Source organism: Macaca fascicularis, chromosome 15 (genome assembly GCF_037993035.2).
Source record: "Macaca fascicularis isolate 582-1 chromosome 15, T2T-MFA8v1.1".
In the NCBI taxonomy this organism is placed as follows: domain Eukaryota; kingdom Metazoa; phylum Chordata; class Mammalia; order Primates; family Cercopithecidae; genus Macaca; species Macaca fascicularis.
In genome coordinates, this window is record NC_088389.1 from 81,306,139 (window position 1) to 81,882,854 (window position 576,716).

Here is a 576,716-nt window from a genome sequence, read left to right on the forward strand (position 1 = left end):
TTCTTTTGCCTTTCCCAGAATCCAGTTTGTGTTTCTGTGCACATTGCCTGATTCTGCATCACAGAGGCCTCATAACTGAGCTAGTGAAAATAGAGCTCCCCTTTTAGAGGATGGAAGAAAGAAGGTAAAGAAAATTCTGGCTGGCTGGCAAGGTACAGAAAGGTTATCAACACTCACATAATAGTATTTTCTGGCCCCAAGATCAGAGTCCAGTTTTCAAAAGATAATCCAGAGGTTCATTTCATTCTCTTTGCCTGGATATCCTCCCTGCCCTCTTCGTTCCTCCTTCTTCATCCCTCTGGCTGCTGTCCATGGAAATCAGCCTTCATTCAGGTGACACACAAATGCCTTTCCCGAGCAGTCAGCTGGGTATGTGCCCAACTCCTCTGTTGCAGTTATGCTTAGTTTGAACCCAGTTGATTCACTCTTGGGGTTCTTAGCCATAGCAGTGAGGAGAAAAGACAAGGTCTGAGTTAATGTGCAAACACATTGTTTTAGTCCATTCCTGCTGCTATAACAAAATACTACAGACTGGGTAATTTATATGTAGTAAAAGTTTATTTCTCACATTTCTGGAGGCTGCCTGGTCCAAGATCAAGATGCTGGCAGATTTGGAGTCTGATGAGGGTTTGCTCTCTGTTTCCAAGATGGTATCTGTTGCTGCATTCTCTAGAGGGGACAAATGCTATGTTCTCACATGGTGGAAGAGCAGAAGGGGAAAAGGGGTGAGTACTATGCAAAACCTCTTTTATAAGGGAACTAATCCTATACATGAGTGAAGCCCCTCATGAGCTAATCACCTCTCAAAGGCCTCAGTTCTCAACACTATTGCATTGGGGAATAAGTTTCAACATGAATTCTGGAGACACATAAGCATTCAAATCATTGTATGCTGAAATGGAAGCTAGTCAGAATCAACATAAGCTACTAATAGCTACCATTGGAGCACCTTTCTTTGCATGAAATTTTATAGACATTACTTGATCTTCATATAACTCTATGCTATATATATATGTTATTATACCCATGTTATGGATAAGGACATTGAAATTTGGACAGATAAGTAATTTTTCCCATGGTTACAATTTGGTAAGAGATGCAGCTGGAGTTTAAACTTTGCTGTTTGTGTTTCTAAGGTCTCTTCGCCTACCTCAGAGCTGGATGCCAGGTCAGAGGCTTGTCCTTCTGGAGAGAGAAAAGCAATAAATGCAGTTAGAAAAAAAAAATTCTGCCAGGGGCTAAATCAATGAAATACAAGAATGAAGCTTTCTGGTGGTCCTGCATGATCAAGAATAGGAGCTGAGGTGGTCCTGTTGGGGTGGATCACATGTGCTTTAGAGATTTTCACTAGATGGCTCTTGTGAAGAGCAGTTGCTGCTGTGGATCATCTCCGTATTGATGTGATTTCTATCCACCCAACCTCATCTACAGCATCGAATGAACGACTTTGAGATTATTATTATTATTTTTTTTTTTTTGAGACGGAGTCTCGCTCTGTCGCCCAGGCTGGAGTGCAGTGGTGTGATCTCGGCTCACTGCCAGCTCCGCCTCCCGGGTTCACGCCCTTCTCCTGCCTCAGCCTCCTGAGTAGCTGGGACTACAGGCGCCTGCCACCATGCCTGGCTAATTTGGTTTTGTATTTTTAGTACAGACGGGGTTTCACCGTGTTAGCCAGGATGGTCTCGATCTCCTGACCTCGTGATCAGCCCGCCGCGGCCTGCCGAAGTGCTGGGATTACAGGTGTGAGCCACCGTGCCTGGCCAACTTTGAGATTTATTATTTTACCAACTCAAATTCCATGGCCCCTGCTATACAGAGGATTCCTCTGTAGGAATTTATTTTTCTGCTCTATCGTTGATGAACACTTGTGCTGCTTTTGGTTTGGGACTATTATGATAATTCTGCTGAAACTTTCTTGCATGCAACACTTTAGGCACACATGTGCAGGCATACCTGTTGAGTATTTACCCAGGAGTAGAATTTCTCATTCACAGGATAGTGTACGTTCAACTTTAAAATACAACGCCAAATGCCAGAATATAATGCCAGTTTTACAAAATGGCTGCCCTTATTTACACTTTCATCAAACACCCGTGTTTGACAGTCTCTTTTTTTCCATATCCTCACTGGAACTTGGTATTGTCAGTCTTTTGGATTGGCCATGCTGGCAGGTATGTAGTCATATCTCATTATGATTTAATTTTTTATTCCTCTGCTTGTTGATGAAGTTGTAGGTATCTTTTCATACTTTTACTGACCATTTGAAAATCCTCTATTGCAAAGTGGCATTCAAATCTATTGCCCATATTCCTATTGGGTTGTCTTTTCCTGTTGATTTGTAGACAATCTAGATATAGTCCAGAATCCACTCCTTTATCAGTGACATATATCACAGGGAATTTTTCTCTGCTCTGTTAGTCTATTTGTCTTTGTTGAAGGATGAGCCTGGCCTAGGATGCAAGGATGAGCCTTGCATGACTCACATCTGCAATCCCAGCAATTTGGGAGGCTGAGGCAGGAGCAGTGCTTGAAGCTAGGAGTTTGAGACCATCCTGGGCCACAGAGCGAGTCCCTGTCTCCTCTACAAAAAATTGTAGAGGCGTGGTGGCATGTGCCTGTATCCCAGGTACTGAGAAGGTTGAGGCAGGAGGATTGCTTGAGCCCAGGAGTTTGAGGTTGCAGTGAGCTGTGAATAGACCATTCCACTCCAGCCTGAGTGACAGAATAAGACCATGTCTCTAAAACAAATTAAAATGTAAAGATTGAGACTGACCTATAACTTTCCTTTTTCATTGTGTCTTTATAGGCTTTGGTATCTAAGTTATACTGGGTTCATAAATTATGTTGGATGCGTTTTTTCTTGTCTTATTCCCTTTAAGAGTTCACATCATATCAGTGTTATTTCTCCCTAAAATGAATGGTAGAACTCAGTACTAATGGCATCAAGGCCCAAAATTTTCTTTGAGGTACACTTTGTTTTTGTTTTTCTGAGATGGAGTCTTACTCTGTCACCTAAGCTGGAGAGTGGTGGTACAATCTCAGCTTGCTGCAATGATGTAGATTTTTAATTTGTAGATTTACTATCTTCACTCATTGCAGAACTATTTTATTTCCCCTTATATCATATCTGTTCTATTTTCAAGGAGTTTATAAATTTTGTCTAAATTTTCAAATATATTGGCATAAAGTTGTTCATTATATTTTCATATTTTTAACATCTATAATGATGTTGCTCACTTCATTCCTGACATTGATTATTTTTTACTTCTCTTTCCTTTTCTTGCTCAGTTTCAGCAGGTGTTTCTCAGATTTAGTAGTTTTTTCAAATAGGCAATATTTGGCTTATTGATTTTCTCTATTTTTTATTTGTTTTCTATGTCATTAATTTCTCTTATCTTCATTATTTCCTTTCTTTTACTTTAAATTTGACTTGATAATATTTACTAACTTCTTGAAATAAATGGTTAGCAAATTGATATTTCAGACATCCATCACATCTAAAGTTATAAATTTCTTTCTAAGCATAGTTTGAGCAGTATCCCACAGGTTTTAAGATGAAATAATTTTTCTGTTCAAATTATTTGCTAATTTATTTTATGATTTCTACTTTGACCCATGAGCTACATAAAAGAATACTGCTTAATTTCCAAGTATATGAAAATTTTGTAGATATCTCTTTGTAATTGATTTCTAGCTTAATTGCATTATGGATCTAGAAAATACTCTGTTTAATTTGAATCTTTTGATACTAGAGATTCGCTTCAGGGACCAGCATATGGTGAACTTTTGTAAATGTTCTGTGTGTTTAGCTTTATTTTGTTTGATTTTTGCATTTCCACCTTTCTATAAAGGGGGAATATTTTCAGGGTCTTTTACAAACCTCATAAAATCTCTTCAATCCATTCTGAAATGCTTTTTCTTTAATTGAAGCAGTTAGTCTATGTATATTTATTGTAATTACTAACGTACTTCTGTCTGAAACTACTATCTTACTGTGTATTTTTTATTTGCTCTACCTGATTTATGTTTCTTTTTCTTGATTCTTAGCTTATTTTAGATGGACTCAATGTTTATTATTTCATTTTTTCTAATATTAGGTTCAAAGTTACAAATGCATCCTTTTCTATTCTTTTAATAATTACCCTTGATATTGCAAAACTTATTTTTAACTGATTAGAATGTCACGTTTACTGATGCTGTTCTCTTGGACAATGCAAGGACTCTAGCATAATTTAACTCCACTTACCCAACTCCTGACTTATGTCTATAAGACATTTTTATTATTGTTTCATATAGCCAATATTCCTGTAGATTTATTCATAAATTTCCCCTTCTATTGTTCTTCATTTTTCCTAGGTCTCCCACCTTCCATCTGTGAACATTTTTATTCTGCCCAAACAACATCCTTTGGTGTTTCCGTAAGAATAGGTTTGCTGGTGATAAATCCACTGTTTTTGCTCATCTGAAAATGTCTTCATTTCAATTGCTTTTTTTGAGGATGAAAATAGAATTTAGGTTGGCATTTTTTTTAAGTACTTTAAAGATATTTTCTCATTATCTTCAGGCTGCCATTATTTTTCATACAAAGTCAGCTAACTCTAACTTTGGTAATTTGTCTTCACTCCTCATTCACTCCACCCCCTGGCTGCTTTTAAGATTTTTCTCTTTGTTATTTGTTTACAGCCATTTAATTGTGATGCATAGGTATGGATTTCTTTTTGTTTATCTTATTCATAGTTTGTAGGACTTTTTAGTCTGTGTCTTGATTTCTTTCACCAGTGTCGAAAATTTCTTAGCCATGATCTGTTCAATTAGTACTGTTTCTGTCACGTTCTCTCTAGGAATAAAATTACTCATAGCTTAGATCGTTTTCACTCTATTCTATAGGTATTTTATCTTTTCCTTTGTATTTTTCGCCCTTTTATCTCTCCATGCTGCATTCTGGTTTCGACTTGTTAGCTCTATTTTTAGGCATGTTCAAATTTTCGTTATTTGTTTGAGCTAGTATATAAAAATATAATTTACATACTGAGATTTTATGCAATGGCTTTGATAAATCCGTTTGCTAATTGTAATAGTTGATCTAAGGATTCTTTTGGATTTCTGCGAATGCAAACATTAGTATGCAAACGGGGTGCATGAAGGGCAATTACTGTTCCCTTTCCAATGTTTTATTTCTTTTCCTTGACTTACAGCACTGTAACAGTGGAAATAGCAAGCATCCTTTCTTTTTTTTAATCTCAGAAAGATGTTTTCAATATTTTCTCATTAAGTACTCTGTTTATTATGCTGTTTTCTTGGTAGGTTTTAGTCTATTTAAGAAATTCCTATCTACTACTAGTTTGCTAAGGGTTTATTATTAACATGGTGGAATTTCATCAAATATTTTTGCTGCATCTATTGATATGGTCAAATTTTTTTCTCCTTTATTCCGTGGTTGGTTGATTTTTCAGATATCTGAATAACATTGCATTCCTGGGAAAACTACAACTTGATCGTATTGTATATTTACGTTTTATGTATTGATGGATTAGATTTGCTAATATTTTGCTTAGGATTTTTGCATATAAGTCCCTAAGAGTAATTGGCCTATCATTTTCCTTTCTTGTAATATGATTTTCAGGATTTCTGTTTGATTCTTTTAGATATCTGAAGGCACAAGTCTTCTGGAATCATCTTAATACAATCTTAGGACTAGAAATGATTCAAAACTGGGCTACAGTCACAGAGAGGGCCAGAATAAATAGAAAAAAAAATTCGATCGACATTTAAGTAGACAAACTATAACTAGATGGAAAGTTACTGAAAAATTAGGCTTATGTTATTAATGATATCATTAAAATAATCCACCTCTTCCTAATTCTACAGTCACGACCCACAAACCACACTGGCCTGGTGGACACTGGCTTTCACCCAATTATTTTGTAGAAAAAATAGCTAATGGGTCTGACTCAGAGTAATAAATCACATCCCCCAGCCCACTTCCACGCAGGAAAAATTAGAAAGTAGATACGGCAGACACAACATTCACCAAAAACTCCTTTTGTTTAGATTTAGTCTTATTTTTACATATTTAAACAGGTGTTTCCTTTTAATAAGACGTTATCTAGAAAGAAGAGAAGACTAACAGTCTGTGCAAATGGAGAATGTTAAAATAAGCTGTAAATAAATCATTCGGGGAGACTCCCAGCCAGATGATCTATAATGTATGCCACTTTTCCTCCTTTCCCGGGGAGAAGCAGAGACATGGCGCCTGAGTAATAAATATATTCACAGAAAACATCACCAAGTCCTTAATGATCTCAAGAGTGAAAAATGAGGCTTTAAAACAGCATTGTGAACAACACGAGAAATATCAAAGTAAAGAAAAAAGTATCTTGGGAGGGAAAAGGTAATGACTGAATTCCCAATATCACATTATGTTGTTACAACAAAAATATTTGTATTTCAACAGAGCTCTAATATGGTGGAATAGAAGGATCTGTTCAAGCAGTGACCAATACAAAAAAACACCCTAGAAAGTAACTGAAGAACATATGCTTTAATCTGTTTTATACATGTCTTATCATCAGTGAGTATCTATTGAGTTCTCAGAGAGCATTTAGCCATGCCTGCAAACAGGTGCATTAAAAATTACAGAAACGATCCAGTCCTTTCCCACAGTACATCCCATTCCAAAAGAGCAAGATGTACAACTCATTCTCTTCCTATGGGCAGATTCTCTTTTTTCTTTTTCTTCACCGTGGTGATTCCTAGCCTCACTTTACAAATGAGAATTAAATTGATGGAATTTAAATATGTATTTTAAGAAATGGAGAAGAAAGCAAGCAGGACTATGCACAAAAAGGTTGTTTCAACTCCATAGAATTTAAGGAATCATGAATTGTAGATGGAGACCTCGATGCAGCCATGGATCATGAAATCAAAGGCCAGGGATGCAGGCCAGATCACATCCACAAACAGATAGGATCTCTCCCCTTCTTCATGAAATCTGAGGCCTTCTTTTGTTTGTGTCTGTAGACCCACAAGTTCAGAGAAATGTTTCCCTACTTAAAGAAAATCCACTGGCAACTCTTAGGATAAATGGCAGCTGCCCTTGACCTCAGTGTGGGGAGTCCATAGAGCAGAGCTGCAGGCGCAGATCCAGGTTTCCTGGAGTCAGAAATGTGGAGGCCCCTTTAAGAAAACAACACAGAATTGCAAATACAAAATTGGGTCAAGGGCCTTGAAAGAGCAGGCCTTAACGTGTTAGCTTCCTTATCTTCAGAAAATATGTACCTCTGCTTGGTGAGGCTGGTACAGAGTCTCAAGAGGGCAGCCTCTCCTCAACCCAGCTGACTGTTGCCCTTAGGGAAACTGGCCAAACTAGCCAGATCTGATATTCTAAGAACAGCTAGAAATCTGGATATCTATGAGAAATTCCCCCCATTTAAAAATATTGGCAAAAAGTTCACGCTTTAAAGAAACAAAAGAAGAAGACCTATGTAAGACTCAACCTTTGGTCTTCACGGTGGCACCTATGGCAAATGGAATTTTGCGATAACTGAGGCCCGAGCTAGGTTGTTGCCCTAATCCCTCAGGTGCACCTCTCTGCTGGATACCCTCGTGGAGACTGGTTTACTTAAGCAGTGGTAACCACAGAAGCTCTCATGTGAAATGCTTAGACAGCTTAGACAGTGCTTTTTGGTGAGGAGCTTGAGGAGAGGGCCCAAACGTAAGGGAAGTGTTAGAACAGAGTGGCAGAAGGAGATGACAGATTGAACGTGGGAGGAGAAAAACGACTTCCAGACCCCTTTCTTTGAAAATAGATTAAATCATGGACCCTCATACAGTGATTAGACAGCTGGGACACACGGAAGGCTTTAAGGCAGCATTTCTGGAAATGTGCTCCACAGACCATCTCATTCTGGAATACCTGGTGTGCCTGTAAAAATGCTGGTCTCTGGGCCCAGCCCCCGAAAGTAGCATGTAAGGGTCTGTGAGTAGGGCCCAGGAATATGCACTTTGACAAGCACCACATGATTTTTAAGGAACGTTACAGTTAAGAAACACAAATGGGAAGTCTTTTTTTTTTTTTTAAATCTTGCCAAGAGCTGCTTACAGGACTGGATGCATATGAGAGGGCTTCCGGACTTCCAGTTATCTGAACCGGTGTGCCTGGGAGACACTGGCACGTTGTCCCCAGTCATTCACGGCCTTCTTCCTGGCCCACACATTTTTGGTTCTGAAACTGAATGGCTCTTTAAGCTGCCAAGCAGAAAGAACCACTGAGTCTTTAAGAATACCACCTAGGGTAAATGGGCCAAAGCCCAGCTGATTTGACCCTCTGACTTCCTCCTTGACATTCTTACTGACACATTGCAACCTCAGCTGTATTTTGTTGACAATTAGCAGATGAAGTGTCCTGAAAACCCAACGTCTGCTTTATAAAAGTTACAAAGTGCTTACCAATGACAGTGTTAGTACCAGGCCTTCTTAACAACATATTCTTGATTACGGTAACTTTGCCTCTAAGTCTTCTGTGAAAGAAAAATCTGCAGGTGTTTCTGTGACACAGTGAGCACGTGTGTCCATGCAGCAATATCTTAAGGAAACTCCCTTCTCCGGAATATCTCAACTGCCTGAACCTAGTGACCTTGCTCTGTATTTCCTTTAATTAACATACATAGTTGTGACATTATTTCTGTGTATACAGTCTTTCCCCCATCAGAATTTTAACTCAAGAGTAAAGACCACATTTTATTTAATAAGAATCAATATCAACCAATTGGGAGGTAAAAAGGTAAGACATGATTAAGGCCTAGGAGGAAGAGGAGATAATGTGAGATATTAGGGAACTGAAAAGCCAAGTTACAACCTGACAAAACCAGACACTAAGGAGGGGACCATCTGGCTCACTAGGCTGCTTAAACAACTGAATCCAGCACACAACAGAGTCCACATACAAAGATTATCCCACACTGGTGGAGTTCAATCTTCAATATCTTTCCCTCACCCCTACCATGGCTCACCATGCTCTCCTTGCCTCCTGAGTTATCTTTTCTCTGGACTCATCTATTAGCCCTTTCTGCTTAATGGTTATCTCTCTGCTCTAAGCTTTACTTCCTGTCTCCTATTTTCCTCTTTTTCTTTCTTCCCTGGATAATATGAGGAGGAACTGCCAGGCACCACCTCCTAATTCAACTTGCTCATGAGCAGGGGCCAAATGAGGATGTGTGGAAAAGTGTCCAGAGGAAACCTACAGAACGGAAAGGAGAGACGGGAAGGATATAGCATGGGTGTAAGATCCACCCTCATCACATCTGTATGTCAATCAACAAATAATAATAATAATAGCATATTACCTTGGGGTATTTGTTTCCATGAGGTGAAGAGTGACTAGTTTTGATGTCACGTTTTTGGATTAGCATTTTGAGTAAATGGTACTCCAAGGTCATAGTTTTCAGGCAGGCCAAGAACCTACTGAAATGGTACCAGCTCTCTGATTCTGCTTATAAAAGTAAAGAAAATACACAGTAAACTCAGACTTTTAAAATAAACCATCCTTGTCTTACTACTGTCTTTTCTAAGTCATTTCTTTAAAAAATATATAAGTATTTACTTTCACCTGTTCCCACTTCTTCAACTCTCTGCCACTGCCTAGTACTGATGTCAACAAGTAACTATTGTCAGTTTCCTGACTGGACTCTGTCCACAATTGTCTGCCTTCAATCTACTCTGCAATGAGGCCAGAGTGAACTTCTAAACTCTAACCTGATGAAGTCATTACATCCCACATTTCACCATTGACTAATGATATGAAGAGTACTATATCTTTTAAAGAAATTAAATCCTTGGTTAAAACCTTCTCCCTGAGAAAACTTCAAGTTTCTATAGTATCACTGGTGAGCTATTCCAAACCATCTTACACAAATTCTTCTGACTGTTGTTGTTGTTTGCTTTTTATTTGTTTGTTTTTGTTTTTATCAAGGGGCCTGGCCGCACGAACTCATGACTGTAATGCCAGCACTTTGGGAGGCCAAGGCAGGAAGATCACTTGAGCTCAGGAGTTCCAGATCAGCTTGGGTAACATGGTGAGATCCTGTCTCTAAAGAAAGAAAGAGAGAAAGAGAGAGAGACAGAGAGAGAGAAGGGGAGGGGAGGGGGAGGTGGGGAGCGGAGGGGGAGGTGGGGAGGGGAGGGGAGGGAAGGGAAATTAGCCAGGCATGGCGGCATGTGCCTGTGGTCCCAGCTACTCAGGAGGCTAAGTGGGGAGGATCACTTGGGCCAGGGAGATTGAGGCTGTAGTGAGCCATGATCACGCCACTACACTCCAGTCTGCATGGCAGAGTGAGACTCTAAGTGAATAAATAAGCACATATATAAATAAAATTAGGGAGTTGGGGAGACATTTCCCAACAAGTATTATGAGGCTGGGATGACCTGAATGTCAAAACCTGGTAAGAAGGGGAAATTACAGTTTCATTTCTCTCATTAACATAGATGAAAAAAGTCCTGAACAATATATTAACAAATACAATCTAGCACTAAATAAAAAGAATAATATATGACCACCAAATTGGGTTTGTTCTAGGAAATGAGGTTGGTTTAACATTAAAAAAAATCAATCAACCATATTAAGAGACAAAAAGGTGGAAAAATAATTGTTTTAATGAATACAGAAAAATAGGGTTTAATATTTATGATGGAAAATTATTAGCAACAAGAAATTATTAGCTAACTATGAATATGAGACAACTTTTAAATCTGATAAACTATATATACAAAAATTATGAAGCAAATATCAGTTATTAAAAATGTTTTTCTTGAGAATAAGACAAGAATTTCTGCTATTACTACATTTATTTAAAATTGTATTGGAGGTACTACTGGCCAATACAAAAGGCAAGATAAAAATATAAAAGGTAATAAAGATTGGGAAGTATGGAATAAAACATTATTTACATATAGAATTATTGTATATCTAGGAAACAAAAAATAACCTTCAGATAAATTAATGTTCGTTGGAATTAATAAGTGAATTTAGGAATATGGGTGATGAAAGGTTAATAGATAAAAATAATTTTAGTTTTATACACCAGCAATAAACAGTGAAATTCTAAAAGAAAAAAAGATGTTATGTTTACTATCATCGACAGCCATCAAACGCACTGTAATAAATCTAATAAAACATGTGCAAAAAACTCCAAAATAAAGTTATCAATGCTGCTGAGAAAAATTGAAGATTTAAATAGAGAGACATAACATATACACAAAAAGAAATTATTAAAAGACAGCCAAAAAGTTGAAGATTTTGAAATTCATATACTAAGGAAGGCCATATTCAGAAAATGTAAAATATCTTAAAAATAAATGAGAAAAGCATGTAAATCCCAATTTCAAAAAATAGACCTCAATAGATACAAAGTTTAACATAATAAGTTTGCTAGAACTTATTGTCTGCTGTACAATATAGTACCTATAGTTAACAGTACAGTATTGCACACTTTAAAATACGTTAAAAGAATAGATCTCATGTTACGTGTTCTTAATACACACACACACAAACACACAGAAATTTTTAGAGGTGATGGATACGTCTAGTACCTTGATTGTGGTGATATCACAGATATATGGTCTAGTACCTTGATTGTGGTGATATGAATATATGCATTTGTCCAAACTAATTAAAATATATACATTAAATATGTACAAATTTTGTGTATCAATTGTATCTCAATAAAACTTTTAAAAATGAGCAAAAGACTTGAATGGGCACATCAATTATGAACACATACAAATGGTTCATAAGTTTTTGAAAGGTTGCTCAACCTTAGTATTTATCAGAGGAATAAAAATACAATTAGATACCACTAAAAATTAAAAAGTATAAAAAGAACATGTTCATGAGACTCTGTAGCAATTGGAACTGTTTTTTTTTTGAGACTGAGTCTCGCACTGTCTCCCAGGCTGGAGTGCAGTGGTGCGATCTCAGCTCACTGGAAGCTCCACCTCCTGGGTTCACGCCATTCTCCTGCCTCAGCCTCCAGAGTAGCTGGGACTACAGGCGTCTGCCACCACGCCCAGCTAATTTTCTTGTATTTTTAGTAGAGACAGGGTTTCACCGTGTTAATCAGAATGGTCTTGATCTCCTGACCTTGTGATCCGCCCACCTTGGCCTTCCAAAGTGCTGGAATTACAGGCGTGAGCCACTGCGCCCGCCAGCAATTGGAACTCTTATATACTGCTGCTAAGAGTGTAAACTGGTACAACCACTTTGAAAAGTAGCAGCCTCCATCTACATTCCTTAAGACCCAGCAATTCTACTCACTGTTATATAACTAACAGAAATGCATATATATGTACATAAAAAGCATGCATAAGGATATTCATTGCAACAATGTTCATAATAGCCAAAAACAGAAAATAATCAAATTTGTCAAGAGTAAGTTTGTATTAATAAATCACTGTATATTTGTGTATTCATTGTTTATAAGACTAAATCCTGAATATCGCAAATATAATATTGAGTGTAAAAAGCCAAACACACAAAAAAGCACATACTATAAATTCTCATTTCTATAAAGTTCAAAAACAGGAAATAAGAATCCATCAATAAGTCAGAATAGCACTGACCTTAGGGAGGGGCATATGGAGGTTTATAAGGTGCTGAAAATGTCCCACTTCTTGCCCTTAGTGATGGTCCAATGGATGTGATCACTTTCAAAAACATCATCAAGCTGTATGCTTACGCTTTTTGTACTTTTCTATGTGATCATTCTACTTCATTAAAAAGAAAAATACCAAATGACCTTATTTGATTACCTGAAGGTAATTTATGGCTTCAGCAAATGTCATGGGTGGAGCTGAGGGAGTAGAAGCCAGGTTGGAGGAGGTTGAAGGGTGAATGAGTCATGCAAAACTGAAGACAGGGTATTCAGACAACTCTCTAGAATTCTGATTATGGATGAAAATAGAGAAATAAGGCAGAAATGCAGAGGGTCAAGGAGGGTTTCTTGCCATGATTATGTGGTTTTGTTTTTTAAAGTGAAAGAGTAAATTAGAATATGCTGGTTTGCTGACACTTCATCCTAGCTGCATCAACATATTTGATGAATAAAAGGCAGTCCAGTAATAGGATTCTCCAAAGAAACACACACACACACACACACACACACACACACACACACACACACGTTTATTATTTATACAAATTTTCCCATGTGATTATGGAAGCTAAGTACCATGCTCTGCTTTCTACAAGATGGAGAACTAGAAAAGCCAGTGGCCAGTGGTGTCATTCAGTTCAAGTCCAAACGTCTGAGAACCAGGGGTTCTGATATCTGACGGTAGGAGAAGATGGATGTCCCAGCTCCAACAGAGAAAGTGAATTCGCCCCTCCTTTGCCTTTTTCTTCTATTAATATTTAGGCTCTCGATGGATTGCAGGATGCCCACTCACCCTGGTAGGGGTGATCTGCTTTACTCAGTCTACTGAGTCAAATGCTAATTTCTTCCAGAAACCCCCTCAAAGACACATCCAGAATTAATGTTTTATCAGCTATCTGTGCATCCCTTACTACAGTCAAATTGACACCTAAAATTAACCGTCACAGGTAGTCAGGGACAGTAGGGAAGTTAGCAATGAGCCAGGGAAGAAATTGCAAAGTATGTGGGGAACGAAGGATGTTATGATCTGAATGTTTATGTTCCTCCAAAATTCATAAGTTGAAACCTGATCCCCAATGTGACAGTATTACAAGATAAGGGCTTTTGGGAGGGGTTTAAGTCGTGAGGCTCCACCCTTGTGAATGAGATTAGTGCCTTTATAAGAGAACCCAGAATGCTAGCCCCTTCCACCCAGTGAGGACATAGTTAGAAGGTGCTATCTATGAAGCAGAAAGCATGCCCTCACCAGACACGGCAACTTCAGGTGCCTTAATTTTGGACTTCCCAGCCTCCAGAACTGTGAGCAATAAATTTCTATTGTTTATAAGCCACGCAGTGTACGCCATTCCTGTTATAGCAGCCCAAGTGGACTAAGACAAAGGGCTAGCAGAGAACAGAGGATTGATGGGATTCAGTTTAGGCAGCCCCAACGCTTTATCAGAAAGGGAACTCTGGTTGAAACAACCTCTTTTGAGGGTTTTTGCTTCAACAGCCTACTAAGTTTCCTTATCTTTTATTCCATGATGGATTTTGCTCCAAGTTTATTTAAAAACAAACTAAAGATAAAGCGAGAGAGTTGGGTCATATTTTTATAAAAAGATCATTTCCCTGGAGGTAAAAGGTTATTTTAAAGGGAGAAGGATAGGAAACTCTGACTGCTCTTGCTTAACTTGAAGTTTTCCAAGGATGGACCCCTAGACTGTGAGCTCCATGAAGACTGGGCCCAGGGGTTTGAGCTAACTATCATATCCCCACTGGAAAATAGTAAGTGCTCATTAAATACTTGTTGAAAGAATGATTTAAAGCCCTACATTTGCTCAGTTTACAGGCAGGGAATCTGGCTGTAGTCATGATGGATAAACTGCTGTGACTCTCGGGTCCAGGTGTTAAACCCTCTACCCTGGTGGGGACCCATCCTCTCTTTGTGAGTGTAGGGTCTCCCCACCTATCTTGTAAGTACCTAGGCCTCCAGCCTTTATATGTGGTTCTTAGAGATCACTACAAATCGTTGGGGAGGATGATTCACCATCTCAACTCCCAGCTAACTCATGTTCAAATGTTTTAGCTGATGCTCTCCTGTGAGAGTATTTAGGTAGATTACAGAGGTGAACCTCTGCTCTCTTTTATAGGTCCCAAGTTAAATCACATCAGCCCCTTCTTTTTTTCTTTTCTTTTCTTTTTTTTTTTTTTTGATACGGAGTCTCGCCCTGTTGCCCAGGCTGGAGTGCAGTGGTGCAATCTCGGCTCACTGCAAGCTCCGTCTCCCAGGTTCACGCCATTCTCCTGCCTCAGCCTCCCGAGTGGCTGGGACTACAGACGCCTGCCACCACGCCCGGCTAATTTTTTTTTTTTTTTTGTATTTTTTAGTAGAGACGGGGTTTCACCATCTTAGCCAGGATGGTCTCGATCTCCTGACCTCGTGATCCACCCACCTCGGCCTCCCAAAGTACTGGGATTACAGGCGTGAGCCACTGTGCCCGGCCACATCAGCCCATTCTTATAAATAATTTTCACAGCACTCCTGAACTAGAATGAAGTTATTATAAAGCATTTTGCACATTAATTACAAAAATAATAATATTTATCAAGTATTTCTAACATGCCAAGCACTGTGCTAAGCATTTTACTCACATTAATCTGTATTTTATTTTAAGTTCTGGGATACATGTATAGGATGTGCAGGTTTGTTGCATAGGGAAATGTGTGCAATGGTGGTTTGCTGCATTTATCAGCCCATCACCTAAGTATTAAGCACAGCATACATTAGCTATTCGTCCTGATGCTCGCCCTTCCCCCTGACCCCTCCCCTAACAGACCCCACTGTGTGTTGTTCCCCTTCCTGGGTCCATGTGTTCTCATTGTTCAGCTCCCACTTACAAGTGAGAACATTCAGTGTTTGGTTTTCTGTTCCTGTGTTAGTTTGTTGAGGATAATGGCTCCATCCATGTCCCTGCAAAGGACATGATCTCATTTCTTTTTATGGCTGCATAGTATTCCATGATGTAGATATACAACATTTACTTTATCCAGTCTATCTGATGGGCATTTGGGTTGATTCCATGTCTTTGCTATTGTGAATAGTGCTGCAATGAACATAAGCATGCATGAATCTTCATAATAGAGTGGTTTCTATTCCTTTGGGCATATATCCAGCGATGAGATTGCTGGGTCAAATGATATTTCAGGTTCTAGGCCTTAGAGGAATCACCACACTGTCTTCCACAGTGGTTGAACTAATTTACATTCCCACCAACAGTGTAAAAGCATTTCTATTTCTCCACAGCCTCGCCAGCATCTGTTGTTTCTTGATTTTTTAATAATCACCATTCCGACTGGTCTAATGGCATCTCATTGAGGTTTTTGATTTGTATTTCTCTAATGATCAGTGATGCTGAGTTTTTCTTCATATGTTTGTTGGCCGCATAAATGTATTCTTTTGAGAAGTGTCTGTTTACGTCCTTTGCCTACTTTTTGATATGGTTGTTTGCTTTTTTTTCTTGTAAATTTGTTTAAGTTCCATGTAGATTCTGGATATTAGACCTTTGTCAGATGGATAGATTGCAAAAATTTTCTCCCATTCTGTAGGTTGTCTGTTGACTCTGATGATAGTTTCTTTGCTGTGCAGAAGCTCTTTAGTTTAGTTAGGTCCCATTTGTCAATTTTGCTTTTGTTCCAATTGCTTTTGATGTTTTCGTCATGAAATCTTTGCCCATGACTATGTCTTGAATGGTATTGCCTAGATTTTCTTCTAGGTTTCTGCTAAGGTTTTCATAGTTTTTGGTTTTACATTGAAGGTTTTAATCCATCGCGGGTTAATTTTTGTACAATGTATAGGGCAGGGGTCCAGTTTCTGCATATGACCAGACAGTTCTCCCAGCACCATTTATTAAGTAGGGAATCTTTTCCCCATTGCTTGCTTTCATCAGGTTTGTTGAAGATCAGATGGTTGTAGATGTGTGGTGTTATTTCTGAGGCCTCTGTTCTGTTTCATTGGTCTATATATCTGCTTTGGTATCAGTACCATGTTTCTTTGATTACTATAGCCTTGTAGTATAGTTTGAAGTCAGATAGTGTGGTGCCTCCAGCTTTGTTCTTTTTACTTAGGGTTGTCTTGGCTATACAGGCTCTTTTTTATTCCACATGAATTTTAAAATACTTTTTTTCCCTAAATATGTGAAGAATGTCAATGGTAGTTTAATGGGAATATCATTGAATCTATCAATTACTTTGGGAAGGATGGCCATTTTCATGATATTGATTCTTCCTATCCATGAGCATGGAATATTTTTCATTTGTTTTTGTCCTTTCTTATTTCCTTGAACAATGGTTTGTAGTTCTCCTTGAAGAGGTCTTTCACTTCCCTTGTTAGCTGTATTCCTAGGAATTTTTTCTCTGTAGCAATTGTGAACAGGAGTTTATTCATGATTTGGCTCTTTGCTTGTCTATTGTTGGTGTATAGCAATGCTTGTGATTTTTGCATATTGATTTTGTATCCTGAGACTTTGCTGAAGTTGCTTACCAGCTTAACAAGCTTTTGGGCTGAGATGATAGGGTTTTCTAGATATAGAGTCATGTAATTTGCAAACAGAGACAGTTTAACTTCCTCTCTTCCTTATTTCTTTCTCTCACTTGATTGCCCTGGTCAGAATTTCCAATATTATGTTGAATAGGAATGGTGAGAGAGGGTATCCTTGTCTTGTGCTAGTTTTCAAGAGGAATGCTCACAGCTTTTGCCAATTCAGTGTGATATTGGCTGTGGGTTTGTCATGAATGGCTCTTATTATTTTGAAGTATGTTCTATCAATACCTAGTTTATTGAGAGTTTTTAACAAAAAGGGATGTTGAATTTTTTCAAAGGTCTTTTCTGCCTCTATTGAGATAATCATGTTGGTGTTGTCTTTAGTTCTGTTTACGTGATGAATTACATTTATTGATTTGTATATGTTAAACCAGCCTTGCATCCTGGGGATGAAGCCAACTTGATCATGGTGGATACACTTTTTGATGTGCTGCTGGATTCAGTTTGCCCATATTTTACTGAGGATTTTTGTATTGATGTTCATCAAAAATACTGGCCTGAAGTTTTCTTTTATTGTATCTCTACCAGGTTTTGGTATCAGGATGATGCTGGCCTCATAAAATGAGTTAGGGAGGAGTCCCACCTTTTAAATTGTTTCGAATAGTTTCAGAAGAAATGGTAATAGCTCCTCTTTGCACCTCTGGTAGAATTCAGCTATAAATCCATCTGATCCTGGGCTTTTTTTGTTGGCAGGTTATTTATTACTGCCTTAGTTTCATAACTTGTTATTGGTCTATTCAGGGATTCAACTTCGTGGTTCAGTCTTGGGAGGGTGTATGTGTCCAGGAGTTTATCCACTTCTTCTAGATTTTCTAGTTTTTTTGCACAGAGGTGTTTTTAGTATTCTCTGATGATTATTTGTATTTCTCTTTACTCACATTATCTTATAAAACACTATGATTATCCTCACAACAATTATATGACGCAGTACTATTTTCTACATTTTACATATGAGGAAACTGAGGCATACAGGGAGTAATACAAGTTTCCTGACGTCATAGACAGAGTAAGAGGCAGGGCCAGGTTTTGTTCCCTGATAGTTTGATTCTGGGCACTGAAGGGCTGGGGCATCCTCAAGTTGAGTCCTGACACCTAAACCCCTCTCTACCACAACTGATCTTATATTTCCAATGTCATATCAGTTGCTTGAAGCTTAAGCTCCCTACTGGTCCTGGCAACAGTTTCTTTCTATAGACCCAAGAACTCACAATGGATCTTGTCTCAAGGTGACCAGGTGAGTCCTAATAGTAGTATACTCTCTTGTTATTAGTTCCTAGAGTTCCTCTAAGAATGGGAGTTCAGTGGCATGATGCCTCTAATTCTAAACTTTGCCATGGTCAAAAGCACATACTGCAAACATTAGGTTCTGGTCTTAGTGTTTGAATGAACTTATTTGCTCTCATACCAAAAACAAGAGTTGATTTTTCCTCTTAATAATTTGCCAAAACAAAAGTTAAAAACACCAACCACCAAAACATTTTAAAACGGGCGTGTAATACTTTTAAAATGAAAGAATACTTACTTATCCCAAAAGAAATACTAGGTTCCTCAAAGAATACAAGGGCTTGTTAGACGTTAATGGTTTCCCTGAGCACATCACCTTTTTTGATCCCAGTCCTGGGTACAACTAGAGGCCGGCACTCTGCAGGGGGCCAACATGGGGCTCCCTTGTCCCAGATACACTATCAGTTTCTGTATTGGGGCCACTGTTTCGTGATAAGTGTTTCCCCCTCAAATTCATATATGGAAGTCCTAACACCCAGTATCTTAGCATGTGACTATAAGTTAATTAATTAACTTAATTACCTCTTCAAGTGTAATTAAGTTAAAATTAGGCTGTTAGGTGGTCTTCTTATAGGAAGGGAAAATTTGGGCTAGGCGTGGTGGCTCATGCCTGTAATCCCAGCACTTTCGGAAGCCAAGGTGGGTGGATCATTTGAGGCCAGGAGTTTGAGACCGGCCTGGGCAACATGGTGAAACCCTGTCTCTACTAAAAATACAAACATTAGCTGGTGCACCTGTAGTCCCAACTACTCGGGAGGCTGAGGCAGGAGAATCACTTGAGCCTGGGAGGCAGAAGTTGCAGTGAGCTGAGATCACATAACTGCACTCCAGCTTGGGTGACAGAGCAAGACCTCATCTCAAAAACAGAAAGAAAGCAAGAAAATTTGGACAGAGAAGAAGAGATGCCTAGGGTGTGCGAGCCCAGAGGGCTGACCATGTGAAGAAGCAGCAAGAGGGTAGCCATCTGCAAGGCAAGGAGAAGGGCCTCAGAAGAAACCTGATCTTGGGCGTTCAGCCTCCAGAACTGTGGGAAAATAAGTTTCTGTGGTTTAAGCCGCTCGATCTGTGGGATTTTGTTATGGCAACCCCAGCAAATGAATACAGTCACTTCAGTGATCTCCTCAGATATGGATGGTTAGGATCCAAAGTGGCCCCTGGCTCCTTATTTGATTGTGGGTCTAAGTTTGTCAGAGCAGGCCACTGTGCTTCCAGCAACATCAGAGGACACCTGAGCTTGGCCGTCGATTGCAACATTGCCTGGTCTCACAAGGCCTGGGAAGGAACTGGGAAGGAAGCTGGTTAAGGGATGGTGGGTATAGAATCACTTTTCTCCATCCTGGATGTGCATTACTGTCACCTGGGAGCTTTGAAACTAAATGGTTGACTCTCCCCACTCCCTAAACCTATCAAATAAATGAATCAGAATTTCTCAGGTAAGATCTGGGCACTCTTAAAATTCTCCAAGTTATTCTAATATGCAGCCAGGTTTGAGAAACACCAGCTCAGGGGATACCCTTCATTTTGTTCTATAAGTTGTGCTGAGATATCTACTGAGATTCTTTCTGGTACCAAGAACCAAGGGCATTTTCACTGGTTACAAAGGCCCATTTAGTAGGTTAAAGAACTTGAAGAACTTTTCTAAGTATTTAAAAGTGACAAAAGCCATGTGTGTGTGTGTATACACAGGTGCATGTGCATGTGCCTCCACAAACATTTATGATGATTATCTTTTGGTGATCTTTTCTGATTTACCGACATGGTCTCATTCAATCATCACAAATCCTTATTTGAGGAGTCTTATTATTCATGTGGTTGATGTGATTGATTATTTTGTGGATGAGGAAAGTGATCTGCTTTGAAGAGTAATGGGATCATTCTACACAACTGTGTGGGTTAGGCCCTGCAGGAGAACTCCCAGGCAAAGGTATAAGTGGGGCCAAGATGGTGCCTATGGGCCACTCTCAAGCCCTGGTGCGGGGCTTAACCACGAACCACGCTCAGGAATGTTGGGTTGTTCTAATTCACACAGTGGCATTTTTGTGACAGTAGTAGCCAACATTGAGGATCAGATATGAGAGCTAGAACTTCTTACCCCAACACCCTGTACTATTAATGGCTGCCACTGAGTCCCAGCTCGTGTGGGCAAAGGAGCTCAGGTGTGCCTGGCTAGCAGGCTCCTTCCTTGCTGCCCTCCATGTGCAGGAGGGCCAGGGCAGACTGAGGCAGTGTGTACCGGTAAGGAGCCCCAGCCTGAGGGTCAATGCTCTGGCTGTGGTCCCAGAGCTGCAGCTGACCAGGAGACTTTGAGCACCATGTTTGATTTATCTGGGCTTCAATTTCCTTAGCTGTCTCTCCTCTACTTCTAACATTCTGTATGTTTTAAAACTTACTAGTTTCCTAAAACTGTCCATTGAATCCTAACTCTTTTAAAGAAAAAATAGATAGGGAGTGACTACCAGTACTATTTTAAAGAGACATTTAAATCTGTTAGAAAAACACTTTCTCTCCTCTTTGCTAAAATAAGAAATTCATGTAATTTCAATATATCAGAGGTGAGATAGATAGTCTAAAAAAGGTTACACTCAACTGCAAAGATATATTTTTTCTGTCCTATCTTTCCATATTATTTTCTTAAATTATGAATGCAAGCCAACAGAATTAAACCCAGAGTTATAGCATTTACATTTTACGTATTCAGAATTCTAGAACATACCATCTAAAATCTTAAAGTCATGAAAACAGATTTTTCTTCTCCTCCACCTTCCTTAACCACTGTGGGGATAACGCCCTATTCCTAGCAACACTCTTTCTCTTCCTCTCTGTTTCTCTGTCACATTCTACTAGCAGATCACAATGTTGCCTCTGTAATATAACTCTCTACCATAGTCACCCACTAGAGAAAAAGATCCATGGGCAAAAGATTGAGCTGAGCATGAACTCCAGGAACGGAATGATACACAAGGACCTCACCAGCCGCTAGGCTGAGGCTGAACATACCTGACAAGGGGCACAAGGAGTGGCAGAGAAAGTCTCTGGTTGAAGACCACATTCCAGTGAAGGTGACTTTAAAGACAAGAATATTTAACCAGGTATGTTAACTCTGCCATGGACAAGCTAGATGGCATAATGCAATCCTGTCTCTTGGAAGGTTTGCTAATAGTGACTTGGACGCAAGTTATAAATGCACAGTACTTTAAAATAAAATAACATTGTGTTTCTTTTGACATGTTAAAATCTTAGCTGGTTATCACTCTCACTTTAAATGCCCATGTCTATTCTGATGCTAAAACTGTCCCTGAGTTAAAAAGGGCTACACTATGGGACATCTGCATTGGAAAACAGTCTGACCATTCATCAAAAGGTGAAACATAGAATTACCATATGATCCAGCAATTCTGCTCATAGATATCTACCCAAGAGAAATAAAAACACGCCCACATGAAATTTATACACCAATGGTTAAAGCAGCATTATTATTCATCATGGCTCCAAAATAGAAACAACACAAATATCCATCAACGATGAATGGATAAATAAAATGTGATATGTCCATACAATGGAATATTATTCAGCATCAAAAGGAATGAATTAGTAATACATGCCACAACAAGGATGAACCTTGAAAACATCATGCCAAGTGAAAGAAGCCAGTCACAAAAAACCACATAGGATGAAACTCCATTTATATTACGTGTCCAGAGAAGATGAATACATAGAGACCGAAAATAGATTAGTCGTTTCCTAGGGCTAGGGGCAGGGGTGGTGGGGAACAGGAAGAGAGAGGGGGAATGACTGCTAATGGGTAAGATTTTTTTTTTTTTTTTTGGTGACAGGAAGTAAAGTGATTCAAGTGTTGTAAAATTTATTGTAGTGATGGTTGTACAACATTGTGAACACGCTAAAAGTCTGAATTATCCATTTTAAATGAGTGCATTAAATGGTATGTGAATTATATCTTAATAAAGATGATGTTTTACAAATGGTGAAAGTGAAAAGGAATCCCCAATCCAAACTGAGCATATAATTCTTCAGTGCCTTATCTGACCACATGGCATCATGGTCTAACCCATGGCTCTTTAGTTGAGAAAACGTAGACTCAAGCCTGCTGCTGGCAATGCCTGATTGTGAAGCATCACAGCCACACAGGCAGTGTCCCTAATACAGGCTAGGACTGTCCGAGAGCGTCCAGCCCAGTCTCTGCCTCAGAGCAAGGGCCCGACTAAGCCATCCCTCTAACCAAAATCAGGCTTTGCTGCAGCTGCATCAATAGCTTATGAAAGAAGAGAGGGTTTCACGATCAGGAGCAGCTCTTTGCAATACTGCGTGGTGACTGAAGTCTGTCTCACACATGAATATTGCAGAAGTACAATACTGTTCAGAGGCTTGCCAAATGATAGGATGTTGAGAATGAGAGGAAACAAAGAGACAAATATAAATCTGGAACTGTATGCCCAGGGGCTGGAGAAGAGAGATGTTGGTGGCAGGAATAGGAAGTCCTACAGATTTGAGCAGAAGATGAGAGCTGCCGTACCTTGGAGGTAAAATCACTTTTGGATGCTGTGTGAAGGCCATTTAGGCAGTACCTCCAGCAGACAGATAGACATGTAAGAGCACACACAGAGCCAAAGGGCCAAAATTCAGTTGTCATAGGACTGGGCTTCATTCATTTTTTAAAATCCATACAGTCATTCACCTACTCACTCCCTCATTGAATAAGCATTTAATAAGTTGCTACTAAGTGCAGGCATTGTGCTAGTTTTGGGGAAACAGAAATAAGGATGACAGAGGCTCCAGCCTTTGAGATCTTACAGCCTCATGATCCAAGATGGTCGCTGCAATCCCTGGATCCAGAGGGCCCCTTTGGACCTAGTAACAGTAATGACACATTCATTTATATAAGACCTTGGTGATTTCAGAGTGCTTACTGGTACATTTTGCAATGCTGACAAACAGCCAAGAATATTATCACCACCCCGTGCAGAGGAAAAAGATATAAGTCCATGGGGCTTAAGAGATTTATTCCAGGTCACTCCATGGGTAACAAAGCTGGACTCGAATCCAAGCTTTCAGACTCCTTGTCTGACACTCTTACTATTTGAAACCCAAAAATCAGAAAGTAGAAAAACCCAGTGCCCCAGTTTTACAGCACAGAGCTACAGACATGGGACTTGTAGGAAGTATATGAAAAGTGGCAGCACTTAACAGCATATCCTCTCTGTGACACTGGACAAGACTACGTTGGCAGAAGGAAAAGTGACCAGATACCTCAGATGCACTTAAAAACTCAGCTCTTCTGTCCCCGAATGTACCTGCTGGAGATGAGCTCAGAGGAACTGCTTGATGGTTTAACCATTACCCTTCAGAGACAGCATCAAAGGAGTCTACTATCAAACATCACAACCTGATTGTGTAGACACTGCTTATTGTCTTGTCCAACTCTTTATCATCCTCCTCCCTAATGAGACAATGGGACATAAATGGGATGTAAATGGGATACGTTATGGACAATGGGATATAAATGAAATCTGCTATGAGGTTCCTAAGAAAGTTTTTGGATTTGAGTGCAGGTATTGCCTACCTCCCCTTCTTATCTTCCTCCCTTGAATCTTACAACCATGCGGAAAGGCCGGGAACATCACAGTATCATTGCCCTGACATCACCGGGCCACTGGGCCATTGCCAGCACCCAGGTGTCTCCACACTACCTTTAATGTGAGAAAATAAATCCCACGGTTTTAAACCACCATCAACAAATTCTATTACTAAAGAATGAAGTTTTGATTGATATAATGTATAATAGAAAGGGTATAGATTTTGAAACCAGACATAATCAAATCCTGACTAGTTGGAAAGGAAGTTATTTCCCTAACAGCTTCCTCATCTGGAAAATGGGAACAATATCATAACCTTACAGTATTTCCGAGAAGCTAAAAAATGTAATTATAAAAATGCCTAGCCTATTACCTATCATATAATCTTAGCTGTCTTCTCTTTAGAATCCTGAATTTGTTATTTCATAATTTCGTAACTTCTCCCTTTCCTCTTGCGTGCATTAACAATTTAAGAAACCATCAATGATTCCTAAAAATATATTAGTGATTAAGATATACTTTAGCTCGCAAATTTTTCCATCGTTCAGAAACTCATAAATTTATTTTCCTATTATGATATATAGTAAAACAAGAGCTTCTGGTAGATGTACTTTTCACCTATAATGAATATTTATTGAAGCAAGAATAGTTATTAAAGCTGCTCAAGCAGCTAATAAATATTTTTTGAACACCTTCTCTGAGTTAGACTCCATGATAAATATGCCAAATGCTAAAAAAGTTCATGAAAAAGACGTGATTTCTCTCTAGGGATGCTTGATTTCTAGTAGAAGTGTATGAAAGCTTTTTTTTTTTTTTAAGTATCTGTAATCAGGAAGTGGAATTAGAATAATTAAAGGCAAAAATCCCATTATAAGTTTTAAATGAGTTAGGTATCCATGTAAAACAGCATTTTTCATTCAGACAATTTATCATATATGTATCCTAGTAACTTAACTCCAAATCCAGTTACAGAAATTCAAAGTAAGGGTTTGCTTTGCTTTCATTTACAGGAGGAAACTTTGCATTTCTCACTTTGCCAGCATCAGAGTGTAATGGTTCAGAGTGTAGCCTCCGGTACCAGATTGCCTGAGTTCAAATCCCAGCTCCAATTCTTAAAAGCTCAAGTGTCCTTGGCTGAGTCATTTAGCCTTTGTGCACCCCAGATTGCCCAACTGGGATAATTATGGTACATGCCCCATGGGGTCATTATAAGAATTAAATGAGTTTAGAACCGTGGCCAACCCCCTTAAGCACTATATACAGTCAGCTGTTATTATCTAGCTATTTTTAAGGATGACCTGCAGTTTATACTTATTTCTAAACAGCATCAGATACTTGAGGATTTGTTTTTCTTCTGTGTTCCTTAAAAGTATGGCCAGTAGCTTTCCAAAAGTTTGAAGCCTTAGTATTCTCCTTTTCTGGTTGGTCTTCAGCGATCACCTTGCCACAGGTCCCTAGAGTCCGACAAGTTAAGCAGGAGCAGCTGGCAGACTAATGAGGCTGGCGGTGGCACTTGAGAAAAGCTGAAACTCCCAGGGCGTGCATGCCTTTGTGTATCCCATGGGAGCTGGCTCTGCACAGGGGCACACGTGGCCTTCCTCTTGTCCCAGTCTGGAGGAAGGTGAGCCCCACGGTCACCTGCTCTCCATCTGTTCTCAAACCCCTGGCGCCTTCAGGTCTCTTCACCTCTCCTCTCTAGGGTGCCTTTGCCACACCTGCCTCAAGATGACCGCGGCCCTAAAACCATTGTTAAGCAGAAGCTCCATCCCCCGGCCCCTGCACTCCAGCCCATCACTATGGCCAGGGAAAGACTGCACACAACCCCAGGGCCCAGTCTGTCCTCCTCTCAAACTAGGAAGGGCTGACTTACAAACGTGAGTATAGGAAATTATATGTGACACCCACCTGGACCACATGGTCTCTACTAAAATACAAAAATTAGCTGGGTGTGGTGGTGTGCGCCTGTAATCCCAGCTACTTGGTAGGCTGAGCAGGAGAATCACTTGAGGCAGGCGGAGGTTGCAGTGAGCTGAGATCACGCCATTGCACTGCAGCCTGGGCGATGTGAATGAGACTCCGTCTCAAATAAACAAATAAACAAAACAACAACAACAAGAAAATACATTATATACAGCTTTTGGTCATTCTGCCATGAGATGAGACAAAACAGTAAAAGCCAATTTAAAAAGATAGTTTGTCCTAATTTCGAGTCAAAGATGTAAAATGGCAATATTACTGGATTCACAAACAGAATCAGATCTTCTGATTGAGATGCAAAAGACAACATTTTGAGTCATGTATCTCTACATAGTATCTCCTGATCAGCAGACACTGTTGGGGAAATTCCTTTTTCAAAGTGGAAACTATGAAAACCATTATTTAATTTATGCAATTTAATTCTAAAATTGAAAGAAAAAAATGGCTGCCTATGTTGTGTGTTACTGCCCCCCGGTGTCCACTACTGTTATTGACACATGTATTTTATTTGAAAAGAAGGCACCCTGGTGGTGCCTTCTTGACCTTTTCGGTTTTAGTAAAAATGGCTTGCGTTGCTCCCTGTTCAGTGAATTCTCACTGTCTTCCTGGGTTGAAAATGTGGTATTCAAAATAGTGAGCCTAAAAATTAAGGGAACACACCTGGAACACAACAAACTTGAGAGTAAGGATTGGGTAACCCGAGGGGTTGCTTTGAGTATTCAGCCCTGTTTTGAGTATTTCAAAATGGATAGTATTTGGAAAAGAGAAAGTCCCCTAATTCCCAGTGAAAACTACTCAGGCAAATTTCTAAAACAAAGGCCTAATTGTCTTCCTCCTCTGGCTACACTACTCTTGGCTATTTCTTAGCATTTTCTGCTCTGGGGGTTGACAGAGGCAACTAACCACCAGTCCATCAATTGATCACTAGTGAACATCTCTGGTGAGAGATCTGATGGGGTAGAGAATGTATTCTATTCACCAAAGGCACGTACTTCAAGTAAAAAATAGCAGGTAGATCTCAATGGTATTTAGGTATTTCCTTACATTCCGGTGAATCCTATGTCAATTTTTGTCACCAGTTGCTGCCGGAAGGTCCAGGTTAGGTTTAGAAGTATCTTCCTCATTTTTCAGCACATGTCCCATCAGCTAAGCTGAGTTACCAAGTACACTCAACAAACCAGTATCTTTATTTACTCCTGTAAGGCCACACGGCTCTATAATGAATATAAAAGAAATCTGTGGCCGGGTGCAGTGGCTCACGCCTGTCATCCCAGCACTTTGGGAGGCCGAGGCAGGTGGATCACGATGTCAGGAGTTCGAGACCAACCTGGCCAACATAGTGAAACCCCCTCTCTACTAAAAATACAAAAAATTAGCCAGGCATGGTGGTGGGTGCCTGTAATCTCAGCGACTCGAGAGGCTGAGGCAGAATTGCTTGAACCTGGGAGGCGGAGCTTGCAGTGAGCCGAGATCGCGCTACTGCACTCCAGCCCAGGCGACAGTGTGAGACTTCTTCTCAAAAAAAAAAAAAAAAAAAAAAAAAAAAATCTGTGTCTGTGTTTATGAATGAGTGTGAATTTGTTATCATTAGATGTGTAAATACTATATTTGTTCTAAATTAAATTGAAGCTTTTCCGAGTCCCAGTCCTGTGGGGCTGGTGAGGCTTTCAATCAGGCTTACTATTGGGGGTTTCCTATGACCCAACCCTCACACTAACCTCAGAACTGACTGAGGGTCTGAGGGGTCTTATACAGAACAGAACATCCAGGAAATTCCTTCTGGCCTTTGACCCACATCTGTGGTCATGGATATGCTGTGAAAATACATGAGGAAACTGAGTCCTAAAGTCATTAGATAATTTGCTTTGAACTTCACAGCAAATCCTTAGTGGGATCATTATGGAAAGGTGGGTTTTCCGAGCTTTCATGGGTTATCACATAGTTTAAAAATCCGTATAATTTTAGTAATCTCCTTGGAGCTGTAATTCACAATTCATAGTATTGTTTGATGATACTCCTCACTTCACCCTTCCTTCCTTTCCCCCAGATAATAATAATGCCTGTCATTTATTCAACTGTGCTAAGTGCTTTCCATTCATAAACCCTATGAGAAATATTACACCCACTTTTCAGATGAGATTCAGAGAGGTTAAGTAGCATCCTGGCCAAGAAGGAAGAAGCAGCCAATACGAGGCTGAATTAGACCTGAGCTTGAGTTTGTCCGGCTCTAAATCCTATGTACTTTTCTAGTTTTCTAATTTTCTAATAAAATTAGGAGAAAGAAGGAACGAATATGTGATATACTTTTTAAAGGCCAAATCGAATCAAAATATTGTTTTACTTACTATAGGAGAATTTTAGACTTGACGATGTTATTAGAACCCCTGATTAGAGTTCCCACATTAGCCTGTTTTTTTCAACAACTTGCTGGTATAGTAGATAAAATTCATCCCCCAAAACTCCAGTATAAAATTATCATAGATGCATGATGGTAACTTAAATTATTGCAAGGCTTTTTGCAATTAAAATGTAATAGTAATTTAGCATTCTCTGAGTTCATGTCCCTTGCTGGGACATGGACGAAGCTGGAAACCATCACTTTCAGCCAACTAACACAGGAACAGAAAACCAAACACCACATGTTCTCACTCATAAGTGGGAGCTAAACAGTGAGAACACATGGACACAGGGAGGGCAACATCACACACGGGGGCCTGTTGAGGGGTGGGGGGAAAGGGGAGAGAGACCATTAGGATACATACCTGATGCATGTGGGGCTTAAAACCTAGATGATGATGGGTTGACGGGTGCAGCAAACCACCATGGCACATGTGTATCTGTGTAACAGCCCTGCACATTCTGCACATGTATCTCAGAACTTAAAGTAAAACTTTTTTAAAAAAAGAAAAAATAACCATAATTTAGCATTCTCATGAGGCAGTGTAGGGGTGTTTATCACTGATCTCATCCTAGGACAACATTTGCCTAAATGTACCTCTTCCATTTATTGTCATTTTTTTAAAGAATGAAGTTAATCTCCAGATTCTCATGACTGTCTTTGATATCCTAAGAAAAAAACTGAATAAAATGTCGTGACCCTTTAGGAGACAATTAAGAAAACAAATATAAAAGAAACAGATACTTTAAAAAAAATAGCCTATAAAGAATGAGGAAAACAACATTCATTTGTAATTCCAAATTCAAAGAGAATTTTTGAGAAGCCCAGAACTGTAAAATGGAAATATCTTTTATTCAAGCCTGCCATCTTGAGGTCAATTAGAGAAATACTTAGTCTTTTTGCGAATCTATACTATATAAAAAGAGCATGATTTTTTTTGCATAAAAGTTTAAAAAATAAAAATCAGAACGACAACACTAAGCCAAAAACAGGATTTCTTCTCAGAAAACATAAATCTAAAACTCACCACTGTCAGCCTGTTAAGGGTCATCATGCTTTGATTGAATCATGGCTTTGCCAATGCCAAAGAGCACTACAAATACACCTGGAGTTGTGTTATTATATGTGGCAGTGAGAGAGAACACACTTCATGGGACAGCTCATTAAGAATGTGCCCGAAAGGACTTGCTACAGCATTCAAGGCTTAGGGGAAGTAGGGCTTTACTCTGGATTTTTTAACGTATAGAGCATTTGTTACCATGAATGAACCAATACTGCTGTATTTTTATTTATTTATTTATTTATACTTTAAGTTCTAGGGTACAGGTGTACAAAGTGCGGGTTTGTTACATATGTATACATGTGCCAGGTTGGTGTGCTGCACCATTAACTTGTCATTTACGTTAGGTATACCTCCTAATGCTATCCCTCCCCACTCCCCTCTCCCCACTCCCCCCTCCCCACAATAGGCCCCAGTGTGTGATGTTCCCCTTCCCGTGTCCAAGTGATCTCATTGTTCAATTTCCACCTATGAGTGAGAACATGCGGTGTTTGGTTTTCTGTTCTTGCAATAGTTTGCTGAGAATGACGGTTTCCAGCTGCATCCATGTCCCTACAAAGGACACGAACTCATCCTTTTTTATGACTGCATAGTGTTCCATGGTGTATATGTGCCACATTTTCTTAATCTAGTCTGTCACTGAGGGACATCTGGGTTGATTCCAAGTCTTTGTTATTGCGAACAGTGCCACAATAAACATATGTGTGCGTGTGTCTTTATAGCAGCATGATTTATAATCCTTTGGGTATATACCCAGTAATGGGATGGCTGGGTCAAATCGTATTTCTAGTTCTAGATCGTTGAGGAATCACCACACTGTTTTCCACAAAGTTTGAACTAGTTTACAGTCCCACCAACAGTGTAAAAGTGTTCCTATTTCTCCATATCCTCTCCAGCACCTGTTGTTTCCTGACTTTTTAATGATTGGCATTCTAACTGGTGTGAGATGGTATCTCATTGTGGTTTTGATTTGCATTTCTCTGATGGCGAGTAATGATGAGCATTTTTTCATGTGTCTGTTGGCTGTATGCATGTCTTCTTTTGAGAAGTGTCTGTTCATATCCTTTGCCCACTTTTTGACGGGGTTGTGTGCTTTTTTCTTGTAAATTTGTTTGAGTTTTTTGTAGGTTCTGGATATTAGCCCTTTGTCAGATGAGTAGATTGCAAAAATTTTCTCCCATTCTGTAGGTTGCCTGTTCACTCTGATGGTAGTTTCTTTTGCTGGGCAGAAGCTCTTTAGTTTAATTAGATCCCATTTGTCAATTTTGGCTTTTGTTGCTGTTGCTTTTGGTATTTTAGACATGAAGTCCTTGCCCATGCCTATGTCCTGAATGGTATTACCTAGGTTTTCTTCTAGGGTTTTTATGGGTTTAGGTCTAATATTTAAGTCTCTAATCCATCTTGAATTAATTTTCATATAAGGAGTAAGGAAAGGATTCAGTTTCAACTTTCTACTTATGGTTAGCCAATTTTCCCAGCACCATTTATTAAATAGGGAATCCTTTCCCCATTTCTTGTTTTTTTCAGGTTTGTCAAAGATCAGATGGCTGTAGATGTGTGGCATTATTTCTGCGGGCTCTGTTCTGTTCCATTGGTGTATATCTCTGTTTTGGTACCAGTACCATGCAGTTTTGGTCACTGTAGCCTTGTAGTATAGTTTGAAGTCAGGTAGCGTGATGCCTCCAGCTTTGTTCTTTTGGCTTAGGATTGTCTTGGCAATGCAGGGTCTTTTTTGGTTCCATAAGAACTTTAGAGCAGTTTTTTCCAATTCTGTAAAGAAAGTCACTGGTAGCTTAATGGGGATGGCATTGAATCTATAAATTACCTTGGGCAGTATGGTCATTTTCACGATATAGATTCTTCCTATCCATGAGCATGGTATGTTCTTCCATTTGTTTGTGTCCTCTTTTATTTCACTGAGCAGTGGTTTGTAGTTCTCCTTGAAGAAGTCCTTTAAATCTCTTATTAGTTGGATTCCTAGGTATTTTATTCTCTTTGAAGCTATTGTGAATGGGAGTTCATTCATGATTTGGCTCTCTGTCTGTTACTGGTGTATAAGAATGCTTGTGATTTTTGCACATTGATTTTGTATCCTGATACTTTGCTGAAGTTGCTTATCAGCTTAAGGAGATTTTGGGCTGAGATTATGGGGCTTTCTAAATATATAATCATGTCATCTGCAAACAGGGACAATTTGACTTCTTCTTTTCCTAATTGAATACCCTTGATTTCTTTCTCTTGCCTGATTGCCCTAGCCAGAACTTCCAACACTATGTTGAATAGGAGTGGTGAGAGAGGGCATCCCTGTCTTGTGCCAGTTTCCAAAGAGAATGCTTCCAGTTTTTGCCCATTCAGTATGATATTGGCTGTGGGTCTGTCAATAAATACCTCTTATTATTTTGAGATACATTCCATCAATACCGAATTTATTGAGAGTTTTTAGCATGAAGGGCTGTTGAATTTTGTCAAAAGTCTTTTCTGCATCTATGGAGATATTCATGTGGTTTTTGTCTTTAGTTCTGTTTATATGCTGGATTACATTTATCGATTTGCATATGTTGAACCAGCCTGCATCCCAGGGATGAAGCCCACTTGATCATGGTGGATAAGCTTTTTGATGTGCTGCTGGATTTGGTTTGCCAGTATTTTATTGAGGAGTTTTGCGTCGATGTTCATCAGGGATATTGGTCCAAAATTCTCTTTTTTTGTTGTGTCTCTGCCAGACTTTGGTATCAGGATGATGTTGGCCTTATAAAATGAGTTAGGGAGGATTCCCTCTTTTTCTATTGATTGGAATAGTTTCAGAAGGAATGGTACCAGCTCCTCCTTGTACCTCTGGTAGAATTCAGCTGTGAATCCATCTGGTCCTGGACTTTTTTGGTTGGTAGGCTATTAATTATTGCCTCAATTTCAGAGCCTGCTATTGGTCTATTCAGGGATTCAACTTCTTCCTGGTTTAGTCTTGGGATAGTGTAAGTGTTCAGGAAATTATCCATTTCTTCTAAGTTTTCTAGTTTATTTGCATACAGGTGTGTATAGTATTCTCTGATGGTAGTTTGTATTTCTGTGGGGTCGGTGGTGATATCCCCTTTATCATTTTTTATTGCATCTATTTGATTCTTCTCTCTTTTCTTCTTTATTAGTCTTGCTAGTGGTCTGTCAATTTTGTTGATCTTTTCAAAAAACCAGCTCCTGGATTCATTGATTTTTTGGAGGGATTTTTGTGTTTCTATCTCCTTCAGTTCTGCTGTGATCTTGGTTATTTCTTGCCTTCTGCTAGCTTTTGAATGTGTTTGCTCTTGCTTCTCTAGTTCTTTTAATTGTGATGTTAGGGTTTCAATCTTAGATCTTTCCTGCTTTCTCTTGTGGGCATTTAGTGCTATAAATTTCCCTCTATGCACTGCTTTAAACGTGTCCCAGAGATTCTGGTATGTTGTATCTTTGTTCTCATCGGTTTCAAAGAACATCTTTATTTCTGCCTTCATTTTGTTATGTACCCAGTAGTCATTCAGGAGCAGGTTGTTCAGTTTCCATGTAGTTGAGCGGTTTTGATTGAGTTTCTTAGTCCTGAGTTCCAGTTTGATTGCACTGTGGTCTGAGAGACAGTTTGTTATAATTTCTTTTTTTTTTTTTTTTTTCTTTTTTTTTTTTGAGACAGAGTCTCGCTCTGTCGCCCAGGCTGGAGCGCAGTAACTGGATCTCGGTTCACTGCAAGGTCCGCCTCCCGGGTTCACGCCATTCTCCTGCCAGCCTCCAGAGTAGCTGGGACTACAGGCGCCCGCCACCTCGCCCAGCTAGTTTTTTTGTATTTTTTTTTTTAGTAGAGACGGGGTTTCACCATGTTAGCCAGGATGGTCTCGATCTCCTGACCTCGTGATCTGCCCGTCTTGGCCTCCCAAAGTGCTGGGATTACAGGCTTGAGCCACCGCACCCGGCCTGTTATAATTTCTGTTCTTTTACATTTGCTGAGGAGTGCTTTACTTCCAACTATGTGATCAATTTTGGAATAAGTGCAATGTGGTGCTGAGAAGAATGTATATTCTGTCGATTTAGGGTGGAGAGTTCTGTAGATGTCTATTAGGTTTGCTTGGTGCAGAGGTCAGTTCAATTCCTGGATATCCTTGTTAACTTTCTGTCTCGTTGATCTGTCTAATGTTGACAGTGGGGTGTTAAAGTCTCCCATTAATATTGTATGGGAGTCTAAGTCTCTTTGTAAGTCTCGAAGGACTTGCTTTATGAATCTGGGTGCTCCTCTATTGGGTGATATATATTTAGGATAGTTAGCTCTTCTTGTTGAATTGATCCCTACCAATATGTAATGGCCTTCTTTGTCTCTTTTGATCTTTGATGGTTTAAAGTCTATTGTATCAGAGACTACAATTGCAAGCCCTGCTTTTTGTGTTTTCCATTTGCTTAGTAGATCTTCCTCCATCCCTTTATTTTGAGCCTATGTTTGTCTCTGCATGTGAGATGGGTCTCCTGAATACAGCAAACTGATGGGTCTTGACTCTTTATCCAATTTGCCAGTCTGTGTCTTTTGATTGGACCATTTAGTCCATTTACATTTAAGGTTAAGATTGTTATGTGTGAACTTGATCCTGTCATTATGATATTAGCTGGTTATTTTGCTCATTAGTTGATGCTGTTTTTTCCTAGCACTGACAGTCTTTACATTTTGGCATGTTTTTGCAATGGCTGGTACCTGTTGTTCCTTTCCACGTTTAGTGCTTCCTTCAGGATCTCTTGTAGGGCAGGCCTGGTGGTGACAAAATCTCTAAGCATTTGCTTGTGTGTAAAGAATTTGATTTCTCCTTCACTTGTGAAACTTAGTTTGGCTGGATATGAAATTCTGGGTTGAAAATTCTTTTCTTTAAGAATGTTGAATATTGGCCCCCACTCTCTTCTGGCTTGGAGAGTTTCTGCTGAGAGATCTGCTGTTAGTCTGATGGGCTTCCCTTTGTGCGTAACCCAACGTTTTCTCTGGCTGCCCTTAACATTTTTTCCTTCATTTCAACTTTGATGAATCTGACAATCATGTGTCTTGGAGTTGCTCTTCTCGAGGAGTATCTTTGTGGCATTCTCTGTATTTCCTGAATTTGAATGTTGGTCTAACTTGCTAGGTTGGGGACATTCTCCTGGATGATATCCTGCAGAGTATTTTCCAACTTGGTTCCATTCTCTCTGTCACTTTCAGGCACACCAATCAGACGTAGATTTGGTCTTTTCACATAATCCCACATTTCTTGGAGGTTTTGTTCATTTCTTTTTACTCTTTTTTCTCTAAACTTCTCTTCTCACTTCATTTCATTCATTTGATCTTCAATCACTGATACTCTTTCTTCCAGTTGATCGAGTCGGTTACTGAAGCTTGTGCATTTGTCACATAGTTCTTGTGTCATGGTTTTCATCTCTGTAAGTTCATTTATGGACTTCTCTGCATTGGTTATTCTAGTTATCCATTTTTCCATTCTTTTTTCAAGGTTTTTAGTTTCTTTGCCCTGGGTATGTAGTTCCTCCTTTAGCTCTGAAAATTTTGATTGGCTGAAGCCTTCTTCTCTCAAGTCATCAAAGTCATTCTCCATCCAGCTTTGGTCTGTTGCTGGCATTGAGCTGAGTTCCTTTGGAGGGGGAGATGCGCTCTTATTTTTTGAATTTCCAGCTTTTCTGCCCTGCTTTTTCCCCATATTTGTGGTTTTATCTGCCTTTGGTCTTTGATGATGGTGATGTACTGATGGGGTTTTGGTGTGGGTGTCCTTTCTGTTTGTTAGTTTTCCTTCTAACAGTCAGGACCCTCAGCTGCAGGTCTGTTGGAGTTTGCTTGAGGTCCACTCCAGACCCTGTTTGCCTGGGTATCAGCAGCGGAGGCTGCAGAAGATAGAATATTGCTGCACAGCAAGTGTTGCTGTCTGATTCTTGCTCTGGAAGCTTGTCTCGGGGTATACCCAGCCCTGTGAGGTGTGATGTGTCAGTCTGCACCTAGTAGGGGATGTCTCCCAGTTAGGTTACTCAGGGATCAGGGACCCACTTGAGCAGGCAATCTGTCCATTCTCAGATCTCAACTTCTGTGCTGGGAGAACCACTGCTCTCTTCAAAGCTGTCAGACAGGGACATTTACATCTGCAGAGGTTTCTGCTGCTTTTTGTTTAGTTATGCCCTGTCCCCAGAGGTGGAGTCCACAGAGGCAGGCAGGCCTCTGTGAGCTGCGGTGGGCTCCACCCAGTTTACCCTTCCTGGCGGTGGCTTTGTTTGCCTACTTAAGCCTCAGCAATGGCGGGCGCCCCTCCCCCAGCCTTGCTGCCACCTTGTAGTTAGATCTCAGACTGCTGTGCTAGCAATGAGGGAGGTTCCGTGGGCATGGGACCCTCCAGGCCAGGCGTGGGATATAATCTCCTGGTGTGCTGTTTGCTAAGACCCTTGGTAAAGTGCAGTATTAGGGTGGGAGTTACATGATTTTCCAGGTGTTGTGTGTCTCAGTTTCCCTTGGCTAGGAAAAGGAATTCCCTTCCCCCTTGTGCTTCCCAGGTGAGGCGATGCCTTGCCCTGCCTCAGCTCTCACTGGTTGGACTGCACCCACTGACCAGCACCGACCGTCTAACACACCCCAGTGAGATAAACCCGGTACCTCAGTTGAAAATGCAGAAATCACCCATCTTCTGTGTCGCTCACACTGGGAGCTGGAGGCTGGAGCTGTTCCTATTTGATCATCTTCGGCGCCCCACCACTGATGTATTTTTATTAACCAATATCCATAGTTTATTCAGATTTCCTTATTTTTACCAAATATCCTTCTTCTGTTCCAGAATCTCATCCAGATACCATATTACATGTAGTTGCCATATCTCCTCAGTGTCCTTTCAGGTGGGACAGTTTCTCAGACCTTTCTGATGAGCATAACAGTTTTGAGGAGCTCTGGTCAAGTATTTTGTAGGATGTTTCTTCACTGGCATTTGTCTAATGTCTTCTTCATAATTAAGCTGGGATCATGGACCCGGGGGAAGAAAGACCACAGAGGTAAAGCTCCATTTTCATCACAGCATGTGAAGGTACACACAGTATTATCAATGAGACTTATCACTGTTGTTGACCTTGATCAGCTGGCTGAGGTAGTGTTTGTCAGGTTTCTCCACTGTACAGCTGCTATTTCCCCCCTACTTTCTATAATGTGTTCTTCAGGAAAAAGTCACTACACGCAGTCCACACATAAGGAGTAGGGGGTTTCCCCTAACCTTTCAAGGGCAGAGTATCTACATAAATTACTTGAAAACGTATCTATGTTTCTTGTATCTTTATTTTCTTCTGCTTGGGAGACTTGTCTATTCTTCTCCATATGTTCGAGTATTTATTCAATCAGTTATTTGAACTTCAATCAGTTATCAGTTATCAGTATGAACTCATGAATCTTTATTTTGTAATTTGGGCTACAAAATATTTATTTTGTTGATCAAATTGTTCCAGTTTTAGCCTCTGGGGACTCTTTTCCCTTGGCTCCTGTGTCCCTTTGACACACCCCCATCAATGCAGGATTTTCTGTTGTGTTTTGTTTTTCCTTGAGCACCGCCTTACCTTCTGGCACTACACAATGCTCCAGGCTCATCTTGTGTATTTCCTGCCCCAATTCCAGAATCAGCCATTTCTCCCAAGAGCCCTGCCTGGTTCCTTTTATTGGAAACCAAGATCTGAGTGCTAGGTGTGCTCATTGCTATACCAGTGCCTTTACCTCCAGGCTCTCTCAGCTGAGTTCATGCTGATATTGCCAACTCTAATTCATTACCACACACATCACTCTACTCTCTTCCCGTTACCTATCTGTAAGTACTCACTCCACCAGTGAGAATCCTAGCTCCCACCATCTGCCATAAATTTACTGAATTCTTCCATTCCAGTACACATGTACTGCAGTATCAGAATTGTCAGTGTGTAACCATGGGAAACAACTTTATCAACTAGAGTGCAGTGAGAGCTTCTATCTATTTAAGGATAAATTTAAGCTCTGATAGTATAGCCTAGTTGAAAAGTTTTAGTTGTTCTTTTTAAGTATGGAGAATTAACAAATATAATCAAATCAGAAGAAAGGCTGTGCAGGGTATGAACAATGGGATTTTTTTTTTTTTTTTGTGAGACGGAGTCTCACTCTGCCACCCAGGCTGGAGTGCAGTGGCACGATCTTGACTCACTGCAAGCTCCGCCTCCTGGGTTCACACCATTCTCCTGCCTCAGCCTCCCGAGTAGCTGGGACTACAGGTGCCCACCACCACGTCTGGCTAATTTTTTTTTGTATTTTTTTAGTAGAGACAGGGTTTCACCATGTTAGCCAGGATGGTCTTGATCTCCTGACCCCGTGATCTGCCTGCCTTGGCCTCCCAAAGTGCTGGGATTACAGACATAAGCCACCCTGCCCAGCCTGGGATTTCTTTCTTTTTCAGGCAAAGGATGGAGGGTAGCTGAATTTGGAGTGTCACAATAATGGACAGTGATGTGTCAAGGGAAAAGCAACAGCTTTTTATAAGAAGTTAGGTGGCTGGACACATGGCTCATGCCTGTAATCCCAGCACTTTGGGAGGCTGAGGCAGGCAGATCACTTGAGGACAGGAGTTCACAACCAGCCCAGCCAACAAGGTGAAACCTCATCTCTACTGAAAATACAAAAATTAGTTTAGCTGGGCATGGTGATACACGTCTGTAATCTCAGCTACTTGGGAAGCTGAGCCAGGAGAATCACTTGAACCCAGGAGGCGGAGGTTGCAGTGAGCTGAGATCGCACCACTTAACTCCAGCCTGGGCGACAGAGCAAGATTCTGCCTCAAAATCCAGCTTGGGTGACAAAGCGAGACTCCACCTCAAAAAAAAAAAACCAAAAAAAAAAAAAAAAAAAAACCAGAGAGATTAGGTGACTTAACTGAAAAATTGTAAGCATTTTTGTTAAAGAGTTTGTAAAGCATGATAATCATTGTTTAGTGAAAACTCTAGAGCTAAATTAATTGATTGTTTTACATATTTTGCTATTGCTATTAAAGCTCTTAGAGAATATACATATGACTTAGCTATTGGCGCTAATGAAAGAGTAAAAGAAGTGATAGGTTTCAAATGATTCCCATTATACTATGTCCAGATCCTTTATGAGTAAAAGAGAAAAATATTTATGAATTTAGAAGTCTGGAAAATATTTTGGTGCACACTTATTGTATCAGTCTTCTCAGTCTTCGTGCCCTGAGATGTTTAGCATGAGATGTTCCTTTTAACTTGGAAGTATTCAGCAATTGAAAGATATTTATGTTAGCATATTCAACTTATGTTACTTATCAAAAGAAGTTAAACTTTATAATTTGTCAGTTTTTTGTACTAAGTTTTGAAGACAAAGTCTCTTATAGTAATTTACTTAATTAAAGTTTGGAAAATTTTAGACAAACCTAATTAATTTTATTTATTGCTCTATGAGCACTTATTTCAAATCATTTTGGCTATTTCGAGTAGGGAAATGATGTATATAAAAATGTCCAAAGACATTTTTATGCTTTGTTAATGTACTGTCATTTTAAGAAATGAATCAAATTATGTTTCATAATCAGTGTTTTGTATGTCTTTAAAAATTTATTTAGAAATTGTTTAGGCCTTCAAAGATCTTTTCTTAATGAATTCAGTCATTTCTCTATGACCTTAAATTTAGTGAAAGATCTGGTAACTTAAATTTAGCTACATATTTTTTATTTATAGTATTATACATTTTCATAAAATTAGGTCTTTTAAAAGGATATTTATTATCATTCTACTTAGTTGAATACAATTACATATGTAATTTTTAATTTTAAACAAGCTACAGAAACATAGGTAGATCATTTAACTCAGAAACCAATGTAGGAAAGTTTGAATTATGAGAAATAACACTGGTCTTGAACAAATCAAAATGTTACGCTAACAACATTTTTATATGGTAAACTAATTTTTAAAAACTCTGAGTCATGCCAATATTCCCTTTTATTTTGAAGTTAAAATGCTTTCTATCTCATAGCTATAAAAACACGTTATTGTATAAAAACACTTTCCTGTACCCATAAAAAGAAACATAATTTAGTAACTTTACCTTTCTTTTAGAAAATGTTTACTGTTTACATGTACTTAATATTCCTGCAGTACCTCAAAAATGACTGAAAGGTTTTTTTATCAGTTAAGTTTTAAAGTTTACAATAGTCACTCATATTAATCAGGATAGAGGGATATTTTGGTCATTTTTGTGGTTTGGGTAATGTTTTGGCTGAGGGATGTTGGGCAAGTTAGCAGCTGAGCCTCATTTTCCATATAGGGCTCTTTAAGAAATGAAACAAATTAGTAAAATGTCCAACAATGTCTATGTTATTGTGTATGTTCAAACATGATTTGAGAATGGCCTTGTTTTTGTCTTTATCTCTGATGGTCACAGAGCAGTCTTAACTGATTTTGATATTCTGTGAAATTATTTAAGAGGAAAATACTAAGGCTAACTCCCAGCCACAACAGGACAGTGGACAGTAAGAAGCCATCTCCCACGTGTCAGGGGCTGCTTTTCTTTTTCTTTTTCTTCGTAACTCTCCAGAGCCTAAACTTGGAAATATATGTATTATACAAGCCAAGGTTTTATTCTTAGAAACATGCCTAAAGCACATATAAATGTGTTTTGATAGACCTCTTGAATCATAATTAACAAAGAGCCGGATTTAAAGTTTACAACAAATAGTAAAGTACTTAACAGCCTTAATATAAGCTGAGAATGAAAGTTTAAGCTGCATTCAATGTTGTGAGTAATGGAATATTGTAATTGTTAAGTTTATGTGTCAACTTGAATGGGACATCCAGTACCTAGACACTTGGTCAAACATTATTCTGGGTGTGTCTATGATAATGTTTCTGAACGAGATTAACATTTGAACATTTGAATCAGTAGACTGAATAAAGCAGATTGCCCTCTCTACTTATGGGAAGACCTTATTCAATCGATGGAAAACCTGAATACAACAAAAAGGCTAAGAGGAAACTCCCCCTGACTGACAGCCTTGAGCTGGGACATCAGTCTTCTCCTGCCTTTAGACTCAAACTGAAATACAGGCTTTTAGACTGGCAGTACATCATCGGTTATCCTGGGTCTCTATTACCAATGGCAGATCTTGGGAATTCTCAACCTCCATAATCCCATGAGCCAATCCCTTATAATAACTAAACAACAAAGAAATAAAATACATATGTATGCACATATATATAAACACATACAGAATATTAGTTCTGATTCTCTGGAAAACTCTGATTAAATATCAAATTACCATTAACTGGTATATACAGAAAGCTCATATGCAGGTAGTCAATTTACAAACAGTCACTTTTGAACCTTTCCCATTTTAGAAAACATTTCACACATTTGACATAAGAGTAAAGGGATGTTTCTAAGAGGAAAAACAAGGAATTTATTAGTGAAAAACTGCTCTTGATGTTTTTTGACCAAAGAAATTTCTACAGATCCACAGGGGTCCACTCTGTAATGGAGGAATATGTTCAATTGATGAGAGCTCCTTAATGCAAGCTTTAATTGATTCCTCTGTTATAGGACCAACCTTCTTTATGGGGTCCCTCTTAAGAGTTTCAAAAGATAGCAGTTATTCTACTTCCTGAGATATTAGTGTAAAAGTTCTAGAAGTCTCAGAGATATTAAGCAAATGACAAAAAAAGGATTGTACATGGCAAAGGTTAATACAGTTCTACCATTAAATAAAAACAAACCAAATATTCCATAAGAAAATCTTCAAATTCATTTTTCCACTGTGAAAAATCAAGGTAAAATTATATCTATATTTATTTTTATTAGGTAAGGCACCTTGAAGAAATATATGTGGGCTGGGCATGGTTGCTCACACCTGTAATCCGAGCACTTGGGGAGGCTGAGGCAGGAGGATCACTTGAAGTCAGGAGCTCGAGATGAGCCTGGCCAACATGATGAAACCCCGTCTCTACTAAAAATACCAAAATTAGACAGGTGTGGAGGCGCACACCTGAAATCCCAGCTACTCAGGTGTCTAAGGCAGCAGAATTGCTTGAACCAGGACGTGGAGGTTGCAGTGAGCCGAGATCGCACCACTGCACTCCAGCCTTGGCCACAGAGTAAGGCTCCATCTCAACAATAAAAAATATATATATATGTATAAGTCCATCAGAAGTTACCTAAAACCCCTGTTCAAGTTCTAGGACCAATATTATGGCTATAAGGCTTTTTTAGATGAGGCAGTATCCAGATATTGGAGTGTCAACATTGGTCATAAAGGTGTTCTCTGGTGGTGATGAATTTGGGGACCTCTTAATATATTCTAGGCATCTGCATTCTAAAGATTTCCAACCTATCCACATACCCAGAGGAACATTCGTACCTTTTACTCAGTGATTTTGGAAATGGAGTTTTTGGAGCTCAAAAACTAGGCACCAAATTAGAAGACAGTGAGCCTCTAGAAATCACAGGACCCAGAAAGAGAGAACCAGAATTTAATGGTACTTGAAGAAGTAGACAGGAATCGAGAGAATTTTGTCAGTGGGCCCCATGTAGATTAATGGAAAATCAAGGTGGACGGGGCAACGTTGGATACACGTTTGTGCATCAAGCCTTGCAATAAAAGCATTTTTTAAATTTTAAAAAAGTATTTTTTTTAGTTTATTCTCATGTGTGTCATACAGCAGGCTAGATAGCCTGAATATCCTTGTACCTTGCGGGGAAGGCAGGCCGACTTTCGGTTGTGTGCAGCCAAATCTCCTTCTCTGTGTCAATCTCAAGCTTTAGAGCTTGGCAATGCTGTACTGTAGTTTCAATAACTAAATGTTGTAAAACCACAAGAATCTTTTTCCGATAGGAGTCCAGCTCCCCAGGTGATGAAAAGGTTGCATGAGGTATGATGGGATTTCATATTCGGTGTGAAGAATCAAGCTCAGGATGGCATAGCAGTAAAGGGTTTGAAAGTCCCAAGGTTGAATTTCCAGGTCAGCCAGGTATTTGCTGTGGAATCTTGGGCAAGTTAGTGGCTGAGCCTCATTCTCCTTACAGAGCTGTTTGAGGAATGAAACAGGTTAGCACAATGCCTGATACACAGCTCAACAATTGGTAGTCATCCTATTATTCACCTCAATTGTATTGATGGAGGAAAAACAACTGACATTTATTTGTCGTCTACTATGTGGCAGGCACTGTACTAGCCATGTCCATGTATTATTACCTCCTTAATCCTTACAAAATCCCTGGGAGCTAGATAGTCCTATGTCACAGGAGACAGGAGACTGGAAACTGAGACTATCACAGCAAAGTATAGCAGAAAATGCACAGAGATGGGGTGGGGGTGTCTCATTTAAACAGTAGTTGCTAATTCCTATTTGAGTTAACAGGTCATGATTCTACAAACCAATTATGATAAAAAATAATATAGGCAGAATTATACTCAGGTTTTCCCAATATTGACAGCAATTTTAAGGGAAAAAAGTAAAATCTTTGAAATGCTATTGCTATAAATAAATCAGCATTTGCAATTTTTTAGAGCAACTCTGAAGGAAACTGTTAGTAATTAATTTTTCAGGACTTGTTGCAGCAGCCCAAACTCTGAAATGCATTTTGTCGTGGCAGTTATGGCTTGTAATGTCAAAAATGATCATAATTGCAATGCTGTTTAGTGCTTGAAAGGAACAGAGCTTCCTTTCACCTCTGTCTCTCGCCTGCAAAGTTGTGAACTGCCACCTGGTGATGGTAGAGTTCCACACCATCTAGGAGAAAAGGGCGATCCTAAATATGAAATAAGCTGCAAAAATGCAGACTGGCTTTTGTTCAAGGAATAGGTTTTCTCTATGTAAAAATGGCTAAAAGCTAGGCTATTAAACAAGTATTATCCACACCAGACATACTCAAGAGTGAATTCGGGGGAAAAAAAGAATTATTCAATTGAGCAAGTCTCCTGCTAGTTGTCGTTTTCTAGAACCAGCTAAATCACATTTCTGTTCAGCTTGTTACAGAACCTGATCACAGGAGTGTTCTCTTTTCTTACTTACACCTAAGATTGCTCTATTAGTGCCTTTGTAGCTGCCTTTACCATTCTTTATGTTCCATTTCCTCTCTCTCTCTCTCTCTCTCTCTCTCTCTCTCTCTTCCATTCTCTCTCTCTAGCTTTTCTAAACCACACGGGGCCTCCTTTCTGTCTTCTGGGAACCCCGAAGGTTTGGAAATCAAATCCTAAATACTGCAGAATCTTTAACCAAGGCCTGTGGATTTTCTTCTTCATTTTAAAACTTCACTTTGATAATTATCTCATGCCTTCTCTAGTTAGATTACTTACAGATAAACAGTTTAAATGCTCATTTATTCATTTATAAACTCCTATTACAAGCCAGTTTTCAATTCTAGTGCAAGTAACAGTCTACAGAATTTTTCATGCTTCAGACCTGAATTATGTTTTAGAACCAGAAGAAGAGGCAGCTTCAATTATTTTCTTGATGAAGACAAAATAGGCTACTCAAAACATTGCCATTGTCTAGCCTCCATTGCCAAGGCATCAAGGCAGGGTTGGGGATGCTGCCATGACCACTAGCATTAGAGCTTTTTGTTGTAAATACACATCTCAAATGTGATGAAAATCATTTCATGAAAAATTAAAAATACATCAGCTGACATTTTGTTCTTAACAGAGCAATGTACTGAACTGAATTCATAATTTTAGCTTGCAACCCAATTATCAGTTAAAATAAACAGACTCAACCTCAATAAATAGAGTTCCCTTTTCATTGTGCAATTAACTATGCTGGATCGCATTTGGTCATCTGAGTGGTACCACCTCTCACCTCCAACGGGGGAGCCATGTTTCACAGAATGCCCTTTCCATACAATTCAGGGTTGGATTTTGCCACTGAGAGGAACTTGCGTGGGATTTGAAAAGCTAAGCCATTATTCTCAGGAGGATGTGGTGGCCAGAACAGCTTCCCCTCCTGCTCCAGCTCTTTAGGCAGAAGTTATTAAGGGACTGTTTCTCTGATCCTCTATGTGTTGTTCAGCCCCACCCTCCCATTAGCTCTCCCACATATTTATGTATAACCCTAATTCCTATATTAAATCCTTTTGCTCCTGTAACACTTGCAGTGGCTGTGTTTTCTGTACTGAATCCACTTCCAGTATCAAAAACTGTATAGGTGGCTATTACAGAAGATCAGACAAAGAAAACACTTCATAAAATTCTGCAAAATTTGTTTGGTGAAAGGAGCCAAACAGTAATTAATGGAGCAAATGGAAAAGAGAGTTTTCTACCTTTACAAATGACTGAATTCACACAAGCAAAATAAATATTTGAATGAGGGTAAGGCTCCAGTGTGAGGCATCTTTCCTGATAAAAATCCTAGCTTTCGGTTTTAAAAACATTGCCTTTTACTTCTTCCTTTCCTGTACTCTCTGAGAAGGCTGGCTGCACTGCCCAATTCCTGAGGGTTATTTAGCACATTTCCCGGCATGCCTCTTGCTTCACCCCAGCTCTACTGTAGCTTTATGTCCTGTTTGTTAATATTTGAAATGGAAACTCTACTGACACCTAATGCATTCCGCTGACATTGGCTAGCAGACTTCTTGTAATTGTTTGACCTTCTCATCCTCTCTGCATGTTAAAATTACTTAAGGAGTGGATGTGCTAAAAGTTTGGTGCCCTGAGATTGTTGGAAGAAAAGGTCACACAAATCCAATAAACACGTAATTTTATTTTTCATCGGTGATGAAGTCCATGATCCAGCACCATATAACTTGCAAAGAAAGTGTAAAAAAAAGCTTGGAGCCCTCAGTCCTGGCAAATCTCCCTGCATCACATGTATTTACAACAGGTCAATCTATATTTGAATTGAAGTTCTAACTTGGAGTTCTAGAGCAGTGAACCTTTGTTTTATTTATGTTTCAAAATTTAATATATAATAAGAGAGCGAGAAGTTAAGTTTTAAACAAGAAGCTCAGAAATGTTCAATTTAGTTACATTTTAAAACATTATTGGAGTTTTTATTTTCCCTTGTGAGTATCATGTTAAATTAAAATTAAGGTGAAAAAAAAACAGTTCATTTTATGCATCTAACTTTTTCCCTCATGCAATACCATGTTTGTTAGGATGGGATATGTTTTTCTTTGATTTAAAAAAAAACAAAAAACAACACTCAAATGTCAGTGGTGGCTGGGGCAGTGGTTCACCCCTGTAATCCCAGCACTTTGAGAGGCTGAGGTGGGCAGAATGCCTCAGCCCAAGAGTTTGAGATCAGACTGGGAAACATAATGAAGCCCTCCCTTTAAAAAATAAATAACTGGCCTGGCGGCACACACCTGTAGTCCCAGCTACTCAGGGGGCTGAGGTAGGAGGATTGCTTGAGCCCAGGAGGGACAGGTTCAGTGAGCTGTGATGGTATCACTGTACTCAAGCCTGGGTGACAGAGACCCTGTCTCAAAAACTAAACAAACAAGTCTCAGTGGCTTTTCACAGCAGAAGCTTATTTCTCATTCATAGATGTGGTGCACAGGGAGCCATCAGGGAAGCTCTGTTCATCACTCTCACTTGGGGTCCCAGCTCCCGGAGGCTCCATCATACACTGTGTTTCCATAATTAGAGGAGCAGGAGGGAGAAGGTAGGGAATTATGCAATGTTTCAAAGCTTCTACTTGAAGGTGATCCACGGTACTTACACTCACATTTCATTGCCTAAAACAAGCCACACAGCCTCACTCCACTTCTGAGGAGGTACAGAAGTATAATCCCATCAAAGGACAGAGGGAGAGCTGAAATATATATTCATAAGCTGTACCTACATTTCTTGTTCTGATAACAGAAAAATAAATATTTCATTTATGGCCATTATCAGATAATATTTCAGTTGAAAGCATGTATTATGAATGCCATACTTCCCTCTGCCAGGAGGTAAAAATTTGGAATTCTTGGGAGGAGGGGCAAAAATCTTAAAACTTAGATATTCTAATAGTCTATGGACCTTCAAAGGGCCACGGCACATAAACAGTATACTGTATATCTGTGGTATTAAAATTTTATGGAGGCCGGGCACGGTGCTCACACCTGTAATCCCAGCACTTTGGGAGGGCGAGGCAGGCAGATCACAAGGTCAGGAGTTCAAGAGCAGCCTGGCCAACGTCGTGAAACCCCATCTCTACTAAAAATACAAAAAATAGCTGGGCGTTGTGGCACACATCTGTAATCCTAGCGACTCAGGATGCTGAGGCAGGAGAATCACTTGAGCCCAGGAGGCGGAGGTTGCAGTGAGCCAAGATCAGATCACACCACTACACTCCAGCCTGGGTGACAAAGCAAGACTCCGTCTCAAAACAAAAAAACAAAAAAACAAAAAAACAAAAAAAAACCAACTTTATGGAGGTTGGGGTAGGAGGTGATTAGGGAAAAAAAAGCCTAAAGAGGCTCCTTGGGGGCAGGGGTTAAAGGAAATAAAGTTGAGAAGCACTGGTCTAGTGGAAAGCACACTGAACTGGAGAGTCAGAAGGCCTGAGTTCTAATTCTGGCATTTAATGAGATGAGGTAACTAATCATGCTGAAAACCTAGTTCTCCCCACCCTTTGTATTACTTTCCCAGGGCTGCCATAACAAATGACCACAAGCTGAATGACTTAAAGCAACAGAAATGTATTCCTTCACAGTTCTAGAGGCTGGAGATCCAAGACCAAGGTATCCACAGGGCCATATTCCTCTGATGGCCTTGCTGGAAAGAATGTCCCATGGGTCTGTTCCAGCTCCTGGTGGTGGCTGGCAGTCCTTGGCCTTCTTTCAGCCAAGGCAGCTTAACTCCAAACTATACCTCCGTCTGCACATGGTCTTCTTCCCTCTGTGTGTATCTTTGTGCCTCCCAATCTCTCTCTCCTCCTAAGGACACTAGGTATTGAATGTGGGCTCATGCTAATCCAGTCTTTTCTTAACCTGAATACATCTGCAAAGACTTTATTTCTTTTTTAAAATTTATTTTTATTTTTATTTATTTTTATGTTTATTTTATTTTATTTTTGAAATGGAGTCTCATTCTGTCGCCCAGGCTGAAGTGCAGTGGTGCGATCTCAGCTCACTGGAAGCTCCGCCTCCCGGGTTCACGCCATTCTCCTGCCTCAGCCTTCTGAGTAGCTGGGACTACAGGTGCCCGCCACCACACCCGGCTAATTTTTTGTGGTTTTAGTAGAGACGGGGTTTCACTGTGTTAGCCAGGATGGTCTCCATCTCCTGACCTCGTGATCCACCCACCTTGGCCTCCCAAAGTGCTGGGATTACAGGCGTGAACCACCGTGCCCAGCCAAGACCTTATTTCCAAATAAGATACAGGAGGGCTAGGACTTCAACATATCTTTTGGGGGACACGATTCAACTCAAGACACCTTTTGATCCCATTACTTTATGAATGTAACATTTATTGCAGTGCCTACTGCATTCCAGGAGATGGAAAGATTGTGCTCGAGATAGAAAGATTCCTTTCCTCAGTGCATATTTATTTGATCCCTACTATGAGTCAGACACTGTAATAGGCACTAGGATTACATCTATAACAACGAAACAAACAGACAAAGTCTAGAGCAAGTTCTTGCTGTTGTTGGGGCTCAGAAAATGCTACCCCAAAATACGGCACCTTGGAAACTGAGAAGACAGCAGACATGGAAAGGCCACTCTCTGGCCTTCCACCTGTCTATGTGAGAGCTGGCCATAAAGGGTTCTCCGACTTGCCTTACATGAAAGTAGGCCATAGGACCCTGATGTGACAGGTGTCCCACCCAAAGTAAAGGCATATTTTCCAGGGGGGCCAAGAAAAATCTAAACAAATAGGGACTGTTGAGTTTTCTGTAGTGTGTTGCCATCAGGTCAGACTCCCCCTTTGTCCAGTCACATTTCTGCATGACTGTTCCTTCTTCATTGAACCTAAGGGTATAAAGTTATACCCTTTTTCCTGGGTCTTTGGATCTTATGTCTGAAGGCTCCCATATCACATAAAACATTGGCTGAATAAATTTGTCATGCTTTTCTCTTGTTAATCTTTTGTTACAGGAGCGTCAGCAACAACCCTTGCAATGGGTGAGGAAAGTTATTCCTTTTTCTCCCCCACACTGTTATGTGACTTACGGTCTATAGAAAAGATGGATGATACACAGATATGTGCAACGTGATACTACTAAGAAGAAAGATAAGGCAAGGTAGATGATAGAGAGTGCAATGTGAAATATGTTGCTATGGAGAATGGAGTCAGGGGAAGCCTCTTTAAAGAGGTGAGTTTGAGTAAAGGTTTGAATGAAAGGAGGGAGAAAATCATGTGGCTACCAGGGAGACAGAGTTGCAGACAGAGAACTGCAGTGCAAAGGTCCTGAGTTGGGCACAGGTTGAATGTGTTTGATGAGGCCACCGTAGTGATGTGGAGTGAGTATAAGGAGAGGAAGACGATGAAGTGTGATAGAGAACTGTGGCCAGGTCATGCAGGCCTTGAAGGCTGCAGGAAAGACTCTTCTGTTACTTTAAGTAAGATGAGAAATGACTTGAGGATTGTGAGCAGAGGAATGACATGGTCTCATGTGTTTTAAATGAAAGCTGGGTGGTGAGTATGCTGTATTAGAGCAACAGCTGAGGCAGGGAGATGAAGTCAAGTGATACAGTAGTTCAGGTGATGGTCTGAACAGGAGTGGAAAAGGGGAAGGCAGTGATAAGCTGTTGGATGCTGGATACATTCTGAGGGTAGAGTCAATAGAATTTCCTGATAGATTGAAGGTGGTGTGAGTAAAAAGAGGAGACAGGATGATGCTGAGATATTTTGGCCTAACAAAATGGAAGTTTACGGTTGCCACTTACTGACCGAGGGGAATGGTGGGAATGCAGCACAAATTCAGTTTTGGACATGTGACATTTGGGATGCCTATTAGACCATCAAGTAGAGATGTTGAATAAGCAGTAAGATGAGATCAGGGGACATGTCAGGAGTGGAAAATAAGGTTGGGAGTTGACAGCTTATAGATTGTACTTAAGGTCATGGGATTAGTTCAGATCAACTACTGACTGAGTATTGATTAAAAAGAAATATTCTTAAAAGTGACCCTGGTAGTACCCCCAACATTTAGAATTAAGGAAGGTGAGGGCTGTCTAGGAATTGAGTCTCAGAAGGAGTAGCCAATGAGTTAAAAGAAGATTCATGAAAGAGTAGGGTACAAGAAGCAAAGTGAAGATACGCTTTCAAGAAAGCATGACCAGCAGGGCCAAATGTTGCTGATGGATGAAGTAGGAGAAAGGCTGAAAACTGGCCATAGGATTTGACAATGTGCGGACCATTTGTATATAAGTCAGGATTTGGTTTGACTTCAGGGCACCAAAAAATGACAATGGCATAAACATAAAGACATCTGAATGTAGGTAGTCCAGGGCTACATGGTAGTCCTGTGGGAATTTAGGACCCAGGTTCCTTCTAGCTTTCTTTTCCTTTATCCTAGCACATGGCTTCTATCCTCAAAATGATGGCTTTAGTTCCTACAAAAGAACATAAAGGAACAAGTGGAAAATGTCATAAAGGCACATGGTCCAGAGGAGCTAACTGTAACAGTTAACTAGAGTTACGGTCGCAATAATTCTGTATGCCAAACAACTACAAAATCTCAGTGGCATGCCACAATAGGCATTAATATTGCTCAGGAGTCTATGGCTTGGCTGACAATCCGCTGATCTAGGCTGGGCTTCCCTTCAAAAACCAGTATGCTTGGAATAAAATCTACTTGGCCAAGTATGCTGTTATTTGAATAAACTAAACTTTCTATTTTTACTTAGAATACTTATTTTTTTATTAGTAAATATTGATTTATAGTTCTCTTTTTAGGTATTTTTATCTGATTTTGTTATTTAGCCTATCTTTGCTTCATACTGTCACTTATGGGATCCTTTCATCTTCTGTGTGTACTTATAAGAAAAGTTATTGTCTGTTTTTTGAGGCTACATAGATGCTAATGATAAAGTCATCTGGTCCTGAAGCCTTTCTAAATGGCAGATCTTTATCCATGTTCTAGTTTCTGTTATGTGTAATAGCTTATTTGACTTTCTACCACTTCTTTTGTTTTGTCTGAGACAGCATCTTGCTCTGTCTCTCAGGCTGGAGGATGGTGATGCAGTCTCAGCTCACTGCACCCTCAACCGCCCAGGCTCAAGCAATCCTTCTATTTTAGCCTCCCCAGTAGCTGGGACTACAGACATGTGTTATTATGCCCAGTTATTATTATTATTTTTTTACTTATTTGCAGAGATGGGGTCTCACTATGTTGCCCAGGCTGGTCTGAAACTCCTGGGCTCAAGTGATCCTCCCACCTCAGCCTCCCAAAGTGCTGGGATTACAGGTGTGAGCCACTGTGCCTGGCTGACTTTCTACCACTTCTTAAGTGAATCTGGGTTATTTATATTTGGCTAGAAAATCATATGTTACCTTAAAATTGACCTGTATATATTCTTCTACAATTTTTAAAATGCGTTTTGCATCTTTTATAATTACTAATGCTGAATGTTTTCACTTTTCTCTTTTATCCTTAACTAGACTTACCACAGTAGTTTAATTGTAAAGATCAGCTTCGTTATATCTCTTTTTCAGTTGTTTTTCTTTTAAAATAATTTCATTTTTATGAATTATTTCCTCCTACTCTATTTAGATTTGATTTTATTTATTTATTTTTTATTTATTTGTTTTTTAAAGACAGGGTCACATTCTGTTGCCCAGGCTGGAGTGCAGCGGCACAATCACAGCTCACTGCAGCCTCGACCTCCTGGGCTCAATCTATCCTCCCGCTTTAACCTCCTGCGTAGCTAGGACTACAGATGCATGCCACCACACCAGGCTAGTTTTTTGTATTTTTTGTACAGAAGGGGTTTCACCATTTTGCTCATGCTGGTCTTGAACTCCTGGGTTCAAATGAGCTGCCCGCCTCAGCCTCCCAAAGTGCTGGCTCACATGCGTGAGCCACTGCACCCAGCATGATTTTTTCTATTTCTTAAGTTGTATATTTAGTTTTTTTCAGCTCATTTTTAACATGAACACTTTTGGAGCTATTAATTCTCTTTTAAATACAGCTTTAGCTATGGCCCATAGGTTTTTTGATTTAAAAATATTCTCATTTTCAATATTTTCTAGATAATTTGCCATTTCCATCCTATTTATCTTTGCCTCACAGATGGTTTAGAAGAGTCAAATTTGTTATTAAGTTAAAAGTATTTTCCTTTTATTTTTCTTTTAATTTATGTCCATGGGAACATATTCAACCAGTATAAAATGATAGACTATAAAAGTCCTGTGTATCTCCTAGCACAGAGCTCCCAGTCCTCTCTCCAGAGGTAACTAATCTTATCAGATTCTGGTATTTCTTTTTAGGAGTATGAATATGCTGTGAAAATACATGTTTTGAAAAGTATTCTTTTTTTGAACTCTCTTCTTTTCTTAATTATAGATCCGGGGGTACCTGTGCAAATTTGTTACATGGGTGGGTGGGTGTATTATGTAACGCTGGGGTTTGCTCTTCTAGTGAACATAGTATGCAACAGGTAGTTTCTCCAACACTTGCCCCTTTACTCCCTCCCCTATTTTGTAGTCCTCAGCGTCTACTGTGTCCATCTTTATGTCCATGTGGACCATTGTTTAGCTTCCACTATTAAGTGAGAACATGTGGTATTTGATTTTCTGTTCCTGCAGTAATTCACTCAGGATAATGGCCTCCAACTGCATCCATGTTGCTGCAAAGGAAATGATGTCATTCTTTTTTATGAAAAGTATTTTTTAGCTTCAGTTTAAATTGTTAAAAGGCCTCCTAAGGCCACTGATATGGTATGGTAGATTTCAGGGATCCAGGGCTTATTCTACTTTGGTTTCGAATCTCTAATGCTTTACGCTGCCTGCTTCCTGCTTTCAACATTGTTTCTACAGTTCAAATCTGAGAAAGGTCCATAGAATGGACTTAGTTGGCCTTTTAAATTTGTAGATTTCTGAAGTTGGTTTTATTTCATTTCCTGTGGAAGAATAATTGTGCTGTCCTGACCTCTTGATCTCAAGTCTAGAAATGGTATTAAATACCTCCATAATTTCACCTGTTGAGCATCTTTATGTGACAGACCTTACTTTAGGTAGGGTTCTTTTATGTATATCCTATGGTGGCACCAAGAGGTAGTTGCAATTTTGCAACCCACAAGCTCCATCTGTCTTCCTCCCCTAAACCTTCACAAATAAATATTTATTCTAAGTCCACTCTATGCTCACCTTGCAGACAGCTTCAAGGCAATTTCTCCAGTAGCCTCCCCTTTATCTAGAGCACCAAACCTAAACACCTGCTGTGGTGGACAGCTCAGGAAATGGCTCCCACCACCTGTTATTCACACTCGTGTGTGTGTGTGTGTGTGTGTGTGTGTGTGAGAGAGGGAGAGAGAGAGAGAGAGAGAGAGAGAGAGAGAGAGAGAGAGAGAGAGAGAGAAAGTTGCCATATTGAAGGGACTCATGTGGCAAAGGACTGAGGACAGACTCCAGCCAATAGCTAGCAAGAACGCCCTAAGTCCAACTGAGAACAACTGAACTGTGTGGAATTGAATCCTGCCAACAGCCATACGGAAGATCTAGGAAGTGAATCCTTCTGAGTCAAGACTTGCAATGACTGCAGCCTTGTGAGAGCTACGGTGTCAGAGGACCCAGATTCTTGACTCACAGAAACTAGCCCAAATAAATGTTGTTTTAAGCCACTATGTTTTAGAGAAATTTATTATGAAGCAATAGATCATGACACCTGCTTTTTTAAAGTTCCTTGTGAAACCCAAGATGATTGCTGGGAGGTGTTTTTCCAGGTAATAGTTCTGGAGAAGAGTTATATATGTCCCATCCACTTCCAGTCAACCTGTCCTCATCATCCCATGCTTTCTAAAAAGACCACAGAAGCAGGTTCCGGAGATAGAAAAACAAAAAATGATGACAAAACATTGGGTTGAGAATGGTGGAGCCAGAATAGAACTTAAAAAGAAAAATATCTCTACCACACACCCATTAGAATTGTTAAAACTAAAAATATGAACAGTACCAAGTCCTGGAGAGGATGCAGACCAACTTCATCCCTCAGACACGGTTGGTGGGGCTGAAAAGTGTTTAGCCATCCTAGAAAACATTTTTGTAGTTTCTTATAAATTTAAACACACACTCACTATATGACCCAGCAATCATATTTGTGGGTATTTCCTCTAGAGAAGTGAAAACTTAGTTCATACGAAAACCTGTACTTGAATATTCATGACAACTTTATATGCAATAGCCAACACTTGGTGTATTAGAGTTCTCTAGGAAAACAGAACCAATATTGGGAGAGAGATTTATTTTGAGGAATTTGCTCTTGGAATTATGGAACCTAGCAAGTCCAAAATCTGCAGAGTGGGCAGGCAGGCTGGAGACCCAGAAAGAGCCAGTGTTGTAATTCAAGTCCAAAGGCAAACTGCTAGCAGATTTCTCTCTTGCTTGGGGGAGGGTAGTCTTTTTGTTGTACTCAGCTAACTGAATGAGGCCCACCCCACATTATGGAGGGCAATCTGCTTCACTGAAAGTCCACTGATTTAAATGTTAATCTCATCTAAAAACATGCTCACAGAAACAACCAGGATGTCTGACCACATATCTGAGCACCATGACCCAATCTGGTTGACACATAAAAGTCATGATTAAGTCCACCCTTGTCAACTGAATACACATGCACAAACATATTCATTTCAAAATATGGAGGAAATACTCAGATAATTGCATTTCTCATTTATGTAATTGGTCATGTGGTCACCATGGCCATATGGTCACTGTGGTTATGTGGTATTTCTAACTACTTTCTTCAACTACTTATTCCCTATTCCCCTTGCCCTCATCAAACCCTCAGTTGGTTGTAGTTCTTTTCTTGGTGGGCAACCCAAACCTTCAATCCTGAAGGGTCTGGGCCATTAGTAGTCCTGAATGAATTGAGTTGTGATAATTTTTCATTGACTTTAACCACACGGCATAGTAATACTAAGAGATACCATAAAGGATCACCTGTATTCCAGATATATTCTTTCTTACCTCCATTGTAGAGTAGTAGTCCAATTTCCCCTGGGTAGTCAGGATCAATCATCCCAGCCGGTAATGTAACCCTCTTCTTTGTCTGTTGCTTTGGAAGCATGAGGAGGCCAAAGCAGTCAGGCAGCAGTCTTAATTTCCAGTTCAATGAAATAATTGTTGTGTCTCCCAGTGGAAGCATCTCTCCCTTTGGAACTAAGAACTCTAGGATAGGAAAGCATAAGGTCACAAGAACAGGAAGCAAACATTTTGCTAATAGGTCACTAGGGATAAAGATGAGAGGTGCCACTCCCAATTCCACCCCCTGATTTCTGGATCTATGAACCTGGCTATGGGAGAAATGGCACCATATATTAGACACTGATTCCAAGTGTACACAGCCTTCTAGGGGAACTTTGCCCTACCTTGCGAAGTTTTACTTCCTAGCTGGCACTGTAATAGTCTTCAAAAGGCAATTCCACTATTCTATCAAACCAGCTGATTTAGGATGGTGAAGATCATGAATTTCATGAGCACAGGCCCATTGCCACACTTTATTTGTGTGAAGTTACTTCCTTGATCACAAACAATGCTGTGTGCAATGCCATGGTGGTGGATAAGGCATTCTGTAAGTCCACAGATGGTAGTTTTGGCAGAAGCGTTTTGCGCACATAAGGCAAATCCACATTCAGAATAAGTGTCTATTCTAGTAAGAATAAAACGTGGCCTCTTCCATGATGGCAGTGGTCCAATGTAATCAACATACCACCAGGTAGTTGGCTGATCACCCCCAGGAAATGGTGCCATATCAAGGGCTGAGGGTTGGTCTGTGCTGTTGAAAGATTGGGCACTCAGCAGTGGCCATAGCCAGGTCAAACTTGGTGAGTTGAAAATTCATTTCTGAGCACATGCCACAACTTCTATCCCTGCCACCACGGCCACTTTGCTCAGGAGTCCATTGGGCAAAGACAGGTGTGGTTGGAGAAAGAAGCTGACGGGCATCTACAGAACAGGTTATCCTATCCTATCAGTTTGATTATTAAAATCCTCCTCACTGAGGTCACCCTTTGGTGAGCATGACATGGAATGTAAATATCTTCCCATTATTTGCCCATTCAGAGAGGTCCATCTATAGACCTCTTCTCCAGATTTCCTTGTAACCAATTTTTCAGTCATATTCTTTCCCAGTCCAGATTTCCTTGTAACCAATTTTTCAGTCATATTCTTTCCCAGTCCCTGACCATCAAGAGTGGCATGTAATTGCACATGTCCTTTGACAGGTAAATGAATAAACCAATTGTGGTATGTCCATATAATGAGATGCTATTCAACAATTAAAAATGAATGGGCTATTGATATATACAATTATTTAGATGGATTTCAAGGACATTATGCTCTGTGAAAGAAGCCAATGTCAAAAGGCTATACATTTCCTAATTCCACTTATATAACATTCTCAGTGACAAAATTATAGTCATGATGAACAGATCAGTGGCTGCCAGGGATTAGAGTTAAAGGGAGGATGTGAGTACTAAGGGGTAACATGAGGAATATTCTTCGTGCTGATGGAACAGTTCTGAATCTCAATTGTGGTAATGCTTGTATAATCTGCACATGTGACAAAATGTCCTAAAAATACTCCAACAAAGTGAATGTAAAAACTTAAATCCATCTATGGTCTATATTTGAGTTAAAAATATAGTACCAATGGCAGCTTCATGGTTTGTACTGTGGTTATGCAAGATGTTACCATTCAGGAAATGTGGGTGAAGCGTATTCAAAAACTCTGCTTACTACTTTTGCAACTTCTTGTGAATATTAAATTATTTTGAAATAAAACGTTATATAAAAATAAAGAAAAATCTGGAAAATAAAAATCTCTTGACTGTGCTTTTCTTTTTCTGGCTTGGGTCCTTCACTGAATTCATGAAGAAAGTGTTATGATTAGTGCACTAAGGAAGAACAGAGAGGGTTGTATGCTAAAACAATTCTGACCTACAGGGTGGAGCATGAACCCAGGGAAGTCTCTAATACTTCCTTCTGGGTGACTATAAGGCCTTTGTGCTAGGGTCAGCATTAACAAAGAGCGACATTTTCTCTATTACAAAATGTAAGAGTACAGAAGGCAGGGACACCACCTTCTTTTAAATTATCCCTAATGATCATTTCCTACGTGAAAGGAAAGTTGAATGTGGCAAAAAGTGTTGGAAGGAGCTGACGTCAAAACTGTGGTTTTGTAGACTGTGTGTTGAAGAAAGAAGGAAATGAGGATTGGACTATGTGCAAAAGTGTTTGTAGTGTCTACCATTCCTTGGTGAGCAGAAAAAAAATTTAATCAAATATGTCTGTGTATTTAAAAATTAAAAGGTAACTCAAGAGGCTTTTTAAAACAAATCACCTTTTCGATGAAAGCTTTCATGTCACAGGCAACAAAAAAGTCATTTTTATCCCATTATATTAAGCCACTTATATAAATTTGTGTTAATACCAAAGGCAGTTACATGCATGGGAATGTAGGAATTAAAAATAGCAATTCTTCAAACTAAAAACAGAATTACTATTTGACCCAGCAACCCAATTAGTAGTTATATAAGCAAAGGAAAGTAAATCATTCTATTAAAACAATACCTGCATTTGTATGTTCATTGCAGCATTCTTCACAATAGCAGACATGGAATCAACCCAACTGCCTATCAGTGGACTGGATAAAGAAAATGTGGAAGATATATACACCATGGAATACTATGCAGCCTTAAAAAAGAACAAAAGCATATCCTGTGCAACAGTGGGAATGGAGCTGGAAGTCATTGTGCTAAGCAAATTAATACAGAAACAGAAAACAAAATACCTCAAGTTCTCATTTAAAAGTGGGAGATAAACATTGGGTATACACAAACACAAAGATGGAAACAATAAGCACGGGGGATTCCAAAAGTGGGGAAAAGGAGGGAGAAAGGGTTGAAAAACTATGTATAAGGTACTGTTTGCTACTTGGGTGATGAGATTATTAGAAACTCAAAGTTCAGAATCATGCAATGCATTCATTTAGCAAACCTACACACGTGCCCCCTGAATCTAAAATAAAATAAAGACAGGATTTTGAATGTTCTTACCACAAATAAGTAATAAATGTTTGAGGTGACAAATATGATAATTATCCTGATTTAATTATTACCCAAGGTACACATGCATTGAAACATTCTATTTTACCCCCTACACATGTAAAATTATGTATCAATTACAATTTTTTTAAAGAGAAAAAAATAACAACTCTTCTGCCCATGTATCTCATGAACTCTTCTGAACATAGGCCAATAAATGGCTCTCTCAAATGTTTTCTGGTACGTTTTGTTTGGTTTTACAGTTATTTGAGATTATTAAGTAAGCCTTTCTCATTGTGGCTACAAACTTATTAGAGTAATTTTCACTTTCCACCCTCTAAATCCAAGGGTCATTTGTGCTACTGGGAAGAATCCTGCATAATTTGGAGAAGAAATTAAAATAGGCAAAGCTTTCAATAGATGAGTAAGGGCTATTGTTGAAGAGTGAAATTCACTTTTTCCGCTGTCCCATATTCTGAAACACATGACAACTTTCACTCATAGCAGCCATAGCCCCAAACTCATTTCATAATCTCCCAGGATATAAATGTTACCCACAGAGGATTGTTTTGTTGTTGTTGAGTTTACCGTTGAGTTTTGAGAATTGTTTATTTTAGATATGAATCCTTCGTCAGTTATGTGATTTGCAAATGATTTTCCCCATTCTGTAGCTTGTCTATTCCCAGGGCAAAAGTTTTTAATTTTGATGAACTAAAACTTACCAATTTTTCTTTTTTGCATCACACTTCTGGTGTCACGGCTAGAAATTCTTCACCAAATCTGAGGTCCTGAAGATTTTCTCTCATGTTATATTCTACATTTTACATTTAAATGTTGACCCATTTTGATGTAATTTTGTCTGAATATGTGATGTGTGAGGTTTAGGTCAAGATTTTTTTTCTTTAACCCAAGATGCCCAACTACTTCAGGACCATTTGTCAAAAAGGCGATTATGCCTCTATTGAATTGCTTTTGAAACTTTGTCTCAAATCAGTTGGACATATTTGCTTTAGTGTATTTCTTGGTTCCCTATTCTGTTCCATTGATTTATTTGTCCAGCCCTCTGCCTCCTAGCACCACACACTCCTGATTAGTGTAGCTATTTAAAACGTCTTGAAACTGGGTAAAGTGATGTCTCCACTATTATGCTTCTTAGTTTTTTTTTTTTCTCTTTTCTAGTTTCTCTGAGTTCCCATATACATTTTAGAAAATTTTTCTCTGTTTCCTAAATCTCTTGCTGTGATGTTGATAGGAATTGTGTTAAATCTTTATAAAAATTTGCAGACATCTGGCATCTTTAACATAAGTATCCTAACTCATGCTCTCACTATGTCTCCTAATTTATTAGATCTTTTTGATTTCTTTCACTAGTGTTTTATAATTTTCATCTACAAGTACTACGCACGTTTTGTCAGGTTTTTTACTTAAGTATTTCTCTGTTTCAGGAAATCGTAAATTGTACTGTATTTTTAATTTCTGTTTCCACATTTTTTTTTACTAGTTTACTGGGGTATAGAAACACAATTTTTCTATGTTGATTTTGTATCTTGAGATCTTGCTGAACTCATTAATTCTGTAAAGTTTTTGTTTTCGTTGTGTTTTGAGTAGTTTTCTTTTTCCTTTCCAATCTGGATGCCTTTTATTTCCTTTTCTTGCCTTACTAGGCTGGCTAGAATTTCCCACCTTATGTTGAGTGAAAGTGGTGAGAGCTGAAATCTTTGCCTTGTTCCTGATTATAGGCGCAAGTGTTCGGTCTTCATCATTACGTACAATGTTAGCTGTAGGCTTTTAAAAGATTGCTTTATCAAATTGAGAAGTCCCTATTTCTAGTTTTCTGAGTTTGTTTTTTATTTTATTTTATTTTTGAGAGGGAGTCTCACTCTGTCGCCCAGGCTGGAGTGCAGTGGCTTGATCTCGGTTCACTGCAAGCTCCGCCTCCCGGATTTAGGCTATTCTCCTGCCTCAGCCTCCCGATAGCTGGAACTACAGGCGCCCGCCACCACGTCCGGCTAATTTTTTGTATTTTTAGTAGAGATTGGGTTTCACCGTGTTAGCCAAGACGGTCTCAATCTCCTTACCTCATGATCCGCCCACCTAGGCCTCCCAAAGTGCTGGGATTACAGGCATGAGTCACTGTGCCCGGCTCTGAGTTTTTTTTAAATAAATGAGTGCCAATTTTTGTCACATGCTTTTTCTATATCAAATTTTATGATCTCATGTTATTTTTAGCCTGTTAATATGGTGGTTTACACTGACTGATTTCTGAATATTGAACCAGCCCTGATTGTGTATCTTTTGACCAATATCCCTCATGAACACAGACGTAAAACTTCTAAACAGATTTTTGGCAACTTCTATTTGTTTTCTATTTTTGCAGTCAGAAAGTACCACAAACTTAGTGGCTTAAATTAGATAAAATGTATTATCTTACATTTCTAGATGTCCAAAATCAGTTTCACTGGAGTAAAGTCAAGGTGCTGACAGGACTGAGCTTTTCCCAAGGTTATAGGAAGAATCTGTTTCCCTGCCTTTTCTGGTCTCCAAGGGCCATCCACATTCTTTGGCTCATAGCCCTTTCCTCCATATTTTAAGTCAGTAGTGTAGCATCTTCAAATTTCTCTTTCTACCTCTCTGGTAGAATTACTCTCTCTGACTCTTCCTGCCTCCCTCTCATAAGAACACTTGCAGTTTCATCAGGCTCACATCAGTAATCCAAGATAATCTTCCCACTCAAGATCCTTGACTTAATCATATTTGCAAATTTCCTTTTGACATATAAGGTAACACATTTACAGGTTTCAGGGATTAAGGAGTGAACATCTTCAGGGGCCATTTCTCAGTCTACCACATTTTCCTTTTTTTGTACACTGTCTTTGTTTAGTCTTGGTATCAAAGTCATACTATGCAGTATCATTTTTATCTTTGTAACAAAATTTTGCTGTAATAAAGTATTACATTTTAAGTTTTGTAATTTTTTATTACTCGTGCTTTCCTGTGAGTTGGGAATATTGTGATGAATGCTTAGTATGGTAATGTTTTAATTGCATCCTTTGGGCATATATTGTCATCACATAATAAACACAATGCTTCGCCATCTAATTCAATAACAAAATCCGCACTTCATTGTGCCTTAAGTGTGTGACATTTGATGGTCATTTCTTTTTTCTTTTCTTGTTTTGACATGAAAAGTATGTGCTGGTTTTTTTGTTCGTTTGTTTTAAATTACAGTAAGGCAGTATTTGTGTCACCTAAAATTCTGTCAAGTTGTAACTGTGTCATTGTGATTTGTAGTATTCCAAGCAGTAGTGCAAAGTTATGAGAGAAGCACAGTCTCTTCCGTAACTACTCAGCTACACTCATGTAGTGTGAAAGCAGCCATAAGTAATACAGAAATGAATGAGCACCACCGTGTTCCAATAAAACTTTATTGAAGGACACCAAAATTTGAATTTTATATAATTTTCACATGCTACAAAATATTATTCTCCTTTTGATTTTTTAAAAACCATTTAATAAGGCAAAAATCATTCTTAGCTTGTGGGCCATACAAAACAGGTAGCAGGCCAGATTCGCCCTGCAGGCTATAATCTGCCAACCCTTGTTTTAATCTCATGGGACCTACATACTAAAGAGGGGAAAAAAGAAAATAAACAAGAAAACAAATACATGAACAGAGAGATAATTTTGTGCTATGAGGAAATAAAATAGTAAGCTGGTCAGAGAATGTGTCTCTGAGGGACCAGGGAAGCTGGACCTGAATGATGAGAAGGAGCCAGCCATGAGGAAAGTTGAGTGCAGAGTATTCTAGAAAGAGAGAAGACCAAGGGCAAATGTGGGAGGCAGGCACCAGTTTGGTGAATTAGAGGAACCGAAAAGGGTATGGCAGGAACACGGTGAAGAGGTGAAATGAGGTGGGAATGTTCAGGAATCTAAGCAAGAATGACATCATAGTTAAGAATGTAACTTTAATTAGTTGACCACAGTAGTAGTTCTGTTAATTAGAGCCTAATTTTATACACTGGGTTTGTGGTCCCCTGTGAATTTATATGATTACACAACATATACTATTGTGAATTTGAGAGAAGAAAATGTTTTTATTTTTGCCAAATAGTTGTACAAATACACAGTATCTCCTACATAAACCGGCACATCAATGAGAACAGATTCAATTGGACCACACAATTTATTTCAATAAATGCTCAAGTTATGATGCTTCATTTTATATTTGCTCGTAATACAAATCTGTTGCTCCCTGGACCACTTATGGCCATCTGTAGCAGTTTTATGTAAAAAATCCAGTTTCTTTATGAAACTTAAAACATTAAATCCTTAGTTGATACTTTTTCTTCCTATGCTCAGACCAATTTGTGTGCCAAGCCTGTTCAGTTTCTTTTAATGCACTAGAAGGAAAATCATTTTTAAGTTTGCATTGATTTGTGGCAATATTTGTATTCAACAATCAAATGCTACACTATTTCCTTTTAAATGGCTATGTACTTAATTAGTTTCACTTGTTCAGCAATTAATTATTTTCAGAGACTACTTATTTTTGTATTGAACCTAAGTATTGATAGTTGGAGCAGATACTGTATCGGGATTGCAATGCATATATTCCAATCACACCACATAAAAAGTTTTCACATTTGTAATAAAACTCTCCATTTTAATATCATCTAATATCTTTCATAATTGTGAAATATCCTTCAACTAGTTTCTTTTTTTCATTTATTTTTTCCAGTACTGCTTCTAGTAAATATGAGGCAAAAGGAAGCTGTAAAAGAAACACAAAAAAGATTATTAAAACTCTATATTTTCTTCAGTTCAAAAACATACTAAATATCATTAAACCATTAGAAGTTAGAGGTCTGCAACTTTGCAGCCATAATGGTACCCTACTGGATCTCTTTTCTACTGATCTTGCTGGTTAGTGTGGGTAATTTTGTCTTTTCTAATAAAAATGATAAAAGAGCAGAAGTAAAATGAAAAAAGATAAACGCCTTATTGAACAATTCATGGTTTACTGACCATGTTAATGATGTAATCTGCAATACAAGCAGCTAAGCCATTTATCTTCAATCAGCTGATCAATAGCAGGTTACAGTCATCTCTAGGGCACACAGGCCCATAGAAGTAGTACTGTATGTTCATCACTCATAAAAGAATGAGAGAGAACCATCAATTCACATGTCTGTGTTAGAGCCGAACATCTCAAGAATTGTAGAGTAAAAACTTCAGAGGAAAAAATGGCAAAAGTATAACCATTGATTAAGTTGTTATAGAAAAGTTGTTTGGCATATCAAAGTGTAATACACATGTTGCAAACTGCTGAGTTTATGAAATGTAGACTACATTTTCAAATTTCATAATTTATATTACTTTTCTGGTCAAGTTTTATTGTTCCCTCTGCTTCACTGAGTTGCCTGTAGAACTCCAACTCATCCAATACAGTTATACAGTTATTGGTGGTAAGTAAAAGACAATCTGAAATGCAGCCCCAGTTACTTCTGAAACCTAGAAATTTCTCTTGTCCTTATTCTCAGCTACCTAGCCTCACATAAGAGGTCTGTCATAATTAAGAAGCTTGTTAAGTCATTTCTTGGACTTGTCCTTTAGATCAACCAGGGATAGACTACTTCTGTTTGCCTGAATATATTAATGGGAATGCTTAGTATGCCCAGCCTCCTTCCCTGCAGGGCAGTAGCATCAGGCCCATTTTTGTGCTAGGATGGACCACTGACAGCATCACTGTCGGCATCTGACCCAGGATGGCCTGACAGCCTTTGTCTGGGTCCTCAGCTATGCTCCCCTAAGGTGTCTATAATTAAACCAATCAGAATGGCTCTTTGCTAAATTTGGACTGGTAAAAAGAGAAAAGATTGGCTGTGATAGTAGAACTAAAGAACAGACAGGCACAAACAAATAGACCACATCAGCCATGAAGGAGAAATAGAGACCACAGCTGATCCAGAAAACTGCCTCAGGCCCAAAGAACATTCTAGTCTAGTCCCTTCTTATGTTTATAGTAATCTGCCTGCTCCTTAAGGTAGCCTGAGTCTGTGTCTGTTCCCCAGAAACACAGGAGCTTCACATATTTGTCTTACTTGAAACTTACCACTGAAGAAAGTATAAGATACCAAAAGACCAGATTTCTTCAGTTTTAAGATACAGATGAATAGAAGACATACACATTGACTTTACAACAGCTTTTCTAGGGGGAAAAAATCTACAACATCAAACACACACATATTGCATACGCATCCCAATTTCAGGAAAGTGAAGAAGTGGGAAAAGAATATCTTAGAAATAAGAAAAAAGAATCCTCCAGCTCTCTTCTGGAGGATAATGATAAAAGCAGTACGTTTTAATTTTGATACACTGCTCTTCTTGGTTGTAAAAAAGAGTTACATTGGACAAAGATGCCAGTTTTACAAATAAAAATTTAAACCTTGAGAGCATTAATATTAGGTGTGAAAGAAATGCACAAAAAAATGACAAGACTACTGGGCAACTTTCATTTAAATGATGTCACTCAGTACTACGTGCATTCCTATCTAAAAGGAAGATACAAGATGGTGGTAATTTCCCATCCCTTACTGGAAGAAACAAGGCAGAAGTGAGTGTTTCATTTTCTAAAATTGTTCTCTAATCAAATAAATTTGGGAAACAAACCAAACTTCTAAACAGTTCCTTTAGTTCAGGACCTGTTAAGAGTGTTTAAGAGGCTAAGAGGCACTGTGTTTCTCCAAGAGGGCAATATAATATCCTATTTCTAAATTCATTTGTCCATCCTTTTCTTATGGTCTCTTTATCAGGCTGAAATACTGGTCCATGAAACACAGTTTGGGGAACATGCTGGTTATATCATTTCCTATGTAATAATGTCACAGATCTTTCACCAGTCCACAATGTGTTGGCATTAATCATATAGTTTGCAAACTTTGTTTTCAAGTTTAAATCTTAATCTACTCTTATTATCTTGAGAGCTGAACAATTTTAAACATGGACATTACCTTTAAAAAGTCAAGCTCAAATAACTCTTCCAGAAAGCCTCCAATGTGGAATGGGAAGTCCATTTACGAATTTATTACCAACTCCCTTTATTCTCTTGCTCTGGCTTCCAATAAAACTAAAAGCCTCAAAGTTAAACACAACTGTATGCCAATCCTGTTTTATTGATTATAAGCTTCCTTTAAGCTTTTTATAGAGGCTAACACATTTTGGATTTCAAAAAGAAGTCAACCCTTAAATCAAAATGCATAGTATGTGTACAACTACCACTTTTGCGGGAACCTATCTGTCTATAATAGTTCAGAAGAATCATATTATTTGTCATTACATAATTTTGGACAAAATTTCATATATCTTACCAGTGTGAGATTTAAAATTTTTAATTCAATTTTTCTATTTTTCCTTTCTATGACCCAATTGAAAATATTTTCCTCTAAACCCAGTGTTCACTCTATTTGCTGTTTATACTTTATGGTTTATTGTTAACTGTAAATTTGGCTTTCACAGAGGTCTTTCAAAACTTATTTTTTAAATACATAAGGCTCAGTCATAATTAAGTTAATTTTATAACAGAAAATATGATAAAATAGTTAATAATCGAAACAAATTTAGAGGAAGACTAAGAAAAAGTCAGAACTACAAAACATTTCATAAAATATACTTACTGTTTTCAAATAAATACAACAATTTAAAGTAACTATCAATTTAAAAAATTTAAGTAGCTGTCCCTGCCTGCTTTACAAATAGTTCTTGCTTTATGGAATAGATTCAATATGTAATCAAATAATGAATGCACTAACAACTTTGGTTTTAAAAATAACCTCTCTCACCAAGTTTATACTATTCATTTATTTAGCAAACATTTTTCACAGCTTGTACACAAAACAATTCTGCTTAGTCTACAATGAATTACCAAAAGATTTTGTTTATAAAAATGGCTAATAGTGGAATTTTCAAGTTAACTAGCTATTTTGGTTAATTGAGAGTTATTACTTATATCATTCTACTTCTCAAACATCATAAATTATAGTGAACTGGAAAGTGAGATGGAACATAATTTAATCTTCAGTGATTCAAGAAAGCTCTTCAAAATCTTACAGTACCACATGAACATCAATTCTCAGCATGTAGCTCTATGCTTTAGAGTTAGGACTGAAACTGTACTTAAAATACAACATGCCTTGGAAAGCACTTTAAAAATTCACATGGTCTGCTTGTTTGTTTGCCATATTTTTTTAAGTGCAAAATGTTTTAAAAATACTAAGAACAAGAGAACCAAACCTTCTTCTACTTTGAAGTCCAGATTAAATGCATATTTGTTTCATACAAGGAGTTTATAGTTAATTATATTATCTTTATATGCATTCTAGAAGGGGCTATGTCTCCCTTAGAAATCTCTGAGGGACAGACAGGCACGGCTGCCTTTTTACTAACAGGATTTTAGAGTTGGATAGAAGTGGCAATCTGACTGACCACAGCAAAGATCTTCTTGCACCCTATCAAATACATCTGAAACAACAAACCAACATTATGCTGCTGTGGGTTTCATCTCAGATGGTATTTGCCAGGGATTACAAAGTCCAGAAAACCTGCATGATTTCTTTTTCTCTCTTGGATAAAAAAGGAGAAACGATACTCCTGGGCATATCAGTGCAGAGTTACACATGCTTGAACTCTTCAGCATAAAGAGAAAAATGGACAGGTGAAGATTTCATACTGAGTGAAATTTCTTGGCATAGAAATTTAACTGGGATATCTGAGAAAGTTTGCCTTAGTCTATAGGTAGTCTTAAGGCAGATCTTCCTAGTCATTCTGGCTGTTTCTGCTGCAAAGAGTGATTTCCATTATAGGAGGGATCTCCCCTGATTTCACCCAGATTTTTAGCTTCTCTGACATATAAACACCTACAGAAGTTTACCTTTAGGAACTGGTATGCAACTACCACAATCTTAAATTTATTACTCACACTTACAAATTGTGGCTTCCTTTAGAGGTGACATATAAATGATATAAATGATGACTGCAGATGCTTGAGAACTAAGAAAAATAGCAAAGCTTAAAGTCCATGATTGCTAAACATAAAAGTAACTTATTATATCAGCATTAATGGGAATATGCTCTTAATATGAAATTGAAATTCCTTTGTATTGAAAGAAAAATGGAAATAAAGATAACTTTTAAGTATAAAGGGTACAATTAACAATTTGGCCATTTTTATTCTTGTTTTCTGTTTGAAAACTATGACCAGAAAGATATTTCTTGTAAGATAAAACTTTACTTTTATCTAGAGTCATATTGAAAGTGAAGAATATAAAATTTCATGAATTACATCTGCTCTTAAAATCTGATTTAATGAGATCTTAGTAAGAAAGGATACTGTAGGTTTATTATAAAATTAAAGGTGCAACATTTGGTATATGCATTTATTTACATATATACAAGCACACACACATATCTGAGTGGTTAGCATCCACTCTATTACCCTGTAGTTAAAGACTGAACTTGGTAAAATAATCAAGAAGGCCATCAGAAAGAACAATGTATTTATAATTTAAATTTGGCACTGAATTTTGAGTCATGTCTCCTAAATGGTTGTTTCTATTTCTGCTGCATATCCTAATAGATATAAAGACCTCTTGGAGTTCTGCTAAAAATGGACACAGAGAAGGCTATGCCTGCTTCTTTCAAACTCTGTTGAAGGCTATAGTTTTTCTCTCTTTAATTTTGAACCTTACTCTAGAAGTTGTAAGACAGAATGAAGAAAAAAGCCTCAAGGAGTGCTTCCATAACACTTAATAAAGCAAATGGGTGATCTACTCTATTTATAAAGTCCTTGGGGTTAGGGAGATGCTTGGTAAGATACTTCAGGATTTAGTAAAATGAACTGCCAGCAAGTTCTTTAGGGCTATGGTAAGTTATGTAAGATAGAAGAGAAATTTAAGTTAGCTATAGACTTTCCTTCAAACCCAGAAGCACCTCTAGGCTGTGATTAGGCCTCTTGTCTGGTGCCTGTGTGACACTATAATTCTCGTCCCCAAAACTTGCCTAGATAGAGATAACCCCTTGTCACTGGTTCCTCAGCAGCTGGGAGGTTTCTTCCCCTCCCTCATTTTCCACTCCTATCAAGTCACTTTTCCCAACTGATAACCAATATTCGCACAGATCAGAGACTACTGCTGTGCCCTTACCTTTAAGATAATGCTTTGGGCAATGATTCCAGCACAAAAAGCTCCCTTGGACATCAGTTTGGACCCCTATGAATTGTTTGGACATTGGTCTTACACAAAGCCTGACACATTACTACTTTACCCTACCTTCTCCAATCCCCTGCAAGACCTTTTTGAAGTCCTAGTTGTCTTCTCACAAAACCAGCACACATAATGACAAATACATCTTAATACTGGTATTCGGACTATCCTAATATGACTGACTTTCTTCTCAAACGCCAGAAACTGTGTAGTATATATACTTTAAGGGGATATGTCCATTCCTTGTATGCTCCTTCATGACTAGGTGAGATATTCACGCTAGAGATAATGCTTTAAGAGTCTACAGTCCACTATAACAAGGAGTCCTTTTTATGTAGACATTAAAGAAATAATTTGGGGTCTCAATAGGACTAGGTGTGAATACCAATGTTTATCACATGGATATGAACTCCGAGTTCAGGAAAAGAAAGCTTAACTGATATAAAAAGTATTTAGCAGGTAGATCCTTGTTATTAACTAAATGCTTGTGTTCCCCCAAAATTTTTATGTTGAAATCCTAAACCCCAACGTGATGGTATTAAGAGGTAAAGGCTTTGGGAGGTAATTAGGTCATAAGGATGGAAGCATCCTGAATGGGATTAGTGCCCTTATAAAAAGAGATAGGAGAGCTTACTCTCTCTCTTGCTGTCTTTGCTATGTGAGAATACAATGAGAAGACCACGATCTACAAAACAGAAAGAATGCTCCTACGGCTAATGCCTGATGTTGGACTTCCCAGACCCCAGAAATGTGAAAAATAAATGTTTCCCAGTCTATAGTATTCTGGAATAACAGCCTGAAATGACTAAGAGAACACTTAATAGTACAGATAGGAAAAATGTTGATTTAAATATGTCGCTCCAGATTAAAATGATTAAAAACGTTAAATTAAAATGATTAAAATGATTTAAATGATTAAAAATGATTTAAATGATTAAAAATGATTAAAATGATTAAAAATGTTAAAATATGATTAAAAATGTTGATTTAAATATGTCGCTCCAGAATCGGGATGAATGTGAATAGTGAATTATACATCCTCAATGAAAGCACTCAACAAATACAGTTATGCATCACTGAGCAATAGGGACTCATTTTGAGAAATACATTGTTAGGCAATTTTGTCATTGTCCAAACCTAGATGGTATAGCCTGTTGCACACCTAGACAATATGCTGTGGCCTACTGCTCTTAGGCTAGAAACCTGTGACTGCATGTTACTGTACTAAATACTGTAGGCAAATGTAATACAATCATAAGTATTAGTATATCTAAACATAGGAAAGGCATAGTAAAAATACGGTATAGAAGATTTTATAAAATGGTACCCCTGAATAGGATGCTTACCGTGAATGGAGCCTGTGGGACTAGAAGTTGCTCTGGGCAAGTCAGTGAGTGAGTTGTGAGTAAATGTGAAGGCCTAGGACATTACTGTACACTACTGTAGATTTTATAAACCCTGTATACATGGGCTTCACTAAATGTATTAAAAAACCTTTCTCTTTCTTCAATAATAAATTAACCTTAGCTTACTGTAACTTTACTTTGTAAGCTTCAATTTTTGACTCTTGTAAGAACACTTAGCTTAAAACACAAACATACCATACAGTTGTACAAAAACATTTTTATATCCTTATTCTGTAAGGATATAAATAATTATCTATTTTTATTTTTTTATTTTTAAAGTTTGATTTAAAGAATAAGACACAAACACACACATTACCCTGGGCCTACATAGGGTCAGCGTCATCACTATCCCTGTCTTCCACCTCCACATCTTGTCCCACTGGAAGGTCTTCAGGGACAGTAACACACACAGAGCTGTCACCTCCTATGTTAACAATGCCTTCTCCTGGAATACCTCCTGAAGGACCTGCCTTAGGCTGTTTTACAGTTAAGCTTTTTTTTTTTTTTTTAAATAAGTAAAAGAGTACACTCTAAAATAATGATAAAATGCATGGCATAGTAGGCTGGGCACAGTGGCTCACATCTGTAATCCCAGCACTTTGGGAGGCTGAGGCAAGCAGATCACCTGAGCTCAGGAGTTGGAGACCCGCCTGGGCAACATGGCAAAACCCAATCTCTACAAAATATTAAAAAAATTAGCCAGGCATAGTGGCATGCACCTGTAGTCCCAGCTACTCAGGAGGCTGAGGCAGAACTGCTTGAGCCCGGCAGGCGGAGGTTTTGGTGAGTCAAGATTGTGCCATTGCACTCCAACCTGGGAGACAGAGCGAGACTCTGACCCTCCCTCCAAAAAAAAAATATATGGCATAGTAAATACACAAACTAGTTATAGACTTTTATCATCATTATTGAGTATTATGTGCAGTACATAATTGTATACGCTATATTTTTCTATGGGTGGCAGCATAGCAGGTTTGTTTACACCAGCATCACTACAAACAAGAGTAATGTGCTACCACCTTAGGATGGTTACAGTGTCACTTGGTAATAAGAATTTTTCAGTTCCATTATATCCTTAGCAAACTCATGCAGGAACAGAAAACCAAATACTGCCTGTTCTCACTTATAAGTGGGAGCTAAATGATGAGAATATATGGACACAAAGAAGGGGAACAACAGACCCTGGGGCCTATTTGAGGGTAGAAGGTGGGAGGAGGGAAAGGATCAGAAAAATAACTATTGGGTACTAGGCTTAGTACCTGCTTGATGAAATAATCTATACAACAAACCCCCATGACATGAGTTTACGTATATAACAACCTGCACATGTAGTCCTGAACCTAAAATAAAAGTTAATAAAAAAAGAATTTTTCAGCTTCATTATCATCTTATGGGGACACCATTGTATAGTGTGGTCTATCATTGGCCAAAATGTCCTCATGCATTGCATGACTGTATTTACTCTACAGTAGGCAATGGGCTAGGCATCTTCTGGGGAGACTAGTAGCAAATCTAGCAAAAAAATATGCTTTTAAAATAAATTAAAAATAATTAAACATAAGAAATCACTAGCATTCTAAGTTTGAGTTATTTTCCATATATTTTCCCTAGGCCTCGAACTGTTACTATCCTTTTCAAGGGTGACAAAACACTTTTACAAGGGATAATGCATTTTGGCATTCATTATTTTATCACTCCAAGTCTGTCAGGTGGTATTTTTTCTATCTTATAGTTGAAGATATTGAGTTAAAGAGGCTTTAGTTACTTGCCTTGAGCTAACTTCTTCATATACTAGCGTGAGACAGAACGCAACCCCAGGTCTTCCGACTATAAGCCATTGTAAGTTTACTGTGCAGAGAGAGTTCTGGTCAATATAAGGAGAAACTGAATGAATCTCAGGCACGTGATGCTGAAAATGGATTTCTTCAGCAGTTACTGAGTTTCCTATTATTCCACAAGGCAGAGCTCATGCTCTGGAAGAGTGGTTGGCTTAGACATTTTACAATGCAAACATTTTAAGTATGGGGTTTTGATTTTATTACACATTGTGCTTCATGTATCTTGTTCTATTTTCTGCAGTCAAGGAAAAATCTAGTTCTAAATGTAGATGAAAAACGTTCTTGCTAATATCTCTCGAAAGTTACAAAAAACAGAATAGGTGACATTGGATGGGCTTTTCAAGGTGCAAGAATATGAGTGATTTTAATGCTTCTCTGGGTAATCCATATTTTTAGGGCACAATTTACTGACTTTTTGTTTTCCCTTAGCATGGTATAGGAGGTAAAAGATAACTCACTGTGCTCTCAAGGAACTTGTCTATCTAGAAGACAAAACTGTCCCATACTATATTTGACTATACCAATTTGGCTCTTATATTAATAAGCGTTTCCTAATGTTTTAGAAATCATAATGAAAATGAATATTACCTGTGTCCCCACATATACTGACTATAAATCCTAGTTTAGATTTTTTAAATTGTTTTATGTTATAGAAATGACAAACCTTTTATCATTTGAATCATTTTTAAGTCACTTACTCAGTGGCATTAATTACATTCATGTTGTTGTGTAACCATCACCACCTCTGTCTCTAGGACTTTTTCATCTTTCCAAACTGAAATTCCACATATATTAAACAATAATTCCCCTTGTTCCACCAGCCCTTGACAGCCACCACTCTACTTTCTGTCTCTATGAACTTGACTAATCTCAAACAAGTGGAATCAGAGTATTTGTCCTTTTGTGTCTGACTTATTTCACTTAGCATAATGTCTTCAAGGTTCATCCCTATTGTAGCATGTTTCAGTACTTATGCCTTTTTAAGGCTGAATAATAAATTGTACACATAAACCACATTTTATTTATCCATTCATTTATCAGTGGGCATTTGGATCATTTCCATCATTTGGCTATTTTGAACAATGCTGTTATGAGCATTGGTGTACAAGTATCTGTTTGAGTTCCTGCTTTCAATTCTTTTGGAGATATACCCCAAGGCAGAATTACTGGATAATACAGTAACTCTATACTTAATGTGTGGAGGAACTGCCATAGCGTTTTCCACAATAACAGCACCCTTTTACATTATCATTAGCAACATACAAGTGTACAATTTTCTCTGCATCCTAACACTTATTAATTTCCTACTTTAGAGTTTAAGTCTTTTAAAGACATGAATTGTCCCATTTGTTTCCCATGCTGACTAGCACTTTTACATACTATCAGCACTTGATAAAAGTTTGTTAAATAAATAGTATTACTAACTTCAAATATATACAGCAATTGAATTAGCTGTTAATAAAGAACTTCCAGGCAGAAATCTTTTTATATTTGGTTGAGACTTAATTTTAGAATACTGATTATAAACTTCTTTGTTTTCCTATAGCACAAGAATATATATTAGAGGAGATAAAACTACACGAAAATGATAAAATGAGAAAAAAAGAAAAAGGAGTTACATGAAAAAACTGATAGTGTAGATTCAAATAAATTTAATTATTTTATTAAAAGGGTCCTTTTAACTTTAATCACATTCTAGGGATACGAAAGTAAGCTTACCTTGTTAAATAAAAAAAAAACAAAAAAAACAGCAAGGCTGTGAGTAGAGGATTTTAAACCCTCGCTACTTCATCTAAATGTGAGGAATTAATTCTGTGTGGGTTACTGAGTGTGTAGGCTTATATGGATGAGACAGACTGAGTGTGTGAGTATGTCAGTTTGTGAATGCGTTTGTTGTAAGTGCAACACAGGAAACGACCACAGAGTAAATGGCTTCAGAGCTGCAAGGAGAAACTTTCAGTTAACCTTCAGGCTAGTAGTATATTCTATTTACAAAAGCCAGGGAGATTTATAAAACCCTTCCCACTGCCACACTGCAAGGCATTCTGTAGAAGGTAAGCATATTTTGCAGAGAGGACACTGGGGAAAGTTAGCCGTTTTAAATTTCAGCATTTGCAAGATCTGAAGTAACTAATAGGAATAGGGATATTTAAAGGTAAAGAAAAGCCACTGATCAATGTCTGTGCTTTAAATTCTCCAAAACTGAAAGCAAAAAGACAGAATTTTTGATATAGTTCCAATAGAATAAAATGATCTATACAAAGTGGACTAAAATGGACAAAATGAAACCTAAAAAAGGATTAGCAAATAACAAAGAATAAAGCTACACACCATAACATCAAGGACACATTTTCTAGCCATTCATATCTAAGGGTATTTATAGAAATCTTAGTAAAGACCCACAATCTGGTTATAACTACGTATTATTTGTTTTATACATATATACATATTTAAATATATCTACCCATAATTCTACTCAAGTTAACTACCTATTAAATTTCATAGTTTATACATTTTAACTATTTATTGTCCTCCATCCCCAGAAGTGTAAATTCTATAAGAGTAGTGAATTTTTATCTCTTTTATTCACTGCCATATTCTCCAAACCTGAAATAATACCTGGCATGTAGAAGGTACTCATTCACATATTTTTTAATGATTCCAGAGCACAGGCTCAGCTTAATTTCCACTAATTATCTTCATTGCCTTTATAAAGTCACAAGAACAAGGGACTGTTTTAGGTATTATAAAGGCCTAAAAATAACCTTTATTATAATTTTAATTTGGGGGATCAGAATGGGCAGAACAGATAAACACTGTCTTGTAGTGGGCAAAGTTTAAAAAACTGACTCCTTGTTTGGATATGTGAACAGGTAAGACCAATTAGAGTATAAAGGTGGGACATCTCCTTATGTGCCAACTGAAAAGAAACTACTGAGTTTGAAATAAAATCGTTTATATCATTTACTCATATTTACAGCCACTAGACAGAATTCAAGTTCAAATGCATTTAAAGAAATCTCTGCTAATGGTGGGGGGCACAACACTTGTGAAATAAGCAATTTATTAAATTTACTTTTAAATGTATTATTTTTTTCTTTTTGTAATATTTTCCATTATCAAGGAGTTAACTGTTTTAAGTGGAGATAAATTCACATAGCAAAACTCACTATTTTAAAGTGTATAAATCATTGATTTTTAGTACATTCGCAAAATTGTGTAGCCATCACTAGTAATTCCAGAGCATTTTCATCATCCTCAGAGAAATTCTATCCATAAGCAGCCATTCTCTATATCCCCCCAGCCTCGGCAACCACAGACATACTGTCTATAAATTTGCCTATTTTTACATTTTGTATGAATGGAATCATACAATATGTAACATTTTATGCCTGGCTTTACTTCTTTTGTTTAACTAAAACTGCTTTACCTCTTTTGTTCCCTAAACCTCTAAAGATATTATCATCTTTCTCTCCTCCTATAGTATATTAAACTCACCCATCTTTTGGTTCCTATCCAGACCCCTTCATCTAATCTCATTACTGCTATCTAGCCACTCATTATAATGTAGATCACGTCTGTCTCCTGCCTTTCTATTACTATGGCCAGGCCGTATCCAGACTCTCACTGCCCCTTACCTAGAACACCTTTTTGCTCCCAGTCTCCTCTCTCCAACCATCCTACAATGTTGCTCTTAAGCATCTTTCTAAAGCACAACTCTGATGACATCCCTACCCTGCTCAAAAGCTTTTATAATTTGGTCTCAGCCTACGTTGCCTATTTCTATCTTTTCTCCCACTCCCTAAACTACAGACAAACTAATTTTGGTGGTTTCTCCCATCCTACTTTAATTATCAATTTGCTTGTTTGTCTCTGCCATAAATTATGTTTTAAAAAATATATCAATGTGAAAAGAGAGATTTATACAAATAAAAATGTTCAAAGAAATTAAAGGCAGCTATGCCATAGAAAGATAAAAGTAGACTTAGTAAGATTTTTTTAGTGTGGTTCTGATTACTAGAAATCTCTGGGGACAAATGTAAGGTGCAGAGAAATGTCAAATATAAAAAGTTACCAATAGCATCACAACTACTTGAAAGAATGACATATATTTGGGTTCTGTATCAAATATATATAAGTTAAAATTTTAGACCTTTTAGTTCTCATGCACTTGTAGCTAACAACAGCAGTAGGTATCATATCATTATTAGTTCCACACTACCACATGGAAGAACAGCTTTTTATTTTGTGGTGAATATTTTATCAATATGACATTCCATCAAACAAAAGCAGAAAAAAATTATTTTTTTAACAGAAAGCAATTCTCTGGCCCAACCAAACAAAAGACAAAAATCACAGGGCCAGATTCGCCCTCATAATCTCAGGATTCGATCACATACAGCGCCCAACACACAGACAGGACATAAAAGAGAGGTTTTCCAATAATTTTGTCAAAATAGTTGAATAACAAAACATCAATATTGGACTAATTAGTATTTTTTAGAAAATGTCTTCAGTTATCCACAATGTGAAGATGATGTAAGCTCATAGGAGCTATAAGCCATCAACTAAACAAAACGTATGAATGAACATAATTACACTTTTGCCCACACAATCCTGTGAGTGTAACTCAGACTCTAAAAAAAACTGGTGGGCAAAGAAAACCTTTTCTAAAATTCAGGACAAATATAATTGCTCAGATTGAGAGAGAAGAAAAGTAGGCTAAAAAAAAGATGTATTCTATTTTATAGATTTTTCTCTTGGGTGTAATTATAAAGCGACACTCAAGTGCAACCAATGAAGTACCTGTTTTTTCTCTCACAAAATTCAAAGACATCAGCAAAACCACCTATGTTGGTAATAAAAATAAAAAGTCTTTGACTTTTTAAATGTTTTCATACTGTCATAGTGGAATAAAATTAGCTTGAAAAATGATCTAAAGGCACATGATGCAGTTCATTATGTATAACAGCAAGAGCAGCGGTTTCCCAGTGTTCATAAAGACTGCTCCATTAAATTTACCTCCAGTCAATAATTAGGAGTCCACAAATAAACCTGGGCAATTAAATCAATACTGCCTGGCAATTATATTCCAGAGTCCAGGCTCAGTGGCACAAAAAGGCACTATATCAAGCTGCAATATTAAGCAGTCTGATGCCATTTTCAACAGGATTTTTTTATACTTACTGGACAGAATAAGCATACATTCAGCTAATGTAGAATGTATGTATATACCTCTCCATGTGTTAACCAAAAACACTCAGGTCCAGTGTCAGTACAGTTTTAGCAAAATTTAACAAAGCTTTACACGTATAGATTAATTATTTTTATAGTCATACTTGATGATAAAATTTCTAATTCAAATAAATACAGGCCACATTTACGAAGTGAACATTTTAAAAATTCATTTAAAAGTTTATTTTTATCATTTTCCAGTTGAAAAGAAAAACCTCATTACAATCATTATTGAATTCTTTGGTGTGCCAGCCACTGAGCTAGGTTCTGGGAGTACCACACGATTAAGAAACGGCCTCTGTTCTCAAAAGCAAGTAGTCAGTGTATAAGGCCTTGCCTAGCACCTGCACATCTATACTTACACAACTTTAAGCAAATGATTTTTAATCACCTACTGTTATTAAAGTGATTCCAGACAACGTCTCAATAATATATCAAACTGATACTAACATGAATAGTTTATATACTATTTACTTATTCTTGACTTTACCAAAAGCACAGAAACTGATACTTGTTAATATAAATGTAAAATAATTGCATTTAATATCAGTTTCTATTTTTAATCTTTACACAGAAACATTTAAAATGACTTTTCTAAAATCACAGGACAATTTTGGGGGTACTTTGACAAATATGTTTTGGCTTTTATTTATTTCAGTCCATTTAAAAAATAAACAATTAGGTTGAGCCAAAAGAACTATAATGAAAAAGTTTTAGAATACATTACATGCTGTCAGTGATGTCAAAACAAAAGCTGGCTATGACTAGAAAAGCAGGGCTCTCACCTGCCAATAAACTGCCCTTGATCACTTACAAGAGGGGCGCATCCCAGTAGACTATATGTGTATTAAAAAAATACTTGAAAGGGAAGAAAAAGTATCACACAGGTCACAGCAGCAGTCTCAATAGACCCCTCAGGGATTTCAACTCGTCTTGGCCTTGTCATCCTCTATGCAGCTTTCCACTCGGCCCAGAAAATGTCGATAGGAAAATGTTTGAGGGGCCTCTGGTGGAAATTTTTTCATTCTTTCTGCATTGACAGGATGCCAAATCAATATTTACTTCCCACTAACAAGCTGCTCGAGGTCTCAGTAGAAAATATTGTAGAGAATGCGGGAAGACACAGTAATAAACAGCTGTCTGGCTGTGAGGAAAACATGAATTGACTGGAAACAGGTCCATAGTAAAAGGTCACTGAAACCCATGAACTCCTCAGGTGTCCATATCAACTACTAACTTTAAAGACACATAATAAAGTATCTCTTTTCCTAAGAGGTCTGAGAGAATGGATCCTTTTCAGTCTAGCAAGCACAGAGGCTGACTCAATAATTTAATTAATGCATTTGCTAAGACCCATGTTGGCTCTATCCCAAGGCATTTGTTTCATTTGTTAAGTCCAAAAGCACAAATAGAGGGTTAACTTTCCTTTCTACCTACTGGAATACTTCTTCACCTAACAGAAGTAAATAATGGGGTAGTGTTTACAGAAAGTTAGACATCTGGTGAAAATGTAAGGCTTGGAATTCTTACTTAGAAGTTTAATATATGAAACAGAAAAATGAAACACCTGTCCTTCAAGAAGTTTCTGAATGTACAACATCCATTCCTTGTCATTTTCAGCATCAATTTTTGTTTTTTCAATTTCCTAAAGAAAAGAAATAGAAACACTGGTGTTAATTAAATTTATATGAACTTGTTTATACTATTAGATACTTAATAAATCTAGAGTAATATCAGTAGAATTACATTCAACAAAGAACAGTCTGTCATCTCAAAGTAGTAATATTTAAATCCGTGCTCTTTAAAATTTAATTTATAGATACATACTATGGAAGATATAGCTATATTTATATATTTCACGGTAATTCAGAAATATTTAATTTCTACCTTCACAGTGGAGCTCAAACTAGGGGCTAATATGGGGGTGAAAGCAATTAAAGTGAAAAATAAGATGGAGTTATATAAAAGAATCATTTACAGGTGACCCTCGTGAGATAACACAAAACTTAATATTCCAAAATCTGACTTGTCAGCAGATAACTAAGGAGTAATTGTTATCATTACAAACAGAACAGAACATGGCATGACTCTGGTATATTTAAATGCTTGTTGATTCAAACTATCCAATAATCTACTGATAGGCAAAGAACACTCCAACTTAAAGTTCTGTAGGTCACAAAGTATTTTCAGCCCATCAATTATCATGATAGAATATTTCTGGAATTGAAATGTATTCACATGTACAGTTGATGATTCACTTGAAATTGTAATTCAGTTTACAAAAAAAAAAAAAGACTTTCCAAGAAGGGAACGGTGTGAGAAACTATTATTTGTTGAAATTTACTGTTTGGCAGGCATCATGCTAGGCACTTCAGATAGGCCATCACAGTTTCTGATGTGAATTTACTACAGTTCGATATAATGTAAAGAACATAAATCAGGTGATCTGGGCTCTGCTTGGGCAAATCCTTGGACCTCTGGAAGATGTCAGGGTCAGTCTATAATGCAATCTAGTAAATATATCAAAATGTACCTATCCCTCTTAGAACAGTGTGTTTATATCTCTTTCAGGAGGGACTTGATTTAAGAGTGTGTGACATGCATGTTACAATGCTGTGTACTCTGTCTTCAGACTCCACCTGCCCAGAGGCAGAGGTGCCATTTATTCACAGACGTGTACCATCTAGTCTTTGGGGCTATCAAGAGAGATCCTTTTCTAATTCACATACTCAAAGAGGACAACTTTTCTAATCTGTTCATTCAAAGAGGGTTTTTTTTGCTAATTTCTTAGCCCAGAGAATGCATCATTTTAGAGATTACTTGGTCTTGAAAACCTGGTGGCTCTGTGTTCCAGAATATGTACATGTGTTAGCATCACTGCATGTATGTGTAAACACATACATGCAAACAGCCATACTCACATGAGACACTGTGCTAAATCTGTGTGTTTTAAAATTTCTAGGCAACAACAGAGGCCTTACCCTTAAATTTTTGTTAGGTTTCTCATCAATCAACATATTTTAATTAAACGCCTATAATAAGGCTTAGTTAACACTTTTGCCAGAAATAATATTACTCCCATGTGTCTTATATTTGGTACTATATGTGATATTGTTCTTGTACTTCAAAGTTTAGAATTTGATAGAAAGTCGCAGACATTTTTGCATAGCTGCTGAATGCAGAAACTGGTAATTCACCCATTGGATGAAAATAATACCTGTAGTATTCCTTTTAACTATTATCTAAGGATTCTTGGTAGTTCAAAAATCTTTACATTGTAGATTTGCTCTATTCCAGAAGATCTTTCAGAAGCTGATGAGGGGCCCAGAGGATGATCTCATACAGATACCCAAGTCTATCATTGAACAAATATTTGTTGAGAAGCTGCTAGTGCCATCATCTTTTAGCATTCCAAAGGATCAAAATCTAATATTCATGAATTAAAGCTCAGAGCCATAGTACGATAGGAATGAGCACCCTACACATGTTTCACAAAAGACTGTGCGGTATGAGATTCTGCTGTTTATGAGGCAGTGACTATGTCAAAAATGCAGTGTCTTTCCCAGGAGGTGTGAAATGCTATTAAAGAGTATACCTGTATGCATATAAATTCACTCAGACAGAAGTATTTTACCCAATTATAAGCAATAAATATTTTTCAACAATATATTTTCAAAGCATATATTGGTGAACAACAATTTTGAATTTAGCTATGAAAGCCAATAGATTTGGCACTTTTTTAAAAATCTCGCAAGGAGAAAAAAACTTCAAATCAGTGGAGACTCAGCTTAACTAAATCCATTTAAGCTAGCTTAATTAAGTATACTGGTTTACATGATATGTAATATGATTAAATTAAAGAAAATGGAGGATAAGAAAGAATAAATGAATTGAATAACAAGTAATTTGAAAGGTTATAAGTACTAGCTTATTTCTATATTATACAGTTAAATTTCTTTAAAGGCTTTTTGAGTTGGTTAATACTTGATGTGTATCTTTCATTGGCACTTTAACAATCTTACCATCATTAATACTATCTTAAAGATGAAATTCTAAGAGTTATAAAATGAATAAGAATATGTACTTAAGTCCAATGTGTAATAAACCCTTTACTAATAAATATTTAAATTATCTCACCACTTCATCTTCTGTGTCTAATATTTCCTCTAAATCTGACCGTGAAATGTTCAGGATAGAAGCTGCCAAAGTCTGGGCTTTATGGGTTGAGGTTTTACAGGCGTCCCTGTTTTTCTTCATTTTTTTAAGCTCTCTTATTTGTCGCCTTACCACGTGGACATCATTTTGTAACTCTTTGGCCAAAGCCTGTAACATATTGGAAAGAAATTGAGCTTATATGAAAGTCATAATGAAGACAAAGCAGTAATAACATAAAAATGTGCAGATACTAACAAATCATTTTTTTTTTTTTACTAGGATTACTCTGGTTTTAATTATTCTGGAATACAGTGGATTGCTCTTTACCTATCGTCAGCATGCAATAAAAGTTCTCTTCAATGAATACTTAACCAATTTGCTGGATTAAGCAAAGGTCCCCCATCCCTCTTTCAGATGCACCAACTGATATCTTGCTTGGTGAATGCTTACAGCAGGCAGGCTATTTTTAATCAGCACCAACCACTTCCACTAGTCGACCTAACACTAAGAATCAGGTTCTATTTATTCCTCAACATGCATATATTATTTTTAACAGGTCAGTTGCATAATTCATTTAATGGTTACATAAACCAATGAAAGATTAGTGCAGAAAGAACTGTTTCTATTTTATCTATACTAGATTACAAATGCTTTGGAAAAAGTTGAGAAAGACAAATTGGGTCAAAGTTCAGTTACATGTGGTAAATTATGTGTGGGCAAGACAACAATAAAGGACTGAAGAAAAATCATTAAAAAATCAAGGATTGCTTCACAAGCTTTTCAGTTGCCTCTTTGAGAAATCAGTAAAAGCTAGCCCATACCACACCTATGTGTGGGTAACAAAAAGTTACTCCTTAATCTGGTTGGACAGAGGGCCTCAGTACATGGCTTTGTGAGCTGAGAGCAGATTAGTTAGATGTTTGGGCTGTTTCCAATCTTTTGTTAGCACAAGCAATATTACAATAAATAATGGTGCTCAGATATTAATTTTGCATCTCCAGGATATATGGCTAGAATTGAAACTGCTGGATCAAAGGGTGTGTAGAACTATAATTTTGACAGCTGTTACTTAATTCTATCCCTGTGCTCCATCCAAGATAGTACTAATATATATCTCCACAAAGAATGTATAAAAGTATCTGTTTCTCTATACGAATAGCAAAATACCAATATGTTATTTCAGAGTAGCTTGTGTTTTCACTGCATTTTAAAGTTTCATTTCTCTCATTATAAACAAAGTTGAGCATCAGTCTTAAGAAATCATTATATTTTATTTGTCATTTTTTGGTTTTTCTTAGGGATTTACAGGAGTTCTTCATGTATTAGGGAAATTATACTTGCCTATTGTATGTATTTCAATTATTTCATTATTTGTTCTTTTGACAGTACTGTTTGATGTCAAAGAAAAATAATTTTAATTTTGTATGTACTCAAATTAATGAATCTTTTCCTTTCTCACTTTTGAATTTAGTGGGATACTTTAAAAAGCATTCTCCACAATGAGGTACATAAAAAATACTTTCAAACCACAATTTTTTTTGCTACTTTTTTATTTTTCAGTTAAATTTTTTTATCCATTTGTAATCATTTACAAGATCATTACATAAAATCATACTCACTTGTCCCATCACCACTTAGCAAATAGTCCATCTTTCTCCAAGTGATTTCATAAATGTTTATGTCAGTGTCTGAACTTTCTATTCTGTTCCATCTTGTTTTATTCATTAAGTTTTATATTTGAGTATATTTTAACTAATGAGGCTTTATAACAAATTTTAACATTGACTAAAGCTATCTCTCTCTTATTACCCTACTTTATCAGATTTTTATTGGTGTTTCTGCTTGTTTAGTTTTTCATATGAATTTCACATTCAGCTTGTGTAGATTCTCTGCCCCTTAAAAATATCTTACTGTGGTAATTTTATTTCAATCATGTTAAATTTTATTTGGATCATGTTGACACTTTGGAATGCTGAGTCTTCCTAATCAAAGAACATGGTATTCCTTTCCATTTGTTTAGGTCTTTATCTGTGTTTCAAAGGACTGTTTTGAAGTTTTCTCTTTATAGATCTAGTTTATTTCTGGACATTTTATTTTACATATATTTTCTTATTTTTATAGGAGTTTTTCAGTTGATTACTGTTTCTAGGAATTCAAATAACTAACCGTAAAGACTGATAACTTTATCTCCTTTTTTAAATCTTTATACCTCTAATCTACTTTTCCTTTCTTATATATAATACCTCTCAGTTTGATCATGTGTTGTCTTCCTAATTTCTTTTACTTGTCCATCATGTTTTCTTATAGTTGACTGAACTTTAAGAGGACTAATCTGAATTTGTTGTCAGTTTCTATATATTTATTTACTTAGGGTTAATTATTTGAGCTTTATTATTTTCCTTTGATTATGTCATTTACCCATGATTCTTCATAATCCCTGTATCCCTGCATTGGTGTCTGTACATTTAAGGAAGCAGCCATTTCTTCCAGCCTTTACAGGGTTTCTTCAGCAGGAAGAGTCCTTCACCAGTCAGTCCAGCCTTTGGATCTGAACAGGCCAGCAGATAACATCCATGGGTAGGCAGGCAGTACTTGCTGTCAGGTTCTCTAGCTGGGCGGGGCTGCTGCCCATACTGCTAAGGTCAGGTGGGGCCACTGGTTGGGCTCTGCAGTCAGACAGGGCTGCTGGCTGGGCTCTAGAATTGCTTCTTATTGGGCAGGATCACAGGCTATGCTCATTGGCCGTGTGCTGCCATGTGTTAGGCTTTGCAATTGGGCTACAGGTAGGCTTCATAACCATCCACAGTTGGGGGGCATCCAAGATAGGCTCTCTGGTCAAATAATGCTGCTGGTTGGACTCCTTGCTCAGGCAGGGCTGCACATTGGGCTCCAGGATGACGCAGGGCTGCAAGATGTACTCTGCAGTTGGGTGGGGGTCATTGGCTTAGTTCCCTGTCTGGACAGGACCACTGGCTTTGCTGTGTGGTTAGTCAGTGTTGTTACAGGACTCCCAGGTCAGGCTGGCTGCAAGCTGGGTTCCATGATTAAGCGGGGCTACAGGCTGGGTTCCTTGACCAGGTGAGGCTGTTGATGTGCTCTGCACTTGAGCTCCCTGGTTGGATGGGGCTGCCAGCTGTGCCCCATAGTGTTTGGGGCTAAAAGCTGCACTCCACAGCTAGCCAAGATCCTTGGTTGGATGGGGCTGTCAGCTGTACCTCACAGTTGGGGCTAAAGGCTGCACTCCATGATCAGGTGAGGTAACTGTACTCTGGGGTCTGGCAGGGTCAACGGCTTGGCTCCCTGCCCAGGCATGGGCATAGGCTGTGCTTAGCATACGGGCAGGGCTGTGGGCTGAGCTCTATAGCCAGGTGGGGTTGCTAACTGGGCTCCTTGGTCAGCGGAGTCCAGACTGTGCCCCATAGTTGGGTAGGGACTATGGTGTGGCTCCCTGCCTGGGTGGGTATGTAAGCTGGGATCTGGGGCTGGGAAGGTGCTGTTCAAGGTCTCAAGGTGGGCAGGGCCAGAGGCTGGGCTCTGGCAAGGTTGCCGGCTTGGCTCCCTGTCTAGGCAAGGGCTTAACCAATTTGTTTTTGTGTATTATACACATAGCTTAAGATTCCTATGTACTTCTCCTTGATTACATTTCCTTTGTATTATTATCATTATTTATTTATTTATTTATTTATTTATTTTTTCAGACGGAGTCTCACTCTGTCGCCCAGGATGGAGTGCAGTGGCGCAATCTCGGCTCACTGCAAGGTCCGCCTCCTGGCTTCACACCATTCTCCTGCCTTAGCCTCCCGAGTAGCTGGGACTACAGGCGCCTGCCACCACGCCTGGCTAAGTTTTATTTATTTATTTATTTATTTGTATTTTTAGTAGAGATGGGGTTTCACCATGTTAACCAGGATGGTCTTGATCTCCTGACCTCGTGGTCCGCCCGCCTCGGCCTCCCAAAGTGTTGGGATTACAGGCGTGAGCCACTGCGCCCAGCCTGTATTATTTTTCTAATATCTAAAGTTCAAAGTTACATTTTGGCTGAATTACAAAGGTTTTAATATTCTCACTGCTGTTTAATTTGAAACAGTTCACAAACTCACTTTTTATTTCTTCCTTAACCCTAAATCAGATAGAAGGGTTTACAATTTTTAAGTGGACAGATACATTTTGGCCACTTATTTTGTTAAATCACAGTTGTATTACACCATGTTCAAGGCAGATAGCTAAAACAATTTTTCTGTTTTTGAATTTGTTAAATTTTGTGGCTTAAGATGTAAGCAGTTTCTGTGAATGTTCCACATGGCTTTAAAAAGAAAGTAGCCTTATGTTTTCTCTACTTATCAATTTCTGAGTATAGGACATATTAAATATACTGCAGGACAGTAAATACACCTAAGGATTCATCAATTTCTTTTTTGAATTTCCATCAAATTTTGCTTAACATGTTGTAAGATACATAAACATTCATAATTTCTACATTTTCTTTACAAACTATCCATTCTTGTCATTCCTAATACTTTTTGCCATTAATTTCGTCTTGGAATAATATTGCTATATATTCTTTTATAAGCATTTATCTGATGTATATTTAGTTGTGTGCTGGTAAATGAGTTCTCTGGATGTTGGGGGAAGAGCATGACTTGTAATGTTCGTTGATTTTTGTGGTACAGATTTTTTTTTTATTTTTCAGAGATGGGATCTTGCTCTGTCACCTGGGCTGAAATGCAGTGGTGTAATCATAGCTCAGTAGAGTCTTGAATTCCTAGGCTCAAGTGATCATCCTGTCTTGGCCTTGCAAAGTGTTGGGATTACAAGCATGAACCCACCATGCCTGGCCAATTTCTGTGAAATAAATATACGTACCATGATTGATTTCAAGCAACCAACATGAATAAGAAGTTGGGAAGAGACATACAAAACTGACTGTTGTGGTACAAGCTAGTCCCAGGATAACATATTTTTAAATTCTTTCATTTTTAAAGCTTTTGGATAACTATATTTTAAATGCATCTGTTTTCTATCATAGTCTGTCTTCTTTCCTCTTTGTTCAAAAGATACATTTCAGCTCTATTATTTATATTGTAGTTATTGGTATATTTGGATTTATACCAGTCATGTAATTCTATCTTTTTTGCTCTCTCTAGAGTAAATTATTTCCTTCATGAATTTTTCTTTTCTTCTTATTTTATTGTGATAAGAATACTTAGCATGAGATCTACTCTCTTAACAAAATTTCAAGTGTATATGATTGTTGACTATATGCACAATGTTGTACATCAAATCTCTAGAGCTTATTCATCTTGCTTGAAACTTTATGCCTATTAATTAAAAATTCCCCATTTCTCAGTCACCCCAATCTCTTCTAAACACCATTCCACTCTTCGATTCTATAAATTTGGCTATCGTAAAAACTCACAGAAGTGGAACCATGCAGCACTTGTCTTTCTGTAACTGGCTTTTTTTCACTGAGCATAACGCTGTCAAAGTTTATCCATGTTGTCGCATATTGCAGAATTTCCTTCTTTGTTTAAGGGTAGTAATCAATTGTTGTTTATACAACATTTTCTTTTTCCATTCATCTCTTGATGGACATTTGGATTGTTTTGGCTAAACAAAAAGCAGCAGAAACTTCTGTAGATGTAAAAGTCCCTGTCTGACAGCTTTGAAGAGAGCAGTGGTTCTCCCAGCACAGAGGTTGAGATCTGAGAATGGACACACTGCCTGCTTAAGTGGATCCCTGACTCCTGAGTAGTCTAACTGGGAGACATCCCCCACTAGGTGCAGACCGACACATCACACCTCACACGGCTGGGTACACCCTGAGACGAAGTTTCCAGAGCAAGAATCAGACAGCAACACTCGCTGTTCAGCAATATTCTCTCTTCTGCAGCCTCTCTGCTGATACCCAGGGAAACAGGGTCTGGAGTGGACCTGAAGCAAACTCTAACAGACCTACAGCTGAGGGTCCTGACTGTTAGAAGGAAAACTAACAAACAGAAAGGACACCCACACCAAAACCCCATCAGTACGTCACCATCATCAAAGACCAAAGGCAGATAAAACCACAAAGATGGGGAAAAAACAGTGCAGAAAAGCTGGAAATTCAAAAAAACAGAGCACATCTCCCCCTCCAAAGGAACGCAGCTCATTGCCAGCAATGGAACAAAGCTGGATGGAGAATGACTTTGACGAGTTGAGAGAAGAAGGCTTCAGTCGATCAAACTTCTCAGAGCTAAAGAAGGAACTATGTAACCAGCGCAAAGAAACTAAAAACCTTGAAAAAAGTATGGATGAACGGATAACTAGAATAATCAATGCACAGAAGACCTTAAAAGAACTGATAGAGATGAAAACCATGACACGAGAACTACATGACAAATACACAAGCTTCAGTAACTGACTCGATCAACTGGAAGAAAGATTATCAGCGATTGAAGATTAAATGAATGAAATGAAGCAAGAAGAGAAATGTAGAGAAAAAAGAGTAAAAAGAAATGAACAAAGCCACTAAGAAATATAGGATTATGTGAAAAGACCAAATCTACGTCTGATTGGTGTGCCTGAAAGTGACAGGGAGAATGGGACCAAGTTGGAAAACACTCTGCAGCATATCATCGAGAACTTCCCCAACCTAGTAAGGCAGGCAAACTTTCAAATTCAGGAAATAGAGAGAACGCCACAAAGATACTTCTCGGGAAGAGCAACTCCAAGACACATAATTGTCAGATTCACCAAAGTTGAAATGAAGGAAAAAATGTTAAGGGCAGGCAGAGGAAAAGGTTGGTTTACCCACAAAGGGAAGCCCATCAGACTAACAGCAGATCTCCCAGCAGAAACTCTACAAGCCAGAAGAGAGTGGGGGCCAACATTCAACATTCTTAAAGAAAAGAATTTTCAACCCAGAATTTCATATCCAGCCAAACTAACTTTCATAAGTGAAGGAGAAATCAAATACTTTACAGACAAGCAAATGCTTAGAGATTTTGTCACCACCAGGCCGCCCTACAAGAGATCCTGAAGGAAGCACTAAACATGGAAAGGAACAACAGTTACCAGCCATTGCAAAAACATGCCAAAATGTAAAGTACATCGATGCTAGGAAAAAACAGCATCAACTAACGAGCAAAATAACCAGCTAATATCATAATGACAGGATCAAGTTCACACATAACAATCTTAACCTTAAATGTAAATGGACTAAATGGTCCAATCAAAAGACACAGACTGGCAAATTGGATAAAGAGTCAAGACCCATCAGTTTGCTGTATTCAGGAGACCCATCTCACATGCAGACATACATAGGCTTAAAATAAAGGCATGGAGGAAGATCTACCAAACAAATGGAAAACAAAAAAAGGCACAGGTTACAATCCTAGTCTCTGATAAAACAGACTTTAAACCATCAAAGATCAAAAGAGACAAAGAAGGCCATTACATAATGGTAAAGGGATCAATTCATCAGGAAGAGCTAACTATCCTAAATATATATGCACCCAATACAGGAGCACCCAGATTCATAAAGCAAGTCCTTAGAGACTCACAAAGAGACTTAGACTCCCATACAATAATAATGGGAGACTTTAACACCCCACTGTCAACATTAGACAGATCAACGAGTCAGAAAGTTAACAAGGATATCCAGGAATTGAACTCAACTCTGCACCAAGCGGACCTAATAGACATCTACAGAACTCTCCACCCCAAATCAACAGAATATACATTCTTCTCAGCACCACATCGTACTTACTCCAAAATTGACCACATAGTTGGAAGTAAAGCACTCTTCAGCAAATGTAAAAGAACAGAAATTATAACAAACTGTCTCTGAGACCACAGTGCAATCAAACTAGAACTCAGGACTAAGAAACTCAATCAAAACCGCTCAACTACATGGAAACTGAACAACCTGCTCCTGAATGACTACTGGGTACATAACGAAATGAAGGCAGAAATAAAGATGTTCTTTGAAACCAATGAGAACAAAGATACGACATACCAGAATCTCTGGGACACGTTTAAAGCAGTGTGTAGAGGGAAATTTATAGCACTAAACGCCCACAAGAGAAAGGAGTAAAGATCTAAAATTGAAACCCTAACATCGCAATTAAAAGAACTAGAGAAGCAAGAGCAAACACATTCAGAAGCTAGCAGAAGGCAAGAAATAACCAAGATCAGAGCAGAACTGAAGGAGATAGAGACACAAAAAACCCTCCAAAAAATCAATGAATCCAGGAGCTGGTTTTTTGAAAAGATCAACAAAATTGATAGACTGCTAACAAGACTAATAAAGAAAAAAAGAGAGAAGAATCAAATAGACGCAATAAAAAATGATAAAGGGGATATCACCTCCGACCCCACAGAAATACAAACTACCATCACAGAATACTATAAACACCTCTACGCAAATAAACTAGAAAACCTAGAAGAAATGAGTAATTTCCTGGACACTTACACTCTCCCAAGACTAAACCAGGAAGAAGTTGAATCCCTGAATAGACCAATGGCAGGCTCTGAAATTGAGGCAATAGTTAATAGCCTACCAACCAAAAAATGTCCAGGGCCAGATGGATTCACAGCCGAATTCTACCAGAGGTACAAGGAGGAGCTGGTACCATTCCTCCTGAAACTATTCCAATCAATAGAAAAAGAGGGAATCCTCCGTAACTCATTTTATGAGGCCAACATCATCCTGCTACCAAAGTCTGGCAGAGACACAACAAAAAAAGAGAATTTTAGACCAATATCCCTGAGGAACATCGATGCAAAAATCCTCAATAAAATACTGGCAAACCGAATCCAGCAGCACATCAAAAAGCTTATCCACCATGATCAAGTGGGCTTCATCCCTGGAATGCAAGGCTGGTTCAGCATACACAAATCAATAAATGTAATCCAGCATATAAACAGAACCAAAGACAAAAAACACATGATTACCTCAATAGATGCAGAAAAGGCCTTTGACAAAATTCAACAGCCCTTCACGCTAAAAACTCTCAATAAATTCGGTATTGATGGAATGTATCTCAAAATAATAAGAGCTATTATGACAGACCCACAGCCAATATCATACTGAATGGGCACAAACTGGAAGCATTCCCTTTGAAAACTGTCACAAGACAGGGATACCCTCTCTCACCACTCCTATTCAACATGGTGTTGGAAGTTCTGGCTATGGCAATCAGGCAACAGAAAGAAATCAAGGGTATTCAGTTAGGAAAAGAAGAAGTCAAATTGTCCCTGTTTGCAGATGACATGACTATATATTTAGAAAACCCCATTGTCTCAGCCCAAAATCTCCTTAAGCTGATAAGCAACTTCAGCAAAGTCTCAGGATACAAAATCAATGTGCAAAAATCACAAGCATTCTTATACACCAGTAACAGACAAACAGAGAGCCAAATCATGAATGAACTCCCATTCACAATAGCTTCAAAGAGAATAAAATACCTAGGAATCCAACTTACAAGGGATGTAAAGGACCTCTTCAAGGAGAACTACAAACCACTGCTCAGTGAAATAAAAGAGGACACAAACAAATGGAAGAACATACCATGCTCATGGATAGGAAGAATCAATATCGAGAAAATGGCCATACTGCCCAAGATAATTTATAGATTTAATGCCATCCCCATTAAGCTACCAATGATTTTCTTCACAGAATTGGAAAAAACTGCTCTAAAGTTCACGTGGAACCAAAAAAGAGCCCGCATCTCCAAGACAATCCTAAGCCAAAAGAACAAAGCTGGAGGCATCACACTACCTGACTTCAAACTATACTATAAGGCTACAGTAACCAAAACTGCATGGTACTGCTACCAAAACAGAGACATACACCAATGGAACAGAACAGAGTCCTCAGAAATAATACCACACATCTACAGCCATCTGATCTTTGACAAATCTGACAAAAACAAGAAATGGGGAAAGGATTCCTTATTTAATAAATGGTGCTGGGAAAATTGGCTAGCCATAAGTCGAAAGTTGAAACTGGATCCTTTCCTTACTCCTTACACGAAAATCCATTCAAGATGGATTAGAGACTTAAATATTACACCTAAAACTATAAACACCCTAGAAGAAAACCTAGGTAATACCATTCAGGACATAGGCACGGGCAAGGACTTCATGTCTAAAACACCAAGAGCAACGGCAACAAAAGCCAAAATTGACACATGGGATCTAATTAAACTAAAGAGCTTCTGCACAGCAAAAGAAACTACCATCAGAGTGAACAGGCAACCTACAGAATGGGAGAAAATTTTTGCAATCTACTCATCTGACAAAGGGCTAATATCCAGAACCTACAAAGAACTCCAACAAATTTACAAGAAAAAAGCAAAGAACCACATCAAAAAGTGGGCAAAGGATATGAACAGACACTTCTCAAAAGAAGACATACATACAGCCAACAGACACACGAAAAAATGCTTATCATCACTTGCCATCAGAGAAATGCAAATCAAAACCACAATGAGATACCATCTCACACCAGTTAGAATGGCGATCATTAAAAAAATTAGGAAACAACAGGTGCTGGAGAGGATATGGAGAAATAGGAACACTTTTACACTGTTGGTGGGACTGTAAACTAGTTCAACCATTGTGGAAAACAGTGTGGATTCCTCAAGGATCTAGAACTAGAAATACCATTTGACCCAGCCATCCCATTACTGGGTATATACCCAAAATATTATAAACTATGCCGCTATAAAGATACATGCACACGTATGTTTATTGCAGCACTATTCACAATAGCAAAGACTTGGAATCAACCCAAATGTCCATCAGTGATAGACTGGATTAAGAAAATGTGGCATATACACACCATGGAATACTATGCAGCCATAAAAAAGGATGAGTTTGTGTCATTTGTAGGGACATGGATGCAGCTGGAAACCATCATTCTCAGCATACTATCGCAAGAACAGAAAACCAAACACCGCATGTTCTCACTCATAGGTGAGAATTGAACAATGAGATCACTTGGACTCGGGAAGGGGAACATCACACACTGGGGCCTATTGTCGGGAGGGGACAGGGGGAGGGATAGCATTAGGAGATATACCTAATGTAAATGACGAGTTAATGGGTACAGCACACCAACATGGCACATGTATACATATGTAACAAACCTGCACTTTGTGCACATGTACCCTAGAACTTAAAGTATAATAATAAAAAAATAAAAAAATAAAAAAAAATAAAAAATAAAAAGAACAACAAATAAACAGTAGACACTCAGAACTAACATCTGAAAAGAAAAAGAAAAGAAATAGATTGTTTCTACATCTTGGCTGTTGTGACTAGTCCTGCAATGAACACAGGTGTCCTAAGATCCATTCAACATCACGATTTCACTTCTTTTGGATAAATACAAAGAAGTGGGATTGCTAAGTCCAATGGTGGTTCTCTTTTTAACCTTTGGACAAATCTCCACACTGTTTTCCATAGCAGCTGCACCACTTTGCATTCCCACCAACAGTGTACAAAGGGTCCAATTACACCACATCCTCACTCACACTTCTTATCTTTTTTTAAATAGCTGCCATCCTGACAAGTGTGATGTGTTATCTCACTGTGGCATGATACTGGCATAAAGACAGACATATAGACCAATAGAACAGAATAGAGAACCCAGTAATAAATCCACACATATAGTCGACAAGGGTGATACATAATGGTGAAAGGATAGTCTCTCCAATAAACGGTGCTGGATAACTGGATATCCAAATGCAAAAAAAAATTGAAATTAGACTCCTCTTACACCACACACAAAAATCAGCTCAAGAGGGATCAAAGACTTAAGTATCAGACCTGAAAGCATAAAATTACTAGAAGATGCTTGAGTCCAGGAGTTGAGAGTCCAGCCTGGGCAACAGAGTGAGACCCCATCTCTTAAAAAAAAAAAAAAAAAAGAACTCCTACAAGAAAACATTTTTTCAAATCTCTATGACACTGGTCTGGGGCAATGATTTTTTAGAAATGACATCAAAAGCAAAGACAACATAATCAAAAATAAATAAGTAGGACTCTATCAAACTAAAAAGCTTCTGCACAGCAAACAACAGTGAAAAGGCAACCTACAAAATGGAAGACAAATATTTGCAAATCACATATCTGATAGAGGTTAATAACTAAAATACAGGCATACTTCAGACATATCGTGGGTTCCACTTCAGACCACCACAATAAAGCAAATATCACAATAAAGTGAGTTACACAATGTTTCTGGTTTCCCAGTGAATATAAAATTATGTTTATACTATAAGTGTTCAACAGCATTATGTCTAAGAAATTTACATATATTAACTAAAAATAATTTATTACTAAAAATGCTAATGATCATCTGAGACTTCAGCACGTTGTAATAACTTTGCTAGTGGAGAGTCTTGCCTCAAGGTTGAAAATTGCTGACAAATTAGGGTGATGGTTGCTGAAGGTTGGGCTGGCTGTGGCAATTTCTTTAAGACAACAATGAAACTTGCCATATTCATTGATTCTTCCTTTCATGAAAGATTTCTCTATAGCATGTGTTGCTGTTTGGCAGCATTTTACCACAGTACAACTTCTTTCAAAACTGGAGTCAATCCTCTCAAACCCTGCCACTGCTTTATCAACTAAGTTTATGGAATATTCTAAATCTTTTGTTGTCATTTCAACAATGTTCACAGCATTTTCACCAGGAGTAGATTTCATCTTAGGAAACCACTTTCTTTGCTCATCCCTAAAAGGCAACTCCTCATCCATTCAGGTTTTATCATGAGATTGCAGCAATTCAGTCACATATTGGGCTCCATTTCTAATTTAGTTCACTTGCTATTTCTACCACATCTGCAGTTTCTTTCTCCACTAACGTCTTGAACCCCTCAAAGTTATCCATGAAAGTTGGATTCAACTTCATCCAAACTCCTGCTAATGCTATTTTGACCTCCTCCCATGAATCATTAATATTCTTAAATGGCATCTAGAATAGTGAATCCTTTCCAGAAGCTTTCCCATTTACTTTGGCCAGCTCCATCAGAGGAATCACTATGTACAGAAGCTATGCCTTGTGAAATGTATTTCTTAAATAATAAGACTTTAAGTCTTCAACTTTAAAGTTGAAATTACTCCTTGAACCATGAGCTGAAGAATGGATACTATATTAGCAGGCATGAAAACAGCATTAATCTCAATGGACATCTCCATCAAAGCTCTTGGATGACTAGGTGCATTGTCAACGAGCAGCAATATTTTGAAAGCAATCTTTTTTTCTAAGCTGTAGGTCTCAACAGTGGGCCTAAAATATTCAGTAAACCATGCTGCAAATATAGGTGTTGTCATTTAGGCTTTGCTGTTTCATTTATAGAGCACAGGCACAGTAGATTTAGCATAATTCTTAAGGGTCCTAGGATTTTTGGAATGTGAAGTGAGCATTGACTTCCACTTAAAGTCCCTAGCTGCATTAGCCCCTAACAAGAGACTCAGCCTGTTCTTTGAAGCCAGGCATTGATTTCTCCTTTCCAGCTTTCTCCTAGATGCCATCTTCTTCCAAAAGAAGGCTGTTTTGTCTACATAGAAAATATGTTGTTTAATGTAGTCATTTTCATCAGTGATCTTACCTATATCTCTTGGATAACTTGCTGCAGCTTCTACAGCAGCACTTGCTGATTTACCTTGTATTTTCAGGTTATGTAGATGGCTTCCTTAAACCTCAGGTAGCTTCAAAGTTTTCTGCTGCTTCCTCACCTCTCTCAACCTTTGAAGAACTGAAGACAGGGCCTTTCTCTGGATTAAGCTTTGGTTTAAGAAACTGTTGTGACTGGTTTAATCTTTTATCCAAACCACTAAAACTTTCTGGGTATCAGCAATAACGCTGTTTCACTGTCTTATCATTTGTGTATTCATGAAGTAGCATTTTTTATTTCCTTCAGTAGCTTTTCCTTTGCACTCATGACTTGGTTGTTTGGTGCAAAAGGCCTAGTTTCAGCCTATCTCAGCTTTTGACATGCCTTCCTCACTAAGTTTTTCTAGCTTCTGATTTCTAGCTTTTGATTCAAAGTGAAAGATATGTGACTCTTCCTTTCATTTGAACACTTAGAGGTCACTATAGAATTATTAGTTGGCCTGACTGCAATATTGTTGAGTCTCAGGAAATAGGAGGCTCAGGGAGAGGGAGTAAGATGGGGGAAAAGACAGTTGGGCGGAACAGTCAGAACACACAAAATATTTATCTATCAAGTTCACTGCCTAATTAATATGGGTTCAGCTCATGGCACCTCAAAACAATTAAAATAATAACATCAAAGATTAATGATCAAAGACCACCATAACATAGAATAACAACGAGCAAGTTTGAAATATTGCAATAGTTACCAAAATGTGACACAGAGACACAAAGTGAGCACACACTATGGGGAAAAAAAAATAGAGCTGATAGATTTCCTTGAGGCAGGGGTGCCACAAATCTTCAATTTGTAAAAAACACAGTATCCAAGAAGTGCAATAGAGCAGACACAATAAAATGAGGTGTATCTGTATTTAAGGAACAGCTACGGCTCACTGCAAGCTCTGCCTCCCGGGTTCACGCCATTCTCCTGCCTCAGCCTCCGGAGTACCTGCAACTACAGGCGCCCGCCACCATGCTGGGCTAATGTTTTTGTGTTTTCAGTAGAGACGGGGTTTCACCATATTAGCCAGGATGGTCTCGAGCTCCTGACCTCGTGATCCACCCGCCTTGGCCTCCCAAAGTGCTGGGATTACAGACGTGAGCCACCGCACCCGGCCTCTATCTTCTTTATTTACTATTTTTGTTTGTTTGTTTGTTTGTTTTTTGAGGTGGAGTCTTGCTCTGTCGCCCAGGCTGGAGTGCAGTGGCACGATCTTGACTCACTGCAAGCTCTGCCTCCTGGGTTCACGCCATTCTCCTGCCTCAGCCTCCTGAGTAGCTGGGACTACAGGCGCCTGCCAACACACCTGGCATTTTTTTGTATTTTTAGTAGAGATGGGGTTTCACCATGTTAGCCAGGATGGTCTCAATCTCCTGACCTCGTGATCCGCCTGCCTTGGCCTCCCAAAGTGCTGGGATTACAGGCGTGAGCCACCGCGCCCGGCCTATTTACTATTTTTCTTATTGTTCCCTCCCTCCCTTCCTTCTTTCCCTGCTCATTCCTTCTCTCCCTTCTTTTTTATTTCCTGGCTTGTGTTACATTGACGGAGCTTTATTTATTTCCTTTTTCCATCATATTCTTTACAAATTAAATATTTTTATTCTTATGGCCATCTTTAAATATTTCAAATATATATTTAATATTAATTTTGAATCAATATCTAGAGTTTCTCATACTCCATATTGTTCCACCAAAGAAAAAAGCAAACTTAACTCTTCCAACCAACCCATTACCCCCATTTCTAATACTGTAATCGTTAAGGTCAACAATGATTTAGATTTAACCAGCTTACAGGTTTTACTAGCTTGTTTTCCATTGTTTCATATGTTTGAAATTTGACAGGGCAAAGAGACCTCAAGAAGTGACAAGACAAACTGCTTGAATATATGGAAGAAGAGGACAAAGACCTTGAGAGAGAAGGCCTGCAGTGTTCAAAAAAGAGCAAGAAAGTCAGTCAGAAAGAAAGACTAAAGTGGAAGAGTGAGGTAAAAAGTAGTAGAAAGCAAAGTTGCAGAAGTAACAATAAAATTAATCATGGAGTCCTTTATAGGCAGTCAAGGTTTTCCATTTTCTTGAGTAATAAGGAGTCATGCCATGAGACTAGAGCAAGGGAGTGATTGGATATTTTCCCTTTTATTTTTTTGAGGTAGAGTCTCACTCTGTCACCCAGGCTAGAGTGCAGTGGTGCGATCTTGGCTCACTGCAACCTCCGCCTCCCAGGTTCAAGCAATTCTCCTGCCTCAGCCTTCCTAGCAGGGATTACAGGTGCCTGCCACCACACCTGGCTAATTTTTGTAATTTTAGTAGAGATGGGGTTTCACCATGTTGACCAGGCTGGTTTCGAACTCCTGACTTCAAGTGATCCACCCACCTCGGCCTCCCAAAGTACTAGGATTATAGGCATGAGCCACTGTGCCTGGCCATGTTTTCCACTTTAAAAGGATAATTCTGCCAACAGATGGAGAAAAGACTGTTCTGGATCAAGAGCTGAAGGAGGAGACCAATGCACAAGTACAAGCAAGAAATGATGGTAACCATAGCAGTGGTGACAGGTAGCAGAATCCTGGGTCTATTTTCAAACAGGAGCAGACAAGATTTGAAGTATTAGAAATGCAATGTGAAAGAAAGGGAAGACCCAAAGATGATTACAGATTTGGAGCCTAACCATCTGGATGACTAGTGAAAATACTTTTCTGAGATAGAGAAAAAAATCTAGGAGAAGCGAAATAATTTTTTTTTCAACTTTTTTGTACATGTTAAGTTTGAGATGCCTATTAGACATCCAAATGAAAATCACAACTAGGCAGGAAGATTTAAAAATCAATAGTCTCAAGGACAGGATGAGAACAGATACATATTAGGGAGTCATAGGTCAGAATATGGCATTTTAAATTACACTGTTGGTAGAGACTGTCTAGAGACTGAGTATCGATAATGAAGATGAAAGGTATGAAGACTGAACCCTAGGAAACTCCAACACTTATGTCTGTCAGGAAGAGAATGAGAACTAGCAAAGAAGGCAGAGAAGACTAGCTAATGTGATAAGGAAAAGCAATACAGTGTAGTAAAGGAAGGCTTTAAAAAAGTGCTTCAAGGAGGAAGGAGTGATCAACAATATCAAATGTTCCCAAGGGTTCAAATAAGATAAGAACTGAGAACTGAACACAGATTGGGCAATATGGAGGTACTGGTGACTTTGAATAAACTACTTTGGAGAGGTAATAAGATTGAAAGCCTAATTGGAGAAGGTTCAAAACAGAATGGAAGATAAGAAAGTGGGTAGAGAATAGGTATCACTTTTGAGGTGTTTTGCTACATAAAGGAGGAGAAAAATGAGTCAGCAGAGGAGACACAGAGTCAAATGAAGAGTTTGTTTTTTGTTTGTTTGTTTTTTGGTAAATGGTGTGTGTTTGCTAATGAAAGTGATCCAATATAGAAGGAATATTGGTGATACAAAGTGTAGGGTTGAAACTACAGAGCCAAAGTCCTTGGGAATATGAGGAGATAAAATCCAGTGTGCAAAGTGAGCTATTAGCTTTGGACAGGCATGCAAATGGTTCATTCCCAGTAACATGAGGGAAGGGACAGTATGTGGGTACAGATTTGGGAGGAATGTGAAAAATAAAGGTAATGAAAAAAGGAGGAAATTATCTCTGGGTTGCTTCTGTTTTCTCAGTGAAAGAAGCAGCTGAGATTGAGTGGCTAAACAGAGGATGCTGGAGGTTTGAGAAGACAGCAGAATGACTGGGAAACGTGGAGCCTGAGTGCACTTGGAACTATGTAATAGGATTATCACATAGTGCTGAGAGCCCACCTGAAGTTCTTGGTGATCTGTTTAAATGAAGATGAATCAGCATGGTTATGTTTTTATTTAATCACATTCACTTCCTTGGGTTCAGGTGGGAAGTAGGCAGAGATTCAAAATAAAGTAGGTTTGAGTTTTTTCCACATGAATATGACAAAGGGACATATGAGGAAGCTGAGGATGTATGCAAGAAACTGACTATGATACAACATAGAATCCATGCTGCATGAGGAGAGAAGTAAGGGCACAAGGGGAAGGAGGGTGGTAGTAATTAGTGAAAAAGTGGTAAGGCCAGTGAATTTGAGTTATAATCAGGTCAAAAATTGTTGCACTATGAGCACAAAAAGAAATAGTGGTCAAAGAATAAAATGCTGGAAATGGAGATTTTGGAATTCAGTTATTCGTAATGACAAGCCCAAGGGTAGTGTTTCTTAGTAGGAACATTTTTGGCATTTGGGAAAAATGATAATTTTTCACTGTATGAGATTTTTCTTCCCAATGCAGAACTTTTAACCACCCTGGTTCCTGGGTATTGAATGCTAGCAGCATCTACCAGTCAGTGTAACATAAAGCACACACATACATTTCCAAATGCTCCCTAAGGTAGGTGGTGATCCGTAGTTGAGAACCATAGATCAGGGGTATGATGATGGGAATAATCACTGGAAATGAGGATGCTGAAGAATAGAAAGGGAATATCCAATAGGGGATTAGATGGCTTACATGGATATGAAGTCACCATAAGTCATAACAGAATTGTGTTGGAGAGAAAGATAATAATCCGGGTGCTAAGCTGTATGACTAGCATTCTAAAATGAGATACAAATCATTTGGGTGGGTGACTCTAATATGTTCCTATTGGCTTCTGAGATCTATTTGAATATTCATTCCTACATCTCACTCATCCCAACAGAATTTCTAAATAGGTATGAATAATACAGAATTCCAAGATCAACCATCATGTACCATGTAAGTGTCATTAAAAAGGTACCTAAATGAAGTATAAGCAATGCTAGGTGGCCTACATAATGAGTAGTGTTGTTACTATATGATATATTCCATATACCTTCAATTCTGATGCACTGATTATTAGAAAATAGTATGTTGTTTGGTTGAAATATACTTCATAATGCATGAATGATCATTTTCCCTTCCAAAGTGTATCTCTCATAGATAGTAGAGCCTTCACTGTGCTAGGTTCACTGAAATGTTTTACCTTCCACCCATATACCAAAGCTAACTTTTTATTTTTTTAAGATCACACTTTCCTTGGATTTACATGTTGGGTCTCAGCTTTACTTTCCTCTTTTTTAAAATAAATAAATCAGCCTGTTTTCAACACTGGGTGCTACTTCCATCTGGCTTTTATCTTTACTTTCCTCTTATCTGTTACAAAATTGCCTTCTATTACCAATTCAAAATCTGCTCAGTTGCTCTCTGAGCAACTCTAAAGCCCCCAAAGGGCTTTGAAAAATGCTTTAAATTATAATTTGCTAAAAACACTGTAAGTTTTAAAAAGTGTCACTCTACTCATATCAGTTGAATAATGATCCATAGCTAACACTTATTATCAAGGTAAGTAAAAACACTGTATGGCACAAAGTAAGCATTCAATAAATGTTAACTGAATTTCCAAAAACTGATGTCAGCTTTCTTGCAATTCTTGGGATATCATGAGCTAGGAATTATCCCAATATCTGAGGATATTGTCAAAATATGAATGCTTTTTGGATATACATATCAACTTAATTTACTTTACTTTTCAATTACTATAATTTATTGTAACCAGTCACCAATGATGTTTGTGGAAAATACAGTAAGCGATCCCATTTCTGTCTTATTAGATTTAGTTTTCCACTCTTTATCATGAGTCTTTGTCTGTGATACATATAACTTTTAGTTTCACCGAATCATTATGGATTGCTTGGACTTTTTTTAGTAAGATTACATTGTGAGGAAGGTGAAAATTGGTGGCTGAAATACTCTGGGGTCACTATTGCCATCATGGTTTTTGGGATTTAAAAAAATGAATTTTTAAAAAACAGGTTTTTAAACAGCTTTATTGAGATATAATTTACATACTTTAAAGTTTTCCAAATAAGGAAACATTTGTATTATGAAACCTTTCTCTAAACACAGCTGTCATTTCTTTTTTCAGTAAAATGACAGGGTGAAAAGAGTTAATTCAAGTTGAATTGTATCACAGACCTATTTATAAATCTTAATTAAGAGAAAAGTGCCAAGTTATTAACAATTGTATGTGTAAAAATAAAATTCTAATGCTACACAAATGTATTCGCTAAAGAAGCAAGAAATTTATATACCAAAAGCATCTTACTGAATCTTACCAAAGCAAGTACATATTGATAATGAAACCATTTATGCTTCCAGCTAAATATTGTTTTTTGGCTGGTATTTATTTCATAGCTAACAAAATCCACTGAAAAGATGGAGCCTGGCATATGACTCTCACATACAGGCACATTAACAAGCCTCTATCACGGCTGAGTCAAACTGAGCAAATACTTCTAGAAATTTCCCTTGTGTGTTTTATTCAGTTATTAGAAGAATTCAAAGCCTCAGCTCTGCCACATATATCCACCCCAGATGCTCAAAGTACTTGATTTCACCCCAGGGCCAAATTCCATATTCAAGACTAGATCTAGAACAGATGGCCACTCCACCTCTTCCATAATCTGGTGGCGCCCTATGAATAAATGAAAAGACTAAAGGGAACATAGATTCCACAACAGGGCCAGAACAAACATTATTACTATTAATACTACTAATAATATTTATTAAGTACTTTTGTGTACATGACACCCTAATAAGCTCTGCACAGAATGAGTCTCGGTGATCATAATGTTCCATGTAGGTACTATGTGCATTCCTTAACTCTGCTCATTAAGGAATGCACATAGTTCTCACTGTTCACAGAGTTTTCCATTTGAGTGGTGACTATATGTTCAGTACCATTCCTGAAGCAGATATAAACCAATTCCTCAAAAATTTAATGAGCCCGGTTATGTAACAGTACCCTGAAGACAACAAATGACAATGTTCCTTTCCTCAAGTTGGCTTTAATTTATTTGAAACAGAAAGAAAAATACCAGTTTATGATTGTGTTAATGTACATATAATAAATGTTCAGGAGATGAGTCAGAGCCGTACTACTACTGCTATTACTACTACTGATAATAATAGTTGATACTGAGATAGCAATTAGGCACTGTTCTGATCTTTAGCTATGATAACTTATTTAAATCCTCACTTCGCTTAAGTTCCATTATTAAACTCATTCTACAGATGGGGAAACTGAGGCACAGAGGATTCAGTCACTATCCTGAAGTCAGAGAGTTAGTAAATGGCAGAGTTGGGCTCTATCAACTACAGAGTTAAAGGGCAGATTCATGACAGAGGAAGGCCCAGAGTTAAATCTGAAGGAGAGAACAAAGAGGGGAAGGCATTTTGGGTGAGAAAGAAAACTTGAGCAAAGGCAGGAATAACCACAATATGGGTGAAAGAGTAGTGGAAAAGATTAGACTTCAGCAGGATAACACCCAGTTATGGAAGGTCTTAAGTATTTAAAAAGGAGGAAGCATTGATCTAATGCACCTAATGTGGTAGTATATAGGGAGTCATTGATGATATGCTGCTTCAGATGGTGGGTCCTAAGCATTTCTGCCTAGACCTAGAGCCATATGTACAAGGAAAAGAAAGATGATAATCATGCCTTTCTTAAGATCCAAATATCCAGTCTTTGCCATCAATATATGGTTTTGGCATTAATTTGCTGGTGGCCCTTTATTTGGCCAGGCGCGGTGGCTCAAGCCTGTAATCCCTGCACTTTGGGAGGCCGAGATGGGCAGATCACGAGGTCAGGAGATCGAGACCATCCTGGCTAACATGGCGAAACCCCGTCTCTACTAAAAAATACAAAAAACTAGCCAGGCGCGGTGGCGTGTGCCTGTAGTCCCGGCTACTCGGGAGGCTGAGGCAGGAGAATCGCTTGAACCCGGGAGGCGGAGCTTGCAGTGAGCTGAGATCTGGCCACTGCACTCCAGCCTGGGCGACAGAGCGAGACTCCATCTCAAAAAAAAAAAAGAAAAAGAAAAAGAAACAAGGCCGGGCGCGGTGGCTCAAGCCTGTAATCCCAGCACTTTGGGAGGCCGAGATGGGCAGATCACGAGGTCAGGAGATCGAGACCATCCTGGCTGACACGGTGAAACCCCGTCTCTACTTTAAAAATACAAAAAAATTAGCCGGGCGAGGTGGCGGGCGCCTGTAGTCCCAGCTACTCGGGAGGCTGAGGCGGGAGAATGGCGTAAACCCGGGAGGCGGAGCTTGCAGTGAGCGGAGATCCGGCCACTGCACTCCAGCCTGGGCGACAGAGCGAGACTCCCTCTCAAAAAAAAAAAAAAAAGTCATGACACCACAGCAATCCTGAATTTATCTATTAAGACATCTACTCAATATCATTGTTGATGAACAATATGAAGGACTAATGTTACCCTTGAATAATTACAGTTTAGATACTCACTTCATCATTAAATACTATTTATATCATTGGATATAAAGAAAAGTTTCTTGCCCGGCGTGGTGGCTCAAGCCTGTAATCCCAGCACTTTGGGAGGCCGAGACGAGCGGATCACGAGGTCAGGAGATCGAGACCATCCCGGCTAACACGGTGAAACCCCGTCTCTACTAAAAAATACAAAAAACTAGCCGGGCGAGGTGGCGGGCGCCTGTAGTCCCAGCTACTTGGGAGGCTGAGGCAGGAGAATGGCGTGAACCCGGGAGGCGGAGCTTGCAGTGAGCTGAGATCCGGCCACCGCACTCCAGCCTGGGCGACAGAGCGAGACTCCGTCTCAAAAAAAAAAGAGAAAAAAAAGAAAAGTTTCTTAAAGATATTTTTTGCTAAACCACTTTGTATGGAGAAATATACCCATTTACCTTATCATGGAAGTCATGAAACTTCATCTAGAATATGATAATCAGATATACAGTCATGAAATTAATTTTTCTATTGTGAAAACTTCTGATTCTCATTCATCCTTCTTTTTTAAAGTGCCACATTCAAAGAGTACTTCAAGGAAAAACAATGATTAGCATTTTGAATAAATCTCATAATTATATATTTCATATTTTATATCTTAGCCAAAAGCTCCACAAACAAAATGCTAAGTTGAATATAAAACAAAAACCAAGGTTTATGAAGGTAATACTCATAATAAAAATGGTTCTACCTCATGAGTAAAATAATGACTATATATATATAGCTTTTATTTTAGTTTCAGGGATACATGTGCAGGTTGGTTCTGTAGATAAATTTTGTGTTGCAGGGGTTTGATGTACATATTATTTCATCACCCAGGCAATAAACATAGTACCCAATAGGTAGTTTTTCAATTCTCACGCTCCTCCCACCCTCACCCTCAAGTAGGCCCCGATGTCTATTGTTCTCTTCTTTGTGTCCATGTACACTCAATGTTTAGCTTCCACTTATAAGTGAGAACATGTGGTGTTGGTTTTTTCTTCATGTGTTAGTTCACTTAGGATAATGGCCTCCAGCTCCATTCAAGTTGCTGCAAGGGACTTGATCTCATTCTTCTCTATGGCTGTGTAGTATCCTATGGTGTATATGTACCACAATTTCTTAATCTAGTCTATTGTTGATGGGCATTTAGGTTGATTCCATATCTTTGCTATTGTTAACAGTGCCGCAATGAACATACGCATGCATGTGTCTTTATGATAGAAGGATTTCTATTATTTTGGTTATGTACCCAATAATGGGATTGCTGGGTCAAATGGTAGTTTTGTTTTTCACTTTTTGAGAATTTCCAAACTGCTTTCCATAGTGGCTGAACTAATTTACATTCCCACCAGCAGTGTATAAGTCACAATATTTAATGAAAGTGTTCACTATAAGTTAAACAGTGAATTCAACAAGCATTTAGAAAAAATGTTTTGAATCTGGAAAAGGTAAATTACATTTACTAAAATTAATACTTTGCAATCATTTAGGATCCTCAGAGGCAGGCATTATTGGCTTGACTTCACACCAGTTGAAATATTCATTAAAAGAGATAAAGGAGATAAAATGTTTTATCAATTCATTTTGTAGATATTTTTAAAATGAGAAAACTCCCAAGGTATCTATGATTTCCAAAGAAGCAAAGTAAGGAATTTCCTCTAAGTGGAGTACTCTTAATAGTGGCATAAAATGTTATTAACTTCTAAGTCTAGGGGAATGAAGGCTTTCTAGGGCTCTTTAGCTTTTAAATAATTTCTAGATGGTACACCTCTGCAGATACTTGAGTTTTTCTTCTCTTTGTTCTGCTTGTCATGTGCCATTCCTCTGCCTATCCCATGTCTTCACAGTTTGTGGCCTGGGCTTCAGATGTCTCTTAGCATCACTGAACACTGAGCAAGTTCCTGGTTGTTTCTGCTTGAACAATTTTCAAAAGGAGAGTAGAGCGGGAATGGCTTAATTCTTTCAACTTAAAACCTGTCCAGATGACTTGACTACTACCATTTCATAACTAAATTGATATTAAGAAAGAAATATTAAGATGGTAGAAAATTTTAAATTCAAACTATAAAAATAAATTCTTTATGCAGGAATTATTAGCAATGTGATAAATAGGGTAGGAAAAGATGTTTTGTGTGTTACGAAAGCAGAAAGAAACTTTATTCCCTAAATCATCTCAAGTAAGCTACTGCCTACTCTGCCTAAAGTAAAGTACAAGTTAGTAAACGACAAGTAATTCTAACCTTCACGAATTTGGTGAACTCTTCCACTTTTTCATTGGCTAACAGCAATGTCTTCTGTGCACCTTCTAGAACCTGTTCACTTTGCAATGCTAATCCTTGAAGCTGCTTAGATGCTGCTGTTTCAATGTCTGCCATTGCAGATTCAGTCTCACTTATTCTTGATACTAGGAGAGTAAGCTTGAGATCCTGCAAAAGATCAGCAGTCATAAAATAAAAGATATTTTATAAACAGATTTGGAAAAGTTAGTTATACATGTCAAATAAGGAAAATATTTTATTATTCTCTCTATATATGTATTTATTATTTGGGTAAAATTAATGATTATTTTCATTAATTTTCAATAAAACATCCTAAGTACACATTCTCATATACTTATCATCAAAATTAGTTTATGATTTTTAAAGATTATAATTAAAAGCATGGAAGCTATTTTAGACCCCCAAAGATGCTCTACATAACATGGAAACATTTAGTTTGAAAGTTTGAGTGGGCCTACAAAATTTATATCTACTTGTATAAATACCAGTGTTCAATAATAGTTTTCATTTCTTAAAAACTATCAAACAAAACCTGTTTCCTCTAATACAGAAATATCTTTAATGTTAAACAAATGCTTAGTGTTTCATGTAGAGATACAAATCCTCTTTGCAATTATTTGAAGTGTTTAACTAGCTTGTGGTTTGGGGAAGGAAAAAAATCAACAATGTTAACAATGAAACAAACACCATTATATTCCATCTCTAAGCTAAAATGATCTTTTTAAAAGCATACCTTTTTTTCTAACTCCTCTTTAGATTTCTGATACATCTGTTCATACTGTGACTTTTCTTTTACAGCAACATTAAGTCTTTGCTTTAGTGAATCAATTGATATCTTCTTGTTGGAACATTCTTCAGTTAATGTCTTTACCTACATTAAAAGCATAAAGGTAATTATTATTGTTAAAGGCATTCTAGTCATATACTGTATTTGTTCCAGCAGAAACTAAATGAGTGAATGAGTCTACTTCCATTTATTTTCTCATAACGCTATCAAATTCAAGTATTATACTTACAGAACTGATATTATGAATGAAAGTAACAATCCTTAAATCAGTAACAAAACCCAAAATTGCACACAAACTAAATGAATACTGGTATGTATATCCTTGCACCCAATAACACAATATTAATGTTAACTACATATCCATTAATTACTAACTTAAACTTCCTAAGGCAGGAGATGATTGTTCTGATTCTGAAACAAGCCAAGTTATAGTTAACTTTCCATTGTATTCTCTAAAATAAGTATTACATAGCCTTTTTGATGAAATAAAATAATAGTATATATATACATTGCTTATTTATAAGATATATAATATGTATCTCAAGCATAACAGAAAAGGTAGTTTTTCAGTTTAATGCCACTAAATATAAATGTTACTTATATAAAGATTCCACGGCTATGTAGGAAATTATTATTGAAGTTAAAAAAATAGCAAAATTGAAAGGATAACATTGAAAAAGCCTATAGGAAGTGATTTTAACTTGCACAGCAGCATGGAAGAGAAGAGAAAGAAAATCCATATGGATTCATCATGCTCATGTAAAAGTTTCTTTCTTAAATCCATTTGACCTAACAGATACTTAAATTTTCATTTTCAACAAGGAAAGTAAAGGAGATGTTCTCTCAGGTGTGCATAACATTTAGTGAATGCCAAAGCACAGGGTGCTTTATGAGTTGTGAAAATAGCATCTTTAAAAAAAAAAAAAAACCTTCTAGTTTGGGGTCATATATTACATAACTACTTTAACTACAACTCCCTTTGCAGGTACAACTCCCTTCCCATGTAAAATGCATTAAGGGTATCTAAGAAGAAAGTACATTTTTAAAGAACTTCTGATAGTTATTGGTAATCAAGTTTTCACTAAGAAATACAAGCTTGATTCTATCACAACTTATAGTTTTAAATAAAATGAAATACTGAATAAAAAGTAAAAAAGTATCCTAGAAATACTGAGGATTTTTAATCTTCTCATGGGATATTTATAAATAGAAACAGAATGTGTGGCCATATTATGTATGAGGTTTTAGAGACTTGAATTTTAAAATAAATAATGTACTTTCAGAGCAAAGAGTGTTACTGTGTAACAGTAAATACATATCCTATGAATATTTTCTATACATTTATTAGGACTAAATATTTGTGGTAAGAGAGTAAATACAACAGGAAGTGATATTTTTAGTGTCAGTTAAGATAAAAATTGATACCTTTTTATCAAGATTTTGTAACATTTCACTAAAACTCTCATTACTTTCCAAATTTACTTTCTGTCGAAATTTCAAGTCCTCTATCAAATGTCTTTTCATAGTTATATCCCTCTCCATTCGAGACATCCTTGAAAAAAAAAAAGGTAACATCAAGAGTGACAGAAAATACCTTAACAGTGGTGATATCTTACATTTTATCCAATATTATACCTACTGTTAATTTTTAAATGTTATGTGATATTGACACTGTAAATTAGTAAAATGAATTGCATTGGATAAGATATTGTTCTTTTAATATTTTGAACACTTGTAAAATCTATAGTTGTGACTTGGTAATTATACAATTACATATACGTATTAAAACAAAAATATAAGAAATGAAAAAAATTAATAACACTTATGAAAACAGAGCTATTTCATTTAAATCACATTTTTATATTGCTGTGAAAAATCAAAGTGATATATAAAGATAATGAAAAGCATAACAATAAGAAAAAATCTAATACTTCAATAAACAAATGTAAACTCTTGTAATGAAACTAAATTAGCCATAATATCTTCTAATTTAATATAATTTGAGATTCAATCCACACATCTGTTTAGCACAGTTGATGAAATATTAAGTATAAAATGGTAGATGCTGTGAGAACCACTACTCTCTTGCTGCTGCTGCTGCTGCTGCTGCTGCTACTGCTACTAAAATAAGAATGACAATAGCTAACATGTATCGAAGACTTACAACGTTCCAGTCACTGTTGTAAGTGCTTTACATGTATTAGCTCATTTATTCCTCAAAAGAACCTAATTTAATATTATTGAATTTAGGCATAGGCCTAGTAGGTAGGGAAGCCATAATTCAAAGAGTGTTAATCGAGAGCCCTGTTAAACAATAAGCAAGACTTACTCTTAATAAATAAACTTCAAAATATTATCAGTTAAAAAATTAACCAACCTTTTTGTCTAAGACTTTTATCTACTCATATCACTTCTAAGTGCTCTTCACTTATAATGAGGTCTACAGGTGTGTTTGTGAGATACATATATCTTAAATGTATCAGAGACAACTGGAATTCTATCTAAACATCTTACTATTTCTAAGCAATAGTGTAGCTCTGAAAGATACAGAATGAAAATAATTTTGATTCAGTGGGATACAGCATTTAAAATCTTTTTACTGATAAACACAAAAAGTACAAACTTTCATAACCTCCAGTTATTTTAAACACAAACAAAACTTTCCTTTTTATACCTTAGCTTCATAAGTTTAGGCATTAAATCCAATACAAATACTAATCTATATATTTGGGGGGGGTCAAATAACTGCCACATTGTAAAGTTTTTCATTCATAGTCTCGAAGCCATTAATTTGTATTTATTCAAAATTAAATATGTTTAATAAGGGAAATTTAACTTAATCCTTATTCTAATAAAAAAACTAAATAGCTTGCCATTAATCATGCTATACATAGTATTCCTTAAACTTTCATCTTATGTAGGTTTAAATATGAACTAGGGAAGGAAAACATTAACATTAGCAGTTTCTTAGGGTACGTTTAATAGACTTGGATGCCACTAGGTGGCACCAAATACAATGGCTAGAAATACAAAGACCATACTTTTCATGCATTTCCTTTATGTGTTCTTCTTTTGCTAGGAGTTCAAATTTCAAAGACTTCACATTTGATGACTGTTTAGTGAGTTCATTAGTTGCATTCTAGATTAAAAATAGAAATAAATTTAAATATACCTTTCAACCTTGGTCTAAAGCAGCATAAAAATAAGTGCCATTCTAAAAAAGAAGAATACATTTACAATAATTATGGTAAACAATAATTAAAATGAATATTTTAATATTTTAAATGCTTTATTTTATATGCTCTAATAGAAATACTATAGTAATACTAAAACTTTTATATAACATGCCAAACTATAGAGGAACACAATCATGTAAGAATAGCAAAGAGTATGTATCCAAAATACATTTACAGGAAATGTGAATTGTCCTAGTATAATGTAAATATGTGAATAATTAAGAATTTTAATGATTTAAAAAGATCACTTAAAACAAATACTGGATTTACTAACATCTTAGACTAACTATGGTCACAAATGCTTTGCTGCTCATCAAGCAGGGGAATCCATTTCCCAACCCTCTGAATGTAGTCTGGCTTGTGACTTGCTTTGCCCAAAAGAATGCAGCAGAAATGAATTGTGTAAATTTCAGTTCCCAGGCCTTAAAGCTTTATGGCTTCTCTCTTTGCCTTCTTGGAATGCTGCTCCAGGATCACCTTGCAGTTGATGTATCATGTGGAAGTGTACCAAGACACTACAGCTGACAGGCAGTAGATCAATTGTCCGATCTATGAGTGAGGCTATTTTGTATCTTCCAACTAGGGAAACCTTCGGTTTGAAAAAATCCAGGGATATGAGGTTGCCCAGAAGAGACCAACAAAAGAACTTCCCAGTCAACCAACAAAATCGTAGGAAATAATAAACTGTTGTTTTAAGCCACGATACTTTGGGATAGTTTGTTAGAGAATAATGATAACTGATAGAAAACCTCATGAATACTCAGTCCTTCTTTAAGTTATTAATAACACTACTTATTAAATTATTTATAAACAATTATTAGTTTTTCAAAGCAAAACAGTTCTGTGGTATTTGTTGTCAGTACAGCCTAGGAACCAGAGGTGGTAACTACAGTGTTAGAACACCTTTCAATTTTGACTCTAGTTCCAACTAAATGTATAATCTAAGACATCACTTAGTCTTTTCAGTACTTTAGTTTTTCCACATTCAAGATAATGTTGACATACTCGCATTAATCCATTTGTTAACTTTTAAAAGTATTAAATGAATATAAATAAAATATAATAGCTGTTAAAATATTTGGAGTAGTTATTTAGCTAATATTTCTAAACTACAATAAATTGTTTCTATTAGAACTATTCCTAGATTTGGATGTTTGACTCATGCTAAAAATAATTTGAGTTTGAAAAGATTAAACTTTAGTTACCCAAGGTAAATGTAATTCATCAGACTGACTTTAAGTATCTCATGGATATAACATACAAATAGAACATTTGAAATAATTTTAATTTTTACATGAAATGTTAATTTTTCTTAAAAACTCAAAGCTACTTCAGCATGGCAACTCTTTTGAATGTTATGTTTTGATCAAATGTGTGTGTAATGCAATCAAAATTTATACCATAGTTTGCATGTTTACAGTGATGTACAGTATCTTATTTCCACCACTGCTTGAATATGTTCCACACTAGTCAATTTATCAAATAATTGAAGCGTTTGCTTTAATCATTAATTTTCAATTCTTTCTCTGATGATTGTTCATTCAGTTAGAAATATGAACATCCATGATTATGCTAAGCTAATAGTGATATGTTAATATAGTGATATTATATTATAAATATTATCACTATAAATTATATATGATATACTAATACGTATTATATTATCACTATACTATAATATAGTGATGGTTTTAGGGACTACTGTGATATAAATGTCTACTTATCCCTCCTCTAAATGGTCCCAGACTATGCTTTTCTAATTTTGTATTTACCTTAACATTTTCATATTGCCTTTTTTTTTCCTGTCAATCTGTTGGTTGTAATTTTTTGCTTGTGTCATTATTCCTGCCTAAAAACAATCATCCTTCCCCTTAATATGCATACTTCTAGCGTGCTGCACTGAAGGTGTTTTCTGCTGAGAAGTAAAATAAACTTAGAATTGTATTTAAAATAAAAGATACAGGCAGTAAATAAAGTCCGAGAGTATCTTCAATGGAATGAATTAAGTGGATATTAAGATAACTGGTTGATTCTTTTCTGTTTTTAGACTTAAGGCTGTATTTTATGTGGCTGAAAATACTGTTAACTCTGACTTGGAGAATTGAGAGAAAAGCAATTTATAATAAATAAAACGCCAGGTTGAGATACACTTTGGCCAAGATCTCTAAATCTAACATCTATTTCATTTGATCCTCAAAAATTTTTATCAGATGGGTAGAAAGGTATCTCTGCTTTAGACCTCTAGAAAAGTTTAGTAATTTCCTTGACCAGGTTGATGAGAAGTTAATGGCCAAAAATTGATTGAAACCCAGGTCTTTTGTCCCTTTTCCATTCCCTACTACACAATATTTATCTGTAACATGACTTAAAATCTGGTGTAAAACATATACATCAAAAATGTCACAATGGTAAAAAGTCATCCCTGTTACAGCTTTCCTATACAAAGTTTATTGAATATTTTTTTTTAATTTGCATAGTATAATGATTAGGAGCATGGACTATGGAGCCAGATGGTTGGAGTTCTAATCTCAGCTCTATATGCAGTACCTGTGTGATCTTGGACAATTAACTTATTCTTTCTGTGTCTCAGTTTTCTCAACTGTAAATGAACCACAGACATCAGAAAAACATATATAAAATTACACAGAAAAGTGTAATATTAACTGCATAGTACAGAAAAGGTGTGTATAAACCTTTAGTATATTCGAATCTAGCCAATTTTCTCAATTAAGTCTAAAAACATTAAGTAGAAAATAAGCTACTTATTTAAAAATCACTATATTATCAGTTTGATATCTGGAATGAGCCAAATTCTATTTCTTCTAAACAAATTAGTATGTTGAAGTTCTCACTGAACCCCCAGTACATTAGAATGTGACTGTATTTGGAGATAAGGCCTTTAAACAGATAATTCAGGTAAAATGAGGTTATTAGGGTGGAATCTAATTCAGTCTGAGCAGTGTCTTTACAAGCAGGGAAATTAGGACACAAAGACACATAGAGGGAAGACCATGTAAAGACACAGGGAGAAGACAGCCATCTACAAACCGAGGAGAGAGGCCTCAACAGAAATGAAACCTGTTGACACCTTGATCTTAGATTTCCAGCCTTTAGAACTGTGAGAATAATATATACGTTCACTGTTTAAGACAACCGGTCTGTGGTATTTTGTTATGGAATCTCTACAAACCAGAATCAAAACAAAAATTTTTAGTAGTAGAGAGTATTATATACTTAAAGATACTTGGTCTTCTAGGAAATTTCTATATGAAAATATGAAACAAAACAAAAGTAAAAATTTATCCTTTTTGTCCCTATGCAGTTTGGTCAGTGTTCCAAGACTCTAGGTTAGATTATGGACAATCAATTCAAACTAATTGCTTTAGTTCTCTTTCTGATTCATACATTCCTCCAAACCAAGAGAGAGACCTGTACGTGGGTAAAAGCTTACACCATGAAAAATCATAATACAAAGAACTTAAAGACACTCATATGGATCTATTATTACCAAAAATTATTAGACCATTTGTAGTAAGTAAAATAAGTAAAATATAAATCAATGAAAAACTGTTTATGTAAAAATGATAAATTATGATTTATGTATAAATCAACTTAAAACTATGTCTTCTAGAAGTCAGATTAGACAATACTGGATCTAGCACTCTATTTTATCTTGGTGAAAAACAAAGTTAGAATCATGAGGACTTAAATACACGAAGAATCACAGAAGTAAGAATTAAAGTCTATGTGACAGATAAGATCAAGGAATATCTCAATGATTTTATCTTCTCTATATGAAACCTTAACACTGAAATGTTCAGTTTACACATTTTATCCCTCATTTTCAGAGACACATTTTAAGGTTCATGCCCCAAAATTGCATAACACTTTTTCCCTCACATTTCTAATATTTTATAAGTTATTTAAGATTATAAAATGTTGTGACTGACCCAAGTTTTACACATAAAAACTGTCTAAAGAAGATAGTATTCAAGAAGAATCCCAATGCTAGTTTGTATATTTGGTTACTATTAATAAAGCAAATTATTTTCAAGCAATAATAAACTCATTTATTTTAAGTTTTATCCTATTTATCCTATGAGTAAATCTGCACTAAAAGATATATTATTGAAGGGTGCACATACCCTATTTGGGATTGAAAACAATGAGAGTCTATTTGACATTTCAACATAGTATTCCAGTACCCTCCTAACAGGGATGATTATTCCATTTCTAATGTACTCTGTGCATTTACAATCAGGATTTTCTTTCTAGTGACTCACATTATAGCAATGGTCCCATATACACTGCCCTTTTTAGCTTCTAGCTAGCAACCCCCACTGAAGAAAATATTTAAATATGTGAGGAATAAATGGGCTTAAGAAGCATGAAAATGAACTTTCCAATTAAAACTCACTCACAAATCCTATTTCTTACAAGGGAATTCTACTTAAACTAAGGACAGCCTTACTTTTAAGTTGCTGACAGTTTTGCTTGGTCTTAGATTCTTTTTTTTTTTTTTTCCTCTCAGTGCTTTTTTTCTACATACTTCCTACTATTTTAATATGGTTGTTGGTTGGAGACAGAGAAGGAGGAGATAAGTGGGAGGGAGAAGAAGAAGAGAGCAAAAGTGGGTTGGTTTCACTCTCAAGTTTAACTTGCTGGAAGTATGCAGAGAAAAGCAATTCTATTTATGTTGACATATTACATGTCTGAAAGGATTCTGTTTAGCTGGAGGGAGGCATGGGGGCAGAAAGAAGTATTAGAGTAGCAGATATCGGCCAGTTTACATCAGCTCCTAAATTAGGATTTCATGGTGTCTTGTCTTTTTCAGAGAATGGTAGTATTCACTATCAGATAAGAATCTACTGGGCTAAAAATTAATGATGATGGCAATATTAATAATTTTGGATTATCTATACTATAATTTACCTTTATTAGAAAAAATTAGTGTTCATATAAATATGTCTTGCAGGATTCAAGCATAATACATGTTTTCATGCTTACTAAACTTTATAATCACCTTTAATTTACACTGTAATTGCTTCATTTCCAAATCCATGCTCCTTGAAGGACCAAGTGATGTAACTTGTATCCGTGGAAATGTTACTTGGGAAACTTCTTCTGCCAAACTTGTGATTTCAGATGAGGACTCCAATTTCTTTAGTAAATCTTCTTTTTCTTTCCGAAGCCCAGCCAAATCCAAATTTAGCTTCTTTTTTTAAAAAAAGAAAATAAATATAAATATATTATAAAAGTAACTACATTTAATCTAATAATTATCAGCATAAAAGTCTACAGCTAGGAAAATATTAAAGAGAACTGAAATTAATTATAGTTATTATACGAACTTTACAAAAATCTTAACCTCTATTAGATTTTGCTTATAGTAGTAGGCCTTGCAAAGTTAAAACAAAGTGAACCAGCTGTACTCAATATCTTTTGGTTGGCTGGTCCTGACTGATGATGCACTATTTCTTTACCTTCACACATAAATGGGTGAGCCAGAGATTCACATATTTGATAACCTCGACTTCAGGGCTGATGTAGTACTTAACTGGGAAAAGCCAAGCTGGAGCAGGACAGGATAACAGATGTTAGCTGTTTATTCCACTGGGTAGGTCTTACCATCCTATATAGCAGCCAAAATGCTTCTCATTTAGCAACATAAATGTTAAGTCCAATTAGCAGACGAGGCTTGTTAGAGATTTAGTTCAAATAAATAGCGTACAAACAAACTCGCTCAGTTTTATGCACTTGATTGATTGTTGAAAAGTCCTGTTTCTAATGTTGAGGTAGAAATGCACTAAACTCCTTACATTTTGAATTTTTAATAGCATAAACATTTTGCTAAATGACATAATAGTAATGTTTTTATGAAGGAGTGTAAAAGAAACCATCTTAATGTTAGCCCTTCTCATTCACCAATCTATAGTCAGCAGAATGTCACCAAACTATAATGGCATAACAACTCAGAGCTGCTTAAGAGGGTATTTGCATTACTATTTTATTATTCCAAAGAAGCTTATAATGTGGTACCTTAACATAAGGTACAATTAGACAAAATGATACTGAAATCTCTCAGAGGGGGAAAAATTTTTCTTTGTTAAAAATTCCAATTAGAAATAGCAAAAGATGTAGCTAAAGTGTACAGTAAGATGAACATGAAACTTAAGTATTAACACTATATTTAAAACACAATTTCTAGAAACTATACCATCATTATATATGTATTTGTATATGTAAGTGCATATTATTAAATATGAATATTTAAGATCATGGATTCAAAACTAGAACTTGATATACTTCAGATTAAACTATGTTCTGGCAACATAAAACGTATGCTGTGGTGAAAAAAACTATTTGGCTATATTTTACCTTATAATCTAAAAGCATGGTTCTATAGAATTTTAGGAAATTGTTTATGAAATTTGTTCCATGAAATTTGTTCATGAGTTGTCCCAAAAGAACCTAATAATTAATATCTAATAGTAAACTCCTAGTTTCCTTAAACCTGGAAATCTTCCTGTCTAATATTCAAGCTTGAATCCATCTCCCTCCCTGTTTATTCATTCCCTATGTCCAATCAATTGTCAGGTTCTGCAAATTACATAGTGTTTCTCATTTTCATTCCTCTCAGCCACTCTCTTAATGCAAACCCTCATTATCTCATTAAGACTATTACAATAACCCTTTCTCTGCCGTCAACCTTTCCCTACCTTCATTCCACCTTTTATACAACTTCCTAAAACAACACTGACCAGTTATTCCCTTAATCAAAGCCCTTCATGGGTTCTTCATTCCAATAGAATAAATCTCAAATGTTTGTGGATAATAAGGCTCTCTAAGCTTAGGCTTCAATTTGTGTTGCTGTCAGGCATCATATGAAGCCAAACCTGCCTGCCATTCCCCAAACCTGCCTGCCATTTTTACATGGATGACTCTACACATGGTGTTTCTTTCTGCTGAAATCTGTCTCATCTTTAAAGGGCAGCTTAGTATTCCTCCTTCATGAAGACTTCTTTGTTCCTTTCTTCTTACTGGAATACTTAGGCGGCTTCTCTCATTTGTTATACTTGTATGCCACCAGATTTCTGTCTAATCTTTCTACCTGGCAGATCCTGACACTATAAATGTGCCTCCACTGAGGAAAGATCAAGTCAATAAATACATTCTTCTAAAAGACATGCATACGTAACTTTCAACTTCAATTTAACAATATAAAAATGTATTAAATGAAGAAAAACTGAAATTACAGAGGCAGTAAACTAAATGACTTGTACTTTATTAAAATATAATATTTTGATTAAACAATATTTAAAATCTACAATCTTGAAAACATATTTCCGGTGTTAGTTATATATGCATAGAAATGCTACGCAGCATCTGTTGAAAAACAGGAAATATGTAAATCACACATTCCATCAGTTTGGAAACCTTTGGTTCTCCTTAGCATTGTGGACAAATAACTGGAGCTCTCTTATTAACTTCTCTCAGTTTAAAAATTCTACTTCTTACTTGAGAAAGCTATAGATGAGAAAAAATGTATAAATAACTTTCTTTTGCTTACATTTGCTGTAGGCTGTGAGACAACTTTTGTGGGTGACCTTGTTAGAAAGAGACTGTGCCATAAAAATCTACCAATAAATTAAGATTACTCTTAAAATTGTGAGTTTTCTTGTTTATTAGCAGCATGATTCCTATTTCTCTACTATTGCCTTTCCATCTTCAAGCAAATATTTATAAGCATTTAAGTCACATTATGTTAAGAACAAGTGATAACAAAACACACATGGAAGAATCATAATTTCTGGATTCATATTCTCTGGGTCTACTGCTTACCAGCTGAGTGAGCTTGCACAAACACATGGCTTTGTTTCCTCGTTTTAAAAAGAGACGGTGCTTGTCTACCTAACAAAGGTGATCTTGAGGACAGAATCTTAAAATGTCTGTGATTGCACATAGTAGATGTTCATTGTCAGCATTGTTATCTTGTGGTAAAGGCTACTAATAGTGTCTGAGAAGTGTTAAAGGCTGAGGAGCTAGATTAATAAAACTTTAACATGTATATACATAATAACCTGGTAATTTCTCTCATGACAGAAACTTTAGTTTGTCTTAAGTCATAGTTACTTGTTTGACTAGAATAAATCTAGGATCCCTCCTATACTACTACACAGGTATTGAAGGCAGATATGCTCCTCTGACTCTATATCCGCAGCAGTGCAATCCGTCTATAGTCTCCCAAACATCTATTTCAATTTAAAAGTTGACTTCAATAAGAATAAGTACTGAGATTCGTATTGATTTATGTGTAGTCAATTATTTCTAACCAAAGGTTATAAAATAGAACTTAACACTATAAAAATTTTAAACTAGACACTATCTATTAATAATTTATTTAAATTTAACATTGAGGAAGCATAAATCCCTGAAAAGGAGAGAACTCTCTAAGCGACTGTAAGAAGAAATAAGAATGTACTGAAAAACTTATTCTTCAGTATAATATCGTGTGGTAGACACAATTCTCAGATGACATGCTCTGGTACAATACCCTCCCCTTGTATGGGACCCAGAAATATGATAGGTTGTCATTCCCATGATTACATTATGTTATATGCAAAGAGAATTCTGTAGGTGTAATTAGGGTCAGGGTCCCTAATCAAGTTTCTGAGAGCTAATCAAAAGCAAGCTTTTCTTGGCTGGTCCTGACCTAATCAGATGAGCCCTTTCAAAGAAGGCCAGAGGCATTCTCTGAGGTCAGGGAGATTCCCCTGCTGGCTTTAAAGAAGTAAGTTGCCATGTTATGAAAGGAGCTACAAGACAAGACCTAAGGGAGGCCTCAATGAGCTGAGAATGATCCTTGGGGCTGTCAACCAGCAAGCGACAGACCTCAGTCCTATACCCACAAGGAACTGAATTTTTCAAAAAAGGCAGCCTGGCTGACACACTGATTGCAACCTTGCCACATTCTGAGCAGAGCACCCCACTAAGGCTGTATCAGACTCCTGACCCAATGACACTGTGAGGTAATGAATGCATATGTTGTTTCTCAGCTGCTAAATTTGTGTTTTGTAGCACAGAAAATTAATATGGGTCCTGATATTTTTTACATCAGTGCCTTTCTAGAATCTACTTCTTGTTATCTTACTGCCACTCTGTCCCATCTCAAGAAAGTCTCCCAAACCCCACAGTGTGTAGAGTTTATATAATATTCTCACTCTGGATTAATTTTTTTTTCTTTATCCATAATTTTGTATTCATTTTATTTATTCAATTGCTTTACAAATTGTCCCATTTTCTTTTCAGACAAGGTCTTGCTCTATTGCCCAGGCTGGAGTACAGTGGTTTAATCTTAGCCCACTACAGCCTCAAACTCTTGGGTTCAAGGGATCCTCCTGCCTCAGCCTCCCGAGTAGCAGGGACTACAGTGAGTAAAAATACCCAGCGAATTTTTTAATTTTTTTGTAGATATGGGATCTTGCTGTGTTGCCCAGCCTGGTCTTGAACTCATGGCCTCAAGCAATCCTCCCGCCTCGGCCTCTCAAAATGCTTGGATTATAGTCATGAGCCACTGTGCCTGACCCCCATTTTCCTTTTAATTTTTTTTTGTTCTTTTTCATTTTATTTTTATGTTCCATTTTCTATGCTAGAAATATAAATTGCCTCTACCAGATCTGCATTTTGTAGTTTAACTGACAAGCAAAAAGCCTCTGGCCAGAAGCTTTTGTTTGCTGCTCTCAACTGTAACTGTAGAATCCCATGAATAGGGTAAATTAGTCTCCCCTGGCCTATTTTCCCTTATTTTCTTATATGGGATTTCATTCACAAACTGCTTTCATTCATGGCACCAACTTGACATTTGCTGGCAGATTTAGATATGGAGTACCTAGATTCAGAACCTGATTCAATACCTATCATTTATTCTTTTTACACATACTATGTAGTTAGCACTATGCTAGTTCTCTGTTTTCAGTAAGAAAAAGGTTATAGATAATCCTTGCCTTTAGGTAGCTACTGGTCTGTAATCCAGAAATACGTAACAATAAACTATAGTAAGTGCTATGAAGAAACAAAACGGGAAGCTGAGGGAACTGCTGCTACCTTCAATTCCTGTCTGGTAAATGCTGACTAGAGCCTGTTTCCCTCCCCATATTCCCCTGATTTGTTCTGTAAAATGTGATCTAGAAGCTAAGTACAGCATTGAATGTACTAGCTTAGATCTATGACCACTCTGCTTTCCAACTTTTACTCAAGAGAAGATAGTTGCCAAATCACTGGTCAGTAAACTGGGGGCAGTCTGAGGACATCAGGCATCCCTTCTCCATCAGGGAGACCTGGTGAACATTTTAATGTTCAGGAACGAACTATCAGAAAAAATAAAACAAGGCCCTTGGAAAATATTCTTCAGGCCCCATAATGAGAAATAAAGGGCTTAGAAAAAAAGCTGAGAAAATCATTTCCCTAATTACTCCCAAAACAATATATTTTTAGATACTCTCTGATCTTCATGTCTCGGAAGAATAAAATACTCAATATCTGCCTATTCAACGAACATGTTGCTAGTTGTAGCACATGTAAAGAAAATGCTATTGGGTATCCAATCAGTTCAGAAGCAGTGCTCCAAGGGAAACGAATGGGATCGGGTATAGCTCTTCACTTCTAAAATGAAAATGATTCTGACCTACGGTTTTTTTCTGGACAATATCCATCCTACAGCATTCAAAGACACAGTTCAGTCTTTCCCATTTGTTTTTTACCATTGGATTAAAAATTTAAAGTAACGAACCATTTAAAAAATTTGGAAATAGTTGGGATAGTAGAGTCTGAAACATAAAGACACAAAATTCTAGAAAATACAGCCAAACATGAGGTGGAATGCCAGAGACACTGGATCAGAGTTTCTGGGAGGTCTATGCAGGAAATAGCTGGTGGCCAAAGAACACTTTGCAGTCCATGCTGGAGTAACGGTGAGATGCTCAATATTGAAAAAGGTGAATCAGTAACCAGAGTGAAAAGTGAGGCTTACTTGCCATCTATAACAATAATGTACTCTCCATGTTTTCTTTCTCCTTTTGAAAGCCAAAAGGCTTGACAATCCAAGTAGGGAAAAGCAATCATTAAACGAGAATGATCTGTTTCCAATAACTTCTCCAAAATATCTCATCTTAAATTATGCTTAGGACTGACTTAAGACTATTTAATGTTGAATACAGAAATAAGTTCATTTACATTCTCACAATCTGATTATTCTGATTCATAATTAAGTAGAGGCAGCAATTTTAAAATCTTACTGTGTTTTTAAAAAATGACAACATAAATTACGTTACCAGAATGTAAATAAATGAGACTGGAGAGAAAATTCTAATTGAATGGGATATATGTAAATTCTATAGGCAAGAACGCCCTAGAAAGTCACCATAATTTTAATGATATTCTCCCTCCTGTGAATAGAATCAATGTTCTTTTATTGAGAATATTATACTTTTAAAGGGGATAAAATGGAAAGAAATAAAATTCTGTATGTTGTCCAGGTATAGGACTAAATTCACAGTCAATTAAAATGTATGAGTTATCAAGACAATGCCATCATTTTCTATGTCACTAACAAATATTTTCCATATAAGACTTATTTAAAAAGGTAAATAGTTCAGATTAATAACTTCCAAGTTTAGTAACAAGACTTTTAAGTTTAAAACATTAATTTTCTTTTGTTAAGATACTTGAGATCACCAAGAGAAAGACTTAAAAAATAAAAACCAATAACCAAAAAAAGATCTTAGGCTGAGACGTAATTATTTATGTAACAAAATTTCTTATGACAAATCCACTAAGTTACTACATCACTCATTTATAAACTATTTTCTGACAACTGCAGTTATGAAAGGGCTACACTGTGTTTCACAAAATGTCAAGCAAATGAAGGTAATATAGAGGACTTTTCACCAATGCTTTTGCTAGTAGTTAGACTTCAGTAGCCTTTAGAGACCATTAAGTACCTTTTGGCTAATTGGCCAATGGTAGATTAATCCTCTTTTTATTCTAGCAACACTATTTTAACACCCTTACACTCTGTCAATGCAGAGTCTGAATGACAAAATAATATTGTGCATGAATAATAAGCAGAAAAGTTAAATTAACATTTCATGTTTCACATGCCATACACAGGTGTCAGAAGAACTTCCTTTTTTAAGTCACTGACATTCAACTTTTTTAAACAATCTCATGTTGACATCTTATTGAGGTGAATCTTCCTAATTACTGCTAATTGCCTATCAAGAAAAAAAACTCTTTTCATGAAGTGTAGTTGTCTGGTACAGATGAACCCAGCTCCAGTGTGCACATTAAAGACAAAGCATGACACTTAAAGTGCTACTTTGTTATAAGGTCATACTAAATATGGTTTGCAATTAACAAAGCAGTTTTTTTATGGGTCTGAAAATGCCAATCTGTCTTGATGTGTTCAAATTAGGTTCTGTCAGAGAAATATGGATATCCGCATATGGATAAGAGATATGCTACTCTCAATAATATTTACAAGGAGTTAAAGTAATTCAGTGCCCTTATACTTTGTAACATAAGTTCTAGCTAATGTCCAATTAAATAATTATTTTGTAACTATGTTTAAATATTATTTCTCAAAATGAAAATCAACACTATTATTTCAAGTGTCAAATTATTCAAAACAGTTTACTAATACTTTTAATTCTGAAAGACCAAAAATACTCAAAATGTTTAACAAGTACTTTTAATTTATATGAATACTTTTAACATTATATGCCTTTATAGCAAATTTTAACCTATGTGATATTAGCAAGGTAGTTTCTTTCAAAATAATCTGAATAACTAAACGAATGCATTTTAATTGAATTTGTTGACCACATCACTTAAACTTCTGTTCCCACAAGTATGGGGAAAATAATGGATAGTAAAAACATGTTATATGTGAAATTTAGAAAGTTAACTAATATAATTGACTTTCAAGTATTCATGGGAAAAATAAATATTTGTCTAGTCACAGAAAAAAAGAGTTTGACTGTTGGTTTGTTGTTATTTCAAATCTTCTGTTTAAGTTACGAGAAGAAAAGCTCTCTTGAAAACTAAATACCAGGTACTAAATAGTGGAACAGATAATGGGAACCAAAAGTATATCCAAAATAATTCATCATCATCACTACCAATATAATTTCTCAATGTTTATATGGTAATATTATGAGTTCAATCGTAGCCCTCCTAAACACTAGACTTACATATGACATCCTTACTAATGACTACGAGGTTGCAATGCATACCCATTCTGACTTCTTTCCTCAATAGGAAAGAAAGACGATGGTAGTGCTATTTGATATCCTAAAGGAGAAACTGTGCAATGTCTTTCTGAACTCCTCTTTTTTACTCTCCTTTTCCTGCTTAAACTCAGTTAATTCAACATAGAAATAGCTATTCCTCACATGTCCTATATACTATTTACCTCTTTAATTATATTCTTCCTCCACCCTCTTTGTCAATACTTTTTGGTACTGGAGTTGAGTGGCAGCAAGAAAAAAAGAATACACCCCAATTTAAGAGATGATTTAAGTGAATGTCTACTCAGAGAAGCAATTAAAAAAAAAAAAAAGCCAGATCAACAAAAATAATACTTGATGTTTCAGGGCGATGTTAACAGCATTATCTGTATCTAAGTAAAGAACGGCAGCCTCTGCCCTCATAACTGAGGACTGGTCAGGCCTGGGGAGCTCTCTCAGGTGGCAGCAGGAGAAGGAAGCATGAGGACACTGTACACACAGAGTTTGGAGCCTCTTCCACCACAAGGATCTGGCTTTGCAGCATGAGAAAATGAAACTGAATTTGCTGAAGGTGAAAGTGAAGCCAAACAGGAAATTCTTAAAAACAAAGATTTGGCTGTTCAACATCCCCATTTCGATGGGCTTGGATGGACTAAATAAAGATACTATCACCATTTGTAAAACTGGAAATGTTTTTAAGCCTAAAAACCTCATTGAGGTAATGTGGAACTCTCATGAAGCCCGTGAAAAATTTCTTCATCCAGGAATTTTTTAGACAAGTGGATTTTTTGAGTGATATATGTCAAGGTGACAATGCATTACCAAATGGGTTAGATGTTAGCTTTGAAGTAACTGAATTAAGGAGATTAATGGGCAGTTAAAACACTATGGTTGGAAACAATGAAGGGAGTATGGTACTTGGCCTCAAACTCCCTAATCTTCTAAGTTATGCAGAAAAGGTGACTTTCCATTTTTCCCATGGAACAAAAGAAACTTCCCATGGCGTTTCTTCAAACCATGGCCCAGAAACTTCAAAAGAAATTTATCTGTAAACTTACATAAAGTTACTGAACAGTTCCTTTGGCGCTCACTTTGGGAGATGAACAGAAGATGATCAGCCAAGTAGTCTTCCCATATGAAAGACCAGCCACATCATCAATTGAAAAAGCACGTGGTGAGACCTGGACTGCCACTTAAGAACAGCATCATTTGCTGTTTGAAAGTAAGGCAGACATTCACTTAAATCATCTCTTTCACATGCCATGGTCATCGATTTTCAGAATTCTTTCATCTTACCAAGAAAATGTGTTTTGCTGAAAGTTAACCAGGAACTGACAGGCTACACTGCAAGGGATGTAAGCTTCATCAAAGAAGATTTTGAACTTCAGTTGAATAAACCACTCATATTTGATTCAGTTTTTTCAGCATTTCTCTGAGGTGGGATGTTGGCAACCATGGTGATAAACTGTGAGTCCTGCTGCTAGTTTTACCTTGGGGAACCAAAAAGTGTCCAGGGATTCAGCATGCACAGCACCGCAGCAGAGTGCAGGCGACCACCTAGGTGAAGCAGCACGCTAGGCCACTGGCCTGCATCTGTATACCCCAACACGTTTAAAGCCAAGCCAATGCAGTTTGGGAGAACTTTTCCAAACACTTTTTCTCAACACAGGAAACCTCTGCAACCTCAACTATGGGGAGGGCCCCAAAGTGTATTCGTGAGCTGGCTGAATGCATCTGCCAGTTTTATGGCACCAGGATTGTCTTAAGGCTTGGCAAGATGGCTCTGTTGGAACTTAATTACTAAATTCCTGTGGGAGTGCAGACAGGCAACAGGATATGTGATAGCATCTAGTTTTGAACTGGTAAGGTTCCTGCAGCTGACACCCCAGCGGGAGAAGCTCTGGGACCCTGACGGCAGTGAGTCACCCACCTTGCAGTTTCTCTCAGAGTAAATGCAGATGAGAGATTCTTTGACTGCAGTCTATGTTAAATACCCCATTCACAAATTTTAACGACATACGCACGAAAAAAGGCCATAACTTTTCAAGTACAGTTATAATGATTGAGTTATCAGAAACAGAGACTATCAAATATCTGCGGAAGTCTCATGAAGATTGCTCATTCATCTCTGATTAAACTTGGTTTTCCTAAAAATCAGATTTCAATACTTTGATTGTTTTCCTGTCCTCGTGGTGTGCTATTACAATAGTATTACTTCTTATTTTATGGGTATTTTATTGCTCAAAAAGGCCTTTGTGGACTAGCCAGAGGAAATGAATATCCATGTATAGTATTAAATTGCTCATAATACTTAATTCCTACATAGGCTTCAAAAAGAGAAGCATCAATATTCCTTAGAATAATTTTTGACTTCTAAAAATTTATAATAGACCATGATATATTTCTGAAATTTATCTTTTATAAGATAAAGAATTTCTCAGTAAGCCTCTGAAAAGCATGAATATAGATGTTATTTAAATTACATTTGAATCAGTTCTTAGGAATACTACATTATCACATTAATCTAAATTAAATATTACCAACTTTGGGGGTTATAGAGTCAAAGGCTAAAAAGATCATCATTTGCAGCTCCAAATTCATATATTCAAGCTAGTGAAAGATATATGTTTCTTAAATATATCCTAAATATAAATAACATCTTAATACTTAAAAACTGAAATATTTTCATGATAGGGTCAATAGTTAACTGTATGTCTCTCATTGGTTGTACTGTATCTAAGCCTTGAAAATAAAGTACTTGGATGAAAGCCAGTCAAGGAATTTCAAAACCCTGCAACTCATTACAAATTTAACAGCAGCAGTACTAAGTATTCATATGATGTTGATCATTTATAAATATACCCTGCAAAAATTCTCAAGAGAAGTAATAATGTTTTTTTCTATTCCCTGTATAAATTTCATAAGATTCAAGAGAGTGAAAAATGGACATTTTCAGAAAGGACTTTTAAAAATCTTTGGATTTGATGAAATAAAAAGTTACTGATACCATTTAAAATGGGATTTTAAAAACTAAGGACTAACATATGTAAAAATTACCAAAAAAAGTCTTTCATAGTATACAGTAGAAATTTCTTTTATATAGAAAAAAGACATTTGCAAAGCTTTGACCTATACTATATTAATTAAGGTATTTCTCACAGATTTCACTGAAAAGCTATTTTTTCCAACACACAAAATTCCACATAGGAACTTCTACTATCATCCTTCCCTTCATTTTCTATTCAGGATTGTTTTCTGTTGATCATATTCTTTCAAGTAAAAAGGCTTGACCTAACAAAGTAGGTCACTCAATAAATAAAGTCAAATAAATACCTGACTCTCAGGCAGTTATGCTACATCAAGGACAATGATTCATGTAGATCTTTAGTAAGAGGTTAAGTCTGGGTGTTCTTTCATTTTTACTAATCAACCCAGTTGATCTGCTTTTCTTCTAAATCAGTAGTTCTCAAATAGTACATACTATCCCGATGTGTATTTTGGAAATTTGTTGGGGCACTTTTGAGTGCCACAATGATTGGCAACTGAAGTGGGTGACAGCAAAGAATACCTAAGTACTGCAATGTATAAATCAGTCCTGACCAATAGAAACTACTCTGTATCCTGCATGACTCTGAAATTCTGGTCAATTATTCATGTAGGTGAAAATTAACAAATAATGAAATAAATCTAAATCCTAACTCAAAATGACATATAGACAAAGTATTTATATTCCTGTGGTTCTGCAAATTTAACTATCTTGTAAATTAGAGGAAGAGTAGAAGATGAGAATGAGTAGTTCTTTTCTTCTCTGAGGCAAAGCTATAAGAATGTAGGTTTACCACATGGCCAATACACACAGCCAAAGCTGCATGGAGAAAGCTGGTCTGGTCTGGAATGAAGAGATGTGAGATAGAAGCATTAAAAACATTAGGGTGTCTGTTTCCAATTTTCTGTACCTTTACCAAGTCTATAATCTACAGTTCATCCTTTGATTTTGTGGATTTTGTGTTTTTTTCTTATGTTAGTTTGAAATCTGTTTCTATCATTTGCTATCAAGATAGTCTTGTTAATACAGTCTTCTTAGTAAAGTCCAACAGTCTCTTCTCAGTTTTCTACTATCAGTTCCTCTATGGGATCTGACACTGTTGACCAAAGCCTCTCTTTTTCTTGTTAAAAACTTTCTCTCCCTTGTTTCTTTATTAAAGTACTCAATTTTTCCTCCACGTTCTCTGTACAGTTCTTTTGGTTTTCCTTCTCTGACTCCTCTTTGCCCATATAGCAGTTAACTCCCCCGAACTTAAGATCTTGCTGCAAAGATTTGTTCCACCTCCAGCATTCTTTCTCTGACCAATGACTTCACTAGATTTCCTTCTTCATTTTTAATGAAATATTTCAATATAAAGAAAAATACAATGAATGCCTTTGTATTAACCAGTCAACAAAGAATATATTACCAATACAGTTGAAGCTATGAACATCTCTCCTGACCCACCAGAAATAATCACCATCCTGAATAACTTTGTTGTTTATTTTTCCCTTACCTTTCTTTGTACTTTTAGAATATAGATACATATGGACTCCCCAAACATATAGCAATTTAAAAACACTATTTCACATTTTAACAATCTCTGAAATTGTAATACGACTTCCCTTCCTAGATACCTGCTATTATTTAAACACATTTTTCTGTTAAATTGCATATTCTGTTGATTGCTGGTGAATATGAGTCCTAATATCTCAGTATATTATTGATCCAGCAATCTTGCTGAAATCTCTTATTAATCATAGTAATTTGTCTTGAGATTCTGTGGAGACAAGCATAACATATGGGAACTAATGATGGTTTTGTTTCTTCATTTCTAATAGATTTAACTTTCACTGCTGTCACTTATATTAATGTGCTAGTTAGGTACTCAAGTACAACAGCAAAGACAAACAATGATAGCAGGCATAGAAGTATTCTTCCTGATTTCAAAAAGAATGCATCTAACTTCTATCATTAAGTATGATGGCTAGTTCAGATTTTTGGTACACACCTTTTAACAACTGTTTCAGGTTTCTGGTAAACATCTTTTAACAGAATAAAAAAGTTCCCTGCTAGTCCTAGTTTGCTAAGATAATTTTTATCATGAACAGATATTTAATTTTATCAAAAAATTTTTTTACCTTTTTTATTGTGGTATAAAACATATGAGATCTACTTTCTTAACCAATTTTCAAGTGTACAGTACATAAACTTCCCTCTTACAGCTGCTTATGCTTGCAGCCCATAAATTCAGGTATGTTTTCATTTTCATTTGTCTCAAGGTATTTTTTAATTTTCTTTGTGACATCTTTAACCCATTGGTTGTTTAAGACTGTTTGGTGTAGCTGGGCGTGGTGGCTTATGCCTGTAATCCTAGCACTTTAAAAGGCCAAGACGAGTGAATCACTTGAGGTCAAGAGTTTGAGACCAGCCTGGCAAACACGGCGAAACCTCGTCTCTACAAAAATACAAAAAATTAGCCAGGCATGGTGGCTCGTGCCTGTAATCCCAGCTACTCAGGAGGCTGAGGCAGGAGAATCACTTGAACCCAGGAGGTGGAGGTTGCAGTGAGCTGAGATCATGCCACTGCACTCCAGCCTAGGTGACAGAGCGAGACTCCATCTCAAAAAAAAAAAAAAGAATGTTTTGGTTAATTTCTACACATTTGTGGATTTTACAGTTGTCCTTCTGCTACTGATCTTTAGTTTTATACCATTATGATCAGAAAAGATACTTTGTATTATTTCAACCTTCTTAAATTTAAGGTTTGTTTTTGGCCTAACATGTAGTCTATCCTGGAAAATGTTTCATGTGCACTTGTGAATAATATATATTCTGCTGTTGTTGGGTAGAGTATTCTCCACACATCCGTTAGGTTCAATTGGTCCACAGTTTTGTTCAAGTTCTCTGATTACCTATTAATCTTGTTCTATCAATTGTTGAAAGTGGAGTGCTTATGTCTCCTATTATTGTGTTGCTGCCTATTTCTCCCTTCAGCTCTGTCAAAATTTGCTTACGATACATACAGGAGTTCTGAGGTTTGGTGCATAAATATTTGTAACTGTTTTATCTTCTAGGTGAATAGGCCCTTCTTTCAGGTGAATGTCTATCTCTTCTAATAGTTTCTGATTTAATATCTGATATTGGTATAGTCACCCCTTCTCTCCTTTGCTTTCCCTTTGTATGGAATCTAGTTTTCCATCCCTTCACTATAAGCCTGTGTCATTAAAACTACAGTGAATCTCATGGAGATAGGATATAGTTGGATTCTGTTTTTGTAATCCATTTGGCAACTCTCCATCTCTTGACTGGGGAATGTAATCCATTTATATTTAATTACGGATGGTGAAAAAATTTCCTATTGCCACTTTGCTGTTTTCTGTCTTATAGCTCTTTTGTCTCTCTTTTCCTCTGTTGCTATCTTCCATTGTATTTCATTGCTGTTTTTTTTTTGTTTTTTGTTTTTTTTGTAGTGACATGCTTTGACTCCTTACTCACTTTCTTTGTGTATCTTCTATAGGTATTTTCTTTGTGATCACCATGGAGCTTACATAACATATATTGTTTATAACAATCTTTTAAGCTGATAACAATGTAACTTCAATCACATACAAAATATTCATACTTTTACTTCTCCCTTCACATATAATTTGGTGAAACAAATTACATCTTTTTATATTATGTATTCATTATCATATTTTTAGTTATGTTAATACCTTTTATTGTAATTTCTACACCAGAATAAAAAGTGATTACACACCACTATTTACCCTTACCAGTGACCTTTATACTTTCACATGCTTTTAAGTATTGCTATTTAGCATCTTTTTGTTTCAACTTGAATAACTCATTTAGTATTTCTTCTAAGAAAGGTCTAGTGGTGATGAAGTGCCTCTACTTTTGTTTGGGAAAGTCTCTTTCACTTTCATTTTTGAAGACAGTTTTGCCAGACATAATATTTTTGGTTGGCATGTTTTATCTTTTTAAGGTATACACTTCTTTATTTCTTAAGCACGTTTAAGTTGTGCAATTACCACAACAGACTAACTGTAGAGTACTTCTAAAGAAACTCATGCCCATTTACAGAAACTCCTTTCCCATCCCCGGCTCTAGTCAACCAATGAATCCACTTTCTGTCTATGGATTTTGCCTTTTCTGGACATTTTACATAAATAGAATCATATTATATATGGTCTTTTATTATTAGCTTCTCCCACTTGGCAATATGCTTTCAAGGTTCATCCATACTGTAACATATGTTAGCATTTTATTCCCTTTTATTAATGAATGATAATCCACTGTATGGATACACCCCAGTTTTTTCTCCATTTATAAGTTGATGGACCCATAGGCTGTTTCCCCTTCTGGGCTACTATGAATAGTGCTTCTATAAATGAATGTACAAGGTTATTTGGTAACTCTATGTTTCACTTTGCAAGGATCTGTCAAACCATTTCCCAAAATGCCTGTGCCATTTTACATTCCCATAGCATTGTATGAAGGTTACAATTTCTCTATATCCTTATTAACACTTGTTAATGTTTGTCAACTTACTAGTCTCAGTGATCCAGCTTTTGGATTTGTTGATCATGTCCGCTGCATTTTTACTTTCTACAGTATCAACTCTGCGCTTATTTTAATATTTCTTTCTATTTTCTTTGGGTGTCTTAGTTTGGGCTGCTATAATAAATTATCACAGACTGGGTGGCTTAAATAACAAACATTTCTTTATCATGATCTGGATGCTGGGAAGTCCAAGATCAAGTTGTGGGTAGAGCTGGTGTCTGGTGAGGCCATTTTCTTCCAAGTTGTCAGATGGCCATGTTCTCATCTATCTGCACATGGCAGAGAGCAGAGAGATCTACTGTTTCTTCCTCTTTTTTTTTTTTGAGACGGAGTCTGGCTCTGTCACCCAGGCTGGAGTGCAGTGGCACGATCTCAGCTCACTGCAAGCTCCGCCTCCCAGGGTCAGGCCATTCTCCTGCCTCAGCCTCCCGAGTAGCTGGGGCTACAGGCGCCCGCCACCACGCCCGGCTAATTTTTTGTATTTTTTAGTAGAGATGGGGTTTCACCGCATTAGCCAGGATGGTCTCAATCTCCTGACCTCATGATCTGCCCGTCTCAGCCTCGCAAAGTGCTGGGATTACAGGCGTGAGCCACCGCGCCCGGCCTCCTCTTCTTTTTATAAAGGCATTAATCCCATCATGGGGGCCCCACCCTCAAGAACCAATGTAACCCTAATTAATTCTCAAAGGCTCCACTTTTGAAATGATCACATTGGGGGTTATGAATTATGGGGGAACATTTAGTCCACAACACTGGGTTTATTCAATTTCTCATTCTTAAATAAAATGTTTAGCTCTGTGATTTTTAGACTTCTAGTCTTACTACAAGTATTTAAGGACATAAATTTCCATCTGAGTACCACCTTAGCCACATTCTAAATGTTTCAATATGTGTTATTTTATTGTCATTCAATCTGAAGTATTTTTCATTTTCATTTTGTTTTCTTCTTTGACCCATTAGTTTTTAGAAATGCCTCTATAAATTCACATCAGATATTTTTAAGTTAACTTTTTAAAGTATGTTCTACTTCACTTCTGTTAGACAATATTATTCATATGATACAAATCCTTTGAAATTTGTGGAATGTTGTTTTGTGGCCTAATTATGTAAACATTTTTGATAAATACTTAGAGAAAGACTTTTTACTGCCCTGTTAATATATATCTTTAATGACTTTTTATCAGCATTACTTAACAGTACTGATATTATGAATAAATGAATTATTTATTTTGAGCCTAAGTTATTATGTGTTTATATTTTAGAGGCGCTCTGCTCACTTTTCCAGCAAAGCTCCTCAAAATAACTCTAAAATGTATGCATATTTAATTATATCCTCCAATTCCTCTCTTTCTGTTCCCATTCCTCAATTCCTCCCATGAACTCATTCTAATAAGCAGCAGTTGGCATAGAGAATGATAAAGTATATCATTCCCTTCTTGATATACTTTAATCATTTGGCTTCTAAGATACTCCTTTCTCTTGCTTTTCCCTTTCACTGGCTCTCCTTTCTGGTTGTTTCTCATCTGTCCAACTTCTAAATACTGGAGGGCCTAGAGCTCAGATCTTGGACCTTATCTCTTTTCTACCTATCTCCACACCCTTGGTGATTTCATTCACCTTCATTGTTAAATGCCATCTACATACTCATGGCTGCAAAATTTGTATGTCTAGGCCAGGCCTATCCCATAAATTTTAAACTCATATCCTGCTACATACGTGATATCTCCAGTTCACTAACAAATTACCACTTGGCTACAAACGATAAGCTGTTGTTGATTTTAGATCCTAAGGATTTAGTTTCTTTCTTTTTTTTTTTTTGCAAGTTCTAGTATGCATTTGTGAGGCTCTTTTTAATATTTTATTCAACTTTCTTGGTATTTTCTCACCACAATATTTAGTATATTACATTGTCACAAATATAATTCTTCTATCATCAACTTTCTACTCCCTTTGTTAAAAACCTGAAAAATATCTTAAATACCTCTTTTTTCTTTACCTTCCCATATGCAGTTAGTCATCAAACTTTTTGTGTTATAACACTGCAAAGTCTCTTGTTTTTTAAAAAACTTCCTATTTCTATTAATATTGTGTAGATCTCTTCCTAATCATTCCTTGATATTTAAACAATAATTTATCTAGCTGCTTGCATTCAATCTCTAGTCTCTCCAGCCTTGGTCTCAGTCCTTATTCTACGTCAGAATCACCTGAGAACTTTAAAAAACTACCAAGGTACAGGGCCTAACTCTTAGATATTCAAATTTAATTGGTGTAGGGTGAGGTCTTGGTACAACTAGTTTTCAAAGTTCCCCAGGTGAGGATAATAAGTGGTCAGGGCTGAGAACCACAGGCAAACCAGATTATTCACTATTCTCAACAAACTGCTATGTCAGTTAGACGTCTTTTCAAGCTTTCTTTTCTTCTAATGACTTTGCTCAATGCACACAACTTCCAAAATTATACCAAACCTTAAGGTTAAGTCCAAATACCACTCCTTCAAAAGCCTTAATCAAGAATGACAACAATGAATGACTCTCTCTCTCCATATGCATTTAAACATCCATGGTATACATACACATGCACACATATACATATGTATCTCTATACCTCACAATTTCCTTTTGTTATTATACACATGTTCAACTCTGTTATTACAGGGGACAAGGATCATATTTAATTCATTGTTGAATATCCCATTATTATAGCACTTTACATGTGTTAGGTACATTAAACTAAATTGAATTGTAACAAACATACCTATCCATGTGCATACCAATATTCTAGTCATTTAAAACCAAACTCTAAAATATATGCATAATTAAATATTATATCAATTAAATAGTGATAAATATGCTATAATTTTTCACTTCCTGAAATATTGATACTGATGAGACATACCTACCTGAAAGTATGTTGATGTAAAAAATGAGGACACTACTAGAAATATAAAATTATGCTATATATTATAACACTGCTTTATTTTAAACAGAAAAGAAATTTCTAACTGATGCTATTCAGGTCACATATTCTCATATTAATATTTTCTTCAGTAAAATAAGAAATGAATCTGAAAAGAGTATAAGAAGTACAATTTTATAGTACACAGTGTTCTAAGTGGTAATAATAGTTTCCTACAAAGTCTAATATAGGACACAGACATTCTGTTAACAAATACCACTTGCTTCATCTAGAATAGAAGACAGGACATAGGAATAAGACAGTCACGTCCAATTCCACATGGATTCTCAGCTCTGATCCTGGGTTTTGCACAGTTTACCTTGCGAACATGATCCAAGTGACATTTTGCAAATTCCTGGATAAATGTTGCTACACTCTGCTAGGAGAGAGACAGGCTATGTCATGCACAGATCAATAACAGCACTGTGTTTCATCAGCCTCAAAATCAAAAGTGCTTCATCTGGCAAAAGCCATGGCCCTAGAGAATCTGACGTATATAAACTGAATACCCTACAAGGAATGTGTACTACACAAACCTATTGGGGTAAGGTAAAAGAAAACTCTGGAGATTAGCAATAAGGTACAAAAAAAGTAGTTTTCTACTTCATTATTACTAGAAGTGTGAACACAGATCACAAAAATGGAAATGAGGCTATTTAAAATTCTGCAATTCTTGACAGGAAAAAAATGGCCCCAGTACAGTGTAATATCTTTAATCTTTCAAATAAGAATTCTGTAAAGAAATATAAACCAAGGACAAATACAAGTTTGGATACAATAACAATCACATAACTCCAAATACATAAATTTTTAAAATGAAGATCCATGAAATAAGGCCCTTTTCATATTAAAGAGTTTGCTAAACGTCTCTTCAGATTTAGTAGTTTTCATACTCAATGTTTATATGCTACATCAACTAGAAAACTCAAGGCATTTGTTGAATGGGCTGTGCTCTGTTGTTTTTATTCCAAATTCTGACACTTGGCAAAAGTCTTTTACTTGAGGCTTGATTAAACTAATTTAAGATTATTTGGTTAATGTAATTGGACAACATATGAAGAAAACTTGAAAACTCAAATTCTAAAAAGGAAACTGCTTTAAGATTGCTATTGCCAAAAAAGTTTCTGAGGCAAAATGTGCTATTGCAGAATTTAGCTGGATCTGACTCAGATGGTAGGGGAATCAATAATTCATCAAGAAATCAGAAAAGACAATTATGTTTAATCATAAACTAAACAGCAGTATATGTTTATAACATTTTTTATGAATATTGAGAAAATATGTAATATTTATCAAATTATGGCGTGGGCACTATAGAAAACATACAAAATTAGGTAAAGCATATTCTTGCTTTTAAGTTGTTTATAATGTAAAAGGTAAATAAATATCACAAAAGGAGGCTAGACCACTACTTGGATAAGAATAAGGAAATATATTTATTTGTTTTTCTTGTATCCCCTAGCCTAGAGGCACAGCCACATTCTAATATAAAGATATGGAAATACCAGCTGGGTGGACGAGGGCTAGGGAATTTGTTACCTTGACAGGTCAGATGGGAAGTGTGCCCACAAAAAAGGAGCTACCCTGGCCAGGCGCAGTGGCTCACACCTGTAATCCTAGCACTTTGGGAGGCCAAGACAGGTGGATCACCTGAGGTCAGGAGTTTGAGACCAGCCTGGCCAATGTGGTGAAATCCTGTCTCTACTAAAAAGACAAAAATGAGCCGGACGTGTTGGCATGCACCTGTAATCACAGTTACTCAGGAGGCTGAGGCAGGGGAATCCCTTGAATCCGGGCTGGGCAGAGGTTGCAGTGAGCTGAGATCGTGCCATTGCACTCCAACCTGGGCAACGAGAGTGTAACTCTGTCTCAAAGAAAGCAAGAAAAAAAAGAGCCACCCTTTAAGTACTCTCACTACCCTTCATAGTCTAAGGTCGAATTCCACTTCATATTTCAAAATGCTCCTCCTACCATCTTTTAATCATAGTCTTAACAGCCATTGTGACAGTGCATTATCTTAAAAGTTTAAAAGGTACCACTTTTGGAGGCGTAGTTATACCACTGGAATGCAAATGCAGTATAAAAATAAATTCATAAAAATAACACAAGTCCAGAAAGCATTATTGGAACAGTAAGGGCTTTGTAGAAACTATAAAGCAGATAAGACCAGAATGAGTGCCTCTCTTTCCAAAAATATCTCTTAGAAACAAACAACAACCAAAAAAAAAAAAAAAAAAAAAAAAACCCCACTGATTATTCCTGGTAGAACTCTAGGCACTAAGCTCCAGAACTGAGGCAAAGTGGGGCAGAAATAAGCCCAGAGTAATTAATTATTCAGACAGTTTCTCCAGTCTCATCAGTCAGGAAGAAAAAATATTATCTCTGCAATATAGAATACATTCTTAATAACTTGTTTTTGGAGAAATCAAAATTTAAGTAATGGACTACTTTTAAAAGTCAACTTTTAATAACTAAAGACAAAAAAATATTGAAAGTAGCCAGACAGAAATAATGCATTACTTATAGGGATATGCTAATTTGAATGACAGTAGATTTCTTAACTGAAACTATGGAGGCCAAAAGAAAAGTGGCACAATTGTTTTTCAAAACAACACAACAACTTTTTTTTTTTTTTTTGTTAAAGAACTGTTGTCTGCAAATTCTATATCCTTCAGGAATGAAGACAGACTTCATAGACAATCTATTAAGTGTGCTATATCACTACACTTAAAAAAATACATACCTTAATTAAAAATACTTAATTGTTAGCAAATACTATAGAACACTCTATTCAACAGCAGCTGAAATCGTAATTTTGTTCAAGTTCCCATGAAATATTCAACAAGATAGACCATATCTAGACCATAAAACCAACCTCAACAAATTTGGAAATATACATAGACTAGCCTCTGGTCATAATGGAATAAAACAAAAATTTGATAACAAAAAAGGAATAGGAAAATCTGTAAACACTCATAAATTAAACAATATATTTTTAAATAATACACACATCAAAGAGGCAGATTCAGAGAAAATTTAAAAAGCAATAATGTAATGAAATATAAAATATAGTATATCAAAAGAATACGGGATGCAGCTAAAGCAGTGATAGAAGGGAAATTTATAGCACTAAACAGTTATATCAGAAAAGAGAATTCTAAGATCTTATAGCAAGCAGTTAGAAAAAGAGCAAAATAAACCCAAAGCAAGCAAAAAAAAAAAGGAACTAATAAAGATAAAACAAGAAATAAATAAAACTGACAACAGAAAAACAAAGCAAATCAATGAAACAAAAAGCTGGCTCTTGAAAAATCAATAAAATTGTTGTCTCTAGCAAGAGTAAGAAAAATAAAAAGAGAGAAGACACAAATCCTCTTACCAGAAATGAAACAGGGAATATCACTACAGATCGTGCAGTTAGATAATCTAATAAGAGAACAGTATCATTAAGTAGAGTTTACCTCCAGAATATAAGAATAGATCAGCATAAGGAAACCTATTAATGTAATTCACTATATCAACAGAGTAAATTGGGGGAAAACTCTTATTATCATCTCCATAAATTTCAAAAAGTTATTTAACTAAACAATTTTTCTTAATTAAAAACTCTTACTGGCTGGGAATGGTAGTTCATGCCTATAACCCCAGAACTTTGGGAGGCCAAAGTGAGAGGACTGCTTGAGGTCATGTGTTCAAGACAAGCCTGAGCAACAAAGCGAGATCCCATCTCTACAAAACATTTTTTTAAATAGTTGGGCATGGTGACACACACTCAGCAGTTTGAGGTTACAGTGAGCCATGATCACGTCACTGCACTCTAGCCTGGGCAACAGAGCAAGACCCTGTCTCAACAACAACAACAACAAAAACAAAAAAAAGAAACAAACAAAACCACCGCAAACTTTTAGAAAGCTAAAAATAGGGCTGAGCATGATGGCTCACGCCTGTAATCCCAGCACTTTGGGAGGCTGAGGTGGGTGGATCACATGAGGTCAGGAGTTCGAGACCAGCCTGGCCAACATGGTGAACCCCTGTCTCTACTAAAAAATACAAAAATTAGCCAGACATGGTGGCAGGTGCCTGTAATCCCAGCTACTCAGGGGGCTGAGGCAGGAGAATCGCTTGAACCTGGGAGGCAGAGGTTGCAGTGAGCCAAGATTGTGCCATTGCACTCCAGCTTGGAAAACAGAGCAGCGAGACTCCATCTCAAAAAAAAAAAGAAAGCTAAAAATAAAAGAAAACTTTCTTAACTTGATATGTTATCTATCAAAATGTACAGTAAGCATCATACTTAAAGCTTAACCTTAAAGACAGTTATAAGTCAAGCTATTTATCACTTTTTTTACTCTTTAATTTTATTATATCTCAGATCACTTTTACTCTAATCAAAGAGTTTCCTTTAAAGAGGAATTTAGTGGAGAATAATGTTAGATTTGGAGGTTAGACATTTTTTTTCTGATCCTAATCTTTTTTTTTCTTTTTTTGGAGACAGAGTCTTGCTCTGTCACCCAAGCTGCAGCGCAGTGGCCTGATCTCAGCTCACTCACTGCAACCTCTGCCTCCCGGGCTCAAGCGATTCTCCTGCCTCAGCCTCCTGAGTAACTAGGATTACAGGCACACGCCATCATGCCCAGCTAATTGTTTGTATTTTTAGTAGACACAGGGTTTCACTATGTTGGCCAGGCTGGTCTCAAACTCATGACCTCAGGTGATCTGCCCACCTCGGCCTCCCAAAGTGCTGAGATTACAGGCATGAGCCACCACACTTGGGCAGATCCTCATCTTAAGAAATATTTGAACAGAGAATAGAATTTATACTGATGCATTTTATTTCAGCACACACTGAAGATCTATTCCACTGTCTTACAGTTTCTACTATTGCTTTTGAGAAGTCAGTTGCCATTCTAACATCTCTTGAAAAAACAATTTTCACCATTTAATCTCCTATCCTTCAGGAGTCCTAATTAATGATAGACCCTCTTTTTACCTTCATAACTCATATATCTTCTGTGTTTTTCATTTGTCTCTATGCCATATTCTGAATAAATTATTCTATCTATCATCTAGTCAAGTAATTCCCTCATCCAGTTAACTAATTCTGAAGCTCTCTCCCTGTATGTAATTATAGTCAGTGAACTTTTAATTTTACTTATTGTATGATTTCACTTCTAAACACTCTCTATGGTTTTCAAATATCAGGCCACTTGTAATTTCTTGTGCATTACAAATATTTTTTAGCATGTTGGCTGATAATTTAAGCTGTCATTCATTCATTCCATTGAAGGTTTTTTGTTTTTTGTTTTTTTGGTGCCTTGATAAATTTTACTTTTTGTCTTTAGTGGTCTGCTATTTCCCCCAATTTCTCCAGGTTTGGATTTACTTCATTTCATTCATGTTTCAAAGTACTGGGTCTCTCACATTGATAAAAGATCATCATAAGGATGAAAATAAATTTACCTTAAAACTAATGATTTAATATGGAAAACAAAAAGGCAGCAATTCTACTATTTACACAGAATGTAGAGGAATACTTTTGCAGAAGAGTTATCAGTATCCCTAAGCATGCAGAGAAGTGCTTCAATAAGATGCTTCCTAGTTTTCCTATGAAATACATTTGTTTGATCTCTTATCTTTTTACAGATAAGGAATTAATCACTTAGAAAACATGTTGCTTCCTTCAGGTGTTACACCTAGTAAGTGATATAGCTGGGTACAGATCTTAATCTTCTACACATTAAACAATGTTCCTAGGACTGTTAATTAATAGCTCACTGAAGTCTCAGGAATGGGTAAATAAATCAAAATGGATTAAAGACTTTAATACGAAGCCCACAACTGTGAAACTACTAGGAAGAAACATTGAGAAAAAACACTTCAAAGCATTGGTTTGGGCCAATATTTTGTGAGTAAGATCTCAAAAGCACAGGTAACAAAAGCAAAAATAGACAAATGGGATTATATCAAGCTAAAATGCTTCTGCACAGCAATGGAAACAATCAACAGAGACAACCTAAATAATGAGAAAAAAAACTTGCAAAGTTGTCTGTAAAGGGATTAATAACAATAATATACAAAGAACTCAAAACAACAGCAAAAAAAAAAATCCAATTAAAAATGGACAAAAGATTTGAACAGACATTTCTCTTAAAAAAAGACATAAATGGCCAAAAGGTATAAGAAAAAATGCTCAATGTCATTAATCATCAGTGATATGCAAATCAAAACCACAATGAGGTACCATCTCACTCCAGTCAAAATGGCTATTATCAAAAAGACAAAAATTAACAGATGCTGGTGAGGAAGTAGAGAAAAGGGAATTTTCACACACTATTGATAGGAATGCAAATTAGTACAGCCACTATGGAAAACAGTATGGAGTTTCTGCAAAAAAACTAGAAACAGAACTACCATATGATCCAAGAATCCCATTACTGGGTATACAGCTAAAGAAAATGATATTAGTATGTCAAAGAAATATCTCTATTCCCATGTTTACTGCAACATTATTCATAACAGTCAAGATACGGAATCAATCTAGTTATCCAACAACAGATGAATGGATAAAGAAAATGTGATATATATACACAATGGAATACTATTTAGCCATGAAAAGGCAATAAAATCCTGTCATTTCCAGCAAGATGGGAGTAACTGAAGGACATTATGATAAATAAAATAAGCCAGGCACAGAAATACAAATATCACACATTCTCACTCACATGCAGGTGCTAAATAAAATTGATCACATGAAGGTAGTAAGTACAATGGTGGTTACCAGAGGCTACAAAGGGTGGCAGGAGTCGGGGTGAAGAGAAGTTGGTTAATGTGTACAAAAATACAGTTAGGTAGAAGGAATAAGTTCTAGTGTTCAATAGTATAGTAGGGCAACTACAGTTAGCAATAATTTATTGTATGCTTCAAAATAGCTATAAGAGAAGATCTGGAATATTCTCAACACAAAGAAATAAATTTTTGAGATAATGGATATTACAATTACCCACACAATGCATACAATTCACATTGTATGCATGTAAGAAAATATCACATGTACCCTATAAATATGAACAACTATTATGTATCAATAATTATAAAATGGGTAAATAAAGGGTGTGACAGAATACTAGAGAGTTTTCAAATAGTATGATTTAAAAGATAGGTAATTTTGGTAATATTAGTGATATTAATTACTAATGGGTGACAATTGAAAAGAGTAGTTTATTATAGGAAATCTTAAGTCAGCTATAATAACACAGACTGGAATAGGAATATGATTCTCAGAAACAGTCTAGGGAGAATTTTAGGAGATGTATAAAATCACACACCTGATGAGAAGAGATCATTTATTTTATATTAGGTATATTTAAAAGTTATAGAATCCGACTAGAAAATAAAGATTAAATATACAAGTACGGATGTCAATAACTTCATACTTTCAGATAGATGAACAATCAATTCAAACACGATATGGTCAGTTTTCAGAATACGTGTTCACAGTGTTTAGCTATGGAAATCACAGAAGCCATATTCTGAAGTTGAAGTTTTTTGCCAAATATTAAATGTCCATTCAAATGAAACTAGTAAGAGCATTAAAATTCTTTTGCTTGGCTAACCATAACTATATATGAATCTAAAATTTTGGGGTCAAATTATTTTATATATATATATATGTTTTTTTTTTTTTGAGACGGAGTCTCGCTCTGTCCCCGGGCTGGAGTGCAGTGGCCGGATCTCAGCTCATTGCAAGCTCCGCCTCCCGGGTTTACGCCATTCTCCTGCCTCAGCCTCCCGAGTAGCTGGGACTACAGGCGCCCGCCACGTCGCCTGGCTAGCTTTTTGTATTTTTTAGTAGAGACGGGGTTTCACCGTGTTAGCCAGGATGGTCTCGATCTCCTGACCTAGTGATCCGCCCGTCTCGGCCTCCCAAAGTGCTGGGATTACAGGCTTGAGCCACCGCGCCCGGCCTCAAATTATTATATTTTTAATATAATTTTGAAAAAATTCTATAAGTGGTAAAATGTAAAATATGTCGGTATTTTTATTTTCTTAAAAATCTGTGCAGGATGATTAGAGATAGATGACTCTATAGTCAGAACACAAGGTTCAAGTTTTAGACTTACCACTTACTAGCCACGACCCATGGATAAGTCATTTACTTATGCAGTCTCTTTTCTTTCTATATAAAAATAGGATAATAATTCTTATCCAATTAACTCATGGATATTCTGTATTTCTCAAATTGTGAAAGTATGTGAAATGCTTTGCAAATTTAAAGTGTCACAAAAATGTCATGATATTTCTAAGTGCCCTAAATTTAATTTGATATGAAATATAAATACATACTCAAATACTTTATTTATACATTCCAGCATATGATATCCCTTGTTCTGAAGATGATTAATTGAAGAATGTTCCCATGTGTACTTTAAGCAACAATCACAGCTGTAGCGAACATAGACATATAACTGTTGCCACAGTCTACAATAGCTTCCGTTAACAATTCTTGAAACTATCATAGGGAACTTCCGTTATAGCTAAGAAGTCTCCAGGAACTTCTGTTATAGCTGAGAAGTCTTATGTATTAGCATTGTTGAGAAAAGACAAGCTCAGATAAATAAGGTATTGCTACTATGAATCTGCTTATGTATATTTTTATTGACTACTTCCACAGTTGGCTCAGATAATAACTTTTAAGCAGATTTGTTTTTAATTATTACTATAAAGTGGTATTTTTACTTAAAACATGTATATAAATATACAAAGCCAAATATGTGATATCTGATGATATTTCTAGAGCATTTCTGTATTTTCAAAGGTTCTATAAAAATAACTCATGATAATAGACACTAACTGCCTCAAATCTTTCAAGGAATGAGCTGGAATAAATTAACAAATGAATATGTTTTTTTTAAAAAGTAAATAACAAAGATCATTCAATGATTAAAGTTTTTAATCATTTAATATATATGCTATTCTGATTTTAGAACACTAAAATAACTTTCCTTCCTATGTGTGTATTATTGTGACCTTGAGAATGCATTTATTTGAAACATTGCATAGCAAAGAAGGCATAATACAGTCAGAACACCGGAATTTGAGCAAAAGATCTAAAACATACTACTGAAATAAACATGGACAAGTTAACTAAACTCTCTAGATTTCAACTGAAATATTTTTGAATGAGAATAATTACATCACAGGTTATGAAGATCAAATAAGAAAAATACCCAGTTTGCAAAAGCTTCCACTGTGCAAATATAACCTAATCTTATTACTGAAAAATAAAATCAGCTTTTTCAAAAAATAAATACAACAAATCAAAATAAACTTTTGAGAAGGCATCAGTAGCTGAGTCATTCAGTAGGCATACGAACTTGTATAGTTAATTTCTGTAACATGGAGATAAAAACAGTATCTCATCTCACAGGGATGTTGTGAAAATTAAATGAATGAATGCACATAAAGTGCTTACAAGGTGCCCTGTATGTAGTAAGCACTAAGCACATAAAGGTTAGCTATTCTCACTATTATTATTATCATAATCTGTCTAGAGTAACTTTTCCCCATTAATATTTATTATCCTTCTTCTGTACTGCAGGGCAGTGTACTCATGAGGTTGAAAAGTGCAAGAGGACTCCTAATAAACCTGAAAGTGATTCTGCTAATTTTGTTATACTACCTCTCATGCTTTGGGCCTTGGTGCCAATGTTACCTTCTCAGAAATGCCATTCCTTGACCAAGGTTGATCTAAAGCCAACCTTTCTCTCCTTTATCCTTAATTACAATGCACTCTCTGTAATCTTTAATTATTTTACTTATTCTGTTGCATGGTTATTATATTCTGTCTCTTACGACAAATAAGCTCCATGAGAGTAAAACCATACCTGTGTCTAGTTCACTGTTGTGTTCCCATTACCCTTCATGGACCCTAGCACACAGAAGATACCCAATCAATGTTTGATGAATGAAATAATGATCTTAAGGGGTTACTATGCAGCCAAATTTGGAAATCTGAGACAAGAGGAAAGATGACTACTATGGTACAGATGTGATATTTCCACCATTGAGAGCCCCAACACTGGCTTACTCCAACTAAGGGCAATAATATTCTCGATGATCAATCCTTAAATGTTGGTAGTTTTAATTGCATTAGCCTCCAAATACACAGAATCATGAAGTAAAGAAAATACTAAGTGGGAAAAGGAATTGGAATAGTATTGAACTGTTATGCCTATATGTATTAGTATGATTTGTCTTTGTTCTTCTAGTAATTAACTTAGAAAAAAAAAGAAGACAGCCACTGAAAGTTCATGTGAGATTTATAGGCTATAATACACCCACTGTACTCTTTACTCATGAAATTTTAAATATTTTGTTCAATCTGTGATATCATATTTGATAGGAAATACAGTTAAAATTTTTAAAACTATCTAAAGATTGGCAGTCTGGAAGACAATATAACCTGAAAACCCTCTGTATCACATAGAAAATATACGATATCAAGTATTCTTTTTGAAGTATTGCTGAATAATCTAAAAAAAAAAAAAGTGACTCGAGGGCTGGGATTATAGTCACCTATGGAGAGCAGCCAGCAGCAGAGCAGGGAGCATGTGACTGGATGTTTGGTAGCACCTGCTGCATGGAAATCACCAGGGCCAGCAACTTCAGGAATTGTGGGAGCAGGAGCTGAAACTTTGACCTTGGGCTTGGAGAGGCCAAATTTGAGAATCCTCTGGAGTGCTGCAACTCTAGTTCAAGGGTAGACTAAAAAATATTGCTAGGTTAGAAAGGTAATAAAGAAATACGTCTCTGATTGGGACCAGGACAGAGTACAAAAATTTTCAGTTATCTCTACTGGTAATGTTTATGTCTGTGACTTTACCTCTTGTGGATTGAAATCTGAATTTTTCAGCATAGGTCAGGAATCTTACTACCCTGAGAATAAATATTAAGTAGTGGTGGGTAGCAAAAGCAAACAGAAAACAGTCTGGATGAATGCTCCCCAAAGACAAGGTTCAAGGAATTATCACAGAGAAAAACACATCCACTAAAGCTGAGCTGCAAATCAAAATTGTAAACACATGTAGAAACATCCCATCCCGGCTGAGAGTAAGCAGAAAAAATAAATAGGAAGATTAGAACCTCAAGAACATGTGACTTGAAAGAATATATAAGCTTGTTTAAAATGATTAAAGATATAAAAGAAGAAATTAATGTCCAAGAAAAGAACAAGAGTTCATGAAAAAAAAAATTCTAATCACTCAAATAAAATTATTACACATATAAAATGTATATATATTATATACATGTATACATGGATATAAATATAACATGACAAAAATTTTGAACTTTAGCTCCTTCAGATAACAATATGTAAGATGTAGGAAGAATATCAAAATAAGACAGAAACAGTAAATAGTTTTAGATTAATGGAGATTAGTCTACTTTTTACACTTTTAAAAATTCTATTTCTCACTACAATTTGGAAGTTATATAGTTTCTTTCTCTTTAAAACCAATGTGGAGGTAGCCCTAATCCCTGAGTCTTTGCACTCTGGGCCCATGATGGGAGTGGCAATATGGCAATATGTGAATTGCTTTTGGGGTCCTTCTCTTTTCTTGAAGGATTGTGCAGGTTTATAGTTAAATAGATCTATTGGCCCATCCTGAAAATCCAGGAAGTTTGACAGCTTTCCTTCATTGTCTATTTCTCCATTTCCTTTAGACCCAGCTGGTTGCTCCTGGCATAATCCAATCTCTGTTCCTGATTTCTGTTGAGAAGGATTAGGTCCCTGGTTCACATTCACACAAATCTCCTCATCAAATGATTGTACAGCCACACTCTTAATGTTCTCTTCAAAACAACCTTTCTCATTATTTGCACTATCAGTAGGCTGAAAAATGTCCATATCTTCCAAGTTGTGGTATACTTATGCTTAACAATTTCTATTCAATTTATCTCTCTCCTTTACATTTAACCAAGCAATCGGGAGAAATCAAGGCATTCATGTAATGCTTGCTTAGAAATTTCAACCAATTTCATCACTCACAAGTTGTATCTTCTACAAAACACTAGAACACAATTCAGCCAATCCAAGGTTTTTTTAAAAACAAATATTTTATCATAAGGATTGCTTTTCCTCTAGTTTCCAGTAGCGTGTTCCTCATTTCCATATGAGACCTCACTAGAATCACCCTTAACATACGTATTTCCAGTAAGCACCTCAAAAATCTTCTAGCTATTACCCAATTCCAAATCCACTTCCACATTTGATGTGTTACTGCAGCACCTCATTCTTGGCACCAAAATCTATATTAGTTTGCTCAGGCTGTCAAAACAAACCACCAGACTGGGTGGCTAAAAGAACAGAAATTTACTTTCTCACAGTTCTAGAGGGCTAGCCATCTAAGACCAGGGTGTCACCATAGTCAGGTTCTAGCGGCAGATCACTTCCTGGCTTGCAGATGCCAGGTGTCTTGTTGTGTCCTATTATGGAAGAGAGAGTGGAATCTGGTGTCTCTTATTATTATTATTAGGACACTAATCACATGATGAGGGCCCACATGACCTCCTTTAAATCTAACTACTTCCCAAAGGCCCCGTCTCCCAACACCATCATACCAGGAGTTAGGGTTTCAACATATGAATTTTGGAGGAACACAATTCAGTCAGTAGCAATAATACAACTCTTGAAATCATTTTTGTTATTTAAACAAATACTGAGAGATAATCAATAAAATAACTCATCCATTCATATATAAATGAATGATAAAGATTATTCTGTTTTCTCTAGAGACATTATTTCAGGAGAGAGCTTTTTAGAACATATGCTATACAGAATGTATAACTCCACAAAAATTTCATGTGACATCTGTCTTAGTTTGTTGTCTATTTCTATAACAGAATACCACAAACTAGCCAATTTGTAAGAATAGAGTTTTATTTAGCTCATGGTTTGGGAGGTTAGGAAGTCTAAGAGCATGGTTACAGCATCTGGTGAAGGCCTTATTGCCAGGTCATGAGATGGCAGAGTGCATTACTTGGTGAAAGAGCAAGAGTGTGCCAGTCAGCTCAGGTTTCTCTTCCTCCATTATAAAGCTACCAGTTCCATCATGGGGACCCTGCTGATGACCTTTTGTAATCCTAATTACCCTACCTCTAATCAACATAAGAATTTAGGGATTAAGTTTCCAACACATAAAACTTGGAGGACATATTCAAACCATAGCAAAATCTGTCAGCTGAAGTTTTATACATAGTTAGTGCCTAATATAAAACATTCAACAGACTTTCTAAAAAGTGTGCTATGGATAATGGCCACATTTTCTTTGATAATATGGATTCTGGTAGTTTGTCTCTGTGAGCTAATACTGTTTTAATCTTTAGGATGACACACATGTTACTAGAAAGAGGTATCCACAGCCAAAATACACTTAAGTAATATTATTGGAACAAAAAAGAGAGCATTTACATCTTATTAGCCTTAAAATTTGGGACTCATTTTCATATGTTTCAATTCAATTATGAGTAACACCTTTAAGTCAAAAATCTGATTATTCAAACTGGAAGAGTAAGTCAATATAGTCTGCCTTACCCTATTTCTATCCCTTGATGTGTACTTTTGCAATACAGATTTTAATATGTAAGGAGAAAAAATACATTGTTTTAATCAGAAGAACCCAGTTCTGGCACGATTCACTACCTGCTGACTAAAGAGTCCTTGGACCTCAAATAAACATCGGTGGTAGCCAGGCACTAGTTGCCACAGGTCTTGGGCAATAACCAATATGTTGCTAGCTTCAGGGGTGACCTAGCACAGCCTCAGCAGTGGTGGACATCGAAGCGACTGAGTCACTTCTCCCTTAACTCCAGGCAGCCCAGCATGGAAGGAGAGACTCCTTTTGTTTGGGGCAAAGTGAGGGAAGAGAATGAGAGTCTCTGTCTGGCAATCCAGGGAATTCTCCTGGATCTTACCTAAGCCCACCAAGGCAGTACAAGTCTGCAAGAATCACAGTGTTACTGGGATTAGGGTATCCCCTAGTGGAGATGCGGCTGCAGTGACCCAAGACTTAGGTCACAACACTCAATTCCTTTGAATATCTAGAAAGCCTTCTCAAGAAGGAAGAGTACAAAAAAGCCCAGAATCCAAAGATTAGGATAAATGCCTAACACTTTCATGCCCAGACACCAGCAAATATCCACAAGCATTGAAAACACTCGGGAAAACATGACCTCAATAAATGAACTAAATAAAGCACTCGTAGCTAATACCAGGGTGACAGAGAGAGATGTGACCTTTCAGACAGAGAATTCAAAATTGCTGTTTTGGGGAAGCTCAATGAACCAAGAAAACACAGAAAAAAATCAGAATCCTATCAGAGATATTTAACAAAAAGATTGAAATAATTTTTAAAAACCAATCAGATATTTTGGAGCTGAACAATTCAACTGACAAACTGAAAAATGCATCAGAGTCTCTCAACAGCAGACTTGATCAAGGAGAAGAAAGAGTAGTGAGCTTAAGGATGGGCTATTTAAAACTACACAGGGGAGAATAAAAGAAAAAAAAGAATAAAACTTGCCTATAGGATCTAGAAAATAGCCCCCAAAAGAGCAAATGTAAGAGTTACTGCCTTAAAAAGAGGGACAGGGAGAAATCAGGATAGAAAGTTTACTCAAAGAAATAATAACAGAGAACTTTTCTAATCTAGAGAAAGATACTAATATTAGGTATCAGAAGGTCATAGATAACCTAGGTATCAGAGGGTCATAGAATTAAACCAAATAAGAGATTTAACCCAAAGAAGACTACCTCGAGGCATTTAATAATCAAAATCCCAAAGGTCAGGGATAAAGAAAGGATCCTAAGAGCAGAAAAAGAAAATAAATAACATATAAAAGAGCTCTAATACAGCAGACTTCTCAGTGGAAACCTTACAGGCCAGGAGAGAGTGACATGACATATTCAAAATGCTAAAGAAAAAAACATTTATCCTACAGCAAAAATATCCTTAAAACACTAAGATGAAATAAAGACTTTTCCAGACAAACAAAAGCTGAGAATTTTGCCAACACTAGACCTGTCCTACAAGAAATGCTAAAGGGAGTTCTATAACTTGAAAGAAAACGATGTAGATAAGCAGTAAGAAATCATCTGAGGGTAAAAAAAAAAAAAAACTCACTGGTAATAGCATGTACATACACAAATACAGAATAACAGTGTAATTGTGATGTGTAAACAAAAAAAGATATAAATAGAAACAACAAAAACTTTAAAAGTGGGGGATTGGATCAAGTTAAAATGGAGAGTGTATATTAGGTTTCTCTTTGCTTGTCTATTGTTTTTATAATCAGAGTTTAGTTGTCATCAGTTTAAAATAATTGGTTATAAAGCATTATTTGCAAACTTCATGGTAACCTGAAATCCTAAAACCTACAACAGATATACACACACACACCACGCATGAAATTAAAAACTACTACCAGAAAAATCACTTTTACACAAAGAAAAATAGGAAGGATGAAAGAGAGGACCACAAAACAACCAGAAAATAAATAACAAAATGGCAGTAGCAAGTACTTGTCTATGAATAATAATACTGAATGCAAATGGACTAAATTCTCCAACCAAAAGATGCATAGTAGCTGAATGGATTAAAAAACAAGACCCAATGATACACTACCTACAAGAAACTCATTTCACCTATAAAGATGCACACACAACTGAAAATAAAGGGATGGAAAAAGATATTCCATGAAGTGGAAACCAAAAAAGAACATGAGTAGCTATACTTCTATCACATTTTTAAAATTTGAGACAAAAAATATAAAAAGAGAAAGAGAAGGTCATTATATATTGATAAAGGGGCCAATTTAGCAAGAGGATATAACAATTATAAATACCTATATATCCAGCGTCAGAGTACTCAGATATATAAAGCAAATACTGTTAGCACTAAAGAGAAAGTCAGACTTCAGTATGACAATACAATAATAGCTGGAGATCTCAATACCCTACCTTCAGCAATGGACAGATCATCCAGATAGAAAATCAACAAAGAAACATCAGACTTAATCTATATTATAAACCAAATGGACCTAATAGATATTTACAGAACACTTCATCAAACAGCTGCAGAATACACATTCTCTCCCTAGCATATAGATGAGTCTCAAGAATACACCATATGTTAGGCCATAAAACAAATCTTAAAAATTTCAAAAAAGTTGAAATTGTATCAAGTGTTTTCTCTGATCACAAAGGAATTAAAGTAGAAATCAATAACAAGAGGAACTTTGGAAACTATAGAAACACATGGAAATTACACAGTATGTTCCTGAACGACAAGTGAAGAAATTAAGAAACAAGAAATTAAGAGGAAAATTTAATAATTTCTTGAAACAAATAATTGAAGCACAACATACCAAGACCTATGGAACACAACAAAAGCAATACTAAGAGGGAAGTTTATACCTAAAAGTGCTTACATCAAAAAAGAAGAAAAATTTCAGATAAACAACCTAATGATGCATCTTGAAGAACTAGAAAAGCTAGAGCAAACCAAACCCAAAATTAGTAGATGAAAAGAAATAGTAAAGATCAGAGCAGAAATAAATGAAATTAAAATGAATAAAATACGAAAAAAATCAATAAAACAAAAAGTTGGTTTCTCAAAAAGTAAAACAAAATATACAAACCTTTAACCATACCAAGAAAAAGAGAAGACAAATAAAACCAGAGGTGAAAAAGCAGATATTACAACAGATACTGCATAAATTTAAAGCATTGTTAGTGGCTACTATCACCAACTATATGCCAATAAACTGGAAAATCTAGAACAAATAGACAAATTCCTAGACATATACAATCTACCAAGATTGAACCATGAAGAAATCCAAAACCTGAACAGACCAATAGCAAGTAACAAGAACGAAGCCCTAATAAAAAGTCTCCCAGTAAAGAAAAGTCCAGGACCCAATGGCTACACTTTGGGAGGCTGATGTGGATCACGTGAGGTCAGGAGATCGAGACCACCCTAGCCAACATGGTGAAACCTCGACTCTACTGAAAACACAAAAGTTAGCCAGGCATGGTGTTGCTTGCCTATAGTCCCTGCTACTTGGGAGGCTGAGCCAAAAATAATTGCTTGAAACCGGGAGGTGGAGGTTGCAGTGAGCCGAGATTGTGCCACTGCACTCCAGCCTAGGTGACAGACTGAGACTCTGTCTCAAAAACAAACAAACAAACGAACAAAAACTATACTGCAATAAAAATAATGCTGTATATTATTTATCAATGTACATATGTGTGTAGCAATTTTTTTAAATTATTGGAAAATTAGCATGAACACCTGAAAGTGTCTCCAGAGATGAGTAGAAGAGGATGGGGCTGTAGATAATGATTAAATAAAAATTTAGCTTTATTTATCACATTTTCTATCTTTAAAATATACAGTGGAAGAATATATGTTAATTTCTAAAGGGTATAAGGGTATTTCTTATATGTGCTTTCTATTTTTCTGTATCTCCTAACTTTGCAAAAATCCTTTATAGAAAACAAAGTTAATTTCTCATGTTTGAATGCCTAGTCTGAGAAAATATCATTCTTTCCCTACTTTTTGTCTAAATTAGTATATGACCTGCGAAACATAAATAAATCTATAAAATTAAACATTGTATGTGTATAACATTTTCCTCATATTAAAAGGGAGCTCTGAAGAATGGGGCTAGCATGTTTTTTACTCATATCTTTACTTGTGGCAACAGATATATATTTTGAACAAATGCAAAAGACTTATACTTAATTTTTCTTGAAAATAGCTGATGCCTATTTATATATTCCATCTATAGAATAATGCTTAGTATAGGGCTATAGTGCATTTCAAAATAGGTTTAAAATATTTTACTTTGATATTTACAGTACCTGCTTTTGGGAATCACAAATCTTTGTCATTTACCTAGTATACTATTTAGCTCATAGTTGTAAAATACTATCTATATGTCATACATATCTTTAGAGTAGGCAAAATGTAAAAAAAAAAAAAAAAGAATACAGTTAAAGTGATGACAGCTCAATCTAAACATGTAAAAAATCTATAATCTTGGTTAAAATTTTCTTCCAAAACTTCAGCGGTTTGGCCTATACAGTTCATATTTCTTTTTCTAAGCTTTGTTGAGGAAATTCTATAATGGTTTAAAACACAATGCAATGAAACTGATAGGGAAAAAAATGCCAAAGAATACTTTGTGTTCCTCTTTTCAACCTCCTAACAAACAATGGTACTTTTAATTACATATGAAAAAGCTGAAAGTCTTTGAAAAGTTTTCCTGAATATAAAGTAATATTTTTAGTATGAAGCCTGCCCAAATATTGAAATCTATCTTAAATATTACTTATTAATGCACAATAAATTCAAGGCCTATAAGTTCAAAACCTGTTGATGCCTGATTCAATACTTTGGAATAAAAAAAAATGTTGAGGGTTTTAAAATCACGAGAAACAGATACAAAATAATTAAATTAGAATATTTACCGAGCATACAGGAATTCCACCATAAATAGGCGGGAAAAGAAAGACTGAACTTAATCTGTTTTCCTAAGTTCCATTATTAAAAATATCACAGAAATCAACAGATGCTACCCAAATCCTCAAGTTGGTAACCTGAAGAATTTCTCAGTAGATGAGAATCTGGGATCTTGACATCTTCCATCCCAAGCTTTAGTTATTATGTGAGAGCCCACAAAGTCTATACCAATGTATTAACTAAAGATAATTTATCTGTATCTATGTAATACTTGGGGAGTTACTTTATCAGTAGAGAATTCTTAGTTACCACATCAGTTATTTCTCCCTATGTACAGAATATTCAAATTAAATCTAATTCTAGTTAATCACTCGTTACATTTATTTGAGTTCATAGCGATTTTTGAGATGGAAAATTTCTAAATTCTGATTCTTATTCTTTCCTGAAGTACTTTTTGAATATTAGATGTTCTTGGACCTTTCTAGCATCTAAAGAAAATCTGTATTAAAAATAAAATTACATATAACAATGAAATATAAGTTATACCTATAACATAGTAGCAAAAGTAAGATATTTACCTTAGAATAGATAAGATTTGAAATAGCTAGAATTGAGAGTAGCTTCAGGGAAAAATTCATATTAAAGTAACTCATTTGATCATCTATAACATACTCTCTCTAAAATGCACATGAACCATATAGTAACTGAAGTGCTTTTTATTCCTCCTAATTTTCTCTTTACAAGTAGTTGAAATCTGTGCTAAAATGTGGATTTCTTACTTGATACTACCCAAGTATGGCATCTCAAAAATTATAAGAAAGGAAATTAAAATTGGTTGTGAAAAGGAAAAAAAAAAGTATGTCTAACACAGATTTTTAGTTGAATCCCTAGTGTACTATTTTTATTTTTCTCATAGTGTATGTAATTTAAGAAACTCCCAAGAAGTAACTATACCACTACTTTTCAAACTCTCAACGAAGAAAATTCCTCTTCCAAGGAGAATAAGTAAAATAGTTTTTATAACAACGCTAACGTTTTATAATTTTCCTCTGACAATGTCAGAATTTACTCTTATGAAAAGCCTGTGGTCTAGTATATTATTTAAGAGAACACTGAAAAGTTCAATTGTTTTTTGTGTAATAAGATTGAACAATTAAAGCTGAGAATTTTTTCTTTCTTTTAAAAAATGTTCTTTCATGTCACTTTGCTATTTGCACAAAAAAAAAAACTTAGGAATACATATAGTTTATAATATCATGGTGAGATATAAAACAATGTCATTTAACTAGAGAAGAAAGAAAGGAAGAGTAGGAGAAAGGAAAAGGAAAGAGAAGAAAGAGAGGATATTAAAGAGAAGAAAAGAAAATACTAGCCAGTAAAATATATATGGGATGAAATCATTCTGGGAAATGTGGTTCCTATACAGTGGTTGTGGTATCAGTGACTGTGTCTAAATTGTAACATAGAGCTCAGTCTCATCTGGTATCCCATTGCCACATTTCCAACGGCCAAGCCTGTAAAATCCAGAAACTTCTGGTGTAAGCTGGAATGCAGTTAAGGTTTGGGTACAAGGCTACTCTGGGAATAAAGTCAGAACACAATTCTTAACTGTCATAACACTAATCCTTCACCATTAAAATGTTTATATGTATTGTTTGAATCAAAGCACTAGATATTAGAGAATTTAAGTGTAACTTAAAATTATGTGTGACAGTGATTTAAATACTGTTTTCTAATATAATGAAATATTTTTTTCTCTGCAAAATAATTTTCTAACAAATCATTCATTCCACAAGCAAATAACATAAAGAATGGAGACCTAAAGAACAAAAAATCTTTTCTTTTTCATTTGCTTTAAGTTCATCTCAAAGTGTAAGTTAAACTTATGCTTTAAGATTACCTTACCAGGAGTAAGGTATAATGTGACTATTTGCCTGAGTAAAAAGAACCATGCATAGGTTACTGGAATACATTAAAATAGATACTTATATTAAAATCTTCACATTTTATACTAGTATTTGCAAAGAGTAACTGATTAATATATTAGTTTAATAATGTAACTTATCATAAACACAAAGTTTCAAACATAGGGAAATGGGTAAGCTCTATATATATATGAAGCCTGCTTTTAAAAACTAAGATGTAACACAATACAAAACATGTAAAAATATTTCAAAGATGAGAAAAACTAAGTGGAACAGGAACGCTAGTAAAGTGTCTTTTTGATTCAGAGTTCCCTCCCTCATCTATGTTATCCTTTAATATGAGCCTTATTAAAGAAGTCCAGTAATTAAACTAATTATATTAGTAAACAGTGCCTGGGATTTTTTAAAACTCATAGACCTGCCTAACACAAATATAAACTAAACAATACATATAAAACAAAATATCCACTTTTACAATATAGTATACAATTATTCAATCTTAAAGTTCTCTTTACCTTTATTGTCTGCCTGCTTGTCTGAAATCGTTGATCAGATACTTGCTGTTGATGGAGGAGCTTTTCATTAACTTCTTTATATTCTTTAACAGACAATTCTGCTGTTTTCTTGGCATTCTGAAGTACGCTGTTTTGTTGTTGCAAGGATATAATCCGTTCTCGTAATAAAATAACATTGCTACTTGATTTCTGGGCAGTTATATTTTTGTATTTTTCTCTGTTGACTATATAAAAATAATATTGCTCATAGTATTTGAAAAATTACATTTAATTTTTAAAAGACATATTGTTAATTGCATACACATTCTTACCTCTAGTAGGAACTGCTGTATGTGAACTCTTTTGCATCTTATAATTCTTCTTTTGAAAAGTTGGTTTTTTGGCATTCTTATCATGAAAATAGTCCTAAATTTGAAGGTTTCATAATAATTGTATTATTCTTCAATAAGAAGATCAAGTGAACTAATAAAAATAACATTTCTTCACTTAAAAATACAATTGTTTATGCAGAATTTTTTTAAAAAGTCTGTGGGAGGCCAAGGCAGGAGGACTGCTTGAGGCCAGGAGTTTGAGACCAGCCTGGGCAACATAGCAAGACTGTCTCTCACAAAAAAATCTGAAAAAAATTTTTTTTTAACTCTAGATGATAAAATTCTATAACTGATACCAAGAACTTACAAATGTACTTACATACACTGAACTTAAACTAGCAGGCAGAAGATACAGATACAAAATCAACTCCAAAGAAGTAGAAATTTAATTTAGGGACAGCTTAAAAACTTACGAGTAAATATGATAACAGTAACAAAAGTAAAATGTGAATAATTGATAACTTATTCTCTGAAAATATAGGCCCTTTTCTCAAATACTCTATTATATGCTGACAAATGAAGCTAATAGCCTTCTGACAAATAAAGCCAAAAATAAGGCTGACAATAATAAAATAACTTCCTGAAGCTGTATGTTTTCTTCATGGCACTCTAATACATGGAGGCTGAACAAAATGAAGCCTTTGTTGACTTTTGTTTTAAAATGCTTCACCAATTTAAAAATGTATATATTAGTAGTAAAACATGTGGTCTCAAGATTTTTTTTTTTTTTTTTTTTTTTTTTGAGACAGAGTCTGGGTTTGTCACTCAGGCTGAAGTGCAGTGGCACAATTTCAGTTCACCGCAACCTCCGCCTCCTGGGTTCAAGCGATTCTCATGCCTCAGCCTCTCAAGTACCCGGGACTACAGGTGCACACCACCACCCCCAGCTAGTTTTTGTATTTTTAGTAGATATGTGGTTTCACAATGCCATCCAGGCTGGTTTCAAACTCCCGGCATCCAGTGACCCACTTGCCTCGTCCTCCCAAAGTGTTGGGATTATGGGCGTAAGCCACAGTGCCCAGCCTTGTTTAAGAACTTATTGGCTGGGAAACATAGATATATTCAATCTAGAAAATTATTTCTTATTTGAAAAAGAACTTTTTAAAAGATCCCAATCCAGCAACAAATCACCTGAAAGTCATGAAACCGATCAACACATACACCAGAAGTCTATATCTAAAATAAGGTTTTCTTTTAAACTGATTAGTCTCAGAAATTATAAAATCCTAACAATGTTTCATTTCTCAAAATATTTTTGAAATGCTTCATTTAAACTTATCTTCAGAACCGGCATATAAATTTTTAATTGCTTATTAAGATTCAATTAGTATTTAAGTATCAGCCATGCACTGAGCACTGTTTAAAAAAAAAATCCAAAATACAACTACCAATTGAATTACTAATATCAGTCACCAGATTTGGTATCAAATTAATAGTAGCTAAAATTAAATTACAAAGAAGTGGGCTTCTGTTTCCAGTACTATTACTGAACACAAACTCAAGAAAACTCTCATACTATGAAACAAACACACCTACAGTGTATTTCTAACATGGCAAAAAATATAAGCGAAATTGTCAGAGGCCAAAAATGAAGTGAAAGCAGAAATTCAGAGACCATACAAAAGTGACCAACAATGTAGCCAGCAACATGTAGAACAACCAACAATCCCTTGTGATCTTGAAATTCCACTTAAATAGCAACACAGAATGCAGAAGGCAAGAAAGAAAGCCTAGTTCCCAATCCAAGATGAGAAATTTGAGGTCAGAAAGCTATGGTATTGTATACGTCAATAGTTAGCTCCTTTCTATTGCTGAGAAGTTTCCTGTGTTACAGATGTACCACAGTTTGTTTAGCTGTTCAGCTACTAAAGAGAATTTTGGTGGTTCCCAGTTTTCAGCTACTACAAATAAAGGGGCTTTGATCATTCGTGTACAAGTTTTTTTGGTAAACATATATTTTCATGTCTGTGGGATGTGTCTAAGGGTGCGATAGCTGGGTTGTATGGTAAATTTAGTTTTTTAAGAAACTGACAAACTTTTTCAGAGTGCTGTATTGTAGAATTTTATATTCACATGAACAATATATGAGAGATCCAGTTTCCCTGCCCCCTTGGTCAGCACTTGCTATTTTCACTAATTTTTACTTTAACTGTTCCCTAATAGGGATATTGAAAATCTTTACATGCGCTTATTTGCCATCCATATATCCTTTTTTGGTAAAATGTTTGCTCCTGTCTTTTGCCTATTTTGTAACTGGATTGTTTAATTTCTTCCTGTTGAGTTTTCAGCGTGCTTTATATATTCAAGCTATAAGACTTTTGTCAGACACATGGTTTTTAAATATTCATCTCGCTCTATGGCTTGTCTTTTCATCTTCTATGTAGTGTCTTTTGAAGAGCAAAAGTTCTTAATTTTAATGAAGTTGAATTTACTGACGTTTTCTTTTATGGATCGTGCTTTTGGTATCATGTCTAAAAACTCTTCACTCAGCTCTAAGACTTGAAGATTTTCTCTTACATTTCTTTCTGAAAGTTTTATGATTTAATATTCTACATTTATATGTGATCCACCTCAAATTAACTTTTGCATAAAGTGTAAAGTGTAGGTATAGGTTCCTTTATTTTTTGCACAGAAATATCCATTTGTTCCAGCGCCATTTTTGAAAACATTATCCTTCCTTTGCACCTTTGTCAAAAATCAGTTGTTCATACTTGTGTGGATCCATTTCAAGATTCTCTGTTCCATTATGTGAATAATAATGGTGCGTGTATGGTGCCATCAGTCTTGACATCTGAATCAATTTTGGGTGATAAAGATTAATGCCACTACCTGTGGGGCAAACATAGTTATTTAATTTTTCAGTCCTAAAATTTAGATTTGGGTATTTTTATATCTTCTACCTATTTGCTGAGACTTTCTAATTCTTTATTGGGATATTCTATTGCTTTTTGTTTTAGGCCTATTTTGTTTTGTTTAGGCCTGTCCTTAATTGCTTGTTGAAGCATTTTGATGGCAGCAACTTTAATATACTTGTCACATGCAGATGCCTCCTAACATACAATGGGTATCCATTATTACATCCTGATAAACTCATTAAGTTGAAAACATCATAAATAAAAAATGCATTTAATACATCTAACCTACCAAACATCATAGCTTAGCCTAGCCTACTCAGAACACTTACATTAGCCTATACCTGGGCAAAATCATCTAACACAAAGCTTATTTTATAATAAAGTATTGAATATGTCATGTAATTTATTTATTGAATATTGTCCTGAAAGTGATAAAAAGAACCGTTGTACGGGTACTCAATGTACAGTTTCTACTGAACATGTATCAATTTCACACCAACATAAAGTAGAAAAGTTTTAACTCAAACCATTGTAGTGAGTTGGGGACTGTGTGTAACTCCGACATCTGTCATCCTGCTGTTGGCTTCTGTTGATTGTCTTTTCTTGTTATAGTTAAGGTTTTCCTGGATCTTGGTATAAGGTGTGATTTTCAACTGTATCCTGGACATTTTGGCTATTATATTTCAAGGTTCTGCATCTTACCTGAATCTTATTTGAAAAGGCCTCATCTGACACCACACTGATGGGGCAAGGAGCACACCATCTAATTACTGCCAGTTGGAAGTGGCAGTCTTAGTTGACAAACTGGTTGGGGAGGGCCACCTCATTACTGCTTGGTGGAGGCAGAACTTCAGGCTACCCAATAGGCATCTGCTGATACCATCATGGCTGGATAATGGAGGGGGACCTCGTTAATGTTCCCCAGTAGGCTTCCACTGACATCATGGGGAGGGGGTTGGGGCTTGTTAGGTGTGAGTGGTAATTAAATTCCCCATCTCTGCACTTGGCCTCTGAAATTATCTTGCTCAGAAGCGAAAGGCATTTCATGCTGAATGGAGATGGATATCCAGGTTCCCTATGTGATATCCAGTGACATGGAAAGGAGGGAGCCAGCAGTTCTTAACCTTTTTGGCACCAAAAACCAGTTTTGTGGAAAAACATTTTTGCATGGATGGGGGGTGGAGGGGGTTGGGGAGGTGGAGATGGTTTCGGGATGAAATTGTTCTACCTCAGATCATCAGGCATTACATTATCACAAGGAGCGGCAACCTAGATCCCTTGCATGCACAGATCACAATAGGGTTCATGCTCATGTGAGAGTCTAATGCCTCCGCTGATCTAACGGGAGGCAGAGCTCAGGCCATAACAATGGCTCACCCACCTCTCACCTTCTGCTGTGTGAGTCATTTCCTAGCAGGCCACAACAGGTACCAGTCTGCAGCCCAGGGGTTGGGGATCCCAGGAGGAGGTCATTATCACTAGCTCCACACTTGGTCTTCTCTGGCATCACTCTGATAGGAGGAGGAGAGGTGAAGAGTATCTACTTATTGCCAGGTAAGAGTGGGAATCTAAGTTCCCATTAGGTCTTTACAGATGGGGCTGGAAACAGGGTTGCAATTTTTTCTGTGGTGTTTGCCTGGAGTAGGACACTTAACTGTGTAAGCTTCTCTGTCTTGCTAGGCTGGCCTTTTCCAGGTGACTTGGCTAAAAGAAGGGTTTTATCCGGGGCATGTATTGTCTGACCTACTGGGGTTTCTAGGTTGGGGATTTCAAGTATCCAGGCCAGGACACATGAAGCAAAATGAAAACCCAGAGAACTCACCACCATGTTGTTCCTTGAGTGATGAGGTACCTAGCTGGTCTGCTGCCTTCTCTCCACCTTTCAGCATCTTCTTCTTGTTTTATATTAATTTTGGTTAATAGAGTCACTATCAAAATCTCAAAAAAGTTTTTGTAGAACTTAAGCTGATTTTAAATTCATTTTGAAGAGTAAAGGACCAAGAAGAGACTCTTGATGAACAAGAAGGTAGGAAACTTGTTCAACAAGCAATCAAGACTACTAAAATGAAACTAAGACAGCATGATACTGACACATTTACTGAAGGAATAGAAGAAAAAGCCTAGATAAATATCCCTATGTTTATGTACATTTGATTTACAATAAAGGTGGCACCTTTGAAGAAAGCAAGGAAAAAGTTCATGACAAACATTGGGGAAAAATTGGTAAAATTAATCCCTATCTTACATCACATGAAAAACATCAACACTAGACATTGATGTGAAAATCAAAACAGAAAAATATAGGAAAAGATAACATGAAAGGTCATACAGGATATATCTATGTTACAGTAAGCAATGCATTATACAGAACACAAAATGTGCTATTCATCAACAAAAAATTGGTAAGTTTGGCCACTTTAGAATTGAGATGCTATATTCTTCAGAAGACTCCAGAAAGAAGAGTAAAAAGGCACACCATGGAGTAGGAAAAGATATCTACAATACATAACTAACAAAAGGCTCATATATAGCATATATAAAAATTTCTAAGCCAGTAAGAAAAATACAGATAACTCATTTGGAAAATGGGCAGAGACTTGAAGACGCAATTTACTAAAGAATTCCAAATGGCCAATAACCATGAGAAAGTACTGAACATCGTATTAGTAATCACAGAAACTTAAACGCACAATGATATACCTCAACATACACAAAAAAGTAGCTGAAATGAGAAAGATTAACCTATCAAGTGTCAATGAAGAGCAGCAAAAATTTCTATAAAATCTATTTATCAATCAATCAGCAGGCATTCAGCATATATTCTTGGTCTGTACTTCATTCTGGTAGTAACTAAAGAAGACCTTTCCTCCAAAGTGCTGGCAAGAGCTCAAAAAATAAATGTTTTTGAATTATGTTTTAAAAGAATCTTATAGGTTAATTCAAAGACAACCTAATTTTTACAACAAAATAAAAATGAACTTTCCTTAATTTTTCACTGATTTATGCTAAATAGGTAAACATTTGGTGTCATGTTGTATCAGTAGTAGGAATTACTGGAAAAGTTGTATTAGAACTTCAATTTTTCAAAATTTAAAATACATTGAGAAGTTAGCTAAAATAAGTAATTTAAAGATTTAATCAGACTAAATGACTTTATCATTGCAAAGACTAATATACAAAAAGAAGTTTCCTCACTTGGAATATTTCATATACCTGAAAACAATAATGAGCTTATTAACCACTTTTTTGCTGAGATATAAATATCTTAAGAATTATAATAATAGTATTTATTTTCATTTTTGTCTATGAAAAAGCTAACAAACAAGTACCTGAAAATTGTTTAAAAGTGAATATTTTCACTGTATACTTCAAAGAAGACTTAACTTTTAAGAATTCAAATTAAATCAATAGTAACTTTTATTTACTTAAGTTATAAAGCATAAGATAAAATTTAAAACATAGCATACAATTAAGCAAAATTGTGTCATTTACCGTTGGGGTCTTGCCATCTATATTTAAATATGTCTGTACTATTTCTTTTCCTTTTGTTTGGCTGTCTTCTTTTGGATCACTTTCTTTCTGGTCTTTTCCATCTTCTGTAGGACTTATTTTCTGGGATGTTTCTACAATAATTGTTCCCAAAGTTTGAGAGGTCTGTGCTTCAGAATCACTGCTTTTCAGAAAAAAGTAGGGACATAAAACCCAAGAATAAAAGTTGTTACATGTGCTTGTCTTAAGTTCAAGACCAAATAATATTTTAGGATAGACTGTATATAAAGCTGCAAGTTTAATGTGGGCATTTACTGGTTCTCAATGTAAAAGGGAAAATCAGTCTAAATATATTGTACAAAATTAAAGAATTCCATCAAGAAAACAGATTATCTAATTTCAAATCCCTACCAACATCATTTCTGTAGTACTTCTACCAAGTGTTAACTCAGGAAGCATTTGCTATAACACTTCCAAGGTTGGAGCATGCATTACTTTCCCAACATGGCCAGAAAAGTTTAATATTTCTAACAAAGTTTTTCCTTCACCTGAAACAAAATTTGACTCTCTGAAGCTTTCACCCACTGATTCTAGTTCCACCCCTTATGGCTATTTATCATTCAATAAAATACTTCTTAAGCACCAACTATGGGCCCAGGCACTTTTTTTTTTTTTTTTTTAAAAGACAGAATCTCGCTGTGTCACCCAGGCTGGAGTGCAGTGGCGTGATTTCAGCTCACTGCAACCTCGGCCTCCTGGGTTCACGCCATTCTCCAGCCACAGCCTCCCCAGTAGCTGGGATTACAGGCGCCCGCCACCACGCCCGGCTAATTTTTTAGTAGAGACGGGGTTTCACTGTGCTAGCCAGGATGCTCTCAATCTCCTGACCTCGTGATCCGCCCACTTCAGCTTCCCAAAGTGCTGGGATTACAGGCGTGAGCCACTGCACCCAGCCAGGCCCAGGCACTTTTGTTGGCATAAAGGCTAAGGTAGTAGTGAACAAAGTAGAAAAAAAATCCCTTCCCTCATGTAACCTTTATCCTGGTAAGGGTAGAGGGACAGGAAACAAGAATAAGGAGTAAAATACATAGTATGTTAATAGTGATGTGTTAAAGAGAAAAAAATAAACAAAAATCAACAAGGGTAGGAGACAGGAAGTGTTGAGATTGTGTGGAACATATAAGTAAGTCCCTTTCCCGCATGGATGAGCTTTTAACTATTTAGACATTGTTATACGCTGCTTGAGATACCATGAAGAATAACATCCCTAGCTTGTTCAAATGTTCCTAACATATATATTTTTGAGATGCCTTATCTCCCTGGTCAATCTTTTTTTTTTTTTTTTTTTTTTTTTGAGATAGAGTCTCACTCTGTTGTACCCAGGCTGGAGTGCAGTTGCACGATCTTCGCTCACTGCAACCTCCGCCTCCAGGGTTCAAGCGATTCTCCTGCCTCAGCCTCCCGAGTAGCTGGGATTATAGGTACCCGCCACCATGTCTGGCTAATTTTTTGTATTTTTAGTAGAGATGGGGTTTCACCGTGTTGGTCAGGCTGGTCTCGAACTCCTGATCTCAGGTAATCCACCTGCCTCAGCCTCCCAAAGTGCTGGAATTATAGGCATGAGCCACCACGCCTGGCCTCCCTGGTCACTCTTGAATGTGTTTCAGCTCATCATGATGGAGCATCATGTCCAGAATTCAGTTTCATATTCCTGGGACACTATGAGAGATACTGAGTAACACTCTTGGTAGATGCAGACTAAAAGTGTGTAAGCTTCTTTAGCATGTACATCATGCTACAGACTCAACTAAGATTTAACAAAACCACCTAAAGTATTTCAAATAAGATTTAACAAAATCACCCAGACAACTATCAAAGCCACGTATTTCTCCCATTGTACAGCGCAACTGGTATTTTACAGCCAAGTAAACTATCCTGTAGGTATTTGTGTAAATATATTCCCAGTCTATTGAGATCTTTGGGGATCTTGATTCTATTGTGTAACATATTTTACATCCCTTTCAACATCATGTTAATCACAATTTGATAAACATGCTTCAATGGAATTTAGATGTTCTGTATTTAGTGTAATTCTACTTTAAAAGGTTATTGGTTAGTCTGATAAGAATTTCCCTTGAAGAACCCATACTGGCTTTGAGAAATCACTATTTCTTTTAAGAAATATTCATAAAGTATTCTTTGATAATGTCCTAGAACCTTATTTAGGATTTATTTCAAAAACATCAACTGTAGAATTATCCTTGTGTTTTTAATATCACAACTACACTTTTCTGTTTTCCATATTCTCATACCACTTGGGTTCTCCTTCAAAATACCAATAGCAATTGATCAAATCTACAAGTTATTTCAATATCCTAGAATTCATTATTTCTGAATCAGAATACTATAATTTGCTTACATGTTCTACTATAATTGTTTACCTCTTTTTGTGTTCTATTCCTCTTTTTTGTTTGGCCAAAACTTAGCAGAAATTCAATATGTAATGCCCAAAATGGTATGAAAGGTGTCATAAAAAGCAGTATATTTCATAATAAGACACTCTCAAAACAAACTATTTAGATTTGATTGGAGAGCCCTTGTTGGGGGGTAGGCAGGGGCAGCAGCAGGGAGGCATGTCTCTTAGTGATGGGGCAGAGTGCTTCCTTCTCTTTATAATTCTTTATTCATTCATTATTCAAAAAAACATTTATTGAATGGCTACTATGCCCTATGCATGTGAAAGAATTGATGAACAAATTCTACAAATAAGTTTCCAGTCTATCCACGAAGAAAACAATAAGCACAATAAATCTGAAATATGATATAGTATGTTATAAATTATTAAGTGCGACTGGGGAAAAAATGAGCAAGAGGAAGGAATCCAAATTATGGGAGGTAAAATGGCAGCAGGCTAAAATCTGAAATAGATTGATCATTAGTAATACTGAAGCAAAAACTTAGAGGAGAGGGAGTTGGTTGTTTTACATATGTGGCTAAATACATTCCAGGCGGAAGACACCATCAAACTCAAATCCCTAAGGCAGAAGTTCCTGCCTTCAGGGAGCAACAATCAGTCCACTGTGGGTAGAACACAGTAAATATGGACTAAAGACAAGGTTGAAAGCAGAGAGGGTGGTTAGGAAAGTTCTTTTCATATTCCAGGCAACTGATGATAGATAAAAGAGTGATGACAACCAAACTGATAAGAAATGGTCAACTTCTGGATATTTTTCTAAAGAAATCCACCAAGATTTCCTGATAGAGTAGATGTAATGACTGACAGAAAGACCGGAATCAAAGATGGTATCAAGCTTTTGGTCAGTGCAACTGTAAAGATAGAATTATCATTAGTGAGAAAGAGGAAGACAGCAGATGAAATAGGCTTGGTGGGATAAAGCCCAGGAGTTTGTATTAGGCTATTTGATATCCAAGTATGATGGTAAGTTGACAGTTAACTTCACATGTCTAAAATTCAGAGCCTGACCAACATGGAGAAATCCCATCTCTACTAAAAATACAAAATTAGCCGGGCATGGTGGCGCATGCCTGTAATCCCAGCTACTCTGGAGAATCGCTTGAACCCAGGGGGCAGAGGCTGCAGTGAGCTGAGATTGCAACATTGCACTCCAGCCAGGGCAACAAGAGCAAAACTCCATTTCAAAAAATAAAAATAGTAATAATAAGATAAAATTCAGAAGTGAGGTCTAGAATGGATACATACATTTTGGGGTGCCTGGAATATAGGTGGTAACAATGATGTTAATAAATACTATGAGATCACAAAACAATGAGTGTAGGTTTTAACGTGTCCTCCAAAGTTCACATCTTGGAAACATAATCCTCAACGCAACAGTGTTGGGAGGTGGAATCTAATAAGAGGTGATTAGATCATAAGGCCTCATGAATGATTTAATGTTATCATGGGAGTGAGTTTGTTATAAGAATAGGCTTGTTATAAAAGCAAATGTGGTCCCCTCTTGCTCTATCAGGCTCCTTGCCCTTCCACCTTCAGCCATGATAACACAGCTAGAAGACCCTCACCAAACGTGGTGCTCTCAGCCTTGGACTTCTCAGCTTCCGGAACTGTAAGAAATAAATTTCCTTTCATTATAAGTTGCCCAGTCTGTGGTATTTTTTTTGTGTTGTTACAGCAACACAAAATGTCCACTGACTGAAGACAATATGAGGGAATGAGGGGGAATGCCACAAAACTAACAAATGACACTGAGGTTAAATATCAGTAAGAAGAAAATAAAGAGTATGGTATGGCAAACTATAATAACAAGAGGTATAAATCAACTGTGTCAAATGCTGCTGAGAAGTCAAGTAAGGTGGGGACTGAGAATCCACCTTTGAATTTGGCAAAGTGGTAGTGACCCTCAAAATAATTGTTTTAGGCTGGGCGCAGTGGCTTGCGCCTGTAATCCCAGCACTGTGGGAGGCTGAGGTGGGCAGACTGCGTGAGGTCAGGAGTTCAAGACCAGCCTGGCTAACATGGTTAAACCCTATTTCTACTAAAAATACAAAAATTAGCTGGGGGTGGTGGCGCAAACCTGTAGTCCCAGCTACTCGGGAGGCTGAGGTAGGAGAATCATTTGAGCCCAGGAGGCAGAGGCTGCAGTGAGCCAAGGTCACACCACTGTACTCCAGCCTGGGAGACAGAGCAAGACTGTCTCCAAAAAAAAAAAAAAAAAAAAAAAATTTGTTTCAGAGGGATGATGAAGGGATGAATGGAATTTGAAACAAGGATTGTATACAACTTTTTAAAATTTCACTGTCAAGGACAGCAAATACGGAGGACTACTAGGTAAAGGGGAACTAACAGGTATATAATGAATTCTGTGGTTTCCAAACATGGTCCTCCTAATTTTACCTCAATAATTGGGATAATTGCTCTGGCTAATACTGTAGCTCCTTTTGACAGTTTTTATTTCAGTATGGGGAATCCAAAATGGCCAGGGTACAATCTCAGCTTATACCTCTATAGACCATAATTGTGTTCCCTCAGAGAACTTTCCTATCTTGGGCATCAGGACTCTCAAATCCCCTAGCCCAAGGTCATACTAATGAGAAGCAAAAATTCCTCCAGTGGGTTATTTGGTTAAATAATTACAGAGGCCACTCCAACGTAAATACTTTATTCCTGGAACTATGCATTCTTGGAGATAAAATAATAAACTGTCAGTTTAAGGCATATATCCTAACTTCAATATTGTCTACTAGCTGGTGCCATAATGGAGCCTACTGATCATCTACTGTCCTATACAGCCAGTTGCCTTTGAATAATGAAAAATATGGTAATACCAGTGAATTCGAAGACACAGAGCATTGTCATACATCCCTTGCCATAAAATGTGTCTTTTAGCTGGGCTTGGTGGCTCATACCTGTAATTCCAGCACTTTGCAAGGCCAAAGCGGGTGAATCACCTGAGGTCAGGAGTTTATGACCAGTCTGGCCAAAATAGTGAAACCCCATCTCTATTAAAAAAAAAAAAAAAAATCAGCCGGGTGTGGTGGCATACACCTCTAGTCCCAGCAACTTGGGAGGCTGAAGCACGAGAATCGCTTGAACCCGGGAAGCAGAGGTTGCAGTGAGCCAAGATCACACCACTGCACTCCAGTCTGGGCAACAGAGTGAGACTCTGTCTTAAACTGAAAAGAAAATGTGTCTTTCAGTCTGTTTCTCTCGGAAAACCGTGACAAGGCCACCTCCCTACCTCCCAGTCCTACCCACAAGGTTGAGATCAAGGTTGAGCAAGTGCATCCAAGGAGGCAATTTTCTGCAATATCATAGGGATATATAAGTCATTTTGTAAATCTAAGAATGGTGATATTGGTAAAAATACAATAGACAAACCCATACCTAAAATATTTGAACTATTGTAAAAAAGAAATTGATGCCTCCTCCATGATGAAAGAGGCCTACTGTAATCAACCTGACACTAAGAGACTAGTTGGTTTCCTCAGGAGAATGAAGCTTTGTTTGGGATTTTGAACTGGCCTCTTCTGTCAACAGGCTGATTCAACAGTGCCAGTAGCCCAGTTGCCAGATAAGTTTTGGTGAAGGAAAGTCAATTTTGTTCAAAAGCTTGGAAGGAAAAATTGGAAAATTAGTGGCAGGACACCTGTGCGGTGTAGAAGCTATACCTGTTGCCATAGCCACTTTGTTCATGAGCCCATTAAGCGAGCCCTCAGATAGCTGCGAAACAGGCAAGATCCATACCATGGGTCATTTTGTTCACAGAATGGGCTTTGTGTGTATCTCTTCCAAAAGGTCCATCCGCCGACCTCCCCCTTGACCTCCGTGCCACCAATCTTCTGCCAACCTCCCCACAGACCTCCCTGCCACCAATCTTCCAACTTTTCTTTCCAAGTTTTTGATATACTGAAAAATGCCTCCTTTGATGCACTCTATCAACATTGATCTCAACCTTCACTACTTTCTTTGGAGTGGGAGTGGGAGGTAGAGAGGTGGATTAGTCAGTGTTTTTCTGGAGAAACAGAACCAACAGGATGTATGCATGTATGTATGTATTTTTAGGAATTGGTTCACATGACTGTGGAGGCTGGGAAGTACAAATCTACAGTATTGTCCAGTAGGCTAGAAACTCAGGAGAACTAATGGTATAGCTTCAGTCCAAATGCTAGCAGGTGGAAACCCAGGAAAGTAAATTTTCTAGTTCTAGTGTGAAGTCTGGCAGGCTAGAGATCCAGGAGAACTGATGGTGCAGGTTAAATCTGAAGGCAGTTTTCTGGAGAATTCCCTCTTGCTCACAGAGGCCATTCTTTGTATTATATTCAGGCCTTCAATAGACTAAATGAGGTTCACCTCCATTCTGGAGGACAATGTGCTTTATCCGAAGCTCACTGATTTAAATGTTAACCTCATACAAAAACACATAACAAGTTGATACATAAAATTAACCAACAGAGGGGGCTACTGTCCCTATAACTCAGTTTATTTTCACAGTGTCATCCCCTCCAGGTGGGACTTAGTTCATCAGGGAAGTTCTGGTCTTTTGGTATATACAGATCATAGAAGAACTACATTTTTCTTTTCTCAGGACACCAATTTTCTCTCTCTTGATACGATGCAAGTCATACAGCTGCTGATGGCTGTCCCGACCTGTTCATATTTTGGGTTTGTCATCAATTCTATTATAGATGCTATCCTTGAGATTTTGGCTATGCCTTCCTATTTGTTTTGTTTATTTTGATGGGGGATTTGTGGAAATAAAATATCCACCACTGCCGCAGCCTCTTCCAAGTAGTACTAGCTTTTTAAATAGAAAACAGCTGTCAACAGAAATCGCATAGCCTTAGGTGTCTACATGTGGTTCTTGTCATGCTTGTCAGGGATTCCATATACCATGTCTGTCTGCTACAAACATATTCATAATCTTTGGTTCACTGAGTCATCTCCTCAAACCATTAATATTTCCTGTCCATAGCACTGCCCATTTTCTATTGATGTGTCTTTTTATATGACAATTTGTAAGTGATCTTAAAATCTTCTGGATATTAGTCCTTTACCTTCTTTATGTGTTGTAAATACCTTTTCCTGGTTAGTCATTTGACTTTTAACTCTTTTTATATATCTGTTATTATATAGATGTTTAAAGTTCTATTAACATTTTTTCATATCTGGCTCTGTATTTTCATCTCTTGCTTAAGTATACTTCCTAGAGATGCTCCAAAGTTATAAACAAAGTAATCTTGTAATTTCTTGTAATACTTTAAAAATTTTCATTGTTTCATTAAACCTCGAATCTAGGCCAAGCACGGTGGCTTGCACCTGTAATCCAAATAGTTTCTAAGGTCAAGGCAGGAGGATCACTTGAGACCAGAAGTTCAAAACTAGCCTAGGCAATGTAGCAAGACCTCATCTCTACAAAAAATTTGAAAAATTAGCCAGGCATGGTAGCACATGCCTGTAGTCTCAGCTCCTAAGGAGACTGAGGTAGAAGGTAGCTTGAGCCCAGGAAGTCGAGGATGCAGTGAGCCATGATTGTGCCACACAGCACTCCAGCCTGGGAAACAGAGCATGACTCCATGTCATTAAAAAAAAAAAAATCTCCATATGGATTTTGCTTTAATGTACCATACTATATTAGGTAGTCAGACAATGAATATTGTTTAATGATTCAAGAAATGTATTTGTTCACTTATTCTTCACAGTCTGCTATGTATATAGTCTAGTCCTCCATCAAAAACTTAACAACATGAAAGGAACTCCACTACTTTATCCTAAGATGCAGTGTCAAGAGACTAACAATATGCAAAGTTCTATGGAATCTAGATCTACAGTAACCTAGGAATCAAATGCTACGAACCTAAAGCAAGATTGCTATTTTGAGAAAGTATAGACAAACCTATTTATGATCAATGTAGTGGAGAACACAGCAGAATCAGGACTTCGATGAGGATCGAATGAATGTACAGGTCATTAAAAAATAGCAGTATAAAAATTTCCAAGATTAAAAATCTTTGCAATCATAAAACTAATAGTTCTACTAACTCCATGGAAAAAAATCTGGGTACAATTAAAATCAGCTTGAAAGACAAATAATTTTAGCTGAAACAAGTTTATGAAGAGATGTTCATGGAACCTTTGTGTGTGGAATCTATAAACAGGAACAAAATGCAGGCCTAAAAAAGACCTGTATTCACAATTTGAAAAATAATTCTTTATTCAATGTGAGACTATACTGTTTGATTGCAGAATTTTTCATATTCTTAACCACAATTGGAAATGAATGAATTAACATATACATTTCACATATACATACAAATATCCTGAGGATGGGGTAAGGGGTGTTTCAGATAGCCAAAGAAAATGATTCCTTGTAATAATAATAAACATACAGTACTGAACATGTTTTAGGTGCTATTTTAATGTTGTATCCTATTTCTTTCTCACAACGTATCTATGAATATGATCCTATCATTATGCCTATTTTATGGATAATGAAATTGAGGCATAGACAGGTCAAATAGCATGCCTATGGTCACACAGCTAGAGGATGAGAGGATTTGAACAAAAGCAGTTTGGTAACAGATTCCATGTTCCTAATCCCTAGGATATACTCTAAATAATGGTAGAGTTGGCCGGGCACAGTGGCTCACGCCTGTAATCCCAACATTTTGGGAGGCCAAGGCAGGCAGATCACGAGGTCAGGAGTTCAAGACCAGCCTGGCCAACATGGTGAAACCTCATCTCTACTGAAGATACAAAAAATTAGCCAGGCATTGTGGTGCGCACCTGTAATACCAGCTACTCGGGAGGCTGAGGCAGGAGAATTGCTTGAACCCGGGAGGTGGAGATTGCAGTGAGCTGAGACTGAGCCATTGCACTCCAGCCTGGGTGATGGGGCAAGACTCTACCTCTAAATAAATAAATAAATAAAGGTAGGGTTGTGTTGGGGAGAAAAAATATGTTTCTTTTATCCAACTTATGTTCTTGGCTGAGACACTGTAAAAAATGCAGATTAGCAAAAGAAAAGCAAGCAAATTTATTTAATGTAAGTTTTACATGACAAGGGAGCCTTCATAAGGAAATGAGGACCCAAAAAATGGTTACATGTAAGGTTTGATGAAAAACAGAAAGTCACGGGAAAATGTGGTAAGACAAAAGAGTATGAGCTAAGCATAGTAAACTGGGGGACACTTAGCATGGCTGTTCATTCAGATTCATCTTGGTGTTCCTCTGTCTTTTGAGATAAGGACGTTCCTTTCCTCTGGTATAAGGAAGCCACCTCTCATATGAGGATCTTATAATCTGTTTTAGGGGAGAAGGTCACAGAGTCATTCTTGCACCTGCCATTTTTCAAATTCCTTCAACTATATTTTGGGAGGAGTATGTCCTGAACGCCATCAGTTGTTATCATCTTTTTACAAAAGGTGGTAATGTGAGTGAATATACTGCTTTATAAAATGGGAGAAGATGGAAAGGGCTTTAAGACTAAGGTTGAAAACTTTAAGGATCAAAATGCCATATTCCTGAAGCAAAAAGAAAAGTCAAAGAGCATCAGTTTCTTGTAAAATAATTTTGAATGAGAATAAAATGCACTAGTAGGGAGAGACTGAAGTCAGATAGGCTAAACACACAGAATCAAGGAAGTTTATGTTGTGTTTGGGAAATGTGACCAGGCAATTAAAGAAATAACTTAATGATAAGAGAAAATAGAAGTAGAAAGTATAACTGTAGGGATGGAAAAAAATGATTTTCCTTCTACCTAAGTTCTCGTTTGAGACCCCTGTAACAAAAGACAGATTAACAAGGGAAAAACAAGTAAGTTAATTAACATGTGTATCACACATATAATAAATACGTGGGACCACCTGGAAGTGAGTAGCTCAAAGAGGTGGCTTAGAACTCCAGTTTATATAGCATCTTCAGCAAAGAACAACTATTTAAATAAGTGATAACGGAAAGGAAAGGACTTGCGTCCCAAGGGGCAGCAAATTGTAGGAAGGCAAATATGTGGAAAACTAATGGTAGATGAAGGCTAGTTGGTAAAATGTGTTACGTAGCTTCCTCTGGAGCTATCTCCAGGCTCATTAGGGACTCAAGTTGTATCCAGTGATTAGCTTTTATCCCTTTTTGGCAGAGAGGGGAGAATGAATACCTTTGCAAATGTATGTACTGCTTTTAGCGGGAGATAAGAGAGCTTTTCTTGTAACTGCTTTTTCCGAACTGGCTTCAGTTTGAAATAATCCTTATGCCCAAATTGCTTATTTTGGCATGGCACATTTTGCAACCCTTTATAATCTACTCAATACATTCTTATTTCTCTGCTTCTGAAACCATGCCTCAAAGAGTTAAAGAAACCAATGATAAACAGAAATTCTTGAGTTTGCAGGATGGCAGATTAAAAAAGAAACAACTTAATGAAACTCCCTCTGCTTATGAGATAAAAGAACTAGCTGAAATCAGTTGGAACCAATGTGGTTGACTGGAGTCTGCACAGAACGAGCTTGCTGATGTCACAGTCTGAAATTCCACTGCATGTTTCATACGATCCCAGAATTGCACATGCAACTTACAGCATGAAGAGATAACTGCTCAAGGACTTTGCAGATCTCCCCTTTCCTTTCACCCATCACCTATTAATCTCAGAATTCCCCCTCCCACCATCACTTTCTAAAAATACTGCTTTGAAGCCAGCCTGGAAGACAGATTTTAGCTTGACACTCCTGTCTCCTTGTGAGTCAACTTGTAATATAAAGCTTTTCTTTTCTCAAAAACCCAATGTCATAGTATTGACTTCTAGCATAAGGCAACAAGCCCCTTTTATTCAATAACACTCCAAACTTCACTTTTCTTTAATTTGCTTGGAATACTGAAATTCTGTTTTTCTTCTTGAAGATACAAACAACTCCCCCTGATAAAACCCATCACTGAAAAGGCATGCTCTTGTCAATACTATTCAACTATGGAAAATAAATACTGATAAGGTGATAATCATACAATATAGTATTTTATATATACTAAATTATATATATACATATTAAGTTCTATTTTTTTCAATATCCAACTAACTCTTATATTTTTGTCTCTAAAAATCTAAAAGAAAGAATCTTCTGAAGTCCCTAAAGCTCTACTGCAAGAATTTCTAGCCGTTTGAGAATTATTTGCAGCTAAGGGACTCTTGAAGGTATTCTGTCAGGCAGGAAATGTAACACTAATCACAGTATAAAATTGAGTTTTACTGCTAAGTAACATAAATGACAATCCTATATTTTAAGAGATATTGTATGATATGTCTCTCAAAATATGTGACCTTGTGCACATGCACTAATGTCAGAGGTGTTTGAAACAGAGCAACTCCATTTTGAATAGGGGCTGGGTAAACTAAGGCTCAGTTCTGCCGGGAGGCATTCCCAGTAGATTAGGCAATCTAAGTCACAGGATGAGATAGGAGGTCAGCACAAGATACAGGTGATAAAGACCATGCTGATGAAACAGCCTTCAGTAAAGAAGTTGGCTAAACCCACCAAAACCAAGACAGTGATCAGAGTGACCTCTGGTCATCCTCGCTGCTATACTCCCACCAGTGCCATGACAATTTACCTATGCCATGGCAACGTCAGTAAGGTACTCTATATGGTCTAAAAAGGGGAGGCATGAATAATCCACTCCTTGTTTAGCATATAGTCAAGAAATAACCATAAAAATGGGCAACCGGCAGCCCTTGGGGACTGCTCTGCCTATGGAGTAGCCATTCTTTTACTCCTTTACTTTCTTAATAAATTTGCTTTCACTCTACTCTATGGACTTGCCTCAAATTCTTTCTTGTGTGAGATCCAAGAACCCTCTCTTGGGATCTGAATTGGGACCTCTTTCTGGTAATACTAATATGATAAAATTAAAAGTGTGTATTAGCAAATTACCTAACTATTGCTTATTTATTCATACATACATATTTGCACATAAGTAAATGGCACCACTTTATTATGAATAGTGTGGTAGTACCAAGTGGTTAAGATAGAATTAGTAGCTAGCACTAGACTTTCCTTGAAGATATAGACAATGCTTAGTGGGTGTGAAGTAACTTTTTACCTCTAATTGCCATTGAGAGAAGGAAAGAACAATCTGGGTAACACCGAAATGGGAATGCAGATTTGGTCCTTTGGCCTTTCCTTCATAAATATGTTTTCTGAGTTTCTTTAACTGCCTGAGGACAAGGGGCTTGAGTACATGATGTTTAAAAACAGTGTTTTTCAAACTTGTCTGCACATTGGATTCAACAGGGAAACTTGAAAAAATACTTAGGCCTGTATCCCACTCCAAAGGTTATAATTTAATTCGTCTGGGGTGTGACCTAACCTTTGGAATTTTTATAAGACCACCAGGTGCTTCTAATATGCAAACAAGTTTGGGGACCACATTTTAAGGTAATTTTCAGTTCTATGTCTGTGATTAGGAAAAGTATCCGGAGACATTCCAAATTTAAAACAGAATCACTATTAGGGATTTAAAAGCAAAACAAAATAAAAAACTAGGGAAAATCAAAGGACATATGTCATTATAAAACACAGCAGAATTTTTAAAATTATGACAAATTGAGCAATTTGTTAGCAATTATGGCAATACTGAACTTCCCTACTGTCTATATGTAAAAAAGAGGTGTTCTATCATTCGTCTTTGTGGTTTTGTTACAAGAAAGGGGTCCTGATCCAGACTCCAAGAGAGGGTTCTTGGATCTCGCACAAAAAAGAATTCAGGGCAAATCCACAGTGCAAAGTGTAAGCAAGTTTTTTAAGAAAGTAAATTTCTAATTTTTCCTAAATTAGAAAAATATAATTTTAGTAGTCATGTGGTCCTCAGTTTATAAGTAAGCCATAAAAGAATGGCTACTCCATAGACAGAGCAGCCCCGAGGGGTGCTGGTTGCCCATTTTTATGGTTGTTTCTTGATGATATGCTAAACTAGGGGTGTATTATTCATGCTTCCCCTTTTTAGACCATATAGGGTAACTTGTTAATGTCGCCATGGTATTTGTAAACTGTCATGGCACTGGTGCAAGTGTAGTAGTGAAGACAACCAGAGATCCCTCTTGTGGCCGCCTTGGTTTTGGTGGGTTTTGGCCGACTCCTCTACCACAACCTGTTTTATCAGCAAGGTCTTTAAGACCTGTGTTTTGTACTGACCTATGTCATCCTGTGACTTAGAATGCCTTAACCATCTGGAAATGCAGCCCGGTAGGTTTCAGCCTCATTTTACCCAGCTCCTATTTAAGATGGAGTTGCTCTGGTTCACACGCCTCTGACAGTTTTACTGATGTGTTTCAAGTGCATATATGAATGTACAGCCAGGAGTAAGAGAAAGAAGCATTATAGATTTTTAGTATCCTCCTGTTGCTGTTCACTAGGGGTACATATCTTAAGACTAGGAATCTGTAGAGCTATAACTTTAAAGAACTAATACTTAACTACCTTTCAATTAAAGTTAGTACAATGACTTTGCATAATACATACATAAAATAATTAGTGAAGATGGTTCTTAATTTAAAGGATGTTAAACAGCTTGTAGACATCTGGTAACAAGCTGAAATGGGTCATTCAAAATTTATCTAACTAAATTAAGGGGGAAAATTGTTTCTCCTCCCAGGTTGGCATGTCACAAGATAACTAAACCGACTTAGTAGGCTTGCCTGGGAATCCTTAGCTGTCAGTGGTGAATATGCAAAGGGCCAGCAAATTAAATCAACCTGCCAAACTGTCAATTTCAAGCCTCATGACTGCATGAAAATAGCATCACTGGAAGAAATCAAGCATTGCCTTCTTTTGGGTTTCCTGGCACCTATTCAAATACTCATGCAGTTGTGGCTAATTTTGCATGCAAATTTCAGTCAATAAGCTCAGAACAAGACCTCCCAAGATATTTCAAAGGATCTGACAGTATTTTTTCTGAATACCAAATCGACAGTAGTTGAAATTCAATCTCCATTTGCTAGTGCTTTACATATGCACAGTGTCCCCACCACAGAGCTAAGTTAATGAGAGCCTTACCTGCTTTCACTCACATCCTCCCAGCCGTCCTTGCTGAGGTTCTCAAACACATTGCTCATAACCTTGATGGAGTGATTGAGAACAGTGTGGTGACGACCCACAGAGCAATTTTTCTTGGCAGCTTTAAATTTAACCTTGGTCATAGTTGTCTTACAATCATATCGTCCAGATCTCACTTTCGTGGTAGCCGTCTCGGATTTAGCTTTGTCTGCTGATTGGTGTGATTTCTCCATTGGGTTGATCAGCTCTTCATTTTCATTTCTCAATGCATTAGCTTCTGCCACTTGTCTCTTCAGGAAAGTTACTTCTCTCTCCAGCTCACTGATTTTTACTTGAAGTTCAGTATTTTCTTTTTCTACATCTTTACTCCCCTTTATTATCTGTTCTAGCTCTTTTTCTCTGGTCTCAGTATCTTCTTGTTGCTGTTTTAAGAGGGATTTCAGAAAATCATTTTCTTTCATTAATTTTTTATTCCCTTCTTTTAATTTTCTCGACCTTTTCTCAAAAGATTTCAGCCGATTTTCCAACTCAATGACCTAAAGAGAAAAGTTTATTCTTTCAAGAATCCAAAACCATAATCTACTATACTTTATTATCATTTCTAACTTATGAAATAAAAATTACATTTAGCACAAGGACAAAACAAATCTAAAGTACTTGATTTCTAGATAATTCTAAGGCGGTATAGATGAATACATTCAAAAATGCAATAATATATCTGTTGAATAAAGGACAGATGGTAAAAGAAGGTAAAATTCTACACAGTGACAGAACTAAGTATGCTAATAAACTGCAGTGTCTTCTGAGATCATAAGTGCCGTGGCTATATATTCTATTCACTGTGGAAAAAATATTACAGAGAAAAATAACATACACAAAAAGGCAAAAAGTAGACACATAAACTGTATTAATAAATAACTTTTTTCAATATTCAACAATCACATGAAAAAGGAATGACAATACAAAGTAATCTACTGAGGCTGCTTTTTTCCTAAATTAGAAAAATGTAATTTTAGTAGTCATGTGGTCCTCAGTTTATGTGATAAAGGAACAGTTTACCAAAATAATAAAGTCTAGCAATTTTAAATTACAATGATTTCAAGATTGCCTATAAATTAAAATTTTACCATTTATTTCAATAAACAATGCTTGTGTTGTAGGACATAGCAATGGTAACACACACTTCCTAATCTTAAGGAATTTCAAAATCATTGGGAAAGACAGACATTTGCATAAATAAACCTAATAAAGGATATAATCTAAGTGTCATAAGTGTGGGCAATTAATTCCAATTCTTAAGTTCAAATATTTCATGGAGGAGTTGACTTACATTTAGATCTTATTAATAATAAGCATTATTGTTTGTAAAGTACATTCTACTATTTACAAAATAGTTTCAAAAACACGATCAACATGATCGCTTCTGGCCATCTCAAAACATGAGGTATGTGGAACTAACAATTATCTTTCCAGACAGGAAAAAGAGGTTCTGAAAACTTAAATTTCACAGAGGTAAACATTTCTGGGATTGAACTGGGATCCAAATTCAGGATTTTGTGCCCCTCCCACTATTCAACAAGGCATATGAGAAAGAAGAATTACTCAGATATGTATGAAAAATGAACAAAGATTTGGACTCAAGAAAAAACTGGAGACAAGCAAAACAATCTAAATGACTGAAAAAGTATATGAACTCATTTTTACTTGTAAAACAAAATTCTTCAGAGAAACATGTTTGATACACTGACAACTCCAATGATCTGACTACTTTTGTCCCTCACAAAATTCATTATGTTGAAACCTGATCACTAGTGTGATGGCATGATGAGGTGGAGCCTTTGGAAGGTGACTGGATCATGAGGGTGGGGCCCTCATGAATGGGATTAGTGGTATTAAAAGAGACCTCAAGGTGAGGACACAGCAAGAAGGCACCATCTACGAACCAGAAAGAGAGATCTTACAAGACACTGGATCTTGGATCTTGGACAGTTGGATCTTGGACAACAAGTTTCTATTGTTTATAATCCTCTCAGTTTTAGTATTTTTTATAGCCAACTGAAGAGACTAAGACAATAACCAATGATTCAAAATAATAATATTCCAGAAATATATAAAATAAAACATACATATTCTTAACACTTTCCAGTTTACGAAACTTTACTTATAATAGTGAAGATGTAAATTGTTTCCTAAACATGAGTTTCAGTCATGTCTGATTTACATATCCTTCTATATTATCTTTTTTTTTTTTTTAACGTTCAACCCCTTTCATTTAAATCAACATTAATTTACTAAGTGACTATACTATCCTGGGGCATGGGTATTTCTCAACACAGTATGAAGAATCTCACCTAATTTCAATCACTTCTATTCCATGGTATGATATATTAACCTACTATTGGACATATGTCCTTAAAGGACCTACTCATGACCTGGAATAAAGGTATCTGAAAATTTTTGTCTCAAACTATTGTAGACTTCTGCATATTTCTGTGAAAGAGATTGTATTGTTCCTTCTCAATGTAAATACTTTACTGGGGAGCTGATTAATGTGACAAAAAATACAGTGTTCAAGAAAAAAATCTATGCCAGAATCCTTTTCACTTTTTCCAAATCACTCTACTTCTAAATTTTATTGAAGGATTTTTAATCACTGCCCAAATCAGTATACTTTTCATAAATATATTTTAAAATACTTTTGCATATTAGATTCCAAAGGGGAGTGAGTAAAATATACTGTATTCTTTAAATACATATTTGATGCAAGTAAACAATTACACTTTCTTTGAGTCAAGATCTCACTTTATTGCCCAGGCTGGAGTGCAGTGGTCCGATCATGGTTCACTTCAGCCTTGACCTCCTGGGCTCAAGTGATCCTCCCACCTTAGCCTCCAAAGGAGCTGGGACCAGAGGCATGTACCATCACACCTGGCTAACTTTTTATTTTTTGTAGAGACAGGGTCTCATTGTGTTGCCTTGACTGGTCCACACTTTTTTTTAAAAAGTGACTTTGGTGGTACAAAAATATTAATAAGAAGCAGTGTGTTTTAGGGGAAATAGAGTTTTGAATCAGGTCTATATCTCACTTCCAACTCTACTTGCTTTAGTTGGTAAAATATTAAAGGTATTTTACCTTTAGTTTCCTCATCTGTGAAATGAGGATAGTAATACCTATACCTTACAGTTTTGTTGGGAGTATTAAATGTGATCATAAACCATAATTCCTGACAGACAGTAAGTAGTAAACAATTTACTATCATTATCATTATTACTGTTTTCTATTATCATTCACCTTAACATCTATCTAATAAAACTGCTGTAACTAAAATATAATTACTTGTGATGAATATTCTGAATTAGCCATTAAATCAGCTGTATATTTCAATTCAATTAAAATATGTTACAAATAAATATAACTAATAAACATCTTAAATTTGAGATTCCAATTCTGGAAATTAGCATTTTTTTTCTTTTGACTAAAATCCACTTAAGTTTGGGGACAACTCATTAACATTTTACATACGTTGGGGCTCAGAATACAACACACCAAAATATGCCACTTTGGCTTGCCAAGTACCTTGAATTGAAGGTCACTGGAAGTGCCTCAGAAGCAAGATCTCCTGCCCTCCTGTCACCCGCCCCATTTTCTCCCATAAAGTAAGTCACATCAAACATAATTCCTCTTCCCTAAGGCAGGTCATACAAACTAGAACTCTTCTCCCCAAAAGCAAGCCGTAAAACCAAGAAAGGTAACTTTCTCCCTTCTCAGTTCTCCCTTGAAGACTTTCATTCCAGAGGGGTCCTGTCCCATACCCGGGAAGGAAGGAAGTCTACACAGAGGGCAAGAAGAATCTGAGCAGATAGGCCTTGCTTGGTTTGCCCCTCCTTAGCCTATTACCATAGACATACCCTTTTGTATAGATACATTTCTACATGGCTATCCTTTCTTTATTGAACCTAAGCGCATAAATAGACAGTTTTCTCTGGGTCTTTGTTTTTGAAGCCTCCTGTGGCACATAAAACTTTGATTAAATAAATGTTATGTATTTCTCGTGTTAAACTGCCTTTTATTATAGGAGTGTCAACTGTGGTCCTTATGATAGATGAGGAAAGATGCCACAACTTTCTACCTCTATATACATACCAATTGAAGATGTCTGTGGTTTTAAGGTCTGTTAACTGCATAATGTGAATGTATGTTTAATCATGAGAACTGGTCAAAATTATTTGAGTTTAAAATGGAGGACAAATAACAAAACAGAGACACTACTTCTAAACATTTTGAAAAGGGAAAATCCATAGCACTTATTAAAGTGTTATTCAAGGTATACTCAAAAATTGTTAAACTGATTTTAATCCTTCAAAAATAGAAAAGTAAATTTTAATACATATTTGAGAATGAAAGTCTGGGGAACTGTTAAAAGTATTCAATTTGTGGATTATAATTCAGCTCAAGCCCACGTTTTCTTATAGTATTAAACATTTAAAATAATATACCAAATAGATGGCTCTTTTCAGGCCAGGTGCGGTGGCTCATGCCTGTAATCCCAGCACTTTGAGAGGCTGGGACAGGCGGATTACTTGAACTCAGGAGTTCAAGACCAGCCTGGCCAACATGGTGAAACCCCACCTCTACAAAAAACACAAAAATTAGCCAGGCATGGTGGCACACGCCTGTAGTCCCAGTTACTTGGGAGACTGAGGCACGAGAATTGCTTGAACCTGGGAGGCGGAGGTTGCAGTGAGCCAGCATTGCCCACTGCACTCCATCCTGGGCGACAGAGCAAGACCCTGTCCCCCCCCACCCCCCAAAAAAAGAGGCTCTTTCCAAAACCGAAATAAAATACCTGACATTATGAAGCTATGAAGAGTGTAGTTTGCTAGGTTTGCCATAACAAAGTATAACAGAGTAGGTGACTTAAACAACAGAAATTTATTTTCTCACATTCCTGGAGTCTAGAAGTCCAAGATCAAGGTGTCAGCAGGGTTGGTTTCTTCTGAGGCCTTTCTCCTTGGCTTGTAAATGGCTATTTTTCCCTGTGTCTTCACATGGACTTCCCTCTGTATTTGTCTGTATTCTAATTTCCTTTTTTTAAATAAAGACACCAGTCATGTTGAATTAGGGCTGACCCTAATAGCCTTATTTTAACTTAATTACCTCTTTAAGGACCCTATCTCCAAATGAATGTAAACATTCTGAGATAATACAGCTTAGGACTCTTAATATATATAAATGTGGGGGGTAGATCACAATTCTGCCAATAACAATGTGAAATGTTAATATATTATTTTTAAAATAATCTGCTCATATGTTTCATTTCTACTGTATACAAATATTGTTTTCACCTTATTACTGTTTTTTAAATTTATTTTGAGTGAGTTTCATATATAACCTTTTAAAATAATGAAACTCAAACATGAGGAATTAACTTGTGATTGATAAAACTACATTAGGTAAATATAAAAAATAGTATACTAATGAAAATAATTTATATTGGCTGTTCAGGTCTTAAAATGGATGTCTGGATCTACTATTGTAGCATTCATTTATGGCAGATGGAATGAAATATGGCTTTCTTTAGGGTTTCTACCCTAAGGCAAGAAAAAGTAGCATAGTATTACATATCCATAGATACAAAAATCATATAAAACCTGGCAAATAAAAATATTATTCTGAAAAAAAGATGATAAGCTAGTGTGAACTGTATGACATCCTACCTGGTAGTGCATAGATTAATTCAATTAATCATTTTACCTAAAGACAAATAAATGTAAGCATTTCTAGTTCTCTGTGTTACTATGTTAACTTGATATGTGTCATTCAGTAATGAGATGACAGCCTTTGTGACCTGACAAGTTGTTAGAAGTATGAACAATCACATCATCTGCTGTAAATCACTAGATTTCCTACAAGTCAATTCAGAGATGTAACGAAATATAAGCAACTATGTTAATATTTTTGTTTATATATTTGTACATTTTCAGAGTTATCTAAGTATTAAGGTTTTGTAAAAAACTAAAATCAATCTAATGCAGCCACATGACAATCACTTACAAGAACAAACTATTTAAAGATTATTTTCTTTATAACAAAGTGTTAATAATTAGATCCACTTAACTGAACTTGATAACAATGTATTTACTTATAAAAATACAAATTAAGTATAAAATTATAAAAGTAAATGTTAATATTTTAAAACGGTATTTTACTATTAATGATAGACATGTTATAACATGACTATAAGGTTTACATGGATGGTCTTACTAAAACATAAAAAGCTGTACTAAATTATATTGGTATAATTTTTTATCTAAAATGAGACGAGCCATGTACATTTTCATGTTTAACATTAAAACTATAAACATATTACCATTTTACTGAGGTAAAGCTATAACTATGCTCAGTGTTTTAGTTCAAATATTACAAATCTCTATATTTGTGGAAGTATAGCAGTCTTATTAAAATATATTTTAAACTTAAACTGAGTTATAACTAACAAGCACATATAGTCTACATTTCTACAATTTCTATTTTTTTCATTGTCTCCATTTCACCTTTTGAAAATAATTTTAATCTACGTCAATGGAAGCACAAGTGTTTACACATTTATTTCACTAACATTGATTTTTTTTTTTTACCCCATTTTGGCAAGCCAATGATTTTGAATTATGAATTTAAATTAAGGATTCACACAAGGTTTACATTCATAAGCCCTCGTTTTAAAATATAATCCTTTACGTTAAAATTCAGATTTAACTTGCTCAGCTCAATATCTTAAAGATTAGACTACCTTCTGCAATGTCTGCTCCAACATTTCTTTTCCATTCTTCTCTGGAGTACTCCTCTTGACCTCATCATCTTCACCAGATCTAAAGAGCTGTTCTGGTAGAGAATAAATAATATATTATGATACCACGTGTGCTGCTGAAATACTGTCCTGTCATTTCAAGGAAAAGCATTCTATGGTTTTTCAATTGTGAATAATCTAGGGTATTTTCTTGTCAAGTATTTGACCAGTAACTAAACAATGACCCTTTTCAAGATTTTTAGTCACACAATTAAGTATCTTTGTAGTGTCACTTTTTTTTTTTTTTGCAGTGTAAGATTTTTCAAAAGTACAATAGATCTTCAGGTTAACAATGCTACACTTTTATTCCTATTTTCATTCTTTTGTAGACTATTCCCCCTTTGCCTTAAAAGCAGAATTCATTGCCTTTTTATCTACACAGTCACTACTAGTTTTGTTCTCTGGATCTTGTTCCCTGCCAGGAGGATCACAGTGATTGCTGAACAAAGCAAACAGTAACAGAATTAGGGTGGACTGAAATCGTAACACCCCCTACCACAACCTTTTTTTCAAGTGAAAGATCATGCACTGGGCAAGGTAAACCATACAAATAACTCTTCTAGAAATACTGTGACTTCATAACAAATAGAAAGCTAGGTATATGGGTGAGGTTATAGCTACAAATCATTCCTACACTAGCTATACATTTGACTACCAAAACCTTTTCAACCAAGCCAAAACCTACAAGTAACTTAACAACCTTAAAGAAAAAATGAAATAATAAAACTTCAGTTAATACTAAAACCAAAATATATCAAATCCTATAAATAACTTTTTTCTGCAATCTTTTACTTTGTATTCTTCTTTAGATAAATTACTATGACAAATTTTACTAACATTTTCTTAGTGAATTACTTTTGGAATATAACATTTCTTAAGGAATAAAAGGGGGACAAAAAAGAATATATAAAACTAAAAGGATATATATCTGTGTTAGCCTGAGATGATTTTGCTTTAAAGTATGCTTGGCTGCTGTAGGTCAGTATAAAATTTTGATTTCTCAACAAAGGAAAAAGAAAAGAATATTATTCTCTGTAGAGTAGAAATCCTCCTGGTATAAACAGTGACTAACAAGTTTGTTAGAGTGAATTAGGCATTTCTTTTGTCTTTGAAAAATGACATACCCAATTAAAACTTCTGTACTTATGAAATAAACAGAACACTATCCTAAGGATAATAAAAGCTAGGATAGGTAGAATTTGTCACCTGGGGAATAAGTACCTTTACCTTGATAATAATCTATCAGTTCCTAAGTTTCTTCTTCTAGTCCCCTAACACCATGGTGCTGAATTCATTTACCACAATCTTTCAGCAATATAGAAATAATATGCAAATACAATTCATCCTTTGTAGTCATTTAAATATCTGATATACTTCTGAGTGAAATATTTAATCTTAAAAATAATAGTTCTATATTCAAACAGCATGGGATGCCAACAATAGCTAAATACTTCCAATAAAATAAATGGTGAAGACTGATTTAAAAATGAATCTGTCTGCTGCTTATTTGCTCCTGGATGTGTGCAAGATCCACTGGTGGATTGTCTAACCATGTTCACCTGTACTTATCTGCTGAAGTTTGTTTCTTCCCTTCACAGGTTTATACAGAACGCTCAAGAAGCTAAGCTCATGCCATGGAAAGAAATGAGGATCCAATTTTCTGGCCCTTGATTCTCTTTCTCTTCAAGGATCTCAGGATTTGGGAAATAAACCAAGAAGACCTAGTTAGAAATACACACTCCTATTTCTTTCCTATGGTAGACATGTGAGCATATGCTTCACTTTACTGGAGATTTAATTTCAATACTTTAGTTTTAAATGCTTTACATTCATTCTAATTTATATTCTTTCTCAGGAGTTCCTTCTCTCCATTTTTTCTTTTTTGCATTAACTTTTAATTTTGCTTACTCATAGTTATTTAAGCTTATTATATTCTATTTTCTACATTTTTTCTTTTAATCTTCTTGGCTTAAATAATATAAAGTTTTCTGCAATCTTTTACTTTGTATTCTTCTTTTAGACTCTTTAATTAATTTAACAAATGATTTTAAAAATCTATTATCATTGTTTTTTCCCTGATCTTAATATGAAGCTTCGTACATAAACTTTCTTAAAGGTCTGTTTGTGATTATATCAATTTGAGAGATTTAGAAAGGAAAATAGTTATCAACTTATTGTATTGGCAATTTCCTAAAGAATACTGCTATTTTTATTTCACTTTTAGGAAAAGAAAATGAGAATCATAGTGGGTAGGTTTTACTTCAGAAGGTACTTGTGATACAATAAGAAACATATACAGTCGTTTCTGTTGCAGGGACCTTCCTGGGATACCTAAATCCAACCATGTTCACGCCCCTGATGTAGCATTTGCATATAACCTATGCACATCCTCCTGTATACTTTAAATAATCTCTATATTACTTAGAATAACTAATACAAAGTAAATGCTACATAAATATTGTTATACCATATTGTTTAGAGAATAACAAGATAAGTCTATACATGTTCAATACAGATACAATTCTTTTTCAAATATTTTAGATCTGCAGTTGGCTGAATCCAGGGATGTGGAACCCATGGATACAGAGGGCCCACTGTATTTGGATTTTGTCCCCAATTCCTGAAACATAGTTTCAAAAACCTTTGGAATTTCTTGAGTAATAGGAACATCCTTTGTTATTACAAGCAAAGCATAACAAGCTCCTTTCAACCATATCAGAGTTTATGCTTAATAAGATGATTCCCGGTGAGCCCCCTAGATAGGTTCAAGATGAGGACTGGCTGCAAGAGGCGGCAACCGTGTGATTACATGGTTTTAACATCCAGCCCCACCACCAGGTCTCTGCAGAGGGAAGAGGAAATGGAGATCGAATTGAATCACCAACGGCCAATGATTGAATCAATGATGGCTACTTAATGGAAGCTCCATAAAAAACTCTATGGAGTTTGGAGAAATTCCAAGTTGGTAAACACATTGAGGTGCTGAAGATGGCATGCTCAGAAAGGACATGGAAGCTTCTTGTTCCTTCCTCCATACCATGAACTATGCAACTCTTCTATTTGGCTGTTTCTGAATAGTATCCTTTATAATAAACAAGCAATAGTAAATGGAAAACTTTTCTGAGCCATTCTAGCAAACTAACAAATCTGAGGAAGGACTCCTGGGAGCCCCCAGTTTAAACTCGGTTGGTCAGAAATACAGGTGGAAATGTGGGACTTGTGATTGGGATCTAAAATGGGGGCAGTCTTGTGGGACAGAGTCCTTAATCTGTAGGGTCTGCACTAATTCTAAGTAGTTACAATTGAACTGACTTGCCCAACTGGAGTTTGGAGAAGCAAAGAGTTGGTTGTTGGGTGGAAGAAAAAACCTGTATAATTGGCGTCAGAAGTATTGTGAGTAAAAATAACTCTGAACACTGTTTCAGATAAGTGAATTGGGGATAAATAGGCAATAAATCAGCAAGACCTGCCATGAAAAAGTTTTTGGTTTTTGTGTTAATTAAAAATCGTTGCCTTAGGCAAGATAAAGTCAGATCAGCCAACTATAATTAGAATCCATCTCCTCTGGAAGTAACCATAAGCCAGTGAAAACTCAACTCCCATTTCTGATGAATGAAATGGCAAGAAATAAATCTTGTTTCTGATGAGTAGGAGAGAATTTCATTCATTTGATATGACTGTTACACTTGGCACCTCTTTCTGGAGACCTAGACCATCTCCTTTGAGTTTACCTTGGCAGGAGGCCTGGGAAGAATCTATTCAATCAGTAAAAGTTCAAAGACAAGTAGTCCATTTTTGTTATCAGCCACAAATATTCTAAAAAGGAAGTTACCAGGACAATGTAAGTATCTTTTTCTAGGACGAGAGGTAGGAAAACAGAGGGATAAGTAGGTTTTGTGGGGGTTTTTTTTTTTCATTTTATTTACTGTAAATTATACCCAATAAATAGGCTTCCTTGCCTTAAAAATAAAATGTCTTTAAGCTGGGGACTTGCTGGACTCGATCCTATTAGCTCACTGGATGAATCAGGGGAATTTGAACCTGCTGTCTTTAATTCCTCTAGCTAGCTTGAAAGCCATGTGTAACACCCCCTTTTTATTTTATGGTATTCCTTAAGCCCATACTTTTAAAATATTTTAGACTGTTTATTTTCTACTTCCGAGTGCTTCATTATATTTTAATTTCTATCTTTATATTTAAATGAATTAGTTTTGTGAAGTTTAACACTGTAATTGTGTTTCTGATTTCATATAAATTTCCTGTTACAAGCTGGGCATGGTGGCTCACGCCTGTAATCCCAGCACTTTGGGAGGCCAAGGCAGGCGGATCATGAGGTCAGGAGATCGAGACCATCCTGGTTAACACGGTGAAACCCCGTCTCTACTGAAAATACAAAAGAATTAGCCAGGCATGTTGGCGGTCGCCTGTAGTCCCAGCTACTCGGGAGGCTGAGGCAGGAGAATGGTGTGAACCCGGGAGGCGGAGCTTGCAGTGGCCCGAGATCACCCCACAGCCCTCCAGCATGGGCGACAGAGCAAGACTCTGTCCCCCCAACCAAAAAGAAAAGAAAGAAAATTTCATGTTACGAATTACTTCTTGCAATTAACTTTTGTTTCAATTTACTTTAATATTTCCTCTATATTCTTAATACTCCTTTGGCTTGTTTTAAAAATAATTTTTTAATTTTAAAATTCCCATTTTTTTTTAAGACAGGGTCCTGCTGTATCACCCAGGCTGGAGTGCAGTGACACGATCTCGGATCACTGTAACCTCCACCTCCAGGGTTCAAGTGATTCTCCAGCCTCAGCACCCCAAGTAGCTGGGGGTACAGGTGTGTACCACCACACCCAACTTTTTTTTTTTTTCTGGTAGAGACAGGGTTGCCCAGGCTGGTCTCAAATTCCTGGATTCAAACAATTCACCTGCCTCAACCTCTCAAAATTTTGGGATTACAGTGTGAGCCACCAGTGCCATGTTGGTAACAACTACAAAGAAGCATGACTTTAAGCATAACAGAAGCAACCAAAAACTGTATAAATCATTTATATAGATATATATTTGTGTGTATATACATATACAATGCATATGTTTTATATATTATACATATATTTATATATGTTGAGGGTACAAAAAAAGAGAACAGAAAAAGGCTTTATATAGAGGTCACACCCCAGTTCTATTGTTAAAAATGAGGAGGTGTTTTCTACATGGAACCGACAAGAAAGGAATACAGTACTGTGCACACTGGTCCAGAGGTATTAAACGCTAAAGCACTTTGGGGTTTTATTTTGCTGATATTTCAGTTCCAGGGAGGAAAAAATAATGCTAAACATATGAAAGATAAGGCTAATGAGGTAGGCAGGAGCTAGTTTTCAGTGGAATAAAGGAATTTGGGCTTTATTTTGTTATTAGCAGGAAGTCACTAAATAAGAGAATAATATAAGATCAGAAATATTAACATAACAAGAGTAGGGCTGGAAGGAATGCCCTTATGCTAGATTGGATAGCAATTATAAGTAGCATAAAATGAAACTGCAGTCTGACCTTCCTTTCTTTATAAAATATACTGCATGGGTTTAGAACAGTTTTTGTTATTCTCCTTAAATGTTTAGGTACTAGGTATATGCTCAATAGATTAATGACTGTGCATTAAATTATGGTCACAAAGAATTAGTTAATATTAATCATTCCAAGAAGTAAATATTTCAACATTTTTACTGCTGTTGAAAAGTTTTTGGCTTTATTGGAGAAAACCTGAATATGCCTAAAAGGTTTTCCTTTTTGTTCCCAATATGTTCCCTTGATTTGGCTCTAAGTTAAAGTAGGATGACCATTTCTGAAGGCTTGATTTTTTGGTCATGTTCTTTTTGGTATGTATCCAACACAATCTATTCTCAATAGTAAGTACATTTGAGTTACTTGCCAGAAATCTGGAACTTAAATTGTATGCTGCCCAGCTATTATGAGAGTCTGTACTTTTTTAAATTAACATTTAATAAGGACAATCTGAAATTTGCAGTCCATTTACTCCATTCTAGATGCTTTATTTCTGGATTGGGTCAGACTACCTAGAAAACCATATGCTCGTAACGTACACTAACAGCTCCAGCATACTTTTGCCCACTGGCCTATGATTTTATATCATACTATGGTAGATTATTACTCAGCAAATGCTTACTTCTTTCATGGATACCTTCGTGGATAGAGTACAGATCCCTGCTCCATTAATGTTGAGTTTGGCCATGTGATTTGCTTGGACTAGGGAAACATGGGTATAAATGACAGCATACTTGTTATGAGCCTAGAACTTAAGAAATTGTATGCTTCTGATCACCCCTTGGAAATTTCCAATATTTGCCTTGAAAAGAACACGGTCAGGTAGTCACTGCCCCTTCAGCCTGGAACTGAGATTAAGAAATATGGAGCAGACCTAAATCCAATATTGCCTCAAGGTGAAGCACTCCAGCCAACCAACAGACCTGCAGCCTGCAGCACAGTTATCCCAGCTGATAGACTCATGAGCAAGAACTAAATGTTTGTTACTGCATGCTAGTGAGATTTTGTGGTTGTTTATTCTGCAGCAAAAGCTGATGGGATACAGAAATTGGTAATTTTAAGTGGGGTGCTGCTATGATAAAAAGCTAAATTATGTGGCATTGATTTTGGGACTGGGTGGAAGGCGACAAAATATATGTTACAGGATGCTGAGAAAATGGCGACCCATGTTATGTCGTTACAAAACATTTAGAAAACTGCCACCTGGCATAACCTGGAAGGCAAAAAATGTACCTAATAACCTAATAAATTTTACACTGAGTGAGGAGATGTCAGCGCAGAATGCTGATAGTATGAGTTTGGTTATTGCTGGCTGCACTTGACTAGCTACTCTAAGAAAGATCCGAGCTCAGAAAGGCACTGGCCATTGAAATATGGGAAGTGTATAAGTTCCAGTACTTTCAGAGTTGGAAAATGAAATTGCTTGTCACCATATAAAAGGAGTGGACACTGAATCACTGGCAGCATAAAGACCAAATCTCAGATGTTGACATTAAAACATGGCTCAGGATTTGGCTATCATGCCTGTTGCTAATCATTTGTGAAAGGAATAATGCAAGGCCTGGTAGACTTTGGGTAAAGGCCTAAAATACTCCCCCAACCCTCCATAGAAACTAACACTGACAGTATGAATTGTTGTTGGCTGTATTTAATAAGATGACTTGCTTTAGCCAAAGAAATCTTCGGTGGAGGTTACAGTGTGCCAGTTCCAAACACAGGCAAAACAAGCTCTTCATGTTTATACTTGTTGCACTGTGTTCAAGAATCAGACACATGGAGCAGAAGTGGAATTAACTTGCAGCCTGAAACAGAGCTGGACCAGAAAACCTGCAGCAGTAAGAGCTGCTTCAGCCAACACACAGACCCATATGCAATAAATAAATACTTGCTATTGTTTATGAAAGAGTTTTCCCATTTGCTTGTTTCTTGCATTGTCTGATACACAAGCCCTCAACTTTCAATGACAAACATGGTAAGAAACGGTTTTGTGAACATACTCATGCACTTGTGACTCAGTAAAGACTGAGAAATCTAGCTCCTGGCCAAAACTTACATGTGATTCATCAGGCCTGACCATAGGTGATTACCAAAGTTTTACCTGGCACACCTCATGGGGCAAAGCTGCCCTCCCCAACCAGACTTGTAGGTCAATGGACTGCAGTCTCTGAAGGGAGTTACACTTAAGGACACAGGTTCCCCTGGTCAAGGACACTAGTTTCCCTGGCCAATCACACTCTTACACATATCTGTATCTCTACCATAGATGTCTTGATATGGAGGCATTTTTATTGGGGGCTTTGGCTGAGGTTTGCTTAGGTGTCTCTGCAGAAACCTCCTTAGAAGACCGGGAGGAGGCAGTAAACTTGAAGATATTTGTTCTAATTCTGACTTTATACTTTTCCTCTCCCAGCCATCTTCCCACACCCTCCCCCCATGCCTCAGGTCTATCAGATGGCAAGAACCTTTTGCTTGAGGATCCACTGGCAGTGAGACAACCCTCATTTCTATGTGGATCCACTTGACGCATGGGGGAAAATAAAATATGGGGAGCTGGCACTTTCTCCCCTTTAGCCTCTTGCTTAAACTATCTCAGTAATTAATTAAAGGTGGCTGTAACTTTCATTTTGGTTTGTTCTCTTAGAGCAGCTATTCATACACCTGGCATTTCGGCTCTCTCTAGTTCAGCTAAGCTCTTGACAGAGGTATTGTGGGATTGTATTAAAGACTCATTATACTATAAATTGCAATTTTCAGTAAAGAGAAATCTAGCATGGTAGGGGCTTAAGGTATTCATTTGGGAAGCCTAGAGGAGATTGAACTCATTTGAGGGAAAAGGCACTGAGTTTTTTTGGATGACATGCTTAGCTTTTAAGATACTTGTAAAAGCAGCCAGAAGGAAACAGGTGTCAGAAAATAGGAAATATACATTTGGAACATGGAAAGAGTTTTGGGATTTAATCCAGAGAAAACATGTTCAATAAAAAGAAAAGTAAGTTAGAGGCACCAGATTTTCCCTTCTATATGGAACAACTAAAAACTAGAAAAAAATATATGAAAAATGGTTTTTAGATATTGGGCATCAGACAATGTCATCCCTGGAGAGGGCAACAAATAAGGTGAGTTCTATGATTATCCCAGCTTACTACTTACAGAGAGCTTCCAAGCTACAGCACAGAAACAGGAAACCTAAATGGAGTCCAGTAATCTTCCTAAATTAAGGAGACATACCCTGGGTTCCAGCGAGGTCAAGGGAGGTAGAGTTTGCAGGGCAAAGTGTCATAGAGGAAAGATCTACTCAGATACAGGGAGAGCTCTGAAGATCTACAGACCTGAGGACCTTGTTTTCAGCCAAGTACTAATCAGCACATGCATTTAAGGAAACTACCCAAGTATAAGAGAGAGAAAAAAAAAAACATCCAAAAGGATTAGAGAAAACTTAGAGGAAACAAACTGCAAAGCTCATACAGTTGTAGTGGTAGTTTATGCTCTGACTAGCCGAGGGATAAAAGGGGGGCACATTATATAAAGGTGAACAAAGTAAGAATGACAGCAGAATTCTTATCAGAAACAATTCACATTAGAAGATAGTGGAGTAATTAACTGCTAAAGAAAAAAAAATCTGTCAATGTAGCATTCTATACTTACTGAAAATACCTTTCAAAATGAAGAAAAAATAGGGATATTTTTTCAGGTGTATGACAGCTGAAAGAATTTCACTACCAGCAGATGTGCACTCTAAGAAATATTAAAGGAAGTCCTTCAGGCAGAAAGAAGATAACACCAGATGGAAATACGGATCTATAGAAAGGAATGAAGAGCAGCAGAAATGGTTCTCAGCAAAAAACACAGAGAACTACCAGGCCTGGTAGTTCCAACACTCTCTGCTGAAGCCAGACAACAATTTAAAACCCTGGGTCACCCCTTCTAGAATAGAAAACACTCTGTAGTTGGTGGAGCAAAGTGTACATTTAACAAAATACAGACTTTGAATCCAAATTGAAAAAGAAAAGCCACAAAGGAAGAAAAGAATTTACCAAAAATCTTAATTTAATAAAATACAAGCTCAGAAAATAGTAAAACATCCAAAAATAAGAATTTGAAGAATTGACGCATTAAACTGAGAACAACAAGAATAACAAAGAACATTATTACAGATTAAAAAGAAATGTAAGAAAGAACAAAAGAAGGCCAGGCGCAGCGGGGCTCCCACCTGTAATCCCAGCACTTTGGGAGGTCAAGGCAGGCAGATCACGAGGTCAGGAGATCGAGATCATCCTGACCAACGTGGTGAAACCCTGTCTCTACTAAAAAATACAAAAATTAGCTGGGCGTGGTGGTGCATGCTTGTAATCCTAGCTAGGTGGGAGGCTGAGGCAGGAGAATTGCTTGAACCAGGGAGTCGGAGGTTGCAATGAGCCAAGATCGTGCCACTGTGTTCCAGCCTGGTGACAGAGCAAGACTCCATCTCAAAAACAGAACAAAAGAAAAATAAAACATGGCTAAAAATTGAATTACTGATGAAGGAAGGTCTTGAGATAAAATGAATGCAGAAGAAAAAGAAAAAAGATTAAAGAATTGTTAAGAAAATAGATATGAAGGCCAGACAAAAAAAAAATCTAACATAAAGACAACTTCCTTGAATTAGAGTATAAAAAGTGGAATAGAAAAGTATGCAAAAATATATGCAAAAGAGAAATCCTTGGAACAAAGTAATATTTTAAATGCATAGGTATTTCAGGAAAATGTGATCTAGAACAAATTATATTGACATATTCTATTTAAGTTTTTGAATATCAAGTTGAAAAAAGTAAATTTTCAGGCATCCACCTAGCAAAGGCAAGCCATATCCACAGCAGAGGGTGATAAAGGGGAGGTTGGGGAAATCAGACACCTCTCCGTAACACATCCTCACAGCAACCACCGATTCTATAAATGAGTAACATCTAGAAAGTTCTAAGGAAAAAAGGGTGTAACCCAATAAAATTATACCCAGCCCATTTAATCCCTGTTGAATCATACTCTCAAACATCTAGGTTCTTACAAATATGGCTATTTTCATTCCTTCTTGAAAAAATGCCTTTTTTTTTTTTTTTTTTTTTTTTTTTTTGAGATAGAGTCTTGCTCTTTCACCCAGGCTGGGTTGTGAAGTGGCTCCCAGGCTGCAATGCAATGATGCAATATCGGCTCACTGCAACCTCTGCCCCCTGGGTTCAAGGGACTATCCAGTCTCAGACTCCTGGATAGCTGGGATTACAGGTGCACAACACTACGCCCGGCTAATTTTTGTATTTTTAGTAGAGATGGGGTTTCGCCATGTTGACCAGGTTGGTCTCGAACTCCTGACCTCAGGTGATCCACCTGCCTCGGCCTCCCAAAGTGCTAGGATTACAGGCGTGAGCCACCTCGCCTGGTAATACTTTCAATTTTATCTGGCTAACCAAGAAATATATGAAAATAAACAATTCATAAATAGAAAAGCCATGGCTTTTAAAAATGTGATGAGTACCGAATTCGTTATATTGAGAGACAAGACTTTAAAGCTGAGGAAATTATTCTTGTAATATATAAAGTTATAGACTTTGGTAAAATTTTTACAAAGAAATTGAATGAACAAAACTCAAGATGTAGAGGAAACAAAAAACTTTTACAAACAAGTTTTGTAAAAATGCTGGGTTTTCCATCTTGCATAGCAAGGTGTCAATTTCTTTTTGTAACCTTTCTTTTAATCTTAAAGAAATTAATTCTTTTGAAGCAGAGAAAACATTTATTTAAAGTTTAACACCTCATTTACATTTACTTCTGTTTCTCTTCATTTAGTTGGCTCCAAATAAATATAATAAATGTAAATCTCTTTTTCAAAAATATGACACTCTTTTTATATAATTAATCTACCCATCTAGTCTTCTCTGTATCTGGCCATTAAGAGATGGTTATATGATAATATTAAAAATTTTTATCTCTAACATGTGAACTAGTTTTTTCTTTGCTTTCTTCTTTTTATTCTTTCTTACTGCTTGAATGTAAGTATGTATAACTTTTCAAAAAACAATAAAGTCATTGGTTTTGAAAAGTAAACCAAGGATAAAGTCTTAGCAAACTCTAATTACTAAGAGGTAAATGAAAAGATGCTCCACTGAAAGAGACAGGAAGATAACAGCAAGAGTAGGGCATAAAATATGACAATGTGATTCAGAAGTTGATAAAGAGATAAGCTTGAAATATGATGAAAATTAAAGGTGTTAAATGGAGGGGTTCAAATATTGGCCTTAAAAGCTTACCAGTAACCTGAGCGTGAGCAATTGGAGCAACAAGAGTAATTGGGACAAAAGCCAAGTGAGGGGTATATGAAAACTAATTATTAAGTATAAATTGTCAAAACCTGCCACATTCTACAGTGGTTAGAATGCAGCAAGTTAAACAACAAAAAATCCTGTCATATCAATCTCTAATTTTTCTAATTAGGTACTGAAGTTACATACGAAATACAGTTATCTTTAATAAAGAGATAATCCTCTTGCAATTTGAGCAGTGACACATTCCCCGTTACTGGCCATATTTAAGCTAGCTGTCAGGGAGGTTGCAGATCTGAAGATCTCCAAGTTTCCTTCTAACTCTAAGATTTTGATTCCAGGAAAACAGATGAGAGTTAAATGATTTCCCAAAAAATGTAATGCCTAACCAAAATGTTAGTGAATTATTGATACTGAGCATAACACTATAGTACCTACAAAACTGTAAACAAACAAAACTAGGAAAACTTTATCAATGAATAATAAAAATGAGTACCATTTATCCTTATAAAATATCTCTAGAATTTTTGTGTGTGGGGACATGGTAGATGTATCTATAGGGTAGATGACATGTGAAACACACAGGCAATGCATAATAATCATATCAGGGTAAATGGGGCATCCATCACCTCAAGCACTTAACTTTTACATTACAGACAATCCAACAATTAACTTATTTTTTAATACAGTCACCCTATCATGCTAGCAAATACCAGGTCTTATTTGTTCTTTCCAACTATTTTTTTTGTAATCCATTAATTATTCCCACTTCCTCCAACTACCCTTCCCAGGCTCTGGTGACCATCCTTCTACTCTCTAACTCCATGAGTTCAATTGTTTTAATTTTTAGCTCCCACCAATAAGTGAGAACATGTAAAGTTTGTCTTTCTGTACCTGGCTTATTTCACTTAACACAACGACCTCCAATTTCATTCACGTTGTTGCAAATGACAGGATTTCAATTCTTTTATGGCTGAATAGTACACCATTGTGTGTTTGCACCACATTTGTTTTATCCATTCATCTGTTGATGAACATTTGGGTTGCTTCCAAATTTTGGCTATTATGAATAATGCTAAAATAAACATGGAAATGCAGATATCTCTTCAATATACTGATTTCCTTTCTTTTGGGTACATACCTAGCAGTGTGATAGCTAGATCATATCACAGTTCTATTTCCATTTTTTTTTTTTTTCTCCCTGAGACGGAGTCTCACTCTGTCACCCAGGCTGGAGTGCAATGGCACAATCTTGGCTCAGGACAACCTCCGACTCCTGGGTTCAAGTGATTCTCCTGTCTCAGCCTCCAAAGTAACTGGGATTACAGGTGTGTGCGCCACCACACCCCTCTAATTTTGTATTTTTGGGAGAGACGGAGTTTCACCATGTTGGCCAGGCTGGTCTCAAACTCCTGACTTCAAGTGATCCACCCACCTCAGCCTCCCAAAGTGTGGGATTATAGGTGTGAGCCACTGCACGCAGCCTATTTCTAATTGTTAGAGTCACTTCCAAACTGTTCTCCATAGTAGTTGTACTAATTTACATTCCTACCAACAATGTATGAGAGTTCCCTTTTTACCCACATCTTTATCAGCATTTGTTATTGCCTGTCTTGTGGGTAAGAGCCATTCAGGCTGGGATGAGATGATATCTCATGTTAGTTTTGATTTTTATTCTCTGATGATCAGTAATGTTGAGCATATTTCCATATATCTATTTGCAAATGGTATGTCTTCTTTTGAGAAAAGTCTACTCATAGCTTTGGCCCATTTTTTAATTGGATTATTAATTTTTTTCCTACAGAGTGGTTTTTAGCTGCTTATATATTCTGGTTATTAATCCTTTGTTAGATGGGTAGTTTGCAAATATTGTCTCCTACTCTGTGAGTTTTCTCTTTGATTTGTTGATTGTTCCCTTGCTGTCCAGAAGCTTTTCAGCTTGATGTAATCCCATATGTTCATTTTTGCTTTGGTTGCCTGTGCTTGTAGGATATTACTCAAAAGATCCTTGCTCAGTCCAACATCCTGGAGACTTTCCCCAATGTTTTCTTTTAGTAGTTTCATAGTTTGAAGTCTGAGATTTAAGTGTTTAATCCATTGTGATTTAATTTTTGCATATGGCAAGAGATAGGGAACTAGTTTCATTCTTATGCCCATGGATATCTAGTTTTCCCAGCAGAATTTATTGAAGAGACTGTTCTTTTCCCAATGTATGTTCTTGGCAACTCCATCAACAATTAGTTTATATGGATGTACGAATATATTTCTGAGTTGTCTGTGAGGTTCCATTGGTCTATGTGTCAATTTTCATGCTGTTTTAGTTACTACAGCTTTATAGTACAATTTAAGAAATGTGATTCCTCTAGTTTTGTTCTTTTTGCTTACAATAGCTTTGGCTATTCTGGGTCTCTTCTATTCTATATAAATTTTAGGATTGTTTTTTCTATTTCTGTGAAGAATGACATTGGTATTTTTACAGGGCTCGCACAGCTGTACATTACTTAAGGTAATATGGTCATTTTAACAATATTGATTTTTATAATCCATTAAGAGGGGATGTCTTTCCATTTTTTTGTGTCCTCTTCAATTTCTTTCATCAATGTTCTGTGGCTTTCATTGTAGGAAGATTTTTCACTTCTCTGGTCAAATCCTAGGTACTGAGTTTTGTGTGTAGCTACTGCAAACTGAATTAGCTTTCTTGATTTCTTTTTCAGATTATTTGCCATTGGCATATAGAAATGATACTGATTTTTGTAGGTTGATTTTGTATCCTCCAACTTCACTGAATTTGTTCATCCTTTCTAATAGTTTTTTATGGAATTTTAAGTTTTTCCAAATATAAGATCATATCATTGGCAAATAAAGATAATTTGACTTCTTCCTAATTTGGATGCCCTTTCTTTCTCTTGTGTGACTGCCCTAACTAGGACATCCAGTACTATGTTGAACAATAGTGGTGACAGTAGGCATTGTGGTCATGTTCCAAATCTTTAAGGAAAAGCTTTCAGTTTTTCCTGATTCAGTATGATAACAGCTATGCCTTTTATTATCCTGATATATGTTTGTTCCAATAAACCAGTTTTTAAAGAGATTATCTCATGAAAAGAATGTTGAATTTTACTGAATGCTTTTTCAGGACTAATTGAAATGATCATATGGTTTTTGTCCTTCATTCTGTTGATAATATGTATCACATTGATTAATGTGCAAATGTTGAACCATCCTGGCAACCCTTGGATAAATCCCACTTGGTTATGATGACTGATTTTCTAATGTGTTGTTGAATTCAGATTGCTAGTATCTTGCAGAGGTTTTTTGCATCAATGTTCATCAGGGATATTTAACTATAGTTTCCTTTTTTTTTTTTTTTTTTCCAACCTCCGCCTCGCGGGGTCAAGCTATTCCCCTGCCTCAGCCTCCCAGGTAGATGGGATCACAGGCATGTACCACCATGCCTGGCTAATGTTTATATTTTTAGTAGAGACAGGGTTCCACCATATTGGCCAGGCTCATCTGGAATTCCTGACCTTAGATGATCCTCCCACCTCAGTCTCCTAAAGTGCTGGGATTACAGGCATGAGCCACCACACCTGCCCTGACTGTGTATTTTCAAACAGCCTGACTTCAAGCTCACTAATACCTTCTTCTGCTTGATCAATTCTGCTATGAGGCAACTCCAATACATTTTTCATTCCATAATTTCTGCTCAATTGTTTTTTATTTTTTCAATCACTTTATTAAATTTCTCTGATAGAATTCTGAAATCCTTCTCCATGTTATCTTGAATTTCTTTGAGTTTCCTCAAAACTCAAAAAAAAAAATTTGGAATTCTCTGTCTGAAAGACTACATATCTGTTTCTGCAGTATTGATCCCAGGTGCCTTATTTAGTTTGTTTGATGAAGTCATGTTTTCTTGGTGTATTTGCCTGTTTTCATACTTCTATAAGGAACTGCTCAAGACTGAGTAACAAAAGAAAGAGATTTAACTGACTCACAGCTCAGCATGGCTGGGGAGGCCTCTGGAAACTAACAATCATGGTGGAAGGTGAAGGGAAAGCAAGGCACCTTCTTCTCAAGGCGGCAGGAGGGAGAAGTGCCGAGCGAAGAGGGAAAAAGTGCCTTACAAAACCATCAGATTTCATGAGAACTCACTCACTATCATGAGAACAGCATGGGGGGAACCACCCCCATGATTCAATTACCTCCACCTGGTCTCTCCTTTGACATGTGGAGATTATGGGGATTATAATTCAAGATGAGTTTGGCTTGGGGACACAAAGCGTAACCTATAACTTGGATAGCCTTGATCCTTTGGATGTTTGCTGGTGTCTGGGAATTCAAAAGTTAGGTATTTATTTTAGTCTTTGCAGTCTGGGCTTGTTTGTACCCAATCTTCTTGAGAAGACGGGTACAAAGATGCTGGGGCAGTAGGATTGATTCAGCCCAAAACTTCCAGGTATTTGAAAGGACTTGGGTGTTGTGATCTAGTCCATATCTGCATTAGTGGGCACCCCAAGCCCAGTAACACTGGGGTTCTTGAAGACTTCTAGAACTAATTCCTGGGCAGTCTTGGATAAGATCCTGAAGAATTCTCTGGATTACCAGGCAGAGACTCTTGTCCTCTTTCCTTTCTTCCAAACAGAGTCTATCTCTCTTTGCTGAGCCTTCTGGAGCTGGGGATGGAGTGACAAATGCACCCCTGTGGCCATGACCACTGGGACTATGCTGGGTCAGAACTGACACCAGTATATCCCTGAGTCTCACAGAAGGCCCACTGTAACCACTATCTGGCTACCACCTATGTTTGCTCAAAGCCCTAGGGCTCTGCAAAGAGCAGATTGTGAAGCCAGTCAGACTTGTCATTCCCTTCAGGGTAGCAGGATTCCTCAGGCCCTGGGTGGGTCCAGAGATGCCATCTAGGAGCCAGGGAGTAGAGTAAAAAACCTTAGAAATCCACCTGGTGTTCTAGTCTACTGCAGCTGAGCTGGCACTCAAACCACCAGACACAGTCCTTCCCACTCTTCCCTTCCCTTTCTACAGGCAAAACAGTCTCTCCCTGTGGTCACCACCACAGTCCTATAGGGAACACTACCAAGCCACTGCCAATGTTCCTTAAGGCCCAAGGGCTCTTCAGTCAGCTTGTCACAAATGCTGCCAGGCCTGAGACTCACTTTTCAGGGCAGTGGGCTTCCCTCTGGCCCAGAGCAGGTCTAGAAATGCCAACTAAGAGCCAAGGCCTGGAATCAATGACCCCACAAGCTGCTTGGTGTTCTCATTGTGGATGAGCTGGTACCTAAGGTGTAAGACAAATTACCCTTTACTTTTCCCTCTGCTTTTCTCATGCAGGTGTTTCACAGCCACCACAGCTGGGGATGCACTGGGTTTCACCTGAATCCAGCACATCTCAGATTCTCCGCCAGAACCCACAGTGTACCATCTGGGTATTGCTGCTGGTTATTTAGGGCCCAAGTGCTCTTCAATCAGTAGGTAATAGATCCTGCCAGGACTGCATCCTTGCCTTTAAGGCACCATGTTCGTTTCTAGCCCAGGATGTGTCCAGAAATGTGATCCAGGAGCTAGGGCCTAGAATAAGGGTCTCATAAATCTAACTAGTGCCCTATACTACTGTGGCTGAGCTGGTGTCCAAGATGCAAGACAAAGACTTCTTTACTCTTTCTTCTCTCCTCCTCAAGCAGATAGAAGGGGTTCCTTTCAGAGTCATGAGCTGTGCTGCCTAGGGTTGGGAGAGCAGTGGCACAAATACCCCATGAGCTGCCCTGGCTCGTGTCTCAGGAGGTCACATGCCACCCAAGTCCACTGGCTCTGAGCCCAACTCAGCACTAGGGCTTGCCTAGGAGTTGAAGTCATTGTGGCCTAGACTATCTTTTAAGTTTATGTAGAGCCCCAGAATCCTGTGGTGACGAGGCTTGCCCGAACTCAGGTTCCAACCACTGAGATGGGTGATTGTCCTCTGGACAGGTCTGGTCTAAATGCTCTTTCTGTGGGCAGGCATCAGATACATTTGGCCCGGTTTTGCTCTCTGCTATGACAGGGCAAGACTGAGTTCAATGCAAAGTCCAACAGTCACTGCGTTCTCCCTCCCCCAAGTGCACAATTCTCTCTCCATGTCACATGGCCACTGCTAGGAGATCAGGGAAGGGTGGCATTGGTAATTTAAGACTATCTTTCCTACCCTCTTCAGTGCCTCTTTCGGCCATTTGAAGTTAAAACCAGGTACTGTGAGTGATCACCTGATTTCTGATTCTTATGTATGTGTTTTTTTGTGTGTATAGATAGTTGTTAAATTTGGAGTTCCCACAGGGTAAAGTCTTCCATTTGGCCATCTTGCTGTGCCTTCTCCCTAGATTTTTAAATAAATTATAAAGCTGACTTTTAGATGTTCTATTTAATTTTCTCATGATGAAAATATCAGCGAGTTATCAATGAATAAAGTGTTGGAAAAAGGAATAAAAAGGGTAACATTCTTAAAAGAAATTGAAATTAATATATCAAGAATTAGATAATTTTACAATTCCTCTGTTAAGTATTTATTTTCTGAAAATTTACCTTCTCTTCTCTCTGCCACACATCTATTCAATTCTTGTATTGCTTCCTTATCAATAGATATATGTACTTTAAGTTCATCTAATTCTTCTTCAAGATTCATCCTATGAAAAAGCAATAAACATTTACTTAAAACCATATTGTTTTATTTAAAAAATGATATATCAAACATATATATTTAAATACATTTTAAATAATATATCAAACCAAGTCAGTAAAGATATTTTAAAGTATATAAAATGGAGAATAGTAAAATGAAAGCAAAAATACATCAATAATATTCACAGGCTGGGCACGGTGGCTCACACCTGTAATTCCAGAATTTTAGAGAGCCAAGGCAAGATGATCACTTGAGACCAGAAGTTCAAGACCAGCCTGGGTAACACAGAGAGACCCTGTCTTTACAATAACGACAACAACAACAACAACAACAACTAGCCCATCACGGTTATGCACACCTATAGTCCTAGCTACTTGGGATGCTGAGGCAGTAGGATTGATTCAGCCCAAGACTTCAAGGTTACAGTAAGCTATAATTTCATTGCTGTACTACAGCCTGGGCAAAAAATTGAGCCCTTGTCTCCATAAAACAAAAAAAAATAATATGCACAAATCCTAAAAATTACAATTGAATTTACTGAGAACCTAGAAGATCAAATATTTTAAGTAAGTTATTTCTGTTAACTTTATCTCAATAAACATGCTAAACACTTAAAATACAGACTATATAATTTAAAAAATTATGTATTGAATTGCTCAACCACTTCTTGGTTGTTTTTAGACAAAGTCTCACTCTGTCACCCAGGCTGAAGTGCAGTGGCACAATCACGGCTTACTGCAGCCCCTACCTCCCAGGCTCAGGTGATCCTCCCACCTCAGCCTCCCAAGTAGTTGGGAGTACAGGTGTGTGCCACCATGCCCAGCTAATTTTTTGTACAGTCGGGGTTTTACCAAGTTGCATAGGCTGAACTATTAGACTCAAACAACCTATTCATCTTGGCCTCCCCAAATGCTGGGATCACAGGCATGAGCCACCACACCCGCCCTGCTCAACCACGTCCTAACACACAGATATTCTAGGCAAAATAGTAATGAAAAATGTTAATACATAACACTGTAAACAAGAATGGTAAATTCCTAGATGCCAAATAAAGGCAAAAAGACTTCCCAGTAAAACAGAACTGAGCTACCATGGTGAGTATTTGACCAGGATCAAATACTGCCCATGGGGACCTCAGAATGTGAGACCTGAGTAGGGATGGTGTATTAGTCTATTTTCACTTTGCTATAAAAAAACCTCCTATGACTAGGTAATTTATAAAGAAAAGAGGTTCAATTGACCACAGGTCCACAGGCTGTACAGGAAGCATGGCTGAGGAGGCCTCATGAAACTTACATTCATGGCAGACGGGGAACAGGAAGCAGGCACGTCTTACGTGGCTAGAGCAGGAGGAAGAGAGCACAGGCGGAGGTGCTACACACTTTTAAACAACCAGATCTTACGAGAACTCATTATCACCGGAACAGCAAGGGGGAAGTCCGCCCACATGATCCAGTCACTTCTCACCAGATCCCTCCTCCACCACTGGGGATTACAATGCGACACGAAATTTGGGCGGGGACACAAATCCAAACCATATCAGATGGACATTTAGACCCATGGCCCTACCTGGCTGACAGACAAAAATGAGCTAACTACAGGAAACTGGGAGATAACAATCTGCTGATTGAAAACCTGAATATCTGAGCTTATCTGGTTAGAGTTTCATTAAAATAGTTCTCCAGCCCTAGTATGGGGACAGGACAGAGTCAACCACACGATATCAGAATCCCAAGCCAAAATCAATAGGTTCAAAACTAAGCCATATAATTTGCAGAAACATGAACAATCAAAAATAGTATAAAAACTGGACATACGGCCGGAGTATACTGGAGGGTTCAGGAAGATACTATCATCCCTAAAGGGAGGCTTCCACAACCTAAGAAAATGTATGGGAGAAAAGACACTACAGAAAATAATTCTGAAGTCGAGCATGAAGACAATAATAAGTATATAAACACGTTCAAAGCCAGGAATGACAATCTAAATATCCTACTGCCCAAAATAGGATAATATACAACAATAAAATGGAGATAACAGAACAATCAAAATTACTTTCACTATTAAAGTTTTTAAAATGTTTTTAAAAAGATAAACAAGTGATAAACATATGTTAAAAAAGAACGGGGTTTATAAAACGGAAAAAAGAATCAAATAATATATCTAAAAATACAAAATAAAGCAATGAAAATTGATAATAATAACATAATACTAGAAATTTAAACTCAATGGATGGGTTCAATAGCAAGTAGAAAAAGCTAATGCAAATTGATAAAATGGAAGACAGCAGAAGGAGGTAAAGGAAGGAAAACAGTAGAGGTATACAAAATATGTTGGAATAAGAAGTATAGAAAGCATTTAATAGAAATTATTCAAGGAGAGAACTGAAAGACTGGGGGAAGGAGCATAGATGGGAGATGACAGTCAAAATATTAATACCTCAGGATTTGACAACTGATGAAGACATGAATTAACAGATTGAAACAGCATCAAAAAATGGCAAGGAGAGTAAATAAAACTGTTCACACTTAGAAATATCATAGTGAAACTTCAGGACACCAAAGATAGAGACAATCTTTAAATCAACCAGATTGAGAAGAAAACATTTCTAACAACTAAAGGTCTCTACAATAACAGCAGAATTCTCCTATCAACAAGAAAAGTCAGAAGAAAAATAACTAATATCTTTCACATGCCAAGGTTTACTACTCATAGATCCTAGATGAAAAAATCATTAATATATTTTAAAAGAAAATAAACACAAAAGCAAGGTATAGAACAAAATAAGCAGTGATGAAGAAAGACACTAACAAATATATACAAGGAATTAAATAAACATTTATTATCTAAAGTGATCATAACAATATCTGAATGAAGACAGAGCTAAAATAAGGTAGAAGTAACATTCTCAACAACAAAATGATATTGGATCATCAAAGAGATCAGAGTTAAACATTTTAAGGTCCTTGTATTGTAGGAGGATACAGCTAATGATAAACTTTAGACTTTGTCAAATAAATGATGTGTTATAATTTCAAGAATAATTATTTAAAGAATGAAAAACAAATATAAAAAAATAAAAATTAGAGGAGGTCAGAAGAGAAATGAAAAAAAAAAACTGTATCAAATCAAAGGCAAGAAAGTCATTTTTAAAAAGGAGCATAAGTCAAAACCACAATGAGATACCATCTCACGCCAGTTAGAATGGTGATCATTAAAAAGTTGGGAAACAACAGATGCTGGAGAGGATGTGGAGAAATAGGAATGTTCTTATACTGTTGGTGGAAGTATAAATTAGTTCAACCATTGTGGAAGACAGTGTGACCATTCCTCAAGGATCTAGAACCAGAAGTACCAGTTAACCCAGCAATCCCATTACTGGGTACACCCAAAGGATTATAAATCATTCTACTATAAAGACACATGCACATGTATGTTTATTGCAGCACTGGTTCACAATAGCAAAGCCTTGGAACAAACTCATATGCTCATATCAATGATAGACTGGATAAAGAAAATGTGGCATATATACACCATGGAATACTATGCGGCCATAAAAAATAGGATGAGTTCATGTCCTTTGCAGGGACATGGATGAAGCAGGACATGGATGAAGCGGGAAACCATCATTTTCAGCAAACTAACACAAGAACAGAAAACCAAATACCACATTTTCTCACTCATAAGTGGGAGATGAACAATGAGAACATATGGACATAGAAAGGGGAACATCACACACTGGGGCCTGTTGGGGGATGGGGAACTAGGGGAGGGATAGCATTAGGAGAAATACTTAACGTAGATGATGGGTTGATGGGTGCAGAAAACCACCATGGCACGTGTATACCTATGTAACAAACTTGCATATTCTGCACATGTATCCCAGAACTTAAAGTATAATTTTAAAAAAACAGGAGCATAAGAAAATAAAATGTACAGGAAAAAATCAAAAATAAAGATAGTCATTACACAATGATCAAAGGAATGATTTACCAGGAAAATAAATTAGTTCTAGACTTTTATGTACTCAACAACTGAGCTGTTGTAATCATTGGTATAATTAATAAAACAATAAAAAGTTATTTAAAGTAAAAATTAGGTAGTCTCTCCTTCCCCTCACTCAGTATGCTTCTTGGAAAAAAAAATAATGATTATACTTTGATGTGTATACTTTCATTTTTTGTTCATATATTATAAACATCAATTCACACACATAAGGATTTTAAAAACTGGGATCTTATGATATATATTGGCAGCTTCCCAGGTCCATTACAGATTGATAGGAGGAACACATACACATGCACACACATACACTCAACCACACAATGATTAAGCTTGGATTAGGGTCCTGATTTGTTATTTAAGAACGTGGAACATACTGAAGCAAGATGGCCCCACAAAGAAAAAGCAGGTGTAACTTAACTCAACTTAGTTTTCCTTGGCTCTCAGATCACTAACCCAACAGAAGGTAATGCTACAGTTGTTGGAAAAGTTATTTCTTGCTTCTTAAAAGATACTTTACACTTACAGCTTGTTTCTTTTGGAAAGAACACACACAGTCCCTACTTTTAATAAATATGTATAGACATCAGGGACCACCTTGTTCTTGAGTCAAAAAAAGCACCAGCAAACCACATCTTAGTGGGTGCTTGCGGGAGGAACTGACAGAGGCAGAGCCCTGGTACCCCTGACCAGGATGAGCACTGGCTATCTACTGACTCTGATTTACTATTCACTTACACTGGTGTTTCTTATACTGTGGTATGAGGACCACAATTTAAAATCTATTTCTTACTGGACAAATGATAGGAAACAACTGTATGCAGACACTGGACAATAGGCAGCACAGAATTGTAACCCCTGAGAGAAAGTAAATAAATAGAGCCCTTAATGATAGCTCGATTTCTGCCTGGAAGCACCTTCCAGACAGGGAGAGGGGTCCCAAGAAGAACATGACAGTCTCATTGAGTTGAAACAAGAGACTGGAGTCTAGGAAGTCTAAAACAGCCAGAATTTGTGAGGCATACTACCCAGTGAGGAGGAATCTACAGTGGAAAAGAGCTAAAGAAATCTGCATAAGAATTCCTTTGAGTATGTGGCTAATCTTTTTTTCTTTTTTTGCATCATAGTATGAAACACAAGGCCAGGCAAAGAACAACAGGAGTTATAAACAGAACATTCCCAGAATATTTCCCACACAGGATTGGGATACATTTGAGTTGTGACCAGTCAGAGAAGAGAGAATCTTAGTTGAACATCAGAGGCATTCAATAGAGAACACAGAAGGGTCACTCTAATGAGTAGAGATAAACAAGCCTCTAGTAAATGATACTCTAAACCTGTGCTAAAAAAGTGTTTTAAAAAACTGAAAATATTTAAACTGAGATTTTAACACACCTCTCTCAGTAACTGATGGAAAAAGTGGACAGACATAAGTAAGGATACAGAACATCTGAAAAACACTATCAAAAAGCTTTACCTAACTGAATGTTTGTAAAACACTCCATACCCAAGAACAGCAAAACAAACATTCTTTTCAAGTGCCATGGAACATTCACCAAGATAAGACCACATGCTGGGCCATAAAACAATTCTCAATAAAGCTAAAAGCATTTTAAAATTATGCAAAGCATCTTCTATGACCACATTAGAATAATAAAATTAAAAATAAATACCAGGAGGATGTCTGCAAAATCCAAAAATATTTGAAAGAAAAGAACTTATTTCTGACAAAGAGGCTCTGCTTAACCAATCTTTAGTCACACTCCTGAACCCTCTCCTAAGCCCATCTGTGCACTTCCTTGTAAAATCCAGTTTTAGCAAGGAACTCCACTAAGTCAGTTTAGCAAGAATCTCTTCCACCACAATATATAAATCAAGGTTGATATCTAATTGGGTTCCTCATCCTCCACCAACCCCTAGGTGGTATCTGATCACCCTGGCCTGTCTTCAGTCAAAATCCTGATAAGGTCAGTTTAGCCAGAATCTCCCTTATCCCCGATGTTTCCTCTTAGTAATTTTCCAATCCAGTGGCCTCCTCTACCTTAGCTATAAATTCCCACTTACCCATGCATATTAGGAGTTGAGTCCAATTTTCTCCTCGACTGCAAAATCCGATTGCAGTGGTCCCTACCTATGATGATGGTCCTGAACAGTCTTCTGTACCAAATTTTAACAAGTTTCACTGAATAACATTTTTCTATAATGCTTCTAAATAATTCTACTTTCAAAGAAGAATCCAAGAGGAATTATGAAATATTTTGAACTTAGAAAAATTTAAAATACATTTCAAAATGTGTAAGGCACAGCAAAAGCAATCCTTAGATGGTTATCTATATTGCAACATACAATACTTAAATTGGAAAAAAAGAAATATCCATAATGATGTAAGCTTCCAACTTAAAACTTAGAAAAAGAAGACACATCAAGATGAACACTTTTTCATATGCTTATTGGCCATTTGGATGTCCTTTTTTTTTTTTTTTTTTTTTTTGAGACGGAGTCTCACTCTGTCACCCAGGCTGGAGTGCAGTGGTGAGATCTCATTTCACTGTAAGCTCCGCCTCCTGGGTTCACGCCATTCTCCTGAGTAGCTGGGACTACAGGCGCCCGCCACCACACCTGACTGATTTTTCTTTTTTTGTATTTTTAGTAGAGATGGGGTTTCACCGTGTTAGCCAGGATGGTCTCGATCTCCTGACCTCGTGATCCACCGGCCTCGGCCTCCTAAAGTGCTGGGATTACAGGCGTGAGCCACTGCGCCTGGCCTGGATGTCCTCTTATGTGAAATATCTGTCCAAGTATTTTGCTCATTTTTCTATTGTGTTGACTGTCCTTTTCTTATTTAGTCACAGGAATTCTTCATATATTCTGAGTACTACTCCTTTCCTGGACATATATACTGAAAATATCTTTTTGTACTCGGAAGTTGCCTTTTAATTCGTTTAATGGTATTTTTAAGTGAACATTAAGTTCTCAGTTTTAACATAGGCCAATTTATCAATTTTTCATTTTTATTTAGTGCTTTTTATGCCTGGTTTAAGAAATTGGCCAGGTGCAGTAGCTCACACTAGAACTTTAGGAGGCCAAAGCAATGGATTGCTTGAGCTCAGGAGTTTGAGACCAGCCTGGGCAACATGGCAAAACCCTATCTCTACAAAAATACAAAAAATGTAGTCAGTCGTGGTGGCATGCACCTGTAGTCCCAACTACTTGGGGGCTGAGGTGGCAGAATTGCTTGAACCCAGGAGGTTGAGGCTGAAGTGAGCTGAGATTGTGCCACTGCACTCCAGCGGGGTGACAAACTAAGACCTTGTTTCAAAAAGAGAGGGGAGGGGAGGGGGGAGGGAAGAGGAAGGGGGAGTGGAAGAGGAGGAGAAGGGGAGGAGAAGGGGAGTGGAAGGGGACGGGAAGGGGAAGGGAGGCGTGAGAGAAGGGAAAGGGGAAGGTTGGAGGAGAGGGGAGGGGAGGGGAGGGCAGAGGAGGAGAGAGGAGAGGAGAGGAGAGGAGAGGAGAGGAGAGGAGAGGAGAGGAGAGGAGAGGTGAGGAGAGGTGAGGAGAGGAGAGGAGAGGAGAGGAATAAATCTTGGTCTACTACAAAGTCACAAAGATGTTCTCCTATGTTTTCCTCTAAAAGCTTTACTGCTTAACCCTTCACATTTAGACTGTAATCAATCTATAACTGACTTTTGGGTTTGGAGTTGGGCAAAATATTATATTAAATGGCTTTTTTTGGATTTTTAGCTATGTAGTTACATCATCTGCTATTTTGGTTGTCTCCAAATTTTCATAATTACAAACAATGCTGTAGTGAGCATTCTTGTATATGTGCTCTTATACAAGATTCCTTTTAGTGTTTTTAATTAGAAGTAGAATTATTACTTTAGTACATACTTTAAAAAAATAGAAAGCATATTTCAAACATTAAAAAAGTATGGAGAATAATATAATCAACATTAATGTAACAACAGCTAGATTTTAAAACACTCACATTATGCCATATTTAATTCGTCACTTTTATTTTTTTTTTTTTTTTTTTTTTTTTTTTATAATGTGTGATCTCATTTTTTTTTTTTTTTTTTAATTTATTTATTATTATTATACTTTAAGTTGTAGGGTACATGTGCATAACGTGCAGGTTTGTTACATATGTATACTTGTGCCATGTTGCTGTACTGCACCCATCAACTCGTCATTTACATCAGGTATAACTCCCAATGCAAACCCTCCCCCCTCCCCCCTCCCCATGATAGGCCCCCGTGTGTGATGTTCCCCTTCCTGAGTCCGAGTGATCTCACTGTTCAGTTCCCACCTATGAGTGAGAACATGCGGTGTTTGGTTTTCTGTTCTTGCGATAGTTTGCTAAGAATGATGGATTCCAGCTGCATCCAAGTCCCTACAAAGGACTCAAACTCATCCATTTTTATGACTGCATAGTATTCCATGGTGTATATGTGCCACATTTTCTTAATCCAGTCTGTCACTGATGGACATTTGGGTTGATTCCAAGTCTTTGCTATTGTGAATAGTGCTGCAATAAACATACGTGTGCATGTGTCTTTATAGCAGCATAATTTATAATCCTTTGGGTATATACCCAGTAATGGGATGGCTGGGTCATATGGTACATCTAGTTCTAGATCCTTGAGGAATCGCCATACTGTTTTCCATAATGGTTGAACTAGTTTACAATCCCACCAACAGTGTAAAAGTGTTCCTATTTCTCCACATCCTCTCCAGCACCTGTTGTTTCCTGACTTTTTAATGATTGCCATTCTAACTGGTGTGAGATGGTATCTCATTGTGGTTTTGATTTGCATTTCTCTGATGGCCAGTGTCACTTTTATTTTTGAGAAAGAATGAATTTGTAAATAGTATTGCCCCATAAAATAATCTATCTTCTTCCTTCCCTGGAAATAATCAGTATCTTAAATTTGGTGTTTATCTTTCCGGTTCATGTTTTAATACTATATATGTATGTAGTATATAAATATATAGTATGTATGTATGTGTATAGTGTCTATGGAGTACATACACACGTGTATGTCTACATATGTGTGTAGTTATGTGTCACTATATTTTTACGAATGTGTATGTCTACATATACATCTACAAAAATATATAGTGTCATTTGTGATTTCTAAAAATTATAGTGTCACTTTGTGATTTCTAAGTTTAGATCTAGTTTATACATGTTAAATGCAGTAGAGTATAACATTATATTAATATATCATGATGTATTTGTATCATGATGTATTTGTATGAATCGCTGAGACATTTAGATTGCTTCTAATTGTTCACTATTACCAAGCTGCTGCAGTGAACATCCTTATTCATGTATCCTGTTTCACTACCTTTAAAAACATCATAAGAATCTCTTTAAGAGTAAAATTTTTCTCTCAAGGGTTTTCATATTCCCTAGATAAAATTACAAATATTGGAAAATATATTACCAAATTTAAAACCTTTTTATACCTGAAGATAACTTCACCTATAACATTCCCACATTTGATTATATATAATATCATTCTTTTCTTCAGAACAGTTTCTTAAGAAGCAACTAATCTACACTGAAAATAAACTATTCTAAAGCCTAAAATACTTTCCAGACTAAGCAAACCCTTTGTATGAGTTTCCTGTCATTCAAAATAAATTTTATTATTTAGTCATTAGCATTCAATTCAGATGTTCAAACCCAACAATGTTAAGGTTATTTACCCTAAAGAAAAAAATACTATAAAATAGAATGAGTTCGTGTGACAGAATTGACTTACGGAAGATAACTTCGCTATCTTTTCACAAAAAAATCAAATGATTATAACGCTCAAGGTTTTCCTATATAATTCTTTAAGAAAATTTTCAAATACTATATATATATATAGTGCCCAAAATATATGGAAACAAATTATAGTAGTAAATAAATTTAGAACAATATATGTATGTCCTCAAAAAATAAATATCATATGTATATGGACTCATGTCTGAAAATAACCTAAGGGATAAACATTGAAAGTTAATCTCAAGAGTTATAAAATAAAATTCCAAAATATACTTGCCATTTACTCAAGTGCCTATGGAGGATGCAAAGAATCCTGTTGACTTTGTAGCAAAATACAAATTATAATACAAATAAAAAATATAAAAACTAGAACATAGAAAAAACCCAAACATCCATCAATGGCTGAATAAACAAAATGTGGTATATACATAAAATGGAATATTATTCAGCCTTAAAAAGTAAGGAACTTCTGGCACATGGTTCAACAAAGATAAATCTTGAAGAAATAGTAAATGAAATAATTCACATACAAAAAAGACAAATATTATATGATTCCACTTATAAGAAGCACCTAGAATAGGCAAATCCATAGAGACAGAAAGCAAAAATAGACAGGGGCTGTGGGAAGTAGGAAATGAGAAACAAATATATATATATACACACACACACACACACACACTCAAAATACGCACTCCCCTACAGTGTAAGCTAATTATACAGCAAACAAATGTGTAAATCATTTCTATATTTTAGATATATGGGGAGGGCAGGAAAGAGGGGAAAAAGTGGAAAGAATAAGGGGAAAACAAAAATGGAAAGGCACAGAAGAGCTTTATCTTCATATTAATCACAATTTTGAAATACATATCTGTATGCTTATTGATTACTATTTGCATTCTCCAATAAGTTGAAGCTCTATGAGGCCAGGAGCCACGTGTGTTCTGTTAAATACTTTACTTCCAGTGCCCAGCATATTTATTGAAGTAACAAAGGAAAACAAAAGCAGCACAAAAGGTCACACAGATTCAGTTACATGTAACTAATATTATAAAACTCCATAGTTTAAAAGCATTTTCCACATATATTATTTACTTAGCTATAATGGTTTACCTGGTCCCAAGCCCTAGTACTTTTAGAGCATCAAGAGTCACTGCTCAAAACCTATCTATAAGTCATGTTGCATCAGACTCTGAAGCATTCAAGACATAGAAAAGAGGAATACAATTGACCATAGGCTTCAGGGCTCTAACTTAGCAAAGAATTAGGTTTTAGGTTAATCTTATTCTGAAACTTTTCACACTCTCACCTACAGATAATTAACAGATGAGTTTACGTCCTCTGAGCTACAATCTTAGTGTATGAGTTTCTTGTGCCTAATTATCAATCACAAAGTAACTAACATTCAAAACCTTTTGCCACATTGCCTTGAAGTTTATTGTATTTCTTTAAAACAGACCCGATAAGAAAACCTTACACAACTTTTGATTAAACTATTATATCTGACCTTAACATTCTGATTTGCTCTTGACTTATGATACGCAATGCTCTTTCCTGTTGGACTGATTTCTTAAGCACAGATACATTCAAGTTCTTATCTTATTAATCAATCTCATTAATTATTGCACATAATCATACAGCCTGTTTTCTAAACCTACAGAAATTATTATTTGGGATAACTGAATATCAACCTGTAAAAAATGAAACTGGACCCCCTACTTCACACCACATATAAAAAATTAACTCAAAGTAGATGAAAGACCTAAATATAAGAGTTAAAACTATTAAACAACTACAAAATATGAGGATAAATCTTTGACTATGGGATTTTGTTACGGATTCTGAGATTATGACACCAAAAGCATAAGCTACAACAAGAATAAACAAACTGAACTTCATTAAAATGAAAAAAATTCATGCATCAAAGGATACTATCAAGAAAGTGGAAATACAGCCTACGGAATGGGAGGAAACTCTTGCAAATGTCTAACATCCAGAATATGTAAAGAACTATGGCCGGGCATGGAGGCTCATACCTGTAATCCCAGCAGTTTGGGAGGCCGAGGCAGGTGGATTACTTGAAGTCAGGAGTTCAGGACCAGTTTGTGTTGGCAACATGGTGAAACCCCGTCTCTACTAAAACCACAAAAATTAACCAGGCATGGTGGCACATGCCTGTAATCCCAGCTACTCAGGAAGCTGAGGCAGGATAATTGCTTGAAACCAGGAGGCAGAGGTTGCAGTGAGCCAAGATCACACCACTGCACTTCAACCTGGGCAACAGAGCAAGACCCCGTTTCAATTAAAAAAAAAAAAAACAAAACTATCACAACTCAAAGAAAAAAGATAAACAACACAGTTTTCAAAATAGGTAAAGGACACAAACAGACATTTCTCCAAAGATGATAAACAAATGGCCAAAGAAACACATGCAAAGATGGTCAGCATCATTACTCATTAAGAAAATGCAAATCAAAACCTACAATGTTGGCCATAATAATAAAAAAACAAAAACAGACCATAACAAGTGTTGGTGAGGATGTGGGGAAATTAGAACCCCCATAGACTGCAAACAGTATAAAACTGTGTAGCCACTGTAAAAAAAAAAAAAAAAAAAAAAAAGTTTGGCAGTTCCTTAAAAATTAAACATAAAGCAGGGCACTGTTGCTCATGCCCATAATCCCAGTACTCTGGGAGGCTGACATGAGAGGATCGCTTGAGGCCAGGAGTTCAAGACTAGCCTAGGCAACAAAGTGAGACCCTGACTCTACAAAAAACAGAAAAATAAAAAACAAACATAGATTAGCATATGGCCCAGCAATTACACTCATAGGTTTATATCCAAAAGAATTGAAAACAGGTATTCAAACAATCCCTGGTATACAAATGTTCATAGCAGCACTATTCAGAGTAGCCAAATGGGGAAGGAACCCAAATGTCCACCAAGGGATTAATGGAGAAAAAAATTGTGGTATACATATACAAAGGGATATTATTCAGCCATAAAAAAGTAAGAACTTCTGACACAGGCTCCAATGTGGATGAATCTTGAAAACATTATGCTAAGTGAAAGAAGTCAGACACAAAAGTCACAAATTGTATGAGTCTATTCATATGAAATACTCAAAATAGGTAAATCCATAGAAACAGAAAGCAGATTAGCGGTTGCCAGCAATTGGAAGAAGGGACAAATGGGGAGACAGAGACTGACTGGTTAATGGGCATGGGGTCTCCTTCAGTGGTGATGAAAATGCTTTTGAATTAAAGTTCACTGCTAAACAATATTGTGAATGCACTAAATGCCACCGAACTGTATGCTTTAAAATACAACTAATGTGATATTTATATATTGTTAATGGTTACCTGAAAATACATTTGTTTTCAAAATATGTCATCACTGGCAGATATTTTTTGCTAAGCATTTTATTTCCATCTCAGAAAAATGCAGTTCCTAAAATCTTCATTTCTACATACCAAAAAAAAAAAGAAAATTATATTCTAGCTTGAGAAGACTGGGAGTCTTGCTTTGCAGAGGAAAAAAAATGGCTGAACTTTCCTAGGATAATATTTTGATTTTAGCTACTTAAGCAATTATTATTGATTTTATAGGATATTCTTTAAAACTATGGCCAACACACATTTAATATTTAACCCCAAAGAGAAGAAGTACTCCAATCTGAGTTATGCCACTGATCTGTAGCTAACATTTTATCATTAAGAAAAAATGACCGAAAGATCATTGAAATAAAGAAGATGTATCTACTTATAATATATGGGGGTAAAATTTCCTACTTCTATAAAATAAAATGGAAGTTTTTGGATTATGAATTCAAAACCCCTTTACTACTGACTCCAGCTCAACTGCCTTCATTGACAAACTTACCAGAATTCTCAGTATCAACTAGGAAAACATTAGTAATTCTGTGCAAATATTTTGTATTCTCATACTTATTTTTAGATATGAAACAAAAGGGAAAGCAGAAATTGTAAAAAAAAAAAAAAAAAAAGGGAGGGGCTGATATTCAAGTGTGTTATATAATGAACTCAGATTTGTTTAAAGAGCAATGGAAAGATACTAGAAGTTTTTAAACAGATGAGAGACATTCTCAGAATTATAGTTTAAAAGGTCAATCTGCAGCACCGTTGAAAATAGATATGAAGAGATAAGAGTGGATGCAGATGTTTATGAGTTTATTCTAGTTGACTAGGGAAGAAATGGTGGTGGTATGAATAAGGGCTTAACAGTGAGGATGGAAAGAAATAAGATACATACTAAGGATGTTTGTGATGTGAAATATTAAGGCTTAGTATGGACTTCAGTGAGGAGAGGTCAGAAAAAAAATAATAAATAAACTTATAGCACCCTAGGTTTCTGGTTTGAGGAAACTGATAGATTATAATACCATTTATTAAGATTTAGAATAATGGACGGGAATAAATTTGGAGATTATGAATTTGGTTTCAAACATGTTGAATCTCAGTGAGACATCCAAAGGGAGATGTTGTGTAGACATTTGGACATACTTAGTTGCAGTTCAGAAAGAGGGGTCTATACTAGATACACAGGTCTGAAAGTCAATCGGCAAGAAATTACTAAAATCACGGGATGATAGATGAGATTGTCATAGGCAAATATGCAAATGAAGTACAGAGAATGCTTATGACAAAGTTTAAAAATACTGCAACAGTAAACAGCTGATTTCAGGGGAAAAGGTAACAGTGGAGAATGTGAATAGGTGGCCAGAGGTACAGAGATAAAACCAGAAGAGACAGTGCCAGAGTGTTGAAGAAAAACTTTGTTTTAAAGAGAGTGTGACCAGCTTTTTCATATACTGGCGAGAATTTGAACAAGTATCCTTTAGTTACCTCCTGGTTATTTAACAATTTGCCTAGATTTTTTCTGTCCTTGCTTTAATTATCCTTAAATCATAGTCTAAAATATTGATTGCTATGGACTTAATCAGGTCCCCTCAAAATCCGTATGTGACACATGTGTTATATATGACATATGTCAGTTATAACTGTGTTCATACATCAGATTTGAACTCAGTTGAAACTCTAACCCCTAATGTGATGACAGTTGGAGATGGGGACTTTGAGTAGCAATCAGGGATAGAAAGGGGTCCTCATGATGGTTTGAGTGGCTTTTTAAGACGAGAAATCTGAAATGTGATAATACACTGAGAAGGCAGCCATCTACAAGCCAGGAAGAGAGCCCTCATCAGGAACCTAATCCACTGGCACCATGATCTTGAATTTCTCAGCCTCCAAAACTATGAGAAATACATGTCTGTTAAGCCACCCAGTCTACAGCATTTTGTTATATCAGAAAGATATTTGCTTTAGCTCTTTTTCCACTTGCAAGCAGAATACAGCTTTCCCTGCCTTGTGTCCTTAATATTCTATTATGGCTTTTAATCACACTTTTGCTTGTCTTCTCTATTATGTTATGAGGACCTGATAAAAGGGGTAACATATTATTTCTCTCTGTTTACCTGTGCCTAGAAAAGTACCCAGCTGAAGCATTTTACATAGGCTACAGATTACTATAGAAAAACCTATTACTAAAACCACTGTACATTTCTGATTTATTTAGCCAAGGACACAGAAAACACACAATGAATGTCAGCACACCCAGGATTCCTAGCAAGATTATGCAACTGTGGTTGACAATGTGTAATATATAATTTGCTGGATTAGAAAAGCTTAATTTTCTGCTGTACTTGAGCCCCTTATTACAGTTTTATATCACCATTCTGAAAGAATATACACAAATTTTTTTTACTAATACTTTCACTTGGGAGAATGGTAGCATATGTTGGACTCTGTTAGCTACTCCATCTGATTTAGCATTGGTAAGGCAACAACTTCAACTGAGTGAGAAAGCTGACTAAGACTGCTGGCATTTCTGAAAGCTTGCCTCTTACTATCTAGCTTCCAAAGAATGGTTTCACCTCACTAGCAAATGGCAGATACCCCTACTTAAATTAAGTCTTCCTAGAGCTTGAAACTATTAATCTTTACTATATGTTCAGCCCCTAGTTAGTGCCTGGCTCTGAATTATATTGTTTAAATACTGAATGAATGAATAAATGAACACATGAATGCTCATTAAATACTGAAGGAACCAGCCAATTTATCAGTTCACAGATTACTAAGTTCTTGGTCTTTTTATTGAAATATAGTTATGATATAATAAATATATCTTATAAATATAAATGAAATATTATAGGAACTATATTCCATGTAAGTTTTTTAAGTTCTCAGATTCTCATGTAATAGCAGCAACTAATATTTCTAACCATACTCAATGGTAGAAACTCTATAATCTCAGTCAGTGGTAGCATTATATTTTTAACCGTATTTTGTAAATTGATGTACAGTTGCCATACAATGTTTTATAAAAGTCTTTAAAAGTTAACTTTTAAAATTGGATTTGGAAGTACTATTTAAATTTGGTTTAAAGGTAGTATTAATAGTATATCCTTTTTTTGTAGATTCTAACCTTACATTTAAAAGAAACTTATTACTACAGAAAAAGGGGTAAATCTTATTACTTAAATAGTTAAGACTGAGTATGAAACTAGATATTAATGAATTACTCAAGTAAGACTGCCTGGCCCATAGAAAACCAAGCTGAAACTTCTGTTTCCCAACAAGGAGTAGATGTATTTATCTCTATTCCTCCTGCTAATTAATTATAAAAACCCAGAAAATAATACAACAAACATGAGACTTTGAAAAGCAGGGAAAAGGATAGAATATGGAACTCAGGAGAAGAGGAACAACATTAGAGAAGTGACTCACAGTGGTGAGTTCCTTGAGTTTTCTTCTTTCCTCCTACATACCCAACCTAGTTCCCAGAGAAACTCACCTCCTAGAAGTGCCAATGAACATAAACAAAAAATGCTTCAAGGAAAGCCTACTCTCTCTAGCCAAAGGACCAGGAAAGGGGAGGACCAGTAAAACAAAAACCCTGCTCATCATGCCCACCCTACCCCAACCATAATCAACTGGGGGGAAAAACAAAACAAAAAGCACTCTGTCAATGAAAGCAGAGTGAGGGCCAGGCATGGTGGCTCACACCTGTAATCCCAGCACTTTGGGAGGCCAAGGCAGGTGGATCACTTGAGGTCAGAGCTCGAGACCAGTCTGGACAACATGGTGAAACCCTGTCTCTATGGAAAATACAAAAATTTGCTGGGCATGGTGGTGCACACCTACAATCCCAGCTACTCGGGAGGCTGAGGCAGGAGATTACTTGAACCCGGGAGGCGGAGGCTGCAGTGAGCCAAAATCACTCCACTGTAATCCAGCCTGGCTGACAGAGCAAGACTCCATCGCAAAAACAAATAGAAAAAAAGAAAGCAGAGTGAGAAGCCTGTTCTTTCACCAACACTAAGCAGTAACCCCTTCATACTCTCTCAATGCAATATCAGCAGAGGAAAAGTTAAGAGGTAAAAGGGAGGAGTAAGGCTCCCACCTTTTCCTAGTAGTATTGAGGTGACCTTTTCCCTCAGGCATGATATCATCAGAGGCCTGTTAAAATAAAAGATTTAAATAAGACCCAGAGTCTCAAAATATAACACAGATAATCACTGACTTACAATGCTTCTCCTTACGATTTTTCAACTTTATGATGGTGTAAAGCTTTCGCAATTTTAACGTACTTCAAATTTTGAATTCTGATCTTTCCCCAGGCTGGAGATAAGTGACATATGAGATACTCAGTACAATGGATTTTGGCAAGGCGCAGTGGCTCATGCCTGTAATCCCAGCACTTTGGGAGGTGGAGGCAGGCAGATCACTTGAGGTCAGGAGTTCAATGCCAGACTGGCCAACATGGTGAAACCCCATTTCTACTAAAACTACAAAAAATAGCCAGAAGTGGTGGCTAGCTCCTGTAGCCCCAGCTACTCGGGAGGCTGAGGCAGGAGAATCCCTTGAACCCGGGAGGCAGAGGTTGCAGTGAGCCAAGATGGTACCACTGCACTGCAGTCTGAGTGACACAGCGAGACTCTGTCTCGAAAAATATATATAAATAAAATAAAATAAAATAAAATAAAATAAAATAAAATAAAATAAAATGGGTTTGTGTTAGATAATTTTGCCCAACTGTAAACTAATGTAAGTGTTCTGAGAATTTTAAGGTAGTCTAGGCTAAGCTATGATGTCTGATAGTTTACATGTATTCAATACATTTTCTTTTCTTTCTTTTTTTGAGACAGAGTCTTACTCTGTCGCCCAGACTCAGGTTGGAGTGCAATGGCATGATCTCAGTTCACTACAACCTCCACCTCCCGGGTTCAAGCGATTCTCCTGCCTCAGCCTCCTGAGTAGCTGAGATTACAGGCATGAGCCACCACGCCTGGCTAATCTTTGTATTTTTAGTACAGATGGGGTTTCACCATGTTGTCCAGGCTGGTCTCGAACCCCTGACCTCAAGTGATCTGCCCGTCTAAGCCTCCCAAAGTACTGGGATTACAGGTGTGAGCCACTGTGCCCAGCAACATTTTTGACCTATGATATTTTCAACTTATGATGGATTTATCTGGACATAACCCAAGGTATGTTGAGAAACATCTGTAGTCCAAATGTCCAGGAGACAATTAAAAAATAATTCATCATACCAAGTACAAGAAAAATCTATAATCAAAGGATGAAATTATACTCAAAGGATGCCACCACCATGATATAACACATATGTCAGAACTACTTGACAAGAACTTTAAGGCAGCCATAATTAAAATGCTCCAGTGAACCATTAAAGAACACTCTTAAAATAAATTAAATAGAAACTGTAAGCAAATAATTATATACAAAGAAGAACCCAATGGAAATTTTAGAACTAAAAATTACAATAGCCAAAATTAAAAACTTGCTGCATGAGCTCGTGAGAGAAGAGACAATCAGCAAACTTGAAGACACAATAGAAATTACCAAATCTGAATAACTGAGACAAAATTAGACTGAAAGGCTGAAAAATAAACTGAAGAGACTCTCTGTGACCTGTAGGACAATAATAAAAGATCTGGCATTCATGTCATTAGAATTGTCAAAGGAAAAGAAATGTAGGGTTTAAAAAGGATTTAAAGAAATAATGACAAAAATTTCCCAAATTTGACAAAAGTCACAAACCTAGGGATTCAGGAAACAGAAACCCAAATAGGATAAATCCAAACAAATCCATGCCAAGACATGTTATGACCAAACTTCTGAAGAGTAAAGAGAAAGGAAAAATGATTGAAAGCAAGTAAACAGAATGATGCATTACCAGTAGTGGAACAAAGACTCAATAGTGCATGCTGCATCAGAAACAACAGAGGCCAAAAGGAAGCAGCAATTTTTTCAAGTGCTGAAGAAAAACAATTGCTAAGTTATAATTCTACATACAGTGAAAATACCATTCAGTAGTGATATGGTTTAGCTGTGTCCCCACCCAAATCTCATCTTGAACTGTAATTCCCATAATCCCCATGTGCTCAGGGAGAGACCTAGTGGGAGGTGATTGGATCACGGGGGCAGTTCTCATGCTGTTCTCATGCTAGTGTGTTCTCATGTGTTCCCCATGATTGGATCATGGGGGCAGTTCTCATGTTGTTCTCATGCTAGTGAGAGCTCATGCTGGTATGTTCTCATGCTAGTGAGATCTGATGGTTTTATATGGGACTCTTCCCCCTTCACTTCTCACTCTTCTCTCTCCTGCTACCACATGAAGAAGGTCCTTGCTTCCCCTTCACCTTCCACCATGATTGTAAGTTTCCTGAGGCCTCCCCAGCCATGTGAAACTGTGAGTCAATTAAATCTCTTTCCTTTATAAATTATCCAGTCTTATGTATTTCTTTATACCGTGAAAACAGACTAATACAAACAATGAAGGAGAAATCAAGATATTTTAAAAGAAAACAGAGAATTTCCTGCCAGCCAACCTATTTTAATAATTCTAAAGGAAGTTCTTCAAACTGAAAGAAAATTATAAAAGAAGAAACTTGGACGATTAGCAATGAGGACAGTAGAAAGGATAAATAATACCTCTATTACATTTACCCATACATAAATTATTTATCTCTTATGGGTAAACATAAGAGACTACCCACGTTTTGTGGTTTAAAATTATGTTTGACAGTTGAAGCAAAACCTATCACGTCATGTGATGAGGTTCTCAATGTAATTAGAGAAAATATTTGAGATAACTATATTATAATGGGGAAGGGTAAAGGTATGTAAATGAAAACAGGGTTTCTAGATTCCACTTAAAGTAATAAAATGTTGACACCAGTAGACTGTAATAAGGTATGTATGTATAACATAATACCAAGAGCAAACACTAAAAAAAAAAACTATTCAAAAAGATACAGTCAAAAACTCGATAGAAAAAATAAAATGAAATTCTAAAAAAAAAGCTTAAGTAACCCATATGAAGGAAGTAAATGGGAAACAAAGGAAACAATATAAATAATAACATGGCAGACTTACCTATAACTATCAATAATGCAAGATAAAATGTCAGCCTGCAAAATATCCATACACTAGGAATGTAAAATTTAAAAATGATATGGTTTGAAACTGGATTTCATAAAAAGTAAAAACTTTGCCATTCAAAAGACACAGGTAAGAGAATGAAAGGGCAATCTCCAGAATGCAATACAACTCCTGGGCACTTCCCTTAAAAAATAAAAAAGTTATGTTCACACAAAAACCTGTCTATAGCAGCTGTATTCATAATTGCAAAAGACTAGAAAAAACCAAAATGTTCTTCAATAGATGGATAAGGTGGTCCATCCATAAAATGGAGTATCATTTAGCAATAAAAAGAAACATATTAGATTAACCAACCTAAATGAATCTCAAACACGTTATGCAGAAAGAAACCAGTCTCAGAAAGTTACAGCCTGTATGATTCTATGCATATGACAGTCTGAAAAAAGCAAAGCTATAGGGAAGGAGAACAAATCAGGTATTAGTGGCCGTGGGAGGATTTGACTACAAAGGGGCAGGATATGGAAATTTTTTGAGATGATAGAACTATTTGGTATACTGATTGTGGTGGTAGTTACTCAAATTTATATATATGTTATAACTCGTAAAACTGCACATTAAACATTCAACATACTACATACAACGTTAAAAAATTTCTGGCCTCAAAACAAACTTGAATGATTATAGCACTGATATTTAATGCCTGATTGTTTTATCATGACACTTTTTGACATTAGTTTTTAACATTTTTGACTTTTTTTTTTTTTTGAGACGGAGTCTCGCTCTGTCGCCCAGGCTGGAGTGCGGTGGCGCAATCTCGGCTCACTGCAAGCTCCGCCTCCTGGGTTCACGCCATTCTCCTGCCTCAGCCTCCAGAGTAGCTGGGACTACAGGTGCCCGCCACCAGGCCTGGCTAATTTTTTTTTGTATTTTTAGTAGAGACGGGGTTTCACCATGTTAGCCAGGATGGTCTCGATTTCCTGACCTTGTGATCTGCCTGTCTCGGCCTCCCAAAGTGCTGGTATTACAGGCGTGAGCCACCGCGCCCGGCCGACATTTATTTTTAACATCACATTTCATTAAGAATGTTTCATACTAAACATGTTTCCATGTAAGTTCCCTGAGAGTAGAAAGTCTGTCTGGTGCTCTCATTTCATTGACCTAGCCGACTGACTACCACACAGCACTCAAACACATTTGTTACCTGAATAAATGTTTCACAAAATAATGCAACCCTCCCCCAAAAAGCTTACATTAAAGTTTATTCAATTCTTTAGCATTCTTTTAAAAATTTTTTCATTACCTGTTACTAAATTAAGACTGATCTAAAAAATAACTATTTCACAAATTGCTATCACATTAGTGAATATCAACATATTTCAGGGAAAAGGTCCACACTTTAATAATGACTTGGCATTTAATTCAAGGAGCTATTCGTAAAGTGCAAATATTGCTGAGTGAACAGATCAGGATTCTGACTTATCTAATTTTAAAAAGGCCTCATTACTTTTTCCTTTAGTTCTATTTCATTAACGAATAAAATAAACTCCAAATGAATCACTTATAGGTAATCCTTCCTAAATTTTCTTGAATAGTTAGATTAGGTCTCTCAACTAATTCACTTCATTCAAAATTACTTTCTTTTTTAGAGACAGGTCATTAAAGATCATCAGATAAAGCATTGATACATTTACAACATGGATGAACCTTGAAAACGTTATGCTAAGTGAAAGAAGGTAGTCTAGGACCACATATTACATGATACCATTTATAAGAAATGTCTAGAATAGGCAAATCTATAAACGCGGGAAGAAGATTAGTAGTTTCATAGGGCTGGGCAGGATGGATAGGAGGGTTGGGGAGTGACAACAAAGTCATGTGGGCTTTGGTGGGGAGAGTAGGGGGGTGATAAAACTGTTCTAAAATAGACGTGATAATGGATGGTACAGCTCTGAATATACCAGTGAATTGTATACTTTATATAAGTGAATTGTATGACTTGTGAGTTATATTTCAATAAAGCTACTGAAATTATTAGGAAATGCCTCTGGGACAAATCTATGAGTCTATAAAATAGTTTTTAAGATAAGAGACTTCATTATAGCATCGAATATTTAGAACTAATATACTACACTTTAAGAGGTAAATGGGAGTATACAACATTTAAATCTCATACGGTCTGGTCATTTCCTCAAAAGTTTATCATTACATAGAAAAGGCTGTAAACAAAAGTTATACATGTTATCATATAGTATACAAAATAAGCTTCTCATTTACACCTAAGAAAATTCAGTGACATTTAATTACATTATGTCATAATAAGGCTAAATTCTAGCAACCTAAAAGACATCTAGGCTTTAAAAAGCTGTATGCCTGACTGTCAGAAATTAACTCTAAATGAAGAAATAGTTAAGTAGCAAAAGAGGTTAATTATATTGGTCTAACTCCTTTTAGTCTTAAAAATAAATAAATAAATGTTCTTTATTTGCCAGGCTGAATATAATAGCCTGTGAATTATAAGATCAAGCAACCAACTGTATGTTTTCTAAAACATGAATATCCTTCATCAAGTTTTATACTTAGGGCAGCTAAAAGACCTATGTGGAAAAATCAGCAGTAAGCCCAAAGGACAGGCAGTGCACAGCAAGAAAGAAGGCAATTCCCTCGTGTCTTTTGCAGGTCACTACCAAGGACCATGTTAGCAGATCCACACCAGACCCTTAACAGGCAGTTCTGCTGCTACCAGTAATTAGCTTGGACAGCTCCAGCTCCAAGAGTAGCAGCAAGGCTACACCATAATGAGCTCAGCTGGGATTAGCAGGACAGGGCAGGGAACCAAGAGAGTTCAGGCATTCTGCATTGCGTATGTATCTGGGAGATCAAACAAGGATGGCTGGGTAGGTTATCCCCTCTCCACCTCATTCCAAAAATGAAGCATGGCAGTGTCTAAAATACAGGCTAATGAAGAGCGACACCTCCAACAGATGAGAGCCACACTAATTAACACAATCCCTAGATCATATTATACAGTTTCTGTTAGAGCTAGCAACTGTGCAACTTGTTATTGCATAATACATATATATTTTTTAAAGCTAGTCTTTTTTTCTTTACTTTTATTGGCAAAAATCAGATTATTTCAAATTGTATAAAGTGTTTCTTTAATGGCCTTTAAGCCACAAAAAAACTTCTCCCAAATATTTTATCTAAGTCCATATTGTTAAAAACGAAACTCACTTTTGAATCATCAGCTCCTGATTTTCCCTTTTGAAATATGCCAGTTCATTCCACACAGCATCACAATCTTCTTGTCGAAGTTTTTGGGGATCTGCTCTCTTTATTTTCCCGATTTCAGTCCTATTTTCAAAACAAAGTTGCTTTTTTCATTAACATGTCTGAAGTGCAATAAAAATTATTTTATACATTCCTTAAAATTTAAAAATATCTATTGACCAAATTTCGAACTCGAGTTCACCATTTATTGATTGAATTTCCTAAAACCTAAGCATGTAGAAATCAAAACCCTCTATCATAATTTTTTTGAAGCTGAACTGCTAGTATGGAAAGCAAACTTTTAAGCAGACACATGATATTCTAAGGTCTATTGCTCCCATTCAGTCTAGTAGTAATAAAAATAGACACTGTAGAATTTTAATGGTCCCCCCGCACACAAAATTCTACCTGCAACCAACTCATCTGCAATTTGCTGCTAACCAAGATGAATGTGGTATAGTGCCCTTATCTTTTTTTTAAAAAAAACCTATTACCAGTGAATACGTCAGAAAGTAGATTTCACTCTTCTAATGATTAGTTAAAAGTCAGGTGAACAGAGGATAAAACTAGGACAAACTGCTTTATCACTGCTTTACTGGCAAGTGATATGAAACACTTCCACTCATCAAAGAAAAAAATTAGATGTGACAATTATCTACAAGTGATGCCAAATGCCCTTTACTTTTCATTTTCTGAACATAAAACAAATTCTTCATTTTTATTTTGTAAAAGTGCTGTACTGGCCAATTTAGAAACACTATTTCTCTACAGAACAGACCAATGTGTATCATCAACATTGCCCTAAAGGATCCATCTCAAAAGATGAGAGGGTAGTAGATTTTCTGTACTCATTCAGTCCTTTGCCCTCTGTTGATACTGTTAACAGGGGAGCCACTTACGACTAACCAAGATCTGAACACCTGTTCAGAGCAACTGAACTGAGACAGCCAATTCATTCAGATAAGCTGGAGAACAAACTGATGGATAGTAAAGATCTTCAAATTGCATACTAGGTTGAAGTAGTTTTAAGATAGTTAACTATATATGTGAATTTCACATTTCTCTAGTCTTTCCATTAAAATTTAAACACTTTTGGAGTTACAAACATTTTAACACCGGTATTTTATTTATTTGAAAGCAATTTTTTCAGTTACATGGATATTAACCATTTTTGCTTTAAATCACATACTTTTAAGTTATTCCACTGATATTAAAAATGTGTACAATAATTCATAATCATTGGATGCTAATGATATCTGCAAATGAGGAAAATTTGTAGTTATTACCAACACATTCCTGTTTTAACTTGTTATATTTTCCATTTAAAAATTCACAATAAAGATTTGACTACCAAATAATTTCTTTAAAATCAAACAAAAGCCATTAAGACACCTATATAATGCTACTCCATTCCATTTAATATTTAGGGATATGCCTTTATGAGCTATGTAACTCACATGCCACTGCCTTCTTCCCACTGTTTTAATTGCTCTTTTACTGCTCTGTAGTTGGTCTGTAACATCTGTAGCCTTTCCTTGCGTTTTTCATGGGCATCTCTTAGCTCATCATTTTCTTGGCTCTGTAGAACACAAAAAGAGCAAGTATAATAGGTTTGAAGAAAGTATTAATATAATGTTTCAAATAAAAGGTTACCCATCTAAATACAAAATGTGAAAGTAGTGTGTAAACATGAATGAATCTGTAATATGTATCTAAGCAGAAAAAAGAATTCTTCTAGTCGCAGAATACATTTGCTTGATAAATTCAACTCAGTCAATGCATTTTTTAAGCTGCTCACATAATTTCAAAATTTTACCATTAAGATAGTTTCACTCCTTTCCCTGTTGTTAACTAACATACATTCATAAGCCTATCTTACATATTTTTAATTATTTTCTTTTTCAGCATAAGGTTTTATCTATACATAAACCATGATTATTTTGTTAAAGTGCAAATATAATTAGTATAAGGACATTAATCAGAGTAAGAACAATTATTTAGCACATGAATTCATAATTAACATGTACTAAGATACAAGGATTACACATAAGGAAGAAAATGAGACTGGACCTATGTTAGAAGGAGCATAGTTTAACCTTCTGGGGTTGTATCATGAAGAACTGGAAAGGGAAAGTTAGGCTTACAACTCTTAAAGAGGTTGTAAACCAAGACATCCAAACATTACTTTGTTGTGTCAATACCTAGGTTAGACAATTATAGTCAACTACTTTTTTATTTATTTTTATTTTCCTGGAAACAGGGCTTCCCTCTGTGGCCCAGGTTGGATTTCAAAGCTCACTGCAGTCTCAAACTCCTGGGCTCAGGCAATCTTCCCATGTCAGCCTCCCAAGTAGCTAGGACTACAGGTGTGCAGTACCATGCCCAGCTAATTTTTTATTATATTTTTGCAGAGACAGGGTCTCACTATGTTGCCCAGGCTGGTCTCGAACTCCTGGTATCAAATGATCCTCCTGCCTCAGCCTCCCAAAATGCTGGAATTATAGGCATAAGTCACGGTGTGTGACACAGTCAACTACTTCTAAATGTATATAGCACATGAGCTCAATTTTCATTTTTAGATATACATAAAATGAATTTATAAAGACCAAATTCTTAGTCCTCAGAAGATATATGCACATGACTATAAACTGCGTTTCTCAAAGTGAAATAAGTAACTTCTTCAGTTTCTTCCCTCATGACAATTTCAAATATTTTAATAACTTTTATTCATATTTCTGCATGAATGAACTTGTATACTTATTTGGTGGAAGAGATACTCTCTAATATTATAGTGAGGTGAGATGAGTAGGCATATGGTAATCAGAAAGACCTGAATTCCATTCTTGGAGCTTGCTCCTGTTAGTGGCATTATGTTAAGAACACCACTGAAATTAATTCAAGTTTTTTCCTGAAAAATATGGAAAAGAAAAAAGAGGTTTGAATTTTGATGAACTAAGTTAACCTAGTTGGTGGGGACCCAGCCCTATTAAGGACACAATGCAAAAGTTAGCTTCTTTCAGTCTCTTTTCCCCACATGTTAACAGTGATGCCCTTATCTTTTAGAAACCAAGTAACTGTTTTCTTGACCTCTCATCTAAACAGTGAGATAGTACTTTATAGAGTCTGCATTATTTTACTGGAATTCTAGCTGTCTCAGCAGTATGGGTAGTATGTCATTCTACTTTCACTGTTTCTACTAGGATAGTTCTCTTAAGTAGTTATTAAGAAGTATTTGAGTTTTGTTTGTAACAAGAAGTGTTCTACATGCCATACAGAAATGAAAGTGCTTGATGAAAAAGCAGAAGGGATTCCGTTGACAAAGGCATTCAAAATAAATGTTTCTTAAGTAGTTTTAGAAGATATACAAATCACACATAATGCAAATTTGCTAAAGTAGGATAGTTTAATACATGAAGTAAAAGTAAAAAATTCAGGTTATTGAGTTCAATTTTGTTCATTTCAATTTAAGAACCATATATGAAGAGTCCATTATATGTAGGATGTTGTCCTGATAAGAGTTCAAATCTAGCTGCTCAAAGTTAACTAAATTTTACTTTGATCTAGTTACTTAAATTCAGTTATCTCAGCTTACCCATCTTCAAAATAGAAGCTATTTATATCTCTTCTTCTAAGACACAGAGAATAATCTAGTCTTGAATGTGAATTTTTCATATTAATTTGGTAAACTATCCAAATACTACTTAACTTCTTTGAACAAAAAGCTTTCTAATGTTAAGTATGTGAAATAATTTAAGTTAGCAAAATAGGAGATTAAAAATTAATAATGTTGATACCTTCTCATATATGAACATGAGTCAATTATGTTTATTGAGATTCCTTAAAAACTAGGGAAAAAATAGTGATTTCAGCAAGATATATTATAAATTTATTAATAAAATGATTTAATTACAAGAAATTAATAGGCTGGGCGCATTGGCTCATGCCTATAATCCCAGCACTTTGGGAGGCCAAGGCAGGCAGATCACTTGAGGTCAGGAGTTTAAGACCAGACTGGCCAATATAGTGAAGCCCCATCTCTAAAAAAAAAAAAAAAAAAAAAAAAAAAAAATTAGCCAGGAGTGATAGCAGATGCCTGTAATCTCAGCTACTCAGGAGGATGAGGCAGGAGAATCACTTGAGCCCCAGGAGGCAGAGGTTGCAGTGAGCAAAGATGGCACCACTGCACTCCAGCTTGGGTGACAGAGAGAGACTCTGTCTCAAGAGAAGAGAAGAGAAGAGAAGAGAAGAGAAATTAACAGACTACATTGGAAGAGATTCATGTCAAAACATAATTTCAAAACAAACTTAAACTAAAATGTCTATCTTATGTTAAAGACTTCTATGATAGCTTTCTATAATTATTCTTCATTGAATCAAAGTTCTTCCCTTAAACTCTTATTTTACAATGACTTTCTTAAAAATTATTATATATAAACTCAGTATCTGGGGAATAATTAAAGTTCTTTGTTAGAGTCATCAGAAACTGAGTAAATAGAACCTCAAAGATTGACCAAGATGTGAAAATAAATAGAAAGGGACGTACAAATTTTCTCAATTACTTTCACAATGATCCTCTGTTAAATTCATAGAACAAATTGAGATTCTTATACGTATTGACACTATTTTAAGAATTTTTCAGTACTGCCTCAACTACCATTAGTCATTGAATTCATGTGTTTTCCCTAATTGTCCATAGAAACTAACTATATTACACCATTAAACCAAAGACTGAAACTCAATAAAAATCTCCTGAGCTCTATATATCGTACATGATGTGCCAGACTCTGTACCAGGCACTTCAGTTAATAAAAGCAGTGAATGCTGCCCCTTCTGATTCCCAAAGCTTTAGTGTAAAGTGTTCAAAATTACCAAATAATTTTGATTTTCCTATAGCAATTTCAATAAGTGGCTCTTTCCACTAAGTATTAATTATAGAAAAAATAGTTTTATCCTATGCAATACCATTCAGGACATAGGCATGGGCAAAGACTTCATGACTAAAACACCAAAAGCAATGGCAACAAAAGCCAAAATTGACAAATGGGATCTAATAAAACGACAGAGCTTTTGCACAGTAAAATAAAGTATCATCAGAGTGAACAGGCAACCTACAGAATGGGAAAAGTTTTGCAATCTATCCATCTGACAAAGGGCTAATATCCAGAATCCACAAGTAACTTAAACAAATTTACAATAAAAAAAAAAAAACCCCATCAAAAAGTGGGCGAAAGATATGAACAGACACTCTGCAAAAGAAGATGTTTATGTAGCCAACAAACATACGAAAAAAAGCTCATCATCACTGGTCATTATGCAAATCAAAACCACAATGAGATAGCATCTCACACCAGTTAGCATGGTGATCATTAAAAAACTAGGAAACAACAGATGCTGGAGAGGATGTGGAGAAACAGAAATGCTTTTACACTGTTGGTGGGAGTGTAAATTTGTTCAACCATTGTGGAAGACAGTGTGGAGATTCCTCAAGGATCTAGAACCATAAATACCAGTTGACTCAGCAGTCCCATTACTGGGTATATACCTAAAGGATTATATATCATTCTACTATAAAGACACATGCACACGTATATTTATTGCGGCACTGTTCACAATAGCAAAGGCTTGGAACCTACCCAAATGCCCATCAATGATAGACTGGATAAAGAAAATGTGGTACATATACACCATGGAATACTATGCAGCCATAAATAAGGATGAGTTCATGTCCTTTGCAGGGACATGGATGAAGCTGGACACCATCATTCTCAGCAAACTAACACAGGAACAGAAAACCAAACACCACATGTTCTCACTCATAAGTTGGAGTTGAACAATGAGAACACATGGACACAGGAAGGGGAACATCACACGCTAGACCCTGTTGGGGGTGGGGGGCTAGGGAAGGGATAGCATTTAGAGAAAGACCTAATGTAGGTAACAGGTTGACTGGTGCAGCAAACCACCATGGCACGTGTATACCTATGTAACAAACCTGCACGTTCTGCACGTGTATCCCAGAACTTAAAGTATAATTTTTAAAAAAAAAAAGGTTTTATAGATGAGCCTTCTGCTTTAATTTTACTTGCTTCTTAATTTACTATATCTAACAGTACAGTATTTACATAATTCTTATAAAATTATCAAAATCTAAACTATTAAAAATAAAACTCAACTAGATATTATTTGCAAATCATTTGATAGACATAATTCATAAGAAAAAATCTTTTAAAATGCAGTTTCATCCAAAGATTCATGTTTTGGGGATGCTGCTGTCAAAGTGTAAATCAGGCATTAAATTAGTCCTAGAGACTATTGTTCCTTTATCTCACTTCAGCAATAGACAGTAAAATTTTGTAAAAATGTAAATATAAGATATATATAGCTCAAAGAAAACATTTCTTCATTTTAATACTGCCAGAATACATGCCAGCTGAAGTCATCCATCAAAAGTTGGATATCTTAAAATAAATATTTTTCAAAATATCCAAATATTTTCTTTATAACCTTCTAACAAACACAGGTTAACTGTAGTTTGGATTATGATCCAAACTTTGACATATAGTAGGCAACGGCAAAATAGTAGTACTTTATTTGGGAACTGTTACCACCAAAGATCTTACAAAAAGTCAAGTGTATGGCCTGAAAAATGTATTTTATATCACTAATTAATATATTTTCCTATAGGATACACACAAAAATATTCCACACGCAGGTGCTCAATGAAATTAATTCATTAAATCATTCAATAAAACATTTACTAAGTACTTCCTTTGGATTTTGTAATTAAACTAGCTAAACTAGAGGCTCTAACTTCTTTTTATTTTTTATTTTTTTATTTTTTGAGACAGAGACTTGCTGGAATGTAGTGGCGGGATCGCAGCTTACTGCAACCTCTGCCTCCTCGGTTCAAGCGATTCTCAACCCTCAGCCTCTTGACTAGCTGGGATTACAGTTGTGCACCACCACACCCAGCTCATTTTTCTGTGTATTTTTAGTAGCGACAGGGTTTTGCCATGTTGACCAGGCTGGTCTTGAACTCCTAGCCTCAAGTTATGCACCCACCTCAGCCTCCCAAAGTGCTACAATTACAGGACTGCCTGGCAAGGCTCTTGCTGTGTACAAACAAGTATGAATGAATGAAACATAAGGAAATAGAAAACAGGAAAAAATGTATCAACTGACCTAAAAGATAACTGCAATTCTAATTCTGAATTGATAAAAACATAAATAATTTTTGAGATGGAGTCTCACTCTGTCACCAGGCTGGAGTGCAGTGGCACAATCTCGGCTCACTGCTACCTCTACCTTCTAGGTTCAAGCAATTCTCCTGCCTCAGCCCCCTGAGCAGCTAGGATTACAGGCACGCGCCGCCACATCCAGCTAATTTTTGTATTTTTAGTAGAGACGGGGTTTCACCATGTTAGCCAGGATAGTCTCGATCTCTTGAACTTGTGATCCACCCGGTTCAGCCTCCCAAAGTGCTGGGATTACAGGCGTGAGCCACTGCAACCGGCCAATAATTTTTTATCTAATCTTCTGGTTTGAAGATTCTTGATGAGAATAAGGCGTGAACACTGTTTTTAAAACAGTGGTTCAATCTTCAGGGAGTAAGAACAAGGTTTGAAAGAAGTTAAAAAAAAAAAAAAAAGCGAAAAACCTTTTATAAAATACCAAGGATTTCATTACAGATGTTTCGTTTCAGCAGAATGTATAAAGTTGATGTGTACCTGACCACTGAAAAATAAAAGACATAGGCTGCATTCAAAAGACATACTAATATTATTAAATGACACTGAAAAGTGCTAATAGAATCAAGTTGCCAAATGCATGAAAATCAATGAAGCAGGAATTCACCACATTAGTCAAGATTATTATGGATTTCATAAAGCTCTGACGCACTGGTTTCCAAATTATACTTTGCAAGTTGATAGATCACTACATTCATCAAGTCAGGAACATGGGTAGGATTTTTATAAACATAGCTTCCATTTCTTCCATTTCTACTGGCCTATTTGTTATCACATTGGTCACGGTAGGTGACTACCTTGAAAATACAAAAAACTAGCCATAAATGTAAGCTGAGCAAGATACTGTGCTAATATTTATACCAAATTCATAACAAGGATAAGAATCACTTAATGTGTGTAACTTACTGTTGATATAAGAGCATCATTTCAATATATCAAAGTGTATATGCATGTGTTCCATGGGTTACTCCTGAAACTTACTTGTCCCTCTCACCCTTCGATCCACCATGGTAATCATCTTGGGACCTTAAAGCTACTTACTGTGCCATGGAGCATGTCTTTTGTCTTTAGTTCAGCATTTCCCACAATATTTTTCATGGAACAACAGTCTTTTGGTTAATATTAATAGGTATAATACAACCAAGCAAATCAGGGAAAAGATGTGCCTATACTTTTCTGTAGATTCACAACACATATTCATATGTTAAAGGTTCACAAAACTGTTTACAATAATCACTTCAGCATGGAACATTTTAATCTATCATGTTCCCGTTAAATTCTGCCAGAGCAGTGTTCCATATAACACCAAAGGCCATGACAAAAATTCAACATGCATTAGTAATGGTCTACAAAAGGAGCACCGAATCAACAAATGTATCTTAAAAACCATAAGACACATTTTATGGGTTAAATTGTACCCTACCACTCCCATCTAAAAGTATGTTGAAGTCCTAATCCCCAGGACCTCACAATGTGATTTTATTTGGAGATAGGATCTTTGCAGAGGTAATCATGTTAAAATGAGGTCATTAGGATGGGCCCTAATCCAACAGGAAGGATATCCTTACAAAAAGCAGAAACACAGACAAGGGAAGACAGATGTGTAGAGTGAAGACAATGTGAAAACACAAGGACAATGCCGTCTATAAACCAAGGAATACGTGAGGCTTCCAGAAACTAAGAGAGGAATGGAACAGATTCTCCTTCACAGCCCTCAGGACCCAACTCTGCTGACAACTTCATTTTGTACTTTTCTAGTCTCCACCACTTTGAGACAATAAATATCTTGTTCTAAGCCATCTTGTTTATGGAACTCTGTTATAGCAGCCCTCGGAAACTAATATAGACACATTATTAACTACTACTTTATACTCATATATACTTTAGTAATGCCAATAAGTATAATCATAGCATAAAAAGGGAGAGTATGGAATGAAGTCTTCAGTCTTCATTAAACAGGATATTTAGCTTTACCAGACTAAAGTCAATTACTCTGGGCTCCATTACTCTCTTTGGAATTGCTTTACTCTACAGTTTCTGTTTACCTACATTTTTTGCTAAATGTTCTTGATTATAGCACCTTTTACATTCAACTATCTTGCTCCTTTAAAATAAACAATCCTTTCCTACTAAATGATGTAGAGAAAAATATTTGCTCCCATTTTTTTCCTCATCTTGCAAATCTGTTAAAAGACATACATTTGAAATTCATGATTATCATCAACTGACTTAAAATATGAACATTTAAAAAACTATCAATAAGAAAAGAAATTTTTGGAAAAAAAGAACTTTACTCTGAAAATAAACTTGGGGCAACATCCCAGAAAGCTGTTGTCATGAAAAAGGAATGAGGAAATAAATTAGTATAATCCTTCTGGGACGTTTCCTGAAACAAGGAATTTAAGAAGTGGAAGGGAAGATAACATTTAAAAATATCTTTGAAATGTTCTACTTCCTGGCAAAAATAACGAACCGTCAAAGTCTTACAGATTTCTTGAGGTAAACAGGTAGAGATCTGCTACTACTGAATGGCACATGTGATGGTTAATTTTATGTGTCAACTTCACTGTCCAAATATTTGGTTAGCTATATTTCTAGGTGTGTCCATGAGGATGTTCCTGGATGAGATTAATATTTTAATCAGTAGACTGAATAAAGTAGATCGCCCACCCCGATATGGATGGATGTCATTTAATCTGTTGAAAGTCTGAATAGAATAAAAGCTGAGTAAGAAAGATTCCTTTCTCTCTGCCTGCCTTCGAGCTGGGACATCAGTCTTCTCTTGCCTTCTGACTTGAATGTGAACTTACACCATCAGCCTTCCTGGTTCTACAGTCTTTGGGCTCAAACTGGAACTATGCCATCAGCTCTCCTGGCTCTCTAGCTTGCCGACTGAAAATCTTTTTTTTTTTTTTTTAATTTTAGATTCAGGGAGTACATGTGCAGGTTTGCTACAAGGGTATATTGCAGGATGCTGAGGTTTGGGCTTCTGTTGATCCCATCACCCAGATGGTGAACACAGTACCCAATAAGAAGGTTTATAGCCCTTGCTCCCCTCCTTTTTCAGTTCCTTAGTGTCTAGTGTTCCATCTTTATGTCCATGTGTACTCAGGGTTTAGCCTCTACTTATAACTGAGAACATGTGATATTTAGTTTTCTGTTTCTATATTAGTTCACAGAGGACACTGGCCTCCAGCTGCACTCATGTTGCTGCAAAGGACACGATTTCATTCTTTCTTACGGCTGCGTAGCATTCCCTGAGCAACTGCAGATCTTATACTTCTGAGCCTCCATAATCATGTAAGCCAATTCCTTATAGGAAATCTCATATAAATGTAATTTACGGCCGGGCGCGGTGGCTCAAGCCTGTAATCCCAGCACTTTGGGAGGCCGAGACGGGCGGATCACGAGGTCAGGAGATCGAGACCATCCTGGCGAACACGGTGAAACCCTGTCTCTACTAAAAAATACAAAAAAACTAGCCGGGTGAGGTGGCGGGCGCCTGTAGTCCCAGCTACTCAGGAGGCTGAGGCAGGAGAATGGCGTGAACCCGGGAGGCGGAGCTTGCAGTGAGCTGAGATCCGGCCACAGCACTCCAGCCTGGGTGACAGAGCGAGACTCCGTCTCAAAAAAAAAAAAAAAATGTAATTTACTATAAGGAATCATACAAATATAGTAAATAATTGTTCTGTGTGCGTGTGTGCATGTGTATCCTATTGGTTCTGAAGAACCCACGAAACAACTTTCAAGAATTATGCAGAAGAGCCAGGAGCAGTAGCTCACGTCTGTAATCCCAGCACTTTGGGAGGCTGAAGCAGGAGGTCAGGAGTTTGAGACCAGCCTGGCCAACATGGTGAAACTCCATCTCTGCTAAAAACACAAAAATTAGCCGGGAGTGGTGGCGCACGCCTGTAATCCCAGGTACTAGGGGGGCTGAGGCAGAAGAATTGCTTGAACCTGGGAGGCAGAGGCTGCAATGAGCCGAGATCATGCCACTGCACTCTAGCCTAGGCAACAGAGTAAGACTCTGTTTCAAGTAAAAAGCAGAAAAAAAAATTATGCAAAAGAAGGAAGGTGATAGACTGCCTCCTCAAAAATGCCCATAATATCCTGTGCTTAACCACACATTTACAAGTAACACAAGAGTCTAACTACTTACTTATCTTCTTAACTAGAGAAAGGGTCTTGAAGGATAGTAATTCATCTAACAGTCTCCTGTTAGATAAATGACTAGCATGATGCTTAGCTAATTGCAATGCTCAGTAATTGCTATTGAGTAAACAAATGAATAAGAGAATAACTTATGTGTTTATCTAAGTTCCTTATAAATTTCAAGTAGGTTAAATGCTAGCTGAGGTCATTTGGACATTTTATTTTTGGTAGAAACAGATTATAATTTTCATATTTTAGAACAGTTTAACTCTCAATGAATAAACATAAATTAAAACTTTAATGGAAAGGCAAACTAAAATTATTATTTATAGCTTATTGTTAAGTATACCCATAAACCCTATTTTGTTTTAGAACACACATAATCTAAACCGAACATTTTTCTCCTTAAGAGTAATCTATAACATATGACAAAGAATCTGAGCTTTACGTGTACTGCATTCTAATCGTGTGTAAAGTACTGGATTTACAGAATGTCATGAAACTATTTGAGAATTATATGATTAAACTTCAAATAGGGCACAGCTTCAGGTAATTGTGAGTGAAGAATGAAAGAGAAAAAAAATCCTCAATGCAGTCACACAAAATGGGTTCAATATGTATGAACAACTTGCATATTGAAAAAGAGATTTCACGAAGTATAAATTAGGAAGTATTAATATAAGCTCTCAAAGACAGGTCAATAACATATATGTTTCTTAAACATAGGTAGAGCACTCATTCAAATGTTACATGTTCTGAGACAAATTCAGCTGAAATGAAAATATATATATATATATTTCATGTTGACTAAATGCAATTTTTCTATAAAGGATAATTGTAAGTGATCTGAGCTAGGTTAATATGCTTTTAAACTGACTTGTATTTTCATATGTTTATCATATATAAAGAATAAGAAATTATCTTTTCACTTGCTACAATTCTATTTTTTGCCTTTGATAAACTGTAAGAAATTTATTCCCAATTTTAAGACAAACTATTACCAAATAACTTGAAAGCGGTAAATAAATATTTACTTTTCAAGTAGCAAATATTTTATATTGTTTTATAATCCTCAGACATCTTCATAACAAGATGAACTGATTATACACTTATATAGGTAATTAAATTCAGGAGAAAGAAAAATGACAACTAGTAATCTGTGAACTGTATGTTTACTTTGGTATATTTTTATCTTTGCAAGGTTACTACTAAAGAAATGATTTAATGTTCACCTTTAGTTGTAGTGCCTTCTCTAAGTTTTCAATCTTTCTTTCAGCTTTTCTTAGCTTCCGTAGCTCTTCTGAGTCTGTGAAAGAGCTCTTTGGGGACAAAGACCTTGAACGTTTCACAGGTGGTTCCTCGAGAATAAAACAAGGACATGGTTGAACTAGTTGGAACACTGGATTATGAAAGACATGCAAAATTAAAGAACAAGTAATTTTGAATACTAATAATGAATTATAAAAAAAAAAAAATCCTGCATGGAATACCAGAGAAATAACAAGCGGAATTACCACAGTGCTACCGCTAAAGGTTTCTCTGTGACTCGTTAATGAGAATATTCATTTACATTTACATTGTTTCTTTCAGAATAATGATGTCCCATTAGGGAAGACTAAAGGGTTATAGACTCAGAAATGCAAGAAACCTCATTACAAAGGAGGGGATAGAGGCTGGTCTAATTGCTCTATAAGGGTCCAAGGTTACACTTGATAGGACAACCAGAAACAAGAGGGAAAGGATTTTTTTCCCTTTGAAATAGTTTAACACACTGTGAAGTTGAAGGAACAATATGCTTGAGGAATATAAATACAACAGACAGTAGATTTTATACCATAATGACCATATGGTCATTAACTATAATGTGGCTAACTAGAGACAAGAATATGTTTATATTATGTACAGCTTCATATACCAATCTGGAGAAAGAATATGTGAAAGCAACTATTAAGCTGGGCAACACAGTGTTCATCCTTACTGCATGGCCTTACAAAAAGAAAGAAAATTTTGGTCAAAATACCCCTCTCTTTTTCTTGACTTTTATTAAAAGCAGACAAAAGTCAAAGTAAGTACATTTTTAAATTTCAGCAGTCGAACCACCAACCAAATTAGGCCCGGTAATGCTGTATTTCAATGTTATGAATGTTTTCTTTCATTTAAATAAAGCTCACTGCTTGTGAAACTACTTCAAAATGGCAAGAAATGTATAATGCAGTTGTTTTAATAAATCTTATTTTCTGAAAATTACTAATAATTTTAGAGAGCATGAATAACAGTACCACAGAAACATGGTTCAAATTTTAAATACTTCCTTTATTAAGATAGTTTGTCCCACTCATAAGAAAAAATGTCAAGAAACAAAAACAATAATATCTTAACAACATGGCTTCCTATCATAAAAAATATTATTCCTCTATTGCTGAAGTAACAAGTGTGTGAAAAATATGCTAAAACTCTTACTTTGAGGAAAATGTTATTTCAATTTATCTAGAAATAACATATATAGTACATGATATTTTAGAATTTTTATATTAGTCAACATTCTGTAGAATCTTTTACAGCATAACACAAATATTTAATAAATACTAAAAAAAATTGAGACATTAATAAATGAGAAACATGCTATGTAAAATTTGCTTATTTTTCTCTTACTGCTATCCCTTTAAATCTATAAAAGTATATAACAAGTGCAGAAGTTAGTGTTAAAATTCATTTACTATTTTATTTTCCACACAGACAGTATTTTAAACATCAAATCTGATTGAAAGACATATTAGATATATTTTTATTTTAAATCAAATTAGAAAAGTGAGTAAATACCATTTTAAAATAAATTTTTAATCAGATAGATTAATAGAGAGACGAGAAATACTTACCAAAGTTTTAATATAAGAATGTTAATTTACTGACAAAATTGATATAGTACTATTAACATGTTTAATTAACTAATTTGGGAATATAATTCAGTCTTTAAAAAGGGAAAACTCCTTATTCCTGAAAGTTATTTTATCAATAGTTTGGTACATGATATTTTTTAAAAGCTTCCTGAAATATAAGCGGAGAACTAAATGCTGCCATTTGTTTTTTAACTTCATCTCCTGCCTTTCCAGCCTCATCCTGGCAAGTTCACAAAATGACAAAACGTCCCTACCTTATGTTTTCCTTCAGCACTTGTCATGATGCTCTTTTCTGAGAAAACCTTGCTGGGAGATATGTTTTCTGACAGTTTTTCATTTGCTATCTTTAGTTTCTCCTGTAAATACTCAATTTCAGACTTCTGTGAAACCATTAATGTTTCTAAGCTTGATAAGGATGGGCGATAAGGTACCTATTTTAAAAAGTATACTTGTAAATATATACATATGTTTGTATCTTACATTATTTATAAATATAGCAAATAGTTATATGTAACACTATATTATAGAAATTATAAATACTCAGAGAAGGAAATTTCATTTTAATAATAAACTAGCATGAGTTGAACTTTCTCATTCTGTAGAATAGAATTTTTCAGTAAAATAACCAAGAGTCTATATACAAGCATTTTCATAAATAATGCTGTCATATAGATTTCAAGAGAAAAAATTTAAAACATGGCTACATGACACACACCACTCATCTATAAATGAGTCATTTCAAATTTCTGATTATACACATATGTATTCCCTCACAAAATATTCAATCCACCATCAGGTCATCAAGAATCATACAATACCACAGAATATAAACCTGGGAAAAGGAAATCAACAGCATTATAAGTACAATTAGCTTTTACTGTCTCCTAATTTAATAACAGCTCCTCAAAAAACCCTGACAGTTTTAAGTCAACATAGTTTACATCATTCTCCTTTGAAATTTATTCATGTTTCAGATAAACTGCTAATGGTAAGCTCCACATTTTAACAACAGACGTCACAGGAAAACTAATCTTGTAGGAAACCTGTTCATAAAAACCAGAATTCTGCAAAATTTGACTACCATCTCCACTGAATGTATTTGAGGCCATTAAAATCCATGCAAATATGCTATTTCAAATTAACGACTACATTTACAAAAACAGAAACAGAGAATCACATGAAAACAGTTTTTGTTGACTTACAGGCAAAACAAATGTCAAATCTTATGATTCTAACATTAGTAATAAGGATCTAGTAACCCTGAAAATATTAGAACTTGAACTGATGAAGGGCCCCATCCTTCCTAAATGATATTCCTAAGTACTACGAGAAAAATATATACGGTTAACTGTTTTGAACCAACAATGGAAAACATCATCCTTTTCCAATTGTGCCTGCCTTTTTCTTTTTGGAGAGGATAGGCAAAATTTTCCTAATTCTAACCTGCAATTTTTATGACAGGGGCCATATTTGATTTATACTATTACACTTTTCTCATATTTAAATCACCTCATTTGTTTCCAACCTTTATTCTACCATATGACTCTCTTCCTCAAAGTATTATTTACATTGTACTGTTACCATATTTACAATATATTACTTACTTCGTTATCTTGCTTTGAACATCAAATTAAACTACTTTAAGCATTTCTCTTCCAGTAAGTCTAAATGATTTTGCCTTATTCTTTTATCCCCATTTTAATCATTGTACAACTTTTATTTTTTATTTTTTCTCCTGTTTTATAATCAAACTTCTGATGTTTAGAAATATTTTCTTTGATTGGGCTGCCAAGCTAAACACTTTCAAAGACTACCTGCTCTTGTCTAGGTTTCCTTTAATAAAATTATAAATGATATATTAACACCCTATCATATACAAAATAAATTTTAATAATTTGTTTAAGATCAAACAAAAACTTAGAATAAAACAAGAAAAACATAATTTTAGTTTATTGGTATATCCAATAAACAAACCTGTGTTCTTCAATAAATGAACTTCCTAAGTCATCAGTGGATTATAATGCTATAGCTAGGAATATTAAAATATTAATATTCCGTCAAGAAGCTACGATGAATAACTCAAATATTCAAGAAGACATTAACAATGTTCCAACAGTGGATACTGTCACTATAATAATAATGGATTCATTTCTAATAATATTTCTACTGATATTATAGTAATGATATTAATATTTTTGATAACAAAGGATATTTAGGCAGCATTCCTTCAAAATTCCTCAATAAACAATCAGAGAACTTCAAAATTAAAATACTATTAAAGTAGTGAATAGAAGCCAGGAAGAAAATGCAGATAAATAAATATGTGTCTGGTGTGTTTTAAAATAAAAGCTTTAACATTTATGCAACAGAGGCATTTTGCATACATATTAACCATGTAAATATGTCCTTTCCCTCCACAAAGTAACTTATTCATGTTCCCGTTTTCTTTAAGTGTGGTTTTCGCTCTCTTGCCTTTTATCACTTTTGTTAGAGACATGTTTACAAGAAGTGTTTTACATTTCTCCTAATAAAACAATTTTTTTTTAAGTATTAAATATGAGCAAAATGAAGTGTCAACACTCAGCCTCACTGCTGAGTAGTAAGGAGGGAATTTAGGGCAGTTGCTGCTCAACTCCAGCTAATTGTTTTCAGGGAAGAATGTGCCCCACTGTTGCTAGATATACTGATTTTTCAAGAAAAGCAAAGAATTAGGATTTCTAAGGAGATTGTGCATATTTTCAAATGCTGGTTGGACCCAGTTTATGGGTTACTTTGAGAACGTGGTAGTGGAAGTATAATCTGCTGTCAATTTTCCAGAGAAATTTTGAAAGACGTATCAAAGCCCATAAAAATGTACCAAACCTTTAATTTACTTCTAATTATGCTGAAAGCTAATATGGAAAGATATCTATGATAAGTTGAGAAAAGTAAGGTACAAAAGGGTATATTATACTATATAGAGATAGATTTCACCAAACACGCATAAGGTGACAAAACAACCCTGAAATGTTACAGTGTGATTTCTAAGTAGAGGGACTGTAACGTGAATTATTTTCTTTGTACTTACCTGAATTTCCTTAAAGATTTTACAATGGACATGTAACTAAATGCTTTTTTTTTTTTTTTTTTTTTTGTGAGATAGAGTTTCACTCATGTTGCCCAGGCTGGAGTGCAATGGTGCAATCTTGGCTCACTGCAACCTCTGCCTCCTGAATTCAAGCAATTCTCCTGCCTCAGCCTCCTGAGTAGCTGGGATTACAGGCATCTGCCATCATGCAGAGAAGGAGTTTCACCATGTAGAGAAGAGGTTTCACCATGTTGGTCAGGCTGGTCTCGAACTCCTGACCTCAGGTGATCCGCCCGCCTTGGCCTCCCAAAGTGCTGGGATTACAGGCATGAGCCACTGCACCCGGCCTAAATGCTTTTCAAAATAGAAATATTTACTTTTTTGCAAATAAAATGACTGAAAGTTCAATGCAAAAATTTCAGTATAGGTAGGGGAAATATAAATAAAAGTCTCTTCACAATCTCATCCCTCAAAGTTCCTACTAGTAAGTTTGTAATATATCTCCCAGACTTTAAAAAAAAAAAAAAAGGAAACAGCTGGGCACGGTGGCTCACGCCTGTAATCCCAACACTCTGGGAGGCTGAGATGAGCGGATCACGAGGTCAGGAGATCGAGACCATCCTGGCTAACACGGTGAAAACCCGTCTCACTGTGGTGGGCGCCTGTAGTCCCAGTTACTAGGGAGGCTGAGGCAGGAGAATGGTGTGAACCCTGGAGGCGGAGCTTGCAGTGAACCGAGATCACGCCACTGCACTCCAGCCTGGGTAACAGAGTGAGACTCCATCTCCAAAAAAAAAAAAAAAAAAAAAAAGTTAACTACTATATTTTTGTCATTTAACATACTTTTTAAAAATTAATAGACTTTATTTTTTACAACAGTTTTTTTATGTACAGAAAAACTGAGCAGATATTTTGCAGAGTTCTCCCTGACCTCCTACCCCCACCCACACAGTTTCCCCTATTATTAACATATTAAATTAGCATGGTGTATTTGTTACAATTACTGAACAAATATTCATACATTATTAGTAACTGAAGGACATAGTCTATTCACATTTCCTTGGTTTTTTCCTAATGTCCTTTTTCTGTTTCAGGATCCCATCTAGGACACATTACATTTAGTTGCTATATCTCCTAGAGCTCCTTTGGCTGCTTTCTCAGACTTTTCTTGTCTTTCATGACCTTGACAGTTTTCTGTAGGATGCCCCTCCTTTGGGATTTGTCTGATGTTTTTCTCATGATTAGACTGGGGTTATGAGTTTTGAGAAGGAAGATCATAGAGGTAAAGTGCCATTTTCATCACATCATATCAAGGGTATATGCTATCAACATGATTTATGACTGTTGATATTCAGTTTGATCACCTGGCTGAAGTAGAGTTTTGTCAGATTACTCCACTTGTAAAGCTACTCTTTTGTCCCTAGCCATACTGTACTTTTTAACTTGCGTTTTAAAAACTTAATAATCTCAAACATATACATATATAACTATTATATGTATTACAATAAAATATATGAGTATACATGTATATCTTCACAGATCTCCATATATCCTTACATATCTTTAACCTTTTTAAGAGCTGCTTTACATGCATAGCAAAATCAAGTTACTCAATCCCCTCTCTGTGGAAGTTCATTCTACTACCCTTAAAATCCCAGAATCTTTGAAAAGTTAACTTTCCTTCCTAACAATTATTCACATTTTATAAATAAATTTTTTCTCTAATATTGAAAATATTTTGCTCCCTTTTAGTTTACAGTCTTGGAATACAATGGTATGGTGCTACACCATGATTAATCTGCTGAAAAATGATTACTGGACTGACTACATGGCTAAAGGCTCCCAGGTGGAAATAATCTTTTTAAATTGCCATTGTTAATACATAACTTTATTTTTCACAATGATTCACAGAGCTAATTTTAACTGAAAAGTTCTGTAGAAGATATATATTAAATAGAAGAGAAGGCATGGGGGAAGGGCCTTTAGGTGTTATACAAATTACTACTTTTTAAATTATACAACTTAAATATATAGTCATGTTGCATTCAATCCAAGAAATATTGTAAGGCATTATTATTACAATGGGGGTTGACTGAATATTGGCTAATACATAGAAAATTGTTTCACAGCTATAATAATTAGAAAAATTATAAGTTAAATTTTTTGGCAATTATAATTAAATATATTTTTTCCTACTACACTGCAATGGTGATAATAACTAGCATTTAGCAAAAAAGTATTTAGTTCCTACCTCTGGCTAAGCATTTTACGTACATCATCTCACTTGTTTTAAGAAATTTATGAATTCCAAACCTGTCAACACGTAACAAAGCCTATAGCAAAACAAAAACATTTTAAAAAGCACATGATACCTCAGCAAAAGAAACACTTTTTCTTAAAACAATATCTCACTGAAAATCAAGTGTAGGTCAAGTGTGTGTGTGTCTGTAATAAAATCTGTTACGTGTGTATATAAAATATCTAACATATACGTATATATCAGAAAAACTGACTACTTGAATGACTGTTCTCTGAAAACTAATTCAAATCCTCCTGGAATACAACAGAGTATATAAGTGTCTGTGTATACATACACACACGCACACACACACACACACACATGCACACACACTTTTCTTCTCATGAAATGCCTGAATCTCTGTATTCAGAGATTAACTTTATTTTTAAAATTGATTTCAGAAATGCAGAAATATGTCTGCATTTCTATTAATTTATTACCAATTAATAAAGTAAACATTGTTAGCTGAATCATCTATATCCTGAAAATAAATGACTTTAATAATAGTCATATTTTCTTGTAAAAAAAAGAAAAAGAATATCAATTTAGCATAATTGCAAATCAAAATAGTGTTGTAATAAAAATTCACAAATAAAACTAAGTGTACTACTTTAAACTTACACTTCATTTTTAGAAAGACCACTATATTGAGTAATAAAATGTCTAATATCAACAAATTCATCTAGCACTCTTTTTAAAAATATAAATATTTGCATTTCTTCCATCTACTCACTTTTAACCCAAGTATCTTCAGATAGCGTTTGTAATTCACAAAATAAAATTAAATTATTGACTACATTTGAGTAAAAAATAAACTATCACCATCTCCGCTTATAACACTATCACATTATAGCAAAATTCAGTAATAAACAATAGTCAGTCAAATTTAGCTTTCCTTTAGTATCTAAATACTGTTGAACAGCAAAATTAAATGGAAAAAAATGAATTCCAAAACTTTAACTTCTTCCACATACTACATAAAACTTAACACTGAGTGGGTTACAAATCAATTATACTTATATCCAGTAGATGACAATTATTGGTTTATACATACATCCAGTAAATGACAGTAGCATCTTTGGTACAAAATTGAGCAACCACAAGGTAAGTATGTATTGTATGACATGTAAATATCATTGTACTGACAAAAATTAGTAATATTTACATGTCACAGGAGAGTGTTTAGAATGTTAACTCCACAATATACAAATTACCTATAGATTTCAATCCTAAGAGTAAACTAATCCTGGCTATACTTAAAAGCTAGAATAAAAAGACTGATTTTCCTATAGATTTCTTTTTATCTTAAATAGCAAAATAAAACACATTTAGATTTTTCCAATATATGTTATAAGCCTCACATTCTGCCAGAATTTGCAAATCTGGATATTTAAAATGTTTCTGTTAGTGGTATCCTAAAATGAATTTCTAAAATTCATGGAATTAAATTTTTTTATGGTGTATCTCTAAATATGTGACTTTGGGGTATAATCCATTACTTATTATAATACATACTCTAAGTTTTATAAACACTTAACACTTATGTCACCAGTAAAACAACCAAAATTTGTGCATTAATGGTATAAGCAAGGGACTATGCTTGTTATACATTATCATCTCTATACATTAAAACCTCAATCATACTCAAACAAATTCACTAAAGTGTGGTTTTCAATCTGCTAACTATGCATTCCATAATAGCCTGTAATTATTAAAAACTGACAAGAAAGCTACGCCACCTGTGTTTATGTGAAGCCAGGTAATGAAAAAAACAACAACGCTGTCATCACCTCTCAATTCCTGATTGCATTATCAAAACTGTAGCCGAGTTTGGCATCTGGGTGTGACCTTGTTAACTGCTAGGGTAATTAAATTTATTCTACTGGGAAAAAGGATGATAAATTATTAGCAAGAAGATTTTGTTCACATTTTATTAAATTGGCCTGTCAAAGGGTTGGCCAAATTATCAAGGGCCTCATTTATTGGAGGCCAGCCATATTGCCACATCTGTTACAATTATTTATAATTTCAGCAGTTGAAAACCAACTGAGTTAGGCATCCACCATGTAAAGTAATTTACAAATTATCTGATGAGGGAGTGTTTTAGCTTCTCCCTCATTTCTAGCCAGCAGAAAGCCGCGCTGTAATTACAGAACACGATTAGGTTCTTTAGGGAACTTATCTTGCACTCATAGCCATAGTAAGATGCAGCAAGAACATATGGAGGAGCTTGTGCTTCTACTCCCTGAAGCTCGTGACCCGCCTGCCGCTGAGCCCTTGAGTTGAATTTGAATGAGAGTGCCATGGCTAATGTTCTACACATGCACCATTTATGCCACAAAACAAATCGGATCACTGTTAATTATGAAGCAGCTATAATCAGGCCTTCACATCTGTGTAATGTGAAGCGCAGTAGGCTGTATTCCAATAATGTATGACTACCTTTGGGTTGCAAATTGCGAGCCATATTGCCTCAGTAGTAGTTACTGAATTCAAAGTAACTCCTTTGACAAAAGCCCATCACATGGATATTTTTATCCAGCTTTATATGAAAAAAAAAGCAAATCCACAAGCCTTTCTTTATCAGCTATTGACCAGAACAGTTAAAGCATATGGCACAAGTTCATTAATGAACAACACAGAGCACTCTAATTTAATGAAACCACTTGAGCCATAAAAATCAGATTTAGTTAATTCCCTCTTACCCATTTTTTCATATTTAGTCTAAACCTAGGATTCTATTTAATATTACAAGTTATCAAGACATAAAATATATTTTTTACAAATTCATAAAGAATATAAAAAGGCTTGTGTAGTATTATTTTAAAAGGCAATCATAGGTTTTATATTTTACAAATTAATTTTTATCACAAATCTCATGTATGAAAGCATAAACTATTTGTTTTTTAAGAAAGTAAAGCCTAGCAGCTGTATTCTAACAAAAAATACTCTTTACTCCATGAGAAATTTTTCTGTGGAAAGGCAGCTAAACAAGCTGCACCCAGATGGCAAACCAGCTACAGTTTAATTAATCCACTAAAAGCCATTCAGATTTCAGTAAGGGTAATGTAATTTTGAATAATAGTACAAAAAAAAATCACTAAACATTCTTAAGTTTTATTATAGCGGCAAGAGAAGTGCCACTATAGAGTAGTTAAAGTTGAGTTGCGGTTTCCATTAGATATGCTAAATTTCTAGATTTTAATATCTTGGGCTGTTTCATTCTGCTTGGAACTTAAAGTAAGCTTGAAATATCAGAATATCTATTGGCAGCCTTTTTTCATAGCAGAAATGGTTTATTTTTCATGCAGGATAGTGGAGTTGAATGATAAGTTCAAATTTTGTGAATACACAAAGGCCTTTAGAAAAAAAGTTTACAGTTAAGACTTACAAAAGATAAAGACTTCAAATTTTTCTTTTAAAGAAAAATGTCTTTCACTTATTAAGGCTAAAAATCATATCATAACATTATACTATACTGTTAAGTTGTTCTCTCCTGAAAATTGATTAAACATTAAACTATTCAAAAATCATTTCCCATATATTTGTGTGGCCATATCTACACATACAACTCAATTAAAAATATAAATTACTGAACATAATTAAATCAAGCAACAAATTACAAGGCAGTTTTCATTTAAAATAATGCTGTAGAATAAATCAAGTCAACTTTTCAAATTAAGTTTACACATATAAACTTGAAACTAGTTAAGTATGAAAATAAGATGATAAGCATAATATAAAAGTACTCTCTTTGTGGCACCTTGACCTAATATATTGAAACTTATTTTGATCCTGTACAGTAAGATACCTAGAGAAAGTATAAGATTGATATTCTTCCATGCTGAAAATGAGAAAAAAATGTAATAGAAACAATAATAAAGTAAAAATCATAAAAACCAAACAAAAGCAAACCAATTATTAACTCTGCCATAATATTTTCCAACTAAAGTATGGCAAAGGTTAACAGCATTCTGAGCCCACATAAAGGTACTACAATCTGATCTTCTCCCTACCACCTGAAAAACCAAAATACTATACTTTAGTTAGTGCCAAATAGTCACTATCAATATCAGATGCTCTGGCAAGTAAACAAAGCTAACTACTACTGACATTTTTTCTCCACATCACAATTAGATATCCCCTTCCAAATGTTAATTCTTTACTGTTCTTACTTCCTACTTCCTACAATTGTTATATCAAAGAATTTTCACGTGTTCATTCAAAAAGCATTTATTGAACTTAAGACTGCCAATCACAGGAGAAGGCAGTGAGGAGAAAAGGGTAACACATCAAGTCTCCTTGCCCTCAAGGAGCTCAGAGTCCAGAGATGGAGATACACAATGAAAACAATTAAGTTTAATATCTGCTAATGCAGAAAGAGGTACATGGAGCTCAAACTTAAGAAAAAGTCTTCAAAAACGGTCTCAATTATTTTGGAACTGAACCTATAATGTTTAGAAAGTATTAACAAGGTGAGCAAATAATACACTCTGATGAACATTATATAGCGCTCATTCCCTAACATATATTTAAAGGGTCACGTGTATCTGTAAGCAAACAAGATAAAAAGACAAGCTGACAGAACATTTACAAAAGAAAACTGCATGAAAAGTGAAAGTGAAAAACCTCACTAGTTTCCAAAGAGATAAGAAATAAAGGAATATAGTTGCTTTGAAAACCAAAAGGCTGTTTTTAAATTATAATAAATACTTGCAAGAATATAAAATGTGGGCAATCTCATACACTGTGAGAAGATAACTTGGTATAATCTTGCTGGAATGCAGTTTGGCAGGGAATATATATTCAAAAGTCTTAGGTTCATAATCTTTGACAAAGTAATTCTACTTTCAATAATTTATCCTGAGGAAACCATTAGGGATGAGAATAAATATACATAAATGAGGCCAGATGCGGTGGCTTGCACCTATAATCCCAGCACTTTGGGAGGCTAAGGCGGGTGGATCACCTGAGATTAGGAGTTTGAGATCAGCCTGGCCAACGTGGTGAAACCCCGTGTCTACTAAAAGTACAAAAACTAGCCAGCCATGGAGGCACGTGCCTGTAATCCCAGCTACTTGGGAGGCTGAGGCAGGAGAATTGCTTGAACACAGGAGGCAGAGGTTGCAATGCATCAAGATCACGTCATTGCACTGCAGCCTGGGCTACAAGAGTGAAACTCCATCTCAAAAAAACAAACAAAAAGAGGCATTGGAATAAAATAAATAGGAAAAAAAAATTGAAATATGTAAAATGTCTGAGAGTAGGGAAATGTTTAGGTAAAAAAATGGTACATTCCTATGTTAGAATATGAGGCAGTCAAAAAAATGTTTCAAATGTTAACTTATATTGCAATGAAATGGTAATTGCACAAGCAGGATACAAATTTATAAACCATATGATTCCAATTATATAGAATTTATATTCTCCATTTACTTCGTATACCCTTTTCACAAACACACAAAGCCACATGCAGGGTTTAAGAGTGAAAGCACACTCTGGGTCTAAGATGTTGCCTCTTCTTAGATTACCCAGCATCATATGGCGCTGAAGGAGAGGCACTGAGGCTAAGACCTACTTTCCCTAGATGTCTTCACCTCAATCTAGAGACATCAAGAAGTAACCCTATGTATAGCACTCTTTATTTCCAAATACCCTGGCATGACTATCTGCCTTGAATTCACTGGAACTAGGCCCATTTTTTCTTTTCTCCCTATTTATGTGAGATACCAAAACATCCCTGATTTCCAGGTTAATTCTTATAAAACTACCATACTCTCATGCTAGTTATGAGTGATATTAAAAAAGAAAAGAAAGTCAAGAAATAAACAAGAAGCTTGTAGACTTAAAGTCAAACTGAACAAAATAGATTTGGAAAAAAAAAATATACAGTACAATGTCTACTGCCACTCCTCTATTCTCTATTTTACCTTTTACAATTAGATATGGTTTGAACTTTTCATTCTCTCCTCCATGGCTACTACTTCTTTCATAGTTTCCATCATGCTGTGTCTCTGCACTACATTCTAAGGAATTTTATCAGCTTTATAGTCCAATTTTCTAATTTTTTCTTTGGCTCAATAACTCATTGTGTAAGGCTATTTTTATTACCAAAACTAGATAGAGACAGTACAAGAAAGCCAAACAAAAGACCAATCTTATTGCTTAATGGAGACAGAGATTAAAAACAAGCAAACAAAATAACAGTGAAATGAATTAAATGGAATTGTAAAAGGATGGAAAAGCCCAGGTATGAAAAGATAAAACATTTTTTAAAATGTATGACCCATTCACGATATTAGTCTATTGAGCTCATTAACATGATAAAAAGGTATCTATGAGAAACTATGGTTAACTTAATTCCCAATGATGAAATATTAGAATTCCCTTTAAAATTAGGAACAAGACAAGGACACTCACTCTAACCACTTCTCCTTAACTTTCGTCCGGTAAAATGTAAAATGCTTGGTAGAATATACTAGAATTTTTAAGGAAGAAACAAAACTGCCAATGTTTATAGATGATATGACTGTCTACCCAAAAACACCCAGATGAATCCAAAAATACAGAATTAATAGAAGATTAACAGGGTGGCTAGATATAAGATAAATATTTAAAAATCAATTGCATTTCCACACATAAAAAACAGAAAATGTAAAAACATGCAGATAGCTAAAATACCAACAAAACACAAGTTGCTCAGAAATAAATCTAACTAAAAATATGGAAGACCCTATGGATAAAACTGCAAAGGTTTATTTAAATACATTAAAGAAGACATAAATTAATGGAGACAGATTATTTTCACCTATAGAAACATTTAAAATGGTAATGATGTCAGTTCTGTTTAAATTAATCCCCAAAGGGTTTTTGAAGAAAGTTTATATCTGGTTACAACATTATATTGAAATAATCAACAATGTCCAAAATACTGGAAAAAGAATAAGGTGATAAGATTTATCCTATCAGTTATCAGGACTCATTATGAAGCTATAATAATAAACACAGTGTTTCTGTTTCAAAGATTTAAAAATTACCCAGTGCAAATAAACAGCGAGCCCAGAAATTAACCCATATAAATATGGACCCATATATACATACCATAATAAATTTCACAGGTGGCACTGTACATCAGTGAAAAAAGTGATTATTAACACAACAGATATGCTGAGAAAAACAGATATCCAGATTTTTAAAAAATTAAATTGATTCCCTTCTTTATAGCAAACACATAAATAAATCCCACATAGATTAAGGACTTACATGTGGAAGTCAAAACTATAACACTTTGGATGAAAATACAGAAAAATATCTTTATGATGTTAGAATGAGGTACGACTTCTTAAATAAGATACAATACACACCAACTGTAAGACAGAATATTGAAATTTTTAATTATATTAAAATTAATAACTTCATTTTTCAAGATACCACAGAACAAGTGAAAAGGAAAAGCCACAAATAAGAAGATATTTGTAACGCTTTTAACTAACTGACAGTTGAGACTGTTGGCTAATGTCTAAACTCGTTTCCTCTTTTGGGAAATGAGTACATATTTCCCCATCTTCTTTGCAATTACGTAACAAGTGGACAGAGAACTGAGTTCCGACCAATGATATGCTGGCAAAAGTGATATGTACCATTTCTAAGCCAGATTCATAAAACTTCCTAAATGTGATTTTGTATGTTCTTTCTCTCTTCTGGCTGGCTGGGGTAGAGATGACCCATAACTTTGGAAGCCATGTTTAAAGACAGTAGATCCAACAGATAAAAGGAGCATGGGTCTGTAAATCACTGCTTGGAGTTGGGAGCCCAAGTAATACCCATACTGGACTGCCATCTAAATAAAAAAAAAAATCGTTTTAAGCCAGAGATATGAGGTCAATGTTTTCCAGAAGGTGACATTATGTTAAATAACATAATCAACCAAAGATTAGTATCCAAAATAAACACCTTCCACAAAAAGAAAAACATCCCAACAGAAAAATGGACATAAGACATAAATATTTCACATATAAACATAAGAAACCCAAACTCATTAGAAATCAAACAAATACAAAATGAAACTAGAATGAGATATTTTATCTCTTTAAAAATAAAGCTAAGAAATCTATAATTTGGCAAATGATTTGGCATTTTCTTATAAACCTGAACATTTGCATATCTGTCAGACAATTTTCATCCTTAGCAGTAAGTCCTAGAAAGTCTTGCACAAGTGTGTCAGAAGACATGTACTACAAAGAACACAGCAGCAGTATGTAAAAATTCTTACAGCTGAAAAAACAAAAAACACAAAAAAGTTCACTGACAAAGAGTAGATTAATTGTTTAGTCTATTTGGGCTCCTATAACAAAATACCATAAACTGGGTATATTTTAAACAACAGAAATGTATTCCTCACAGTTCCAGAGACTAGAAAGTCTAAGACCAAAGCACTGGTAGACCTGGGTCCAGGGAGGGCTACCTTTTGGTTGACAGACAGAATTGGCTTGCCATATCCTCACATGGTGTAAGGGGTGAAGGGTCTCTCTCAGGCCTCTTATTTTATAAAGATGCTAATCCCATTCATGAGAGCAGGGCCTCCCAATATCCCACTTCCAAACACCTTCACATTACAGATTAGACTTCAGGTATGAGTTGGTGTGGGAACACAACCAGGCTATTCCATAAATAAACTGTAGTTTATTCACACAATAGACTATTGCAGAAGGGGGAAAGAATTACAGGAACACTCAACAATAATAAATTCCCCTACAAAATTCCCCTACCCATATATCCATGCAATAATAAATGTCAGAGGTGGCACTGTACATCACTGAAAAAAAGTGACTATTAACACAACAGATATGTTGAGAAAAATAGACATCCAGATTTTTAAAAATTTAAATTGAATTCCCTTCTTTGTAACAAACACATAAATAAATCCCACATAGATTAAGGACTTATACGTGGAAGTCAAAACTTGCACGTATACATATCGCAGAGTTGATATGTGTAGATGATTTTTAAGGTTTAAATAAAAGCAATACTAAACAATATATTATTTAAGAAAACATAGGTTTAAAAGGCAGGAATTCATAAACAAAAAACCCAACATGGTAGTTATCTTTATGGAAAAAAGAAGGATGGGATCAGGAAAGAGAACATAGATATAATCAAGATATAGATATAATATAGTACATAGATATAATTAGTACATAGATATAATCAAGTACATAGATATAATTTGTGACAGTTGCTGGTGAGTATACAGACATTACATTTATTCTTCTACAGGTTGCAAATATTTTGTAAAAAAAAATTATAAAAAAAGTAAGAATATAAGGGAAAACGGCTAAAGAAAATTCTCTTCAACCGAGGAAAGCAAGGAATAGAGTAACTATGAAAAGAAATAAGAATCAACAAGACTAGTTAAAATTTGCAACTCAGATCTTGTGATCTTGCCATTAGCCACATGGCATGTATCTCATTCACAGATAAATATAGTAAATTTAATGGTTGGCTTTCTCTCTTGTCCTCTACTGCAAGATATTTCTCCAAGGCAAAAAGCATTATTTCTGCATGAAAAAGATAAACAATCGCTTTGAGATAAGAATAGGCAGTCATTCAGAATTCAGCTAGTTAACAGCAGGGTGCTTAGAAATCAAGGGTCACAGGTTTCAATCCCGCATGAACCAATTAGCTTTGCCCTTTTCTATGGCAAAGACTGTCAGTTCACCAATAATTTGGATTACAAGTTGAGATAGGAGAAAGGAAAGATAAATCCCCACCAATATAAGAAAAAAATCTCAAATTTACTAACAAGTGTCTTCCCTGTATAATAAATTAAGAGCTAACATTTATTACTCTAAATGCCCACCATTCACTGTCATGTGTAATCTTAATGAAACTCTAACGAGGTAAGTACTATTATAATACCCATTTTATAAATGTTGAAACTGAGTTGACTTAGAGAAGTAACTTGCCCAAGGTCACACAATTAACTGATCAAGTCTATGATCCAAATCCATGCATTCAGACTCCAGAATTTATGTTCTTATCCATTACTCTGTAAATAACACCCCCAAAATCCTGCACAAAAAGTCCCACTAGAAGTATTTAAAAATTTAGAGATAGAAAAAAATGAAATAAAACCTTCCTACCATTTCCTCTCAACTGTATATTTCACTTTCCACTTAGTCTCCTATTAATCATTAAAGTATGATCACTAGATCAGCTCCAACATCCTGACCTGGAACATGACAGAAATGCAGAATTTCAGGCCCCAGCCCAGATGTACTGCATTAGAATAGTAACTACTCCCACCCTAGGATGCTTAGATGTAGACTACAAGAAGAATTTACCCAGACTATCCTCACTCTCTAGGATACACCACCAACTTTCTCACCTCTGGGCCTATGGTAGTGCGCTTCTGACAAGAAACTAGAAAGCCCTTAACAAACTGATATACATTGTTTTCTCTGTGAAAGCTTTGGTAATCTCTTCCTCTCCGTAAACATGCTCCTTGAAAAGCTTCTCTCCACAGTTTCCTATTTGGTTCATACTTCAATTACAAACACATTTTGTAACTATTTTCTACCTGCATTCCTATCCATAAGATTCATAGAAACATAAATGGTCTTGTTCAGTTTTGTATCCCATGTAAAAATACAATGGGATTTTAATAAATATTGCCTATATAACTGAAAAAATCAATGCTAGCTGGCTGGCTGGCTGGCTGGATGGATGGATGGACGGATGGAATAAAGGATGGATGAAGAGGTGAGTCTAGTTGGACTGAATCCTAAAAATAGAGTATTGACATGGTAAAGTATATGTTACTAACTGGTAGAACCATTGAGTCACACATTTCTCTTCATTACTACTTCCCTAATTCTGGGCTTCCACATTTCTCCTCTATCTAACTTCAGTGCCCTCCTACTGCTAGGAGAGCTGTGAGAATAATCTTTCTTGCCTCAAAAAATAGCAAATCCATTTGTCCAGGTGGTTAGATTTGAAAAGCATGAATTCATTTTTAGTTCCTCCTTTCTTCTCATATTTCACATGTAAGTCAATATCAAAGTTTATGCATCCTACCTTTGAATTATTTACAGGCTCTAACTACTTTTTATAACATAGTCTAAGTACCCACTGAGTTCTGCCTGGACTATTACAATTGCCTCTTAAATTTGTCTCCCTCCTCTCTTCCTTGCCTTTCTATATTCTGTTTTCAGCAATGCATCCAGAGTGATCTTTTAAAAATACTCAGTTAGGGCCCAGTGCGGTGGCTCACGCCTGTAATCCCAGCACTTTGGGAGGCCTAGGCGGGCAGATCACGAGGTCAGGAGATCGAGACCATCCTGGCTAACATGGTGAAACCCCGTCTCTACTAAAAATACAAAAAAAATTAGCCGGGTGTTGTGGCGGGTGCCTGTAGTCCCAGCTACTCGGGAGGCTGAGGCAGGAGAATGGCATGAACCTGGGAGGCGGAGCTTGCAATAAGCTGAGATCATGCCACTGGACTCCAGCCTGGGGGACAGAGCAAGACTCCTTCTCAAAAAAAAAAAAAAATTCAGTTAGAGCCCACCACTCTTCTGAATAAGATACCCCAATAGGTTCCGTGTTGCTCTTCTACAAAGAAACACACCAATGACTTTCCATTTCACTCAGAGTAAAATCTATATACTTAAAGTAACTTAACAAGGCCCAAGGAGACCTGCCCCACATTTATCTCTCTGAGGTCACCTTTCACTCCTCTCCCCATAGTTCTTAATCCAGCCACACTTGCCACCTTGTTAGGCAAGCTCTTGTCTCATGAGCTTTACATTTGTTCTCTCTGCTTAGAATGCTCTTCATCAGATATCTAAATGACTCACTTCCTCTGTATTTCTTTTCAAATCTCACCTATTCAGAATGATTTCTTCTGCCACCATACACAAAAAAGCCCTATCACTCTCCATCATGCTCCATCTCATGCTGTATTATTCTTCTCCATAGCACTTATTACCGTGTCTCATGTGCTTATCAGATTGTGACCCTCTCATCTGAATGTATGCTCCATGAGCACAAAGGCCTTGTTTTGTTCCCTAACAGCTCTTCATCACCAAGAATAGCATCTAACACATAGTAGAATATCAATAAATATTTGTGGAATATATATTTAGATATATTAATTAATGGAGAGTTGTAGTTAACAGTATGATTCCTGCATTTTACTATAAATTTTATAGAAAAATATACTTTCAAATTTTCTATCTATTTATCTATCTACCTATCTATATCTATCTTCCATATAACATGACAGCCATCATTTAAACAGTCCATAACATGTACTTATTTTAAGGTCACCTCATTAGCTACATAAACATTCTCATTCAGAGAAACATGCTCAACAGTATCTATCCATTATTCATTCATGTGATTTTCAAACGCCACATATGTATGACATATACAAAGGAACAATAATAAAATTACATCAGATTTCTCACCAAAAAATTATGCAAGCCCAGTGATAATGACATGATATCTTTTCAACATTAAGAAAAAAACACACTTTTTTCTTCTGTCTGGTTTAAGACAACTGCATAAAAAACATTATAAATCTGTACTGATGGGCACACAATGTATAAAGATGTAATTTTTGACAATAACAGCGTAAAGGGCAGGTGGAGAAACAAACATACATAGGAGCAATGTTATATATTGACATTAAGTTCATATGAATTTCTATAAGATTGCTGTAAATTGTTAGTTATAATTCCCCCAGGGAAACCACTAAGGAAATAACTGAAAAATACATAGTAAAAGAAAAACAAAGGGATTAAAATATCACACTAGAAAATATTACAAAAAAGGCAGTAATGGAGGAAAAGAGGAACAAAACAGACATAACACATATAAAAAATAGCAAAATGGCAGATTTAAATCTTACCTTACCAATACAGACAGTCCTTGACTTAAAATGGTTTAACTTACGATTTTTCAGCTTTACAGTGGTGTGAAAGCAATACGCATTCAGTACACTCCTTGACTTATGATATGGCTACAACCAGATAAACCCATTATAAGCTGAAAATATTATGTTAAAAATGCACTTTCTACTTGCAATATTTTTAACTTACAATAGGTTTATCAGGACACAGCCTCATCTTAAGTTAAGGAGCATACATTAAGCCCTCAAATTAAAGGTGGACATTAGGACAGAATAAATTTTAAAATCATAATTCAACTATATGGTGTCTACAAGAGAAACACTTTAGATTAAGAGGCACATATGTTGAATGTAAAAGCATGGAAAATGATATAACATGCAAACAGTTACCAAAAGGAAGCCGTGGTGGCTATATTAATATCAGACAAGATAGACTTTAAGACAAAAATTGCCACTAAAGATAAAGGACATTTTATAATGATAAAATAATCAATTCATCAAGAAGAGATAACAATTATAAAAATACATGCACTGAACAAAAGAACCCCAAAATACATGAAGCAAAACCTGATAGAATTAAAGAGAAAAAAAGACAATTAATAATAATGGGGAAAAAAACTAGACAGAAGATCATGGAAACAGAAGACTGGAAGAACATTACAAGCCAATTAGACCTGAAAAAAACAGAATAGAACAGAAAGGAGAAATAGACAAACCTACAAGTATGGTTGGAAAAATTCAACGTATCTCTTAGTAATTGATAGAACAAGTATAAAAAATCTATACAGTTAAAAACCTAAACAACGATATCAAGAAACTTGACCTAAATGACATTTATAGAATATTTTACCCACAAAAGTAGGATACATATTCTATTCAAGAACTCAATATAGATGGGTAAAACATCAGAGTAACCATAACAGAAAAGAGAATGTGTGAACTTAAGGAAACATCAAGGTTCAAGCAAAGAGAGAAAAATCTTTGAAGATACAAAAAAGAGCTCAAAATATATATGGAATACAGTGAAAAGGTCTAATATGTGTGTAATTGGAATCTCACAACGACAAGAGAGAAAGAATGTGTAGAAGTCATATGTGAAGACATTTTTACCACAAATTTTCTAACAATGAAGAAAACCAAAACCACAGGCCAAGGCTGACAAAAGCTTTAAAAACTGAAAAATGAAGAGAAGGAGAAACACTACCACATTTACATCATATAAAAACTGCTGGAAACCAAAAATAAAGAGAAATTATAAAAAGTAAACACAAAAAGCACATACTACTGTTAAAGTTGCAACAATAAAAGACATGCCTTCTCAATACAAAATACAGAAAACAACGTATATCATTTTTAAAATAAAGAAAGAAAAGATGGTGCAAATCAACAGTTCCATCCATCTAAAAAATACTCTTCAGAAATAAAGGCAAAAGAAAGACATTATCCAAAAAATACAAAATGAGAGAATTCACTGTGAGATGAAGTCTACTAAAATAAATACTAAAAGGAGTGCTTAAGGCAAAAGGCAAAAGATCCTAGTGGGAAATACAGAATTACAGAAAAGAATAAAGGGGTTAAAAAGTGTAAAAATTCTAAATGATATTGATTTTTTACAACAACAGTATTTTATAGAGTAAAATATATGTATAATTAAAATGTAAGACAATAACAATAATTGGTGATAAGATAAACAAGTTACAGTGTATTAAGTTCCCTGCATTGTATAGAAAATGCTTTTAAAAATCAGTTAAAATGGGCTTTAAAAAGTCAAAGATTGGGAAGTTCCATTTATAATAATGACAGAGTAGATCCTATCAGAATAAATCTACCACATATGACCATTTAAACTCCAAGCAAATTATAAAACAACTACCTGAAGACAACAGAGAATGATCAAATGTAGGCAGAATCTAGATAAGAACTGATAGTTGGGAAATGGAACAGCATTGGCTAAGTTACCCATTTTGATGATTTTTACCTTAGCAAGGCTCACAACAGAAATAATATTAGGAGACTAAAATTCCAACAGAAACTTGCAAGAACTAATTAATGCCTTGAAGAACTAGAGGACAAACCACTGTCATACCACTGCAGCTACAAATTGAGGGGAAAAATTCCAGAAAAGAAAGAGTCAAAACTATGAACTCATAACTGAACTGTTCATGCATTGAGCAGACCTCTAAGCAATCTGAATAAGGTTAAGAGAACTAAAAAGCAATTCACTGCAACCCACCTGATGGGAAGCAGGGCTTGGAATTTAAATCTGATCTAATTAAAATTCTGATTCATATATTTATTTCAACACTTCCATGAGTAATACAACAGAAACCAGAGTCTCTATAACATATATTTTACAATATACACCATATAATTCCAAGTTAGAGGAAACAATATATGACCCATATTCAAAAGAAAAGGGAAAACAATAGTGATCAAACCAAAGAAGACCCAATAGATAAGGAAAATACAGATTTTAAAGGAGCTATTTTAACTATTATAACAAGGACTTATATTTGCAGAATAATTCACATAAACGACTTAAGAGCAAGTTGGACATAACAGAAATTTCAGTTAAACTGAATATAAAGTAATAGAAACCATCTAATCTGAATAATATGGATATAAAACAGTTTTTAAAAAATTAACAGAGCCAGCTGGGCGCGGCAGCTCATGCCTGTAATCCTAGCACTTCGGAAGGCCGAGGCAGGCGGATCACCTAAGGTCAGGAGTTTGAGACCAGCCTGGCCAACATGGCAAAACCTCGTCTCTACCAAATATAAAAAAGTTAGCTGGATGTGTGGTGAATGCCACTTGGAAGGCTGAAGCAGGGAATCACCTGGACCCAGGAGGCAGAGATTGCAGCGAGCCGAGACCACGCCACTGCACTCTAGCCTGAGCAATACAGCAAGACTCTGTATCAAAAAAAAAAATAAAAATCAACAGAGCTTTACTAATCTGTGGACCAACATTGAAAAGTCCAACATAAGTGAAATGGTAATGTCAAAAAGAGAAAAGAAAGAACAGGAAACAAAAATATTTGTGAAAATAATATCAAAATTTTTCTCCAATTTGGTTTTAAAATTATGAAAATCAAGAAGCTCAACAAACCGTAAGATGGATGACTATAATGAAAATCAAGCTTGGGAATATCATGGTTTAAATGCTTATAGTCAAAAGTAAAATCTTGGGGGGGGAAAAAAAGTCAAAGAAAACTGACACATTACCTTTAAGTGAATAATGAAATGAATTCCACTGAATTACCATCAGAAACTGTGGGTCTAGAGGATAGAAGAGTAAAACTTTTAGATTAAAAAAAAAAAAAAAAAAAAAAAAAAGCCAGTTAATTAATCCAAAAGGAAGGAAGAAAAAGAGAGGCAGAGGAACAAAAAACAGGATAAACAGAAAACAAATGATAATATGGTACACCTAAACCCAATCATAATTATGTTACAATTCAAAGGATTATTAACACTGCAATGAAAAGGAAGAAATTGTCAGAATGGATTATAAACAATGGGATCCAAATATATACACTTTAAATATACAGTAACCTATGTGCTGAAATTAAAAGAATGAGAAAGTTACACTTTGTAAAATATAACCATTAAAGAGAAGAATTGGCTATACTGACATCATAAAGGTACATTTCAAGCCAACAAAATACTATAGTTAAAAATGGCATTTTATAATGAGAAAGCGTTCAATTTATCAGAAAGACATAACAATCATAAATATGCATAGAACTAATAAAATAGCTTTAAAATGCATGAAACAAAAATTGAGAAAACTCAAAGGAGAAACAAAAATCTACAATTATATGGGAGATTTTAACACTCCTTTCTAAAGCAATTGATAGAAAAACTAAATACAAAAATCATTAAAGAGATAAAAGATCTGAATACTATCAAGTGCAAAGACATAATTAATAGTGATATTTAAGGAGCACTCTGCCCAGTAGTTGCAAAATACAAATTATTCTCAGGTACATATAGTACTTTCACCAAAACAATATGCTTGGCCTTAAGTCTCAATAAATATAAAAATATAGGCCGGGCGCAGTGGCTCACGCCTGTAATCCCAGCACTTTGGGAGGCCGAGGCGGGCGGATCACGAGGCCAGGAGACCCAGACCATCCTGGCTAACACGGTGAAATCCCATCTCTACTAAAAATTTAAAAAAAAAAAAAAAAAAAAATTAGCTGGGTGTGGCGGCGGGCACTGGTAGTCCCCGCTACTCAGGAGGCTGAGGCAGGAGAATGGAGTGACCCCAGGAGGCGGAGCTTGCAGTGAGCCGCGATCATGCTACTGCACTCCAGCCCAGGCGACAGACCGACAGATCGAGACTCTGTCACAAATAAATAAATTAATTATATATATATACAGTAGTCTTATCAAGTACTACCTGTGACCACAATGGAAGTAGATTAGAAGTAACAATAAAACAGTAAACATACACATATACACACACACAAATATTTCAAAAGTAAACGAGACACTTACACTCTCCAAACAGAAAATCCAAAAGGAAATCAGAAACATTTCTAAACAAATGCTTATTTATAGAAATTGAGGAGCTTATAGTAAAATTACTACAAAAAAGCAAATGAGCAAGAACATACAGAATATTCTTGAAAAAGAATAAAGTAACTTACATTACCCTCATGTCAAAAGTTACTATAAAGCTATATATATGAATAGGCATATATCTGGACTCTGTTCCATTGATTATTTTGTCAATTATTATACTAATACCATACCATCTTGATATTTTAGCTCAATAAATAAGTCTCAAATCAGGGATTGTAAATCCTCCAACTTGTTCTTTATGAAACTTGATTTTGCTCTTCTAGGTTCTTTGCATTTCCCTACAAACTTTAGAATTGATTTGTCAATTTCTTTTTTTTCTTTTTTCTTTTTGATACAGAGTCTCGCTCTGTTGCCAGGCTGGAGTGCAGTGGCGCGATCTTGGCTCACTGTAAACTTTGCCTCCCATGTTGGAGCAATTCTCCTGCCTCAGCCTCCCAAGTAGCTGGGACTACAGGCACACGCCACCATGCCCAGCTAATTTTTGTATTTTTAGTAGAGAAAGGGCTTTCACCATGTTGGTCAGGATGGTCTCGATCTCTTGACATCGTAACTCACCGGCCTCGGCCTCTCAAAGTGCTGGGATTACAGGTGTGAGACACCGCGGCCGGCCGTCATTTCTTAAAATAACAGAAAAAGCCTCCTGGGAGTTTGATTGGGATCTTTTGTCTTTTAAAAAACAAACAAACAAATAAACAACAAAAAAAAAAAAACAGAAAAACCCACCTGGGATTTTGATTGGGAATCTTTCTGTCTTTGGGGGAACAGACAGATTTCTTAAATGAAATATCAAACCAATAACTATAAATGATTAATTTGCCTAAATTAAAATTAAGAAGTGGCTGGGCGCGGTGGCTCATGCCTGTAATCCCAGCACTTTGGAAGGCCACAGCGAGTGGATTACCTGAAGTCAGGAGTTCAAGACCAGTCTGACCAACATGGTGAAACCAGGTCTATACTAAAAATTCAAAATATTAGCCAGGTGTGGTGGCAGGCGCCTATAAGCCCAGCTACTTGGGAGGCTGAGGCAAGAGAATTGCTTGAACCCAGGAGGTGGAGGTTCCAATGAGCCAAGATCGCACCATTTACTCCAGCCTGGGCAACAAGAGCAAAACTCTGTCTCAAAAAAAAAAAAAGAAGTAATTTAATTTCTGTTCATCAAACGACACCTTGAAGAAAATCAAAAGAAAAGACAAGTACACAGTGAGATATCTGCCATATATTAATTTACTAGGGATTAATATTAAGAACATATAAAGAGATTTTGAAAATCAGTAAGAAAAAATCCAGTAGAAGATTGAACAAAAGACATAAACAGATATTTCACAAAGAAGACACACACTGGCTAGTCAGTGATATGCACGTAAAAACCAAAATAAAATATTATTTTATATCTATTCAGTTGGCAATGAATTAAGAAGTCTGATAACACCAAGTGTTGAGTAGGACAGGAAACAACCAGATCTCTTTTATATTGTTGGTAGTAGTAAAACCGATAAAACCACTTTGAAAAACAGGTGATCAGTATTGTCTAAAAGTAACATTTTCATACTTTATAATCCAGGATTTCTACTCCTAGATATATAACTCACAAAGATGCATGAATGTGTATGTCAAGAAACACGTGTGAAAATGTCAACACTAATATTATCCATAACAACAAAAATGGAAATAACAAAAGTTCTCATCTAGAGATACATGTAAAAATAGTTATGATATACTCACATATAACAGAATATTTTTAAACAGGGAAAACAAAGAGCTATATCAAAAAACATGAATAAATCTTAGTAACATAATGATGAGTCAAAATTGCCTAACCCCATAAACGACACATTATATCATTTTTATGAATGACTAAACAATAACCTGTTTCCTCATAAATTTGTATATAAAACTGTTTTAAAAAAATCAAAATGATAAGAAGTTCAGTGATTACCTCTTATAAGAGAATCAAAGCACATACAAGTAGATGTAAGCCATTTGTAATGATCTAGTCTTTGGATAAGTTGGTTGAACCAAGGGTGTTTATTATAATAAAGAACTAAACAAAGCCATTAAATTAAATTGTCATATGCATACAATAGTATGTCATAACACAAATTTTATCATTGATCCAATATTGTGTACCTGAAGTCCAAAAAATGCATACAATACGGTACAATCTTAAAAACTGTTGTCGTAAGGTTGAGTAATTAGCAAGACAAATGTGGTATGTTCAAAAATTACAATCCATTTCTGAATTTAATTAATACATTATAAAATTTAAAGAAAAACTATGAGTGCCTTAAAAACACTTAAATAAATTCACAGAGATTTTTTTTAAAGATGTGTAGAGTTGAAAGTTGCCCTGAAGATTATCTAAAAAGGTGCCATTTAACATTTTCTATATGCTAAGCTCTGCACTTTACTGGCACTATGTCATTAAAGTTCATAAAAATCTATGACATAGATACTATTAATGTCAACATTTTGTTTATGAGAAAGTTTTGAATAAAAGGGCTAAGAAATGTGTTTAAGTTCACAAAGCTCACAGAGCTATAATTAATCTCAGGCTTATTTGAAACCAGATCCTACATATTTATCTATACATTTATACTACCTTCATTTACCAAAGGAAATAGTAAGAAAGGTTATATGGCCTGTCCAAAATCATGTATCAAGGTAGTGACAGAATTAGGACTACTGGATATTAAGTACCGCATACCAGGCATTATGGCAAGTACTTTATGAAACTTACTGTTAGATACTCTTTCTATTCCATTAGCTCATTCAGTTAAAAAGCCTCAAAATGGGCATGACTTATTAATTTGCTTTTCAATAATGTATATCAGCCAAATGTTTCATTACGATAACTATATTTGCTAGACCACATATTTCTACATGCATTTCTATATGAATCTGTATTGTAATATTCATGCTTACAAACAGTATAAAAACAGTATAATGCAAAACTATCTGCACACTTCTTACACTTCAATAAATGCAAATATATTTAAATTTTCATGTTTTAGTCAATTGTAGGAGATTTAATTTGATATTACACTGAATAACAGTTTTAGAAAATGTCACTCACCTGTGCTAAGTAGTCTGGATCACTTTCTTGAGATAAAGGATGAGGTGCTCCCTGTGATTCCTGAAGTTTTTCTTTTAACTTAGCATTTTCTTGCTCTTTCTGTAATAGCTGATCCTGAAGATTAACAACACTTTGCCGGAGCATAACTTCATTTGATTTTGTGGTTTCAAAACAAATATGTAACTCATTGTAAAGCTGTTTCAAAAAATATATCCAAATTATATTAATAATCAAAAAAGCTATGTGTCTGTGTGTGTGTGTGTGCGTGTATATATACGAATTGTATAAACATAGGTCTTGTCCTCAGGTTATTTTAATAGAGAGAGAAAGAAGATATAAATACAAAAAAACTAACTAAATTCTATAATAATATTTTTAATATTTAATTTAACATTTAAAATTTGATAATAATAACTAGAAAATATGTTTAAAAAAGGTGATATGTATTATTGGCCAGTGTAATATAGGAAAAGAAGGCCAAATTTCTGAGGAAGAAAATACTTTAAGCTAGCTATATTAATCATGGAGGGAATTATGACCTGAACTGAACCATGACAATATAATTGGAATTGACCAAAACCAAAAAGTCATTCTAAAGATAGAAGAAATGTGAAAAAAGTTATGTACAGTGATAGGAAAGGACAGAAAGGAGCATAAGGTATATCAGTTTAACTGGACTTAATATATACATTTGAAAGAAAACAAAATCAGTAGTATTTCATTAAGAGTTAATTAATGTTGAATTCTACATTCTTATTAAGTATAATTTAGTATCTACTGCTAGGAGGAGCAGAGGAATAGTAAGAGACAAAGTCAAGCAATAAGGCTGTAGATAGAATGTAAAGACTCTTCAATACCGGATTAAGAGGATGGACTTGTTCTGAAGGAGTTACTGAAAACCTTAAACAGTGTGAAAAGATAGAAGCAATGTTTTGAAGACTTACTGAAAACTTTAAAACCTTTTTAAGTCAAGGCAATAAGCATTCAATAAATTTAAAAGCTTATTAAAACTATGAGATACCATGACATATAAGTGCTATCATACAGAGAGTAATATAGGGTTAACAATGGTATGCCTCCAGTACTTGTGAACTTGCTTGGTACTGAAAATCCTAATGTATAATTGTGATTTAATGAGATATAATTCAATCTGTGGTAGTTGATTTACATACAGAATCTGTATGTATATCTGTGGCTGATACTAGAAAAGTGACCTAAGTGTGAAAATGTGTGAGTGTGTAGTGTGTGTGAGTGTGTGTGTGTGTGTGTGTGGTTTTAAAGGCTAACAGTAAAATCTTACAATAAGAACAAAACCCCCAAGTGTAAAATCTCAAAATTATGTAAATGCTATGATAAGTTTTTAGCTTTGCTCATTTAATTAAAGATACAGAACATCTTCCATCAGTTTGCCTTGCCTCATGGGAAGAAACTTACATACATAAGATTGTAAAGCTTTAGTTCATCTAGAAACCTAGGATTTGTGTACATTTCTGTATGCATGTTATACCTCTGTTTTTTAAATTTAAGATTTAAAAAGGCTTGTAAAAACCTTTCATTAATACATCTCCTGAAACATAATTTGTCACAAAAATAAGACCCTCCAAAGTTCCACTCCACTGGCATATAATTAGCTCAATATATCTTTTATCTTTTATTTTTTAAAAAATGTATCTCTGGCTGGGCATGGTGGCTCATGCCTATAATCCCAGCACTTTGGGAGGTCAAGGCAGGCGGGTCACCTGAGCTCAGGACTTCGAGACCAGCCTGGGCAATATGACGAATCCCCGTCTCTACCAAAAATACAAAAAATTACCCGGGCGTGGTAGCATGCACCTGTATTCCCAGCTACTTGGAAGGCTAACGTGGGAGGATCACTTGAGCCCAGGAGGTCGAGGCTTCGGTGAGCCAAGATTGTGCCACTGCACTCCAGTCTGGGTGACGTGGGGAGACACTGTCTTTAAAAAAATAAAATTATCTATCTATATTATTGTGGAGATATTTAAAATAATCCACTTCAATTTATAGCCAAAGTCTAGGCAATTTTTTAAAAGAACAGTGTTGCCTATATGATTTATAAAAAAATTTAGAACATCAATTGATATTTTCCCTTCCCATTACCTTTATACCAAGGAGCATGTCCAATGTCCTTTCCACAGCTAATACCATCAGATATTCTAGGAGGGAAGAAAGAGTAGGAACCTGCCAGCTTTCAGGGACAATGAAGAGTTCAGAGTGCCTACTTGTACTGTGCTGCTGCTCTCATGACTAGGTTCAGTGTAGAAAAGAAAAAAGCAAACCCTGGACACAAAAGCTAACCTGGCTAGGGAGAGATGAAGCTATGATGAGTAAGGGTCTTCTCTTCACTGCACAGTCACTTTTTCAATGAAAATTTAACCACTTCGTAATCTCAGGTGCTTTGTTTACACTAACCAATATTTACCCCATCAGTATAAATTAATCCCTCTGAGGTAAATAATAGAAAATATTATTAAAGAATTCACATATTTCAAAAATTTGAGAATCTCATGGACACTGGTAAGTGCTGACAAAGAAAACTACATAACTTCCGTCCTAATGACCAAGGTACAGGCATGATGCTAGGGTATGGTCAGGATTGAGGACCAATTTACTGGCCTCTAGTGCCAAATTTGTGGTATACCTTACTCTTGGGTGCCACATCTTGGTACCTTCTTCCACAAATATAAGGCTCTAGGCCGATTCATTCATGGAAGAAGGCTCTATCTTAATTTATCTCCTCTCGTCTAACTACTGCCTTGCTTCATAAAATAGAGGACTGGCCAAGCACGTTGGCTCATGCCTATAATCCCAGCACTTTGGGAGACTGAGGCCGGCAGATCACCTGATGTCGGGAGTTCAAGACCAGCCTAACCAACACGGAGAAACCCTGTCTCTACTAAAAATACAAAATTAGCCAGGCATGGTGGTGCATGCCTGTAATCCCAGCTACTCAGGAGGCTGAGGCAGGAGAATTGCTTGAACCCAGGAGGCAGAGGTTGCAGTGAGCTGAGATCACACCATTGCATTCTGGCCTGGGCGACAGGGAGAGACTCAAACTAAAAAAAAAAATAAAATAGACGACTAATAGCACTCTTCTTGTGTTCTCTACTTTGCTCTCTCTGACATGCAGTTTAAGCAGGTGCATTCCTATTCAGAAGTTGCCTTGACTTGATGTGATATGACTAGGTGGGTAAGACTACACTGGTACAAACTCTGTCTTGCACTGAATATCCATCCTTCCAAGCAGCGGGTGAAAAAGAACTGAGAAAGCCCAGAACAAATTAGATCAGCTTTGCTCTAGGTTTTGGAACAAACTCTTATCTTATTCCTTAGCTTACTCCAAACATACATCTCCTACTTGCCTGTTTTCTTTATTGGCTGACTGGATTTCACATATTTAATAGTAATGAGATCACTCAGTTGTGAACTTAGAGTACAGGAAGCAAAGATAGTCCTCCAGCCATTTTTAACTCTAGGCCTCAGTCCAGCAGTAAACTTCATTAAAACAGCCTTCAACAAGGTTAAATCTAGCTTTATTTCTAAAGTGTTTTTTGGTGACAAGACCTCAGGGTAATAAAATGTTTATTTCTCTAGGAGATCCTGCAAGAAGGCAAAAGCTTAGGATGTTCCAGTGCCCTGGGTAGATTCCATCTTATTCTCATTCCATTAGTAAGAGTAGAGTAAAAAAACACAAAAACAAAAACAAAAAAACACACACACAAAAAAACAGTGCTCAAGTGAGTAAATTAGGCAATATGATAAATTCATTCATCTGCATTGCTTTAGGCATACTGAGTTATATTCTTCCCTATTAGCAAGAAGAGTCCTACAACAGTTTTCAGAGAGGCTCTTTTCTCTATAATTTATTTCCTCTAATAATCCAAAAAGTTCAAATGGATCAGAATTTTTTTGTAAGATTCTGGCCTATAAAAATGTAATCATGTATTACATTATATGCTTTAGAAGTATCAATCATTATAATTCATAAGCAATATATTATCCTTACTATTCTTCATGCTATTTTCTATTGAAGACATTAAAGTGAAAAAGGTTAAAAGGATCTCCAGGGGACAGAAAGCAAGTTAGAAATAAGACCTTATACTCCAACTCCTTTAATTTTCAGGGGCCTAGACTGAAGAGCCCCTTTTCAAATATTTTATTAGTGTTAAAGAAGTAAATGATATCTTATGTATCTTAACAATTTTGAAAATGTATATGTTCTGTTACCCAATGATACTAATTTAAGAATTGAAATCATCCAAATCTAGTAAATATACTATAGCATTCCCTCAGTATCCACAAGATTGTTTCCAGGACCCAACTGGATAACAAAAATCTGCAAATGCACAAGTGCATTATATAAAATGGCATGGTATTTGCTTATAACCTATGTACATCCTCCTGTATACTTTAAACCATCTCTGGATTACTTATAAGATGGAATTTTCCCAGTGGTTACAATGTAAACACTATGTAAACAGTTACTATACTCTTTTTGTATTAATTTTTATTGTTGTACTGCTATTTTTTATTTTTTTCCCAAATATTTTCGATTCATGGTTGAATCCGTGAATGGGGATATGCCCTGTGGATACAGAGTACCAACTGTATTTGCAACACTGACTGAAACAATAAATTCTTCAAGTGAAAACTGTACTATTTATAGCCAAAAATGAGAACACTAATTTAACATGTAATTTCATATGCTAACTCCTTATTTTCCCTCTTTGTTAAGTTTGAGTAATATTGTCACTAAATAGAACAAAAAGTTATAAAATACATGTTAGTACCCCAACCATGTTTGATGGTCTAGAAATCATAAATGCTGATATAATTCCCTATCAATATTTAAATCATACACATATATAAATGATGTGCAGACATACAAAAATATTAAAAATTATATGAATGGCTACATGCTCAGAGGAAGAGAACACATTAGATTACTTTTATTTATCTTGGTAGGTGTTTTCTCCTGGAAAACTCTTCCACACTAAATGTTTGGTAGACTTGTGTATGACACTGATGATTCGTTATGGAGAGCTCTGGGACAATATGACTCACCTCTGTGCTCAAAACCTTTTTCAATTTTCTTTCTTTACCTTTGTCTCCCCTCCTCAATTCCCACATCCTACCACTTGGGACAATTGTTTTTATCTTTTCAAATAATTAAACAGGTATTATGATACAAATCTACGTAATAAATGAGAGAAAGAATGGGGAATGGAAGGGCAAGGAAAAGGGGTGAAGAATTGAGAGAGAGAACGGAGGAAACAAACTTCATTAGAAACAGTAAACTAAGATCTGATTCTTAAAGAAGTTTAATATGAATTGAAGACAAATTGTTAGTGTAATATTTTTAATTCAGCTCATCTAAGTTTTAGAGCTAAATCCCAATTATTATTCAAAAATATTAAAATGAATCTATGTGAAAATATGTTTGAAATTTTGAGTAAATAATTTCATCTCATTATTGCAAGGATCATTATTCAAATTGAAAAACAATCTAAAAATATGTGTAGACAAGGAATAAAGACAATACATATAATGCTCCAGAATAAAAATGAATAATCTGATATAAATGAATACTAAAGTCTGAACAATAGCACACCTGACAAATAAGGCAATGTGATCATTCCCAAATTTTAAAATCCTGCACTACACAACTAGTACATTTTTGAAGAGAAAAAATAGCGTTAGTAAAAAATCTTCAGAAGCTCAAAAAGTTAAAGTGTGAGGTAATAGCAAGATAAAAGAAACCAAATGTATACAATCAGGAGGAACAGTGGCTAGAGAATAATGATGGAAGCCCTTTTCAAAGAGAAAGGTAACTGCTATACTCTGGTCACCAAAAAAAATGCAATGAAATCTTTTGAATAACATTTAACTTAGATATCAGAACAAATATTCCAACATTAGAAATTATTAGGTGTTGAAAAAATTTGGATGAGAATGGATAATGCAAGTTTGTAGAATCTGTTTACCGAGGCTTTTAAGGATAAGATCTCATCTTTCCATTTACAACTGAACTATACTGTGGGCTTTATAATGAAGTTTAAGAATTGCATTCTGGACCCAAGATTACCTAGATCTGAATTCTACAAGTGTAGCTGTTTGACTTTGGACAACACTCTAAGCTTAAGTTACCTGATCTATAAAACAGGGATAAAAATAACAATACCACATCAGGTTGGTGCGAGGCTTAAAACAATAAGGCAAAAGCCTTATTGCCAGTGCCTGATACACAATAAGCTAAAACATATTAACTATTATTATTATATGGTTACTAGGAGCAACTTACATTTTTATCTCGATTTATATAATATGTTTCTAAAATAATTTGTGTAAATGGAAACTCAGATTCTCCCTGGCTTATAGTACAAATTGACATTCTGTCTTTATAAGTGTGATCTAACTGGAAGGACTTCTCACTCGTATTTTGTTTCTCCACATTTTTCACCACTGCAGAACCATTCATCCACCCAAAGTCAAACATTAAATGGACTAGAGTAATATTTAAATTAAAATAGAAACATCACCATAAAGTTTTAAAATACAATTATGATTTTTAAATTGCATTATCCAAAGTGGGACATCATAGCATGCAATGTCTCAAAGTTCAGTAACTTAACATTTACTGATCATGTAGTAGGCAGGTCCCCTTAGAATCCATGACCCCCATACATACTTATCACAGGATAATTTTAAAAGGGTATGTTATGTATGAACTAATTAAAAGTGAATTGGGCCAGTCGCAGTGGCTCACACCTATAATCCCAGCACTTTGGGAGGCTGAAGCAGGTGGATCACCTAAGGTAAGGAGTTCGAGACCAGCCTGGTCAACATTGTGAAACTCCGTCTCTATCGAAAAGTACAAAAATTAGCTGAGTGTGGTGGCACATGCTTGTAGTCCCAGCTGCTGGGGAGGCTGAGGTGGGGGAATTGCTTGAACCTAGGAGGCGGAGGTTGCAGTGAGTCGAGATTGGGCCACTGTACTCCAGCCTAGGTGACAGAGTGAGACCCTGTCAAAAAACAAACAAGCAAAAAAAGTGAATTGCACATGGTTAATATGATGTTATAGCTTCATAAAATGAAGTCTTCCCTGGGTGGGTAGGTCAGTGCGTGTGTGCGTGTGTGTGTGTGTACATATGTGTAATTAATACACTCTAATGAATAGTAATAGTCTGAACTGACAAAGAAATGTTTATTGCAGTTTTATTTACAAGAGTAAACAAATAACATATATAACCAACACTAGAAAAATAAATTATATGACCGTCTAAAATAGTTATATGTTATGATTTAAAATATAATGTTAAAGTGAAAAATATTAGTGTGCCTACAGATATGTTAAGATGCATTTTTAAAACTGAAATATTCAAAATGTTCACAGTATTTGCCTCTGGGAGATGGAATTATAAAATACTTTGCTTTTTAAAATAACTATATATAGCTACCAAAACAATTGTAATGTCTACTAACTGTAGACAAAATTTATAAAGAATAAATAAATAAGGAAAATACTTTCAAATTGAGTCTAGTTGAGGATACTAATGAAAACTGTATGAACAACTACAAGCATCTAAAATAACTTCAAAATTAAAATACTACACTGGGAGGTACAATTTCAAAGTGAGTATCAAATTAAGTATCAGTGAACCCCCTACTCCCACGCTCCCCAAGGTAATGTTTGAGAAACAAAAACAAAAGAAAAATGAAATTCAATCTAGAGAAAGAAATGACAAAAAATAGACTAAACACAAGGAAAAGTAAGCCAATGATTTGAGGTTAGTACATCTCAGTTTGTTCTCTTTTATTTTTTTTTCTGCCTCAACACTATTCACAAACACAACATACCCCCAACATTTACATCTCTCATTTTCTATAATGATTCTTGGAAGAGATAAACAGAATCCTAGAAGAAAAGTGTTTAAGGTTCCAAAATATACCCCAGATTACAATTTAGTTGACGGCAAGTTCGCCAAATAGGGGCATATAAGCTCTACTTCTGCAAATTTAGTAAAGACATACACTAGGGAATTTATGGTTGGAACTAGTTCATTTGGAAAAGTTATTAGAAATTAATTTGTCTCTTTGATATCTTATCTTCTCAGCAAAGTATTACTGGTATGATACCAACAAGGAGAGTTTTCTTTATCCTTAGTCTTGGAACAGGCCCCCAGTTATGCTCCCATATTTCCCTCTACTACTATTACAACATACATCATTCTTTTATCACTTCTGCCATTTAATGTCTGCTATCAACTAATTTTAAACTGTAAAAGTTGTAGAATAAAGGAAGTAAAATGGTATCTATGCAGAAAACTGGGTGGGAAAGCTTTCAGCCACTGGAAGAAAGTTGAAGGTTAAATATCTGTTATATTCAAGGAACAACAACATGGTCTGTGTTACTGGAGTGAATAAGAAGAGAAGGCAAAGATGAGATCAGAGAGATAATGTAGTCAGAACATGTAGGGTCCCACAGGTTGTAGTAAGAACTTAGGTTTTTTATTTTTAATGGTGTGGGAAACCATTGGAGAGACTTGAAGAGAGCAGTGATCTGATTTGACTCACAAAGTTTTGGCAACAATATCCTGGCACCTATGTCAAAAGGCTTAACATCAGAACAAAGAAACCTGCAAGTTATTGCAATAATTCAGGTAATACATGATAGTGTCCTCGACAGAATGGTGACAGCAAGGTGATGGGAAGTAGTCAAATTCTGCACCTGTATTGAAAACATAAAAGGCAACAGTTTTGTTTCGAACACTTTCAGTGTGAGATGCCCATTAGGTATCCAAGTGAAGAGACATTAGGTAGGCAATTAGATATACTCTTTCCTAAAGTACACCAAAGAGATCCAAGGTATATAAACAAATTTACAAATTTGGGAATCATCAGCCTATAGACACAGGTAGAGCATCCAAATTCCAAAATGTGAAATGCTCCAAAATCCTAAACATTTTTGAGCACCAGTATGATCCTCAAAGGAAATGCTCACTGGAGCATTCCAGATTTCAAATTTTCAGCTTTGGGATGCTCAGCCAGTAAATGAAATGCAAATATTCCAAAATCCCAAAAGCTCAAAATGTGAAACACTTCAGGTTTCAGGTTCCAAGCATTTCAGATAAGGGATATTCAACCTGTAGTATAATTTTGAAAGTCAAGGTGATTAGATAAAATCACTTAGGGTGTGAGTATAAACAGCAAAAAAGGGAGAGATCCTAAGAGTGAGGCCTGGGACATTTTAACACTTACAGGACATGGAGACTGGGTAGGACCAGAAAGAAATTAAAAAGGGACAGCTAGAAACTGAAGGAAGAAAACCACCCAATTATAGTACACTGGAAGCCAAGAGCGGAAAAAAAAATGTTTCAAAGAACAGAAAAAAAATATTTCAAGCAACAGAAAGTCATCAATGGGGGAAAAAGAGAAAACAATTAATTAGTATTAATAACAATTAACAAGTATTAATAAAGTATAGTGTTTCAAATCATTTTAGCAATGGAACCTGGTTTAGAAACAAAAAACACAGTGGGCAATGCCACCCCATAAAACAAAAAGGCAGCACTGCTCTAGCTGAAGTGGAGAGAATAGACTGTATCTTCCTGCTTGCTATCATCTAGGTCCTTGAGAAAACACAAAGGGAACACAAAATACACACTGAAAACCACTGTTACAAAGCATCATTTAAAAAACATGTGTTTAAGTTTTAAAGTAATTTATTTCATGTTAATTACAGATATTGGATTTTCACAGTGATTTTTTTAGAAAAGTAAGATCAAAAGTAAAAATCCAATAATTTTAGAGGGATAATATGAACTGTATTATTTAACCTCTCTAAGCCTCACTTGCCTCAACTACTATTATTAAATGAGAATAACACTATATAAACTAAGTTATTTATATAAATAATTTAGCACACTACACAAAACATATGAAGAGCTCAGTAAAGGTTTTTTTTTTTTCAGACATTGTCTCACTCTGTGGCCAGGCTGGAATGCAGTGGCATGACCTTGGCTCACTGCAACCTCCGCCTCCCAGGTTCAAGTGATTCTCCTGCCTCAGCCTCCCAAGTAGCTGGAACTACAGGCATGCACCAACATGCTCAGTTAACTTTTTGTATTTTTAGTAGAAACAGGGTTTCATCATATTGGCCAGGATGTTCTCGATCTCTTGACCTTGTGATTCGCCTGCCTTGGCCTCCCAAAGTGCTGGGATTACAGGTGTGAGCTACCACGCCTGGCCAATAAAGGTATTTTTTTTTATAATTATTAGATAAAATTATTGCTGCTGAGTCAGTTACCACACCTAAATACTTGGCTAAACCTTCTCAAAAGGCTCCTTCAACAACTGTAAAGTAAAAGACTACTGAACAGAAACACACAAAATAAACAGAGAAAAATCCTGGAAAATATTGATCCTAAAGACCTCCTCAGCAATCCCCTTTGTATTTGTGAAGATTTGTCCAAAAATAATGTACAAATTTTACAATGAAGGTCTGCCTTAAGTCATAAACTAGAATCATACTTGACAAAATAATTTCTTATAAGAGCAGGCCAAGGAATTCCATTCCCCAAATCCTTTCCAGTTTTAAGACTATACTCCTAGTATGTTTCACTGCAGCTATGTGAATGCCAATTTATAAAAATAATACCTACAGAGCAAATCTCTATCTATATTTTAAGTGATTCAGCTCTAATTACCATAAAGAAAATTCACAAAATTTTAAATGTTACCAAATTGAACCATCCTTCACTTCCAAATTTTGAGGAAACATATGTAAAAGGAAGTAACAATGAAATGCTGAAATGTGAAAAAATATAAATTCTCTGTATGTCCATAAGTTCATACATAAACATTTACATTTTTATTACAAATAAAAGCATACTTTTTGGTATGATATACTTTCAGCTGTGTGAACATCTTCCTGATTTCTCAGTACTTTTTGTGTGTCCATATTGAGAACCTGAAGCTGCTGGATCAGCTCTGCTTGCTGGGCTGTATGTGTACTGTTCTGTTTGTAAAGATTCTGCAGCTCCTGCAGTTCCTTCCTGTGCAAAGCAAGCAATAAATAGAGAAAAGTATGGATAAAGATCATCTCAGTTAAATAATTGTGTTCATCTAAGGTTACAGACTGGCATCCTATTTTTCATCTATTATTTGTACTGCAAGCAAACTTATTAATAAAAGAAATAATGAAGTACTTAATATTTATCACATACACAGATAAAGTATTGATACAACGACTATGACTTTCAAAGCCAAATACATATTAATTTTCTTTTGTAGCTTGATAGTAATAAAAACCGTGGATATACATAGTACCACCTTTTATTTAAATTAAGTAAACACTTAAGTTTCAAGAATTAACAAGTGGTAAGGTCAACTATAGTTATTAGACAGTTTTGAACAAAGGGTATGTCAACCTTTCATTTTATATTATTATACAGAACTTTAAATTTATTAAAAAGAATCCCAAAGGGCAAATTTAAGTTTTCAAACCAAAGTTCCTTAAAGCACAACTGCCAATTCTAATTTGTAACCTCAGAGTCCTGTGCTGGGATTCTTGTGACTCCTCTAACTCAGCTTGAAGGAACTGATGAGGTTAAAAAAAAGTCAGAAAGTCACAAGAAAAATCTAGTCCTTCCAACCTACCCACGATAAAAGTGATAAGCAGGAGGACAAATGAACTGGTGGTGGTAATGACGGCACTAAGAGTCTAGGAGAACCACACCTTTGAGACAGAGGTTTCCAGATTGCTGTGGTAGTGAATCCTGTGTAATACAGATTATACAAACTGGGAATTCTTTTGTATATTTAATTTGAACAGAGAAATATTTATAAAGCACTATTACATCAAAATATACTATAAACAGTAGTCTCTTGGTATCTATGGGAGAATGGTTTCAAGACCCACTTTGAATATGAAAATTTACAGATGCTCAAGTCCCTTATATAAAATGATATAGTTTTGCATATAATCTATGCACATCCTCCCAAATACTTTAAGTCATCTCTAGATTACTTATAATACCTAATACAAAGTACATGCTATGCAAACAATGTTATACTGTATTGTTTAGGGAATAATGACAAGAAAAAGTCTGTAGATGTTATACACATTCGGTACAGATGCAACCACTCATTCTTTTTCCCTGATATTTTCAATCTTTGACTGGTTGAATCCATGGATATGGAATCCATGGATATGAAAGGTTGATTGTACTTATATAATATTTTGAAGATTGTATTTCTTAATGGAACTTTTTTTACCTATAACTTTAAACTAGTCATTCATTCACATAAGTCTTAAAAGAAAGGAATAAGAGATAACAGAGACAGTTGTTGAACATGGATGAAAATTAGTATGGGAGCAAGGAGTTCTGCTTCTTAGAGATTTAGAACATTAATGTTCTCAAACCACAACTACCCCCCCTGCATTCATACAGATACATGGATATACACCATTTTCCTGTAACAATTCAAAAAACTGAAACATGCAGAAAATAGCAGTCAAAAACGGGGAAGGGGAGAGAAGAGAATCAATAATGGCACAACGCCTTCAGGAAATGTAATACAAGAGGAGGGGAAAAAAGACCCATAGTAATCAGGCATGATGATTATTGCCATTTTTCACTAATAACATTAGCAAAATTTTTCAAAGGAAATACGCAACAGGGCAGGAGAAAATTCCATCATAGTTAAGACATGTTAGCCAGGAGGCCAAAAAAAATGTCGCATTTAGAAAGGAGACATGATGAACATAAAACAAATTATCTTTCAATATAGTGTTAAAACATAGCAAATTTATGTATATTCCAATGTTAGCAGACATCTGGCATTTCTTAATGAGAAGGCCCGAATCAGTAGCTGGTCTTCATTTAAGGATAATGTACAACAAAATATATGTATCTTTAGTCATAAGAAACACACTAGGCAGGGCGCAGTGGCTCACATCTGTAATCCCAGTACTTCAGAGGCCAAGGCAGATGGATCGCCTGAGGTCAGGAGTTCAAGACCAGTCTGACCAACAGTGAAACCCCGTCTCTACTAAAATTACAAAAATCAGCTGGGCGTGGTAGCATGTACCTGTAGTCCCAGCTACTCAGGAGGCTGAGGCAGAGGAATCACTTGAGGCTGAGGCACAGGAATCACTTGAAACTGAGCCGAGATCACACCACTGCTCTCCAACCTGGATGACAGAGCCAGACTCCGTCAAAAAAAAAAAAAAAAACAAACAAAAAACAAACACACACACACACACATACACTGAAGGGTAGGGAGATGCTCATACTATTATGATGCTTTGCAAATTAAAAATCAACCTGGGAAAAAGTACATTTTTCTCTACTATCTCATACTATTTTCTGGGCATGCTCTCAATAAGTGGAAATGAAGTATAATCTTATACTATGCAGATATGTTTATTTCTCTCTATCTCCCCACACCACCCTCAGAAAAGTAGAAGTGATGGTATGTACACCAATGTTGCAAATATAAAAAGCAAGCAAAGCTCACAAAACTCACACATCTGAACCAGCGGAAAGCAATGAATTTGTCTACACCTTTCCTCATTTGAAAATAAGTAAAGAAAAACAGGGTGGGCCAAGATGGTCGACTAGAAACAGCTGTGGTCGGAGGCCCCCCCACCAAAAAGAACGAAAACAATGAGTGAATCCTGCACTGGCAACTGAGGTATCCAAGTTCTCTCATTGGGACTGACTAGGCAGCTGGTACAACCCACAGAGAGCAAGGAAAAGCAGGGTGGTGCAACGGCCTACCTGAGAGCCACACAGGGTAAGGGGAGCTCCTACCACCAGTCAAGGGAAATGGTGAGTGATGGAGCTACTCTGCCTGGGAAACCACATGTTTTCCATGGATCTGTGCTACCCACAGATCAGAAGATCCCCCTCGTGAGCCCATGCCACCAGGGCCTTGGGTCCCAAGTGCAGAGCTGTCCAGATTCTCGGCAGCCTCTTGGTGGCCTCTCAGCAGCCAATGAGTTGGCGACTACCTACAGCTACCAACTTCCTAGTGGATCATCACTGCGGCTGCCTGCTGCCTAAGATGCCTGAGTTCCTGGGGAGCAGGGGCAAGGGGTGACAGCCATCACTGCAGCTCCAGTCTGCCAATCTTCCCCTGCCAGTGCCAGGAAGACTAGATGGTTTGGACCCAGACGGAATTCCCCACAGCACACACAGTGGCTATGGCTATGGCAGATCATGGCCAGACTGCCTCTTCAGGCGGAACCCTAACCCATCCCTCCTCACTGGGTGGGGCCTTCCTGCAGGAATTTTGGCAACTGCAGCCAGGGGTTTAGGGACAGAACTCTGATGTCCCTGGGACTGAGCCTCTAGTGGGAGAGGTGGCCACAGTCTTCACAGATTAGCAGACTTAGACTTTCCCCCTGCTAGCTCGGAGGAATCCGGGCAGTCCAGATGAGTGGGATTCCCCACAGCACAGCACACCTGCTCTACCAAGGGGCAGCCAGAATGCTTCATTAAGCACGTCCCAGATCCCCTGCCTCCAGACTGGGTGAGATTCCCAGTAGGGGTTGCCAGACACCTTAAACAGGAGCATTCCTGTTGGCATCAGGTTGGTGCCCCTCTGGGACAAAGATCCCAGCCAGAGGAAGGAGCAGGCAGCCATCTTTGCTATTCTGCATCTTCCACTGGTGATACCTCCAGGTGCAGAAGGGACCCAAGTGAATAGGTTCTGGAATGACCCCCAGCAAACCACAGAAGCCCTATGGAAGAGGGGCCTGACTGTTAAAAGAAAAACAAACAAACAGAAAGCAACAATAACAGCATCCAACAAAAAGGTCCTTGCAAACTGAAAGATCAAAGCTAGATAAACTCACAAAGATGAGAAAGAATCAATGAAAAAACAATGAAAACTCAAAAAGTCAAAATGCCTCTTCTCCATATGATCATAATACCTCTCCAGGAAATGCACAGAACTGGGCAGAGGCAGAGATGGATGAACTGACACAAGTAGGCCTCAGAAGGTGGGTACTAATGAACTTAGAGAGCTAAAGGAGCATGTTCTAACCCAATACAAAGAAGCTAAGAACCATGATAAAACATTATAGGAGCTGTTAACCAGAAAAATCGGTTTGAAAAGAACATAAATAACCTAAGGGAGTTGAAAAACACAACCTGAGAACATCACAATGCAACAAGTATCAACAGCCAAGCTGACCAAGCAGAGGAAAGAATTTCAGAACTTAAAGACTATCTTGCTGAAATAAGACAGGCAGACAAGATGAGAGAAAAAAGAATGAAAAGAAACAAACAAAACCTCCATGAACTTTGGGATTATGTAGAAATACCGAACCTATAACTGACTGGGCTACCTGAAAGAGATGGGGAGAATAGAACCAAGGTGGAAAACATACTTCACGATATCAACTAGGAGAACTTCCCTAACCTGACAGGCAAACATTCAAATTCACGAAATCCAAAGAACCCCAGTAAGATACTCCATGAGATGATCAGCCCTAAGACACACAATCATCAAATTCACCAAGGTCAAAATGAAGGGAAAAAAATGTTAACAGCAGCCAGAGAGAAAGGTGAGGTCACCTACAAAGGGAAACCCATTAGACTAACAGCAAACTTCTCAGCAGAAACCCTACATGCGAGAAGAGATTGGGGGCCAATATTCAACATTCTTAAAGAAAAGGATTTCCAACCCAGAATTTCATATCCAGCCAAACTAAGCTTCATAAGCTAAGGAAAAATAAAATCCTTTTCAGACAAGCAACTGCTGAGGGAATTAGTGACCACCAGGCTTACCTCGCAAGAGCTCCTGAAGGAAGCACTAAATATCAAAAGGAAAAACCACTACTAGCCACTGCAAAAACACACTGAAGTACAAAGACCAATGACACTAAAAAGCAACTACATCACTAAGTCTGATAAATAACCAGCTACCATCATAACAGGATCAAATTCACAGATAACAATATTAACCTTAAATGTAAATGGGCTAAATGCCCCCAATTAAAAGACACAGAATGGCAAGCTGGATAGAGTCAAGACACATCAGTGTGCTGGATTTAAGAGACCCATCTCACATGCAAAGACACACATAGGCTCAAAATAAAGGAATGGAGGAAAATATACCAAGCAAATGGAAAGCAGAAAAAAGCAATTATCTGCAATCCTAGTTTCTGACAAAATAGAGTTTAAACCAACAGAGATCAGAAAAGACAAAGGGGGCATTACGTAATGGTAAAGGGTTCAATTCAATGAGAAGAGCTAACTATCCTAAATATATATGCACCTAATACAGGAGCACCCAGATTTATAAAACAAGCTCTTAGAGACCTACAAAGACACTTAGACTCCCACACAATAATAGTGGGAGACTTATCACCCCACTGTCATTATTAGACAGATCATCAAGACGAAATTAATAAGGATACTTGGGACGTAAACTCAGCTCTGGATCAAGTGGACCTGATAAATATCTACAGAACTCTCTACCCAAAAACAACAGAATATATATTCTTCTTGGCGACACACAGCACTTACTGTAAAAACGATCACGTACTTGTAAGTAAAACACTCCTCAGCAAATACAAAAGAACTGAAATCATAACAGGCTCTCAGAAAACAGCACAATCAAATTATAACTCAAGATAAAGAAACCCACTGAAAACACAAAACTACATGGAAATTGAACAACCTGCTCCTGAATGACTCCTGGGTAAATAATGAAATTAAGGCAGAAATCAAGAAGTTCTTTGAAACCAATGAGAACAAAGAGACAACACACAGAGTCTCTGGGATGCAGCTACAGCAGTGTTAAGAGGGAAATTTAATAACTGGGAGGTGGAGGTTGCAGTGAACCAAGGTCATGCCATTGCACTCCATCCTGGGCAACAAGAGCAAAACTCTGTCTCAAACAAACAAACAAACAAACAAAATCCTCAATAAAATACTGGCAAACTGAATACAGCAGCACATTCATAAAGCTTATCCACTACGATCAAGTCAGCTTCATCCCCAGAATGCAAGGCTGGTTCAACATACACAAATCAATAAATCTAATTCATCACAGAAACAGAACTAAAGACAAAAAAACACGATTATCTCAACAGACACAGAAAAGGCCTTCGATAAAATTCAACGTCCCTTCATGTTAAAAACTCTCAATAAACTAGGTATTGACTGAACATACCTAAAAATAATAAGAGCCATTTATGACAAACCCACAGCCAATATCATACTGAATGGGCAAAAGCTGGAAGCATTTCCCTTGAAAACTGGCACAAGACAAGGTTGCCCTCTCTCACCACTTCTATTGAACATAGTATTGGAAGTTCTGGCCACGGCAGTCAGGCAAGACAAAGAAACAAAAGGTATTCAAACGGGAAGAGAGGAAGTCAAACTGTCTCTGTCTGCAGATGACATGATTCTATATCTAGAAAACTCCATTGTGACAGCCCAAAAGTTTTCTAAATTGATATGCAACTTCAGCAAAGTCTCAGGATACAAAATGAATTGCAAAAATCACAACCATTCCCAAACACCAACAATAGACAAGCAGAAAGCCCAATCATGAATGAACTCCCATTCACAAATGCTACAAAAAGAATAAAATGCCTAGGAATACAGCTAACAAGGGAAGTGAAGGAGTGAAGGACCTCTTCAAGGAGAACTACAAACCACTGCTCAAGGAAATAAGAGAGGGCAAAAACAAATGAAAAAACATTCCATCATGGATAGAAAGAATCAATATCATGAAAATGGCCATACTGCCCAAAGTAATTTATAGATTCAATGCTATTCCCATTAAACTACCATTAACATTCTTCACAGTTTTAGAAAAAACTACATTAAAATTCATATGGAACCAAAAAAGAGCCGGTATAGCCAAGACAATCCTAAGCAAAAAGAACAAAGCCAGCGGCATCACACCACCCAACTTCAAACGATACTACAGGGCAACAGTAAGCAAAACAACATGGTACTGGTACAAAAATAGACACATGGACCAAAAGAACAGAATAGAGATCTCAGAAATAAGACCACAAATCTACAACCATCTGATCTTTGACAAACCTGACAAAAACAAGCAATGGGAAAAGGATCCCCTATTTAATAAATGCTGCTGGGAAAGCTGGCTAGCCATAAGCAGAAAACTGAAACTGGACCCCATCCTTACACCTTATACAAAAATTAATTCAAGACAGGTTAAAGACTCATTAAATGTAAAACCCAAAAGTATAAAAATCCTAGAAGGAAATCTCATCCAACCATTCAGGATATAGGCACAGGCAAAGATTTCATGACAAAAACATCAAAAGCAATTGTAACAAAAGCAAAAATGGACAAATGCTATCTAACTAAACTAAAGAGCTTCTGCACAGCAAAAGAAACTAGCATCAAGTGAACAGGCAACCTACATAATGGGAGAAAATTTTTGCAATCCATCCATCTGACAAAGGGCTAATATCCAGAATCTACAAGGAACTTAAACAAATTTACCAGAAAAAAACAAACAACCCCATTAAAAAGTGGGCAAAGGACATGAATAGACACTTCTCAAAAGAAGACATTTATGATGCCAACAAACATGAAAAAAAGCTCAACATCACTGATCATTAGAGAAATGCAAATCAAAACCACAATAAGATACCATCACACACCAGTGAGAATGGATATTATTAAGAAGTCAGCCAGGCACGGTGTCTCACTCCTGTAATCCCAGTACTTCAGGAGACCGAGGTAGGTGGATCACAAAGTCAAGAGATCGAGACCATCCTGGCCAACATGGTGAAACCCCATCTCTACTAAAAATACAAAAACTAGCTGGGCATGGTGGCACACACCTGTAGTCCCAGCTACTCAGGAGACTGAGACATATGAATTGCTTGAACTGGGAAGGCATAAGTTGCAGTGAGCCGAGATCGCTCCACTGCACTCCAGCCTGGTGACAGAGTGAGACTCCATCTCCAAAAAAAAAAAAAAAAAAAAAAAAAAAAAAGGTCAAGGAACAACAGATTCTAGCAAGGCTGTGGAGAAACAGGAACGCTTTTACACTGCTGGTGGGAATGTATATTAGTGCAACCATTGTGGAAGACAGTGCGGCGATTCCTCAAAGACCTAGAACCAGAAACACCATTTGACCCAGCAATCCCATTACTGGGTATATACCAAAAAGAATATAAATCATTCTATTATAAAGATACATACATGTGTTATGTTCATTGCAGCACTATTCACAATAGCAAAGACATCAAATCAACCCAAATGCCATCAAAGACAGACTGGATAGAGAAAATGTGGTACATATACAACATGGAATATGATGCAGCCATAAAAAGCAACGAGATCATGTCCTTTGCAGGGACATAGATGGAGCTGGAAGCCATTATCGCCAGCAAACTAACGCAGGAACACAGATCTAAACACTGCATGTAGTGGGAGCTGACCAATGAGAATACATGGATATATAGAGGAAAAATACACACTGGGGCCTGTCAGTGGGGAGGGTGGTGTGTGTGGGGAGAGAGAGCATCAGGATAAACAGCTAACATATGTGGGGCTTAATACCTAGGTGATAAGATTGATAGGTGCTGCAAACCACCATGGCACGTATTTACTATGTAACAAACCTGCACATGTATCCTAGAACTTGAAACAAAATTAAATTTTTTAAAAAAAGAAAAACAGGACATCTAAAGGGATAGGGGGAATAAAATTAAGAAAAATGAAATGTAATTGTGCATACTCAGAGGAAGAATATACTTCTCAGTAGGAGTAACATAAGAACTTAGAAGAAGAGTGAAGAAGTACAAAAAGTAAGCCATCATTCCCCTGTGAAATACCAATAGAAAGCCAAGATGTAAGGACATCTCTGTGAGGGCAGGAACTTTCTTGTTCACTGCTATAAACAGAGCACCTAGGACAGCTCCTGTCTCTTATTAAGTATTTGTTGTTGTATGGGACACATACATCTTTTGAGATTCAACCTCAGCTAGCTACTAGAATTTTGAGTCCATTTTTCTGCCTCAGCCTACTAATAGATACATCAGCCTACCAAATATATACAGTTCATATGACTCCATCACGGGAGAATAACGAGCTGCACGCCTACAGTCTTTTTCTCAGTTTACCATTTCCAGACTGGGATAAACAATGCTACTATACAGGGGTAGTATGAGCAACAAACCGGAAGACAAAACACAAAAGGAAACCAGAGAGATAAATTATCTTCTTCCATCTGATGGCTTGCTCTACGGCATGGTTTCTCAGTTCTTGAGTGGCTAAGTCAGTGACCTGATGTCTTCATGGTTTATCATGAAGCAATGGCCAGAACAACAATGCATTACCTCAAATTACTTTTTATCCTTCCCTGCCTCAGATTCTTGTTCTTTTGCCCACTCTGTACTGGAAATGAATCTCCCAAGTAATCAGTATGTAATCCCTGACTCAGGCTCTGTGAAAACAGTTGTTGAATGAATGAAATGAAAAAGATAAAAAAGAATTGATACAAAGAAAACAAAATGCCATCACAGCTTTAAATCCATAATGAGAGTAGTTACAAGCAAAATCAAAGTTATGAAACATAAAATTGTTACGTTCAAACTTGAGAAGCTCCTCTAGATACAGATGAAAGAGGATTAAGGAAAATCTAGGTTAGCTGAAAGAGAAGATGCTGACAACCAACAATACTTCTTCCCATCTCATGAAGGATATTAAGTTGTGTAGAATATTATTGTACTGCTGAAATATAAACCTAACAATCTTTCATTTACCAGTGATTGTTTTAGTCCATTTTTGTTAGTTACAACAGAATCCCTAAAACTGGATAATTTACAAAGAAAAATGAATTTATTTCTTACAGTTATTCTTACAGAAGTCCAAGGTTGAAGGGTTCCATCTGCTGAGGGCCTTCTTCCTCGTGGGGACTCTATGCAGAGTCCTGAGGCAGTGCCAGACATCATATGGCGAAGAGGCTGAGCATACTAACTCAGGTCTCTCTTCCTCTTATAAGGCCAACAGTCGCATTCCCATAATAACCCATTAATACCTAAGTGGATTAATTCATTCATGAGAATGGATTAATTCATTCATGAGGGCAGAGCCCTCATGACCCAATGGCCTCTTAAAGTCCCAATGTTCGAATTCTGCCACACTGAGGATTAAATTTGAACATTAACTTTGGATGGGACAAATATTCAAACCATATCAGTGATGCTGTAAGTAGGCCATGTGATTAAATTAGGAATATCCCTTTAAAGACCAGGTTTGATAGGAAACACTAACAGAGGGTTTTGAAGAGCTTCTCTACATATTCTGCAATTAAAAAAAAAAAAAAAAAAAAAAAAAAAAAAAAAAACCTGATACCTTCCAAAAACAAAGATCTATGGCTTGTTCACATTACATTTGCTTTTCTCTATTCTAAGACCCAAACTGGAGCATCAGACTGTAGTGGAAATAGGCTATTCTCCTGGAAAAAGGTGAAAAGCAAAGGCAAATCAAACAATGGCTCCTTTAAAGCATTTGCAAAGACTCTCATTTCACTGGCCAAAATAAGTCACATGACTAAATTGGATGCCAACAGGGGCAGAAAGCATATGGTAGCAATAGGGAAAGCCCTGGTAAAAACGGGCCCATGAGATGAATCAAAACAAACAGTATTGAATGAACAAATCAAGAGTAAAAAGTTTAGTGATGAACACTGAAGTACTATATAGAATTATGCCTAAACATCTGTGTTCACTGTGGTTATACAAGAGGGGATAAATGCTATAATTCTTAAGATACAAATTGGAGGGAGTCAAAATGGTTGAATTTATGTGCTCATTTCCAGAGTATGTAGAGCAGAGTGCCAAAATCAACTAGAGATGAAATGTAGTTTAAAAAAAAATCATGAATCTCCAAGGTTTTTCATATCAGTTTGTTCTTAGTTTTAGAAAGATAGTGTTCCTTATAGAGAAAAACTAATTATCTAAGATGTAATAATCTCCTCAAGTTCACAGAGAGCCTTATTGTTTCATTATATGAAAAAAAAACTAAAATTATTAGTTATCAAAAGAGCATGTGCAATATAGTCCCTTTTATTTAAAAATGTCTGTCTACTCAATCTTCAATTTATAAATAGGGACTGAGAAAAATCTAGAACAATGATCACAAAATTTTATGGCTATTATTTCTCTAGGGATACATTTTTAGTGTAATTGTTTTCTTTTACCTTCCTTATACTTTTCTGTACTGCATGTATTTATTTTTATATAATTCATGTTTATCATTTGTACCAAAATAACTATAGCACAATTCATAGTAAAAATAAAACAACTAATTTTTATCCACCAAAACAACTGCACAGTAAAACTATATGCAATAAAAGAAAAATCATTTGAAAACTATATGGGAAGGGAAAATTACATTTAAAATAGTAACAAGAAACAAGAAAGAGCTAGGAATAAATTTAATGAGAAATGTTCAAAACCTGTATGAGGAAAGACACAGAGGTAGACTGAAACAAATGAAATGACACACCACACTCTGGGACAAGAAGACTGAACACCATAAAGATGTCAATTCTCCTTAGATTATTGTAAATTTTATGTGCTAATAATATACCAAGAAAAAATAAGCAAGTTTACTCTAAAGTTTATGTGCAAAGACTAACAGGGAATAATGGCCAGAAAAGCTCTGAAGAAGAGTAGTAACTGAGAATGGGCCAATCTTCATCATCTCTACTCTGTTTAGCCTAAGAGACCAATCTCTCTAAAGACTAGATTATACTGCTCCTTGTTTTCTGACTCTGACTGAATTTCATCAGTTGAAGGCACTAGCTGGTGATTCCAGGGTAAAGGAGAAAGAGGTCCGGATATTTATTTACCCAGCTCACTCTCTGCTGAGCCACAGTTTGATAGTGCCTGTGTTCCTCTGTCTAAGGTTATTGCTCTTATTGGGCAGCTTCTGTCACAGGATACTAATTCTTGTCCCTTCTGGCTAAGGGTGGTAATGGTTTCCTGTTGTTGATAATCCATGGTCAGTATTTTCTGAATCTATTATCTATTCAGAGAGAACTGGTATCTTTATCATAGTGAGTCTTCCAAACCATGAACTTTGTTATTTCCCTGAACATATTAGATCTTTTATTTTTCTCAATGTTTGTAGAATTCTCTGAATAGAGGTAACACACATTTTTCATTAGATTTGCTTTTCATACCTCCAGTAATATTGTAAATTCTTCTTAAGTTTATTTCCTAATATGTTTTGCTGGTATAAAAATGCAATTAAGTTTTATATACTGACCATGTATCCACCAAGCATGATAAACTTATTAAACTATATATAAATTATTTTGGGTTATCTACATGAATTAATCATGTTTTAGCAAATAACTAGGATTTCTGCTTTCATTTCTAGGTCTTGTATCTTTTTATTCTTCTTTCCTTACTACATACTTGTTATTTCTGACTATGTGCTAGACCTTACTTTGTAAAACTTTAGATATAATTTAAGTCCAGATTATTTTATCATTCTCCAAAGAAAATTCACTTGCTTCTGCTAAGCATCTGAGAAAACCAGCAATCCAGATGTATTAATCCAATTTCAGGATTCTGTCTGAAAATTTTCTGAACCAAAATTATGACTGCACTGTCTTGACTCAATTTCTAACAAAAATTCTCACCTCAATTGTAGAACCATTACTTATTCAGGCAAAAGTTTTGGTTAAGCAATTTAATCAGTTATCCTTTTTTATGCCATAGCTAGGTAAATATATCCATATGCTCTATATAGATTACAGACATGTACATCATAATATATGCATAGAGTTGGACTTCCATATCTGTGGTTTCTGCTTCCACAAATTCAGCCAACAATAGATCAAAAACAATAATTTTAAAAATATAACAACAAAATAATACAAACAAAAAATACAGTATAACAACTATTTACATAGGATTTACATTGTATTTGATATTATTAATAGAAGTAATCTAAAGATTTGAAGTATACAGGAGGATGCACATAAGTTATATGCAAATATTGCCATTTTATGTAAGGGGCTTGAGCATCTATAGATTTTGGTATCCATATTGAGGCCTAAAACCAATCCCCCACAGATACCAAGGAATGACTGTATATACTTATTTATACTGTAACCTAGGCAAAAATCATTTGAGGTAGAGTTCACAAAAATATCCTTTAGCACAATGGGTGACATGGATCAAATATTCAATAAAATATAAGTGACTATGAACTTCAAACAAGGGACTCCATACAGAAACAGTGGCTCTATCATTTATCAGTGTGGAAAAGTGTATCCAAATAAGAAAGTGCCTAGACCACTTTTTCCACAATTATGGCTTTATATGTCTTGATTACAACATAGATTCAATAAACTGGGACTGGTATATCATAACCACCCTCTCCCAATGAAATAATGATGAAAGAAATAAGACACGCAGTATATCCAACAGTAATCCTCATACAAGATAACTCAGGAGACACATTGTAGACATCTCAACTACTAACTTATAATGAGGATTCAAGACGAAGTACACTGCTCCAAACTACCAACTTTGTGCTATTATTCTTCTCCTCTGTGAATCCTTTTATTCAAAATTTCAGCTTTTATTTTAGATACAGGGGGTACATGTGTGGTACTATTACTTGGCTCTATTGCTTGATGCTGAAGTTTGGGTATGGATCCTGTTACCCAGGTGGTAAATATAGTACCCAGCAGGTAGATTTTCCACCCATGCACCCTCACTCCCTTCACCGTCTAGTAGTCCACAGTGTCTACTGCTCCTATGTTTATGTCGATGGGTGCTCAGTGTTTAGCTCCCACTTATAAGTGAGAACATGAAGTATTTGGTTTTTTGTTCCTACATTAATTCACATAGGCCATATGCCTCTCTGAGTCCTTATAATCAAACTCTTACAATTACACATGGCCCACTAGTTATTATTCTTTTACTATTGTATAAGAAAAAGTACATGTGAGGATATTCTTGCTTTATTTGTAATAACTTACAGCTCTTGCAATACACTAAATTTAAATATACAAACTCATGCAAAATGTAGAAGAAAACATAGTTGTTATATCCCATGTCCTTAACACTGCACTATATCCTAGAATGAACACCATATTTGTTGTAATAACCTAGCGCCATCATACTCTAAAATGGAAAGGTCTTTGTTGAAATATCTTATGCAGTTCTAGATGTTATATTTTAAGAAGAAGATTGACAATATGGAAAACAGTCAGAAAGGTAATCCAAAATATGATAACATCTGTGAAACATGTACATGAAGAGTTTATGTAAGAAATAGGAGTAGTTGATCAATTAGTGAAAAAGTTTTGTCACTGAGAACTGTCTAAGACCACTGAGTTATGTTATAGAATAGGGAGTAGATTGTTTCTGAGATTCTCCAGATAATAAAACTATAATAAATGGGTGGGAATTATAAAAAGGCAAATTCCAACTAAGTACATGTAAAACAATGTTCAAAAATTTAAACAATATAAAATGAAAACAGCAGTATTGAAAAGCATGAGAAACTTTTAAACTAAGTTTCAAGGAAAGACTTAATGCTATGTATGCTATCTTATTGGGAAGAGGATATGAATAAATAAAAATTTTTAAATTTCATCCAAATCTAAGGTTCTATTCCTATTTAGAATTACTTTTCTGACTTCACTATTGTTTTAAAAATAATTACAATATGAGCTGATATGTCAACCAGTTTGTCATCTATGAAGTTTATACTTTTCCTCACCCTTATGATGAAAAAGTTTTTAAAATGTGATACAAGGAATCTGTTAATGTTCTAATTCATTTTAATTTTACTGGCTTCAATAATGGTAAACAGTTTCTCATCCAAACTAAATTCACAATGGCACAAATTTACAAAACTGTATTTTACCCAATGGAACCATAAAAACTACCTGATAAACAGCACTAACTTGACCCCCTTACCAATGCCCACTATCATGAAGGAAAATTCCCAGATAAGTTTTACCAAAGAACTCCACCCAATGTTTACTAAAATGGCAGAGATGTATCCATCATTTATATATCACTTAGTTTTAAATTAAAATAAATTATATATTCAAAGTCTATTATATACCTCTAGAAGCATACCTTCGATCCCATGCTCTAGTGCTACCAAAATAAATAAACACATACATACAAATATGCATGCATATCCATTCATGCGTGTGGACAGACAGACAGATATTGATCTATGAACCAAGGAAAAGTTCTGTCTTAATTTATTCTCTCTCATACTATTTTCTGAAAAGGTAATTATAAAGTAAATTAATAGTTTTAACATCTTTAAAAAACACTTAGAAACACAAGTGTATCGTGCTTACTAATCCAACTTTATGAAAAGTATTATAAAATCAATTATGTTGATATAGAAAGACTGCTTTACAAACTGAAACTATATAAACATAATAAAATTAAAAGTCAAAATTTGTTTCTCAGTTATTATTGTTCACTGTAACAATATGAGTATCATGTAACACATGGCTAGAAATGTTAGAAGAAAACAATGAATGAAAGCATTACAATGTCCTTGTTAAAAACTGAAACTAGGGTACTCCTTGACCATGCTTGTCCAATCCTGTATACCCACTCATTCTCCCAGGCAATTTTTCAATTTAGTGTAAATAACTCCAGATTCTCAATGCACAAACATATATAACCATAGAAAACATAGTTATTATTTTACAGTGTTAGTAATAAGTATAAATGCTATCATTCTGAATGACTAATGACATTTCTATAATGTTAAATTAAAAATTGAATATACTTGCCTGACCAGGGTAATATCCATATCCTTCTGGATAAGTTCAGTCTGTTTATTACTCAACTGTAATGATAGAGCATTATATTTACTCTGTGATACTTCAACTTCTTTCCTTGCTTCAATTAAATTGTCTTCAAAGGCCTAAAATTAGAGTGCTTATATCAATAATCAAACATAATAAATACTAAATGTAACAAAACATGTTATATTTAACTATTCTACAAAATGACAGAGAAAAACTAATACTGTTTTAATTTTTTCACTTACTTAAAATAATTTTAATTCAAACAATAACTTTTATACCAGTCACGGATTTTTTTTCAGAAACTTAAAAATGTCATGGCCTCTTGGTATAAAAGCTAAGAATGTGAAGTAAATAAACTAGAAGATATGTATAAAACATTTAGTTATTAAATTATTGTACAATAAAGTAATACAGTAGATGAACAAAAAAGAACTCATTTATTTTGATATTAATCACAACAAATTATAGACATTTACTTATTTCCCTGTTTTCTCTGTTTGAAGTGCACATACAGAAGAAAGGACAGTACTTCAAAGACATCAAAATAGTTTTCCAAAGTTTGAGACTCAGATCATGTTCCATTCTCTTGACTGTAGTGAAATGTACCTAAAGTTCTTGAAAGTTGATCTTTTCCTCCTGATCATTCTCTACATCTTTTTTCATTGTGAAAGGATTTAAAAATTAGATGTTTTAAAGATACAATATAAAATTAATTGTAATTACTTTTGCAAAGAACTAAATATATATATATATCTCTCTCTCTAAATAAAGTATGCCAACATAAATACCATACATTCATTATTTCCAAACATAAACACCAAGTTTTAGGTAAAGCACTAGAAATTCCTATTTATCTGCAAAAAAAGACAATGATAGATAGACAGCAAAGGCAGACAATTAGATGGAGGAAGGAGAGGAAGACAGAGGGGAGGAAAGGGCAGAAGGAGGAAGGGTGGGAAAGCAAGCCTTTTTAAAAAGTGACTCTATCTTTGTGCCCAACATATACAGAGATGGCAGATGTTCAACTACTGACAGTTAGGACTAAATGAATTGTTACGCTTAGCAGTGGAAAGAATTCAAACTCAGATAATGAAACTGGGGACTACAGAAGGGCTCTCATACTCTTAAAAAGCCAAAAGCCAGGTAGGGTGATGCCTCCAGCTTTGTTCTTTTCGCTTAGGATTGTCTTGGCAGTGTGGGCTCTTTTTTGGTTCCATATGAACTTTAAAGTAGTTTTTCCAATTCTGTGAAGAAAGTCACTGGTAGCTTGATGGGGATGGCACTGAATCTATAAATTACCTTGAGGATTATGAACACTTTCATGATATTGATTCTTCCCATCCATGACCATGGAATGTTCACTGGCCATCAGAGAAATGCAAATCAAAACCACAGTGAGATACCATCTCACACCAGTTAGAATGGCGATCATTAAAAAGTCAGGAAACAATAGGTGCTGGAGAGGATGTGGAGAAATAGGAACGTTTTTACACTGTCGGTGGGACTGTAAACTAGTTCAATCATTGTGGAAGACACTGTGGCGATTCCTCAAGGATCTAGAACTGGAAATACCATATGACCCAGCCATCCCATTACTGGGCATACACGCAAAGAATTATAAATCATGCTGCTATAAAGACACATGTACACGTATGTTTATTGCCACACTATTCACAATAGCAAAGACTTGGAATCAACCCAAATGTCCATCAATGATGGACTGGATTAAGAAAATGTGGCACATATACACCATGGAATACTATGCAGCCACAAAAAAGGATGAGTTCATGTCCTTTGTAGGGACATGGATGCAGCTGGAAACCATCATTCTCAGCAAACTATCGCAAGGACAGAAAACCAAACACCACATGTTCTCACTCATAGGTGGGAACTGAACAATGAGAACACTTGGACACAGGGCGGGGAACATCACACACCAGTGCCCCTCATAGGTGGGGAAATGGGGAGGGATGGCATTAGGAGATATACCTAATGTAAATGACAAGTTAACGGGTACAGCACACCAACATGGCACATGTATACATATGTAACAAACCTACACGTTGTGCACATGTACCCTAGAGCTTAAAGTACTATTTTAAAAACAAACAAACAAATCAACAAAAGAAAAAAAATTAAAAACTACAAGAAGCCAAAAACTATAGTCTGGAGACATAGAAGAAATTTTTTAACATACCACAGATAAGATCTTTGTAAAGCTGCTCATCTCAAGATTCAATCTGATTTCTGCCAAATATCAGGCAGGGACAAGGTGCCTCAGGCTTGAAAGAAGATCTAGCTCCAGACTGAGGTACCCAAAAGTACCAGGAACCTCAAAATAGCTTAAAAGGGATAAACAAACACCAGGGTAGAAATAGAAGATGGTAATTCCCATCAAGACAAACCCTTCAAAATCTAACCTTCAAAAAGAAAGTCAACGAAGTGAACAATCAGAAATAAACACTATTCGGCCAGGCGCAGTGGCTCATGCCTGTAATCCCAGCACTTCGGGAGGTTGAGGCGGGCGAATCACGAAAGCAAGAGATCGAGACTATCCTAGCCAACATGGTGAAATCCCGTCTCTACTAAAAGTGCAAAAATTAGTTGGGCATGGTGGCATGCACCTGTAGTCCCAGCTACTCGGGAGGCTAAGGCAGGAGAATCACTTGAACCTGGGAGGTGGAGGTTGCAGTGAGCTGAGACTGCACCAAAGGAAAGAAAGGAAAGAAGGAAGGGAGGAAGGAAGGGAAGGAGGGAAAGAAAGGAAAGGAAAGGAAAGGGCAAGGCAAGGGCAAGGCAAGGGCAAGGCAAGGGCAAGGCAACGGCAAGGCAGGGCAAGGCAAGGCAAGGCAAGGCAGCGACACTATCCTAGCGAAATGCAAATATGGAACCAATTTAAAAGAACTATAAATATACAGAATATACTAAAATAGACAAACATTATGAAGCAAAAATGGAACAATCAGGCAGTTAAAGTGAAAAAACTACTATTTGACGTGAAGAGTAGACACAGAGAAACCAAATCAAAAATTATTGAAATAATCCAGCCAAAGCTGATGGTGTCTTGACAAGTAATAACAGAGGTGGTGAAGAGTCCAATTTAAAATATATTCTGAAGGTAGAAATGACAGGACCTGTTGATAAGTATCTGTGGAGTTGCAAGATAAAGATAGGAATTAAAGATCTCTCATAGGGATATGTCCTGGGAGCAAAGAGGTAAATGGTGGGTCCATTCATCATGATAAAGCAGACTACAAGAAAGATAGGCTGAAAACAATAATCCAAATGTCAGCTTCCAGTGGACATAATACATACATTTTAATTAGTATAAAATATGAGCAAGTTTCTCAGTAAGTATAAAAACCTAGAATAATTTTTCATGAAAAACCTAAATTACCCGAATGGAATCAAGAATAAATAATAGAACTTCATTTGTAATACTAAGCAAAGGAAGAAAGAAAACGAAGTAGGAAAATGCACCCCTCAGTGCAGGTGGTCCTAAAGCTAGCCCTCACACAGAATTCCAGCCTGGGTTTCCATTTTTGGAAGGTCAGTGAACCCCAAATCTGGAGCATGACTTATGGTGGTCCCCCACAAGTCATGCTCCCAAGGTAAAAAACAAAAATAGAATTCCTCTCTGACGGAAATCCCCTTGATATTAATACAAAATTAAGGTAAAACTTTTCATTGTTTCCCACTAAATATTGTTCATTTTTAAGCCATGTGACTATAATACACATTCTAAATTTAAAAATTCAAAAAAAGAAAAAATAGAAAATTTCAAAAGGATAATTCAAAATATATCAACACATTTAATCAATTATATAAAGCTGACTCACAAAAACACCTTATCTGGTCCTAAAGGTTTAAAGGAAAGGCCTACAAACATTTCAATAAATGAATAACCCCCGTCTTGTGGGAAACGTTACAAAGAATTTAAAAAGGATGTTCTCAACTCATTTTATGAAAATTGCATGACCTGTTATCCAAGTCAGAAAGGGAAGGACATAAAAAGTAACATTTCAGAGCGATACCACTTAGGCATATAAATGCAAAAATCCAAAATAAACTATACTAGTATTAAAGAAAGATTTGGGTAATTTATTGAGATTATTTGGTTCCAGAAATACAAGGATAGCTTAACATTAGAAAATATATTAATATAATTTACCACATTAAGAGATTAAAGAAAAAAAATATGAACATGCCAATAGAGTCAGAAAAATCACCCAAAACAATCCAACACCTTACGATTTAAAAACAAAAACAAAAAACTAACAAAAATATAGGAATACAGAAGAATTTTCTTACTTTGGTATGAATGCCAAAAATCAGCAAATACGATAATTAATTGTGAAATGTTCATTCAAAAATCAAGAACAAATTTGTTTTATATTAAAATTGTCCTGGGGATTTTAGGTAATATACTAAGAGAAGGAAAAAAAGAAAAGACATTAAATATATAAATATTAAGAGAAAGAGTAAACCATTCTTATTAGTAGCCAATATGATCTTTCACCAAAAAACAAAAACAAAGTGTAAACATTTAGAGCTACAGTTGAGCAAGATTATAAAAGACAACTGTGCAAAGCTCAGATGATTTTCTATAGAACTAAACATTTATAATATCAACAAGAAACATAAAATAACCAGAAATAAATCTTACAACCAATGTACAATATAATTATATGAAGTCAGAAACCAAAAACACTTGTATGACTCACTTTATTACAGTATTCCCTTTATTGTGGTGGTCTGGAACCAAAATAAATAATGAAACAGAGGAGTAGAACAACACTATAGAACAACTGGAACTAAAAGAATAATACAGAATATTCCACTCAACAACAACAGAATATACATTCATCTTCATGGCTCATGAAACATTCTCCATGACAGACCATAAAACAAGGCTCAACAAATTTTAAAATACTAAAAATATATAAAGTACTTTTTCTGATCACAGTGTAATAAAACCAGAAATCAATTACAGAAGGAAAACTGGAAAATTTTCATCTACGTTGAAATTATGCAAAACATTCTTAAACAATAGACCAAAGAAGAGATCATGAAAGAAAGAAATTATAAAATACCTTGAGACAAACAGAAATGAGAAAACATACCAAAACTTAGGTGATGCAGAAAAAGGAACGGTAAGAGGCAAGTTTATAGCTGTAAGTGTGTAGTACATTAAAAAGGAAGAAAAATCTCAACAACCTAAATTTACACACTGGAAAGAACTAGAAGAAGAACAACAGAACCAAAAGTTAGCAGAAGAAAGAAGTAAGAAGGATTAGAGTAGTGATTAATTAAATAACAAAACAATAGAAAAAAATTTTAAATAAGAGTTGGCTTTGGAAGAGATCTTTAAAAATGGATACGCCTTTAGATAAATTAGATTTTAAAAAGAGAAAACTCAAATAATTATAAAATAGAATTAAAAACAAAACCATATGATCATCTCAATAGACACAGAAAAGGTTTTGATAAAATCCAACATCCCTTCATGATAAAAACTCTCAACAAACTAGGTATTGAAGGAACACACTCCAAAATACTAAGAGCCATCTATGGCAAACCCACAGCCAACATCATACCAATCATACTGGCAAAACCTGGAAGCATTCCCTTTAAGAACTGGAACAAGACAAGACAAAGATACCCACTCTTTTTTTTTCTTAACTTTAAGTTCTCAGATACATGTGCAGAACATGAAGGTTTGTTGCATGGGTATACACGTGCCATGGTGTTTGCTGCACCCATCAGACCATCATCTAGGTTTAACTCCCAATTGAATTAGGTATTTGTCGTAATGCTCTCCCTCCCCTTGCCCCCTGCCCCGCAACAGGCCTCAGTCTATGATGCTCCCCTTCCTGTGTCCATGTGTTCTCATTGTTCAACTCCCACTTATTAGAACATGCAGTGTTGGTTTTCTGTTCCTGTGTTACTTTGCTGAGGATGATGGCTTCCAGCTTCATCCATGTCCCTGCAAAGGACATGAACTCATTCTCTTTTATGGCTGCATACTATTCCATGGTGTATATGTGCCACATTTTCTTAATCCAGTCTATCATTGATGGGCATTTGGGTTGGTTCCAAGTCTTTGCTATTGTAAATAGTGCTGCAATAAACACACATGTGCATGGGTCTTTATAGTAGAATGATTTATAACCCTTTGGGTATATACCCAGTAATGGGATTGCTGGGTTAAATGGTGTTCCTGGTTCTAGATTCTTGAGGAATCACCACACTGTCTTCCGCAATGGCTAAACTAATTTGCACTCCCACCATCAGTGTAAAAGCATTCCTATTTCTCCACAGCCCTGCCAGCATCTGTTGTTTCCTAACTTTTTAATAATCGCCCTTCTAACTGGCATGAGATGGTACCTCACTGTGGTTTTGATACGCATTTCTCTAATGACTACTGATAAGCTTTTTTCATATGTTTGTTGGCATCATAAATGTCCACTTTTGAAGAAGTATCTGTTCATGTCCTTCACCCACTTTTTGATTGGGTTGTTTTTTATTGTAAATTTGTTAAGTTCCTTGTAGATTCTAGATACCTTTGTCAGATGGGTAGATTGCAAAAATTTTACTTCATTCTTTAGGTTGACTGTTCACTCTGATGCTAGTTTCTTTTGCTGTGCAGAAGCTCTTTAGTTTAATTAGAAGCCACGCCCACTCTTACCACTCCTATTCAACACAGTACTAGAAGTCCTAGCCAGAGCAATCAGTCAAGAGAAAAAAATAAAAGACATACAGATAGGAAAAGAAGTCATGTTACCCCCTGTCACTCATAAGATGATTCTACACACAGAAAACCCTACAAATTCCACCAAAAGGCTCCTAGGGAATACACAATTTCAGTAAAGTTTCAGGACACAAAATCAATGCACAAAAATCAGTAGTATTTCTATATGCCAATAATGTTCAAGCTGCAAAGCAAATCAAAAACATAATCCCTTTACAATAGCCACAAAAATTAACAAAATATCCAGGAATACATCTAACCAAGATGATGAAAGATCTTTACAAGGAGAAGTACGAAACACTGCTGAGAGAAATCATAGATGACACAAACCAGTTGAAAAACATGCCATGCTCATGGATTGGAAGAATCAATATCATTAAGATGGCCCTACTCCACAAAGGAATCTACAGGTTCGATGCTATTCCTACCAAACTACCAATGTCATTTTTGACAGAATTACAAAAACTATTCCAAAATTTATATGGAACCAAAAAGCCCAATTAGACAAAGCAATCCTAAGCTAAATGAACAAAGCCAGCGGCATCACATTATCCAACTTCAAACTATACTACAGGGCTACAGTAACCAAAATAGCATGGTACTATTGGTACAAAAACAGACACAGAGACCAGTGGAACAGAATAGAGAATCCAGAAATAAAGCTGCACACCAACAATTACCTGATCTTTAACAAAGCTGACAAAAACATGCAATGGAGAAAAGACTCCCTATTCAATAAATGGTGCTGAGATAACTGGCTAGCCAAATGCGGAAGATTGAAACTGGACCCCTTCCTTACAACATATGCAAAAATCAACTCAAGATGGATTAAAGACTTAAATATGAAACCAAAAACCATAAAAACCTTGGAAGACAACCTAGGCAATACCATTCTGGACACAGGAACTGGCAAAGATTTTATGATGAAGACGCCAAAAGCAACTGCAACGAAAATTGACAAATGGGATCTAATTAAAGAGCTTCTGCATAGCAAAAGAAACTATCATCAGAGTAAACAGTCAACCTACAGAATGGGAGAAAATATTCACAAATTATGCATCTAACAGGGGTCTAACATCCAGGTTTAACATCCAGAATCCATAAGAAACTTAAGTCAACAAGCAAAAAAAAAAAAAAAAAAATGACCCCATTAAAAACTAGGCAAAGAACATGAACAGACACTTGTCAAAAGAAGACATACAAACAGCCAACAATCATGAAAGAAATGCTCAAAATCACTAATCATCAGAGAAATGCAAATCAGAAATACAATGAGATACCATCTCACACCAATCATAACGGCTTTTACTAAACAGTCAAAAATAACAGATGTTGGGGAGGCTATGGAGAAAAGGCAATGTTTATACATTGTTGGTAGGTTTGAAAATTAGTTCAGCCACTGTGGAAAGCAGTTTGGAGATTTCTCAAAGAACTAAAAATAAAAATAGAACTACCATTTGACCCAGCCTCACTCAGTAGCCAAAGAAAAATAAATTGTTCTACCAAAAACACATGTGTACTTGTATATGCATCATAACAGAAGAGCAAAGACATGGAATCAAGCTAGGTGACCACCACCAACAAACTGGATAAAGAAAATATAATACATATACACTATAGAATAGTATGCAGCGGTTAAAAAAATCGTATCCTTTTCAGCAACATGGATGCTGCTGGAAGCCATTATCCTCAGCAAAGTAATGCAGAAACAGAAAACTAAGAATACTAAGAACAACTGTATTCTAACAAATACAAAACTGTATTCTAACAAATCTGTATTCTAACACATACAAAACTGTATTCTAACAGATTGGATAATCCAAAGAAGTGGATATAATCCTAGAAACAAACTTATGAAAACTGAAATATGAAAAAACAGAAAATCTGACAGAACAGTAAGAAGACTGAATAAGTAATCAAAAACCTACCAACAAAGCACAGGTCTACATGGTTTCACTGGATAATTCTACCAAAAATTTAAACAATTAACACCAATGCTCCTCAAACTCTACTAATAACTGAAGTACAGAGAGTATTTTGAAGCTCTTTCTATGAGGAGAGCATCATCCTGATACCAAAGCTAGAAAACAACACTAGAAGAAAACTAGAGACCAGTTATCTGATGGATATTAATGCAAAAATCATAAACAAAATACTAGCAAAAAAGATTACACAATATGACCAAGTGGAATTTATGCCTTGAATGCAAGGACAATTGAAACATACAAAATTCAATTAATGAAATAAACCACAATGAAAGAATAAAAGACAAAAATCATAGAATCATTTCACTTCATACAGAAAAAGCATTTGACAGGATTGAACACCCTTTCATGATTAAAAAAAAATACACAAACTAGGAATAGAAGGGAGCTACTTCAACATAACAAAGGCCAAATACAAAAAGCCTATAGCTAACATCATACTCAATAGTAAAAGACTAAAAGCTTTTTCTCTAAAATCAGGAACAAGATGAGACTGCCCACTCTCACCACTTCTATTCAACATAGTATTTTTTTTTAATTTTTAATTTTTGAGACAGAGTCTTGCTCTGTCACCCAGGCTGGAGTGCAGTGGCGCTTTCTCAGCTCACTGCAAGCTCCCTCTCCCGGGCTCACACCGTTTTCCTGCCTCAGCCTCTGGAGTAGCTGGGACTATAGGCGCTCGCCACCGAGCTGGGCTAATTTTTATTTTATTTTATTTTTAGTAGAAACGGGGTTTCACTGTGTTAGCCAGGATGGTCTCGATCTCCTGACCTCGTGATCCGCCTGCCTCAGCCTCCCAAAGTGCTGGGATTACAGGCGTGAGCCACCGCGCCCAGCATCAACACAGTATTTATTTAAAGTTCTAGCCAGAGCAACTACGCAAGAAAAATAGAAGGCATCCTAATCAAAAACGCAGAAGTAAAATTATCTCTTCTTGCTGATGGCGTGTTCTTATATGTAGAAAACCATAAGATTCCACCAAAAACTTTTAGAACAAATAATTCAGCAAAGCTGCAGTACACACACAAAAAAATACACAAAATAGCTACATTTCTGTATATTAACAATGAATAATCAGAAAAGGAAATTAAGAAAACAATTTCATTTACAATTGAAAAAAATACTAGAAATAAATCTAGCCAAGGGGGTGAAAGACTTGTACACTGAAAACTATGAACATTATGAACAGAAATTATAGAGGACACATATAAATAGAAGACACCTCATGTCACTAGATTGGAAGACAATGTTAAGATGTAAAAACTGTTTTAGACATGAAGTCTTTGCCCATGCCTATGTCCTGAATGGTACTACCTAGGTTTTCCTCTAGGATTTTTATGGTATTAGGTCTAACATTTAAGTCTCTAATCCATCTTGAATTAATTTTCGTATAAGGAGTAAGGAAAGGATCCAGTTTCAGCTTTCTACTTATGGCTAGCCAATTTTCCCAGCACCATTTATTAAATAGGGAATCCTTTCCCCATTTCTTGTTTCTCTCAGGTTTGTCAAAGATCAAATGGCTGTAGATGTGTGGTATTATTTCTGAGGACTCTGTTCTGTTCCATTGGTCTATATCTCTGTTTTGGTACCAGTACCATGCTGTTTTGGTTACTGTAGCCTTGTAGTATAGTTTGAAGTCAGGTAGCGTGATGCCTCCAGCTTTGTTCTTTTGACTTAGGATTGTCTTGGAGATGCGGGCTCTTTTTTGGTTCCATATGAACTTTAAAGCAGTTTTTTCCAATTCTGTGAAGAAACTCATTGGTAGCTTGATGGGGATGGCATTGAATCTATAAATTACCTTGGGCAGTATGGCCATTTTCACAATATTGATTCGTCCTATCCATGAGCATGGTATGTTCTTCCATTTGTTTGTGTCCTCTTTGATTTCACTGAGCAGTGGTTTGTAGTTCTCCTTGAAGAGGTCCTTTACATCCCTTGTAAGTTGGATTCCTAGGTATTTGATTCTCTTTGAAGCAATTGTGAATGGAAGTTCATTCCTGATTTGGCTCTCTGTTTGTCTGTTACTGGTGTATAAGAATGCTTGTGATTTTTGCACATTAATTTTGTATCCTGAGACTTTGCTGAAGTTGCTTATCAGCTTAAGGAGATTTTGGGCTGAGACAATGGGGTTTTCTAAATATACAATCATGTCATCTGCAAACAGGGACAATTTGACTTCTTCTTTTCCTAACTGAATACCCTTGATTTCTTTCTCTTGCCTGATTGCCCTAGCCAGAACTTCCAACACTATGTTGAATAGGAGTGGTGAGAGAGGGCATCCCTGTCTTGTGCCAGTTTTCAAAGGGAATTTTTCCAGTTTTTGCCCATTCAGTATGATATTGGCTGTGGGTTTGTCATAAATAGCTCTTATTATTTTCAGGTACGTTCCATCAATACCGAATTTATTGAGAGTTTTTAGCATGAAGGGCTGTTGAATTTTGTCAAAAGCCTTTTCTGCATCTATTGAGATAATCATGTGGTTCTTGTCTTTGGTTCTGTTTATATGCTGGATTATGTTTATTGATTTGCGAATGTTGAACCAGCCTTGCATCCCAGGGATGAAGCCCACTTGATCATGGTGGATAAGCTTTTTGATGTGTTGCTGAATCCGGTTTGCCAGTATTTTATTGAGGATTTTTGCATCGATGTTCATCAGGGATACTGGTCTAAAATTCTCTTTTTTTGTTGTGTCTCTGCCAGGCTTTGGTATCAGGATGATGTTGGCCTCATAAAATGAGTTAGGGAGGATTCCCTCTTTTTCTATTGCTTGGAATAGTTTCAGAAGACTTCATGTCTAAAACACCAAAAGCAACGGCAGCAAAAGCCAAAATTGACAAATGGGATCTCATTAAATTAAAGAGCTTCTGCACAGCAAAAGAAACTACCATCAGAGTGAACAGGCAACCTACAGAATGGGAGAAAATTTTTGCAATCTACTCATCTGACAAAGGGCTAATATCCAGAACCTACAAAGAACTCTAACAAATTTACAAGAAAAAAACAAACAACCCCATCAAAAAGTGGGCAAAGGATATGAACAGACATTTCTCAAAAGAAGACATTCATACAGCCAACAGACACATGAAAAAATGCTCATCATCACTGGCCATCAGAGAAATGCAAATCAAAACCACAATGAGATACCATCTCACACCAGTTAGAATGGCGATCATTAAAAAGTCAGGAAACAACAGGTGCTGGAGAGGATGTGGAGAAATAGGAACACTTTTACACTGTTGGTGGGATTGTAAACTAGTTCAACCATTATGGAAAACAGTATGGCGATTCCTCAAGGATCTAGAACTAGATGTACCATATGACCCAGCCATCCCATTACTGGGTATATACCCAAAGGATTATAAATTATGCTGCTATAAAGACACATGCACACGTATGTTTATTGCAGCACTATTCACAATAGCAAAGACTTGGAATCAACCCAAATGTCCATCAGTGACAGATTGGATTAAGAAAATGTGGCACATATACACCATGGAATACTATGCAGCCATAAAAAAGGATGAGTTTGAGTCCTTTGTAGGGACTTGGATGCAGCTGGAATCCATCATTCTTAGCAAACTATCACAAGAACAGAAAACCAAACACCGCATGTTCTCACTCATAGGTGGGAACTGAACAATGAGATCACTCGGACTCAGGAAGTGGAACATCACACACCGGGGCCTATCATGGGGAGGGGGGAGGGGGGAGGGATTGCATTGGGAGTTATACCTGATGTAAATGACGAGTTGATGGGTGCAGCACAGCAGCATGGCACAAGTATACATATGTAACAAACCTGCACGTTATGCACATGTACCCTACAACTTAAAGTATAATAATAATAAATAAATTTAAAAAAAAAAAAAAAAAAAGATGTAAAAACTGCCAAAAGTGAGCTACACATTAAATGCACTCCTTATCAATATCCCAATGACACTTTTTGCAGAAAGTTAAAATATCATCCTAAAATTCATATGAAATCTCAAGCAACCCTAAATAGCCACAGCAATTCTGAAAACAATAATATTGGAGAACTCATATTTCTTCATTTCCAAATGTATTACAAAGCTACAATAATGAAAACAGTATTGTACTGACATACAGATATACAGACCAATAAAAATAGCCTAGAAATAAACATTTCTATATGTGCTCAAATAACTTTTCACAAAGGTACCAAGACCAACTGATGACTAAAAGGCAGCCTTTTTGACAAATGTTGCCGGAAAAACTAGGTATCTACACACAAATGAATGAAGTTGGACCCTTACACCATACACAAAAGAAAAAAAAAAAAAACCTCAAAATGGATTAAAGACCAAAATATAAAAGCCAAAACTAGAAAACTCCCAACATATGGAAACACATCATGATACTGGATTTGGCAATGATTTCTTGCAAATGACACCAAAAGCATAGGCAAAAAAAGCAAAAACATAAAATTGGGACTACGCCAAAAACATACAGATGGTACTACATCACAACTGAAAACTTCTGTTCACCAAAGGACACAATCAACAGATTAAAAAGGCAACAAAAGGACTTGAAGAGATATTTCTCCAAAGATGATATACAAGTAGCCAAGAAGCATACAAAAAAATGGTCAACATCATAACACAAATATGTTCAACTGGGATTTGTCCCAGGGATGCAGGGATGATTCAATATACACAAATCAACAAATGTAACACATCCCATCAATAAACTGAAGGACAAAAATAATCTGATCATCTCAATTAATACAGAAAAAGCATGATAAAATTCAACACGCCTTTATTATAGAAACTGTCAACAAACTAGCGAAACAAAAAACATGCCTCCAGATATTAAAGGCCATATACATCAAACCCATAGCTAACATCACACTAAATGGGGAAAAATTAAAGATCTTTCCTCTAATTTAAACAAGAAAAGAACGCTCAATTTCACCACTTCTAGTCAACACAGTACTGGAAGTCCCAGTCAGAGCAATCAGGCAAAAGAAAAAAAACAACAGAAAAGACATCCAATTTGAAAAAGTGAAAGTCAAACTGTCCCTCTTTGCAAACAACATGATCTTATATCTTTCTTTTTTTAATGACTCTACCAAAAAAACTCTCAGAACTGATAAATAAATTCAGAAAAGTTGCAGGATACAAAATCATGTACAAAATAAGTAGCACTTCCATACATTAGTAATGAAATAGCTGAAGAAGAAATCAAAAAAGCAATTCTACTTCCAAAAGCTACAAAAAACAAAAATAAGTATCTGGGATTAAATTTAACCAAGGAGGGTTAAGACATCTACAAAACGAACAAACAAAAACACTCATGAAAGAAATTGAAAAGGACACAAACAAGAATAAAAACATATCACACTCATGGGTCAGATGAATTAATACTGTTAAAATGACCAAACTGCCCAAAGCAATCTAGATTCAGTGCAATCTCTATTATTACCAACATCATTTTTCACAGAAATAGAAAAAAAAATTCTAAAATTGATATGGAACCAAAAAAGAGCCTGAATACCCAAAGCAATCCTGAGCAAAAGAACCAAGCCAAAGGTATGAGACTACCTCACTTCAAAATATATTACAAGGATATATTAACTGAAACAGCATGGTGTTGGCATAAATATAGACACACAGACGAATGAAACAAAATATAGAACCCAGAAGTAAATCCACCAATTCATAGCTGATTGGTCTTCAACAAAGCAACTAAAAATATACATTGGGGATAGGATAGGATAGCACCTCTTCAATAAATGGTGCTAGAAAAACTAGATAACCATGAGCATAAGAATGAAACTGGACACATCTCTCACCATATAACAAACAAACTTAAGATGGAGCAAAGGCTTAATTGTAATACATGCAATTGTAAAAATGCTAGAAGAAAACATGGAGAAAACTCTCCAAGACATTAGTCTAGGCAAAGATTTTATGCCTAAGAACTCAAAAAAATAGGCAACAAAAATAAAAATAGACGAATGGAACTATATTAAATAAAAACCTTCTGCACGGCAAAAGAAAAAATAGGTTGAAATTCAGTCTACAAAAAACAGACAATCTTCAAAGTAGCAAGAAACCTTTGAAATGAGTTAAAATATTTGCAGATTACTCAGTCAACAGGGGACTAGTAGCTAGAATCTACAAGGAACTCAAAGAACTCAATGGTTTTTCAAAAGTCACATTTTAACATGTGCAAAAAAAATGAATGGACATTTCTCAAGAGAAGATATACACATGGCCAACAGGTATATGAAAAACGCTCAGCATCATTAATCATCAGTAAAATGCAAATCAAAACCATAATGAGATGTCACATCATCCTAGTTAGAATGACTATTACTAAAGGGACAGAAAATAACAGATGCAAGTGGGGATGCAACAGTGTATATACGAGACCTCTTGAGATATGCACCAAGATGGCCCAATAGGAACAGCTCCAGCCTCCAGCTCACAGCATGAGCGACACAGAAGACGGGTGATTTCTGCATTTCCAACTGAGGTACCGGGTTCATCTCACTGGGGTGTGTCGGACAGTGGGGGCAGGACAGTTGGTGCAGCTCAACGAGCAAGAGCCAAAGCAGGGCAAGGCATCACCTAACCCTGGAAGCGCCAGGGAGAAGGGAATTCCCTTTCCTAGCCAAGGGAAACCGTGACATACAACACTTGGAAAATCGGGTCACTCCCACCCTAATACTGGGCTTTACCAAGTCTTAGCAAATGGCACACCCATGCCTGGCTCTGAGGGTCCCACGCCCACAGAGCCTCCCTCATGGCTAGCACAGCAGTCTGAGATCTAACTGCAAGGCGGCAGCGACGCTGGGGAAGGGCACCTGCCATTGCTGAGGCTAAAGTAGGTAAACAGAGCAGCCAGGAAGCTCGAACTGGGTGGAGCCCAGGGAACACCAAGGAGGCCTGCCTGCCTCTGTAGACTCCACCACTGGGGACAGGGCATAGCCAAACAAAAGGCAGCAGAAACCTCTCCAGATTTAAATGTCTCTGTCTGGCAGCTTTGAAGAGAGTAGTGGTTTCCCCAGCACAGAATCCGATCTGAGAACAGACAGATTGTCTGCTCAAGTGGGTCCCTGACCCCCGAGTAGCCTAACTGGGAGACATCTCCCACTAGGGGCAGACTGACACCTCACACAGCCGGGTACACCTCTGAGATGAAGCTTCCAGAGGAATGATCAGACAGCAACATTTGCTGTTCAGCAATATTCACTTGTCAGCAGCCTCCACTGCTGATACCCAGGCAAACAGGGTCTGGAGTGGACCTCGAGCAAACTCCAACAGACTTGCAGCTGAGGGTCCTGACTGTTAGAAGGAAAAATAACGAAGAGAAAGGACATCCACACCAAAACCCCATCTCTACGTCACCATCATCAAAGACCAAAGGTACACAGAACTACAAAGATGGAGAAAAAGCAGTACAGAAAAGCTGGAAATTCTAAAAATCAGAGTGCCTCTCCCTCTCCAAAGGAACACAGCTCCTCACAAGAAACGGAACAAAGCTGGACAGAGAAGGACATTGACGAGTTGACAGAAGAAGACTTGAGACAATCAAACTTCTCTGAGCTAAAGGAGGAATTACGAACCCAGTGCAAAGAAACTAAAAACATTGAAAGAAGATTTGATGAATGCCTAACTAGAATAATCAATGCAGAGAAGTCCATAAACTAATTCATAGAGATGAAAACCATGACACGAGAACTACATGACAAATGCACAAGCTTCAATAACCGACTTGATCAACTGGAATAAAGGGTATCAGTGATTGAAGATCAAATGAATTAAATGAAGCGAGAAGAGAAGTTTAGAGAAAAGAAGCAAAAATAAATGAACAAACCTCCAAGAAATATGGGACTATGTGAAAAGACCAAATCTATGTCTGACTGGTGTACCTGAAATAGATGGGGAGAATGAAATCAAGTTGGAAAACACTCTGCAAGATATCATCCAGGAGAACTTCCTGAATCTAGCAAGGCAGGCCAACATTCAAATTCAGGAAATACAGAGAACACCACAAAGATACTCCTCAAGAAGAGCAACTCCAAGACACGTAATTGTCATATTCACCAAACTTGAAATGAAGGAAAAAAAGTTAAGGGCAGCCAGAGAGAAAGGACAGGTTATCCACAAAGGAAAGCCCATCAGACTAACAGCAGATCTCCTGGCAGAAACTCTACAAGCTAGAGTAGCTTCTGGCTAGAAGAGAGTGGGAGCCAATATTCAACATTCTTCAAGAAAACAATTTTCAACCCAGAATTTCATATCCAGCCAAACTAAGTGTCATAAGTGAAGGAGAAATAAAATCCTTTCCAGAGGAGCAAATGCTGAGAGATTTTGTCACCACCAGGTCTGCCCTATAAGAGCTCTTGAAGGAAGCACTAAACACGGAAAGGAACAACCGGTACCAGCCACTGCAAAAACATGCCAAAATGTAAAGACCATTGATGCTAGGAAGAAACAGCAGCAACTAACAAGCAATATAACCAGCTAACATCATAATAACAGGATCAAGTTCACACATAACAATATTAACCTTAAATGTAAATGGGCTAAATGCTTGAATTAAAAGACACAAGCTAGCAAATTGGATAAAGAGTCAAGACCCATCAGGTTGCTGTATCCATGAGACCCATCTCACGAGCAGAGACACACATAGGCACAAAATAAAGGGATGGAGAAAGATCTACCAAGTAAATGAAAAACAAAAAAAAGGCAGGAGTTCCAATCCTAGTCTCTGATATATACTTTAAACCAAAAAACATCAAAAGAGACAAAGAAGGCCATTACATAATGGTAAAGGGATCAATTCAACAAGAAGAGCTAACTATCCTAAATATATATGCAACCATTACAGGAGCACCCAGATTCATGAAGCAAGTACTTAGAGACTTATGAAGAGACTTAGGCTCCCATACAATAATATTGGGAGACTTTAACACCCCACTGCCAACATTAGACAGATCAACGAGACAGAAAGTTAACAAGGATATCCAGGAATCGAACTCATCTCTGCACCAAGCAGACCTAATAGACATCTACAGAACTTTTCACCCCAAATCAACAGAATATACATTCTTCTCAGCACCACATCACACTTATTCCAAAATTGACCACACGGTTGGAAATAAAGCACTCATCAGCAAATGTGAAACAACAGAAATTATAACAAACTGTCTCTTAGACCACGGTGCAATCAAACTAGAACTTAGGATTAAGAAACTCAATCAAAACCACTCAACTACATGGAAACTGAACAACTTGTTCCTGAATGACTACTGGGTACATAATGAAATGAAGGCAGGAATAAAGATGTTCTTTGAAACCAATGAGAACAAAGACACAACATACCAGAATCTCTGGGACACATTTAAAGCAGTGTGTAGAGGGAAAATTATAGCACTAAATGTCCACAAGAGAAAGGAGGAAAGATCTAAATTTGACACCCTAATATCACAATTAAAAGAACCAGAGAAGCAAGAACAAACACATTCAAAAGCTAGCAGAAGGCAAGAAATAACTAAGATCAGAGCAGAACTGAAGGAGACAGAAACACAAAAAACCTTTCAAAAAACTGATGAATCCAGGAGCTGGTTTCTTGAAAAGATCTACAAAATCGATAGACAGCTAGCAAGACTAATAAAGAAAAAAGAGAAGAATCAAATAGATGCAATAAAAAATGATAAAGGGGATATCACCACCGACCCCACAGAAATACAAACTACCATCACAGAATACTATAAACACCTCTACGCAAACAAACAAGAAAATCTAGAAGAAATGGATAATTTCCTGGACACTTACACTCTCCCAAGACTAAACCAGGAAGAAGTTGAATCCCTGAATAGACCAATAGCAGGCTCTGAAATTGAGGCAATAATTAATAGCCTACCAACCAAAAAGTCCAGGACCAGATGGATTCACAGCCGAATTCTACCAGAGGTACAAGGAGGAGCTGGTACCATTCCTTCTGAAACTATTCCAATCAACAGAAAAAGAGGGAATCCTCCCTAACTCATTTTACGAGGCCAACATCATCCTGATACCAAAGCCTGGCAGACACACAACAAAAAAAGAGAATTTTAGACCAATATCCCTGATGAACATCGATGCAAAAATCCTCAATAAAATACTGGCAAACTGAATCCAGCAGCACATCAAAAAGCTTATCCACCATGATCAAGTGGGCTTCATCCCTGGGATGCAAGGCTGGTTCAGCATACGCAAATCAATAAATGTAATCCAGCATATAAACAGAACCAAAGACAAAAACCACATGATTATCTCAATAGATGCAGAAAAGGCCTTTGACAAAATTCAACAGCCCTTCATGCTAAAAACTCTCAATCAATTTGGTATTGATGGAACGTATCTCAAAATAGTAAGAGCTATTTATGACAAACCCACAGCCAATATCATACTGAATGGGCAAAAACTGGAAGCATTCCCTTTGAAAACTGGCACAAGATATAGATGCCCTCTCTCACACCACTCCTATTCAACATAGTGTTGGAAGTTCTGGCTAGGGCAACCAGGCAAAAGAAAGAAATCAAGGGTATACAGTTAGGAAAAGAAGAAGTCAAATAAATTGTCCCTGTTTGCAGATGACATGATTGTATATTTAGAAAACCCCATCATCTCAGCTCAAAATCTGCTTAAGCTGATAAGCAACTTCAGCCAAGTCGCAGGATACAAAATCAATGTGCAAAAATCACAAGCATTCTTATACACCAGTAACAGACAAACAGAGAGCCAAATCATGAAGGAACTTCCATTCACAATTGCTTCAAAGAGAATAAAATACCTAGGAATCCAACTTACAAGGGATGTAAAGGACCTACCTCTTCAAGGAGAACTACAAACCACTGCTCAGTGAAATAAAAGAGGACACAAACAAATGGAAGAACATACCATGCTCATGGATAGGAAGAATCAATATCGTGAAAATGGCCATACTGCCCAAGGTTATTTATAGATTCAATGCCATCCCCATCAAGCTACCAGTGAGTTTCTTCACAGAACTGGAAAAAACTGCTTTAAAGTTCATATGGAACCAAAAAAAGAGCCCGCATTGCCAAGACAGTCCTAAGTCAAAAGAACAAAGCTGGAGGCATCATGCTACCTGACTTCAAACTATACTACAAGGCTACAGTAACCAAAACAGCATGGTACTGGTACCAAAACAGACATACAGACCAACGGAACAGAACAGAGTCCTCAGAAATAATACCACACATCTACAACCATCTGATCTTTGACAAACCTGACAAAAACAGGAAATGGGGAAAAGATTCCCTATTTAATAAATGGCGCTGGAAAAATTGGCTAGCCATAAGTAGAAAGCTGAAACTGGATCCTTTCCTTACTCCTTATACGAAAATTAATTCAAGATGTATTAGAGACTTAAATGTTACACGTAAAACCATAAAAACCCTGGAAGAAAACCTAGGTAATACCATTCAGCACATAGGCATGGGCAAGGACTTCATGTCTAAAACACCAAAAGCAACAGCAACAAAAGCCAAAATTGACACATGGGATCTAATTAAACTAAAGAGCTTCTGCACAGCAAAAGAAACTACCATCAGAGTGAACAGGCAACCTACAGAATGGGAGAAAATTTTTGCAATCTACTCATCTGACAAAGGGCTAATATATAGACCTACAAAGAACTCAAACAAATTTACAAGAAAAAAACAAACAACCCCATCAAAAAGTGGGCAAGGGATATGAACAGACATTTCTCAAAAGAAGACATTCATACAGCCAACAGACACATGAAAAAATGCTCGTCATCACTGGCCATCAGAGAAATGCAAATCAAAACCACAATGAGGTATCATCTCACACCAGTTAGAATGGCGATCATTAAAAAGTCAGGAAACAACAGGTGATGGAGAGGATGTGGAGAAATAGGAAGTCCTTTTACACTGTTGCGGGACTTTAAACTAGTTTAACCACTGTGGAAGACAGTGTGGCGATTCCTCAAGGATCTAGAACTGGAAATACCATTTGACCCAGGCCTCCCATTACTAGGTATATACCCAAAGGATTATAAATCATGCTGCTATAAAGACACATGTACACATATGTTTATTGCTGCACTATTCAAAATAGCAAAGACTTGGAATCAACTCAAATGTCCATCAATGATGGACTGGATTAAGAAAATGGGGCACATATACACCATGGAATACTATGCGGCCATAAAAAAGGATGAGTTCGTGTCCTTTGTGGGAAATGGATGCAGCTGGAAACCATCATTCTCAGCAAACTATCGCAAGAACAGCAAACCAAACACCTCATGTTCTCACTCATAGGTGGGAACTGAACAATGAGAACACCTGGACACAGGAAGGTGAAAATCACACACCAGGGCCTGTTGGGGAGTGGGAAGTGGGGAGAGGGATAGCATTAGGAGATATACCTAATGTAAATGACGAGTTAATGGGTGCAGCACACCAACATGGCACATGTACACATATGTAACAAACCTGTATTTTGTGCACATGTACCCTAGAACTTAAAGTATAATAAAAAAGAAAAAAAAAAAGAGAACTCTGAAACACTGTTGGTGAAAATGTAAATTAGTATAACAACTAAGAAAAACAGTATGGAAATTTCTCAAAAAAACAAACAGAACTACCATACAATCCCACAATCCCGCTACTGGGTATCTATCCAAAGGAAAAGAAATCAGTATATCAAAGAGATAGGTGGCTGTAATTGAACATTTATTGTGGCATTATTCATAATAACAAAGATATGGCATCAACCTAAGTATCCACAAACAAACCAAACTAATGCATAAAGAAAATGTGGTATATATAAATAATAGAATACTACTTAGACATTAAAAAAATGAAATCATGCCATTTGAAGTAGCATGAATGGAACTGAAGGTCATTACATTAAATAAGTCAGGCAGAGAAAGACAAATACTGCATATTTTTACTCACATCTGTAAGCTAAAAACCTTATCTCATGGTGATTGGGAATACAGTGATAGATACCATATACTGGGAAGGGAAAGTGGGAGAATGAGGATGTATAAAGGTTGGTTATTGGAACTAATATGCAGTTAGACGGAAGAAATAAGTTCCAGTGTTTGATAGCACACTCAGGTTCCTATACTTGGGAACAACATCACGTATATTTCAAACCAACTTTATAGTCTTGATACCTACACATACAACTGATAGATACTCAAGGTGATGGAGACCCAAATACCCTGACTTCATCATTACAAATTATATGCATGTAACAAACACTCACATACACCCCATAAATCATAGATTATTACATAGCAATGAAAGGGAAAAAAAGGAATACACACACACACAAAAGTAATTCTAGAGCTAAAAAATACAACTGAAATAAAATATTCACTAGAGGGTTCAGCAGCAGATTTCAGCACAAAAAGTAATTAGATAACTAGAAGATAGAACAACTAAAATTATTGAGTCTGAAAAGAAAAAAAAGTGACCAGTGGGACACCACCAAGCAGACCAACATACACATTATGGGAATCTCAACCAGAGAGGGGACCAAGAAAATGGTAGAATTGCTGTTTGAATAAATGATGTCCCAAAACTTCCAAAATGTGATGAAGGACATGAATCTACAAATCCAAAAACCTCAATAAACTCCAAGTAAGATCAACAAAGTAGACTCCTATTGAGATACATTATAATCAAACTTGTGAAATTCAGCCTACAAAAAAAGAATCTTCAAAGTAGCAAGGAAGAAGTGACTCATCACATACATGGAATCCTTAATAAGAGTAAAAACTGATTTCTTGCCAGAAACCACAGAGTACAGAGGCACTGAGATAACATATTTAATGTACTAATGGAAAAAACAAACATTAACCTTGAATTTTCTATCCAGCAAAAACTGTCCTTGAAAAGTTAGGGAGAAATTAAGACATTTACAAATAAAAACTGAGAGAAGTCATTACCACTTCACCTGCACTACAAGAAATGCTAAATGGAATCCTTCAGATTGAAATGAAAGGACACAAGGCAGTAACTCAAATCCACATGAACAAATAAAGACTTCTAGTAAAGATAAATAGGTGGGCAAATAAAAAAGCCAGTATTATCTAGTTGGCTTCTAATTATCCTTTATATTTCCTACATGATTTCAAAAACAAACACATAAAAACTATATAAACTACATAAAAACTACATAAACAATGTATAAACTACTTATACATTAAGTACACATGTATAAGATATAACTTGTGACAACAATAATATAAAATGGATGGACAAAGCTGTAGAGGAGAAGAGTTTTGTATGCTATCAAAAACACTTTGTATCAATTCAAATTTTACTGCTATAAGTTTAGAAAGGTATATGCAATCTACATGGTAAGCACGAAGAAATTATCAATAACGTATATACTAAACAAATAAAATCGAAATCTGTCATAGAAAAAATCAGCTAAGGAAAGCAATAATGGAGAAAATGAGAGACATAAATAGCCGTAAAAAGAAAAAATGGCAGAAGTTAGTTCTTCCTCATTAATAATTTCTCTAAATATAAATGAATTAAATTCTCCAGTCAGAAAAAAAGAGATTGGCACAAGGGATAAAGAAAACATTCTACAATGATATGTTGTCTACAAAAGACTCACTTTAAATTCAAAGATACAAACAAGTTAAAAGGAATGTGATGGAAAAAGATATTTCATGCAAATAGTAACCAGAAGAGAGCTGGGGTAGACATAATCATATTAGAAAAGAAGAGACTTTAAGTCAGAAATGGTTACAAGAGACAAAAGATCTAATAATCAACTCATCGAGAAGATATAACAATAATAAACATGTAGGCACCAAACAATGGAGCCCCAAAACATAGAAAACAAACAATTAAAGAATTGACAGAGAAATAGAAAATGTTACAATAATAGTTGAAAATTCAGTATTCCACATTAACTAATGAAAAAGCATCTACATGGAAGGTTATTAATGATAAACATGGCTTAAACAACATTGCATACTAGATACACCTAGAAGGCATATATGAAATACTCTATCCCAAAACAGCAGAATAAACATACTACTCAAATACATATGAAACATTCACCAGGACACACCATGAGTTAAGTCATAAAATAACTGACAAAAAAATTTTTAAACAGTAACATAACACAAAGGATCTTCTCTAAATAAAATGGAATGAAGCTAGAAATCAACAGCAAAAGTAAAAAAGTAAAATACACAAGTATGTGGAAATTTAAAAACACACTCAGCCAGATGCAGTGGCTCATGCCTGTAATCCCAGAACTTTGTGGGGCCAAGGAAGGAGGATATCGAGGTCAAGAGATAGAGACCATCCTGGCTAATACAGTGAAATCCCGACTGTACTAAAAATACAAAAAAATTAGCCAGGCATGCTGGCAGGTACCTGTAGTCCCACCTACTTGGGAGGCTGAGGCAAGAGAATGGCGTGAACCTGGGAGGCAGAGCTTGCAGTGAGCCTAGATTGCATCACCGCACTCCAGCCTGGGTGACAGAGTGAGACTCCATCTCAAAAAAACAAACAAACAAACAAACAAACAAAAAACACTCAAAGAACCTATGGATCAAAGAAGAAATCACAAAGGAATTACAAAATATTTAGAGGTGAATATAAAGAAACACAACACACCACAACTACGCCATGTAGCAAATACAGTTGCTCAGAAGGAAATTTACAGCCATAAGCACCTATGTTTTAAAAAGACATATCTCATTAATATCCTAAGTTTGTAACTTGAGAACCTAGAAACAGAATAGCAAACTAAACTCAAAGATAGAAGAAAATAAATAATAAATATTAGAGTTGAAATTTTAAAAGGAGAAGGGATAGAAAAACAATTGAGAATCAAAGCAAAAGGTTATTTCCTCAAAAGAATGTTCAATTTTGCAAACCCTTAGCTAAACTACCAAAGAAAAACAAAGGATGCAAATAACTAAAATCCGAAATGACATGAGAACACTATTATTAACTATAAAGAAATGAAAATGATTATAAGATAATAAAAAGAATTATTAGATATATTACAATGAATCCATCTGATTCTGGGCTTTTGTTTGTTTGCAGACTTTTTGTTACTGACTCAACCTTGCTATTCATTACTGGTCCGTTCAGGTTTGCATGATGCTAAATACCTAATTAAATGGATTATTAGTTAGAGTAAGTATTAATAAGGAAGTTGCCATTTTATTACTTTTTTCTCTATATATAAAACAGCATTTTTGTCCTTCATTTCCTCTATTATTGATTTTCTTAGTTGACTTTTTATAGTGACACATTTTGATTCCATTTGTTTAGTATATATTCCATATTTATATAAATTATTAAACATATTTATAATTATCAATAATTTTCCTTCAAATTAAATAATTTAGATAAAATGGACAAATTGCTAGAAACACCTGGATTACCTAAACTGACTCAAGAACAGTCTTAACCAATATAACAAATGAAGAGACTGAGTCGCTTATCAAAACCTCCCAACAAAGAAAAATTCAGGGACAGGTAGCTTCACTGGTGAATTCTACCCAACATCTGAAGAAGAATACCAAACCCTCTAAAACTGTTATAACAACTAGAAGAGGATGTAATACATCCTAACTCATTCTGTAAGGACAGCATAATCCTGATACCAAGGCAAGTGTAAAATAAAGATATATCAATAATGTAAGGTTGGTTTAACATCAAAAAAATCAATTAATAGAATACACCACACCAGTATAATGAAAGAAAAGGGTGGGTGGGTGCAGTGGCTACACCTGTAATCCCAACTTTTTGGGAGGTTGAGGCAGGTGAATCGCTTTGAGCTCAGGAGTTCAAGACCAGCCAAAGCAACACGGCAAAACCATGTCTCTACAAATAATTAGCAAGGCATGGTGGCTGACACCTGTAGCCCCAGCTGCTTCGGAAGCTGAGGTTGGAGAATTGCTTGAGCCTGGGAAGCAGAGGTTGCAGTGAGCTCTGTCATGCCACCACACTCTAGCCTGGGTGACAGAGTGAGATCCTGTCTCCAAAAAAAAAAAAGAAAGAAAAAGAAAGACAGAAAGAACAGAGAAACCACATGATCATTTCAATAGATGCAAAAAAAGTAAAAGTATTTGGCAAAATCCAATATTCCCTTCATAATGAAAAACACCTGATGGGAGGAGGTAGAGCAAGATGGCTAAATAGAAGCCTCAAGCAATCATTCTCCATGCACAAACACCATATTGAACAACTATCCACATACAAAAAAAGTACCTTCTTAAGAACCAAAACTCAGGTTAGCAATCACAGTACCTGGTTTTAACATCATATTAAAGAAAGAGGCACTGAAGAAGGAAGGACAGACAGTCTCGAGTAACCCACACAACCCTTTCCGTATCCCCCAGCAGTAGCTGCATGGTGCAGAGACAGAAATTGTGTTCTTGGGAGAGGCAGAGCACAGGGACTGAGGAACTTTGCACTGCAACTCAGTGCTACTCTGTCATAGTAGAAAGCAACATGGGGCAGAACTCAGCTGGCACCATAGAGGGAACATGTAGACCAGCCCTAGCCAGAAGCAAATCTCCCAACCCAGCAGTTAGAACCTGAGTTCAGGCAAGCCCTGTCACAATGAGCTAATATGATCTGAGGTCCTAAATAAACTTGAAAGGCAGTCTAGGTCACAAGGATTGCAACCAGGCAGTCTTGGTGGAGTGCTAGACTCAGAGCCAGTGGACGTGAAGTGCATGTGACCTAGTAAAATACCACCCAGCACAGCACAGGGAATACTTATATCACCCTCATCTAAGTGAAGGCAGTGCAGCTCACAGCTCCATGAGAGACTCGTACCTTCTGCTAGAGAAGAGGAGAGAATTAAGAGGACTTCATCTTGCAACTTGGACTTCATCTTGCAACTTAAACACCGGCTGAGCCAAACTACAATAAGGCACCAGGGAGTGCCCTGAAGCACCCATTCCTGGACCTAGCTCCTGAACAACATTTCTAACCATGCCCTGGACCAGAAAAAAACAAACTCCTCTGAGGGAAAGGCCCAGTCCCAACAGGATTCATCTTCTGGGTGATAGACATGTGGAGAGACTTCTCAGCTTGAAGAAAGGGAAGAGAAGAGTGGGAAGGACTTTGTATTGAGGCTTGGTTACCAGCTCAACCGTAATGGAATAGAGGACCAGGTAAATTCCTACTTTTCCCAACTCCAGTCCCTGACTCCCGGATGGCCTATCTGCACATGCCAGGGCAAACTTGCTGTACTGAAGGGAAGGACACGGGTCTGGCTGGATTAAGAAATTGCTGATTGTGGAGTCCTTAGTCCTTGAGTAAACACATGCAATAACCACATAGTGGTATCCATGGGCCTTGGGTGAGAACCAGTGCTGCACTAGCTTCAAGTATGACCCAGCTCATTTCCAATGTTGGTGGTCACAGGGGTGCTTGTGTAACCCATCCACTAAATCCAGGCAGCTCATCACAGAGAAAGATTCCATTTGTTTCGGGGAAAGTAAGGGAAGAGAACAGTCTCTGCCCAGTAATCCAGGAAATTCTCCCGGATATCACACAAGACCACCAAGGCAGTATTTCTAATTCTATAAGAGGCACAGTGTTACTGGGCTTATAGTGCCCTCTAATGCAGATAAGGTTACAATGACCAAAGACATAGATCACAACATCCAAGTCCCTTCAAACACCAGGAAAGCCTTCCCGAGAAAGATGAGTACAAACAATCACAGACTGTAAAGAATGCAAAAGATACCTAAGTCTTCAATGCCCAGATACCAGTGAATATCCACAAGCATCAAATCATCCAAGAAAACATGACCTCACCAAATGAACTAAATGAATAACCAAGGGCAAATTGTGGAGAGATACAGATATGTGATCTTTCAGACAGATAACTGAAAATAGCTGCTTTGAGGAAGTGCAGTCAAGATAACACAGATAAGGAATTCAGAATCCTACAGATACATTTTTAAAATAAATTGAAGTTATTAAAAAGAATAAAGCAGAAATTCTGGAACTGAAAAATGTAACTGACATATTAAAGAATGCATCAGCCTCTTGAAAGCAGAACTGATCAAGCAGAAGAACTAGTTAGACTGAAGACAGGTTGTTTGAAAATACAGTCAGAGGAGACAAAATAAAAATGAGTAAAAAGAATGAAGCACACACACAAGATTGAGAAAATAAAGTGAAAAGGGCAAATCTAAGAATTACTTGCCTTAAAGAGAGGTAGAGAAAGGTCAGGCTAGAAAATGTATTCAAAGAGAAAATATCAGAGAACATACCAAACCTAGGGAAGAATATCAGTATCCAAGAACAAAAAGGTTATAGACCATGAAGTAGATGTAACCCAAAGAAAACTACCTCAAGGCATTTAATAATCAAAATCCCAAAGGCCAAGGATAAAGAAAGGATACTGAAAGCAGAAAAAAAAGCGCACACACACACACACACACAAATAACATACAACGGACCTCTAATACATCTGGCAGCAGATTGCAAAGTGGAAACTACAGGCCAGTAGAGAGTGCCATGACATATTTAAAGTGCTGAAGGAAAAAAAAAAACAAAACTTTTAACATAGAGTAGTATATCCATCAAAAATATCCTTCAAACAAAGACTTTCCCAGACAAACAAAAGCTGAGGGATTTCATCAACACCAAATCTGTCCTACAAGGAATGCTAAAAAAATTCTTCAATTTGAAAGAAAATTAAAAACGACATTAATAAGCAATAAGAAGCCATACAAAGGAACAAAGCTCACTGGCAAGAGTAAGTATATAGACAAATACAGAGTATTATAAAAGTGTAATTGTAGTGTAAACTACTCATATCTTGAGTAAAAACAACAAAAGGTAAATCTATCAAAAATAATAACTGTGACAACTTTCAAGACTTACTACAGTAGAATAAGATATAAATAAAAAGAACAAAACGGTACAAAACAGGATGAAGATTAGAGTTTATATTAGTTTTCTCATTGTTTGTTAATGTGTATATGCAATCAGTGTTAAGATGTAATCAGTTTAAAATAATGGGTGATAAAACAGTATATGCAAGCCTCATGGTAACCTCAAATCAAGACACATACAATGGATACATAAAAAATAAAGAAGAAATTAAATCATACCACCAGAGAAAATCACCTTTACTAAAAGAAAAACAGAAGGAAGAAAAAATGGAAGAGAAGACCACAAAACAACCAAAAACTTAAAAAACAAAAAATAACAAATGGTAGGAGTTAAGTCCTTACTTATCAATAATAATGCTACAGGTAAATGAAACAAATGCTCACTAATAATGCCGAAAGCAAATGGAACAAACTCTCCCCATGTACATATTTTTTCAAAAAGCAAGACTCAATCATCTGTTGCCCACAAGAAACTTCAGGGGACCAGGCATGGTGATGCACACCTGTAACCCCAGCACTTTGGAAGGCAGAGGCAGGAGAGTCACTTGAGCCCAGGAGTTTGAGATCAGTCTGGGCAACATAGCAAGACCTCACTCTACAAAAAATTAAAAAACAAAAATTAGCGAGATATGGTGGTATATGCCTGTAGTCTCAGCTACTCAAGAGGCTGAGGTGGGAGGATTGCTTGAGCTTAGGAGGTGGAGGCTGAAGTGAGCCATGATCATGCCACTGTACTCCAGTCTGGGTAACAGAACAAGACCATGAGAAAAGGGAAGGAAGGACGGAAGGAAGGACGGAAGGAAGGACGGAAGGAAGGACGGAAGGAAGGAAGGAAGGAAGGAAGGAAGGAAGGAAGGAAGGAAGGAAGGAAGGAAGGAAGGAAGGAAGGAAGGAAGGAAGGACTTAACCTAAAAATACATACAGATCAAAAATAAAAGGGTGAAAAATATATTCCATGCAAATGAAAACCAAAATAGAGCAGAAGTAGCTATACCTCCATCACACAAAATAGATTTCAAGACAACAACTATAAAAAGAAATAAAGAAGATCATTATATAATGCTAAAGAGGTCAATTCAGCAAAAGACTGTAACAAATGTAAATATATATACATGCACCCAACACTGGAGCATCAAGATATATAAAGAAAATATTATTATAGCTAAAGAGAGAGAGGCCCCAATACAATAAGAGCTGGAGGCTTCAACACCCCACCTTCAGCATTGGATAGGTAATCCAGACCATAAATCAACAAAGAAACAAGACTCATCTGCACTACAGACCAAATGTACCTAATAGATATTTACACCACATTTCATCCAATGGCTGCAGAATACACATTCTTCTCCTCAGCATGTAGCTCATTCTCAAGGATAGGCCATATGTTCACCACAAAACAAGTGTAAACAATTCAAAAAACTAAAATTATATCAACCATCTTCTCTGAGCACAGTGGAATAAAACTAGAAACAAGTAACAAGAAAAATTTTGGAAATGACATATCACATGGAAATTAAACAATATGCTCCTGAATGACCAGTAGGTCAATGAAGAAAGTAAGAAGAAAACTGAAAAATTCCCAGAAGCAAATGATAATGGAAACACACCATACCAAAACCTATGGGCTACAGTGAAAGTAGTACTAAAAGCAAATTTTATGCTATAAACATCTACATCAAAAAAGCACCTAACAAATAAACAACCTAATAATGCATCCTAAAGAACTAGAAAAGCAAGAGCAAACAAAATGCAAAATTATTAGAAGAAAAGAAAGAATAAAGGTCAGAGCAGAAATCAATGAAATTGAAACAAACAATACAAAAGAACAATGAAAAGAAAGTTGGTTTTTTGAAAGATAAACTAAGTGGACAAAACATTAGCCAGATTAACTCAGGAAAAAAGAAACCCAAATAAACAAAATCAGAGATGAAAAAGTAGACATTACAACAGATACTGCAGAAATTCAAAGGATTATTAATGGCTACTATGAGCAACTATATGCTAATAAATTCAAAAATCTAGAATAGACAAATTGATAGACACATACAACCTACTAAGACAGAACCATGAATAAATCCAAAACCTGAACAGATCAATAACAAGTAATGAGATTGAAGCCTTAAATAAAAAGTCTACCAGAAAATATGTCTCCCAGCTTCACTGTTGAATTCTACCAAACATTTAAATAAGAACTAACCCCAATCCTGCTCAAACTATTCTGAAGAATAGAGAAAGGAATACTTTCAAACTCATTCTACAAGGTCAGTATTACCCTGATACCAAAGTCAGACGAAGACACATCAAAAAAAAGAAACTACAGGCCAATATTCCTAATGAACACTGATACCAAAAATCCTCAATAAAATATTAGCACCAAATCAAAAAATCATTCATCATGACCATGTAGAATTCATCCTAGGGATGCAAGGATGGTTTAACATATGCAAATCAATCATTAGGATACATCATGAGATACATCATATCAACAGAATGAAAAACAAAACCTGGCCAGGTGTGGTGGCTCACGCCTGTAATCTCAGCACTTTGGGAGGCTGAAGCAGGCAGATCATCTGAGGTCAGGAGTTCGAGACCAGCCTGGCGAACATGGCAAAACCCTGTCTCTACTAAAAATACAAACATTAGCCAGGCATGGTGGTGCATGCCTGTAATCCCAGCTACTCAGGAGGCTGAGTCAGGAGAATCACTTGAACCCAGGAGGCAGAGGTTGCAGTGAGTCAAGATCGTGCCACTGTACTCCAGCCTGGGTGACACAGCGAGACTCCATCTCGAAGACAAAAGCCAAAACAAAACACATGATCATTTCAATTGATGGTGAAAAAGCATTTGATAAAATTCAACATTGTGTCATGATAAAAACTCTCAAAAAAACTGGATATAGAAGGAACATACCTCAAAACAATAAAAGCCATAAATGACAACCTGGAAGCTAGTATCACACTGAATGTGGAAAAGCTGAAAGCTTGATGCTAAAATCTGAAACATGACAAGGATACCCACTTTAACCACTGTTATTCAGCACAGTACTGGAAGCCCTAGAGCAATCAGACAAGACAAAGACAGAGCATCCAAGTTGGAAAGGAAATAGTCAAATCATCCTTGTTTGCTGATGATATAATCTCATATTTGGAAAAACCTGAAGACTCCACCAAAAACCTATTAGAATGAATAAACAAATTCAGTAAAGTTGCAGGATACAAAAGTAACATACAAAAATTAGCAGCATTGCTATAGGCCAACAGTGAACAATCTGAAAAAATAATTAAGAAAGTAATCCTACTTATGATAGCTACAAATAAAATTAAATACCTAGGAATTAACCAAAGTAGTTAAAGATCTCTACAGTGAAAACTATAAAACATGGATGAGAGAAACTAAAGAGGACACACACACACACACACAAAAAAAAAAAAAAAAAGGAAAGAAATACCTTGCTCATGGATTGGGAGAATCAATATTGTTAAAATGTCCATACTGCCCAAAGCCATCTACAGATTCTATGCAATCCCTATCAAAATACTAATGACATTCTTTGCAGATTTTTTTTAAATCTGAAAATTATATGGAATCACAAAAGACCCAGAGTAGCCAAAGCTATCCTGAGCAAAAAGAACAAAACTGGAGGAATCACATTACCTGACTTCATATTAGATTACAAAGCTATAATAACCAAAATGACATGGTACTGTCATAAAAACAGACACATAGACCAATGGAGCAGAAGAGAGAACTCAGAAATACAGTGATACATCTACAGCAAACTCACTGTTAACAAAAGTGCCATGAAAATACATTTGGGAAGACAGTCTCTTCAGTTAATGGTGCTGGGAAAATTGGATATACATATGCAGAAGAATGAAACTAGACCCCTATCTGTTGCCATATACAAAATTCAAATCACAATGGATTAAAGACTTAAGTCAGACCTCAAACTGTGAAGCTACTAAAAGAAAACATTGCAGGAACTCTACAGGACACTGGACTGCACAAAGATTTCTTGAGTAATACCCCACAGGGACAGGAAACCAAAGCAAAAATGTACACATGGGATCACATCAAGTTAAAAAGCTTCTGCACAGCAAAGAAAGCAATCAACAAAGTGACAATATCTGCAAACTATCCATCTGACAAGGGATTAATAACCAGAATATATAAGGAACTCAAACAACTCCATGTGAAAAAAAATCTAATTATCTGATTTAAAAAGGGACAAAAGATGTGAATACACATTTCTCAAAAGACAAACAAATGGCAAATAGGTATTTGAAAAGACATGGATATCCACTCTTTCTCTATTTAACACTATACTAGGATTTCCAGCAGGAAAATATAAAATAAAATGAAATTAAAAGCACTCAGATTAGAAAGGAAGAAGTGAAACTATGTCTACTTGCAGATGTCGTGATATGACATGTAGAAAGTCTTAAGGAATTAACTAAAAAAAAAAAAAATCAGAATTAGTTAACCTATTCAGAAAGGTTGCAGCATACAAGATCAGTATACAAAACTCAATTGTGTATCTATACATTATGAATGAATGACCTGAAGAGAAAATTAAAAACAGTTCCCATTATAATAGCATCAAAAATAATAAAATATTCAAGAATGCATTTACCCAAAGAAGTGCAAATTTATACCCTGAAAGATACAAAACAACTGAAAAAATTGAAAAAGACCAAAATAAATGGAAAACATTACATGTTGATGGATCAGAAGATTCTTAATATTATTGAGATAATAATACTCCCCAAACTGATTTACTTATTCAAGGCAATCTCTATTAAACTCTCTGATGGCTTTTTTGGCCAGAAGAAAAAAGATAACTCTTTTTTTTTTAGTGTTTTTTTTTTGAGACGGAGTCTCGCTCTGTCGCCCAGGCTGGAGTGCAGTGGCCGATCTCAGCTCACTGCAAGCTCCGCCTCCCGGGTTTACACCATTCTCCTGCCTCAGCCTCCTGAGTAGCTGGGACTACAGGCGCCCGCCACCTCGCCCGGCTAATTTTCTTGTATTTTTAGTAGAGACGGGGTTTCACCATGTTAGCCAGGATGGTCTCAATCTCCTGACCTCGTGATCCACCCACCTCGGCCTCCCAAAGTGCTGGGATTACAGGCTTGAGCCACCGCGCCCAACTGAAAAATGGTAATTCTAAAATTCATATGAAAATATAACAGACGCAGAATAGCTAATCCAGAAAAAGAAAAAATATGGAGGACACATATACCCCAATTTCAAAACTTGCTACAAATGTGCAAAAATCAAGAGAATGTGGCATAGGCAGGAGGACAGATGTATAGATCAAATAAATAGAACTGAGGTCCAAAAATGAACGCTTATATTTACAGTCAACTGATATGCAAAAATGGTATCAAGACAATTCAGTGGGGAAAAAATAATTTTCTTCAACAAATGGATCCAGTATGTACACAAAGGATTTGAATAGACATTTCTCCAAAGATAGTAATACATGAAAAGATGCTCACCATCATTTACCATCACGAAAATGTAAATCAAAACCACAATGATTTGAGACTAGCCTGGCCAACATGGCAAAACCCCATCTCTACTAAAAATACAAAATTATCTGCATGTGGTGGCACGTGCCTGTAGTCCCAGCTACTCGGGAGGCTGAGGCAGGAGAATAGCTTGTATCCAGGAAGGCAGAGGTTGCAGTGAATCGAGATCACGCCACTGTACTCCGGCCTGGGCGACAGAGCAAGACTCTGTCTCAAACAAATGAACAAACAAAAAACCATAATGAGGTATCACTTCACATCCCTGAGGTGGCTATAACAAAAAGGGCAAAAAATTACAAGTATTGATGAGAAGATGGAAAAATCAAAACCCTCATAGTGTCTGAATGTAAAATGGTGCAGCAGCTTTGGGAAATAGTCTGGCAGTTCCTCAAAAGCTTAAAAAGAGTTACCATATGACTCAATAATTTCACTCCTAAGTATATACCCAAAAGAAATGAAAATATATGTACATGTAGGAAATAAAAAGTAGTATCTTTTCCTTACCCATAGCAAGGTTCATGGCTGACATCCCAGTAATAAAAGACAAATTACTAAGAGAAAAATATAACATTTATTTAACCAAAGTTTTACATGACACAGTAGATGTTGGAAATGAAGACCCAAAGACCCAGGGAAAACTGTGTGTTTTTATGGACAGTCATGCAAAAGTGTGACTGGAGGACAAAGGCATATGATCCTGTGGTAAAATAAACTTATTAGAAAGGACTGTTTGTTCAAATTCTTCTTGGACTCTAGGTACAAGACAGAACCTCTCTGAATGAGGGTTGTAAGATCTACTTTCCAGGAAGGTAGCTATGAGAATTCTTTTATGACCATGCTTCATGGGAGAAAGCTGGGAGAAGATCAGTGAACAACCTTGCTGCTTTTGTGGATACTGAGTAAATGATGTGGACCATCACATCCAAAAATAAATTATAAATAGATTAAAGACTTTAGGGTGGGGAAAACTTTGTCATATAAAACTTTTAAAGCAAAAACATTTGAGAATAAAATAATAAAATGACTACCAAAATTCACAAACTTTTGAAATTCCAGTTTTCCTTATTCAAGGTTTATAGAACAAGGTATTTATAAGATACAAAATATTAGTATGCAAAATAAATAATGAATGCCCAAAAAGCAGTAAGAAAAAGACAATAACCCCATGAGAAAAAAATGTTACACAACTACAAGTCACAGCAAATCCCAGAACTGATTATTCAAATAGAATAAATAAGGAAATAAAAATTATCACCAAATAATCATGTAGCTGTGAATTAACACAAGTACTGGTTTACCCTTATCACACTTCCAAATTGTTTAAAGCTTGCGCAGAAGCAGAAACTGATACAAAAATTAAGAAAATAAATCCACCAGAATTCAGTTCTCTCAATGGCTCAGTCAACCCATGATTGTGCACTAATAGACTTAAATATTTCCATAAATAATCTGCAACAGGTTTATACTCCGAGAAAGATGTATCCTTCTCCCCTAACTTAAATATTCTTGCATACATGCATATACACACCCATACATCCATACATATTACATCGTCCCTCAGTATTCCTGGAGGATTGAATGCAGGACTCTCCACAGATACCAAAACCCAAGGATGCTTTAAGTCTCATATATAAAATGGCATAGTATTTGCGAATACCCTACACACGTTCCCACATACTTTAAATCATCTCTAGATCACTCAAAATACCGAATACAATGTAAACAGCTGTTATATCGTATTTTTACTTGTATTGTTTTCTATTATTGTATTGTTACTTTTAATTGTGGTTTTTTTTTCTGAATAGTTTGACCCACTGATGCAGAACCTGCAGACACATATGGTCAGCTGCTTATAACTATTGAATAGCTCTGTGTGTGTGTGTGTGTGTGTGTGTGTGTGTGTGTGTGTGTGTTCTTTTTAGGGGTATACACATTGAGAGACCACCATATTTACTAGCACTATAATCTGGATCTGGCCTTTTCAACAAAATCTATAGTTAAAAAAAAAACATGCAATTTAATAAGAAAAGAAATTAGCAAAAACCTCTAAAGACCAAGAGAATGCCATAAAAAAGTATTATTTTGAAAAATACTCATAAAAAAATGTAAGAAACCACTGCCTCACTTGATTAGCCTTTTAAAAGGGTATAAGAATATAATGATTGATTGTAACTTTTATCTTCTATAAAAATAAAAATAAAAATTTCCCACAAATAAGGCCCTTTCCTTTAAAGTCAAAGAAAGCACCACCGTAGAACCACATATTTGTATTGTTTAACAGTTTAGTATTTTTTATACTTTATATTTTAAAGGATCTAGAAAATAGTCTTAAAAACCATATTGCAATAAATTCTAGCTATCTTTGTAAGCTTAAGCCTTAAGTGAAAAAGTTAAAATCCATGATTCTAAATATGTTATTTGAAAACACATTTTATTTCAAAATGCAATAGCCTTTATTTTTTAATGATTACATTTTAGGATAACCATTTGAAGTCAGTTTCCTGCTTTGCAACATCAATTTTTAAAAAGCTGTGGGTCTTAAGTGAAAGAATATAAATTAATGCTAGTCCCCACTGGAGGATATGAATATATAGCTTGTTATTTAAAGAAAATAACATGTATTAAACTTCCTAGAAAAAGTTAGATCCAAAAGAGGAGTATGGATTCAATTCCTATTGTATACCTTTATTTTTGCATCAGTGCTATATTTTTCTTTTCTCCAATGTGCTTCCTGCTTCCTCAGTTTCTCCAGGTCATTTAGCAGGTCAGTGCAGCGGGTACTTAATTTATTGTTTTCCTCCTCCAGATTTTTTATAATTAGTCTATTTTGCTCTTCTTTGTTCTGTACACACTCTTTAGTGTCCTGTAGAACAGAACCACAAGGGCAAATAAACAAAACAAAAACCCCAAAAATGGTGAGAATTAATCAGCAAATACAAACTGTGCAGTTTTACCCTCACAGAAGCTTCTCCTATATTTGATAGCCAAGGTCACCTGTGTACTTTTATTGGCCTCTTTTCATGCAGGTGGATGGGTCATATTTTTTCACTGGATGACAGCTTTGATGAGTACACATTTGCAAAGAGCCCATTAATTGATCAAGCTGCCTTTGATGCTGTCCCCAGCTATTTTTGAGACCCATACAGATATATCCTCCCAGACCTGGGTTTTATCAATTAATAATGCCAGTCCCATCAGAATCTAATTACAAGAAGCCACATATTCACACTCCTACTTTCTTAGCTCCATTTCCATCATTAACTATTTATCTAAAAGTTATAAAGCTTGGAGTTCTAGCTTTAAAGCATCCTTATCAGAGTTTTTGCATGTGAGAAAACTGTATGGTACAGGAGGGCCTAAGGCAATTTTTCCTCCAAACCTGTCACTTTCTGTGCCACAAAGGCTAACAAAGCTTAAAGCAGAACTTCAAAGCAACAGTCCCACAAAACTATGTACAAGTCAACACACCTTAATTTCTTGACTTTTATCTTTAAATTTCTTCTCCAACTCACTGAATTCTTTCCTTAAGAAAGCATTTTCTTCATCTACTGCAATTTTCCGTTTTACAAGGTCATTTATTTCCTGTTTCAGTACTGATTCTCTCTGTGGAAAAAATTTAAATTACTGGTGAGCTTTTATTTCTAAGAAAAAATATTTTATTTCAAAGGTTTTATATTTTGATTTGCTAATGTTATGATTAATTAGCTTTCATAATAATGTCTGTCACCAAAATTCTCATCTCCTGAAACATGTCCATGAATTTTTAACTAAAATGTGCAAGTACAGGGCCTATTTATGTTGAAGAACACATAAAAACTGGACACTAAATATTAAACCACACTCAGAAAGCAAACTTTCAGAATTTAGGTGTGTAATAGGAGAAAAACAAGATTTTACAAACCATTCTAATTAAAGAAAATATATTTATAGCTAACGTAATTCCTCATTCTTTTATTTGAATGTCATTTAGAAGGAACTTTTCTGAAAAACTATTGATTTTGTAAAAGCATAAATCACTTTAAAAATTTTTAAATGGCAAGTTTGTTTTAGTACTAATAATATCTTGCTCTGTAGCCAGAATATTTAGAATGTTAAGGCTGCCATAATTTTTAACCAAACATTCTTCTCACATGTGAGATACCTAAATTACACCTACGAGGTGGATGTACCCATGACTCAATTTTTAGCTTCCCTTGTTTCTCTGGACATCTTTTCTCTCAGAAAATGTAGCGCCTCTCTTGGCTGCTAATCTTACCTCTGTCTGAAAGACTATCTAATCTATATTCCAGCCCTCACCTTCCCAATCACCAATCTCATATTTCCAGCTATACAAGACCCCTCCCTTTGGATTGTCTACTACCTCAAACTAACTTGCTAAAAATGGAATCCATATCCTGATACTCTTTCCTAAACTTCTTCAACTTTTATCAATCCATCCATTCTTTCAACTAATATTTATTAAACACATACTATCTAGCCTGACACAATTACTGGAAGCCTCCAAGTAAGACTCAATAACACCTTCTGTCTATCAACCAAGAAAGAGAGACATCAAGACAGAAACACTTTTTTTTTACGTAATACGCTCAGTTGACCTTTATTCCATTTCTGATCTATCACTGATGCTGATTCCTTTATACTCTCATATTTCCTCCTTATCAAACTGTCTCCAAAGGACTTGGGAATAAACTGAAAATGAGAGGAAGATCCAGGATTATGATGAAAAGTGGATTTTTAGAAATAAAGTGAAAATATATTCAATATTCTATTTTATTTATTTAATTTTTTAAGAGACAGGGTCTCGCTCTGTCCTGTCACCCACTCTGGAGTGCGGTGGCACAATCATGGCTCACTGCAGCCTCGAACTCCTGGACTCAAGGGATCCTCCCATCTCAGCTTCCCAAGCAGCTAGGACCATAGGTATGTGCCACCAACCCAGCTAATTTTTAATTTTCTTCATAGAAATGAAGTCTCACTATGTTACTCAAACTCCTGGACTCAAGCAATCTTCCCAGCTCGGCCCTGCTGAGATTACAGGTGTGAGCCACTGTGCCCAACCCCAATACTCTAATTTTTAAAAGTGTAATATTAATTATTGATTTTATTATATTTATAGGTAAAACATAATTTAGATACTGAATACATACAAAAATAATCTGTGATAAATGTGTAAAGAATTTTTTTAAAAAAAAAAGTAAAAGGAGCGGCCCTGTACGTACCAACATTCAGCTAGGAAACACAACTGTACCATTATCTTTGATATCTCATGTATGACCCTTTATCCTCTAGTACTTCCTATTCCCTCCAAGGGTAAGCATTATCTTGAAACCCTGATTCTTATCTTTGCCTTGCTTTTCTTTATAGTTCAAAGACAGATATATGTCCCTATTTAATATGCTGTATAGTTTTGCTTACTTCTGAACTTAAATCTTATTATGCATATTATGTAGCTTGCTATTTTTGCTCAACATATGTTCCCAAATTTATTCATAATAATGAATGTAACTGTAGATCAATTACCTTGATGTAATTAATCCATCAGATATTATTAATCCATCAGATAACTATGCTCTATTTATCCATCTATTATCAGTGTGTAAAGGGGTATACAAAGAATACTGTTATGAACACTCTTAAGCATGACTCCAAATATTCATGACCAAGAATTTCTCCCAAGCAGTGTTTTTCAAACTACAGATTACAATCTAGTAATGGATCATTAAATCGATTTAGTTACAATAATTGGTATTTTTTAAACGCATTATAATACAATAGAAAATATCAAGGTAATAGGCACATATTATTAGCAATGAAACTACAGTTATAGGAATAAACTTACAAAACAGACATGCTTCATAAATTATTTTCTAAACTTTTATCATATTTAAGATTTTTCTTGTATTTAAATATTAGTAAATTCACATTTGATATAAAAATTTTCATATGTTTACCTTAATTATATGTACTAAAAATAACTATTATTATGTGAAACTTTTATTTTGTGTGTGTATAATGGGTCATGAAGTAAAATGTACTTCAGGGATAATACTAACAAAAGTTTGAAGAACACTTCTCTGGATTATATCCACTTAGAGGTGAAATTGCTAAGTCAAAGACTATTCGCATTTCAGGAGTTTTCATTACTCTACCTCCCCACCAACACTTAACTCTCAGGGTTGGAAATTTTTTTAAATCCAATAAGTACAAATGGCATCTCAGTTTTTAACTTTTCTGTTCTATTTTAATTATTAGGCTGTATCAAAATGTGCCTGACATCAATCAAATAAGATAAAAATAGATGCATAAAAATGGCTCATCCACAATTTACAATCACTTTTTCTACTCTCAGCCAAGTCTTATGCTCCTTTGAGACTCAACTATCACCTCCTCAATAAAAGCATCCCTTACTATCCCAGTATTTTGTAATTCTTGCCATTTCTAAATTTTTGTGTTATTATACATTTGACACATAACAAACTACCTAGTGTTGCTAATAATCTTTCTACTCATAATATCTCCCAAATTGGACTGTTAACTGTTTACAGATGAGATTGACACTAAATAATAAATTCAATAATATAAGCATTAAAACTGTCTGTAAAATACCCATAAGCCTATCCTTTGAAGAAAAAAATGACAAAATTTGAGCCTATCTTATCTATTCTGGAAATTACTTAAACTCTAGGAAGAACACTGACCAACTGACATATTTCCCATTACAGTGAACTAAACTTAACAGGCACTGACAATATAAATGATACCAACAGAGAATCCTTTCATGAGAATTATTTAATAATTTAGATTTTGACATTTGAGTGAACTTATAATAGTAATTCAAAAGGACAAACAGACTCAATCTGTAAATTAAAAAGCATAATAAGATTAAAAAATTGCTTAACCAAAACTATCATATTCCGATAGTTTAATATTACATTGCATAATATAGTTTCTTATATCACAAAATCATTAAAGTAATAAAAGATTTTCTCCCAATACAAGAGCACTGTAAACTCTGAAAGTGTAAAAGTTCGTATAAATCAACATATTATCCTAATAAAATATACCCTCGATAATCTAAATAATGAAAGCACAGATATATACAGTTAAAGTTCATTTTAAAATTAAGCTTTATTAATATTTTTCAACAAAACTTTCTGAATAGAGGCAGGTAAATTCTTAATAGTCTGGCTTGAGTTAATATTAAAATAGCAAACAGAATTCAGAGGAACCATAAAGCATTAAGGGGTGACAAGAGAGAGAATGTCTGGAACAAATATTTATTACAGATAAGCCATGAAATGAATAATTCAAATAATGGTCAAGAGAAGTCTACAGAGTAACAAGAAAATAATAGTGAGTATGAAGCAGGGATAAAAATGTGTCGGGGGTGGGGAAGGTGCATAAGGCCCAAACTCTATTAGGCAATACTTGAGCATAGTTAATTTATTATTTATACTAACCTATTTTCAAAATGGACATGAAACTTTTAACAAAAAACAAACAAAGCAGTAATTAAACCACAATAACTAAAACAATGATAAGTGGAGAAAAAGGAAGGGATAAAAGTAATTGAAATTAAGAAATAAAACTTCTGAGCCTCCTGGAAGGTAAGGAAAAAAGGAAATATAATGTTAAAAAGCAATTATCATCTAATTAAATACAATATACTAGGTTATCATAAGTCATGCTATCAAAGCACAATACTAAAAGGGAAATGTATTACATAATTTTATAACAGTGACAAAGCTAAAACATAGTCTTACCCAAAAAAATGGCAATTCTTTATACTAATAATTATTAGATTGTACTCTACAAAAGTTTTTCTGCAACCAGTGGAAAAAAAAAATCTGTGTGTGTAACTTTCTAGTAATTTCACTAGATAGAAGTAAGATTTAAATAAGCTAAAGGATTTGTCATTCTAATTCTTATTCTATCTCATAGCTATAAATCTTGAAAATTAGGAGCTATTTAATATTTTTCAGTGGAACAACAATTCAATGGAGGGGGCTTCTGGTTTCCAGTCCAGCATGTAAGGAACTTGACAGTCGTCTTTCTCATTTACACAATAAGCAAAAAAGCTGAACAAACTGAAAATCAACAACTCTTTCCAGATCCATCAGAGAATTGAGACTATCCACCAAACCAACGTCCCCAAAACTGAAGAGACAGGCAAACAGAGAGAATAACAACTTAATGGAACAGATGCCCAGGAGAAAAATCTTTCACAGGAGCCAGCACCAGGGTGGAAAAACTTATTCTGTAATTAATGAATTATTAGAAGATCAATATGGACAAGTCTGAGAGTTTAAAACTCAAGGATGGCCCAGTTTTGGGCAGGGGAAGGGGACAAACAGCACTCAGAGGAATCATAAAACAGTAAGAGGTGACACATTTTCATAAGTGTAACCTACTGGATCCCTGTCATGTTGCCACAGGGAAGATCAGACAATAATTCCTTCCTGTTTCCAGTATGTGGAGGGAGAAAGTAACCATCTTTAAATACTCAGAGTATTCTTTTCTTCTTACCAAGGCCTGCCATCGAGAAAAACTATTTTACCAGAGCCCAGACTCATGGGGTTTTACCTGAGCCTAACTAACCAACTTGGAGAAGGGAAATACCCAACTCAAGCACCTTCTAGCCTTCCTGTCTCTCCTAAGGGGATAAGGGGAGTGGGGAAACAAACAAAAAACTAAGAAGCACTTTTGAAGGTCACAATTCAGAAGCACAGCTCACCAAAAGATTGAAACCCAAACATAACACTACAGACAGCTTCCTCTCCTCCCCCAACACCCCACCACCACGTCAATGGGGCTATTGTATAATTAATAGGTTTGACCAAAAACAGCAGTTTTAAATAGCAACTATTAAATTAAATTGCCTCTGTAGGTAGCTAACTGTAACCTAACAATATGTAAACACAACCCTACTTGAGAGTATATTTTTGTACAGTAGCCAAGTCTCAGCCAATCACAGCAGCCAAGCATTGAGCCAATCACAAGGGCAAATTGCCAAAACATGTCCAAATAAGGCAAACACCAAACTGTAACCAATCTGGCTATTTCTGTGTGTCACTTCCACTGTCTGGCTATACATAGTCCCAGCCCACATTGGGGAGCAGAGCTCTCTGAACCACTTTGAGTGTTACCCACCTCAAAGTGAAACACCTGAGTGTTACCCAATTCATGAATTTTTTTTCATCTCAATTAAACTCCATTGAATTTAATTTGTTTAAAGGTTTTCTTTTTAAGAAAATCGAATTATGCATATCAAGGATATTTATAAGGTATCTACAAAACTTCAAAAAAGACATGGATACCAGAGTTTTATCTCTAACTCATACCACAGCGAACAGTGGAGACAGCCTAATCTCTAGCCAGATAAACATAAAATCTATTTACCCCAGCTGTTTTTACCCATTTGGTTAATTTTATATGTCAATTTGGCTATACTACCCATGGTACACACATTCTTACCTAACACCAGTCTAGATATTATTGTGAAAGTATTCTTTAGATGTGGTTAACATTTAAATTAATGGGATTTTGAGAAAAGCAGATTACCCTTCATAATGTGGGCTGGCCTCATCCAATCAGTTGAAGGCCTCAAGAAAATACTATGATCCCCAGAGCAGGAAGAAATTCTACCTCCAGACTACCTTAGGATTTGTAATGTAACATAAAGTCTTCCCTAGGTCTCCATTCTGATGGACTGCCCTGCAGAGTTACTTGCCAGCCCACGATTGCGTGAGCTATTACTTAAAATAAAACAGTAATGTAACAAACCTGCACGTTATGCACATGTACCCTAGAACTTAAAGCATAATAATAATAATAATAATAATAATAATAATAAAATTAAAAATAATAATAAAATAAAACAATCAACCAATCCCTCTATCTCCACACCCCATAATGTCACATTTCTTCATTCCTTTCCATTACTTTGTCAGAGTTCAATGATCTCTTAAAATGTCATATGCCATCCCCCTTATATTGCTTTCTAAAATTCATTTTAAAACTTCATGACTGCTAAATGTAATGTCTTTTTCAAAAACTCATTCCATTTTTTGTAGCATTTTACAATGACAACGTTTTGCTTCTTGCAACTCTCTTCTCTCAATTCATGAGATACTGCATTGTACTTCCTCCTTACTTCTCTAAAGTCTTTTAGTCTTTTTTACTACAATTTTTCCTTCCTCATTAAAAAATCAGTAAATATCTTGTTCTCAAAATTTTCACTGCTTAAAGTCTTCCCTCTAACTAAACCATTAAATACCCATAACTCCAGGTCAAAACTCTCTCCCAAGTATCAGATTCGTGCTTCTAACAGTTTGCTAAATATCTCTAAATGGAATTCCTATCAGCATCTAAAACATGAACTTTCTACAAGAAGCTCAAAACCTTACCTTCAAAACAATATATACTTCCTGAAAATAACCCTCTTTTTGATAATAATGCCACTGTTCTCCTGGTTTCTCCAAGCCTAAAACCTAAGAGTCATTTTCAAAATTACTATGAAGTCCTTATGGTTCCATTTACATGCCTTTCATTCCTGCCAACCTAATAATTCAAGTCCATGTCAGTGGACCTGACTATGAAATAACTATTAATAATTACTTGCTGGGTATACAGTCATCTGTATGAGACTAAAGAGTGGATGAGAGAGAAATAGACTCTGCCCTCATAGAAACTACAAAGCAGTGTAGGAGAATATGGCAATTTCCACCTTACTTCTATCCTCACCTAATCATCAAAGATATTTAAAAAGCATTAAAGGCAAGAAATGTAACTCCGAATATTCTACAACACCATCACAGGATAATATATACATTTAATACAATATTTTGTTGAACCTAAAAGAAAATATACCTTGTACAAAGTTATAACCATCATTGCACAAAAATGAAATGATTAATCCTAAGAAATTTGGGTCCCTACAAAGTAAATGATTTCTCTTATGAGAGTTTAGTATGTTATATATAAGCTATGTGATTCCACTCAAAAGATAAATAATGAAATAATCTCTACTCAAGGATGCAGAAGTAGACAAAGAATTTAGCAAAGAAAAGGGGGAAATATATTTTCACTTACAAAAGGCAATGTTTTCTAAGGGTATGCTATGGTTATCCAAAGCTGGTAAACCAAACAGCATTCATTAAAGCTCTGCAAACTTAATGCCTAAGGATATTAAAAAGACCCATTTTGCCAAAACCCATTTTCCTTCTCTAACAGAAGAGAGGTATAATTGAGGAAAAGCCTGCTACACTTGTATCTACATTTTCTCAAATCACCTGAATCTTGGGGTAGCCAAATTTTTTTCCAGTAAAATATGAATACAAATGATGTTTACCATGTCTGGGTCATAAGGCTGTACTTGTTAAGCAGCTTAGCCTAATCCAATGAATATACCAGGCACATGACAACATTTACCTATTTTAGAGTATATTTTAATATTGTTTGATACTTGGGTGGTAAACACAACTGTTTCTTTCCAGAACAAATTTACTAAAATGTTATTCTTAACATTTTATCATTATAGTACCAATTATGACATTTTCTATAGGAAAAACTCAACTGTGGAAAAGGTATAAATTTCAGATTTGTATGTTATATTGGAATCAATATTCCTTTTTAGAAAGAACTGACAGAAATGTAGGGAATGGAACTTTTACTTTTTTCATGAAACAACTTTATAACAACAACTGATCCTAGATCAAAGTTCTCATGAACCTTTAATTGGTTAGAAAGGAAAATAAATTCAAAAGTCAAAAGAGCATAGTTGCCAAAAAGGTACCTCCCAAGAAAAATTATAGTTTATTTGCTCCATAATGAGCTTGAGTACAAAATGAATTTAAATATTATATAATGATATTAGCCACTCTTAAAATAAATTTTTCACTTCTTTTTTGAGATGTTTATATCTTGAAAATTGCTCCAGAAAGCATGACCACATACACTTTTGAGTGATTACATACTGATTATACAATCACACATAATTTTACATATTACATATAAATATAAATATATGTAATTGTATAATGTACTGATTATACATAAAAGATAGGACTGTACTTGATATAGTGTGAATATTTGTCCCTGCCCAAATCTCACATTGAATTGTAATCCCCAAAGCTGAAAGTGGGGGCTGATGAGAGGTATTTGGGTCATGAGGGTAAATCCCTCATGGCTTGGTGCTGATTTTGCATAGCGAGTGAGTTTTCACGAGCTCTTGTTTAAAAGTGTGTGGCGCCTCCCTCACCATGCCCTGTCTCTCTCTCTCTTGCTCCTGCTATAACCATGTGAAGTGTCACATGCTTTGCCTTCTGACATGAGTAAAGCTCCTTGAGGCCTCCCAAGAAGCAGATGTTCCTGTGCGTCCTGTACTGTCTGCAGAACCATAAGCCAATGAAACCTCTTTCTTATTAATTACCCAGTCTCAGGTATTTACTTATAACAGTGGAAGAATAGCCTAATATAGTATTAATACAAAAATACAAGTTTTAAGTGTAAATAATACGATCTCAATTTTTATCTTTTCTACAAATAAAGTCATCTGAAAATTTACAAGCTTCAGAAGTAAATGATAACTGCTAATAATGGCAAAATTCAACAAAACAAATAATAACAACTAGATACTATTATAAAACTGTAACATTATATAAAAAGTTACAGCCTATTAATTCAGAAAACAAAAGGGTCAAGCAAAGTATTAATAATGAAGAATAATCTTACTAGTGACTTCAAAATACTAATGCTTTAACATAATAAGGACCCTAATATTCTCAATAAACACTATTGCAAAACAAAAATAATTTTAATGATCTACTACCCAAAACAAGTATAGTGATTTTAAATATTTTTATTATAACACCAACCTGTTCAAATTCTTGTATTCTGGCATCCTTGACTTGCAGAATTTCTAGAACTTTTCTGTCTTTACCTTCAGATTTCTGTTTTTCTCTAGATACAAAAATATATAGAGTTTATTAGTCATAATTTGTAGCTAATACTGTAAATTTTCATATCCCAAATATTAACATCACTTTAAAATATAGAAAATTAAATTATCTTGAGTTGACAGCTCTTTCAGAATTAATCAGAAACCATATGGCAAGTGACAGCAACTCACAACTGCTGAAAACTAAGACAACTTCATACTAAAAGAACAGTTTCATTTCCAGATTTAGATATATGATAAAAATTACACAAAATATGGTTTAACCTTGATTGCAATTACCATAATGTCATTGCTTTGAAAATAATTAAAATTAAGTAAACATGTTCTTATTAATTTAAGCTTTCACATACACAATTATATTAAGGATAAAATTTACCATTTTTTAAGTAAGAGTCTCAAAAGAGAGATTGACAGAGATTTACTTATAGTTGATATCCTATAACTAGAATTTTTTTATTTCTGACACCTTCCTATACATTTCTAGTCTCTGAGACTACTATTAACTAAACTAAATGGTAGTTGTACACTCAAAGCATAGTTCTCTGGGAAACAGAAAATCACAATACTTGTAAAGAATGACTATATTCTAAAACAAATATAGCTTTTAAACAAATACAGCTTTACAAAGGAAAAGGAGGAAAAGGGAAAGGAAGGAACAAAGGTCTGAAGAGACTGTATAATCAGGCTGACACCAGTCAATTTATACCATAAATAAGGGGAAATTTATTGGACACTGACTTACATTCTTTGAAAAGGCCACAAATAAAATATAGGGTATTCATAGAAAAACATAAAAAATTAAACAGACAAATTTGTATCTCTGAGAATCACAAATTAAACAAAAATAGAAAACTATAAATGGGGATGAAGCTACTGTTTGCTGTCCCCCAGATTCAGATGCAGGCTGAGGTGGAAAGGAGCTTGACTTCTGGAGTTAATAGGGAATAAGAGTGCCTTACCCAGTATGCAGAAGCACAACCAGGCTCATTGTGTGGGACTGGAATGCTAACTCATGAAGTGAAGCTGGAAAAAAGCTTCCACCCATCCTTGCCTAGAACCAAGGCTTATATTAGAGTCTAGAAAGGCAAAAGTTTATAGACGTAGCTCCCCATTCAAGACTTGAGCCAGAACACCCTGCAGCTGAGGCTAGGTATAGCAAAACCTCTATAAAACCTATTTCAGGAAAGAGACTTGGGTGAGATTGACAATGTAAAGGCAACTATAAAATTTCTAGAAAAAAAAGATAGGCATTAGATAAGCACCTGGTGGTGGAGAAAGAGGAGGAAGTAAACAGTAACAATAACAGCAACCTTCCCTCTTCAGATATGACCCCAAACAAAAAAATTCAAAATACATGAACCCATATACACTGACATACTAAGTTCAAGTCAAAAGATGCAATCCTCTAGTAAAAATAAAAATAATCAACTACAATGAAAAAGACTAAAATAAGTAAGTTAAAGGTCCATAAAGACAAAAGAATAACTAATGTTAAAAGTAAAGATGAGAGCTGAAACATGATCAGGTAGATGTAAAGAAGCGATTAAAATCTTGAAGATAAAAAATTATAATCACTGAAGTAAAAAACAACTAAATGGACTAAGCTCAAAACTAGACACAAAAAGAGATTAGTGAAATGAGGGATAGTAATAAGGGATTCATCCAGAACACTACACAGGAAAATAGTGAGATTAAAAACATGAAAACACAGTTGAGACATAAGTTTCTTTGGGAAACTCTAACATATGCCTAAAACATTCCACAAGTAATAACTATGGGATGAAAAATAAAGCAGTATTTCAGGAGGTAACTGCTGAGAATATTTTAGAATTAAATAAAGTTCTCAGATTGAAGGAATACCTAGCAGAATACATAAAAGAAAGCCACATCTAACACATTAATCTATCATTCATTCAAGTATTTACTGCGCATTTATTACATGATAGCCTTTGGACTAGGGACTAGAGATATTGGAGGAAACAAAATAAACCAAGTTGCTGCCTTCATGGAATTAACATTTTAGTACATAGATAATGAAGATAAATAATACATACTATGTCAAATTGCTATCAGTATAATAAGGACAATAAATTAGGGTAACAAAGAAAGGAATGCCCAGTCCTAGAGAAGTCGGGAGAGAAACAAAGGTTGTTATTTTACATAGGACAGTTAACAAATAACTCTCCTTAAAGGTAATATTATATTTGAGGAGAGATCTAAAGGAAGGAAGGAAGAGTCATGAAGACCCCAGGGAAGAGTTTTCCAAGTCAAGTCACGGAACTAGTAGCAAGAGCAAAGACACAAGAGCAAGGGCAATTGGTATATTCAAAGAACAGCACAGAAGTACATACATTTATAGTAAAGTGGATAAGGAAATGGTAGCTAAGAACAGAGAAATCACTGGGGATACAATAATATATGGCCTTCTAGGCCCTGTGAAATTTGGATCTGAAGTGAAATGGGAAAGCAATGAGCAGAAAAATAACATGTAACATTCTAAAAGTATCAGTGGCTGGTGGGTTGAGGACAGACATTAAGGGTCAAGGGAGAAAGCAAAAAGACAAGTGAGAAAGCACATGAAACAGCCAGGTAAAAAAGAAAGGTGAATTGTACAAGATAGGCAGATGCAGTGGTATTGGGAAGTGATTAAATTTTGGACATTTTAAAGATAGAGCTAACAGGATTTCTTGATAGAAAAGTCAGGAATGTCTCCAAAGCTTTTGCCTACACAACTGGAAGAATGGAGTAGACATTATCTGAGACACAGAGAAGAAGTTTGGTGGACACAAGGATTTCAAATGTGGACATACTAAGTTTGAGATGCCTAATCAACATCCAAGAGAAGTAGGCAGTTGGATTAAAAAGTCTGGAATCAGTAAAAAAGTTAAGGCTGGAGATACAACTTTAGGAGTCATCCAAATACAGTAGTTCCCCCTTACCCTCAGTTTCACTTTCCATGGCTTCAGTTACCAGCAGTCAACTGTGATCCAAAAATATTAAATCAGAAGTTCAAGAAATAAACAATCCATAAGCGTTAAATTGCAGTGCTATTTTAAATACATGAAAAAACTTGCACCATGCAACTCCCAACTCACGTAGGACGTGAATCATCTCTTTGTCGGAAGTATCCATGCTATAAACACTACCTGTCTATTACTGTGTAGGATAAAACATAGTGTACATAGGATTCAGTGCTATCCATGGTTTCAGGTATCCACTGGGAGGCTTGGAATATATCCCCCATGGATAAGGCAGACTACTTATGGTATTTTTAAGACCATAGACAGGTTCGCCTAGGCAGTGATTTTGCATAAAGAAGTACGAGGATTGAGTCCTGGAGCATTTCAACATTTATAGATTAGTAAAATAAGGAAAAAACATCACATGATACTAAGAAGGATAAGCCAGTAATTTAAGGGGAGAATCAAGAGAAAGAGCTAAGTGAACAGAATTTAGTAGAAAGAAATGATCAAGTACATCAAATGCTGCCAACACACTAAAGAAGGTAAAGACTGAGGAATGACTGCTGGATTTAGCAATATTAACGTATTGGTCTGTTTTCACTGCTGATAAAGACATATCCGAGACTGGGAAGAAGAGGTTTAACTGGACTTACAGTTCAACATGGCTGGGGAGGCCTCAGAATCATGGCGGAAGGTGAAAGGTACTTCTTACACATGGAGCGCCAAGAGAAAATGAGGAAGATGCAAAAGCAGAAACCCCTGATAAAACCATCAGATCTCAAGGCCTTGCTTTCATATACCATTATATTCACTACCACGAGAACAGTATGGGGGAAACCACCCCCATGGTTCAAATTGTCACCCACTAGGTCCTTTCCATAACACATTGGGAATTATGGGACTACAACTGAAGATGAGATTTGGGTGGGGACACAGAGCCTAACCATATCAATTAAGGTCAGTAGTGATATCTTGATGAGAACTATTTTAGGAGGATGGTGATTACGAAGCCTACTTAGGGTGAGTTCAAGTGAGAAAGAAAAACATAGAAATACTGAAAAGTACTCTTCAGGGGAATTTTGCACAGAAAGGAGCAGAGAAATGGCAAAATAGTTCAAGGGAAATATGAGATCACAAGAGTTTTGTGTTTTTGTTTTTTAACATGGGAAAGAAGACAGCCTGTGTGTATGCTAACAGGAACGATCCAGGGCAGTGAGAGACACTGATGATGCAGGAGAGAAAAGAGAACTGCAGTCCAACACCTCTGAGGCTTGAAGCGTACATATGGTTTGTTTGGCCTTTGGTAAATATAAACAGTTCTTCCAAAGAAATAAAAAGAGAGAATATGAGAACAGATTCAGATATGTTGGTAGATACAGTTATGGAAGGAATAACAAGCTCCCTTCTAAGAGTTTCCACTTTCTCAATGGTATATGAAAGCAAAGGTATCCAACAGCTGAAAGTAAGAATGGGAAAAGAAGTGTTGGAAGTTGATAAGAGAGGAAACAAAACATTATGGGATGCTGAGATAGTAAGTGGGCCAGGAAAAAATAGGATGATGACCAGGCAGTACTGAGGACCACTTAAAATTAGTGGTCATAAATTTATACAAGATCATTGTCATCATGGTTCAGGGTCTTTCTCAAGACAAGTTTAGCCTTTTGGATGTAGGCACACAAAGGGTGGACAATTGGAATAAACCACATTGGAAATTTTGCAAACACGTATATCATGATGATTTATTTTTACCATTTGTACTTTATCTTGATTATTCTGTTTTCTACTTACCATACATTAATAGCACATTTAATACATAATTGCAATCCACTGTGTACAACTAGGCCTTCTTTTGTTTCTTATATTAATAATAAAATATACTATACTTTCAGAAATTGATGAACTTCTGCCCCTTTTTATTTTATGTTTTGGCATTGCCTGTCAATGTATGTGCCATTTTATATTTTAGTGTTTTTATTAATTTAGACAACTATTTTATGTTAAAAATATATGCACTTTACCTATAATTTGTCACTAATATATTATCTCAAATTACCACTTGAATGTTTAACCTCCCATTATAAAATCAGAAGTACTGCAAAAGAATACTAAATCTATTAGAAGTATATACATTAGGAGGAAAATAAGCAGATCCCAAAAGGTAGGGCATGATAGGGTTTACCCAGGGACAAAGATGACCTAGATCATGAAAGTCAAAGCATTAACTACAGTCAGATACTTCCTCTGTAAGTTCTTTTCTGGATATACCATGAATCTATTTTTAACTGTCCAGGAATTAGTTTAATTTATAGGGTTACAAAGGAATATAAATCATTCCATATAAAGATATATGCACCCATATATTCACTGCAGCACTATTTACAATAGCAAAGACATGGAATCAACATAAATGGCCATCAATGATGGACTGGATAAAGAAAATGTGGTACATATACACCATGGAATACTACAAAGCCATAAAAAAGAACAAGTTCATGTCCTTTGCAGGGACACGGATGAAGCTGAGGGTAATTACCCTCAGAAAACTAATGCAGGTAGAGAAAACCAAATACTGCATGTGCAACATGTTCTTGCCTATAAGAGGGAGCTAAATGATGAGAACACATGGCCACACAGAGCGGAACAACACACAATGGGTCCTATCAGAGAGTGGAGGGTGGGAAAAGGTAGAAGATCAGGAAAAATAACTAATGGGTACTAGGCTTAATATCTGGGTGATAAGATAATTTGTAAAACAAACTCCCATGACACAAGTTTACCTTTAAAGTTTACCTAAAAAACATTTAACTATATTACAAACCTGCACATGTACCCCTAAACTTAAATGTTTAAAAAAAAACTGTGCGGTTAAGTCTTTATAATCCCCTCTTCTATAATAAGCTTAAGATCCCCACTAGTATCCAAATAAATTCTGGTGGTCCTTTTAAATGAGATATGGATAATACTAGATTATGTGCCACCAAATCCAAACAAAAGCATTAATACAGTTTCCAAATGAGCTTGATACTAGGCTAATTATCTCCTATGACACAGTATGTACACATACTCACAGTCTAGTGGTTAGGTTGCCAGAGCACTGGCATCATCATCACCTAGGTTAGAAAAGCATGTTCTTCAGTCCAATCCAGATGCATTGAATCAATAACTCTAAGAGTGGGGGCCCAGCAATCTGTGTTTAACAAGGTGCTGTGGACTGAAGGTTTGTGTCTCCTCAAAATTCATACACTGAGGCCCTAATAACCAATGTGACAGTATTTGGAGGTAGGGCCTGTGAAAGGCACTTAGGGTCATGAGGATTACTCCTTCATGAATGGGAGTAGCACCTTAATGAGAGGGAACACTAGAGAGAGGATCTCTCTCTGTCATTGAGGATACAACAAAAAGGCAGCCATCTGCAAAGAGCCCTCACCAGAAACCACATTGGCTGGCACTTTAATTTTGTACTTCCCAGCCCCTGGAACCATGAGGATAAATGTTTGTTATTTAAGCCACCCAGGATTCTGTTTCAGCAGCCAGAACTGACTAAGACACAATATCCCAAGCAATTCTGATGCACACTAAAGTGTGAGAGCCACCAAAATAACAATAACACACTTCTCAATAGATTAATCTGAATGTCATAATATTGAAAAATGGGTCATAAAGTGTCATATAAAATAAAAACTTCAAAAAATATACCTGAATGCTATATAACTAAAAACCTTCAAAATTGACTAATATGTTATACTTTTGAAACTGAAAGATAACCACAACTCAAAATATGGCAATTTGTCTAGCAGCTCCTCCTGGTGGTAAGAGATGTCTAACATTTTCATAACAGGAAAATGCTCCCAAGATAAAATGGCCTGTAACAGGAATACAATATTTTCTACTTGAAAAAATAAGATTTTTAAATATTGTTTCAAGTTTATGTCACCAACCAATCTGGTCAATTCAATTAATACGTGTACTTCTATGTACTTACAAGACATTAAAAAAAAAGGTTCCTTAAAAAAAAAAAAAGACACTGCCAGAGCTGATGATGATCAATGACTGAGACAAACTCCTGTTTAGCTAATTAGAACCACTGATGTGCAATAATGATGTGAGCGAAGAATATCTGCAGACTTCTTTAGGATGAAAAATGAAGTGAAGAGAGGCTGTCAAATCTGTACAAGTTTTAAGCACCAATCATTTTTCCCAAGAGTACTTCCCATTTAAACATTTAACAATGCTGTACTTAGCCACATGAATTACCACGCTAACTTTCTGCCATTTTTCTAAACTCAAAAATCTGAGAAATTATTTTAAATCATTAAGAAACAAAATTTTATTATGTTATAGACCATGCCATATATTATACACTACAACAGGATCATATTTTCTGGGTTTGAGCCCACTTTTAATGAGATGTCAAAATGAAATATTAGAGTCTAAAAAAACATTTAACTATAAATGAGGTAGTGATATTGGTCTGAATTTATAAACAAAATAAAAAGGCAAAACTTACTGAAGTTGGTTTTTTTATTTACAGATATAAATAATGCACAAAATAAAGCTATTTATTGGACTAACATTTTCTTTCATTTGAGTAGATAATCTATTAAAATGCAGATTTTATACCTATCAATGGCTTGCAATTTAAACAATTCCCAATTTCTAGTAAACACTAAGATTCTAAAAAGTAAGCCTTAATAATAGAAGTTTAGAGAAATCAAAGTTATGCCATCATCAAATTATTTATCCATTTATTCATGAACTATTTTATAAGTATTTTCTTATTATGAATATGCATAGTGAATTATTGGAATGGCATCTATAAACAATATACCAATAATAAAACTTGAAAAAGAGGTTGCAAAAATATTGTACAAACACATTTTACTCCACAGTAAAAGAAACTATTTAAAAAAAGAAAACTTTCTTTTGTGAAATAAAAATAATTCAACAGATCCTAATTCATATAAAAACTTTGATATAAAATGTTTTAAAGGCTCAAGTATAGTTAATATAACTACTTTGCTTTTATAGAAAACTGAGTTTTTATTGTATAATCCAGAATTTAGAAGTATTTTAATTTCCAGTATAAAATACATGTTTAAAATTATATTTGAAAGCCAAAACTTGCGCTGGAGAAGTCGGCAAATGACAAATGATTGACATTTTTTTTCTTATTCAATCAGACTACAGTGCAGAAGATCATCAGGCTAAGATGTGAGTCTGAATCTGTAAATTATGGAGTACGGATGAACTCTTTAAACAAAGAAGCAACAATTCAATAGAACACATCTGTTTATATTAAATATATTACTAAATAAGATGAGATACTCTATACATAATCAGACACTCATTCAACGCCATTTCTAAATATACAAAGCTGAAACTCAAAACAAAACCTTTTTCTGTTTTATAGTTAGAAATTAAGTGACTATTTCCTGATTTTCTTATATTTTGTCTCTTTTAACTACTTGTCCACATATTTCTGCATATATTCAATATTTACTATGTAAAACAACATAAAAGAGTTGGAAAAGATTGTGTATTTTATGCCTTTTATAATTGTGCAAATATTTTTCACCCAGAATCTAGAAGTTTCTTCCAGTGTTGGAAAATATCAGCACTTCGGAACAGACTGTTTTAACATCTGCACATCACCAGGGTTGCCCCCAAGGATTTTTAAATGATGCCTGCCTGTGCTGAATAAAGTGCTAACTTGCACCTTGCATTTCAAACTGTGTCCTGAGCAGCCATCCAGTTGGTACAACACCAGCTGAATTCCCACAGGCCACTGTTCACTCAGGCTTGACTACAATTATCATGTCAATATTTCGTGCTCCGATATGCAGATATGCACACATGCAAGCTGCATAATACTTTCTTCTCCATGGAATGTTGAGTTATATTCAATGTTCTGGGAATTTTTAAGATAACAGAAATAAACTCTCACCAAATAAAGGTGATCATAATTATTTTACCTTAAAAACAAAAGCTATGTTTCTGTACCACCTTCTGCCACGTGTATAAAAATTAATTTTTTTAAGTAATTATTCCTTACTATAATCTCACAATTATTTAATTTTAAAATATTTTAAAAAGTTAAAAGACTATTTGGTTAAGCTTCCAGCATCTATTGTAAAAGTTTGAATGTTTCTTCACGCTTTATTGCAAGTACTCTCACCTTGAACATTAGAGTGGTTCCAATTAAACACCTTTCATTTAGTTCCCATGACCATCCATCCACATCCCTGCCTAGGCATTCATAGCTGTTGCAACAGGAAAACTGCTCAGCAAAAATATATTTATGCCCTAGGTGGAACTGCCTGGCAGCATTGCTACCAGATGGCATAATTCTGGCAGCTACACTTCTGGGGTCTCCAAACAGCCACGCTACTACCATGCTCCAAAGTGCAACCCCTTTGTAGGCTGTGTTGGCTTAATACACATGGGACAGTGTACAACCCTATAGCAGCTGTGTAACCCATGTGCTTTCGAGTGGAAAGGAGCAGGAGGGAGGTGGTCCCAGTGGTGAGAGAATATAACATAACCTTATAGAAACAGTCTCCTTATCAAACATGTAAACTTTAACTCTAAAAACAGAAAAAAAAATAAGATAATCTCTCATTTACTATGAAATTAAATCTTTGAACACAGTATATCAAGGATATAACACATATATCCTTGATAAACATATCAATAAAATCTTAATAAACACACCAATAAAAACATGTCAATAAAATCTAAAAATCATCTTGTCTTTATTCCCTTTTACCATTCTAATTTTCTACAATTGAGTTTTCTTTTTTTTTTTTTTTAATTTATTTATTATTATTATACTTTAAGTTCTAGGGTACATGTGCATAACGTGCAGGTTTGTTACATATGTATACTTGTGCCATGTTGGTGTGCTGCACCCGTCAACTCGTCAGCACCCATCAACTAGTTGTTTCCATCAGGTATAACTCCCAATGCAATCCCTCTCCCCTCCCCCCTCCCCATGATAGGCCCCGGTGTGTGATGTTCCCCTTCCCGAGTCCAAGTGATCTCATTGTTCAGTTCCCACCTATGAGTGAGAACATGCGGTGTTTGGTTTTCTGTTCTTGTGATAGTTTGCTAAGAATGATGGTTTCCAGCTGCATCCATGTCCCTACAAAGGACGCAAACTCATCCTTTTTGATGGCTGCATAGTATTCCATGGTGTATATGTGCCACATTTTCTTAATCCAATCTGTCACTGATAGACATTTGGGTTGATTCCAAGTCTTTGCTATTGTGAATAGTGCTGCAATAAACATACGTGTGCATGTGTCTTTATAGCAGCATAATTTATAATCCTTTGGGTATATACCCAGTAATGGGATGGCTGGGTCATATGGTACATCGAGTTCTAGATCCTTGAGGAATTGCCATACTGTTTTCCATAATGGTTGAACTAGTTTACAATCCCACCAACAGTGTAAAAGTGTTCCTATTTCTCCACATCCTCTCCAGCACCTGTTGTTTCCTGACTTTTTAATGATCGCCATTCTAACTGGTGTGAGATGGTATCTCATTGTGGTTTTGATTTGCATTTCTCTGATGGCCAGTGATGATGAGCATTTTTTCATGTGTCTGTTGGCTGTATGAATGTCTTCTTTTGAGAAATGTCTGTTCATATCCTTTGCCCACTTTTTGATGGGGTTGTTTGTTTTTTTCTTGTAAATTTGTTAGAGTTCTTTGTAGGTTCTGGATATTAGCCCTTTGTCAGATGAGTAGATTGCAAAAATTTTCTCCCATTCTGTAGGTTGCCTGTTCACTCTGATGGTAGTTTCTTTTGCTGTGCAGAAGCTCTTTAGTTTAATGAGATCCCATTTGTCAATTTTGGCTTTTGCTGCCGTTGCTTTTGGTGTTTTAGACATGAAGTCTTTTCCCATGCCTATGTCCTGAATGGTACTACCTAGGTTTTCCTCTAGGATTTTTATGGTATTAGGTCTAACATTTAAGTCTCTAATCCATCTTGAATTAATTTTCATATAAGGAGTAAGGAAAGGATCCAGTTTCAGCTTTCTACTTATGGCTAGCCAATTTTCCCAGCACCATTTATTAAATAGGGAATCCTTTCCCCATTTCTTGTTTCTCTCAGGTTTGTCAAAGATCAGATGGCTGTAGATGTGTGGTATTATTTCTGAGGACTCTGTTCTGTTCCGTTGGTCTATATGTCTGTTTTGGTACCAGTACCATGCTGTTTTGGTTACTGTAGCCTTGTAGTATAGTTTGAAGTCAGGTAGCGTGATGCCTCCAGCTTTGTTCTTTTGACTTAGGATTGTCTTGGAGATGCAGGCTCTTTTTTGGTTCCATATGAACTTTAAAGCAGTTTTTTCCAATTCTGTGAAGAAACTCATTGGTAGCTTGATGGGGATGGCATTGAATCTATAAATAACCTTGGGCAGTATGGCCATTTTCACGATATTGATTCTTCCTATCCATGAGCATGGTATGTTCTTCCATTTGTTTGTGTCCTCTTTTATTTCACTGAGCAGTGGTTTGTAGTTCTCCTTGAAGAGGTCCTTTACATCCCTTGTAAGTTGGATTCCTAGGTATTTTATTCTCTTTGAAACAATTGTGAATGGAAGTTCCTTCATGATTTGGCTCTCTGTTTGTCTGTTACTGGTGTATAAGAATGCTTGTGATTTTTGCACATTAATTTTGTATCCTGAGACTTTGCTGAAGTTGCTTATCAGCTTAAGGAGATTTTGGGCTGAGACAATGGGGTTTTCTAAATATACAATCATGTCATCTGCAAACAGGGACAATTTGACTTCTTCTTTTCCTAATTGAATACCCTTGATTTCTTTCTCTTGCCTGATTGCCCTAGCCAGAACTTCCAACACTATGTTGAATAGGAGTGGTGAGAGAGGGCATCCCTGTCTTGTGCCAGTTTTCAAAGGGAATGCTTCCAGTTTTTGCCCATTTAGTATGATATTGGCTGTGGGTTTGTCATAAATAGCTCTTATTATTTTGAGGTACGTTCCATCAATACCGAATTTATTGAGCGTTTTTAGCATGAAGGGCTGTTAAATTTTGTCAAAAGCCTTTTCTGCATCTATTGAGATAATCATGTGGTTCTTGTCTTTGGTTCTGTTTATATGCTGGATTATGTTTATTGATTTGCGAATGTTGAACCAGCCTTGCATCCCAGGGATGAAGCCCACTTGATCATGGTGGATAAGCTTTTTGATGTGTTGCTGAATCCGGTTTGCCAGTATTTTATTGAGGATTTTTGCATCGATGTTCATCAGGGATATTGGTCTAAAATTCTCTTTTTTTGTTGTGTCTCTGCCAGGCTTTGGTATCAGGATGATGTGGGCCTCGTAAAATGAGTTAGGGAGGATTCCCTCTTTTTCTATTGATTGGAATAGTTTCAGAAGGATGGTACCAACTCCTCCTTGTACCTCTGGTAGAATTCAGCTGTGAATCCATCTGGTCCTGGACTTTTTTTGGTTGGTAGGCTATTAATTATTGCCTCAATTTCAGAGCCTGCTATTGGTCTATTCAGGGATTCAACTTCTTCCTGGTTTAGTCTTGGAAGAGTGTAAGTGTCCAGGAAATTATCCATTTCTTCTAGATTTTCCAGTTTATTTGCGTAGAGGTGTTTATAGTATTCTCTGATGGTAGTTTGTATTTCTGTGGGGTCGGTGGTGATATCCCCTTTATCATTTTTAATTGCGTCGATTTGATTCTTCTCTCTTTTCTTCTTTATTAGTCTTGCTAGTGGTCTGTCAATTTTGTTGATCTTTTCAAAAAACCAACTCCTGGATTCATTGATTTTTTGGAGGGTTTTTTGTGTCTCTATCTCCTTCAGTTCTGCTCTGATCTTAGTTATTTCTTGCCTTCTGCTAGCTTTCGAATGTGTTTGCTCTTGCTTCTCTAGTTCTTTTAATTGCGATGTTAGAGTGTCAATTTTAGATCTTTCCTGCTTTCTCTTGTGGGCATTTAGTACTATAAATTTCCCTCTACACACTGCTTTAAATGTGTCCCAGAGATTCTGGTATGTTGTATCTTTGTTCTCATTGGTTTCAAAGAACATCTTTATTTCTGCCTTCATTTCGTTATGTACCCAGTAGTCATTCAGGAGCAGGTTGTTCAGTTTCCATGTAGTTGAGCGGTTTTGATTGAGTTTCTTAGTCCTGAGTTCTACTTTGATTGCACTGTGGTCTGAGAGACAGTTTGTTATAATTTCTGTTCTTGTACATTTGCTGAGGAGTGCTTTACTTCCACTTACGTGGTCGATTTTGGAGTAAGTACGATGTGGTGCTGAGAAGAATGTATATTCTGTTGATTTGGGGTGGAGAGTTCTATAGATGTCTATTAGGTCTGCTTGCTGCAGAGATGAGTTCAATTCCTGGATATCCTTGTTAACTTTCTGTCTCGTTGATCTGTCTAATGTTGACTGTGGAGTGTTGAAGTCTCCCATTATTATTGTATGGGAGTCTAAGTCTCTTTGTAAGTCTCTAAGGACTTGCTTTATGAATCTGGGTGCTCCTGTATTGGGTGCATATATATTTAGGATAGTTAGCTCTTCCTGTTGAATTGATCCCTTTACCATTATGTAATGGCCTTCTTTGTCTCTTTTGATCTTTGATGGTTTAAAGTCTGTTTTATCAGAGACTAGTATTGCAACCCCTGCTTTTTTTTGTTCTCCATTTGCTTGGTAAATCTTCCTCCATCCCTTTATTTTGAGCCTATGTATGTCTCTGCGTGTGAGATGGGTCTCCTGAATACAGCAGACTGATGGGTCTTGACTCTTTATCCAGTTTGCCAGTCTATGTCTTTTAATTGGAGCATTTAGTCCATTTACATTTAAGGTTAAGATTGTTATGTGTGAACTTGATCCTGCCATTATGATATTAACTGGTTATTTTGCTCGTTAGTTGATGCAGTTTCTTCCTAGCCTCGATGGTCTTTATATTTTGGCATGTTTTTGCAATGGCTGGTACCGGTTGTTCCTTTCCATGTTTAGTGCTTCCTTCAGGGTCTCTTGTAAGGCAGGCCTAGTGGTGACAAAATCTCTAAGCATTTGCTTATCTGTAAAGGATTTTATTTCTCCTTCACTTATGAAACTTAGTTTGGCTGGATATGAAATTCTGGGTTTAAAATTCTTTTCTTTAAGAATGTTGAATATTGGCCCCCACTCTCTTCTGGCTTGTAGAGTTTCTGCCGAGAGATCTGCTGTTAGTCTGATGGGCTTCCCTTTGTGGGTAACCCGACCTTTCTCTCTGGCTGCCCTTAACATTTTTTCCTTCATTTCAACTTTGGTGAATCTGGCAATTATGTGTCTTGGAGTTGCTCTTCTCGAGGAGTATCTTTGTGGCGTTCTCTGTATTTCCTGGGTTTGAATGTTGGCCTGCCCTACTAGGTTGGGGAAGTTCTCCTGGATGATATCCTGAAGAGTGTTTTCCAACTTGGTTCCATCTTCCCCCTCACTTTCAGGCACCCCAATCAGACGTAGATTTGGTCTTTTTACATAATCTCATACTTCTTGCAGGCTTTGTTCATTTCTTTTTCTTCTTTTTTCTTTCGGTTTCTCTTCTCGCTTCATTTCATTCATTTGATCCTCAATCGCTGATACTCTTTCTGCCAGTTGATCGAGTCGGTTACTGAAGCTTGTGCATTTGTCACGTATTTCTCGTGTCATGGTTTTCATCTCTTTCATTTCGTTTATGACCTTCTCTGCATTAATTACTCTAGTCATCAATTCTTCCACTTTTTTTTCAAGATTTTTAGTTTCTTTGCGCTGGGTACCTAATTCCCCCTTTAGCTCTGAGAAGTTTGATGGACTGAAGCCTTCTTCTCTCATCTCGTCAAAGTCATTCTCCGTCCAGCTTTGATCCGTTGCTGGCGATGAGCTGCGCTCCTTTGCCGGGGGAGATGCGCTCTTATTTTTCGAATTTCCAGCTTTTCTGCCCTGCTTTTTTCCCATCTTTGTGGTTTTATCTGCCTCTGGTCTTTGATGATGGTGATGTACTGATGGGGTTTTGGTGTAGGTGTCCTTCCTGTTTGATAGTTTTCCTTCTAACAGTCAGGACCCTCAGCTGTAGGTCTGCTGGAGATTGCTTGAGGTCCACTCCAGACCCTGTTTGCCTGGATATCAGAAGCAGAGGCTGCAGAAGATAGAATATTTCTGAACAGCGAGTGTACCTGTCTGATTCTTGCTTTGGAAGCTTCCTCTCAGGGGTGTACTCCACCCTGTGAGGTGTGGGGTGTCAGACTGCCCCTAGTGGGGGATGTCTCCCAGTTAGGCTACTCAGGGGTCAAGGACCCACTTGAGCAGGGAGTCTGTCCCTTCTCAGATCTCGACCTCCGTGTTGGGAGATCCACTGCTCTCTTCAAAGCTGTCAGACAGAGTCGTTTGTGTCTGCAGAGGTTTCTGCTGTTTTTGTTATTTTTACTGTGCCCTGTCCCCAGAGGTGGAGTCTACAGAGACAGGCAGGTTTCCTTGAGCTGCTGTGAGTTCCACCCAGTTCGAGCTTCCCAGCAGCTTTGTTTACCTACTTAAGCCTCAGCAATGGCGGGCGCCCCTCCCCCAGCCTTGTTGCTGCCTTGCGGCGATATCGCAGACTGCTGTGCTAGCAATGAGGGAGGCTCCGTGGGCGTGGGACCCTCCCGGCCAGGTGTGGGATATGATCTCCTGGTGTGCCTGTTTGCTTAAAGCGCAGTATTGGGGTGGGAGTTACCCGATTTTCCAGGTGTTGTGTGTCTCAGTTCCCCTGGCTAGGAAAAGGGATTCCCTTCCCCCTTGCGCTTCCCAGGTGAGGCGATGCCTCGCCCTGCTTTAGCTCTCGCTGGTCGGGCTGCAGCAGCTGACCAGCACCGATCGTCCGGCACTCCCCAGTGAGATGAACCCAGTACCTCAGTTGAAAACGCAGAAATCACCGGTCTTCTGTGTCGCTCGCGCTGGGAGTTGGAGACTGGAGCTGTTCCTATTCGGCCATCTTGCTCCGCCCCCTACAATTGAGTTTTCATTACCAGACACAAGGAGGAGGAGAAGAACTGAAAATAGGAAAGTGAGCACAATAAAAAAGTATTAAGAAGTCTACAAAAAAGTACAGAATATTAAAAAGAAAGCAAACCATGTCTTCAAAATTTATACGAAGATGTAGTGTTTCGAAGTAAACACAAGTAGAAAGACAAAGGAATTTATGCATATGCTTCATTTGAAATATGTACATTTGAAAAACAAAAAATATTATCATTGGTAAGCCATGAATATCTTTCATTTGAAATTTTGATGTATTTCTGGATTTGAGTTTTTAGATACAAGTATATTACACATTATTTTTAGGATTAGTAAACTGCAAATATGATATAATATTAAAGAATAATACTGAGAGTTACTCTTAGAAGACTATTATATAGAAGATACAAATTGATTTTTCACAAGACTACAAAACAAACCAAAAAAGAAACAAACTGTAACATGAGATAGGAATGATAATAATGCACTTACTATGTGCTAGACATTATAATCTTGGTATTCATTAACTCAAAACAACTCTATACTTATTTATATCTTATAAAAAAGAACACTAAGGCATAGAAGAGTGAGTATTTTTTCCCACGTCACAGAACAAGCAAGCCAGGATTACAAATCCAGTTGCCTGACTCAATAGCTTGTGTTCTTAACCACTAATTATTAAAAATAACTTCTTTCCAAATGTTAGAGTTAAGTATTAAGCAAGTTACAATGAAAGATGTACAAATTTTCTCTAGTAATCTTTAAAACTGTTAAATATTGGATCTTGGGTTTCTCCATCCATAAAGATGGAAAAATATTTACTTTTCAAATTTAGATTATCTTCTGTAAAATCACAGTATTTTGCCTAAGGTGAATATCAAAATTGCCTATGAATATGTTTTAAAATGCAGATACCTCAATCTCATCCTAAACTTCGGTGAACCACATTCTTATAGATGTCATGGGTGAATTATAGTTATAGCTCAAGAATCTCTCAAATGAGTAGGAGTAGCTATACTCACACAAAACAGATTTCAAGACAAAAACTATAAAAAGAGACAAAGAAGCTCATTATACAACGAGAAAGGGGTCAATCTGGCGAGAGGCTATAACAATTATATATGTACCCAACACTGGAGAACCCAAACATATAGATAAAATATTATTAGAGCTAAAAAACAAGACCCCAATACAAGAATAGCTGGAGGCTTCAACATCGCACTTCCAGCATTAGACAGAATCATCTAGACAGAAAATCAACAAAGAAACATTGGACTTCATCTGCACTACAGAATGAATAGATCTAATAGGTAGTTAGAGAAGATTTCATCCAACTAGTCCAGAATACACATTCTTTTCTTCTCCTCAGCACATGGATCATTATCAAGAATAGACCATACGTGACTCAATAAAAAAGTTTTAAAAATTCAAACAGATTGAAATTATATCAACTATCTTCTCTGACTACAATGGAATGAAGCTAGAAATCAGTAACAGGAGGAATTTTGGAATCTCTAAAAACACATGAAAATTAAACAATATGCTCTTGAATGACAAAGAAGAAATTAAGAAGGAAACTGAAAATTTTCTTGAAATAAATAATAATGTAAACACAACATAATAAACCTACAGCAAAAGTAGTACTAACAGGAAAGTTTATAGTTATAAGCACCTACATCAAAAAAGTAGGAAAACTTCAAATAAATAACCTAACCATTGATCTTAAAGAACTAGAAAAGGACAAACAAAACACAAAATTAGAAGAGAAATAATAAAAAACAGAGCATAAATTAGTGAAACTGAAACAAAAAAAGAACAACGCAAGAAAAAGATGGTTTTTGAAAAGATATATAAAATCGACAAATCTGTAGCCAGACTAATTAACAAGAAAAGAGAGATGACACAAATAAATAAAATCAAAGGTGAAAAAGGAGACATTACAACCAATACTACAGAAATTCAAAGGATTATTAGCAGCCACTATGAGCAACTATATGCCAATAAATTGGAAAATCTAGAATAGATGAATTCCTTGACACATACAACCTACCAAAATTGAATCATAAAGAAATCCAAAACCTGAACAGACCAATAGTAAGTAGTGAGATCGAAGCCATAACAAAAAATGTCTTGCAGCACATGAGCCTGGGACCCAATGGCTTCAATGCTGAATTCTACCAAACATTTAAAGAACTAATACCAATCATATTTAAAGTATTTTGAAAAACAGAGAAGGAGGGAATACTTCCAAATTCATTCAACAAGGCTAGTCTTACCCTGATACCAAAACCAGACAAAGACACATCAAATAAGGAAACCACTGGCCAATATCCCTGATGAACACTGATGCAAAAAATCCTCAACAAAATACTACCAAACCAAATTCAACAACACATGAAAAAGGTCATTCATCATGACCCAGTGGGATTTATCCTGGGGAAGCAAGGATAGTTCAACATACGCAAATTAGTCAATGGGATATATCATATCAACAGAATAAAGCACAAAAACCACATGATCATTTCAACTGATGGAGAAAAAGCATTTCATAAAATTGAACATTGTTTCAGGATAAAAACCCTCAAAAAACTGGGTATAAAAGAAATACACCTCAACACAATAAAAACTATAAATGACAAACCAAAAGCTAGTATTAATATTGAACGTGGAAAAACTGTAAGTCTTTCCTCTAAGATCTGGAACATGACAAGGATGCCCACTTTCACCACTGTTATTCAACACAGTATTGGAAGTCCTAGCTAGAGCAATCAGACAAGAGAAAGAAATAGAGCGCATCCAAACTGGAAAGAAAGAGGTCAAATCATCCTTGTTTGGAGAAAGTATCATCTTATATTTGGAAAAACCTAAAGACTCCACAAGAAAATTATTAGAACTGATAAATTCAGTAAAGTTGCATGATACAAAGTCAACATACAAGGGAAGGACCAAGATAGCCAAATAGGAACAGATCTGGTCTGCAGCTCCCAGCAAGACCAGAGAAGAAGGTGGGCAATTTCTGCATTTCCAACTGAGAGACCCAGTTCATCTCATTGGGACTGGTTAGTCAGTAGATACAAAGCACGGAGAGTGAGCAGAAGCAGGGTGGGGTACGGCTTCACCCGGGAGGGGCAAGGAGCTGGGGGACCTCCCTCCCCCAGCCAAGGGAAGCCACAAGGGACTGTGCTACTGGACCCAGGTACTACAATTTTCCCACAGTTTTTGCAATCCGCACAACAGAAGATACCCTCCTATGCCTACAACACCAGGGACCTGGGTCTCAAGCACAAAACTGAGCAGCTGTTTGGGCAGACACCGAGCTAGCTGCAGGAGTTTTTTCATTCCCCAGTGGCGCCTGCAACCCCAGTGAGACAAAACGGTTCACTCCCCTGGCAAGGGGTGTTCTGTGCGGGAAATGCGCGAGGGAAGAAGAAAAGGCACACACACAATACCTTTAAGGGTAAACAAGCTTTATCCCATATAAATGGCAATGCACACATAACAAGCAAATGATATAATAAGCAAATTAATATAATAAGCAAATTGATATAATAAGCAAACTGCAGTGGAAACAGGAGAAGGGAAAATAGAGACATACATTTTTACTCACCATCTGGTGATGGAGGATTCACCATCAGACTAGGAAGCAACAGCCTGGGCTCCAGAGTCAGACACTGCACTCACCAGACTATGCAGGATTCAGCACCAGACTGGGAAGCAACAGCCTGGGCTCCCCAGTCCACCACTCATGAGTGCACAGACAAGGAGAGGTCTCACAAGGCTTCGGCACAGTCTGGGACCCTAGCTCTTTTTGTAATAAGCTGTTCGGTATGAGGCCCAGTCACAAGGACCCTTTGCAACTGGGCTCGAGGAATACAAAAGGTCAACTTGTTTTTATTACTGTATATTGTTTTTCAATAACTAACATATAGGAATAGATTGAAATAGAGATTTCATCTATTTCATAACTAACATATAGGAATAGATTGAAATAGAGATTTCATCTATTTCATGATTTCATCATGAAATAGTTGTTTCATCCGAAACAACACTGGATGAACGCCTAAAGGGGCTCACACAACCCATTCTGGGACTTAGTGACCACTGTTTGTGTCCATGTTCAATTGAGTTCAAATTTAATATTTAACTTTACCTCCACATTCAGCCTCAATTTGATAATCAATTGTAGGAAAATACCCTTACAGATACATGGGGAAGGCATAGTTGATATAGATTACAGATACAGGATAAGCACAGGAGAATTAAAAGCACAATTAATAAAAACCACACCCACCATGGCTTTGCAAAGAGAGTAATATTGTGAGAATTGTTAGGGATATCACGTAACATTCAGAATGCAGTAAGGCACAAACCCCTCCTTGGGTTGTGGTAAGCATATTTAATGTCATTCGATTTTGCAACACAACAGTATACTGAGCAAATTCATCTGATAACGTAAGTCCAGTGATACTATCATTAAGAGCTTTTTCTACATGTAGCTTATTGCTGTAATGTGTAATTTAAGTAACAAAGGTGCTGTGTTTACTTAGTGCTTGGGCAAAAACAGACTGTTTGGTTTAGTTAAATAAAAGCCCATGGTGGATTACAAGTGTTATTATCCCACCCCCATTGGTATCGGCATATCCATTCAAAAATGTTAGCAGGGACAATTCTCCAAGGTAGCCCATTCCCGGCAGCCTCTGGCAACTCAAGGCATACCCAGCACTGACTGCACTTGGCTTCTGCTGCAGTGGTGGCTACTAAGTTGATGAACTCATTGTCAGCCTCAGACATGATGATCCATGTACATATTACTAGCAGACAGATTATTCTCATTAATTATACCATCACACATTATAATGCCTCTCACTGCAAGGCTTGAACATGTTGTAATCCATTCATCTGCATTCAAGTTTGCAGTTACAGTGGAAATTTTGGCCTGTTGATCTGTCTGCCTCCTCTGAGCTAAAAGAGGATGTCTGTCAAGAAAAAGCAAAGACCCATGAGCATCAACATGTGAAAGCAGTGATAATGGTAGTATACAGCAGGATTCAGATATCTTCCCAGTATTGTTTTCCCCAAACCTGTTTACTCCCGATTAACCATTAGTTTTGTTGCCATTGGGGCAACCAAGTAGTAAGACCATTTGCTACTGACCAAGAGTTGGTATACAAGTGACAAATCCATCTGGCCTCCTCCTGAATAGCTCAGAAGACCACTACTAGTTCAGCCAGCTGGCTGCTCCCACTGCTTCCTTCATCAGAACTGGTGAGTTCTAGGGGAACTCATAACCCAAGTCATGATAGGAATTTCAGGCCTCCTAAAGACATCATGGTCTGGTGAGTGTGGTGTCTGACTCTGGAGCCCAGGCTGTTGCTTCCCAGTCTGGTGATGAATTCTCCAGTCTTATAAGTGTAAATATACATATCTCTTTTCCCTTCTCCTGTTCCCATTGCAATTTGCTTATTATATCAATTTGCTTACATTAATTTGCTTATTATTGTTAGGCAGGAATCTAGACCCAACATGGCGGTATCACCCAGCATGGCAGGCCCTTTGTTAGGTCTTCCCGCAGGCCCTTCATTAGGACTTCCCGCCCTTCACTTCCTGCTAAGAGTCGTGCTAAGACTCTCAGCACACGAAAAAAGCCCACGCCCGCCAAAGAACCCCAACTCTGCGCAAGCTCCTGGACACCTCATTCCCCAGAAATCGAAACCTAACTCAGGAAAACTGAAACCTACAAACCCCGCCTACCTCACCCTATAAAAGGCCCCCCAATACACGCCCCGAGCGTGACTTCCTCAGCCCTCCCCCTAGAGGACCAGTGAACCTCGCCCGCAAGCCCAATAAGGGCTACCTTTGTTCTCATCTGCCTCGTGTCTTCTTGCTCGGCTCCCCATTTACATTACATTGATGCCGAAAACCCAGGAGGAGACCCCTCCCCTCACCCCCACCAGTCCGGGTAGGCTCTCCTCTCCTCTGAGCCGGGACCTCCTCTCCATGCCGGGAGCTGTTTTCACCAAAATCAGGACTTGATTCAATCACTGCTGGGTAAGTTTTCCCCCGTCCTGCAGGCCCCGGGAATCCCTGCCCGAAATGCATGGCCGCGTCGGGGCTTCCACCGTCCATCACTTGCGACTCCGGCACTGGGGACTAGGAGATGTCTGACCTCCCCAGAAGCCACCATACCCCGCACTCCGCGTGGCAGTGGGAGGACACACCCGTTGCCTCCGGACTGCCCGCCTCAGGACCATGGGGGCTGCCCAGTCCAAACCAGACCCAAAATCCCCTCTGGGGTGCCTCTTGGCTAATTTCCAGACTTTAGGTCTCAGCCAAGACCTAAAACAAAAGCAGCTTATTTTCTTCTGCACAGTGGCATGGCCGCAGTATAAATTGGATAATCAGTCTCAGTGGCCTGCAGAGGGCACTCTCGACTTTAACATTCTCACGGATCTGACCAACTTCTGCAAGAGACTAGGCAAATGGTCCGAGGTACCCTATGTTCAGGCCTTTTGGGACTTGCGTTCCCGCCCGGATGTCTGCGCCCGATATTCGTTGGCCCAGGTCTTGCTCGCGAAATCTACTTCCTCAAGCAAGGAGAAGGACAATTCTTCCTCTTTCTCTGAGCCTCCTGATACTCTTTCCCTGCCCCCTCTTCAGTCCCCCACTTAACCTCCCCCTTACCCTGACCCGTCATTGTCTCCATCCTCGTCGGCACCACCCCTTTCCCCCATCCCTCCTGTGTCCCCACCAAACCTGATGGACCCTGTCTCTCCTGCCTCCTCCTCCTTCTCACCAGTCTCAGTCCATACCCAGTCCAGGACCGACCTCCTGTGCCCCGTGCGGGAAGTGGCAGGCGCCGAAGGAGTGGTCCGGGTCCATGTGCTGTTTTCGCTGGCAGACCTGTCTAAGATTGAAGAGCGTGTAGACTCTTTCTCGGCCAACCCCACTCTGTATATCAAAGAGTTCAGATACCTATGCCAGGCGTATGACCTCACCTGGCATGATCTCCATGTCGTTATGATCTCCATGTCGTTATGACCTCAACCCTGTCCCCTGAGGAATGGGAGCGTATCCTAGCGGCAGCCAGGCAGCACGCAGAACAGGTTCATTTAACTGACCCTGCCATGCCAGTCGGCACCAAGGCGGTGCCCTCAGCTGAGCCCAGCTAGGACTACCAGGTTGGGCAGGCAGGCCGCCGCCGCCGAGACATGATGGTCCAGTGCCTTCTTGCCGGCATGCAGGCAGCCTCCAATAAGTCAGTCAACTTTGATAAATTAAAGGAGGTAGTCCAAGGCTCAGATGAGAATTCGACCGTTTTTCTTAACCGACTGTCGGAGGCACTCATTCAGTACACCCGCCTTGACCCTGCCTCCCCTGCAGGAGGAACCATCTTGGCTACATACTTTATTTCTCAGTCAGCTCTGGATATCCAGAAAAAATTAAAAACGGTGGAGGATGGGCAGGATTTAGTCAAACTGGCCTTCAAGGTCTACAACTCCAGGGAGGAAGCCGCTGAGGCTCAGCAACAGGTGACGCTAAAACAGAAGGTAAACCTCCAGACCCAGGCCTTGGTAGCAGCCCTGAGGCCGGCTGGCTCCAGGAGCTCTCAGAGAGGAGGTACTCCCCGAGCGCCACCTGGTGCCTGCTTCAAGTGCGGCAACAAAGGCCACTGGGCCAAGCAGTGCCCCAACCCAAAGGAGCCAACTCACCCCTATCCGAGCTGTCGGCAAATGGGCCACTGGAAGTCAGACTGCCCCAACCTGAGGACGGTCGCTACGCCTCCACGTGACGGCCCTCCTCCAGGTACCAGAGGCGCCTTCCAGCTCCTTGACACTGACGAAGATTGAAGAGGCCCAGACTCGGGAACCCCTCTTACTCTCGCCGAGCCCAGGGTTATGCTCCAGGTAGCAGGTAAGTCCATATCCTTCCTTATGGATACGGGGGTTACCTACTCTGTTTTGCCTTCCTTCAGTGGCCCCAGCCACCCTTCCGCTGTCACAGTCATAGGAATTGATGGCACTCCCTCCACCTACCGCCAGACTCCTCCTCTGTCTTGCCACCTGGATGGCTCCCTTTTCTCACACTCATTTCTCATCATCCCTTCGTGCCCAGCCCCTTTGTTAGGACGAGACCTCCTCTCCAAGCTAGGGGCCTCAGTTCACTTCTGGCCCAACCCCTCCCCGCACCTCGCATTCCTCTTTCCCCTCCTCTCACCTGATAAACCCCGCCAGGCTGACCGCCCACTCCCGTTTCCAGTCCCCATTAACCCTAAGGTGTGGGACACCTCCACCCCGATCATTGCCCAGCACCATACTCCAGTCTGCATCCAGCTGAAGGACCCCTCCAAGTTTCTCTCTAGACCCCAGTTCCCTATCTCCCTTGAGCACCGACAGGGACTAAAACCCATCATCACGCGCCTGCTCCAGCAACACATTCTAGTCCCTGCCAACTCACCATGCCATACTCCTATCCTGCCTGTACGGAAAAACTCCGGCGCCTACCGCCTCGTGCAGGATCTACGCCTCATCAATGAGGCAGTAGTCCCCACCTTTCCAGTTGTTCCTAACCCATATACACTTCTCTCACGCACTCCCCCTGATACCACTCATTTTACTGTCCTTGACCTAAAGGATGCCTTCTTCACCATTCTCCTACATCCTGACTGCCACTTTCTGTTTGCCTTTACATGGGAAGATCCAGACACTCATATTTCTTCTCAGCTGACTTGGACTGTTTTGCCTCAAGGGTTCCGAGATAGCCCCCATTTTTTCGGACAGGCACTGGCACAGGATGTTGTCCTCTGTCCCCTTACAGACAGCACACTATTGTAATATGTAGATGACTTATTGCTACGTAGTCTCTCCAGGGAGAGCTCCCTTGCAGATACCATTACACTTTTAAATTTTCTTGGCAACCGAGGTTACCGGGTTACCCTCGCCAAGGCTCAGCTTTGCACCCCTACTGTCACCTACCTAGGTGTACTCCTCACACCCACTACAAAAAGCCTCACGGCGGATAGAATAAGCCGCATTGAAACTCTCCAGCCTCCTCAGGATACGGAAGAGATCTTGTCCTTCCTAGGACTGGTAGGGTATTTCAGGCATTGGATTCCCAATTTCGGGGTGCTAGCCAAGCCCCTCTACCAGGCTGCCAAGGAAGCGCCCACTGGACCACTGTCCGACCCCTCATTGGTTGCCAACTCTTTCAAGAAGCTTCAGGACTGTCTCCTTTCTGCTCCTGCTCTCTCTCTCCCCAACCCTCTTCGGCCTTTTCATCTATTCTCCGAGGAGCGCCAAAATGTAGCTACTGGCCTCCTAGACCAGCCGGTTGGGTCCACATACCAGGTTGTGGCCTATCTCTCCAAGCAGTTAGACCCCACGGTCCAGGGCTGGCAACCTTGTCTGCGAGCCCTGGCGGCTGCCACAGAACTTACCAAGGAAGCCCTCAAGCTCACCCTAGGACATCCTCTGTCTACTCTTCTCACCAACTGTCAAATCTCATCACACACAAGTGTCTCAGCCACCTCACCCCATCCTGGCTTCAACAGTTTCACCTGCTATTCATTGAAAACCCTCACATCACCCTTACCACCTCACCCCCTATAAACCCTGCTACCCTCTTGCCCACTCCAGGGTGCGATTCTGCCCCCACACATTACTGCCCGGAGGTTCTCACCACCTTGTCGCCCGCCCGCCTCGGTCTTTCCAAACAGCCATTAGAACACCCAGACCGTACCTTGTTCCTGGACGGGAGTTCTGTCTTAAGCCCCAATGGCTGCCAGCAGGCGGCCTACGCTGTCGTAACAGCAACCCCGATGGTCGAAACCAGGCCCTTGCCTTTAGGCACCACCTCCAAGCAGTGAGTTAATATCTACATGGACTCTAAATATGTCTATCTTATTGCATACACCCACTCCCTTCTCTGGCAAGAGCGTGGGTTCCTTACCACCAAAGGGACACCAGTAGTCAATAGACCACTTATAAAAAGGTTGCTTGATGCTCTCCAGGCCCCCAACGAGGTAGCCATCATCCACTGTAAAAGCCACCAGCATTCTAAGGACCCTGTGTCGCAGGGTAACAACCTAGCTGATTCCACTGCGCAGTCCACTGCCCTCACTTCTTCCCCTACCCCAGAGCCTTTACTCTTTCTTTCCCCCACATATTCCCCTGACTACTCTCCCCAGGAACTTCAAACCCTGATGGCCCATCCCAGTGCTACCCAGAGCGAGGATGGGTGGGTGTTCATTGACAGCCGAGTAGTGCTCCCTCAGACTCAGGCAGTGCGTATATGGACCGACATACACCGCTCTCTCCACATAGGGCCTAAGGCTATGTATAACTTCCTGGAACCCATCCTTCACCTCCCCTCACTGCAGGCCCAAATTAGGAAGGTACATCAGTAATGTGCCACCTGTTCAGCTGTTAACCCCCAAGGTAGGCTCAGGAACCCAGGGCCCACTCATCAGCTAAGGGGCCACCAGCCAGGGAAAGATTGGCAACTTGATTTTACCCACATGCCCCGCCATAAAAAATCCTGCTACCTGCTGACCTTGGTTGACACCTTCTCAGGATGGATCTAGGCTTTCCCCACCACTCGAGAGACTGCAGAAGTCGCGGCAACCATTCTCCTGGAGCACATCACACATCATCCCCAAGTTCGGTCTCCCCCGAATCATCCAATCAGACAATGGTCCGACTTTCATTTTGAAACTCACCCAGCAGGTGGCGGCCACACTCCAGATTACCTGGAAGCTCCACATTCCCTACCATCCGGTCATCTGGAAAGGTAGAACGCACAAATGGTCTCCTTAAACTGCATCTAACCAAGCTCACTCTAGAAACCCGCCTCTCGTGGGTGACTCTCCTTCCCTTGGCTCTTACTCGTCTTAGGGCAGCTCTGTGGGCCCCCACAGGGCTCAGCCCTTTTGAGCTGCTGTACGGACGCCCGTTTCTCTTCCAGGAGCTGCCAGCCCTCTCCCCTCCCTTAGGCTCCTACCTCCCTTACTTAACCCTCCTTCACGAGCTTCTGAGAAAACACGCGGACCGGTGTCTCCCTGCACCTGCGTCCCCAAACCTCGAGAATCCCGCCGCCGTAGCACCTGGAGACCTGGTCCTGGTCAAGCAGCTGCAACCCCGAGCCTTATCTCCATGGTGGGAAGGACCACACACTGTGATCCTCACTACTCCCACCGCTGCCAAGCTCCTTGGTCTTCCCTCCTGGTATCACCTGTCCCAGCTGAAAAAGGCGCCCACCCAACATGATTCCAATTGGACCACTCAGGTTGTTACCCCTACCATGTTACGACTCACGCGAACAGGTAACGACCCTCTGCCTAGCCTTCCTCGGCCATCTAGTCCTCCCAAGTCTAGGTAAGACTCCTGCCCAAACTCCCCCCACCAATCCATTCCAGTGGAGGTTCTACCTTTCCGAGACCTGGACCCAAGGAAATAGCGGGGCCCAAGAAAGGAGTGGGGGCTCCCTTACCATAGCCACAGTAGACTGCCAGCCCCTGGGGTGCCAAAGCCAAGTAACCTTTAACTTCTCCTCCTTCCAAAGCATTCCCCCAAAATACTCCCCCCCCTCCGTACCCAGTCATTTGTTTCGTATATGAACAGACAAACGATGCCTGTCGATCCACTTGGGTTGAGACCAATGGAAGCTGTCCTTATCACTACTGCAACATGCACTGGACCCATCTGGACAACAGAGGAACCCTTTGGCAGCAGCCCACTTCCTCTGTGCAACTGGTTAGAAGTGACACGTATGACAAGTTGACATTTCGGGACAAGTGGACATTTTTCCTCACCATCCCTGACCCTTGGGACTCGAGGTGGGCGTCAGGGGTTGAGGCCAGCCTTTATCGAGGGGCCCGTGACTCCTATCCCATGGCCCGACTCAAGATCTTTAGGTCCTACGTCAGGGTCGTGAGCAGTCTTATCAGCCTGGCCTCCAACATCAAACAACAGGAAAAAGCCATCTCAGCTATAGTCGACCCAGGCAGCAAGCCCCAGGACAGCAGCAACCCTTTTTCCTGGCCAACCCTAGTCAGGGAAGGGGCTCAAGTAGTGCAAATGGCCGTTATACACAACATCTCTCGTTGTTTCCTGTGTGCAGCCTTGAATAGGCCCCCACTGGTTGCGGTACCCTTACCCAGCCCTTTTAACTCCTCTAACCTAACCCTCTCCTTTCCCCTTCCCAGCCGAACCCTGGGGGAAGTCCCCTTGTTCCAAGACCCACTTAGACAACAACTCCCCTTTTGCTACTCCACCTCCAGTGCTTCCTGGTGCAACCGGACAGGATCTGCGCCTCCAAATCTAACTGCCCCCCCGCAGGTGGGTATTTTTCGTGCAATTCCACCCTGTCAAAAACTCTCAAGGCTTCCAACACTACCCTACCCTATGCGTTCCCATCTCCCTAGTCCCCAGCCTCACCCTGTACAGTGAGGCCAAGCTATCCTCCCTTCTGCCCCTTACCCACCCCCACCAGGCAAGTGCAGTATTCCTTCCATTGATGATTGGGGTCTCTTTAGCCTCATCCCTCGTAGCCTCCGGCCTAGGAACTGGAGCCCTAACTCATTCTGTCCAGACCTCTCAAGACCTTTCAGCCCGATTACAGGTAGTAATTGAAGGTTCTGCGGAGTCCTTGGCCTCCCTCCAACGACAGATCACCTCGGTTGCCCAGGTGGCAGCCCAAAACCGTCGGGCACTCGACCTCCTTAAGGCCGATAAGGGCGGCACCTGCACGTTCCTCAATGAAGAATGTTGCTACTACATCAATGAGTCAGGACTAGTAGAAACGAATCTCCTCACTCTAGAAAAGATTCGGGAAGGACTCCACCAGAAAAACCTCGGGTCGGGGCCCTCACTTGGGTGGCAGCAGTCATCTATGGCCGGTTGGGTCCTACCCTTTCTAAGCCTCTTACTAATCATTGGTTTCTTGCTACTCATAGCTCCCTGTGTCCTCCGCTTCATCCAGGACCACACAAAAGAAGTCTCCCGGGTCACTTTCAATCAGATGCTACTCCACCCCTATACCCGAGTTCTGACCTCCAAAGAACCCCACGATGGCCTATATCAGCAGGAAGCAGCCAGATGAATACGTCACCCCTTTTTCTTATTAGAAAGAGGTCAGAATGTTAGGCAGGAATCTAGACCCAACATGGCGGTATCACCCGGCATCGCAGGCCCTTTGTTAGGTCTTCCCACAGGCCCTTTGTTAGGACTTCCTGCTCTTCACTTCCTACTAAGATTCTCAGCGCGGGAAAAAAGCCCACGCCCGCCAAAGAACCCCCGCTCTGCGCAAGCTCCTGGACACGTCATTCCCTAGAAATCGAAACCTAACTCAGGAAAACCGAAACCTACAAACCCCACCCACCTCGCCCTATAAAAGGCCCCCCCAATACCTGCCCCGAGTGCGACTTCCTCAGCCCTCCCCCTAGAGGACCGGTGAACCTTGCCCGCAAGCCCAATAAAGGCTACCTTTGTTCCCATCTGCCTCGTGTCTTCTTGCTCGGCTCTCCATTTACATTACAATTACATCATTTGCTTATTATATCTGCATTGCCATTTACACAGGATAAAGCTTGTTTACCCTTAAAGGTATTTGTGTGTGTGCCTTTTCTTCTCCCCTCTCATGTTTCCCACACAGAACAAGGAGGTTGAAGCCAGAGAGCCAAGTGGTCTCACTCCCACAGAGCCCAGCTTGCTGGTCCCACTCCCACGGAACCCAGCAAGTTAAGAACCACTGGCTTGAAATTCTCACTGCCAGCACAGCAGTCTGAAGTCGACCTGCGATGATCGAGCTTGGTGAGGGGAGGGGCATCTGCCATGAATGAGGCTTTCCTAGGCAGTTTTTCCCTGACAGTGTTAAGGAAGCTAGAAGGTTTGGACTAGACAGAATTCACCACAGCACAACAAAGCAGTTGTGGCTAGACTGCTACTCTAGATTCCTCCTCACTGGGCAGGGCATTTCTGAAGGAAAGGCAGCAGTCCCAGTCAGGGGATTACAGATAAAACTCTCATCTCCCTGGACAGAGCACCTGGGGTGAGGGGAGGCTGTGGGCTCAACTTTAGTGGGCTTAATCTTTCCTGCCTGCCAACTCTGAAGAGAGGAGCTGATCCTGACAGTAGTGATTCTCCCAGCAAAGTGCAATAGCTCGGCTAAGGGACACACTGCCTCCTCAGGTGAGTCCATAACCCCCACGTCTCCTGACTGGGAGAGACCTCCCAACAGGGTCAACAGACACCTCACACAGGAGAGTTCCCACTGGCATCAGGCTGGTGCCCCTCTGGGATGAAGCTTCCAGAGGAAAGAGCAGGCAGCAATCACTGCTGTTCTCCAGCCTCAGCTGGTGATACCCAGCCAAATAGGGTCTGGACTGGACCTCCAGAAAGCTGCAGGAGACCTGCAGAAGAGGGGCCTGTTAGAGGAAAAACTAACAAACAGAAAGCAACGACATCAACATCAACAAAAAAGATCCCCACATAAAAAAAAACCCATCCAAAACTCATCAACCTCAAAAATCAAAGTTAGATAAATCCACAAACATGAGGAAAAAACAGGGCAGAAATGCTGAAAATTCCAAAAACCAAAATGCCTCTTCTCTAAATGATCACAACTCCTCACCTCCGGGGACACAAAACTGGATGAAGAATAAGATTGACAAATTGACAGAAATAGGTTTCAGAAGGTAGGTAATAGCAAACTCCTCTGAGCTAAAGAAGGATGTTCTAACCCAATGCAAGGAAGCTAAGAACCTGGATAAAAGGTTACAGAAACTGCTAACTAGAATAACCAGTTTAGAGAGGAACATAAATGACCTGATGGAGCTGAAAAACACAGCACAAGAACTTCGTGAAGCAAACACAGGTATCAATAGTTCAATTGATCAAGCAGAAGAAAGGATATCAGAGACTGAAGATCACCCTACTGAAAGAAAGCGTGAAGACAAGATTAGAGAAAAAAGAATTAAAAGGAACAAACAAAGCCTCCAAGAAACAGGACACTATGTGAAAAGACTAATGCTATGAATGATTGGTGTATCTGAAAGAGACAGAATGAAACCAAGGTGAAAAACACACTTCAGGATATTATCCAGGAGAACTTCCCCAACCTAGCAAGACAGGCCAACATCCAAATTCAGGAAATACAGAGAACACCACAAAGATACTCCTCAAGAAGAGCAACCACAAGACACATAACCGTCAGATTCTCCAAGGTTGAAAAGAAGGAAAAAATGTTAAGTGTAGACAGAGAGAAAGGTCAGGTCACCTACAAAGGGCAGCCTATAAGACTAACGGTGGATCTCTCTGCAGAAACCTTACAAGCCAGAAGAGAGTGGGGGCCAATATTCAACATTCTTAAAGAAAATAATTTTCAACCTAGAATTTCATATTCAGCCAAACTAAGCTTCATAAGCGAAGGAGAAATAAAATCCTTTCCAGACAGGCAAATGCTGAGGGACTCTGTTACCACCAGGCCTGCCTTACAAGAGCTCCTGTAGGAAGCGCTAAATATGGAAAGGAAAAACCAGTACCAGCCACTGCAAAAACATACCAAAATACAAAGACCAATGACACTATGAAGAAACTGCATCAACTAATGTGCAAAATAACCAGCTAGCATCATGATGACAGGATCAAATTCACACATAAAAATGTTAGCCTTAAACGTACATGGGTTAAATGCCTCAGTTAAAAGACACAGACTGGGAAATTGGTTAGAGTCAAGACCCATCAGTGTGCTGCATTCAGGAGACCCATCACATGGGCAAAGACATACATTGGCTCAAAATAAAGGGATGAAGGAATACTTACCAAGCAAATGGAAAGCAAAAAAAAAAAAAAAAAAAAAAAAAGCAGAGGTTGCAATCCTAGGCTCTGATAAAACAGACATTAAACAAACAAAGATCAAAAAAGACAAAGAAGGGCATTACATAATGGTAAAGGGATCAATGCAACAAGAAGCACTACCTATCCTAAATATATATTCACCCAATACAGGAACACCCAGATTCATAGAAAAAGTTCTTAGACACCTACGAAGAGACTTATACACCCACACAATAATAGTGGGAGACTTTAACACCCCACTGTCAATATTAGACAGATCAACAAGACAGAAAAGGATATTCAGGACCTCAACTCAGCTCTGGACCAGGGAGACCTAACAGACATCTACAGAACTCTCCACCCCAAATCAACAGAATATACATTCCTCTCAGCACCACATCACATTTATTCTAAAATTGACCACATAATTGGAAGTAAAACACTCCTCAGCAAAAGCAAATAAACAGAAATCATAATAAACAGTCTCTCAGACCACAGTGCAATCAAATTAGAACTCAGGATTAAGAAACTCCCCCAAAACCTCACAACCACATGAAACTGAACAACCTGTTCCTGAATGACTACTGGGTAAATAACAAAATTAAGACAGAAATAAGTAAGTTCTGTGAAACCAATGAGAACAAAGAGACAACATACCAGAATCTCTGGACACAGCTAAAGCAGTGTTAAGAAGGAAAGTTATAGCACTAAATGCCCACATCGGAAAGCTGGAAAGATCTAAAATCGACACCCCAACATCACAATTAAAAGAACTACAGAAGCAAGAGCAAACAAATTCAAAAGCTAGCAGAAGATAAGAAATAACTAAGATCAGAGCAGAACTGAAGGAGACAGAGACATGAAAAACCTTCAAAAAAATCAATGAATCCATGAGCTGGTTTTTTGAAAAGACTGACAAAATAGACCACTAGCTAGACTAATAATAAAGAACAAAAGAGAGAATAAAATAGACACAATATAAAATTATAAAAGGGATATCACCACTGATCCCACAGAAATACAAACTACAATCAGAGAATACCATAAACATCTCTACACAAATAAACTAGAAAATCTAGAGGAAATGGATACATTCCTGCACACATACACCCTCTCAAGACTAAACCAGAAAGAAGTTGAATCCCTGAATAGACCAATAACAAGTTCTGAAATTGAGACAGCAATTAATAGCCTACCAACCAAAAAAAGCCTAAGACCAGATGGATTCACAGCCGAATTCTACCAGAGGTACAAAGAGGAGCTGCTACCATTCCTTCTGAAACTATTCCAAATAATAGAAAAAGAGGGACTCCTCCCTAACTCAATTTATGAGGCCAGCATCATCTTGATACCAAAAACTAGCAGAGATACAACAAAAAAAGAAAATTTCAGGCCAATGTCCCTAATGAACATCGATACAAAAATCCTCAATAAAATGCTAGCAAACCGAATACAGCAGCACATCAAAAAAGCTCATCCACCACCATCAAGTCGGCTTCATCCCTAGGATGCAAAGCTGGTTCCACATACGCAAATCAATAAACGTAATCCATCACATAAACAGAACCAATGACAAAAATCACATTATTATCTCAACAGACGCAGGAAAGGCCTTTGACAAAATTCAACATCCCTTCATGTTAAAAACTCTCAATAAACGAAGTGTTGATGGAACATATCACAAAATAATGAGAGCTATTTATGACAAATCCATAGCCAATATCATACTGACTGGGCAAAAGCTGGAAACATTCCCTTTGAAAACTGCCACAAGACAAGGATGCCCGCTCTCACCACTCCTATTCAACATAGTACTAGAAGATCTGGCCAGGGCAATCAGGCAAAAGAAATAAATAAAGGGTATTCACATAGGGAGAGAGAAAGTCAAATTGCCTCTGCAGATGATACTATTGTATATTTAGAAAACCCCAACATCTCAGCCCCAAAACTCCTTAAGCTGGTAAGCAGCTTCAGCAAAGTCTCAGGATACAAAATCAATGTGCAAAAATCACAAGCATTCCTATACACCAATAATAGACAAGCAGAGAGCCAAATCATGACTGAACTCTCATTCACAATTGCTACAAAGAAAATAAAATACGTAGGAATACAAGTTACAAGGGATGTGAAGGACCTCTTCAAGGACAACTACAAACCACTGCTCAAAGAAATAAGAGAGGACACAAACGAATGGAAAAACATTCCATGCTCATGGATAGGAAGAATGAATATCATAAAAATGGCCATACTGCCCAAAGTAATTTATAGATTCAATGCTGTTCCCATCAAGCTACCAATGACTTTCTTTGCACAATTAGAAAAAAACTACTTTAAATTTCAAATGAAACCAAAAGAGCCCTGATAGCCAAGACAATCCTAAGCAAAAAGAACAAAGTTGCAGGCATCACGCTACATGACTTCAAACTATACTACAAGGCTACAGTAACCAAAACAGCATGATATGGGTACCAAAACAGATACACAGACCAATGGAACAGAACAGAGGCCTCAGAAATAACACCACACATCTGCAACCATCTGATCTTTGACAAACCTGACAAAAACAAGCAACGCGAAAAGCATTCCCTATTTAATAAATGGTGTTGGGAAAACTGGCTAGCCACACACAGAAAACAGAAACTGGCCCCATTCCTTACACTTTATATGAAAATTAACTCAAGATGGATTAAGAAGTTAAACGTAAAACCCAAAACCATAAAAACCCTAGAAAAAAACCTAGGCAATACTATTCAGGACATAGGCAAAGGCAAAGACTTCATGACTACAACACCAAAAGCAATTGCAACAAAAGTCAAAATTGACAAATGGGATCTAATCAAACTAAAGAGCTTATGCACAGGAAACGAAACTATCATCAGAGTGAACAGGCAACTTACAGAATGGGAGAAAATTTTTGTAATCCAGTCATATGACAAAAGTCTAAGATCCAAAAGCTATAGGAACTTAAAACAAATTTACAAGAAAAAAACAAACAACCCCATCAAAAACTGGGCAAAGGATATGACAAGACACTTCTCAAAAGAAGACATTTATGCAGTCAACAAACATATGAAAAAGAAGCTCATCATCTCTGGTCATTAGAGAAATGCAAATGAAACCACAATGAGATACCATCTCACGCCAGTTAGAACAGCGATTATTAAAAAGTCAGGAGGCTGGGCACGGTGGCTCACGCCTGTAAACCCAGCACTTTGGGAGGCCAAGGCGGGTGGATCATGAGGTCAGGAGATCGAGACTATCCTGGCTAGCACAGTGAAACCTCGTCTCTATTAAAAATACAAAAAATTAGCCAGGCGTGGTGGCACACACCTGTAGTTGCAGCTACTCAGGAGGCTGAGGCAAGACAATTGCTTGAACCCGGGAAGCAGAGGTTGCAGTGAGCTGAGACCGCACCACTGCACCCCAGCCTGGGCAACGGGGCAAGACTCTGTCTCAAAAAAACAAAAAAAAACAAAAACAAAAGGAAACCACAGATGTTGGCAAGGCTGTGGTGAAATAGGAACGCTTTTACATTGTTGGTGGAAGTATAAATTAGTTCAACCACTGTGGAAGACAATGTGGCAATTCCGCATGGATCTACAACCAGAAATACCATTTAACTCAGCAATCCCATTACTGGGTATATACCCAAATGATTATAAATCATTCCACTATAAAGACACATGCACATGTATGTTTATTGTAGTATTATTTACAATAGCAAAGACTTGGAAGCAACCCAAATGCACATCAACGATGCACTGGACAAAGAAAGTGTGGCACATATACACCATGGAATACTATGAAGCCACAAAAAAGAATGAGTTCATGTCCTCTGCAGGGACATGGATGAAGCTGGAAGCTATCATCCTCAGCAAACTAACACAGAAACAGAAACTAAACACCACACGTTCTCACTCATAAGTGGGAGTTGAAAAATGAGAACACGTGGACACAGGAAGGGGAACATCACACACCAGGGTCTGTTGGGGAGTGTGGGGCAAGGGGAGGGAAAGCATTAGGACAAACAGCTCATGCATGCGGGGCTTAAAACCTAGATGACGGGTTGATAGCTGTGGCAAACCACCCTGGCACACGTATACCTATGTAACAAACCTGCATATTCTGCACATGCATCCCAGAACTTAAAAAAAAAAAAATTAACATACAAAACTCTGTACCATTTCTATAAGCCAACAGCAAACAATCTAAAAAAAAAAAACAAGAAAGAAATCCCATGTACAAATAAAATTAAATACCTAGCAATTCACTTAATCACAGAAGTGAAAGATCTCTATAATGAAAACTATAGAACTCTGATAAAAGAAACTGAAGAAAAATACAAAAAAAAGAAAAGAAAAGAAAAGAAATTCCACGTTCTTGGATTGGAAGAATCAATATTATTAAAATGTCCATACTACCCAAAGCCATCTACAGATTCAATGCAATCCCTATCAAAATACCAAGGATATTCTTCACAAAAATAGAAAACAACAATTCTAAATTTTATATGGAACCACCAAACACCCAAAATAGCCAAAGATATCCTGAGCAAAAAGAACTAAACTGGATGGATCATATTACCTGACTTCAATTTATACTACTAAGCTAGAGTAACCACAACATGGCACTAGCATAAAAACAGACACATAGACCAATGGAACAGAAAAGAGAACTCAGAAATATAGTCATACATCTACAGTGAACTCATTGTCAACAAAGATACCAAGAATATACATTGGGGAAAGGACAGTCTCTTCAATAAATGGTGCTGGGAAAACTGGATATACATATGCAGAAGAATGAAACTAGACCCTGGTTTCTCACCATACACAAAAATCAAATCACAATGGATTAAACACTTAAATCTCAGACCTCAAACTATGAAGCTACTAAAAGAAAACATTGGGGGAACTCTCCAGGACACTGGACTGAGCAAAGATTTCTTGAGTAATACTCGATAAGCACAGGCAACCAAAGCAAAAATGGATACATGGGATCATATCAAGTTAAAAAGCTTCTGCATAGCAAAGGAAGCAATCAATAAAGTGAGCAGACAAGCCACAGAATAGAAGACAATATCTGCAAACTACTCATCTGACAATGGATTAATAACCAGAGTATAAGAAACTCAAACAATTGTATAGGAAAATATGTAATAATCCAATTTTAAAATGAACAAAAGATCTAAATCCATATATCTCAAAAGAAGACATACTAACGGCAAACAGGTATATAAAAAGGTGCTCAACATCACTGATCATCAGAGAAAGGCAAATCAAAATGACAGTGAGATATCATCTCACTCCAGTCAAATGGCTTTTATCCAGAAGTCAGGCAACTACAAATGCTGGCAAGGACGTGAAGAAAAGGGAACCCTTGTATACTGTTGGTGAACATGTAAATTAGAACAGTCAATATATGAAAATAACTAAATACCCCATTTTCCATATATTGACTGAATTCTTATTATACAATAGCCCTGTGAAATAGGCCCTATAATTATTTTTATTTAACAGATGAAGGAACTGAGGTACAGAAAGTGTAAGTAATTTGCTCACATATTTAGGGGAGCTAAAAATTAAAACAATTGAAATCATGGAGATAGAGAGCAGAATGATGATTACCAGAGACTGGGAAAGGTAGTGGAGAGGAGGGGGTTAATGGGTACAACTATACACTTTGATAGACTGAATAAGATCTAACATTTGATAACACAATAGGGTGACTAAACAATAATTTATTGTACACTTTAAAATAACTAAAATAATGGGATTATTTGTAACACAAAGAAAGTATAAATGCTTGAAGGTAACGTAAACCCCATTTACTCTGATGGGATCATTATGCATTGCATACCTGTATCCAAGTATCTCATAGATAAATAGACCTACTATGTACCCACATAAATTAAAATTAAAATTATTTAATATTAAAAATATTAAATATCAAAAATGTTATTAAATACAAAATATATAAATGTTTAAAATATTAATTTAATTAAAATATTTAAAATTAAAAATCTTAAGTGAATCCACAACTCAGTGAAGGAAATATTCATATAAATCTTATTTTTTAAAGTCTTCAATGGTTAAATATAAATGTCATTCCTCACATATCTCCTAATAAAGTTCTGACCACTTGAGAACTTTTAAAGTATCATTGCCACTTTTGAGTATCTACTACCAGAGAAGCTTTAAACTAAATTTTTATGTATATAGTCTCTAATCCTTTAAAAATCCCTTTATAAAATCCTTTTAAAGTTGTGAAAACTGAGGTCTAAAGAATAAGGAAATCAGAAATATTTAAGGATATAAACTCTGATCTAGGCCAGGCCTGGTGGCTCATGCCTGCAATCCCTGCATTTTGGGAGGCCAAGGAAGATGGATCACCTGAGGTCAGGAGTTCGAGACTAGCCTGACCAACATGGTGACACCCCGTCCCCACTAAAAATACAAAAATTAGCCAGGTGTGGCGGCACGCGCCTGTAATCCCAGCTAATCAGGAGGCTGAGCCAGGAGAATTGCTTGAACCTGGGAGGCAGAGGTTACAGAGAGCTAAGATGGTGCCACTGCACTCTAGCCTGGGTGACAGAGCAAGACTCCATCTCAAAAAAGTAAAAAACAATAATAATAAAAAACTCTGATCCATATGACTTTTAATTCTGTGCTCCTAACCATCTTTACTATCATTGTCAAAATTCCCTACAATAAAATTTAATCTTACGTAGATCACCAGAAGTTCTGATTTCATGTAAAGCTATAATAAATTACCATGCATAGTAAAATTTTCATCACAGAAAAAGTACCCTTTTAATTCACAAATGCTACAAATAAAACCAGGAAGTGGAGACAGAATAAATGCAGGCAAGAGAGTTTCTTTAGTCAATAAGGGAGGCCGGGGAAGACCACTCTTAAGTTAATGATTACATTTTTTACCAAAACCACCTTCACAAAAAGGGCTATATCTTTTCCTTCCTGATTCTCTCTCCAGACATGCTACTGGCAGAATGCTGGGCACATATTAACCATTCAGTAAATAATTTTGAATTAATTTAGAAGTATTTATTAAGTACCTGTAAGTATACAAACAGTACTATAATCTACATAAACCTAGAACTAAAAAAACTCATAAAAACAAGCTCCAAGAAGATTCAAGACAATAAAACCAGATAATAATCGAATGTTTTGGTATTCGTTCTGAGATGGGAAAGTCTATCAAAAAGGAAAAAAACAAAAGTCTTCATCAAGAAGCAAAGGATACAAGGAAAAGATCACACTGCTGACCTACTAACCAAACATCTTTCATTTCCAGCAATATTATAGGTTAAAATTATTATTAAGCATGGTTATACTTCCTCCCCAAATCATTAGTATGACCTCTCAAACGGACTTAGCTTCCAAGAACTACTTGCTATAATCCAATTCCTTGAATTCATCATGAAACACCTTCCAATTTAATCTTGAATTCATCATGACATAAATGAAATAAAATAACACAAAGTAACATACTACTTTATCTTTAACATTTCAAGGTTTTCTGTTTAGCTTCTGATATGGTTTGGCTGTGTCCCCACCCAAATCTCATGTTCAGTTGTACTCCCATAATTCCCACATGTTATGGAAGGGACCCGGTGGGAAACCATTTGAATCATGGGGGCGGTTTCCCCCATACTGTTCTCATGGTAGTGAATAAGTCTCATGAGACCTGATGGTTTTATCAGGGGTTTCTGCTTTTGCATCTTCCTCATTTTCTCTTGTCGCTGCCATGTAAGAACATATCATTGCCTCCTGTCATGATTCTGAGGCCTCCCCAGCCACGTAAAACCGTAAGTCCAACTAAAGTTCTTTTTCTTCCCAGTCTCAGATATGTCTTTATCAGCAGTGTGAAAATGGACAATACAGTACATTGGTACCAGGAGTGGGGGGGCGGGGGTATTGCTTAAAAGATACCTGAAAATGTGGAAGCAACTTTGAACTGGGTAACAGACAAAGGCTGGAACAGTTTGGAGCGCTCAGAAAAAGACAAGAAAATTTGGGGAAGTTTGGAACTTCCTAGAGACTTGTTGAATGGCTTTGACCAAAATGCTGATAGTGATATGCATAATAAGGTCCAGGCTGAGGTGGTCTCAGATGGAGATGAGGAACTTGTTGGGAACTAAAACAAAGGTGACCCTTGTTAGGTTTTAGCAAAGGAACTGGCAGTATTTTGCCCCTGCCCTAGAGATCTGTAGAACTTTGAACTTGAGAGAGATGATTTAGGGTATCTGGCAGGAGAAATTTCTAAGCAGCAAAGCATTCAAGAGGTGACTTGGGTGCTGTTAAAGGCATTCAGTTTTATAAGGGAAGCAGAGAATAAAAGTTTGAAAAATTTGCAGCCTAACAATGTGATAGAAAGGAAAAACCCATTTTCTAAGGAGTTGCACAAATTTGCAAAAATAACTAGTAGCTGAATGTTAATCCCTAAGACAATGGGGAAAATGTCTCCAGGGCATGTCAGAGGTTTTCACAGCAGCCCCTCCCATCACAGAGGCCTAGGATAAAATGGTTTTGTGGGCCAGACCCAGGGTCCCTGGACTGTGTGCAGCCTAGGGACTTGGTGCCCTGTGTCCCAGCTGCTCCAGCCGTGGCTGAAAGGGGTCAATGTAAAGTTTAAGCCATGGCTTCAGAGGGTTCCCCAAGCCTTGGCAGCTTCCATGTGGTGTTGAGCCTGCAAGTGCATAGAAGTCAAGAATTGGGGTTTGGAAACTTCTGCCTGGATTTCAGAAGATGTATGGAAACGCCTGGAAGCCTAGGCAGAAGTTTGCTGCAGGGCAGGCACTCACAGAGAACCTCTGCTAGGGCAGCACAGGAGGGAAATGTGGAATTGGAGCCCCCCATACGGAGTCCCTACTAAGGTGATGCCTAGTGGAGCTGTGGGAAGAGGGGCACCGTCCTCCAAATGCCAGAATGGTAGATCTACCAACAGCTTGCACCATTTGCCTGGAAAAGTCGCAGACACTCAATGCCAGCCCATGAAAGCAGCTGGGAGGGAGGCTGTACCCTGCGAAGTCACAGGGGCAGAGCTGCCCAAGACCATGGGAACTCACCTCTTCCATCAGTGTGACCTGGATGTGAGACCTGGAGTCAAAGGAGATAATTTTGCACATTTAAGATTTGACTGCCCCACTGGATTTCAGTTTGCATGGGCCCTGTAACCCCTTTGTTTTGGCCAATTTCTCTCATTTGGAATGGCCATATTTACCCAATACCTGTATCCCCACTGTATCTGGGAAGTAACTAGCTTGCTTTTGATTTTACAGGCTCATAGGCAGAAGGGACTTGTCTCAGATGAGACTTTGGACTGTGGACTTTTGGGTTAATGCTGACATGAATTAAGACTTTGGGGGACTGTTCGGAAGTCATGACTGGTTTTGAAATGTGAGGACATGAGATGCGGAGGGGCCGGGGTGGAATGATATGGTTTGGACTTGTGTCTCCACCCAAATCTCATCTTGAATTGTACTCCCATAACTGCCACCTGTTGTAAGAAGGAGTTGGTGAGATAATTGAATCATGGGGGCAGTTTCCCCCATACTATTCTTATAGTAGTGAATAAGTCTCACAAGATCTGATGGTTTTATCAGGGGTTTGCACGTTTTCATCTTCCTCATTTTCTCTTGCTGCCACCAAATAAGAAGTGCCTTTTGTCTCCCACCATGATTCTGAGGCCTCCCCAGTCATGTGGAACTGTAAGTCCAACTAAACCTCTTTTTCTTCCCAGTCTCAGGTACGTCTTTATCAGCAGCATGAAAACAAACTAATACAGCTTCTTTTCCTTGAATCAATCTATTAATAGAAGATTTTAATAAGTCTACGATCTTAAATTTAAATTGTATTCACTTGTTGTCTTCTTTTGTCTGACTAGTGTTTCGTTGTTGACACTTAGGTAAAAGCTAATTCTCCCCTTAGGTAGTAAATTTTAAAAAATGGGGCTCTGGAACCATACTGCAAGATTGCAAATTCTGACTCCACCATTCATTAGCTCTGTGAGTTTGAGCAAGTTACTCATGTTCTCTGTACCTCAGTTCCTTCATCTGTTAAATGAAAATAAGAATAGGGCCTACCTCAGCCAGGCATGGTGGCTCAGCCTGTAATCCCAGAGCTTTGGAAGGCTGAGGTGGGTGGATCACGAGATCGAGAATTCAAGACCAGCCTGGCCAACGTGGTGAAACCCTGTCTCTACTAAAAGTACAAAAATTAGCCGGGCACGGTGGCAGGCGCCTTTAATCCCAGCTACTCAGGAGGCTGAGGCAGGTGAATCGCTTGAACCCAGGAGGCAGAGTTAGCAGTGAGCCGAGATCGTGCCACTGCACTCTAGCCTGGGTGACAGAGGGAGACTCCATCTGAAAAAAAGAAAAAGAATAGGGCCTACCTCAGAGGGCTATTGCAAGAATTCAGTCAATATATGGAAATCACTAAGAACTGTGTATGGCCCATAATAAACACTCAATATATATTAGCCATTAATTAACATTATGGTTGTTCTATAATTCGTTAAACTATGAACACATGGAATCACAAATGTATATTTATAATAGTATACAGGAATATCTTCCCACAAGGTATAGAATATACTTCTTTGTAAAATGTATCATTCTAAAAAATCATTTTGAGTCAAAAAAAAAAAAGCTTAGTACAATTCAGTGGGCAGATACCTGTAAGGATCAGTCAGCAACATCCTTAGTCCATTACAAGACAATAATTGATGCCAAGAAACCCAATAATAGTATAGATAGTTTTAATAACTTTCCCTTACACATCCTCACAATAAAATTCATGTTTTTCTTTTCTGTTTATTCATCCCACCTCATCTTCCTTCATTTTTATCCTATAAAATATCATGCTTCAATATTCATTCACTATTTCTCTTTATATTTTCAGATTATTTGTAAAATTACACAAAACCAACTTATTCAATAATTTTCCATGAAGCCTCTGCTGTAAGCATTTTTCCATCAAGAAAAATGTCATATATTATTCCTTTATTTCACCATTACTAACTCAGGTTCTTAAGAAACTGTATCAAAAAAGATTCTCTATTCCAAAACACAGAAATTAGTTAGGACCTTAATCATTCCAGAATGCCATATAAAACAGTGATGAATAATAAAAGAAAATTAGTTAATCCCACAGTACGCAGAATGTGTGTCAAGTTTCCCAGGGGTGCTGTAGCAGACACACAGGGAGCACTGTGAAATATTTTAAGGGTTTGAGAGAAACAGCAAAACTTGACATCTATTGGACACTGCACAGACTACTAGCAAAAGGAAGTTTAGGATTTCAGTGTTAGATTGCATTACGTTCCTTGCATGGCATCGTGAAGCTGGGTGTTTAATAACTGCTGCGATAAAAAGCAAACACAGAGCAAAAAGCAACATAAAACAGGAAATGAGGGTGGCAGTGTCCAATCTGATTTCAAAGTATGAGAAACTGTCCAGTACCCAAAAGGCTCACATATCCTATTAGTAAATAGTTATGGCTGTTTAAGAAGAAAATAATTTTTTCTTTTAATTTATACATATACTTTTAAAGACTACTAAGTTGTTAGGACATAAATATTTAATCAACGGAACTATAGGTATTTCTCTTTGCCTTGAGACATCATGAAAACATTAGAGATAGTAAGGGCATTATGAACTGAAAACATTTAGGAATCTCTGAGTTAAAGAAAACAGATCCATTATTTAAATGACTAAGAATTATAATATGTGAATAGTTATTAATTGCAACATTTATGGTAACAGAGGTCTTTACCAAAAAGTATTTCAACTCCCTGGTAGTTCTTAATTGCTATAATTATAACTTTCCTACAGCCTCACTCAACTTTAATCTCACTTCTTCCTGTACCATTTTAAGCATTTCATCAGACTCATACCTTCCTCTTCAAGTCCAAAGTTGAAAGGGCGTAAGAATATGACAACTTGATTAATGATAAGTCACATACCTTCAAGTTTAAAAAGAGATGTTTCTGCATAAATTTTTGACCATTAAGAAATTCCAGATATAAAGATCACACTACCTGTATCAGTCAATCCACTTCACTAGGAGGCAGATATTTGAAACTCTCACTATAACAACAAAAGAAATATGGTAAACTTTTTTATATCTGGTAGTTTAAATGAAAAATGTTAATAGCCATGTGAAAACTATAAACTCACAAGATAAAAAAAAAATCCCTTCATGGCACAATTACAATTTAACAGTCATTTACTATCTGTTCACAATGCAATATATGTATTAAACTATCTCAAAGTTCTGAGCCACTCCTCAGCATACAAAGCTGAATTAACTTCTATTTCTAGTCATAAGGGAGTAACAGGAACCTGATTTATCCTGCTGCCTTAAAAAACCTTGAAAACTGTACAAAATATACAAAATATTATCAGACACTGTACAACAGGGAACAAAGGGCTGTGATCCCTGAAGAAAGGTAACTAATGAAGTAAGTTATATGATTGCCCCCGGCTTACTAGATAGAGACAGTTTTCCAGTTACAGCAAAGGAAGAAGAGACCCAAACAGAGCTCTGGGTCTCATTAAGTTGTGTAGACATAGACTGGAGTAAGGAAGGTCAAGGCAGGCAGAATTTGCCGGGCAAAATACTAGACAATGGAGATGCATTGAGAGACAGAGTTCTGGAAGTTACGAGTATTAATCAATCCATGCCTGAGAGAAAAGCTACTCCAGACAAAGGAAAGGAGTCATTGGAAAGCAGCAGACTGAAAAATTCCTACAGGTCACAGAGGGCTTACAATAGTTCGTGTTCCCATCAGTCAGAGTGAAAAGACTTCGTAATATTCAAGAAATTAAGTAGAGTCCCCAGAACGATCATATCTTAATAGTAAGCCCAGACGCAGTGGCTCATGCCTGTAATCCCAACACTTTGGGAGACGGAGGCGGGAGGATAGCTTGTGGTTAGGAGTTCAAGACCAGCCTGGCCAACATAGGGAAACCCCGTCTCTACCGAAAATACAAACAAATTAGCCAGGTGTGGTGGTGGGCACCTGTAATCTTAGCTACTCAGGAGGCTGAGGCAGGAGAATCGCTTCTCCTCCTGAGGCAGGAGAAATACCTAGTAGTTCCATTGATTAAATATTTATGTCCTAACAACTTAGTAGTCATTAAAAGTATATATATAAATTAAAAGAAAAAATTATTTTCTTCTTAAACAGCCATAACTATTTACTAATAGGATATATGAGCCTTAGAATCGCTATGAGGCGGAGGTTGCAGTGAGCCAAGATCACGCCACTGCACTCCAGCCTGGGTGACAGAGCGAGAATCTGTTTCAAAAAAAATAAACAACAACAAAAAACTTAATAGTGGAATTAAATTCACTCTAGATTAGAAAAAAAAGCTGCTATATTGCTCTATGCCTACACTAATGAAGCTTAAAACTAAGTCCCAGCCGGGCACTGTGGTTCACGCTTGTAATCCCAGCACTTTGGGAGGCCGAGGCGGGTGGATCACAAGGTCAGGAGATCTGGCTAACACAGTGAAACCCCATCTCGACTAAAAATACAAAAAATTAGCCAGGCGAGGTGGCGGGCACCTGTAGTTCCAGCTACTCGGGAGGCTGAGGCAGGATAATGGCGTGAATCCAGAAGGCGGAACTTGCAGTGATCTGAGATCCAGCCACCGCACTCCAGCTTGGGTGACTGACAGAAGGATGCTCCATCTCAAAAAAAAAAAAAAAAAAAAACTAAGTCCCAAAAAGCTCAAATTGACTAACAAGTAACTTAACTGCATGGAAGAAAAAAAAAATCCCCCCTTAAACGAATATAACAAAAATCAAACCATCAGTAAGATCAAATTCATAATGTCAAGTATCAAACCAAAAATTACTAGGCATGCAAAGAAGGAGAAACACATAATCCATAATCTGGAGGGAAAAAAAGTAATTGACTCAGATAATGAAATTAAGGAATTCCAAAACCTTGAAACAGCTTTTACAAATATTTAAAAGATACTCAATAATTTAAAAGAAACATGAACATAATGGAGAGAAAGTGAATATATATTTTTAATGCAACTTCTAGATGTGAAAAATACAGAATCTTTTTTTTTTTTTTTTTTTTTTTTTTTTTTTTTTTTTTTTTTGAGACGGAGTCTCGCTCTGTCACCCATGCTGGAGTGCTGTGGCCGGATCTCAGCTCACTGCAAGCTCTGCCTCCCGGGTTCCCGCCATTCTCCTGCCTCAGCCTCCCGAGTAGCCGGGACTACAGGCGCCCGCCACCTCGCCCGGCTAGTTTTTTTTTGTATTTTTTAGTAGAGACGGGGTTTCACCGTGTTAGCCAGGATGGTCTCGATCTCCTGACCTCGTGATCCGCCCGTCTCGGCCTCCCAAAGTGCTGGGATTACAGGCTTGAGCCACCGCGCCCGGCCTAAAAATACAGAATCTTACATGAAACATATACTAAAAGGGACGAACAGCAGATTAAACAGTACAGAAGAAAATATTGGAAAACGTGAAACCACTGAATAAAAATTATTCGAAATAGAGTTGAATCATTTGCTTCCCATTGCCTAAGATCCTTTCACTGAAATACTGCTTTATAAATGAGGATCGTAGTCTTTTCCAAACAATATTGCCTAAACAATATTATATTCATTTGGATCACTAGCAATTCTTATCAGTAAAATAAGTCATTTGCAAAGAATGCCAAAAAAAGAAAATGGGCTTTTTTAAGGTCTACAGATGTTGTCAATATAAATGTAAGGGTTATAGTTTTTGAAAACTGTCTTTGCTTTGCCCTCAATATGAAAAATATGCTCTATGATATACACTCTCATGGCAGAATTGGACTAATCTTCAGAATTTCACACAGAAACACAAATAATAAATCTAAACGTGATTTTTCCATGCCTTTTATTCGCTGACAAACATTAATGAGACATTTGTTTTATAGAAATAATCCTTCAGAATTCTTTTTAAAAATCTAGCAAGTTGTTTATTTAAAATTGACATTACACTTTGTTAATTCTTTTCATTTTCAGGTATGAAAGCTTGCCGAGGAAAAGCATGGAATGGGAAAGAATCCAAAGGAAACTACAATTTATATATATATATATATATATATATATATATGGTGTGTACATATAAGGTGTATATATAATTATTGAGCAAAATAGAGAGTACGTAAATAATAAATTATTCCTTATACATTTTCACACACTCAAAATATCTCACAATAAAACCCACACAAAGCAGGAGAGGATGCCACAAAAGGTCTCATAAACTGCTGCTGGTTACATATTACATAGGTTCTTTTAAAGTTCCAATCTTGGACTCAAGATTTTCAAGCAAAGATTTATGTTCAAATACATTCATCACTGCAATATTTCTAACAGTAAAAATTTGACACTCTATAGATATCAAAACAACAACGTAACAGTAAATTATGTTAAATTCATAAAGTGAAATACTACACAGGCATTGAAAAATAAAGTTTTCAAAGCAGGGGAAAAATAAGAAAATGCTCGTCATAGTAGCACAATACAAAACATGATCCAATTTTTATAAAACAAAAGTAAATAATTCATTTCCACAGAAAAAAATACCAGGGGAAAATATGTCAACTATTAGAGAAGTGATTTATCCCTAGATAGTAGGTCTATGATTATTTTCTCATATTTTCTATAATAATCCCATTACTACTTCTTCACATTAAAAAAAAATTAAACCCTCCTCTGACACTCTCGTTTTTTCATCCTTAAAAACATGAAAGTACAGGAATAAACTAAGATTGCTATCAAATGAATGAGGTAGAAGGAATATTGGCAGCCACTTAAACTTATATGGTATGTAAAAACTTACAAAAGAGTTTGACATTTTCAAATTAGCTCCTAATAACACAGAAAGTAGGCAAAGCAGGTATTTGTCTTTGTAGATTAGGAAATTTATAATAATTAGAAGTTATGTAACTTACCCAAAATCAAAGCTAATAAGCAACAAAGCCAAAGTTCAAACATGTTTTTAATTCCATATCCGCACTCATTCCATGTTATGACAAAATCTTTCTGAAAATGCAGGTACATCAGGGGTCAGAAATCATGTTACTGGTCAAGGTAAAGTATTTATATATATATTATTATCAAGAACCAAACAATCCAGATTTAGAGACACAACTCTAAAACTAAAACAATTTGCAACTCCATCCAAAAATCTCATATAAGAATCTTATTCCATCAAATTTGGGTTTGCATATAAAAAATTAAACAGGTAGTTGGGAAGGGTAGAAAATGTAGGACTCAAACATTATACAGAAAGGACAGTAATAGTTACATTAAATATGAATAAAAAGAAACTACTCATCAGAACTATCCACATATGGAAGATCAAATGATATTCTGGCCGGGCACGGTGGCTCAAGCCTGTAATCCCAGCACTTTGGGAGGCCGAGACGGGCGGATCACGAGGTCAGGAGATCGAGACCATCCTGGCTAACACGGTGAAACCCCGTCTCTACTAAAAAATACAAAAAAAAACTAGCCGGGCGAGGTGGCGGGCGCCTGTAGTCCCGGCTACTCGGGAAGCTGAGGCAGGAGAATGGCGGGAACCCGGGAGGCAGAGCTTGCAGTGAGCTGAGATCCGGCCACAGCACTCCAGCCTGGGTGACAGAGCGAGACTCCATCTCAAAAAAATAAATAAATAAAAATAAAAATAAAAAAATAAAATGATATTCTGAAACATTTCAGGCAGTAAGTTTCTAAATTAAGTAAGGTAATGTTTGCTTAATGCACCTTATAAATGGTAGCAGAACCTAAATATATACACTTGATTGGCAGCTAAAAGTGGGCTATAAACTAAGAATCACAAGGACAAGGAAAAAAACTAATAACAGCTGCAACCCTGAGATAGAGAAGTGAGCACCTACTATTAAACTACACTGAGCAAGGTGGCCTGGCAAGGATTTCTAATCCAAAATCATATACAATGTAGATATTCAATAAATATTTTTGAACAACAGATTGATAACCTTAGAGTTAACAAATGTACTCAACTGAGAAAACCAATATGAATTCTACTGTATGCTCCCAATACTTCTTAATGCCTACCAACATGAATCCTATTTTGCTGCTGAGATTCTTTTAACACGACAACTATCCAGTTTCTAAAGAGACATGCTGAGAGCAACTCTAAAAAAGCACTGAACAGACACTACACAATATGAATGATGTACTATTACCAGTAATTCAAAGATGAATACCCTTTTCAAGGAATTCATCTCTACTCAGCGTGCATGAACACAAGGCAGAATATGGAAAGTCCTATAAGAAAATTATAAACAGAGAACAAGATGAAATAAATTATCCTCAGCTGGAGTTCATAAAGAAGTTTCACTTATTTTTATAACTAAAGAAAGCAAGGGGCTGACACAGTGGCTCATACCTGTAAACCTGGCGCTCTGGGAGGCCAAGGCAGGGTGATAACTTGAGCTCACAAGGTCAAGACCAACCTGAGAAACATAGTGAGACCTGTCTCTACAAAAAATTTAAAAATCAGCCAGGCGTGGTGGTGCATGCCTATAGTCCCAGCTACTCGGGAGGCTGAGGCAGGAGCACTACTTAAGCCCAGGAGGTAGAGGCTACAGTAAGCCATGAGCTCACCACTGCACTCCAACCTGGGCGACAGAGCAGGACCCTGGCACACACACATACACACACGAATGGGAAACATTTCAAAAAGCAAAGAGAGGAGAGAAAAGCCTTTCTAGCAGAGTGAAATGTGCAAGGCATAGATAGGAAAGATCTTTCCATGTTGTTTTGCATCTCCCTCACCTCCTTGGTCTCTGAAACCTCTTCAATGTTCTGGAGAACGCTTAGAGTAGATTCCACTCATCATTCACAAACTCACAAACCAAGAGATATTAACAGGGAAAAGTAAACTAGAAGGAAAAAAAAAAGTAAACTAGAAGAATTAGCATGTATTTAAAAGCAATCACAGAAAGATCTGAGCCAAATGACAACTAAAAAGAAAACATTTGCTGTAGCAAATAGTGATGTATCTTAGAAACAATGCTGTGCCAACAGGCTAGTTAGGAATGTATTATCTTTTAATAAACCCTTTGAAAGTAAATGTCATGTTTGTTTGGAGCCATCCAGTTTCTGGCAAAATAGTGAACATGTATCAAAAGTTGACTGACTTTTGATTTTCTTTTGATTTACTCATGTTTTACACAAATTATCTATTGCAATAAAATTGATAACTTCCTTGGGCATTAAAGAATACATATTTCAGGCCAGGCGTGGTGGCTCACACCTGTAATCCCAGCACTTCGGGAGGCTGAGCTTGCAGTGAGCTGAGATGGCATTACTGTACTCCAGCCTGGGCGACAAAGCGAGACTCCGTCTAAAAGTTAAAAAAAAAAAAAAGAATACACACTTCACCTTGGAATATAAATTGTAAATGTGCTTGAATGTTTTACCAGAAGACAGGTTTCAACAGAAAATTTCATTTCTAGAATTCCAAAATAATTATATTTTCCAATATAATGGAAACATTCATACCAGCTTAACTTTAAGAATCTCTAACAAAGGAGTATTTGGCTAGAATATTCTATTTGAACTTCAAGAGTATACAAATTAAATGTTATTGGCTAAAGCTTTTATAAAGTTCTGAGACTTAATTAGAGGATATCCAAAAGATACACTGTAAGTTTAGTTTTAATACTAGATTTGCTTACATCATAATTCACTCAAACCTACAATCTTTTAGAAAAATACAGTAATAATTTGTGGCTACTTTCCTCTACCATTTCAAATTTTTGCCTAAGTGATCCTCTTAGTCCTTACCAGGTTTTGAATAAGGACATCTTTATTTCAAAGGGGTTAATTTTCTGAATATGGTTACTGCGTGACTATTACTATTGTTGTTTTAAGGAATTAATCCTGCAATAGCAATTATGCTAGTAGGAGTTCTGCTAAAATGGCTGAATTGAACCCTAAGAAGCCAATTCATAATGGCAATGGCAACTGTAGTCATGATCATAGTAGTAACTCTCCACTTCTCCCTCAATACAATTCACAATCCTAAAAGCAAATTTCTACCTCACATCTATCCACATTCTCAAGTAGAAGTGTCTGGTTTTATCTTTTCATAGCATTTCTTCCCTACATTTATGTTCATTCCTGAAAAGTAACATCTTATGCATAATGTATAATTTTGAAATAGTTAGTTATCATAGGTATTACACTTTAAAATAAAATTGCTTCTGTATTTTAACTACTAAAATAAAAACGTTTGAAATGTGTTGAAATAGTACTACAAAAAGGTGCTATATATGTTATAACAAATATTCATGTTTACATGATTTGAAAATTCAAATTCCAAAATAGCAAGAATTTTTATACATATATATGCTTGATAATTTTCAAATAATTAAATTCATTTACGATTCAAATAAATCCGTTTGTTGGTAAAAATCACCAAATACTTTAAAGCTATTTCACGGAGATCTTTCTCAAAATTAGTTATATCTATAGAAACTCAGTTTAATCTACAGTGTGGGATGAACATTTCAGATTATTTGTTGCTTCTCATATGCTATCATAAATCAGGTTATCTCATGACCTCAATGTGAAACTTCAAAAAGCTCACTATTTTCCATTTCAACCAGAAGTTACTTACTTTACACTTGACTGGTTCTTAAGAACAAATTTGGATACTAGCTTTCACAGGGTAGGTACATTTCTTATCTGGTGAATATAACTATATCTGAATATTAAAGGAAAATATAAATAATATTATCTTTGCTATGCAAATTAGAAATGCCTTTGGGATAAGAAAAGGCCTCCAGGTATTTTCAAATAAGTGGATGCAGAAGTGTATTTCATGTTTAGTATACTTCCCAACTACTTTAAATACTATTGATCTCAACGTTGTTTATATATAATTATATCTAGTTCATTTGCCTTTGAAACATTTATTTTTGATGATAGCATAAAAATTAACCAAAGGCATTGAAAGAATAGGCAAGACTTTATTAATCTTACTGAATGGTCAAAGATTATTATTAGTGCTTCACGTGAACATTTTAAAGTTACCATAACTGCCATTTTTATTGCTTGCAATTCTATTTAAACATTTATATTCTTATCCTTTTTTACAAAAAAAAAAAAAACAGTAAAAAGTGTTCATAAAGTAATATGTAATGCAACAAGATAGTTTTCAAAAGTCTACACATAGGACTGCAATCCTACTCAATGAGTTTTTGTGGACACTCTTTTCTTCTAGGTTTATATTCTCCTAAATAACATTATAAAATGATAACTTTGTTAAAAGAATGAGAATTATTCTGTGATATTCCAGATGACAGAGCAGATATGTCCCATTCACGTCTAATAGATGGTTTAGATTTACAGATGAATTTTAAAACACTTTGGTTTACTAATTATAAATTTATCTCCCTTCAAAAAATAATAATATGTAAATGATAATTCCTGGTGACAAAACTTGAAGGTCCACACTTAACTAGTGGAAACATTAGTAAATACAGATTCTATCATACTATTATCTACACACAGATGCAGACACCACACTTTGAAGACACAGACCTCCAGTAACAACTAATGACCTGTGTCACTTGTTTTCATGAGTAACTCCATCAATTCTGTACACACTAGAACCTATCTCAGCTGGGCCCCTCCCACTAGAATTCGCATGACTAATTATGCCCAACTGAATACAGCTCCATGGCAAGTATGGCAAGTACGTTTTCTCTTCTCTGCAAAACTGTAGCAATGTGCTATCTGGAGTGCTGTTTTAATTCAGGACTCAACAGGAAAAAGAACGGAGAACAATAAGTAAAGGCTACTATGGTATATAAGGGTAAGAGAAGTGGCACAAGAATCAGGTATTTTGCCTGCCACCTTCCCTCTAGGGTAAACTCATCATCTATCAAACTTTTTAAATCTTACTCTGAATAGTAAATGTCAACAATGTCAAGTTACCTACTACAATTAACCACCAAATACAATGACAAAATAAATTTTCTAAAGCATGGTCAGCTTCCATTCCCAGGAAAATGGATTAGAAGTATTTTCCTGATTCCTCCCTCAGAACACAACTAGAAATCCTGAATATTACATATAAAATAAATATGAGAAAACTCTGAAGGTGGGAGAAAAAAAGGCAGACTGGCTAGAAACCTTGGGACCCTGTTATTAAACAGCAATAAGTTTCCCAGGTTTTCCTTTTGCCTCATGCACAGCAGATATGGAACAGAAAAAGTTGACAACCTAGAAACACCAGTAAGTACAGAAAGACAAAAGCCTCAACAAAAATCTGCTCTCTACTCTAAGGACCAGGAAAGGGGTAGCCTAGTAAACAAAAAAACTTTCAGACATTAACCACTCTACTCCTGACAAGTACCAAAGGAAAAAAAAATGTGACCCCACCACCACTCATGCTAGCAAAGGACACGAGAGGAGCTAGACTTCAATCTTTGCAAGTCTATATAATGAGGCTCCCCAGCCTCCCTAATTGCTGCCAGAAGAATTTCAGAGAAGGACAAGTGGAGAGCCAGGAGTTTCATATTCACGATACTGTAATGAGGCTACCCACTCCTCCAGCCCCTGCTCCCCACTGGAACTGTGTCACAGAAGGCCACGGAAGAGTCAGAATTTTCACCCTTGCCCAGCAATAACAAGGCTCCCTTCCTCCCGTGATGTCAGTGGAAGCCACATGGGAGATATTCTTACCCCTTCCAGCTAGGGTGGTATTAGTGAAGGCCTAATAAAGAGTGAGAATACACCCATTCAGCAATAAAAAAAAAACACCATCACATTCCTCAGGTGTCTTCAGAGACCAGAGGGGAACCTAAACTTCTAAACATTTCTGGCAGTAAATAGTAGGGGTAACTCTTCCTCTGATAAAATGTTATCAGTGAAAGCCAGAGAAAATAGAAGGTTTAAATAAGATACAGAGTTCATAACGTAATACCCAAAGCATCCAGATTCAATCAGAAAATCACTTGTTATACCAAGAACCAGGAATATCTCAAACTGTTAAAAAATCCATAGATGCCAACACCAAGATGACAGAGATGTCAGAATTATGTGACAACAATTTCGAAGCAGCCATAATGAAAATGTTTCAATGAGCAGTTATAAAGGTAAAAGAAACAAATTGGAAGTCTCAGCAAAGAAACAGAAAGTGTAAGCAAAGAGACAGAAGATACAAAGAAAAAACAAATGCAAATTTTATGCCTGAAAAGTACAAAACCCAACTCAATAGATGGGCTCAATGGCCAACTGGAGAGGACAGGAAAGAATCAGTGAAAAGCAAAAGAGAACAGAATTTACCGAATCTGAACAACATAGAAAATAGACAAAATGAACACCACCTCAGAGGCCTGTCAAAGATCTAATATTTGTAACACCTGAGCCCAGGTAGAAGAGAAAGAAGGCAGTGGTGAATAAATATACAAAGAAACAGTGGCTCAAAATTTACCAAGTTTAGCAAAAGACATAATCATACAGATTCAAGAAGCTGAGCAAACCTGAATACAATAATCTCAAATAAATCTACACCAAGTCATATCATACTAAAACTTCCAAAATCTAAAAATCAAGAAAAAATCTTGAAGATAGTGACAAAGCAATACCATTATTACCTAAAAACAATGATTCAGATGACAGCAAATTTCTTGCTGGAAACCACCAAAACCAGAAGGAATTTTTCAAATACCAAAAGAAAAGAAAAGAATCAATGCACAATTCTATAATATAACCAGTGAAAATATTTTTTAGGAATTAAAGGAAACCAAGACATTCTTTAAAACAAAAAAAGGAATGGGGAAATCTAGGAATTGGTTGTCAGGAGATCAAACAAAAAAGTAAAGTAAGTTTTCTAAATAGAAAAGAAATTTTAAATGGAGGGATCCTGGAACATCAAGAAGGAAGAAGGAAAAGAATAAGGGCAAAAATCTGCGTAAATACAATAGACTTTCCTTGTCTTCTTCAGTTTTCTAAATTAGGTTTGATGGCTGAAACAAAAAGTATAATAATATCTTACGTGGTTCTAAATGTGTGTCAAAAAATATTCACGGCAACTATATTATATGGGAGACAGAAAAGGAAAATAGAAAGGTTTCTATTATAAACGTCACTTAAAGTAGTAAAATATTGATACCAATACACTGTGCTGAGTTATGTATATATAATATAATAATTAGAGCGACCACTAAAGATATATACAAAGAGATACCATCAAAACCAATACAGATAAGCCAAAAAGAAATTCTAAAACGTGTTCCAATAGCCAACAGGAAGGCAGGAAAAAAAAAAACAGAGATAGCAAACAGAAAAAAAAGCAAAATGACACACATAAGTGCTGACATATCAATAATCAAGCTGAATGTAAATAATCTAAAATATACAAATTAAAAGTGCTCAACAGAGTAGATTTTAAAACATGATGCAACTATACAGTAGCTAAAAGAAACTCATTTCAAATACGGCAATATAGATAAGTTGAAAGTAAAAAGAAGGAAAAAAATTTGTCACGTAATCATTCTTCAAAAGAAAGAGAAGTGGTCATATTAACATTGAATAATGTATACTTCAGAGCAAAGAAAATTACTAAGGAAAGCAAAGGACATTGTACAATGATAAAAGAATCTGCCAAGAAGACTTAGTGATCCTAAATGTGTACGTACTGAACTTTAGACTTTAGAGCTCAAAAATATATGAAGAAAAGAAACTGACAGAACTGAAAAGAGTAATAGATAAATCAATAATTATGTTTGGTAACTTCAAAATGCCTCTCTCAACAATGAATAGAACTAGACAGTAAATCATCAAAGGTACAGAAGAGCTCAGCAACAAAATCAACCTATAGGATCTAATCAACATTTATAGAACAATCCACCAACATCAGCAAAATATATATTATTTTCAAATGCCCATAGATTTATACAAAGATAAACCATACTTGGGGCCATAAAACAAACCTTGTCAAATTTAAAAGAATTCAAATCACAGAGTACATTCTCTGATCATATGAAATCAAACTAAAAGTTTGGCAACAGAAAAATCTCCACACACTTGAAAATTAAATAACACACTTCTACATAATCCTTGGTCATACAGAGAGTCTCAGAGGAAAATTAAAAACACATAGAATTGAATAAAAATTAAAAGGCAGCATATCAAAATATGGGGGATGAAGTTAAAGCAGCTGAGAGGAAAATTTATAAAATTAAACATGTACATTACAAAACAGGAAAAATCTCAAATCAACAATCTACACTTCCACTTCAAGAAACTGAAATTTTTTTTTTTTGAGACTGAGTCTCACTCTGTCACCCAGGCTGGAGTGCAGTGGCTCAATCTCGGCTCACTGCAAGCTCCACCTCCTGGGTTCATGCCATTCTCCTGCCTCAGCCTCCCGAGCAGGAGCCCGCCACCACGCCTGGCTAGTTTTTTGTATTTGTAGTAGAGACGGGGTTTCACCATGTTAGCCAGGATGGTCTCAGTCTCCCGAACTTGTGATGTGCCTGCCTCAGCCTCCCAAAGTGCTGGGATTACAGGCGTGAGCCACCGCGCCCAGCGAAGAAACTGAAAATTGCTGACAGAGATAACAACAAAAAGGAAATAATAAAAAGCAGAAATCAACATAATAGAAAACAGAAAAATAATAGAGAAAATCAATGAAACTAAGAACTTTTTGGAAGCACAATACTTTTCAAAAACTTCTAGCAAGAGTGACAAGGGAAAAAAATAGGGAAGACACACATCTGTTATCAATATCAAGAAAGAAACAGGGTTATCCATAGACACTGCAGACATAAAACTATAACAAGAAAAAACTGTGAACAACGCTGTACACATAAATTTGACAACTTAGAAAAACTGACCAGTTCCTCAAAATGCACAAACTACCACACTGCACCAATACAAAATAGATAACTGAACAATCCTGTAACTGGCCATTTGAAAACTCCCAGAAAAGAACTCTCCAGGTTGAGATAATTTACTGAAGAATTCCACCAAACATTTGAAGAAGAACAACATCAACCCTACACAATTTGTTTCAGAAAACAGAAGAGAAAGCAGCACTTTCCGATTCATTTTATGAAGCTACACTTATCTCTGATATAGAAACCAAAGCTAGTACAATAAAAGAAAGCTATACACCAATATCCCTCATGATTAGAGATGCAATGAGTCCTTAACAAAACGTTAGCGAATAGTAGTTAGCAATGTATAATTGTACACCATGACCAAGTGAAATTTATTCCAGTAGGCAAAGCTGGTTCAGTATTCAAAAATAAATCAATGTATTCCACCATATCAACAATCTGAAGTAGAAAAATATCCTGGTCATATCAAGTGATGCAGTACAAGCATTTGATGGAATCAAAGGCCTATTCATGATTTAAAAAAAAAAATATTCTCAGCAATCTAGGAACAGAAAATTTCCTCAACTTGATAAAAAAAATTTACAAAAACTTGCAGGGACCATTTAGTGAAAGACTGATTTCTCTCTAAAATAGGAGCAGGGCAAGGATGTCCACTCTCACCACTCTTACTCAACATAGTACTGGAAAATATAGCCAGCACAATAAGGGAAAATAAAATTAAATTAAAATAAAAGGCACACAGATCAGAAAGGAAAAAATAAAACTTCACTTGCTTACAATTAATGTGATTATCTATGTAGAAAAATCAAGGGATCATTAAAAAAATAAAATCTTAGAAATAAGTGCACACAGAAATCATCATTCTATATACTAATAATGCACACATGGACACTGAACATAAAAATATAGTATCATTTACCATCATACCAAAACGTTTAAATATATAGGTGTAAATCTAACAAAAGATACACAGGACTTGTATGCTGAAAACTACAAAATGGTAGTGAAAGCAATCAAAGAAGATCTAAATAAATGGAGAGACATCTTATGTCCGTGGATTAGGAGTAACAAACATGCCAATTCTCCCCCAAATTGATATCTAGTTTCAACTCAAAACCTGAGCAAGATTTTTTAAAAATAGAGACAAAAGTCTTCTAAACTTCATGGAAAGCACAGGACTAAAATAGCTAAAACAATTTTGAAAAGGAAGAAAAAGCAGGAGAAATAATTCTAGCAGATTTTAAGATGCATTATATAGCTATAGTAATCAAGATGGTGTGGTATTGACAGAAAATAGACACAGAGATCAACAGAACAGAATAAAGAACCAAGAAATACACCCATGCAAATATACCCAAGTGATTTTAGACAAAGATGAAAAATAGTTCAATGGGAAGAGGATGGTACTTTTAACAAATTGTGCTAGAAGAATTAGACATCCACAGGAAGAAAAAGAAAAGAACCTTCACCTCCTTAAATCTCTTCTTATACAAATATTAACTCAAAACGGATTGTGAACTTAAGTACAAAACATAAAACTATAAAACTTTTAGAAAAAAAAAATAAGAGAAAATCTTTGGTCTCTAGAGCTAAGCAAAAACAAAATCTCAATTTGACACCAAAAACACACCCATTGAAGAAAAAATTAAAATTGGACTTCATCAAAATTTTAAATTTTGTTGTACAAAAGACCCTGTTAAGAGGTTAAAACACAAGCTATAGACTGGGAGATAATATTTACAAACCACATAGTTGACAAAAGACCGGTATCAGGGATGAACTTTCAAAACTCAACAGTAATTTTTTAAAATCCAAATAGGAAATGGGCAAAAGACATGAAAAGAAATTTCATCGAAGAGGACATTCAGATGGCAAATGAATACAGGAAAAGATGTTCACAAAAACAAAATCAGCCAGGCGTGGTGGCGGGTGCCTGTAGTCCCAGCTACTCGGGAGGCTGAGGCAGAATAGCAAGAACCCGGGAGGCGGAGCTTGCAGTGAACCCAGATTGGGTCACTGCACTCCAGCATGCACTACAGAGCGAGACTCCGTCTCAAAAACAAAAACAAACAAAAAAAAAAATGATGTTGAACATCATTAACCATGAGAAATGCATATTAAAGCTGCAATGAGGTATAACTACACATCAGCAGAATGGCTAAAAAAAACATAGTGACAACACCAAATACTAGTGAAGAAGCAGATAAACCGAATCACTCACACATTGCTGGAGAAAATGTAAAATGGTATAGACAATCTGACAAACAGTTTGGCAATTTCTTTTCTTTTCTTTCTTTCTTTTTGGTTTTTTTGTTTGTTTGTTTGCTTTTTTTTTTTTTTTTTTTTTTTGGTTTGTTTTCCTGAGACAGAGTCTCACACTGTTGCCCAGGCTGGAGTGCAGTGGCACGATCTCTGCTCACTGCAACCTCTGCCTCCTGGGTTAAGCAATTCTCCTGTCTTAGCCTCCCGAGTAGCTGGGACTACAGGTACCCACCACCACGCCCGGCTAATTTTTGCATTTTTAGCAGAGACGGGGTTTCAACATATTGGTCAGGCTGGTTTCAAACTCCTGACCTCAGGTGATCCACCCACCTTGGCCTCCCAAAGTGCTGAGGTTACAGGCGTAAGCCACCGCACCCGGCTAGCAATTTCTTAACAAACTAAGGCTATAACAATCATATGGCCCAGCAATTACACTCCTGGCCATTTATCCCAGATAAAAACTTAGGTTTACAACAAAAAAGTATGTACACAAATGTTCATAGCAACTAATTCGTAATAGTCAAAAACTGGAAACAACCCAGATGTCCTTCAATAAGTGAATGGTTAAACTATGGTACATCCATACTATGGGACACTCCTCAGAAACAAAAATAAATCAACTATTGATATACACAAAAATTTGAAAGAATCACCAGAGAATTATGCTGAATGAAAAGCCTATACTAAAAAGTTATGTGCTGTCTGATTCCATTTATACAACATTTTAGAAATGATAAAATTACAAAAATGGAGAACAAATTGGCAGTTGCCAGGAGTTACAAACAGGGTTGGGTGTGAGATGTAAAGAGAGAAGTGAGTGGGGTTATAAAAGGGGTCCTTATGGTGACAGAATTGTTCCACATTGACTGTATAAATGTCAATATCCTGGCTTCATACTGCACTATAGTTTTGCAAGATGTTATCTTTGGAAAGAAATGGTTCAAGGGTATGCCAAATCTCTGTATTATTTCCTATAACTGCATGTGAATCTACAATTATCTCAAAATGAAAAGTTCAATTTTTTAAAACTGGCTATCTACTACTTCCTAAAAAAATCGCTGACTCTAAAATCAATTGAAAACACCCTGTAAGTCTTCCACTAATCTTCTCCAACAATGTTTCTTTGTTTTGATGAGAAGAAAGCAAACTTCTGACTTAATTACTGTTAATCACTGTTACAATTCCAATTTAAGAAAAAAAACAGGAATAAGAATGTTAAATCTTTTAATACCATAATTTCAGCCACAGATTAACCCTTAACAGCTCAAGAGTGATAAGCATCTGTGCACACTTCTACAATACCCCTACTTTAAGACTATGGCAGAAACAAGAAAACAAGTTTTATATACATTGTTTCCCTAAAATAAGAGGCATCAGAGTATCAAATGGTAGAAACTATTTTTAAAATTAAATATGCATACAGATATGTATTTCATAAAGTTATTATTTTAAAGGAACAAATCTGTCCTCATAACACTGGTGATTAAGAAAATTTATACCCTAATTTGTTTACTATTCCTCTATCAGGTTAGAAGACATGAAATTTCCAATGAGATATTTTACATTAAAATTAAAGTAATATAGAAATGTTAGATATTATTATTCATCACTATAGCTATAACTTCATACTAATAATGTTTAGGTAGTACTCAACATTTCTGGCTTTCCACTAAATGATAAAAGATGTACTATTTGTTCTTTTTTTTTTTTTTTTTTTTTTTTTTTTTTTTTTTTTTTTGAGACGGAGTCTCACGCTGTTGCCCAGGCTGGAGTGCAGTGGCGCGATCTCGGCTCACTGCAAGCTCCGCCTCCCGGGTTCCCGCCATTCTCCTGCCTCAGCCTCCTGAGTAGCTGGGACTACAGGCGCCCGCCACCGCGCCCGGCTAATTTTTTGTATTTTTAGTAGAGACGGGGTTTCACTGTGGTCTCGATCTCCTGACCTTGTGATCCACCCGCCTCGGCCTCCCAAAGTGCTGGGATTACAGGCTTGAGCCACCGCGCCCGGCCCTATTTGTTCTTTTTAACAGTGACTTCTTCGAAATTAATACAGCTGGTCTTCACTGATGCTGAAGCCATTAACTTTCTTTTCTCCATAAAAATTTGTAGAAATTTTCCAACAGGATATAACCATTATTTTTTCCAAAATTCAAGAAGCTTTTCCCTCAGGTTTTGCAGTGTGACTCCCCTATATGTATATGATATCAAAGATGAAACATCAGCATAAATAAATATGATATTAATCATGTTGGAGGCCTTGATGTAAGGCTTGTCAGATCAAAGTTTATGGAGGAATGTGTATACACTTATAAGTAGACTTAGCAATAAAGTGCACTGAAACCTAGAAGTTTATGTTTGACCTACTATGCATTTTACTAAGTTCAGCCTTTTCTAAGTAAAATTTCCCTTTTTAAAAATTAGGCAATTTTAGAATAATATCCAGGAAATAAAAATGATAACAGAAAAATGTTAGGCATTAAAACATTTTACAATTATGAAAAATATATTATTTAAAGGCAGTATACAGCAAGATGACAGAGTAAGAAATACCAGCCTTCATTCTTCCTCCCGCAAAAATAACTAGAAAGCTATCCATAAGGAAAACAGCCCAAAGAGGTCTCAAGAGTCTAAATAAGAATCTACACAACAAAAATGGAGGAAAAATTGGTGAATAACTGCACAGAATGGATGGATGAGGTATTTCATAATACCTAAAATGTCTGGGGACAACTAGGAACAAAGAAGAAGTGTAGGGAAATCAGTATCAGCCACACAGCAGGTGCTATCATGGACCCCAACAACCTACTCTGCAGATTACTCTTGTAGCCATTACTGCTTAGGAGCTTAACAGTCCCAAAAGCAGTCGCAGACTCCCTGCATTTTGTCTCCTTAGTGTTCAAAGGTACGAACTCCAGCAACCTACTCCTCAGAGGACACCAGCAGCTTTCACTACTGAAATAACAATAGCTATAACCACCTCCCAGAAGAAGCTGCCACCCCCACAACCCCACATATGCAACAGATCCCAGAACTACAGCTGCACTATTCACCTGGACTCCAAACCCCAGCTCAATGGCCAATCCATGAGTATCCATGCCTCAAACATTGGAGCCACTAACACAGCAGACTAGCCTGTGCCCAGATCTTGAAGCCACTGTTCACTCTACACACAACTGCACTATGGATCCTGGCTGCATGGCTACTCTACATGTGCATGCACCTAGGACACTGGAGCCACCACCACAGGGAGAGTAACAATGTCCTGGACCCTGGAGCCACCTATAACTTTGCACATATCCACACTTTGCACCCTGGTTCCCTGGCTATTCCGTGAGCACCCATACTGCATACACCATTACCAAACTGGTGGGGGTGCCTGTGCCCTGGATACTAGAACCACTGCTACCCCAGACCCCGGAGTCACCATCCTCCCTCCACACATGCCTGAGCTCCAAACATCAGCTCCATGGCCACTCCATAGGCACTGTGCTAAGCTACACCCAGCACCATTAAGGATACCCTCAACCACAACTTCCTGCACAAGAGAAAAAGAGATCAGGGAGACCTCAGCAGCCTTGGCCATCAAAGAACCCAAAAGCCCTTGCTCCCCCTACAGACACCTTGTAACACACACAGCCTTGGCTGCTGAGGACTCCTACAATCTTAGCAGATACTGATTTCAGCTGACAAAACTGCATGGAGACTATACCGCTATATCCTCACCAAAGCTGGAACCATGGCACCTCACCAAGCCAGCACTCTTGTACCCATCTGTAGGTGAAAGTCTTTAGCCACTGAAACCAGTGTGTAAAGTCTAGAAGTGACTGCTCCATGAAATGCACAGATATCAATGCAAGGCAACAAACACAAAAAAATCAAAAACAAGATGCCACCAAAAAACAAAATGACAAATTTCCAGTAACCAATCCCAATGAAATGGAGATCTTTGAATTGTCAAAGAATTCAAAATACAGTCATGTGTAACTTAACAAGCACTCATTCTGAGAAATGCATCATTAGGTGATTCTGTCCTTGTGCACGTATCATAGAGTGTACTCACATAGACCTAAATGATATAGACTACTACACAACCTAGGCTATATGGTACAGTCTATAACTCTTAAGCTACAAACCTGTACAGCATGTTACTGTAGTGAATACTATAGGCAACTGTAACACAATGGTAAGTATCTGTGCATGTAAACATATCTAAACATAGAAAAAGTACAGTAAAAATATGGTATTATAATCTTACGGGACTACCATCAGATATGTAGTCCATCATTGACCAAAACATTGCAATGAGGAGAATGAGTCAACTGTTTCAAGGAAGCCCACCGAGCTACAAGAGAACACAGATGGATGACACAATGATATTAAAGAAAACAATACATGTGAAAACAGAGATAAAAATCATTAAAAAGAAACAGAAATTCCAAAGCTGAGGAATATAACAATGAAATGCAAAATGAAATAGTGTCAACATCAGATTTAATGAAGCAGAAGAATCTGTGAACTCAAAAACAGATAATTTGAAATTACCCACTTAGACTAACAGAAAGAATGTAAAAAGGAATGTAAAAGTAAAGTCTACAGTACTTATGGAACACCATCGAAAGAATCCACTCTTGCCACTTTTATTCAATATACTACTGGAAGTCCTACTCAAAGCAATTAAGCAAGAAAAAGAAAGAAAGGCCATCCAAATTAGGAAGGAAGAAGTAAAACTGCCACTGTCTTTATATAAGATAACACAATCTTATATAAAGAAAATTAAAGACTCCTTCCAAAACAAAAAACTAGTAACTAGTAAACAAATTTAGTAAAGTTTCAGAATACGAAATCAGCATACAAAAATCAGTTGTGTTTCTATAACACTAAAACATACTCTCTGAAAAAGAAATTAATAAAACAGTTCCATTAACAACAGAATCAAAAATAAATACTTAGAAATAAATCTAACCAAATACATGAAAGACCTATAACTGAAAACCATAAAACATTGATGAAAGAAATTAAAGACACAAATAACTGGAAAAAATAGCTCGTGGATTTGAAGGATAGTTATTGCTAAAATATACATATTACCCAAAGCAATCTACAGATTCAATGCAATCCCTATCAAAATTCCAATGACATTTTTCATACAAGTGAAAAAAGTCATAAAATTCATATGGAACCACAAAAGATCATGACTAGCTAAAGCAATCTTCAGCAATAAGAACAAAGTTGAAGCATCACACTTCCTGATTTCAAATCAGATTACAAAGCTATAGTAATCAAAACAGCATGGTACTGGCATAAACACAGATAAACAAACCAGTATAACAGAATAGAGAACCTGAAATAAATCCATACACAAATGGTCAACTAGCTTTCAACAAAGGTGCCAAGAATACGCAATATGCAAAGGAAAGTCTCTTTAATAAATGGTACCCAGAAAACCAGATAGCTGCATGTGGAAGAATAAAGTTGGACCCTTATCTTATGCCATACACAAAAATCAACTCAAAATGATTAAAGGCTTAATCATAAGACTTGAAATCACAAAACTAGAAGAAAAAAAAAAACACAGGGAAAAGCTCCTTAACAATTGGTCTTGTCAATGATTTTACAATCTCCAGTTTAATATTTGATTTCAATTCATAGAACCAGAGTGAGAACCATATTCAACAATTCAAAAGAATGTACCAAGGATATCTGGAGCAGTCAAAAGAGACTGCAAATATTCACAAGGCTGTCATTATGTTGTATCAGGTTTAGGATTACTCAAGATTCTAAGGCCGAGTGTGGTGGCTCAGACCTGTAACCCCAGCACTTTCTAAGGCTGAGGCAAGAGGATGCTTGAACCCAGGAGTTTGAGATCAGCCTGGCGAAACAGCAAGACCCCACGTGTACAAATTTTTTAAAAATTAGACAAACATGTTGGATGCACACATGTAGTCCTAGCTACTTGGGAGGCTGAGGCAGGAGAATCAGTTGAGCCCAGAGATTCGAAGCTGCAGTGAGCTATGATCACACCACTGTACTCCATCCTGGGTAACAAAGCAAGATGCAGTCACTTAAATAATAAAAAGACTCTAAATCTACTCAAAGAAAAGGTAAAAAATGGATGCCAGACTATGGTAGTGAACAAACTTTCCACAACTCCTGCCCCTGTAATTTGTTGCTGACCCAGTCTTTTGGTAAAACTATCACCTTCACTAGAACCAACACAAAACTTCACAATTCATCACCCTAGTCTACCATACCCCACTCTTATTCATAATCCTTATTCAGTAGAGCCATCTATGGTTTCAAATAAACCAAAACTGAAAAAAAGTCTTTACTATAAATGGTATATAAAGTATAACAAAATAAACAGATACCTGTGGTTAATAAATGTTGCTATACAGGACATTTATTCAACAAGTAAACTTAAGAGTTTCAAAATAATAAATGGCCTAAAAATCTGCTATGCTAACGTATATGCAACTTTCAAATTAATCGAAGATCACATACAGCATCAGCACGAGTAGTCACATATATTTATTTAATTCTTAGTTTCATCCAAATTACATGTTATTTTTTCAACTTAAACATAATTACTAAGACATAACCAAAAACAACCACCACCACCAAAAAAGCAATCCCAAGTACTATCCATAAATGTATTCATTAGGTTATATATTACTTATTTCTTAAATATGGGGATATAACTTTCTTTTTTTACTTTATTTGCTAACTAATATCAAGAAAGACAGGAACATAAAATTTTTCCTTCTTACCCATTTCCTCCCAACATTGATAGCCCTTGGATCTAAATACCACAGGAACACATTTGGATAGATTTTCTTTTGTGTGTTTGAGAGGGCTAGTATCCCTTGCTATTACAATATTTGCTATCTGCTAACCAACACATAGAATCAAAAGAGAATTCCAATAACTCAACATGCCTTATTGTCTAACTTTTTACTAGTCACACTCAGGAAATAAAAGTATTTGAATAGCAAAAACTATTACATACATTTTATAATGTGTCTCTCAGTCTTTCATCATACCAGAAGTGACAGGGTAATTTTCCCAGAGTCTGACATGTATAATCTTGTCAGACTGCTTTATACTGCCCCAGAGGGAAGAGGACAATGGAGTACCTACACACTTGCCAGGGATCCCCTCTCTGTAAGTTTTCTTCAGGGTACACTACCCCAGCACTTCTGGGGGCTGTGCCGTCTGACCAGTGTTTACATGGCAGGTGTAAATCCTGATTCTTACTGTAGTTTTTTAATGTAATACTTATTATGTATGATTCACAGCTGAGCGACATGGTATACTATGATGACATTTCCTTTCATATATAACTTTTTGTTTCTCTGAACAGTTAAAAATTGCATCACTCTGTTATTAACAACCTCACTCTTTAGCTGACTGAATTAATGTCACTATGAAGATACATATGCTATACCTCATTGTAGAACTTTTCACTGACTGATAACTGTTAACATCAGAGCAGAAAATGTCTTGCTTGCTTTCTAGTGCCCTATAAATACCTTTGGTATATTCTTTCCTTTAGGTTCTATCAAGTCTTAACAGCCTATGCACCTTCCCTTCCTTCTGACATTAAACACATGCTTGCTAAGAGAAATATAAATTTATGCTGACCTTTTGGTCCTTGAATTGTGTGTGGATCTCAAAAGAAAATCAGTATAGACAGCTTTTCTAATTCCTCATGTGAAAGATAAGAGGTAAAACTGAGAGATGAGAAAGAACAGGATACTGAAAAGAATTTTTTTTGAGTGAACTCATCTAGAGTAGGAACTCTCAAGAGACTTACACATACCCCTTACAATCAATGTGGCATCACATTTGGACTCCTACAAGGAAGTGATGATTTAGTAGTTGTGTTAATTAATGTAATGGAGAGAAATGTTAATAAAGCTCTTTTTCCTTTTTTAAAAAACATTATATCATCTCTATTTGTGCGGTTTTCTGTTTACTTATCACTAATCCTTTCTAGAATTCTCAAAGTATGAAATATCTTTCTCAAAAATATTACAATCTATCAGTGCTAATTTTTTCAGAGTCATCCTTCTTAAAGAACTGTTGTAGTCCTGCTACCAAGTCTTCTCTATCTTCTTTTATCTTCACCTTGGAATATCTTTATATTATTCATATGTTGGATCTCACATTTCCTCAATCCCAACTTTTTATCTTTTTTGGTATATTCTTTGTTTTGGTGATACACATCTTCCAGTGGCTTCCTAAGAATATGTACATGGGAGATTTGAGACCATATATTACAGAAAATGTATTTTTTATTATTATTTGAAACTTGATTAACATCTGGCTGGTTATGGAATTTTAGGTAGAAAATAATTTATCTCCCAGAATTATGAAAGCATTGCTCCATGTCTTCCAGCTTCTAGTAATTGAGACAATCACTGTTATTCTAATTACTAACTCCATGTATATGACTGCATTTTTTCCCCTCTAACAGGTTTTATGATCTTCTCACTATCTCCAACATTCTAAAATTGCACAATGTGCCTTGCTCTGCTGCCCAGGATGGAGTGCAGTGGCATGAATTCGGCTCACTGCAACCTACACCTCCTGGGCTCAAGCTATCCTCCCACCTCAGCCTCCCAAGTAGCTGGAACTACAGATGTGCGCCACCACACCCAACTAATTTTTGTATTTTTTGAGGAGACAGGTTTTCACTGTGTTGGCCAGGCTGGTCTTGAACTCCTGAGCTCAAGCAATCCACATGCCTCAGCCTCCCAAAGTGCTGGGATTACGGGCATGAGTCACTGTGCCCAGCCAGATCAACATTTTTTAATATGCAGATACACTTATTTATTCTTATCTTCAAGATACTAGTTTCCACTACCGTGTATTATAATATCATGCATTTGCTTGTTCAGTTATTCATTCATTTATTCACTGCCTTTGTGCCAGCGGCTGTAATAAGCACTGTGGAAAATATGCACAACATGGTCCTCAGACTGTTCAATGGAAAAGGCAACAAATTGACACACATAAATAATTACAATGAAATATAAATGCTTTCAAAGCAATGTTCAAGAGACTATTGAATAAGCAGAATCTATCTATACATGATTTGCTCATGATATCTAATGAATCACAAAAACACAGTTTCAACTTGTACTTTATTATACTCTTATTTCTGGAATAATTTCTAAAAATGAGGGCAAAGAGAGCATAATTATCATGACAATAAAACAATGCATTAGTACATCCATGTATTATCTGATATGGTTTGGCTGTATTGCCACCCAAATCTCATCTTGAATTGTGGCTCCCATAATCCCCACATGTGGTGGGAGGGACCCAGTGGGAGGTAACTCAATCAGAGGCACGAATCTTACCCCCACCCCCAACCCCATTCTTATGATAGTGAACAAGTCTCACAAGATCTGATGGTTTTATAAAAGCGAATTCCACTGCACATGCTGTCTTGTCTGCCACTATGTAAGACATTGACTTTGCTCCTTGTTCGCCTTCTGCCATGATTGTGAGGTCTCCCTAGCCATCTGGAATTGTGAGTCAATTCCACCTCTTTTTCTTTATAAATTACCCAGTCTCAGGTATATCTTTATTAGCAGTGTGAGAACAGACTAATACATCATTAAAACAAGAAGTCTACCTAAAAACATAGTAAACATCCTCCAATCTAATTCCAAAGCAGTAATTAGTGTGAGAAGTCACTCCATCCATTGAAACCAAAACAAAAAGCTCTTTTTTTTTTAACTTTACCCTGTCCAGTTAGAAATGCTTCCACTGACTGACTTTATGCTAAATGTTCTATGCCCCATAGTCTGTGCACCCTCCTGCCCACCAAACCACCTCCTTCCCTCCATCCTCAGGTGCAATAAAAGTAAAGCAAATCCAACAATTCAGGGAAACATCCAGATGGAAAGATAATTAATTATACCACCTATATGTTTAATGAGGGTCTCAAGAGCATTTGTTGATTCCCTGAAGACCACTATTCCAGTTCTCTTCATATTGTATTCTCTTCTACCAACAAAGCTTAGTGTATCTCTAGTGAAGGCAGTGTGTAACAAAGTATAGAAACTTAAGACAGTGCTTTTCAAAATGCAGGACTGTGATTTGGTATTTACTAGTTGGCCATAAAAGAAAGCAAGACAAGACTGGGCACGGTGGCTCACGCCTGTAATCCCAGCACTTTGGGAGGCGAAGAAGGGCAGATCATGAAGTCAGGAGATCGAGACCATCTGGCTAACACGGTGAAACCCTGTCTCTACTAAAAATACAAAAAATTAGCCGGGCATGGTGGCGGGCGCCTGTAGTCCCATTTACTCTGGTGGCTGAGGCGGGGGAATGGCGTGAACCCGGGAGGCGGAGCTTGCAGTGAGCCGAGATCGCGCCACTGCACTACAGCCTCGGTGACACAGCGACACACCATCTCAAAAAACAAAAAAAAGAAAGAAAGAAAGAAAAAAAGACAAGTATCAAAACTTTCTCAGTGAAGAGGGCACAAGGTTGATATGCATTCTGGCACATTCTCCTTACCAGTACAGGTCTTCAGACAGACCATACTGAGATCACTGCCCTAAGACAAATACATGTCAAATAACTATTGATAGATAAGAAAAAGCAGAAAGTAACACAAAAAAGATTAACCATAAAAGTAAATGTAAAGAAAAAAAAAAAAAGACTGGAGGAAATTAATAGCCCAACTCTGGATGGATTTACAGCAGGAAAGAAACACAGTAATTCACTTCCTGAGATTCTTTGTAACAGTAAGTGGATTACAAGCTGCAGTACCTAGAGTTACACAAAATGCAGGACAGCACATTGTTGGATAAGTCTACAAAATTATTCACAATATCATTTTAGCAGGCAAATAATAGCAGTTGCTGTTACTTTACTCCAAACTCAAAGTTCTCTATGGAAAAAATAATGTATTATTAATTTTTAAAGCCTAGATGAAATTTGTGTATAAGGCAAAGATACTGGAGTTTGGCACACATTTGTAGTTATTCAAAGAAAAGTTTAACAATTCTAGCTCTTATGGCTACTAATGTATTAATATTTCTATGAATACATTAATGTAAATCTAATATAGAAACTCCAAGTTACTGTTTCTTCAATGTTTATTACTCCTGCCTCCTGAGGTTGTTTCTTTATGCATTTAAAGATAAAATACAGTGGTTGTACTCTTATGATACCAGTAATCTAAAGTGAGAGTGTATATACAATAGCAAGGAAATTAGATTTGTAGAGCTAATAAACAAATGATATATTCAAAATGTCCTTTTTCCAGTAGTAATTTATAATAAACTCATAAAGTGACATAAAGGTAAACTTAAATGTCTATATATCATAGGAAATAACATTTTCTACAAATTTATAAGAATAAAATCACACTACAAAAACATTTTCTAGCATGATATTATTCTACTAAGGAAATCAAAATTTCATTTTCAACAACATAAACTTCTGATAACTTAAAATAGAATTAATGAGAGTGAGAACTTTTTTAACTTTTTCCAGAGATCAAAGAAATAATTACATTAATATGAATATCATTATAGTATTTATCAAATTCTTATTATAAATTGTCTCTTTCTACAAATGTCTTTCCTATTAGAGAGTATTCTTCAATAGCTAAAGGCAGAGCTATCTCTTTCTCTAACTTTTTCAGAGTGTCTGACAATCAAATGACATTCAACTGATACCTGATGAATGGGTAAATGTGGTGGAAATATCTGTTTTAATGATGGCCATGCATGTCTAAATCTCACAGTCGGGTTTCTTTGCAACATGAGGTATCCTCTAGGCATCCAAGCTTAAAGGTTACAACTTTCCTCCAAATATCCATTAAGAAAGTCCTAGAATTTTCATTGGCTACCTTTAACTTGAATTTTACAAATTATTTTCTTTGGTGGCTAATATCTTCCTTTGTCTCAAAGTACAGATGTAAAACAGAACTGATGTTTGGAAAAGAAATCAATAAGATGTGCAGAGCTGAGCTACTGAGAACCAAGATAGAGGATTTGGAAGTTAAGTACGCAGAGGAATTACTAAATTTGAGTGACACTGCAAAAGAGGAAGTGGCTGAACTCAGGCATTGATTTTCTGTTCAAAGAGTCCAAAAGGTATCAAAGATTACCCTCAAGATGTGAAATTTAAAGAAAAGTAAGAAAATGGCATGCCTGTGATAGTGAGAAAGTTAGGTAGTAAAATAACTAAAAGAAGCCAATAAGTTCTTTACATAATATAGTGAGTTTGAAGGGCATCATAGGACATGAATTAGACATGCCACGAGAATGGATAGAAAAAGATATATAAAAGAAAAACCCCACAGAAAAAAGATATAAAATGGCCCTTAGAGTTAACTTACAAATAATAAGAGAAATGCAAGTGAAAACTACTTCAGGATATCATTTTTTACATTTCAGATAAGAAAATACAAAAGTTTAAAAACAATATTATGGCCAGGAATGTAGAGAAAATAAGCACCTTTTTATCTTTTCTGGTGGAAGTATAAGTTGGTACAATTTCTAAAGTCAGTGATTTCACAATCTCTATCACAAATGCCACTGTATTTTTGATCCAGTATTTTTCTATTGAAGTATAACAAATTACCCCAAAATTTAGCAGTTTAAAACAAGAAACATTGAGAGATGATGATTGAAGAGCTCTCCTGATGCACTCCCCAGTGAAACTGGTGAAAATTATTAACAACAACCACCTAAAGCCTTCGATAAAATTCAACACTCATTTATGCTCAAAAGTCTCAATAAACTAGGTATTGATGGAACATATTTCAAAATAATAAGAGCTATTTATGACAAATCTATAGCCAATATCATACTGAAAGGGCAAAAACTGGAAGCATTCCCTTTGAAAACCAGCACAAGACAAGGATGCCCTCTCTCACCACTCCTATTCAACATAATATTGGAAGTTCTGGCCAGGGCAATCAGGCAAGAAAAAGAAATAAAGAGTATTCAAATAGGAAGAAAGGAAGTCAATTTGTCTCTCTTTACAGATGACATGATTGTACATTTAGAAAATTCCATTGTCTCAGCCCAAAACCTCCTTAAGCTGATAATCAACTTCAATAAAATCTCATGATACAAAATCAATGTGCAAAAATCACAAGCATTCCTACATGCCAATAACAGACAAACAGCCAAACCATGAGTGAACTCCCATTCACACCTGCTACTAAGAGAATAAACTTACAAAGGATGTGAAGGATCTCTTCGAGGACAACTACAAACCACTGCTCAAGGAAATGAGAGGACACAAAAAAATGGAAAAACATTCCATGCTCCTGGATATAAAGAATCAATATCATGAAAATGGCAATACTGCCCAAAGTAATTCATAGATTCAATGCTGTCCCCATCAAGCTACCACTGATGTTTCTCACAGAATTGGAAAAAACTACTTTAAACTTCATATGGAACCAAAAAAGAGCCCACATAGCCAAGACAATCCTTAGCAAGAAGAACAAAGCTAGAGGCATCACACTACCTGACTTCAAACTGTACTTCAAGGCTACAGTAACCAAAACAGGATGGTACCAGTACCAAAACAGATACATAGACCAATGGAACACAACGGAGGCCTCAGAAATAACACCACACAGCTACAACAATCTGATCTTTGATAAACCTGACACACATAAGCAATGGGGAAAACATTCCCTATTTAATAAATGGTGTTGGGAAAACTGGCTAGCCATATGCAGACAACTGAAGCTGGACCCCTTCCTTATATCTTTTACAAAAATAAACTCAAGACGGATCAGAGACTTAAACGTAAGACCTAGGATCATAAAAATCCTAGAAGAAAACCTGGGCAATACCATTCAGGACATAGGCAGGGCAAAGACTTCATATCCAAAACAACAAAAGCAATGGCAACAAAAGCCAAAATTGACAAATGGGATCTAATTAAACTAAAGAGTTCCTGCACAGCAAAATAAACTATCATCAGAGTAAACAGGCAACCTACAGAATGGGAGAACATTTTTGCAATCTATCCATCTGACAAAGGGCTAATATCCAGAATCCACAAAGAACTTGAACAAATTTACAAGAAAAAAAAATCCATCAAAAATTGGGCAAAAGATATGAACAGACACTTCTCACAAGAAGACAGTTATGCAGCCAACAGACATGTGAAAAAATGCTCATCATCACTGGTCATCAGAGAAATGCAAATCAAAACCACAATGAGATACCATCTCTTGCCAGTTAGAATGGCAATCATTAAAAAGTCAGGAAACAGAAGATGGCCAAATAGGAACAGCTCCAGCCTCCAGCTCCCAGCATGAGCAACACAGAAGACAGGTGATTTCTGCGTTTTCAACTGAGGTACTGGGTTCATCTCACTGGGGCAGGTCGGACAGTTGGTGCTGGTCCGCGGATGCAGCCCAACCAGCCAGAGCTGAAGCAGGGCGAGGCATCACCTCACCTAGGAAGCACAAAGGGGAAGGGAATTCCTTTTCCTAGCCAAAGGAAATTGAGACACACAACACCTGGAAAATCGGGTAACTCCCACCCTAATACTGCACTTTACCAAGGGTCTTAGCAAACGGCACACCAGGACATTATATCCCACACCTGGCCCAGAGGGTCCCATACCCACGGAGCCTTCCCTCATTGCTAGCACAGCAGTCTGAGATCTAACTGCAAGGCGGCAGCAAGGCTGGGAGAGGGGCACCCGCCACTGCTGACGCTTAAGTAGGTAAACAAAGCCCCCAGGGAAGCTCGAATTGGGTGGAACCCACCACATGTCAAGCAGGCTGGCCTGCTTCTGTAGACTCCTCCTCTGGGGACAGGGCATAGCTAAACAAAGAGCAGCAGAAACCTCCACAGAGGTAAATGCCCCTGTCTGACAGCTTTGAAGACAGCAGTGGATCTCCCAACACGGAGGTTGATCTGAGAACAAACAGACTGCCTGCATAAGTGGGTCCCTGACCCCTCAGTAGCCTAACTGGGAGACATCCCCCACTAGGGGCAGACTGACACCTCACACCTCACATGGCAGGGTACACCCCTGAGACAAAGCTTCCAGAGCAAGAATCAGACAGCAACACTCGCTGTTCAGCAATATTCTCTCTTCTGCAGCCTCCACTGCTGATACGCAGGCAAACAGGGTCTGGAGTGGACCTCAAGCAAACTCCAACAGACCTACAGCTGAGGGTCCTGACTGTTAGAAGGAAAACTAACAAACAGAAAGGACACCCACACCAAAACCCCATCAGTACGTCACCATCATCAAACACCAAAGGCAGATAAAACCACAAAGATGGGGAAAAAGCAGGGCAGAAAAGCTGGAAATTCAAAAAATAAGAGCGCATCTCCCGCTCCAAAGGAACACAGCTCATCACCAGTAACGGAACAAAGCTGCACAGAGAATGACTTTGATGAGTTGAGAAAAAGGCTTCAGTCAATCAAACTTCTCAGAGCTAAAGGAGGAACTACGTAACCAGCGCAAAGAAACTAAAAACTTTCAAAAAAGAATGGATGAATGGATAACTAGAATAATCAATGCAGAGAAGACCTTAAAAGAACTGATAGAGATGAAAACCATAACACGAGAACTACGTGACAAATGCACAAGCTTCAGTAACCGACTCGATCAACTGGAAGAAAGAGTATCAGCGATTGAAGATCAAATGAATGAAATGAAACGAGAAGAGAAGTGCAGAGAAAAAAGTGTAAAAAGAAATGAACAAGGCCTCCAAGAAATATGGGATTATGTGAAAAGACCAAATCTACGTCTGATTGGTGTGCCTGAAAGTATCGGGGAAAATGGAACCAAGTTGGAAAACACTCTGCAAGATATCATCCAGGAGAATTTCCCCAACCTAGTAATGCAGGCCAACATCCAAATTCAGGAAATACAGAGAACACCACAAAGATACTCCTGGAGAAGAGCAACTCCAAGACACATAATTGTCAGATTCACCAAAGTTGAAGGAAAAAATGTTAAGGGCAGCCAGAGAGAAAGGTTGGGTTACACAAAAAGGGAAGCCCATCAGACTAACAGCAGATCTCTCAGCAGAAACTTTACAAGCCAGAAAAGAGTGGGGGCCAATGTTCAACATTCTTAAAGAAAAGAATTTTCAATCCAGAATTTCATATCCAGTCAAACTAACTTTCATAAGTGAAGGAGAAACAAAATCCTTTACAGACAAACAAATACTGAGAGATTTTGTCACCACCAGGCCTGCCCTACAAGAGATCCTGAAGGAAGCACTAAACATGGAAAGGAACAACAGGTACCAGCCAATACAAAAACATGTCAAAATGTAGAGTGCATCAATGCTAGGAAGAAACTGCATCAACTAGCGAGCAAAATAACCAGCTAATAATCATAATGACAGGATCAAGTTCATACATAACAATATTAACCTTAAATGTAAATGGGCTAAGTACTCGAATTAAAAGACACAGGCTGGCAAATTGGATAAAGAGTCAAGACCCATCAGTTTGCTGTATTCAGGAGACCCATCTCACATGCAGAGACACACATAGGCTCAAAATAAAAGGATGGAGGAAGATCTACCAAGCAAATGGAAAACAAAAAAAAGCAGGGGGTGCAATCCAAGTCTCTGATAAAACAAACTTTAAACCATCAAAGATCAAAAGAGACAAAGAAGGCCATTACATAATGGTAAAGGGATCAATTCACCAGGAAGAGCTAACCATCCTAAATATATATGTACCCAATACAGGAGCACCCAGATTCATAAAGCAAGTCCTTAGAGACTTACAAAAAGACTTAGACTCCCATACAATAATAATGGGAGACTTTAACACTCCACTGTCAACATTAGACAGATCTATGAGACAGAAAGTTCACAAGGATATACAGGAATTGAACTCAACTCTGCACCAAGCGGACCTAATAGACATCTACAAAACTCTCCACCCCAAATCAAGAGAATATACATTCTTCTCAGCACCACATCGCACTTATTCCAAAATTGATCACATTGTTGGAAGTAAAGCACTCCTTGGCAAATCTAAAAGAACAGAAATTATAACAAACTGTCTCTCAGACCACAGTGCAATCAAACTAGAATGCAGGACTAACAAATTCAATCAAAACCGCTCAACTACATGGAAACTGAAAAATCTGCTCCTGAATGACTACTGGGTACGTAACAAAATGAAGGCAGAAATAAAGATGTACTTTGAAACCAATGAGAACAAAGATACAACATACCAGAATCTCTGGGACACGTTTAAAGCAGTATGTAGAGGGAAATTTATAGCACTAAATGCCCACAAGAGAAAGCAGGAAAGATCTAAAACTGACACCCTAACATCACATTTAAAAGAACTAGAGAAGCAAGAGCAAACACATTCAAAAGCTAGCAGAAGGCAAGAAATAACTAAGATCAGAGCAGAACTGAAGATGATAGAGACACAAAAAACCCTCCAAAAAAATCTGAATCCAGGAGCTGGTTTTTTGAAAAGATCAACAAAATTGATAGACTGCTAGCAAGACTAATAAAGAAGAAAAGAGAGAAGAATCAAATAGATGTAATAAAAAATGATAAAGGGGATATCACCACCGACCCCACAGAAATACAAACTACCATCAGAGAATACTATACACACCTGTATGCAAATAAACTAGAAAATCGAGAAGAAATGGATAATTTCCTGAACATATACACCCTCCCAAGACTAAACCAGGAAAAAGTTGAAACCCTGAATAGACCAATAGCAGGCTCTGAAATTGAGGCAATAATTAATAGCCTACCAACCAAAAAAAGTCCAGGACCAGATGGATTCACAGCCGAATTCTACCAGAGGTACAAGGAGGAGTTGGTACCATTCCCTCTGAAACTATTCCAATCAATAGAAAAAGAGGGAATCCTCCCTAACTCATTTTACGAAGCCAACATCATCCTGATACCAAAGTCTGGCAGAGATACAACAAAAAAAGAGAATTTTAGACCAATATCCCTGATGAACATCGATGCAAAAATCCTCAATAAAATACTGGCAAACCGAATCTAGCAGCATATCAAAAAGCTTATGCACCATGATCAAGTGGGGCTTCATCTCTGGGATACAAGGCTGGTTCAGCATACGCAAATCAATAAATGTAATCCAGCATATAAACAGAACCAAAGACAAAAACCACATGATTATCTCAATAGATGCAGAAAAGGCCTTTGACAAAATTCAACAGCCCTTCATGCTAAAAACTCTCAATCAATTCGGTATTGATGGAACGTATCTCAAAATAACAAGAGCTATTTATGAAAAACCCACAGCCAATATCATACTGAATGAGCAAAAACTGGAAGCATTCCCTTTGAAAACTGGCACAAGACAGGGATGCCCTCTCTCACCACTCCTATTAAACATAGTGTTGGAAGTTCTGGCCAGGGCAATCAGGCAAGAGAAAGAAATCAAGGGTATTCAGTTAGGAAAAGAAGAAGTAAAATTGTCCCTGTTTGCAGATGACAAGATTGTATATTTAGAAAACCCCATCATCTCAGCCCAAAATCTCCGTAAGCTGATAAGCAACTTCAGCAAAGTCTCAGGATACAAAATCAATGTGCAAAAATCACAAGCATTCTTATACACCAGTAACAGACAAACAGAGAGCCAAATCAGGAATGAACTCCCATTCACAATAGCTTCAAAGAGAATAAAATACCTAGGAATCCAACTTACAAGGTATGTAAGGAACCTCTTCAAGAAGAACTACAAACCACTGCTCAGTGAAATAAAAGAGGACACAAACAAATGGAAGAACATACCATGCTCATGGATAGGAAGAATCAATATTGTGAAAATAACCATACTGCCCAAGGTAATTTACAGATTCAATGCCATCCCCATTAATCTACCAATGACTTTCTTCACAGAATTGGAAAAACTGCTTTAAAGTTCATATGGAACCAAAAAAGAAACTGCATTGCCAAGACAATCCTAAGCCAAAAGAACAAAGCTGGAGGCATCACGATACCTGACTTCAAACCATACTACAAGGCTACAGTAACCAAAACAGCATGGTACTGGTACCAAAACAGACATATAGACCAACGGAACAGAACAGAGCCCTCAGAAATAATACCACACATCTAGAGCCATCTGATCTTTGACAAACCTGACAAAAACAAGAAATATGGAAAGTATTCTCAATTTAATAAATGGTGCTGGAAAAATTGGCTAGCCATAAGTAGAAAGCTGAAACTGGATCCTTTCCTTACTTCTTATACGAAAATTAATTCAAGATGGATTAGAGACTTAAATGTTACACCTAAAACCATAAAAACCCTAGAAGAAAACCTAGGTAATACCATTCAGGACACAGGCATGGGCAAGGACTTCATGTCTAAAACCCCAAAAGCAACAGCAACAAAAGCCAAAATTGACACATGGGATCTAATTAAACTAAAGAGCTTCTGCACAGCAAAAGAAACTACCATCAGAGTGAACAGGCAACCTACAGAATGGGAGAGCATTTTTGCAATCTACTCATCTGATAAAGGGCTAATATCCAGAACCTATAAAGAACTCAATCAAATTTACAAGAAAAAAACAAACAACCCCATCAAAACGTGGGCAAAGGATATGAACAGACACTTCTCAAAAGAAGACATTCATACAGCCAACAGACACATGAAAAAATGCTCATCATCACTCGCCATCAGAGAAATGCAAATCAAAACCGCAATGAGATACCATCTCACACCAGTTAGAATGGCGATCATTAAAAAATCAGGAAACAACAGGTGCTGGAGAAGATGTAGAGAAATAGGAACACTTTTACACTGTTGGTGGGACTGTAAACTAGTTCAACCATTGTGGAAGACAGTGTGGCGATTCCTCAAGGATCTAGAACTAGAAATACCATTTGACCCAGCCATTCCATTACTGGGGATATACCCAAAGGATTATATGTCATGCTGTTATAAAGACACATGCACACGTATGTTTATTGCGGCACTATTCACAATAGCAAAGACTTGGAATCAACCCAAATGTCCATCAGTGACAGACTGGATTAAAAAAATGTGGCACATATACACCATGGAATACTATGCAGCCATAAAAAAGGATGAGTTCATGTCCTTTGTAGGGACATGGATGCAGCTGGAAACCATGATTCTCAGCAAACTATCGCAAGAATAGAAAACCAAATACCACATGTTCTCACTCACAGGTGGGAACTGAACAATAAGATCACTTGGACACAGGAAGGGGATGATCACACACCAGGTCCTATTGTGGGAAGGGGGGACGGGGGTGGAGGGAGGGTTAGCATTAGGAGATATACCTAATGTAAATGATGAGTTAATGGGTACAGCACACCAACATGGCACATGTATACATATGTAACAAACCTGCACGTTGTGCACATGTACCCTAGAACTTAAAGTATAAAAAAAAAGTCAGGAAACAACACATGATGGAAAGGATCTGGAGAAATAGAAACACTTTTACACTGTTAGTGGGAGTGTAAATTAGTTCAACCATTGTGGAAGGCAGTGTGGTGATTCCTCAAGATCTATAACTAGAAATACCATTTGGCCCAGCAATCCCATTACTGGGCATATACCCAAAGGATGATAGGTCACTCTGTGATAAAGACACATGCACACATATGTTCACTGCAGCACTATTCACAATAGCAAAGACTTGGAATCAACCCAAATGTCCATCAATGATAGACTGGATAAAGAAAATGTGGCACATATACACCATGGAATACTATGCAGCCATAAAAAATGATGAGTTTATGTCCTTTGCGGGACATGGATTAAGCTGGAAACCATCATTCTCAGCAAACTATCACAAGATCAGAAAACCAAACACCGCATGTTCTCACTCATAAGTGGGAGTTGAACAATGAGAACACATGGACACAGGGAGGGGAAAATCACACACTGGGCCCTGTCAGGGTTGGGGGGCTAGCAGAGGGATAACATTAGGAGAAATACCTAATGTAGGTGACAGGTTGATGGGTGCAGCAAACCACCAGGGCACGTGTATACCTATGTAACAAACTGCATGTACTGCCCATGTAACCAAGAACTTAAAGTATAATAATACAAATAAAAATAAATAAAAATTGTGGCACTATTGTAGTCATTTGCAGGTACACACAAAGTGGCAAAAAATTTGAGTCATACAACCCACATGTTTCCAACTGATGTCAAATAAGGTGACACTCTGCTTCAGCTCTTATACTATAAACACAAGTTGCCTTTTCATGGTTTATTTAGTACCACATTTGTCACATTTTGGTGCTTGTTTTTGATGACTTCAGTCCTTCAAATGATCATCAAGCACAGTGCTGAAGTGCTGGCTAGTGTTCCTAAGTATAAGAAGGTTGTGACATGCCATAAGGAGAAAACAATGTGTTAGATAAGCTTTGTTCAGGCATGAGTTATAGTGCTGTTGGTCATGAGTTCAACATCAATGAACGAACAATAAATGAAATATCTTTAAACAGAAACACACATAAAACAAGGCTATGTGTTGATCAGTTGACAAAATTGTTGTGACCAGAGGCTCACAGGAACCTAACCCCTTAACTTCCTCTAGGAGTAACAGTTCAGTGTTAGCTAATTAAGTATTTGTAGTGACTTTTTAGAACATTACTGTTAGTAACTAGAATTGTCTGTAAACACTAAAGTAATTGTAGCTAAAACAGCATAATATGTAGGATTTGCTTCAAAATCCATTAGTGGTAGAAGGAGAGAGAGAATAGAGGTTTATAGATGAAACATGATTGTCCGTGTGTTGATAACTGTTCAAGGTGAGTGATGAGTACACATGAGAGTTCAATAATGTATTCTCTCTGTCTTTGCACCTAATTAGAATTTTTCCACAATAAAAAGTAAAGCATATACACACAACACATCTACACAGACAGTCCAAATGGGTACTACTGGCATATGGAGTAGAATAGTATAATTCTTTAATTGGGCAGGATTATTCTTTTCATTTCAAGATGTTTAGCAATCTCAGCCTCTATTCACTAGGTCAGTAGCACAATCAGTTGAAACCAATAATACAGGGCAAACTATCCAAAAAGCCATTCATCACAGCATTATTATACTATTTTTTAAAATAGTCCTAATGTACAACAAAATTACAGTGGTTAAATACAAATATACTATATCTAAATAATAGAATATACCATAACCCTAAAAATGATATTATACTTCTTTCTGAGGTGATGAGCTAACAACACGACACTGACAACCCGAAGTCATACCACGTTAAATACATCCTTATCAGCATGGGAAACAAGCAGCCACAAATGAACTATAAATTTGACAAATATCTTAAAAACAGAAGCATAGACTCATAGAAACAAATAAACCAAAAGAGAAAAATTATAATCCAAAACCTAAATAGAAGTCTACAGAAGAGGATGCTGCTTTTCATAGAAGAGGCCCCAGAAAGGCTCTAAGTACCCAATTAGTAAGTACAGACAGCAGAAGCCTGCCGGAATCAAGACAATTAATTAAGAAACCATTTACCAAAAAAAGCTGAGCCTCCCACTCATCCATGTTCAGAACAGTTACCTGCAACATTTGCCTACATCAAATGGCCAAAATCTGCATTCAAAACAACAACCATTTGCCTGGCAAAGATCCCTACTCAGAGTGTTGGGCAAGCAACAGAATTAGAAAAGGACCTGACTTACAGGACCTAACTCTCATTCACCACAATGAAGTCTATCTACTACATACCTTTCAGGAAAGCCTGTGGATAGGCCCCTCCCCAACCCTTACAAAAAGCCCACAGGCGATCCTTACATTCAAAGGAGAAACCTTCCGGTAAACAGATATACAAAAAACAAAAGCAAACCCATATGAGCAACATGCCTATATAAAAGCAAGGCAGTGAATGTTCATCATACACTTGAAGAAAATCAACAGTATCAAAGAGAAAGACAAGGAATTTTTTTTTAATTCAAAAAAAAGAAAGACTAGGAAGAATAAACAGAAGTTACCCAACAGAAAACAAAGATAACACAAGAAACAGAAAAGAACTTAAAAAATTATAATCAGAAAGATTAAAAAGTTATTTTATTAAAGAAAGCTACTTTGAAAAAGGAAAACATTTAAAAATAAGTAATTTTTAGAGGTAAAAATTTGACTGCTAAAATTTAAAAATTCAAATAATCAGAGAGAATCTTCATCCATTTGGGCTGCTATAACAAAATACCTTAGATGGGTAATTTATAAACAACAGAAATGTACTGCTCGCAGTTCTGGAGCACCAGCAGTCCAAGATCAAGGCACCAGCAGATTCAGTGTCTGGTGAGGGTCTGTTCCATGTAAATGACACCTTCTGTATCCTCACATGGCAGAAGAGAAGGGAGGCTCCTTAAATCCCTTTAGAAGGGCACTAATCCCATTTATGAGGGCTGAGCCCTCATGATGTAATCACTTCCAAAAGGTCTCATCTACATTATCGTATTGAGTATTAGGGTCCAACATACGAATTTTGGTGGGACACCAACATTCAGATCATAGCATAGAGCAAACAGAAGAATTCCACTTATTGATGGAACAAAAAGTAGGAAGGCCACCGAAGAGATACAACAAAAGATAAAAAGATGGAAAACATGAGATAAGAAAGAAAACAGAAAAGAAGGTCAAATCTGTAAGCTCCAACCTCTAACAGAGTGCTAAAACAAAGAATACAATGAAGAAAAGATATGAGAACATTGTATCAATCAAAAGAAAATCTCACATTTTGAGATGGAAAGGCCCACCAAAGACTAAGAAGAATAAACTTTCAAAGGACCCAAATAAACAGATGATGTTGAGATTTTACAATAGTGCACCTAAAGAGAAAATCCTACAAGCTTCAAGCAAGTATCTAGGAAGAAACAAGAATCACACTGATGAGCTCCTTGGTAGCATTACAGTATGCTCGAATTAGATAACAGAACTATGCTTTCAAAAATCCAAGGCAAAATACATGGACATAAAATAATTATGTTCAGCTGAAGTGCCAACTAAGTGTAAGGGCAAAAGAAAGACATTTTCAGTCATATAAGGAGTCAGAAAATGTGCCACCTGTCCATCCTTTCTCAGAAAAAAAAAATACTTGAAAATAATCTGACAAAAAAGAAAAGGATGATCTGGCATCCTAGAAACTGTGTAATAAGTTCAGCTGTACAATGAAAAGAAAATCTAAAATGACAAATGTGAGTAGGTTCAGAAAGTAATCCATACCATAAGCCAAAGAGGACAAGGAAAAATGTCCTCAGCCTATTATACAAATGTCTGACAAAGAACATAGACATTCTTTATAAGAAAAACTAAAGAGAAGGGCAATGAGAAATTCCAGGGGGGAATGCTGTCCAGGAAGTCCATGGTTTAAAAATTAAACAGACCTAAATGGATCATAATTTGGACAATTAATAGACTACACAGAAAGATCATCTGTTTGACCTTGATATTTAGAACATTATTTTTAACAGACATGGGTTGAGTATTTGGCATATCATTTTCACTTCTCAGTGGATGTGAACATACTACATGGTTCTCTAGGAAGTATTTACATAGTAATAAAATTATAAATGCCACTTATAGTTTCTAATTTCAAAAATAAACTCAAAATCCAAGGAATCTCACAGTGTAATCTACAGACACCAGAATTACCTGGAAATGTTATTTTAAACTTTATTTTAAACCTAGATCCCACCCCTAGAGATTCAGTAGATCAGGTAAAAGGCCCAGAGATCTTCATTTTAATAAATTCTCCAAGTATAACTTGTGCACACTAAATTTTGAGAGTCACAGTTATAAAACAGTAATCTCCAAAATTTCTCATTACACCTTATCAACAAAAGACTTTTGAACACCTACCTCTCATATACAGTATGTTTATTTATAAATTGTATGTTATATGAATGTATACTTTGTATATTATAAATATGAAAAATAGACATTGTAAAGGATGAGGAAAATGAACTAACAATAATTTAATATATGCTTCTGTTTAACCAGGAGAAAAGTAAAAATTATGGATAGGTTTAGAAAGTTTTAAAAAATAACAAATAAAAGGAGGGGAGAATAAAGAATCATGGAAATGACAATTGAAGTCCCAAGGCTTCTCTAGAAGGCTTATTCTACTAAAAAAACAGAGGTAGTCTGAGAGTGATCACATTTCATCTCAAAAATGATTGAGGAAGTAATAAGGGTACTTCAACAAAAGACTTAATTCTGATCATCAGAAGGAAAAAAAATGATTGATGAATCAGACATACAAGCCACATGAGAAGAAACTGATTATACTATTTTAAGTGTTCATAATAACCAAAGATGGTAAAATTAGACATACTCAGGCATGTATCACAGATTTTTAACAAGTCAAATTTCAGACAACACTGGAATGATCCCAGGACTAGAGACTCCAAAGGTGAATATAATTCAAGTAATGAAAAATGATATTCAGATTTTAGGATCACGATTCCAATTTTTAAAAAAGGAAAAGGAAAAGGTATCCATATGTTTAGCTTCTCATTTAAGAAGTATAACGAAATCCATTTACTAGGAAAGCAAGTGTTTTAATTGCTGTGCTAAGTGTCATGGGAATATACCAAATGTTTGATAGGAAGAACCCAGGATCATTCCACTGCTTCTAATGATCAAGAAGAGGCCCAACAATCTACAGTTAAATGGGCAGTTCCTACAGGATAATATGGAGTGCTAAGTAAAATCCCTTAATCTACTCCAGAACACTTAGTCTACACCAGCAAGGTCATCCCAGGCTTTCAATTACACACTGCAGTTATCTTAGGGGAAAACTGAGTCACGTCTAGTAAGTTCCCTATAGAGGCAGTCTATGAGTAAAAAGTCAAACAACAGGGACTTCGCCGATTTTTAAGGTTGAACTGTAACAGCTCAAGACACACACACACAGTATTTAACACATAATTTTATCTCTTAACTACACACTCTCCAAATACGTCAGAATATGAACAGGAATAGGGCCTACCTATACTTGGTGAACTGGCACCCTTCATTATCCAACAATTTTAATTTTCGGCTCCACATTTATTTAGACATTAAATGGATCTCTTTAGGAGATTAATGACAAGTATTAACTTTAATAATGAAGAGAAACAAACTCAACACACCAAATACTCATGAAAAAATAATTTGAGAGCTCACCTTTCCACAACCAAACTGACCACTTGTGTGAGATCTGGGTTTGTCACCTGGAGACGTTTCCACAAAGACCATACAAATTCTTTATCAGCCTTAAAGAAATAAAAGAGAATTTAGATGCATTGCTTTGTAGTGAAATAAGATACTACATTAAATTTTAAAATGAAAAACCAATTACTTGATCCCTAGTTGTATAACTACACCAACTGACTCTCTTTAAAGGTATGGGGGAAAGCTTTATTTTAAAAAGTTATTACACAGGTAATCCACATTCACTTTTACTATTTCTATCACCTATATTTTGGGATACAACTGTTGAAATGCTAAATATCTAATTAAATTTGCTCTAAAAGGAAACTTCCCTCACCGCTGCCCCATTTTCAGCTCCCCTTTTATCAAAACTCCCTGAAAGAGTTGCCTCTAATTACTATGTCTATTTCCTATCTCCCATTCACTCTATAATGCTTCCCAGTAAGATTTTCCTCCCCACCATTATGATAAAATCATTATTCAAGTTCCTCTATGTTGCCAAATCCAAAGGACAATGGGTAATTTCAGTCCTTATTACCTAGGTTAGTTGTTATTAACCTTGGCTGACAGGAATCCCTTTTGGGGAGCTTTTAAAAAATAGGGACGAATTAGAGATTCTGATTAATTGGTCTTAGGTTAGATCCAAGCATCACTATGTTTTAAAAGTGCCTTGAGTGAATCTGTGCACTCTGGGTTGAGAACCACTGCCCTGGGTGACCTTATATCAGAACCATGATTTTAAATACCAACGCTACACTGAGACTCGCACATTTCTATCTAGAGTCATTTCCTCTACTCTTAGGTCCAGACTGCATATTCAACTGCATATTCCATAATTATCTCCAACTGCATATTCAATAATTCCACTTGAAAACCTAATAGATATCTTAAATTTAACTTGTCCAAAATAAAATTATTGGTTCCTTACCCTCTCACAAATCTGCCCCTCTCCCTCCCAGAAATTGATACTGCCATCTATTCGTTTATTCAAAGATCTAAAACAGTAGTATCCAATCTTTTGGCTTCCCTGGGCCACAGCGAAAGAAGAATTATCTTGAGCCACATATAAAATACACTAACACTAACAATAGTTAATGAGCTAAAAAAATTGCAAAATAAATATCATAATGTTTTAAGAAAGTTTAATAATTTGTGTTAGGCCGCATTCAAAGCCATCCTGGGCTACATGCAGCCTGCCCGTGAGCTGGGTGTTAGGGTTAGGTTGATCTAAAACTTAGGAGTCAATCTTGATTATTCTTTTTTTTTTTTTTTCCCTGAGACGGAGTCTTGCTCTGTCACCCAGGCTGGAGTGCAGTGGCGCAATCTCAGCTCACTGCAACCTCTGCCTCCCAGGTTCAAGTGATTCTTCTGCCTCAACCTCCTGAGTAGCTGGGACTACAGGCACGCACCACCACACCCAGCTAATTTTTGTATTTTTAGTAGAGATAGGGTTTCACCATATTGGCCAGGCTGGTCTCGAACTCCTGACCTCATGATCTACCTGCCTCAGCCTCCCAAAGTGCTGGGATTACAGGCATGAGCCACCGTGCCCGGCCAATCTTGGTTATTCTTTTCTCCTCACACTTCATATCCAATCATCAACAAACCCTACTGTCTTTATCTACATTATAGGCAAATTCTGAACACTCTCACCACTTCTACCACTATCACCCCAGTCCAAGTCAATTCCATCTCTTGCCCAGCTCTCCATCATGGTCTCACAGCCTTCTAACTCAAAACTCTCCAGTGGGTTTCCATCAAATTAGGAAACTAATCCAAACTCTGTGTCAAGGCTACAAGAGTCCATATGGCCTGGCCCATATACACCTTCCCAACCTCAGCCGTCACTTTCCTCCTTGCTCACACAGACGTTCTTACTCTACTTGAACCAGGGCCAATGCACATACTGCATCATCCATCACATTTTCACATAGAGTATTCCCTCACTTCATTCAAGTCTTTGCTTAAATCTTAAATAATATCTCAAGTGAATTCTTCCCTGACTACTATCATAGTCACCAAAACTCCCAAGTCTCTAGTAACCCCTTTTCCAGTTGCAATTTTGTTTTCACAGCACATTTCGTTTAATAATCCTGTATGTTTAGTGATTTCATTTTACTTGTGTGGCAGATACCTCAATTTCTATCTCCATCATCCGTTCTTTTTGGTTACAGAAACAATTCTCCCCAAGTAACAGACCGATCTCTCTTGCCTTATGGGTTATACGACTATGTTCTCTCAATGAAATATAAGTGCTGTTGGAAACTTAGAGGAAATCTTAAAATCAGACTTGTGTCTACCCATTGTCAGAAATATTCTTCCCAGTCTGTTGTTGCTTATTGATTTTTTTGAAAAAGCAAGTTATTAATTTTACATACTCAAATGTATCCATCTTTTCCATTATGGCTTATGGACTTCATGTACCAGTTAGAAAAGCCTTCTCTATTTCAAGATTAGAAATGTATTTACCCATTTCTTCTTCTGGAATTTTTGGTTTTTAGTATTTTTGAATCGACAGATAAAAATTGCATATATTTATGGCATACAACATGTTTTATGTATACATTTTAGAATGGTTAAATCAAGCTAATTAACATAACCATTAGGGCTGGCACAGTGGGTCACATCTGTAATCCCAGCACTTTGGGAGGCCAAGATGGGAGGGGATCATTTGAGTCCAGAAGTTTGAGACTGGCCTGGGCAACATAGTGAGACCCCCATCGCTACAAACTTAAAAATTAGTTAGTCGTAGTGGAATACACCTGTAGTTCCAGCTACTCAGGAGACTGAGGGTGGGAGGATCGCTGAGCCCGGGAAGTCAAGGCTACAATGAGCCATGATCGTGCCACCATACAGCCTGGGCGACAGACCAAAACCCTATCTCAAAAAACAAAGAAGAAAACATAACCATTACCTCATACACCCACCATTTTTTTGTGATGAGAGCATTTAAAATTTATTATCTTAGTAATTTTCAAGTACACAATCTATTGTTATTAACTATAACACCATGCTGTACAGTAAGTCTGGTGATATGAAAAAAAATTCTTTTGTGAACAATAAAATGTTACAAATGGATTGTGGAACTGCATTATATATGAGTTTTGTGAATTTTTTAGTTATTTAAATGCTATATTATGTTCAATTTGGATTACATCTAGAATTATTAAAAAAAAACTTTCATATACAAAAAAAAATTCCCCCCCAAAAAAACACAGAACTAGTTTTCAAACTGTTCCAGACATTAATACAAGGAAACTAACTACTATCAATCACTCATATTCTCTTTATATTTTTCCTTCAGGCACTAAACGATGTTCTTTTTAAATAACAAAAATAAAAACCTTAGCCAGATGTGGTAGCGCACCCCTATAAGGCTGAGATGGACAAATGGCTTAAGTTCAGAAGTTCGAAACCAATCTGGGCAACACAGGGAGACAGAGACCCCATCTCTACAAAAAATACAAAAATTAGCCTAGCGTGGTAGCACACACCTGCAGTCCCAGCTACTCTGGAGGCTGAGGTGGGTGGATCCTTTGAGCCCAGGAGGTCAACACTGCAATGAGCCAGGACTGCATCACTGTACTCCAGCACCGGTGACAGAGGGAGACCGTCACAAATAAAATGAATACAAAAAATAAAAACCTAAGATTACTCATTATAAAATTCCTTTTTTTTTTTTTTTTTTTTTTGAGACAAAGTCTCATTCTGTTGCCCAAGCTGGAGGGCAGTGGCGCAATCTCAGCACACTGCAACCTTCACCTCCCACGTTCAAGCAATTCTCCTGCCTCAGCCTCCCATGTAGCTGGGATTAATGGTGCATGCTGCCACACTCTGCTGATTTCTGTACATTAGTAGAGACTGGGTTTCACCATGTTGGCCAGGCTGGTCTCAAACTCCCAACCTCAAGTGATCCACCCACCTCAGCCTCCCAAACTACTGTCATTATAAAATTCTTTATTCTCAGGCCAGGCGCAGTGGCTCACACCCAGCACTTTGGGAGGCCAAGGCGGGCAGATCACAAGGTCAGGAGTTCGAGACCAGCCTGACCAACATGGTGAAACCCTGTCTCTACTAAAAATACAAAAATTAGCCGGCGTGGTGGTGCACGCCTGTAATCCCAGTTACTCAGGAGGCTGAGGCGGGAGAACAGCTTGAACCCGGGAGGCAGAGGTTGCAGTGAGCCCAGATTACGCCACTGCGCTCCAGCCTGGGCAACAGAGCGAGACTGCATCTCAAAAAAAAAAAAAAAATTCTTTATTCTCACTATGTAACTTCCAACCAGAATCAAATAATAATTTTTAAAAATATATAATCAAAATTAAAAATGTAGTGGAGTTGGGTTCTAAATTAGTGAAATAGGGTATTAAATGTCATGGATGCAAAATTGCCCTTTGGAACACCCTTGAAAGATTCCTTAGGAAAAAGCTACATTTGGAAGCTAACCTACTACTCTCAGTAAGTGCAATGCAGACAGCTTTTCTTCCCTCATTGAAATTAGTCACTTTTTCTCCAGGTAAGCATTATTTATAGTTCACTTGCTAATCAGGAAGCCATATTGTTTAAAAGTTTAATTAGATAATACAATCACTTAGAGTGGGATGAGATGCTGATATTAGGAGAAACGTCTGATTACTTTCTATTACATGCTTGTTCTGAGGCATTCCAATGATGCAGAATGGTATGGGGAATTACTCAAACTTCACCAAGCACACATCATTGAATTCCCGTAAGTGGAATGTGAAAGCAAAACAAATTAAATGAAGCTACTACTTATGACAATGGACTAATTAGCAGTGTTCTTTTTCCCAAACTATATGTTTCAAGCATTGTTGGGTTCTGAAATTAATTTAGATCTGGACAGCATTTTTTAAAGGAACAGAACTGAAAAAATATCAGCCCACACAATGTTAGGGAATGTATTCTTTCTGAAAATATATGTATATGTGTGTGTCCTTACTAGGTTGAGATACAAAATGAATTTTACTTCAAGTTGTAATTTTCAGCAGTTTTAATGTTATGTATTCTTGGGTACTGTCATTTCTAGCTGAACAAATAAGCGGGAGAATAAACTTTAAAAGATGTAAAAGTGAATATTTAATCACCTAAATGCTTTTTTACAAAACAATTGGGAGTTCAATTACTCTTTTTCCCCAAGATTCCCCAAGAGCAGGTGTCTCATTTGACTAAGGCTTTTATGGTGCGGGATACTGCCTACAATTATAAGAGTATTAATATTACAAAATCTAAGAAATAATCATTCCAGACTCTTATGACCATCTCTGTATTCTCATATTTGCCAAGAGTATGTCAATCATTTTCCTAGTCTATATACGTCCTAGGTCACAAAAGCCAATACCATGTTTGGAGCCACATTTTTAAAAATGTGTTTGCGGGAAGAGGTTCATCAGGCTGTTTCTAACAGACTGACTTACTTAACCAAGTCATTCATAAAAAAGTAAGTATCTTAGCTCTTTAGCCAGCTAAAGGCCTAACTATGTGGGGAGGCAGAGGTGGGAGGAAAGAGAGTGGAAAATAATTAGGACTCAAGAGTATTAAAGGGTTCACATCTTAAAACTCCCCAAAGGGTGAGGGCGGCAGATGACAAATGTTTCAATTCATTGTTGCCATTTATTGATCCCTTTGCTCCTTATCCAACGAAGAACAGAAAAATGGGAAAATGAAAAGTGGGCACCACATAAAATGTCCCAACCTTGTTCAACCAAAGGCATATTCGATTTGAAGATGGTCCCATTTTTACACCCTCTACTCAGTCAGCAAGGACCTATAAAACGGGCAAAAGAATTCAACAGAACAAACTATGAGAGAATGAATTTCTGTAATCCCAGCACTTTGGGAGGCAAAGGCGGGCGGTTCACGAGGTCAGGAGATCAAGACCATCCTGGCTGACATGGTGAAACCCCATCTCTAGTAAAAATACAAAAAATTAGCCGGGTGTGGTGGCGGGTACCTGTGGTCCCAGCTACTGGGGAGGCTGAGGCAGGAGTATGGCGTGAACCCAGGAGGCGGAGCTTGCAGTGAGCCAAGATAGTGCCACTGCACTCCACTCTGGGTGACAGAGCGAGACTCCATCTCAAAAAAAAAAAAAAAAAGAATGAATTTCATGAATTGTTTTATTAAACTGATGATACTGTTCACAAAGTTACTTTGATGTTCAGCAGTTCCTAACTGGTTTCTACCTTGAAGGCAGAGTGACTTAAACATCTACTGTTTAGTGAGTTTCCCACATCCAATCTCCCAACCCTATCTGAAGGTTCTGGTAAAATCAAAAGAGATGATGGTAGGGATGCAAAACTAAAGGAAAATTCAATCTCTTTAAACAGGAGTATAGTCAAGTCCATCCTTACAAAAACTCTACAAACAGGAAAGTAATGTTAATGCAATTGACTTAGCAAATGTTTTTCACTGGCAATATCACATGAAAATGGGATTTCTCACTCAAGGACCGCGGAATTACTATAGCTGGTTAGTAAATACCAAGCATTATCTATTGTAAGTTCCCGGCTCTGAGACTTTGTAAACGTTACTGGTCTGTGTTTACAACTTAAGTTTGGGTAAAAACAAAGCCAAGTGTGGGTTTGAAATTTTAAAAACAGGCTCCTTCATCGATGGATTTTACTTTAACAAAAATGTTTACACTTTCCTGTTTATTTCAACTAGTGGACTGCATGTCACTTCTGGGCCCCAGGCAGGTATTGGCTATAGTCACCACCAAGAACTTGGGCTTTGTGGGAACGGGAGGGGATGCGACTGCGAGTATCCAAGTGACCAAAACCAAACCCCGGCGCGGAGGCGAAGCCTATCTGGCCGCTGTTCGGAAAGGGGCAGGGGCCCGGGGTCGGGGAGCCGTCGGGGAGCCGGGCGCAGTGGCGTCTCTCCAGCCCCCGGCCACGGGCTTAGCAGGGTGTGCAGCCGAGAGGGAGCGCCGCCGGGCGGGGCGGGGTAGGTCCCCAGGCAGAGGAAGAAGGGCGCGCCTCCCCACGGGTCCCGGCCCCGCTGTGGTGGGGAAAGGCCGGCTGCGAGAGTCCTCGATACCTGACACAGGGCCAACTCCTCCTTTAGGCTGCTCAGCTCTTCCTCCAGCAGCTGCGTCCGGGTCACCATCGCCTCCTCTACCGAGATGCCCTCTAGCCGTCTGGACCCCATGGGCGCGCTGAGGAGGGGAGCATGAGCCGGAGCTGCCCCACCAGGCCCTCGCCGGCCCCCTGACCCTTCTTCGCCCAGCCAGATTTTATCACTTTTGTCCGCGACCACCTCCCGCGCTGCGCCGGCAAAACCCGAGGCCTCACTGCGCACTGCGTGTACCTCAGCTCCCCGCCCAACACGTGGGGACCTGGGGCCCAACTGTCGCACTGGGGGCGGAGGGTACGGTGAGGGAGGCGAACGCGCCGCCATGGCTGCAGCAGCTAACGGGTCAAGTTCCCTGTTGGAAACTCCACCTCCCTTTCCCCAACCCGGCAAGCCCGGAACGCTGAGCCGCGCATGCGCGAGTCTTTTCCCGCCTTGGCCAGCGGTGTCTCGTGTTCTGTGGCCCTGGCCGGCTTCCCGCGGGCAATGCGCCCAGCGCGAGCGTTGGGGTACGCACGCGCCGTGGCCCGAAAGGGTGAGGCCGGTCAGCCGGGCGGGCCATCCAGAGGTCCTGTGCCTGAGTCCTTGGCCAGGATCGCCTGGATTTCCCGCCCATCTAAAGCCCTGCCCGCCACTTCCATCCCACCTCTTAAAGCCTTCCTTGACAAGCCCCCAGCCACAAATGATCCTTAACTGTGAAATCCCTCTCCTTCAAGGTCCCTGCCAACTCGTGTGTCACGTTTCATTGACCGCCCTGGAGTGTCAGTTACACGGCTAATCTCTCCAGCGCTATTGTAAGTTCCTTGAGGATCAAGGCATAAGTTTTACACTTAAGTGTTTTCTTCACACCCCTTGGCAAAACTGCTGTAAGTACAGCTGACATCCAGCTGACTAATGTCAAGGAGATGTGGAAAGCCTTGTGCTGAGCTGGGACTATCAAGCAGGTTTCGAACTTGAATGATGATCCTTTGTACACCCTTTGTCTTTTGTTTTGCAAGAGTCATGATTTCCTTTGAGTTTTTATGTCAGCTTCTTTACGCCTTGGCTGGGTATCACAGGGAGTGTAGCCCACATTGCTGAACAGTTTGGGTCCTTGGAGCAGTTTAAAATCAGTAATTTGGAGCGTGGTTGAAGAAACAAGACCTACTTTATCGTTTGTTCTCTTTTTTTTCTTTTTCTTCTGGCTTTCTTTATAAACTTCAAATAGGCAATAATCTTCTCTTTCTTTGCCCTTCAAATACTTTGTTACTATTGATAAGATTAATAAGCAGATGCATACTGAGCTGGCACCAGAACATTCCTGAAAGTTAGAACTGCCCTCTTCTTCAGAAAGGGTTCCAGAATACTTGGGGAAAGCTGAGATGGGGGTTGAGAGTAGAAGTAGAGAGATCACCACTTTACTGTTAACTTCATTTAATCAAAAAATCACTGTCTGTGCATGAGAATCTAGTCAGGATGCCAAAAGACACCCTCCCAATTAGAATCCTGCCAAGTCAAGCAAGATAAGGGGACTTCCTTCAAACTGAAGGTGAATTCCTCACAAAAATTTATAAAAGGGTACATTAGAAAAAGTATGTTTATAAGCCTGTCTTAGAACTAGCTAATCTACTGAACATTTACCATATGCTGAGTCCAGTGTTAAGCACTTATCATATATGAACTCAATACATATGTCACCTTCAATTAGATTATTATCTATCTCCATTTTTACTAGTGAGGAAACAGACTTGCAAGATTACTGTAACTTCTCTGAAATTCCATGTCTGGTATGAGAAAAAGCTAGGCTTTGAATTCACTGAATTTCACTTAACTCTGAAAACCTGTACTTTGATCGCTACCCTGTCTCCACACCTGTGACTTGAAATACAACATTTGGTCTTGATAGCCTGTGAGATTTCACTAGACTTAAGACTGGCAAGTCTAACAACATAAGTTACATGTTTGGCCCCAAATCAGTATTAATGCACATTTTTAATTACTATATGTCATTCACTCCAAAGGACATCATTTCACCTGATCATTAAAAGATTCTTTCGAAAAGCAGTGGCATAAATTTGTATATGTGACCCCCCAAAAGGATAATATCCTTACTCTTTGACTAGGCATTTTTTTAAATTTTGTCTTTATTGGAGCAAAACACACAAAATACACAACATAAAATTTACCATTGTAGGCATTTTAAATGCCTACAAATAGGCCAGGTGCGGTAGCTCACGCCTGCAATCCCAGCACTTTGGGAGGCTGAGGCTGGCAGATCACTTGAGATCAGGAGTTCGAGACCAGCCTGGACAACATAGTGAAAACCCGTCTCTGCTAAAAATACAAAAAATAGCTGGGAGTGGTGGTGCATGGCTGTAATCCCAGCTACTAGAGAGGCCATGGCAGGACAATCATCGGAACACGGGAGGCAGAGGTTGCAGTGAGCCGAGATCACACCACTGCACTCCAGCCTGGGTGATAAAGTGAGACTGTCTCAAAAAATAAATAAATAAATAAAATGGCTACAAATAAAGAACAATCAGTAGCCTTAACTACATTCATCATGTTAGGCAACCACCACCACTACCTAGTTACAGAACATTTTCATCACCGGAGATAGAAACCACATACCCACATTAGTATCTCCACATTCTCACCACCCCCAAGCCCCAAACAACCATTAATTCCCTTTACATCTCTATGGTTTTGCCTGTTTTGGATATTTCATATTAATGGAACCATACAATAGGTGACCTTTTCTGTCTGGTTTCTTTTATTAGCATAATGTTGTCAAGGTTCATCTATGTTGTGGCATGTATCAGTACTTCATTCTTTTTTATAGCTGAAAATACACCATACAGTGGTTCTTTCTGCCTTTTGCCTATTGTGAATAGAGCTGCTGTAAACATTCATGTACAGGTTTTTGTCTGAACATTGATGTTCAATTTTTTGTTTACATACCTATGAGTAGAATGTCTAGGTCATATGTTTAATTTACTGAGGAATCACCAAATTATTTTCTACAGTGGTTGTGTCATTTTACCTTCCTATAAGCAATGTATTGGCATTCTAATTTCTCATCATCCTCAACAACGCTTATTTTTTGTTTTGTTTTGTGTTTTTTTTTTTTTTTTGCTCTTTTATTATTATACTTTAAGTTATAGGGTACATGTGCATAGCATGCAGGTGTGTTACATAGGTATACATATGCCATGTTGGTGTGCTGCACCCGTTAACTCATCATTTACATCAGGTATATCTCCTAAAGCTATCCCTCCTCCCTACCCCCACCCCACGACAGGCCCCGATGTGTGATGTTCCCCACCCTGTGTCCATGTGTTCTCATTGTTCAGTTCCCACCTGTGAGTGAGAACATGCAGTGTTGTTTGTTTATGGCCAGTCTAGTGGGTGTAAAGTGGTGTCTCTTTGTGGTTTTCATTTGCATTTTTCCCCATGACTAATGACAATGAGCATATTTTCATGTATTTGTTGGACATTTGTTTCTCTTCTTTGGAGAAATATCTATTCATTCAAGTTCTTTGACTATTTTTTAATTCGGTTATTTGTCTTTTTGTTGTAGAGTTATAAAAGTTCTTTATTGGCAGACAATTTTTAAGAAAAGAAACATGCACACTTCCAGAACTATGCATAAGGAGTTCTTTCTTGTATTAGTTATTTGCTGAAATGACAGAAGCGGATGAAATGTTAAATATAAACACTTGTGACTCAGAAGAATAAGTTAAATATCTGCACTACTATGTGAATAAAAATGTGCAAAACAATCAAGGTGCTTTTCCTGTTCAACTCTTTGTCCAAATATTTAAAAGTGATACTCTCTGTTCTGAAGAAATACATAATGAAGTCTGCTGAGGATGAAGTATATCAGAATAGAGAATTTCCCAATGTTTCAACTATACAATGATGATATTGAGAGAATTATGCATAATTCTCTCAATATCATCATTGTATAGTTGAAACATTGGGAAATAAGGAAAGAAATATGTAAATTAATATCGCATTTAAATTGCCTCTTTTACTTTAATTTTTAAAATTTATTTTTAACTTCTGTTTTAAAAGAGAAAAAATGTATAAGCAGTTTCTCAGCCTTTATGTTTCTTTGTTTCCAGAAAGAATGCAGAATTTTAAGACCCATGTATTTCTGCTTTACCAATTTTGTGTAATCTTTATTTGGTCAGCATAATTTAATTAAGTTTTAAAACATTATTAGGTATTGGTAAGACCTCAAACATCTTAGATTTCTTTTCGTATCATTTTAAGAATTTATCTCAGTTTTTAGTGTTTGCCATGTCCTAGAGATTTAAATCAAGAATCACTTGCTTCAGCATCAAAAGAAAAACCCATAAGCTAGAATGTGCCGATGTGATGCTTGAGTCAGTAGTAGATGCATCATGACAGCCTAGTATGGACAAATCTCAATCCAGAAGTTAGTAGAAGTAAATAAAGAGGATTGTTTTGTGCTTTCAATTACTGCAATTTTGATTGAGCAATTCCTGGCAACTATTGATCCCCTGATCAGTCCTGAGAATGCTCTAGGTCCCAATTATAGGTATACAAGGAGACATCATCAGTTCCTGTTCAAAAATTATGACCCAACAGAGCTATGACAGAATTTCAGTTTCCATTTTCATCTCCAAAGATTGCCAAACAGTCCAAAACTGTTCAAACAACTGTCGTTTTTTCTAATTATAAGCAAAAATTGTCTCCACTGAACCCCAACTCTAAGTGTGTGTGTTGTTCGGTGGGGGCAGGGGGGGAAGTAACCTGTAAGCCTTAGGTTTGAGTAACTTGTATCAGCTTATTTAGTTCAGCAAAGTTTGGAATATAGTCCTAGGTTCCCTGAGAAGTTCAGCTGGTTCCACAAAACACAGGGTTGCATAGTTTCACCTCTTCATTTCAACACATGACCAGAGAGAGGTAATACCCTACTTTTTCAGCCTTCTCATTTATATTTACATTTCCTCCTCCCTAATAGATGGGATTATACACCCATGGTCCTAGGTATTTTAATAGAATATTGTTTATCCTGAAGGCAATATTGCAAAAGTACTCCAGTTCTTACAGCCCTTTTTCTCCCCTGATTTTATCCTAAACATGAAGGCCTTCTTTTTCCACTGCCAGTGACCTGGTTTGATATTTCTGTCCTGAAGATTCCTACTTATTCCACATTACAGTGGTCTCACACACACACACACATACAGTCACAAGCATTTTGCCTGTTGATCCAGAATGCCACCTCTTCAATCACCACCACTCCTTTGCCTTAGTAAGGGGGCTTCTGTAACCAGAGAAATAGCACTTTTTCCCAACCCAACATCATCCTGATGTGTCACATACCCACTTATGACACATAGCAGACTTTCAATAACAGCAGCCAATTCCAAACTTTCTGATTTTCTTAGTCCATACCAGTAGTTGACTGTTTATCCTCATCTTCCATGTTAGCAATAGGAGATAAATTTTATCAAATGGCCAAGGAGATGGCAGCAATATTGAATGGCAGAATCCCACTTCTACTGAATGTGTTGAAGTAACCCACACAGAGGCACTGATTCCAGTCACAAGGATGAGAAACATACATGTCATCTTACTATCAGAGGGTCAATTCCTTTTCTGCTTGGTGAGGTGATCAATCAAGAGTACAACCCACTGAGTACTTCAAGGAACAGTTAAAACAAGGACTATTTACAAAGGTAAGAGTAGGACTGAGAAAATGAGGGAAACACACCATACCCTGTGGCTTCTTTTTTTTTTTTTTTTTTTTTTTTGAGATGGAGTCTCATTCTGTCGCCCAGACTGGTGTGCAGTGGCGCGATCTCGGCTCACTACAAGCTCCGCCTCCCGGGTTCACGCCATTCTCCTGCCTCAGCCTCCTAAGTAGCTAGGACTACAGGCACCGGCACCGCGCCTGGCTAATTTTTTTTTTTTTTTTTTTTTTTTTTAATAGAGACGGGATTTCCCTGTGGTCTCCATCTCCTGACCTCGTGATCCGCCCGCCTCGGCCTCCCAAAGTGCTGGGATTACAGGCGAGAGCCACCATGCCCAGCCACCCTGAGGCTTCTTAAAGGATGGGAAATGTTAGCACCCTAGGTTTGAAGGAATGAGATAAAGAGCAGCTAATGGTACCAGCGGACAGAAGGGCTGGGTACAGAGAGCTGTCTGGTGAGAGGCACAGACTCTGGAAATTCAGAGCCAAAGGAACAAATGCTCCAACTTCTTCCCTCATACCCACCTCCTCCTGTGCTCCCCACTTGCTGAACCCAACCAATTTTTACAGGTCAGCCCACCGGGACGTGGGGCAGGGTGGGAAACATCAGGAGACAATCTGGAGGGGCAAACATGATATATCTAGCTCAAGAGGCCAAGGTAGTCTCATAAGCAACAATTGGGATGCGGCCCAAATGGCATCCTATTATGGACAATAAATGATTCAAAGTAACAGCTCTTATGTTGTTCTCACGGAAGCTGGTTGGACATTAATTTACAACAAGCCTGCAAAATAGAAAAAAAAAAAAAAAAAAAAAGTAGGCCAGCCGCGGTGGCTCAAGCCTGTAATCCCAGCACTTTGGGAGGCCGAGACGGGCGGATCATGAGGTCAGGAGATCGAGACCATCCTGGCTAACACGGTGAAACCCCGTCTCTACTAAAAAATACAAAAAACTAGCCGGGCGAGGTGGCGGGCGCCTGTAGTCCCAGCTACTCGGGAGGCTGAGGCAGGAGAATGGCGTGAACCTGGGAAGCGGAGCTTGCAGTGAGCTGAGATCCGGCCACTGCGCTCCAGCCTGGGCGACAGAGCGAGACTCCGTCTCCAAAACAAAAATAAATAAAAAGTGAATCACACACTACAAAGTAGAGGGAACAGAATTCAGGCAAGAGTTAGGCAAAGAGTTAGGCTTTTAAACAGAAACCCCTCTACAAGCACCAAAGGGAATGTGTCTATGTACGTACTTTATCATCTTCATATTCTTCATTAAACCCAGTTTCCAGAAGGTCTAGACTACACGAGGTAATTCTGATTATCCTATATATTACATATTCCAAGATAATATGTACTCAATTTCTTTTGCATTAATTTTATATTTTGTATCTCTTTTATAATTGTATAATTCTTTTCATATTTCATTTACATATGATTGGTAGTTCTATATTTATTTTTATATATTTAGAGATTATAAGATCCTAGATGGAAGAAAATGCCCGTTTTTTCTTTATCACTCATGATACCTATCACAATGCCCTAACACAGGAAGCACTTGATAAATGTCCATCAGCTAGCTTTCTATAAGCCACAGAAGTTATTGCCTTCAGCAATTAATGGACATTCCTCATGGTAGTTACTAATATCTCACTTTAGTAGACAGTGCTTTGCTATGAACAGAGAATGTTTTTGTGGAGTATCAGATATCAAAATTAATATTTGAGATAAATTGATCACATAGTAGCAGTATGCTAACTACTGTTGGTGGGAAACGAAACTGTTAAAAAATGGTTCCTGGTGGCCGGGTGTGGTGGCTCACGCCTGTAATCCCAGCACTTTGGGAGGCTGAGGTGGGTGGATCATGAGGTCAGGAGATCGAGACTATCCTGGCCAACACAGTGAAACCCCATCTCTACTAAAAATACAAAATATTAGCCAAGTGTGGTGGCAGGCGCCTGTAGTCCCAGCTACTCAGGAGGCTAAGGCAGGAGAATGGCATGAACCCGGGAGGGGGAGCTTGCAGTGAGCTGAGATCCGGCCACTGCACTCCAGCCTGGGCGACAGAGCAAGACTCCGTCTCAAAAATCAAACAAAAAAAATGGTTCCTGGTGCCACCAAAATTTCTTTTTCCCAAACAATGTTTTCTGATGTAGCAAACTTCTACAACAAATTCCTTGGGAAGAGAAAAAGGCAGAAAAGGACAAATGCAGTCAATGTGGGGACCCGTTGCCAGTACACTGTTCTTTTACTCATTCCTTAACTCTTTTAACAAGTATTTACTGAACACTTCTAGGAATACAGCAATGAATAAAACAGTCACAGTTCTTGCTTTTGCATAGCTTATACTTTACTAGGAGAAAACATATCATAAACAGATAAATATATTGTTAATTAGTGATGTTATATATTTTAAAAAGCAAGGAAGAACAGTGAGTAATAACAATGGTAAGGTGCCATTTTAGGTAGACTAGTCAAGAAAAGCATTTCAAAGAAAGAATATCTAAGCAAGCACCTCAACTGACTGGGAAGCACACCAGGGAAATATCTGGGAGACTATCAGACAACAAGGACATTGAAGGTATGAACATAAAGCAAAAGGTCGAGTGAAAACTGAACACTGCAGTGCTTTATAGATTGTGAGGGATAACACATTCTTACACACCATTTCCCAGGAAATGCCTATTATCCTACAATCTCAAAGAAGCTGATCCCTAAGTGGATAAAATACCCACATGACTAGGGAACAAGTTTTGTGATCCACAAGAAAATCCAAAATATAAATCATGCTGAAAGACTTAAATAAGAGAAAGAAGCTGACCTGGGGTTTAAATAAAAAGGAATGATGGTTACTCCTGGTTCCCTTGTGATGGTTGTAGATAAGAATCACATAAAGGAGCTTTTCAAAGAATGTTACCTGGGTCCCATCTCCAGAGATTATGATTCAGTGGATGTGGTATGGGACCCAGCCTTGCTATTTTATTTTTAAGAGTTCCCCAGATGAGTCTAACATGCACCCAGAATTGAGAATCACTGAGTTAAGCTGTCAAAAAATATCCCATGCTTTGTGCTTCTGGGATGCACAAAAGATGTCTCACAATTATTTACTCAGTCAGTAGTTAATCAAATTATGTATGGCATACCTAATATGTGCTAGGAGCTTAACACTGGAGATACAGAAAAGCCAAGGCCAACCAGTTTCTACCTTCATGAACTCATATGGGGAAAGTTAATTGACAAACAAGTAAGCAACTTAACAAACAACAACATAGAGAATGTAATAAGTGCTAAAAAGGAAAGAAGGGTGATGTGACGAAGACTATCTGGGCAGGTACTACTTTCATTAAGTCAGTTAACAGGGGCCCTCTGAAGAGGTAGAATGTGAGCTGAAATCTGAAAGATGAGAAGGAACCAACTATTCAGAAAGTCTAGGGTGTGAATGGAAAATACAAAACACCAGAGGTACAAAGTTGCTTGGTATGTTCGCCGACAAGAGTCAACTTGAATTTCCAGTGTAAGTCATGCACTATTATCTATTCTAGGTACCTTATGTTTGAAGAATCATGAAATATTTGTCTTTTGATGTATGATGTATTTCACTTGGCATAATATTTTCAAAGTTCATCCACATTGTAGCATGTATCAGAATTTCAATCTTTTATACATTCCATTATCTTATACACTACACTTTCTCTGTCCACTCACCTGCTGATGGACATTTGGGTTGTTTTCATCTTTTGCCTATTGCATATAATGCTGCTATGAACACTGGTGTTTAAGTAGCTGTTTCAGGTACTGCTTTTAATTATTTTGGGAGAAACTATATTTTAAACAATGTTGAAATTGTGGTTAAAATAAATTAGGTATTGTGAAGGTTAATACTGAGTGTCAACTTGATTGGTTTGAAGGATGCGAAGTATTGATCCTGGGTGTGTCTGTGAGGGTGTTGCCAAAGGAGATTAACATTTGAGTCAGTGGACTGGGAAAGGCAGACCCACCCTTATTCTGGGTGGGCACTACCTAATCAGCTGCCAGCCAGAATATAAAGCAGGTACAAAAACATGAAAAGATTAGATGGGCCTGGCTTCCTAGTCTCATCTTTCTCCTGTGCTAGATGCTTCCTGCCCTGGAATATCAAACTCTAAGTTCTTCAGTTTTGAGACCCAGACTGGCTTTTCTTGCTCCTCAGCTTGCAGACAGCCTATTGTGGGACCTTGTGATCATGGGAGTTAATACTTAATAAACTCCCCTTTATATATCTATAGAGAGATAGATGTCTATAGATAGATAGATAAAGATATAGACAGATAGATAGATCCCCTATTTGTTCTGTCCTTTAGAGAACCCTAATACAGATATATTATGTATCCATGAGATTTTGTGGGTCAAACTAAAAAATTACTAATGATTTGTAACATGTTTCTGTTACAAATAACATGTAATATATTTCATTGAATTCTAAGCTTTAGAAAGCAAATTTAAAAGAATCATATTGTAGGTAACATGTAAGTTGGCAACTGATATATATCTCCTATGAAATAACTTAAAATTTATCTGTAAACTGAAATATGATTCATTGACAATTTTCAGTTCTTCGACCTCCCAGAACCAGACATGATTCCTAGGCTAAGCAGTGTCATAGGGAACTGGGTTACTGTTAACCAGCCTCCACTAACAAAAATGAAGTGGGATCAAGGCCGAGTGTCAGGGCCTGTGGCTTCTGTGACGGGAGCGGTCTCCTGCTATCTCCCTAGAAACAATTGGGTAGATACTTGTAATTTAGGATTCCTGGAACAGTATGGAAATGTAAAATGATGTGGATGCAATGAATAGAATGAGCAGAGATATATAAATATGAAGAGCTTGAAGACCATTTAATTTTAGAGGCCTTACTCGAAACCACATCAAACATATAAAATGCATTAGATCCCACATTAAAATGTTTTCGATAGCTAGGAAAGGGTTAAGATTAAGCTAAGAGGTTAGTCGCATTTATGTGCACTTAATTAGATATATATTACTTTTTATTTTGTCATTTTTTAGTATTTCAAGGCCAAAAAATTATTTTTCAGGTCTCAAATATTTTCATAGGCCCTTAAATATACATAGGCCATAATCATATGTGTAACTGGCTCTGTAGTAATTCTTCATCTCAAAATAGTTCTCATTTTCCCCTCTTAGGACACTTGCTTCTGACCACATAACTGACCATAACTAATTTTTCAACAGTAATGCAGTAACCAGAAGAAAAAACAAAAATAGGCCGGGCGCAGTGGCTCAAGCCTGTAATCCCAGCACTTTGGGAGGCCGAGACGGGCGGATCACGAGGTCAGGAGATCGAGACCATCCTGGCTAACACAGTGAAACCCCCTCTCTACTAAAAAATACCAAAAAAAAAAACTAGCCGGGCGAGGTGGCGGGCGCCTGTAGTCCCAGCTACTCGGGAGGCTGAGGCAGGAGAAAGGCGTAAACCCGGGAGGCGGAGCTTGCAGTGAGCTGAGATCCGGCCACTGCACTCCAGCCCGGGTGACAGAGCGAGACTCCGTCTCAAAAAAAAAAAAAGAAAAAGAAAAAACAAAAATAATATATATTACCTCTACAATTTCTGGTTATAAAATAAAATGTTTCCCAGAGTCAATGTACTACAACACCAGCTAAGTGCTAGTAATCAGAAATTTCTAGAATCAAGAGCAACAATCGTTCAGAAACAAGCTGCCAAGTTCCTGACTCCTGTCAGCTTCTCAAAATAGGAAAATGCTGTAGTAAAAAGCAAGCATTGAAACAAATACTCTCCCTACTTCCATATACCCACATACAATTAAAGACACTCCGGGAGTAACAAAGTCTTCTGTTAAAATTCAAAGCTAACTTCCCTTTTAAATTTCTTAAGCATCCACAATGAATTACTTCAATAGCATAATAAAATTACTTTCTACCTAATATACAATTGTGGCTTCCAGTTGGATGTTCCCTTGAAAACTAGAGATGTGTTTATTTTGGGACTAGCCTTTCATGCTTCTAAGCCTTGGCACGAGCAATTTCTACCATCCTGGTAGATTTTTCCACCACTTCTTTAACTAATAAAATGCCTACCCATTCTTTAAAGCCCAATTTAAATGTCATTGTTTCCGCAGGCCCTTTCTGGCTCCTAGAGATTCCCAGAGTCATACTTTATTCCCCATGCTCTCAGGACTCAGCACATTTTACCTAATTCCTAAGTGAGTATGTGTTAGTATGTCTGCTCTCTACCACTAGACTTTCAGCTCTGGAAAGCAAGGCACTTGCTATGATCATGTCTGTATTACCATCCATCTAATACACTTAAATTCATAAAGCAAGTGATAATTTTCTCTATTACACACACTCTATGCTTTGCATAGGGTAGCAATTTTTCTATTAATTTAACCTGGAAAGTGAGAAACTGTTTGACCATCTGTTCTCCCACTCTGTGATGAAACAACGTTTTTGAGTATGATTTTGGTTAGCTTTCTCATTCTTTTGTAACAGCAAATTGTTGGTCTTTTTCTTTTCCACTTGTCTCAAAGTTTCCATCACCTTGTAGAGATCATTACAAACAGTGCTTCAACTGTATCATAAAAAGCTGCTAACATAGCCAAAAGTTTTTCCACTTTCAGATTTCTGGGATGGTGTTCTGGGAGAAAATGTAGCTAGGTGAGTGTAGCTATGTGAGAGCAAGAGGAAGAGGGAGAAAGGTTGATAGAGTGTTATTGGCCTTCTGAGGAAGCTAGTTTATGATGCTCAAAGATCACTCATTGTGTTGTTGATTTCTTAGGGAATAATCAACATTAACTTTCTATTATTATGGCCCTTCAGCTATAAAAATTAAGTAAATTTCATGCATGGAATTTCCCTATTTAGATAGGAGGAAACTATTCATTGATAAAGATGAGAAAAACTTTCTAGTTTACTACTTCCGGTGAATCCCAGAATCACAGATAATTACTCCCATAAGGACTAACTACTATAATTATATTAGTGCCCTCTGCTGTACATGTGCAAAATTACAGAAAATAATGTGTTCTTTCAAGATTTGTCTAGACAGTCTCGGCTTTGGCGTTTTCCAGAAGCAAGTCTTTAACAGCATCCTTATTTAATTTCAGCTGAATAAACTTTTATCATGTTGGGTGAAATTTTACCTCTCATAATTACTGTCTAACCCTAACAAAATAACAGTGTATAAGAGGTAGTCATTATAGGCCCATTGTCATGCTAGGGAAAATACTAATTAAATGTTTGTGAAATAATGGAAATTACTCTACGGCATGGCAATTATTTGAAAGTCTGCCTTTCTTTTATAATAATTATGTGCTGATCACTTTCTGTTGGACTTTCCTTTTTTATATCCTCCTGTGTTTATTTAAGTTGGAGTCAATTCAGAGCCGCATAAAATTTTTACTTGCCATGACATTCAATAATTATTTTGTATGACATTTGTTTTATGCCATTTGATTGTTTCTATGGTCTAAATTAAAAATTTCTGCTTCTGTCTGAATTTTATTAACTGAAAATAATATTAAGAGGCTGAGGCCATAGCTGTAAGTAGTCCTCTGTCAACCACTTATCTTTTCGTTTATCTCTCATTCCAGGTTATGAAATTGTAAGCATCTCACTTACCTTTAATAATCATTCCACATCCTCAGAACAGGAAATTTATTTCAGATTTACATGCTATATCTTTATTTTGTGCATTTTATGTCCATGTATGAAGAAAATATATATAAAATAGCGTAATTTAAAATGGAAACGAGAATTTATTTACAAACATTGATTTTGGTAATAACCTGTGAGTCTTAGAAATGACTGTTTTGGGTTTATTTCTTGCCTTTTTTTTTTTTTTTTTTTGAGACGGATTCTCGCTCTGTCAACAGGCTAAAGTGCAGTGATCTCGGCTCACTGCAACCTCTGGCTCCTGGGTTCAAGTGATTCTCTTGCCTCAGCCTCCCGAGCAGCTGGGACTACAGGTGCATGCCACCATTCCCAGCTAACTTTTGTATTTTTAATAGAGAAGGGGTTTCACTGTGTTGGCCAGAATGATCTCCATCTCTTGACCTTGTGATCCACACATCTTGGGCTCCCGAAGTGCTGGGATTACAGGCATGAGCCACCACGCCTGGCCTATTTCTTGCCATCTTCTTGTAAACTTCCCCCCATCTAAATCACTGTACTTAGTTCATATTTATACATTTGTTTAGAGCAGTTTTAGAAAATGTGTAAATCTGTTATTAACCAAATATCTTTCTTTACTATTAAGAATTATATATGTATATATACGTTTAAGATATATAAATGTACCTTAAGAAGTAATTTTTTGGTAGATGTTAATTTTCCAAGGAAAAGTATGACATTTGTCAAAACTAGAAAGAGACATTTTAAAATCACAGTAAATTAAAATGTACAAATAAAACCACAAGACAATGGAAAAAGAGTTTCAAAGTTTAATGAAATTTAAAGTGGATTAACTTCCCAACTTGGGAAAAATCAGAGAAATCTTCAGGTGTAGCCGAGAGCACAATGACAATCAAAAATGAAGGCGAACTAAGGTAAGGATAAGGAATAATATTGGAAAAAATATACCTAATATAGGTAATTTTAGGAAATATAGGAAAAACCTAAAATGATAGGTTCCATTATCCAGTCAAGAGTTTTTACTCTGAATATAATTTTCTGTTTTGAATGCTGCAATCTAGAGGTAAATAACTAAACAGAAGGAATAAATATCACAAATGCTGATGTATAATATTTACTGTTTTTCTTTTTCTTTTTCTTTTTTTGAGATGGAGTTTCACTCTTGTTGCTCAGGCTGGAGTGCAATGGTGCCATCTTGGCTCCCTGCAACCTCCACCTCCTGGTTTCAGGCAATTCTCCTGCCTCAACCTCCCAAGTAGCTGGGATTACAAGCATGTGCCACCATGCCCGGCTAATTTTGTATTTTTAGTAAAGAAATTTTTCCTACTATTTTTAGGGGTTTCTCCACGTTGGTCAGGCTGGTCTCAAACTCCTGACCTCAGGTGATCTGCCCACCTTGGCTGCCCAAAGTGCTGGGATTACAGGCATGAGCCACCACACCCAGCCCAGATTTACTGTTTTTCATTTCACCACATTGGATACTGTTTGACAGGAAGATGCATAATATATTTAGTTGTAGTAAACATATACGCATGTTGTATTAAAAGAATATTTTGTATTTTTTGGCTTTTTAGAAATGTATTAAAATAGTTTGTTTTAGTCAGGAAAGGGGGAGTGGCACTCATAAAGTGCTACATGTGACCTGACACTTTGAACAGTGGTGTCATATAACAGCCCACTGGTCTCCCTAGCTCACTGCTGACACTCTGATCTTGTAGGAAGAAAGTTTGCCCCTAGAAGTCTGGAAATTAATTTATACTGCATGGGGAGGCATGTAATATGGCTGATGCTCCAATTTCTGACTTTATTTCGAAGAAAAATGTATTCTTAAAACAGAAACGGTCTTTAAGTTGGTGACAATAAATGGCTCCTATGAAATTTGAAATATTAAGCCCCCTTGGCAAAGCAAGCTTATTTTTTTAAACAAAGACAAAATTATCTCTCTATAATTAGGAATGATATGTTTTTATATTCAATACATATTGAATAACTTGAACAAAAAAATTAACAACACACTTAAAATGTTATATAAAATGATCAAATAATTGATTAATTATTCTAGAAGGGAAATAATGGTTAGAAATGTCCTTATTTTATAGGTAAAGACAGTTTATAAATACCAAAAGCATATTAAAGCAGAAGTAGCTAGATATTTATACCAACACCGACTCTCACCTTTTCTTTAGAAACAAAACACAGATATATGTGAATGTATGTCTATACATGTGTATATTTGCGTTTAAGTGTGCAGGCAATATGGCCAGATAAAGGACTATAATATGCAACCTTCCTTGAAAGTAGGTTCTATCCCAGAGAAATATTTAGAAAATCTCCCAAATATTTAGAAATTACACATTTCTGAATATTTCATTGGTCAAAAATGAAGTCAAAAGAAAATTAGAAGATATATTAAAGTAAATAAAAAATATACAACATATCAAAATTTGTGGGATGCACTCAAGCAGTGCTTAGAGGAAAACTTATACAATCAAATGCATATGTTATAAAGGAATAAGGGTATCAAATCCATAACCTAAGTTTCTATCTTAGAAAACAAGTAAAAAAAAGAGCAAATTAAAACCAAAGTAAGAAGGAATGTAACAATAAAGATAATATGGTCATTCTACTTAGAAAACTGCAAAGAATCTACAGAAAAATTCCTGAGTTAGTAAGATCACAGGATAAAATCTCAGCTATAAAAAGATATACAAGTCAACTGACAAACAAGTCACTTGTTCCCTCAAGAAACATGAATTTGAACAACTACTCACACATGAAAATAGCTTCATAAAAGCTGAAGAACAAAAAGATAGAAGGCAGTTGACAGATTACATCACTTGGGTAGATCATAGAAATATAAAAATATGCGTTAAAGAGGTAGCAAGGACAATTTCAAATTATCCACATCACCCCTCCCCAAGTCCACACAGCACGGCATGGATAGAGATACCAACATATCTTGCAGAAACTGCAAGTTCAGTTTCAGACCACTGCAATAAAACAAACATCACAATAAACACAATAAAATAAATCACACAAGTTTTTGGTTTCCAAGTTAATATGAAAGTTATGTTTACATTATACTGTAGTATATTAAGTATGCAATAGCTTTATGTCTAAAAAACAACATCCATTCCCTATTTTAAAAAAATACTTTATTGCTAAAAAATGCTGACACATAGACACAAAGTAAGCACATGTATTGGAAAAATGGTGCCAATAGATTTGCTTGATGCAGGGTTCCCACAAACTTTCAATCTGCAAAAACTACAATATCTATGAAGCACAATGAAATGAGGTACAATACAATGAGGTATGCTTATACTTCCCACATGGGGAAAGGAGAGTCAAGGGAGCACCTGACATTACTGCAGATCACAGCATCAACCCAGCCTCCAGGCCCTAGTGTCAGGATGGCCTCCATAGCCCCAAGCATCAGGGCTACTCATGCAGACACAAGCTCCCCCCAACACAGTGGACCTAGGTACAGGCCTGCCTCTGTAGACTCAGAAACCAGACTGGCCACTGTGGACTCAGGTGCCAGACATACCCACCAGCAGACCCAAAGAACTGGCTTGCCCAGAATCTCTGGATGGGCTGACTGGTGAAGGGCCTTGTGTAAAGTGCCAATCTATAAAGACTTGAAGTGGCTACTTCCTCAAATGCAAAGATACCAATTCAAGGCCACAAGGATCAGAAATAATTAGGGAAACATGACACCACAAATGGAATAAAATAAAGCACCAGTAACCAACCTTAAAAAAATGGGGGTTCACATGAAGTAAAGGGGTGCACAGATAGGCAATTCAATAACACTAAGAAAACACTATATGAAGAAATTGAGAAGTCCAACAAAAAGATAAAAACCATAAGAAAGAACCAAACTGAAATTCTGGAGTTGAAGAACACAAATGAACTTCCATAGTAGACTGGATCAAGCAGAAAAAAGAATCAGTGAACTTGAAACTGGGTCCTTTGAAATTACCCAGTCAGAGGAACAAAAAGAAAAAACAATGAAAAAGAGTAAAGAAAGTCTATAGAACTTAATGGGGCATCATCAGCAGAACCAATACATACACTATGGAAGTAACAGAAAAAGGAGAACAAGAGACAGCGTTAGAAAGCTTATTTAAAGCAATGACAGCAAACTCTCCCAATCTGGAGTGGGAATTGAAACATCCAGATCCCTGAAACCCAAAAAACCTCAAACAGATTAAACATAGAGAAATGTTCACTGACACACATTATAATCAAATTCTCAAAAGTCAAAAACAGAATTTTGAGAGCAATAGGAGAAAAGAAACTAGTTACAAAAGTATTCCTTCCTCATAATAATACTATCAGTAGATTTCATAGCAGATGTCTTGCAGGCCAAAAGAGAGTGGAATGATATATTCAAATTGATAAAAGAGAAACACTGCGAACCAAGAATACTATACCTGAAAAGGCTATCCTTCAGAAATCAAGGTGAGATAAGGACTTTCCCGGACAAACAAAATCTGAGGGAGTTCACAATCACTAGATTAGCCTTACAAAAATGTTAAAGGGAGTTATCCAAGTTGAAATACAAGGATGCTAACTAATACTGTAAAAGTATAAAATTCACTGTAAAATTTAAAGTATAGTAAATTCAGAAAATGTCAACCTGCAATAGCAGTTCATAAATCACTTTTAACTCTAGTAAAAGAGTTAAAGAACAAAAGAATTAAAATAATCAGAAATATAATAATTTCTTAATATATACACAATGTAAAAACTATAATTAGTGACATCAATAACAAAAAATGTAGGGGAAAGAGAAGCCGAAGCAAAAGTTTTTTATATGCGTTTGAAGTTGTTAGCTTAAAATAGACTGTTACAAGTAGACGATGTTTTATGTAAGCCCGGTGGTAATCAAAAAGAAAATCTTGTAGTAGATTCACAAAAGATAAAGAGAAAGAAATCAAAGCATACTACTATTAAAAAAAAAAAATCATCAAATCACAAAGGAGGACAGCAAGAGAGGAGAAAAAGAACAAAAACTATAAAACAGTAAACAATTAACAATACAGCAGTAATAAGTCTTTACCTATCAATAATTATTTGAGATGTAAATATTAATTTCTCCAATCAAAAGCCAGTGGCTGAATGGATTAAAAATACAAGATCAAATGATTTGCTGCCTACAAGAGGTTCACTTTAGCTTTAAAGATACACATAAAGTAGAAAAGAATTCATTAACAAAGATATTCTATGCAAGTGATAATTAAATGAAAGCAGGAATAGTGATGCTTACAAAAAGCAAAATAGACCTTAAGTCAAAAACTGCTACAAAAGAAAAAGAAGGTCATTATATAAAAATAAAGGAATCAATTCATCAAGAATATATAACAATTGTAAATACATATGTACCCAATGTTGAAGTAACTAAATATATAAAACAGTATTAACAGATTTGAAGGGAGAAATAGAGAGCAATAAAACAATAATAGGGAACTTCAATACCCCACTTTCAATGAAAGGCAGAGCATCCAGACACAGGGTGAATAATGAAATAGCAGAATTTAACAATACTGTAGACCAAATGGACCTAACATACAGATAGAACACTCCATCCAATAGTAACAGAATGCACATTCTTTTCAAGCACACACAGACATTCTCTAGAATAGATCATGTGTTAGGCTATAAAACAAGTCTTAACAAATTTAAGAAGTTAGAAATCATGTTTTCCAAACACAATGGTATGAAACTAGAAATCAGTCAAAGGAAGAAAAATGAAAAATTTACAAACATGCAGAAATTAAACCACACACTTCTAAACAACCAATGAGTCAAAAAAGAAATCAAAAAGGAAACAAAAACAGAATCTTCAGATAAGCAAAAATGGAAGCACAACAGAACAAAACTTAAGGAATGCAGCAAAAGCAGTTCTAAGAGGAAAGTTTATAGCAATAACCACTTACAAAGAGGAAGAAAGAACTTACACCTCAAGGAACTAGAAAAAGGACAAACTAATCCAGAGTTAGCAGAAGGAAGAAATAGTAAAACTCAGAGGAAAAAAATAAATGAAATGGAGACTAGAAGTAAACCAAAAAGACCAATGAAACTAAGAGCTGGTTTTGTGAAAAGATAAAAAAATCTGAAAATCATTTTTAGATAGAGCAAGAAAAAAAGACAAATCTCATGTTATTTACTTATACTTCTAACAGTTTTTTTCACTATAAAACAGTAAACAATTAACAATACAGCAGTAATAATTCTTTACCTATCAATAATTATTTAAGATGTAAATGTTAATTTCTCATCAAAAGCAAGTGGCTGAATGGATTAAAAATACAAGATCAAATGATGTGCTGCCTACAAGAGGCTCACTTTAGCTTTAAAGATACACATAAAGTAGAAAAGAATTCATTAACAAAGATATTCGATGCAAGTTTATAGAAAAAAATACTGTTAGAAGTAATAAGTAAATAACATCAGATATGAAAGAGGGGACATTACAACCAATACCACAGAAATACAAAGTACCATAAGAGCATACTGTGAATAGCTATATGCCCAAAAAAAGATAATCTAGAAGAAAGAGATTAATTCCTATACACATACAACCTACCAAGACTGAATTATGAAGAAATACAAAATCTGAACAGACTAAAGTTAAGAGGTTGAATCAGTAATCAAAAACCTCCCCACAAGAAAAGCCCAGGACCAAATGGCTTCATTGGTGAATTTCACCAACCATTTAAAGAAAAAGTAATGCCAATCCTTCTCAAACTCTTCCAGACAATTAAATAGGAAGAACACTTTGGAACTCATTTTACAAGGCCAGCATTTTACAGTGCCAAACCCAAACAAAAACACTACAAGAAAAAATAATTATTGTCAAATAGCCTTGATGAATATAAATGAAACAATCCCTCATACTTTTCTTTCCAACTTGAGTCCTACAAAGGTAGCAAGACAAAGAAGAGCTCTTCTGCCATTACTGAGGTACCTACCCAAGAAAATACAACCAATATTTATAAAGTACACCTATGGAGTGCACTTCAAAATGTGTGGCCCCAGGGCACAGAAAATGATCCAGAAACATGCTGTGAAGGAGACAGAGACTTGAGATGTGTGCATTGATACCAGCTTTAACAAAGGAATAAGAAATTTCCCATATCATATCAGTGTGTGTTTGTCCAGAAAATATACTGAAGATGAAGTCTCACCAAACAAGCTCCAAACAAAATCCACCACAATCAGTAGGCTTTATCTCTGGGATGCAAGGTTGGTTTAACATACGCAAATTAATAAATTTGATTCATCACATTAACAGAAATAAAGCAAAAACCACCTGATCATCTCTGTAGAGGCACAAAAGGCTTTCGATAAAATTCAATGTCCCTTCATGCAAAAAACTCTCAACAAACTAGGCATTAAAGCAAGATACTTCAAAACAATAAGAGCCATTTTTTTTTTTTTTTTTGAGACGGAGTCTCGCTCTGTCGCCCAGGCTGGAGTGCAGTGGCCGGATCTCAGCTCACTGCAAGCTCCGCCTCCCGAGCTTACACCATTCTCCTACCTCAGCCTCCAGAGTAGCTGGGACTACAGGCGCCCGCTATGTCGCCAGCTAGTTTTTTGTATTTTTTTTTTAGTAGAGACGGGGTTTCAACGTGTTAGCCAGGATGGTCTCGATCTCCTGACCTCGTGATCTGCCCATCTTGGCCTCCCAAAGTGCTGGGATTACAGGCTTGAGCCACCGTGCCCAGCCTTAATAAGAGCCATTTATGACAAACCCACAGTCAGCATCATACTGAATGGATAAAAGCAGGAAGCATTCCCCTCAAATATTGAAACAACACATGGATGCCCACCACTCCTATTCAACATAGTACTGGAAGTTCTAACCAGAGAAATCAGGTAAGAGAAAGACACAAAAGGCATCCAGATAGCAAGAGCAGAAGTCAAACTATCTCTGTTTGTAGACAATATGATTTTATACTAGAAACCCCCATAGTATCTGCCCCCAAACTTCTAGATCTCATAAAAAACTTTAGCAAAGTTTCAGGATACAAAATCAATATGGAAAAATCAGTAGCATTTCTATATACCAACAATGTCCAAGCTGAAAGCCAAATCCAGAATGCAGTCCCATTCACAATCGCCACAAAAAAATAAATAGTATCTAGGAATACAGCTAACCAACGAAGTGAAAGAGCTCTACAACAAAAATTATAAAACACTGCTGAAAAAAAATCAGAGATGAAAAAAAAAAAGGAAAAATATTCCATGCTCATGGATAGGGAGAATCAATATTGTTAAAATGGCCAAATTACCCAAAGCAATCTATGATTCAATGCAATTCCTATCAACCTACCAATGACATTTTCCACAGAATTAGAAAAAAGTATTCTACAATTCACATGGGACCAAAAAAGACCCCAATTAGCCAAAGCAATCCTAAGCAAGCAGAAGCTGGAAGCATCACATTATCTAACTTCAAACTATACTACAAGACTACAGTAATCAAAACAGCATAATATTGGTACAAAAACAGACACATAGACCAATGGAACAGAATAGAAAGCCCAAAAATAAAACCACACACCTACAAACCCATCTGATCTTCGACAAAGTCGACAAAAACAAGCAATGAGGAAAGTACCCTCTGTTCAATAAACGGTGTTGGGATAACTGGTCAGCCATATGCAGAAGATTAAAACTGGACCCCTTCCTTTTACCATACACAAAAATCAACTCAAGAAGGATTAAACACTCAGATGTAAAACCTAAAACTATAAAAACCCTAGGAAATACCATTCTAGACATAGGTCCTAGCAAACGTTTCATGTCAAAGAAACCAATTCAATTGCAACAAAAACAAAAATTGACAAATGGGACCTAACTAAACCAAAGACCTTCTGCACAGCAAAAGAAACTATCAACAGAGTAAACAGAAAACCTACTGAATGGTAGAAAATATTTGCAAACTATGCAGCTGACAAAGGTCTAACACCCAAAATCTATTTTAAAAATTAAACAAATTAACAGGCAAAAAAAGCAAACAAGTCCATTAAAAAGTAGGCAAAGGATATGAACAGACACTTTTCTTTTTTTTTTTTTTTTTTTTGAGACGGAGTCTCGCTCTGTCGCCCAGGCTGGAGTGCAGTGGCCGGATCTTGGCTCACTGCAAGCTCTGCCTCCCGGGTTCACGCCATTCTCCTGCCTCAGCCTCCTGAGTAGCTGGGACTACAGGCGCCCGCCACCTCGCCCGGCTAGTTTTTTGTATTTTTTAGTAGAGATGGGGTTTCACCGTGTTAGCCAGGATGGTCTCGATCTCCTGACCTCGTGATCCACCCGTCTCGGCCTCCCAAAGTGCTGGGATTACAGGCTTGAGCCACCACACCCGGCCTGTGAACAGACACTTTTCAAAAGAAGACATACATGTGGCCAACAAGCATATAAAAAATGCATAACATCACTAATCGTTAGAGTAATACAAATCACAACCACAATCATATACCATCTCACATGAGACAGAATGGCTATTATTAAAAGGTCAAAAATTAACAGATGCTGGCAAGGTTGTAGAGAAAAGAGAATGCTTATACAATGCTGGTGAGAGTGTAAATTAATTCAGTGGCTGTGACAGCAATGTAGAAATTTCTCAAAGAACTTAAAGCAGAAGTAGCATTCAACTCAGCAATTCCATTACTGGGTATATACCCAAAGGAATGCGAATCATTCTACCAAAAGACACAGGCATGCATATGTTCATCGCAGCACTATTTACAATAGCAACAATAAGGAATCAATCTAAATGTCCATCAACAGTAGACTGGATAAAGAAAATGAGGTACATATATGCCATGGAATACTACACGGCCATAAAAAATAAAGTTCTTTGCAACAAAATGCATGGAGCTGGAGGCCATTATCCTGAATGAACTAACAAAGAAACAAATATTGCTTGTTTCTCAAATATCGCATGTTCTCACTTATAAGTGGGAGCTAAACATTGAGTACACATGGACACAAAGAAGGGAACAATAGATACCAAGGCCTACTTGAGGGTGAGAGTGGGAGGAAGGTGACAATAGAAAAACTATGTATCAGGTACTGTGCTTATTACCTGGGTGATGAAATAATCTGTACACCAAACCTCTGCAATTTACCAATATAACAAACCTGCACATGTACCCCTGAACCTATAACAAAAGTTTAAAAAAATCAAATAAATGAAAACAAGGAAACCCTGTCATTTTCAACAACATGAATGAAACTGGAGGACACTACGTAAAGTAAAACAAACCAGACACAGAAAAACAAATATTGCATTATTTTACTTACATGTGGAATCTAAAAAAGTAGAACTCAGAAGTAGAAAACAGAATGACAGTTCCCAGAGACTCGGGGTTAGGAGAAACAAGGAGATGTTGGTCAAAGGGTATAAAATTTCAGTTATGCAGGATAAATAAGTTCTGGAAATCTAACAGAATGGTGTCTGCAGTTAAAAACCTGTATTATATTGTACACTTGAAATGCTAAGAGATCTTTCTTCATTTCTTTTTTTCTTGTTGCAAAATAATATGAGAAAAACAATTAATTTTTTTAAAGTGAAATAAATTGTTATTAAATTTAGAAATGAAATTGTAAGATAATCAATCTTAAATATGCTACCAAAAGTAATTTCTCACCATAAAGAAGTAATTGTTTAGTGGTTCCAAGATGGCCAAACAGGAACAGCTCCAAGCTATTCCTGTGAGGCATCGCCTCACCCGGGAAGCGCAAGGGGTAAAGGAATTCCCTTTCCCTGCCAAGGGAAACTGTGACACACAGCACCTGGAAAAGCAGGTCACTCCCACCCTAATACTGTGCTTTTCCAAGGGTCTTAGCAAACAGCACACCAAGAGATTATATCCCACGCCTGGCTTGGAAGGTCCCATGCCCACAAGGCCTCCCTCATTGCTAGCACAGCAGTCTGCAATCGAACTGCAAGACAGCAGCAAGCCTGGAGGAGGGGCGCCCGCCAATGCTGAGGCTTGAGTAGGTAAACAAAGTGGCCTGGAAGCTCGAACTGGGTGGAGCCCACCGCAGCTCAAGTAGGCCTGCCTGCCTCTGTAGACTCCACCACTGGGGACAGGGCATAGCCAAACAAAGGCAGCAGAAACCTCTCCAGAATTAAATGTCCATCTCTGACAGCTTTGAAGAGAGTAGTGGTTCTCCCAGCATGGAGGTTGAGATCTGAGAACGAACAGACCACCTCCTCAAGTGGGTCCCTGACCCACTAGTAGCCTAACCAGGAGGCATTCCCCAGTAGGGACAGACTGACACCTCACACAGCCGGGTACCCCTCTGAGACGAAGCTTCCAGAGGAACAATCAGGCAGCAACATTTGCTGTTCAGCAATATTCACTCTTCTGCAGCCTCCGCTGCTGATACCCAGGCAAACAGGGTCTGGAGTGGACCTCAAGCAAACTCCAACAGACCTGCAGCTGAGAGTCCTGACTGTTAGAAGGAAAACTAACGAACAGAAAGGACATCCACACCAAAACCCCATCTGTACGTCACCATCATCAAAGAACAAAGGTAGATAAAACCACAAAGATGGGAAAAAAACAGAGCAGAAAAGCTGAAAATTCTAAAAATCAGAGCGCCTCTTCCCCTCCAAAGGAACGCAGCTCCTCAACAGCAATGGAGCAAAGCATGACAGAGAATGACTTTGACAAGTTGAGAGAAGAAGGCTTCAGACGATCAAACTGCTCCCAGCTAAAGGAGGAAGTTTGAACCCATCGCAAAGAAGCTAAAAACCTTGAAAAAAGATTAGACAAATGGCTAACTAGAATAACCAATGTAGAGAAGTCCTTAAATGACCAGACAGAGCTGAAAACCATAGCACGAGAACTATGTGACAAATGCACAAGCTTCAGTAACCAATTTGATAAACTGGAAGAAAGAGCATCAGCGAATGAAGATCAAATGAATGAAATGAAGCGAGAAGAGAAGTTTAGAGAAAAAAAGAGTAAAAAGAAATGAAAAAGCCTCCAAGAAATATGGGACTATGTGAAAAGACCAAATCTACGTCTGATTGGTGTACCTGAAAGTGATGGGGAGAATGGAACCAAGTTGGAAAACACTGCAGGATGTTATGCAGGAGAACTTTCCCAAGCAAGCGAGGCAGGCCAACATTCAAATTCAGGAAATACAGAGAATGCCACAAAGATACTCCTCGAGAAGAGCAACTCCAAGACACATAATTGCCAGATTCACCAAAGTTGAAATGAAGGAAAAAATGTTAAGGGCAGCCACAGAGAAAGGTTAGGTTATCCACAAAGGGCAGCATATCAGACTAACAGCAAATCTCTCAGCAGAAATTCTACAAGCCAGAAGAGAGTGGGGGCCAATATTCAACATTCTTAAAGAAAATAATTTTCAACCCAGAATTTCATATCCAGCCAAACTTAAGTGTCATAAGTGAAGGAGAAATAAAATCCTTTACAGACAGGCAAATGCTGACAGATTTTTGTCACCAACAGGCCTGCCCTACAAGAGCTCCTGAAGGAAGCACTAAACATGGAAAGGAACAACCAGTACCAGCCACTGCAAAAACATGCCAAAATGTAAAGGCCATCAATGCCAGGAAGAAACTGCATCAACTAATGAGCAAAATAACCAGCTAACATCATAATGACAGGATCAAATTCACACATAACAATATTAACCTTAAATGTAAATGGGCTAAATGCTCCAATTAAAAGACACAGACCAGCAAATTGGATAAAGAGTCAAGACCCATCAGAGTGCTGTATTCAGGAGACCCATCTCATGTGCAGAGACACACACAGGCTCAAAATACAGGGATGGAGAAAGATCTACCAAGCAAATGGAAAACAAAAAAAGGCAGGGGTTGCAATCCTAGTCTCTGATAAAACAGACTTTAAACCAACAAAGACCAAAAGGGACAAAGAAGGCCATTATATAATGGTAAAGGGATCAATTCAACAAGAAGAGTTAACTATCCTAAATATACATGCACCCAAAACAGGAGCACCCAGATTCATAAAGCAAGTCCTTAGAGACTTACAAAGAGACTTAGACTCCCATACAATAATAATGGGAGACTTTAACACCCCACTGTCAACATTAGACAGATCAACAAGACAGAAAGTTAACAAGGATATCCGGGAAGTGAACTCTGCACCAAGCACACCTAATAGACATCTGCAGAACTCTCCACTCCAAATCAACAGAATATACATTCTTCTCAGCACCACATCGCACTTATTCCAAAATTGACCACATAGTTGGAAGTAAAGCATTCCTTGGCAAATGTAAAAGAACAGAAATTATAACAAACTGTCCTTCAGACCATGGTGCAATCAAACTAGAACTCATGATTAAGAAACTCAATCAAAACCGCTCCACTACATGGAAACTGAACAACCTGCTCCTGTATGACTCCTGGCTACATAATGAAATGAAGGCAGAAATAAAGATGTTCTTTGAAATCAACGAGAAGGAAGATACAACATACCAGAATCTCTGGGACATGTTTAAAGCAGTGTGTAGAGGGAAATTTATAGCACTAAATGCCCACAAGAGAAAGCAGGAAAGATCTAAAATTGACACCCTAACATCACATTTAGAAGAACTAGAGAAGCAAGAGCAAACACATTCAAAAGCTAGCAGAAGGCAAGAAATAACCAAGATCAGAGCAGAACTGAAGGAGATAGAGACACAAAACACCCTTCAAAAAATCAATGAATCCAGGAGCTGGTTTTTTGAAACGATCAACAAAATTGATAACCGCTAGGAGGACTAGTAAAGTAAAGAGAGAAGAGTCAACTAGACGCAATAAAAAATGATAAAGGGGATACCGACCCCACAGAAATACAAACTACCATCAGAGAATACAATAAACACCTATATGCAAATAAACTAGAAAATCTAGAAGAAATGGAAAAATTCCTGGACATATACATCCTCCCAAGACTAAACCAGGAAGAAGTTGAATCCCTCAATAGACCAATAACAGGCTCTGAAACTGAGGCAATAATTAATAGCCTACCAATCAAAAAAAGTCCAGGACCAGATGGATTCATAGCCGAATTCTACCAGAGGTACAAGGAGGAGCTGGTACCATTCCTTCTGAAACTCTTCCAATCAATAGAAAAAGAGGGAATCCTCCCTAACTCATTTTATGAGGCCAACATCATCCTGATACCAAAGCCTGGCAGAGACACAGCAGAAAAAGAGAATTTTAGACCAATATCCCTGATGAACATCGATGCAAAAATCCTCAATAAAATACTGGCAAATCGAATCCAGCAGCACATCAAAAAGCTTATCCACCATGATCAAGTGGGCTTCATCCCTGGGATGCAAGGCTGGTTCAACATATGCAAATCAATATATGTAATCCAGTATATAAACAGAACCAAAGACAAAAACCACATGATTATCTCAATAGATGCAGAGAAGGCCTTTGATAAAATTTAACAGCCCTTCATCATAAAAACGCTCAATAAATTCTGTATTGATGGAATGTATCACAAAATAATAAGAGCTATTTATGACAAACCTACAGCCAATATCATACTAAATAGGAAAAAACTGGAAGCATTTCCTTTGAAAACTGGCACAAGACAGAGATGCCCTCTCTCACCACTCCTATTCAACATAGTGTTGGAAGTCCTGGCTAGGGCAATCAGGCAGGAGAAAGAAATAAAGCATATTCAATTATGAAAAGAGAAAGTCAAATTGTCCCTGTTTGCAGATGACATGATTGTATATTTAGAAAACCCCAACGTCTCAACCCAAAATCTCCTTAACCTGATAAGCAACTTCAGCAAAGTCTCAGGATACAAAATCAATGTGCAAAAATCACAAGCATTCTTATACAACAATAACAGACAAACAGAGAGCCAAATCATGAGTGAACTCCCATTCACAATTGCTTCAAATAGAATATAATACCTAGGAATCCAACTTACAAGGGATGTGAATGACCTCTTCAAGGAGAACTAGCAACCACTGCTCAATGAAATAAAAGAGGACACAAACAAATGGAAGAACATTCCATGCTCATGGATAGAAGGAATCAATATCATGAAAATGGCTATACCATCTGTGGTAATTTATAGATTCAATGCCATCCCCATTAAGCTATCAATGACTTTCTTCACAGAATTGGAAAAAATTACTTTAAAGTTCATATGGAACCCAAACATTGCCAAGACAATCCTAAGCCAAAAGAACAGAGCTGGTGGCATCATGCTACCTGACTTCAAACTATACTACAAGGCTACAGTAACCAAAACAGCATGGTACTGGTACCAAAACAGACATATAGACCAATGGAACAGAACAGAGCCCTCAGAAATAATACCACACATCTACAACTATCTGATCTTTGACAAATCTGACAAAAACAAAAAATGAGGAAAGGCTTCCTGATTTAATAAATGGTGCTGGGAAAACTGGCTAGCCATATACAGAAAGCTGAAACTGGATCCCTTCCTTATACCTTATATGAAAATTAATTCAAGATGGATTAGAGACTTAAATCTTAGACTTAAAACCATAAAAACCCTAGAAGAAAACCTAGGCAATACCATTCAGGACATAGGTATGGGCAAGGACTTCATGTCTAAAACACCAAAATCAATGGCAACAAAAGCCAAAATTGACAAATAGGATCTAATTAAACTAAAGAGCTTCTGCACAGCAAAAGAAACTACCATCAGAGTGAACAGGCAACCTACAGAATGGGAGAACATTTTTGCAATCTACTCATCTGACAAAGGGCTAATATCCAGAACCTACAAAGAACTCAAACAAATTTACAAGAAAAAAGCAAACAACCCCATCAAAACGTGGGCAAAGGATATAAACAGACACTTCTCAAAAGAAGACATTTATACAGCCAACAGACACATGAAAAAATGCTCATCATCACTCGCCATCAGAGAAATGCAAATCAAAACCACAATGAGATACCATCTCACACCAGTTAGAATGGCGATCATTAAAACGTCAGGAAACAATAGGTGCTAGAGAGGATGTGGAGAAATAGGAACACTTTTACACTGTTGCTGGGACTTTAAACTAGTTCAACCATTGTGGAAGACAGTGTGGCGATTCCTCAAGGATCTAGAACTAGAAATACCATTTGACCCAGCCATCCCATTACTGGGTATATACCCAAAGGATTATAAATCGTGCTGCTATAAAGACATATACACACGTATGTTTACTGTGGCACTATTCACAATAGCAAAGACTTGGAACCAACCGAAATGTCCATCAATGACAGACTGGATTAAGAAAATGTGGCACATATACACCATGGAATACTATGCAGCCATAAAAAAGGATGAGTTCATGTCCTTTGTAGGGACATGGATGCAGCTGGAAACCATCATTCTCAGCAAACTATTGCAAGAACAGAAAACCAAACATCACATGTTCTCACTCACAGGTGGGAACTGAACAATGAGAACACTTGGACACAGGAAGGGGATCATCACACACCTGGGCCTGTTGTGGGGTTGGGGGAGTGGGGAGGGATAGCATTAGGAAATATACCTAATGTAAATGAGTTAATGGGTGCAGCACACCAACATGGCACATTTATACATATGTAACAAACCTGCATGTTTGCGCATGTACCCTGGAACTTAAAGTATATTTTTTAAAAAAAAGAAGTAACTATTCAAGGCGACTGATATGTTAAATAGTTGAATAGCAGTAATTATTTCACAATATACACTTATATGAAAACATGTTATTCACTTTAAATATATATAATTTTAATTAGCTAATTATTTGTAAATAAAGCTGGGGGAAAATTTTTTTTTTTTTTTTTTTGAGGCAGAGTTTCACTCTTGTTGCCCAGGCTGGAGTGAATGGCATGATCTTGGCTCACCGCAACCTCCGCCTCCCAGGTTCAAATGACTCTCCCACCTCAGCCTCCCAAAGTGGTGGGATTAGAGTCGTGAGCCGCTGTGCCGGGCCAAAATTTTCCAAAGATAACAAAACATATACAAATCCATTCTGTAAATATATATTAGCAACAGACAGTTGAAAACCAAAATTTTACAAAATTTTACAAAATTGTACCATTAAAGATAGTTGAAAAAATTAATACTTAGGTAAGAATCTTAAAAAACATGTACAAGATAAGTGCTAAGAACTACAAAATGCTGATTGAAGAATTCTAAGATCTAAATGAACCAATAAAAAATACCATGCCCATGATTTAAAAGATTCCGTTTACTTACTCTGTCAACAATGCCCAAACTTTACAGATTTAACACAGTCCTGGTCAATGTTGGTCCCTGTCCATTTTCTGCTGCTATGACAGAATAGTACAAACCAGGTAATTTGAAGAGAAAAGGCTGGATGTGGTGGCTCATGCCTATAATCTCAGCACTTTGGTAGGCTCGGGTGGGAGAATCACTTGAGCCCAGGAGTTTGAGACCAGCCTGGGGAACATAGGGAGACCTAGTCTCTACAAAAAGTATAAATAAAAATAAATCAGCCGGGTGTGGTAGTATGCACCTGTGCTCCAGCTACTTGGGAGGCTGAGGTGGCAGGATTACTTGAGCCTGGTGTGGAGGGAAGGGTAGAGGCTGCAATGAGTCATGATCATGCCACTGTACTCCAGCCTGAGTGACAAAGTGAGACCCTATCTCTAAATAAATAAACAAATAAAATTAGAAAATGGTCTTTTATCCAGGTAATGGTTCTGAAGGCTAGGGAGTCCACTTTCTTGCTGCATCATAACATGACGGAAGGCATCACATGGCACAGAAGTGCATGCACAAGACAGAGAGAGAAAAGGGGGAATGAATGCTCGTAACATTAATCCATTAATGAGGGCAAAACCCTCATGACCTCATTACTCGTAAAGATTCCATCTTTTTTTTTTTTTGAGAAGGAGTCTTGCTCTCTCACCAGGCTGGAGTGCAGCAGTGTGATCTCGGCTCACTGCAACCTCCGCCTCCTGGGTTCAAGTGATTGTCCTGCCCCAGCCTCCCAAGTGGCACCACCACACCCAGCTAATTTTTGTATTTTTAGTAGAGACAGGGTTTCACCATGTTGGCCAGGAAGGTCTCGATCTCCTGACCTCTGATCTGCCCACCTTGGCCTCCCAAAATGCTGGGATTCCAGGCGTGAGACACTGTGCCCAGCCAAGGTTCCATCTATTTATATCATCATAATGGCAATTAAATTTCAACGTGAGTTTGGGAGGGAACATCTAAACCATAGCAATATCTCAGTGGGACGTTTTTGTAGGTATAGAAAAGCTGATTCTAAACTTTATATAAAAGGCAAAGAAGCCCAAACAAACAAAACAATTATGAAAAACAGAACAAAATTGGAAGACTCACACTCCCTGATTTTAAGTCTTAATGCAAAGCTACAATAATGGAGACAGTGCCATAATGGAGAAAGGACAGATCATGGATCAAAGGAACAGAAAAGATATCCAGAAAAGGATTATGTAAATATGGACTTTTTTTTTTTTTTTTTTTTTTTTTTTAAGAAACAGGGTTTTACTCTGTTTCCCAGGCTGAAGTGCATTGGTGTGATTATAGCTCACTGTAACCTCAAACTCCTGGGCTCACGTGATCCCACGAAGTAGTGAGAATTACAGGCACATGCCACCATATCCAGCTAATTTTTAAATTTTTTGTAGAGACAGGGTATTGCTATGTTGCCCAGGTTGGTCTCGAACTCCTGGCCTCAAGTAGTCCTCCCATTTTGGCCTCCCAAAGCACTGGGATTACAAGCATGAACCACTACATCAGACCATTAATCAACTTTTGATAAAGATGAACAGTCAGTTCAGTGAAAAAAGAATGGTCTTTTCAATAAATGTTGTTCATAAAAGATACACTTAAAATAAAAAAAGAAACTCAACCAATACCTCATACGATATAAAAAATTAACTGAAAATTTACCATAGAATTAAATATAAAATGTAAAACTATAAATCTTTTAGGAGAAAATAATTGTGACCCTGTGTTAGGCAAAAAGTCCTTAAATACGATAAAAAAGCACTATCCATTACCAAATAATTGGTAAATTAAACTAAAATTTAAAACTTTTAATCTAACACTATTAAGTGAATGAAAGGACAAGCTAGAGACTGGGAGAAAATGTATGCAAATCACATATCAAATTGTAATAGTTAATTTTATTAATATGTGTCGACTTGGTTAAGGGATTCACAATATGAAACATTATTTCTGGGTGTGTCTGGGAGGCTGTTTCTCGAAGAGATTACCTTTTGAATGGGTAGACAGAGTAAAGAAGATTGCCATCGTCATTTCTGATAGGCATCACCAATCCACTGAGGGCCTGAAGAGAACAAAATACTGGAGAAAGGGTGAATTTGCTCTGTGGTTGAGCTAGAACATCCATTTTCTCCTGCTCTGAGACATCGATGTGCCTTGTTTTCAGGCCTTGGGTTTGAACTGGAACTATACCACTGGCTTTCCTGGGCTTTCAATTTGCAGATGGCAAATCATGGGAGTTCTTAGCCTCCATAGTTGCATGAGTCCATCTCTCATAATCAATTTCTTTCCACATCTCTCTCTCTCTACTGGTTCTGTTTCTCGGGAAAACCTGACTAAATATACTAAAAAAGGACTTCAAGACAGAAAAGATTATTCTCTAAACTCGGTAAGAAATCAAATAACTCAATCTAAAAATAGGCAACAATTGTGAGGATAATTTATCAAAGGGAAATACTAATGGCAATACACTCATGAAAAGATGCTCAATATTATTAGACATCAATCAAAATTACAAACACAAATCTCAATCAAACTCACAGCAAGTTATTTTGTGGATATCGACATACTGTTTCTAAAGTTTACATGGAGAAGCAAAGACCCAGAATAGCCAAGGCATTAGTCAAGGAGACAAAGTCATAGGACTAACGACACTACCTGATTTCAAAAACTATTGTAAACTTATGATAATCAACACAGTGTGGCATTGGTGAAAAAACAGACAAACAGATCAAAGGAAAATAATAGAGAACCCAGAAATAGACACACACAAATATAGTCAGTTAATCTTTGACAAAGAAGCAAAGGCACTACAATGGAGAAAAGTTAGTTTTTTCAGCAAAAATTAACTCCAAATTAATCACTGATATAAACATAGTATGCAAAAATATAAAACTCCTAGAAGATAACATAGGAGAAAATTTAGATGACCTTGGGTATGGTGAAGATTTTTTAAATTCAACACCAAAGGCACAATCCATGAAAGAAATAATTGTGAAGCTAGACTTCACTAAAATTAAAAACTTATCTGTGGAAGACACTGTTAAGAGAATAAGAAGACAAGTCACAGACCAGGAGAAAATATTGCAAAAAACATATCTGATAAAGCACTGTTACTCAAAATATACATGTAACTCTTTAAGCTCACCAATAAGAAAATGAACAACCCAATTAAAAAATGGGCAAAAGATCTGAACAGACATGCACCAAGAAGATATAGAAGTGGCAGGTGAGGCTGGGCATGGTGGCTCATGCCTATAATCCCAGCACTTTGGGAGGCCAAGGCAAGTGGATCACTTGAGGTCAGGAGTTCAAGACCAGTCTGGCCAACATGTTGAAACCCCATCTCTACTAAAAATACAAAAATTAGCCAGGCATGGTGGCACACCCCTGTAATCCCAGCTACTTGGTGGCTGAGGCAGGAGAATTGCTTGGACCCAGGAGGCAGAGGTTGAAGTGAGCCAAGATGGTGCCACTGCACTCAAGCCTGGGCAACAGACAGAGTGAGACTCCATCTCAAAAAAAGAAAGAAAGAAAGAAAGAAAAAGAAATGGCAAGTAAGCTTATGAAAAGACGATCAACAACATATGTCATTAGAGAATTACAAATTAAAACAACAGGCTATAACTACACACCTATTAGAATGGCCAAATCCAAAACACTGACAACACTAAGAGCTTTCAAGGTTGTGGAGCAACAGGAACTCTCATTAACTGCTAATGGGAATGCAAAGTGGTACAGCTATTTTAGAATACAGTCTGGCAGTTTCTTACAAAATGAAACATACTCTTACCATATGATCCAGTAATTGCACTCCTTGTGTATCAACGGATATACAAATGTTGGTGTTTCTTTAAAATAGAAAGCTACTTGGTAATTAAATGAACTACTGATATATGCAGCAACATGGATGAATCTCAAAAACTTCATGCTGAGCAAAAGAAATCAGACATAAAGTGGGAAAAACTAACTTATAGAAATAAGAGTAGTTGATCTTGGATTGAAGGTGGGCAGAGGGTTAACTGCAAATGGGACAGTGAAGTTTTGGGGGTGATACAAATGGCCAGTATCTTTACTGTAGTGATGGTTATATGGGAATATTCATTTGTCAAACTCATCTAACAGTACTCTTAAAATGTATGCATTTTATTATTCATATGTTTTATCTCTTTAAAGTTAATTTTTTAAAAAACCTTTAAGATACTTAGCTGAAAATATAGGAGTTTTTGTTTGTTTGTTTTTTACAATGATGTTTAGTAAGATGTTAAAACCACTAACCACAAAAAAAAAAAAAAGGCTTTTTACTACATTAAAATTCAGCATAGCCTTTTCAACAAGTGGTACTGGAGCAATAGGATATCCATGGTGAGTGAAAAAACTCAATCTAAACCTCATACCTTAAATAAAACCTAAAGTAAATGATACAGTTAAAAGTAAAGATAAAATGACCAGGCGTTGTGGCTCACGTCTGTAATCCCAGCACTTTGGGAGGCTGAGGCGGGTGGATCACCTGAGGTCAGGAGTTCGAGATCGGCCTGACCAACATAGTGAAACCCTGACTCTACTAAAAAGGCAAAATTAGGTGGGCGTGGTGGTGCATTCCTGTAATCCCAGCTACTTGGGAGGCTGAGGCAGGGGCATCACTTGAACCCGGGAGATGGAGGTTGCAGTAATCTGAGATTGCATCATTGCACCCCAACCTGGGTAACAAGAGCGAAACTCCATCTCACAAAACAATGATAATAATAAAGTAAAAATAAAACTATAAAACTTTAAGATAAAAGGTATAGAAAATCTTGGGTACCTAGATTAAGCAGAGTTGTTAGACAAATAAACACATGAAATAATGCTCAGCATCATTTGTCACTAGAGAAATGCAAATTAAAATCATAATGAGGTATCACTGCACATTTATAAGAATGGGTAAAATAAAAAATGGTAATAACATTAAATGCTGCTGAAGATCTGGAAAAACTGGTTCATTCAAGTGGGATTGTGAAATGATACAATTGCTTTGTAAAATAATATGGTAGTTTCTTACCAAAATAAACATGTACTTGCCATTATGACATAGCAATTGTACTCTTGAGAACCTGTCTCAGAGAAATAAGAACTTGGGTTCAGTACAGCCAGTTTGGAAGACAGTTTGGTAGTTTCTTACAAAAATGTTTATATCCTTGCCATTGGACTTAGCAACTGTGCTACCTGGCATTTACCCAAATGAGTGAAAAACTTAAATTCACACAAAAACTTGCACATAAGTGTTTACAGCAGTGGTATTTATAATTGCCAAAACCTGGAAGCAACCAAGATCTCCTTCAGCTGATGAAGGATAAATATACTGTGGTACAATTCATACAATGGAACATTATTCAGCAAGAAAAATAAATGTGCTATCAAATCAGAAAAAGTCACGAAGGAAGCTTATATGCATATTGTTAAGTAAAAGAAGCTAATCTGAAAATTCTTCTCTGATTCCAACTATATGACATTCTGGAAAAGCCAAAACTATAGAGACAATAAAAAGATAAGTGGTTCAGGGGAAGTGGGAAAAGAGACGAATAGGTCCATCACTGGCACTTTTTAGAACAGTGATGCTATTCTCTATGCTAATATAATAGTGGAAATTACACATTTGTCAAAACCCATAGAATATACAACACCAAGAGTGAACTCTAATGTAAACTATAATGTTAGTTAATATTACTGTTATCGATATTGGCTCATCAATTGTAGCAAATGTAGGACAGTAGTGTAAGATGTCAATAAAAGAGGAAACTATAGGGGGAGGAGGGAAATATGGGCACTCATTGTACTTTCTGCACATTTTTCTGTAAAACTAAAACCTCTTTAAAAAATAAATTCTATTACGTGTTCTCACAAAACTTTGCTTGCAATTCAGATTCTTACCAAACTTTGTAATAGCCAAAACCCAGAAATATTCAGATGTCTTTCAACAGGTAAACAAACTGTGGCACCTCAATGTGTTGAGGTGTACACCTCAATGTCTTGTACTCAGCAACAAAGAAGAACAAACTGTTGACATATGCAACCTGAGTGGATATCAAGGGAATCATGCTGAGTAAAAAAAAAAAAAAAGAAAGAAAAAAAAAGGCAATCTCAAGAAGTTACACACTGTATGGCTCTATATAAGAAATGACAGAATTGTAGACATGGATACCAGATGAATGGTTATCAGGAGTTAGGGGTGGTGGAAGAAAGGTGATGAACATGGCTATAAAGAAGTTGAGCTCTACTGGAGCCACCTGCAAAAATTTCGCCAGGACTCTCGCTCTGGTCTGCTCAAACGAGCCTGGTCTGATCTGGAAATAGGGCCTCAGTATGTGCCACCAGTGATTCTGTCAGTATGCAAAGGACATAGGTTTTATTAAGCTGGACTAAGTGATCTTCCTTAAGTGGAATATCCAAACCACCTACCCAATGAAAGAAACCATGTTAGATCTTTATACATAAAATTTTTAAAAAGATGAGGGAGCCCTTTTGTGATGGAACAGTTCTTTATTTTGAACATGGTGGTAGTTATACCAAGCTACAACAAGTGATAAAATTTGCAAAGAACTAAATATACACACACACACATGAATGAGTGTGTACAAAACTGGTGATATCTGAATAAAGTTGACGATGAATTATATCAATGTCAGTTTCCAAGTTGTGATATTGTTAAGCCATGTGGTACCGTTGTGGGAAACTGAGTGAAGGGTATATGTATCCCTGTGTGTTACTTCTTATAACCGTATGTGAATCTAAAATTATCTGAAGATGAAACTTTTAAGATATTCAGCACTCCTATTCATCAATAGGTACAAAAAGGGCAGTGAAAAGATAACCACAAACCAGGAGAAGATATTTGTCTTAGTAACAATGGATTAATATAGAGACTGTAAAGAATAAGAAAGAAAATGATCAACAACCCAATAGAAAAGTGGCAAAGACACTTCACAGAAGATTACAGATGACCAATAAACATATAAAAATGTGCTGCATCGTACTACTAACTAGCAAAATGCTAATTAAAATTATAACAATAGAGCATATCATAACAGGATTGCAAGTTTTATATATATATATATATATTTAAAAATGTGTGTGGGTATATATACACACACACACATATATATACACACACAGGCATGCACACACCATACCAAACATTGGGAAAGACTTAGAGCCTCAGGAACTCTCAAACATTGCTGGTGAGTGGGGAAATTGGTGAAATTCACATTGGGAAACAACTAGGCATAACCTAGAAATCTGAATTTGGTGCATACATACTTCATGATTCAGTAATTCCACTCCTTGGTCCTATCTACAGAAATTCTTGCCCACTTGTACCGGAAGACATGTTCATATCTTCTGTCTTTCTAATAGCAAAAATTAAAACCATGCAAAGACCTTCATCTGTAGAATGAACTGATAAATTATGCTATATTCATTTAATGAATTCCTCAACAGCATTGTAAATAAATGAACCACAACTGTACACATCCACATGGATGAACTGCTGGAGCATAATAGTGAGCAAAACAGACAAGTTGCAGAACAAAACATACAACATAACTCCAACTTACAATACGGCAGAAACAAATGTAGGTTAAAAATTTAAAAGAAAAAGAAGGGAAAGTATCATGTAAATGTATAATGTGGTTACCTTTGAGGGGGTTTGGAAGAGATAGATTTGAAAGAGCACCAGGAAGAACTGATGTACTAATTCTTAAGATGAGAGGAAAACAGATGCTTACTTTACTATTGCTTTTAAAATCTACCTGTACATCATATGTCTCTATGTATTTATGATATATTTTGTAATTTAAAAGTTCAAAAATAACAAAAGCAGGATAAAATGAGTCATACTCATGACCTAAATGAATAGACTCTAAGACAGGCAGTTGACTTAAATCTCTGAAAATCAAACTGTGTAAAAGGAACAACGCACCTGAGAAACATTACTACTCAAGACCCAAGTTTTGTTTCCCTAAGTGAGTGCCTAAACTTGCAACTGACTTATGACCCTGGGTAGTTTAAATTTATAATTCTGAGAGATCCTTTGATAAACTCCACAGTTTTGTAAGGAATGGGGCCATAATATTACCAAATTATGAATGTCCAAATTATGAATGTCCAAAGTAGCAGCCTAAAGTTTAGTTTTTGATGCATTTTTTCAATTTTTTCATTTTTATCATATTCCCTTTTCATTTGAACCTCTGAGTCAATTTCCATGGCTATAATAAAAAGAAAGTCAAAGCCAAGAAAAACTGATTACAGACATAATATCTGCAAGATAAAATTTCAGAGAATATACATTCTACAACTCACATCCTAAAGGTGTCATAATAGCCTTGTGGACATTTCATTGACAATGACCTTTAAAAGAAATAAATTTTTGTTCAGTCTGCCCTGGACTTAAAGCCGGCAAGATTTCACACCGTGTTTTATCACTAGGTCTGTAGGAAATGAAATATAATGGTGAGATTCTGAATAAAATATTGAAACAAATAACCAGGAAAAAACATTGCCTTGATAGTACTGTGAAGTGACTTGGTGCTGGACAGGAGATATTCCATTAATGCTGATTAGAACAATATAGCTTTGAGACTTGGATAGCAAAAGCCCTCCCTCATTAAAAGAAGGCCATATGGCTCCCAAACCTATCTAAGACCCCCAACTATGTGCTTTCTTCAGCCTCAGATCTTTAATCAACACAGATGCTGAGATTTTAGCCAAGGTGCTTGCCCTGCATCTGAATAAACTGTTCCTGCAATTAATTAACCCAGACCAAGCAGTTTTTGTGCTGGTCACAGATCCTCTGGCAACCAGAAGAGACCCTCATCCATCATCTCACACCACCAAAACCCCCATTTATATCGCGTCCTCTGACTCCAAGGAGGCATCTGTGGAGAGTGGGAGCCAGTTTATATTTCAAATGTTAGCTGCATTTGGAATGAAATGGGGTTTTCTTCTTTAATGCCACCAGATTCCATCTCCTCATACTTTATGAAATGAAGCTTGTCCATTATTTTAAGAAACAAGTTTCTTTACCTTTTCATTGTTCAGTATACTCAAAGATTTTTTTCTAGATACACATACACTTTGTTACAGATAACAACTAAATATTCATACTTTTAACATCGTGTAACCCAAACTAGTAAATGAATTTGATTTACCACTAATCCACTTTCCACAATGTTGAGGTCTCCTCGAAAACAATTTTAAATCTAATCCCTGTCAATAATATTGAATTTAAAAAAAGAAAACAGATTTCCTTGATTTTTCATCAAGGCTTTGATACTATCTCCCTAAATTAAGAGTGAGAGGAAGGCAGAATTGGAGAATGTTTCATAATTCTTTAATATTATAAAAGCAACAAATGTTTTGTCCATTAACAGGTGAAGATTAAGGAAGGATTACAAAATTTACATGAAAGTTGCTTGTACAGCAGTACAAGAAAACAGCAGTGGGAGGTAGGTGGGAAAATGTCAACACCCTATCCTGATTCTCTGCTGTTTATGGAGTATAAATTTCATATTATCCCAAAACTGACTGTTCTAATTCTCTCTCTGATTCTGACTTGTACAAGTTCTAGTAATTTCCATTTCCAGTCTCCTTGTGGTTTCTTTAAATATTTTCTTTAATATTGATGAGAAAGTTGTCTTGACATTTTCTTTTATGCTTGTTAATCTTTGTTTATTACATATTTGGACTAAAATATTTTTCATAGGAAGATAGTTTCAAAATCATGATAGAAAATATATTGAGATAACACAATTCAGGAGGCATATGGTTAAAACAAAAAAGGCTTTTATCAAACTTACCTATTCCAAATATCTGTGAATTACTGAATTTTATACTGTGATCACTGACTGTCATGGAAAGCTGTCCACTGTGTATTTAGTTAGGTAAATAAATTAGAACATTTAGCTGCAGATAAAGCTACTTCTATTCATCTGCTAAGTTACATGTTAAATGTTCGTTTCATGGTATCACATCCTTCCACAACGATTTCTGACATTAATAAAGTCTACATATTAGGGGGGAAAAAGACTCTCTCACTTGCATTTCTCAATCATAGCTTTTTAATTAGATTCATTCAAATGACTCAACTAATATCTTGTTTCAAGAGCCATCAGTAAGTAAACTAAAACTAAAGTGTATTTTAATAAAACAAATTGAATGTGACTATTACTCCAGAGTAACAGACAGTATAACTCAGTTCACTAAAACAAATTGTATCAGTTATTTAGTATATTGGGTAAAGATCAGTTTGTGAAGAGAAACCCATTTTCTCTTCTGACTCTCTTTAAGTTTTTTCAACCTTAGTAAATTTGGCAAATTATCGAGTCAAAAATCATGTTTTTAGAAATATTAATAATACTACACGGGAATTATACTGCTATATTTAACATATTGGAAGTTACAACATATTGAATCCCTTGCAAAAGGTGTCATAATCCATGTATTAAATGTATTTAAACTAACCAGAATTGTAGTGCAAATAATATTAATTACAAGCTATTGTATTACACCCCATTTGAATTACTTAATAATGATCACTGTAATGCCATTCACAGGTGACCTTAAAAAAATAAACAAGCCTGGGTAAGTTGATGAAAAATATACAAAAAACATAAAAATTAAACTTAGAAGTGAAAAACCTTAACAACCACATTTTTGTAAATAGAACCCCAAGAATAAGTCTTTATAACAGAAAAGTTACAAAATCATACCATTTAAATACTTCCAAGTTTCAAATCTATTCTAGACATGTAAAGAAATTGTTTTTGGTAAACTGGTCGTTAAGGATCATCTTTCTTAAAACTTTTTTTTTTTTTTTTTTTGAGACCAAATTTCACTCTTGTTGCCCAGGCTGGAGTGCAATGCTGTGATCTCGGCTCATTGCAACCTCCACCTCCCAGGTTCAAGCGATTCTCCTGCCTCAGCCTCCCAAGCAGCTGGGGTTACGGGCGTGAGCCACCACGTCCGGCTAATTTTTTGTGTTTTTAGTAGAAATGGGGTTTCACCATGTTGGCCAGGATGGTCGCGAACTCCTGACCTCAGGTGATCCACCCTCCTTAGCCTATCAAAGTGCTGGGATTACAGGCATGAGCCACCATGCCCAGCCAGAATCATTGTTCTAAAAGTAAAATCTAAGTTTGATCTTCTTTCAAGAAGCATCAAAATAAATAATAATAATACACTGCTCTAAAAGGATAAAACACAAAGAGACATTATACTACTCAAACTACGATTAAGCCAAAGATTCGGATTCATTACCTTGTATGTGCACATATTTGCATATGTGTAGAAAAATATTTACAGTCAAATTTTTCTGAAAAAGAAATAATGAGATGAGATCTTATTACTTAATTCTCAAATTACTAGGTAGGAAACAATTTTCTAGTTCAAATTATTTGTAATTAACAATCATTCTACCACAAATTACTTTTACACTAGTAACTGTACTACTGTATTTATAATAATGATGTATAATTAGCATTTCTAATTTCGCAAGATCTTTTTTGAGAAAATCATGGGGCCTTCATATGGGAAAGACAAGCTTATAATGAGATTCTTAAGCAATTTTGTAATTTAAATCCACTAAATGTCATGTAAGTAGAACATACTTTCACTGAAATTTGTTCTTTAACAAATGAAGTTATACTGAGGTTTTTGTCACTTGTACTTATATTGTGGGTGATAGCCAGGCAAATGTGTTCTAAATCTACTTATCAAATGATTTTTGCAAAGTACTCTGGCCATTAGTGTTACAAATATATTTAAAAGCCTTATAAATATTGTTTTCTATTGTGTTCATTTAGCAAAAAATGGTTGTTGTCTAAGAATTTGCCTAGAGAATATTATGTTCCTATTCAAGAATATTAACAAAAAAATTACCTGGGGTACAGAGGAATCTGGGAAAAAAATAAATTTTATTATCTGCATATTTAAATTACTAATGATAAGATGATGATGATGGTTATTATTATTATTACAATTGGGTTTTTTAGAGGCAGTGTCTGGCTCTGTCACCCAGGCTGGAGTGCAGTGGCTCAATCTTAGCTCACTGTAACCTCAAGCTCTTAGGTTCAAGCAATCCTGCCTCAGCCTCCTGAGTAGCTAGGAATACAGGCACATACCACCACACCTAACTAATTTTCAAATTTTTTGTACAGACAGGGTTTTGCTATGCTACCCAGGCTGGTCTGGAACTCCTGGCCTCAAGTGACCCTCTTGCCTCAGCCTCTCAAAGCATTAGGATTATAGCCGTGAGCCATCGCACCCAGCTGAGATTACTCTGAATTAATAACAAACTGGCATTGATTTTTCTTAGGAGTAGAAATATTTAAATTTCACAAAATAAGTAAATGTTGAAATTAGTTAACTGAAGAGATTTTCAAAAAGAGATTAAGGGTAGAGTGATGTTGGGGTGATGGAAAAGTTTGGAAACTGGTGACAAAGTTGCACAACGTGAATGCAGTTAATGTCATTGAACTGCACAGTTAAAATGGGTAAAATGGCAAATTTTGTGTTACATTTATTTTACAGCAATAAGAGAAAAAGAGAGAGATTATTTGGTTCTGTGATGAGGACACCCACAAAGAATTAGTTGTGCAGTCATTATAGTCCTGTCTATACAAGGTGCTTATCTTTGAGAATCACATAAATATTCTATACCTCAATTCCCACTTGGCAGTGGTTGTATTTTCCACATCCACAGAAGGCTTGCAGAGGGAAAATGAAAGGAGTTATTAAGAAGAATAAGGTCAGTGTAGAAAATAACATACAAAATAAAGGAAAATGGCATTATGAAAAAGGTTAATGGTATGTTTCAGAAGATAGATGTTATTTATTTATGCCAAAATCTTCTTCACAGAAATATTTAAAGCCACCTGGAACAGACACTCAAATATAAGGATATTGGAATGGAGGCTTAGTGGTACAGTTTAATCAGGTTATTGGATGAAAATTTTGTTCCTGTATTATCAGTAGAGCCTTATTTACACTACTTGTGCCAATCACTGGTCTAAACTTAAGGAATACAAATATCAACCATGTCTGTCCTAAACATCGTATTCGAAACATCGAAAAAGAGAGTGTTATGGTCAGTGAATGTTGGCCCTCATTATCTTTGGCTTAGTGTGTATGCCTATAAATATGGTACCTTGCATTGCTAAAGTAAATCAGGTTGCAGATAAAATAAAGATTGCTAAGTAGTAGACCGTAAAGTAGGGAAATTATCCCTGAATGGGACCAGTGCAATCCTTAAAATACAAGAGGAAGGTAGAATCACAAGTCAGAGACATAAAGCAGGAGAAATTCGTAGCGTAAGAGGTACTAGACCCACCACTGGCTTTGAAGCCAAGAAATGCAAGCGGCCTCTAGGAGCTAGAAACAGTCCTCACCTGAGAGCCAGCAAAAATCAGTCTTTAATTCTACAACCATAAGGAACTGAATTCTCCCAACAATTGGAATGAACACAGAAACAGATTCTCCTCTATAGTCTTCAGAAAAGAACACAAATCTACTGATGCTTTGATTTTAGCCTGGTAAGACTTGTGGAGGATTTGTAACCTACAGAGGTTTATGACAGTTTGAACTAGAATGCAGTCAAGTTGCCATATATAAGTGCATGGAAGACTGGGAAATGTAGTCTAGCTGTGTGCTTCTGAGGAAAGTGAAATAGTTTTGTTGAACAACTAGCCAGTTCCTGAAGCATGAGTCAATAGAAAAAGAAACCAAGTATATGAAAACTTAAATGAAGTAAAACCAATCATTATTTTAAGGTATTTAACATCACCATGAATCAAAAATGCAAATTTTATTTTATTTATTTTTTATTTAGACAGACAAGGTCTCGTTCTGTTGCCCAGGCTGGAGTGCAGTGGCACAATCGTAGCTCACTGTGACCTTGAACTCCTGGCCTCAAGCCATCCTCCAGCCTCCCAAAGAGCTGGGGTTACAGACATGAGCCACCGGACCCAGTCTCAAAACTGCAACTCACTTGCGAACTGCAACTTCACTTCCCAAACTGTAATTTGGTAAGTGAAAAATCGTAAAAAAGAATTACAATTTTTCACTTAGCAAACTGATAGATTTTTGTAATGATAATATCTGGTGTTGGACTGTATAATAAGAAAGCAGGACTCTCCTACATGGCCAAAAGAAGCACACATCCTTCCTTGAGGACAATCTGGCAGTGTATGTCAAGAGCTTTTAGAAATGCATATCCTGAGATTCAGCCACATGACATTAGGAATTAGTGTAAGAAAAATATTAACTGTTTTTGCAAAATTTCACTCTAGCAATATTTAATATGGAGAGTGTGACTAGACAAATACACATTGACCCTATACATTGTTGAATTGGATTTTTTTTTTTTTTTTTGAGAACGAGGCTCGTTCTGTCGCCCAGGCTGGAGTGCAGTGGCACGATCTCAGCTCTCTGCAAGCTCCGCCTCTCAGGTTCATGCCATTCTCCTGCCTCAGCCTCCCAAGTAGCTGGGACTACAGGTGCCCACCACCACACCCAGCTAATTTTTTGTATTTTTAGTGGAGATGGGGTTTCACCATGTTAGCCAGGATGGTCTCGATCTCCTGACCTCATGATCCACCCACCTCGGCCTCCCTGAATTGGATTTTTTAAACAACTAGCATGTATCCTTTGTGTAATGTTTAAGAGAAAACATTTTAAAGTATATGCAATTTGATCTAGGAATTAACTAAGGAATGTAGCCCAAAGAAATAGTTAAAAGAAGTATGAAAAGACTTCGATATAGCATTCTTGAAACAAACAACCTTTGTGTTCAACAATAGTAGTTTGGTTAAGGTATATTACATCTATTTGGTGGAATACCACGGGTTCATTAAAAATGATGTTATAACAAACTATATTGTTTATTAACAAGGAAATGAAATATATAGCTGTCCCTCAGTATCCATGAGGAATTGATTTTAGAACCTCCTGCAATATCAAAATCTGTGGATGTCCAAGTCCCTGATATAAAATGATGTGGTATTTGCCTATATTCTGTGTACATCTGTATACTTTATATCATCTCTATTATATATAATACCAAATACAATATAAATGCTAAGTAAATAGTTGTTATACCATATTGTTTAGGGAATAATGACAAGATAAAAATGTTTGTACATGTTTACTACAGACCTAACTTTTTTTCCAAATTTTTTTTTTGAGACAAGTTCTTGCTCTGATGCCCAGCCTGGAGCGCAGTGGCATGATCACTGCTCACTGCAGCCTCGACCTCCCAGGTCCTAGCAATCCTCTCACCTTAGCCTCCCGAGTAGCTGGGACTACAGGTGCATGCCACCATGTCCAGCTAATTTTTGTATTTTTAGTAGAGGTGGGGTTTCACCATGTTGCCCAGGCTAGTCTCGAACTCCTGCACTCAAGCAATCCAGCCACCTCGGCCTCCCAAAGTGCTGGGATTACAGGTGTGAGCCATTGCCCTTGGCCTTTCCAAAGATTTTTGCTCTGCAGTTGGTTGACTCCACCTACGTGGAACCCATGGAATATGGAGAGCGGACTGTGTATTATTAAGTAGGAAAAGGGTTACAAAATACCATGCACAGTATTAATAATTACTTGTTTGTAAAAGAGAACATGTATATCTGCATGTATTATATATTAATAAGTACCTAGCAAAAGACATCTTTCAGTATGTTATTATACTGAGAGATATATATATATTTTGAGACGGAGTCTTGCACTGTCACCCAGGCTATAGGGCAGTGGCTCAATCTCCGCTTACTGCAACCTCTGCCTCCTGGGTTCAAGCAATTCTCCTACGTCAGCCTCCTGAGTAGCTGGGAATACAGGCACCTGTCACCAAGCCTGGCTAATTTTTTGTATTTTCAGTAGAGACGGAATTTCACTATGTTGGCCAGGCTGGTCTTGAACTCCTGACCTCGTGATCCACCCATCTCGGCCTCCCAAAGTGTTGGGATTACAGGTGTGAGCCACCGCGCCCGGTCAGATATTTATATTGCTGTAATATGATGTGGAATCACAGGTGGTATTTCTTTCTCCTCACTGCTTTTCTTTTTTTCAAATATTTAAAAAATAATCATGTATTGATTTGTAATATAAACATTTATTATAAGAACAAAAAATACAGGTAAGGATATGGTCCTACAATTGGGATTCTGAAAACTAAGATGCTGTTGGTGCGTAACTTTACAAATGTACATCAGGTTTCTTACCTTTAATCTAGAATATTCTGTAACAATAGCCTTCAAGCATATAATCTCTTTTGCCTTTATCCCTTCCAATACATTTCTCCTAGAATTGTGACTAGCTACAAGAATTATCTGAAAGTAATCTAACTGGTCTCAGTGAGGGTTAGCAAAGGAGATCAGAATAGTTTCATGAAAATATAGTCCAGTTCTTCAGAAAGTATTGCCCACACCTATATTCAGGTGACATCATAGTCTCTGTTACTAAATATTGGCTGCATGTAATAAGAACTATTTCCACTTCCATTAAGGGAAAGAAAGAGAATAGGTATTAGTTTACTCCAGTAGGTTTGGAAAGGTATCAATAAACAAGCCAATCAGACAAGATCTTAATCTCCTATTATTTGATTTGTGGGGAAGGCATATAAGCGAGCATAAGACCCAAGCCTTGGCTGGGCGCGGTGGCTCACACCTGTAATCCCAGTACTTTGGGAGGCTGAGGTGGGCGGATCACCAAAGGTCAGGAGTTCGAGACCAGCCTGACCAACATGGTGAAGCCCCATCTCTACTAAAAATACAAAAATTAGCCAGGCATGGTGGCAGGCACCTATAATCCCAGCTATTTGGGGGCCTGAGGCAGAATAATGTCTTGAACTGGGAGGTGGAGGTTGCAGTGAGCTGAGATTGCACCACTGCACTCCATCCTGGGCAACAGAGCAAAACTGTCTCAAAAAAAAACAAAAAACAAAAGATCCAAGCCTTATTGTCAAGAATCTAACTTACAGTCTAAGTGGAGCAGTTGTTCATTCAGCATTTTCCACTGACCATCATTGTGGTCAAATAATATGATATCTAAATATATAATTTCTGAGATAGAGCAGATCTAGGAGAATAATGTCTAGGGTGGGACTGGAGTGTTAAGAAGGTGAAGGTCATCAGAATAAGGAGATCAATTACATTAGTCCCTTCTAAGCCCCAGGGAATACATTCCAAGACCCACAGTGGATGCCTGAAACCATGAATGAGACCAAACCCTGTATATAGTATGTTTGTTTTCTATATGTACATACCTATGATAAAGCTTAATGTATAAATTGGGCACAGTAAGAGATTGACAACAATAGCTAATAATAGCTAATAATAAAAGAGGATAATTATAACAATATGCCAGCATCACAACTCTTGCCCTTTGGAGCCATTATGAAGTAAAATAAGGGTTACTGGAACATAAGCACTCTGACTCTGTGACAGTCAATCTGATAACCAAGACAATGACAACTGAGTGAGGAGTGTATACAGCAACAATATGCTGGACCAACTGATGATTCATGTCCTAGGTAGGACAGAGACAGATGGCACAAGATTTCATCCTCATACTCAGAGCGGTGCACAATTTAAAACTTATTTCTGGAATTTTCCATTTAACATTTTTGGATGGCAGTAGACCATGGGTAACTGAAACAATGGAAAGTGAACCACAGATGAGAGGGGGCGGACTGTATTGGGAAGCTGGAGTGTTGGCTGGGTCTTCTGCATGGATGCTGAAATTAGCCAGTATGTTGACTTGCAGAAGAAAGGAAAACTATGACCTAAGTGTCAAATTCTCAATAAATGTGGAAGCCTAAGTAGAAAGAAGGTAGATGAAGGCAAATACTGATAGAAGCTTTAAATGAAGAGGAAATTTTCTTTATAGGTCAAGAATAGTAGATTGGAAGTGACTGAGGAAAGCTAGATTTGGAAGAAAGGCCGCCTTTGCTTGAGTTAGTAGAGTTGTCCTTAGAAAAAAATTTAAGTTTCAATTGGGGCCAACAGGTAAAGGATATGTCAAGGCTAAGGAAGTAGGAGGTTTTGTTTAAGGTAGATCGGGGTTCCAGAAATAATAGTATAATGGAAATAATATAATTATTAAGGGCATCTATGTGCTTTAATTCATTCACTCCTCACAATAATCCTATAAGGTAAATGCTAATATTATTCCCATTTTCCTGTTGAGAAAACAGGCACAAGAGATTAAGTGACTTGCCCAATATAATATGGCTTGTAAGTGGCACAGGGTGGATTCAAACCAGGCAATCCTGTTCCAAAGTTAACACTTTCAAGCACTACACTTTTCTCCAATCAAAAGGTTGGGATGAGAGAGGAAGATTGGGAGGAAGAAACAGAGGAAAGCAGGTAATGAAATAATAAGAGTCCCAGAGGCAAAGTTTGGCAGCAGCAAAACATGCAAAAGGGTGGGTTTGAAGTCTGAAAAGGGTGGGAATCTTAGGAGACACATTCTTCTATTTAAAAATTTGCCAGAAGCTAACATTAATTATGATATCAATATACTTAAAAATTTAGATATTAGTATGTGTATATCACTTCAATGGTTTTTTTTTTTTTTTTTTTTTTTTGAGACAGAGTTGTATTCTTGTCACCCAGGCTGGAGTGCAATGGCACGATCTCGGCTCACTGCAACCTCCGCCTCCCAGGTTCAAGCAATTCTCCTGCCTCAGCCTCCCAAATAGCTGGGATTACAGGCGCCTGCCACCACGCCCAGCTAATTTTTATATTTTTCGTAGAGATGGGGTTTCACCATGTTGGCCAGGCTGGTCTCAAACTCCTGACCTCAGGTGATCTGCCTTGACCTCCCAAAGTATTGGAATTACAGGCGTGAGCCACTGCGCCCAGTCGCATGTCACTTCTAAATAGCAATTTTAAAATAATAACATAACAAATGACTACTGAGTATCCGTACAGCATGTGTACACACACACTCACACACAGAGCTCAAAGGTTTAGTATGTGTAGACTTGAATGCATCTTTATGCTATAATTTTAACAGATGTCTCCTGACAAACTGTGTCTCTGGAAAACACAGTAACGTTTGGTCCTTATTAGATCCATACTAGAGGAAAAGTAAAATAAACCTGAGAGAAGGTAATCAGAAGGAAATTATCTTCCAAAATACAAAGCCACAATTAAATTTCATTTATAAATGTACATAGATTTTATATATGTTATATGAGCTTTTTTGCGTAAAACTAATGCCAAGTAGTAAAACATATACAACTTTATAATTTTATAAGTAATAAAAGTCAAAACTAGAAAAATCTAAACAGGTTTAGTTATTATTTAAAATCTCATTGTATTCTTAGGATTTTTCCAACCTGTCTCCCATATCTTCTATATTATTTATGATATGAAATTTATCCTTTGCACAATACTATGCTAAAACAAGAAGGAACCAGTATTGATGCCAAAAGAGTGAAATAAAAGATAGGTTTGTGCTTGAAAGACACAAATAACTCAAGCAAAATTGTTTTGCATTTGAATTATGCAGATACTGTCTCATTCTCCATTTCACATTCTTTATGTAAACCTGACCTCTAACAAAGGTTTTAACTACCAAGCAAATTTAACACTTCAGCTGTTTACCATGCCTTAAATCTGACCATTTTGGAGCATCTTCAAATGAGCCAGATGAGAAACTACTTAATTAGGATTTTAATTATTTTCTAGCATTCTGATAGTATCTGGGAGTCGCTGAGAAGCAGCTTGTTTCTGCAGTTTCTCAGCTGCTAACACTGTTCCCCAAGGTGGTGTTTGTGGTAAATTCCCAGCTCCGGGGAGCGCCAGATAGAAGCTGCACGCTGCAGAGTGGGGAGGTGCTACAGCCGGCCTGCCTGAACTTTCACTGCAGCCTGAACTCCATCATCGCAGTGGGACACAACTGTCTCCTTTCAGTAGGATGAAGTTAGTGTATTTTGGCTCCAGAATCCTGTTGTATCTTTGAACTTATCTGCCTTCCTACAGTGATTGAGTTCTGAATAATAAAGTAGGAGTCAGCAGTTGACGGTTCTAACTCTTAAGCAGAATCAGATAAAAGTGCATATGTGTGTATGTAGTTCACATATTTAAATAACAGTATTTTCGACCCATACATTAGTTTTAAAAGGATGAGAGAATTAACTTGATTATAAAATTGTTGCCTGTTTAAATCTTAAACAGGAAACAACAAAATTCCGTAAGTAAAATAAAACCGCGGCCGGGCGCGGTGGCTCAAGCCTGTAATCCCTGCACTTTGGAGGCCGAGGAGGGCGGATCACGAGGTCAGGAGATCGAGACCATCCTGGCTAACACGGTGAAACCCCGTCTCTACTAAAAAAATACAAAAAACTAGCCGGGCGAGGTGGTGGGCGCCTGTAGTCCCAGCTACTCGGGAGGCTGAGGCAGGAGAATGGCGTGAACCCGGGAGGCGGAGCTTGCAGTGAGCTGAGATCCGGCCACTGCACTCCAGCCTGGGCGACAGAGCGAGACTCCGTCTCAAAAAAAAATAAAATAAAATAAAATAAAATAAAACCTCTATTCGCATTTAAGGGTATCTCAGTGTTTAGAGATGAGACATTATATCCTTTTGTCAAATTGTTATATCTAAGTGAAATTCACTTATGGATTACCATGAAATGGCTTGTATTCAGGTAAAACTACATAGAAGGTTAACTCTTCTGTATTTATTATGGTTGGAGATTTACTCTGGAGCCTTACTGTAACATTATCCACTAGAAGGCAGACTTTAGTTTAAGTTCCTTTAATTCTCTCCAGAATTACTACGGAAACTTCTCAAGGGTCTCCATTTCATTTCTGTACAATCAAGCTTGATTCTGGAGGAAAACTGTGGTTGGCAGAACTGTAAGGATGGCCCACCAAGAATCCTCACTCTTGTTAACTCAAACACCAATCTAGGTACTATTGTACAGGGATTTGCAGATGGAAAGTCCTGATCTAATCACACGAGTCCTTCAAAAGTAGAGAGTTTTCTGACTAGTGTCAGACAGAGAAATCAGAGGACTTCAAAGCCTAAGCATTTGACATGCCATTGCTAGCTATGAAGATGGAGGGGCCCTGTGCAAGGATCAGAGCAAGGAGAGGCCTCTAGGAACTGAACTTGACCCCTAGCCCATGGCCAGGAAAAAAAAAAGCGACCTCAATCCTACAATCACAAGCAACTGAATATCAACAACAGCTTCAATGAGCTTGGAAGCAAATTCTTCCTCAGAGAGTTCAGATAAGAGCTCACCATGATCCGCACCTTGCGAGAGACCCTGAACAAAAAACTCTGCGGAGCCTTGCAAGACTTCTGACCCACAAAATGACAGACCTACAGAATGGAGCTAACAGACAGGTGTTGTCTTCAACTCCTAAGCTTGTGGCAATTTGTTAGGAAGCGACAGAAAACTTATGAAACAGTGCCTCTGAATATTCAGATTGGCAGATTGTTCTGCCAATTCTGACTTTATAGAAATACTTGGTTTTTGTTTGGTTGGTTTTTTAAAGATTTAAACAGGAAACAATTTTATAATCAAGTTAATTCTCTCATCCTTTTCAAACTAATGTATGGGTCAAAAATACTGATATTTAAATATGTGAACTACATACACATATATGCACTTTTATTTGTGTGTTTGTTTTTTAATTCTGACTTATCTCTGTTTATCCGCTCTTCCTTGCTTATACCTGACTTACACCTTTAGTTTGGCCTTTCCTGATCTACTTATTTGCATTCTTGCCAGGAGATAAAAAAGCAAATACATCAAGGACGGGCCTGGTGCGGTGGCTCACGCCTGTAATCCCAGCACTTTGGGAGGGCGAGGTAAGTGGATTACCTGAGGTCAGGAGTTCAAGACCAGCCTGGCCAACAGGGTGAAACTCTGGCTCCACTTAAAATACAAAAATTAGCCAGGTATGGTGGCAAGCACCTGCAATCTCAGCTACTTGGGAGGCTGAGGCAGGAGAATCACTTGAACACAGGAGGCAGAGAATGAAGTGAGCCGAGATTGTACCACTGCACTCCAGCCTGGGCCACAAGAGCGAAACTGTGTCTTAAAAAAAAAAAAAAAAAAAGGCAGTACTTACTTACACTATGTTTTCCAAAGTGTAACTACTGGTGGTATCTACTAACATGGTTTTAGATGGTTCCTGGACCTAGCATTAATTAACACTCTCCAATCCTTCTGATTCAATAAAGAAGAAAGTCTCTGTTAGATATTAATATGATTTAAAACCTATCCAACACTGACAAATTTCCCCTTTTGGAGCCTGCCTCAGGTGGAGAGCCCTCCATAGTCATAGAATCCAGCTAGAATTTAAAATCATATATTTTATTGTATTGTTTTCCATTTTTACTTCTGTCAATCTATATTGGCTTTGTAGTTTGGGTGGCAATATAAAGTTTCTTTTTAAAGAAGTGATATTGTTCAGTCTCAGTTGAACTTTTCCCATCCATATTTTGATATCTCTAAAATCAAGATGTGTCTCATAATCTTTTGGATTTCACTGTCTCTGGCTGCCCTCTTGCCCCACAGAGTAGACCCAAGCAGTAACAAAAAACATGTACTCAGCAACTCCTCTCCCCAACCCTCCTGGGTCCAGTCCATACAGTCTCCTTGTCACATTCACCTCTCTCCTGAACCCAAGCCCAGGAGTCCCTGGACTAGAAACTCAGGGGTTTTACACTGGACAAGACTGGTGCAAAGCAAGGCAGATTTATGTACGTCATGACTCTATTAACATTCATAGCTTTGGACACGGAACCAAAAAGACTTAAAAAACTGACTGGAAAATAGTTCAGAAAGTCATCCAGGGCTAAGGAGAAGTCTAAGTGAGCCTTTTTTTTTTTTTTTTTTTTTTTTGAGATGGAGTCTCACTCTGTCTCCAAGGCTGGAGTGCAGTGGCATGATCTCAGCTCACTGCAACCTCTGCCTCCTGGGTTCAAGCAATTCTCCTATCCAGCCTCCCAAGTAGCTGGGATTACAGGCACGTGCTAATGTTTGTATTTTTAGTAGAGACATGGTTTTGGCATGTTGGCCAGGCTGGTCTCAAACTTCTGACCTCAGGTGATCCAGCAGCCGCGGCCTCCCAATGTGCTAGGATTATAGGTGTGAGGCACCATGACTGGCCAGTGAGGATTTTCAGTAAGTGAAAAGTAAAACTCCTAGGATAAGAAGGCATTGTGTTATAATTTAGTTGGCAGGTTTTTTTTTTTCTTTTTTGGTGGTTAAAAAAAAAAAAGATAAGGGTGCATCTTACAGTAGATACTACGTAAGATTCAAAAAATATGGTAAATATATTTAAGTAAACATTATTAAATTAATAAATAGTCCAAGTGTATAAAATTATGAAAGTGGGTACACAAATGAGTGAACTTTGTAAAACACTGATCTGACACAAGGAGGTTGAGTTCAGGACCTTACTACTGGAAATGTCAGAGTAACACATTAGCACTAACCCTAAAAGCTTAATAATAATAATAATAATAAAAGGAATCTCTGAACTCTAGGCTTCCTTGAAAGTAAAAATACTTTTGATATTTGGTCTCTGGTTTCCCATGTAGGTAGAGAGTCATAGCCCTGACCTATTTTCAGGGTGGTGATGGGGACTTGAGGAGAGAGTCCTGTTTTCTGCAGTTGTTTGCTTGGAAAAGCAGTAATGACCTCCATGAACCTCGCATCAAAACTTCAGCTCTTTCCTGATAGCACACGTAAGAAGCAGAGTCCCATTCAGGATAGAGTAACAGAGTGAGTTGTGCAAATAATCATTGACTTATTTAGAACACACACTGGTCTTTAGTTTCTGAGGTTTAAGGGACCACAGAAATTATAAAACCAAACTGAAGTAACATCTTGAAAATGAGTGGAGGCGAGCCATAAATTTGATGCCAGCGGCAGAGATGACCTTTTTAGTGGCTATGTTTTCTTTCCATCTTTTTATCCATTTCATCCATTCCATACCTCCTTAGTGCTGCTCTGAGTTATTATTAGCCAGCAGTGCTCTTCAGAGAAGCGGAATCAACTAAAGAAAAGGCATGTATGTGTTCCTTCCTCCACTCCACACCTCTTTATGGTAAAACGAAGTTGAAACAGCAAACAGTGCCATTGGCAAGTGTATCACACAGAGTTCCACTGGGCAAGCAGGATCACTATGGAATTAGGAGTTTATTATAGGAATCAGAATCTATGTAATTGTGGGAGCTGCTGAATCTATGGAAGGATGTGGCCTCTGTATCTGCCTGAAGCTACTGTCAGTCAGTAGGCCCAGAAGTTGGGAAGATACACTAGATGTGACACAGGAAACAGAGAGGACACGTGGGAGTCAGCAGACCAGCGACCGCATGCACAAGCCGCAGGAGCTCCCAGCGCCAGACAACAGCCTTTGGAATATAATGGCTGCCTCCCAAATCTTGTGCAAATTTCTCTTGTCCCCAACCCTAACCCAGTACACACAGGCAAGGAGATTCAGGGGAAAACAGTTCCAATCTAACCAAGTTAACAAGGTACAAAAACACCACAACAAGGTAGTATCCCACTGCTGTCAAACATCATAAGGCAGAGATAAGCCCAGAAGGTACCTCCAGGACATCTAGTCTTTATATTTGTCTCCCATTTAGACCTCAAAAACAAAGTCCCATTATGGATTGATTTTCAACCTGTATGTCTAAAACCCACACTGACACATTGTTTGGGATTGTCAATCAAACTGCAAGGACTGAGCCTAGGGCTAAATGGCAGAATGGTGTAACAGCACTGCTGTTCTGGAAAATAGGCAGTCCTTCCCATCGGTGCTATGCTCTTAGCAAAACAACTCTCCCGGGCTGGATGTGTAGAGAACAGATAATAGCAAGATACTGAAGGAGTTGATGTTTGGTTAAAAAACACATACAAACAAAAAGGGGCAAGGGAGGGTGGTGAACAGAAAGCATAACTTAAGAAGACACTCTTTAAAATGAAGAGCTTCAAAAAGATCTGGGAGAAACCTTATACAACATTTCATCATCCTCAGACTTGTCCAGATGGTAACCACCTGCAAATCCATGGCATTCTTTGCTATATATTATGAAGTGCTGATATATTTCATTTCATGTGAATTGAAAACAATTTAGCCAGAAGAAAATATAGCTACATTGGATGTATTGAATATTAAGTCCCAAAATACACATATGAACAGCAGTTCTCACACTTGCTCACGTGGGAAGCACCTTTTCAGAATACTGCAATATTGATATATTTTAATACCATGTGAACTGAGACCAATTTCACTTAAACATAACATGACTATATGTGTACAATATAAAGTCACTACCCTTTGGGAGGCCGAGGCGAGTGGATCACCTGAGGTCAGAAGTTCGAGACCAGCCTGGCCAACATGGCAAAACCCTGTCTCTACTAAAAATACAAAAATTAGCTGGGTATGGTGGTGGGCGCCTGTAATCCCAGCTACTCAGGAGGCTGAGGCAGGAGAATCGCTTGAACCCAGGAAGCGGAGGTTGCAGTGAGCCAAGGTTGCACCACTGCACTCCAGCCTGGGCGACAGAGCAAAACTCTGTCTCAAAATAAATAAATAAATAAAATTTTAAAAATTAAAAAAAAAAAAAGTCACTACCACAAGCACACACTTCTTCAAAACTGAAATAAACGGTTGTTTCCAAATATTTCAAATGAGAATCATTTACTACTTTTTCATATACACTTTTAATCAGGTAGTCCAAATAGTCATAAATTTAAAAAAAAAATTTAAGAAAAATTTATGGGTAAAGAGCCTTAAATTGAGAAAAGAAAGTCTCTTCAGTACCTTATTTATTTGAGAATTAGGAAAAGTCAGGCCATTACCCCATATCAAGGCCCCAAAACCCCAGTTACACTGGTAACAGGCCCACGTTGCACAGGATCTTGGTTTGAAAACCATCAATCTAGACCAAACTTCTTAATATATAGATGAGAAACCTGGCCTAGAGAGATTGTGACTTGCTTGAGGTCATATAAATAATTGATGACAGACTTGAGACTGGAAATCATGTCTCCATTCCTAATCCTGTGCTTTTTCCAGATTAGCCTGGATCTAAATTTAACCACCCACTGGGAAGCAGGTAGTTTCTTTCAAGCAGAGGCTGCCAGAAAACTACAGAAAAGGGGATTTAGGGAATGCCTGGAGAGGCTGTGCTAGTAGTTCACCCAGGCTCAAACTTAAAATCATTCTTCAGGTTCCATAGAAAAGTGGTAGACTAAATCTAAATGTTAAACTGCATTCAACTGCTCCTCCACCCCCAGAATCATATAGAAGTCACTGAAGGAATATGAAAATAGGAAAACATCCTTGATATATATCAGCTGTAGATAGAAAGAAAGAGTACCGCCCGCATGACTGAAAGCATGAGATAACATCTCTAAGAAACACAGCAGAACACATCAGACTGATGGAAATGCCGATTTATAGCATGTGAAGTAGAAGAGATCTGAATGGAACCCTATTAAGACCCATTATCCGGCCCCGTACAGAAAACATTTGCCAGTCCTTGCCCTAATAAGTTGAAATGTTATGATGCATGGTATCTTCACCAGAAAGGCAAACAAGTTTTATCTCATGCTTTCACTCTGATCATTTGAGAAGTGGTTTTATGGCTCACTGTGCTGGGGAGGTGTGACAGTGAATTTTATGTGTCCACTCAACCGGATTGCAAGATGCCCAGATATCTGGTTACACATCACCTTGAGTATGTCTGTGAGGGTGTTTGTACGCTTCCAGAAGAGATCAGCTTTAAAATCCGTGGACTGAGGAAAGCAGATTGATTGCCCTGTCCCTTGTGGTTGGGCATCATCTATTCCCTTGAGGGCCTGAACAGAACAAAAATGTAGAGAAAGGGAGGATTCACTGGCTCTCTGCCTGACTGCTTGAGCCTCAACATCGATCTTCTCCTGCCCTTGGTGCTCCCGGCTCTCAGGCCTTCAGATTTGGACTGGGATCTACATTATCAGCTCTCCAGTTTTCAGGCCTTCAAACTAGAACATTGTCTTTCCCGGGTCTTCAGCTTGCAGAGTAGATCACGAGACATCTCAGCCTTCATAATCACTGAGCCAGATTAAATAGACAAGACAGAGAAAGAGAGAAGGAAGGAAGGAAGGAAGGAAGGAAGGAAGGAAGGAAGGAAGGAAGGAAGGAAGGAAGGAAGGAAGGAAGGAAGGAGGGAGGGAGGGAGGGAGGGAGGGAGGGAGGGAGGGAGGGAGGGAGGGAGGGAAGGAAGGAAGGAAGGAAGGAAGGAAGGAAGAGAAGGAAGGAAGGAAGGAAGGAAAGGAAGTGGAGGGAGGGAGGAAGGAAGGAAAAAAGAAAGGAAAGAAAGGAAAGAAAGAAAAAAAGGGGAGGGGAGGGGAAAGAAGGGAAAGGGAGGGGAGGGGAGGGAAGGGAAGGGAAGGGAAGGGAAGGGAAGGGAAGGGAAGGGAAGGGAAGGGAAGGGAAGGGAAGAGAAGGTCCTACTGGTTTTGCTTCTCTGGAGAATCTTGACTAACACAGAAGGGTTCTAGGAGTGCAAGTTCCTGGAAAACTGTGTTGCTTTCAACCTTTCTTTTTTTTTTTTTTGAGACGGAGTTTCACTCTTGTCGCCAGGCTGGAGTGCAATGGTACGATTTCGGCTCATTGCAACCTCCTCCTCCTGGGTACAAGTGATTCTCCTGCCTTGGCCTCCCAAGTAGCTGGGATTAGAGGCACATGCCACCACACCCAGCTAATGTTTGTATTTTCAGGAGAGATGGGGTTTTGCCATGTTGGCCAGCCTGGTCTCGAACTCCTGAATTCAGGTAATCTGCCCGCCACTGCCTCCCAAAATGCTGGGATTACAGGCCTGAGCCACTGTGCCCAGTGTACTTTCAACTTTCAATGAGTGATTTTTACCATGTATGTGTAGGAGGGGTACTCCTTGCTTACATAACATGTATTTACTATACTTTAGTTCATCAGGAAACACTGTGGCATTATTTAGAGACCATAATTTCTTAAGTGTACTCTGTGCACACTTCCCAAAACTTTTCTTAGCTATGGTCAAATCATTATATGTATTTCCACACTCGTGTCCTGCCCATGCACTTCGGTTGTACATGATTTTTTTTTTTTTTTTTTTGAGACAGAGTGTCACTCTGTTGCCCAGGCTGGAGTGCAGTGGCAAGATCTCAGTTCACTGCAAGCTCTGCCTCCCTGGTTCACGCCCTTCTCCTGCCTCAGCCTCCCAAGCAGCTGGTACTACAGGTGCCCGTCACCACGCCCGGCTAATTTTTTGTATTTTTAGTAGAGACGGGGTTTCACCATGTTAGCCAGGATGGTCTCGATCTCCTGACCTCGTGATCCGCCCTCCTCGGCCTCCAAAGTGCAGGGATTACAGGCGTAAGCCACCGCGCCTGGCCACACATGATTGTTAATGTCAAGTAATTATGCTCCCATTTTATTTCCTGATGATCCTACAAGTTGTGTAACTTAACCTGAGCTTAGGAGTTTGAGATCAGCCTGGGCAAAATGACAAAATCCCATCTCTACTAAAAATACAAAAAATTAGCCAGGCATGGTGGTTCGTGCCTGTAGTCCCAGCTACTCAGGAGGCTAAGAAATGAGAATCGCTTAAACTTGGGAGGCAGAGGTTTGAGCCAAGATCGCACCACTGCACTCCAGCCTGAGCAATAGAGTGAGATTGTCTCAAAAAAAAAAAAAAAAAAAAAAAAAAATTTAAATGAATTACTGATTGCGGGACTAGCAATGTTTAGTGTACAATAAGTGTTAACCATTATAACTATTATTATCTCCCTTTTATATATGAGAAAAATGAGGCTAAGTAATTTACCCAAGGTCACATTGTTACTAAAAGACATAATCGGAATCTGAACTAAGCATTTTACACAGTTAATTGGGTGGCAAAAGCAAAGGTGGTTTATAATGTTTTTTGTGCGGCTTTTCCAAATTTCCTAAATGTTACGTAGTAGGCATGTAGGACTTTTGTAATCACAAAATAATATGTTTTATAGGCATTATTTTAAAAATAAAAATGTAGAAATGATCACATAGGAGCTTTCCCTTGCCTTTCTGAAGTCCTTTAGGTCCTGTCTGATGTGTCTCCTAACTTCTGACATCCCAGATTTTTTTTTTTTTATTATTATACTTAAAGTTATGGGATACATGTGCAGAATGTGCAGGTTTGATACATAGGTATACACGTGCCATGGTGGTTTGCTGCACCCATCAACCCATCATCTACACTATTTCTCCTAATGCTTTCCCTCCTCTAGCCCCCCACCCCTCGACAGGCCCCGGTGTGTGATGTTCCCCTCCCTGCGTCCAAATGTTCTCACTGTTCGACTCCCACTTATAAGTGAGAACATGAGGTGTTTGGTTGTCTGTTCCTGTGTTAGTTTGCTGAGAATGATGGTTTCCAGCTTCATCCATGTTCCTGCAAAGGACATGAACTCATTCTTCATCCCAGATTTTTACTTGCTTCACTGAATTTCCCTTCACCCAATAATAACTGATCTTTCTATAGTAATTTAAAATGTATAAAGTATCACCAAATTATCTCATTTAATCCTCAGAGCAATACTTGCAGCTTGTGTGATGATGATGATGCCCACTTTGCAGATGAGAAAGATGAGGCTTATAGAAAAACATGATCACTTAATAAATAAGGAGCCGAACAAGGACTCAAACCCAGACGTTCCAATTCCAGAGCATTCCACATCCATTCCAGCATGTGGTTCTGAAATGTCCAGTTCACTTCTGCCATCCTATATTACGCTTTCTGTAGACATCCCTTGTATATTTTGATTTCTGATTAACTCCCTGGGTTATGTTTTCCTGCATCACTTTGACCTTTGCCAGCCATGTGCTGATCATCTGACCCATCAGTGTCCTTCCTACACCAGACCTTTGATTTCTCTTAGCATGACTTAATATTCTTGGGCTTCACTTCTATCACCAATTTGTAACCCTGTAACTACATGGCCCTGGCTCAGATGCATAGATTGTTTTTAAGTATGTCAAATATGGAGATTTCTTTCATTTAAATATTCTACTTCTCTGCAAAAACATTAACTAGCTTTCCAGGATTGGCTGTGATGTGTGATACACTTTGTGTAAGTTTTCATTAGAATCAAATTAGAAAATACTTTGGAAAAAGGCAAACACTAAACACATAAAACACATTATTATTGTGTTATCTGTGTGTAAAGATAGCCTCCCTGAGTAGCCGTCTAGGCAGGGGAAGAGGTAAACAGGCACTTCATGCCTGGTACAACTTTTATGGAAGGAATATTGGGAATACATATTCAATGCTATTAAAAAAGCATTAATACTCTTTAATCCAACAGTTCCACTCCTAGGAATTATATCCTTTAGTCATAATAAATCAGGTGAACATAGGTTTATGTAAAAGAATGATCATCACTGCTATTTGTAACAGCTAAAAATCATAAACAACTCATATGCAAAATAAAATGCTATTAAATAAAATACGGCACGTTCATGTGATAGAACACTACGTAGCCATTAAAATCATGTTATAGGAGACAATTTAACAGCATGGAAATTTTTCATCATTTATTATTAAATGAAAAAGAAGCTTACAAAACACTATTTGAAATGTGTTCTCAATTTTATTTTGTTTCTATGGGCATAGAAAACAGATTGGATGAATAAACACTAAAAGGTTAACTCCGGGTGGCCCTAAATGATGATACATTATGAATAACTTAAATCACTTATTTGTGCTTTTTTAAAATCATTTTTTACAATAAACACTACTTTGTAATCAGAAAAAGATACGCATAAAAAGGAAAATAGAGCAAAGATGAAAAAAGGCCATCCATTTAGTTTATACCCCAAGATTAATTTTAAATGAAACAGATTTCTTTAAATACCTCTAGAAATAATTCCTCTTGTACATGTTCAGAGAGGAAAATTTACTTTCACAATAGCCCTCATCTTTAGCAACATTTCACTGGACCCATATGGCTATCTAAAATGCTAGAAAAAAAAGTAAGAGCCCTAGTTTTCAAAATTCAATTATATTTTATTTTCATTTCAGAGCCACACTGTTATGATGTAAGATGGGGCCTTTTATATAAGTTTTCAAAAATATGAAAACTCCTAATCAGCCTAGCTGACCAGGTTTTTTGATACTTGTTATTCCATATCCCTTAGCAATTGTTACTAATATTCTTTGTGACATAGACTAAGATTCCCAAAGGCTGTGGGGGAAAACTATTACCACAATGTTTTGAGGAAAAAAAAAACTCTTTGTAATGGAATGGACTACATTCAGTTTTATCTTATTGTGAATAAGTTTAATTTGGTGCCTATCTGCACACTATACCTCTTTTGTTCTTGTAACTTTACAGGTTTTTCCCCTAGCCACTGAATATTTGTATTGTTTCATTAACCACAAATATATTCATCTTTCAAATATAATTTAAATTTCTCCCCATCGATCCATTTTTCTTCTTCTAATCTTCCTATATATCATCTGTTAAATTCCTCTTCTAGTTCATTAATAACGTGTTAAACAAGGGTAGCCTTTGTAGCAACCACACCTTTAGACAACTCCCTATACCTAATACATTGCCTTTTATCATTACTGATATTAAATCCTTGAAGCCAATTTTTTTTTTTTTTGAGACGGAATCTTGCTCTGTTGCCCAGGCTGGAGTGCAGTGACATGACCTCGGCTCACTGCAAGCTCCTCCTCCCGGGTTCATGCCTGCCTCAGCCTCCTGAGTAGCTGGGACTTCAGGCACCTGCCACCACGCCCGGCTAATTTTTTGTATTTTTTAGTAGAGATGGAGTTTCACTGCATTAGCCAGGATGGTCTCGATCTCCTGACTTCTGCCTCCCAAAGTGCTGGGATTACACATGTGAGCCACCACGCCCAGCCAAAACCAATTTTTAATACCAGTGATAGTAGTCTTATTCCAGCCAACTTGAACTAGCTTCATAAGTAATTTCATGAAGCAGTATAGAAAATAATTTGTAGTAGTACAATTTTAAAACAGATTATATAATTTTCACTGTATTTCATTTTTCATTGATTTTGTAAATTTTTCCCCAAATAGTTTACTTTAAATGAACCCTGACAGTGGCATGTCCAAAGTCAAATGCATTTTCTTCTTCAAACTTCTCAGCCCTGTTCTTTCTGAGTTCTTTTTTTCTTTCATCAACAGTCACTTAATTGTAGAAGACATTATCATTGATTCTTCTCTTTTTTGGCCCTTCTTCTCTCAGTCACAACATCTTATCGTTCTGGTACTACCCTATATGGTGATTTTGCTAATGCTGTTGTCTCTACAATGCCTGCTTCCCTTCCTTCGCAGCAACAAGTTCCTCATTTATTCTGTGAAGACCTTCCTAAACCACCCACCATTCTTGTTCTGCAGCCTCCACACGTATCCACAACTCTCACAGAACTAATCATTTCCTTTTTACGTTCCCCAAGCTCTGGACATTTTTGTTATATACTCAGAAAATAAAACAGAATAACCAATAATGCCATGTCATCTACATTTGACTGTTCTCCAGCAAAACACTTCAAGCAATACAAAAGAAATGATGCTGTGAAGATTTGACTCATGACAAGACAACTGTTTTACCTCCCCATTTTGCTCCTTGTGTTTTACTCCATGATAGGGATAAAAGAATTAGATCTCACCAGGTGCGGTGGCTTGCGCCTATAATCCCAGCACTTTGGGAGGCAGAGGCAGGTGGATCACTTGAGCCCAGGAATTTGAGATTAGCCTGCACAATATGGCAAAACCCTGTCTTCACAAACAAAAATACATTATTTGGGTGTGGTGGTATGTGCCTGTAGTCCCAGCTACAGCGGAGGCTGAGGTGGGAGGATCATCTGAGCCTGGGAGGTTGAGGCTGTAATGAGCCACAATCATACTACTGCACTTCGGTCTGGGCAGCAGAGTGAGATTCTGTCTCAAACAACAACAACAACAAAAAGGAATTAGATCTTAGGCTGATAAAAATCACAATCCTGGGAAGAATGGTCTTGCTCCCTTTAATTTTCCTATCTTCCTTGTTCTAGGCAATGTAAGTTGTAAGTTCAAAGACCTTCCCTCCTATGTGGCTGAAAGAAACATTCTGCTTAAACATCAATTAGCAAGTGTTTTTTTTTAGTTGACCCCAAAACTGTGCCCAGCATTGTATTATAAATTCTAGATATGTATTTTTCAAATTGTAGGTTGAAAGCCATAAGGAAATCAATTTAGGGTCATAAAATTATTTTGGTGGGTCTCAACCAGCATTTTTCTTTTTACAAATAAAATGAAAGAGAAGTGAATAGAAAATATCAGAGTGCATTACATATGTACATACTGAATCTCAACGTAATTTGTAATTTTTTTCCTGTGGGTTCCAGTACAAAATATTGAGTAATACTGTGCTACAGGGTATAGAAGAATACATGTATCTTGCTCCTAACATGCTTGACGTCTATTTGAGAAGAATAAATTTGCACATATGAAATAGAGAACAATTCTATGACTATCTCTAATTCAATTCTGTTTTACTTGGTGAATGTGGACATGAATTTGAATGATTAGGGAGCTTTGACAGGTGAGTTGGCACTGTGGTTGGTGCCACTGAAAGTGAATAGAATCTGGATTTTGTGTGGGTGGAGAAAATTTTATAAAACAACCATCACGTCACCCAGTGATTGAATACAGCCGATAAGATGCTACAGAAAGACTCCAAAACAAGATTTGCTAAAATTGATTATATGAGTAAATTACTTATATACATGTCCTATAATAAAATATGACCACTCTACTACCTTCCCTTGCCGCTACCAACTGGCCTTCCAACACCTGCTCTAAATCTCAGCTTAGCTTTATTTCCCTTTCAGATGGTCCTCCTGTAATTTCTCATAGTATTCTTGAGACGGAGTTTCGCTCTTGTTGCCCAGGCTGCAGTGCAATGATGCCATCTCAGCTCACCACATTCTTCTACTCCTGGGTTCAAGTGATTCTCCTGCCTCAGCCTCCCGAGTATCTGAGATTACAGGCATGCACCACCACGCTCGGCTAATTTTGTATTTTTAGTAGAGACGGGGTTTCTCCATGTTGGTCAGGCTGGTCTCGAACTCCCAACCTCAGGTGATCCACCTGCCTCGGCCTCCCAAAGTGTTGGTTACAGGCGTGAGTCACCGTGCCCAGCCTCTCATAGTATTCTTTAATGGCATTGTCATTGCCCATTTGCTTTTTTTTTTTTTTGAGACAGAGTCTCCCCTATTTGTTTTTCTATGCCCCCTGATGATTGGCACATCTATGATGAGAGTAGCTGCACCCATCTTGTTTACTTTTTCTGCCCCTGAGTCAAACAGAGAGCTAGGTACAGTTAGCATTCCATAAATACTTATCAAACAAATAATATCAAAAAAAAAACTCTAGGTTATTATTTTAGAATGTTACAAATTGTTTTGCACTTAATAAAAGTTACCATTTGCAGAGTTGAGGATTGGGTGATTAAGGATTTTTCACTCTGCAAGGCTGTATTATCTGAGAAATTCCCATAAACAGGTACTATTTTATCATTTAAAAACAGTATTAACTTTTTTTTTCAAACAAACAGAGTAAGACTAAAGAATAAAAGAAAGGGCCAGGTGCAATGGCTCATGCCTATAACCCCAGCACTTTGGGAGGCCGAGCCAGGCGGATCACCTGAGGTCAGGAGTTCCAAACCAGCCTGGCAAACATGGTGAAACCCTGTCTCTACTAAAAATTCAAAAATTAGCCAGATGTGGTGGCAGGCACCTGTAATCCCAGCTACTCAGGAGGCTGAGGCAGGAGGATCTCTTGAACTCAGGAGGTGGAGGTTGCAGTGAGCCAAGATGGCTGCCACTGCACTCCAGCCTGGGCGACAGAGCAAGACTGTCTAAAAAAAAATAAAAATAAAAATAAAAGAAAGCCTGATAGATATCCAGCCAATGGGGATGCCCCTTCTTCTCTCCTTGACAAATGCTCTCCTTGGAGACGGGCTCTCCCCACTCTCTGAGGTACTTCTGCCTACTCCCAAGCCTTTTTTCCTCCTTCCAGTGAACATCTGGTATTATAGGCTTTTAAAATTACATTAAAAAATGTCTTAACCTGAAAGTATGATAGTCTCCCATCAAGAGCATTGATTTGTCTTCTGTGTGCATTTGAGAAGGATGCATCTGTGTAAACTGGGGAACAAATTATCAATGGTGAAATTAAAATTACCACTCAACCCTGAAATAACAAAAGAGTTAAAAGATTTTAAAATGAATCATTTAATGGAATAATAGTGAAAATAAGATAACTTACATATATTTCGCATTTACAGCAGTGATTTTTCTTCAAATCTTTTTCAGGGTCAAAAACATTTCTGAGAAGCAGATGTAAGCCCTCCTAGTAAACATAAGGGCGCTCACATCTACTTCTAATGTCACTTCAGGGAAGGCCTTACAACCAGCCATGAATGCCAGAACAAGGACCTCTGCTTTCCAATGAACATGGTGTTGTTCACACACATAATCTCACTTGATCCACATACACTTCCTATGGCTAAGTCCGGTCAGTTATCAATACAAAGCAAATACAAAAACCAGACATTTTAAGTTATTTAAAATGATTTCTCCCTCATCACACAGCTGGTAGCAGAATCCACACTAGAATATAGGTTTATACTTATAGTTTCATCAATATTTTTTCTAGAGACATTTGGTTCAAATTCAAATTATGAATAAAACATTTACAAAACGTCTTTTATAACCATATTTTGTAGAAATTTAATGTTTATTGCCCCAATGTGAAGACAATGAAGTGGTCAGAGTTCAGCATCATTATACATTTCCTTCTTGAGGTTGACTCTGTACACAGTGACTCCTCTCCAAGCCCCCGCCAACTTGGCAAGCCAGAGCTGGAGAGAAAACTGCAGGTCCACCACATGGCAGGCCAGCATCCTTTCTCCAGGCCAACAGGCTATTCTGCTAATGGGCTTTTGTATTTTGTAATTAAATAAAGAAGCCATGTAATGCATGCTTATCTCTTCACTTGATGGAATTTTGGTCTGTTGAGCTACCTAAGGTATATATGTCATAAACAAGTTCCTAAATATATTAAAAATGCTTATAGATTCCGGTTTTTAGGGAAAAGGAGAGTTTGTTTTCCTTTAGGGAAAATCTAGAAATATTTGAGATTTTTTTTCTTTTTTTTAAAGAATAAGATTTAATGCTTTGGTCTCCCTTGATTTCCACTTTGACAGTTCTTGATGTGAGGAGCAATATCACTGCATCATTATGACTGATGATCATTTGTGGAGTAAACAAAAAACGGCATCCCAGGATGCACCACTTCCAGAATATCTTCTGTCTCTGGAGCCAGTTGCCACATTGCAAACATGGCAACAAATGAATTGATGATAGCATCTGCTTAATCTGGCTTTTGTCCACATGTCACAACTGTAATGTTGTTAATTGAGACTTTTTTATTTGCTCTAGTCTAGTTTCTTCATTTCCTATTCTCCAAACTGAGCTTAATTTAATCAATGTTGACTGAAAAGCTGTCAGCTTTAATGGTGCTACATCTTTTTAATGTTTAAGAAACATACAAAACAAATGTTGTCTTAATCTGAAATGGTTAATTTTTTTTGACATCACATTAATATACCAAGATTGTGTCTGCTATTTGTTAAAAATTAAGAACTTACACTTGATGACATTTTACAAAGTATCTAGGACGTATTTAATATCTGATATTCCTGACATACCGTTTTCATGCTAATGGAAAAGTCAGTAAAGTAGTAAGATTATGGCTTTACCCTGAATGACTTCAACATTCATTTAACCTATGAAATAATCAGTTAAGCTGATATTTCCTTTAAATTAAAAAATAATATTTAATTCTGGAGACAAATATGGATAATTCAGTGAGAACTTACTCTCATCCTTTTAATGGTAAAACTAATGAAAATTATGAGTCCTACTAAGAGAAAATAGATGGTCTACCTATACTACAAGAGAAATCTTTGGCCTATTAAAAAATCAGCAAGATATGTTTATTTAAATTAGATCATTCTATAGTGAAGAATAATAAAAACAGATCATTCTGTCCTCCAAATTAATTCCATTTATTCTTTGAATAGTTTTCAGATGGCAATATTTGTATCTCTAATGCTATCAGCATTGAATTGGTGCATCATCTATCAATTAGTATGGAAATAAAATTTGAAATACAATTCGTGGTTTTATCATAATGGATATGTGATTGTAATCTCTTCTTTTTTAACAAGTACTCCTCAAGATTAAGAATGAAGTTTTATTCATGTACATGGGCATCACAAGCCAATATTCCAGCACATGTAGGATGTTCAACAGACTATTTGTCTGTATAGAGTTCTGTAGCTACACTGCTCTCCTCAGTAGAGTTAGAGCCCTAAGTACATGGCCAATATTGCCCTCTAGTGGTTAGCATGCCTAGGTGGGTCTCAGTGCTACCAGTTCCACCTGAGGTTCTACTACAACACTGTTTCTTTTTAGATGTTTGTATGTCACAGACAGCTGAGAATTTTTTTGACAAGACAATATCTTTCTAAGATTATAAATGAAACCTAAATAAAGTATGTAAGACACAATTTGAGGGAAGTGAACTGAGTACATCTTTGTAATATGACATATTTTTGCCAGTAATCCCCTATTTTGGGGGAGACTAATTGGATTGAATTGATGTGGTTAAAAAGACCTTTTGAAGCACATGATAAAGGTACATAAAAAACCTATCAGAGCTACCACAACGTAACATATATTTCAACAGTTACTTTAATAATATAGCTTGCAAACTAACATTGCCATAGCACAAGAGCAATTCAGTCTAGAGCCATCTTTCTGTTCTTATTGTAGAAGGGAGAAGAATCTTCTCCCTTTTTCTGCTATATGCTCACTCATAACAAGTGATTAGCATGACTACTATGGTCATCACTTGTCTTTGCATGACTTCCAGAAGGTAGTTACAGAAATGTTGCTGGATCAGGGGACAAGGGTTGAGTTGAACGGATGGCCAGCTGCAAACCCTAAGAAACACAAAAATGGAATTCCTGCCCATGAAGCTGATTTCCTCTCTTGCTAGGAGACCTAGGCATTTTTCTCTCTCTTCTCCACATCCTCCATTCCCCATAGCATGCAAATCCACAAGAAACAGCAGAGCTGTTTAAATGAGCTGATCTCACTTGCTGCTTGCTTAGTAGGAGAATGGGCTGTGGACATGCCTTTCAGTTTAGTATTTACTTTCCAAACAGGATGAAACCAAAGTTATTCTCTATTCAAAAAATAAAAGGTGAAAGAAAGGGCAAAAGCATAGTATTGTCATTAATAAAACTACGAGTGCTTGCACATGTACAGGGTACAATACTATTAACAACATTGGCAAGAATTTGGCATGGAGATACGTCCCTGGCAACTATTTTGTGCCCTACAGCTGCACTAGGCATAACTCAAGAGAATCTAATTTGCATTACTCAGCATTAGACCTGGAAAGACCTAGCTCATCCATCAATGGTCCAGACACCAGCAGCATATGAGGGGTAATTTGAAGTTGATGAACATTTGCTGTCTAGGAGTATACGGCTATTTTCTCTTTATACAAAAGAATCTGCACCTGTCTACTGCAGTCAGGGCCAATCGTGGGTAAAAGTCTAATTTGTTTATGGTCTAGACTAGTAAAGCAATAATACACTCTTGGGTTACTCTTTGTCCCCCATGATGGGAAGCCCCTGGCCATCTCAACCTCCCAAAGACCCCACATATTTATTTAGTGCCATGAGCTTGACACTTCTGCATTTCCTTGCCCACGCATACACCTACCACCTTCACTGTTCCATTAACTAACACTCTTCAATAAAATCATGCATACCACTTTTCAAGGATCTTCTCACCATCATGATAAACAATGGTGATGAGTTAATCAAATTAAATATATTCAGTTATGATTTAAGTAATTGCTATAGGCTGCATAATTCTCTACCTCAGGTAAGAGTTCCACAGTTGTATAACAGCCTGAAGGGTAAGTGTCAATAATAAAAATTTCAAGTAAAATTTCATAGAGTGGATATTTTTTAGCAAATAAACATTTTAGATCTCGCAAATCATGCCTAGCTTTATCCCAATCAACCAGTGATTGTAGCACTATGACTACTTATAATAGAGATTCAACATGAGTCTTCTCGAACCTCGGTTAAATGTAAGCCATATCAAAATCAAATCAAAATCTAAACGTGATATCACTAGACATGCAGAAGGGCTAAAGTTTTTAATAAGTCAGAAAATAATAACTTCTGGAGAGGAGGTGGGAAAACTTGATTTCTCATACACTGATATGTAAATTGACACAACCCCTTTAGCTGGTAGAATCTACTAAAGTGAAACACTGCATATCCAGAAACTCCACTGTCAGACAGACACCTAACACCAATACCTATCTATGTTCACCCCAAAACATGTACTAGAATGTTCAGAACAGCATTGATTGTAATATTCCAAAACTAAAACTGCCTTCATGGCCATCAACTGTAAAAGGCATAGTGTGGTATACTCACACAGTAGACTTCTATACAGCAGTTTGATGTATCTCAAAAACAATATTGAAATCAAAAAGCTATATACAAAAAAAGAATATGCTGTATGATTTTATTTATACAAAAGTAAAAAACTGACTAAATTGTGCTGTTAAAGGGCATGATAGAGGTTACCTACATAGGAGAAGCAGCAGAAAAAAACACAAGGGGGCACAAGAAAGGCTTCCGTGGTTCTGATTCTCTTCTGTTTCTTGATGAGTGTGTTTGTTCTGTGAAAACGTATCCAGTGATATACTTAGGATAATATGTACCTTTCTCCATGTGCATTATACTTCAATTAAAAGTCTTAATAATGTAAGCCATAACATACATTATTGAGTGTCCCCAAAAAGATTAGAGATGTAACCCCAAAATAAAGAGCTTCATTAACTCAACTGTGATCCTGTCATTTGTAAATTTTTATAGAATCATTTTTGTATTAGTGAACAATAATTAACCTACTCATCAAATTTCCAAGGACACTTATAATTTTAATTACCTCACTCTTGGTTATATATTGTTTTAATTTTGGATCCAGAAAATATAGTCCCTATAACTATTATGCTTATAGTCCAGTAGACAGAATTATATTAATGATCATAAATCTAGCAACTTAGACGATTTTTCTGGAATATTTTCAAGTCAATGCCCACATGTAGCATATGCAGTATATTTACAAAACCAGGTTATTCACATATGTTTTTTTTTTGCCTTATTCCTTATTATGATGACCTAGACAAAGAAAGTCTACAAAATGACATGGAAACATTTTAAGAAGAAATAAAAATTGTTTCTAGATCAATGCTACTAACAGTCAAAGTGGTAATATTAAGCATCTTGCCAAAACAATTAACAGCTAATCATGTCTGGTGATCTGTGAGTTGTCAATGGGAGTTAAGAAAATGATAAATAAAAGTGACAGGTAAAGACCAAAGCCAGTAGATCAGTGTGCTAAAGATAAGACTTGATTTTATCCTCACACCTGGTCAGATTGAACCTCCTCCAGTCAAATTAACACACTACCTTATCATTTCATCCTCTTTAAAACCTTCATGCTATTCTGTCCGGAAATAAACACAACTGCAGCTCAAGAATACAATTTGTTTGGAAACTAATAACTTGTATAAGCATTGCCTACGAATAATTCTTTTGTTTTTGTATAAGCGAGTTGAAGGAAAATACCTTCGTTGTCCAGTTGCATTAGCTCTGAATTACTGATCTTTTCCTCTGTACCCACTTACTAGAGCAAAGCTTCTGAAACTTTAATGTACATACCAGTCACTTGGAGATCATTAAACAAAAGATTGACTTTTTTTTTTTGGGGGGGGATGGAGATTTGCTCTTTCACCCAGGCTGGAGTGTAGTGGCATGATCTCGGTTCACTGCAACCTCCCCGTCCCGGGTTCAATCAATTCGCTTGTAAAAGACAGATTCTGATCTGATCTGTTGAGGGTGGGGCCTGAGATTCAGCATTTTTGATGATGCTGGTCCACAGACCATTTTTTGAGTAGCAAGCCCTAGAAAACTTGAAGGAGTCACTCTGATCTAGGTTATTATGCATAATTCACCGTGTGGATTTAAAAATGTAGGCTGTTCCAAAAAAGAACATTCTTAGTGTTCTTCTTAGTGTTCCAAAAAAGAAGTCACAAACACAGTCATTGTGATCTAGAATGGCTTTCGGTTCAGGTCACTATGTCTGGTGAACAATGGGATGCTTTAATTATTAAGAGGATTTCCTTCCAAGCCAAACAAACTCATAATGCAGGGGAGAACTTTCTGAATAAATGTATTCCCAGTGACACAGGACATATTAAAATGGTTTGTGCATGTTGCACTTAAGTTTGGACCCAGAGATTAAAGCATAGGTAGAGAAGCTAAAAAAGATATACAGGACTTGCATAATGAGGAAGATTTAATGCTACTATATCCCAGACTAAATCAATAACTGGCAACCTAACTGGGCCAGATATTGAGAGAACATGATTTGCTTTTCCCTTTCTTTGCCTTAATGGATTCTCTTGCCATTGGATAATTCCAGCCTTACAAATTTTACTTTAAAAGTTCCCAAGACAAAATTCCATTTAAGAAGATAATGTGTATGTTGAAAAACTATGATACCTGAAACCTAAAACCACTTATTTTTGCAGATAACTAAAATGGCTTTCAAAAACTGATTTCTTACTGGTTACCTTAACAAAATATCCTATATGTAGAGTTTGAATCAGCTGGACCTGACCATTATTGGTGTTAATGTGTTCAGGGTAGCTATTTGAAAAAGAAATGAGAAGACATAAGTTAAACGATCAGGCAAGTCATTGGAGACTCCAAAGAACATTGATAAAGTGGCAGCCATTGGCAACCTCCCCAAATCTGCTTAACACCCACTTTTTAATCTTTTCTTGAGGTCTTTATCTTCATTGCTACTAAATTTTTTAAAATATAAATGATTTCAAAGGCATAAAAATTCTGTACCTATTATACACTTTTAGGTCCAATCACTTTGTTGCTACAACTTTCATTCCACTTGATATTTGTCTTTACCTGTGTTCTCATTGTCCTCTCTCTCTCTAACAAATTGCTGGACTGAGTACACGCCCTCACACTGTGCCAGAAAATTGCTGAACACAAGGAGTCATCTTAGAAAACTGAGAGTACAGGATAATCAAAACAAGCCAATCACATATTGACCTACTTAGAATCTTCTTTTTTTTTTGAGACGGAATCTTGCTCTGTTGCCCAGGCTGGAGTGCAGTGGCGCAATCTCGGCTCACTGAAGCCTCTGCCCCCCGGGTTCCAGTGATTCTCCTGTCTCAGCCTCCTGGGTAGCTGGGATTACAGGCACATGCTACAACACCCAGCTAATTTTTTTATTCTTAGTAGAGATGGGATTTCGCCATGTTGGTCAGGCTGGTCTCGAACTCCTGACCTCAAGTGATCTGCCTGCCTCGGCCTCCCAAAGTGCTGGGATTACAGGTGTGAGCCACCACACTCAGCCATGATCTTCCTTTTGTTTTACTCTAGGCACCAATTGAAAGATTCAGACAAAACAAATTATTTAGGGTATAGCTAAAACCACTTGCTCCCTAGCACAGGCCAGAAAGTAACTTTTTTGGCCCACATAAAATTTAGCTTTTGTCCTTAAACACCAAGTATACAGGATTGGTTGACTTCTCTATAGGTGCAGTACAGCATTAAGTATGCATGAAGAGCACATACTTTGGTCCTAGATTGCCAGGTTCAAATTTCAGCTCTGCTGTTGACTAACAACAGGACTTTGGTCACAGTACTTTGTGTTACTCTGCTTTGGTTTCCCTGTTAGTGTCAGCACAGGAGAGGCACTATTACTGAGTTTCAACTCAGTCAGAGATGGCTTAGGGAATAATTATGCACAAGTCTAGCTAAATTAGCTATAGGTATATGCATTCTCAGTAAAATTATGCACTCCAAATAAATTGTGTTAATAACAGTTTTTATTGGTGGGGGAAATTCTAGATGGGCTGTTAAGGGAATAAAGTGAATAACTGGTCTGGACAAGACAGGAAACCCAAAGAAGCAAACCTGGGAGGTCTAGGTAAAGTTCTCTGATTGGTGGTGGTGATGGGTGGGGAACAAACAAAGATCACACACCTGAAGTCTCAGGTATTTTCATCCCACCCCCACCTCCCTCATCTACTGCCTCCCTCCCTGAGTCACTGCCAATCAGCTGATCTCCAAAGCAGCATACGATTCCCCAGCCTAGAGGCCGTATGTCCCCAGCTTTCCTTCTAGGGATAGCTTTGAGTCAGAGTCTGGAGACCAGTCATATGCATATAAAGTCAAAAAAATCAACATTCTGTGGTCCAGTATAGTTGAAAGCAATAACCAGGCCAGATGCGGTGGCTCACGCCTATAATCCCAGCACTTTGGGAGGTGGAGGCAGGAGGATCACCTGAGGTTAGGAGTTTGAGATCAGCATGGCCAACATGGTGAAACTCCATCTCTACTAAAAATACAAAAAATTAGCTGGGTGTGGTGGTGGGTGCCTATAACCCCAGCTACTCAGGAGGTTGATGCAGGAGAATCCCTTGAACCCGAGAGATGGAGGTTGCAGTGAGCCAAGATCGTGCCACTGCACTCCAGCCTGGGCGACAGAGTGAGACTCCATATCAAGGTAAAAAAGAAAGAAAGAAAGAAAGAAATAACAAAAAAATGGATTTGTAGCATCACTACAGCTCCCATCAGGACTTTGCTCAGGAAGGAAGTTTCTCTGCTTATTTTTGAAGCCCTTTTCCACCATCTATGACAATAATCATAAGGGTAACAATACTCACTCTCATTAATATGTACACTCCACATGCTTTATGTTATTTAATATTTCCACGAACCCCATGAGGAGTATATTTTCTCATTCCTGTCACAAGGCTCAGAAATATTAAGTTACCAAAAGTCACACCAGATATAGAACTAAGATTTTTAAACAAGATCTCTGATTCCAAAGAAGACCCCGTATAACCAAGACAATCCTAAGCTAAAAGAACAAAGCTGGAGGTATGATGCTACCCTGACTTCAAACTATACTACAAGGCTACAGTAACCAAAACTGCATGTGCTGGTACCAAAACAGGCATATTGACCAACAGAACAGAACGCAGACCTAAAAAATAACACCACAAATCTACAATCATCTGATCTTCAACAAATCTGACAAAAACAAACAATGGGTAAAGGATCTCCTATTCAATAAATGGTACTGGGAAAATCAGTTGGCCACATGGAGAAAACTGAAACTTGACCCCTTCCTTACACCTTATAGAAAAATTAACTCAAGGTGGATTCAAGACTTAAATGTAAAACCCAAAACCATAAAAACCCTAGAAAAAAAGCCTAGGCAATACCATTCAGGACATAAACATGGGCTAAGATTTCATGACAAAAATGCCAAAAGCAATTGCAACAAAAGCCAAAATTGACAAATGGGATCTAATTAAACTAAAGAGCTTCTGCACAGCAAAAGAAACTATCATCAGAGTGAACAGGCAACCTACAGAATGTGAGAAAATTTTTGCAATCTACCCATCTGACAAAGGTCTAATACCCAGAATTTCCAAGGAACTTAAACAAATTTACAAGAAAAAAACAACCCCATCAAAAAGTGGGCAAAGGATATGAACAGACACTTCTCAAAAGCAGGCATTTACATGGCCAACAAACATATGGAAAAAAACTCAAAATCACTGATCATTAGAGAAATGCAAATCAAAACTACAAGTAGATACCATCTCATGCCAGTCAGAATGGCAATTATTAAAAGGTCAAAAAAAAAACAATGGATGCTGGCGAGGCTGTGGCGAAATAGGAATGGTTTCACACTGTTGATGGGAATGTAAATTAGTTCAACCATTGTGGAAGACAGTATGGTGATTCCTGAAGGATCTATAACCAGAACTGCCATTTGACCCAGCAATCCCATTACTGGGGATATACACAAAAGAATATAAATCATCCTAGTATAAAAACACATGCACCTGTATGCTCACTGCAGCACTCTTTACAATAGCAAAGTCATGGGACCAACCCGAATGTCCATCAAATGATAGACTGGATAAAGAAAATGTGGTACATATATACCATGGAATATTATGCAGCCATAAAAAGGAATGAGTTCATGTCCTTTGCAGGGACACGGATGAAGCTGGAAGCCATCATCCTCAACAAACACAAGAAGAGAAAACCAAACACCACATATTCTCACTTATAAGTGGAAGTTGAACAATGAAAACACATGGACACAGGGAGGAGAACAACACACACCAGGCCCTGTTGGGGGTTGGGGTAAGGAAAGGGAACTGAGAGGACAGGTCAGTAGGTGCAGCAAACAACCATGGTACACGTATACCTGTGTAACAAACCTGCACGTTCTGCACAGGTTATCCCAGAACTTAAAGTAAGATAAAAAAATAAAAATAAAAATTAGGCTGCGCACAGTGGCTCATGCCTGTAATCCCAGCACTTTGGGAGGCTGAGCTGCGCAGATCACGAGGTCAAGAGATTGAGACCATCCTGGCCAACATGGTGAAACCCTGTCTCTACTAAAAATACAAAAATTAGCCAGGCATGGTGGCAGGCACCTGTAGTCCCCGCTACTCAGGAGGCTGAAGCAGGAGAATCACTTGAACCCAGGAGGTGGAGGTTGCAGTGAGCCGAGATCGCGCCACTGCACTCCAGCCTGGGTGACAGAGTGAGACTCTGTCTCAAAAAAAGAAGAAGAAGAAGACTAAGAAGAAGACGAGGAAGAAGACGAAGAAGAATGAGAATGAGAATGAGAAGGCGAAGGCGAAGGCGGCGAAGGAGAAGAAGGAGAAGGAGGAGAAGGAGAAGGAGGAGGAGGAGGAGGAGGAGAAGAAGAAGAAGGAGAAGGAGGAGGAGAAGGAGGAGGAGGAGGAAAACAACAACAACAACAGCAACAACAACAACTTACTTGGGACTTTGATTTTAAGCTACACCAATAAATCACTGACATAGCTTACTCCATGGCACAGAATCATCCATTCATCTGTTCATCAAAATGTACCAACCATGTCTCCTGCACAGCACTCACCTAGGGGCTACACGTGAACATTATGAACAATTACAGGTCCTTGATGTTGATGAGTCCACAGTCTAAGGCAAAAGAGGACATTCTTCAAAAATATGTAACGGAGTCTATAATATACATGAGCACAGGGGACCAGGAAGAAGGGCCTCTACCATACTCTAATGGTGCAAGAAAGGCAGAAATAGAAAACGCTTCCAGCAAAAGACAATAGCTAAGCTGATAACTTATAGAATACTGTATATTTTAATTGGCCCATCCATAGGAGAATGTTTATTTAAAGAAATACTCTACATGTGTCTTTGTCTCCTAGAATGAGTGAACTAGATGAAATGAACAATTAGATCGATATGTAAAGATAAATCTCAAAATCATAATACTAAATGAAAACTCCAAGTTACCGACTGATGTATACATTACGGTGCCATTTAAGTAAGTTTAAAAACATACAATAGCAACACTTGTTTGGAGATACACACCTGTTTAGTCAAAGTATGGAAGCATATACTAGAAGTTAGATACATACCAAAATCATGAGCACAGTTGTCTCTGGAGAAGGAGGAAAATAGGACCAGGTACAATGAGGCTCCAGCTGAATCAGTAATATTTCAGTTTTACAAATATAAATGAAGGGAATATTATAAAATGTTAACATTTATTCATTGTGAGTGGTGGGCACAATGACATTGATGATACTAGTTTCTGAATGTTTAAATATTAGGAAGTCTTTTTCCTAGTTTTAAAACACTACCCCAAAAATCTAATTTAACATCAATACTAGAAAACAGCTTACTTGCAAGGAAGAAATGAAATCTTACATAAACTATCATCCAAGGTAGTTTAGTTTACTGTATTTTTGCTGCCGACACATCAAGACTCTTTTTTGGTGTATCTAAATCATCAAGTACCTCTTTGTATCTTCATATGACAACTACAAAATATATGGTTCCAACACTGAAACTGATAAACTAGGATTTCATCTTTTGTTCCTAGAATTTCCAAAGATAAAAGGCAAGGAAAAGAATGAGTGGGGAGGAAGCCATGGGCCTCAGAGGCTACAGGGATGTTATAACCTGCGAGTAGCAATTGCCAAACTATGATCAAGGCCCACTAGCTAAGCAGAGAACCCCTTAGTTCACTTCCCCACTCATTCCAAGTTTCTAGCAGAAAAATAATGATGATTAGAATAAAATACCACTTTAGAAGCTGATGGCGGGGGGTGCCATTGATTATATGAACAGTAGGGACTGAATGATATTCAAGCTATCAACAGATGTCTAAAAATCTATTTATATATCAGGAAGTCATAGGGTAAAACTCTGTTGATGAAAATATATACTATCACAGGCTAACTGGGCAAACCACAACAAATTAAAATGATAAAGATGAAGTAAAACTATTAATAACTTGTAACTAAAAAACTAGAATATTTGTAGTTGAAAACCATGGAAAACTCCAGTCAAAACTGATGATGCTGGCAGGAATTCCTAGTATCTCAATGAGTAAAAACCAAATTATTGTGCGTCCATTAAACTTATAAGTAAATTGCCAAACTAGTCTACAGCAAACACTGATAATTTTGATTTATGACTGCCAAATAGGATGATGTGAATCCAAGCCACAGCACTCTATGCAAGAAAACCCGTATCACTTCTAAAGTGGGGACCTCTAAGTCCCTACTTTCCAGGTTGATGAGATGCCCAACATCATTACAGGAGAGCAGGCTCACTCTACTCATAGGGTCCAATGAGAGTCTTTGAACTCATTCAAATGGGTTCATCCATCATTGTCACTGCTGAGATGTACGCTGTCTAAGGCAGCCTAGTCCATTTTGAATGAGGGCAGGTGTCTCCAGTCCTTCAAGTCTAACACAGACCCCCAAGTCTCCTGTAGCTCCTAGGCAGCCATGCCTTCCAGTCTCATGAAGTTCACCATGCAGGCATCTCATCAGTTAACAAATTTAACCTGAACTGGGCTCACAAATCCCCGAGACTGTCTCTTTCTCAGCCTCTGCCTTCTCACTTTTGTTCGATCCATTCTGACTTTTCCAACTCCCAACAGCCTTTATTAATCCCTTCAATGGCCCTGAACTTCTACTTACGTGTAAGAGGAGTGAGGTAATATACAGCGTGCTAAGAACCTTGGAATCATATTGGCAGTCTGTTTTTTGGGGAGCAGCATGTCAGGGAAGCAGATGCTTTATTCTTGGGTTAGTCTACAGCTGGGGAAAAAAAATCCCAAAATAACACAAAACCCCAAACGAAAAAATAAAATAAAATAAACAAATGAAAATAATGTGTGATATTTTTCCTTAATAGCTCATTATCTTACTACATTTTAGTAATACTTAATTGGCATTTATCAATAAATAGCACTTATTCATAAGCATAAATAAAGGTTTATGGGAATGTTCATTATTAAGGATTTTCAGAAACAACTTCCTTTTCTGATTAGAGGTTCACGGTGACATCACTCCTGGGCTGAAGATGATACTTTGAGTAACAATGAATTGGGATGGGAGGTGGTCACAGACACTGCTTGCTCCTTTTTCTTGTCATTTCCCCTCCACCTGCTGAAGATGTTGCTGGCTATTTCCTCCAGAACCTGAGCTAGAATGGCCAGGGTCCTGCTCTGCCTTTAGCTCGGGCTGCAGACCTCCTCCTTTCCCAAGATGCAAAACCTTCATCCCACTCCCACACTATATCCTCTCACGGGCTCCCTATTCTTATCTCCCTCCAACTGTGGGCAGGGTCAGGGCCTCAGGCCACTTCACAACAGGGCTGTCGTTTTGGACTAGAGAAGCTTCACTAGGAGTAGAGAAGATTTATTAAGGAGTGGTAATCAGCTCCTGGAGGTGGGTGTAAGCCAAACAAAACCACTGTCCGTTTAATTTCCAAGAAGAGATGGTAGATACATCTTTTTTTATTCATATGGACCAAAGAAATTACTGAGAGTGGCAGAGGGTGGTGTATTTGTCCGTTTTCATATTGCTAAGAAGAACTACCTGAGACTGGGTAATTTATGAAGAAAAGAGGTTTAATTGACTCACAGTGCTGCATGGCTGGGAAGGCCTCAGGAAACTCACAATCATGGCAGAAGGCAAAGGGAAGCAAGGCACATCTTTTTTTTTTTTTTTTTTTTTTGAGACGGAGTCTCGCTGTGTCTCCCAGGCTGGAGTGCAGTGGCGTGATCTCGGCTCACTGCAAGCTCCGCCTCCCGGGTTCACGCCATTCTCCCGCCTCAGCCTCCCAAGTAGCTGAGACTACAGGCGCCCACAACCGCGCCCAGCTAATTTTTTGTATTTTTAGTAGAGACGGGGTTTCACCATGTTAGCCAGGATAGTCTCGATCTCCTGACCTCGTGATCCACCCGCCTCGGCCTCCCAAAGTGCTGGGATTACAGGCTTGAGCCACCGCGCCCGGCCGCAAGGCACATCTTAATGACAGCAGGAGAGAGAGAGTAAATAAAGGCACACACTTTTAAAGCAGGAGAGAGAGAGCAAAGAAAGGCACACACTTTTAAACCATCAGATCTCATGAGAACTCACTCGCTATCATGAGAACAGCATGGGAGAACCACCCCCATGGTCCAATCAGCTCCCACCAGGTCCCTCCCTTGACACGTGGGGATTGCAATTTGAGATGAGATTTGGGTGGGGACACAGAACCAAACCGTATCAGGTGGACTTAGCAGGAGGTAGGTATTGGATTAGTGTAAGGAAGAACTCAAATGAACCCAGGTGAATTCCATGGAGCTAACTGCTTCAGATACTGGAGATGTAGGGAGACCATGTATTACAGATCAGAGAAATTAAAGACTTTTTTTTGCGGGGGGGAGGCTGCAAAGCACTCATTCTCTTTTCTGGCAATAGCATGCTGATTTTCTTTCGGAGAACTGTTCTTTCACCTCTCTCTGTTCATGAAGTTAAGGTGAAAGTGTTCCCTGGCTAAAGGAATTAACAGATAATTGGGGGATGGAGAGCTATTCAGGTCATCTTACCCACTTGGCCACAGTAATGATTCCAGGATAAGCACATGACCCAAGTTAGTCCAGTCAGATTAAATGCTGAGACTTTTGCTGAAATTATTAAAGGAAAAAATTCTCCTCTCTTACGCAGTTTCTAAGCTACTAGGAAAAACCCTAAAAAAAGGCCCATCTAAGAATAAAACCAAATAGAGGAAAACAAAAACAAAGAGCTAAAAGAGAAAGATTGACTCCTGATGATACGTTTTAGCCCCTGGATCCAGCTATGCCTGAAATCATTAGTGCCCGTGAATTTTTCAGTCATGACAATCAATAGTCTTTTTTTGCTTAAGCCAGTTTGAGTTGCATGCCTTTCTATAATGCAACTGTTTTCCATCAGTTAGAGAATCTAACTGATATAAGGAATGCCAAAGTGTTAGACAATGAGCTAGATGAGGTGATTCTAAAATTCAGTGAGTTGTTCTAATGATTCTATGGCTTTTTGTTATAAAAGTAATACATGTCAATTAAATTTTAAAATTGGAGAAAACAAAGGGGTATAAAGAAGAGAACAAATCACTCAGATTTACATTTCCTTATCCAGCAATAAAATATTGAGGATGAATGGACAGACAAATAGGTAGACAGACAGACTTAATAATATACTATGAGCATATTCCTATGACCTTGCATATTTGTAGCAATTAATTATCTATGATGGTGTAGCATTCCATTGTATGGATATGGATCTATGTGTTTTGCTATTGTTGAGCATTTGAATTCTTTCCATTTTTCTCTATTACAAATAATGCTTTATTAACCTCTTTGTACATAAATTATTGTGTACATCTCTTGTTTCCTTAAGACAAATTGCTGAAATAAGAATTATTGGATAACCACTGTAAATAATTTTGAAACTATGAATATGCCTAAATTACTCTACAGGAAAGTTGTATATTCCCTCCTAGTGTCAAAGAAGCCAGGCACAAAAACAGCATTTTTTGTATGATTCCATTTATATAAAATATCCTCACTAAGCAAATATATAGAGATGGAAAGTAGAAACTCCCCAGGGCTAGGGGGTTGGGAGAAAATGGGGAGTGACTTTTAGTGGGTACAAAAGTTTCTTTTTGAAGTGATAAAAATATTATACATTTAATTGTGGTAATGTTTGAACAATTCTGTGAATATCTAAAAACCATTAACTGTCCATTTTAAATGCGTGAATGGTGTGGTAAATTATATCCCAATAAAATCAGTTAAAAATAAAGCTGAGAATATAACTCATTTTTCTAGTATATGTGGTACAAATATTTGTCTTAGGCCTGATTTTGTTTATGGTGGTTTTTGTGGGGTACAGAAAAACTAAATATTCATGTGGTGAAATCTCTTAATCTTCGTGGGCTTTTTTTTCTTTGCATGCTAAGAAAGACCATCCTACCATTATAATCAGAAAAATATCTATATATTCTTCTAGTTCTCTTTGAGTTTGATTTTTTTTTACATTTAATTCCTTTGGAATGTGTTTTACATATTTTTGTAACTGTTTTGAGGGCTTTTACTGGATGGTGTTCTTAACCTCAGCTTTTCTTTTCCTTTCCCTTTTTTTTTTTTAATATCGGAAAAACATGATGATCAGTAGTTTCAGTGCCCCTAATCTAACTTTTTCATTCTTTGTCTATTTTGTATTGAGACTGGAAAATGGCTTTAGCTGCTGTGATAAATCAGGAACCGCCTCCCCCTGACCCCACCCCACCCCTGTATCCTGCAAATTATACTTGGCAAATTATACTGTTGGATATGTTACTCGTTGAGTTGACTTCAGAGCTATAATCTGGAAGTTTGTCTAATTGGACTGATTAGTTTTGGTCTTGTGGTCATGAAAGAACCAAGAAATAAGTCTGAAATATCAGATACATTCATCAGCCAAGATAGGGAGGTGTTGATGGCTTCCCTTTTATGTAACTCCAAATGGCTGTGGCATGTTTGGCTCATATTCTTTTGATTTGTGATTTAATTTTTACAAACTGTAGGAAGAAAATTGCTGCCAATGTTATGGTTTGAAGAGCTGGATTTTCTATCCAAACACACAGAAAATGTAGTATAATGACTGGGCCCAGATAATGAGGCAGGAGGAGGGAAAGTAGAAAGTTGGCAAGAGAGCGTGTCCCTTTCTGCCATTTTGTGGGAAACCAGAAATGGCAAAGAATGAGAGTAAAAATATGCTCATTATTCCTGTCTCCAAAGGCTTCCTCAGTCTCTAATGAGCCCTGTGTTGCTTCTTCACTTTTTAAAATGGCATTTAGCATGAGAGACACCACCTGAGGGCATTTTCTGGCCCTCAGAGAACTGTGCCAACTCAAGCATAGTGACATTTAAGGTCCTGCTGATGACACTCTCCTTCCCCAGATACCGGATCCCTCTCTTCCATTAGGAAACCAGGACTTGAGAGTATTACACTAAAATAGGACACTGACTTCCCTTCACTAGCAAAGGACTTCAAAAATTGACCTGGGCTCCACATTGTCCTCAAACCTTTGCAGTCTGAGTTCTCACCACCCAGCTCACACTACATTTTCCAAAGTGACTGACTTCCTCTTGTTCACACATCACATGACTTTTCCTCCTTTCTTTAGTGTTCATTCTCTCCCTAGGAAGCAGAGGTCCCCTTGCCTGTTCCTTCCTTGTGAATCTCATCCTCCCTCGCGTCGGGGTACCTTATATTCTTTGGGTCCACAGGGTGATGTGGTTAAGAGTAAAGGCTCTGGACTCAAATCCTGAGTTGTGAACTTGAATGTCTCAGTAACTTGGTGACTCCATGTGCATCTGGGGAGAATAACTGTGCCCACCTCCGACAGCTGTATTAAATGAGTTAATATATATAAAGACCTTAGAACAGTGCCTGCTGCAGAGCCCACATTTATACAGTGCTCACTGCTATGACTGACCCCACTACTGCTAGAGCTGCTGTTAAGGCTTTAGCGGTTGTATTTACTACTGTAGTATTTTCCTCCTGCCGCTCTGATGCCTTTTCATTGGTCTCTTCTCAGCCCCTTCTGTCTTTCTTCAGCCTCCCAAGTGTTTGCAGGTCTGGGGCCTCATCTCTCTTCCCTGCTCCATTGGGGAAATCTCACCGGGTCAGGCACCTCTTTTGTGTCCCCCTCGGATCCTCTCAACTCCACTCTCTCCTCCAGCCAATGCTGTGATGACCATGTGCTCACAGATATTGACCAAGTTCACACTGGTGCAACCACAGCACCTCACTGGGGCTCCCTAACAGGCATCTCCTGATTCTTATAATCGGCTTCTCTGCTGGATCACCTGCAGGAATCCTGTGTATAGATATGTAGAGGGAGGGGGATGGTTTGAAGAAGATGAGAAATGGAAGGGATCCATTGAAAAATAAGCTTTTCAAGGCCGAGTGGAGTGGCTCATGCCTATAATTCCAACACGATGGGATGCTGAGGCAGGCAGATCACCCGAGGTCAGGAGTTCAAGACCAGCCTGGCCAATATGGTGAAACCTTGTCTCTACTAAAAAAAACAAAAATTAGCAGGGTGTGGTGGTGGGCACCTGTAATCCCAGCTAGCTACTTGGGAGGCTGAGGTATGAGAATTGCTTAAACCCAGGAGGCAGAGGTTGCAGTGAGCCAAGATTGTGCCACTGTACTCTAGCCTGGGAGATAGATTTTCGAGACTCCATTAAAAAAAAAAAAAAAAAAAAAAAAAACAAGAAAAGAAACAGAAAGAAAAATAAGCTTTCTGGCCAGGTGCAGTGGCTCACACCTGTAATCCCAGCACTTTGGGAGGCCAAGGCAGGCAGATCAGGTAAGTCCAGAAGTTCGAGACCATCCTGGCCAACAGGGTAAAACCCCATCTCTACTAAAAATACAAAAATTAGCAGGGCGTCGTGGCGCACACCTGTAGTCCCAGCTACTCAGGAAGTTGAGGTAGGAGAATCGTTTGAGCCTGGGAAGTGGAGGAGGTTGTAGTAAGCCAAGATCATGCCACTGCACTCAGCCTGGGTGGCAGAGCGAGACTCTGTCTCAAAAAATAAAAAAGAAAGAAAAAGGAGAGAAAAGAAAACAAAAGAAAAGAAAAGAAAAATAAGCTTCCCTGAGGGACTTCATGGAGCCAGTGAGAGCAAAGTTTTCAGGGGCTGGTGACAAAATGTGATGGGAGGTTAGAGGTTGACTTCTTCTCCCCTGCCCTGTTTTCCATCCTCCACATTGACCCAGAAAAATTCTGGCACCCCAAAGAGAAGACTGTGGCAGCGTCAGAAAATCTCTGTTTCCTGGGAACTGCCATCAGCAGAGGCAGTGCTGTCTCCTTGCTCAACCCAGGCAGGACAGCAGCAGCAGCTGGGGAAGCCGCACTGGAGGGAGCAAGCCAGATGAAGTGGGAAAGCTGCTTTGTGGCCCCATAGCAGACATCCTTTTGGGGACTCAGAATTTACCAGGACACATTGAAGTTGGAGATTCACCCCTCAGGTAAGCTTGGCCTTCCCAATCTTCATAGCCTTAAGCAACTTGTTCCCGCCCAGACATTGCTGTGGTGACCAGCCATGAGTCTGTGAGTGAAACGCAACAGTCCCTCACCCCATGCCACATCTGCCACATGTTGCCTTCTGCCCCAGAGCTTCCTTATTGACACAGGGCTTTAGAAGCTGTGGGACCCTGCAGTACCTGTGCACACGTCACCTGTAAGTATAAGGAAGATATTCCATAGCGCAAACCTTTGACCTATGTGAAATGGAGCCAGGGAATAGATTCATCCCAATTCCTCGCACTGCATTCTCCTGGGAACTGATTTTTATACGGATTCTTAGAAGATCTAGTATCAGTCTCCCTCCAAAGGGTGGCAAGCTCAGCAGCGCACCCTCGCAGTGTCTCCTCACCTTTGCGGCCTCACTCCCCCATCGTGTCACTTCTGTCACCTGGGGTTGTGCTCCCTAACAAGTAAGTCTTCACAAGGTTTTGCCTCAGGCTTTACTTTCTGGGGAACAAAGAACAAGACAAAGTGGAGCTGTGGTTGGGCGGTGAGTCAGTGAGGCTGGAGCCAGTGTAATTTGGGACATGAAAATTCAATACAATCTCATTTTATATATCTCAGCCTAGTAAAGGCATGTTGTATTTTCATTAGATCAAAATATGGAGCCCTAAATCCTCCCAAATACAAGTCTCATATTTTCCGCCTGCTGGACAGCTTCATCAGGATGTCACTCAGATACTTCCAAATCAATGTATCCAAAACCGACCCCATAATTTGGGCTGCCCAACCTTCCCTCACACTGATAAAATGATCCATGTTGTATGATCCCTGTGGCAGTTGTCATTTTCATCCTAATCATTGTCCTCATTCACCAGACTACAAAACTCAAAGTAAGCTTTAACCCCTCCTTCTCTAGACGATTCCATCGCTAGTCATTGCCTACTGGTTGTTTCTGCCTCCTTCATATCTTCTCCATTGTTCCCTTGCCACTGTCCTGGTTGAAGTTCCTGCTATCATTTGTGTGAAGTATTGTGAGTTTCCTAACTGGTCCTCCTGCTTCAGTCTTTCACCTCTCTGATCCATTTGCCAATTCCCTATCCACAAACCCATTATTGTATTCTTCCTTCACTTCAAGCTCTGAGATATTAAAAATACATTCAAGGTTAACTTTGCAAATTTCTTAAATATCTTGGCCTATGAAGCACTGTATAAACTATATATGCAAGCATACTAGCAAGCAAACAAAAGTGCACTTAATTTATATCTCTTGGTAAGTCCAAAGTAGTTGGCTATTCTTCTTGCATTAGAACAGATTGTTGGCCGGGCGCAGTGGCTCAAGCCTGTAATCCCAGCACTTTGGGAGGCCGAGATGGGCGGATCACGAGGTCAGGAGATCGAGACCATCCTGGCTAACACAGTGAAACCCCATCTCTACTAAAAAAATACAAAAAACTAGCCGGGCGAAGTGGCGGACACCCGTAGTCCCAGCTACTCGGGAGGCTGAGGCAGGAGAATGGCGTGAACCCGGGAGGCGGAGTTTGCAGTGAACTGAGATCCGGCCACTGCACTCCAGCCTGGGCGACAGAGCGAGACTCCGTCTCAAAAAAAAAAAAAAAAGAACAGATTGTTGTCTCAGTGGGGTAGTTGTGTTTAAGGGCTATCTGTGTGAAAAATGTGTATGTTTAAATATGGTGATCATCTGCAGTGAGGTGAGATGGTCACATCATGAAAAGCGCTTGAGAACTGAGACTACTGAGGGAAAGAAATATTCATAGCTCCCATCACACACTCACTCTGGACCTGTGCTTATTGGTAGGAAGGTGGGCAGAACTAGCTGCTCTGTTTAAATTGTTCCCTGTGTTCTCTCCCACATTTCCCAGGGCCTTAGTTGAACTGGGGTAAGGTAAAAGCACATGAAACGTGACTACACTGTAGACATTTTCGTATCACCCACAGACCCAGTGAGGTGGCCTGCAGATAGTAGACACTCAGCAAATGAACAAACATGAAAATAAATGGAATCAAGAGAACTCAAACTAAGAGCTTCTGCACAGCAAAGGAAACAATGAAATGAAATGGCAGCCTATGGATTAGGACAACATATTTGCAAACCGTGTATGTCTGACAAGGGGTTAATATCCAAAATTTATAAAGAACTCATATAACTGAATTGTAGAAAAACAAGTAACTCAATTTAAAAAGGAGCAAAGGAGCTAAATAGGTATTTCTCCAAAGAAGACAAAAATGTCCAACAGTTATAAGAAAAGGCACTCAAGATCATTAATCATCTGAGAAATGCAAATCAAAAACACTGTGGGATACCACCTCACACCAGTTAAGATGGCTATTATCAAAAAGTCAAAAGATAACAAATGTTGTTGAGGGTATGCAGAGAAGGGAACACTTAACATTGTTGGTGTGGAGGTAGATCGGTACAGCCATTGTAGAAAGCAGTATGAAGGTTTTGAAAGAAATTACAAGTAGTACTACCATAGGATCCTGCAATCCCTTTTCTGGGCATATACCCAGAGGAAATGAAGTCACTATCTTGTAAAGATATCCACATTCCCAAGTTCATTGCAGTGTTATTCACAACAGCCAAGATGGAAATAACCTAAGTGTCTGTTAACAGACAGAAGGGGAAAAAACTGACACTGCGATATACCTAAGTATACACACACACACACACACACATACATATTTAACGGAATATTACCCAGCCCTTAAAAAGAATGAAATCTTGCCATTTGCCAGAACATGGATGAGTCTGAAGAACATGGCTAAGTGAAATAAGCCATATGCAGAAAGAAAAATATTACATGATCTCACTTATATGTGGAATCTTAAAAAAAAAAAATCAAATATACAGAGATAGAGAACAGGAACAGAGGGTGGGTGGGGAGGAAATGGGGAGATGTAGGTCTGAGGTTACAAAGTAATAGACATGTAGGATGAGCAAGTCTAGACATCTAATGTACAACATGAGGACTACAGGTAATAAAATTATGCTACATTTGGGATTCATGCTAAATTGGATTTTAGTTGTTCCTGCCACAAAAACCAAAAGAGGAGAACTATGTGACATTGTGGATATGTTAATTTGCTTTACTACAGTAACCTTTTTGCTATCTATGTGTATCCCAAAATATCATGCTGCTTACCTTCAATATACACAATAAAATTCAATTTTTTTTTTTTTTTTTTGAGACTGAGTCTCGCTCTGTCGCCCGGGCTAGAGTGCAGTGGCCGGATCTCAGCTCACTGCAAGCTCTGCCTCCCGGGTTTATGCCATTTTCCTGCCTCAGCCTCCCGAGTAGCTGGGACTACAGGTGCCCGCCACCTCGCCCGGGTAGTTTTTTTGTATTTTTTAGTAGAGACGGGGTTTCACTGTGTTAGCCAGGATGGTCTCAATCTCCTGACCTCGTGATCCGCCCATCTCGGCCTCCCAAAGTGCTGGGATTACAGGCTCGAGCCACCATGCCTGGCCATAAAATTCATTTTTTAAAAAAAGAGACAGAATTCAATACTAGTCCTGGTTCTAGCATAGCAAACCATATGGTTTGGGTAAGTCACTTTACCATCCTACAACTAAATGTGAATCACAGAAGTGTATAATTGGTTTATTTACCCAAGTTGCTTTGTCTTGCTTACACACATATAAATACAAGCCTTTTATTATTAATAGCAGTGACTATCATTTATTGAGAATATATTTTGTACAGAAACTACAGAAGGATCTTTTTACAAACTGCTTGCAATTCTCTTATTAACCCTATGAAGAAGCTACAAAGCTCTTCTAATTATAAACAGGTTCCACAGTGTATTTTCCAATCTCTTTTGGCTATGGAACCAAGAGAGTCATTCTACAAGTGTCCACTAACATCATCTCTTGATATTAGGCAGCGTTAACAAGCTTTGGCTTTAACAGGAAGATTTGGATTGATATACTGCAATTTGCCGAATCTAAGGCAACTTGTTATTAAGACACTTTAAAATTTTAAGACACTTGCTATTAAGACATTCTCAAAATAGGAATATTTTAAGAATAAAAAAGCAAAAAGTATTTCTAATTAAATACAAACACACTTTCTCATCACTTACAATGTTCATCTTATACTTACTGAAAAAGTTCCTTCAGTCTTAGACAGCCTTTTTAAACCATGTGTCACTCTTTTGCACACATAAAGAGGACAATGTAAGTGAAATAGATAAGTGTCCTAAATCTGCTGCACATTCAGAGGCTGAGTTTTCTGAATTACTCTCTAAGAACTGTTGTTGCCCATGTTTTTTAACGCAATACTGTCCTCTGTACATCAACAGTGTTGGTGATGCATTTCTTAAAAGAACCCATGAAAGAATCAAACCACAGGTTCTGAGTTCTTAAGTATGCTTTGCAATTATGTAGAGGTAGCTGGCTTTGACTACAGCTTTGGAGATACTGCTACACACATCTGATCCATTACCTCTTCACCCCCTCTCTATCATCATTCAGTTTCTAAAGGTTAAAAGAATGTTCCACTGTTCTCTACACTTGCAATTTCCTTCCAAGCCCCCTTCAGCAATTTTACAGTTTCGATGTTTACACACATACAGGCAATGATAACTGCATTGAAACAACACTTATTGTAGGCAACTATTGACTCTAAAACACACTCCATTTCAGAGATGTTAAAATGAGGGGGGAAAGTGGGGACATCTTAGAAGCAATCAAATGTGTTCAATTGCAAGTTCACAGGCAGAGGAGCTTTGACATTAAAATTCCAAGTTTAGAGAGGAGGAAACTGGGCCAGGCACAGTGGCTCATGCCTGTAATCCCAGCACTTTGGGAGGCCAAGGTGGGAGAATCGCTTGAGGCCAAGACTTCCAGGCCAGCCCAGGCAACATAGCAAGACCCTGTCTCTATAAAAACATTTTTCTAAAAATGAGCCAGGCATTGTATTGTGCGCCTGTAGACCTAACTACTTAGGAGGCTGTGGCAGGAGGATTGCTTGAGACCAGGAGTTTAAGACTACAGTGACCTACGATTGCGCCACTGAACTCCAACCTGCGTGACAGAGCAAAATTCTCTCTCTTAAAAATAAAATAAAATAAGGAAGAAAGTAGCTCAGAGAGGACTGGTAAAATTTGCCTAAGGCAGCACTGTCCCATGTGATTCCAAAGTACCCTCTACCGCATCACATACACTTCCTTCCCAGCCAGTCTGCCAGTTAGTTTTCAACCTTAAAACAGCTCCACATTCCGTATTCTCAAATCTTTAGTGGGGCTTCCAGTGGCCAGTCATCACCTCCACGGTGACCTCAGTGGGTGTTGCTGCTGGATCATTTCCCCCAGTGTCTTTGCTGCCTCCTCTATTTACTACTACAGTTAAGAAGAGACCTTCAGTCTCCAAGAAACCAGATGAGACAAATAACATCACATGACCAAAATTAAGACATTTATACCAGAGAAGAATGAAATGAAGCAGTTTTAACTGACCAGAGATTTGGCAACACATTTTATAGATTTCATTGTGCACCATTTGGAGTGTTGGCAGCCAATGAAGCCAAGTGCAAAATTCCAATTATTGCCTCATTTTTACCTAAAGTGTACATTTTTCTCTGCTTTCTCCCAAACTTTAATGCTTTCATTATACATCTGAAAATCTGGTATAGATTTAAGTGTTTCCAGATAATATCAGAGTTTTCTGTTAACTTGCTATACTTCTGTATAACTTCTGATTACGAATGGTAAACTTCAGGTATTAACTTTCCTAGTGTTGGTTCATTCCTGATCTGCTGGGCTATCTTGAGTACATAAGAGGTCATCTTCCAGGAGGCATCTACTGTGGGTTTCTATATATATATATATATATATATATATCTCCAGCAACATATATGACAAGAACAAAACTATTAATATAGATCATTTGCCCACTTTCTGCTACCAAGAAGAAAATATTCTTCGTTGTTTGACATGTGACAGGACAAGCCTGGGGCCTCTGTTTTAATAATTGTAGTAATGGGTAGAGCTGCAGAATTGAAGCCACTAGAAGCAGGGAGTAGATGTGCAGAGTAATACACATAGGAAAGGGCATTAAGCCACCCCAGGAAGGAAAAATCTACAAAGAGAATCAACAGAGACTAGGTACTAGCCAGAGTTTTGAGAAAGATATGGAAAAGAGCTAACAAGCTACCTCTAAGACAATGAACCTTTAAGGAGACAACAATATAATACAAATTTTTAGGAAGTTTTACTTTACTTGGTGCTGTGAGATGTAATTCTGTCCCTTTGCAGAATCTTTAAAAAATACTTTAGTAGAAACATATTATTTTGCAAGGCTTTAGAGGATTCAGAATTATATTTCCTTTGGAAGGGGTACTTTACTAAGAAAAAAAAGCCTTAGGACAAGAGATAGAAAGCCTTTCTTTATGTCAGTTACAACATATAACCTCATGGGCATATAACTTCATATAACATATAACCTCAGGGCCCAGAATACTCTCTAGTCTGGGATTAATAAACCTGTGGAAGAATGACTGTCCACACTTGAGTCAGTCTTCTTTTCTAAGATCAGACAAAAAATTTTCCATGTTAAAAACAGACAGAGGTGGTGATTGAAAGCAGATACGGAGCAAAGGAGAAAACATATTGACTAATCTCTGTGCATAGTCCTCTGAATGGTACAGAACAGGGGGCATTGACCCTTCCTGACTTCAGGGAGTCCTCTCAATAAAATTCCAACAGAGGTGAGAATGCCTGGAGTTCTTTGTGCTTTCCTTAAAGTGCAGGAAAAATAGGAGCTCAAATGGAACCTCTATTACAAATATTGAATCAGCCAAATATATTAACAATAAAATTTCCAAATATTTTGCCAACCCCATTTTTTCAGAGGTTAGTTTAACACTCCTCTCTCCTACTCTCTGATATTATTGTAAGTGCTAAGTAACACTTCATTATATAAATATGGCCTGTCAGGTCTAATTGCTATGTGCAAATTTTGCTAAATCACAAAGTAAGGGTACATATGAAGCTGCTTATAGAAAACTGAGAAGTATTTAAGTGATGAGAAGAGAATGTTTTGATTGGCAGAAATATACATTTACTCTACCTAAAATTGAGGCGGCTATGTAAACAAAGTCAAGTTTCTATACACAGATGATCTTTACCTGAAAAATTTTATAAGAAACACCAAAAATGCAAAGAATAGGCAGGAAAAATGATCCCTGTGAGACAATGTATGTCACCTGCATAATACAACATGTAAATATCATCTTGTGTTAGATCCCCAAAACACATAGCCCTAAAAAAAAAAAAAAAAAGAGTCTGATTTTGAATTTTGTTCTCCATTTACCATGGCATGGTTTGGACTGAAAATTAATAGTGAATAAAGCATGGAAATAATTAAGTTTGAAATGATAGTCATTACCACTTTCAAAGGGCTAAGTTCTCCTTTCTAATACTAGAAAATCCCTATTTTCTTCAAACATTCAAAGGTACTTAGGCTCCTAAGCTGTGGCATTAGTTCAATAACAGGCGAGGAACACATGAGAGAGAGTTGCATTCATGAAACTTTCAGGCAGCATTTGTGTGTAGCTTTAAAGAGAATACTAAAATGTTTTTTAGGAATGACATCAACATTCAGGGTTGTGCCATTTCAGGGTTTAGCCTGATTTTCCCCGAGCTCCTGTTTGTTGCCAAGATATATATCTTTGTATTTTCACCCACCAAACAATTATATTGGTAGTCATGCTATGTTCAGATACCCAGATGAGGATCTATTATGCTGAGATTTGCACACACCCTTGCAAACCGCAACTTTCAAGTTTTCATTTAGCCAAGTGTCTCTCAGTCAGTTAAGAAACCACCATTACCTGATCTCTACTTGTTAGGAAAATAACCCATCCCTAGGGATTTCCTTGAAAAGGTTGCTCCTTCATACTCAGTTAATTAAGTGTGCATTGCTTTCAAGAATGATCATTCCACTGGTGAGACAATTGCTTCTCCAGTAATAGCCAAAATTTAGGGAAAACATTTAGAGACTAATATCCAAAATTAGTGTTGGGTAGGTAGTGTTGTCAGCATTTACTTGCTTCTGCAGATTGATGTAAGCGGTAGCATAGTTAACTCATTATTGGCTCAGAAGTCTAAGAATTTATAAATGGCATGATTAAGTATATTATCTAAGCACTTATGATCAAAAGATTTAGCATAGGGAGATTTTATTGATGACATCACAATTAACATTCATCACAATTGACTATTCAAATTTGAGTTTTAGAAAAGCTAAAATTTGGCCGGGAGCAGTGGCTCACGCCTGTAATCCCAGCACTTTGGGAGGCCAAGGTGGGTGGATCATGAGGTCAAGAGATCAAGACCATCCTGGCCAACATGGTGAAACCCCATCTCTACTAAAAATACAAAAATTAACTGTGTGTGGTGGTGCACGTCTACAGTCCCAGTCACTTGGAAGGCCTTGAGGCAGGAGAATTGCTTGAACCTGGGAGGTGGAGGTTGCAGTGAGTCGAGATCATGCCACTGCACTCCAGCCTGGCAACAGAGCAAGATTCCGTCTCAAAAAAAAAAAAAGCTAATATTTGCATGAAGTTATATGACTAGTAAATAATAGACCCACAATCAGAACTCAGATCATTGTTTCAGTAAGGAGGGAATTTATATATTACTATAGTTATCTAATTTTTCATAAACTAATTATTAGCATATTTACATTTTTGAAGTAGCAAACACGTTAAAAACTTTCTTTAGCCAAGAACTTATATCATCACATATATTTTGGCTACAATTCTTCCCTTCTTTTCTAAAAAACCATATAGTCAAATTTAACATTAAAATCATCACTGTGACACCACTTGGAGGCAGAACTCTTACTTTGTTTTCCCTTTCTCTGTTTAAAAAAAAAAAAAGAAACAGTACCTATAGTAAGCCTGGTAATCTTATACTAACACTTGAATTGGCACTTGCTTCACACAAGTATCAACCTAGTATCATTTGTTTTCTCAGAAAGAACTGAATGTTTTGTTCTCTTCCAGGCGCTGAAGTGAATATTTGTACTAAAGGATATCAAAATTACATGTTCCTACGGAATCTCAGCTTAACCAGAATAAAGATGGCATTCCAATACCATGGGAAAAGAGTGATATTTTAATGAATAATACTCATATACTGGCTATCCAGCTAGAATAAAACAAATTCCAGCTCCTACTTTATTGGGTATACTTACACCAAAAAAAAAAAAAAAATCCAAATGAATTACAGATATAAACGTAAACAAAACTGTAAGACATTAGAAGAAAATTTAAGACAATATTTCGTATAATGCATGATTTAGGGGGAAAAGCTGGGGAAACATTTTTAAACAGCTCAAAATGCTAAGAAGTTGTAAAACAAAAAAATACACCACACATACAAAATCTAAAGATAAATGGTAAGCTGAGAGAAAATATTTGTGGTATATATGACAAAATATGGAGCTTGTGTTTTTATACACAAACAAAGCCCTTATGAATTTGAAAGCAAAAAGTCAATCTAATAGAAATCTGGGAAAAGAAAATGCATAGAAAATTTATAGAATATGAAGTGCAAACAGACAATATCATATAATCTGATCCTCAACTTGACCAAGGGTTGGAGGCCATGAAATGGTCAGATCTCATCTGTGGGGAGCATAAATGACTCATGATGCCAATTGGTGACCCTCTGGATCCACAAAGGCCAAGTTTCCCGGGTGGCAGCCAGCCGATGATTAAAAGCACCATGGAGGCACTAATGCAAGTTCATTCCTGTGATGTGCAGAATTCTTAACTGGTCACTGGCTCAAGGATTACCCAATAGTCTTGCTGAAGCTTTCTTAGAATGGTGCTGAAATTTAAGGCTTTTTCTACTCAATCCTCTTTCCTTCCCACTCTCCTTCTGAGGTGCCAGACCTGCATTATGGTGCAGAAGTTCTCCCCGCTTTCCCCTGTTTCTTCTTCATTATGTTTCACAGGTGTTACCCAATATATCTTGAATTTATAATCTTGTCTTGACATCTGCTTCTGAGAAGACTCAGACTAACAGAGAATAACACAAAACAGCAATATAAGCAAACATAAACAGTATTATGCTGTTCTTCAGATTATAAATTGGTAAAACAACTTTGGAAACAACTTTGGAAAAAATGTTGGCATCTTGTAATGATGCTGAAGAGGCACATAACATAACAACAAAGAAATTCCATTTCTAGGTAGATAATCTAGAAAAGTGGTTCTCAGCCAGGCGCGGTGGCTCATGTCTGTAATACCAGAACTTTGCGAGGCCGAGGTAGGCAGATCACAAGGTCAGGAGATTAAGACCATCCTGGCTAACATGGTGAAACCCTGTCTCTACTAAAAACACACAAAAAAGTTAGCCGGGCATGGTGACGGGCACCTGTAGTCCCAGTTACTCAGGAGGCTGAGGCAGGAGAATGGCGTGAAGCCAGAAGGCGGAACTTGCAGTGAGCCGAGATCGTGCCACTGCCCTCCAGCCTGGGTGACAGAGCGAGACTCAATCTCAAAAAAAAAAAAAGAAAAAAAAGAAAAAAAAGAAAGGTGGTTCTCATGATGTGTTCCAGGGAAACCTGAAGGTCACTAAGATGCTTTTAGGGGGTGTTTAAGGTCAGAACTATTTTTATAATAATATTATATTTTTCACTGCCATTTTCTCATGAATGTACATTGGTGTTTTGAGTGGCTTCATGATGTGTAAAAACATGCCTGCTCTCACGACTAATGGAATTTGTGCTTGGATATTTATGTGTCCTCTAATTTTTCTAATGTAGCCAGTCAGGATATAAAGTGTAGAGTTTCAGAGATTAACTGAATTTCATACCCAAAATTCTACTGCACTCTTACCATCTAGCTTCAGTTATATCTGTTATAATCTCTAAAACCTTGTTATCCTCTATCATCCAATAAATTGTTATTTTTAAATTCCAAAATTATTCTAGTGCCTATGCAGACACACAATAAGAATAAGGATATTTTGTTGTCTTGTTTCATAAAAGCATGTAAAATTATTGTTGAAAGTTTTTTTTATATGTTTTAATTTTATGTGAAAGTGTTAGTATTTCCAAATGTTACAATACTTATAATGGATCACTGGATTTAAAAAGGGAAATTAGTCAACAATAATAAACAATCCAGTTTAAAAAGTGATGTTTTTCATTGTCACTTAAAAATTGTCAATTTCAATACCTGTCAAATTAAAAGGAATTGAACAGATACTTCTCCAAAGTAGACAGACCAACAAGCACTTGGACACTCAAAATCACCAATCATCAGGAAAATGATAATCAAAACCATAATGAGATACTACACCACATCCATTAGGATGGTTACTATCAAAAGAAAAAGAAAAAAAAAAAACCATCGTTGGCAATGGTATGAAGAGACTGATCTCTGCGCACCGCTGCCAAGAATGTAAATTATTGCAGCTACTACAGAAAACAGTATGGTGGTTTCTCAAAAACCTAAAAATATGAATACCATTTTCGGGTAGCAATCCCACTTCAGGGTATATGCCCAAAAGAACTGAAAGCAGGAGGCTGGGCACAGTGGCTCACGCCTGTAATCCCAGCACTTTGAGAGGCCAAGGCGGGTGGATCACGAGGTCAGGAGATCGAGACCATCCTGGCTAACATGGTGAAACCCCGTCTCTACTAAAAATACAAAAAAAATTAGCAGGGCCTCGTGGCGGGTGCCTGTAGTCCCAGCTTCTCGGGAGGCTGAGGCAGGAGAATGGCGTGAACCCGGGAGGCAGAGCTTGCAGTGAGCAGAGATCGTACCACTGCACTCCAGCCTAGGTGACAAAGCAAGACTCTGTCTCAAACAAAAAAAAAAAAAAAAAAAAAAGAATTGAAAGTAGGAGCTCAAAGAGATATTTCTACATCTATGTTCATGGCAACATTACTCATGATGGCCAAAAGACAGAAGCAACCGAAATGTCCATTGACAGGTAAATGGACAAACGAATGCAGTATATACATACAATGGAAGACTATTCTGCTTTAAAAAGAAAAGATCTGACACGTGTGATAACATTGATGAACCTCAAGGATATTATGCTAAGTAAAATAAGCCAAACACAAAAGCACAAATACTGTATAATTCCACTTACGAAATACCTACAGTAGTCAAATTCATAGAGACAAAGTGGAATGGTGGTTTGCTATGGGCTGGGAGGAGAGTGGGAAATTATTGCTTAACAGGTTTCAGTTTCGCAAAATGAAAAGAGTTCTGAAAACAGATGGTGGTGATGGTTGCACAACAATGTGAATTTACTTAATGCTACTAAAGCAAATGCTTAAAAAGGGTTCAGATGGCAAATTTTACGTTATGTGTATTTTACAAGCATTTTTTTAAAAACAGAAATTAAAGGACTTGTTTATTCAATCCACATTTGCACCATCTATGACTTGAAATGCTGAAAACTATGAGACTGTCATATCAGAGAGCTGGTCTTACTCATGGAAAGGAGAATATCTACACCAAAGAAACAGAGAAACTGTAAAAAAATAAATACATAAATAAAAAAGAAAAAATATATATAATGAAGCTATCTTCCCTTCCCTCCACTGTACAGGTGATAATTGTTTACCTTTTTATGTATTAGGCAACAGAATATTTTAAAACATTGGTGCAAGTTAGGTTGCAGCCTGTTTTTTTTTGAAATGGAGTCTCCCTCTGTCACCCAGGCTGGAGGGCAGTGGCACTATCTCGGCTCACCGCAAGCTTCGCCTCCTGGGTTCACACCATTCTCCTGCCTCAACCTCCCGAGTAGCTGGGACTACAGGCGCCTGTCACCACACCCGGCTAATTTTTCTGCATTTTTAGTAGAAATGGGGTTTCCCAGTGTTAGCCAGGATGGTCTCGATCTCCTGACCTCGTGATCCGCCCGCCTTGGCCTCCCAAAGTGCTGGGATTACAGGCGTGAGTCACCACGCCCCGCTGGTTGCAGCCTCATTTTAAGAACAATCGATCAGAGTGAAAGAAAAATAAATGGAACACTTTGAAAGCCAAAAATTGTTTGCTAAAACTTTTTGAACCAGAAATGAAAAAGCCTGAGATATCTTACGGGGAAAGTCATCATACGACATGAGCTGGAGTCCACACAATGACTGAGAACCAATAAAGCCTGGAACAGTTGAATTGCTGAATGCCTGCTAGATGAAAAGTTGTAAATTGATTCATGACACTGCCACCTTCTCCTGAAACAGTAACTCATTGAATTAATGATTCAGTTAGAAATATAAAGACTCAAGCCTGTAATCCCAGCACTTTGGGAGGCCGAGACGGGCGGATCACAAGGTCAGGAGATCGAGACCATCCTGGCTGACACGGTGAAACCCCGTCTCTACTAAAAAATACAAAAAACTAGCCGGGCGAGGTGGCGGGCGCCTGCAGTCCCAGCTACTCGGGAGGCTGAGGCAGGAGAATGGCGTGAACCCGGCGGGGCGGAGCTTGCAGTGAGCTGAAATCCAGCCACTGCACTCCAGTCTGGGCGACAGAACGAGACTCCGTCTCAAAAAAAAAAAAAAGAAATATGAAGACTGAGTTACTCTTTGTCAAATTGTACTTTTGTCATATAAATGGATGAATCTACAAATGTGACTGTTTTGCTTATATCTGTCCAGTATCGGCACCAACTAAACATTGAACACCTTATTTTAAGTGCATGCTAGGAAGTAGAGCCCGGTTGTGATGAAATACCCAAAGTGTCAAATAACTTTTAAAATCCCTTCATCTAGCCTGGAACAACTATGCTGACATTTGCTGTGGCACGAAATTGTACTAGCAGTTACTGTATTCACACCAGGTTAAAAACCAAAGGCAATTTCACTTAAGAATACCTTTGATGAAGAAGTAAATATTATTGTTTTTAAACTTGACCTTTGAGCAGATCTTTTTAAATAGTCATGTGACAAGATGGAAAATATGCATAAAACACTTTCTTAGCATGTGTATAAATAAGAAGCATGATGATCATCTCCAGGAAAAATTCTTGTGAAATTATTTGAGTTGCAAGCTGAACTAGTCACTTTTTTTTTTCATAGAACACCATTTTTTCTTGAAAGTTTGACTCACAGACAAACTATTATCTTCATACTTGAGTATTTAGAAGACATTTCCTCAAAAATGGACAAAGTGAGCCTGTCATTTAAAGGTAAACAACTATTTGTTGTCAACGATAATATTCAAGTATTTAAGAAAATTTTATAATTTTGGAAATGTGTACCACTTTGACCATGACAGCTTCCTCATTCTTAAAGACTTTTCTGCTGAGCGGGGCCAGGCCCAGAAGTAAAGCAAGAGAGATGCCTAGGCACAAAATTTAAAGATGTTTCACTCTCAGGGAGGAAGGTCATTCTAAAGGAGGCATCACTTACAGGGTCATGCAAGCACAGGGTTAGTACTTAAAGGACCCTGAGAGTGTGTTCCTCCTTAATTCTGCATCTTCGCTTGCCTCCCCCCCGTCCTGGCTCTGCTATTGAGATTGGTAATAACATTAATAAATGTGGTTTTTGATATTGTATAATGAATTACATCAAACTTGAGAAGACTTGCATAACTACTCAGTTAACCAATAGTTTGACCAACATAAGATGTTACAAAATCAAGCAAGGGTAAAATGTTTATTCAAAGTACAAGACAGATCAATGGATTTTAACGTAAAAGAGTATAAATACTCATTCATATGATTTCAAATTCTATAATATATCTAGCCTTTAAGAAGTTACCATTTGTCGAGTTTTGGTCAGACAAGAATATCCACACTTATCTGGAAAGGCTATTCAAATGTTCCCCCCTTTTCCAATTTCGTACCTGTGTGAGATCAGATTTTCTCCCTACACCTCAACCAAAACAACAAAAGACTGATGCAGAAGCCGATAATAGAAGCCAGCTGTCTTCAATTAAGCCAGACATTAAAAAGATTTACAAAAACATGTAACAATGCCACTCTTCTCATTAAGTATTTTTATTTTAGAAAATATAGATTGCTTTTAAATTACAAATATTTATGTTCACGTTATGTGGTTATGTTTTTAATGAATTAATATGAATTAATAAATATTTTTTAAATTAAAGGTAATGGCAAAAAACCGCAATTACTTGTGCCGACCTAATAAACTGACATAAACAAAAGCTCTTTGGAGTCTTTAATAATTGTTAAATGTATAAAGTGTCCCTGAGACCAAAAAGTTTGAGAACTATTGCCATAGAAAACTTTTTGGACATGAGTACCAGGAAATAGGCAAAAATGTGTGTGGTGCCACTGTTTGCAATAGCAAAAATATATAAACATCCCAAATGTTCACCAATTTGAGATAGGCTGCATTCATACATAATACAACAGTGAAAACCCATGAACTATAGTTACACACATCGCATGAATGAATACCACAAAGATAACATCAGGTAGAATGAGCAAGTCACAGAATGCAAACAAAATTATTTCATGTGTATAAAACTCAAAATGTGCAAAACTAAATGATACACTATGCACAGATTACACACATGTATGGTAAAATGTATGAAGAACTGTAAGAGAAAAGAAAACAAATCATAGTAGCGTTAACTCCATCAGGGAGGATGGGAGATGGTGCTGAAGCTCATTTAGATTCTGAACTATTTTTCAAGTTGGGTGGGAGCACACAGTTCGGAAAATAATAACTCCTTTAATGGTACATTTGTATTATTAATTCTTTTGCATATATATTTCACAATTTAACCATGAATAATAGTGGTATATCTTTTTTTTACCTTTTTTTTTTTTTTTGAGACAGGGTTTTGGTTTGTCACCCAAGCTGGAGTGCAGCGGCACAATCATGGCTCACTGCAGCTTCCACCTCTCAGGCTCAAGTGATCCTCTCTCCTCAGCCTCCTGAAGCACTGGGACTACAGGCGTGTACCACCATGCCTGGCTAATTTTTTTCATTTCTTGTCCTTTAATAATTAGCAACACTTTTATGAATTGCTGATGTGTTTGTAAATTGCTGCAGCCTTCTGCAAGGTAACCTAACACGATCTATTAAATTCAAAGTGTGCGCAACTTTTGATCCAGCAATGTCACATTGGGAATCTATCTTCAAACACTGAAAGGACTAATACATGAAGCTGGGTGTGTGTGACATGGGTGTGTCTGTGCAGTTATTATGGCATCATTAGCAGTGACCAAAAATCTGGTACCAACCTGGATATCCATTAATAGGTGAATAGTTGAATAAATCACAATACATTCACACTTGTAGTATTACACGTCTATTAAAATATTAACTTACAGTATTGTGTATCAACCTGGAAAAACTTCCATCTTATATTAAATGAAAAAATGTTGCAGAGAAATGTAAATAGGGTTGTTTCTTTTTTTAAGAAATAGGAAAGCCCCTATATATTTAATAAACATTTTTTCTATGAGCATAGAGAAATATATGAAAGATATTTACATATTAAGCTGTTAACTAAGTTTGTTTCAAGGGGCTTAGATGAGAGGGGTATAAGACAGATTATTAACATTTCTTTATATACATCTGTATTATTTGAACTATCAAAATCAGCATATATTATGTTTATAATTGAGGAAATGTATCAAGAATTTTAGGCCACGCATCATGGCTCATGCCTGTAATCCCAGCACTTTGGGAGGCCAAGGTGGGTAGATCACCTGACATTAGGAGTTCGAGATCAGCCTGGCCAACATGGTGAAACCCTATCTCTACTAAAAATAAAAAAAAATTAGCCGGGTGTGGTGGTGGGCACCTGTAATCCCAGCTACTTGGGAGGCTGAGGCAGGAAAATTGCTTGAACCCAGGGGGCAGAGGTTGCAGTGAGCTGAGATCGTGCCATTGCACTCCAGCCTGGGCAACAAGAGCAAAACTCCATCTCAGAAAAGAAAAAAAAGAATTTTAAAAATTCATTGCTAGTTACACAATTTTTCTTGTTCTTACTTCCCACAAAAAAAACGTTGGTAGTTGCCAGGGGCTGGGGAGGGGAGAGGAGCTGTTTGGTGGATAGAGAATTTCAGTCCCACAGGATGGGAGACTTTGGGGATCTGCTATACAATACAGAGCATGAGGTTGACTATTGTACTGTACACTTGGAAATTGTTGGGAGGATGAATTTTATGTTATGTGTTTTATGCCTCAATAAAAATAATAGAGAGAAGGGCAAGACAAGTACCAGGGAAAAAGGATAAATATCAACAAATTTAAAGAAACGGCAACACTTTGCACTATTTTTGCATATTTCTGATAGGTGTTTGATTCTTTCTCCAAAGTGGAGTGGGAAATGGGGAAAGAGAAAAGAGGACCTGGATGGTCATAAGTAGCTTTGTTATGCTGTTGGAAAAACTAGGACTACCTGGGACACCAGAAACACTGTGATCATGTAATTCCAAAATTATCTTTTAAAATCTACCAGAAGTGGCCGGGCGCAGTGGCTCAAGCCTGTAATCCCAGCACTTTGGGAGGTCGAGATGGGTGGATCACGAGGTCAGGAGATCGAGACCATCCTGTCTAACATGGTGAAACCCCGTCTCTACTAAAAAATACAAAAAAAAAAAACTAGCCGGGCGAGGTGGCGGGCGCCTGTAGTCCCAGCTACTCGGGAGGCTGAGGCAGGAGAATGGCGTGAACCCAGGAGGCGGAACTTGCAGTGAGCTGAGATCCGGCCACTGCACTCCAGCCTGGGCGACAGAGCGAGACTCTGTCTCAGAAAAAAAAAATAAATAAAATAAAATCTACCAGAAATCCTTGATTAGACAGAATATCCCAGAATTGGATAGTATCAAGACATTATAATTTTTTTAAAAAAATCCTTTCATTATAGCACTTGTTGAGAATATCCTTCTGGTGAGCATGCCCACATTTTCTTGCCATGGGAAGTGACAGACAGTTCTGAAGGAGCCTCACTGAGGGCCTCCTGGCCACTCCCTGCCCCACAATGTCACAGCCAACCCTGGGGAACCACTCTTTGTGAAGCCATCTTCCTATGTCTGTGCACAGTAACACCTCCAGACTTGGAATAGAAGACAAATGGTGCCCTTCACACTTCTCTATGGTGAGCCAACGTCCTTTGGTGGATTATCTCACATCAAGTCTCTCATTCGGGTCACATTAAAGAGACCTGAGTATGAAGAAAATCCCACATCTGTGAACTGTTTGAAGCAATTTCCTTGTTTTTCCTACGATTAAAGCACCAGACTATACAAATCAATCTTAACTCAAAATCCTGATTATTTTCGTTTTATATTTTCTATTTATTATTTTTGAGCCATGTGCTGTTTAAGAATTTTGGCCGAACAGTTCCCATTCTCACACTAATTCACTTTTACCAGAAATATCTACTCAACACTTACTATGTTCCAGGCACTGTTCTAACCACTGGTAATATAATAATTGACAATACAGACATGATCCCTTCCTCTTGAGGTTTTCCACTTAGAAAATGAAAATTGACAGAAAGTGAAAAGTAGTAACAGACTATAAACTCTTGAAGCAAACACAGTTATCACACAGTGCAAATGATGGGAGATGGACGTACACAAAGCCTAAGAGATTTTTTTACTCTAAGTTTCTCATGGTTAGTATAGAAATATAACACTAAATTTCCTAATTTTAAATATGGACACCAGTATTTCAAAAGCTCTAAATCAAGTACTAATATTACAAAAAGCCCAAGTTGTGGTCTGAATTCCCTAACCTAATATTGGTGTTTGGGGTTTGAATTTTCTGAACCAATTTTTTATATAAAAGCAAACACAGGATAAATTTGTGTATAAATGAGATGAGGGGTTAATACAAAAATATAGTAGAGATCTTATAAATATTAGATTATCTACTGATGTAAAACAAAACAGTATACCAGAAGGGTAAAAATTTTAAATGTTATTAATGAATTTTAAAATCTACATAATAAAAAACCATGCCCCATTGCACACAAGGATAAATTGACTAATTCCTTCCATCTTGAGCTCTGAGCATTGTATTACTGACCCTTTTAAAATAAGAATACATGCCTTACATAATTGAAACTTGATCTCTTTTTTCTTCTCAGGCACTTTACCTACTTACAGATGTCCTTTGTGGCAATAATATTTATATTAGTTGAGACTACACCATAGTTTTCAAATGAATTTTCTTTTTGCTTTGGGAGTTGTCCATGTTGGTTTTGAGAAACTCCCTATTTTTGAAGGTCAAGGAGTTAAACAACAATAAGGCAAAATAAAAATGTTGAATGGTTTTCTGTGTTATTCTAATTATTCTTACCTTGGAACAAGTGACATTGTAAGATAGTATTTATCAACCAGTCTTCTTAAGAGTTAATGATAATTATTACAACAATTGACACTTACTGCATGCTAAACACGTGCCCAATACTTTTCTATGAGCTTTGGGTGCATGGTCACATTTATCCTCCTAATAGTCTAAAAGGAAGGTAATCATATAATCCCCATTTCACAGATGAGTAACCTGAGACAAAGAAAGGTAAAATAAACTTCCCAAGGACATTGACTAGTATGGAGTAAAGCTATAATATGAAACCAGGCAACTTGACACCAGAGTCTACACTCTTTCCTCCTTTTCTAATCAACATGGAGAAACATGCACAAATCGTTAAGTGTGGGGCTAATTTTCATAAATTTCATAAAGTAAGTCCACTTGGCACCCAGATTAAGAAATGGAGCATGACAGCCCCCAGAACCCCCTGTTTGTGCCCTTGCTAGTTTTTGCCCCCTCCCAGAAAAAAAGTCCTATCCTGACTCCTAACACCACAGGTTAATTTCATTTTTTTAAATAAATTGAATTACACAGTATTTTTTCTTCTGGGTCTGGCTTCTTTTACTCAACATTGTGATTATAAAAGTTAACCTGCCATGTGTAAAGAATTAGCCATATTATTGTTAGTGTTGTATAGTATTGTAATATATGACTAGACCACAATTCATTCTACTGTTGAGGAAAATTTGAGTAGTTTCCAGTTTGGGGCTATGAAAAATAATTCTACCATAAAGATTCTTATTCATGTATTTTGGTGCACATATGTACATTTTTCTGTTGAGCATATTACATATGTCTCAAAGTATGATTGCTGGGTCATAGGGCATGTGTATGTTCACGTTATTAGAAAACACCAAATTGTTTTCAAAGTGTTCACACAAAGTTACACTTTTACCAGCAGCATATGAGAGTTCCAGTTGTTACACATCCTCACCAACACTTGGTATTGTTTGCCTTTTTATTTTTGGCCATTCTACTGGATGCATAATAATATTGTGATTTAGGTTTACATCTCTCTGATAACTAGCAACGTTAAGCAAATCACTTTGTTTTGTTTTTAAGACAGGGTCTCACTCCATCACCCAGGCTCAATGCAGTGGTACAATCATGGCTCACTGCAGCCTAAACCTCCCAGGCACAAGCAATCCTCCCACCTCAGCCTCCCAGACACAAGCAATCCTCCCACCTCAGCCTTCCAAGGAGCTGACCTCCCAGGCACAAGCAATCCTCCAACTTCAACTTACAGGCACGCAACACCATGTCCAGCTAATTTTTGTGTTTTTTTGTGGGGACAGGGTCTCCCTGTGTTGCCCAGGCTGATCTTGAACTCCTAGATACAAGTGATCCTCCCACCCTTGGCCTCCCAAAATGCTGGGATTATAAGCATGAGCCACCACACCCAGGCTTGTTTTAATCTTTTGCCCATTTATCTTTCGTTTTTGTTTTTTTTTTTTTTGAGACAGAGTCTCGCTTTGTCACCCAGGCTGGAGTGCAATGGCCGATCTCGGCTCACTGCAAGCTCCACCTCCTGGGTTCACGCCATTCTCCCGCCTCAGCCTCCCGAGTATCTGGTACTACAGGCGCCCACCACTACATCCTTCTAATTTTGCTTTTGTATATTTAGTAGAGACGGGGTTTCACCATGTTAGCCAGGATGGTCTCAATCTCCTGACCTCGTGATCTGCCCACCTTGGCTTCCAAAAGTGCTGGGATTACAGGCACAAGCCACTGCACCTGGCTTCTTTTGCTCATTTTTCTACTGAGTTGTTCATCTTTTGTTCACTGAGTTTTAAAAGTCTTTACATATCCTAAATAAATCATTTGTCACAAATCCTTTATTAGAAAATATATATCCTGGCTGGGCACGGTGGCTCATGCCTGTAATATCAGCACTTTGGGAGGCTGAGGCAGGTGGATCACCTGAGGTCAGGAGTTCAAGACCAGCCTGGCCAACATGGTGAAACCCTGTCTCTAGGAAAAATACAAAAAATTAGCTGGGCATGGTGGTGTGCACCTGTAATCCCAGCTACTCAGGAGGCAGAGGTTTCAGTGAGCTGAGATCACACCACTGCATTCCAGCCTGGGCAACAAGACTGAAACTCCATCTCAAAAAAAAAAAAAAGAAAAGAAAAGAAGAAAATACATATCCTAAAGAATCCTTTGCCGTAATTATCATTTATTACTCTCTTTTGCCTTTTCGCTTCTGTAAAGGTGTCCTGAGTAACAAAAGTGATTATATTCTTAACCACCACACTACACTGTTTCAATCCTGGAAAATGATCAAAATTTTTAGTGTCATTATAATAATGGATATCTTAGGAAATCTTTTGAATCGACATTTCAAAGTTGTGTTTATCCAGAGTGGCCTAATAAGCTATGATTGATTATTTATAACTGAACACCTTGTCTTTAATGATCAAACTGAATTTTATATCACATAGATCGTCTATGAACAATTCTGTTTTTCTTCATGATAAAGATACAAACATAACCTCACCTAGCAAAACCTTTCCTCAAGAATCACTCTGTTCCAATGACACCTTTATGAAGAAAAAATAGAGATGAAACTTTTTAATAAAAAAACTTAAATTACTTTTCAAATGAGTTTCAACATGACTTTTTTGGCAGGTAGATAAGCAAATTGAGTAGTTTTCTATATCAACCTGCTGATAACGGCCCCTTAGACAATATAATTGGTCTGGCTAATTGTGTTCTCATATTGTTTTTTTTTGTTTTTTTTTTTTTTTTTGAGACGGAGTCTCGCTCTGTCGCCCAGGCTGGAGTGCAGTGGCCGGATCTCGGCTCACTGCAAGCTCCGCCTCCCAGGTTTACGCCATTCTCCTGCCTCAGCCTCCCGGGTAGCTGGGACTACAGGCGCCCGCCACCTCGCCCGGCTAGTTTTTTTTTGTATTTTTTAGTAGAGACGGGGTTTCACCGTGTTAGTCAGGATGGTCTCGATCTCCTGACCTTGTGATCCGCCCGTCTCGGCCTCCCAAAGTGCTGGGATTACAGGCTTGAGCCACCGCGCCCGGCCTCTCATATTGTTTAAATGGCTTATTCCTGATATTTTCTACCTGGAAATAAATGGCTTAACTTCATTTTTTAGGTTTGAGCAATGAGGCATCTATGTTCCTCATGTTTGTTTGGTTTTACGCTTTTTAAAACTTTTATTCCTCTGGGTGTTTCTTTCCTAAAGCTTCTAGAAGAAGTGTCATATTTCAGTTGATTCATTTGAAAAGAGATGGTGACACACATAAAAATTTATTTCCAGAAACGTGATTTGTTAAAGGAAGTGACACTTATTAAAACTTGGAAACAATGGCATATTTGGAAACGTGTCTTCCTTATGTTTTCTGGTTCAGGGGACTCCATGTTCTTATCTAGAATTGCTTTATAGAGTGGAGCTCCTTTAACTATTACAGCGATGCTCATTTTCTGCTTGTACTTGTCAAGTAAATGCTACCTCCCATAATACATAACTCTGAAATCTCAATGGCTTAACACAATAGAAGTTTACGTGTTTGAATGGATAGGGGATACTTTCTGTGCCACAGAATCCATCAGAGACTTGAGTTTTATAGAATCTTTGCTGCCTTTAACACATGATATCTGAAGTTACCCAAATCTAGTCAGCAGATGGAGTAGAGAAAGAGTGAAGGAGCCAGTAGGAGATTTTATGGGTCAGGCCCAGAAGAGATGTAATTCATTTCCACCTACATTCCACAGGCCTAAACTTACTCTCATATCTTCACCTCTGAGCAAGAAAGGCTGGGAAATTAGGTCTCTGTAATAATTCTATACCATGGATACCATGGACAGGGAGCCTGAGCATTTAATGTATAGCTAGCCATTCACAATTTTCACCATTACCAAGCAATACAGAAAGTTAGGACTAGAAGGCAAAAAGGAGCATTTTGTGGAGTTGAAACTCTTGCCATCCAAAGGGATTCAGCCTTCCAATACAATGCCTTGCAGTCCCCTCTGTTTAAACCCTACCATGGCCTGTTTATTCCTGTCAGGTTTTAATCTCAGACATCTAATGAATTTCACCTCCTGCATTTACTTAACCAGAGATTCCTAACTACTATTTTCCCTAGGAACAGCCCCTGGTCATGCCTTCTGGTCACTTCCATTCCAGGACAGGTATCCACCTCTCTTCCAGCTTTCTGATTCACCCCTGTTCTTGTCCCCCAAACACTGATAATCCCCATCAGCCAATCCTGCATTGTGGCCCGGATGGGGCAATATGTTTCACTGGGCCCATTACATTTCTCTCTTGCTAATGTAGCAGTTCTAGTTCACTTTATTTTCCAAACAGCAGTTCAGAAGAGTAGAGTTTCTCCTTAAGCAGCTAATGAAGGCTTAGCACTTTAGACATAATTTTTCCCTTAAAATAGTATCTCAGCCAACTTACAACAGACATTTTTGCCGTTAGCAGTATTTTTCAAGGGCTGATTCCTAAACCAACATTACAGAAGAGTCTCTAATTTTACCTTACCTTTCGCAGGCAGTTCTTGCAGTTAACTGGGATGGCAAGAATCTAAAATAACAACTCTAGGCTAGGCGCTATGGCTTACACCTGTAATCCCAGTACTTTGGGAGGTGGAGGTAGGTGGATCGCTCAAGCCCAGGAGTTTGAAATTAGCCTGGACAACATGGCAAAACCCTGTATTCACACACAAAAAAACCCTGTATTCACACACAAAAAATACATTAGCTGGGTGTGGTGGTGTGCACCTGTAGTCCTAGATATTTGGGAGACTGAGGTGGAAGGATCACTTGAGCCGGGGAGGTCAAGGCTGCAGTGAGCTATCATCGCGCTACTGCACTCCAGCCTGGGTGACAGAGTGAGACGCTGTCTCAAAAATTAATTAATTAAAAATAAAATAACTCTAAGCAGTCATATGCTACATTAGGCAGATTCACCTGTATTACCAACCTGTGTTCAGTCTAACTACATCCATATACTGCTCTCACCTGGAAGCCGTGGATTTTTCACATCTAGAGACCTAACTTCTGCCTCAGTGAGAAATGTATAAAGTTTAACTCTAAAATAGGGGTCAATAATCTACAGGCCATGCCCATATCAAGCCTGCTGCCTTTGTGTGTAAATAAAGTTTTATTGGAACACAGCCATGCCCGTTTATGTATAGATTGTGTGTAGCTGCTCTAGCTTTACAATGGCAGAGTTGAGAGGTTGCAACAGAGACCGTGTGAGTCTCAAGGCTTAAAATAGTTACTATCTGCCTCTTTACAGAGGAAGTTTTTTTGACTCTTGCTGTAAAGTAGAGAGACAGCTTCCTATGGAGGTGACATCTGAACAGGATTTTGAAGAATAAGAAACGTTTTACTCATCGAGGTTAGGGAAGATGCAAAGAAAATGTTTTTGTTAAAAAGAATAAACATTTGAAACATAGTGATATGTGTGAGAACAATGGTCTGTTTTGTTTTTCCAGAGTATAAAACCCAAGAAGAAGATTAATGAGAGATGAACAGCACGGACAGACAGGGAGAGGCCAGATCAAAAAGGCCTGTATATACTTCTTGCTAAGCAAGCTGGATCCCCCCAACCATAGTTCAGTATTTCTCAGAGAATTTCCAATCAATATTAATAAACTTTATGGGAAAAAAAGAAAAAGAAGGTGCCCCATGGTTAAAACTGCTTGTAAAGTATTGGGTTTTAATTACTTTCAACAAATTGTTGAAACATTTACCATCCAACAAGTTGTTGCGGGACTTCTCAGAGCCTTTAAAATGCATCTCTCCATTGGAAATATCTAAGAAAGGGAATATAACCTGTAGACTTCCAAACTTATTTGGCTACACACCCTTCTTTGGCTAATTACCTCACATGCTTTTCACAGAACTTTTATTCACCAAAGCACTTTGGGAAATTATGACAATAGTCAGCCAGTGGAAAGATTTAGACAGAGAGATATGACCAGACTTGTGTTTTAGAAGAATGGCTTTGGCAGCTGTATGAGCAAAGCGTTGTCAGGAAGGAAGAACAAATGCAGGGAGACAAGATAAGAAGCTGCTGCAATAGTCCAGGTAAAAGGTTATGGAGAATAATGTATCATTTCCCAAAACTTATTTGCATAGCATATTTGTTAAAAAAAAAAAAAAAAAGAAAGAAATAGTCTTATCTTGTCTTAAGAGGCTTCCTAGCTAGAGTGAAAGTTGCCTCCGGATCAAGATCTTCCTGTTTGGAAGAACCAGCAAAAGTCTGCAGCTTAGCTTGCCTTGGGACTCACTCCCAGCCACTCCTTAAATCTGAACCTGACATCAGGTTCCAGCTTTTAGTTCTTGCCAATCACCTGGTTTATCAAAGCTTACAGGGTCTGTGACGTGCCGCTTTGTTTTTCTACAGCATTTATAACTTCCTGGAGTCTGCTTGGAGCAACTGCTTTGCCTTGCCTTGCCTTCCAATACTCAAGCTCTTCAGCAACCTCGCTGAGGTTGCCTGCCTGCAGGTTGGTACACTAAGGTGATTTTGTACACCTAACCACTTTCTGAGTTTCACACCCGTTTGCTGAGAACGGTGACCCACTGGCCCATGCTGGGGCTCCCCTCTGATTTCCCTGACCGGAGCACTTCCTTAGACCTGCCTGTTCTCCTTTTTCTAGTTTCCACACCAGGTTTTACCACGTGTAAAATTCCACCTCCTAATCACTGGCTGCTCCTTTCTGCCTGGAACCTCTCATATTGCTGCAACTGTGACTAAGCCAAAAAATTGACAACAAAGACAAAAATCAAACTCTACCTGATGCTTTTTTTCAGGGGATTTCCAAGACTTCTTTATGCCTCCTCAGGCTTCCTCTGGGCTGAGTGATTCAGCTTTTCTCTAAACTTTTGCCCGAGAATAGATTTAGAGATCAACCATCCTAAAGATGACTGTACCCACACTTAACTCTCTCCTTCTCTCTTCCCACATTTAAGGGATGCTATAGAAAGGATGATTCAAGGTCTCTCACAGAACCAGGCCAGGCCAGAATCTGATTCTCCTCCAGTCATGGCCATTATGGCTCCTGTTTCATTTCTGTCACGTGGCCTGAAGGCACTCCCCATCACAGGGCCATTCAGCCTTGTCCATTTAACCTTGTTATTCCATGCAGAGCACATGCTGTCCCAGGAGTGGTCCAGTTGGGAGGGGCTGGAGAGGTGCTAAGCCAAGAGGATCCAGGGAGAGCAGAGGCAGCTCAACAAGAAGGGGTGTTAAGGGCCTTGCTCAGAAGCAGCCTGGCTCCGAGGAGCACAGAGCGGTTTGGCTGGAAGGTAATGAACGCTCTTTGTCCGGCAGCGTCTCCCAGATCCTGCTGCTGGGCTCTGCAGAGATGGAGCTGGTATGTTTCAGCTGCATGCCCTCCTCACTACCCCTGCAGTCCCTGGCTGTGGTCTGGTCCTTTGCCGGGCCAAACTATGTGATCTCTTTTGGTGAGCTGGCAGCCACACGCTATGAGCTGGACTCAACAGTATATGTCCCTGTTCCCTCGACTCATTATTTTACAACTAAACAATCCGCACATTTCTGTGAAAGCCTGTCTCCTCTTCTGAATTCTGAACTGCGATTCATTCAGGAACACATTTGAAGCTCTCTCATCCTAATGAATGTCAGATTACACGTTCAGGAAAAGAAAAAGGATGGCTCTGTAAAGGAACAGTTAGTTACGTCTAAGTGATGAAAGATGTGAATGCACTCTCAAAGTACTTGTTCTGAATTATTCCACTTCTGAGAGACTTATTTGACTGTTAAGACCCAAGCCAGCTCCAGAAACAGTTGAAGCCTCATGTTTCCGTCTGGCCTGGAGGACGCTGAGCTTACGGAATTCCGAGCCAACACAGAGACTTTTCTTTAGAATTGAGATGAGGAGAGTGTTTTTTGTGTTTTCTTTCTTTCTTTTTTTTTTTTTTTTTTTGGTTTTTGGGTTTGTTTGTTTTTTCCTACAGACTTATGTTTCAGGAAAAAATAATCAGTGTCAGGCAATTGTTTTCAGGGAGTGTGGTCTTCTGTTTATTTTATGTTTTTAAAACTTCAGGTAAGAAGAGTAGACTAATCTCTAAAAAGGAAATCATGGTTGATAGAAACCACGTTGAAGGGAAGGGCTACTCTTTCTCCGAGTTCTTCTGACGGGTCTCACTTACTAGTCTCCTGTATGTGCGTATATCTGACATGAGTATAGGTAGAAAAATGCAGTAAATACATCCTCCTAAACTTCTGACCAACCTGGAAACAACATCTTCCTCCTTATCAGTCTTTTAGCTAAAAATTTATTGTATTATAGAAGAGTTGAATCAGATCAAACTCATGATTTTTGAGTTTCAAAAATTTGTGAGTGTGTTTTTAAGTTTTACACTATTTCAAGCAGGGCAGAAATCAGAATTTCCAAGGTCAAGGTTTAAAAAATACCATGAAAACTTCAGGTAAGAAGAGTAGGCTAATCTCTAAGAAGGAAATCACAGTTGATAGAAAACCATGTTAAAGTTTAATTCTCTAAAGTTCTCTTTGAGATGGGACATTTAGGTAACATTTATGCTGCATTTTGACAGGTTCTGGGATATTTGTATGTATGTACTCAAACTAATAATAATGATTTTTTGAAAGAGGAAGGGAGGGAGGCAGGCAGGGCAGGCAGGTAAGACACCTAAGTATAAAGGGGTCCCTGGAGAACCTCCAACCAGCCTGTGCATGGGGAGAACAGGGTGAAAACAACTGCCTGCTGTTTGCAGAGGAAGGAGCCCGGTCCCTCCTGTTCCTGTGTGGGAACCTGGGATTCAATCTGTGAGATGAGGTCCTGTTAATAGGAATCCCTCTCTCACGTTGCTGCATTGCTTTTCCTTTTTCCTTTTCGCCTGATAAATTCCATCGCTCTCACCCTTCAAAGTGTCTGTGAGCCTAATCTTTGTTGGTCGGGTGACAAGAACCCGGATTTTCCTACAACAAAGGGAGGGAGGGAGGGAAGGAAGGAAGAATGAGAAACTTTGTGGGGAACGTGGGATAAGCAGCCAGAAAAGCATTTTTAATAATACTCATGGTTCTCCATTCCCCAGGTCTCTAACCTGAACGATGGAAAATTAGAGGAAAGGAGCAAGAGTGTTCAGAAGGTGATCAGTGGTCTCCCAGAGAGTAAAGAATTCAAATATTGTTTCTTTTCCTCGCCTCATTCTTTCCTGGTATCTCCGGGATTTGTAGTTGAATGAAGAAAGGATTTCATCCAGTTATCTCTTAAACTTTCCAGGAAACATATAAAAGCTGGCATCCTGTAGACTCCCACATTCGCATAAGTAATTCTTACTTTGCCAGTCACCTAGGAAACAATGTCACTTACCGCTACCCCCTCCTAGGTCACATCCATATTCCAAGCCATTGATTCTTCTTTTCACTTGTTCCCTGTTTCAGAGTCATCCATCCAGAGGGTTTATAGCAGTGGATGTCTTCCAACCTTTTCTTAGTATCATTTATAAACTCAAGATCCTTCTTATCTTCTTACCTTGAAAAATATGCTTAGCAGTAAAGTGGTTGCTCAATATTTTTTTCTATCCAGAGTTCCTCATTTCCAAGCTCAAGATATTGTGATCACTTGCTAGTATTATTTGACATTTTATTGAAAATTTTCCTTTCAATAAACACTGGGCAATTATTATAGTAATGTTTATCACTGGGAAAATATGCTGTGCCCCTGCTGCCTCCTTGATTTAATTTGATGTGATGTAGATGGGAGCATGCTGCATGGATGCTTCGATGTAGTGGACTAGAAAAACAGTGGACTAGAAAAAAACAATGGAATTAGGGAAACTATTGGGTTTATTTGTCATTTCAGTCTCCCCTGGATACTCAAAAACCTCTGTGGAACAAGAAAATTAACACTCTTATACATTGTCCACTGAAATCTAGCAGTATCTCCCAATGGAATGTGATAATCCAAGTATAAAACTTGTCTTAGAGAGTTTCATCTATATTGTTATTTTTACATGATTCCAGGTTGAACAGAAGAATGGTCACCCATGCCATATTTTCCCTGTATCAAAGACCTAACATGTTTTATTGTATTTTGTCCCTATGAGTCCTAGTCTAAAAAAAAAAAAAGGCAAAAAAGTTCAAATTAACAATCCCCTTTTATGGGTTCTGGAAAAATCGGGCACCACACATGTAAGGCAAATAATTAAAATTGCTAATCTACACAAAGCCACACTGTACATTACAAATATTAACAGAAAACCATTCACCTACATAATACATGAATGTGTAAGTGTGTGTGTACATGTGAGTATAAATGTGTAGCACCACAAAAAAAAATCTTTAAAAGGAGAATAATTATAACAATATACTGGAACTCTTTGAAATTTTTTCTGCAAGAATTATTTTACAAAAATTTTACAAAAAGTTTTTAAAGTAGCCATTTAGAGTACACAGACACTAAATTTGTTGATCTCCAAGGCTCACTTGAAGGACGTTTTAAAGAGCGACATTCTATAGAAGGAAAATGTGGGCAGTGCCTTTTCTAATGGTCCACAGTGATATTGCTCTTTCCATGGTTAAAGAATTTTTACAAACATTAACTGACTAATCTTCACAACCATTCTGTAGGAGGCAAATATTATTAATGGTTTAATTTTACCAATGGGGAATATGAGTCCAGGAGAGATTAAGTGACATGCCAAACACCGTAACAAGATAAAGTGCTAGAAAAAGGGTAAGGACACTGAAGAGTCTGAATTTCAGTCCTCACTGCAAATCACAGAAGCAAGATAAAATACCTGATAACATATTTTTTGACAAATAGGATCTCATGAACCTGAAACTTGTAATGTGAGCAATTTTGAAATTGCCAATAATAAATGTCTATTTTAAATAAATCACATAATTTATCTCAAATGTCTGCTGAAAACGAATCTCCTATTTAGTAAAAAAACATATAATACAAAAATCAGAAATTAATATATGCCTAACACAATCAATTCTTATCATGCTGGGTATGGTGATAGCTCTGAATAGGCACAACCTATTGCCTCCTATGTAATAAACTGATGACATCCACAATTTTCAGGGATAAGATCCTGTCAGGCCATGTCCATTGTAAGCTACAGAAACCTGTATCATGAGTGATCTCAAACTTCCAACTTAGTCTGGCCCGACTGGCTTTCCTTCATTTATTACTCCTCTTAGCCTGAGTCAGCTAAACTAAGCTCAACAAATGAGAAAATGAAGCAAAAGGACAGTAGGGGAGAGGAATAAGGAGATACAGGGTGAGAGGGAGAGAGATTTTTGAGATGACTGAGGCGGGTCAATATTTTGAAATATTATTTTATACAATCTATCTGGGCTCTCCAGAGAAACAGAACCCATAGAAATATATACGTATATATGGAGAGAGAGAGAGGACGAGAAGTCCCACTTTCTGCAGTGCGCAAGCTGGCGGCCCAGCAAAGCCGATGGTACAGTTCCAGTCCCAGTCCAAAGGCCCGAGAACCAGGAAAGCCAATGACTCAAGCTCCAGTCAAAGTGTGAACGCAAGGGCAGGAGAAGATGGTAACACAGAGCACATTTTCTCTTATTGCACCTTTGCACTCTATTCAGGCCTTCGATGGATTGGATGCAGCCCACCCACATTTGGGGAGGGCAATCTGCTTTACTCAGTCGACTGCTGCAACTGTTAACCTCACCCTGAAGCACCTTTAGACACACCCAGAATAATGTTTTACTGAATATATGGGCATCCCACAGCCTAGTCAAGTTGACATATAAAATTAACTATCACTGTATCACTCTTCAAAGTTTCCTCCTACCCCTGGCCTTTCTCCACTCAGGCAGCATTAGGCACCAAAGGAAAAAAGAGCTAATATTCAGCTTTTGAGGTTTATGGATTTATTTTACAAATGCAGCTAATGATATAATGTTGACTGTGGGTAGGCACTGTTCTAAGTGCTTTATAAATATTGACTCATTAATTCCCATAACAGCTCCATGAGGTAAGCACTATTATCATCACCTCTGTTTTACAGATAAAGAAACCAAGGCACAGACTCACGTCCAGGACCCTAAAACCAGTGCATGCTGGAGCCAGCATTCAAACCCAGCACACAGGGCGCCCGAGTCCATGCTCCTAACCACTACATGGTGATGCCTTGAAACTCACAGCAGAGAAAAGTTTGAGAGAAAGGTTTCAGAAAGACAAAAGTAAAAATCCTGAAAGACTCTGAGCATCAAGTGAATGCTATAGCAATAGATTTAGAAAAATGATGCATGATGATTTAAGTGGAAGGTGTGTCATACCCCCAAAGAAATGCTGAATTCCCCAGGTAGTGTGGGAATCCAAACAAAGGGAAACTTGTACCTCATTTCTTTAGTGGAACCCGAGGGGGCAACAAGTCTCCGCTTGCTCTCTCTCTCTACCTCCACCAGTCACAGGCAGAGAAAGTAAAGGTGGGGCACGAGCAGAATGGGCACAGCATAGCTCCATCAAGTCTCCCAGAGCTCCAGAGCAGCACAAAAAGGCATCCAAATACTTCCTATGCTTCCCTGTCCTCTCACCCCAAAAGGGAAGCAAAAGACAAGCCTGGGGTGACCTCGAGCAGTCTAGCAGTCTTGCAAGTTGTATGAACTGGAAACACAAGTCCAGAGGAGAACAAGACCATCTTGAAGATACCAGCAAGGATAGATCGCTATGCCCGGAAGTCAATAGGAGCCATCGCAAATAAACCAGAATTTCTGAGGACAAAGGTCCCCCTCCTGATAGACATCAAAGTATGATGACTTAAGGCCCCAGAATTTAGAGGCAACCCAGGGAGAAAAGGGTGGGGGAAAAAACTCCAGAACAGAATTAATAAATAATTGACTGAAAGTAGCCTGAGTTGAATATGATTGAAATTAAGTTCAGTTAGAGAATAATGTTATATTTGTTTTTTGCACAGCAGATTTCGCAGCCTGAGACTTTTACCTGCTTGGCTATAAAGAAATAAAACTTTTTTACCTTTGCAAACAGTACTCTTTCTCTCTATGAAAGCCAAAAGAATAACTCCGAAAGTGTTTTGAGAAATAGAATCATTACTGAACTAAGTATGTGACTTCCCAAAGAGATTACTTTCCAGAGTAACACTCCTTTCTATAAGTGTCCATTCTGTTCAGTTTCTTGAAAACATTAGTCTTACTAATTCAAACTGGTATTCATACTACAAACCTGGTCCTTAAAATGACTGAAAGTAGTTTAGCAATGGTTGCTGTCCATTACTAATTCAGATAAAGTTGCAAGATTTGAGGCTAAGATGGAAAAGATTTAAGATTTTGTGAAGTCAGGATCTAATTTAGCTTTGAGTTTGGGTACTACTCAAGCCAAAGCTTTGAAGCTTTTCTACACGGTGAAACAACATTGTGATGAAGGATCAAAGGCTGAAAAGTTCAATGCAAATAAGGCTTGGTTCATGCATTTTAAAGGTAGTGAAGCCTTATATAACATCAGGGTGCAAGATGAAGCAGCAGGCGCTGAGGTGGCAGTTCCAGAGAGCAGAAAGACTTTGTTTCTTGAAGGCAGTAAAAGGACTGACACTCTGTCCCCTAAGGCCCATGCTAGCCACAGTGACATCTGTGATAGTAACAAGAAGGCAACAAAACTGATGTTGCTGAATCTATTTTCTGAATATTTATCAAATGATCCTGGGTCTCTCAAAAATATTCTCAAAATTGCTTATGATCAAGGAAAGATTTTTTTTCTCAAATCCTTACTCTGATTGGATATTTTCTTAACTCCCAATTTGTTAAAGGTATTCTAATAAAGAAATTTTACCTGAGATCATTTCTTTAAGAAGCTGGGCTTCAGGTTCTCAACCAGTATAACATGGCTTTGCTACTGATTCAAAACGAAAAAAAAAAAATCAGAATGGTTTGATTTAAATAATTTTTCTTACAGGAACTTCTAGCAGAAATATAACTCTCCATAAGTGTAAAGAATATCTCTAGTGCTGTCACATGAAAACTCGATTAAAGGATCAATTTTTTTACAATACATATTTTCAAGAAAACAGGAATGGAAAACTTAGTTATTAAAAAAGGTGCCATGAGCCAGATATAATTGTGGATGTTTAAAGTTCTACAAATTGAATGAATTTGCCTTTGAAAAATTTGGATACTCTATATGATTTCAAACAGACTTATTAAGGAAAATACCAAGACACCCTCTTTAATACCTTCCCTATTATACCTTTCCTAAGCAATATCTGTGAGTTACTGAAGGTCTGTCAGCCTTCCATTTGATTTTATTAGCATTTGTTGCTTTAAATCAGACCTTTCACATTATTTATACAACATTTTTTAAATTCAATATTCAAAATGATAGAACATATACATTGAACCACAGATAGGGACATAATTCATTGCAGTATGAAGCATGCCTTATAACACTTAAGTGGTTTATTAAACTTGTCTGCTCTTATATTGGATAAATTCTATCCTTGACATCAAGATGTGTGTGTGAAACATTTATCATGTTTAGAATTCCTCTAAGTTACACAAACTACTTCATCAGGGAATTGCTAAGAGTACCATCCAGAAGTTAAATACACCAAGTATCCAAATATTTCTCTTAAATATGAGTTAGACCTAGACTACCACGTAGAATTATTTTAGTGGTCTCCATTCCATCCCCAGTGGACAGTAGTACATAGCAAGGTAAACCACCCCACATAATTTGGCGCTGTTTAGAACCCACAGCCTCTGATCAGGAGGAGCCTCCCCATGCGCCTAGGGAGACTGAATGGCCTCTTATTAGAAGGAGCACAGTCTTTCAGGCCAGGCTGAGGTTGGAAACTATGGGAGGATGGGGCTGCAGCTCTTGGCTCCCTTTCTGGCTTGGGGAAGGTGGAGGTCTTCTTGGGGCAGAGCTGCCCACTCACATCGCAAATGGAGAGCAGGTTACTGAAGGAGAATGAAATGAAAGAGCTTTTTGTCAGCATAAGGTAAGGAAGTTCATCATTTGGGGGAACAGAAATGCCAAACTTCATTTCCATTTAGGTAATATAGGAACTAGAACTAGAGAAGAAGGAGATAAAATGCCGTAACCTAGAAAGCTGGAACTCATTTTAGTTAGAATATTGATAAACACATGACTAGTTTATTGTGTATTGTCTATGGACTCCCACAGAGGTGCTACACTTATTTAGAAGAAACACACACATGCTTCTTTTTAATAAAACAAAGAGCTAGGTAATTGCTGCAGAGGAGCTAAAGCTTTTGCCTGAGATTATTAATCAGAAAAAAGATTTTCTACTGGGAAACAGGATAGTAAAACAAAAAGATCATGCGACCAGTCTGATTTGGAACCAATCACACCTGGGTTTGAACTCCAGACTTTGGGCAAGAAACCTGAACCTCAAATTCCTTGATTGTAGCATGGGGTCGATGCTACCCAGCTCAAAGGGCTTCTGTGAGGTGAAATAAGTGAATGCATGGGACCTGACACAGTGCCTGACACAGAGAAAATAATTGAAATATTAGGTCCATTCTCTGTACCAGGGCTCGAAATCAGGGCATTGGTATATTGAAACAAAGACTAATATGTTATTATTATTATTATTATTATTTCACTAACCTCTAACTAAAAAGTCACATTTCTTAAATAATATATGTAAGTAACATTAGCATACACAGTAGCTATGATGTTGACACTAATAGAAATCACAGATATTTTCATGACACAACACAGCTAGTATAGATATTTTAAAAATATTGTTTAGACTCATCACTATTTTGAAATTATGGTAGTTATTAGACCTGCTGCTAGATCTTCTTATTCAATGCATTAATAAGAAAGCACATTACTGTACAAAATTATTTTTAACATTTTGATGGCTATATTTTGTAATTTATTTCCTTTGCAATATTACGTGTTTTATAAATTCTTCATAAACATGCTTTAAATGGGAATTGAAAACATTGAGGAGAGGACTAGAGACTTCAACAAACTGCCACATGGGTTTGCTCTACCCTCTGCTAGTGGTGTAATATTCAGCTATTACAAAATAGATGAAGGCCCTATTGATTGGGACTGTGAATAGACTGGGACCATTTTTCAGATGGGTCTAATTTGGGCTGTTTTATGCAAATATGAGCAGTTTTGGACTTGTAGGTGATTTTGGTTCATATTCAGCGGTTGCTCATTTAATGAGATTTTTACTTGAAATGTGGAATGAAAGTGAACACTTTAACATTTTATCTTTTCTTGACCTCAAAAAGTAATATGAAAAAAAAGGAGATGTGTCCAGATCCCTGAAAGTCATTTTCATATGCACATGCCCCAAAGATCTTAGCGGGTCATTAGGATTTTATGACACTAAGTTATTGGCTTTATTTGTGGCAAAGGTACTGTGAAATAAGATAAGAATCAGCAGCTTGTAAATCTTGCCTCCCTGCAGTTAAAAATAAAAACAGATTCAACCATCATCTGGTTAATATTTCCTTACATTTCGCTAGTTCTCAAACATGCCAAAATATGCCTACTTGCAATGGCTGGAAAATTATACTGCAACTAAAATTATATTTCTTAGCTTCTTATGGAATGCTTTCGCTCTGAGAGCTCAGGAATAATCTAACCAGTGTTTTCTGTTTTTGTTTCATTTTGTTTTTAATTTGTGACAATAATCCAACCAGAAATGTCACCAGGTTTTGTTATAAGGCAAAATACACTTTATAATATTACTTTTCTTTAATATATACTGGAAGCATATTTCTTATTCTAATATGTGGGCAAAGTACATTTTAAAAAGATAGTAGCATAAAAATAATAATTTATGATGTGGCATATGTAAGTCTGAATCTTGGTTTCATTTATTTATTTATTTATTTATTTATTTAGGTTTGGTACAATTTAAAGACAGACTTTTTACTCCCTACAAATGAATGAGACAGGATCACATTTGTCAACACTCTCCTTATAGCAGCATTCATTTTAAAGGAAGAGGATAGAATTTTACTAATGTTGAGTGCAAACTATTTTTAAATGGTGCCTATTTGCCAAAAATGTTATTTAAAGTGTTGTTGAGATAAATGTGCCATTGACTGCATAGCTGTACTTCTTTTGCAAGGTATTTCTCAGGCAGGTAGATTTTTTTTTTTTAACATAGATGAATTTTCTCTCATCTCCTTTCTATTGTTGTCTAGAATGCTTGCTCTGAGTTGTAGGCAAGTAGATTCCCACACAATGTATTTCCTACTCTGGCTTTCAATGTAGCCTTTTTGTTCAACTTGTTCTAATATTTATTCTATAATTTATTTAACAAAAATCACTTCATGTTCAAAGAAACATTCTGATAGTTCAGATGGAGTCCTCTCTGTCTGGAATTAGCATAATAGAGGTTGGACAAAATTTCCTTTCTTACTCAAGTGTTCTAACTAATGGAAGTTCTAGAAGTCCAGCTTCTGCAACAATTTGATCCTTTTCTTGCCAACTGAAACATGACCAGAAATGATCTACAGAGTTCAATTTCGCCTGTGCTCTGTGTTCACTCATTGAGTAATTGATTCATTCACTGAACATCAAATAAGCATTTACTGCACCCGGATGAACAGGCATACTGACTGCAGCTCCACTTATTGAGGAGACATTCCCTCTTCCTTGTCTTTGAGGAACACCACTGAATGTGGCTATAATGCAGCTACCAATCATTTCTGGTTTGCACCCACATACTGAGTCAGCTCATCTGTAAACCCAACTATGGCTTTCTCCTCTTCCTTCAGCTGGTTGTACAGGAACTCTCCCCCACCCCCATATAGCCATAGGAGTGAGTAGGCAAGAGGGTTACTGTAACTGTGGTGAATGACAAGGGATCTGGGCTACCTGCCTGTGCAGCCCATCCAGGCTGTACCATTTCCACCTTAAAATGGACAATTGGCTGCAGCTAGGCCAATCTGAGTAGAAAACGCCTCAGACCTCAGAAAAGTTTTAAGACAGTTACAGTCAAGCTGATGCGAATCCTCAAGCTTTAACAAGTAACCCGTAAAAGAAGTTGTGTATGCTGTAGGAATAGACTTGCCTTGGCATCGCATTGTGCTCATCCACTGGCTGCGAGCAATGCTTGGGACGTCTTGTGGCTAATGTGGGGGTAGTTCCAGAAGGGAAGCAATGGGCTATCCATCAGTTATGGTCCCCTTAACAGGGGTTCTGCATGATGCATTCTGCTGGCTGCTACATCATCAAATTGTGTTCCTTTCCTTCAGAGTACTCGCCACTGTCACCTTTGCTGGATTGTAAACTTCATGAGAGCACAGGCTGCTTTACTCACCATTTGACTTTCAGCACCTAGCACAGTGCCTGGTACATATTAATCCTTAACTATTTTTTCATGAATGTTGAAGTGATGTGCTACTCCAAAACACAACCTTTGTAACTTTCCTTAAAAAAACAAGAAAGAAGATATTCCATTACCCTAAACTGAAGGCATTGCCATCAACATTACAGAGTGTCTTGGGCATTGCAACTTGTAAAGTGTGTGCGCTCACCCACAAGCCACATTCAAGCCAACAGTGAACAGGGGGTTGTCTCCAGAACTCCCAGTTGACGTCCTTTTGCAGGCTCCCCCTTGAAAATAACCCCTTCTTCCTTCCTATATTCTTCTTAATCTCATTTCTATAATTTGTTGAAAGAAAGAATCTGTTGTTCAATTACACTAGGAAGTGAATTACAACAAAGCAAAAATGAAAATTTAAGCTAATGGAATGAAATCTCTACAATAGAATTTTCTGACATGGTAGCGGTATGAGGGTAGAAACAGACATGTACTTAAGAGGGAGCAAAACTCTGCTATTGTACCCAGTTACTGCCTATTTTACCTGTGATAAGGCCCTGCATTCCCACAGTAGGCTGTATACTCAACAGTCTAATCACATTTTCTGGACTAAGACAGAAACTTTCAAAACAGAAAAGGGATCCTGGGGAATACATACCTTAACAATAAGCAGAGATCCACATTTTTAAAATGCTTATGGAAATGAAGCAAGACCAAGAGCTGTAGGATATCACCCTGAATTTGCTGACCAAGCTCACTTTTAAACAAGTTCCTTGCCTAGACTGCTATGATCTCTGACCAGTGTCCAGCAACAAGAAACCCACAATATATGTCATCTATTGTAGAGTTTACAGTGAAAACGCATGCCCAGGCAAAAATTATTATTTATATCTCTATCTGTGTATATAATGTGTTGTGTTGTATTTGTTTATGGCTCTATTTCTCTCAAAGGCAGAAACTTTTAAAGCAGAAACTTGACTTACTCTTTTCTGCCCTCAGCGTCTAGGCTAGCGCCTGGCATACAAGGGGTGCTTAGCAAGTATTTGTCAAATGAATGAAAGATTACTATAGAGAAAGATATCTCAGACCAGGTCCCCAGTCCAAAGTACAGTTGTCCAATGTATCAGAACTGTGTAAAGAGTTAATTCAGATTTCCTTGACCCTACCAGACTATATAATTCATTACCCAACTCTCTCCTTCGTTTTCTACTTGGTAGAGTTGGCTTTGGTGTTAGGTAATACATATGTAATAAAAACTCTAATTACCAGTTAGAGTCATCTGCTTATTATGATACTAGTCTTTTATTAAAACTAGATTCCGCTCCACCATGCTCTTGGCTATAAAATAGAGCTCTTTTACTTTCTACCAATTCTATTGGCACTCCTTTTTAATTCAAATACTGCTCTGGGATCAACAATGCAATAAGACATAATTATGTTTTAAGATCCATGAATTGGTTGTGAAAATGCAGGTATTTTCTCTCTAGGTACTTTGCTCCAGGAAATACACTGAGAAGTATATTTTTATCTTGATGTATGGGGATTTACATAGGAATATACCCCTTAGAGTTGGAAGTAGTATTTTACAGAAATGCTGGAACAAATACCACCCATCACCACTTTATTATGTTCACAATGTACTCCATTATCATCAGTATGTGAGTATAAATCCTCATAAGAAAGCTCCCAGTATTAAAAACCATAATTATAACATGTATTTATTCCAAACATATGTACCACCATTTCAAACTACCCACCAGCTGAATATATTTTGCAGCTTTCAAAATTTGACTGGCGCAAAGATGGCTTTTATAAATGTGATTTATGACAATTTAGGTGCCGAAAACCATCGTAATTACAAGTACTGTAAATGTTTTCTCTCTGCTTAAGTAGCCTCGCTGAGGAGGACAGCGTTCATTTCCTGTGGGCTGGGCCTTTTGGCTCCAGCCTTCTCTGCAGCCAACAGGCTGCTCTGCTCCCAGCTCTGTTTCACCAGTAAAAGATTAACAAAAACTTTTCAGCGCTCAGTTTTCTTTTCCCTCTGGGGCTATCCATTTTCCCATCTCCAAAGAGGGCAGCCTCTCCTAACATATGTTGGAAATTGTTGTTCAACTTCACAGAGTATACAAACACAAGACTTTTCTCCGTCCGTGGTGCCAGAGCAGACGTTTCAATGGAATATTTCATTATAATGCAGAGCCTATGTGCCAGAAAAAAGGCTTTTCAAATGAACTTCATGAGCTTTTTTAATTTTTTTTTTTACCATGTGGTATCTGGGGTTTCTATAAAGCACAAGAGACTTGACTTTTGGTATAAAAAACTTTAAACTTTTAACCTACCTGGATTTGAACAGGATAATAAATTGTCGAGTAATGACTCTTTGCCAAATGTTAATAAGTTTCATGAAAAGTAAAATCAGAGAGTCGTGGAAAGGCTGTGATACTCCGCATCCTCCTAGCACCTTCCATCTCATTATTTTAAGGCCTCTCTCTGTCTGTCTCTCTCAGTGCACCAATGGGCAGTCAAGCCACAACAAAGGTCAAGTGACTCACCCAAGGTTACAAAGAGAATTAGTGGCAGGACTGATGAGATACCCAGGATTCCTAATTCCCAGTTCAGTGTCGTAGTTTAAAAGGCCCCCATATACCCCTCTTGTAAATTATTCTGTCGTCAGCACTTTTCTTATTATTCTTTGTTTCTGGCAGTTATAAACTCAGAGGTTTAGAAAATGACTTTGTGACAAAACTTAGCCAACAAAATCTCTAGCTTACAGTCAATCATTTCCAAAAGACAGTTTGAAAATCTGTAATTCAGCTGCTTTGGGGGTATAGATATGCCTAAATCCAAAGTTCACGCATCTTGGTATGTCTTTGAATTTGAAAGGATGACTACACACAGGATTAAGTTGTGTGTTAATTACTGAGTTTTGGGTTTTTTACTAAATCAACATAAAAGGAGAAGCTGAATTTAAAAAATTTTAAACTCTAATTGCTACAAAAATAACTTATGCTTGATTTATGTACTCCTAAGTTACAGTATAAATGATTATAAAGAAATTTGCAAATAGGCTTTCTGTAGAGACTCACCATATAGCTGAAATTTACAGAAGAACATGACTTGAAATGTGCTGGAGTACCAGGCTTTTCTCTTTAACCAGCTTCCAGAGCTCTCATGCCTGCTCAGCCAGCTCTGTGAATCACATCTTGGCCACCAGTGAGGCGACTCAAGTATTTCTTACAGGCAGTATCTTCACATCCTATTACACTATAGCATTTTACTATACAAATATTTCTTTGTATTTACTTAGCTGTCTAAAAGACCATTTCTCCAAAATCAATAGAGAGGTAGGAACAACACAGAAAATAACAGCCACTGGAAAAAAAGAGCAACCACAACATTTTGTCAAATAGAAAATGAAAACAGAATGTAAGGCTACATCCAGCAATTTACAATTCCTTGAAGGAGTGTTTCTTGCAATAAGTGATTCATAGATGATGCAAATCACACCCCTTCTGATTTTTGCTGTTGCCTTTATATTAAATTTCAGATGTGACAAGCTTGCTGGGTTGAACCCAAACGTAAAGGTCCATGTGGTTCCTTTCCCCCTTCTTCCTTTGACTTTTTATACTCTCAGAAATTTTAACAATGTATATACATTGCTTTTATTGTAGAATTATCTCTATTTAAAAACATATATTAGATACAAATATTAGATATTATAATGAATATATATCAAATAAAGATTATAATTTTAGTGTAGAGGAGATTGTTGGACTGAAAATGTTTCCAACCAACAAATTCATACTTCTTTCATACATTCTCTTTAGAGAGAACAAATATTAACCATAATTTTTTCTTTTTCTTTTTCTTTTTTTTTTAACCAGAGTCTCACTCTGTCACCCAGGCCGGAGTGCAGTGGTGCAACCTCGGCTCACTGCAAGCTCTGCCTCCCAGATTCAAGCAATTCTCCTGCCTCGGCCTCCCAAATACCGGGGACTACAGGCACCCGCCACCACACCGGGCTAATTTTTGATATTTTTAGTACAGACGGGGTTTCATCGTGTTAGCCAGGATGGTCTCAATCTCCTGACCTCGTGATCTGCCCGCCTCAGCCTCCCAAAGTGCTGGGATTACAGGCGTGAGCCACCACACCCAGCCGTAATTTTTCAGTATTATGTTCAGTAAGCCACAGTGAACATTGATAGGGGCTTACTCCCTTATAGAATATAAGCCCAGTGACTATTCTAGTTCATACATCACAATTAAGCCATTTCACATTGTTTTCTTATGTATTATGCACTTGAATTCCAGTTTCTTTGATTTGTAACAAAGAGGTGAAACATTAAACTTCTTAAAATTACATTTTTCTCCTCGCAAACTTGAGATAGTAATTCTCACAGGCTAAGTACAAACAACATTTTCCAAAGAATTCCACACTGTCTAGGAAAGAGGTCTGAAGTGAATATAAGAAAGGATGTAAATAAACTTAACAGGTTTCATATAAGTAAAATAAGAATAAAAGGGAATATATATTAACTTAAAGAATATTTCCTCCAAAAATCTGTAGAGAGGAGCAACACAGAAAATAACCACTGAATTAAAAGTGATCACAAGCACATTGTCATATAGAAAATTAAAATAGCATGTAGTCTGATTATAATAGGCAATTTGCAATTCCTTAAAATATATACTCACTTTTATACTTACATGCACACACACACACTCACACACATACCCACTAATCTGGAAATACTCTTTCACATTACTATTTAGAAAGGCAATGCTCAAATGTAGGGTCACTATTCACCTAGGGGTAGAAGAACCCCTGAGAAACACGGAAGACATCATGCAGAGTGTCCTTTTTTTTTTTGCCATTTCCACCCTTACTCTCCTCATCAAGTTCATTCCTCTCTGTCAGCCAAATCCTCCCACTGCATTAGGGCTCTGGACACCTCTTCTCTTCATCTTTTCCATCCCCATTTGTCCCCACCTACTGCATCAGGATGATCACAGCACAAGTCATAGGCAATGCCTGTATGTTAAGCAAGGCATATTTGCTAACAAAAGATACTCCCTGACTCTCTCCCTGACTCCATGAAATTTGTGAGTTTCTTACTCAGAGTCCATGGAGTCCCCCTTGTCAATACCTCCTGTACGTCTGCCTAGACTTCCCTACACTTTGTCCCTACAAATTTGAAGTCTACCCCTAGCAAGCATATGGTATAGCACAGCTTCCTCATGGTTCTCAATCAGTTGGGCAGGAGGAAAACACCAGACACAACCTGAGCCGGTCTAATTTCCTTCCCAGAGAAAGTGGAACTGAAAACAGGATAAAAAGTTAGGTTCCTCCCATATGGCTTGACCTGTGCCACAGCACTGAAGAGTTAGTTGTAAAGGCCATTGCTCTAACATGTGGATTGTAAAAAAGAGAAAGCCAGTAGTGAAACAGATGCTCAGAAAGAAGCAGAGATCAGAGAGGAGAGAGTCCTGATGGTCTTTCCAGGCCTTGGTTCCAGAAATGTCTGGGCCTAGCTGCATTTCTGCTCTTGGATTCTGTGAGCCACCTTCACATGATTTCTAACAAATTCCTCCTTATTTGCTCAAACTAGCTCAAGACACTTTACAGAGTTTTTTTCTTTTTTTGAAACCACAAGTAGCCTAAACCACACCCCTGAACTGAGAGAGGGATTTATTCTACTGTCTTATGATCAACATCTAATTATTGGCTGAAATGTCCAGCTTGCCAAACATCATGAGTTTGGCTAATACTGGAAATGCAACAATATTTCAAAGTCTATCATTTCCTGATGACTGTCAGATATAGCTTGGTGGGAGACAGCTACATGTCTCAGAGCATATTTCGCAGGAAGGGTCACTATGACTAAGTTAACCAGGATGGTTGCATGGAAGTCAGAATCCACTAAGGAATGTGTAACAACTCACCTGCCAAATCAGCCAGCCCTGTAAAGGGATGACACTGGAAATATAAAGAATATATATAAAGAAAAATATATATAAAATATATATATATATATTATATATAAAGAATATATAAAGAATATATATAAAGGAAATATAAAGAATAATATAAAGAAAAATAAATAAATAAATATGACTAAGTAAGCAGTTCCTTTTGATGTGTTCTTATCTTCTTTTGCTGGCAAAAAGTAGAACGTTAATAAATGTCTGTCAAATGTGCAACTAATAAACAGATTCTTCAAGTGTGTTGGGATTACTAGGAAAATTTCAGCAAAAGAGACTGGAAAAACATTTGTTATGGGAAGATGTTGGGAACTGCTTCAGTTGAAAGCGTTATGGGGTAAGGTAATTTGAGACTGATTTTTAAAATGGGCCAGACTGATAGAACTTCTTAAGGAATTGAAAATTCCCTAAGAATGAACATTTGTGTAAAAATAGTATTGCATATTTTTCACTTTTTTATTTCAACATAGCATTAATATTTTAGTATTATTCATATTATTTGAGATGGTATTTCTAGTGAGTCATATCTGTAACTTGCTAGTAGAGATGAAGGAAAAGCATCGCTTAATAAAAATTCATAATGCCACCATTGCTAGAAACTCATCTATTCCTTACTATTAGGGGAGGTGTGTCTAAAATTATTAGCCTTATAGATTGTTTTGTTAAACATATACAGTTACTTCCATGCCATAGTAACTTCAAAGTAGTATTGCCAAATTAAGCAGTCATAGGTGTACAATTTAGGGAAATTAGATTTAAAAACGGACTTCATATATATCTAGCCTCAAATTCTAATTTGACAAGTGGACCCTGAGAGGTTAATAATAGTTTCAGCTCATCCAAAGTTCAAACTCAGTTTTCCCAGTTTCCAACCTACTATATATTTTATATTCTTTAAGACTTCCTCTATGATTATAATTTAAGCCCCTTTTCTAAAAGTTCTCAAAGCTAACCTGCTGGTTTTAGTAATCCAAAAAATTTTCATATTATTTTTAATGATATTTTAGCCACTATTTTTGCAAGTTTTTTTAAATTGGCAGAAAAACAATTCAAAACAAAGAGTGAATGCACAGATGAATTCATAGATGGCTCTGCAGCAGTTGGCAATAGTGTGTGTGTGTGCAGGTGGGGAGAGTGGAGGACAGTGGTCGGGAGAAGACAGACAGAGAGATTAGTATCAGCCAAGTAGAAATGTCGTAGTTCTCAGTTTCCTCATTCATTGGTTAACATGGTTATTAAATGCCAGCAATGTTGACACATTGACACGGTGCCTTTCTTCAACAAACTTAGAGTCTAAGTAGAGAAGGCCTATGACAAAAAGGAAAACAAATAACTGGATATAAAGATAAATATTCAGAAAATTATTTGCTGGTTTTGAATCCTCAACAGGATGATATTGAGAATAAATGGGAGACCGACTGAGACATCATCAAAAGAAATCACACAAATATATTTATAAATGGTGTAAGAGCTAAGAGGGCCACATACAAGGTCTTGTGAGAGTACTTGACCTAGTCTGAGGCATCAGACAACTCTTCCTTGCAGGAAGGACTATTTTAAATCCATACCAAAGGATGAAAAGGAGTTGGCCAGGTGGAGAGAATGGATGGAGGAGAACTCCATACCCATCCTAAGCTTAGAAGACATGAGGTGCATCCAACACCTAGGCAAAAGCCAGGCAGTGGAGAACAGGAGAACCATAAGGAGCAATATAGGCAGACAAGATGAGGTGAGATTCACCTCATATGGGGTCGTAAGGAGGGAGAAACCTGTGTTACTGATGGAGTTAATCACATGGGCTCTGTATCAGTTTTCTATGCTACATGACAAATTACCTCAGACTTGGTGTCTTAAAACAATAACCATCTTTTAACTCACATTTCTGTAGGTCTGACCAGGCACTGTAGCTCACACCTGTAATTCCAACTACTTGGGAAGCTGAAGCAGAAGGATTGCTTGACGTCAGGAGTTTGAGACTAGCCTGGGCAATATAGTGAGACCTCATGTCTAAAAAAAAAAAAAATTTTTCTTTTTTGAGATGGAGTCTCGCTCTGTCGCTAGACTAGAGTGCAGTGGCACGATCTCGGCTCACTGCAAGCTCTGCTTCCCAGGTTCAAGTGATTCCACTGGCTCAGCCCCCTGAGTAGCTGGGGCTACAGGTATGTGCCACCACACCCAGCTAATTTTTATATTTTCTCTAGAAACGGGGTTTCACCATGTTGGCCAAGATAGTCTCAATCTCTTGACCTCGTGATCTGCCTGCCTCTGCCTCCCAAAGTGTTGGGATTATAGCTGTGAGCCACCATACCTGGAGTAAAAAAATTTTTTTAATTAGCCATATATGGTGACACACATCTGTAGTCCCAGCTATTCTGGAAGCTGAGAAGGGAGTTCACAAATACTGGACGCCCAGGAGTTCCAGGCTGGAGTAAGCTATGATCATGTTACTGCACTCAACCTGGGTGACAGAGTGAGACTCTGTTTCTAAAAATCAGTCAATCAATCAATCCAGCATGGCTCAACTCGGTTCTTCTACTCAGGGTCTCACAAGACCAGAGTGAAGGTGTCAGCTGGGAAGTGCTGGGGAAGAATTTCCTCCAAGTTCTTTCAGGTGGAAGGCATAATCTGCCTCCTTGGGGTTGTAGGTCTGAGGTCTCTGTTTCCGTGCTGTCTGTCAGCTGGATGTTACCATTAGTTCTTCCAGGCCATTGACATTTCTTCCCATGTGCCTCCCTCAATCTTTAGAGCAGCAATCCACAAAGTCCTTCTGCCTCGCTGAATCTCTGTGACTTCTGCCAACAGGCAAAGAAAATTCTCAGCCTTGAAAGGGCTTGTGTGATTAGGTTCATCCCATTCAGGTAATTTCTCTCTTAAGGTTAACTAATTAGAAACTTAAATTACATTTGCAAAATTTATTTGGCCATGTAATATATCATAATCATGGGAATAACACCAGGGAGCAAAGGTCACATGGGCCATTTAAAATTCTGTCTACCACAGGCTCTAAAGATAAACCAAGGCTTCAGATTCCGACAGCACTATTAACCATCTCTGGAACTTGGGCATGTTAAGTAGACGTCCTCATCAATAAAATAATAAAAGTATAAAGCTCCTTCATAAGCTTGCTGCATTAAATGAAATAATGTTTACAGAATGCTCAATAGAGCACTTGACTAGTTCAGAGCTCAGTAAATGTTAAGTATTATTTTGAAAAGAAATTTGAACCCTGTTCTATGAACAAAAAGGAAGGGGTTACATTAGCTTTTGTATAAGAGATGGAGTAAAGCTATTGAAGGAATAATAAAGATAGGTTACAAATAACTAAATCCCAAAAAACTACCATAAATTCCTCCCCCAAGTTAGTTTTAAACTATTGCATTCCTACCCTTTAGTAAATTTTAAACATAAATGTAATTTACATTTTGAGCTAAGTGTGGGAAAGTCTTTCCAGCATTATATGTCTTATGCATGACTAACAAGAAACAGTGTGCATAATGGTCAAAATTAAATGTCCTGTATCAGACTTCCTAGGTTTCCATCTCCCCATTACCCCTATCAAGCAGGAAACCTTAGGCAAGTTACTTGGCTTCTCCATGCCTCAACTTTCTCATCAGAATAATGAGGGTAATACTGAAACCATCCTTGCAAAATTATAAAAATGAGAGAAACCTAATTAGCTGACTCCATTTTGCTTCTAATCTCACAAGCTAACCACCTTTGCTTATTCTTGTACATAGACCAGGATAACTATGGGAATAATTTAGTTTATGCTGTAACCTTATAGCAAGAATGATTATAGTCTCTTCCCAAAACTAACCCTTCCCTTGTTAGGCACTGAAACCGCATTTTTACAACTATAATAGTGGTCTGAATTCCGCTACAATATAGGCATAGTTAAACAGTAACCGGTCATTGTTCCCTAACTTGCTGTTTTATAATTGCTTACTGCTCAGGAGACACATAGCCAGTGATCACAAGATCTGTAACTTCTCCAGTTCCTCCTATAGGTAACATTGCTATTATGAAACTTAAGACTGGCATTTCAGATCAGATCAGATCACTCAGATGCCTTGTGATTATGAAACTCCTTCTCTGCTGCAATGCCTGTTGTTTCACTGTATTGGCTTTTTCTGTGCAGCAGCCAAGAAGAACCTGTTGGGCTGTAACAATACTGTCCCTACCCCATGGAATTAATGTAAGAATTCTATGAAGTGATAACTGTAAAGCACTTAAACATGTATCTGGCTCACATTTTCCACTCAATCAATGTTAGCTGTTAGTATATGTAAGATGCAACAGGCCTAAATACAGGTCTTTTTAAAAAATTTTGTGGAAACATAGTAGGTGTGTATGTTTATGGGGTACATGGGATGTTTTGATACAGACATGCAAAGTGAAATAAGCACATCATGGAGAATGGGGTATCTATCCCCTCAAGCATTCATCCTTTGAGTTACAAACAATCCACTTACACTCTTTATTTTGAAACATACGATGAAATTGTTATTGACTATACTCACTATGTTGTACTATCAAATAGTAAGTTTTACTCATTCTTTCTCTTTTGTGTGTGTGTGTATGTGTACCCATTAACAATCTCCACTTCCCCACCAGCCTTCCACTACCCTTCCCAGCCTCTGGTAGCCATCTTTCTACTCTCTATGCCCATAAGTTCAATTGTTTTGATTTTTAGATTTCACAAATATGTTAGAACATGCGATGTTTGTTTTTCTGTGCCTGGATTGTTTCACTTAACATAATTATCTCCAGGTCCATCCACATTATTGTAAACGACTGAATCTCATTCTTTTTTATGCTGAATAGTACTCCACTGTGTATATGTACCACATTTTCTTTATCCCCATTCATGGACTTAAACTTAAACTTAAACTTAGGTTGCTTCCAAATCTTAACTATTGTAAACAGTGCTACAACAAACAAAGGAGTGCAGATATCACTTCGATACATGGATTTCCTTTCTTTTAGGTATATACCCAGCAGTGGAATTGCTGGATCATATGGTAGCTCAATTTTTAGTTTTTTGAAGAGCCTCCAAATTGTTCTCCATACTGGTTATACTAACTTACATTCCCACCAACAGTGTACAAGTGTTCCCTTTTCTCCACATCCTTGCCAGCATTTGCCTATCTTTTGGACATAAGCCATTTTAACCAGGATGAGGTGAAATCTCATTGTAGTTTTGACTTCCATGTCTCTGATGAACAATGATTTTGAGCACCTTTTCATATGCTTCTTTGCCATTTGTATGTCTTTTTTTGGTAAATGTCTATTTAAATCTTTTATCCAGTTGTGATCAGATTATTATATTTTTTTCCTATGGAGTTGTTTGACCTGCTTATATATTCTTGTTATCAATCCCTTGTCAGATGGGTAATTTGCAAACAGGCCTTTTTTTTTTTTTTTTTGAGACCGAGTTTCACTTTGTCACCCAGGCTGGAGTGCAATGGTGCGATCCTGGCTCACTCCAACCTCTGTCTCCTGAGTTCAAGTGATTCTCCTGCCTCAGCCTCCCAAGTAGCTTGGATTACAGGTGCCTGCCACCATGCCCAGCTAATTTTTGTATTTTTAGTAGAGACAGTGTTTCACCATATGGGCCAGGCTGGTCTCAAACTCCTGACCTCAGGTGATCCACCTGTCTCGGCCTCCCAAAGTGCTGGGATTACAGGCATGAGCCACTGCACCTGGCCCTAAATACAGGTCTTAAAGTCACCTACTCCTCTATGTATGGTTTTCACAGACATGATCATAGTTTTCTAGAGCTCCAAGTTTGCTAGCTTCCTAAGGAGGACTGATATAGTCTTGCCTATACACAGTCTACAATTTCTGCTGTGAATTTGGCTTAGCTGATATCTTCATCTGCATGATGAAAAGATTTACAATCTGAACTTGGAAGCTGATGCTAATCAATATTGAGAAAGTTAAAGAAGGTGGACTTTGGTTATAGTCATTTATTATATCTTTTGTTTGTTCCTAAAAACTCTAGAAAAATGCTTTGCATAGACTGCATATTCTATAACCCTTTCACAAGTCAGTTTTTCCCTTATAGAACACTTTAGAGTCTATAATTGCATTTATATACTTGGCACCTAACCCATGGGAAGTGGGCACAGATATTGTCCAGTGTGATGGAGGAGGAAACAGGCTCAGTGAGAATGAGTGGCTTGTGTCATGATTAACCCCTCACATGCTGCAACAGAGGTTTGTGATCAAGCCTAGAAAAGAGAAAAGAGGTGGGGAAAGCAAAGGGAATCCAGACATATAGGGACATCAGATCAGCTCCAGTTCCTCCAGTCCTAAATTTGAGTTTATGTTGCTAAGCACACAAAGTTTTGACATCCAGAAAAAGTCAGCTCGAGGGATCCTGAACAGAGTTAGGGCCAGAGAGGCATAAAGCAGAGACCAGAAAACATCCAAGCTGGTAGAAAAAGAAAATTTAGTCCAGATGGAGTAGAGAGCAAGATCTGTCCTCTAAGGAGAAGAGATTGGGAAGAACTAGGACCAGCATCCCACCTTCTTGGCACAGAAAGGCTGAGAGAGAACCCAGAAGGTGCAGCAATCTCCAGATTTGTTGCAGACCTATTGACAAGAGATACTCACTCTATGGAAACTACTAAAACAAGCTACTAAATAGCACCCCCGCTATTTCAGCTATCAACTGAGTCCTTCATTTGTGTAGATAGGATCACTAGTCATTTGAGGAAAATCAATGGCATGAAAGAAAAAGACATGAACAAACAGAATGACCCCAAAGGAGACAAATAATAGGAAATGAGAAGGTGCAGGAAAATTTCTAGAACTTACCATAAAGAGACAAAAATGGTGAGATAGCTAAAAGACATAAGAATAGAGCCTAGACATTCTATATCCATCTGAAAGATGCCCCAGACAGAGTGAAAGAAGAAAACGAGAGAAAAGAGAGGCTAGGCACGGTGGCTCACGTCTGTAATCCCTGCACTTTGGAAGGCCAAGACAGGTGGATCACCTGAGGTCAGGAGTTCGAGATCAGCCTGGCCAACATGGTGAAACCCCATCTCTACTGAAAATGCAAACATTATCTGGGCTTTGTGGTGCGTGCCTGTAATCCCAGCTACTCGGGAGGCTGAGGCAGGAGAATCGCTTGAACCTGGGAGGTAGAAGTTGCAGTGAGCCAAGATCGCACCATTACACTACAGCCTGGCAACAGAGTGAGACTCTGCCTCAAAGAAAAAAGAAGAAATAATCTAAAACAATAGTAAAAGGTCATTAACGATCATTTCTCTGAACTGAAGAAATGATGGAGAATTATGACTGCCAAGGCAGGCCTGGCTCCAACCTGGACATCTGTTACAAGAGCCTCCAAGGCACAAACTGCTAGACTTTCTAGATTTTCTGAACTCAGAGCACAAAAAGAAAAACAGGAGCGTATCCTACCTGAAAAGGTGAGCTATGCCCATTAAGAAATGTCATTTTTTAAAAATCTCCGTAATGTTAATGCTTTTCGTTATTTGAAAACTGAAGGGGATTTTAAGAAACTAAAATATTTTGTTTTGAAACAATATTTCTTTAAACTTTGGCATTTGCATTTAATGCTTTTCTGTTAAATTCAAATACATTTAAATTTATTTTTTAAAGTTGATAGTGGATAGAGAAATTTAATAGAGTTTGAGAAGTCATAGTTAAAGAATGGAGCACAAGAAAAGGAAAGGAAAAGTGTAAAGAAATCTGCCTCTGGTATGATTTGAGGACAGCTTGTAAGGGTCTTTGGGTGTCCACCAGGGAAATCTCTTCAGTGAGTGAAACTCACTGCTGCATTATAAATTCCTTTATGTTAAATATTGGCAATTCCCAGTGTTTGCCTTTCGAAATATAAATATTATATTGTATTCCTGGCAGGACTAGTACATTAAATATTTCACATCTTAGTTGAACCAATGTCCTTGGTAATAGAAAACTGTCTTCAAACTCCACTAAACATTATAATTACTATGGGAGCTTTAAAAAAATATATATGCAAGTTCACAGGCTCCCCAAGAGACATACCTACAATGAGGCATCATGGTGAAGTAGAAAACAACGAGACTCAGAGAGGCTTGGGTAAAGTTACCCTTCTGCCACTAATTGGGTTAACTCAATCAAGTTTCTTTAGCCTTACTTTGCTTTCTTTCAAAAATAAAGTAATGGCCAGGTGCGGTGGCTCATGCCTATAATTCCAGCACTTTGGTAGGCCTAGGTGAGAGGATCACCTGAGGTCAGGAGTTCAATACCAGCCTGGCCAACATGGTGAAACCCCGTCTACTAAAAATGCAAAAGTTACCCGGGCATGGTAGCATGCACCTGTAGACCCAGCTACTTGGAAGACTGAGGCAGAACTGCTTGAACTGGGAGGCAGAGGTTGCAGTGAGCCAAGATCACACCACTATACTCCAGTCTGGGTGACAGAGTGAGACTTTGTCTCAAAAAAATAAATATTGCTACTGACCTTACAAAAATGTAGAGGATTAAATAAGAGATGTACAATGTCTGGCACTTATTTGTTTGTTCAATTAATGATAGTGAAATTCCTACTAATTTTATTTGGGGCCAGGTTTGAAGCTTTTAAAAGCACTTACTATTTGTAATAGCTTCGAAATAACAGTATCCTAAATATTCAACCAACATACCCGGAGTACATCATCAATCCTCTTGTTAACCATTCCTTCAAAGACAATAACTGGTAATTCTTCTAAAAGTTTAGCTATTTGAAATTATAAGTCTCTTTGCTCCAAGGTGTCATGATTAAAAAGAGATTCAATGCCACACTGGTGAGGCCTGCTCCTTTGAAGTTCATCCAGAGAAAGAAAACCACACCCAAGGAACACTGCTCCAGTTTAGTCATGCCCTGGGGATAAACCAGCTGAATCCGGAGTAAAGCAGTGGGAATAAGAATATTAACAACTATTTAATAAAAACACATTAGGTGCAAAGCAACCAAATATCTCATATACCTTTATTTGGCCACATTCCCCCTATTCCATCTTCCAAATCAGGCAATTGGAAATCTTTGGGGTAGTATTATGGTCAAAGTGGATGAGTTGAATGAAACACTTCAGAAGGCTATTAAATAGGAGGTGTCCAGAAAAATGAATTTAAGTTAGCATATTTTCTGCATTAGTACTTTGCCCTTCTCATTTTTCATTTATCTTCATGGTGGTTTCATTGTGTTCTAGAATGCATGTTTGATTTTTTAGTTTCCAAACATTTTTCTTTTAAATATTTCTAATCTAATAGGGTTTTTTTCTATTAATTCTCATGTTATGTGAGGTTGCTATCAGGTTTTTAAGTGACTTTTCCATGGTGTATAGATTTGCTTACATTATTGAGGAACAATGATTTAGGATGACAGTTTATTTTCTTCTTAGGTGTATCTTTAAATGTCTTCTTAAAAGCACATATCTTAAGCCAGGTGCAGTGGTGCAGCTACTTGGGAGGCTGAGGCAGGTGGAGTACTTGAACCCAGGAGTTTGAATCCAGCTTGGGCAATATTATGAAACCTCATCTCAAACAAACAAACAAACAAACAAAAAACTATATACTTTGTTAGAGAAATATGTTAAAATTATGCTCATTTGTATGTCTTTTCCTCTTTAAATTCTATAATGGAATAGTGACTCAAAAGTATACACTTTTTTTAAGTATTCTATAAATACTTTCCAGAAGTATGACCTCTTATATGACATTAGTTATACATGCAAAAGACGCTCTTCACAGAAGAGATGTTTCAGCTGAGTGTAGAAAGGCAAGCTGGATCATCCAGTGGACAGGTTAGGGAAGGACATTTCTGATGGATGGAACAGTATTTGCAAAGGAACGATGAAACTACTAATAACATCTGGGGAACTGCCATGATAGTGCACGGGGTGGGAGGTAAGTGCATGTGTGTATATGTAGAGCGTGTGTGAGGGGTAGGAATGGTGGGGAGCAGGGTCTTTGACACTGAAGTGTGGTAGAGTGAGAAGGAGCTAATAGAAGACTGTAGACAGATAACACAGAAATAAGTGGAAGACCAGGAGGTGGTTAACATTTAAAAAACAACAAAGGAGGGGCTGTGACCAAAGTTCTAGTGTTTGTTTTTTGTTTGTTTCATTTCTGATACTTCATCTTTATTGCCATTTGAACATTATTACTTAGTATTACTTTTTGGACTAATCTATAAAGTCTTGTGGGTTGCAATTGTGTTTGTTTTCTCCTTAATACTCTTGGCACAACCTTAACTCTTGTGGGTACGTGCACTACATTCAGTAAACTGAAATAAGTTAAAACCTAGTGCTTCAGACTAAGTGCCATCAATTGAAATCAGTGGCCAATTCCTTGGTTTCAGGGATGCTTGGTTTTCCTCCTGTATCGATAGCCAGTCATTAATTCTGCAATTGTATATATTTTTTATCATAGCGAAATACACATAAGACTTGCCACCTTCATCGTTTTTAAGTGTACAGTTCAGTAAAGTATATTCACACTGTTGTACAACAAATCTTCAGAATTCTTTTCATCTGGCAAAACCGAAAATCTGCATCCATTAGACAACTCCCTGGTCCTCTCCCTCAGCCTCTGGCAACCAACATTCTTCTGTCTCTATGAATTTGACTACTTTAGGAAACTCATGTAAGTGCAATCGTACAGTATTTGTCTTTTTGTGACTGATTTATCAGGATTCATCCATGTTTTAGCAGGTATGAGAATTTTCTTCCTTTTTAAGGCCAAATAATATTCCATTGTATATGCATACCACATTTTGTTTATCCATTCATCTGTCCATGGACACTTGAGCTGCTTCTACCTTTTGGCTATTGCAAGTAATGCTGCTATTAACATGGATTTACAAATATCTCTTTGCGTTCTTACTTTCAATTCTTTTGGGTATATACTGGAAGTGGAATTGCTGGATCATATCGTAATTCTCTATTTAATTTCTTTGAGGAAATGCTTCTGTAGAACTGGTACTCTAATATACTGCTATTGGAAATGTGAAATTGTGCAACCACTTTGGAGAACAGTTTGGCAGTTTCCTAAAAAGTTAACACGTATCTACCATATGACCCAGCCATTCTGTTCCTAGTTATTTACCCAAGATATATGAAAACATATGTCCCTACGAATGTTCAGATGAGCTTTATTCATGACAGCCAAAAACTGGAAAACCCCAGATGTCCATCCATCAACATCTGCATAGACAAGCAAATGGATAAACTGTGGTATAGTCACAGAATAGAATAACAACTTTGTTTTATAAAGGGATAAAAAATAGATACATGCTGCAACATGGATAAATCATAAAATAATTATGCTGAGGGAAAGAAACCAGATTTTAAAAAAGAATACATACGATTATTTTTCTATAAACTTTTAATAAATGCAACCCAACTGTGTTGGTTAATACTGAGTGTCAACTTGATTGGATTGAAGGATACAAAGTATTGATCCTGGGTGTGTCTGTGAGGGTGTTGCCAAAAGAGATTAACATTTGAGTCAGTGGACTGGGGAAGGCAGATCCACCCTTAATCAGGTGGGTAAAATCTAATCAGCTGCCAATTAATATAAAACAGGCAGAAAAACATGAAAAGAGAGAGAGACGGGCTTAGCCTCCCAGCCCACATGTTTCTCCCATGCTGGATGCTTCCTGCTCTCAAACACTGGACTCCAAGTTCTTCAGCTTTGGCACTCGGACTGGCTTCCTTGCTCCTCAGCTTGCAGACAGCCTATTGTGGGACCTTGTGATCATGTAAGTTAATACTCCTTAATAAACTCCCATATCCTATTAGTTCTATCCCTCTAGAGAAGCCTGACATAGTGACAGAATGCATATCAATGGATGACGAAGAGGAATGAGGAAGGAAGAGGAAGGGATTACAATGAGGCATGAGGAAACTTTTGGGGTGATAGATATTTATTGTCTTGATGTGGTGATAGTGTTATGGGTATCTACATATGTCAAAACAACAAATTTTACACTTTAAGAATGTGCAGTTTATTGCATGTGAGTTGTATCTCAGTAAAGCTGCTAAAAATTTTGTGGTCACAATAAATAACAAACATGAAATTATTAAGCATTAAACTGTACATTATTGAGTTAAAACATTTGGGTAAGTAGGATAAATGTGAATGTCATTTAAAGTCTTCCTCCTTATGAGAAATCATAACATTAACAATCCCCTTTTATTGGAGTTGGAATGGAGACGGGGGCTGTGGAACAGAAATGATATCTAAGTGACTGTCTCCTCAGAGGAAAGGCTGAGAGAAATTAAATCATTTGCCAAAGGTCATCAGCTAATCAGAAAGAAACAAGATTTGAAGCCAGGCTTACCGATGCTGGACACCACTCATTTGCCCTCCAGATCCCCTTCCCATCCTCCCTATGCTGCCTATGCCTTGGGAGGCTGACCTATATAGACTGCATCATTGATCTAGGTTTCCCATTAGGTTTGGCCGCTGATGAGCACCAGCAGGATATGAGGAGGAAGGAGGTGATGTCAGTGCGTTCATTCTCATCAATTCTTCTTGGACTCACTTCCAGGGTCATGTCAGGTGAGCCTCTTCACAGTTATCTCCCTTCAGTCCTCCTCACCTTTCCAGATTAGAGGAACTCGCCTTTGTTAATAGCCTTGGGATGCTGCACTACCTCTCATGGTTTCCTTCCAACCTGCAGAGACCTTTATAAACAGTCCCTTCACATTACCTACATTGAGTCTGCCATCTGTTTTCTGTCAGGACGCTGATCTGTACAATCATAAAAGAAACCCATCTCTTTCTCACTGTAGTTTGATGAGGAGGCATCATTTTTGCCAAGTGCAAGATCAGTTTTGGTGGCACAATGTCTATATAGAAAGGCACCGAAAGCTGATTAGAGAGAAAGGGGTTTAGGGGAGTTATTCTGAAGCTGCATTTGCAGAGGAAGCAGAGCGTTTTTCCTTGGATTGAATGCTTATTGATGGATGTTTGTGGGGGCTTAGTGCCACTACTGGCTAAGAGCCTCTAAAGGCAAACTGGTCCACCAACTTACTCCACTTGATCCCATATCTGAATCTCCATAGCTACAGGCAAGACCAGTAAGAAAAATAACACTTACTTCTTATCACTGGTTTGCCATTGAAACTACAACCAACTACTCACCTTCTGACACTTATATAACCTGAAGCCAATGTACCTCCAGGAAACTATGATACACTTACATATGATTCACATTATATACTTGCATAATGATTGGTGATGAACAGCTATAAAGTCTCCTTTTTCTGTTGAGATAGGCACTAAATCAATGAAACTCTTTTTTCCTGTACCATTCAGTTCTTCTGGAGGTCATCAGTGAAGTCAATTTCCCCCTCTAATTCCACATTCCTTCCACTCACAGAATGTGCCCAATGGCGCAGGAAATGCTCAAGGGTTTTTTGGCATTAAGGTGAGTGAAGTTTTCATCAGTGCGTGTGAAAAAGGCCCTGACACAACACAAAAAGGCCAGGGGATTTCTAAATCTAGCACTTAGAACTTCACCAAGAAGTATTTGCCCGTGCCAAAAATATACATTGGCAACATGCTTTCCTTCTCCCTCCCTACCACCCCACACGTTTCCGTGAGTAGAAATGTTTTATCCCTTTCCCCAACTACTCACAGGCTAGCACACTCCATGGCAGAAATGCAGAAAGAGGGCAGGCCCTGAGTTTTTATGACACAGGCCTCCCTAATATATTCTTCCCCCGACCATCCACCTTAGGGAACTCATTCAAAGGGAACATGCATTTGGAAATGTAGGCTCATGCTTGTCTGTAAGATTTTTACCGCAAGGGAAAGTGTGGTTGCCAACAATGAACTGGCACCCATATATTTTAAGCTCTGCCCTTTCCAGCAGTTCAGCATGTGTCTCACCACAAAGCCAACCCACATTTAGGTAGATTGAGCTTAAGGAGAAGAGAGAAGATCAAATACCTTTTGTTCCCAGTAGGCTAACTACTCTAAACAGCAACACCCTGCATTGGCATGCTGAGGCACAGTCACAAGCCACAACTGTGGTTCTTAAACTGATGCCAGGAACTGAAAGGAAACACACACACGCGCGCACACACACATACTCACAAAGCTCTACTGTGGAGCAGCAGCAGAAGGAGGGGGTGGCTGCAGATGAGATATTTGATTCATGCTGTCTTTTATTCACAGTCTAATGTATCACTTTAGCTTCTAAGATTTGCCTCATAGGGACTACGTTTTACATGCCCCTGTGTGAGTGTGTGTGTGTCCCACTCAAATCTATTGGCCTCTGCAACTGTAATGATCTAGTCTGCAATCTTTTCCTAAGGTCTCTCTTCTGGTTTTTGTAGAAATGACTTCATTGTTTCATTAGCTGGAAAATCTGGATCTGATCTTTGAAAGAAGGATTTGGAACATAGTGACTGTACCTTTAATGAAAAGATTAACAATGCTTAGGAGCTGAATTGCCCTGGATTTGTTTAGAATAGGCCTTGCATTTTGCTTTTTTGAGGAGGAACTTACATACCAAGTCTTGTCCTGGATTTATATGCCATTCCGATCTCCTCGCCCATGTTCTAAATAAAGGTAGTGTGTGACTATATGTTTGAAATAAGAAATAACTCCAGTGTGCTATGCTTTGTTTATAAAAACGAATGCTAGACATTTTCCTGGATCTTTGTGAGATATGACATCCTATACTGATGCCCTTTCTGTAATCACAACGCTAACCACTTCCAGCCCCTGGTATTGTGTTGCAGCATTTTGATGATGTTTAGCTTTAAACTTATTAAAGAACCATGTCCCGCTTGATTATCCTTTTTCCTGCATTGCTGGCAGAGCACATGCCATCCTAGTCTACACAGGATTACACATACTTCCACTGATTTTGCTGGCTGAGCGTCGGGGATGCAGATTGGCCAGGCATCCTCAGTCGGTCCTTTTCCTAATTTGGTACTACTGTCAGCCTGTCCCTGGCAACTCTATGACACCCCACTCACTCCTCGGGTTGCTCACCAGGGGAGGGGACATGTGCGACCCAGTCCTGTTGCTGAGGAAATGAAGCACATTCATTTACGCCGCTCACAGCCGAAAAAGGCCAAGACAAACAGTGACACAGCACACTGAACGCTGCTGAAACATTGAGACATTCTCCCAGTCTGGGACTCCTGCCCTGGGAGTCCTAAATTTATAAGGGTGGTTTTCTCCCTCCCTTTTTCCTTCATTCTCCTTCCACTCCCAAATTTGCCAGTTATCAATACCAGCACTCCAGAAGAAAGATATTTTTAATCATGAGATTTAAAGATTGCACAGGGCTTGACAGTCATCTAGAACAGCTTCCACACTGCTCTGAGGAGTTCCCACCCCTGCCCCCACCCCATCCTTCCTCCCAGCCAGGGAAGGAGAGAGGAAGGTGAGCTCCAGGTCCCCCAACCCCTTCAATGAGGGCAGCTCTGCCTTGATCTTTTGATATATTAATATTAAGGCTCCTTAAAAGAGTTCCTTTGTCAGACAATTCTGTAATTTAAAAATAAAAAATAAAAAAGTTGGCCAGGCACAGTGGCTCATGTCTGTAATCCCAGCACTTCGGGAGGCCGAGGTGGGCAGATCACGAGGTCAGGAGATTGAGACCATCCTGGCTAACATGGTGAAACCCCTTCTCTACTAAAAATACAAAAAATTAGCTGGGTGTGGTGGTGGAAGCCTGTAGTCCCAGCCACTCGGGAGGCTGAGGCAGGAGAATGGTGTGAACCCAGGAGGCGGAGCTTGCAGTGAGCCGAGATTGAGCCACTGCACTCCAGCCTGGGTGACAGAGCAAGACTCCATCTCAAAAAAGAAAAAAGAAAAAAAAGTTTGGGAACCACTCAGGTTGGAGAAGGGAGTGATCCCAAGATCCAAGTCAGCTGGACCAGGACCTGTAAGTATCCACCTCCTCAGCCTCATGGTTTTCCCACCACAATCCCTTCTCTGGAGAAACTGGATCAATCAAATGTTACATTGATCGGTAGCTATACCACAGAAACCACAACCACCCTCCCACCCCATGCTTTATAACAACCCTGGCCATGCCTAGGAAAAGTGCCCAGTGGAGCCCTTGTCCTCATTCTTGTGGGGAGCAACAGGCTATGGCGGCCAATTCCTACCTCCAGATATTTGGCCCTAGATTACGAGACAAGAAGTATTTAAAGCTAAACATGCTTGGAATTGGGCAGCATTAGTAGCCAAGGGTCTATGAAAGTGCTCGTAGATGCCCTGATTAAACCCCCGCAAACACACACACATCCCAACACCTGCTGAGAGGGGGCACCTCTTCCGGCCCCATCCTTCTCTAAGACAGAGTCTAAAGAAGAGAGTTTCACTGCCACTACACCTAGGAGAGCCAGCCTGGTTGGAATTTGCTTCCTCCTCTCCCGCTGTCCCTTTGTATCCCTGCCCTTCCTTCCTCCCAGGCTAGGAATTCCTGGTCTCCTACATTGGCACAGCTTCCAGCTACCCTTTCTGCCACGTACAGGAAGAAAGAAAGAGCTTTCTCCGCTCGCTCATAAATATTCACTGAATGCCTTGTTGTCTTCTCACGTTCCTTCCCAGGTGAAAACCATACCTCTGAAAATGATTAAGGTCATCATTTGCCTCAGAAGCAGCCTGGGCTTCCCCTACTCAGGGTCTAGCAGGCCTCTGTTCAGCAGAAAGTGCTGGCCTGTCTAGGAATTAGAAAGACTTGGCTTCCTGACTGGGACACAGCCCAGAAGAGTCCATCAGGCTCCCTTCCATGCCTCTAGAGGATTAATTCCAGAGGGGAGCCTGGAAACACAGAACAATTCCATCAAGACTTACCTGTTACCCTCTTCCCAAGGGGACCATGGAAAATAATGTCCCAAAGGAGAGCACAGAACTTTTTTCCCTACTCTATTCTCAAGCTTGAAATCCCAGAGAAGCAAAAGAAAATATAACAGAAGGTCAGTCTGAAAAGCGAATCGCAAATTCCAAAGTCAAATCCTCATCATCTGAAGTCTCAGGGACAGCTTTTGCATCCCAAATTAGGGGCTAAGGGGAGGGTGTGGACTTCAGACTGGCCCTAAGAAGAGGTCTTACTGCAGGCTTCCTGCAGGCAAAGTTACAGGGCATTCTGAGGCAATCATCTTTTGTTTTGTGGAGGAAACATACTATTTGCCTAACTTACCTGGAAGAGGAGCATATGAGTCCATTCTCATAGTGCTATGAAGAAATACCTGAAACGGGGTAATTTATAAAGAAAAGAGATTTAATTGACTCACAGTTCGCATGGCTGGGGAGGCCTCAGGAAACTTACAATCATGGCAGAAGGTACCTCTTCATAGGGCAGCAGGAGAAAGAATGAGTGCCTGCAGGGGAAATGCCAGACGCTTATTAAACCATCAGATCTCGTGAGACTCACTCGCTATCACGAGAACATGGGGGAAACGCCCCCCAGATTCGATTACCGCCACCTGGTTCTGCCCTTGACACACACAGGGATTATGGGGACTACAATTCCAGATGAGATTTTGGGTGGGAACACAGCCAGACCATAGAGTTAAAGTGAGGCTTTTCCCTTTGGGTCACGTGTGGCACCTGGTTTCTTATGGAAGCCATTGCCCTCTGCATTTGAATGGGGCAGGGGATAAAGGTGGGCTCCAATCACCTCTGTCCTTCCGTCTCCCACTTTGGAATCCTGTCTCCTTTCTTTTGT

The 576,716-nt window shown here is 37.3% G+C and overlaps 1 protein-coding gene, 1 long non-coding RNA gene and 1 pseudogene across 17 annotated transcripts in view; 1 reads left to right on the top strand and 2 right to left on the bottom strand.

Annotated features, from left to right (window-relative positions):
- LOC123569037 (uncharacterized) overlaps nucleotides 1–1,441 on the bottom strand; it is a 2,038-nt gene extending 597 nt beyond the window's left edge. The window contains exons 1-3 of one of the 2 annotated variants that reach the window (XR_010581737.1): nucleotides 1,151–1,441; nucleotides 569–669; nucleotides 1–435 (exon numbers count right to left, since the gene is read on the bottom strand). The exon at nucleotides 1–435 is cut by the window's left edge and continues 597 nt beyond it. This is a non-coding gene — a long non-coding RNA (uncharacterized lncRNA). Of the gene's footprint in view, nucleotides 436–568; nucleotides 693–1,150 lie in introns of both variants that reach the window. The other variant, XR_010581736.1, reaches the window with a different exon arrangement.
- Nucleotides 1,442–61,101: 59,660 nt separating this feature from the next.
- Nucleotides 61,102–430,621, bottom strand: CNTLN (centlein). 15 transcript variants are annotated; one of them, XM_005581668.5, is made up of 26 exons: nucleotides 430,187–430,621; nucleotides 423,104–423,192; nucleotides 337,911–337,995; nucleotides 328,504–328,638; nucleotides 327,719–327,898; nucleotides 290,834–290,967; nucleotides 274,920–275,082; nucleotides 264,011–264,205; nucleotides 238,330–238,506; nucleotides 236,411–236,536; nucleotides 225,237–225,358; nucleotides 223,744–223,863; nucleotides 200,159–200,259; nucleotides 181,689–181,780; nucleotides 174,898–175,433; nucleotides 160,387–160,564; nucleotides 153,980–154,073; nucleotides 153,669–153,892; nucleotides 113,899–114,090; nucleotides 108,681–108,778; nucleotides 107,065–107,191; nucleotides 105,586–105,723; nucleotides 104,814–104,999; nucleotides 80,565–80,750; nucleotides 77,995–78,072; nucleotides 61,102–62,463 (listed from the first exon to the last, which is right to left on the bottom strand). In XM_005581668.5, exons 1-26 carry the CDS (start codon nucleotides 430,544–430,546, stop codon nucleotides 62,362–62,364), a joined length of 4,218 nt encoding a protein of 1,405 aa, XP_005581725.4. In that variant the 5' UTR covers nucleotides 430,547–430,621; the 3' UTR covers nucleotides 61,102–62,361. The 15 variants fall into 15 exon arrangements, 10 of the variants coding, with proteins under 10 accessions (XP_005581725.4, XP_005581726.3, XP_073873528.1 ...); XM_005581669.5 differs by having other exon boundaries at nucleotides 160,387–160,567; XM_074017427.1 differs by lacking the exon at nucleotides 238,330–238,506.
- Nucleotides 117,848–124,013, top strand: LOC102143580 (sorting and assembly machinery component 50 homolog pseudogene; annotated as a pseudogene).
- Nucleotides 430,622–576,716: the final 146,095 nt, after the last annotated feature.

Excerpts from the sequence above, each read along its gene's own strand:
- CNTLN (XM_005581669.5), bottom strand. The coding sequence starts at position 430,546 with ATGGCGGCGCGTTCGCCTCCCTCACCGTACCCTCCGCCCCCAGTGCGA. Across the intron at positions 236,537-238,329 it reads GTGCTGAAGGAAAACATAAG|GAACCACCTGTGAAACGTTC; the intron begins GTAGGGACGTTT and ends TTTATTCTCGAG. Across the intron at positions 154,074-160,386 it reads TAGATGGCAAGACCCCAACG|GACTATTTTCATGATAAGAA; the intron begins GTAAATGACACA and ends CTTCAAATTTAG.